Source organism: Sciurus carolinensis, chromosome 18 (genome assembly GCF_902686445.1).
Source record: "Sciurus carolinensis chromosome 18, mSciCar1.2, whole genome shotgun sequence".
In the NCBI taxonomy this organism is placed as follows: Eukaryota; Metazoa; Chordata; class Mammalia; order Rodentia; family Sciuridae; genus Sciurus; species Sciurus carolinensis.
The window spans coordinates 918,175-1,374,579 of record NC_062230.1 but is presented as its reverse complement, the minus strand read 5'-3'; the positions used below and the strand labels follow the sequence as shown (position 1 = coordinate 1,374,579).

General features: G+C 55.7%; 1 protein-coding gene and 1 long non-coding RNA gene across 9 annotated transcripts; both read right to left on the bottom strand.

Moving 5' to 3' along the window:
- Nucleotides 1-28,764: 28,764 nt before the first annotated feature.
- Caln1 (calneuron 1) lies at nt 28,765-424,970 on the bottom strand. 7 transcript variants are annotated; one of them, XM_047533188.1, is made up of 6 exons: nt 424,777-424,970; nt 306,870-306,994; nt 222,827-222,970; nt 170,278-170,390; nt 46,120-46,276; nt 28,765-35,773 (listed from the first exon to the last, which is right to left on the bottom strand). In XM_047533188.1, the coding sequence occupies exons 2-6, from the start codon at nt 306,985-306,987 to the stop codon at nt 35,646-35,648; spliced, it is 660 nt and encodes a 219-aa protein (XP_047389144.1). In that variant the 5' UTR covers nt 306,988-306,994; nt 424,777-424,970; the 3' UTR covers nt 28,765-35,645. The 7 variants fall into 7 exon arrangements, with proteins under 7 accessions (XP_047389144.1, XP_047389140.1, XP_047389142.1 ...); XM_047533184.1 differs by lacking the exon at nt 424,777-424,970 and adding an exon at nt 352,695-352,762; XM_047533186.1 differs by lacking the exon at nt 424,777-424,970 and adding an exon at nt 352,139-352,216.
- On the bottom strand, nt 119,550-157,164 carry LOC124970108 (uncharacterized). 2 transcript variants are annotated; one of them, XR_007106078.1, is made up of 2 exons: nt 157,034-157,164; nt 119,550-122,060 (listed from the first exon to the last, which is right to left on the bottom strand). It is a non-coding gene; the product is annotated as an uncharacterized LOC124970108 (long non-coding RNA). The 2 variants fall into 2 exon arrangements; XR_007106079.1 differs by lacking the exon at nt 157,034-157,164 and adding an exon at nt 122,982-123,095.
- Nucleotides 424,971-456,405: the final 31,435 nt, after the last annotated feature.

The following is a 456,405-nucleotide window of genomic DNA, read 5'->3' as shown; positions in this document are numbered from 1 at the left end:
GCAGGAGCGACAGAGGGAGGCCTGGCCGCTCCTGAGGGACGGACATTCTCATTAAAGGATGCACCCTCTTGGCTTCCACGGTGACAGTCGTCACAGAACCGTGTGAGACCTCTGCTGTGACACCCTCAGAGACACATGTCCCCAAGGCCCGTTGGTCATCCAGACGTCCAGAGGATGCTCCCCACGGTTTCCAGAGAGTTCTCAGTGGAAGGTGTGGGATGGAGAAGCTAAGGGCATCTCTACCTGCAGAGTCAGGGGAAGGGCAGGCGCTGCCCTGGTCAGCCGGGGGACAGAGCCCAGCGAGGTCTCGTGTCTTGCTCAGGAGCTTGATGAGGAGGCGGGAACAGCCACCAGCCACAGCCCCAGGGTTGGGAAGCACCCGTCCCGAGGGTGGTGCTTCGCCCTTGCTTCTCTGCCCCGGCCCACCCCCAGGCCATCCCCGACTTTCACACAGGAAAGAGCAAAACTCTGGCAGCAACAATTGCAGGATCCTTTCTTTTAATTCTCAGTCTACAATAAAATCTCGCTGATGGGCGGGTCGGCCACTGGGAGGCACTGAGGGAGTGTGCTCTGGGGAAGCCGGTGGCTCTCTCAACGCCCCGCGTGCGGATTTCCTCTTGGTGCCATGTTCGTCGGTGGCTGAGGTTACGGCCTCTCCCTCATCTTGGGAATCTGGCCTCCCGTCCAGAGGAAGAGGACAGGCAGGGGAAGCAAGGGTTCTGGAGGGAGCCTGGCAATAATCAAAGGGTATCGCATGAGCTGGGCATGAACTGGGCACGTGAGCCCTCTACAGGGCCTTCAGCACGGCCACTGCTACGGTGTGTGCAGGAGATGTCCCCAGAAGCTCATGTGAGGCAGTGCAGGAGGTCAGAGGTGAAGTGATCAGAGGATGAGGGTCACAACCTGCTCAGCCGCTGACCACTGACAGTGACTGACCACTGACAGCCGCTGACCGGGTGGTGGCCGTAGGCAGGCAGGGTGGCTGGAGGGTGCGGGCCCCAGGGACGTCCTTTGGGGCTGTAGTCTGTCCCTGTGAGCGGAGCTCTCTCTGCTGCCTGCCGTCATGAACTGAGAGCAGCTTCCCGTGCCAGCCCTCTGCCATGATGCTCTGCCTCACCGCGGCCCAGAGCAATGGAGTCGGCCAGCCGTGGACCCAACCTCGGAGACCATGAGCCAAAACAGACTCTTCCTCCCTAAAGTTGTCGTTGAAGGTCTTTTGGTCACTGGAAGGAGAAGCTGACGAAAGCACACAGGTTAGCTGTGGGACACTTGCAATCCAGCCACGCAGTAACAACAGCTTCCAAATCACTCCCCAGAATATCTGCACTTAAAGTCACAGAAAGAGCTAAAGAGCTGGGTGTGGTGGACATGCCTGCCATCCCAGCTATGCAGGAGGCTGAGGCAGGAGGACAGCTAGATTGAGGCCAGGCTGGGCAACTTGACGAGACCCAGTCTCATATATTTTTAAAAAGGGCTGGGGATGTAGCTCAGTGGAAGAGTGCTTGGCTAGCATGCAGGAGGCCCCGAGTTCAACCCCAGCACTGCAAGCACACACGCACGCACACGCACACGCACACATGCACACATGCACACACACACACACACGCACACACAAGTGTGTACACACATGCATACACACATGCACACATACATGTGCGCACACACACGCATGCAGGCACACACACACAGGCACACACATACACAAGTATGAAGTAGCCAGTGGCTGCCCAAGACACCAAACCAATTCCACTACTGAAGTTCAGCTCTCTGAATTTCTGGGTGTCCCCATTAGCGAGCACCCAATTCCCAATTCCTGACGCGTCCATTGGTTGGTTAGTTTGCGTACGTTTGCTCATATGGGCAGGTTCATTTTTCTCTTAGAACATGAGAATTGGAACAGCAGGTGTCTCAGCTGCACGGCTTCTGGGTGCCTCAGAGGCCTCTCGATGCGGATCCCCTTGCTCTGCTGTGCTCTGAAGAGCAGCCCCACCTGGGCCCGCGTGGACACCAGAGGAAGTCTCTGACTCGAGTGCTGAAGTCACAGGAACTGACCCCTGTCCCCAGCCCAGCTCGCCCCTGCTGCCAGGCTGCCCCAGCTACTATCTGGAGTCACTGCCCCAGTATCTGGAGATGTTCCCAGGTTTCCCCCAGAGCCCTGGCCCCTGGAGAGAGCCCGGCCTCCTTGTTGGAGAGTGCGGTTCTCATCAGAAGCCATCCAGTGCTGCTGCCGGTGGACTTCCTGGAGGGACCCAGCCACGCCGAGCTGAGGGTGGCCGTGACCAGGGGCTCACAAGCACCTTCCCTGGTCGTTCTCCCGCCGCCTTCCAGGCAGGGGCTACCGTGCTCCTTCACACAACGGTGACACTGAGACGCAGCGAGATCCGGAACCCACCCCGAAACTGCATGGGGCGCAGGCGGCAGGCGTGGGTTTCAGGGCCCAGTCTGTCCCACTCAGCGCCTCGTCCCTGGCCACTGGGCTGCACCACCCTCTCCTCCCTGAGCCTTGGGGTACGGGAACCTTCCATGGAGGAGGAGGAGAGGCCCAGAACTGTGCTGAGCCTCCTGCGTGGACCCCTGCTCCCGAGGGAGGACGCTCACTCGCTTCTGTTTGACGTCGAGCCTGTTCTCAGGCTGGAGACAGCCTCGTCCCAAAGGAACGGCAGTGGGACAGGCACCCCGTGCCACCCTGAGGCAGGCGCGCACACTTCTGCTCACCCCTTCTTGGTTGGCGTACCCACAGACACACACGGTGGCTCGCCCGCGACCTCCAGCCAGTCGTGGAGCCAAAGCACGTGCCTAAAAACCTGCCCAGACGTCATTCCTGTCCCTGTCCCTGTCCCCTAAACAATTCGGCGTGACCGGTGTTAGCACAGCAGCTACACTGTGAGGCGCCACCACGGCCTGAAGTGGATGTCAAGCGTGCGGGAAGACGGGCCTGGGTCACAGCGAGCCCTACGCCACGTTCATACAAGGACCTGGGCACCCAGGCTGCCTTCTGAGGGGGTCTGGAACCCACGCACTCAGGATCCTGAGGGCAGCTCTGCTGAGCAATCACAATTGTCCAGAGTCCTCCGCGGGCTAGAAAACGGTCTGACTCACACGAGATAGCAGGAAGAACTTCGGAAGGTAACAAAGCAATTAGAGGTTCATTAGAGAAAAATGTCACAGTGCAGGGGAGACAGACCAGGAGGGACATCATCTCAACCATCCCACCCTGCAGAGACGCAGGCTCCCTTCTCTGCCCTCGCACACCCATACGCAGAATGTCCCCAACAGAAGGCAGGGTTGGGATACATTTCCGTCCCTGCGCCTTGGTTCAAAAATCCAGCTGAACTGCTACAGCTCTGGGAGGTAGGCCTCCGCAGGGGTCGAGCACAAATGAGACGGGCTTTATTAAGGGTCCTTTGGCCCAGGTCGCAGCCCGAAACACAGGTCAACGGAGTGGGAAACCCAGGAAGAAGTGAGAGTCTTGCACCGAGGAGTCCACTCCAAGAAGGGTCAGGTGGGGACCAGCCTGGAAATCACATCTGATCAACGCAGAAACAGAGAACCCAGAGTGTTGGACGTGGAGGAGACTGACGGGGAAAGGGGTGTGGTCAGTGCCTGGAAGAGCTGGCCCTCAGGCACTGGGGTGGGAAGGCTTCCATGGCGCTGCCAGGGCTTGGGTGTCGTGCCCCCAAGTCCCACCCGGAGACTCCAGGGTCTGCTAGTCTAGAGGCCCGTGGCTCCTCAGGGGTCGCTATAGTGTGAACATATTCCCTGGAACTTCCTGGACTGGAAACTCCATCTCCAGAGCCACAAGTTCACCGTGAGAGGAGGTGGGCACCCATCAGGTAGCAGGATCAGTGACTTGGTAAGCTGTCTGGCCACCTGATGCCTGCGGCCGTGCTGGGACGGACCTGCAGGCCCCACCAGCTGCTGGTACCTTGAAACTGGACTCTGTGACCTCCAGAACTGTGAGATCCAGAGAATTCTGTTCTTTACGAATTTCCTGTCTCAGGTGCTTTGTTATAGCAACAGAAACGAGACCAAGAGAGAGGCGATTTGGAGTCGTTCTCTACGACCCCGAGATCCAAACGTGGCCCGACAGAGGGTGGCCGTGGCTCTGGCTCAGTGAGGGAACTTGCTCTCTAATGACCTCGTGCCCGGCACTGGCTGAAGGTGGCAGGAGAGAGCCAGGCTGGCTCCTGGGTCAGCTCGGGCAGAGGCAGTGGCCCGTGGTGTGACGGTCAGCCCTGTGCTTCTATGACTCTGTTCTCCAGGGACCCTTCTGATGGCTGTGCAGTGTGAGTGTCAGCTCTGCACTGGGGTGAGAGACGCGGAGTCCACAGAGCTGCCTCTCCAGGGGACACGTGTGGTGTCGGGAGGTGACAGCTGTGCTGGCGACATGTCCCTTTGAAGAGGGTGGTGGGCCCACCCCTCCTTGCTTGCTTACCTGAATGTTTCCCAGAGAGAAAAATAAAACACGCCCGTTTTGAAAAACACGTCTCAATATTTAATCAGGCCAAAGTCAAAATGTGCCTCTCTCAGCACGTGGAGACAGAATCTGTGCAGCCCGTTCTGGAGGCGCAGAGCCCAGTTCTAGCCGGGAAGAGGACATCGACCGCGAGACTGCCTGGCGAGCTGCCTCCAGGACTTGCCACGGCCGACTTGGGGTTTGCAGGGAGAGGAGACTCCCAAAGTCTGTCCCTGAATGTCCCCAGGCCCACGCGTGGAAGGCTCGGTCCCAGCACGGGCCCCAGGGGAGGCAGTGGGGCCGCGGGAGGTGCACTGGCTGGAAGGAAGTTAGGCCACGTGGGTGCCAGTGAAGTTCCAGCCCCTGGTTCTCTCCAGCTGCTATGAGGTGACAGCTTCCTCTGCCACGTGCGGCTTCATCAAAGGCCCAAAAGCAACAGGGCCAGCCGGCCATGGACTGGAACCTCTGAGACACTGGACTCCCAGTAAGTATTTCTTCTTTTTTAGTTGCTTCCCTCAGGTGTTGTGTGACAGTAACAGAAAGCCGACTCACACACTCGGAGTTTAAAACTTCTCCACGGGAAGACGCGGATCTCGGGCAGGGAGGAATCTCAAGCATCACTCGGATACGTCACCTGATGGAGGAAGCAGAGCTCCTCACTTCTTACATGTGAGCCGTGTCCAGTGACTTCCTTCCAAAGAGTGTGGAAGGGGCAGGATAAGCTTACCTGGAGCAACCTGCCCAACCCTGCTGTGCGATCAGGTCGACACCCACCGTCCCGGGTCACTTTGACAGTGTCCACCCGGATGTGATGGGACAGAAATGGCTCTTTGCCTCTGTGATCTCCTGCAAAGAGACCCCAGCCTCGGCCTTGTCGTTATAAAAACACTGGGCGTTGTCCAGTGCAGGAGCCTCCTACACCACAGCTCCTCAAGAGGTCAAGGTCGTTAGCAAGGAGCACTGGTTGAGACAAGGAGGCGCGCCCAAAGTGGAACCCTGGATGGGACCCCAGGGAGGAGCAGACCTCAGGTAGACATCAAGGACACCTGGATGCGCCGTGGGCTCCGTGAATCCAGGCGGGTCAGTGTTGGCCCGTCAGTGACGGCAAAGCAGGGAGCCCGTGCAGATCCCGGTGGCGGGAGAGGCGTGCGTTCAGGGAGGGCCGCACCAGGACTCCGCACTACCTGTGCGCCGTTCCCTGAACCCGCAACCGCTCTACCGTCGAGTCCCCTGCTAATGAAAGGAAGAGCGCTCCCTGGGCCTCGTCTCCGGCCATCGACTCAGGAAGCCCTGGCCACCGCTGTGTGCCGGGGTCTGGGAGGTGGCCGTCCATCTGCCTGGGGACATGACACCACTCTCTAGCTCTCAGTCCGTAGTGGCCATAACAGAGGAGCCGGGGCCTTGGGGCTTTCTTCTCGGCAGAGCTGCAAGAGAGCGGATGCAGACGGCTCAGTCAGAACCACTAAGGGCTGCTAGGGAAAAGCCAGCTGGGGCTTGGACCTGCGGGAGTTCACCTTCCTGCTCCCGGGGGGGACGAGAGGATGTGCCAGAGCCTGCTGGGCACCCCTCAAACTCCGCTTTTTTGGTTAGAGAATCTCTGCATTGCCATGGTCAACAAAGTGTCCAGCTTGAAAACTACATCTCCCAGCCTCCCTTGCAGATAGTGGTGGCTAATGAGAGGTAAACAGAAAGCTCTGCGTGGAACCTTCCGGAATGGTCTTTAAGGAGCCTGACTTAGCTGGGCGGTTTGCCCTGTAGTCCTTCTCCCCTCCTTTTCCCGCCTCCTGGAAAATTTCTGGAGCTGCAGCAGTCACACTGGAATGGTGAGGTGGTTCTGGGGGCCGTGAAGCACAGAGGTGCCTCGGACTGCGGATGAAGCTACCACACCAACTCTGGCTTGTCTGATTAGGTTCTTTATATGAAAGAAAGACAGAGTGCAAAACCTCTTGTCTATGCCACAGTTATTTGGGTTCCTTGAACCTAATTTTTCCTGATCCAGAATCAACGTTTGTGCTGATTCAGGAAACTGAGTGATCTAAACATGCCTGGTGTAAAGGCTCAGGCTGAAGCGGAAGAGGCAGTGGCTTGCGAGAACCCTCCGGAGCCCACCAGGCTGCAGGGGAGTTAGGAACAAACTGATCTCCGCCGCACGGGAGCTGCTCCCTGCAGCAAGAGACGTCCTGTGGGCCGCACGGCTGGAGAAGGAAGCCCGGGGAGGGGTGGGCTGGAACAGGCAAGAACTTCTCAGCAGAGGCACAGCGTCCTGTCGGGAGAGGAGCCCTGGGCCAGTGTGCATTCCTACGCTGGGCAGGCCTGTGCTCACCTGGCTCCTCCCAGACTAGCCGTGGGGGCCCAGCCATCTCCTGGCCTCCCTCAGAGGCAGGTGGGACCCTAGGGTTCAGCTTTTCCCAGGGGAACGTGAGGGACAAGGGTCTCTCTGGGGGCTTTAGGGAGTGGCTTTGCCTCCACCCTTTCCTTTACCGGCTGCGTAACAGACGACAGCAGGACTTCAGGGCACAGGTGGAAGATTCTCGGTCCGAGTGCCTGGGAGGAAGACCCTCCCGGCCCTGACACCACAGTGGGTTACTGCTGCACGTTAGCCTGTGCCGGTGCACCCAGACCTCTGAGCCTCTGTTCCCCATCCCTGCCTGCGCAGCGGATCCTCTCGGAACGCAGCATTTGAGATCCGCGGTCCCCAGGGGCCGGCCCTGAGATGAGGCGGTTGACCGGGGCCCTCGGTCTTACAGCGTTTTAGCCACAGTGAGGATGCTGGGTGCGAGGGCCGGCGCGGCGAGCCTGGGGAAGGGCAGCTGGTCCGCACGGAGTCCGTTCAGGTGACTATTTCCAGAGTGGACTGGAGGGACTGCTGCTCATCTCTGACGCTGAACTGACTGCTCCCTGGGGTGAGTCTTGGGGTCCGTGGGTTAGATCCCCGTGAACTGGTTACGTTAAGAGGAAAAGCTAGCTATTGTGACGCTCCATGGGAAGCTCCTGGTCGCTGGGCATCTGGTGGCCAGAAGCCCCGGGTGGTCTCTGCGGCTCTCACACACAGATGCAGCGGGGCTGGCGAAGAGCGGGCCAGGGGGTCGGCCTCACTGCTCCAGAGCAGAGTCCCACCCCCACGACATCCCGTCGGCCACAGCAAGTCCCAGGCCCCCACCCAAGGGCACGAGCATCAGGAGGCAGCGGTCACCCTTCCGTCCAGAAGCTGCCCACAACCAAACTGAGTCCTCTCAAGAGCCCCTGCCACATGCACATGTGACCTGCCTGGGCAGGGCCCTTGCACCAGGAAACCGAGGGCAGGAGGTCGCCTGCCCAGGTCACTGCGGTCAGTGGGTGCAGGACCCTGCTGAGATGCCAGGACCCTGCCCCACCTGTCCTTTGTGTCCAGTCTGGGTCCTGTGTGAGGCGTCCCGAGGGCCAGAGACAGGACCCCCCACGGCATCCCCTGCCCTTCCTGCCCATGTGGGCTGCAGAACCAGCCCAGCCCCACAGAGCTGCAGCCAGGGCCCCAAGGAGGGCTGTGTGCGTGCGTGTGTGTGCGTGTGTGTACATGTGTGTGCGTGTGCAACAGAGAGGGAGTGGGCAAGGGACAGGGACAGGAGAGATGGGAAGAAACACAGAGGCAGGACAGAAGAAAGCAGCCCAGGACAGGGACAAGTAGCAGTCAGACAAGCAGGGAGATGAGGCTCACCGGGTGAAGAGGCAGAGGAACGGAGGAGTGAGCCTGCGGAGAGAGGCAGGGCGCGGGCAGGACGGGCGGGCAAAGGCAGGCAGAGGAGTGCGGCCCAGGCTCCCCAGCTTGGCCCCGCGGCCAGCGCTCAGCGCCCCCTGGTGGACCCTCGAGGGCATCCACTCTGCCTACTCTGCTGATGCCCCAGGGGCGGCTGCCCAGGACCTCGGAGGGTGCAGCCCGCAGCCCGCAGCCGCCTCAGGCCAGGGCCGCAGGGCTGAACCAAGGACGAGCAGGAGGCGACTCGTGGTGCTTGGGCACCCTCTGCTGGCCCGGCTTTGATTGCCGCCGCTGCCTTTCCTCTGATCAGAGTTCACAGGAAACACGGGGGTGGGGGGACACTGGGGTGACTGTGGATGAGGGCGCGAGGAGCTGTGGGTCAGAGGAGGCCAAATGGCCCACACCTACCTCCACGCTCCCGCCCTGGCCGCTGGACCGTACCCACACCAGCTCTGGGCTGACCTTACCCCTCCGGGGCCTTGGGGACCCTCCAAGGTTTTCAGCCCTGTCCCTGCCATGGCCCCCTCGACAGCCTGTTGAGGGCTGCAGAGCCATTCTTAGAACAGCACTGTAGAAATGCAGAAAGAGGACACAGGATGCAAGAGTACCTCCTGACAGGGTCACACACCGCACAGTATGGATATGGCAGGGGCTGGCCATTGAACCAGGGCTCATGTGTCCTGGACCAGTGTTTTGCCACTGTGCTGACCCCCAGTCCTTTGTTTATTATTTACTTATCCATTTATTTTGAGTCAGGGTCTTTCTAAGTTGCCCAGGCCAGTCTCCAACTGGCCATCCTCCTGCCTCAGCCTCTCAAGCAGCTGGAATCTCAGGCGTGCGCCACCACACCTGCCCATACACGTGTTTTTAAATTAATGCATTAAATAAGATGAGTAATGGGTCTCATCATGATCCATGATCTATAATAGCAAAGTTGTATGGCCTAAACGATTTTGCAAGTTTTCTGCAACAACTCTGATTTGACATATAAATAAATGTGTTTTCTATCAGTGACAAAGGTACAGGTACTTTTCACCCCTGAGCGCTGCTGTCTACATTCATGATAGAAGGAAATGCTAAATTTCACTTATGGGTAAAAGAAACAAAGGGGGTAATTGCTTCCAGGGTTCACAGACTCCCCGGATTCCACCAGGAGCCCTGAGCCGTCCATGCACGTGGTGAAGAGGGGCAGAAAAGGCGCTCTTGTCCAGGTCTTAACGTGCCGCGGCAGCACAGTGCCAGATGGGGCTCTCAGAGCCAAACCCCCAAGAGTGCTAATGGTGGGCAGCAATTGACATGCAGGTCCTCAGTCACTGTGTCCAACAGCCACAGTACGTCACAAAAGCATGGAGCCCCCAGCATCTTAGGTGCCAGACACCAAGCAAAGGCCTTATCTCCTTGGTCTGTCCGCCCCACACTCGGGAACCGTACCTCAGGATGGTGCAGACTTCCTGGGCCCTTTCAGCCAGCTCCCATGCCTGGGTCCGTAGGGTGGGGTTAGGGGCAAGGCAGATGGGGGCCTGGGAGCCTCTCCTCTCCCGTGTGCCCAGGAGGCCCGACGGTGTCTCTCGGTCCAGAGTTCTCCAGAATGACTGACCAACCCCTATGCTCCTTGCCCCCAGCTTTCCTGGCTCCAAACTCCCTTTTGCGACACGCTGGGGCAGAGATGCCCTCCTGAGTCACCTACATGCACAGACTATCTCAATGAGTTTCCTGGTTCAGCCTCAGGCTGAGCATCGGTCCCAGTCTGCCCCCATCTCCTTGGGTCTGTCCATCTCCCTTCAGATTGGCACACCCTGGTCCTCCTCTGGGACCGCGGGTCCTGGCATAGCCTGTCCACCAGGCCTCCCTGCTGGGGGGCACCTTATCCCTCAGGCCTTTCCTGTTCGGGGTGCTTGGTGGACTTCCAAATGCCAGCACCTGCATGTCTTCCCATGTTCCTTTCCAAGGGAGGTCACTCTGCCCAAGTACTGTGAAATTAGCACCCTGCTCCCACGGCCGCTCACCAACGCCTGGCAGGTTGCTCGGCAGCCCAGCTTCCTTGTACTCGAGTGAAAGTTCTCTGCCAGGCTCACTGGACCCTTTCCTGGCATCTCCTCCATGGAGTTAATTTGTCACCCTCAGTGGCAGTTGGCTGGACCCTGCACCCTTCCTTCCCTCCACCACCTCCCTGCTGGTTCTGCAGGTCCCAGATGAACCCCTGGACCTGAATCTGTCTCAGGGTTGGTCCCTAAGGGAACCCAAAGCAAGGCAAAGGACCACGTCCTCAGAAAGGCTGCCTGGCCGGGCAAACGCTCGCCTGGGGTCCTGTCCTGTCTGCGGAGAACCCAGCCAGTTGGCTCCAGCCACAGACCCCAGACTCAGCCCCTGAAGACCCTATTCAGACCCTCTGGAAATGGAAGAAGGGCTGGCCGCGGGGTCTTTCCAAAGCTTGCAGGTGTCTGTTCCTCAGCGGGCACAGCAAACGCCCTGGGCGTGCGTCTGTGGGTCGGGAAGGGGGTTTCCAGCACTGGAACCTTCTCCAAGTCTGGGGAAAAGAATCTGCCCCTCTTTCAGGCCCCAAAGACACTTCTCTGTTTAGATTTTCCTGCAGGATCAGCTCCTCCAGGGATCCAGGATTTGACAAATGTCAAAAGCACTTGTCTTCCAGGCTTCAGTCATGACCTGCCTGACGTCCCTCACAGCAACACTGGTTTACCTGCCACCACAGGCTGCCCACAGGATAGAGCAGGTCTTCAGGCCAGAGAGCGGGACTCAACCCTGGGGCTTTAGTAAGACCACGAAGGTGGCGGGAGTCCAGGGGCTGGCTGAGCCTGCCAGTCAGATCGGCCCTGAAGACAGGGGTGTGTCCTTGAGCAGAGCCCTAAGGTCACATGTGGCGCTGCCATGCCCCCGGATGGCACCGAGAACCCGCTGGGCAGAGGCGGGAAACCCTGCGTGCCCGCAGCGCCAACTCCTTGGTGGAAGGTCTCCAGCAGGCGCCCTGCAGTGCCCCCTCCGGCCGAGAGGCGAACTGTCAGGGCGGCCGGCTCTGCGGAGCGTCCTAGGACGGGCTCCCTCCTGACGGGGGGGGGGGGAGCTGACCTCCGCTGCCGGTGCACTGAGGTCGGACAGCGCGTCACTGCAGCGGGTCGCAGCGCGGCCTCCTCCTCGCGCAGAGAGCCTGGGCAGCCGCGCTCGCCATCGCAGGAGGAAAAGGGCCCGGGGGAGGAGGCAGCCTCTGCAGCAGCGGCCAGTGCCACAGGGCAGGTCCTAGGCAGGGGGAGCAGGGATCTGAGGACCCTCGGGCACCCTGCCTTTCACAGCTGAAAAGACAACTTACACAGCAGAAGAGCTCCTTGCATCCCCCCTGGGACCCAGGACAGGGACCACGGTGGAAGAGCCCCAGTGAGCTCGCAGCGCCTCGGCCTCAGATGAAGCGGAGGCACTTTCTAAGACTGACCCTGGAACAGACAGGCTTGAAACAGGAAGCGTTTATGTCCACAAGGTGGGGCCAGAGCAGGCAAGTTGCCGGGTTAGCAAGAAACCTGCTCAGCGTGGTTTCTGTTCAGTACGCGCTTCTGTAAGGAAATGTGGATTCTTTTTGCATTTTTAGTATCGACTGTGATTTTGCTGAGCCCCGGCCTCCGTGCCAGCCCTTCAGAACTGTTTCCTCGAGCCATATTTGGTACGGCTGTAAGCGCTAGTTATTACCGTGCTCATGTCTCACCTGTGACACAAATCCAGTCCTCTGGCTCCCACTTCTTGCTGCCCCCGCCCTGCTCTGGCCAACTTCCTGTTGTGGGTAATACCATGACCACCAAGGGCAGCAGAAGTAATCTCTTAATGACGAGGTTCTGTTCCGGTGGCATTTTGTATCATATCATGTTTCAGACGGTTTGAGACAGGGCTTCTCAGCCTGGCTCTGATGCCCTCTGGGGGTGTACAGTCCGTGGTTGGCAGAGCCTTCCTGGGCACGTGCGTGGGGTGCTGGGCAGTGCCTGGCCTCTGCCGCTGGATGGCAGTAGTCCACGCAGCCCATTCTAACCAGCCAAATGCCCCGGGGTGTGGCATGTCAGGGATCCCCGGAGGACATGCCTCGGCTCTCCCATGGAGAGCAGGTCCTGGTACAGATTTTCAAATGTGTGGTTCACCTGGAGGGTGGAAAACGATGCTTTCAAAATAACACGGGAGTTTTAACTCGGGTAGTGCAGGTCATTAGTTAGTCCAGGCTGGGTTTGCACGGTCCCCCTGGAAGCTGGCTTGATTCTCTGGACCACTTTACACACCACCTTGGACCCACCATTGACATCTGGGCCGTTGCCAGGTGAAGTGGTATTTTATGTTCACACCTAGGCTGACGGTGCTTGTGCTACTAATTCAGCCATCCTACGTGAAACACTCTGGGTTTGTCCTCACGCATTTCAGAATATGATTTCAATATTAAAAACCCTGTGCTTTTTATGAGCAAATAGCATGGTGTGTGAATTATACCTTGATAGAACTGGTATTAAAAAAAGGAGCTTCATTTGCCCCTTTTGGAAGGTACGTACATCGTCTCCTACTGTTTTGCCAGTTTTACACCAGAGGGATGTCCTTCTCAGGGACCTGGGAGCCACCCCCTGACATGGAGCCATCAAGGAGGACGAGCCCCTTGTCCCCAGTGTCCCCGGGGAGGACGGGAGCTAACCTGGATGGACAGCAACACTGAAGGCCTAACCGCAGCAGGAAGGGCTCCTGAAAGCCAGGAATACTCGGTGCTCTTGCCAGACCTGCCAACCAGCCTGCCCCTCTGACACCTCCGGGACTTCCCACAAGGCCTCAGTGCTGAACAGCTCTGCCGCCGGCTGCCCAAGGGAGCTGAGCTGGGACTCTCTCCAGGTTGCGAGGGCCTTGGGTAAAGTCCGCTTGCCTGCTTCACTTTGTCTGTGTGACTTCTAGACACAGCTCTTCCGAAGGTGGCCTGCCCCGTGCCTTTAGTCCACCACCCTGGACACCCCCAGGATGCGTCCAGAGCACCAGAAATGCCAGCCACCACCTCTCTGTCCGTCAGTGTGGACGTTCTGCCTGCACTGGACTCCTCCAGGCTCCTCGTCCACCTGTGGCCCTGGTTGGCCTGTGACAGGACATCAGGCGCACAGCCTCTGGGCTGCTCTGGGGCAGGGTTGCACTGGCCGGGGCTTCTCAGACTGCGGGCCTGGGATCCTGGGTGGAAGGGCGGAGTCAGGTGCTGAGCCGCCATCTTGACCCCATCCCACCATCCCACAGCTGTCTGTTCCAGAGCTTCTCACTCCACACAGAGGCTGCCACCCTGAAACAGGGTCCTCAGGCCAGCACCCCGCTCTCCCCTGGGATATCTGTCTTTTGATACCACCCACCAGTCCTCCTAAAAAGTATCCCTTGCCCACAGTCTGCAGCTTCGTGTTTCAGGGCTCCCAGTCTCAAGTATCAAACATAAGAGAAAATTCTGAAGACTGGGTGATGGACAGCTGCTCTGGTTTGAGCATGACTAGTCCTCTCCAGAAGGAGGGTGAAACGGGACCCATTGTGGTGGTGCTGGGAGGGGTGGTGCCAACTTCAAGACTGTGAGATCAATAAACTCTTCTTTGTGAATGACCCAGTCTCAGGTATTCTGTTATAGCAACAGAAAACAGACTAAGAACAAAAGCTGTGTTGTCACCTTTAATTTCTTCAAATGATCCAGAGCATTTCTTTCACCTCGGTGTTTCGTTTCTTTCTCACTGTGATCACTGAGAAGTGAGGGGGAGGTGGACCCATTTCAAACCCCACTCCCATTTCAAAGAACAGAGAGAAATGTCATGTCTGACTGTGGCAAGAGCTGTCATTGCTGGAGGGGACAAGTGTGACTCAGGCAGATGTGAGACACTTGGGTCGGTGTTCTAGGAGAGAGCTCCGTGAGTGTGTTTTGGTGTGGGTGATTCTGGCTAGGAGGAAGTTGAGTCAGGAAAGCTTGCTCTCAACTTGCTCCCACTCCAGCCCTGTTTAGCCAGAACCTTCTGGTCAGGTACTGAGAACTTTTGGTTTTTCTCAGGTTTTCGAGATGGTTCCTATGCAACTAATCCAGCATGAGCTGGGGAGGACCCGGGTGGACGCGCCGCTGGGGTGGAGGAGCTCTGGTGGTGGGTGAGCAGTGGGGGCAGCAGAGTTGGTCAGCGGGTCTCCAGCTGGTCTGCTGGAGCAATCTGCCCCCACCCATGATTTCTGTCTGACTTGGGAGGCACAACAGGGTGTGTTAGTCAGCCCGATGTCTCGGTGACCAAGAGACATGACAAGAACGGCTTAGAGGAGGAAACGTTCATTTTGGGCTCATGATTTCAGAAGTCTCAGTCCATCATGGACCAACTCCGTTACTCTGGGCCTGAGGTGAGGCAGAACATCATGGCAGAAGAACTGCGGCAGAGGAAAACAGCTCCGGACATGGCAGCCAGAGGGCAGAGAGAGATGGGGAAGAGGCCACAGTGAGCGCCCCGCCTCCTCCAGCCACGCCCCACCTGCCTACAGGTACCACCCAGCACAGATGGATTAGTGCACCAATGGCAGCTCTCATAAGCCAATCATCTCACCTCCTACCATGAACACAGGAGCTTTGGGGGCCACCTCACCTCCAAACCGTGACGCAGGGCATATCCTAGACTCTCAGGGCCTTGCTCTCCATCCAGTCAATCTTAGCAGAGTTCTCACAGATGGACAGATGGACAGATGGACAGACGGATGGATGGATGGATGGATCACCTGACTATAAAGCATTGGCTCATGTGGTTATGGTGGCTGAGAAGCCCAAAGTCTGCAGTTACCAAGCTGGAAACCCACAAGGGCCAAGGATACAGCTTCTGTTCAAACCCAAAGCTCTGAGAACCAAGATGGCCAGCCGTGTGAATTCTCATCCCCGTCTGAATCTAGAGGCCAGAGCGGGCAAAGCTCCAGTTCAGAAACGACCAGGAAGAGCAACGTGGTGGGACTCAGCCCGAGATTCCTTCCACTCGGACCTCGGAGGACTGGTGAAGCCCGTCCATGTTGGGCAGGGTGATCTGTTCCACTCACTCTACCCGATCATGCTCATGGAGTCCAAAATGACCTTCACAGACATCTGGAAATAATAACTCTGGCCCAGAAGAGTTGGTAGATACACAGAATTGAACACCACAGCAGGTCCAGACCCCAACGTTGGTGCTCCGGGGAGGACCCTCAGTTCCCGTGTGGTCTTCACCACCTACCCCATATTTATTCCACGAGGGTGAAGCTCTTCTTGCTTCAAGTATCCTGCAAAACCATCAGACACCTTTGCAGACGCCCATCACAGAACTCGTCACCCCAGACGTGTGGTGTGCTGGGGTCCCTGAGACAGCTCTCGGGATCAAGGACTCACAGGAAGGAGTCACATAACCCAGTGAAGCTGCTGTGCTCACTGTTAGTGCAATGAAGGGACTGACCAAAATCAGCCAAGGGAAAGGCCCAGCAGAAAGCAGCCCAAGATCCCAGCTGTCCTTTCCCCAAGTAGCCACAGGGACAGTGCCCACCTCGCAGCAGAGGAGCCAGGACGCTCCTAGGAACCTAGAGGTCCCGAGTGAGTCTTGCCTTCTAGATTAACCTCTTCGAGTGTGCAAATCCCCTTGACGAGAGGCGAAGGGCGGGACGAGAGTCCTAACGCTCTGTGGGTTGGACCAGAGAAGGATCCCTCAGGAGGGAGATGACATGGGAACCCAGAGCAGGGGACAATCACAGTCCCTTAGGTACCCTGCAGGTTACCAAACATTGAGCACATTCACCGCAAGACTTCGCTGCTTCTTCGTAGCGTGCCATTTCAAGGACCTGAGGTCCATGTGACCCCGAGGAAGGGGGCCGAGGTCTGGGTCCAGGCACTGGCAGAGCCCGCTCACCTGTCACGTAGGTTCACTTGAAGCAGAAGCGGCCAGGCACTCAGCAGCGGGTGTGGGATGGCGGAGGGCACGCCCTGTCCTTGGGACATGCAGTTGTGGGGTTGCGGGGGCAGGAGCCCCTCTCTCCCATGCCAGAGGTCTCTTGTCTCTGCTTTGGGCTGCAAAATGGCTCCCGAAGACATTCCTCCTGCTCGGTTGACCTCACTCCACCTAGAATTCCATTTTTTTTTTAAGGAGAAACATTAAGTATTATTCAACAAATGCTGAACGTGAAACGCAGTGACAGCAGCATGGATTGGTGGGGACCTGAGCGGGTTGACGAAGACGCTGGAAAAGCTGCAGCCCTGAGTGGCCACGGCACGCTGGCCCTGACTGCGGGTGGCCACTGCGGGGGCACCGAGGGCGTGGCGCCACCAGAGAGCACGTGGGGCTGCAGGAGGAGCCCGGAGGAGCCTAGAGGACCAACGGGTTCGCTGTGGCCACACCGGGAGGAGCGGGGCTCCCCGCCAGCCCCAAACCGGGCCGACCTGCTGGCAGAGGCGCTCGGGGCCCAGCCGCGCTGCCCGGGGGCTTTGGCCCTGGTGGTGCCAGGGGTCCCGTCACCTGCAGACCCTCCCTGCCATCCCTGGCGCTTCCAGCAGGCTCTCTACTCACTCCCCACTTGACCTTTGGGGAGTTGGAAGAAAACCAGGACGTGCCCTTGGAGCACGTCCCAAGGGGCCTGTGTGCCCAGTCCCCTGCTCGCCCGACCTCCATCGCCTGGTCTCCCACATAACTGCTGGCAGGGCGCCAAAGGGGGACCTGGGCAGAAAAAGGCCCAGGGTGGGCAGCACTTCAAATTGGCCAGCACAGGCAGGACCCACTGCGCAGCCCACAGGCCCTGTCTCCGCGCACCCCACGCCCGCCTCGCAGCCGGCTCCCACCGTGTGCAAAGATCCGACTTCAGGACCCTGTTTTTGGGGTCACTGGGAAGAATCTAGGAGGCATGGCTCTGAAAGAAGGGCATCTAGGCGGAAAGGAAAGGAAGACGTGCAAGCCGGGAGAAGAGGAGGGCGGTGGGCCGGGGAGGAAGCCTCTGTCCAGGTCCCTCATAGAGCACGGTGCTCGGGCTGGGGGTCTGCAGCCTCTCCCGAGAGCCAGCTGCCTGCCCGGGTGCCCTGGCCCTGTCTCGGGCCTCTCCTACTGTCTCTGGACACCCCTGGCTCAGAGCTCCTGTCCTTGCGACTTCCAAAGCCAGTCCTGAAGGACCAGGAGTGCCCTTCCACTCGGCCTCTGCCCGGAGTCCCCGGGCCGGCCTTTCTCTAGGCCACGGTTTCCCCACCTGCCATCCCGGCTCCCATACTTTCTCAAGCCCTTTTCCACTCTGACGTTTCAGAGAGTCAGATTGTCGGGGTTCTCCACCTTCCCTGGCTTAGACTCTCTTAAAGACACTTAGAATATTGAGACCCGAGTGCGCCTCCGGCCACCTGCCATTCAGATGCCCTTGGTCAGCAGTAGAGCAGCAGCAATATCTGTAACAGCTCCCCAGATGTTCTAATGTGCAGCAGGGTTAGGAACCACTGGCATCTAGTTCCTGCTGAGGATGATTTGCATTCTCCTGGGAGACCAGGGAAACACTCTGTCCCGACTCAGCTTGTCTCTAAGGGTGGCCGAAGAGGCAGGGCCGCAGGCAAGGGCCGTCCCCCACAAGCCTAGGTGCCCATTGAGACCCTGCAGCCCTAGGGAACAATGATCCTCATAGAGGGACAACAAGGGCCTTTCTCTCTCTGTTGCCGCTGAGCCCCTTCCTCCCACTGCTCCCTGCCTGGCTGTCCCTCCACGCGCTGGCCCCAGTCCACTGGCACCTGTGCTGACTAGGCAGCTGCCACCTGGAATGACATTCAACCTCTCTCCCGGGCTTTTGTTTTCTTAAGATCCCTCCTTCCTTCTGCAAGGCAGGGTCCCTCTCTTCCTCTCTCACTCCACAGCCTGAGTTGGCCACCAGAGTCCTCCTCCTGAGCCCTGTGGGCAGGAGGTCTGAGTGGCCAAGTCCCAGGAGGGGACCTCCCCAGCAGTGGCCTTCCACGGCCACAGACGTGGCATCCTCCTGCCGTCTGGGCTGGAGCCGGGCTCAGACCCTTTCTGGGAACCATGAGATTCTGCCGCTGTTCAGGAGACCAGTCAGGTGTGGGGAAGAGGCAGGTCCAGGACCTCGAACCCAGCACCTGTCTTCAGGCCCCAGTTTTGCTTTGTTCTGTTTGTCCCATAAAATGAGGGGCTCTCAAGTATTCTTTTCGGTGCTGGTGGGGCTGACTTCTGTGACTGAGGAAGTACACTCTGGGTGCGGAGAGGGCAGACTGACCGTCAGCCTAGATAGGAGCTGAGGGGCGATTTACTCCCAGAGCGTCTGAGCTCTGCTTATGTCCGAGGCTCTATCAGGTGCTGGGCAGACAGCACTAAACTCAGCCACGTGTCTCCCTCCCTCCACGAGCGTTTGGGGGTCTCCCTCCACGTCCTCTACGTCCCAGTAGGAGGAGGTGTCATGGGATGCCCGGTGATGGCCTCTGAGGAATCAGCAGAGTAGGGGCCCAGTGGCAGGCTGGGACAGGGAGGGGTGCTGGAGGAGCTCCAAGCTGCCAAGATGCAGAGGAAAGGGACGGAGGGCCCACAGGAACCTGGAATGTCCACTGAACTGCAGGCTTGTGGGGTTATAGCAGGGAGAGGAGAGGAGCAGGGTCAGGTGAGCTGGGCGGGATGAGGCGGGCAAAGGCGCGGGGGGCTCAGCCAGCAGAGTTCCTGCAGGAGCGTGGTGTCTGAGGTGTTTCGTTAAATTGCTTACAAGTCATGAGTAGCTCCTACGAACTTACCCTGTCCTGTGGGTGATTTTTAAGCTCTTTATTAGGGTGTTGTGAACATAGAATAAGGGCACATATTTCTCTGTACAAATTTGGGTTGAACGTCGAGTGACATTCTAAGAAATCTTTGCCTGACCTTGGTCACAAACATTCTCTCTTTTAGTTTTAGAAAAATGTCGTAGTTTGGGTTTTACATTTAAACCTTGGCACATTTTGAGTTCACTGTTGAGGATTAATGGAGACCAGGTCTTGGTTCACTTACGCACGAAAATGTGAGCCCCCGCCCGTGTCCACGTGTGGTGACTCAGCTGTCCCTGTGTGCGAGGTCAGCCCGGGACACCCCTGCTCCTCCGTTCTTTCTCCATCCCTGTCTGAACGCCGCTGTCCTGGTGACTGACCGCACAGTAAGTTCTGACGTCACCTGGGGTCAACCCGCTAACTACTTCCTCTCCACGTGGCTCTGCTAATTCTGGGTCATCGGTATTTCTGTACAGATTTTAGAATCAGTTTCCCAGTTTCTGCAGAGGAGTAAAACCTGGCACTTTCCTTGAGATTGCCCTGAATCCCAAGATGAATTTGGGAATAGCTGCGACATCGTGTCTTCCGACCCAGGAGCGTGGCCCACCCGACGCTGGGTCCCTGTTCATTCCTGTCCATGGTGTATTTCAGTGTCCAGGAGGCAGTACACCATGGGGGGTCGGGTTTATTCCCGTTGCATGATTTTAGGTGCTATTATAACTGATAGATTTTAATTTCAATCTCCAGTTGTTCGTTCCAAATGTACAGAAATACAGTTTCTTTTTGCACATCGATTTTTGAACCCTTCATCTTCTGCCAGTCTAGCAACATTTTCGGTAGATTTTAGCAGAATTTCCACATAGATCATCATGTATCTGCATTAAAGACACAGGTTGGGTGACGTCACCACAGATCTGATGGACACAGAAATGAAGGTCTGTTGTGGGAATGTCATCAAACACTCACTATCTTAGTGTTTATGAACTTGCTGGTGCTGTGGTGCCGTCAGTTAACTCCTTCCTGATCCTGGAAATTTGTGTCTTCTTTCTTTCCTTTTTTAATCTTCTCCGAGAACCAGCTTTTGGTTTCATTAATTTTCTCTATTGCTTTTCTGGTTTTCTTCATTTATTTTTCCTTCCGGAATTTATTACTTCCTCCTGTCCAGATGACTACGGTAATATTCCTTGTAGTGCAGCTTCTCCGGTGATGGATTCTTTCAACTCTGTGCGTAAAGCCTCCGTGCTTTGCTCTTTTCTTCAACAAAAAAGACATGTTCGCTGGGTGGACAATTCCGGGTTGAGAGTTCTTTCTTTGCTGATTTTAGTATTAATTTAGCATTGCCATGGCTCCGTTACCCTGCCACCTGCATCCGGATGCCTGCGGTGATTGTTCCTGCCTGCGACGATTTCCCCCCTGGCTGTTGTAAGGTTTTTCTCATTATCACTGGATCCGAGCAACTCCGGACCCTTCTGCTTCTCCTGTCTGGGTTTTAAGCCGTGGAATGAGATCCACAGTTTCCACCAGATTTGGGGAGTTTTGCCCTTTCCTGATCACATTTCTCCAGTTCCACTGAGGTAGGACGGACAGATCAAAGCTGCGAGCACCTGGGTGTGCGTGAGCAGGTCCCAAGTCACGGGCACACGCCAGCTCCCGGAGTCACCTCCTCCTCGTCATTGTGGGGAGACCTGGAGCCACTCCTCCAGGGCCCCAGAGTGCCACCAGGTGGGGAGGAGGCGGCACAGCGCGTTCAGCTGCCTTCTGAGACCCTGCCCTCTGGGAACGCCTTCCTGTCCCCTCCTGGCCCTCCTGTCCCCTCCTGTCCCCTCCTGTCCCCTCCTGCCCCTCCTGTCCCCTCCTGTCCCCTCCTGTCCCCTCTTGTCCCCTCCTGGCCCTCCTGGCCCCTCCTGTCCCCTCCTGCCCCTCCTGCCCCCTCCTGTCCCCTCCTGTCCCCTCCTGTCCCCTCCTGCCCCTCCTGTCCCCTCCTGCCCCTCCTGTCCCTTCCTGTCTCTGTCCACTCGCACAGTCGCCCTTTCCAGACTCCAGGTCTGCAGGGTGGCCAGGCAGTGCCTCTGTGCCTGGCTTATCTCCCAAGGGTCATGTCCCCAGGTCCACTCAGGTCCTTGCACATGGCCAGGCCTCCTTTTTTGAGGCCCAAGCCCTCCCTGGCACACCACGCATGTGTGTGTCTCCCCAGTCTCTGGAGCCTTGGGGTCGCTCCCTGCGGAGGACGGTGAACGAGGCCGCCACAATCACGGGCTGCGGATCTCTCTGTCCCCTTTGCGTGCGTCCTGGACAGCTGGACCGCACGCCAGCCTGGCCTGTCTGTCTGAGGAGACCCCTCTGGGCATCCCCACGGGCTGTGGTGCTGCGTCCAGGCGGGCAGCCCAGGGGCTCTCTCTTCTGTCCTTCCTCCCCCGCCTGGTCTCACCCCTCCTTGGGTGAGGACCCTCCTAAGAGTGCTGGGGAGGAGCCCCACCGCCCCCGCTGGGCCAGCGCTCCGCCCCTGGGCGGCACCCCAGCCGCTCCCGGTCCTCTGGATACACGGAGCTGTAGGCTTCACCGTCACAGTCCTGAGGAGGAGTCAGCGGTCAGGCTGGTCTGTGCCCCCAGAGGAGATCAAGGAGAGCAGCAGATGCTCAAGACGGAGAGCCTGTCCCCCAAGCCGAGGTCATGGTGGCCCAGGGAGAAGGGACCTGGTCGTATCCGAGAGGCCAGCGTTGGCGGTGCCCCTTCGAGCTGGCTGCACTCCCTCCTCTGGGAGCCAGGCGGGCCTCCTGAGCCCGGGAAGGCGGACTGTGAGCTGCCATCTGCTATGCGTCCCCTGGGTTGTGCTGGTTCAGCGCATCCCAGAAACCTCCCGTGACCCTCCACTCTTTCCAGTGTGGAATAGCCCCCTCTGCACGTGGTCAACATGGCTCAGTGGACGTGGCCAAGGAGGAGGAAGCTTTGGCTTTGCACGGGGTTGTTATCTTCTTGGGTGGCTTTCACAGCACGGAGGGGCAAAGGGTAAGGGGAACACAGGGAGAGGCCACCCGACGGGAACAGCCGGTTCATCTGTCCCGGGCGGGAAGGGCCAGGTGCTGCCCCAGGCTGCGTAGAGCTCTGTGGCTGAGCCAGGACACCCGGGAGCACACAGCCAGCCGGGAGCCGCGGCCCCTGTGTCGGGAGGGTCTGGTTCCTCACCTCGGCGAGCTGCGGGCTTCCGTGCCTGCTGGCCCTCGGGCGTGGCCACCTGTGCTGGCGAGGGCTTGTGGCAGGAGCATGGCTGGGCGCTCGGGCCCGCTGGTCAGGGCAACGGGCGCTCCCGCTCCCCCAGAGGCAAGGACCACCTGCTTGGCCCACGACTCTCTGGAGAGACTTTGCCTTTTTTTAAATCTCGAACGGAAGCTTAGTGCACATTTTATCCTGAAGCCACACAGGAAGTTCCCTCCGATGATGTGGCCTTGGTTTTGTCCCTCTCAGGCGTGATGACCTCTTCCTCTGGGGGGTGCTGACGCCCCTCGCCAGCCTCCGTCTGGGATGACGTATCTGGCGCTGTCCCCGGTCAGAGCAGGCAACGGGCAGAGGTTGCTGCACTTGGAGCCACGGGGTCATCCAGAAACCAGAGGACCGTCCAGTGAGAGAGGAGCATCCTGAGTCCGAGCGGAGTCCAGTTGCTCGTTTCCAGGAGTCCCTCTGACAGCCCACGCTTGGCAGGGAACCTGCTCACCCGCCGAGCTGAGCTCAGAGCCTGCAGCCTGTGTGGCCACCTGGCAGCTGGCCGCCTGTGCAGAGGTGCCCCTGATGAAGGAGACACAGTGACTCTGGCCCGGCCAGCCACATGGAGCCCAACCGAGTCGTTCCCATGACTTCCGGGGCCACCACTCGTCCACCGGGGCCCCAGGACGTCTCCAGCGTCTCCCTGGACTTCGGAAGTTGGCAGGTGCAGAGGCAGCCCCCACGACAGGAGAACCTCCCGGGAGGCAGCTGAGGCACTGTGCTTGTCCCCAGGCCAGCAGCCTGACCAACCCTCGGGGGCAGTTCTGATTCTGTCCCGGCCTTCCGGGCTGCCAGGGCCCAGAGCCCCCTCTTGGCCTCGTTCCCACAGAGCCAGGCTGCTGCAGGGACAGAAGGTGTCTGACCAGGGGGGAAAACCATTTGCTGACCCACTGGGCGGGTCCTAGAGTGACCGCAGTCACCACCCACAACAGGCTGCAGCTCTCTTGGGTGCCGCAAGCGGGAGGAGGAGAAGGAGCAGAGAGGTTGGAACACACCTCTGGTGGCCTTTCCTCCAGCCTCTAGAAGGGCCCGCCAAGCAGCTGGCCAACTGCTTCTCTGCACCAGCCACACTGCCCAGCCAGCCAGCCCTCTCCAGCTGCCTGCCTGAGGCACCTGCAGGCTCCGCAGCCTTGGGCTAAGCCGAATTCGACGTCCCCTATCTGTTCACACCAGAAGCCTAGATGTGTGCTGGAGCCCCCATCCGACCAAGCCTCCCCCCAAGCCAGTCACCAGGTCCCCCGACCCTCCCTACTCAGATTGTCTGGGGTCTGTCTTCCTCTCTTAGCTCCACTCTTGTTTTTGAGTTCAAACCCTCATCATTTCTCCCTGGATTGATGCAAAGCCTCTTGGCCAAGTGGGCCATGCCTCTGGGCCTTTGCACGTGCTGCTACCTCTGCCTGGAATGCGCTGTCTCTTGCTGCCTCACTTCTTTTCCAGAAAGCTCGCCTGTGGCTGGCTTGACGGTCGGGGTTGTGTTTATGCATCAGCGTGGGCCACGGGGAGCCTGGATCAAACACCATTCGGGGCGTGTCCGTGAGCGTGTCCTGAAGGAGACAGTCATTTGAACTGGTGGGTTCAGTGAAGCGAGCTGCTCTCTTCAGTGGGCGTGGGCATCATGCAGTCCACCGAGGGGCAGCAGCAGGAGGAGCTGGCCCCTGTCCCCAAGGCCCCTGCGTGCTGAGCTCACACCTCTCACCTCAGCCTCTCTGTCCTCATGTGAGGACTTCTGTCAACTGCCCTGTCCTCAGGCATTTGGACGCAGCTGGGGATCGTACCTCCGGCTGCCAGCTGGCGGGTGGCAGGCCATGGGACTTCTTGGCCTCCACAGCCACGTGAGCCAGTGCTCAGAACGAGTCTCCTCTCCGTGGACGTTTACCTGTGAGGAGGAGGGCTGGCCCGTCCCAGCCTGCGAGACCAATGTGCGGAGGCTGGGGAGACCTCGGGCCCAGCGGGGGGACCGGCACCGGGGCTCCCAGGGAGGACCCAGCTCTGACCGGCTGGCAGACCCCTCCGCGAGCAGCTGAGAGGTGTCCTCAGCCTGGCTTGTCACAGAGGATGGGCGCCTGCACCTGCCAGAACTGAGCACAGACAGACACACAGACACACAGACTCGGCACCCCTGGCTCTTGACTCCGCGTGGAGAAGGGAGGCGGGTGTGGTGGATCGAGAAGGAGGACCAGGAGCCTGTGCCGCCAGGGGACGCGGGTACCTGAGCATTGTGAGGCGTCCAGGTTATTTATTTACTTAGCAAGTGTTTATCAAGTGCCCTCTATGTGCTGGGCACACAGCGGTGGCCAGGGTGAGCTGCTGGAGGCTGAGGAAACCTGGACTGGCCGCTGGCCACTGGCCAAGGCCGTCTGTTCACCAGGGTCCCAGATGGAGGCTGTGCTGAGCCATCCCATGCAGCAGGGTGCTGTCCCTTCCCATGCACGGTGGCACCGTGGACACCCCCAGCATCTGCCAACCTTACAGTCTGGCTAGATGGACACTCTGTCCTTGAAGGCTTGTGGAGGGACAGCAGGCTGGCTCTGGAGCGACCATAGCAAGATGGACTCACTCCACGAAGTTCCTGGGCCGCAGAGGTCAAATGCACAGAAGGCCAGCTGGGTCCTGCTCCTCCTGAGAGGCCTGACAAGCCGGGCTGCCAGGAGCTCCTGCAGGTCCCCTCCCAGGAGGGCAGCCGAGCCTGTCCAGTGTGCCTTCTGAGATGCAGGACGGCTGCACCCTGGACATCGCTGGCCCTGCCAGGACTGTGGAGAGTCACCTGTAGGTGCCGCGATGCTGGGAGATGTGGGGACTTAAGTGGGGCTGGGCTGACCGGGCCTGCCTCACGCTCCTGGACAGCGGGATCGTCATGGCAGAGCAGGTCTGTAGCGAGGTGGGCCAGATTCTCCTCCTCCTCTCTTGCTTCCTCCCAACACATGGGTCTTCCACACGGATGGACTTCCCGTCCACTTTCCCTCCATGCCTGGGGCAGCACAGGCCAGGGGTTGAGTAGATGCTAGCCCTAGGCTCCTGGCCTCCAGAACTGTGAGCTAAATAGACCTCTTTTCTTAATAATTTACACAGCCTCGGATATTCTGTTACAGCAACAGAAAAGCCAGAACTTGCTGCCTGAAGCACCTGGAGAAAGGAATCCCGCCAGCTGCCCTGCCCTGCACCGCGCGCGGCTCTCACACACGCAGGGGCACAGCCATCCTGTCACCTTGTGGGGATTCTTGCTGCTTTTCCTATTTTGCGGTTACATTGTGCTTTTTCTTTGGTACTTTACCACTGAGCCACATCCCCAGCCCTTTATATCTAGTCTGAGGCAGGGTCTTGCTGAATTGCTCAGGGTCTTACTAAATTGTGGAGGCTGGCCTCGAACTGGCAATCTTCTGCCCCAGCCTCCGCAGCCGCTGGGACTGTGGGCCCTGTGTGCTCGAGTTAACACAGCTTTGTTGAGACGTGTTCCTACACTGCACAGCACACCCCTTTGTTGTGTCTGTCCTCCTGGTTGACCTCAGGGCAAGGAGGAGAGTCCTCACTCCTGCAGACTCTATGCCCGGCCTCGCTCCCAGGCCACTGGGTTGACACTGGAAGGGCAGAAGGGAAGATGGTTTGGGAGCCCCGTCTGTGGGCCAGCAGCAGCCCCTGGAAGGGAGGACCAAGGACTCCCAACCCCTGCCCAGGACTCTGCTGCTGTGTGTCAGGGGGTGGGCCACAGCCACCAGGCAGGGGACAACCTGGACAGGCCTCTGGGACACCTGCTGAGGCAGAGGAGCTGGAGGTTCCTGAGTGTCCCCGAGGGAATTGTGCGGTTCCCATCCCAGCCCTTACCTCAGGCGGGTGCCAACTGGTTCAGAGTTCCTGCTTCCTGCTCCCCAGGGGACTTCCCCAAACGACCCCCTGCTGTCCTCTCCTCTGAGGTCCTAATGCAGTGGGTCAGGGGGAGCCCGGGCATCGCCATGGTTACTGAGCAGCCCGTGACGGCAGTAATGCTCGTACTGTGTGGATTCTGATGTCATCATTTGGAGAAAATGGCCAGCCAGAGGTCCTCAGCCTTGAGGGTGCGTCGGAATCCGCCGGAGGGGCTGCTGCTGTGCCCACCCCAGATTTCCCATCAAGTGGCTGAGACTGCGTTTCCAGCCAGTCCCCGGGTTCCAGGGCAGGGACGGCCCTGGGAGTGCGTTTTGCTCAGAGGACAGGCTGCCTCCCCGAGATCACCCGGATTGGGAAGAGGAGGCGCTGGCTGCTCGTTCTTAGCCCTGTCGGCCCTAGGAATTGCCTCTGGGCTCGCTCTCAGCCTGCACCCCTGGCCCCAGGGCTCTGGAATCATCCCAGAACAATGCCACATGGGGGAAGGGACGTAGATCTTTTTAAAGCTCTGGAGGGCCGGGAACCATGGCCAGTGCTGGCAGCTCGGCTGACTCTGAACTACCTTGAAAACAGAGGAGAAAGATGGCGGGAAGGAAGACCAAGGCGCCAGAGCCGAGGTGGCGGGGTGACCCCAGGTCCACGAGCACGGCCCCGGGTCGCCCTGTAATCGGCACCTGCATCTTCCCCGCGGCCTTAGGAGACGGAGAAACGAGAGCAGGTCTTGTCCGGTGTGAGCTGCCAGCTGTGGGCACAGCTCTAAGACTGGCGGCTGGAGACCAGCAGGCCAGAAGAGCCGTCAGCCGCAGGGTGGAACACGGCCCCGAGTTCCGTGTGCCAGGCCCAGGCCGAGGGTCGGGGAGATCGGGGCAGAGCTGTTTCCTCTGCTCAGGGCATTGCCCAGCGATGGAAGCCCAGGTGTCCTGGGTCAGTAAAACCAGAGGGTCCGAGATGGGCCGGGGACAGGGCCTCCGGACCTGTGGCTGCCAGGCACCATCCTTTCTCCTCAAAGCCACGCTCGCTCTCTGCATGCAAGGTGGACCTTGCAGACGGGGCAGAAGTCACGGTATGGTTCTCCAACCGTGAATGTGGCTGGCCCCGGGCAAATATTCATCTGAAAGAGAAGCCTCTGAAATACGCGGACTTCCAAAATTACTGAAAGACCCCAGCTGGACCCAAGAGTGCGTTCCCATCTCAGGAAGCACTTCCTGCTCTCCTGGGCATTAGCTCCAGTTTGGGTCAGTGTGGGGCTGTGTGTACTCAGGCTGTGTGGGGGTCAGAGACCCTGAGCTTTGTCCTTGGTCCCTAGTGAGCTGATTGTTATGCAGGAAACTCCTGGGATTAAGTAGCCCAGGACAATAAATATTCATGACCAAGTATTTGGTTATAATAAAAAATCTTAAAAAGTAGATCAGAGAGGATAAAATCTAAGTTATTATCTCACTGGGATTCACCAGAGGCCGCTGTTAACAGAGAGAAAAACATAAAGAAAAATGCCCTTTATGCCTAGAACACTCTAATTTTAGAATTTTTAAACAATAACAAATGCTTAATGATTTCACCTCCTAAGTCACCCCTGAGGTGTGTTAGTCAGTTTTTCATCACTGGAACAAAACACCTGGGCAAATCGACTTAGAGGAAGAAAGATTTATTCTGGCTCACAGTTCCAGGGCTCGTGGTCCCTGGTCAGTTGGCTCTGTTGGTTCTGGGCCTGAGTGAGGCCAAGCATCATGGCGGAGGCCAAGCATCATGGCGGAAGGCTGTGACAGAGGAAAGCTCCTCAGCTCAGGGCAGCCATGAGCAGAGAAGACAGGGCCGGGGACAGGATACAGCCTCCGAGGGCACACTCCCAAGGACCCGCCCTCTTCAACTAGATTCTACCACCTACAGCATCCACCACCTTCCAATAATCCCACCAAAGTGGCCTCTAATGAGGCCAGAGCCCCATGATCCAATCACTGCCTGGAAGAGCCACCTCTGCCACTGCAGCACTGGGGACTGGATCCTCAGCACGTGGGCCTTTGAGGGATGCTCCAGATCCAAACCATAGCAGAAGGGATCTATGATGCAGCATTAAAGGAGGGACCCTAGTGGACCGGGTAACAGAGTTTGCACTAAGGACAAGACCTGTTGAAAATGTCCCATGACATTTCTGAGAAGTAGAGAAAACATGAGATGTTCCGTGGTTCTTGGGAACAGGAGGCCAAAGTTCTGGCCCGAATCAGGCAGGATGTCAGCGAGCGGCCTTAACCAAGTCGCTCCACTTCTCGGCGCCCTCTTGGTTTCCTTCTCTGCACAGGGAGCAGGGTAGAGACCCTAGAGACCTATCTTCAAGAAGCTCAGTAGCATTACTAATTCCAAAGGCTTAAGTGCACACAGCCTGAATGCTAATGTGGGAGGAATTTGGCGAATGGAATCCCAAGAGGGGGCGCCTTTAGCTGGGGTGTCTGCAGACTTTCCTAATGATCATGACTGCTCCCAGCCAGAAGACCATTCCAACGCTCGCCATATGCTCCACGGGCTGTGAATCCTGCTTGTCAATCATTCCCCTCCAAACTCCTCCACCCAGCAGGCACCTCCCCGTGGCCCCCCCCACTGCCTCTCACCTGCTGCTTCTTGGTGACGCTGACTGTCATCCGAGCAGATCTGGCAGCCCTTCAGGGCCGCGGAAACAAATCTCATGACCCATTTGCCAATCCAAGCACAGATAACGAACTGAATCTCTCATCAAAAGAAAAAAAAAAGAACTTTTATTTTTTTTTTCTATTGCATAAATAATGGTAAATTAGACTCTTTTTATACAGATTATATATTTACAGACAAGTTTGATTAGAGAAAACATCTGGTAAATATGGCAGTCAGTTTTCCTTTATACACTAAGATAACATATTAATAATATATACTTCATTTGATCAGTAATTTGCATGCCAATTTATATTAATATTTACATTTTATATAAAGGTTTTCTCTTGACTAATCTGCTGACTCTCTCATCACTTGATAGCAGAAATCATCCACTAACACCGAATAAAAAAAGAAAGGAAGGGCCGTGTGAGGTAAACGGGAAGGCTGGGATCCAGGTGTCGGTCTCGGGCCCTCCTGGACTCGGAGCTCCGGGCTCCAGCACCCTGGCCCTACTGTGCTCCTCTCCACGCCCAGCGTGCTGGTGGCCAGGGTGCCAGTCATCGCCACTGTGCTTTGAGAAACAACTCCCGTCTCGAGTCTAACGACCTTGGGATCGTGTGACCCCAGCCCTGCCCACAGAGGAGCGATGGCCAGCTTCCTGCCTGACCAGATGCCCTGAATCTGGTCTCCCTCCAAGGGCACTGTCTGGTTAGTCCTTGGGAAAGAGCATCCTTCTGCATTCAGAACCCCACCAAGAAGCCACTCAAGGACCCTAAATCCTTATCTTCATAAAAAAAGGGGACGTTTCTGGATTCTTCATGGGGCGCTGAGGGACACTGGCTGGTGCACATTTCTATCCGGAGTTGGGAGGATCCTTCCGTGGGCCCCCCTGGTCTTTCTGGGGAAGAACAGCATCAGGACAATGCCTGGGACCTCGGCCTGCAGCAGGAAACGGGGACACAGGACACTCTCGGGAGGTGACACTGGCCTGGGGCAGAAGGGCCAGACTCTGTGGGCCCTGCCGCTGCTCTCCTCGGCCCACCACCCCTCCCCACGGATGGGTCAGAGCTGCGGCAGGCTCCCCCCTCCAGCATGTGCAGCGCAGGCCACCACGGGGCCGCCCGGGACTGCCAATGGAACTCCCAGACAGTGGCCAGAGCTGGTGGCTTGGCCTTTCACAGTGCCACACGATCACAGACCACCATCGCCATCTTGGAACAGGAAAGAACGAGGACTGGAGACTGGACTCCCATTCCCAGCTCCCGGGAGGCGGCCTCAGGCACAGAACCCGCGTCCTGCCCTGGAGTCAGGCTTTGTCTGCCCCGGTTGCCCTGAGTTTGGGCCCCCATGGCCGGGTGGGCTGAGGGGAGGACTCAGAGCCCGTCCCTGATGCTCCTTTGACTTAGCAAGTCCTTAGGGAGCACTCAGACCCCCTCGCCTGCGTGACACAGACCAGGGGGTGCTGACTCATTTACAGACAGTGGACGCCCAAGGGGCACCATCTCCACAGCCTCTTGGACTGGCCAAGACCCTCACAGCAGTGGACATTCATCCAACTTCACATCAAGCAGAATGTCCCAACAGAGGGCTTTTCTGGGTGGCCTGTCCTCTGGCTTCAGAGGTGAGAAACCTGAGGACAGGGACAGCAGTCACTCTAATAACCTGGCTAGTGGGTGAAGGGCCCTGCTTCCTGTGCCCTCCCAGCTGACCACACTGACTGCCCTCCAGGGTCTCTGCTCTGCTTCCCTGGCCACTGTCCCAAGGGTCTCACCACCTGGCAGAGGGCTTGGCCACTGCCTGGTCCTCCCCGGCAAGGCCAGCCACCAGCCTCCTCCTGAGATGCACAGGGCACGTCAATCAGATCAGGTTGACAGGCAGCCCCATGGCACCCGATCCTGTGCGTCCCTAAAGTAGGCCAGTACACAGGGAAGTACACGGAGCACCTGCACCCCCACGGCCTTCTCTCAGGCCCAGGGACAGGCGGCCTCGCAGCCGAACCCCGAGACCCAGGTGCCCCTCCCTCAGCCTGATTTTCATGCCACTGGAGGCTGATTTTCCAGCCTCCACCCGCTTTTCACTTGAAGGACAACTTCTGAGAGTGTGAGAAGGCCTGGTGTGAAAGCCAGCCTGTCACACTGGAGGGTGGATGACCATCGTACCTGGTGTTGGGCACGTGCAGGGGACCCTGCGGGTGCTGTCCAGAGCCGGGGACGGTCTTCATGGGACTGGACACACCTGATTCTTGGTGGGGTATGTCAAGTCCACTGAACCAAGATAATTTGCCTCAAAGACTTTTTGAGCGTGACTTTCACGTCCCTTGAGACCATGCAAAGGGGATCCCAAACATCAGGTAGAAGCCCTGCCTGTTAAAATGATTATGTGCGTCAGCAAAGAGCACAGGACGGGAAGAAAGGTGCTTAGCTGGCTGGTGCACTTGGCCTTGCTCCTCCTCACCAATCGCCATGGCCACGTGGCCCAGGACAGTCCCCTGAGTGACTTGGTCAAACTAGATGTGGAGTGAAGCTGAACAGTTCTGACACCTCAGTTACCCTGGAGACGGGCTGTGAATGGCACCTCTGCTTCACCATCACTATCAATAACTGAACCCCTGGCTGCGGGTACCACTTCTTTTCTATTTTTGATGGAGTCTTCCCTTCTGGGGGAGCTGAGCACGGGCGGTGAGGGAGGATGGCTACAGTGAGGCCTCTGGGCTTCAGGCTTGGCCCCGTGGGCCTCCCTGGAGAGGCAGAAGAAAACCTTCTGATCTGGGGTCGTTTCAGACCGACGTCCTCCAGGGAAGGCAGAGCCCTGCTCCTGGTAACGTAGCCCGAGTCTAGAAACTAAATCTTGGTTCATCTGCACCCCCGGGCAGGAGGGTCCAGACCCTCTCTGCATCTCGGTGGAGTGGGTCACGGCAACTTGAGTACCAGGGCCTTTGGAGAGGCCCTGTGGTAGGAGGACCCAGTGTGGCGGGAGGGCTGTGGCCTGGAGCAGAGCTCGGCAGCCTCTGAGGTTGGCGAGCAGAACAGCGCTAGGGGAACCCAAGGTGTGCAGCCACAACCACCGGCCAGCCCAGCCCAGGGAGTGCCCTCGGTCCACACAGTCGCCCTGTGGCTGTGCCCTCCCGAGGTACCAGGGAGGCCGCTAATTTCAGGTGAAGAACAATGTGCAAAACTCTCCTTGATTGAGGACCTGAGTCTGGCCGGCGCCTCGCAGGAGGCGTTTGGAAGAAAAGACAACTTTTTCCCGGCTCAGCTTTGTGATCCAGGGGGCGGGCGTGGGGAAGAGCGCTCTTGTCGAAATGAGCTACTTATCTTTCATGAGCTGCTTTGGACAGCAAGATAGGAGGCCTTCGCCACGTGAAATCACAGACAGGAGCAGGTCGGGAGAAGGTCTAGCTCGCCACGTGGCCTCTGCCAGTAAAACACCCAGAAACCTCTACAACCCCTAGCGTGCCTGAGCCCCCGCCTCAGCCTCAGTCCACTCAGTTCACATTTCTGGCAGGCAGGAGAACCTCTCGGCAGGTAAACAGATTGCTTTCCAGAACTGGAGGCATTTTTTTTTTTTTTTTTTACCTTCCAGATGATAATCTTGCCTTTTTTGCCTGGATTTAGGGATTCTTGCTCTGGGAGGCAGGGTAGAGAGTAGGGGTTGGTGGGGGTTCCAGGGAGCTCCTTTCCTCCTAGTAAATGGAAGAACATATCCAAACACAAGAGGAAAAGGCAGAGAAACCATCCAGATTCTTGGAGGGCAGTGTCCCCTCCCGGCAGGATATGGGACACGAGGAGCCAGGCAGCCATCAGGCGGAACCCGAGTTCTTTAAGAAAACAGACCCTATTTTTGTGTGCCTTGGCAGACTCCGGGTGGAATGCAAGGGTTGCCATGGCGACATCCTCTCTCTCGTCTTACAGCTGGGTCACGTGGGACCCGCACACATTCTGGAAGCCCCTGCTAACGGTTCCAGTGCTGAGTCCTGTTCGGGGCTCTGTCTGCACCTGAAATGGTGAGAGACAGCTTCTTTGGGGTGGAGGGGACTGGTGTCCACTTCTCTTTCTCTCCTAAATAAAAAGCCTTCCTGGTCGTCACCCATGTGGTCAGGGTGGGGTGGGGTGGGCTGACGCCCCTTCTTGTGGCCAGCAAGAGTCAAGCTGGGCTTGCCAAGCATTCCGCCACCCGTGGCTGGCAGCCCTGGCCCCTATTCCTACCTCTGGTCCCTGACAGGACAGTGACGGTTGGGGTCTTTCCTCTCGGTTCCTGTAGAGGTCACCTCCAATGGAGGCCACGTGGCCCTCCTGGGGCACAGGGGACCAGCGCCTTCTGCAACCTTCAGCTGTCAGCCTCACAGCCACCATGATGGGAGGCGGACCAGCAGGCGGCCTGGGGAGCCTCTGTTTGAACAGGGGGGGGCTGACACCCGACAGCAGGTTGACCTAGACAGACCCCCAAGCAGAGCTGTCAGGGCGCAATCGTGGTGACAAACTCCGAGCCGAGTCTACGGCAGGCCCCGGCTCAGCCTGCCTGGGCACACCGCGGCCTCAGCCCCGCGCCGCGAGCGCAGGTGACCTCCAGGCCATCAGCGACAACCCTGGCTTCCCTCCCTGCCCTCTCCCTAGCGACATGCGTGCTCTCGGATTTCCTCTGGCTTGATTCCAGATCCCGGAGAGTGAGCACAGGGGTCCCTTTAAGGGAAAGGATGCTCAGGCTCCGTAGGGAGCAGGGGCGGTGCCTGCCTGACTCCCCAGCCCCGCCCTGCGCAGCGCCTCCTGGGCTCTGAACGGGGCCAACCCCGCTTCCTTCAGGTCAGCGCACCCAGGGCAGGCAGGACCTGCCAGTGCAGCCTTTGCAGAGATGACTCTCTGCCCTGGAGCCAGCTCTGGCTGCAGCCATGCAACCCCTTCTCAGGGGGCAGGGTCCTTGAAGGGTCTTCCCTGGGTTCTATCCACTCTAGCCCAGGCCCTGCACCTCTGTTCCCAGGAGGGTGTGGTTTAGGGCTTCAAGATCCACAAAAGATAGGAAACTGTGTCCCTGTCAGACCTGCAGTGCCCTCCGCCCATGCCCAGTAGGGGAGGGGAATGTCCTAGGAGGGAGCTATGGAGGAGGTTGTATCCGCTTCCAGCATTGGACCTCTTCTAGGTTAGGATCTGATCCTAAAGGGACTGTGGTCCTCTGTCAAGGGGAGGGACAGAAAGGGAGGGTGTGGGGGGCGAGGGGTAGGGCAGGGCCGGTCAGTGGCAAGGCAGACTGCTGCCCTTGGCTGGGCCTGGATGTGCCAGGTGCCTGGCCGCTGGCTGGGGACATCACCCCCCGGGCTCCTGGGAGCTTGGATCTGCTCCCTCTTTCTATGGCTCAGACCCTAGTGTGCTTGTGCTCATTGTGAATAGGCAGCCTCCGCGGTGAGTTTCTACAGCTGCCCGCGGCGGCAGGGCGTGCGTGCAGAGCTGAGTTGGAAGAAGACCCTACGTGGAGACGACCGGGGCTCCACATCTAAAAAGGCAGCAGGGAGGAAGCAGAGAGGGAGGGCCGGGGAACACACTGCACCCAAGCCCCCTCCCCCTGCCGGGGGAGGAGAGACCTGCCCCAGTCCTGGAGGGCGAGATCCAGATAGGAGCAAGACGATTGCATTACGGAAATACAGACCTGAGCCGGGAAAGAACACAGGGAGACAGCGCGTGCAGAGGTCGCTGGCCAGCCTGACCGTGTGAGCCCGCGTCAACAGGGACGGCGGGTATGGCGCGTGGGGGGTTGGGAAGGACAGGCTGGACGTGGCATTGAAACGGACCCCTGGGTTCAGTTCCCTTCTGCAGCAGAAGTGTTCTGCCGGCAGGAGAGAATTTCCTGTCACGGTGGCCAAGCTCGCGGACATTCTTCGGTGAGCCAGGACCTGTGTGAGCTAGCGCGGCGGCTTGATCCCCCTCATCCTGCTTGGACGGGATTCCCTCGTGTAGCTGGGGAAGACTAAACTAAGCAAATTCAAGCTGAGGCAGGGTCGGATGCAGGTAACCCAACCTACAGAGGGGGTCTAGCCTGGGAACCTGGAGGGCCATTCCTCCAGGGCTGCCAAGATCTCTTCACCAGTCTGCGTCCTGCCCCTCCCACGGTGGGCCTCACCCCCTGCCAAGGAGCAGGGGTGAGTGTGGGATGGAGAATGAGCTGGTGCGGATGAGCGATCAGGAAGCCTTGCCCAGGAAGCCTTGCCCAGGAAGCAGCGAGTCTGTCCGTGCCTCTGGGTGCCCGTGATTCCTGGTTCTGTCTTCTCTAAGGGCAGCACAGGTGGCAAAGCTGAGACAGGGTTCTCTGCAGACTCCGAGATGCTGGTGCAGGTGGGCTCTAGGAACAGAAGGCCAAGTGCAGGGAACCAGCGAGAGCCCAGCTCCACCCACATCCCGCAGAGAAGGCAGTAGGAACGGAAGCAAAGGGCAGCTGCCGTCGCGGGCCGCACCCTCTGAATGGCTTTCCCTCGTGTCTGGGGGCTCTCCACTGGCGGAGCAAGGAACCAGGGTGAGGCAGGAAGTCCCGGCTCCTGTAGCAACCCACAGGCAGCTCTCGGAGCTGAGGAGCAACCTCCACCGGAGGCCCTGGGCCCTGCGTTGAAAGGATGGGGCGTGGGTGGAGGTGACGGCGGCTCACGCCTCTCCCCTCTCACTTCCGGTGCCACCGTTACACCTGGATGGCCACTGGAATTCCGAGATGAAAATGAAGTTTATCTTCAGAGTTACTACTGGCGGTTGAAGCGGTAATTCGGAACTCCTGGCTATTTATTGCATTAGGAAACAAGACCATTAAAGCATTGAAGACAGCCCTTTGGTGTCCCTGCCAAGGAGATGGAGTTGATTGGATATCCAGGTCGCCCTGCAACCTTGGGGTGGTTCCGAAGGTACCATCAACTGCATCGTCCACAGGTCCAGATCTGCTGAGTGGAGGAAGTCACCCGCAGGGCATGCACATGCGCGGTGAGCCGGCCACAAGTCCGCAGGGCAGCTGGCGGGAGGCTACTCCATGCCGCTCCGCAGGATCTGATTGGCCGCAATCAGCATGACGCTGATGATGAAGGCCATGGCGAAGGCGCATATGAGGCTCTTGCGCACGCAGGTCTGCCGGTTCTGCTTCTGGGAATGCACTGGTGCAGGGAGGGGTGAGGGCAGGGCGGGGATGGTGGAGGGAGGGGTGGGGAGGAGAGAGAAGAGAGAGACACAGTGAGACAGTGGCCCGGCCTCCCGAGGGGTGAGACCGCTCAGACCAGTCGGCAGCGCCCATGGCCCTTGTGGGAACTGAATGCCTGTCTCCTGGCCAAGGGTGGGAAATGGTGAGCTTCCCTAACAGATGCCGGGATGGACTTCACTTTTGGAGCAGGGGACCAGCTTCCAGGTGGAGTGACGGTAAGTGGCACCGTCCAGCCACCTGGATTTCTGCAGCTGGTAGGAGGGAGCGAGGTGGGATGCCGCCCTGGACCTTTGCCCCAGGCTGGGAGCGACTCGCCCTCCTGGAACTGCCCTAGGTGACCTCACAGCGACTCCCAGCCAGCCTGACCTCATTGCAGACACACAGGCAGGGCCTCGGGCCAGCAGCATCCCATCCCCAAAAGCTTATTCCAAAGCAGATTCCTGGCCAGGCCCACACCAGATCTGCCGACCCAGGCTCTGCGGGGCCGATCCCCGTGATCTGCATCACCAGCCAGGATCCTGCCCACGCCCGAGGAGCGGCGACAATATTCCCTCCACCAGCGTGAAGACAGGGAGGCAAAGGTCCTCTCAGACTTTCTGGAAGCAAGAGGTCCTCCCCAGAGCCTGTGGCCAGGCCTGACCTGGCCCGACCTATCTTCCTCTGAATCTTTCCATATGCTGGGCCTTACACCACCATTGTCTTACAAGGCTCCTGCAAAACCGTTCATAGGTCTCCACTGAAGCATTAGCCTCCGAGGGTGAGGAATGTGGGCCAGGACAGGGCAATGGACCAACCAGAGGGGAGAGCAGGGCGAGCCCAGATGGACGGCTCTTGCCAAGCCCCGCCCCCTCCCAGCCTCCCAGGAGGGCTTCTGCCCCCTCCCTGCCCCCTCCCAGCCCTAGCCTGTGCTTTGCCCGTGTGCCCTCTGTCACTGACATCCCACCTCCGAGGCAGGCAGGAGCCTGGACACCAAGCTGCCCACTGGCCCAGTGGAGCACCCTTGCGGCTTGGCACCAGGGGGGTTCTCGGCTCTGCTACAGAAGGACCTCCTCAGATCTCTGGGGCGGAGGCGGGGCATGGGTGTTCTCATAAGCTTTCCAGGAGATCGGGCAACTTCCAGAGTTTGTTTCAGTGGGCCTGGTGGAGCCTGAGTTGCTGGGGACAAGGGGTGTGTGCGCGGGGGTGTCAGCGCACAGGCCTGTGGGGCTCTTAGGGAAGATGGTTCTTTCAATCCACCTGTTCCAGGCTGGCAAAAGAAATGTCAAGGCGGGGCCACACACCTTTCTAGAACACACAAAGTGCCAGGTGCAGAGTTGCACGCCTGGGATCCCAGCGACTCGGGAGGCTGAGGCAGGAGGATCGTGAGTTCAAACCCAGCCTCAGCAACTCAACCAGACCCTGTCTCTAATAAAATACTAAAATGGGCTGGGGATGTGGCTCAGTGGTTATGTACCCCTGAGTTCAATCCCTGGTACCAAAGAAAAAGCACACACAAAGTGTTCCATCCCAGGTTCCTCTCCTGCCCACCCTTAAGTGGCTCCTCCAAACTCCTGGAAATAACAGGGCAGAGGAAAGAAACTGGCCAAGCCTCCAAAGGCAGACATTTCCCCGGGAGAAGATGCCTCAAGACCTGTTGAGGGATCTCTAAACGTTACCTCTGCAGAAAAGGCTCCTCCAATGAGCCAGCTTCACACAGAGCCCGGCCCAGGAACAGTCCAGCTGCCTCTGCAGCACCTGCTGACCACATAGCCACCTCTACTATGTCTCTCCTGTTATCTTCAACCCTCCAGGATCCACTGACCCACTGGACTGTGATTCCCTTGGGCGATTTCCAGTATTTGAGGTTTAATCTCAAATTGCTGAGTCTGGACCTTCCATTCTTAGCTGAAGGAAGCGCATTTCCTTGGTGGGGAGACGGCTGCTCCCAGGATTGGGCAAGCGTGAACAGACACCAACTCTCGGGAAGCCGAAGGGAGCTGGCGTTTCGAGGAGAGAGAGGATGAAGTGGGAAAGGAGGCGAGGTGTGGAACTGGCACAACTCAACACTTTCTGAGGGCTGGCTAGATGTTCTGGGCAGCTCGCCTGCACGGAAATGCTTCTGGAAGCTGTCCTACCCGTGTGGTCCCCAGGGCTGATGGAAGGTTCCAAGAAGAGCAAACTGTGTGCTGGGCGGAGGGAGGAAGTTTTTGCTGGGGCCCTTCTTTGTGAAGGACTGGGCCCCAGGAGAGCGGCTGCAACTTTGATCTGAAAATCCTTCAAAGCAGCAGAAGGGCTGAGATAAAGGAGGGAGGAGGAGCTGGAGAGTCTGAGACAGAGGCACGCGGAGGGAGCGGCGGCTCAGTCCCTGGCCGCAGCGGCTCTGCAGCAGACCCTAACTTGAGCCTGTCATTCAGACGCTGCCTGGAGGAGAGTCCTAGGCTGAGTTCTGTCATCTCCCCCAAACTTGAGGCAAAGCCAAAGGTCAGGATTTCAGAGCCGGGAGGAACCCCATCCGTGGTGACCCCACCCTCTGTGTGACTGCCAGCAGCTCCCCTCCCCAGGCCTCGGTTTCCTCCTCTGTGAGAGGGTGCTAAGACCTGCCTTGCTGTGAGGACGAAGGACCTGGGAAGGTCCTGCCAGCAGATGGAAGCCAGCACCCACCTGCAGACTTTGGAACCCCGCTTCCTTACAGAAGAGCCTCCTCCCGGGCGGCGGCTGCGTTCTCTGCTGTTTGTTTCTTTCTTTGCAGGTGTACTCATGGCAGACGTCAGCGTCGCTGGGCACGATGGCCTCAGCGGATGGATGAGGAGCCTGAGGCTCCAAGAAGCGGAGGCCAGGCTCATTCCACAGATGGAGGTGGGATGAGGGCCCAGGTCTCGATTCCCATGATTCTAAGACCCAAGTCCCAACCTTCTTGGTATTCTGCTGAGCCACAGAAGGTTCCAAGGAAGACACACTCCTTGGCGTGGGCGGCAGGAGTAAGAGCTCAGCGCTGTGTTTCCTGGTAATAACGAAGGCCACTGCTTGCCATGATGTGTATGCACTGTGCTCTATTTTGATGTATTTATATATTTTTAATGTCGGTACTTTATGCCCCCAAGAAAACCACAGGTCAGCCTGGGATGAACCGAGTCCAGGACCTGACCTCTTCTGCCAGGGGCCATGTGGGAACCCTTGGCAAGAGACTGAACTTCTCTGAGCCTCAGCTCCTCTCTCTGTAAAAAGAGCTCTGGCAACTGTTCTGGTCATCACAAGAGTCACTTCATGTATTATCTGACCCCAGTGAAAGCTAAATTGCTGGAGAAATGCTGGGCCTGGTTCTTGTGACCCGAGAGCTCAGGTCCTTTCCTGGTTAACCCATCCTGAGCTGCAGCTGGACGCAGCTTTCTGGAGCACTGCTCAGTGGACACCCTGCTGTGTGTCTTCCCACACACGCCCCACCACCAGCCCTGAGGGACCACCATGGAGGGACACAGTTCCCTCCTGCCAGGGTCCCTCCTCTGCTCCCAGCCCACCCAGTGCCCTCCACTGGCCGTCGCTGTGCCCGACAAGCAGGTCTACTCCTTGCTGTCCACAGGGGAGCTGGACGTTGTTTCCAAGCACTGTCCCCCTCCTCTCTGCTAGCGGCGCCCTCTGACCTCTTAGGCCAACCCGAGCTTTCTTTCCTCATGGTTGCGTCTTGCTCTCAAAGGATCTTCTCCTCTAGCTTTGTGTTTTTGGTGCTGGGGTGGACACCAGGGCTTTGCCCTTGCTGAGCACAGCGCCTACCACTGAGCTTCACTCCCAGTGGCTCCTTCTATGATTTTAATGGAGAAGCTCTTCTTTAGTCCTTTCAGGTGAGTACGATCCACGGGTATTCGCACACGCCCAAGGCTGTACGGCCCCAGCACTACCCAATGCAAGAACCTTCTATCACACCAAAGAGAAACCCCCAAACACCGGTGCCCACTCCCCCTCCCGGCCCCAGCCCAGGCGAGGGCCCACCTGGGCTCTGATTCTGTGGCCCTGCTGCTCCCTTGAGTCAGGTGACATGGGCACTGGCTGCTGTCCCTCAGCTTGAGGCTGCAGGTCCGCTCATTCAAACTGCCCCCCTTCTTTCCTTTCTGCAGCTCTGCCACTGAGCCGCAGCCGCCCTACATTTCCTGTCTGTTGATAGAGGATATTCCACAGGGCGAGAGCACATGTCCTCCATCCATAGTTCACCCGGCATCTGTCTGATGAGTGAGGCTGCTGCGCACTCATGTTTTTGTGTGGGTTCGGGTTTTGAATGTTTGTGGTTGGGGTGGACAAGCCTGGGTTACGTGGTAACCTGAAGTCTAGCTCTGGGGGACCGACTCCTTTCTGGATCCTACTGAAGCTTCCTGCTGCTGGTGACCAGCTCTGCATCTCTCCTCCCGGTAGTACTGAGCACTCTTCCCAGCACAGGACTTGACACCACCGAGCCCAGGAAGTTATCTGGGGAGGAAATGTGGACGGGGAGGCTGAGGCAGGACAGAGGGGTGGGGTCTCCTGTTTCCTAACAACTCCTGAGAACTGGCTAGGGAGCTCTGTGTCTGACAGACATGTGGCTGCCTTGGCAGGACCAGGGTCTCAAGCTCGACGACAGATTGTCTTCCCCCCTCTTATTTTAACAGCAATTCACATTGTTCCACTCCACAGACAATAGGCAGAGGCCCTTGGATCTTCTCCTGGAGACGCTGGTCTGCACGGACTCTGCCACCCACCTGCCAAGCAATCCCGGGTGCAATGGGGCCATGATCCCTCTGGCTTCAGCCTCTGTCCTTGGAAACCGGGCTGCGTGTCTTAAGGCTCAGGAACATCGAAAAGCAAAACAGCACCCCTCCCAGCTCAGCGGTTCTCACAGTGAGCCAGAGCCCCAGGCTGGGGACCGGGCTGCCCTCCCATCCCCCAGGTCTAGCTTCCACGAGTGCGTGCGACCAGCCATTCCATAGGATAGGAATTTTCTGTACCCGGAGGACATCAGAAGTGCCCAGACCCCAGCAAAGACCCAGGGTGGCCATGGAGGGTGTGGCCTGGGAGGGAGCAGGCGAGGTCCTGGGCTGTGAACCCATTAGGAGGAAGAGTCCAGGTCTGTGGGGTGGAGCTGCTCCTGCCCCGCCTCTCAGGCTGCACAGCCACAGCTCTGCCCACCCAGAGGATGCGTCCACAGGCCCCTGGTATCCCCGGCATTGCCCGGCCTAGCTGGAGGCCTTCCTGTCCCCAGGGTCTGTGCCCCCCCACCCCCGGAACTCTGGGTCCAGGAACACATCCCCTCTGCCCTTGGCTTGCCCTGGGTTCATTCGTGAGCCATGAGCCACAAGCCAGGCTGTGTGATCGGAGCCCCTCCCTGAGATGGAGATGAATCCTGGGAGAGAGAATCCTGCCACCTCTTGAACTTCCCCAGGAAGGAACTCAAGGGAGAGGGAAGAAGAGCAAGGAGTGAGGATGAGAGAGTAGGTGAGAAAGTGAGGGAGAAAGGACAGAAGGAGGAGGGAGAGGGAGAGGAAGGGGGAGGGAGGAAGGAGGGGGTGGGAGGGAGGGAGAGGGAAAGGGAGAGAGGAAAGAGAGTGAAGGAGGGAGGGGGAGACAGGAAAGGGAGAGAGGAAAGAGAGAGGGAGGGAGGGAGAGAGAGGAAAGAGAGAGGGAAGGAGGGAGAGAGAGGAAAGAGAGAGGGAGGGAAAGAGGAAGGGAGGGAGGGGGAGGGAGAGAGAGGCAGGGGGAGAGAGAGAGAGGGAGGGAGGGAGGGAGGGAAAGGGAGAGAGGAAAGAGAGAGGGAGGGAGGGAGAGAGAGGGAGGGAGGGAGAGAGAGGAAAGAGAGAGGGAGGGAAAGAGGAAGGGAGGGAGGGGGAGGGAGAGAGAGGGAGGAAGGGAGGGAGGAAGATGGAGAAAGGGAGGGAGGGAGGGAGGAAAGGAGGGAGGAAGATGGAGGGAGGGAGGGAGGGAGGGAGGGAGGGAGGGAGGGAGGGAGGGCGAGCCCCTGAGAGCTTCGGGTGTAGCCTCTGAGGTGCTCCTCTTGGTCTCCCTGATCACGGGAGCCTGTGCTCTTCGGCTGGAGGAGTCCCGTTGACCTTCTCTCACCTGCAGCTGAAGGGCCTTGAATACCCTCGGTGACCCCAAAGCTGGCAGTGACTCGATGGGAGGAGCGAGGGCACCAAGATGGCGGCTCTGCCCGTGAAGACGCAGAGCCCACAGCACGTCTGCCGCAACGTCTCCAGGAACATCCCACAGAGGGACTGGTGGTCCTGTGGCTGGCCTGTGTTCTGTGCTCACCGACTCATGAGCTCGTCCTCCGGTTTCCCGGGCTGGCCATGTCATGTTTTCCTTCCAGCAATGACGGCGGCAGGCTGTCACACTTACTTCCTGCCAAGTCCCTGAGGGGAGGTGTGGGGCTTCAGGCCAGGCTGTCCTCAGGGCAGGCGGAGCCCGAGCCAGCTCTGCCCTCGCCACGGGCCTCCGGCCGTGAGCGGCGTCTTGGAACAGCCTTGGAAAACGTGCCCGCGAGCTGCTGTTTGGGGTCCCCCAGGAGGAGAATGCCTCTTTGTCCAAAGTCCCAGATCCCTTCAGAAACCGCCCTGCTCTGTGGCCACGCGTCACAGCCTCCTCCACCTCCCCAGGGAGACAGTGGGCTGAGGGCAGATGGTGAGGGTGACACACGGTGCCCTTTTCCTTTGGCTGGCATGAGACCCCCCATGCAGCCAGGTGACGGGAGGTCTGCCCCAGGTGTGCTCCTGATGGCCGGTGGGAATGTGGTGACGGTGGTGGGCGGACTGTGCTGAGGACTGTGGATCCGCAGCCTGGTTCTTTCTGACCTTCACGGACCTGGACGCTTTTGCTTCTGGGTAGTCACCACTGAACAGCGCTGCTTGGAATAGAGAAGGAAACAAGGCTCCAGAGGTTAGGTGACGTCCCCGGCTCACTCGGGCATCGGCACCAAGTGGGAAGGAACCTCACCTGCCCCCGAGCTCTTCCAGGGCTTGGTCCACCATGGAGGCACTGGGTGGCCCTGGCAGCTCTGCCTTGTCTCTCACAGAAACCGTTTATTCCCTGGTTGATGGTTTTGTTTTCGGAATGTCTAGAAGAGTCTGACAGGTGGCATTCCATTTAGGGACGGCACCCAGGTGTATCTTGAGAGGGCGTGTACACATGAACACACACACGCACACACATGCACACACATGCACGCACACACACGCATGCACAGGCACGCACGAACACACACACACACACGCACACACTGACACGAGTGGCACTTCAACCTGGCTTCCAGACATAACCTGGTTCACTGGCTGTGAAACAGAAACTCAGTGGGGAGGACGATGGGCCACTGTGTGGGGACCCTGAAGGGCCCGAGCCTAAGCCAGCGGTTGTGTGGAGGGCCTGCTTCACGTCCCTGACCTGTCCGACCTTGAGGATGGCTCCACCCTCCTGCGACTGCTCCCCACCTGTAACCACGGGCAACAGCCACCCCTGGGCAGCAGGGTCTCCAGCGTGCAGCAGACCCACGCTGGACACCGCTCTGGACGTCCTCTTCTCTGCCTCTCCCGCCTGACGGGGTGGAAAAGCAGTCCGCGGAACGAGCGGCAAACACATTTGAGCAAATGCTCCCAAACTTCCTGTGCAGGGTAATTTGTCATTGGCACACTTAATAAGGATCTGGCGACAAGTGGATGAATGATTCAACCACGAGATCATGCGATTCCACACAGGCGGCAACTGGAACCAAATAGTAAAGCAGAAGTTTGTCTCCTGGCGTCACCGAGCTTATGTTCTCCAAAACCCAAACATGGGGGTCAGAAGTTGCCGAACTGAAGCAGAAGCCTTCAGGGTCTCGTCCAGCCCGGACGGGAGGGGGCACCAGAGACAGGTCCTCTGGGTCCAAGCCCCCGCGGGACGCTGACCGATCGTGTCCCCATGACACTGAAGTGCCTTGAGCAGTTGTCTAAATACGGGAATCCAGAAAGATCGCAGGAGGGGCCTCTTGGGGCCCAGGAACATGGTTTCTGCACATAATGTGGCCGCAGTCCCGGGTCTCCTGAGGAAGCAGGGAGGCCTGCTTTCTCTCTGGCCTGGAGTCTCACCCCTCTTTCTCTTTCCTGGGGCTCATCTGTGTCTGCAGGGCTCTATGTAGAGAGGGGGCAGAGTGGAGTGCCGGGCTGTGTGTGTGAGTGTGTGTGAGTGTGAGTGTGAGTGTGTGTGTGTGTGTGTGTGTGTGTGAGAGAGATGCAGCGACCTAAAAATCAAACAAACAAACCCAACCCAAGCTAAAAGGGAGACCGTGGACAAAATCACTCCCGCCCAGTGCCCCAGCCTGGGGCTGCTGGGCCGGCTCTGTCCTTCCCTTCAGGTAGGAGGAAGGGCGAAGCTCCCTGACCTGAGCAGAATCCCACACCTCCTTGGAAAGTGTCCGGTCCCCGATTCAGAAGGAGGAAGCGTGGAATCAGCGACTCAGGAAGACCCCGAGGTCCCTGCCAATCTGCTGTCCGCGACTCTCCAATGGCTCCCGCCATGCGCCGCCCAGGGCTGCATTTCAGACCTTTCCCCCAAACTCCGCCATCTCTCACCCTCCCAACTCTCAGTCCTGACTCCAAATTTGCTGAGCACTGATGTGGGCTTCCTCAAACTCCAACTCTGCCACAGAACGCCTTCCTCCGTCTCCTCCTTCCTGGCTCAGAGTCAGGGGACCAGCCTCTCCCGCCTCGGGGTAGGGGGACCGGCCTCTCCTGCCTCAAGTCAGGGGACCAGCCTCTCCCGCCTCGGGGTAGGGGGACCGGCCTCTCCTGCCTCAAGTCAGGGGACCAGCCTCTCCCACCTTGGATCGGGAGGACCACCCCTGCCCCCCAGGCTCATGGCCGAGCCCTTCCTCAAACCCGGCAGGATGGGCTTTCAAGGCAGGGTCAGCGGGCCAGGCGGGAGAGCCAGGCTCTACAGGAGCTGCTCCCGGGCTCTGAACCTGGCTCAGCTGTGAGTGGGGCGGGGAGTGGCCAGGGCTGGGCAGGCTGGGGTCCGGCTCTGGGGCGGGGAAATGCCTGTCCACTCCTTCCTTCTCCTCAGTCTTTGGTGGTTATGAGGATGATCTGAGTTCAAGAGAAAGGGCTTCATGACCTGGTCCTTTCACAACCATGTGCTGGGTTTGCCAGGTCCTGGGATGGAGACGGAGGAGGTGACGGGGCCAGGGGCCTCCAGGGTGCCAGTGAGGTGCAGCTGAAGTGACCAGACAGGGCAAGAGAGGGCAGGATGATTGAGAGGCTGGGGGGATGCGAGGCTCCGGGGACTGGAGGCTGAGGAGGTGGAGGAGAGTCAGGAGACAGAGCAGTGCAGCTGTGACCAGGCTGGGATGGGCAAAGAAGGGTCCAAATGCCCAGGGGCCTGCTGTGGACCACAGGTGCAGAAGCAAGATGGAGGCAGGGAGGCCTGTCTCTGTGGCGGCCCCGAGACCTGATGGCCAGGTCTCATTCTGCTGTCTGCGGGACAGCTCGTCCACAGTGGATACTGACTTGTTTAGGTGTTTGTAAGGAAAAGTAGAAATGGCCTGACCTCTTTAAGAAGCCCCGACACTGAACAAGTTAAAACTTGACGACAGTCTGAAGATGTTTGAATGTAATTTTTAAAAAAGTCTCTTTTTCTGTCCATCAGAGCCGCCGTAATGGTTGTGCCTTTCAAAACGGGGAAGAGAGATTAAACGAGCTAGCTGCCCAGGACTCTCAGCGGACTGGGAGATAAGGGAGGCTTTCTTATTATTTTTCCCCCTTAATTTTTTTTTCATGAGCCGAAGAAAAATGGCCTCTCCTGGGTCTCTGTTTGGACGTCAGTGGAACCGCGTTTCTCCTGGGACTATTTGCTTGAGCTCATGAACTGCTGTGCCCTGGGGCTCTGGGGAAGCACAGCGGTCTCCCTCCCCAAGGACTCCGTGAAGTAGGTGCCATTACCCTGAGTTACAGACAAGGAGAACAGAGGGCACGCCCCTTGCCAGAGCCACACCATTGCCAGCGGACCTGGTCCTCGTCTGCCGACTTCCTTAGCAAGCTCCTCCTGCTACCCTGCAGCCAGCTTCCGTTTGGTGAGGGCAAACACCACAGAGCCACCTGGCCACTCTGACTCAGCCGTAAGGGGACAGAAGGGTCAACGGGACTTCTGCAAAAATGCAACGTTTGGGGGGAAGAACGGAATAAAATAAAGCCCCTGCGTCTTTGCAAAAGGCCTTCAACGCAGTCCTGGCCTCTGGTTGTCGTGCCCGTGGCCTCGGCCCAGGAGGCTGCGAGCACGTTCTTCCTGAGGCGCAGATGCTGGCCTTCCCGCCCGGGGCCCAGCAGGGGCGGCACCTACCTCCTTCGAACTCCGTCTGGCAGTTCCCCGAGGTCTCATTCAGGCTCTCCTCCTCGTTGATGATGATGTTCTCGATGTCCTTCATGGTCAGGTGGTCCCGGAAGGCGTGGTGGAGGATGTGCTTCAGCTCCTCCAGCGTCATCCTCTGCATGTCGAACTGCGGAGAGAGACCGTGAGGGCGCAGCCTGGGCGCGGCGGGCAAGCCCGGCTCCTCCGGGGAGGCGCAGCCGGCTCCTCTGGACATCCCACTCGGCTCCAGGCACAAGTGTCCCTTCCTGGGCTGCAGTGAGGGACACGTCCCTTGAGTCAGACTCCTGGAGAGGCAGGACCACCTGCTCTGCCCACCAGCCACCTGCTGCCAACCCCTGGTCCCCAGGCTTTAGAACCATCACACTTCAGAGCGCGTGTTCCCGAACCTTGTTGTCCTCCAGGAACTCAGCGCGTCCCCTCCTGCTTGCCACCTGGATCTGCCGAGTCCCATGGGGAGGGTCCCCTGGGTCCCGTGGGGCATGCGGGTGGGGGCGCCTGAGTGGTCAGCTGGGAGGTCCTTTGGTCATTGCGGTGCTGCCCTGGGAGGCGCGAGGCAGTGTGTGGGACCCCAGCCATTTCTCACCAGTGTTACGGCTTGGACACCAGGTGTCCCCAAGGCACACAGAAGGAATCAGAGGCGACAAGCCTACCAGGGTGTGTCCCTTCAACTAGGGCCTCCCCTCCCCGGGAGGGTTCTATCTCCCTGCCCTTGACATTGGGCTTCGGCGCCTGAGATGTGAGGGCGGGTGATCTAGGGAAGTGAGGACCGTCCACAGAGACACCTCTCAGCTCGGTGCACACTCTGCCACAAAAAGCCACACCAAACAGGGAATGTCCCCTCATCCTAAGTCCTGGAATGAACAGGACGTGAGAAGACCCCAGCCGCCCTCCAGGGGCGTGTGATTTGAGTGCGAATAAGCCTTGCCCACCACGGCGAAGACAGGGGTTTCCGAAGTGAGACTTAGCCACGGGCGAACTCAGAACCCGGCGTTTTACGTCAGTCTGGACCATAAGGAAGGAAGGAAAGACATTTTTCTTTCCTCTTTCTTTTAAGGCAGTGCCTACCTTGATTAAGTCTGCTCCTGTTCTAAGAAACTCATCGAAGTTACCAGAACCTGATGAAGCCACCTACGTGCGTAAGGGCATCGGGGGGCTGAGGTGACCTTGCTCTCTGCGTGACGGCTGAACATCCCAGGGGTGGGCACAGTCGGCCCGCAGGAGCCTCTGCCTTGTGCGGGATCTGCGAGGAGGGGCCTCATTAAGAGCTGTGAGCACAGGGAGGAGGGGACTTGCCCATGAGAGACTGGGCCACCACAGAGCTGGACCCTGTCAGACCCGAGACTCTGAGAAAATGACTGCTCACCCCCCAGGGAGACCCGGGGACCCTGAGGCCGGTGGCCAGCACTGTGGTCCAGCCAGGCAGAGACAGGACTAGGCCCGGGAAGAGGGAGGTGCGGGTCCCGGGAGCCCACGGCTTCCCGCCTGGGGCACATCGGTGTGAGGATCCACACCCCCGGTCGGCAGGCCTCCTGGACCTCCGTCGGCTCCAGGGAACCACGCCCAGGACACAGGCCCAGCAAGAACCTCTCCCCACAGTCGTGCCGGTCAGCGTTTAGATTTTTCTTGAGTCACTTTTGGAATTTTGTTCTTTTCTTGGAAAACATGTTTTGTACTTTCATTATTAGTAGCGTCTAATTATGCGGATTAGACCCACAATTTAACATTTCTCTCAAACTTAGTCTTATCCCCTTTCTCATTGATGTATTGATGCTTGCTTCTCTTTCCTGGTTTGGCTGTCTGTCAGTTTCTTCTGTGGTGGTGGTTTTAGTGGATTAGTTAAGAGAATGTGACCCACACTTCGGCTACGTTTAGAAGCCTAAGGGATCTTCCGTTGTGGTGGCATCTCTATAAGGTCAATTATACAAATTTACCTGTCTTTATTCATCTTTATCATATGACTTCCTAGCTATCATCTCTGTTTTCTACAAACTTATTCTTTACTTCATTTGTCAAAGACCAGGAATAATACAGTAAAGTCTGTGGAAAGAATTCTCTCTCCATAAATCATTCTTATACTCGCAATCCTTTAAAGACGCTTCGGTCCAGAGGCAATGTACCAAGCAGCGAAGAGCTCCTGATGCGGGTGGGCCTGGGGCAGCCATGCCAAGACCCGGGGCAAGGCTGGGTGCCCTCGCAGCTGTGGTGTGGACGAAGTGTCCCCCACGGGCCACGTGGTGCAGGCCTGGCCCCCGAGCTGCCGCTGGGAGTGGCAGGGCCTAGGGGACCTCAGGCCGCTGTGGGCAGCCCTCCGAGGGGACGGCGGGGTCTCCCTCTTCTTCATGTCCTGGTCATGAGGTGAGCACATGTCCCACCGCACATACCCCAGGAGGTACTGGACCCCCACACAGACCCAAGAGCCATGGGCCAACCTACCATCAAGGGAAACCTCGACCACTCGGAGCCAAAATGACCTCTTTCTATTCCTAAGTGGACAGTCCCCGGCACTGGTCACAGTAACGGAAGTCAACGCAGGTGGCAGAATGTGGAGCCTTTGGGAACTTGGGCAGCAGAGGAGGTGGGGAAGGAGGCTAGCGCGGCCGGCTGGACGCGTGCCCACACGGGCCTTGGTGCGAGGTCGCTTTGGGGTGCCTTTGCTTTCTTTACTGGGGTAAAATACACATAGCACAAAGTCGACCCTGTGATCCCCCTGAAGCGTGTGGTTCTGAGGCCTCGGGAACGTCCGTTGTGCCATGCCCACTGTCCATGTCCAAAGTACCCATCTGAAGCCCTGTCCTGTCCAGCGCTGTCGCCCACAAGGGTTTCTTGCTGCTGCTGTGAACTCTGCTGCCCAGGACCCCTGCCACACGCAAGCTCTGTGGCGGGCCTTCCTGGCCTGGTGGGCTGCCTTCAGGTTCACCAGGTGCTGGTGGGTGCAGGGCGTCCTTCCTCTTCACGGCTGACTGACGGACCGCCCACGGTGGACATGTGTCACCAGGGTCCCTCCCGCCCTCCGTGGTTGGACCCCGGGCTGCCTCCCGGGGCTCCTGGGGAGGACAGCCTTCTGTTCTCCCACCACTCTTCCTTGTTTGGGGTCTGCACCTGCAACTGGACTTGCTGACTCAAATGGTGATTCCGTTTTTAGTTGTTTGAAGCATGAAGCTTGGTTTTGCCTTTGGGGTGGAAGAGGGAACTGCTAAAGGATTTTCAGCAGAGAACTTACTTGGTCAAGTTTGAGCTTGAGAAAAATCACCCTTGGCTGGCAGAAGGACAAAGAAGGCCAGACAGGAGCCACTGAAGGGACAGGATAAAGCCCGCAGTGGGCTCGGGGGGGTTCCAGAGGCCTGGGGAGAGGTGCACGCTGTGTGGACAGTGAAGAACCGGCTGTCCTGCACAGCGCCTGGCCTGTGCTCAGCTGGACAGGACAAGAAGGAACAGGAGGAGGAGTGCGGCGGGCTGGTCTCGAGATGCTGGCGGGAGGGTCCGGGACAGCCCTGTAGACAGCCCAGGTCACAGAAGGACAAACTGGAATGGCTGATGACAGACTTTCAAGCCATTTGCATGCAGATGACCGTGAAGGTCACCAGGAAGGACGGTGGCCCCAGGACAGCTGAGGAATATAAAAACCCCAGGGAAAGCGCTCAGAGGACATCAGGAGGAGCAGGGACAGCCTCTGGCAGGACCCCGTGGGGCGGGGCTCCTACCCAGCAGCACAATCCGTCATTAGCAATCTGTGAATGCTCTCTTAATGCCTTTGGAGAAAAGTCTATTTTTACCTCAGCCCGGCTGCTTGTGCTCCTCCGTGTGAATTCTTCTGCGAAGTGCCTGTCTTTGGTGGTGTTTGGAGGCCTGTCTCTTACAAGGGGAAGAGTTGGATTTTTTTTTTTTAATTCCTCATTTGAGTCTTTGCTTTCCAACATGGAAACAGATTCCTTTTTCATGTCTTATCGGAAAAGTGCTTGGCTGTATTTGGGGTTTGGTTAGGTTGCGAACACTCCCCGCCTGTTCAGGTGACTGGGTTTCTCTGACGGGTGTCCCCCACGGCCCTCTGGCCTCCCCTCCGCCTCCCCTGTCCACCCACGCTCCGGTTGGGGCCATGATTTGCTCGTGCTGACGGGTGAATTATGTTATTTCCTGCTGTCTGTCCTGCAAGGTTTCCTTTGCCTTTGGTATGAAGGATTCGTGGAGGTCCTGGTTTCAATGAAGCTGGAGGACCCTTCCGCTCATCAGCTGCCCTCCTGAGCCCCCGTTTCATGAATGATGGAACCAGAAGAGCCCATGCACCTCCTGGCGTGTGCCGGGGGGCTACGCCTCTGCGCTGCCTCACCCTGCGCTCTTCAGGCGCTGCAAGTTTAATTTGAGATTCCCTGTGACACTTTTCTGCTCTTTGCATCTTTTTCTAGAAGCGCATTTAGCTTCTGCCTTCAGTCTTGTCCTGGCTTTGCAAGCACGCTGTGGCTTCAGATGTCCCAGGACCTCCGCGCTCACATCCATTTTTCTGTGACGGCTCCTGGCTGGCCTCCCGTTCTGCTGGGGTGGGGAACTTTTTAAACCAGTCCACCGGGAAGCATCTGTCAACACTCCGTTTTCGGAGTTCTTAGGATTTGAATGATACCTCTCCCCTTCTCCCATGACAGACCACTGGGTTTGGCATAAAATTCTAGAAAACCCCACCCCCCGGGACCTGGAATGGATTTCCCTGCTCCTTCTGAGGCTTGTCAATCACTTCTTTCAACACCAGCAGGATGATCCATCCCCTTGAGGTTTCAAAGATGTGCTTTTGGGCCACAGCCTGGCCTGTCTTTGCCGCGCTCTCGCCTGGGGTTTCGGGAGGGCTCCTCGTTCCTCCTGCATTGCTCTCCTCCACTGCGTGCCTCCTGGAGACCCCGTGTCCTCGCCGGCCCTCTCCCCGGAACTCGGATTGTTCTTCACTAGATGTCTGCTCCTGTGTCCACAGTTTCCGTCCCTTGGCTAACGGCGCTCGTGTCTTCGTTCTGGATCGAGCGCCACTTACTTCTGTGTGGTTAGTTCCTCTACTGAAGAGTTGAGCCTGTGGCTGGGTCTGGTGCCTGGTGCACCCGTGACTCCCCTGTGCCCAAGACGGCCGGGTCTGCGGCATCTCCCCCCGAATAGATCTGAAGTCTCCCACAGAGGAAAACAGGGAGGACGCCAGGCGGGCATCGTCGGCCCTCCAGAGGCCCTTCCCGCTCTGTGCCGGCCTCTCGTTACCAGGTGGCAGTGAGGCTTCCTCAGGCAAGGGTGAGAAGCAGCCAGCCTAAGACTGGCCGAGAGAGGGGGACCCGGCCTGGGCTCCCGACTGTCCCGCAGTGAGGGTCGCGGTGCCTGCTTTTCTCTTCTGAGTGGCACCGTGTCTGGAAAGCAGGTAGCTGGCGGAGAGCTGGAGGACCCCTGCTTCCTGGGATCCTCTGACTCGGGAGGAGGAGCACCTGGCCTCTGCTGAGGCTGGTGCCTCCTGGCCCACCTCCCTCCTCCGGGTCAAGAGGACCTGTCTGGGCACAGCATCGGTGTCCTGGCCTCCTGATGTCTGCTTCCTGAGCTCTGCCCTGCTCTCCCCGCTGGGAGTGCGTCCCCTGTGTAGGCTGGCCCTGTAGCAGCCCAGCAGCAGGGCAGGCCCTGCGTCCTACTCAGCGGCCCAGCCTGGGCAGGCGGTGCGTGAACAGCGCTTGTTGGGTGGGTAAGCAAGGACCCTCTGTTCATTCCAGGGCGCGGTCTTTCCTTCCTGCCCCAATCCATCAGAAGGCAGGAAGAGCGCCCTCCGCAGGCCGGCTGCAGGTTCCCGAGTTGGGATTCTCTGCCTTTCCAGCATGGAACAGCAGAGTAACCCACCCATCTTCCACTGCAGCAGGAACGTGGGGGCCGAAGACCCAGTGAAGTCCTGAGCTCCTGATGGGACTGAAGGCCGGCCACTGAAGGACAGAACTGTCCGCTTGCTCCTGGTGGCTCGCGAGACCCCCGCCGTGGCTCCTGCCCTGACTCATGGAGACCTGCGTGGTGGTGGGGCACCATCTCCCCGACCAGATTCCGGGTGAATCCAAAGGTGTGCGATTGATTTGATGCCACGGCTTCCGGAGGAAAAGGTGCACCCGTGAGCCTGGGTCTCTCGCGGCCCTGCTCCACGAGAGGGAGCCATCGGAAGACCGGCGGTCGGAGCCTCTCGCCCTGGGAGAAGTGGTCATGGTGCCCCCCAACAGCAAGCCCTGCAGTGCCACCTGCACTGCCCACTGACCCTCTGCCTGTCTCAGTGCAGCATAAAGGGCGGACGCTTGCTAAGCGTGCCCCGCGTGCCGAGACAGGTCACGGGGTCTTCGCACACTGACGGCGGGTTGAATGAAGACCAGGGCCGGGCGGTGGGCTTCTCCCCTGCCTCTGGCTCTGCATACATTCTTAGTAGCGCACTTCGAGAAAAAGTGCAGGAATTCAGTTCCTGTTCAGACTGTCACACGGCAGCTTGTGACCCACTGGAAGCTATCAACCCTCTCCGTTCCTGTGTTTTCTCCTGAGAAAACTGTGCATATACCTGGAGGGCGGGCGTGGGGCGTGCAGCGGAACCCCTCACTCTGAGACGCAGTTTCCCGTTCCCCCCTCACCTGCACACAGAAGGTAAGGGTACAAAGCCTTCGGTCAGTTATCAGAGGCAAGGACCGGGCCGCCGGCCCGATGCCGCGTCTGCAGTTCCTTTGTGACGTCTCAGTTGGCAACTGGCAATTTCAGGAAAGACATGACTGAGCAGAGTCCTCTGCAGAAGCCCCGTGTGGGTGAGGCCGGCGGGGTCAGAGCCTGTGAGCGGCGGTGGTGGAAGTTCCCTGCCCAGGGCTGATTGACGGGACTGGTCATCTAGGACGAGTCTTCCACTGGCCAGCATGTGTCCCTGGGCAGGTCACTGGCCAGCCTCGATTTTGCACCCTTACCCACTAACAGGGAGCCACCTGCCTTGTACACCCCTGTCACCGCGAGGATCAAATGGAACACAACGCGCCGACTTCCTTCATCAAAAACTCCAAGCAAAGCAAACGCCAGACGACTGTGCCGGGCTCGTGCGTGACCTGGTAGCCACTTGTCTCCACGGGCTCACGTGCCCATGGCCGCTGCAGGCGGGGCTGCAGGCCCATGGCGTGTCCTGTCGGAGAGCGGCAGAGCTCGGCTCCGTGGGGCGGGACCCTGCCCTCTGCTCCCCGAAGGCCCTGAGCTCTCGGCTCCTCCCGCAGCTTCCACCTGGCTTCAGTGGAGCCACAGGAGAGACGTCTCTCCACCGTATGGTCTGCAGACTTCCTTTGCCCACCCCGACCTTGGAGAAGCAATTCCTACTGGAAACTTCAGGTAGGAAGGAAGCCATTTCCCAGGGGGGTTCCGGGCAGGAAGAGGCCTCCGGGCAGAACCACCGCTGGCAGGACAAGGAAGCACACTCTGGGTGGCCAAGCCAACCAGGGGTCAGATGTGCACCGGCTCTGCCCCCGAGGACGGCGGACCTTTAGAAAAGGGTACTTACTCTGAAGCAAGGTGCCAGAGCAAAGGGGACCTGCTGGCTTCGGTTCCCAAACGCAGCCTCCGCATAACTCTGTCATCTCACACCGCCATTTTGTCCTGCCTCAGCCCCTACCCAAGTCTGGATCCTCCACGAGCCACCCTGACTAGGTGGTGTAGACCCTGTCTACACAAGGGGGTCTTCCAGCCCCAGGCCTCTGCTGCTCCGGGCACCAGCTCTGACCTGGGCCCTCCACGCCCTTTTCCTTTGGCCTCCACTTCCCCGAATGTCCTCTGGCAAGCTTTCTGGGCTCCTGGGGGTGACGAGCTTCCCTGCACACGGGACACCCATGACTCCACACCTGGGTCTACCGCAGACCCAACAGAAGTGTGCAGAACCAGCCCTGGTGATCTCTGTGTGCCTGCTGGCCTGTGGGGCCTTCACCACAGTGATCATGCTGACAGCTGGCTCCACCGGACCAGGCCAGCGTCAGCCCTGGGGCAGAGAGTACACGCAGGTGGTTGAGAAGCGATAAGACACCCAGGGCACTGAGGGTTATCCGACGCGGCCAGTGAAGCAGGAGCCTAGTTCTTGCTCTCCTTCCACGATCGCATCGAACACGAAAGAAGGGAGCGGCACAGAATCTAGTAGCAATTAGGAGATAAATGATGGAAATTTCAGGAAAACGTGGTCAGTACAATGATAACCAAAGGAGGGGGTGACCAGAGACAGGATGGAGAATCAAAGGCCAGCATCACACGAGCCTGGCTGGACTGAGAGGGGAAGGGGGACCGGACACAGCAGAGCGGGTCCTGCTTTAGAAGTACTGCTAAGTATTTGACCCGCTGTTAGAACCTGGAACTCAAGGTACCTGGTGAGAACTGGAACCCGGCTGGCCTGTTCTTCTCAGGACCACAGGTGAGAACACCCCCACCCGCTTTGCTCCCAGGAAACCCCGCACAGCTCAGTGGCCTCCGCCTTCTCCCAGGAACCAGCAGACGGGAGTCTGGCTTCCTCCGTGGCCCCTATTAGCCCCGTCACGAGCAGGCAGTTGCCGCCCAGGGACTCTGGGCTCAGGCATGGGGACAGTGGTGGGTGGCCGGCAGCTCAGTCCCGGGAGCCAGAGCACAGACCGGCTGTGGGGAAGCAGGAGATGCTTCTCAGTAAGCGGATCACCAGCTCCGCAGGGGCCGCTGTTCCGGATCTCAGCCCAGGGCATAGCGGAGCCGAGCCCGGCAGCCCTCAAGGGGTTCAATCACACATCCTGGCCTCGCCTTTAAAATTTTATTTGTTGCCTATGAAATTTTAATTAGCTAAGGGAAACAAGCACATTTTAAAGCAAGCTGGCAGAGTCCATAAAATCACCAGCCCGGTGGGCACTGAAGAGACCGAGGTGGCGTCCAGGGGGAAGGGGGTGGGGAGGCCCGGGAGCAAGGGACTCCACCAGGTTCCTTGGGGCAGCGCGGAAGGACCAAGGCCTTCCGGCCCAAGTGCGTCTGCCACAGCACGTCATCGGATTTGGGAACCCCAGGGTGTTCTAATTTGGGTTCAGCGCCCCCTGGGGTTGGGCATGGCTGGGCAGCGCTGGCACACCTGGGTGAGCCCAGGCCACCGGCCGTGTCCTCCCACACCAGGGCCATCTCCTAAGAAGCCCTTCCGGGCTTGTGCTGCTTGTGTCCAGAGCACACACGGAGCTGGCCTGACCCTAACCCAGCCCTGTGGGCAAGGCCTCTAAGCTCAGCCTCCACGGAGGTGCAGATCCAGGAACGTCAGCCTGAGTCCTCTTGGGACATCATGGATCTGGAGTGGCCGACGGGAGGCACCACTGATGGATGCACTTGGCACTTCAGGGGCCAGAGCAAGGGCACTGTGGCCAGCAGGGAGCCACACGCTGAGGACGGCCACGTGGCTGGACTGGGTCTGGAGTGCAGGTCAGGTCCAACGGACGGCCAAGGAGGGGCGGCAGCCAGGCCTCGCGCTCTACCCGGGAAGCAGCCGCAAACGGCGGCCGTCTCCCTGCCCTCCCGTGCTCGGGAATCACAGGCTCTGAGGTTTATCCTGCTCCCTGGAAGACGCTACTCCATGTTCTAGCTCCCTTTCTGCAGAGCGTGGGCGAATGGGAGGAAACCGAGGCACAAGGCTTGAACTCTGCTAAAGGGATTGAAGGCAAAAGTGGCAGCGGACCCAGCAGACTGGAGAAGGAAGAAAACAGACTGCGGAGACGCGCCTACGGGAAGTAAAGTGAGCCCAGCAGGACTGTCCTGTCTACACCACAGGTCCAGCTGGCCCTGGAACTCAGACTCTGAGGACACACTGGCTGCCTGGTCCAAGGACAGCACTGCCCTGTCTACACCACAGGTCCAGCTGGTCCTGGAACTCAGACTCTGAGGACACACTGGCTGCCTGGTCCAAGGACAGCACTGCCCTGTCTACACCACAGGTCCAGCTGGTCCTGGAACTTGGACTCTGAGGACAGGCCGGCTGCCTTTCGGGGTGCCGTGCAGGAGAGTAGAAACCCGATCCACCGCAGGGTGGGCTGGTCCCCTGGGTCCTTGGGAGTCCGGAGCCGATGGCTGCCCTACTGGTGGCTCCCCGGCCCCAGGATTCACTCCCAAGGTGGGAGGCGTCCACCGCACTCATCTCACAAATCAGGGTGAGTCGGAGCCGCTGGGAAGGACGCTCCCCTGGTCTGGCCAGACCTCCAGCCGCAGTCAGTTCTGAATCAGGAGCGTGCTGCGCAGCCTGGGTCCAGCCAGAACCGCACGGGTCCATTAGCTTCCGCGCTGTGGCTGGCAGGTTCACGGCGCCTGGGTGGGCTGGCCGCAGAGCCGGGTGGCACACTAAGGCCCTGGAGGGAGAGAGAAACCGTAGAGCCCCGTGGAGCGCCGCTGGGTTCGAACCTGAGCGTTCCGTGAGCAAGGTTGTGAGTAGTTATCCCAGAGCCTGCGGGTCCTTGCGGGCACCCCTGCGCTGCCCCGCTGTCCACCTACACTCCTCCTCAGGACATTTACAGATTGTAACATGATTGCACTAGACGGAAACACCGCCTTGTATCCTGTGCTCTCAATGTTTCTGGGAAAATTCACAGAGGAAAATCCTAGACAGCAGAATCCTACGCTGGTGGAGGTTACTGTTCCATTCCTTCTCTGTTGTGCATTAACTAACAAGGGGAGAGATGTGAGGCCATTCTGTGGACACGCCCAACGTAAGGAAGGTGGGAGAAAAACATGGCTGACAGTAATCGGACCCACTATGAACTCTGAGTCTTCTTCTTCTCCTTCACCCTTGGTTAGTAAGAGACAGTTCACCTTCCCTCTGTTAAGTCCTCCTGGAACTTGGGCCAGCTCACGGGAGGTGTTGGCAACAACACCCATCACAAGTGAGAACCATTTTTAAAATCAGTACTTTGTTCATTTGAAAATGAGTGTTGTGGAAATGTGGGTGGTTTCCACGTTGGTCTGTGACAGTGTGAGCCGAGTGAGGCTCTCCCGGTCCTAGAAGTCTGGTCTGAGGCAGGCGGGATGCAGAAGCAGTCCAGTGCTCCCGGGGATGTTCCAGTGTGGGTGGATCTGGCCGTCCTGAGATGTCAGAGGCGATCACCACCCGTGAAGCCACCGTGACGTGTTCTGGAAGTTGCTCGTTTTCCGTCCCCTCCCACCTGTACTCTTGGGGTGGTTCTGTGTCCAGACTCTTTTCCAGATGTACGCAAAAGTAGTGGGCAGAGTGTGAGAGGCAGCTCGGGAACAGGAGGAGTTTGTTTGTGCAGTGAGCATCACTTTTCTTCCCTCCTCCTTCTTTCTTGCGCCTACTCCTGATGGTGGGAGCTGCAGCAGCCATCTTGAGACAGTGAGGGAAAGACCAAGAGACCACAGAGAGCTCCGCCCTGACAATCCCAAACCCCAACCAATAGTAGAGCTGCCGCCGCTACCATGTTGGGTGGGGAAAACGATCCCTTGGGTGTTGGCGTCGTCCTTCGTCCTCTCTGCTGCCACACGAGGTGCCAGGTCTGAGCTCCTGCCCCGCTCACCGGGGAAAGCTGCCCGTGCCGCGCTCTCCGCTTCTCAGGTGGGAATCGGTACCAGGCGTTGGAATGTCCACAAACAGGTAAGATAACTAATGGGGAAACGGTCCAGCCATTTAAAGTGGAATAAACTCCCACAGCATGTTCTCAGCAGACGCCGGAGTTCTGAGGGAATTCACCAAAAAGGCTTTCAAGGCGCTGGGAGGGACTTGGCATCCAGAGTGGAGTGAAGGGCACTGTGGAAGGGCAGAGGAGAGAAGGGCGCCGGCCGCTAGGCCAGGGCTGGGCTGGACGTGCCGCCAGGGCTCAGGGAGGAAACCGTGGGACGCCGCCTGCAGTTCCCGCAGAGCTTGACAAGGACCCCGCTGAGGGATAAGGTGTGGCAAGCCCCGTCTCCTTGGGAATTCGGTTGCGGGCTTTCCTTCCTCGCTTGCTTGGTATGTGTAGACCTACTATTATTTTATGTGTTTTCCCTGAAAACAGGGGTCTTAACAGAACCAGGGTTAGAACATAAAACCAGACTTCTAATGGAACAGCGATTTCAGATTTAGTCACTTACTATGAAACTCTGAGTAACCAAGAATGATACGTAAAACAGATTCTAGCTGCCCATCCCCTGTTGACCACCCTCAGGTGACCTGAAGCACGTAGGTGAATAACTCCAACCCCATCAGGAAGGAATAACAGGAACTGAAGAAATAAAGGGTTCCTCAATGTAAAGTTCACACAGTGTAAGATGATATCATATATTTGTGATCTTAAAATGTCCAGCACTTATTAACCACAGCGTAGTCACACGACTGACGTTTACTCAACCCTGCTGACCTTGCTTTGACCTTTATGATTAGTTAAATATTAATATGTCTTATTTAGTTATAGGTTATCACAAGTAAACAATTACTAGAATAATTAGAATACTTCCTTGCCTAGTCTAGTAATGATCATACAAAATATTTTTGTTTTTCTCCTTGTGACCTTTTCCTGTTCTGGAAAAACACGTGTAACTGCCAACCTTTTAATGTATAAAAAACTGACTGGGAAAAATAAAATCTAGAACTTAGCATCCACTCCTTGAGTCTGTGCTGCTTTGTTCTCCACCCACCGACGCCCACTCCCTCACCTGAGCCCACCACGACCCCCACTAGGGCTGGACCCCGGCAAAACAGCACTGTGGGGGGCGCCGTGCAGCTGCCGGGGACCCAGCGTGCACTGAAGCACCGCGTGCCGCGGACCAGGCAGCGTCCCCGGCTCGGGCTCTGCAGCGTCCTTCCTGCTCAACCTCCCGTCTGCTGCCTCTGGAGGAAGCAGCCACGTCTGCTGAGCAGCCCAGGCCTCTGTGCCCACAGACTCTGCGGCTCTCCCCTTAGGCCGGCGCGCCTCTGCAGGGAGGCAGGGATAGAGCAGGCCCGGGCCAGCTCCCTCCTGGCTTGCGGTCAGTCTGGGTGTGGGCTGGCTGCTGGGTTTAAATGACCTCCCACCTCCATGCTGCAGCTGGCTGGGCAGCAAAACCAGCTCCTGGGTCTTGGTTTTGTCCACAGCCCAGCTTCTGGCCTCTGCCGCTCGCCCTCGGCTGCTGCCTCCCGGCCTCAGGGTCTGCTCGTTGGACATGCCCGTGTGCCCAGGCCGGTGGGGTCGCAGTGGTGTGATTTTGGCAATTCTGATGTCTTTATTTTATAGAGATCAGCAGACCCTTGAGGAATGGTGGGCTGAAGTCACGGCCAGAGCAAGTCCCTGTCTGTGGCTGCGGGAGCAACCACGCCGAGTCTCATGAGGAGGGACGGTCTCCGGTCGTCTGCTGGGCAGCGGGCACTGCCCTGGAGAAGCTGGTTAGTCTGTGGCCTTCGGGGACTCCGTGCCGAGACTGGACGTAAACACAGAGAAGTGGCCTGTGCCGTGGAGGCTGGCAAGTCTGGGACTTTCAAGGTGGCCAGCTGGAGACCAGAGGAGCTGGTGCCTCATGCTGAGCCTGAAGGCAGGGAAGAACCGAGCCTCCAGCCGCAGAGCAGGCGGTGGGGCAGCGGTTCTCTCCTGCTTGTGGGGGGCGTTTGGTTGAGCCTCCTCCAGTCTGCCTTCCATCTGGGCCTGCACCTGCCTGGGTGTGGGCCCACCTGCCTCAGGAAAGCCAGCTGATGAAACGTCAGTCCCCTGAAAACACCCTCACCACAACTCCCAGGACACCGTGGGACCAAATGTCCGCACACCCCGCTGCCCAGCCAAATGGACACGTAGCGCTGCCATCGTGGAAGTAAAACCATCCTCAAGGGGGACAGCGGGTGAGCACCTGGGAGAAAGCGCTTCACGAAGTGTTTTTCTAGATTGTTCTACTCAAGAGAGGCTTTCGACCTTGTCAGGTCAGGCAGAAGAGCCGTGCCCTGCCCTCAGAGGTCGCGGTGACAGCCTCCGCCGGAGCTCCTGAGCGAGCGCTTGGTACCTGGGCTTGGTCAGCACTGAACGGCCTGGGTGAAGAACTAGGTTGCAGATCCTCCTGACGCCGAGGCCGGGAGGAAGGCCGGGAGGCACCCTCCATCCTGGGCCCTGGAGTTGGTAAAATGGGGTAGCTCTTGCCTCCTTGAAGGGCAACAGGAGCATGAAACGGGACGCTGCGAAGAAAGCTCTGCACGCGGGTGGGAGAGGTCGTCCGCGGAAGCAGAGCAGAGCGCCGCCCTGAGGAGCGTGGGTCTTGTTTTTCTTTTCATTTCTCTTTATTGAAAAAAAAAGCACTGGTTCAGAGGTGCTCTGCCACCGAGCTACGTCCAGCCCTTCATTTCGTTTTGAGACAGGGTCTAGCTAAGTTGCCCAGGCTGGCCTGGAACTCGTAATCCTCCTGCCTCTGCCTCCTGGCTAGCTGGGATTACAGGTGTGCACTGTTGCATCCGTCTGAAAAGGGATTTTCAAATATATATGTATAAAAAGCTTTAAAATTATTTACTCTGTAAGTGCATTGAAAGACACATACGCCCATAATCCCAGCAGCTCGGGAGACTGAGGCAGGAGGATCAGGAGTCTAAAGCCAGCCTCAGCAACTTAGCGAGGCCCTAAGCAACTCAGTGGGACCCTGTCTCTAAATTAAAAAATACAAAAAAGGAGCTGGGATGTGGCTTAGTGGGAAAGTGTCCTTGGGTTCAATTACTGTATATATTAAAAAAAAATACAAACACAGAAAACATGTTATTTATGAAATGAGAGTTATGATAACTGAAAATGGACATAATATTTTCACATAAAGTTGAAGAAAAGTAGAAAATTCACCAAGAGAAGAAGAAAATTCAGGGACACCAACAACATAATGAAGAAATTAATGGGAACCATGATGCTAAAATTCTAGTTTGGGTTGTGGAAAAAAACTTGGAAAGCTCACCAGAAATGCAGAAGTAGGTAAGGACAGAGATAAACATGGGAGACAGGGGGTCGGCTCATGGCTCTCTGTAAGTAAGGCCTGGAGAGGAACCAAGAGAAGCTGCAGCCAGAAGTCGGGCAGAACACACCGTGGCCTGAGCCTCCCAGTGTCACAGAAATCCTAAGCAGGCGCTGCAGGGTGGCCACGTGCAGGGTCAACACAGGACAGTCCATACCATCCCTGTCTCCCACCAGCATGCGTGAGTGCAGGTAACAAACAGCAGATGCCATTTACCGGACAGGATCAAACTCAGAAGCAACCATGAAGTGGCTCTGGAAATCATAAAGTCTATCCCAAGGCAGAGAGCAGACAGACCTGATGTTTTAGACTGTCATCCCTCAATGTCTGCAGGGGCCTGGCTCCAGCGCCCTCTGTGGACCTAGAAATCCATGGGTACTGAGTCACTGTGTGCATGGGTGGTGTCTGTCTGGAACCACGTGCACCCCACAGGCTCAGGTCAGACCTAGACCACAGCTGTTAGATGCATCGTCTCGGGAGTCGCCTGTTCAGATAAAACCTGCCCCTGCCCTGCACGGACGCACCTTCCCAGACCTGAGCGTCCAGCAAGAGGAGACACGATGTGAACAGTCCACACCTGAGTGAGGAGTGGGGCCGAGTGTCCTGAAGTTGCGGGGCATTGGGGGGCACCCAGAAGCTGCTTGGGCCCTGGGTAGTGCTCAGCAGCTCCCAAACTCAAGTCCTGCTTTTTGGAAATTTCTAGAATTTTTTCCCCCAAATATTTTTGTTCCAAAATTGACTGAACCCGTGATATGGAACCCGAGGGTATGGAGGGCTAATTGTACATCCACTCTGAAACGAATGAGTGATCCAGTTTGAGCTGGCTCCAAATCTAACAAGAATTTTATGAAGTTACTAAATTGGTACTAAAATGAGCATTGCAAAAAATAGAAAATAAAATGAAGGGCAGGAAAATCCAAGATTGAAAAAGCAAAAGAAGAACAAAGAGCAGAGGTCTGTGCTCGCAGCCACGGAGGCCAAGACACCCCTGGGGTGCGTCCCTGAGGGGAGCAATGGGGTCCAGGTCAGGCAATCACCTGGCCTGTGAGTACGCCCAAGCGTGCATCGAAGTCAGTAGCCTCCCAGCGCCAGGGCGAGGGGGGACCGTCCAGCGCAGTGGGGACAGCAGCCGTCTACGGGCAGTGTAGAAAGCTGCCTGTGTAGTGAAGACACCTCCATAAGTAAGTCTCGGATGATCAGACAGGAAAAACTCCAAAACGGCCGATGTGAACGGAGCAGGCTGGACATGTAGACCGGGGAGCCTAAACCCCCGGAGGCCGAGCAGTAGAGGGAAAGAGAAATGGCTTTGACCAAAGGAAAGAGACCTCTGTGTGGGGAGAACCACCAAATTAAAATTCAGAGACAAGCTACAGAGCAGGAGAAAAGCTTCCGACATTTGTGACGAACAAAAGATCAACAGCAGAGAGAGAGGAGGGCACGTTTAAAAAGAAAGAGGGGCGAGAGGCGTAAAAACGCCGGCAGGAGCGACCACGTAGGCCAACGGGGCAGGGAATGCAAGCGGGAGCTGGAGCCGCTGCGCGCGACCCCTCGGCTGGCAGAGGAAGCAGTCGCCTCGGCGGCAGGAGTGGGACGGGGCTGCTCCAGCAGCTTGGGATGCCACAGAGCCCCACGCGCCACTGAGCAGCGTGCCAGGCGCGGATGGCGTCATCACGGCAAAGGGGAACCCTCGACAGACGGCGTTTCTTCTGAGGCTATGCACAGAGGAGATTCTGGAAGGTTCCATGCTAACGTAACGACAGTGGTTAGTGATCTCTGGAGAGTCCAGGTGGCAGGTGGCCGCTGTGAGGTGGACGCACAGGTATCCCTGTTCATTGTTGAGACCGGAGGTCGGTGAAGAAAACCCAGACAGAAGGAAATATGCTTTGTGGGCTTTGTTTCCTGCTGGATTCCTGCATCTCAGAACTACGCTCGGCACGGACGGGCACTTGGCACGCGTTTGACGACAGAGTTAAATGACATAAGACCACGTATGCATGTTAGAAGCACCTGCACCCAAAGCCAAGACGCACCCTTCGTACCAACAGGCAGAGTCAAGTCCTGGGGATCAGGGCCACCGGGCAGGGCGGACCACAGGTGGGGCCAGAGGGAGAAGGAGCCAGTCATCCGCACAGGGGGCCTTCTTCACGGGCTCTGAGACCGCGCGGTGCCCTAGACTGAGGCAGGCGAGTAACGCAGCTGTCTGCAGCGGATGCAGAGACACACGCGCCCAGGGAAGTAAGTGCTCTTCAGTGGGCGGAGGGCAGGGAAGCCAGAGGACCCCGGGCACCCCGAGTCCCGGACTCGTGGGCACCTGCCCCAGCCGGACACCAGAAACTGAGGTTCCGAGGACCCTGCAGACACTAGCACCTGAGGCAAAGCCTGCGGCCACACAAGAGAGGCAATGCCCGGTGAAGTGGACCCCCAAGAGCGGACGCCTGGGCGGGGGCCTGGCTGTGGGAGCCTCCACTGCACCCTCCCCGGGGTTCTGCAGGGGCGCCCACCTCCACGTCCTCGCCCCTCTCCTGAGTCCTGACTGGCGCTGGCCTCTCTCTACTGTGTGGCCATGGTGGTCACGTGAGCCTCGAACCTGCTTCACACACCGTTCTCTGGATGCGTGTTGTTGATGGTTTCGTTCCTACGTTACCGCGATGGACGTGCGTCTTACTTCCCCTGGTGAGATGTCTGGGCATCCTTAGGCTGGAGAGGCCGCCAGTTGTCCAGGCGGTTCTGACCTTCCCACCCCTACCCGGCCCGCTCGGGAATCCTTAGCCCCCGTCCAGCTTGGGGAGTGGGTGGCTCACGCATGGCCCTTTCACCCTGGGGCTTCTCGGAGGCTCGTGATGTTGTACACCTTTGTACTTAGTGTGTTTATCAGTCACTCGATATTTTCTGAAGTACACAAACGCTGTGCGCAGCCTTTATTGATCCTATTACTGAGCTGCAAGATCTTTAAAACAGCCATTCTACGTACAAGTCTTCCCTGGGGAGAGGCCCTGAAAACAACTTTCTCTGGTTTGCTTTTTCTGTCCTTCGTAGCTCCTGTTAAAGAGCTGAAGGCTCACATTTTCTGTCTTAAGTTGAATCCTTTTTTGATCCAATTTGATCTTGATCATATACCTCTTAGTTTTTAAATCCATTCATTTGAAAAGCAAAAATCACACACACTTGTGTCCATCCACCAGGTTTTGATATAGGTACACGTTGTGTAAAGGCTAAATTGAGCTTTTACATGTACGTTGCCTCCCATTCCTTCACCTCTTTTTTGTGATGAGCATATTCAAAATCTGCCCTTTTATCAATTTTCACATATTAGATATATTGTTACTAATGAGCACCCCCAGGATATACAGTAGATCTGCTGAAAGTATTCCTACGGAGAATTTTGGGTCTTTCTAAATTTGTCATCTTGATGAAGCTCAATAAATCCTTTTTGTGTCCCCAATTTTTGTGTTCTGTTCAAGAAACCTTTGCCTGCACTCTGTTTATAAATATCTTCTCCTGTTTTCTTCCAGACCTTTTGTGGTTCTTGCCTTTGGGGTCAATGAATCACCCTAGTTGATCTGATGGTGTGTGTAGGGTTTGAGGTAGGGATCAATCAGACGGTAGAATCCTACCTTAAATTTGAGTCTTTGATATTTGATTTTAAAAGGCCTCCATGAAATACAGACTGGGAGAAAGCACCCCACATGTATAGGAGTGGTTTACTCTGAAAAGACAGGGATGGAGGGCCGAGAAGAACACACACAAGGGCCACCAGCTCAGGCAACGTGCCGTCTGCCCCAAGAGAAGTGGTCAGACACGATTTTCACAGGCTGGTGACGTCCCTCCGTTCTGCACGGTGGCTCTACTGCTGTTTGCCGTATGTACAGCTCAGTTCTTTTCCCTGTTTAATTTTTTCATGATTAAGAACAATAAAAAGCGTGCTGCGATATAGTGATGGCAAGGATTCTCTCAACAAGGAAGAGGGGCAGTTTCATGATGGACAATGGAAGTAAATGCCATGGACATTGCCCAACTGTCTGGGGAGATCACAGAAATTTCCCGTGTTGGCAGAGCCCTGTGTCCGTTCCCTGGAAATGCCTGTCCCTCGAGGGAGACATCTGCCATAAGCATCAGCCCCTTTTTTCCAAGTAAAACTGAAGTGAAGACAAACACAACCCAAGTAAGCAAGAGAAAAGTAGCTGTGGCTGACAGGAACGGTCCAAACCTCGGCTTCTCCACACCTCTCGGAACCAGGCTTCGTTCACCACTGGCCTCCACCACTGGCCAGAGCTCTCGGGACCCAAGGTGTGCAGCGTGGGAGGCCGCGTGCCGTCCCAAGGGTCTGCAAACAGAACCCGAGCTACTGGAGGCGGGAGGTGACCTGGAGCACGCTTCCTACTGGGTGTGGACGAAGAGTTAAACCAGCCTCTGCCGCGAAGGAGCGATGCAGAACCGCGTGCATCCCCACGGCCGGGCAGCTGCGGGGAACCAGGGGTCCAGCTCTCAGAGTGGCTTCGGGGCCGTCAGTCCTGCCTGTGTGCTGACCATGAGTGCGCGCCAGCAGACCTCAGGAGGTGGGCCTGGACCCACATCCTAGGAAGTGGTCCAGGGGATCCTGTGGGTCATGCGTGCGATCATTGCTCTCAGGGAAATGGGACACTTCCTGGGGGAGCCCTGTGACTTAGGGGTCTCAGAGAGTGTGGCCCACCTCAGCTCAGTCCCAAAGGCCAAAGGCTCATTCCCAAAGCCTCCCATGTGACGAGGGTGTGGGCCTGTGGCTTGGCCAGCCGTCATGCCCCCGAGACATCCAGTCCTGAGCTGTGGTGCACAGAGGCCGCTCTGGAGCATCCACGGGCAGCGGCAGGAGCCTGTGTTGTGTGGGGCAGCAGCTGGGGCCTCACAGGAGTGGCTGCATGGAGGGACTGGGCCACGCAGCCAGCCGCCCAGCCTCACTTACTTGCCCTCCCCTGCCCAGGCCTGGCCCACCAGCCTTCCCACCAATACCAGGAGCCGCCCTGCTCTTCCTAATACCCTTCTCTTCATCGTAAATTGACCAGAGTTAATCCTGGCTCTGGCTTTGGGCAGCCCAGCGCATTTAACACAAGCCTTTGATTGGTTTGATTTTGCTCCAAAGACTCCTTTGCAACTGGTGTCAGATTTTAGATTCAAAGATTCTATGGAATTGTAATAAGTGGTATGTGTGTGTGAGTGTGTGTGTGTGTGTGTGTGTGTGCGTGTGTGTGCAGGCCACACACACACGGATAGAGAGGTAAAAGCTCCCAGATCAGACTGTGCACTCTGCTCTATTCCCCAACGTTCTACCTTTTATACTTCCTCTCCCCCAAATGCACATTAATAATAATGATGTTTGCGCGTGCGGTGGAACCTGAAGGCCTGGCCGGAGGATGGGGTCCGAGCTACACCAGCAGACTGGTCTTCTTTGAGAAAACACGAATTCGAGAGAGATTCGGGTCAAAGCTCTCTGCTGGAGTTATTCGTAGTTCATACAAAGCGGATCAAATTGTCTCACCCGCAGGGAACGGCTAGCTGGACTCCAGCAACTCTGCGCTCTGGGATCTCCCGTGGCTACCCAGCACGAGGTTCCTGGTGATGTGTTCATGCCGTGTGGTCAGAGCTGAGGGACCCAACGCAGGAGACCAGAAGATGCATGAAAGTGGGGATCCAGCCTGTGGGTTAAAGAACTTCACCTGGAGGCCGGAAGTGCTCCTGGGGCTGTGGGCCACCCTTGCTGGTGGAGAGCTGCTGCCCTGGGTGTTTCGGGAGGCTTGTCCCTCCGTCCGCTCTTCCCTCTCCAGCCCCCTGGCGTCTCTCCAGCTCCTTTCCCCTCCCTCAATCACTCTCTCACGTGGGCCGGGCTCACCCAATCAGGCCGGAGGCTGAGGAAGCTGCGGCTGGTGGCCCGAGGCGAGCACTGTGCAAGCCCTCATTGATGTTGACATGGATGGTTTAATGTACTCCTTCCTTGGGAGCAGGGACCAGTGACCAAGGGACAACTCACCAAGTGTTTGATGAAAACACAAACAACAATTTGAAGTGGAAAAAGGCAGAGTAAGAAACAGCTTAGCCCCTTGTGATTCAGAGGCTCTGAAGAGCGCGGTGGCCACGGGAACATGGTGCCCTTGGGGTTCCCGTCAGGGAGGGAGCAGGTCAAGGAGGTGCAGGGTCCCGGCACGTAAGGAATCAGGCAGTGATTGAAAAAAACTTTCAAATTCAAAGTGAGCAAATGTCCCTGAGTTCAACACGGCGGCTCCCCTGCCCCCGCGCCAATCTCATTTGTCTCTTGATGTCCTGACACCACGTCGGCGCCGGTCACCTCTAGAGATGGCTCCGAGGCCCTGCTGCTGTCTGAAAGCAGGGGTGGGCTGTCCCTGGCCGGGGCCCCTGGACTCTGATCGCTCCTTCAACCTCTGACTTCCGGCTTGCCTCCCGACCCGGGGCCGAATCCATCTGAGACTCGGCGTTGACGCCTGCTTCCAGGGCTGTTCCAGAGTCACCCCACCGCCTGGCTCCTCTGTTCCCAGCTTGAAGGTGTCTGCGTCTCGAAGGTCACCCAGCTGATAGCCACCTTTCCCGAGGCAGGCCCGTGGGGCAGCGTGGCGGGAACAAGCATCGCCGTCAGTCTGTCCCAACTGGGTCCCTGCCGGCCTGCTGCTGACGGTGTGACCCAGCCCACGAAGATCAGCAGGGCCTGCCAACAGCAGCGCACCAGGGGCCAGCGCCACGCTGCCACTGCCCTGCGGGGAGGCAGCTGAGAGCGGAGGCTGGGAACAGCAGCAGGGCAAAGGCTGCAGAGTGGCTCCCAGGGAGCCTCTGCCCGGGGTGACGCCGGAGCCTCCAAGGCACCTCTGGCCCAGGCTGAGAGGCCATGGCTGGGCCTTCACAGCAGGGAGAGCCCACGGGAGCTCTGCCCGGCGGAGACACGGCCACCTCAGCTCGAGCGACCTGCCTTGCTAGGCGAGCGCGGAGCCCCTGCGGGTTCAGAGAGGAAGCTTCGGTTCAGACACGGAGCCGAGCGGAGCAGGGGTGCAGTGGGCCTGGCAGGGGCCGCCTTCCCAGCCAGCCCTCCAGGAGGGTCCGTCCACTGCCTGTCACGTAGACGTGTGCTCGACTCTGACCCAGAGCCCCGCTGTGCACGTATGAAGCACGCCGACACGTGTCCTGACCACGTCCGGCTCACACACGCGTGTAGCACCAACGTCCCTGAACTTCTCTGCATGGTGGGTGTCGAGAAGGCAACGGAACGCTCGCTGCCTCCCAGGACCGGACTCCTCTGCCCACCACCGGAGTCATGCTTGCGTCTCTTCCCTCATTCCCGGAACATCTCCTCTTGGTCCCTTGGGTGTGACTGGCAGGGTCAGAGGAGAGTCCAGTGTGGGTCCATTCTCAGGAAGGCCACGAGGGTCATCCAGTCTGCGTGCCAGAACGTCTACTGCGGGTGCGTCCCCCCTCAGGAGCCACGCTCAGCTGACGCGGGGTCTCCGGCCACCTTCCTGGCTTCCTGGCCTCCTGGCCTCCTGGCCCCGGTCATCTGGCTGTGACTGCTCGATGCTGAAGGGAACAGGAATCCGCCCCCACCTCCTCTGGCCTCAGGAAGAGGCCCCCTCCTCACACTGGAGCCTCCTCCACATCCACACGACAGCCGCTTGTCTCCCTCCACCGACCCTCTCCTGGACGTCCGCTTCATTGAACATTTAAATCACACCCTCCCTTGGTGATTACGATCCTTCAAAGAGCTTCTCATGGTGAATAGAAAAAAATCAACGTTTCCCCATAGAAACAGGTAGAAATCTAAGTCCAAGGTGATCCCAAGGCCCACCCCTCTTACGGTGCCCCCACCTTGGGTGTGGCTATCACCCTGTGGTCAGGTCACGCATCCCATGACTGAGCCGGAAGGCAGGTGGGGTCACCTGCTGTCTGTGGAGACACAGCCAAGACCTCCGGTGGAGGCTGAAATCATGGACAGTCGCCAAGCCACGTAGACTGGGTTTCCTGAGCACACGGGCCCGTGCTCAAGTCTAACTTGTAAATCAGGCACAGAAGAGGCTAACGAGAGTGACCAGGAATAAAACAGACCAAAGGTAACGATCTGTGGAAATAAAAGTTGTGTGAAAGTGGCCTCTCTCGACACCTGCACACTCTAGGTCTTGGCAACCGCAGCGCACGATTCTCCTTCCTCATTAAGTCGAGAGCGTTCATCCTGTGTGTGCAGGAAACGCTCCCCAGCTTCTCTCTAGTCCACGTGACTAACGGGCAGATGCTGCATAAGGCGTGGAAATGCGGGACAGAGTGGCTTGTGCCCAGGAGGACGGTGCGAGATGACATCATACCACTCAGAAAGCAATTCTGTAACTTGTGAATCATTTATTTCTGAGATTTTTGAAAATATTGAATGAAAAATTCCAGAAATCAACTCTTCACTGAAACATGGCCTTGTCAGAGTGACTGACCTTAGAGGGAGTCAAGGACAGGCCGCAGAGCGTTAGGAGTACTGGTATTACCCTATTCCCCATCTGAGTGCTATTTCAGTCAGGTGCATAAGTTGACGAAAGTTCACTGACCTATATTCCTTAGGATTCATGTGCATTTCACAATGTACATTAGAATCATAAAACAGAGTGCAGCCACTCTGGAAAGCAGTATGAAGATTCCTCAGAAAACTTGGAATGGATGTGCCCTTTGACCCAGTTATCCCACTCCTTGGTTTATATCCAAAGGACTTAAAATCAGCATACTACAGGGATGCAGCCACATCAATGTTTATAGCAGCTCAACTCACAATAGCTTGATTGTGGAACCTACCTAGATGCCCTTCAACAGATGAATGGACAAAGAAACTGTGGTATATATACACAATAGAATATTACTCAGCCATAAAGAAGAATAAAATCATGGCATTTGCAGGTAAATGAATAGAATTGGAGAATATCTTGCTAAGTGAAATAAGCTAATCCCAAAAGACCAAATGTTTTCCCTGATAAGTGGATGTTGATACATAATGGGGATGGGGGGGGTGGGAGGTAAGGGAAGAATGCAGGAATGTTGGATTATGTAGGGGGAAATGAGAGGGGGGAGGGGCAGGGGAAGGAAAGATGGTGAACTGAGACAGACATCATTACCTTATGTACATGTGTGATCACACAAATGGTGTGACTCTACATCATGTACAACCATAGAAATGAAAAGTTGTACCCCATTTGTGTACAGTGAACCAAAATGCAGTCTGTAAAAATAAAAAAATTTAAAATAAATTTTTGAAGTAACATGAAGACAATGTGCAAGCCCAGGGAAAGAAAACTGGTGTGAAACTGCGAAGCTTCACCTGGCTCCAGCCTTAGCCCAACCCCCAGTAACTGTCCCTCTGCAAATATGAACGCTCCACACCAAGGGGTTGCTGTCTGTCCATCTGGAGACGGCCCACATTTTCCCCTGAATGTACCTCTGCTTTCCTAAACCTATCTCTGTATCTGTGAAAAAAAATTGTTTTGCAGAATAATATTTAATGACGTAAGCTGTTTGCAGTTCAGTATATATGTGAAAAAAGGGCCAAAATGACCAATTTTAAAACAAAAGTGAAATTTAAAACTAGGTTACTAGCAGTTTCCCCAGGAATGCAAAAATTGTTTAATACTAGGCAAATTTTAATTATTTTATGACACGTATTAGGCAATGCACCTTACGTACACATTGTTCATACAACGTATGTGCATTTGTGAGGTACTGTGTGTATACATCCTTCCTGCTATTTATTTTCTGTTTAGTGACTCAAACGTTCCATAGGCAAAAAACGTGGAGAATTGATAGATGCCAGAAAGAGGCTTGATGAATTGCAACATATGCAGTTCCGAGCTCGAAACCTTTTGGTTGGGTTTGAAGTTCACACTGAGGTGAATGGAGTCCTTGTAGGACGATCGGGAATGTCTAACTGAAGCCAGGAGCCAGCATCCCACCGGATGCACACATGGAAATGGTCCTGTTTTTAAAAAAGGGGAAATGCAGGGTGCTTACTCTGGGATTTCAAACCAACATAGTATAGACGTAAAGTGGGGGGAGGTTTGTTATTGGAAGAAAAGAGAAAGAAGCACATCATGTGCAGGTGGTTTGTCTGCTAGAAAATTTAAGGGCACTTGCTACTTGAACTCATAGAGTAAGACCTGAAATGAAAATAAACATACAAAATCAATAGCTGCCTTGCACATCAGAAGGAGTCTGTTAGAAAACAGGAGGGGAAAGAACTCATGTCCAACAGCAGAAAACCACGAAACACGCTAAAGCATCCTCAGAAGCTCAAAGGCCCTCGAGCCCACTAGACTTGGACCACTTGGATTTTAGTCTGTTTGGTGGGTTTTGGAAGACAGGCCTCTCTGTCTGGTGCTCCTATTTTTTGTTGGTTTAGGGCAGGTTTTATTTGTGGAGAGCTAAGCCAGGGCTGTGAAGGCAAGCAGTCAAGTCAAAGGAAGGCCCACAAGCTTGCTGGCAGAGGACCTCTTCTGGGAGTCAGCTCTTATTGATTCATGAGAACTCTTTACATATTAAAAGCAGCCTACTTCTGTTTAATACATACATTGTAGACATTCTTTTCAACATTTATGGTCTTTTTATATTGAATTGTTTTATTCTTTATTTTCAAATCAGTCACTCTTTATTTATGATTTCAAACTATTTCTGCTGAGATCTTCATCCCAGAATCAGAATAACTGGGAGACTAGGGGATGGTTGGCACATCAATATCACAGGAGGACAGAGTGGCAGTATGTCAGGGTGCTTACGGCCTAGGAATAGATGTGCCCTGACAGGCACCCAGGTTCCAGAAAGGAGGTGAGGAGGGGCCGGCTCTGCCAACCTCCTGCAAGGCAACTCAGATGCAGTAGCTACGTTCACTTTGGTCACCTCAGTGAGGGTCACTCCACAACTGGGCGAGGGACAGAGAGCCTCTTCCTGTCTCCTGCGGGAGAAACAGAATCCTCCCCTCAGTTTTGACGAGAATGAACAGACCTGTGTCTCAGGACCTGGGAAGCCTCATTTAAATACTTCTCTTCGGCCTATTTCTGCCTTGGATTCTAACATGGGTGCCTTGTCCCCTTGGGTATTTCTTCAAATTTTTGCACTCCACATTATGTTAATATAAATTAGCTAAGAGAGGGCAAATCCAGTGATTGCGCCTTCTGAACCTGCAGCGATTTCATTCTTGCACACACTGCATCTATTTGAATTTTTGCAAGAAGTACTTAATTTTGAATCCCACACTTTGGAGTATCCCAAGGTATATGAAGGAGAAAATGGAATCCTATGACATAACTGGAAGAGGGCCCAAGAAGGCCAGTGAGGCCCCGGCCGTGCCAGCGTGGGCTGGGGGTGGGAGGCAGGGCATCGTCTGCACACTGGGCCTTGAGCTGCTAACATTGCCACGGCCAGGTCCCCACACCCAAGGTCAGTGCACCGCAGGAAATGCCCAGGGCAGGAGTCGCCCCCGGGAGAAGAGGAAGGAGGAGGAGTGGGCATGCGTCTCTCCTGACTCTGTAATAGTTAATTTCTTGAAAAACAGGTGTAAAATGCAGTGACAGAGGAGGAATAAGTTCCAAGCATCTAGGGCACAGCAGGGTGAGTAGCGTTCACAAGAATCTGTGAGATATTCGATGAAGAAGTAGCAGAGACTTCAAAGTTCCCCACTACAAAGAGATCACAAATGTGGAAGGAGACAGAAACGACAATTAGCCTGATCTTCTTAGATGCACACCAAAAACATAAGCACATATATGAATGATCACGCTGCACCTTGCCAATATCTGTGCTGCACGCAAAATTAGGAAGAGAACTCGAAAGCAAAGAGAGCAAAGTGTTAACATCTGTTACTCTGAGGTTCTGTTAATTTTTAAATATCTGTTTGAAATGATTCATAAAGACTAAATTTTTTTAAAAAAGTCTTAACAGAAAGAAAAAAATCAATAGTGGCTGTCTTTGCATAGTAGGATTTTTTTCCTTCTGAATTTTCAATATTTCCAGAATTGTTATAGTGAGTCTTTGTGACTCTTGTCACTAGGAAAAACCAAACTCTGTTTTCAAAGGTCCAAGAACAAATCAACCGAGACGAATCGGAAAGTGGACCCAGGATGACGCCGATAGGAGGGCCTCTGAGAAAGTAGGAGGCTCACAGACCTGCACTGGACTCTCGCCGGTCAGCAGGTGGCCGCCGGGCTGGGCCTTGGCCGCAGGTGGAAGCTTCTATGCCGTGTACCCAGCGGCCCCTCTCCTGGCAGGAGATGCTCCCCATGCATCTGTTCTCTGCTTCCCTCCCACGGCGCTGGTCCTCTGCCTGACTGACCACGCTCTGCTGAAGGGACAGCGAAGCAGAAAAGGGCAGGGAATTTCCAGGGAGGCCTCTAATCCACCTCCCAGGACGAGCCCTTCCGATAGCTGTCAGCCCATTAAGTGTTGAAGTAAATATCGCGGCTAATTAAATACAGCTTTATTTATTCATTTAGCAAGACCCAGCAGAACATCAATTACAGCATCAATTTTTAATGAATAGGAGAGCTTAAAAAATCTCTGCCTTTGCGAACACCGACTGTCCGCTTTTCCAGCGAGTGGGAATCATCGCCATGCTGGCCTCCTCAGTCCTGAGGCCTGTGGGGTCTGCTCAAGAGGACACCGGGCATGTCCAGCTGGCTGCCTGCCCTGGCCTGCTCCACATGGCTGCATGTGACCGGAGAGAACCCCCAGTGGCTGGCGTGGCCACATCCCCACCCGACACCTGTCACCAGGCCACGCTCCCTGCTAAGGCCTCCCTTCCCTGGACAATGCCGTCCACGCCTGTCCTCCACCCACACTGCCTCCCAACAGCCCCCTTCCTGTGCCTCAATTGAGTTTCCCACTCTGCTGGAAAGCACTAGAGCAGAGGAGGCAGAGGAGGATCGCAGCCTCCTGGTCCTGCCCCTGGCCCTGCCCCCTGGCCCTGCCCCTGCTGGGCTGAATGTGGCTGGTCAGGTGCTCGGGTGCTGGAGGCGAGGTCCCCAGCCTGGCGCTCCTGGTGGGGAGGAACCTCTCAGAGGCGGGGCCTGCTGCAGCATGGTCAGGTCACAGGGTGACCCTCTCGGGAGGCCAAAAGCTGGTCCATGGTCTTCTTCCCTGAACACTCTGAATCTGTGGCTGGTTGAATCCATCCCCACAGAACCCACAGAAATGGAAGCCAATGGTGCCCCGAGCTCTTGCTCTCTAGGGGAAAGCGATGCCTTCTTCACGAGCTGCCACGCCACACGTATGTGACCGCGAACCAAGGAGAACCTGAGGCTGCGGTACACATTCGCCGCGCCCGACCCGCACTGTAAGAGAGAGGCCATCAATGACGCAGCTGTCAGCAGCAGATGAGAGCTCGAGAAATCTCTCTAGGTTCTCTCCCGCCTGCTGGCAGCGGAGAGAATCACCTGTCGAGTTCTGAGACCCGACCTGAGCGGTACCCCTGCCATCGGGACCAACGAGAGGAAGCCTGGAAGGCGAACGTTCTGCGAGATGAACGAGGTCACCAGCAAGGTCACAGCAACGGGCCACATGCAGTCTACGGCTTGAGTCCCCGAGCACAGGGCGCCTGTGACTCAAAGCCCCCGAGGACACAGACCTGGCCACCAGGAGCACTGGTACTGTAGCTGGCCATCGCTGTGCCGCTGGCTCCGGAGCACAAGAGGACAACGCCTGCTTTCCACAACTCCCCAGGGCCACTCTGCAAGAGCGGGTCTCGGCAGGGCTTTCTGCTTCCGCTGTGATTTCCGAGACTTGGGGTGCCCATAGGCAGGTGGAGGGGAAATAAGGGCACCACGGAACGTCCAAGGACAGAGAGTTCAGCCTGGGGACACAGGACCCCCACCAAGCAAGCCTCACACATGGTCAGGAGACCTGTGTGCATTGGGGGAGGGGAGGGAGCGGGAAACAGGAGCTGCCCAGTGCCCTGCAGTACCAGCTGTGTCCGCAGATGGGTAGATGTAGGAGCAGCCCAGGAGTCTGGGTCTAGCCCAGGCCTGGACAGACCAGCCCACGTCGTAGGCCACGTCTCAGTCTGCCACGGGGCCTCAGGGATCACTTCTCCTGAAGACCTGGATTCCCAGGCAGGGGGTGCAGTCAAGCCAAGATCCTGGGGTACAGAACAGTCGATCACTCTGTGGCCAGGGGTCTGGAGTAGAAAGCCAGCTGAAGGTGGGCTGATCTGTGGCTTGCTGGGGCCGGTAATGGAAGGCCTGGGTCACCGGTCACAGACCTGAAATACAAGTCTGCAGTGGGGGGTCATAGAAGAAGCCAAACCCTTGACCCTGATACTAGGAAGATAGACTTGCACGCCTGAATCCTCGCTCAGCCACCGAGGGAGCTACGACCATCAGACTCCTGCATGTGGAGAGCTGGTCAGCAAGGAGCCGCCCATCCCACCTTTAAGGTGAGAAAGAGGCAGGTGAAGGGACGCGGATAGATTCTAATGGCACACACTCCAGGAACTCCCCGTCTCTGTCCCTGGGAGACACCATGGGGAAAACGGGGTCTCCTGGCACTTCTGCTACTTCCTGCTCAGGACACCCTATCGGAGACAAGAGAGCACCAAGGACAGTGGTCAGCTGCAAAGGTACCTGACTATAAGCACAGGCTCAGGGTCAGAAGTCCAGGGAATCAGGGCTGGGGAGATAGCTCAGTTGGTAGAGTGCTTGCCTTGCACGCACAAGGCTCTGGGTTCAATCCCAGCACTGCGGAAAAAAAAAAAAAAAGAAGTCCAGGGACTTCTTCCCACATGGGAACCTACTCAGGAGAGGAGAGGCTGGGGACTCGGTCAAGAAACCACAGAAATGAAGTTTTCTCCTTCACTATAGGTTACAATTTGACAGTTGAGAAGGGAAAAGTCCTTTTATGAAAAACAATGCACTCATAAGATCAGAGAGCTGCTGTTTTACTCCTTTCCATACCTGCGTCAGTCAGCATGTGAGGCACAGGCGATGATCTGCTCAGGAAGGGAGAATATGGTTCAGAGGCGAAGCCAGCAACCACAGTGAATCCACACAGACTGTTCGCAGAAGCACAGGAGCTCAGTAAATGTCAGCCAGGGTTATTTCCCAAAGTTGCCCAGTTTGCAAGTGGCAAAACCATCCCCTGGACCCAGATGGCCCTGACAGGGACACCTGGGCTGGCCACCACACACTCATGGTCCACATTACTGCTCATCTGTAGTTCTGCTGGTCAAACATGAAGCAGCTCCAGGGATTAGCTGTGTGTGCATTGTATTTTAGCTTCTCTGACATCTTGCCCCCTAGCTTCAGACAGCTCACCCAAGCAAACAGTTAGAATCCTTGATTTAAAAAAAGTGAGACTGATGAGACAGGAAAGCTGATTGAGATAGCAGTTTGTTTCCTTCTTGATACGGGGTGAGAACTACACAGCTGAACACATTCGTACATGCTCAGAAGGCACCTGATAAAAACCAACATGCCATTTGCCATGGTTTAGATGTGAGGTGTCCCCTCAAAGACTTGTGTGAGACAACGCAAGAACGGTCAGAGGAGAAATGATCAGATTAGGAGAGCTGTAACCTGATCAGTGGATTAATCCACTTGAGTGGATCAACTGAGCAGTACCTGTGGGCAGGTAGGACGTGGCTGGAGGAAGTAGGTCACTGTGCTCTTGGGGTTTGTACTTTGTCTCTCTCTGCCTCCTGGTGCCATGAGCTAACAGCTTCCCTCCAGCACGCCCTTCTGCCATGATGTTCAGTCTCACCTTGAGCCCAGAGCAATGGAGTCAGCCGACCTTGGACTGAACCTCTGAAACCATAAGCCAAATAAACTTCTCCTCCTCTTAGTTGTTCTTGTCAGGTCTTTTGGTCACAAGATGAAAAGCTGCCTAATGCACCATTCTCAGTACAAAGTCTTGCTTAAAAGTAGCTGGTGGGAAGCCACGCAAAGATTGTCAAAGCACAGTAGCAAATGCTACTCTAAATGTTGGAACCGTAGTTATTACAAACTGAATCAGAAGCCGACAGGCACATTTGCTTTTGCTATTATCTTTTTTGGCATTGTTTGTAGGTTCTAATAAAGGCAGCAAAACAAGAGTATAAACACAAACAAATAAAACTGTATTTTCACTTAAGCTATAAGATAAACTAAGGATCTGTCTTATTCTTTGCCACTTTACTTTTTTTTTTTTACTCAAGTGGTTTATGATTTTTAGCTCAGACCAATTGAAAAAAAAAAGAGAGAATTTAATGAAGCAGCAAAAGAGAAGATAAATACCTTTTTATTTAGTCTATTTTTGTGGTTTTCTCTTTATTGTAGAAGTAAAAACCTGGAAATAGAATGGGAAAAGTACTTACTATAATGATCCCAAACAATAAATTATGAATAAATCTAGCAGGAAAGCCAGAGGACCCTTATGAAAAAAAACAATAAAAGTCTAATTGATGGTGAAATGAAAAGACAGTTCGTCTCCTCAGATACAAACCCTAATGCCAGAAGCCCGCCAAAGACCCCCTGTCCATACAGAATCCACTGCCACTTCCCAGTGGAAACTCAGCTTGTTTTTTAATCGGATGAGATTTCCCTGGTGTTCACTGAGAGAATAAATGCCCCAGAACAGGCAAGACGGCCCGCAATAAAGCAGCGCAGTTGTTTTATGAGACGGAGTCATACACAAGAAGACCAAAGGCGGCAGTTGTTACATTTCGCTCCGCGTGTGGGGCCACACCAAGCCCCCGGGGAAGGGACCACCAGCCTGCTTCTCTAACAAGGCCCCGTGCTGCTGGCCGGGAGCACTCTGAGGGACACCAGGACAACATGCCCACAGGATGTCCTCAAATAAGTAAATGGATACAGGACCAGGGACACCCGGGAGGTGCGACTGAGTGAGGGAGGGTGACGGGAGGGAGACACGGGGCAAAGGAAGGGGACAGGGCGCGCACCTGGGGGAACACGGGAAGCACCGGGGACACTGGGGACCAACCATTCTGTGCCCGTGAACAAACTTACCACAGGGACTCCCACCTTTATATGTAATTATGATGCACTAATTTAAAAAAATAAGAGAAGGGAGAGCAGTAGAGTAGAGGAAGGGGACAGGGGCAGGGAGGCAGGGAGGCCGGGAGAGAGGACCTGGAACGGAGCTGTGGGCACATGCAAACAGGTCACAGTGACCTGACATACGATTCTAATGCACCAACAAAAACCGTAAGGAAGAAAAGATGACAAAGTTTGTGTGACGAGGTTTCAGAGGACATGCAGTCCTCTCTGTGGGAGCGTGTGTGAGTACACATGTCTAATATGGGTCAGGAAGAGAGGACACAAGAGAGGAGGGAGAGCCAGGAGCCCGGCCAGAGGAAGGAGGAGGAGGCGCTGGGAAGTCCCCAGTGTGGGTAGTGTGACCACACCAATGCTCCTACTCAAAAGTCCACGTGGCCACTTTTAGAAGCAGAGTTTACACTGAGGTCCGAAGATGAGAGAGACAACATCCCAAGGTGAGATGCCACCCTTTTATCCTTCATCCCCAAAATAAAGAGGTTGGTTCGCCCTCATCCTGGGAGTCAATTTCCATAGTTTTGTTTACCTGAGGTCAAACACGGCCCAAAAATATCAAAAGAAAAATTTCAGAAATGATTCAAAAGTTTAAATTGGGTGCTGTTCTGAGTGGCGTGATGAAACCTCACTCCCTTCTGCTCTATCCTGCCTGGGATGTGAGTCATCCCTTTGTCCAGTGTGTCCAGGCTGTATGTGCTACCCTCCCGTTAGTTACTCAGTATCTGTCTTGGTTATCAGAACAACCATAGCAGAGTACCACCCTGCCTATGCTCAGGTAAACCTAAGTTCACTTAAGAATGGCCTTAAAGCACAAGGTTAGTGATGCTGACACTTTGAATATGTCAAAGAAAAGCCATGAAGTGCTTCCTGTAAATGAAAAGATGAGGGTTCTTGACTTGACAGGGAAAAACCTGAACATATATAGGGATCTCAAGGAACCCTGGTTCCAGGCATCCCCGAGGTGTCTTGGACTGCATCCCCTGCAGGTAAGAGGGGCGTCCTGTTTTCAATGACCACTGCACTTGAGGTGCTGATCTAGGCAGCAAATAAAGTTAAGTGCCCCCACCCCGGGTGACGGCTCCCGTTCTAGACTCTGCACCAGGAGTATTTACAGAGAAGAGCACGAGAGTGACAGCCCCCTGCTAGTGCTCACGTGGGAGAGGGCAAGAGGTGGCCCTTCCTCTTGGTCACCCTTCACTCCCAAATGCTATAGAAAAGAGGTGGGGGTCATCTCAGGGGTCTTCACCCCAAATAGGACACTGGGGAGCATGAAGGAGTCGGGCAATAGATGCATCACATGACTCTGGGCAAACGGGACACTAGGTCCTCACAGGGACAAGATGGGTTTCCCATGGATCAACGGGCAGATGACTGGGAGGGGGCTTTCCAGGGGACCACCAGAGGGGACCGCAGACCCCAGTGCTGAGAAGCTCAGGTGCCACCAAATCCTGGAGGCCAGAGAGGAGGGGTGGAGTTGGAAAGGAGGTGGATTTGATCCCACGGGGGAACAGCGAGGTCCTGTGAAGGGAAATAGGGCATAGCTTTGCAAGAAGGAGGCTTTAAACATCCCCAAGACCAGGGACCCGAGGCACCGGCTCGGCACCAACCATCAGTAGGAATGACCCCATCCTCTCCTGAGGGTGAGGAGGAAACCACCAGCCTGGGGCAGCAGGAGGACCAGGATAGAAAAGAGACGGTCAACCCAGCCCCTCGCCACAATCGGGCAGGGGGGATGCCAGGAGAAACAGTCATTTCCCGCCAAATTCGCAGTTTGCGTCCTGACACATTTCAAGTGGCCACAGCACAGGACATCCTATGTCCAGGGTGACCTGAAGAATTTGCCCATGTTGTCATCTGATGGTAGAGGAAGAACAAAATTAGGGGCTGGTGGGAGACAAAAAATAGTTGTTTTATTTCAAGAATATACTTGTTCAAGTTCAGAATTATATCTGAGAACATTTAAATGCATTGCAGTCGAGATGTTTCTCCTCCCCGTTAGAAGAAAGCCAGCTCAGTGCTCGCAGTAGTGGAGACCACTACATCTGGTCCCTCAGTGCTCGCAGTAGTGGAGACCACCACATCTGGCCCCTCAGTGCTCGCAGTAGTGGAGACCACCACATCTGGCCCCTCAGTGCTCGCAGTAGTGGAGACCACCACATCTGGCCCCTCAGTGCTCGCAGTAGTGGAGACCACCACATCTGGCCCCTCAGTGCTCGCAGTAGTGGAGACCACCACATCTGGCCCCTCAGTGCTCGCAGTAGTGGAGACCACCACATCTGGCCCCTCAGTGCTCGCAGTAGTGGAGACCACCACATCTGGCCGCTATCGGCGACACTCTGAAGACAAGGTCGGGCCCCCAATGGCGAACCCCACCCCCTCTGAAGATTCTGGGTGTGAGGCCAAGGCTTGGTTAGTGGAGGCGAGAGACTAGATAAGAGTGGAAGGCAGAAATGGCCTCTGCGTGGGTTTCCCTTGCTTGCAGAGGGCGAGAAGGGCAGGGCTCACGTGTTTTCTCAGTCATCTCCTCCCTCCACAGCCACTGCCCCAGGAAGGCTGAGGGTAGACAGCCGCTGGGCTGGCCGGTCTTTCCCCAGTGCAGAGACCAGATGGAGAGGTGCTCTCAGGAGCAGCAGGGTCCGTACCACATGGAAGCCTTCCCAGCAGCAGCCTGCAACAAAGGGAGCGGGGAGCCACGGCCACCTCCCAACAGGGCAGGAGGGCCACCTCTGGGCTGCAGGTACCACTCCTAGCCTCACCTTTCTCGGAGCTCCTCCACCACCGAGTTGGAATCCTCGCCACCGCGGCGAGGGAAGCTGAGCGCTGGATGGAATTCGCGGGAAGGAATGGCTACCCGGGGACACAGCGCGTGGTCCTCTGTGCTCTGAGCACATACTGTGAGCCAGACCATGAAAAGCAGGTCAGAGATTTTCATTTCCCAACAACTGCTCAAGGTTGATGAGTCCAATCCTCCAAGTGAGCCCACCAACCTCTGAGGCTGGGGACGGATCCCGCGGACGCGCTCTCCAGGACTGCTCCCCGCCAGCTTGTGCGCTGCTCTGGAGGAACGTGATCGCTGGCTGGGCTCTGCCTGGCCACGGACGTGCTCGGCTGTCCTCCGCCTCAGGGACGGCCCAGCTCCCCTGCTCACCTCCTCCTTGCCCGGCCCTTCCCTGGCCCCTGCCTGTCCCCCTCTTTGTCCCTCTGCTTAGGGTCGCCCACCTGGTTCTCTGTTGCTGAGCTGGTTCTTATTTCTGCAGCCTGGCCGCCTCCCCGAACTCCACACTTGAACTAAAGCTGTTGGCTCCACATGCTTCTCCGTGGAGCCCTTGGATGACCACCCCCCAAAACAGAAACAACGTCAAACCACAGAAAGGAGAACAGCCCTCCTCCTCCAGCCCGGCAACGGCCTGGCCACCCGCAGGCTGCCTGCGACTCTCCAGGAGCCAACAGCACCGCCACCTGGCCACGCCGACCTTCCACCTCGGTCGTCAGCGTGTCTTGTTGCTGGACAATGTCCCCTGCCTCCGTCACCACCCCATCCAGACCTCCTTCTGGCTGGCCTCCATCCTTCAGCCTCTTCTCCTGGGTGGAGTCTGCTTCCACCCCAGAGCCAACAGGGCGCTGCAGGCACAGACTGGCCCCAGTTCTGCTTGCTCAGAACGGTCCCCCGGGCTGCAACTCACACTCAGGATGAAGTTCAAGACCCCCACTGGCCCTTGCTGGACACAGGCTCTTTGAGGGTCCATGATTTGGCGCCTGTGTTTGTGTCCCAAGAATTAGCGGCTAAAGGCAATGAGGAACCCATTCTTCTGCAGCCTGGGGAGTTAGACACCTAGCATCGGGGGTCCGAGGGCTGCGCTCCTGAAGCAAAGCCCATTTGCTGGCCTCTTCAGCTTGTCCGCTGCCCGTCCTCCTTGGCTCCGCCTGCACACCAGCAGCGTGGCACGCCCTGCCCTCTGACCTCTGCTTTAGTCCTTCCATCTTCTCTCCGCCTGACCCTCCTGCCTTCCTCTCGTAAAGACCCTGCTGCGTACACCGGGTGCACCTGGAGATCCCAGGTCCTTAACTCAACCCTCTGCAAAGCCCCTTCCCCTGAGTGAAGCGACCCAGCCCCAGGCTCCCCGGGTGAGGACAGGAGCACCATCAAGGGCCTCTGCTCTGCCTGTCACACCTGGTTAGCTCCAGCTTCACCTCCCAATTCCCACGCGGTCATCTTGCCCACCCTGGATACCTCGAGCCTGGTCCCGCGAGGTCCCCGCCCGTCCGGAAGATGGCTCCTTCAACCCTCTCTTCCCTGCAGCCCCTGCGCTGCTCTGCGTGTTCGCAGTGGTTCTTTCTCCGGACACACTGACATCCACAACCACGGAACGGTCTGCCCTTCCCACACGTCTTTTGTCACTGCTGAGCCTTTGATGTCTGCAGTAGAAACCGCGTGGCGCACAACGGGTGTGCAGGAGGACCGGTGCAGTCTGAGGCGCTGCTGCAGCTCGTTACCGTGGAGGGGGTCCCAGGATGCGGGCATTCTAAGCGACTGCATCGTAAAGCTCCCTCTCTCCTTCTCCTCCTCCTCCTCCTCCTCTGGGAATAAGTGAGCGGGAGGAAAGACACCTGAGCACTGGATCCTGGATCCCAGGTGGGGTGAGCTCCTGGTCCCTTCCCCTCACCAGGCACCCGGGTACTGGCAGGGCTGAAGCCATACTTTGCTGTGCCCCCAAATGCCAAGCAAATCTGTGGTGTGCAGAACTGGACAAAGGCCGCAGGCCCTGGGACTGGGGGCAGTGGTCCTGGGGCCCTGAGGCCGCCACACTGCCAGCAGGGGCCAGGTTGCTCCTGGTGGTGGTGGTTGGCCCTGGGCAAAGTCACTTTCTGGAAAGAAGATTGTCCTCTGGAAGTGAGTTCTACTGAGATAACATGAGCAAGCCCAGAAGTGCAGAGCTCAGCAGACCCCGCGAGCAAAAGAACAGATGGGTGAGGTGCCGGCCTGGAGAGGGAGGTGGGCCGAAGCTCCCCGCTGCCCCACGTCCCTGCGGTTCTGTGCTCATCCTCTGCCCTCCTGGGGGAAAGTCACAGAGCCCTGCAGATGTGGCCTGCAGACTGGGAACTGGGAGCCACTGCAGACGCAGCGCCTCATTTCCACAGTGACAGGCCCGGGTCAATTTGATTCATTCCCAGCAAACATCCCCACAATTCTCAAAAGTGAATGACCCAAAGGAGTCCAACGGGGGCGTCCAGAGAGATGGCCAGCTGTGAAGACTCAGTGGTCCTCCGTCCTCAGGAGTAGCCCAAGGATTTCACAGCCTGAAGGAGACGCGAGCGCTTTCTCTGCCTGTCACCTTGAGGGTCTGTCACCTCAGGGAGACCTACAGAGCCCTGGTCCTGCGGCGCAGGTTCCTTCTGGAAGCTTCGTGATTAAATCCAGCTGGGTTCCCATGGCAACTGAACCTCACGGTGGCCCAGGGGAGTGTGGCCCTGGAGGGATTCTGGTGGCTTTCTCTTGAGGGCCTGGGGTTTCAGCCTCTCCTGCTCCCACGCGACATGTCCTGAGCCCGCATGGCAAGCGGTCGGGATGCAGTGCCAAGGGGTCTCTGGGGGTCACGGGCAGCCTCAGCACACCTTCAGTTTTGTGGGCGCAGCCTTTGGCATGAGGATCCCAGGGCACTGGGAGAGGGCTTTGCTCTTGGCGACACCACGTTGCACTGGGCACAGGGACTGGGATCACAGAGGTGTGGACACAGTGGCACGGGTCAGGCACAGAGCGCTGTGGGACTCAGCAGGGAGGGTCCTCCTCCCTGAAGTGGCCCTGAGCCTCACGTTGGAGGAGGAGAGAGATCTGCCAGGGACGAGTCTGAACGGGGGAGACCCTAACAGCGTGTCTGAGGAGCGGGTGTAGAAAGGATGGCGTGGTGGGGGCAGCGGGATCTGTGGGTGGGGAGCAGAGCCGTGAGCCTGGAAGACAGCAGGTTCTGCTGGGCAGGACCTTCCACCTCCACCAAGTGGCCGTGACCACTCAGGTCGCGGGCGGGCAGGCGGGGCCTGGGGGTTCTGCCAGCGGGGACCTCGCCCACAGTTCAGGAGGAGCGACCTTTAGGGAATCTGGAGGGAGGCCAGAGCAGGGGGCGGAACCTGCAGGACAGCAAGGGAGATGCTGTGTGGACCAAGGCGGCCCCAGGGAGGGGAGGGGGGGAGGCCAGAGGGGAGGCCAGAGGGGAGGCTGGAGAGGAGCCTGGTGCTGAGGCTGGGGTGGAGGGTGGCAGCCAGGGCAGCACAGGCACAGGGAATGATGCTCCCTGCGTGGGACATGCACTGGGACGCTGGGATGTGATGCGTTGCCTTAGAGACAGGCTGGGCAGCAGGATGGGTGGACCTCGGGGTGAGGGCCGCTCAGCTTAGGACCCAGGAGTTCAACGAGGCCCGAGGAGCACTGGATGGGTGTGTGCCCTAGGGAGGTGCGACCGGTTGGCAGTCACAGCCTGAGTGACGCCTCCCTGAGACTGGGACAGGAGACGAGGCCTGGGCAGGGAGTAGGGATCCGAGAGTCAAGATGGGAGAAGAGAAGACCAAGGCAGGAAGCCCAGGGACGGCAGGGCAGCAGAAACCCTAACCTGCTGGTGGGTGGGAGGTTTTATTTTGGGGGGTGCTGATGAAACTATTCTAACACTGGCCGAGGAGGACGGTGGCACGACTCCGGATACACTAAAAGCCCCTGAATTTTGCGCCTTAAGTGGGGAACCGGATGGTACACATATTGCATCTCAATAAAGCTGTTTTTTATTATTAATTTTCAGGTACCAGGTATTAAGCCCAAGGGCTCTGAACCACTGAGCCACATCCCGAGTTCTATTTATGTATATACATATGTATATAGATTATCTTTCATCTGTTCTAATTGGTCGTACGTGACAGTAGCATGCATTTGTGCATTTTGATAGATCATACAGAAATGGAGCGTGATTCCTAATTTCTCTGATTGCACATATTGTAGGAACACATCGGTCCTGCAGCGTATTTTTATTTTGAGACAGGGCCTCACTAAGTTGCTTAGGGTCTCACTAAGGTGCTGAGGCTGACCTTGGGGTCCTCCTGCCTCAGCCTTTGGAGTCACTGGGATGACAGGTGTGAGCCACCATGTCCAGCTAAAACTGTTTTATTACTACTTTTAAAGGAGGCAGGAGATTCAAAAAGACACCGTGCACCTGTGTGTGATGAAGTCAAAGGTGAGGAAAGGAAAGGTCACCATGAGGAGGGTGGCCTGGGTCCCCAGCCAAGGAGATGCCAGCAGAAGCCACGTGGCACTGCCCTGGAGGAGCGGGAGTTAGCTGCTTTCGGGATGCGTCCATCAGCAGCAGGTTGACAGCGCTGGGCGCCTAGTGGCTGAGGGGATGGCGGAGGGGGTGACGGGCAGGGCTGGTTCCAGCGTCCTGAGACGCCTGCCTTGCCTTCCCAGGGCTGCACAGGCGTCTGCTAAACTGAGCCGACCGTGGACCGTAAGGCCGAGGGCAGGCTGGCCTGCTTGCCTGGTGTCCTGACCCCTGCCTGGTGAACTGCCCCCCGGGGAGCACGGAGCTGTGGCCACAGGGGTACTTTCATCGTGCTCTGCGGTCCTCGCTGCTCTGGGGTCTGACCTCAGCTCCTGGATCAGCTTAGGTGTCTGATCGTCAGCGGCCCTGACAGGGTTTCCTGAGGCTGAGGGAGCCACTTCCCTGCTTTTACTCTTCCTCTCTCTGCTTTCTGCTCTTTCCTCACTTAGGTATCGAGACTCCCTCCTCAGAGACAGGGGCCCAGCCCTTCTTGACTGTGATCCCGCGGACACTTTCCCAGCTGTGTCCCACTCTGGGTCTCGCTCCGGTGGCTCTGGGAGGACAGGAGGCTGACGCGGGCGAGCCCTCCTCACGCAGAGGCTGGAGCCTGGCCCCGGCCCCCCGCTTCCCGATGGTCTCAGTGCTGTAAGTGGTTGATTCTCTAACCCACTGGGGTTTCTCTCCTGCATGGAAATGAGGTCAGGACCACAATGGCTTTCTCTAATTCCAAGGTCGAGGAGGCTTTAAAGGACAACTGGGCGTGCGGGTGTACTGTGTCGCCTGAGGGGCTCCTCGCTGTCCCCATAATGCTGGTGGGCCCTGTCCAGTGTCCTTCCCCTCCTCCTTTCCTGGCCCATTACTTTAGAATAACATTGCTGCGGCCCACATCTTCACCATCAGTGATTCTAATGCAGGGGTTCTCAAACTGGGGGACTCTCACATTCCCCAAGGGACTTTGGACAATGTCCAGAGACCCTGTTTGGGCTGTCGCCCTTATGGGGAGGGGTGCTCCCGGCATGGAGTGGGAGAGGCCAGGACGCTGCTGAAACCCCACCACAGGCAGACACACTGCACTGCGGAGCATGGCCTGCCCAAGATGGCCGGACGCTCGGGCCAAGGAGCTGTGCGACCTGAAGAGTCAGTCGTCAGTGGGAGGAAGGGGTTTCTAGGAAGAGGTTTCAGATGTCACAATGAAACACAGTGAGGTGAACCAGCAGGGCTCCCTCTGAGCCCTTTTGTTCTTATTTCAGGATTTGGGCCTCTGTGGGAACAGAAGGGCAGGAAAAGCGAAGGGGATCCTGGCCTGACCTCTAGGTCATGGTGGGGGTCCCTTCCCTTCCAGGGCTTTCCTGGTGAACCAGGCTTGGCTGGCCTCCCTTGAGGCCCACCAGCAAGAATCCAGAAGTCGATAAAACCTCTCCAGGTTTATCAGCTTGGTGAAATTGCTCTCCTATGTTCTGTCAAGCTCTCCAAGAGTCAAGTTCTCATAGCTCCTGAAGCAGGGTTCTGGACCACGCTGGTCCCTGATTTCCTAACTGCCGTCCCGAGGCCTGCGGCCAGGGTCACCTACTGACCCAGACTGCCTTCTTATACACCCGCTGTCATTATACATATATATATATGTGGGCTGATTCTTGACTAGTCGATTGTTCTGTAGCTTTAAGTACTATAGCTTCATAATATGTTTTAATACCCCCTTGACAAGTCTTAATTATTCTCTCTGTCAATGGCTCTCACTCCAACATTTCTCCTCTTCATATGCTCAAGTTTCATTCTTTATTCCAGAGGAATTAGAATACACCTGCCATTTCAAAGAATGTTCCACTGGAATTTGATCCACAACACATCTACCTATGCATTAATTAAATAAAAAAAAGAAAGTCCTGTGTCTTGATTTGTTCTGCTTTCTTTTTTTTTAAAGGTTTTCATAACATTTATTTTCGCTTCTTTTGGAACTTGATATCTGAATCATAGACTTGACTCTTTATTAAACATTTGTACTGAAAGATGAAAGGAGGAAACGTGGAAGAGACCAAGACAACAGGGTGCATTACAGAAATGTAGCTAATGAGACCTCTCTGCCAGAAAGCCAGACCTCTGAGGCCAAGCACATGGCCGATCATTCAGATCTTGAAAGTCTGAAACAAGGTGATGACATTCTAGTGGCAACTGGCAGGGGCCACCAGGAGTTGATCAGGGAACCTTGCAGAACTTGTGGAGATTCCTCAGAAAACCTGGAATGGACCCACCATTTGACCCGGCTATCCCACTCCTTGGTTTATCCCCAAAGACTTAAAATCAGTCTAGTACAGTGATGCAGCCACATCGATGTTCACAGCAGCTCAATTCACAACAGCTGAACTATGGAACCAACCTAGGTGCCCTTCAACAGATGAACAGATAAAGAAAATGTGGTACAGATATTTATTCTGCTTTCCGAGAGTATAACATGCTTCTTCGTTTACTTGGCTTTTTAGTTTTCTAGAGTTTAATTTGTATCAATCTTGTGTACACGTACACACATGCACACACATACACACACACACACACACACACACACATTCTTTTTTTTTTTTTTCCTTTTTGCAGAGCTGGGGTCAAGCCCAGGCCTCTGCATGCCAGACAAGTGCTTTACCACTGAACTACAACCCCAGTCTTCAATCCTGTATATTTTTATTAAAGTGATTCCCATGTGCTTTAAAATTTTGTTATTAGGAATGAAATCTCATCCCACATTTCTGCCTGATTATTGCAATATAATAAAATCTGACTGTACTACTTACCCTGCGTTTGGCCACCCTGAATTGTTTCCATCCTCAGGTTGTTTGGAAGTGACAATTTCATCTCACTTTAATAGTTCTTGGTGTCTTGATCTCATAGAATCGCCTACAACTCTTAGGCGATGTTAACCGGGATGATCGTGATGTTTCCATCCCTTTAATGAACGACTTGTTCTGCTTCGGGTTTTGGTTGGATGCTTCCCGCGTTACCAGTCTGGGCTGGGCTGACTTCCCCACTTCCTGGTGAAACTTCTAACGCTCTGTGATGGAGACCGGACAGTGCCCTTGAGCCAGGTGGCCAACAGAACTCTCCGTGTCATGAGGTAATGACAAAATAACATAAAGGAGAACAAGATGCCCTTTAAAGAAAGACCTGAGGAGAAGAACGGGACCATCCACAGTGCACGGGTGGGAGCCCGGGTTCCATCCAGCCATAACCGTCAGAGCGTGTGTGAAGAGTTCCCTGGCACGGTCACTGGCACCGCCACCTCCGAGTCTAATAGCTGGGGAGATGCTACAAATTGTAGCTGTTAATAAACCTGGCCCCACACTGACCGTAAAATATCCGAAAGTGCTTATTTCCTGAAAATAATGACCTCGGTGAGCTGTCTAAAATAGGAACGGGCTGCCCTACATAAGGCCGGCTCTGTCTCAGAGGCCAGCTGAGTTCTACAAAGGGCCCCAATTATTCTGAAAGCGATGCACAATTATCTCTCAATTTCAGTCACACATACTTTAATTTCTCAGCACTCTGTCCATCTGGAGTCAGTGCCCAGATGTGAGTCCAGATGTGACTTGATTGATAACGTCAACACCCTTTGCAGGACACCAGGCCTCGTGTGCGACATGAATACCTGAGAATCTGTGACTTCGGGAGTTCAACAATTGAGGGCTGATCTGTCACAAAACATCATGGTGCTTTATGAACTCGGCCTGTGCCCAGAGAACCTCTTTCTCTCTTGCAAGTTCAGCACATCCTGATGTTTAATAAAAGATTGGATTTCAAAAAAAGAGCTGAGCAGGTTAAAAGGGACTCGTGCTTGCAAGTCCTGATGCAACAGCTCCCGATGCTCACTAGAGCACTTGGGAGAGAAGAGAAAACCCGGTGATGACATCAGACTGCTTCTTAAAGGAATTCACAACCGCAGGCCAAGGAGTCCCGTGCGTGAGAAGCCCGCCGGCTTCTTCCTCTGGAATACGTGAGGAAGGACGAAGGAGAGGCTTTGGGAAGCTCGGCACCGCCCCAGGCCGGGGAGCCACAGGCTGAGCCTACCCCAGAGCTGGGCCTGCACCTCTGGAGGCCAAGGCGGCTGTCCGCTCCTGCCCAGTTCTGGGCCACCCACCTCTCAGTCCCTGGGGAGTCAGCCGCTTCCCAGGGGCGTTCTGCTCCCAGGTAGAGGAGGACCGGCTCACTCTGTCCCACCTGCAGGGCACTGGCTCCTCCTACGCTCTGCCTTTCCCTGCGTCAGGGAGTCAGGACGCAAGGCCACGAGATGACCCCAGTCTAGCAGAGCCTTACTCCATCAAGGACCTGCCAGAAACAAAGCGCACAAGCTAGAAAACACCCTTAGAAACTTTGAGCAGACATAGACTCACTGGGGGAGTCTCTTAGCCCCCGGAGAGCCCGTGAGAAGAACCTGGCACTTGCCCCCGTCCCATCTGGGAAACATTAGCACTACACACCTTCCCTCCAAAGTCCGCCCTGAACCTCCAGGATGCTCCTCTGACAGAGGCAATGGGAACATGGCCATGAACACTCGTGTCTTTAAAACTTGCATATTAATAGGGAAATTGAGCTTTGGCTTCTCACCATCAGGAGGATACAAGAAGACCCTGATCCGGGAGCTGAGAAGGAAGACACCACCCAGGCTCAAACTATTCCTGTAAGTAGCTGCTGCAAGGCGGACATGGCTCGGCCCCCCAAGGTCCTGCACCAGGAGCTTGGTCCTTAACGTAATGTTTTGGGAGGTGATGGTACCTTCAAGGGGTGGGGTCCAGTGGGAGGGGGTTACATGGGGGGGCACTGTCCTATGAGTGGACTGTTGTCTCAAGACTGGATCAGGTGGCCCAGGAGAGAGTTCAGTCTTGAGCCGCTAGATGGCTGTTCCATGGCTCAGCCCCACTCTTTCTCTTGCACACACCCCTCTCCACATACACCTGCTCCCTTGCTTTTCCACCACACAAGGAACAGCATGAAGCCTTCACCAGAAGCCAAGCCAACACTGGCACCATGCTCTTGGACCTTCAGAACCGTAAGATAAATAAGATTTTCTCCTTTATAAATCCCTGGGCTCTGGTGTTCTGCTATAGCAACAGAAAATGAACTAAGGTAGCAGTGTTCAATCAAAAAAAGAATGTGGAGCATCAAGAGACAACACACTATTAGGCAGAACCACTGAACACAAAACCCAGACAGACCTGGAGGGACTCCCAGTATGGAGGGTACTATAGACTATCAGACAATGCAGCTAAGTAGTGTTTGTGAAGATAAAAAAACAAACCAAACTTGCAAATTTTGACAACTGGAAACTATAAAAAATAACATTGACATTGCAAATTAAACAAAAAGAAATGATAGAACTGAAAAATAAATAACTAAAGATAAAAAACACAATGGGTAGATTTAACAGATTAGACACAGTTAAGAGAAGGATATAGGAAATGAAAGGTAGGTCAGAAGGAATACTCTTGACTGAAACAGGTAGAAGTGAGGATCTAAGAGACATAGAGTGAGAAGATCTGCACAGATTAATCACAGAGTCCCAGGAGGAGAGGAGAGAGAAAAGGGGACAGAGGCAATTCGTAAAAGGCTAAAATGCACAGCCCACCGTTGGGGGAAGCCTAGCAAAGCCCGAGAAAGATACACAAAAAGAAATCCACAACCAGGTGCAGCAAGGGAAACAGAAATGTGGACAAAGCAAAACCAAAAACATCCAAAAGAAACCCAGGAGGCCATCGCAGGGAGGCAGTAGACTGCCAGCTGACCTCGGAGGGCTGACCCTGGAAGAGTAGTTCTCTCAGAGTCACAGGAGTGAGGAGACCAGGAGCAACATGGCCCCTTTCTGAATAGGGAAGGGGTTTGCCCAGCACCTCATCCCAGACACAGGGCAGGCATAGCGCTCAGACACCGGAAGGCCAATATCACTGTCAAAGTCTGCACAATCTGCACACCTGTGACCCCGCGTGACTGAGGCCCCGTAGGGTTGGTGAAACCAGCAAAGCACAGGGGCTTCCTGACAGGAGGGGAGAAAGGCTCCGTCCTCACGCTCCTCCCGGCCAACACCCCACACTGCCAACAAAAGGTCAGGAAAGAAGGCCAACGGAGGCACATGGGCGCTGCTGGAAACAGCGAGAAGAACCACTGAAATTTATAAAGAGAGGTTCAATATTTAGACAGCCATTCTGGGTTCCTGAGTCACAGGAGCCTCTGTCTTAAGGTCCTCAAAGTGATTTGATAAACATCTCAATGATATTTGTTTGGGGATTAGATAGAAATTCTGAAGGTCGTATGAATAAATAAGCTGGGGAGGATAACGTGGCTGGTCTGGAGCTCCCGAGGTGGAGGCGCTTGATGGACAGGCGCCCCCTCTGTGCAGGATCCGCTGTGCGGCCCCGGGGGGCATCTGAAACCAAGGAGGGCGCTGACTTGCATGCACCATGCTCCCCACCAACACACCGACACCTCTGGCAGATTTTAGTATGTAAATGAGGCAGCGAGAGTTTAACAATGGTAACTGATGGTAAAATAGAACCACCGCGCCACACAGAAGTCAAAGGCGGGGAGGGGTCTCCCTCTCTCTTCAACCCCTGGGGCTGACCACAGTCTGACCGTGTGCAGGGGAACTGCAGACAAGGGGTTGCTATGTTTTAAAATGGTTGGAGGGCTGGGGCTATAGCTCAGTGGGTGGAGTGCTTGCCTCACAAGCACAAGGCCCTGGGTTCAATCCCCAGCACCATAAAAAATAAAATAAAATAAAATAAAATGATTGAAGTGTGTTCAAGTCCAGTGTGTGGACTCCTGGCTGCCAGCACATCCAGACACACAGGAGGCACAATAGGTATGCGCTTCTCTGGGGGAAAATCAAGTGAAATTCTCGTCCCATAAATAAAGTATGTTCCAGAAAGACTAAAGAACTCAATGTTCCTTGATCAACCATAAACCATACAAATCCAAAGTACAGACAACCAATCACTCACTACATGGGGATGTACTTTTTAATCATAAAAGGAATGAAGTAAATACTGTTAAACAGGCTCGGCTGGTCTACTTAATTTTTAAAAAGCTAGCCTGTCAGAAACAGGAGGAATAATGCTAAAAGACAGAGGAAATACGCTAAGTATTTCCCACGATGGGGACGGATCCATCATTAGCACCCGAAGTATAGGAGCTTCATAGACCAGTAAGAAAACCAGCCAAGGTCACAGAAGAGGAAAACGCAAATATCTCTGTTTTTAAAAAAAAAAAAAAAAAAAGGACAAATTTAAATGAGAAAGTCTTTTGGAAAAATCAACTTGGCAAAACTGTAAAACAGTCCCAGTGTCTAGTGCTGTGACAGGGCCACTGGGCCCCACAGGGCGGCAGCGTAGGGGGCGGCTCCTCTGGTAGCTCCAGCCACCCAACACCAACACTGGGCGCTGTGGAACTGGGAGCTGCTGAGCATGGTTCTGCGTTTCCCACGCTTTGGAAAGGGTGCGGTTCAGATGTGGATAACGTGGTTCGGGGCCATGAGCCAGCAGGTGGCGAGCGGGAGCTCAGGCTGATCCAGGGACTGGAGTGTGTGGGGAGAAGCATAAGGGGTTCAGAATGTGGGCAGGGACCCAGGACTTTCCAGACAGGAGGCACAGGCCAAGGCCAAGGCCAAGGTCAAGCTGACTTCTGCCAGCAGCAAGCAGACAGAGGATGTGGGTGGGAAGGCCAGAGGAAGCGCTCACTCACTCACAGGGAGCAGGAGGGACAGCCAGGCCCTGGGTGTGCTGGGGATCTGTGGAGACAGAACGATGTGGTGCAGGAAGCAGGAGAACCAGAAACCCAAAGCCAGGAGCAAACACAACAGCGTACTTCTTCCTGGAACCATGATGGGGACAGACAGACAGCCAGGCCAGAGTAGGGTGGGGCCCCACCTTGCAGAGTGAGACTCAAAGCAAAGTGGCGGTGAACAGCAGCCAAGGCCACAGGCAGGCAGTCAGCCGGCCCACAGGTTCACATCTCCTCCCACAGGCGAATGTCTGCCCACGCCGAGGCCTGAAGCTGGCCCCACGGGCTGCGTCTATGCGTCCAGGACAGAGGCGGAAGGCAGGACCTGGCACCCTCCCACGCTGGACTGAGGGCGTGGTTTCAGTGAGGTCCACATACAGACATTTTGCTTGTTGCAGCAATCCCCAAGTGGCCCGGTCGCGTCCCCTGAGCCATCAGGATGTTGACTGTCAGGTCACCCCGGACGCTGCAGTGGGCGTGGCTTGTGCGTGCTTCCTGGGCTCTTCCCAGCTTTGATAACTGTACCCTCCAGTGATTGTTGCGCCTCACAAAGCATGGTCCAGGGAGGCACCGTGCACATTGCTACACCAATTTGTTTGAAAACGGAAGTGAGGTTTTTAAAGCACTCCTTCTAAAGGAAGGCTGGATGTGTTGCACCTCAAGGGTCTTTGGGTTGCGGGGATTCTCTCTGCGAAGTCACTGTTAGGCGCAAGGAATGGCAGACCAGGATGACGAACTGGGGACAACCGGAACCACAGCTTTCTTTTCCTCGTTTCCGAGGGTCAGGGGTCCTTCACGCATGAAGGATGGAATGCACCCCTCGGGCCTCGAGAGCAGCAGGACAATGTGGCGGGAAGCAGCTGGTCGGCAAGAACCTGGACTCTAGCTTTGCTCTTCCACCGTGCAATGTGGGGCAGGCCACCTGGCCTCTGGGCCTGCCTTCTCATGGCTTTGGAGCCAGGGTACCGACCCTGCTGGGTCCTGCTGAGAACTAAACAGCCTTATAAGACAGCGGAGGCCACCTGCACCAAGCAGCAGGCCCAGTGCCCCGCCTGAATTGCCATGTTCACTGTCCCAGATGCGACTGTCATCCCGCCGGAGAACTGGCGTTTGCAGGTGCAGAGCCTGTGGCCGCCCCTTCCCACGTGAAAGACAACTGGCCAGGCTCTGGCTGGGCAGGCAGAAGGGCAGGACCGGATGGTGCTCTGTCTCCAGAGACAGGAGAGGAACCTGCCACACATGGGCTGCGAGAACCAACCGCCCTCCAGATCCTGGCGGGCTGCGGTCTCCGTCCAGACGGCGGCCCTGGTCCTGTGGCCTCGGTTCTGTCACCCTCAGACGGTGGCTGTTTTCTGGCTGCTCACATGGTACTCGAGTCACCGCGGGTCACGGCCCGCTGTCTCTGACTCACTGCTCCCCTCCCCGGGCTCCCCTGGCCCCAGCCTCCACCCAAAGCTGTCCAAGTCTGACCCGCCTCCCACACCCTGAGCTTCAGGTGTTGCAAAGCCTGACTTTTCTGCTACACTTACATAATTTTTTTTTAATTCGTGTTTTATTTTGGAATTACCTTTCTTCCAATTTAGACCCAATCACAGAGCACAGGGTTTGGTCAAGGGTAGCTGCTTCCAACGCCAAGTGGAGACAGAACATAAATCAAAAAGTTAACATCGAAAGGCTTCTGAGGATCCTGGAGAAAGACCAAACCTAAAGGTGACCTCGTTGATTTTGGCTGGAAGCAGAAGATAAAAATTGCTTTTCTTAATTTTCAGAGTTCACTGATTTAGGAGAAAAGCAGACTTGTCGAAAGGACAGCGTGAGACGCACTGAATCATAAACAGCAGCGCGAGACTGGGCTGCTTTCCTCCAGAACCCTCTCCTCTGCTGCCTGGGAACCAGGACCTCAGCTCTGGAGGCTGGGAGGCTAGCACAGCCACGCCCTCCTCGCCCTGAGGGAGGCTCTTAGGGTCCCACCCACCCTGAGCTGGACAGAGGCTAGTGGGTGCTGGACAGAGGCTAGTGGGTCCACCCAGGGTCAATGCATCACGTGGGTCTTTTGATTTGGGCAAATCAGGGGGCTTGACCTTGTGTCCAGGGATGTCTGAGGGGATCCAGCAACTTCTACATCAGCACTTGGGGCTCATTTGTTGCTACAGTGTGGACCTGGAGTGTCCCCGAGGTCCCTGTGTTAGTGGTTGTGCACAGCGGCTGGGAGGAGGGGGCCCTGAAGAGGTGGGGCCTGGTGGGGGTGTTCAGGCCATGGGGACGCCACCTTGAAAGGGGCTGGAGGTGCCTGTCTCTTCCTCTTCTTGGTTCCCAGCCACCAGGAGAGCAGAAGCTTGTTCCACCGCACGCTCTCCACCATGCTGTGTGGCCTCACCACTGGTCCCGAAGCAACAGACAAACTGACCACGGGCTGAGGTCTCCAAACAGAGCCCAAACAAACCCTTTTTCCTATTAAATTGATTTTTCTCAGGTGTTTGCTACAGTAATGGAAAGCTGACAAACACATTCACGTATCATCTGTGGAGACAGAATCTCAGTGACGCCTACAGGAGAGCGAGTTTTGAGTTTCTCACTGAGTCCCCAGCCTTCCTTATCAGCTATGTGTTTCTTGAGATAAAATCAAGTACACAGGGATGGGCACACTTTTCTTACCTACACACACTATGGATTCCTCTTTCACACAGGCCCTCTGTGGTTACAGAGCAAGCCAGTTGCCCGTGGAGACATTTGGTGCCTGACGCTCTAGCACCTTGGTTTTCCACCCCGGAAAGATCCTCTCAGTCTGCGCATCTGAGACCAATGGAGGAAATCAGGCAGACGCTCCTCTGAACAGGACTGGGATAAAGTGGCAGGCTGGCCATCTTCCATCTTATCTCACCTGTTGCAAGGCAGGTTTGTCCCCAGGTTACAGGGAGGACATCTGACATGGCTTGGTTCCTTCAGGTGGACCCTCTGCAGGATAAGGTGTGAAGGGGTGCCTTGGCTAGGACTGTAACCACCCCAGAGACTAAGCTGATGACCATCCCTGAGACCTAGCCTGACAGAAGCCCAGGACCGTGTGCTGTTGCCATATCCACACGGTGCCTGAGGGTCTGCTGTGTGTGGTGGGTGGAGATGGAGACTTCCACACCACCTGATGGGCTTCCATTCCCAACCAAGCCAGGTGCGTCTACTTGAGTTTCATTAGCTGAACCCCAAGGGTTGGGAAGTGTGATGGCTGGCTGTGAGGGGTCCCCCAAAGCTCACGTGAGGCAGTGCAGGAAGGTTCAGAGAAGTGACTGGGCTGTGAGAGTCTTAGCCGAATCAGTGCATTGATCCTTGTTAGCGTGTGGCCAAGGGAGGTGGGAACTGGGCCTGGCTGTGGGGCACATATTTTGTATCTGGAGAGTGGAGTCTCTGCTTCCTGATGACATAAGCTGCTTCCCTCTGCCACCCTCTCCCGCCATGATGTCCAGCCTCACCTTGACCCTGAGGCATGGAGCCGGCCTTCTATGGACTAGGACCTCTGTAACCTTGAGCCCTCACATAAACCCTTCCTCCTCTACCATTGTGCTGGTCAGATCCCTTTAGTCACAGCAGCAAAAAAGCTGACCAACACAGGAAGGGTGGTCCTTCCACGTGGAAGAGGAAGTCAGCAAATGTCGGTGACGGCTAGTGATGTCTGTGCACGGGATGCTGCTGGCTTGGGCTGCCTGTCCACACCCAGGAGCAGGCCTGGAGCTGGGCCCGCTGGACCCTCTCTCCAGACATCCAGCTCCACTGTGTGCTTGACCAACAGCCCCAGATGGGGTTCATTTGGCCTGTGATGCAAACGAACTAACTGACTCAGGAGACCAAAGTCGCTCTGGAGACTTCCGCTCTTGAGTGGAGTTAGGGGAGGACAGAAGAAGAGCTCACCTGTCCCAGCAGCCTCGCCCTGAGAGCTCAGTCATTGCCTGTTACCCCACCGCCCTTCTCGCCTGCCTTTTTTCTCTGAGACTCTTGCTTCAGCTTCTCATGGACCTGAGGGCTACCCATTGCTAGCCCTTGACGGCTTGGCAAGAGGCGACTTCAGTTACCAAAAAATTTCCCAAACAGAAAACGAAGTCCACAAGCAACAGGCCCAACTGCCAGGACTTCCTGGTGGCCAGAGGGAGACGCAGGTGTGCACCCAGGGGGAGACACGGGCAGTGTCAAGTGCGGGGCCGGGAACATGGGGCCAGGAACCCGGGGCCAGGCGCGTTCGGCCATCCATCTGGCGGCATGAACACGAAGGAATTCAAAAGCTCATTTTACAGTGAGGGTCTGGGGTGACCTGGCCATCACAGTCCCGGCTGGCTCAGGGGACCGTGACTGGGCCACTTGCAGATTGCTGCAACAAGCAAAGCCCTGTACTGGACCTCGTTGAAACCCAAACCAGGCCCAGGCTTTGATGAATAGCCTGTCAGCTGGACCTAGTACTGGGGAGTCACATTAGCCCAGGAACGTCCCGGAGGGCTGGTGATTTACATTTCAAATGCTCAGAGATCCTGGCGTCTGTCCGAGGACCTGCCATCATGCCAGGAATTCGCCGTGGTGGCGGGGCGAGTGGCATTCCATGCAAGCGACCGCGCTGGCTGCTCAAGTGATTCCCGCTTCTGGCGCAGTGAGTCTGTTGGTCTGGGGGCTGAATTGGGTCCTCGACTCTAGGTCAGCTTCGTACCCAGGAGGCAGAGGACCCAACAGACCCAGGACATGGCGACCTACTAATATCAATTATGAAACTCAGCCTTCCGTCTCTGATGAGCATCACCCGGGAGCTGGACAGAGAGAGAACCGTGTTTTCCAGCAGGTGGTGCAGGGAAGAAAAATGAGATGGCCTTCCCTGTGAGTCTCGTCTGATTACATTTCTGCCTGGAACTCAAGGATGATACACGGTGGTCGGAGCAACTCACAAATCAGGAGGCCTTCTCTGCACATCACTCCTGCCTTCGGCCACCCCAGATTGCTCTAGCATTTATGAAAACGGAATTCATAAAGGCTCCCCTGCCCTGGTGAAGGGTGGGCAGGTCGAGGCCCTGCGTGTGTCTTCGACAACGTGAAGGGCCTCACCACAGCCTGGAGCGCCAGGGGTGGTCACAGCTGTGGTCAGAGGGCCGCCTCTGGCTGTGGGTCATTTTCCTGCCTGCAAAGCCAGCTGGGCAGAAAAGGCTCTATCCTAAGACGGTGGCTCCTTCACCCAGGAGTGAACAAAACAGGCCCACGTTTTAACGTGAATCCTGGCACACGCCAGTCTTCCAGCTGAGCCGAGGAAAGAAAGGCCTGGGCAGCCAGCGAGGTGGAAAAGAGATCCGTCTCCCAGGGCTCTCGGAGGCTCCTCGTGGGCAATCGAACTGTGCTGGGCGGAGTCCCCAGCCCAGGCCCTTGGCCACAGCTCCTATCAATAGGTCCCGGCTGAGGATGACGGAGGGCGAAGCCCGTGGAGCCCAAGTACTCCGCAAAGGGAGGCGGGCAGGTCCAGCCCTGCTTCTCAGGAGTTTCAACTGCGGCTTTCCTGTTAACACGTGCAACTCCTAACTGGAAATAACTTGAAAGGAGAGGCTGCCAACACAGAGCCATGTGTGCTGGCCCCTAACGTCAGCAACGTGGCTTGAACGTCTCTGGCTGTACGGCGAGGCAGGGGACGGTTAGGACAGACCGCTTCTCCCATCCTCGCCGTTCCTCGCAAGGCCTCGCCTAGCAGATGGATAGTGCTCCTGCTGACCCGGGTGGTAGATGGCGAACTGAGGAATTTGGCAAAAATGAAAAAAAAATCGTGTCTGCACAGCCTAAGAGGCAACATGCGCCACTGGGTTGGGATTATCCTCTGGATCCTGCCAATTGGTGGCCAGTGATGCTCTTGTGGCCTTTACTGTGGACCTGGCAGCTCTGAGTCCACTTGGTCTGCAGTTCCAGGACATCAGCCTGTGGTAACAATCCGCACAGGAGAGTCTTAGATTTGCAGTTCCAGCTCTGACTGGTGAGCTGAGCGCAGGCTGCAGTGTGGCCGGAACTCCTCAGAGTGACCGCTCGGTGCTGCGCTGGTGGGGAGCCAGGACCCCTGCAGCCGAGGCCTGGAGGAGTGTCCAGCATGGCACTCGCAGGGAGTGGACTCCAGCTAGAACAGGAAAAGGGCACCTTCCACCGCAGGCCAATGCCGAGGCCAGAAGGCGTACCTCCCAGGCCGGCTCTCTGCTGACAGCTTTCCACCGGGAAAGAGGAAAAGGGAAGGGTAAGGTGAACAGAGAAGGCCATTTTCCAGGCCAGGACAGAGGTTCACTGCTGTCTGTTCCAAATCCAGCAGTATGTCCCTGGGGCTGGGCACCGGGGAGCTGGCTGCAGCTGCTGGGAGAGCCCTGGCCACCCCTCGCACACAGGGGCTGACTTTGCCAGCTCTTCTGGTGGGGAGGATTCGGAGGACCTGAGAGCCAGCCAGGCCCTGGGGACCACGCTCCAGTTGAGGAGAGGAACAGTGCCCTTCATAGGTTCTAATCACAGAATCTGACTCAGGCTCCTCTTTTTACAAGACAGAAGGAAGACCATGGTGCAGTCTCCCCATCCCTTCCCCAGAAACAGGGCACCCCATCCCTGCAGATCCTCAGCTGCACGTATCTAGGAGCCAAAACACAGGACCTGAGTCCCACCACTGTTGAGGTCAAAGAAAGCAAGAGTCCAACATCAGCACCTTCCCTCCTGTCTCGACCCTCCACCCGCCCAGCCTAGCAGCCCCACAGAGCAGATCCAAGTTCCAAAGATCCCAGAGCAGACTGGCCCCTGGACTGTCGACACAAGCCTGAGGCAGGAATCGCCGTTCTGGTTTGCAGGTGGCCGACACAGTGCCGAGGGGTAGACTGGAATTCCTTAATCAGCCGTATTGTTTAAATAGCTTATAAAATGCCCAGTGAGATCCAAGATGGCGGGCTAGAAAGAGGCTGCCTTCCTTGTTGCTCCGTGACTCAGAATTCAAGCAGAGGAAATACTGTTTCTCTGAAGGCGGTGACAATCTGCCCACTGATCCCCTGCCATTTACCCCAGATTTGTCCCCCATTATGCCTGCTAACTGCCAGCATATCACCTGACTTTTGAGTGCAGACCACTCGCTGACTGCTGCCTATCCTCCTCCACTTGCCCACCTGTTGTCTGCCCATCGCCCGCCTTTCACCTACCCATGGCCTACCGCCAGACTTCCACAGGCCCATCGTCCGCTGTTAGCCTGCAGACCGCCCGCAAATCGCCCATAGACCACCAGTGGGTCACCTGCTGCCTGCTGTTGTCTGGAAGCCCACTGTCACAGTACAAGCAGGTCTGGGTAAATGCACAGCCACCATATCGGGACACCAGCCAGAGCCTGCAGGTTTGCCACCACCACTGCCTCCACCTCAGGCACGGCCACCTTGGTCTGGGGACTCAGGTCAGAACCTGGAGATACACTGGGGTACCTGCAGGTCTGGTTGCACCTGAGGACTTTCTGCTCAGTGTGGTAGTGACTGCCTTCTGGCTGCCTCTTTGCAGGGTCGCTCCTTTGTGTGAGCACGTGCCTCATTGTCTCTCTGCGAGCTGAAAGGGCATTGAGATCTTGGGACTGCAGCAAGACAGGGTCTGGGGAAGTTGAAGTCCAGGTCCATCAGATTGCAGGGTTTGTGTGGGCCAGTCTGGGTCTGGAAAACCTGGGGAAAGCCAGAGACTAGGGGCAGTGCCCTGGGGGAAGCACAGGTTGGAGAAATGAGAAAACTGGACTCTCTCCAGCTCAGTGAGTTCTGAAGTATGCAGGGATGGAAGGGGCCAGCTATGACAGGTGAGGAGACTGGAAGAGGGTGTGCAGGCATCTTGCTAATGGTTCACCCACCCAACTGGCCTAGCATGCACTGGACTGGAGCCACCATCAAACTCCAGACAACCCCACCTATCGGTGGAGAAGGGAAGCTGAGAACATTTTTGAAAGCCAGTGGGAGCAATCATTCAGTTTTCCATCGAGAATTTCCTTCTTTGTTTTCTTTTTCACCCTCTCTCTTACACCTCTACCATCTTTGAATCCAAACATTTTTCATGCATCCACTTATTGAGGAATAGGATGTACAAATAGTATATGACAGTTTTGTAGTGTATTCTTATAATTTTACTTTTTAAACAAAATCTGTATATATTTGTTTCTCTCACCTCCCTGTCTCCCTGGATTCTCTCTCTCATTTCTCTCATACTAACTGTGGCGGGTGAGACCCGGGGCCCAGGGTTATGCCACATGCATCCAAAGATGGCGACTGGCAGAGAGCCAAACGGTGCCCGCCTTGAGAAAAACAGGAAGCATTCACCATTGGCTGTATGATAATTGGTTCAGCCACCTAGCACGTGGACAGATATATCTTACATGTGTGCTTGAGCTCGTGATCGCTTGACCTTTAATAGGATTGGATGGACATATCTGGTTACAATTGCTTATGCATGAGACTGCTTATATATTGAGGGTGTTGTCCGAATAAAGAGGGAAGCTGCTTCGTGAACTTCTGAAGAGTACATGTCGTTTGTCCCGCTGGTCGGTGGCAAGCAGCAAGCGCTGGCAAGCAGCTCTAGCAGCCAACCTCTATTAATTCCTCCTTTGTTGTTACTCTAAATATTTACCTGTATCCTTTCTCCCACTTCCACATAAACAACACATCTTATACTACTTCTCTTCTCTGATTGTCCATCATTTGAAATGGTAAACTCTTTTAGCAAACTTATTGTTTATATTGTAGACAATAATTGAACAATTCTGTTTATTGCGACAAAACTATAAACGCCTTAATAGGAGCCATTTGGCTTAAGGTGGTATATCAGTTGCATTGGGTACTGTTAATATTGGTCTCCCCTTGAAAAGGTACTGGAAGCCTTCAGGGACACTATTAGACTCTAAAGTAGAATCTACCCTGCCTCAGCTCCATACCACTAGGTGGGAAGGCACAAATAACATGAAAAAACAAGGGAACAAAGTGCCTCAAACAAACCTAGATGTTCCAACAATAGAATCTATAGACAATACAGAAGGAATGTCAGAGATGGAGTGTAGAAAATACATAGTTAGATTGCTCTTCAAAATAAAGGACAGTGTTGGAGAAAAAATATAGGAAGAGAGAGATCACTTCAATAAAGAGGCAGAGATTATAAAAAGGAATCAAATAGAAATCCTCAAAATGAAGGAAACAATAAACCAAATTAAAAATTCGACGGAAAGTATCACCAACAGACTAGACCACTTGGAAGACAGAACCTCAGACAATAAGACAAAATATATGCTCTTGAAAATAAAGTTGGCCACTCAGAGAAGATGGTAAAAAACTATGAATATAACTTCTAAGAAATATGGGATAACATGGAAAGACCAAATTTAAGATTTCTTGGAATAGACAAAGGCATGAATATACAAACCAAAGTAATGTACAATCTTTTCAATTACTTAATATCAGAAAGCTTCCCAAATCTTAAGAATGAAATGGAAAATCAAGTACAAGAGGCTTACAGGACCCCAGATGTACAAAATTACAGCAGACCCACACCAAGGCACATCATAATGGGAATGACTAACATACAGAATAGAGATAGAATTCTAAAAGCTGCAAGAGAAAAAAATCAAATTACATACAGGGGGAACCAATATGGATCTCAGTTGATTTCTCAACCCAGACCCTCAATATCAGGAGGTCCTGGAATAACATATATCAAACTCTGAAAGAAAAAGGATGCCAACCAAGAATTTTATATCCAGCAAAATTAAGCTTCAGATTTGAAGATGAAATAAAAACCTTCCATGGTAAATGAAAGTTAAAGGAAATCACAACTGGAAAGCCTGCACTACAGGACATTCTCAGCAAAATATTCCACGAGGAGGAAATTAAAAAAAAAAAAAAAAAGACAATGAAAACAGCAAAGGAAGGAACTACTAAAGGAAAGTCAATCAAGGAGAAACTAAGTCAAGTTAAAAACCAAAAATAAACCAAAATGATCGATAATACAAATCATATCTCAATAATAGCCCTGAATGTTAATGGCCTAAACTCATCAATCAGAAGACACAGACTGGCAGACTGAATTTAAAAAAAGACCCAACTCTATGCTGCCTTCAAGAGACTCACCTCCTAGGAAAAGACATTCACAGACTGAAGGTGAAAGGTTGGAAAAAACCATTATCACTCTTAAGGACTTCGTAAACAAGCAGGGGTTTCCATCCTCCTATCAGAAAAAGTGGACATCAAACTCAGGTCAGACTGAAGGGACAAAGAAGGACATTTCATTCTCTTCAACAAGACACAATATCAACAAGACATAACAATAGTAAATATATATGCCCCAAACAATGGAGCATCTACATACATCAAAAAAACCTTCTCAATTTCAAGAATAAAATAGATCACAACACAATAATACCAGGTGAATTTACACCTCTTTCAACACTGGATAGATCCTCCAAACAAAAACAAAACAAACTACAGAACAAAATAATACAATCTATGATTTAGACTTAACAGATATATAGAGTATTTCATCCATCGTCGAGCGAATACACTATCTTCTCAGCAGCACATGAATCTTTCTCTAAAAAAGACCATATCTTATGCCACAAAGCAACTCTCAGCAAATACTAAAAAACAGAAATACTACCCTGCATTCTATCAAATCATAATGGAATGAAACTAGAAATCAACAATAAAATAAAAAAATAGAAGCTACTCCAACACCTGGAGACTAAATAGCATGCTACTGAATGAAGAATGGATAAAAGAAGAAATTGGGGTGGAAATAAAAAAATACTTAGAGGTAAATGAGAATACTAACACAATATATCAAAATCCCTGGGACACTATGAAGGCAGTGCTAAGAGGAAAGTTCATTACATTGAACTCTTACATTAAAAGAATAAAAAGTCAACAAATTAATGACCTAACATTACATCTCAAATCCCTAGAAAAAGAAGAACAAGTCAACACCAAAAGCAGCAGAAGACACAAAATAATTAAAATCAGAGTTTAAATCAATGAAATTGAAACAAAAGAAACAACTGGAAAAAATTGGCAAAACAAAAAGTTGGTTCTTTGAAAAGAGAAACAAAATTTATAAACCCTTAGCTGCACTAACAAAGAGAAAGAGGGAGAAAACTCAAATTATTAAAATTCATGATGGGAGAGAAAATATCATGATGGATACTACTGAAATACAGAAGATAATTAGAAACTATTTTAAAAATTTATACTCAAGTAAAATAGAAAAACTTGAAGACATCCACAAATTTCTAGAGACATATGATCTAACCAAACTGATACAGGAAGACATACACAATTTAAACAGATCAATTTCAAGCAATGAAATAGAAGTAGCCATCAAAAGCCTACGAAGCAAGAAAAGTCCAGGACTAGATGGATTTTCAGCTGAGTTCTACGAGACCTTCAAAGAAGAACTAACACCAATACTCCTCAAATTATTCCATGAGGTAGAAAAGTAGGGAACACTTCCAAATTCATTCTATGAGGCTTGTATCACCCTGATACCAAAACCAGACAAAGACACATCAAGGAAAGAAAACTTCACACTAATATCCCAGATGAATATTAATGCAAAAATTCTCAATAAACTTCTGGCAAATTGCATAGAAAAACATATTAAAAAGATAGTGCACCATGATCAAGTTGGGTTCATCCCAGGGATGCAGAGTTGGTTCAACATATGGAAATCAATAAATGTAATACATCGCATCAGTAGACTTAGAGACAAGAATCATGATTATCTCAATAGACATTGAAATTTTAAAAAAGCATTTGACAAAATACAGTACCTCTTCATGTTCAAAACACTAGAAAAACTAGGAATAGTAGAATACATTGTAAAAGTATCTATGCTAAGCCCAAGACCAACATCATTATAAATGGAGAAAAATGGAAAGCATTCCTTCTAAAAACTGGAACAAGGCAGGGATGTCCTCCTTCACCACTTATATTCAACATTGTCCTTGAAACTCCAGCAGAGCAATTAGACAGAAGGAAATTAAAGGGATACAAATAGGAAAAGAAGAAATCAAACTATCACTATTTGTGATGACAAGATTCTATATTTAGAAGCAGAAAACTTCTAGAACTCATAAATGAATTCAGCAAAGTAGCAGGATATAAAATCAATACCCATAAATCAAATGCATTTCCATACATAAGCCATGAATCTACTGCAAGAGAAATTAGGAAAACTATCCCATCACAATAGCCTCCAAAAAAAAAAAAAAAACTTGGGAATTAATCTAACAAAAGAGGTGAAAGATCTCTACAATGAAAACTACAGAACACTAAAGGAAGAAATTGAAAAAGACCTTAGAAGATGAAAAGATCTCCCACGCTCTTGGATAGGCGGAATTAACAGTGTCAAAATAGCCATACTACCAAAAGTGTTATACAGATTTGATGCAATTCCTATTAAAATTCCAATGACATTCTTCATGGAACTAGAAAAAGCAATCATGAAATTCATTTGGATAAACAAAAGACCCAGAATAACCAAGGAAATCCTTAGCAAGAAGAGTGAAGCAGGAGGCATCACAATACCAGACCTTAAACTGTACTACCGAGCAATAGTACAAAACCAGCATGGTACTGGCACAAAAATAGACATGTAAACCAATGGTACAGAATAGAAGACACAGAGACAAGCCCACACACATACAGTTGCCTCATACTAGACAAAGGCACCAAAAATATACAATGGAGAAAAGACAGTCTATTCAGCAAATGGTTCTGGGAAAACTGGAAATTCATGTGCAGTAAAATGAAATTAAACCTCTATTTCTCACCCTGTACAAAAGTCAACTCAGAGTGGATTAAAGACTTAGACACTAGAACAGAGACCCTGCGCCTAATAGGTGAAAAAGTAGAACCAAATCTTCATCATGTTGGCTTAGGACCGGACTTCCTTAACAAGACTCCTAAAGCACATGAAGTAAAATCAAGAATCAACAAATGGGATGGAATCAAACTAAACAGCTTCTTCTCAGCAAAGGAAACAATCAATAACATGAAGAGAGCCTACAGAATGGGAAAAAAACTTTACCACACACACCTCAGATAGAGCACTAATCTCCAGGATATACAAAGAACTCAAAAAACTTAACACTAAAGGAAAAAAAAACCCAATCGATAAATGGGCCAAGGAACTAAACAGACACTTCATAGAAGAAATACAACTGATCAACAAACATGAAAAAATGTTCAACATCTCTAGCAACTACAGAAATGCAAATCAAAACTATTCAAGATTTCATCTCACTCCAAATTAGAATGGCAATTATCAAGCATACAAGTCACAATAAATATTGGCAAGGATGTGGGGAAAATGTCCACTCATACATTGCTGGTAGGAATGCAAATTAGTGCAACCACTTTGGAAAGCAGTATGGAGATTTCTATGAAAACTGGGAATGAACCCACCATCTGACCCAGCTATCCCACTCCTAGGTTTATACCTAAAGAACTTAAAATCAGCATACTACAGGGACGTAGCCACATCAATGTTTATAGCAGCTCAATTCATAATATCTAAACTATGGAACCAACCTAGATGCCCTTCAAAAGATGAATGGATAAAGAAAATATGGCACATATACACAATGGAATATTACTCAGCTTTAAAGAAGAATGAAATTATGGCATTTGCAGGTAAATGGATGGAACTAGAGAATGTCATGCTAAGTGAAATAAGCCAATCCCAAAAAACCAAAGGTCAAATGTTTTCTCTGATAAGTGGAGGCTGATCCATAGTGGGGGTGGGTAAGGAAGAATGAAGGAACTTTGGATTGTGCAGAAGGGAGTGAGGTGGGGTGGGGAGGTAGGGTTGAGAAGGTGGGTAGATTGTGAGACAGACATTATTACCCTATATACATGTAAGAAAAAATTAAAATAAATAAAATTAAAAATAAGAAAATGAAAGCTACTGTTTTTCAAAAAATAAAAAATTAAAAAAAGGCCCCTATGGTCACTGAGAGTGTAGGCTGGACAACTGGAGTGTGGTCACACCGGGGCCCGGGCCACGGCCTCGCCTGGATGGCTGAAGCAGACTCCTTTGGGATTGGGCCTATGCGAGCCTGGGTCTCTGCAGGGCCACCTTCAGGTGGGCCTACGGCTTCTCCCTGTCATTACCTTGACTTCTGAGGGTGGGCCTGGGTCTCTCTCGTGGCCCACGCTCCTCAGCACGGTGAGAGGCCAGCAAGGCTAATTCTGAGGACAACTGTGCTTCCGCAGAGATGAGAAATGAATGGGCCACCTCCAGGCCCTCCCTTTGGCAGGGAGGTGACCAGTCAGGTGTCAGGCAGCCCTGTCTTCTCTTCCACCTCCTCCTCTGAACGCAATCACATGGGCCTCTGAAGCCTAAGGTCCAGGGGTCGGGGCTGAGCCTGGGGGACGCCGAGCAACCCCAAAAGAAGTACAGAGAAAAAAGCCATCTGACCAAGAGGCCCCCAGGGCAGCAAAGCAACTTCCAGAGCCACTGCCCGGGATTCCAAGCAACAGCCCAATGGAACCCACTTCCCAGCCCCCAAGCAGGGGCTCGAGGGTCGTGGCAAACCTGCAGCAGCTCATGTCCAGCAGCTCATGTCCAGCAGCCAGGAAGGCACACACACGCCCCACCATTTCTGGGGACAAATAAAGCAACAGGTCATTACAAGTGTCCTTGTCCTGTCCCTGCCCCCCATCGGGCAGACCTCAAGCTCGTGAATTTGCCTGGAAACTGATGCCAAGGAAGGGTTATTGTTTTTAAACAGGGGATGTGACATTTGAGCCCAGAACCACAGCATCCATCACTGACCCCTCCAGTACCACGTGTGCACCCACACATGCCGCACTGCTGGGTGACTTGGTCCCCTGGGGACCGGGGAGCAAGGCGTGTCTGGACACGTAGTCAAGGGGTTGGGGAGTTGTCAGAGGGGTGGGGGTTTCTGGTGAAGCTGCTCCCTCGGGCATGGTGTGAATCGGGGACTCTCTGTGTCCAGCTGACCCGAGGCTGGAATGGGGCAGATGGTCAACTCTCCACGCTCGAGACCCTCCCTCTGCCACACAGGAAGGGCTGTGCAGCCCTGTGGAGGTCCCGCTGCCTGGGTGGTTCACCTGCCAGGAGAGCAGAGGCAGATGGGAACAGGGCTGACCCTGCCCTGGTGTGCAGGCACCACGGTGGGGAGCCCCGAGGGACCGTTGCAAAGTGTGGGGGACAAGGACCCCCACCTTCTCAGGCAGAAAATGTGTGTCCCCAGAAGGACAGAGTGACTGAACCAGCCTCGCCCAGGACCTGGTCACCAGGGAAGGCTCCTCTCAGTCCACTGGGAATTTGTCTTGCAAGACGTGGTCCCGGCCACCCTCCTTGGTGAGACCCGTCCGGGCCTCTGCACTGGAAAGGTCCCCTGCTTTCCTGCTCCCTTGTCCCCTGCGTGACGTGCAGACGGTGCCCAGAGTTCATTTTTGTGTACGTCTGGGACTGATCTCCCCTGCGGCCCAAGACCCGGGCTGTGCATTTCCATCTCTGCGTCTCACGCGCAGCTCTGCGGAGGGCTCCGCTTTTTGAAGGAAATATACGGACAACTCCCACTTCCTCGGCGCTCTAGAGCCAGCCTGTGAAGAAGCAGTGAGGGCCATCCTGGCCATCGCCCCCGACACCGTCAGGCCGCAGCCCTTCCGGACAGACCTGTCCTCGGCGTGGCTGCCCCACTCATCCTCTCTAAATGCCGTTTTAAAGACCTTGCTCACGTTTCCCACTCGAGTCCTCTGCAGGCCTCACGCGGCCTCCAGGATGAGGCAGGAGCGTCGCAACCCTGCACGCGCCCCGAGCCGGCTGCCGCCCAGCCCGGAACCTCACTCGCCCAGGCCTTTCCCACCCCCAGGTTCTTGGGCTCACGTCTTCTTCACATCTTCACCGAGCAGGGGACGAGGGCAGCAGGGTGCCCGTCCCTTGCCGGGCTGCATGGGCCTCTGCACAGAAACGCCTGGCCCCTGGTCCCATGGCAGGTGCAGCGCCGCGAGTACAGGAATCGGGGCTGCAAGTGTAAAAACACTGGTCTGTGCCAGGGCAGAGACCCGGGCTCAGGGAGGCCAGCGCCCCGTGGGTCCGGGGTCAGGAGCAGACAGCAGCAACCAATGCGGGTGTTGCACAGACCAGGGGCCAGAGGGCGTCAGAGATGGAAAGACGAGGATGCACAGCAAGCCACCCAGCTCCCCAGAGGGAGTGCACGTGTGGCAAAGCTGGGCGCGGCGGGAGACCCAGCCCCCGCGGGACGCAGACCTAAGGCCAGCGTGCTTCAGAACATCAGCCCGTCTGATCCTGGGCAGACGAAGGAGAGTTTCTCCCCCACCCGCTCCCATTTCCACAAAGGCAACCGTTCATGGAATCTCTGCAGCGGTGCTTCCCGGCTCCCGCTCAGGCAGCATCACGGGGAAGACCAAGCACCCGCCGTCAGAAGGGCTCGCCAAGCGAACCCACCCGGCCCTGGGAACGACACCTGCCCGTGGTAAAGGTTCTGCCAGATCCTGCGATGACCAGAGCTGCTCAGCACATCCAAGCTGACCCTTCCAGAGAACATCACAGCACGGCCGACTTCCTACAAAGGGCCCACGGAAGGCCGTCCTGGGCACGCTGGTCTGCCTACCGCCACCCACCGAACACACCTGCAGGCCCTGAACAGGAGCCTCGTCTGTGCCGCTTGCTGGGTGACCCTTCCACGGACATTTCATTCATCTGCAAAAGGGGCCTGAAAGGCTTCCTCCGTAGGAAGGTTCAGCCCTCGGCCGGCGTGGCTGACACGCGACTCCTCCTTAAAGAGGTGGCTGGCTCCGGTGCGCAGGCTGGGCCTGCCTTCCCGGGCATTCCCGCAGGTCCTTCCCAGGGCTCTCCGGTGATTCTTGCTCACTGATCACTCGACCTCTGCACAGAAGCATTCCAAGAAACGATGGCAGCACAGAAATGGGGGTAGACAGAGGAGAAAGTCATCTTAATCTGCCCGTTATCAGGACGGGTGGATGTTCTGAAGTGAGGGATTGTAGCGTTCAGGGTAACTCAAGGCCCTTTAAGACTGAAAAATAAACTTATAGGAGACACAGACTGAAAATAGAACCGTCTGCCATTTTCGGGTTAAGATCACGGCATTTAGAGGTGGAAGGCTCTGAATCAGCAGATTTCAAGACAGGCGAGCGGCTTCTCTCTGCTTCATATAGCCTGGGACACGCAGTCCCCTGGGACTGGAGACTCACCCTGCCCCCGTGCAGCCCCACCCCGGAGCCAGCAGCCGCGGGGAATCAGGTGGGGCAGGGCTGAGGGGCCAGTGTGTGAGCCGCAGTCAGGAGCCAGGGGCTGCTGTGCCCACCTTTGCTGTCCCCTTGGCAGGCTATGCGCGGGGCAGAGGACAGTGTCTGCCCACGTCTGCGGGATTGGCACGGGGCTGTGCCTGCATGTACTGAGCACGCATTAACTGCCACCTGAGTGGCCTGGGTGACTTAGAACTAAGACCCCCCAGGGCACGTCTGCAGTGACTAACTGGTGAGGGTTCGGTTTTCCCTTTAGCTAGAGTGGGAGTGGGCTTGCAGGCTGATAATTAGGAGTTTATGTATGCATACACGTGACGTGGTACCTACATACGCCACGTGTGTGCGTGTCAGTATTCGTGTAGACGTGGGTTATGCATGTGTATGGAGCAACACCACATAACACGCACTACACAGCCAGCACCCCCGAACTCTTTCAACATGTAGTTTCTGAGCCCATGAAATGGGTGTCAGTTGGTGGCCCTTTCCTCTTGGCCACTCCTGCCTGCCGGTTCCCAGGGGAGGCACTGAGTGGCATTATGGCAGGACAATGGGATGTTGGCAGCCCAGAGCCACAGGTGTGGTCTGCAGGCTGCCACCACGGAGGCTGCAGTGGCTGTGGGTCCCGTAACGAGGTGACGGCAGGAGCAGGAAGCAGAGCAGCAGGGAGGGACGGTCCCCTTCAGGCTCAGTGTGGGAGGAGTCCTGGGCTGTGTGAGCTCCGTCCCCGGGCGGGTGACAAGCTTGTGCCCACTTAAGGAGCGTAGAACGTCCCCTCCACAGAACTGCCCCGCCCCTGCCGTGATGAGCCCCAGACTCACTGGCGTGGAGCAGCAAAGCCTGCTGCTCTCGGGCCTGGCTTTGGAATCATCCCTCTGGGCTGTGGCACCACCAACGGAGCACTGCTTCCGACATCGGGGACCTGGCCCTCACCTCCCGCTGCATCTCCACAGTGGACTTCACACCTCGCCACCTAGATAAGACCTCACCTACGCTGGCCCGCTGGCTCCGCCGTCCGAGCCTGCAGCTGAGCTCAGCACCACCACGCGCTGCAGACGCTCAGCTCTCTCTGGCTGCTGGGTTCCCACAGGCCCTGTGGAAACGCACACGCTCAGAGGAGCAGGCGTTGACGTGGGAAGCCAGGCTCCACGCGCTGGGTTAGGAGGAAGACAAGGTCTGCCATTCAGCCAGGCCACCGCCAGGGCCTGCCGTCCAGGCAGGGCAGGGCGGAAGCTCCGCTCCACAGCCTCCTCCGGGCCAGGTCCACCTGCAGCTCACGGCCTGGCTGCCCTGCCTGCTGGTCATCACCTAGGTGGAGTGGAGAGCTCACTCACTGTTCTCAGGGCCCACGCAGCCTGGGGCAGGGGTGACCTTCGGGTCGTCACTCGGAGATGCGAGGAAGCCCCACAGGGTGTTCCCATCCCTCCAGGAGGCAGCCGGACAGAGGTGCACTGCGCTCTCAAGAGCTTCATAGAAGACCACCCGGCCACCCGGCTGGCCCCTCTGAGTCACCGTGGCTAGCCTGCCCTTGGGTCCCGAGGTCACCGCGGCCAGCCCTGCCCTTGTGTGCTGTGCACCAGAAGCAGGTGGCCCGAGGCTGGCGTTCCTGGTCTCCTGGCAGCACACACCGCAGCTTCAGAGTAGCTTCTATTTTCCTGGCAGAGGCATGGATCAAATCATCTCAAAACCTTAATATTTAATTTCAATCTTAAAATCTAAGAGGTGCAAAAGCATTTTATAAATCGTCTGCAAACTGTGGTGCCTCGTTAAGCATACACGAGCCACTACCCCCTAACAACACAGCACATACAGTCCTCTGAACCGACCTGGGGGGCTTCCTGGCCACCCCTTCATCTGGTACCTTAGGGAGAGCACCATTTGAGGTCTGTGTTTCTAATTTTTTGCTTTCAAATAGCTCTACCTTGCTTTTCTGCACGTTCCTCCTCTTTCCTGTCTATGTTCGGGGTTTCCCTTTCCATTGGGTTTTTGGCAGTTTGACCATGACGTCCACCGTGCAGCGAGAGAGACTGGAGAGCATCCTCTGTTCTCCCCTCCTGTCTCCTGTCCTGACGTGGGTGCCCATTTAGCTTTTACCCCTGCCACAAACACACACACCGTATGGCCACTTTTGCTCTAAGGGTCACATGTTTTTAAGTGATTAAAATGACAAACTCATCTCAGTCTGTCTCTCACCTATCCTGGAAATCTCCACCTCTTCTGTAGCCACAAGTTTCTGTTTTGCTTTCATAACATCCATCACCATTCCTCTTAGTACTGAACTTCTGGTAGGAATTCTCAGTGCCATTTTTGGTCTGTAAAAGTCATTATTTTGCCTTAATTTCAAAAAATACTTTCCTTGGACAGAGGTCTGGGTTGACACTCTTTTTTTCCCTATAAGCATTTTGAATTTAGAAGATGTCACCTGACAGCTTTCTAATCTGCATAGTTTAGGAAAAGCCACCTGCTGTGATTCTTGTCTAACGATGTATCTAGGGGTGTGTGTGCGTGTGTACGTGCTGTTCTGGTGTTGTCCTGCTCAGGATTGGTGTTAGTTTTCCTTTCTGCATCTAAGCTTGGAATGTACCTTCCAGAATACTCTCTGTGATCAATGATGGGATTCCCAGGCAGCTTCTCAGTAGAAGGTACCGCAGACTTTGGAGGAAGAAGTTTCTCGCAATTCCTGGTGTTGGCCAGGAGGGGTCAGTGGTGTGGTTTTGAAAACCTCTCCCCATGACTAGGGGTGTGATCCCTCTGTGACCCCAAAGCCCTGGCAACAACCTTTGGTGACAGTCTCTCTATGACCCTCTCCACACAGAAGCTGACAGCCCAATGCCCACATGTAGATGCCAGCAGGGCTCCAACACTATGCAATGGTCCCTGTGGTCACCCACAAGCCACTCTTCCTGGAAACTCCCCCCAGATGCCCTTTGAGCTCTGAAGGCCTTTCACCCTGGTTGGTGCCCAGACTGCCCTGCACGCTTCCCCAGCTTGCACACTAGAGTGGTACCCACTGTTTGCCCAGTAACTCCACACGCCTGCCACCAGGATTCACCATTGCTAACAAGATCCAGCACCTCCAGGTTTCTAGCTCTCAGGGTGCTCCTCTCAGAACAGCAAATAGTGGAGGGCTCCTCACTGGGGTGCTCCTCCCAGAACAGCACATGGTGGAGGGCTCCTCACTGGGGTGCTCCTCCCAGAACGGCGCACAGTGGAGGTGTCCACATACGTCACAGCCGCTCTTTATCATCACCAACCCTCCATTTGAAACCCCCGCTGCCCAGGCTGCTGTATGGTCCCTGTCTCCCGATCATACCACCCTGTTTCGGGTTCTCTGAGCTTCCCATCCATGCTTTGCTGTCTTGTGTTGTGTAAGGCTGGGTTCTGCTGTTCTGTCTTCTGGAGCCTTCCGTCCCTCTCTTTTTTCTGATCTTTCTGGTTTTCATGAAGCATTGACTTGGAAATGAGCCCACGAGAGCGTCAGGCCTGCGATTTGCTACTGTGAATCTTGACACTGGTGGTGTGATTCTAGAGCTGGCCGCTGTGGTAACCTCTGGATTCAGCAAATCGCTTCTTGAACCTGCAGCTTCCGCCTATGCCAGAGGAGGAGTCTTCCTTGGAAGCCACATCCATAATGTGCTTTTGAGAGCGGCTCTTGGAAGCAGGGCTTTCCCAGTAATCCTGTGAGCTCTAAGTCCCCTAATGAAATGCTTCACACCATGTGATCTTGAATGTTTTATTTACAACATGACCACCGTACGTGCACGCTGAATGGAGGGCGAGGTGGGGAGCCACGCTGGTGAGCTTCTCCCGTCCTGATCACAGCTTTGGATGATTCTCGCTAGTGCACATAGGTATCAGAGATGAGCCACAGGTGGCCGTGGGCATTTCCTCCGACCGCCTTCAGGCTCTTCACCACAGGAACCTTGCCTCATTCAGCTCTGAATCATTTGTGCCAGGCAGTCAGTAAACGCTCAATGAATTGTGCGTTACTAAGTTTTTATGTTCTCAAATTAATCCTCCCATGTAAATCTCAATTTATCTCCCAGTAAGAATGTACATTCCTTTATGTTGAGAGAATTTAACATTTGCTATTTTAACTCATGCTGCTAGGTTTGTGCAACATGGAGAGTCACTGGCCTCAATAGAGTTAGGGATGATGGACCCCAGGGTCAGCAGTAATGCACATCAGTGATGAGGGGTGTGTGCAGATGAGCAGAGGTGACGGGGACTGAGGAAACTGGAAATGCGAGTCTCTCTGAAAGCAGCTCAGGCTCAGCTGGGGGCTGCGCGTGGGAACACAAGCCCAACGTTTTTTATTGGTGCGTTAAAATTGCACACGATGGTGGGTTCGCGTGAGTCCTCCTGCACGCCTGTGAGGTTGGGTGGTTGGTCTTGCTCCCCAGGACTTCCCCTGGCCCTTCCTCCTTCCTCTTCTGACCCCTGCCTTGCCCTTCTGCTCTCTTTTCTATTTTCATGACACTTGGTCTTCTTGATTTTATCCTCTCTCCAGCTTCCACGTGAGAGAAAACACGTGACCCTTGACTCGTTGAGTCACTTAGCTTGATGTTCTGCAGTTCATCCATTTTCCTGCAAATGCCACAATTTCATCCTTCTCTGTGGCTGGGTAAATGCCACTTTTTCACCACTCATCTGTTGATGGCCTCGGGCTGCTTCCCTGGCTTGGCGATCGTGAGCTGTGCTGCTATAGACGCAGGGGTGTGTGCACCGCTACTTTATGCTGGCTTAACTATTTTTTGGATAAATACTGAGGAGTGATATAGCTGGGTCCTAGTAAAGAACGCAAAAACTTACCACCAACCCCTCCAAAAAGAAAACCAAATAACCCAATCAGTAAGTGGACAAATGGACTAAATGGACATTCCCCAAAAGAAGACACACAGATGGCCGACAAATAGGTAAGATGTTCAGCATCTTTAGCAACTAGGGAAATGAACACGGATGGACACAGACTCCATCTCTTCCCAGCTGGACAGCAGCCTGCAGAGCGCAGGCGAGGCCGCGCCGGGGAGGCCTGGGAGACTGTGAAGCAAGGCACCACCTGGAGAGCAGCGTGGAGGCTCCGCCAAAGACCAGGAACGGAGCCACCTTCACAAAACAGCCCCTCTGGGGTTTCTGTGGAAGCTCACTTTAAAATGAGAAATTAACTTGCACTTTTCAGACAAAAGAGGGCTGCAGGCTGGGTGGGGCTCAGGCTGGGTGGGGCTCAGGCTGGGTGGGGCTCAGGCCAGCAGTTTGCAGCCTCCGTCTTGAGAGGCTCGGTTGCTCCAGAGGAACTAGGCCCGGAAGGACCAGCCTCCGGGAGAACTGCTGTCTCTGAGCTCTGATGCCTGAGGACGTTCTGATGCCCGGAAGAGACGGAAACGGCGGAGGCCGCCAGCTCTTGCGGGATCAGTGACGTCACGGGCAGAGCCACTGGGCAGATGTGCCGTCTCTGGGTCTGGACCCGATGAAGAGGCTGGTGAGGCCCAGGACAGGCGATGGCGGGGATTCACTGGGGACAAGAGATGGAGGGCCGCAGCTAGTACTCAGCTGCACAGGAGGTGGACTCTGTTCGTCCCCTGAGGGTTCATGTCTCGGAAGCTTGGTCCCCAGTGTGGTGGGGCCTAGTGGGAGGTACTCGGGTCACTGGGGCAGGGGGCTGCTCAACAAAGAGACTCATGCCAGGCTGGAGGAGAGTTCCCAGGAGAGTGAGCCTGACCCCGGAGTCTCTCCAGCTCCTGCCTCACCAGGTGAGGACTCTCACCTGTGCTCCAAGGCGTGTGAGGGCATCCTCCATGAGACCCTTCCTGGAGCTGAGCAGAAGCCAGCCTCATGCTCTGGAACCTCCAGAACTGTAAAACAATAACCTCACTTTCCTTTACAAATCATCCAGCCTCAGGTGTTTTGTCATAGCAACAGAACACAGACAACTACAGTGTTGTTTCAACCTTTCTTAGACCAGAGTGTGTTGGGATAAAGAAAAAAGAACAGGGTTGGATAGCAGGGTCTGTAAGAGTGAAAGAAAGAAAAGATGGTCTGGTCTTACTGGGGAATGGTGGGTCTTTCTGACAGAAATAAGACTACCTGGAGCATGAATTGACGGCCGCAGGTGAAGTAGGAACGAAGCCCCACTTCTCCAAGCCCGAGGCATTGCCTTCCCCTGTCCCTCCTTCAGTTCTGTGTGAAATGAAGCCACGCAGCTGCCCACTGCTAATTGAGACTTCAGGACCCTCAGCCATGAGTGCCATCTCCGTGCATTCTGTCATCTCTGTTCTTGCTGAACCTTTCCTTTAACCTCCTGTTGACAGGCAGGCGGGTTGGGGAGGTTGACGGCCTGCCTGGTGCAGACTCCCAGGTGTGCGGCTGCAGTTGTGGGAGGCCGGGATGGTCTTTGCATAATACCTGGAAGTTCCTCTCTGCAGGAGCAGGAGCCAGGACAGGATGCTAATGGCAGCCCGCTGAGGTAGACAAAGTCCCCAGAAGCCACGGTCTGCTCCGACAGCCAGCGGCTTCTGGGGCCTCCCAGGCCTGGCTGCATAAACCCAACTGCTTAAAAGAGATGTGCCGGAGCCCTTGCTCATGCCTCTGCACTGCACGCTAAGCCGGAGGCTACGGATGAGCGTGAACCGTCCTCTGGTCTCTGCAGTGTCCTGCTGGGAGGACAACATGGACACTGGCTCTGGGACATGAGATCCCATGTCACCTGGGACAGGTGCAGGTGGCTGTTTGGGTCTTGTCAGTGGAACTGCTCTGACTTCCAAGTCTTCCGCCCCCACCCTGTCTACCTTCCCGAAAGCTTGTCCCAAACTACCAGGGAGCTCTGTAAAGTATGGTCTTCAACAACAGCAACAGCAGAAAGCTGTCTATCTGCATATTAGTTACAGACAATAGTGCTACATGTCATGGTCAAATACTGTGATCATTATTTAACATAATTGCACTTGTTAATCATATAATGTATATTATATTTTAATTGCATAACTACGGTACATTATTATATATAATTATGATACACTAATTAAAAAATAATAATGAATAACAATAGTAACGGCAGGTGGCTCAGGGAGGAAGGAGGGGAGGGGAAGGTCCTGGGGTGCAACTGATCAAACTCGTGTGCACGTGTGAACGTCAGAGTGACTCCCACCATCGTGCACGGTTTTAATTCACCACTCAGAAAAAAGTAGGGCCGGGATGGTGGCACATGCCTGTAATTCCAGCGACATGGGAGGCTGAGGCAGCCTCAGCAACCGAGCAAGACCCTTCTCAAAAATAAAATAAGAAGGGTTGGGTGCAGCTCGGAGATAGACTGCCCATGGGTTTGAGGCCCAGTTCCAGAAATAAATAAATAAAGTAGGTAAAAAAAAGAAACAAAACCAACCCAGGTTCTATCAACCACCCCCAGGTGGAACCGGGCCCGGGCCTCCACCAACCCGGTTTCCCTTCCTCAGAGGACGTTTCCTTTATCGATCCTATGACACAGATGGACGTGACAGAGGCCCACTGGGGGGACAGGAAGGTCCCACAATCGGGCACACTGAGTCCTGGCCTGCAGAGTGACAGGGCTGGTCACTTCCCAAGAGAAGGATCCAGCATCACAGGGGGGGTGTGCTCTTCCCCGCTGTCGAGGGCTGGCTGGGCTTCCTCGGGACCCTCCCCCAAGAACCCTGAGCCTTGGTCCACACCCCGCCTGGGAAGAGGGGGAAGGGTGTTGTGAAGGTGGGGTCCTGGCAGCTCCTCTGTCCCCACGTCCCCAGTGGAGGGCACAGAAGGTGCCGGGACGCAGAGGCGCTCCTCAGACAGTGGCCATGAGTGAATGTGGTCAGGACAGGGACCAGAGGCTGGGCTCAGGAAAGGGCCAGGTGGCCGGGTGGCTGGGCTCCCGGGAGCAGAGGATGTAGAAGAGCTGGGGAGCCTGTGAGGAGGGCCGGGCACGCAGGCCCACTGAGGACGGGGTGGCCACAGCAGGTGGCAGGAAGCCTACCATGGCCCACAGCTGCACCGGCCACGCTTTCAGGATGATGGAACGCGGGAGCCACGCCTCTCCAGTGGGAGGAAGCAGAGGAGTAAAAAACACCACCGAGACTCCCCCGAAGGTCCAGTGAAAGTCAAGAGGGCAGAGGAAGGCCAGGTGAGAGTCACGCTTCTCACTACACCAATGACAGATGAGGCGAGTCGGGTCAGGGGTCAAGACGTGAGGCCATATCTTGTGGAAATCAGGTACTGCGTGCTCCAGGCGCCAGGCGTGGTGCTAGATGCCTGGGACACCGTGACACCAAGGCACTAATGGAGACTTATGGAGGGTCACACAACACCTCCTTAGAGGCAGGAGAAGAAGCCCAGAGCAGGACATGGGTCCACATCCAGGCGGCTGGCTTCCCTTCCCACCATCTTGCCCACTGGGCTACCGGCCACTACAGGACAGTACCTGACACCTGGTCAGGTTTCAGGAAGGGAGCACACCAGCACAGGCTGCTGGCTCCCTGCACCTCCCCGGAGCCTGCCAACAGCGAGAGCAGCCCTGGCCTGGCAGGAGCAGGACTGGATTTTAAATCATGAATGTTCACAGCCTTTGGCACAGAATCCACCTCAACGATGGAGCCCTCTCTACACCCAGGTGTGCACCAATGACAGAGTGACAGGCTGGGTGCTTCAGAGAGCTACGGCGATGGCAGAAGCCCGGAAACTTCCTTCCTGTCCATCAGCAGAGGAACGGCAGCGAGATAAGGGAGAGGCATCGGGAGAAGAAAAACAGGGAACATGGAACCCACCGCTCGGGACCCCCTAGCATATCTTCCAATGTGAATGCCAAAAATGGAACAAGCAAACGCCCAGGAGGACACGCGTGGGCTGGCCGGTCTCACGAGGGCAGAGCCCGAAACTACCAAAGACCCACTGACAGATTTGACCATGAGATAATTTAAGTCCTAAACCAACTGATAGAACAGGAAAAAAATTTGCAACATAAAACACAAAACGAGCTGATTTACTTGATATCTTAAAAGCTCCTACCAATTCATAGGAGAGACAGAAAAAGAAATACACATGGCTTTCAAATATCACATGCTTTGATGTTATATTTTCATTCAGCTCAAAATATTTTAAATTCTATTGTGGCTTCTTTTTGATCTGTGGCTTATTTAGGGGCATGTTGAGCATTCAAAATTCATTCTTTTTTTTTTTTTTTTCCTCTAGCCGGTGGATTCCACTGTGATCAGAGAACCTACTTCCTCCCCTCACGGCTGACAGCAGAGCCTGGCTACCGAGTCCACCCGTGTTCTACTCTGGCGACGCTCCGCGTGCACCGAGAGCAACGCGTGATCTCCAGGGCTCGGGTGCCTTTAGGCAGATCAAGTCGGACTTCTCTTGAGAGGCTCGAAACCCTTAGGTTCTCATTGGTCTGCTTATTCTACTCGTTACTGAAAAACGAGCAAAAGTCTAGAAACGGAACTGTGGGCTTGCTCATTCCTCCTTCTGGATGAATCCGCTCTTAGTCATGCATTTTAAGCTCTGCCGTTCGGTGCTCATGGGTTAAGGTCGCTGTGCCCTCCGGTTGGGTTGACCTTTCCTCTCCAGGAATGGAGACCTCTTGCCTTTGGAGCCACTTGGACATGGATATACTTACACCGATTTTCTTCCAGGCCGTGTTGGCTGGATACCTAATTTTGACTTTATGATGCTTTCGCATCTTTATATTCAACGTGTGTCTTTTGTAGGCAACACACCGTTGTATTTTAAGTTTTCTGATTGGAAAATCCATAACTTCACCTAGAAGATTCATTTAAGCTAGCGCACCTGCTGATACGTTTGGGCTTAGATGGGCCTCGACTCTCACATCCTGAAGAGCGTGCCCGTGCTGCCGGAGGACCCCTGGCCCGCGTGACGCTGGCCGACCGAGGGCCTTCCTCTTCCGTTTGTGTTCTAACGTCATCACAGGTCTAGGGACACTGGTGTCAGGCATGGCATCAGGCTCTCAGTGCTTCCCAACATCGCTGTTCAGGACACTGGGCCACAGGATGGCCGCGTGTGACCTTTCTGGTTCTCTGAATTGCGTTTACATCTGGGTCACTTTGTGCCTGCCTGGAAAGCGCTCTTCAGTGCTTCTTTCAATTCAGGTCTGCTGGCCGCAAAGCCTGTTTCTGTGTGACCGGAAATGTCTTTGTTTTACCCTTATTTCTCGAGAACTTTTTTATGGGTATTGGTGTTTATAATGGCATCGTTCTCCCCTGAGGACTCTAAATCTCCTGCTCCTTGTCTCTGACTGCTACCATCCCACCACAGAGTCCGTGCTGATGGTTGTAAGTTCTCCTTACAATACATCTCTTCTTCTCTGCTTGGTCTTGTCTTTATTTGTACACACACACACATTCCTGGTCTTTCGTTTTCGTCAGTTTCACTGTGATGGACTCCAGTGTGATTTTCTTGTGTGCATTCTGATTAAGGTTCGCAGATTTCAGTCAACAGTTCTTTAAATCTTGCTTCTGCTCACTTCTCTCTCAGCTCTCCTTGGTCACCCAAGTTACAGGTTGTGAACTCTTTTTTTTTTTTTACTATGCAGGTCTGTGTTTCTCATCATTTTTCTCTTCTTTCAATCTGAATATTTTCTCTGAGCTTTCTTCCAATCCATTTCTCCTATTCTCTGCTGTGTCTGACTTACTGCTAAGCCTACTGAATTATTTATTTCAGTGATCCTATTTTTCCACTTCCAGAATGTCAGCTGGAATCTGTCTTTTGAAGAAAGCTGTCGGCCCTGAGTGAATCTCTATTTTTTTCATGATTTTCTCAGGCACACGAATCACTGCTGCTTTGGAGCCCGTGTCTGACAGCTCAGTTCTAGTTTACTGTGGTCTGCAGCTTTTATTCGTCTCAGCCTTTTGACCCCAGTTTTTGGCACTGGTAGGTAGTGATTCTGCTTCCCAGGGCTTACTCCTGGGTCAGGCAGATGGAGCAGGGGCCGAGGCCTTTGTCCATCAAGGCCGATTTCACGCTCGTCTGCAGTGTCCCCTTCTTCAGACGCACACCAAGGGCCTCCGCTGGAAGTCTGCAGCACCCACCAGGACCCCCCTCTTACGAGGTCCCCAAGTGCATTTCCCTAGAACCGTGAGACAAGCAAAAAGGTCTCCCTATTCTTAAAAACTCTCTTGGCACCCGGACCAGGGCCTCCTATAAGCCCCTGAGGTGAACATCTTCTGAGCTGCCTTCTTCTGGGATGGCGCCCTGCACGTTCACGCCGCCTTCCTGGCACCGGCTCTGACTCTGTCCGTCGCAGTGGGAATACCAGGCTCTCGGGGCCACCCCTTTCTCCTCTGAGCACAGACTCCCCGGAGCGAGTGTTCGGCAGCTCTGAGGTCCACTCGGCGCTCCACCCGCCCCCGAGAGTCTGAGCAGGGCCCTGCGGCCTCCTTACTTCCCAAACCCCAAGCGTCGTCTGTGAAGTCGGTCTGCACAAAGGACCCCATGGCACCCCAGAGCCGACGTCGAGGGCATGCTCTTACACACCTCCAAAGTTCAAATGTTGAAAGCAAAAGAAACCGTGGATTAATGATGCCTGTGTTGGGAATTTCCACTTGACAAAGGTGCCACAGACGCCAACCCAGGAGCGGAGACGGAAAGGCAGCATTGGAGACCTGGAAGACAGACACCTGAGAGATAAGGAGACAGGCGGACGTGGGCGTCCCCCAGAGACTCATGGCTGCTAGCCGGGTCCCCAGCCTGGAGGTACAGGGCAGAGTGCGGCCTTCAACACTCGCGCTGAGTAATTCCGCCACGATTTGCCTCTTGTGTCTGATTAGGTTCTTTTAAAAACTCACTTCTGTTCAGTTAGTGAATTACTAATTACGGATTAATCACTGAATGAGTCCCCTCGCTCTGTCTCTGAACCTGTGCTCCTGGAGAAATCGGGCACCATGCGGTACCTGCCTCCAGCGTCCGGGAAGAGGGGGAGGGCGAGGGGGGCCCAGGATGCCCTTTTTGAGGGGACCGCCCTGAACCTGGCTGAGCAAACACAGGGGCAGAGGCTGGTGGGTGGAAACAGAAGGGCAGACCCAGATCAGAGCGGAGGCAGGGAGCCTGGGCGGCTTCCCAGGATGGGCGGGGAGGCTGCCCTGGGGCTGCCCGCGGTGGACCTGATGCCAGCTTTGTAGACGGTCAGGCAGCCCAGGTGGCAGAGGCTCTGCAGAGAGAGCGGACTCCAGGGAACCGGCTCGTTCTCTTTTAATGAGCTGAAAAACGGAACGAGAAGGAAGTCCTTCCAAGGCCCGGAAGTCAGGGTCTCTATTTCTGTCTGTTTCCAAAAACCTTGAATAATGAGATCCAGTCAAGTGGAAAAAGCCGGGGCGAGAGGGGACCCTGGATCCAGAGGCCCCAGCAGGAGGGACCCTGGAAGCAGAGGCCCCAGCAGGAGGGACCCTGGATCCAGAGGCCCCAGGAGGAGGGACCTTGGATGCAGAGGCCCCAGGAGGAGGGACCCTGGAAGCAGAGCCCCCAGGAGGAGGGACCCTGGAAGCAGAGGCCACAGCAACTTTTGACCCAACACACCCTGTGCATACCTGTCTCGGGAGGTGAGCTGGATGTGTAGGGACCAGGCTCCGGGGACCTGGTGGGCCCAACCCTGATGCCGTGCTCAGGGCCCGCCTGACAGCCAGGGCGACTTATGTTCCCAGACAGGAATGGTGCCTGTCCAGCAGCCACTGGGCACTAGGTCCTCGTAGCGGCTCCACGTACATTCTCTCCGTGAGTGTGGCCATGTCGTGACAAGAGCGACCTCATCCGAGGGCAGAGTCAGTTTATGCTACAGGGCAGGACAGTGCCCCCAGACGGACGCTGACCCCGGGACTCCCACCAGGAACCCAAGCCCAGGACTCTGACGCTCCTGCCCTGCACTGAGGGCTGCTCTGTGGATTCCGAAGATGTGTCTGGACTTAAAAGGGAAGAAAATTGTTCCAGAGATTTTTTTTCCTTCTAAAAATCTCCACATAGAGAAAAAAAGTGAGGGGGAACCTCATGGACATAGAAGGGAGAGTAAAAGAGCAGAGGGAGAGGGGGAGAGAGGGGAGGGGAGAGAGGGGGAGGGGAGAAGGGGGAGGGGAGGGGGAGTGAGTGGGGAGGGGACGGGGAGTGAGGGGTGAGGAGGGAGGGGAGGAGAGGAAGAGGACGGGGGAGGGGGAGTGAGGGGAGGGGAGGGGAAGAAGAGGAGTGGGAGGGAGGGGAGGGGAGGGACCTCATGGACACAGAAAGGAGAGTAAAAGAGCAGAGGGAGAGGATGGGAAGGGGGGTTAGGGGAGGGGAGGGGTAGGAAAGGAAGGGGAGTGAGAGGAGGGGGAAGAGAGTGAGAAGAGGGGGAGGAGAGTGAGAAGAGGGGGAGCGGAGGGGAGGAGAGGAGGGGGAGTGAGGGGAGGGGGAGGGGGAGTGAGGGGCGGGGGAGGAGGAGGAACCTCATGGACATAGAAGGGAGAATAAAGGAACTGAGGAAGAGGTTGGGGGAGAGGGAGGGAGGGGAGAGGGAGGAGAGGTGGGGGAGGGAGAGGTGGAGGGAGGGAGAGGTGGAGGGAGGGAGAGGTGGAGGGAGGGAGAGGTGGAGGGAGGGAGAGGTGGAGGGAGTAAGAGGATAGGGGAGGGGGTCCTAGGGAAGAGACTGGCCCACTCGCAGGAACACATCACAATGGATCCCACTGTTCTGATTACTGTGCATCAGTAAAAAGCTTTCAGGACAAACCTCCACCTAAGCTGGGTGCCTCACATGGCCAGTCTCACGAGTTATGATCAGGAACACTGCCAGGGGTGAACCTGCCAGGAGTGAACACTGCCTGGTGTGAACGTTGCCAGGTGTGAACGCTGTTGGGTGTGAATGCTGCCTGGCGTTAACGCTACCAGGTTGAACGCTGCCAGGGGTGTACGCTACCAGGGGTGAACGCTGCAGGGTGTGAACGCTGCAGGGTGTGAACACTGCCGGGTGTGAATGCTGCCGGGTGTGAATGCTGCCAGGGGTGAACGTTGCCAGGGGTGAACACTTCCGGGTGTGAACACTGCCGGGTGTGAATGCTGCCTGGTGTGAACATTGCCAGGGGTGAATGCTGCTGGGTGTGAACGCTGCCGGGTGTGAACGCTGCCTGGTGTGAATGCTGCCAGGGGTGAACGTTGCCAGGGGTGAATGCTGCCGGGTGTGAACTCTGCCGGGTGTGGATGCTGAACGGGTTGAACACTGCAGATCACTTTCCTGTGGCTTTGTGTACTCGTGACCCAGTCTTTCCTATGGCTTTGGGTGTTTGTGACCCAGTCCCATTTCCAGCCCAGACTCAGACAGCCCAAGCTGGCCTTCCCCAAGGGCAGGTGGCAGTTTCTGGAACCCACCACCATTCTCTCCCACCTCCTTAATACCCCGCATTGACCATCCCTGGATCTTGGGTACGCAGCGCCCCCCAGGGAAACATCCCTGGATGCTCCCTGGACAGCTGTGGAATCCTGCCTTCCCCTTGGACTGGGGCACAGGGTGAAGAGGGGGTGGAGCATCTCCTCATGAAAGCTGATCAAAGCTGAGAGGCTCCTGTACCGGCAGCCGAGTCCCCCTGGGGTGGAGCTGGGTGCTGGAACCTGAAGAGCTGAGTGCTGGTCTCAAGGTTGTCAGAGTGGTTGTCAGAGTGAGGCCGACCCAGGTGCTCGGCCCCTTCTGCATGAGGCCGGATCCTGGCTGTTTCTCCACCAGGCTGAGGCACAGCCAGGAGGTCCTCGCCACAACACAGTGCCATGCCATTTGGACCCTCCAGCCACCATAATTGTGAGCCAAATAAACTTCTTCAGTTCACAAAGTCCCCAGCCTCAGGCAGTCTGTCATAGCAACACAAAATGGCCTGAACCAAGTCCAAAGTGAAAAGACACCGGGCGCTTAGAGGAAAGGCTGAAGGCGGGCGGGACTCAGGACAGAGGCACCTCACCATCAGCCTCTCAGGAAGGCTGGGGACACACTCTCCCAGGAGACAGGGAGCAGGCAGAGCCAGGGGGCCTGACTCCCTGGATTTTTTCAGGTGCCTGTCAGACTCCCAGGCGATGTGGGGTACAGGCCAGGAAGGGTCCCGCTGGGCTGGCACACCACAGGGTCAGCAGCAGGTCTAGGGACGGTGTGAAGGTCACTGCCCTCCCACGGGACTGTGCTCTGGGTGGGGGCGGGTGCTGGGCCCCTTGCTGTTCCTTCTGCCCAGATGCCATCTTGCTGGCTTGGTCAGGGGCACAGGTCTCTCTGTGGCCTGTGGCAGCTGAGTCTGGGGTCTTCCGAATGCTGCGTCTCTGTGCTCCCGCCTGCCGGGGGCCACGGTGGCCGGGGGAGCTGCATCCGAAAGTGTCATCAGGACAGTGCTTCCAGGACTGAAGGACGGGCCCGTGACGCCACAGCCAGCCAGAGGACAGAAGGGCCTCCCTGACCATCTGCAAAGCCAGCTCCGCCTGGCGGAGACCTGCTCACAGCAGAGCCGGGCAGGTGGCAAGGGACCTTGGACGTGACCTTCCCAACTGCACCAAGTGACAGATAAGGAAACAGGAGGAGGGCTAGTCCAGGGTCTCCGCGGACACGCAGACGGGTGGGGACCAGCGCTCTCCCGTGCCTTTCTTGACATTGCTGACGCACGCTTGCCGAGAAGCCTAGATGCCCCTCGAGCCCCCTCCTTCCTCCAGCGTCCCCGCCCACATCCTGTCCGTCACCGGCGCCTCTTCACCCACTGCCAAGCAGGCTCTGCCCTGGGCCGCTCCTCCCCACACACTGCTGCCACGCAGGACCCCTCGGCCCACGCCTGGCCAGCCTCTGACCTGAAGTCGGGTCCAGACGTCCACTTGTGCTGGGATGTCCCCGCCACACAGCCACCCAAGTGAAGCTCTGACTGCAGGAAGGACAGAGGGACAGGAGGGCCTTCCCACCACACGACAACTCACACCCGGACCCCGAGCCGGCCCCACTGCCGCCTGGCCTGGCTGCCGGCCCCCCACCTAGCTGGCGCTGCCCACTGGCTGGCCACGCTCCCGCCAGAGCCGCTGCCCCGCTGCCGGGCCACACCAGGCTGACCCCCTGTGTGCTCGGTACTCGCGGCTCCTTCTGTACGGATCCATTCCTAGGGACCTTCACAAAGCAGGCGTCCGAGGCTCCTTCCCAACCATGCCCCGTCCTCCAAGGGGCCTGCTGGACCCACCATCCCCAGCAGTGCCAGTCCTCACCCTGTGGCCCTGTGGTCGCCACCGACACGCTCTGCCTGTTGGACGACTGTGTCCCCCTCTGTCCTCTTGTTAACAGCCTGTGCCTGAACGCTGCCTGGCCGGTGGTAGGCCTGGCAAGCAGCCGTCCGTTGGCTGGGTCAGGGCAGCCAGGGCAGCTGTCCCCTGGCACGGGCGCACTGCGTCACAACCAACGGAATGTGAGCCGAGAGTCCCGCACCGTGTAGGCCCAGGGGACGAGCCCAGTTCTGGTAAAGGGTAAACCCCAGAACAGGGCCGTCCAGCTCCCGGAGGCACTCGGGGAGGACCTGTTAGCCGAAGCACCCCAGGGTGTACTGGACGTGAAGGCCTCGCTCGCCACGCTGAACCAGACGACCCCCAAAGGCTCGCCCGAGCCAGCGCCTGACACCAAGGCCCTGGACTCTGAACGCCTCGGGCACCTGTGGCCTCTGCAGGAGGCTCCTCCTCCTGGAACCTCCTGTGCCCTGCTCCTCCAGCCACCGCGGTCCTGGGACAGAGAGCGGCCCACCATCGCCAGCCCAGCCCCCAGAGGCAGTTGCTGCTGCGGAGTGTGATCCGGGCAAGACCACCTGGCTCGTGGGCGTGACCACCCAGCGCGCGAGCCTGTTTTCTGGGCCACCTTGAAGGGACACGGCTGCAGGCTGAAGCATGGACAGTGCACAGCCTGCCTGCCCCAGCGCTGCTCCTGCCTCAATCCAGGGTCCACCTGTGGGACAGGACCTGCCCCCCGCAACGGGGAAGCCGAGGAGGTCAGGGCCGCAGAGCACCGTGCTGGGCCAGAAGCCCCTCACCTGGGTCCTGTGCTTGCAGCTCCGTGAGCTGCTCCAAGGCTCCCACTGGTGACCCTGCGGCCTGTCCATGACGGACTCTGCGCCTTCGCCCCTTCCTCCACCTCCCTGGAGCTCTGAACGCGCACCCGGACTATGACAGAGCCCCTTCCCCATGACCTGGTGGGTGGAGCTTTCTTTCAGAAACCCAGCCCCCACCGCACTCCTGTCCCCCTCCGCTGTGGTGCCCTGTAGCCGCCTCCCGTGCACATTCAGAGCCCAGCAAGACCCGCCCAGCCTCTACCATCCTGTCCAGTGGACCCACCAAGCCTCCTCCGGTTCCTCCGGCGGCAGGAAGCACCTCCCTTCCTGAACTCGCCCAGAGGCCTTTGCGCCCTTCGGGTCTCCATCTCGGTCAGCCGCGTCCCGCCCTGTGTAGCAGCCACCCTCGGCACACGCTGGGTGGGGGCTGCCCGTGTGGTCAGTCGGAGGAAGACGCAGCCTCCGTCCAGGAGGCTCCTGGGAAGCGTCCCCTCGCGTCTTCACGCGTGTTCTTCCCACAGTGCACTTGGCATTGAGATGTTCTCACGCCTGCCGCAGCCTTGGAACCCGCCGAGCCCCCTGAGGGGTGCGTGCCCGTGTTCTCCGCGTGGCCAAGCATGTCAACAGCGGATGCGGGCCGGGAAGTCGACTCGGGCAGCTCTGGATGGTGTGGACGTCACCGCTCTGATGGGCCAGGGCATATGTCCAGGGGTGCAGGAGATGGCCCTCCACCCCTAAGGGTGCTGTGACTGACACAGAGGAGCCAGCCAGGCAGGACGGGGGTGGGGGTTGGCGGTGTGGGCACAACACACAGCCCAGGTGCAGAGGAGAGGGACCTGGCCTGCAGGCCAGCTGTGGTCAGCTCAGCATTCCGGGAGAATCCGGTGCTATGATCCTAGGGCAGCCGTGACTCTCAAATTCACACCGTGGAAACTGAGACCCACAAAGTAGGCGCCAGGGTGGACTGAAGCCCGACACCCGAGTCTCTGGGAGACCCGGGGAAGTCACGCTCTGGTCACGTCCTGTGTGGGCACCAGGGCGACGCTGACCGGCCTCCCACCCTCTCGCCCGACACCAGGCGCTTCTTCCACCTTCTGCCTCGGTCAGACTCTTCCCCAAGACGGGTATCAAAGGACAGAGAATCCCGAGCGACCGAGGAGGCGGCCCTCCTGTACGTGCAAGCTAGACTTGGATCACGAGTCAGATCCTGTTAAAATGCTTCAGCGGGAAGCCAGCATCCAGCGAATGTGGTGAATGAAATTCCCCGATCTTTCCACCACTTTCTACCGGCTCGGGGTGAAGAGAATCCGTGACCACATGAAAACGATGCCGGCATGCGTGGAGGTGATTCTGTGGGTGACGAGAGCAACAGGACGAGAGCAGACGCCCAGCACTTCCTCGGGCAGCGGCACGCTGCGCTGAGTTTCCGCGGTTAATCTGCTCGCACCCCGAGAGAGGATCGTCACCTCATTTGACACCAGGGGGGGGAAATGGACACCGAGCAGTAAAGCAGTAAAGCCGCCCGCCCGAGGCGCTACAGCTGGCGGGTGTTGGCACGTGGCCGTCTCTCCTCACCCCCCAGGAGCCTGTGCAGATGAGCAGATGAGCCCTCTTTCATCTTTTGTTCTTCTGATCTTGCACCTGGTCAGGCCGAGGGGATGATATAAATACCACAGTTTTGGCAGGTGCGGGGATTTGAGGCTCCGAAGCCCGTCCACGGCCGGCTCAGTTCCCTGGCCGGTGTGGCCCCAGGAGGCTGTCTGTGGGTTGCAAGGAGAGGCTGGGGTGTCCCCCCGGGTGCAAGGAGCTCCCCAAGGAGGTGGGAGCTGGACACCTGGACTCTTCTTCATCCAGATGATGGGACAGAAGTGGAGTGAGCATCGGGGGACACCTCTCGTCTACTCCTGATAACGTCTGGACCTGGAATTGGGCCCGTAAGTCCTTCAGTGAGCTGCGGCGACCTCCATGCAGCCAGGCTCCAAGACACTGTGTGAATGCAATTCCCTGAGTGAGCTCCCTCTCGGGGACACAGCCAGGTGCTAACGAAGCCACGTGAAAGTGCCTTGGAGAAGAGTAGGGGGCGGAGCCGCTGCCTCGGCAGCTGTGGTCAGCAGGCTTCTCCAGGGATGGCCGCTCAGTGAGGTGGGAGCAGGGAGAGAAGAGCCCAGGGCACTCAGGGTGCAGGGGACCCAGCGAGGGAGACTGGCAGGGGCCGGGACGCCCAGGTCCAGAGTGTCCAGGAGAACACAGGGGCTCCCTGTGGGACCCTGTTTTAGCCGGTTTTCCTTCTCTGTGGTCAGAAGACCTGATCAGAACAACTTAGAGGAGGAACGGTGTTCGTGGCTCACGGTTTCAGGGGTTCAGTCCGTGGTCAGCCAACTCCACAGCTCTGAACCTGAGGTGAGGCCAAACCTTGCAGTGGAGGGTGGAGGAGGAAGCGGCTCGGCTTGAGAGTGCGGGAGCAGGGACAGCCAGAGTGAGGTTCCAGGGACAAAACAGAGGCCCCAGGCACGCCCCAGGGAGCTGCTCCCCAGCCACCCCGCTTGCGGACAGCAGGTAGTCCATCAGGTGGGCAAGTCCACCGAGAGGCTGCACCCCGCCACCCTGCATCCCACCCTGAACCTCCCTGAACGTCCCTGCCGCGTCCCACACTTCACCTCCAAACCGTCCAAACCACAGACTGAGACCTGCCACTGGACTGAGCAACGGGTGGCCCCAGTGACCTTCAGTGGAGGGACTTCAGGAGAGGCAGGAGTGGAACTCAGACACTGAGTTCCACTGCTCTCGGAGGTCTGTCCGTGGGCGTGGGGAGCGGGCGCGCTCCTCCCGACTCAGGAGCACCTCGCTGCTGGCCTCGAGGGTCACGGTCCCGTGTGCGGTGTCCGGGTGGGCAGGGTACAGCGGCGGGGAAACCACCTAGTCCTGCACGTCTTCGTGCTGACGAGGGAGACCCCAGCATGAAGGTGAGTCCCGCCGTCCTGGGTGGGACACAGAACAAGCCCTGCTGCTCCCCAAGAGTGGACTGATGGACACCACGTTCTCTATGGGGCAGACCTGGGGCTCCCTGGAGCCCGGGCCCCCGAGGATCCGGCACTCGGGAGAGCCCCCTGGGAGGGAGAGATCGCTCATCGCCATCCAACTATGACGCACCCAGAACCTTCTCCAGAAGGGCCGGGGATCGGGGCTGAGTCCAGCAGCACCGGAAGCCTGGGGAAGAGGAAGAGGGCTCAGCTGTCCGTGCAGTTTGGGCGGAGACGAGGCCCTTCCGTGATGGGGGTGCGGGGCACGCTGCATGCTGGGAAGGGCCAGGGCCAAGGGAAGGCAGCGGACCTGGCGCTTGAGAGCGTGACCGCCTCGCTCCAGCCCCAGGCCCGGCACCTGGCAGTGCAGACACACGGCTACCCTTTCTGTGACGTGGGTTCCCTCCTCGCCCTTCACAGAGCTTTCTGAATTGGTGGAGAACAGCAGAGACAAAATGAGACGCCGAGGAGGCTTTGGAATTAATCATCTTGTTTTTATCTCAGCCAAGGCCGCGGCCTGGCAGCTGAGCGCTCCGCAGCCACTCTCCGCTCTGATGGACAATTCTCTTTCATTTTCTGTGAAGGAATTCTGATTCATTTCTTTCTGCAAGGCAGGTAGGAGGCGGGTGGGGCTGTGGCTCTTTGACTCCTGGTTAAACCTAATATTTTTCTTGACTGTAAGAATCTATCACTATTGGTTCTGGAAAGGCGAACACATGAAGAAATCTGGTACAGAAGCAAAAACGGGAGATGAGAAGGCTTTGAAAATAAAGCAAGGGCACCTTTCTGTATGGGGAAACTCAAGAATGAAATACTTCACCCTCCAAAAATTCAACCCCCAGAAAGATGCTTGCTCCCCACCCCCAGGCAAGCTGCTCCCTGTCCATCCCTGTGCTGACCCCGTACCCAGGAGGCCTTTCTCAGCTTACAAGCCACAAGTAACTTCATCTCTCAAATGTATGCATACAATTTTCAGAGTTAGAAATGAAGCTATTTGATACTCTGGATTTTTGCTGGTGGTGACTTTGTAAACAAGGAGGAAAACACAGAAGTGTCCCATTTGCAGACTAGGAATTCTAACAGGCTACATTTGGTGTCGGCTAAGGCTACGTTGACTTCTCTTTGAGCCATTCTACCCTGGGCCCTGGTGTAGTGTGCCCTTTTTCATTGCTATATAATATTTCAGTGTATGAGTACACCACAATTATCTCTCCACTCTGTTTCTGATGGGTATCTGGGTGGTTTTCAGTTTAGGGCTGGGGTGGTGCTGCTCTGACTTCTAACATGCCTGGGTCTTGGTGCCTTGTGGCTGCTCCTCTGTAAGGCACACAGTGAGAAGTGTTCTCCGTCTGGGTTTTCATAGCATAAGGAGACAGCACCAGACAACTTTCAAAGAAACTTTTACCCTCACTTGAGCAGGAGAGTTCCAGCAGCTCTGTGCTCATTGACATTTGAGGGTGTCATCTTCTTCCTTTTAATCATGCAGATGCAAGTAACAGTTCACCATACCTGGTTACCCATCAGTATTTTCATTCAGCTTCCGTCTCTCTTTTTCTGTGAAAGGTTGTTGTGTTTTTCCTCTCTTGTTCTTTAAGTAAAAAGCAGACTGGATGGAGTGTGCACTGGGGTTGACCCTGAGACTCCTCTGTTGTGATGTGCTCGTTCAAGTCTCTTGCCCTTATTCTCTCCCACCACCAGTATTTGTGGTGTTTCCTGGTGTTCTTTATGTATTTTGGGTGTGTCCTGTCTACACAGATGTAATCACGTTCTTCCCTCCAGACTTTGACTTGCCTTGATATTGTCTATTGATGAACTGACAGTTAATATACTTCCAATTTGTAATCCTTCCTTTCTGGTTAGTGGTTTTTGTTGTAGTTTTGGTATTGGGGATTGAAACCAGGGGGAACTTAACCACTGGGCCTCATCCCCAATCCTTCCATATTTTATTTTGAGACAGGGTCTCCCTAAGTTGCTTAGGGTCTCATTAAGTTGCTGAGGCTGGTCTTGAACTTGCGATCTTCCTGCCTTGGCCTCCTAAGCCGCTGAGATGACAGGCGTGCTCCACTGCCCCTGGCTGGACAGTGGGTTTTGTATCCTATTTAAAAAATCTTTTCTTCCTCCAAGACATAAAAATACCTCATTCTATTATAGAAGTCTTATTATTTTTTGTTTTTCAAACTGATATTCATAATTCCTCTGGAATTGAGAGCTGTGTACAGGGTAAGAGAAAGGTGGGGATCCGCTCCCGCGTGAGCGCGGCCTGCCCGTCCTCCGGCCTTCCTGGGGGCGCCCCATCCACGACACCCGTGTCCTGGTGTGGGTGGGCCTCTTGGCCTTCCCCGCTGTGCATTCACATGCTCAGACGCAGCCTCCGGGCCTCCTGCCCGGGCTCCAGGCTGGCCGCTCCCTTCCTGGCTCTGCTGTCCCTCTCCTGGGAGGGTCGGCTCTCCGCAGGCCTGACAGCGTCCTCTGGAGGTGACCATCTCCCTGAAGGTGCAGGGGCCCCTCAGTTCCACCTCCCCCTCGGGAGCCGCTGGGTTCAGAATCCGTGGCTTCCGATCCAGGATCAGGAGACACGGGGCAACTCTCTCCAGGGCCGTCGGCTGGGGCTGGGGGGAGGCCACGTCCACAGGCCCCACACTCGGGGCATTGGTGTGAGTCCAGGCCCACTTGGTTCCGCGGGCCCCGCTGGAGGAGCTCACGGTCAGTGTGGCCCACACCCCGTCCAGTTCCCCTTCCTCGTGACCGAGACCCAACCAGCCACTCGGCGGGCCCCTCCGCTGAGGCCCGAACTCCGGGAACAAGGGGCTCTCCTCCACCATTTTGGAAAGGTCTCCGCCTGGTGCTCCCGCCTGGGTCTGAGGGTCCCCAGAATGGGCGGAACGCACCCCCTCCTGGGCCTGGAGAACTGCTCACAGCAGCCACAGAGGACCACACGGGTGAGGCCTGCCCTCGGCCTCCTGTTACTACCCTCCCACCGGCACCCCATCGCCCACAGCCCTGGCCTCACTGTGGACTCGGTGTACCGTGGCCACACTGCAGCCTCGGACCCTCACCCACCCCTGCCGAGTGCTCGGCTGGCTCCTGATGACGGCCACCAGGGGTTCCAAGCCTCGGGGTGCTCGTCAGTTGTAAGGGGCACACTGGCCTCCACCTGGAGCAAGCCCACACCGGGCTGAGGCTTCACCCGTCAGGGGAGAGCAGGGGACACTTCGCCCTCCCACCTGTCCGACCATTGCCATCCTCAGAACCTTCCCCAGTGCCCTGGAGCAGAAGCAGGCGGCTTTTGGGATCACAGAGGGGCAGACACCTGCCCCCGAGGACCTGTCCGCACAGCCCAGGGCCTGGCTTTTACCCACCCAGCTTTCATGGAGCCCGGTGGGGCGCAGGCCTCCAGCGAGGGTCAGGGCGGCATCATGTCAGGATCATTCGACGGCATGGCCACTGCATAATTTGCAAAGATACCTTAGTATTTACGAGGCCAGAGGATCCTCCTGGGTCTTGCAGCCACGGGAGGGGAGAGAGCCTTCTAGTCAGGACTGCGGGCTCCTCAGAGCTCGCACTGTCCAATGCGGAACGCCCGCTGAGCTCACACTGTCCAACGCAGGACACCCGTGGCCGCCAACAGGGTGTTTCTCAAGACATGCACTGCTCTGCAGAAAGAAGCCCCCTCGGGGGTCTACCTCTGCATGTTAACCTGGGGTCTATGCAGTTCATCTCTCTCCCTGAACAGGACCAGAGAGTGACTGTTTCAAGTCTGCGCTCCTTTCACTGTCCACGCAGCCGCTGTGATAGTGAGACTAGAGCCGTGGACAAGGCATAGCTGAGCTGCTGGAAAGCTGGATTTGCAGAACAGGTGGCGGGTCGAAATGGCCCCGGGCCGTGGTCTGGGGATCCCTGGTCCAGGTAAATGGTTCTTAATATTTTGGGGAACAGGTAGTAGTTACTGCCTCCTTAGAAAGACTGACAGAGAAGTTCCCCAGGGAAATTCAAAACTAGAAGAATCTTGTGCAGCTCTATCTGTGCTCACCCCTCAGAGCAGGGAGTGTCCTCCACGCATGCGGAATCTGTCACGGGTCATGTCAGAGCCGCAGGCATGGCCTCAGGCCGCGTCCCCAGGGTCCTTGGCATGACATCACTGGGTTTTATTAAGAGCATTTTGGGACTCGTGTCTCTGAATCCCATCGTCTTGTTTATTCATAATGTACTAAAGCCCACAGCTCAAAACCAACACAACTCAAATTTAACCCTGAAACGACACAAGGTGTAGAAGAAAATGCAGGAGACGGTGCGTTAGACAAAGGTTTCCTAGGACACAAAGCGTGAATTGCAAAGGAAGAAAGAAACAGACTGGGCTTGTAAAAACTGACAACGATTTCAAAAGACAACGAGAAGGCAAGGCAGACGCCAGCCCAAAACACGTGCAAAACAAAGAATCCTTAAAGAATTTCCCCTAGAATGGATCAAGAACCCTCCACTCAACCAGAAAACAATCGGTACAATGAAAACGGCAAAAAGATCTGAACACAGTGATCACTGAAGAATACGAAGCAAATCCTAAAAATGCCGACCTCGGGCGATGCCACCACATCCCACGGAGCGGGAAAACCTTAAGGGACAAGGGGAAGTTGAGAATACAGTGCCGGTGAGCACCCGGAGCTCCTGCGTGTCGCCAGCGGGGATCCAGGGGGGCGCAAACGGAAAACGGTTTTGCAGATTTTGTTAATCAAGCTGAACGTGCGTGTGATCTCATGATCCGGCAATCACACACACCCAGGTATCCGCTCAGGAGATGTGGAGATCGGTGGCCACGCAAACGCCCATGCGTGACGAGCTACAGCGACCGTATCCATCCTTAGTCCAACCGGGAAGCAGTGAAAAGCAGTCACCAGTGAGGAGAAGACAAGGCGGACGCAGGCTCACGAGGACCCCCGAGGACCTGAGGAGCAAGCGGTACGCTGGCCACACCCAGCAGGGTGAGCTCAGGAGCAGGGCGCCCGGGGAGCAGCCAGACCAGAGGCGCTTCAGCAGGCTCTCCTCCCCGCCCTGGGGGGAAGGCAAGCTGCGGGGTCAGAGCAGCAGCTGCTGGGGGGGTGCAGGTTCCAAGGGACACAGGAATCGCGGTGACGGAGCTAATCTATGTCACAGCGGAGGTTCCATGAGCATCTGGTTATCAAGATTCACAGAACCGCACAAGGACAAAGGCGAACTGAAAAATGTCTACTTAACATGGCAACTGTAACACGGCAATTGTTCGTGAGTTATGAGACACCTCGAACCTCGATATACGCAGACGTATGCTGATCGAATCCGGGGACTGGCATCTCTACCTGAAAGCCCTGGAGCCTCTCCCTCGTCGTAGAACTAAGAGCCATTGTGAGAGACGATCACCTGCCGCTGTACAACATGGAACTTCTTCCTCCTACCTGAATGCTTTGGGTACCTGGGGTCCGCCTCCCCCACTGCCCTACCTTCCGGCAGTGACGATTCTGTCACACTCGGAGATAAACCTTTTCAACTTCCACAGAAGAGCGGGAGCTATTTGCTCCTCTGTGTCTGCCTTATTTCACTTAATGTAATATCCTCCAACCCCATCAATTTTGCTGCAAACAACAGAATTTCATTCTTTTTGATGGCTGAAGAGTATTCCACTGTGCATACATACGGCACTTTCTTCTTCCCTTCACCTGTGATGGGCACTGAGGTTGATTCTGTATCTTAGCAACAATGAGTGGTGCTGTCACAAACCTGGGTGAGAGCAGGTATCTGAGGTGCTGAGTTCATTTCCTGTGGCTCCAGGGTCCCTGGTAGGCTTGCTGGGTCATAGGGTGGACCTCGTTTTGGTTTTCTGAGGAAACTGCACGGTGCCCCCATAACGGCTGTGCTCCCAATCGCAGCGTGAGGGCTCCCTTTTCTGCAGGTCCCCACCGCGTCTGTCAAGGATTGATTCAGCATTTTTTAATGCCGTCTGACTGGCACCTGAGATGGCACCTCGCTGTGGTTTCCGTTCGCAGGTCCCCGGAGGCCGCGGCTGAGGAAGCGCTCTTCACGCGCTTGCCGGCCATTTCTTCTGTCGAGACGCGTCTCTTCAGGTCACTCACTCCCTCTAACACTGATTACCTGCGCTTTCCACTGAGGTCCAGTTTTCTGAGCTCCTACCAGTGGATGTCCAGCCAGAGAACGTCGGGGACACTAGCCCTTCCTCAGATGGTTTGCATTCACTTTCTCCCCTTCCGAGTGACCTTGCTTCTCTGCTGTGGTGACCCTTCATCCCTTCGCTGTGCAGAAGCGTCTTAGTTTGATAGGAACCTTTTATTCATTTCTGCTTCTATTTCTTGTATCCAAGGCCTACACCAGGGTCCTGGAACTCCCTGATATTTTCTTGCTGCGGTTTCTTGGCTTCGGGTCTTGCACTTGTCTGTGACCCATTAGGGGCTGATTTTTGTATGTGGTACGGGGAGGGGTCAAACCCTGTCCTGCACGTGGAACGAGCTTCCCAGCGCCACGCAGGGTCCAGCCCTTCCTGGCGCCCCTGTCAAGGGCCAGGTGGCTGCGGGCGCCTGGTTTGTCCTGCAGTTTCTATCTGCCCTGTGGGTCTCCATGTGGTCTCCAGGCCTCCACCAGGCTGCCTGGGTCACTGTGGCCTGTAGCGCATCAGGTACTGGGAGGCCAGCGGCTCGTGCTGCTCTGGCTGCTCTGGCTGCTCAGGGCCCTTGGTGCTTCTCTAGGAACCTGGGATCGTGAAGAATGCCGTAGGCATTTTGATGGCGTTCGCGTTGAGCCTGTGAATCGCTAGGCAGCACGGGCATTTCAACAGCGCCGAGTCTTCCAGTCCGTCCAACAGAGGTCTTTCTGTGGTCTTGTGTCCTCTCCGATTTCTTTTGGGGTGCTTTTCAGTTTTCCTCATGGAAGACACTCCCACCCCGTTTAGATCTATTCCTAGGTACTGATTGTCTTTCTTAGGACACTGTGAACAGGACGGTTTCAGGACTTCTGTTGTAGCCATGTCTATGGAAATGCTGGTCCTTTAGCAGTGGACGCTGCACCCTGAATCCGTCGGTCAGCCGAGTCTTCTGGTAGCACCTCCCTGGTTTCCTGCGCATGGACTCGCACCGGCTGCACACAAGGGCAAGTTGACTTCCTACCGAAGGGCGAGTCACGGGGATGAAAGCCCTTGTGCTTCCGCCAGCGACCCCTCACGCAGAGCCCTGGGAGGAGCGTCCAAGCACCAGTAAGAGCCCGCTCCTCTCCGGTACAGTCTACAGGGCACCAGCTGGCCTGGGCCAGCCCGTGGAGGATGCGGCGCGGGGAGCTCCTGGCGTCCAAGCACTCGTCTTCCCGGGCCTCGCCTCGCTTTTCCTGTCTGCACTTGTCTTGAGATGGAATTTCCTTCTGCCGAGTTGTTTGACCTTAATGTTCTCTACCTACATTTCCATCAGGGTGGAGGATGCGTAAGTGTATAAACACGCGCACTAACACATCGCCACGGCCCCACAGGACGCACGCAGGTGCCGACTCATTAATCGCCATCGAGCCACCTTCAGGCTTCCTCATTCCGGATGCCTGGTTGTCAGGCGGACGGGAAGCAGATCAACTCTCTCCCGCAGGTCAGCATGGGCCTGGGGGGTGCCAGCGACTGTGGAATCCACCAAGTCCTTCGTGCACGGCGGGCAGTTCCATGCAGCACTGCGGACCTGCAGTGGACGGGCCTCAGGGCAGCGGAGGCCACAGTCGAGCCCAGGGTGCTGTTACTTGATCGGATCTTGCAGAGGATTCGTTTAGACGAACGGTCGCTTCTTTCTAATCTGGGTTCCATGGCGCTTCGCTCCTGGGAGAAAGCAGCCGGCGCCCGTCCACCAGGAGCTGGTGGCCTAGGAAATGCCACCACTCCTCCCCCACGGCCTCTGCCTGCAGGATCCCGAAATCCCCGCACGTCAGCCAGGCAAGAAGGTAGAGCAGGAGACGTCTTTCCACCCATTTTAGGATAAGACCCTTAAGAAAGCAAACGCAAAATTGCAACTAGAGATTTGGTGTCTCGTATTTGCAACATGCACGCTTCTCTTGTGCAGCCGGCTGCCCTCCAGGAGCGGGCACGGCACCCTCGACGGGAGCTGGAGCCATTTCCCACTTGGCCCTAGCACTTGGACACTTAGGCAATGGGCTCGAGGCGTTTTCAGTAACGAGCAGAGAAAGGAAGTTGGTCAAGGGCTCGGTCTTCGCCAGCGGGCGTTCTGTTTGACAAAGCCCGGTTGCTACCCCGCGGGGAGACCTGAGATCGGAAAGCCACTTCCATCGGCACACAGGGAGTGTGGTCGGCGGTTCTGCAACACTGAGAGCCCATTTCAGGAGGGTTCCAGGCGTGTGGCTGGCTCGGCATTTCCCACAGACAGGAAAGATCCCGGAGGCATCTGAGGCACGGGGTCCAAACTGGGGACTGGGCGAAGGAAGGAGTAAGGACACTGTGAGGTGACTCCGCACCACTGCGCGGAACTGCCCAAAGCAGGAGAGAGACTCGTCAGTGGGAGCAAGCGGGGCGGCTGTGGGAAGGGGCAGAAAGAAAGTGGCAGAGATGGGGACAAGTGACACACAGGATGCACCTGCTGACTCAGGGACAGCGGGCGTCCCCCAGACCCCAGAGAACACCTTCCGTAGCAAAAGTATCGTTAGGGTTCAGCTACGAGGTGTCCCCCGAGGGCACACGTGTGAGCCTGTGCAAGAGGGTTCGCGGTGAGCGACTGGGTCACAGGAGCCTCGACCTCAGCAGTGCGTTCATCCTGGGGGCGTCATGGGGAGGGGCCTGCGAGCAGGGGGCTGGGGCTGGAGGCGGGTGGCTGGGGCGTGCCCGTGGGGTCTGTATTTTGTCCTTGTGGAGCCCTCTGCTCTCTGCTTCCCATGTTTTCCTCCTCCACACCCTTCCACCATGATGTCCTGCCTCACCTCCAGTCCAGAGCTATGGAGTGGGCCATCTATGGACGGAGACTTCTGAAACCATGAGCCCCAGATAAACTTTTCCTCCTTAAAACTGTTCTTGTCAAGTCTTTTGGTCACAGCGCAGAAAAAAAAAATCTGATTGAAAGAAATATTTACATCAGTAACTTCTAAACATTAAGTCAGGACCAGTAGTTTAGAATGGAAATGAGGAGAACTCAAAACCAACACATGTTTATTGAGCACACCTACTATGTGCTAAGAACCAAACTAGAGAGTTCATGCACATCATCTCCTTGGATCACCCAGCAGACACAAGAGCAGGGTGGATTATCACCTCCTGCAGAGGTGCAGGAACGGAGGGCCTGAGAAGTCACACTGTCTGCCCAACTTCAGCCCAATTAAAAAGCAGTGGCTATAGGTCTCAGGTCCACAAATGGATCCCACGGAGGACACCCGAAGGCCTCCGGATATCTGGCCCTGGATGTGCTTAGACTTTCATATCCTTCAAAACCTGCAGCCCAAGGGTGCCCAGGCCCAAAGCTTAAAGCTGACGTTCTCCCTGCTCTGAACATCCTGGGGTGTTGGGTGTTGGGGTGTTTGTGTTTGGTTGCTTGGAGAGAAGAAACCATACAGCTGACTGGAAGGCTGTTTTGCCCCAAAGACTTCAGGTTATCACGTGCATGGTCTGATCCATTTTTTGTTTTAGTTTATACCTGAAAAAGAATGATTTTACCTTCTCTTCTATTTTCTCCTGCTAGGAGAGAGTCCAACCTCTTCCACGCACACAGAGGAATGGCTGTAAAGTGTGATGATTTGACCAAATGGCGTGTCCACTTCTCCTGAGTATTCTGCCACGAGTGATAAATAATACCAGGCCGAGCCGCTGGAGTTGACCAGGAAGGTGTGTGGGAGGGCGGTCGCCTTCCAACGTAGGGAACGAGCAGATTTTAATGAGCTGCTTTCTGTGGATTACCACTCGGCTTCTGACTTGGCGCCTCACCTGCACGTGTGCTTGGCAGAGATGGATGGGTGTTTCGGCTTCCCTGATTTGATTCCTGTGCAGCAATCATGCATTGGCAGCCTCAGCCGCAACCAGGAGCAGCCGATCTGCAGACCTGTTTGCACTGCGCCATCTCCTCTGATCTTCTGTGTGTTCCCAGATTCCGTGACTCCCAGTCATCACATGGCAGCCAGGGGACAGAGGAACAGGACCACTGTCCGGAGCCCCAGGAGTTGTCCGACAAGCCAGGAGGGGCTTCTGCAACCCCGGCATCCCTAGCCGGATAAGCAGGGGCCGACACATTCTAGTTGGTCTCTGAGCACCTGACAGGAGAAGGTGCGCAACAGAACTCACAAACGCTGCCTCGCGCCACCTAACAGGTGCTTTTCCTGAAAACGGAATCCGGCTTCCAGGGCTCCCTGCTTTTGTTGTTGACGCCATAGAAATAACGGATACGCCAGTGGACCCAGGGCTGTGAGCCAGGATCCATGTCACCCACTGCACGGTTACAGCAGAAATAACCTGTCTCCTGCTTGCTGAAGACGTGGGCTTTGGAAACCAGAGATGCATTTACAAACTACACATTCTCATTAAGGATTTTGGCAAAGTTAAAATTTATGATAATTTCATGCAACAAGGGCCCAAGTCTTCATCTTCATTATCGCTGAAAAAAAAAAAAAAAAAAAAAACCTACCCGCCTGGGCAAACAAATAGGGTAAATAGAATTACACAGCTATGTTTAAGTAACTCGGGAAAAAAGAAAACTGCAAGGGACGTTGGCAGCTTAATTGAGGGTATAAAAGGATGCTAATTACCCATGTGTCTCGGAGCTTCCATTTAAAAACACTTTGTAAAAGTCGCAGTTAGTTCCAATTACCTGACATGCATGAGAATGTGGGGAGTCATGTGACCAGACCCCACTTCTTGAAAATGCCTGAATAATGAGACATTCTGAAGGAGTCCAGGCGAGCCTTGCTCACGTGGTCTGCATTGATGCGGTTCGACGAAACACACAGCAAACCCAGAGAGAGCGCTGATGGAGGTGGATCAGGCTGTGGCCAGCCTTGGGGTTCAGATAGTCACTTGGGTCTCGCCCTCCTGGGGAAGGAGCACACGGCCAGGTCCTCCCCGGCCCCCACAGTCCTGGGAGCCTCTGTTCTGAGGCTGTGTTACCTGATCCTCTGTCCCCAGCGGTTCTAGGGGAACGGTGGATGGTCTGATCTCGCGGCTCCGCGTGACCTGGCTGAGCCTGAGAACAGGTGGGCAAGTGTGGACCAGGCCTGGGGGCCAGCCCATCAGCAGGGCCAGCAGCGAGCTGTAAACGGAGCCGCAGATGTTCCTCCTCCCGGCCCCACTGTTGGCTGGAAGGCGTGTGCTGGCACTCCGGGAGCAAAGATGGCCCCCACCTGGTGGGCAGCTCTGCTCAGGTTGGGCACCTGCTGCCCTGGACTGAAGGGATTCTGCTTGGGTCAGGACTGGGCGGGAGGCCTCGGGGCTCCCTGGAGCAGCCCAGCAGGTGGGTGGGAGGCTCCTGACCTAGGCTGCTCTTGCTCTCATTAACCTTCTGTCTGGGAGCAGAGGGTCCCGCAGCGGGGCTTCTTGTGGCTGCCAGTGCCCACCCAGCCAGCTGTGGCCTCCGCCGAATCCAACCAGCCTGGCTGGATCTCCCCTCATCAGAAAGGAAGGCGCTGTGCACAGATGCTCACCTCCAGGCGAACCTGCTGGCAGCATGCTGCCCAGAGGGAGGGTCTTGGACAGGGCACCCTCGGAGGACGCCACCACTTCCTGCCTGCACCTTCTCGGCCACCAACGTGACCCTGGCTGTTCTGGTGGTGGCATCTCTGCCGCAGACACTAAGAAGAATGAAGTTTAAATCCAACACCAGGATCAGCGTGAGCGTCCCGCTCTCCTCCGCCACCCCATCAGTCTTCCAGTCGGGATCCACACCCGTCTCCCACGTGCTTCTGCTGCACCCATGTGCTCTGGAAGGTTCCGGGCCGGGCCCTCTGCCGTGCTGGCCCTGACCCTCTGGCTCCGTGGCCCTCTCTGTGGCATCAGCACTGTGAAGGTCCCCCTGTGAGCTCCCAGGTACTCTAATCACAGACCTCGGCTCCGTGGGGACGGTTTCCAGCGCAGCACAGCTGACTCGGGGTCCTCAGCATGAACGGTGCTTTTCTCCTGGTAACGGGCCTGGCTCAGCCTCTGACTGGACGATGATCTCAGTGAAGCACCGCTGAGCTTCACAGGGTGAGCCGTTAGGGATGCGAGCGTAAACAACGTCGCTGCCACCGCATCTTGGTGACAACTGAGCAATGTCCCTGAGCAGGGCTGGCTGAGGAACAGCAAGAAGGCCCCTCTGGGCTGGACGTGGCCTCCCAGGCAGCCCTTCCTCAGGTCAAGGGAGTCAGGAGGAGGGTCTGGGCCACACTTTTGCAGGGCTGAGCTCTGCAGTTCTCCAGAGCCAACGCCTCACCGGATGCAGAGGCAGCAGAGGATGCTGACCTCAGAGAAAGGCTGCCTCCACAGCCTCCTCGAGGAGGTTCTGAGCAGAGGAAGAGGACCTGTGGGGAGGCCGAGGCAGAGAGGGCCTCCCGGAAAGGGCAGGAGGCCAGGACTGGCTGGACCCTCGGCCCCTTTGAAAGCATGTGACAGGATGAGGTCGGCCTGGCGGTGGGTCCTGGCCTCTTCCACCAGACTCCACAGTCAGACGGTGGCTCGTGCTTTCAGCCTGTCCCACAGGCGATGGGACACATATGCTGCCACAGTGCTTGCAAAGAGCAAAGGAGAACAAAGCCACCGCCCCCTGCCTGCCAGCCAGCTCCTGGAGCAGACGCTGATGAACACCTGTGCGAGCTGCTGTCGGGGAAACGGCTCCGCCCTCGGAAGCCCCTCTCCCGAGCGGAAGCTTGCTCTCCAGCAGGACGGTGGTGGGAACTCGAGTCACTAAGACACATCCTCGAAAAGCAGCTGCGGCCCGAGGTCAGCCCCCTCCTCATCTTCCAGGATGTTGACTCGGGAGCCAGGGATGCGGACGCTCAGAGACTCTGGAGGATACGGATAGAGGAACAGTGCTGGCCCCGTACGGAGGATGGAGGGAGCACCCGCTGTGGCCGTGGGAGGTGGTGTCCTCCTGGGACCTGCTCTTGACGGGGTCTTGCCTGGTGGGCAGAGACCCGAAGCCCACGGCAGCTCATTCCCAGAGCCACGGACAACACTGAAGCTCCACGCGGCCCCGTGCCCATCATTACGCTCTACCTACCACTCACAGGAGGGAACGGCAGGAAGGATTAATCGAGCAGCTCCCTGCTGGGAGACAAGTCCGCAGGGTCTCTCAGGGTGTGCCTGCCTTGGAGACCAGGCCTGCTGCCTTTGTTGAGACTTCTTCTCAAGGATGAAGGTAGAGAGCACGGCCGTTGCAGACAGAGTCTCCCTCCAGAGCACAGCGCACGTTTGCTTACTGCCCAGCATGGTAAAGACGACATTCTCTCCAGGACAGAAGTCAGCAGTTCCTTAGCTCAGTGTCCTCTCCTGTAATGCTCTGCAGGTGACGTCAGGTCACCTGTAGGAATCGGGGCTCAGGGAACCAGCTAAAATCATGGTAGCTGGCTACTGCTATGGCCCGAGCAATGACAGTCTCCTCTCTACTCCAAGGCCTCTTGTCTTCTGCCTGCAGGCTCACGGCTTACCTGCAAGCGGTGTAAAATCTCAGGCATGTCCTCGATCTCAACCCCACTTTAAAGCACGGCATTATGCTCACTCAGGAGCCTCCAAACGCAGGAAGTGATTCTGATCCTCACAGAACTCAGAATCCAGCAGGGTGCACCCCAGGAGGGCGTGCCTCGAACCCCAACCCACCAGTGCAGCATAAACACGGAAGGTAAAAACAGCCGGGCAGAGAACAAGCCAGTCACATCTACAGGCAAGAGCAGAACCCAAATACAAGGCAGAAAACTGCCCGAAACCAGACCTGCTGGTTTTGGGGACAGTAGGAGCCGGGGAGGCAGGAGCTGCCCGCCAGGCTGTGAGGTCTGAAATCACGCCCGGGAGGGAGGCCTGGCGAGGCTCCGAGCCTGGACCCGGGCATGGAAAAGGCCACACAGTTCTCTCCACCCCGCAGGTGACACAGCGCTAGCCACAGGGAGGCCACAGGAAGCAGATGAAGCTCACAACAGGACCTGGCCAGGCCATCCGGCCATCTCTCTGGTATTGCCAGGGTCACCAACGTTCTGGATAATCAAGAGCATGAGGGAGGTTGGTGGTGGCCACAGACACACTGAATAATTCTGAACCACACAGAAGGACATTAAAACAACTCCATTTAACAGGAATGTAATTTATAGTTTGCAACCCCAGAAAGAAAAAAGGGTGTAGGGGGTAGTGAATCTATTCAGTAGACGGGAGAAGCCGTCCGATACATGTCCCAGTGTCTGAAACCCCCCACAGGGGAAGCCGGTTGCACTCATCTATTCTAAGACAGAGGCTGTTTGGTCGGATGTCTTAAAATCCAGCCATCAGCTGCTTATGAAGACAAATCCAAGCAAAATATACAGAAACATAGAGAATAAACAGAATAGAACTGTTAAAGAGAAAAACATTAATAAAAATGATCTAAAAAATGGTGGAGATGAGAAACCAAACCCAAAGATCTAAAAAACAGATTAATCTCTAGCTAACCTAAGAAAAAGTCTATAAGTTATTAAGTATAAAAAAAATCAATCAAATGAGCAGTTCCTTGGGCTGCCTTGCTAGAAAAGTGAATTTCGGCAAAACCCTGCAGGAGGGCGAGGTGTCCGGGAAGAGGTGGGTTTCAACACAGGCTGCGGAGGACAGAGCGAGAGAGGGACAGGATGTGAACCCACTGGGATTCTTTTGACCCTGTGAATGAGAAGGCCAAGGAAATCACAGGAACCCAGCCCAGGAGAGTTAGAGGCTTGGTCAAGGTCAGAGGGTGTGATCAGCTGTGGGGGGCTCTCCTCCAGGACCCCTTCACCCAGAAAACACATGGTAATTCAAAGGGAGACTCAGGGAGAGCTCCCTGGGAGTCGCAATGCAAACCAGCAGAAATCCCATGGAGGGTGTGTTGATCTGCTTCGTGTCACAATAACCACATACCTGAGGCAAGCCACTGAGGAAGAAAACAGGGTTCACTTTACAGTTTTGGAGGCAGAGGCCCCTGTTGGTTTGGCCTCTGTGAGGGTCACAGCAGTTGGCATCAGGGAGGGAGCATGGGGAGAAGGTAGGAGAGGGAGAGATCTGTCCCCAAACAGGAAGCCAGGGAGAGAGAGAGCTCCGTCCCCTAACAGGAAGCCAGGGAGAGAGAGAGAGATCTGTCCCCTAACAGGAAGCCAGGGAGAGGGAGATCAGTCCCCAAACAGGAAGCCAGGGAGAGAGAGAGAGAGAGATCTATCCCCTAACAGGAAGTCAGGGAGAGGGAGAGATCAGTCCCCTAACAGGAAGTCAGGGAGAGGGAGATCAGTCCCCTAACAGGAAGTCAGGGAGAGGGAGAGATCTGTCCTCTAACAGGAAGCCAGGGAGAGGGAGATCAGTCCCCAAACAGGAAGCCAGGGAGAGAGAGAGAGAGAGAGAGATCTATCCCCTAACAGGAAGTCAGGGAGAGGGAGAGATCAGTCCCCTAACAGGAAGCCAGGGAGAGGGAGATCAGTCCCCTAACAGGAAGCCAGGGAGAGAGAGAGAGAGAGATCTATCCCCTAACAGGAAGTCAGGGAGAGGGAGAGATCAGTCCCCTAACAGGAAGCCAGGGAGAGGGAGATCAGTCCCCTAACAGGAAGCCAGGGAGAGAGAGAGAGAGAGAGAGAGAGAGAGATCTATCCCCTAACAGGAAGTCAGGGAGAGGGAGAGATCAGTCCCCTAACAGGAAGTCAGGGAGAGGGAGATCAGTCCCCTAACAGGAAGTCAGGGAGAGGGAGAGATCTGTCCCCTAACAGGAAGCCAGGGAGAGGGAGATCAGTCCCCAGACAGGAAGTCAGGGAGAGGGAGGGATCTGTCCCCTAATAGGAAGCCAGGTTGGGGGGGGCTCATTCCTTTAGGACAACTCTCCGGAGAGCCCTGACCCAGGGGTCCCAGGGAAATCACCTTGATCCTATGGAGGACAGGGCCTCAGGACCAACCCCCTGGGCCCCACCTCTTAAAGGACCACCACCTCCCCACATGGCCAAAGCATGAACCAACTTTCCACCATATGAATCCTTGGGGACAGACTCAACCCATTTCCAGCCCACAGCACTGGGGTTAATCTGCTCCCTGCATCTGGGACATCATTGGGACAATGCTGACTGGCCCCAGCATCCAGGGACGCTGGCCAAGCCAGTGCTGGGTATCAGCCACAGGACTGCACACCCTTGCCCTCTGCTGTTCTGCTCATTCGGTCACACCCTGGTCCTCCACGGGGGACATGCGGAGGGTCTCTCTCTCCCAGGGACACCACAAGTTGGCTTGAGTCTAGGCAGACTGCAGCTAGAACATTCTCTCTACCTTTGCTCCTGCCCAGGACACTGAGTCACCTCGGAGAACAGTAAGTCAAAACAAATCAATACGAGGCAGGCGCACCACCAGAGTGCAAGCGAGTCCTGCGGGTCGGCGGCAGGAGACAGGGCCGCCTCTCCACCTCACCAACAAGAGAGCTGCGTGCCTCAAAACCCACGTGACTCCACTTGAACCCCAGCTCTGGGTGGAGATGAAGCCACCAGGAATGTGGGAACGTGGAGCTCGGAAGGTACAGTGAGATGGTGGTGGAAACAGCTCCTCAGAACCAGTCAGCCGTCCTCACGGGGCCGAAAGGAGCGCGTCCCACCACGCGCGGCCCCACGTCCAGCAGAGCCTGGAGAAGTGGCAGGCAGCACCGGTCACCACACCAAGGCTCCGAGACAGGACAGGGGACCAGTGACGCCAGGAGAGACTCAGGAAGGAAAGTGTGCGGGAGGCCTCGGAGGCCAGAGGTAGACCGCCCACCGGCGGATGGAAAGGGGACCCTGGAGAGCGGGACCCCTCCACCCAGGTGAAGGCCCCGGCTCCAGCTTGCTCTGCGTCTGACTGCCTGACCGCAAGCCCCGGGCGTCCTGGCTGCCCCTCATCAGCCGCCCCCAGGAGCTGTTGGACCCAAGCAGGCCTCTGTTCTGAGGAATGAGTCCAGGACGGGCACAAGGACACGCTGACCCACCCCGTCGGGGGAGTGAGGGACTGAACTTGGGAGTCAGGGGAAGGGAGCCCAGGGGCTCTACGGAGAGGACCGGCTCCTCACCCAGCTGCCTGTAGTCCCCGTCTTGGGGCCCTCCATGAGGGAGCCTCCCCGCTGGCTTCTGCTGACCTGCTCTGAGTTCCCACCTCTGCCCTCCATCCTCAGGGCGGGAGGCAAGAGCCTCCAGCACTCACCCCCCATGTCGCTATTCCTGGGTGCCACCGATTCTTATTTTCTACTGAGAAAACATCCAAAGAAATAGAGAAAGACTAGTAGATATGAATATGTAGCTCATGAATAGACACTGTTTTTTAACAATCGTGCCTATTCCCAGTAGGTGGACTTCTCTGGTCATGATCCTCAGCAGCAGTGTGGCCACATCTACATCGCACTCCAGTGCCTCTGGAGGGAACCCCAGGCGCATGGAGGATGGGGGCCAGGACCACGCAACACCCGCCACCTTGTGCAAGGGACTCGCGTGTCCTGGGTTTGGTGTCCTCACGGGATCCTGAGTCGTGCCCCACGGAGAGTGAGTCACCCAGACGTGACACACCGGTGTCCACAGATCTTAAAATGTCCTCGGGGAACCAAAGGTGGCCAGCTGCGGTCTGGCGCCACCCAAGTCCGTGTCTGAGACAGACCTGGGTCCAGACGCGCACAGCGTGGGACCCGCTAGAGGGAAGGGGATCTGGCGGGGGCTGCGGGCCACGTGGGCGGCTGCCACCTTGTGAAGCCGCAACCTCATCGCGGTCCGAGGGGCACACACCGGCAGGACAGCAGAACACGGCGACCCGTGATCAGCAAAGGTCGGCCCTGCTAGGATGGGAAGAGAGGCCGGCCTGTGAGGCGGATCTGAAAGCCAGGGCCTCCCAGCCGCCACGCACAAGGAAGGCAGCATCACGCAGGTCCCGTTCAAGGCGGGGTGCTGCGCGGCACACGCCCCTCATGGTCGCTGGGTGCTCTTCTGTAATGAGTAAAGTAAGCAGCTCGTAAGAGCCCGTGGCACTGCCAACCAGGCGGAGTGACATTCCGGCTGGACAGGTGTCGCAGGGGCAGCGGAAGGGCAGGGAGTGCTCTCTGGCTCCGCGGTCAGCTGTGCTTACTCAGCGTCCTGGGAGCACAGGAGGCCGCTGGGTTCAGGACAGTGGCCGTGAGCCGTTGCACGAGCCGTTGCACAAGCCTGGACCGGGAACCAAGGACAGGGCAGCCTGGGTGGGTGGGTGTCTGCCTCCTCCTGAGCCAGGACAGGAGCAGCCAGGGGCACGGGGAGCGGCCCAGGCGTGCTGAGGCCCTGGAGGTGTGCAGGTGGGAGGCCGGGGCGTGGCCGGGGCGTGGCCGGGGTGTGGCCGGGGCGTGGCCGGGGCGTGGCCGGGCCCAGCAGGCACCTGGAGATCGTGGGTGCTCCTGAGGGGTTGCTGGGGGCTGGACGAAGGGCGGGTGCAGAGGGTTCGGACCTGGACTCTGCTGAGGGAGGCGTGGAGTCTCAGGGGTTCCCGCAGAGGCCGGCTTGGGGGCTCACCCCGCAGCCTGGAGCCTGAGGGCAGAGACGCCTCTCCTCCCAGAGGGTGGCTTGTCTCTCCCACTGCCTCCCAGGACACAGGTCCCTCCACCTCCTCAGTGCTGGGCCTCTGGAGCTCGGAGGGGAGAAGGTGACTGTCCAGCAAGACGGAGGGAACGACGGGCCCAGGCTGCGGCCCACAGTCACAGGGTCAGAGCCCAGGGAGGCTGGCGGGGCGACACGGCGCGGGGAGGGCGGCCCTGCCAGGTGACGGCCGCCCTTCTCATCACCCTGGGCGTCATTGCCACGGAGACGCCAGCAGCCTTGCCACAGGTCAGGAAGCCGTCCACGGCTCCCGCGGTCCACCGGCCCCTGGGGCAGGCGTCCCACAGTCCCCAGCTCAGAATCGAGGGCGAGCAGCACAGAGCGGGAGCAGACCTGGCAGCCAGAGGCAACGGGGGCTCCGGAGCCTGGACTGACCCAGGAGCGGGGAGGGTCTGCAGGGGGAGGCGCAGAGCAGCCCCCGGCCCCCGGCCCTGCACCCTGTGCCCGCAGACCCAGGGCGAGACCCAAGCCCTTCCCTCCATCTTGCCCTACGGAGTCGCCTCTGCTCTGAGCTACAGATGCCCAGCACTGAGGAGGTGGAGGGTGGACGCTGTGGTGTCTCTATCCTTGGAGGCAATGAAAGAGGGGAGCGGCCATCGGGGAAGAGCAGACCCTCTGCTCCATGATCCCTCGAGGCTGTACCTCCCTGGAACCTAAGCCCATGGCCGTGAGAGGGGCTCAGACACGGCCTCTGGTCTGGGCAGGACAGCAGCTCTGGCTACTGTGTAGCATGTTGGGAACAGGAGGGCGAGAGGTGGACACAGTCTGCCAGTGTGCCCGGCCCCTCCTGCAACACCCAGTCCCTGTTCACAACGACCTTCCCCATCAGAGCTGAAGAATCGAGGCTCAGAGAGGCACAGTAAGGGTTTAGAGTCACAGCAAAAAAAAGAGGTGGTGCTAGGAGCGAGACCATTTCCCCTGAAAGCCCTGCGTTTTTCCAGCACTCCACACAGCTCCCTGGGAATTTCCAAGGATCCTGGGAATGAGGGCTGGGTTGCAGTCGCACTAGATCCCCTGCTTAATCTCCCAGAACACACACTAACATTTTTTTTTTTTTTTTTAAAGGATAGTACCATCTGTAATTGAAGAGAGGAGAAAACTACAGCCCGAAACCTGGGAAGAATTTCCATTAATGGCCACGTCCCTGGGGTGAGATGGTTGAAGCCACCAAGTGTAACTTCTAAACCACAGGAAGGAAAACACAGCCGCAGAGAAACCATGCTGAGGGCCAGGCTTCGTGCTTTGTGGAATCCCAGGGTGCTGGGAGTAAGAGAGAAAAGTCACTCAGTACTTTGGAAATGATGACGAATAGAGTGGGAAGTGAACATCACCCTGCGTAGAGGAGAAAGAACCCTGATAAGTACGGATCGCAGGCCACAGGGACACTTGAGAACACTTGGTTTAGTGTCTTCAGAACATCCAGGGGACCTGTCCACTGTGCAGCTGTAGGAGGAGAAGCCACAGCAGAGAAGGAGGGATTGAAATGGGACAGAGGAGGGTGTCAGGAAACCCAGAGTCAAGAGCCAAGGTACAATCACAGTGATCTACTCAGCTCTGTCACCTCTGCCACCAAAGACCTGACAGAAAGGTCAGAGGAGACGTGTGTTTGGGGCTCACGGTTTCAGAGGTTCAATCCGCAGACGGCCGTCCCCATGGCTCTGCCCCAAGGGAGGCAGGACATCATGGCGGAAGGAAGCGGAGGAGGAGGGCAGCTCAGGACGGGGCACCAGGAGGCAGAGAGCCCCGCTCACCAGGGACACAACACAGACCCCAAGGCACCGCCCAGGGACCACGTCCTGCAGCCCCACCCACCTGCCCGCAGTGGCCAGCAGCCAACCATACCCGGGAAGGCGCTCTGGTCAGGTCGCGGCTCCCCAGCCCTATCATCTGACCCCAAATGTTCCTGCACCGCCTCCCACAGGAGCTCTGGGGACCCCTTGCGTCTAGACCCTCACGCACACGGAGGTCTCGAGAGTCGGGCACACGCTCGACCAGCAAGGGCTCGTGCAGAGGATCTGCACTTGAATCATTCAGAGTTGGTGTGGAAAAGGACTGAAATGGGGGCGGATTTGACAAGTGTGGAGGAAGAGCCAGCGCACAGCCTGGGAATGGAGCAAGGAAGGAGCAAGGGCAGAAAGCGGCCATTCCAGGAGGAAAACGGAACACGGCTCGGGGCGAGCGAAGGGCTGCCGCTGCCCCTCGGGGGCACGGGCTTCGTCCAGGATGCCCACTGCTGCCCAGGAGCCGGCTCTCAGCAGACCAGAAAATCCCGAGTGCCGGGCACGCTCCAGGAACAAGCCAGCTGCAGGACACGGAACCCAGCTGCCCTCAAGCCTGTCCCCACCAAGTAGAGGAAACAAGGACGTGCACCTGAGGGCACTCCAGGGCCACAGTGGCTCTCTGCTTCCCTCAGAGGGAGTGGTCGGCGGGCCGTGGTGATCCCGCTGGCTGCATCCCCTCCTTCTGTCCTGTCCACTACAGAGCTGGTCTGACGGCTCCGTGGCGGAGCCAGGGGCCAGGTTCCCCCTTCCCGTCTCCTACATCCCTTGCAGCCAGGGGTGGGCCCGTGGCTCTGCTCTGGTCAGGGAGGTGTCCGGGAGAAGCTGCAGGGAAGAGCAGCAGCGACGGAAAGGCTTCGCGCTCCCCACCGGCTCCACAGAGCTCGGGGCCACCCTGCCGCAGCCCTGGTGCAGCGAGCAGGATGGAGAGGCCCAGGGGGACCCGGCACCGTGTCACCTAGCCCCTGCCCGAGCGCCTGCCTGCTCGTGAGGTCAGTTCCACAGCTCGACTAGGGCAGCCGCTGGTCAGTTGTCCTCTGTGTGTTCCTGAAAGCAGAGAGGACGGAAACACTGTCCCCAGCAGTGTCCTTGGGGGTGGGCTCCAGGAGGCCCAGGAGGCCCAGCCAGGGCACCAGAAGGGAGCGGGCCCTGTACGTGAGCTGCGTCGGACGGCGCCCCACACGGCAGCGTAAACGTATGTAGGGAGCCGCTACACCGTATCGTTCCGGGGCAGAGAAGAGGATCTGCACATACGTGGTACAGATCCGCCGATTTTGCTGTTGACTGACACCAGGAATCAGAGCCGGGGCTTCAGAGGGCCAACTGCACTCGTAGGAAGAGCAGAGGGGAGCCTGTCATGCCGCTTCAGCACTTGGAGAAACGCATTCCAAACAGAATGAAGCAAGGATCCAAAAGGAAGGCTTTAATTAAACCAAAGTGCCTTATGAATATCTAAAAGATGAATTAAGATGAAGCATTCCTACTGTGGAGAACGTGGGAGCCGCCATATGAGCCAGCTGCCCCGCTCTGGTCACACTTCCAAAGGAAATGAAGTGGGCGTACCTGCTGTGGCATTACTCACACTCGCTGGGATGAGGAATGTGGCCAACAGACACAAGAGAGTAGTATTCAGCCATGAAGAAGAACGGAGTCCTGTCTTTGGTAGCACAGTGGATGGAACCGGAGGGACATCATGTTAAGTGACATAAACCAGACATAGAAAGACAAGTTCACACTCTTTTTCACATGTGGAAGCTAAAAAAAATTTACCTGAAAGCAGAGCAGTGCTTACTAAGGAATGGGGAGGGTGCAGGCAGCGGGTGGGGAGGCGGGTGGAAAGGGAGGCTGGCTGTGATCAGTGCGTGCTCTGCGCACATATCCCACAGAGCCCCACGAGGATGCACAATCAATATGGTCATCAAAAATGAAAAAGGACATTGGGTCACAAGACATCGAAGTTAAAATTCTCTGACCCAAGAACTCTATACTCAACCACACTACAATTTCATCAGCAAAGTTAACGATCATATTTTTAAATCTGCAAATAATAGCAAAATACCTGAGGGCAGGTTCTTTGTAAAGAAAAAAAGGTTCACTTAGGTCACCATTGTAGAGGGTAGAAGTTCAAGTCCAAGTGTCCTCTCCGGGTGACCTCTGGTGAAGGCACCTTTAGTTGCTCTCAAACCTGCTGGAGGATCAGACAGGGAACCGGCCACGGGCATAAGGGGAGAGGGCAGAGAGGTTTGGGGACAGGCCTGCACCTTCCTGACAAGGATGGCCTGACTCCGCAAGGCCAGCGTGCACCCCTCATGAGGGTCGGGCCCTCGGTGACGTCACCACCTGCCAACACGCTCAGGTTCTGAAAGGCCCTGCCATCTCCGGCCTCAGCGCGCTGCTGGCGTCACGGCACTGGGGGAAGCTTCCAGCACCCGGGGCCTTGACGGACAGCTCCGAACCCCAGCACAGGAGTAAGGAAGCCCGATCCCCCTGGGAGAAAGCAGAGTCCCAGTCGACCGGGAGACGGAGTGTGAAGAGGGTGTAAAAATGGCTCAGGGATGCGGGGACTGAGCTGGTGTGAGAGGGAACGCGACACCAAAGACCAGAACCACCCGGACACTGGGTGGTCACAAAGGGGCCGCGGGCCCAGGACAAGACGGCGTGGGCCGCCTGCTCCTCCCTCCAGCACCCCGTGAGCTTGCAGTGACAAAGCCACCCGGAGAAGCCTCGAGGGAAGGAGCCGAGCAGGTCTGAGGCCCAGCACCGGGGACGGCACAGCGCAGGGTGTCTGCCACCCGCCGCCCAGCAGGACAGTCAGCGTCCAGCATCCCCCAGAACCCTGCAACAGGAGGCTCACCGTCCCCCAGTGGAAGGGGCGCCTCGGGTAGCGCCAGGCCTGGCCCGTGACAGACGGGACTTCGGTGCCCCCTACTCGGCGGCAAGGACAGCTCAGCTCTCTTCCTGCTGGCAGGCCGGAGTGCCCCCCACAAGTGAAAGTCAGGCCCAGGAAGATGGACAGCCACCTGAGCGAGCAGCGCGACCTGGGCAGCTCGGTTCCGCTGGCGGAAAGGCTCCCCAGAGACCACGGGGTTCCCCGGAGCCTGGCGGGCGCTTGGAGCCTCGCGACAGAAGAACACCAGTTGGAGTCTCTCTGTCCAGGCTCGGGGGGATGCCTGCACCCTGGCCTAAGGAGCCCCTTCCTGTCCCTTCCAGCAGCACCAGGAGGGACGGGCGGGGCCCCAGGGCACCAGGTAAACGGGGCTGACTCCACTGTCACCTCAACGCTCTGCGATGACACCACCATGGGAACCTCGGCCGGGACCGCCTGCTGGGCTGAGCAGGGCCACCGTCCACCAGGGCCAACACCGGAGCAGGACTAGCTCAGCCAGCACCACCCGGTGCTCAGGCCGCGGTCACCCAGCAGAACATCAAGGAAGTCACCGGAAAACGCTTCCACGGCCGGTCACAACCCCCCCTGAGCCGAATGAAACGAGGAACGTCTCCACAAACAGAAAGGAGTCCTGCCCCAGAACCGAGTGGAAGTCACAGGACGGACGGGCGCCATGGCAGGAATCAGGAACGTGCCGGAGGGACGGCAGCGATGACAGAGGCCACTCTCGGCCCCCGGGATGACGGATCAGCACCAACAGCACTCACTCCACGCGCGGGAAACAAAGGAAAACAGGCAGCAAGACGGGGTTCCTCGGGGCCCGGGACACACCCACCACCACCCGCTGTGATCCCAGGAGAAGAAACGAGGCGCACGGCCGCTCGGGAGGCTGAGGCAGGAGGATGATGACTTCAAGTCCAGCCTCAGCGACTCAGCAAGCCCTAAGCAACTCAGCGAGACCCTGTCTCAGAACAAACATGAGAGGGCTGGGGTGTGGCCCAGTGGTGGAGCACCCCTGGGTTCCGTCCTGGCACCGAGATGAATAATAAATAAGGTGTACAGAAGGCGTCTTCAAAGACACAATGGCTAAAAAGTTCCAAATGTGTTGAGAAACACAAACCTACAGATTCCAGAAGCTGAGCCAACCCTCAAACAGGAAAAATCCAAACGAACCCATCCTCAGACACATCATAATTAAACTTCTGAAAACTAAAAACTCAGAGGAATTCGGGAACGCAGCCAGAGAGCCGTGACGCCTTCCTCGCCCTGGAAAGGAATCCAAATGGCAACGGATGCCTCACTTAAAAATGGCAGAGGCCAGAAGGAGTGCCAACACGTGCGGGTTCTGCAGGATACGGGAACCGTCTGCGGGCTTTACGCCTGGCGAGATCATCCCCGAGGAACGAGGGGAGAGCGAGACGCCCTCGGGAGGCAAGCGGACGGCAGTTGTCACCATCAGACCCACCGCGGGGGACGGGCTGGAGGAGGCGCGGCAGGCAGCGAGCAGGACACTCCGGCCGGGGAGGGAGGGAGCAGGTGGACGTGCAGGGTGGACGTGCAGGGCGGCCACCAGACTTGCTGCTCCCAGGGTCTATGAATCGCCAGCACGCGGTCGAGGCAGAGGTGGCGGCCCACCTGGCGCTGTGTAGGGTAGGGACTGCCCCGGCCAGCTTCTGCGGCCATTTCAGGTCATTTGTGAAGAACAGAGGGCATTTGCCTCCTGCAATTCTGTGGCTGTGGGTCCAAGAGCGCTGCGCTGGACCGGGGCGGAAGCCTGCTGGCTGGGCGGCACCCTCGGTCGCCACCACTCAGCAAGGATGCCCGCCCGAGGGGCCGGGAAAAAGCGGCCAAACCCGCCCTCCACCATTAGCCTGCTCCTGCCACGGCCCACCCACTCCACCGCCACCACCTGGTGTCTCCCGAGGCCCCTCCAGTCCTGGTGCAATGCCACCAAGTGTCACGGGAGTGTTGGAGGGACGGGCAAACCCAGCGGGGCGGCAGGAGGACCGGCAGGAGGTGCCCTCGTCTCGTCACCCTCCAGCTGGGGACCTGTGCTGCAGTCACGGAGCCGCCACTCCCGAAACCACCCAGAGAGACCTGCACGCCCCAAAAGTCAAGGGGCACCCACAAGGAAGCCAGAGGACAGGAGCAGGACCAAGGGCCACGCTGAACACCACGTAAAACAGCAGACTTCCCAGGAACCGACCCAGACCCAGGACCCACGACTGCAGGGATTGGCAGAGGGCACCAGAGCATGATCCAGTCACATGCTGCTGAGAACTCACTTCAAACTCAGCCATCATAGGACGGAAGGCGACATGCCCTTTATTTTACTTCTTTATTTTTATGAGGCACTGAGCATCGGACCCAGTGCCTCACGCGTGTTAGACAAGTGCTCTACCACTGAGCCACAACCCAGCCCACATTTTTTTTTTTGGTACCAGGATTGAACCCAGGGATGCTTACCCACTCACCCACATCCCCAGCCCTTTTTATGTTTTATTTTGAGGCAGGGTCTCACTGAGTTTGCTTAGGGCCTCGCTCAGGCTGAGGCTGGCTTCAAACTCTCAATCCTCCTGCCTCAGCCTCCTGAGCAGCTGGGATTACAGTTGTGCACCACCACCCCCAGCCCAGATATCAGCTTTAAGCAGCAGCAGTGGCTATATTAAAAACCAATAAAATACACTTTACAATCCAGAAAACCACTAGAAGCAAAGAGAGAGATCATGCAATAATAAAAAGATCTATCCACCAGAAAGACCAGTTGTGATTTTCAGTGTGAACACACCAAAAAATAGCCTCAAAATATGTGAAACCAAAAAGGACAGAGTTAGCAGGGAAACAGATGAACTTCTGATTATGGTTGAGGACTCTAACGCCCCTCCCTCCCAGCAAAGGCCAGAACTACCAGAGAAAGTCAGCAAGGGAGGGGACCTAAGAAGCGCAGCCAGCAGGATCTGTGACACACAGCACCCCGCCCAACCGCCACGGAATAGGCACGTTTTAAATGCCCGAGGGACACTCACCCAGACAGGTCACACTAGAAAACAAGGCACAGAGCTATAATCTGAAATCACGGAGTGTCTTCTCTGACTCTAACGGAATCACTAAAAAGCATAACAGAAAGCCACCAAGAAACCACTCCCTGCAAGGAGACCTCACCTGCACTTCGAAGTCCAGGGTTCACAGGAAAAAGCTCACAGCGAGCAGAGAACTGAATCAGAGTGAAAACCCAGCACCTGTCGGTAACCCAAGGTTCTACCCTGCAAAACAAGAGGGAGAGGAGAATGGGAAATGCCAAAGCTCCAAGCAGGCAGAGGAAGGAAAGAACAGAAATGACGGACGGGTGGAGGACAGGTGGGAAAGAAATCAGTGAAGGAAAACCCGGCTCCGTGGAAAAAGGAGACCAGCCGAACTCCAGCAGAGCAACGGCAGACGGAGAGACAGGTCGCCAAGCCAGGGGGGAGCAGGGCCGTCGCGTAGACCACGGCCACCCAGAGGGTAGCCAGGCAGCCTACACTCCAAGTCCAACGACTCAGGAGGACCTATTCCTGGGGGCATTAAGACGAATCCCTGGGAGGGGCTGTAGACCCTCGCACAGACGAAATGCACCGTCTGAATACTCCTGTGATCACTAAAGAAAATACGTGAATGATTTAAGAGCTCCTAAAACCCAAAGAACACCTCCAGGCCCAGGCAGCGCACTGAGGAATTCTCCACCGACAGAGGAATTAACACCTGCTTTATGTAGTTTCTCCCACGCACGATTTTATACACACTCGCCCGTAAAATAGAAGAAATAGGAATATCTCCTAATTCATTTTATGAGACCTGATAACAGAATCAGACAGATAATACAAAAAAAGAAAAGAAAAAGAAATTACAGACCCCATCTCTCATGAATTTAGATGTAAGAATCCTCACAAGATACCTGCAAAGTGAACCCGTCAGTAAACAGAAAGAATCAGACACCGTGACCAAGCCGTGCTCACTGCAGGATGCAGAGTTGGTTCAGGGTCAGCACCAGGCAGTGAGGGGCTGGGGACGCAGTTCAGGTGGGATGCTCCCACAGCAAGTCCCAGCCTGGGCTTGATCCCCAGCCCTGCACAGTAAAGTCGAAAACACACCCAAAACCGTCAGTCCATGCATGCAAGCCACAGTATCCACAAATTCAAGACAAAACTCATACGATCCTATCAACTGACTCAGAAAAAGTATTTGACAAAATCCAACACCCATTAACGATTAAAAAAAAAATCAACGTTCAGAAAAATTAAGGAGAGGGGAATTGACTGAACAGGGTGAAGAGCAACGGCCCGTTTGCTGCAGGGAGACCCCAGAGGGAGACCCACAGAAACACAGGACAAGAACCTGGCTCAGCCTCCCACCTCATCAAAAATTAACAAGGCCCGTCGTGGATTTCAACATCAACTGCAAAACCACACAAGTGTTAGAAAAGAAGAAAAGGGGAAGATCTGTGGGATCTAGGCCCCAAAACTCAAAAATACAACCCATAATAAAAAAATGTAATAAACTGACCCCAGTCAAAATTTAAAACCCGCTGTACCAAAACCCGCGTGAAGAAGAGGAAAAGGAGGCCACACCCGGGTGTGTGTGAGACATACACCCAGCCCGAGCGTGCAATACCCCAACCAGCAGAACCCAGCAAACCTCAGGCACACGATGATGGGGGGAGTAGGCCCTCCCCAAACTGCCCCCTCCACCAGCTCATCGATGCACATTTTTGAAGTGACAAAGTTTGAGAAATGGAAGGCAGAAACGAGGTGACGGCAGCAGGGTTGGGGGAGGGGGTCTGTGCAAGGCCAGGTGCAGAACCTGGGGCCACGGTGATGGAGGACCCAGCGTCCCAACTGTGTTGATGGATACACAAGCCCACGCAGGGGACAAAATGCACAGAGGGAAACGCGCGCGTGCGCACACACACACACACACGGTAAGTCACGCCCGTCAGGGGACATGGGAAGGGGACAGGTGGTGTGCATCACTGTCAAGCTCCTGCCCATCGCTGGGTGCCGTGGCGCACACCCCTGCTCCTGGCCATTCCGAGGCTGAGGCCGGAGGCCGGCGAGCTCCAGGCCAGCCTGGACAACTCAGCGAGACCCCACCTCAAAATAAAGTAGGAAGTGGGGCTGGGCATGCAGATCAGTGGCACAGCCGGCGTCTGCGAGGCCTGGGGTTTGACATCCAGCACCCGAAACCAAACAAGACAAAATCCCCGTTACACGTCGAGTACCCCTAACCTCAAAATCCCAAGTCCAAAGCTCCAACATCTGAAATTCTTGAGCTGTGACACAAGGCCCCAAGCAGAAAATTCAGTGAGGGGCTGCCGTCAAACACAGGTGCATGGTGAACAGGGCCGGAACTCCCCTCGGCCCAGAGGGAGGTGTGCCTTCCGTGAAGCTGAGCTCTGTGGGCAGAGCTGCTCCTGCCCAGGGCTTCTCAGTATGTGTTGGCAAATAGGCTAAAATAGTCAAAATCCAAAACACGTTTGGCCCCAAGCCTTTCAGAGAAGGGACACCTAATCCGAACTCAGGTTCTGCAAAAGGCAAGCAAGAGGGGGAAGTGGGTGGTGGGGACGGGGCTCTTTCCGGACTGTTTCTTATGACTGCAGGTGAATCTGCAGCCCCTTCAGTGAATTTATGAAAACAAAACGGAATATGTGACAGACATTGGGAAGGGGACAGAGAAAGTAAATAAAAGCTAAAATTCCTTTTAGAAAGTTGAAGAAGCCATTTATTCCTGACTTCAATATTAAGACAAATATAATTTCAAATGCACATTTCATAAAGGTGAAGACAATCAGTAGCAAAATGGTCTATAACAAGATAGAGCTCTCTTGCTAATAAGTTTAAAGGATAAGCATATGAAACAATCAATACAGCAGAAAACAGAAAGCAAAGGAAATGGCTTTAAACCAGGAACACTAACATGGCCCAGGAAGTGCGCATAAGCCGTTATAAACCGATCAGCAACAGATCAGAGGGCTAATTCCCTCGGAGTGGCTTATAAAATGGATCTTACACGATGATTCTTATACGGAGAGGGAGACCTAAAAAGTAGAGTCTTTAAAGGAAGGGTGGACAAGGACACGCTGGAGGAGACGGCGGCAGAGCTGGAACACCTCGTGCTCGGGGCGTGCGGGTCTGCGGGATGCCATGACAGAACACCCTAGGCTGGGCGGCTTATCAACAGCAGAAACTCACGCCTTACCACCTGGAGGCCGTGAGGTCCATGACTAGGGGCCAGCCCCTGCCGAGGCCAGCAAGGTCTGCCTCCTGGAGGATGTTCCTTCTGGCTCTGCTGTCACGGGGCAGAAGGGCCCTCCATACCTCACTTCTCCACAAGAGCACCGAGTCCACTCGGGAGGGCTCCTCCCCAGGACCTGCCCGCCTCCCAGAGGCCCTGCCTCCTTCCATTTATGAACCGCACACGAGCACTCAGACCAAAGCCAGGGGCAGAGCAGATGCCCCTCCCCAGAGAGGTCTGCCTGTCACCACTGTGTAGTTCCCAGGGTGACCACCCTCCATCGCCTTATCCCACTTTATGAACTCACAGAACTCGGCACGATCTGAAATCATCTTATTTACCATCCATTAACTTGAGGCCTCTCTCCTACCCTCACTCCAGAACGCAAATCCACGTGAGCCAGGTACCCATCACCTGGCCAAGATGGTCCCACTCTCCATCCAACCTGAGACTCGGGTAGCGTCTGCAGAAGGGGTCAGTCAATCAGAGGCTGGGTGACAATGTCCGACACACACAGACGCACACATGAAGAGGAACAGCCGAGGTGGATTCCACACCGTCCACCTGGGACAGCATGAGCAGACGTGGCCTCAGGAAGGACGTACGGTTCTGACAGACTCTCTCTGGGAGCGCGCAGGTCAACTACCCTGCTTCCTGTCATCTGTGCAGGCAGTCGGTCAATCCCAGTATGGTTTTGCTGAAACTCGATGGGACAGGGACAGCAGGAAGAGAGTACCGGCCAGCGTCCTGGGATCATGGCACAAAGTGGGAACTCAGTAGAAGATGAGTTAGTAAAGACATCCAGCAGGGGTCTCCTGGGTAGCTCAAGAAAGAAAAGAGAGTAAGCGCACATCGCAGGCCCTGGGGCGCGTGACGTCAGCCATCACCAAAACCTCAGCATGGGGGAAGCTGCGCAGAGAGGACAGCTTACACCTGAATTCCTCAGCAAATAATCACCAGAGGACGAGAAATGAAGAGAAGACCAGAGGTAAAAACATGAGAACAGAAAACAGGAAGGAAGAACTATTCATTCAATAGGAGAGTATAGTGTCTCCAAAATATTACTAAAATGGACAACCATCTGGCTCGCCCGACGAATAGAAATGAGAAAAACCATATTGCCACTGAGAGGAGCTGCAATTAAAAGACAATATTGCCAAGCAATTTTCTAGCCAAGTTATGTGCAAGTAAATGTTAATAAAGAAGTGATTTTGAGGGACTGGTAACCTCCTTAGGTAATCTAAAATTCTCAAAACAGATCGAGCAACAATTAACTTTTAATGTTTATCAAATAATTACCTCAACAAACAAGCATACAACCTCTCTACTGAGAGGTTGGCCCACTCAAATTCGAAGTCTTAAGTACATTCTACGCTGTATGGAGATCACTGCTGCTGACAGATGACAGAGTTAGTAAATTAACTTTATCATGCTAGGACAACTATGTTTCCAGACCTAGCGATGACACAGTTTCTGTCAACCATAGACTCCTTTTACTTATAAATATGGATAAAAGAATCAAAACTAATAGTAAATCAAACTTTAAAATTGCATTATAAATTCAAATTACATTAAGAAAATGACCTGCCATGACAGCAAAGATTAGTCTGAGGAACATAAGTTATTTAATATTAGGAAATTCATTAACTACCACATCATAACAGTGTGTCAAAGCAGGAACAACCATGTAATCCCAGTATCACAGATTCAAAGGACACTCGACAGATATTCGTGACTTTTAAAATCTATGGGGAAGAGGTGACGTCCTGAAATATCATCATCAGCCTTGGAGGCTTTTGGAACCAGTCAGTTCCAAGTCAGCACAAACAGATACGTTGCTCCAAAATTGCTGCAATGTGCAAAGTCTCGCAGATAGAGAATCTAAGAAGATGAGTGGGAAACTCTCGCACTGCTGTTCTGTTCCCCAAAATCCACACACTGAGATCCCAAGCACCAGCGTGATGGTGTTTGGAGCTGGGAGCCTTCCGGAGGAAGTTGGTCACAGCTGGAGCCACAGGAATGACAAGAGGGACCCCAGACTCCCCTCTGGCCCTTGCGAGGCTCCAGGAGCAGCTGGCTGTGACCCCAGGAGGCCCTCGCCAGGTCCAGCATCCAGAACCCTGAGGAACAACCCGCTTTTGTTTATGTGCCGTCCAGGGCTGGGGGTTGTTATAGCAGTTGAACAGACAAGTCCCTGCCAATGAGAGAATTCAGTAGTAGCCAGATAAAAGGAAGATTTAAAATCTGCTCTCAGCTGGACTGGCAGAAAGGAGAAGGGAATATATCTTGAAAAATCAAATTCCTATTCACAATAGCAAAAGCAGAAAACCTGGACATGCGTCGCCCCTAAGGACAGTGCAGGCCACAGCCGGGCACCGGGCTGAGAGAGGGCAGGGACGTGGCTGTGGTCACCCCCGCTTCTCCCCAGCTGGACCTGGGAACCTCAGAACTGTCCTGTGTCATCAACAGCCCCAGAGCCGTGGCCGAAGGTGCGCCAGGAGCATCGCCTGAAGCGTGGGAGGCCCCAATGGCCTCAGAAGCCGGCCGTGGGTGGCTTCTGGCTCCAGGTATGGGAGGATGCAATGGCTGCCCAGAGGTGCCCCAGCCGCCAGGCCAGCCCTGGCTCCTGCTGCTTCCTCCAGACTTCCTGCTGAGGGCAGGACGCGCCCTGACAGGACAGCTCCTTCCCTCTGTCCTCCCCACTTGGACCTCCCGGAGCGCAGTCACGTCTGCACTACTCCCTACACCCTGGACACCCGAGCACACGCAGATTGGGTGACAGAAGAGAGCTTCAGTAGCCCCCGGGAAGCTAGCGCGAGGCTCCAGCTCCCTCGGGGCTGCACGTGCCCAGCACAGGCCGGGCCCTGGGTTCGCGCCCCCGCACCACAAAGATGAAGAATCGAATAAATTTATAAAAGGAGAATTAAGCCAGGACCCTCCTGCCAGTGCGGCTGGCGATTTTTTCATCTTTCTGCCTGAGGCTACTGGTTAGCTCCGCCCAGCCATGGGTTTTGAATTTCCTTCAAAGAGATTTTCAGAATTACCTTTGCCTTAGTTTTTATCGTGAGGTCAGTTCAGACATCTTCCTCCAGTGTGGGTTTTCAGCATGTTACCTGGACACAGGGAAGGGCACGGTGTCCTGCCGCAGGGCCACGGACCCCACAGTGTCCCCAAGAGAAGGCGCCACGGGGCTGCGAGGGGGCAGCCCCAAGCAGGAGCTTCCTCTTAGAGCTGCTGGCTGCACTTGACCTTGACTCAGCTTTCACACCTCCTATGGACTTTGTGCCTGTTTAGGTAGCAAGGGGGCGGGTTTTAGAGACCCTTTGGGTTCCAATCACTTTTACATTTTACCTCGAAAACAGGTGCTTTGTTGTGCGATTGTGTTACTTTGCGATTGTGTTGACCTTGTGGAACGAGAGCAGAACCCACCACACAGCCTATCTGCACAGCTTTGGGAAAATCCAGAGCAGCGTAAAGAAAGGACGGCGTTCCCCTGGATTCCAGTCAGGGACAGGCACCATCCAGTCCACCCAGCGTTCTCTCTCTGCGGACACAAACAGGTGCACAGTGGGTGAACAGCGTGGGCGTGGAGTGAGCACAAGGGAGGGACACAGGCCAGGAGGGCTGCTGCCAGGCCCCTAGCCCCGGCTCTGGCGGGGCCACGTGACGTGTTGCGTGGCTCCTGTTCAGGGTGTGCCAGGGCCACAGGCAGCCTCGTCCTGGTCAGTGTGTAGCCAAGGTCAGAGGCACCGGGATTCGGGGTGCGGACCGAGGTCATGGCCTCTGCCCGAGAGGTGCGCCACGGTGGGACCAGTTGGTGGGTCCTTGCTGTGGACTGTGTGAACAGGGCTGAGTGGAACTGGGGCTCAGGCTGAGGCTGGGGGCTGCCGCCTCTGCCTGCCGGGACCCTGACTCTGCTTCCTGGGTCTGAGGCCTGCACAACACACCGCCAGGCCATTAGGCTGTGAGTCCAGCCTCTGTTTCGGCCTCTTCCACGGACGAGAACATGAAGATGTTATTTTTAACAACTGTAGGAGATTCTGCCTCTGGAGCTGTGTTCTTCTGTACCTCTCAGATTCCTGGACATAGACTGTTTTTAATCGTAGGGTTTAAACGTGGAAAAGATGTGTCTGAGTGTCACCGCGTAGGATTTAGAAACGTTGAACAAGTTTTAAGTGAACAGCTTACGTTTTATTTATGATTCTTCCACTGCGTTCATGCTCAGGAAGCCGTTTCTGGTAAAAAGAATTCCTTAGGTCCGTGGAACTTAGCAGAGTCTATGGGAGCAAGCGAAGGAAAACAAAACACGATTCGTGAATCAGGACCTGAAACCTCTGGCCGATGAGGCCACGCTGACAGAGGAACAGAGTGAGGCCCAGAGAGCGAGGCAGGGGCGAGTGCCTGGTCGCCCAGCCAGTCAGCAGGTCACGGCTTGATCAGTCGACTGGCCACGGGGCCTCCTGCAACCTCCCAAGCTCAGCTGGCGTGGTGGGTGGGTGGGCTGAGGCCCAGTGCAGGGCCAGTTCTGATCCCCAGCCTCCAGGGTTGTAATGAGCCCTTCTGCTTAGAAATCAACTACTTGCTGACACAACATTTCCTTATGTCAAGAAAAAAGAGCAGTTTAGAACCCCAGTGTTCATGACTAAGACTCAGTTGCACTTATGACATGGATAAGGAAACCCAGTTACCAAGCCCAGAGGGAAACCACGAGTCACAGCAGCGAAGCTGGCCTGCTGCCCTGCCCAGATTTCAGGCTCCTACAGACTGTGACTCAGTGGTTCTCAAACTGGCGTGAGCTGCAGAGCCACCCAGAGGCCGTGGAGGCCGCGACTACCAGGGTTTCTGACGCAGCGGGTCTGGGCGGGGCCTGGACGGGCACGGTCGCTGGTCCGGGCACCACACCTGGAGGCCACTGCTGGCTTGGTAGCCTCCCCTTCTCCACTGCCCTCTTGGTACGATGACTCAGGGTCGGGGAGTCACAGAGGCCTGTGACGGGCGTCACTGCTGCAGGCTGTGCAGGTCCCTGAGGCGAGTCTGGGGAGGGCAGTGGTTAGGGCCACAGCCCTGCAGAGCACAGACTGAGAAAGTGTGGGGAGCCAGCCCGGGGGCCAGATGTGACGCACAGAGACCCGCCCCTTGGCTGAAGAGGCTGCCTGGCGATTTCGAGGTCTGGGCCTCGGGTGCCCAGCTCTTCACATGAAGGCCTGGGATTTGCTTCCTCCTCGAGTTCTGGCCCCGTGAGCCGCAGGGCACGGGCCATCCCGGCTCCACAGAGGAAGGAATCGCAGCCACCGTGGTAGACACCGGCTCGCTGGCCACTCCCTTCCCTTCCCTGCCGTTTCTGCCCATGGTGGAAGTGCCCCATGCCCACTGTTGGTATTCTAGAAAATACAGAGAGCAGACGGCCCTCCTCCCACCAGGGTCAGGCCAACAGCTTTTCCTACCGGTTTCTGACAGCATCACGGATTCGGGTCCTGCACCGGCAGCGCTGGGCTCTCCCTCGAGTGTCCTGAACACGGGACATGAGGCACTGTGAACTGCCTGTGCCTCCAGAAGGCCAAGACATGGCCTTGGCCACGGCAGCAGAGAGCACACCAGACGACCCAGGCAGAGGACTGGCCCTGGGCGGGGAGGCTAGATTAGGCCAAAACAGACAAGAAGGCCAGGGAGGCAGGAGGCACTGGTGATGGGGAGGAGGCCCAGCCTGGGGAGACTCCTGGGGAGCAGGTACTGGCCATGCCTGGGTCATCTCCCACGAGGAGGGCACTGAAGCCTGAGGGAGGGTGGTCATGGCCAGAGCAAGCGGGTGGGGCCGGCAGCCCGATCGGGATCCATGTCACATGAGCAGGGTTCAGTGTCTCCATGGGACACTGTGAGAGGGAAAAGTCCCTGACCACGGCTGGCCGCATTCCGGCTTCCCTGCTCTATGAGTGTGACAGAGCCTTCCCTAAACACGCTGAGCACCCAGTCACCTGGCCGTCCCATCCCCACACGCATTCCCACCCCCAGGGCAGTCCAGGGCACAGATTAACTGCTGACAACATGTGACTGGGTTTCATTTCTCCAAACAGAAATCCTCCACCAGCAAAGCTTGAAGACCGCGGTCGATCCAAGCACCATGGAGGAGGAGCAGGCGCCCCGGCCATGCTCCCCAGGTGTCCCCACGCCGGGCCAAGGTGCGGCCTGCTCCTCAGGGCACCCACAGCCAAGGCACACCCGCGGGACAGGCACTGGCTCAGTCCCCTCCTCGGGGGAACAGGCGTTTAGGCAGCGCGGGGCCCTGGAGGGGCAGAGCTGCTCGGTCTCCCAGGAGGCTCTTCTCGCGTGGCCTCTGTTCTCCCTCCGCAAACTTTGCAGAGCTCGGCTGCGCGGCTGTCGGGGCCATGAGGACAGCGCCCGAGCACCATTGTTAGCTGTCACGTTGGCCTGCAGAACCGAGCACGGCCCAGCGCCCTCCTGCACGCAGCCCTTCCTCCCTCCCCTCCACCACGGCCACACCGCGTCCCAGCTTCAAACACGCCCACGCGCCCTCTTCCAGAAGGTGACTGGCAGCAACAGCAGACACCGAACCTGCCGAAAGAACAGTATGAACTCGGTAAAATCTCAGGTTATCCTTCACTGCGCGGAGGGTCTCGAACTGGGTGCCGGAACTCGGCGAGCCTCACCCAGAGGGCCGCACGCCCGAGACCGGCTGCTGGGTCGTGGCTCTGCGGCCCTCTTCCCTGGAAAGCAGACTGTATTTGTAGCCAGATTCATTCCACCCTCACCAACTCCCAAGTTCCTGCAGAGAGCCAGCAGCTCATAATTTTGGGACTAGCACCAAGCGATAAATAGTCGTTTTTTGCAGAATCCCATTCGATTTTGTTTTACGCCTGACAGTGTGAGCTAGAATTCAGCAAGGAAAGAGCATTAGAACAGATTCAATCAGGGGGACAAGCCTGGTGCCTGGGAGGGCCACCCCACAGTGACACAGAGAGCAGCCTTGACCCTGGTCTCCTCGAAGACTGGGGCCAACAGTGGCTCGTGACAGCGACACTGGGCTGAGAGAGCCAGTGACGGAGTCGGTACCCCTGCTGGCAGAGTCTCCACCACAGCCCCCAAGACCCTGCCTCCGGGTACTTCACCAGCAGGACGGGCGGGACCGGTCCACCAGCAGGACACTGCAGAAATGACGGAACTCAGCTTCCAAAGTCGGGTCATGAGAGTTGCCACAGCTTCGGCTTCAGGGCAGGCTGCCAGGCCAGGGGGACGGGCAGGTGGCACGTGCAGAGGTCCACCCAGGGCGCTGAAGCCTCTGTCAAGGGCGGGCACCACCCTGCCAGCCAGGCCAGTGAGCCAGCTCCAAGAGCTTCCTCCAGGACCAGGCAAGCCTTCCAGCGGCCACAGCCCCACCTGCGCCTGGACAGCACCTCACGAGAGTCCCTGAGCCACGCTGCCTTCCGGTTCCCGGCCCACAGACACCAGGCGGCACGGCGGCCGTTACTGCTGTCTTCCGCCCCCGGATTTGGGTGTACTGTATTATCATGCACCCATAAGTCACAAATGTACCCTCCAGGTAAGCCACACAGCTCTGTTTCCATGGTAACCTGCCTGGTGGAAGCCACGCGGAGCCTCTCCGCAGGATGGGCCCCTCTGGGATCCCAGCACCTCCTCGTCAGCGACCCTGCCGGGGCACCACGGGCACAGAGCTGACCTCCAGCTCCTCTGCCCGCTCCCCGTATCTGCAAGCACTGCGGTGAAGTGGGCGCAAGGGGCAGACGCCTACATGCACGCACAGCTTCCACCTAAACCCGGAAAACCACTCAAGCGCCAGGCGTGTGAGCTTCTCCGGGGAAGGACTAGGTGCTTGGATATTTGACAAACTGCTTTCCTATCTCTGAACGGGCAGGCGGCAGGGAGGCAGGGAGGCAGGGAGGCTGCGTACTGAGAACCCCGAGCCCTGCTGCTCTTGCTCGCTACCTCGTGGAGTCCTGAGCTGGGTGGGCATAGTGGGAGAGGAGACCGGCCAGTTCTGTGCTGGCCAACCCTCGATGCCATGCTTCGGGATGGAGTTGCCCTCCTCTGCTCCTTCCCACACCCCACCTTACCACCCTGGGCCAGGAAACAGACACGCTGAGGGTTCCTGGGCATGACAATATGTCCGAGGTATGCCGGAGGCAGTCAACAAGTGGGAGGGAAAGGCCTGTCCCAGCGGCCCATGGAGGCCCTGGAAGAAGTGAGGCTGGGGTAGGGGCAGGTTAGGTCTCAGCTCTCCCTCTTGGGTGGGGCAGGAAGAGCACTCCGCGCTCCAGGGCCTGGAGCGTCCTTTAGGTCAGCGTGGGCCCTGGTGGGGGCCACAGCGGAAGGTTCTCAGGCGAGTGCCCAGAGGGGGAGTCGGGAAGTGGACCTGTGTGGGCTGGGACAGCCCTGGTCCTCCACCGTCCTCTGTGCTCACCTCCCGTTCTGTCTGTCCTCCCCACTGTCAAGGCCCGGTGGGGGCTAGGGAGCAGAGACACACTCTCATCACACAGGGTGGGGTCCCCGAGCTTCCTGGCCCCCACAGGACCCCAACGTTGGTCTGAGGTGGTGTAGCCAAGTGTGCAGTGGCAGGCAGTCCAGGCCCGGTCTTGCTCCGGCTGCCTCAGGGTGGCCTCCGGGACCCTGCCCGTCTCTCTGCTATCCTCGGCCCTGCTGCGGCCCTTGGAGTGTCCATCTGCCTGAATCCCAACCTGGGTTTCCAGCCGCGGCTCCTGCGGACGTTCCAGACCCGAGGTCTTCCCTCGCCCCCCACTCAGCAGGCCCAATTTGAGATTCGCCTCAGGACGACCCGCCTGTGGCCCAGCTTCTGTCTGGAACAGCGGCTAGGAGTTTTGTGGAAAGTCTCCCCTGCTCCCTCCTCAGGTCATTCTGCCCATGGGCCCCAAGCCACGCTCCCCACCTGACTGCATCCCCTTTTGATGGCTCACGGGGCAGGCCTGGAGTTGCAGCCGCCATCACCCACACTTTCCGCCACCTGGCAAGCGGGGTTCCCAAGAGCTCCCTGGTGCCTCAAGGTCCAAAGCAAATGCCACCAGTTTTCAAAGCCTTGTCTGCACCCGGGCACCCAGGACGCCTCCTTCCGGAACTTCTGTTCCTTCCAGTGGAAATAACTCCACTGAGACCCCTGTGGGCCAAGGGCCAGCGTGAGGGCTGTGACCATGAAGTCCTGGCCTCCAGGACGTCAGTCTGGCGACCACCACACCACTCGCTATTTCCTGTTCCCTCTCTTAACTGCATGTCTTCCACCAAACCCTTACATCGCCTGGACTTGGTCTTAAATGCTTTTTGTAAAACCCACAAATGACCGAGAGGAACTCAGGGTTTATGACAAGTTCCTGTTCAGTACTTGTTGGTTAAGTGCCAGTTGAGTGTCAGAATACAAGAGAGACGTGTCACCTGGGACCCTTACTCGGTCACAGAAACGGCCCAGGTGAAGGGGAAAAGCCAAGTCGAGAAGCTGAGGAAACCACACTGTGTTTGAATGGTGTTCTACGTGCCTAGCCAGTAATTCAACTTGGCAATTTATGTGACTCAAATTCTTAAAATAACGATTAATAAACCGTTCCCCAAATTTCACAAAATAATATTCACATTTCGAAATCAGAGAGCTAAGGTAAAAATTATTTAGTAGAACTCTGTTAGAACCGTAGACCTGAGGCGTCTCCTAGAAGATTTTACGAGACAGAAATAAGAGCAAAGGAAGAAGCGTCGGCAACAAATATTAGATCAAACTGTTATGTCCTGCTCAGAGTGAGAGTGTCCACGGGACCCAAATGCACAAGGCCACCACGCCGGTCTCTCATCAAGGATCTCCTGCAACCAGGGTCAAGGACAGAACTGGGTCGGATACCAGGGCAACTTTTTCAGTGTCTCCTGGGAAAAGACTTGTGACTCAGAAGTGGAGGCATCTCCTTTCTCCCCAAGGCAAAGGTCTTGCTGTTAAGGGGAGATGCTTCACTCCTCCGAACCCCATTTGAGGGGCATTCCAATTCCTCGTTCGAGGACGCAGCGACCTTAACTGAGGCACGAGAGCTCCCGTGCAGAACAGGAGCCAAGAACTCAGAGTGAAGTCAGTCCCAGACACGCTTCTGTCAAATTTATCCTTAAAAACACACTCTTACCTGCCAGAAAATGCTGTCTATTGTGTTTCCAAGAAAACCATCGCGACCTTCTGAAGACACCAGTTTGGGCCCAAGAATTGTCATGAATTCATCAAAATCCACCTGGCCGTCCCCTGAAAGGAAAAGATGTAAGTGTTAGTGGAAAAGTCGCTGACCTCGACCTCGGCACCCGACACAGCGAGCCTCTCCATCTTCTCCTCGGCACGACCTCAGGAAGTGAAGGAGAGCCGCGAGCTGGGCTGAGAATCGTCCACGCCCTGGAAACACCCCACGTTCCAAGAGACTCCACTGCCAGAGGTGAGGCAGAACATCATGGCGGAAGGGCCCAGCAGGGAAAAGCTGTGATCAGAAAGCAGAGACGGAGAGATGACAGAGAGACAGAGAGACAGAGAGAGACAGAGAGAAGGGAACAACACAGGAAGATGCCCCCTTCCGGGACCCACCCCAGTGACCCATTTCCTGCAGCCACGCCCCACCCACCGAGGTACCACACAGAAAGCCATTCACATCAGGATGGGCTAATTAGTCACGGCCCTCACGATCCAGTCATTTCATATTCCTGAATTAATACAGGAGCTTTCTGGGGACACCTCGTATCCAAACCATAAGAGCATCTTTGCCAACACTAGGAGCCACCCCAGCATCATGCTCCAGCACCCTACCTCTTCTGTGCCCTTTTGTTCCCCTTGGGTGCCCTCCCCCATCTGTCCACCTGAGGAGTGCCATCTGTTCTCTAGGATGGAGCTGACATGTCACATTCTCATTCATTTTGTCCTGACCCTTCCTGGTCTTTAGGCAGAGTTGGTCAAACGTTCTTCTGTGTCTCCTACGTGCACTTTATATCCCATCCACTGAACTCCATGCCTGCCTCCCACCTGGTCTGGGAGTTCTGCAAGGTCGGGGACCAGGTCTGAAGTGTCTTTGTGTATTCGACACCGTAATCAGCACTCGGATGTACTTGTGGAATGAAGGAAGATGTCTCTTGCTGGGTTTTCCTTTTGCAGTTGAGCGTCTGTTGGGTCCTTCATGGTACCCCTCATACTACCCAGTAAGTGGACTTAGCCAACTTTAGAGACAAAGCTGCACCTCCAGGGCACTGTTGGAGGCTGGGTGAGTCCCCAATGTGGCATTCTGCCACCTTGGAACCAGTCGAGAGGGCGTCTCCTCCAGGAGACCATCACAACCTTACCTTGGCCAGCAAAGACAGCCTGGGCGCCTGCACACGAGTTTGCCAAAATGCAGGCACATCAGCCCATCCACTCTCAGAGCATGTCTGCCTTCAAAGAACAGTCATGCAAAACCTACTTCCAAAATCCAGGCAGATGTCATCACCAAGATGTCAATAATTCAGAACAAACAGCCCAGAAACAGATCCCAGGGTGGATATAACTCTGGAGAGGATTAGGGAGGCGTGCCGAGTGAGCGGGAAAGGAAAGATCAAGCCACCAAATGGGGCGGGACAGTCGATGAACTATGGAGAGGAAATCAATCTCTCCCTCACCACTCGGCAGGGGACAGGGATCGTGAATTTCACCCTCACTGGTAAGCATCAGAGCAAATTTGAGCAGCCACAAGCTGCTGTCTCGCTATTCAGATGAGCAAATTCTTACTAAGAGGAACACCACTGGGTGTCTACAGAGGCACGCAGGGAGGGCTGTGTGCATTGCTGGCTGCCCCCTCCGGAGAGCAACAGGCAGTCCTATCCAGAGGCTGCAAAGTGCTGCTTCCTTTGAATCTAATAACCGCTTTTTAAGAAAAAAGTGAAGATTACCTTGAATGTAGATCAGGACATTCGCCCAGAGATTCATCCAGTATTTATGAACATGAAAAATGAAAGGTGAAGAACGGCCCCGTGTTCCCAGTATTCAATACCTTCAGGGTATCCAGGTGACTCCAAGTCTCAGGCCGGCAGTCACATATGGACACTGGACACCTGCTCACCCCAAGTCACCTCCATAAGGCACAGCGTGGGTTGGATGGCCAAAGGTCTCAGACCAGAGTATGCCCACTCAGTAGAGAAGGTAGCATGCTCAGTGGCGCAAAAATGGAGCCTCGGGGGACAAATATTCTTCAATATTACAATGTCTTGTGACCAGAGCACACCAACAGATATACGGCGTCTCTGTGCTGTTGGCTTTTCATGTGAGTAGGGCGCCCAGGGAGACACGCGGCTTAAAAGCTCTGTGGTTGACCAGCAGGCAGAGGAGCAGGAGGGACTGGATCCCCACACACGCTGTGGCTCTGCTCTGGGCTGGCACGTTGGTCTGGTAGCAGTGGGCATCGTCCCGACCCTCACCATGTTGAGTCCGGCAGTTATGAAGGCTTAAAGCTCAAGGACGTGAAGACCTCGTGGAGTCGTCATAAAAGGTGGGTCACTCGAGCTACGGCCGTGGTGATGGACACCCTTCTCTCTCATGAGGGAGCCAAAGAGAGGATGGTCCACAGGACACGGCAGAACCCACACCCCTCCGCGCCAGGAACACACAGCTGTCTTTGAACAGACCACCTTCCAGGTAGGAGGAGAGAGACCACCCACCTCTAGAATCCACCCCCCAGGGCAAGGGAGCAGAGTGTGGATTTGGGCATCTCAAGGGTCCAGGTGGACTGTGGTCCCGGGCAGTGCTCACAGGTGGCACACTAGGCTGAGGGCACCAAGGGGCAGAGTCATCAAGGAGGAACGGAGCTTCTGAAATACATCTCCACCTCAGGTACCATCTACGGTCCTTGGCCAGACAGCAAGCCCTGGGGAGGGAGCACAGGAGCCCGTGGGCACCAAACTGGCACCAGGATGTGGGGACTCGGCAGACGAGGGGACTTGGCGGGCAAAGCGCCATCACGTAAGGACAGCCGCGAGCTACTGTGGAGAGGACATCTGGAATCCTAGAGTTTTTTAATGGGTCAAAATATTACTTGACCCATTGATATTGTGATTTATAATAAGACATTTATTATTATGTTGCTTGTATAATTTGTATGATATGCTTGGTCTTCCTTCCCATTTCCTGGCACACGGCTCAGAAAGCCCTTCTAATTTCCTAAGTGTCCGGGTGCCAGGAACATTGCGTGTTCTAATGTTTGATGTTCGGCTCCAGTTTGTGACACGGGTTCTGGATCTCTTGAAGTCCTGAATGAGAGGAGCGTCTGTTCTAACGAGGCAGGTCCTGGTGGGCTCCTAGACGGGAGCTGAGAGCAAATCAACCCGGAAGCGTGGAGCTCTCGGCCCCATGTGCGTCCTTGGGGAGGGCCAAAGAGCTGGACACTGAGTTGACACTGAACACGCCTCTTTGCTGAAGCCTCGCTTGAGCAGGGATGCAGATCCCGGGGTGGGGAGCACAGGGAGGTGCTCCCCCACCCTTCCCCAGGCTCTCTTCCCTCTGGCGTTCCTGAGCTGCATCCTTTTACAATGAGCCGATAACAGTGAGTAAATGCTGTCCTGAGCTGTGTGCGCTGTTCCAGCAGAGGACCAGGCCCGAGGACGGGCTGTGGGCACTTTTGATGTGTGGCCAGAAGCACTGATGGCCACCTGGGCTTCCACCTGGCATCTTGGAGGACTAAGCACTGAGCCTGGGAATCTACCACTGAGTCCAGGAAGACAGCAGCTGACCTGAACCTGGGTGCGGGACATCCAGTTACTGTCTGCAGGGAAGCGGGTTTGCTGGTGAGGGAGGAGCCCATCTCGGGCGACAGCAGCATGGGGCAAGTCTCTCCCTTCTGCTCTGGTAGGACACAGCGGCTCATCCCGCCCCACGGCTGGAGGACGCCAGGCACCTGCAGCTCTGCCTCCTGCCTGAGGACGCAGCACATGTTCTGCATAGGCCTCGGAGGAAGAAGGCGCCTCCTTCCAACACGGCTCAGCGTCAGCCCAAATGCGATACACGGCTCCTGTTTGGATTTAGACTGAGGAAGAGGCCTCTCCACTGATCCGAGTTCAGTGGACCAGGAGGGCTGGCCACGTCCCAAAAGCTGTCCCACATCCAGGCCCCACGTCCCCAGTCCCACACTAGTCCCAGGGGTACTGAGAGAGACGAAATCTTAGAGGCAGGTTTAGCACTAAATCTCTTCTACTAAAAACCATTCCCGGGCAGGAGCCAGGCCTGGTCAGTACCAAGATGATAATCATATCTAACATGTAGCTCTCATGCCGTGCATTATTTAAGACACTTCAACATCTAGTCCTCTCTTGGTGTCCACAGGCACTGATTCCAGGACCCGCAGGGACACCAACATCTGCAGATGTCAAGTTCCTTATGTAAAATGGCACCATATCTGCACACAGCCAATGCACTTAAAATCTCTAGAGTACTTAAACTGTAATGCAGACACTAGGCAAGTAGTTGCTACACTGTATCGTACAATCCAGACAAACACTAGGCAAGCAGTTGTTACACTGTATTGTACAATGTAGACCCTGGGCAAGCAGTTGCTACACTGTTTTGTACAATGCAGACGCTGGGCAAGCAGTTGCTACACTGTTTTGTACAATGCAGACGCTGGACAAGCAGTTGCTACACTGTTTTGTACAATGCAGACGCTGGGCAAGCAGTTGCTACACTGTTTTGTACAATGCAGACGCTGGGCAAGCAGTTGCTACACTGTATTACACAATGCAGATGCTGGGTTGCTACACTGTATTATATAATGCAGACCCTGGGCAAGCAGTTGCTACACTGTATTACACAATGCAGATGCTGGGTTGCTACACTGTATTGTATAATGCAGACCCTGGGCAAGCAGTTGCTACACTGTATTGGTTAAGGAATAAGAACAAGGAAAGGCTGCACATGCTCAGCACAGGTACGGTATTTTTCTTGAGTGGTGTTGATCTGTGGTTTGTTGAATCTGAGGACAGAGGACGGGCTATGCTACTTCACGGAGTCTTCCAGCAGCCCGCTCTGCAGAGCAGATGCTGCACAGAGGGCAAGGAGCCTGTAGAAGCTCACCTGGGAGCAGGGCCGGGATTCCAACCCCGCAGTCCTGGGCCTTTGCTGCCCTCCTGGAAGCCAGTCTCTGGAGGGTCCTTTCTGGGCTCTCTCCCCTGCCCCTGGCATTCCTGAGCACGGGAGCTCAGTGGGTGGGTGCCTGGTGTGCAGGTCGCCCTGAAATCCAAATTGCTCTCTCTGGTCAGCCTCCAGAGGTCTTGCTTAGTGCTTTAAAAGAGTAATATTAAGGGACAGGCCATGTCGACTTGACCCTTGCTGAGGGCCAGATGTGGGGCTCGGGGCTTTCTGAGAGTGATCTAGTTTTAATTCTACCACAACACTCTGAGTAGGTTCTCTCCTGCCATATTTTGCAAATAAAACTCAGTAAGAAGAGGTGAAACGTGCCTACGGCCATGTGGTTGGCATGCAGCAGGGCAGGGGTTCCGCTCAGAACCCCACCACCCACGGATACTGTTCCCTCCAAGGCAGAGACCCAGCACGTACTGTGCTGTGGATTCACACCTCTTCAAAGTTTGAGAGTCATGATGTGTTTCCTGTCTGGGAAGTGAGGAGGAATTTAATGGGAAATTGGGCCTTCAGGAATTGTAAGGCAAATGACAACTGCCTACAAGCCACAGGCTCCCCTAGGCCACTCTGCCTAGGGTCAGGGTCTCAGCCTTCTCCACAGACGGTCAATTCCCAGAGGTGCCAGGTCTGTCACAGAGAGCCCACCACACAACTGAATCTCTCCCAAGAAGAAAGAACTGGTCTAACAAGCCAGGCCTGCAAGCCCAGCGGGTCACAGCAAACCACCCTCGCTACGTCACGTGCTCCTGAAGACAGTGCTCGGGCCTCTCTCAGCCCTGCTCCCTCTCAAGGGCTGCAGAGGAGTCTTGATTGCAAAAAAAAAAAAAAAAAAAAAAAAAAAAAAAAGAAAGAAAGAAAGAAAGAAAAACAAAAAACAAACAAAAAAACTACTCAGTTAAATTTTTTCACGCATCTTGAACAAGAGGATAACCGCAGAAAGCGTGGAGCTCGCTCCCGCCAAGCCTCCTTCCTGCCCCGGCTTGCGAATATCATGATCCACTTAGCAAGAAGTACAGGAAGCTGGCCTGCTAGGACTGCGTCTCCTGCTCCCCACTGCTGTGTGAGTCACAGCGATGAACTTCAACTAGGGCAGGAAGCGGCAGGAGGGCCGGACTGCACGGCGCTCATTAAGTCCAAACAGCTGAACCTCCAGCAAGGAGGCAAAATCACCCTAAAAACCACTGCAAACTACAAGGAAGGAAAAGAACACACGGAGAAAGAGGGTGGACGTGGGAGGGGAACGGGGAGAGGGCAGGGAGACTCCATTCCAGTCACTAAGCCCAGCTACACCTGCAAAGGGCCAGGTGTGCAGGTGATGCACCTGGGGCAACAGATGCAGAAGGCAGGCTCAGCGGCCTTCCCAGACAGAGCCAGGACGGACCTGGAGCTGAGCTTAGGCAGGTGGGGAGCCAAGGAGGCTCCCACCGTCATTCTCCTCAGGGTTCTGCAGTCAGTCTTCAAAGGAGGGAAGGACACCACCAAGCTGAGAGGGACAAGATCAGCCCAGAGTAAGGGGAGGACCCCAGGAAGGACAGCGAGGGCCTGGAGCAGGACCTGGGATTCCTGGGGAAGAGCGGAGGAGACAGGCCCAGCTTGTCCGCCATGCGGGCCGTGCCAAGTGCCCAGGCTTAGTGCCCTGCGTGGCCACACCTGGTGACATTGCGCAGGCTGGATGGGAAGGGCGGAGCTGTCCCAGGAAGGGCGGTGGTGGGTCAGCAGGAATGGGAGGCCAGGGTAGAGGAGGGGAGTGGAGAGCCTGCCCAGGGGCAGGAGCTGCCAGGGAACTGACCCACCTGGCCCTGGCGACTGAGTGTGGGGCAGGAAGGAAGGAGGAGGGTGATGGTGGCCTTGAGTCTGGGGCCTTGTGAAGGCCCTGGAGCTGACGGGGAGCCAGGGAGAGCCCAGGAGGCTTATTCAGGAAGTGCTGGGGGTGAGCTGCTGGTGGAACAGGGGCAGGGAGCACCCAGCAGTTCAACGTGGGGTCAGAAGTCTCCCCTCCGTGGAAAGGTGTGGAAGCCTCCGAGGTGGGGAGCTGTGCAGTGTGCCGTGACCTGGGTGAAAGCACGCCGAGGATGTGCATTCATGTTCTTGAATAAATACTTTAGTCAAAATATGTGCAACTGTGTCCTCCCCAAAACCAACGACAGCTGTTTACCCCTGGGGGGTGTCTGGGCAGGGAGGGCAAAGGGCTGGGGGCAGGTCTTCTCACAAGAATTGTTTTCTTCTTCTAAATTGTGATGAGACTTCTAGAACATGAAATTGGCCAGCTGGACCATTCCAAGGTCCAATTCAGCAGTCTCAGAGACCTTCACAAACGCTGCCCAACGGTGGCCACCAAGGTCTCAGGACCACTCTGCTGCCGCAAAACCGTCCACACTGCAACAGCAGCGCCTCCTCCCCTCCCCCCAGCCCGCCTCCACCTCTGCACCCATGAGTGGGACTGCTCCCCATGCCTCCCACGGAGGGCATCTTGCTGCTTTCATCCTCGTGATTGGCTGGTTTCACGTCACACTCCATCTTCAGGGTCCACACTGGAGTCTAGAGATGTCAAGTGTCACACGGGAGCTATGAATAATAAAGCTGCACCCTACTGGGATCCACGCCACAAGAGAACATTCCGGCTGCTCTACAAGGGTAGCTCTCTGAGATGACAGAGATGCCAGTTTTCCCTGCTTATGGTGACCTTTTTACTACCTATCTGCATCCCATGATGTCATGTGTACAGCTTGATATACGAAAAATAATTATTTTTAAAAATTAAATATATGAAATACAAGGTGAAACAGATACTTAAAGAATGTCTCTCCTTCCTGGGGCCAAAGGAAAGTCTGTGGTATGTGCATACCCCCCATTGGCTCATGTATTTACCCAACCGTGGGCTCAACCCACCCTCAGGTCCTGCCTCAACCCACCCTCAGATCCTGCCTCAACCCACCCTCAGATCCTACCACAACCCACCCTCCGGTCCTGCCACAACCCACCCTCCAATCCTGCCTCAACCCACCCTCAGATCCTGCCACAACCCACCCTCTGATCCTGTCCCGGGAAGTCGCAAGCCCCCATGGCCTGGAGCTCTGAGAATCTGATCAGGCAGATTCCGCCAGGGTAATGTTGTCTTGCTGGACAGACAGTTACCTGGAACTTCCCACTCTGCCTTATTCCCAGGATCCCCCAAAGATACTTACATATAGATTTTTATATATAATATATTTTATATATATTGGAGTATATTTTTCATTTTGGAACCATATCATATTACCTATTTAAAAACTAAATATATTTGAAAGCTGAAACAATGAATGTGGTTTCCTGTGCCTCTCTGGGTGACTCCTTGAGACAGAGGACAGGGGACAAAGGGCAGGACGGGGAGCAGGCTCAGGGACAGCTGGCATTATGGGTGAGCTTGGCTCCAGGGGATGCAGTTGCTCCCTCTCTCATAGCTCCCTGTTCAAGCTGCCCGTCCCTGGTCTTCCCTGGTGTGGAGCATGGTGCTGCTCAGAAGCTGAACCTCTGAGCTCCCTCCCTCCATGGGGGCAACACTAACCCTCTCGGCAATCCTCCACCCAGAGGAGGCTTCTACCTGGCCTCATGCCTCACTGAGAAGCCCACAGCAGCCCCTCCGCCTGGCTGCAGCCCTCCAGCCCACACCTGCTAGGAACTCCAGCAGGCACCACTAGCTCAGCCTGAAGGTGCTCCCTGCCCTGGAAGATGGGAGAAGACCCAAGCCCACCAGCAGCTCTCCATCGCTAACGTGCTGTGCACCAAGAGCTGGCCCCTGTGCTGGGAGATCAGTTCTTGTTTTTGGTGGAGGAGGGCAGGTACCAGGGATTAAACTCAGACACACTCAACCACTGAGCCACATCCCCAGCCCTTTCTGTATTTCATTTAGAGACAGGTCTCGCTGAGTTGCTTAGTGCCTTGCCATTGCTGAGGCTGGCTTTGAACTTGTAGTCCTCCTGCCTCAGCCTCCCGAGACGCTGGGATTAGGTGTGTGCCACGCACTGGCTGGAGAGAAGTCCCGTAAGGAGGCAGCTGAGGGTGACAGGTGACTGAGGCCAGAGGGCAGGTCTTAATCCAATAGGACCCACACCCTCAGGAGAAGCAGAGGACACGCAGGAGCAGAAGTCCTGTGGGACGCAGGAGAAGGCTGTCATCCATCGAGGAGCAGGGCCTTCCTGCTGACCCCCAACACCCATGAGAAGCTGTGTGTTCACTGTTGAGGCCACCCAGGCCATGCAACCTTGGCGACAGTCAGCCCGAACCAACCAAAACCCGAAGGTAGGGAAGAGCAGTGGCTAGTGCTCCGCCAGCAGGAGCCCAGCACGCAGTCCTGGGGCTTGGGAGGAAAGGCCTGTCTCTACTGTGCTGTTTGTGAGCCTCAGGGTGAGAACCATGACAAGAGTACAGCTTGGTGTCCTCTTATGCTGTGTGTCCAAGGCAGGAGCGGAACAGCGGGAAGGAAGAGGAGAACCGGAAGACCAAGCAGACCTTCCATAACGGGCGGTCACTGTTCTCTGTGACGTTCAGTGCTACTTCAGGCCAAGTGGGCTGAAGGGACATTGCATGGCTGAGTCCTGGGGGTGGGGAGGGAGAAGGTGGCAAAACCACATCGCCGTCCAGAGTTCACACGAGGGGCTCAGGAGCAGCCCCTGGCTGGAAGGGGGCAGCAGGCGTCCAGTGGGTCATGCACAGGAGGAACCCCAGACCCACCAGCATGCCCAGGGCTCAGCGAGGGACTCTTCAGGCCTTGGCACACAGCAGCACTCTCAGTTAGACTCTGCCACAGAGAAGGGATGCAGAACACAGCTGTGCAAGGGCTCCACAGTCAAAGTCCAGAGACAAGGCCAGCTTCCAGAATCCCCTCCAGGGCCATGGGCAGGACAGGGGATGCTTAGATCTCCCCTCCATGAACAGTGGGCATGTGTGAAATGCTGCCTGCAGGAATCCCATCAGGGAATGACTTGTGGTTTTAACTGGGGGCTGGCCATGTAGGTACCCTCTGCCTGGCTTGTGCTAAAACTCAGTACCCCCCAAAGCAAAGCAGGTGCTTCGCATCAACTGTACGGCTTGCACAAACCATCCAGCACAATGGACCCTCCTGTTAGTTCTGGAAATGGCAGGAAGCCTTCGCAAATCCACCTTCCCAGACTCCAACCAAGAACCAAGCTTGCAGGTGGACCTTCCTAAGGACAGCCTGCAATGTGACTCTTCTCTGCACCCAGATCCTGTCACTGGTTCAAGGCCACGTAAATCTATCAAAATCAACGTCTCCACCCAGGACAGAATGCACAGCTTCTGGTGGTTCAGAGTCCCTAGCACAGACTTTGCATCTGCTTACGACATGAGTTGCGTCCTTGGGTCTGAGACACTTCCCTCCGCACAACACCAGGCTCTGCTGTTCTCCTGGAAGAACTAGCAGTCTTGGCATCGCCGGCTCCTGCCTGTGGAATCTTACCTCCTGGTCCCACGGCTGCCCCCTCTCCCCACCCACCTCCAAGGAGAGGAGCTCAGCCACAGAGTCGGCTCTCAGGAGATGGCACACGTCATGCTCAGAGACGAAACCGTTCTCCGGAAGTGCTTCTCAGCCCTGCGGCAGGTACAGCCAGGGCCCGTGTCCTCAGAGGAAGCCTAGCTGTCTCACCTCCGTCCCCAGGGTGGAACCTGAGCAAGGCAGGACTGAGAGAGCACTGTGCCTCTCCTTCCGACTGCCCTACGCTCCCCTCCCCTCGAGGATCCACGTGGAGGGGGACCGTCGAGGCAAGCCGAGCCCCTTGACGGTCTTAATGTGTCAAAGCCCGGCTGCTCCAGCAGTGGCAAGCTGCCTTCCCACCTTCACAGAGTGGCCTTGCTTAAAAGGGTCGTGCTAGGAGGCATCTGGACACGGAGGAAGCCGCACAGAACGACCTGACTTCGGGATTAGGAAGGACGGAGATGACTTCCGTGTGCTCAGCTCCCCACAGGGTGTCATGAACCTAGAAACAGACGAGGAGAGCCACGGTCTACCTGGATGAACCCGCGGGACACGGACTAAGGCAGCTCAAGGAAAGAGGCCGAGGAGGTAAGGCTGCGGGTCCTCCCAGGTTGCACCCTTGCACACCTGCCAGGGCCGCACGAGGCGCTGCACTCTGTCCACCCACGCCAGAGACCCCCATCTGCACCCCCCGTTCCTCGCTGTGGGCCAAGTTTTCTAGGAAGTCCAGCGCTTCCGTCCCGCAGGGCACCCCTCCCCTGCCTTCCCCGTCCTCACATTCGCGTGCTGCACAGGCGAAGTCTGGCATCAACCAGTAATGAGCCAAGGCCAACGCAGGGACCTCCAGTCTCCAGGTTAGCAAATGCAAACCAGGGGAAAAGCAGGGCTGAGCACAGGAGAGAACTCCGCCCGAGCACCTGAATAAAAAGCCAGCTCCAAACCTCGATTCGCCACCAGGGAGAAGAAAGCCCAGTCACTCCTGTTGGTGGGAGGCACGTGGGTGAATCTTGTCCTCTGCAGAGTTCTGACATGCTGCAGGGAAAACAGTACACCTGTTCCGGTTGATCCCTTACAATTTGTATTTTGGGGTGTGTGTTACAAAGGCCACGACCTGGTGGTGGTCTTTTTATGCTAAAGAAGTTGCACAAAGGAGCAGCTTGTGGGGCTCGGCAGAACTGCAGCCCGCTGGGAGCTGGAGAAGCCAAACCTGCGCTCGGGTCTCGGCCTGCAGATGGGCCTGCTCAGCATGGCCCTCGGCTCCCTCAGCTCTGTGCGGAGCACAGGAGCCACCTCGGGAGAAGGGTCCACACACCAAGGCTCACAGAAGTAACTGAAGCCCCAGAGAACTGGGACTACAGAGGAAGGAAGAAATGCACAATAAGGAAGGTGACCAAGGACAAAACCGGGAACACAGCTTCACAGGAAGGAAAAGGCAGGTGTCTGAGGACACCCAGGGACCACCACCAGACACTCAGAGCCGAGAGGCTGAGGAGACAAGACCTGCCACCAGCCCACCAGGTGACCAGCGTGAGCAGGAGCCACCACTCACTGGGCGAGCTGCAGGCCAGGCCCAGGGCATCAGGGCTAGCCTGACCTCTGCTGCTGCCATTAGGCTGAAGCACTTCCCAGGATGAGAATTTAAGCAACACCATTGCAAATACTAAATCATCAGTCATATGCTGAGTGCTGTGGCAGACACACTACACTCTAGAGTACTCACGAAGCATTCATAAATACAGGATTATACGACAGATCACACACACACACAAAATTAACTCATTTGCCAAAGCTGAAATTAATAGGTCTCAGTTTCCTACAGAAACTCAAAGAAACCAGTACCTTGTAGTGCACTGAAGCAGAGACTCCTCCATGGCTCCAAAACCAGAGCCACACTCCTGGAGAAGGCAAGCGTAAGATAATAAACTTAAAGAAAATGACAGCGAGAACATGACATATCTCAACTATGTAGGAATTAAGTGATCCAAGTCATCCTCTGGGATAAATCCCAAAAGTACTATAAATAATTTCATTATCTCAACAGATTCTTTCCTTTAAAAGGAAAAAAAAACACTCAAATAAAAATTTAGAGAAGGTAGGCATTAAGGTAACGCAGGTAATGGCTTAGGATGAGCAGCAAGAGTTAATGGACAGATGGACAAACAGGCAGAGAATGTAGAAATCACCATGAAATGCACAGAAGACTGGCAACCCCAGTCCAGAAAGATCCAAATGAAATCACAGTGTGAAAAGTCATGCAGCAATAGGTATGAGAGATGGAAATTATGAAATCCTTGGTAAAACCGAAGGTACGTGCCCTTTTAACCATTTTGTGAAACTAGGGACTTATTGGTAAAAGATAATTATCAGTATTGATTCAAGGAAAGGTAGAAAGCAGTAGAATTAAAAACTGGAAAAAATTTTTTTAAATGTTCACAGAGTTTCTCAAACCAGGAAAAACCGCACAAGGCTTTTTCATGTTGTTGAGAAATACACCCCCCTGTTAAATTGAGTGTTCCAGGAGCAAGAAAAACAGGAAGATCAACATGATTCTGATTCTAAAATTCACAAAAAGAAAACAGTTGACGCATCTCATGTGCAAAAATTCTAAAGCTATGGCTGGAAAATCTAATTTAAAATATATTAAAAGCAGAGTCTATCAGGGTCAAGGATAGATTAATGCACGACCCGAGTCCAATTTAATATTAGAAAATTAAGATAACAAATCAAATCAATGGATACAATTAAAAATGTGGCGATCTCTCTCTCTCTCCATGTGGCAAAGGATCTGGGTAAAATACAAGATTCCTAAAGGACTTTTTTAAAATCAGGAAAAGTATAATCCTTCCCTGGCAGGTCACAGCCGGGGACAGCACCCATTGAAATATGCACTTTCTTCAATGTTGTGGCTTGAAATACAAGTAAGGAAAAGGAACATGGGTGGCAGAAACAAGAAGATCACCATCCAGGGGACACACGGTCGATCATCTGGAGAAAGGAAAGCCCCCAAGTGCAAGCCTAAGGGACCTGGGGACTGTGGCAAGGGTGGGACTCGGCTGACGCTTGAAAAATCAACAGTTTACTTTTGTGGTTACCGAAACATTTAGAATACTGAATAGACAAGAGTAAGGGGCTGTGGGCAACCAGGGGAGCTCTGACCGCTGTCCCTGCCAGCTCTGGGCAGGTCCCCTCCAGGTGCACAGGACCCTGACAGCCTGGAGACCCTTGCTGTGGCGGGTGACTTCCTGCTCCTCGGAGGGGGGCCCAGGAAGAGCAAGGGGCTGCTTCAGCCTCAGCAGGGTGTGCACACTTACCGCAGGCCAGCCCCAGGTGGGGACCCAGGCTGCTGTCCACCTGTCCCCCTGCCTTGGCCCTGAAGCCCTCTGGCCTGGCAGAGGAGGAGGAAGGAAGGAAAGGACACTCCCTGGGATGCAGAGGTTACCACCAAACTCGGCCTCTGGAGCGCTGGCCTCCCACCACCTGGGAGAAGACCCAGCCAGGAACTCAGCAGGAGCGAGAGGACAAGGAAAGCATGTGCCCTGGAACAAGGCAGGCGGAGTGCTGGGAACGGCAGCGGGGCTCCCGTGCCCAGTGCAGTCCTGGAGAGGGGTCTGCAAGAGCCGGGGCACCGCCAGCAGCAGGAGCCACCACCCAGGACAAGGGAGCAGAGAGGGAGATGGGAGGAAGCGGCAGAGCTGGCATCTGGACCCTAGATCTGCCTGCGAGGGACGGGGCAGATGACATTTATCCTGGCGGCTGACATTTCTCAGGCACTTTCTACCTGCCTGGCGCCACACCTAGAGTTATGGGAATAACAGCCTCATGCCCCAGAGAGCCCGGCAGGTGCAGACCAGGAGGGACCTGGTTTCCTTCTTTGCTCTGGCCAAGCCAGGGCCAAGGGCAAATGGCAGAGATCTGACTCCAGCGTCTTGATTTCAACCACAAGTGGTCATTTGCTGTCGTGCTTAAACAAGCAGAAGGGAAAATTTTCAAGTAAAGAAAATTATTCTAATTCATAGATGCAAAGAAGCAACAAAATAAACAGGAATAAGTTAAAACTTGGTATTTAAGATCCATACAAAGAAACCCACATGACTTAAGTGAGACATTTAAGAGGATTTAAAAAAAAAAAAACCCCTTCTATTGTAAAGATGGTGATTTTTCCCAAATTAATTGATATGTCCAATGCAATTCAAAAACAAAAGCCATTATGGAATTTTTGAAGATTCCTCATGATTTTTAAGGTCATTTGGAAGAACTCAGAGGCACGAAACCTTTAAAAATGACCAAGAACAGTGATGCTATATTCAACAATAAAATGTATTACAAAACTACAATAATGAAAAAAATATGGATATAAGATCAGATAGAAGCTGGCACAGAACAGTTTAGAAAATGAGCCCCAGGAAATAATGATAATAAACAGAAATAACTGAATGGAAAAAAAAATAAACCTCATTTGACAAATGATGCTGGAAAGATAGGTCAAGAATTTAGGAATAAAAAATCAATTTTGCTTCTCATTTTGTATTTTATTCTAAAATATTGAAGACATCAAGTAGAGGAATACGTAGGCAAAATGAAGAAAAACTTTTCTGAGCTTAAAATCAATGTAAACATCCAGAAAAGTTAAAACATCACAGACTTTGAACACGTTCATGTTAAAAATGCTAGAGACAACATTAAATATTTAGCAATAAACTAGGAAAACTCTACACAATGAATGAGGCAGTGGAATAACATTCTTTAACTATGCAGAATTTCATTAAAAGATAAACACTAGAGGATGTCGGCAGATAATTCAGGAAGGGAAAATATAAATGTGAAACACGCGGGAAATGTCCAACTTCAATAACATGAAAATAAATGCAAATTAAAGCCATAATGAGATAGCGTCTTCCGCATTCCCGGTAGGCAAAGACTTCATTTTTAAGTGAAAAGACTGAATGTGCAGTTTGCTGAGCCTCCTCCCTGGGATTGGTGGGGACAGGCACTGGCCCAGCTTTTCTGGATGCTAATTTGGTAGAGCTGCGTAGATCAAAAGTTCCCTTTTAATGCTCATTTCCTTTGATTCAGTAATTCCTTTTCTGGCATCTGTCCCAAGGAAGTGATCAGAAATGTGGCAGAGATGTGTGCACTATGCTGCTTATCATTGCATTATTTATCATAGCGAACCATGGAAAAGCATTAAAATTTAAAAGAAATTAAAAATCAACCTGCCACCCAGAGATGACATCTATTTTCTTCCCACCTTCTTCTAAGCCAGTAAGTTAAAAAATCAAAATAATCCTTTCCAGGCCTTTTTGCCGGACGTTCTGCTAAAACCCTTCACGGCAAAGCTGGTCCCGGACGGCCATGCGACAGGCAGCCTTCAGGAGCAGGCCTCCGCTCGCGCATGGCCTGCCTGCGTCTCGGAAGCCATTGGTAAGCTGCTTCTCTCTTCGGTGCTGCCAACGTCCACAGAAGTCACTCTGAGGCAATGGTTCTCCCGCAGAGGGCAGGCGGCTGAATCCTGATGACCTCTTCCGTGGGCCACCGACCTCGACTTCCCAAGTGGTGCAGACACCTGCCTCACTGGGCACCACCCACCTTGCATGAATGCCCGCAGCCACCATCAGATGGTTTCATCAGAACTGGATGGACACTGGCTCTTCCGGGGTCCTGCCATCCTACCCCGTATTAAAGAATCATAGTCCATCAATCTGTGTGTGCTGCAAGTCTCACCCGGTGCAGCCCTGCATGACAACAGGTGCATTTGCACCACCTCCAGCAATGACCAGCTTGGAGGCTGGAACAGCCTGGACACGCCAGAGGCCACCTCTGGGTCCCTCCCTAACCCTGTGTCCACACACTGGACAGAGGGTCAAGGATGCAGGACTTTGGGAAATGGTGACTTCTGAGCTGAAATGAGGAGGACAAGGACTTCACAAAACTCCCTGAGGCCAGTGTGCCTCTGCTCTGCCCAGGACCTAGGCATGGGCACCCCAGGCAGAACCAGCAGGAGGCACAGCGGTGTGCAAACGAGCCACGGTTTCTGCATCTAAGACCCAGAGCGTCAGATCCAACTCCTGAGGCTGTCGGCTTTGAAACCCGGCTGTCAGCAGGGAAGGGTAATCGTTCTGACATGTTTCCATTTCACTGAAGAGTCAATGTTTTAAATTTGGACTGGAATCTAAATGTTATGCTTCCCGGATTGCGAATATCCAATTTCACTTATATTTTTAAACTGAAACTTCAGAAGTGGATTAAACAGTTCAAAAAAGTTTAGGATACATAAGGGAGATGCAGAACGGATCACTCTGAAAAGGTCTCTTGGAAGAATCTTTGTCCCAGGAAACAAACAAACCACCCTGGAGTGCTGCCCACCAGCCTGCGGTCCCTGGTCTTTCTCTGTTCTTTGCTTTAAAGATCTGGACCTCCTGTCCTGAGAGGTCAGAGGGCAGGGGACTGCTTCCTCCGGACACCAGCCTGTCTCTCTGTAGCAGGGCCGTTGTGAGGATGGCGTGCACATGCCATGCTTGCTTGACATTAGGGACGCAGACCTCAGTGACACACACCACAGAGACAGGGACGGCCACCCCCAGGCCTTAGGGAGCCCCACCCTGACTCCCGTCTCGGCAAAAGCATTCCTGAAAGGAGAAGCCCGTGCAAGGTACTTCAAACTCAATTTAAAGGAAACTATTGGGGAATTAATTTGCTCTGACAGCTTACTACAGACACAGCAGTTCCCAGAGAAGCTGGACCATAACAGATGTCAGAGCTTCGCCATCAAGGTTGCAGATTCTGGGCCCAGATGTTCACGATGGACCAACTGATGACAGCTGATGTCCCTCTCACTACTGAGTCCCTGTGGCTTTCACTGTGACCGAGAGGCCCCTGCGGTTCTGCACAGCCCAGATACAGCCACCTCACTGGTGATCTGATATCTAATCCACCACTTAGGCTGAAGAAAACTGCTGTGCACTGTTTCCAAACACTTCTGGAGACAGGGAGCTGGAGGAATATTCCAGCCTGTCCTCCGCCCAATGCCACTGTGCACGCAGCAGCTGTTGGAGGATCCTAAGAGCAAACAGTAGCAAGTGGCAAGTGGAAGACCACCCGACAGCAAGGAGCTTCGTGCATCCCCTGGGGCCCAGGCTGGGGCAAGGCAGGGGACACCCGGCAGGCGGCACATGTGGATGGACACTCCAGGAGGGCTGGGGTGCTGGCTGGGCAGGAGGGGAGGGTCGGCTGCTGTGCAGAGTGGGGGGAAGATGCTTTCCCACGTCTCTACTGCTCAAGCTCAATCCACAGTAGCTGTGGGGCTAAAAGCCCTGAGAGAGAAGAACCCCCATCACAGGAGCCCTGTCCCCAGGTGGGACAATGCTTGGAGACCTTCTTTCCCCATGTTCTCTGACCATAGGGATAGAGCAATGCCAAGCACACAGAGTGAGGCAAACGGAGCTCAGTTCACCACCAACAGGGTGAGAAGGGGACCTGGCTATGGCTGGGATATGTGCACCCCACAGGTCCGCCTGTGAAGGTTTGGTCCCCAAGGCGGGTGCTGTTGGGAGGTGGTGGAGCAAAATTGGAACCTGAGCAGTTTAGAGCTGATGGGCTGTGGTTTGCAGGCGGACACACAGCCGCTCACCACAGAGGCTGCAGCGGCCGCAGGTCCCTGTGTCAGATAACCACTAGCAGAAGCAGCAGGACAGAGCCATCTGCTTTAGGCTTAGAGCAGTGAAAGTCCCTGAGCTGTATATGCTCAGTCCCTAGGCTGTTGACAAGCCTGTACCCATATAAGGAGTGTAGAAGGCACCCTCCCATAGAACTGCACGGACTCCCTACAGACACAACAGTTCCCAGAGAAGCTGGACCATAACAGATGTCCCAAAACTTGATGTGCCCAAAACTTGCTCGGGGTTGAGACTTTGGGGATTATCCCTCTGGGCCACGACACCGCTAATAAAGAGTTGCTTCCGGATCTCAGTGTCCTCACCCTGCTTCCTGCTACAGGGGAACCTTTAAAAGTGGGCCCAACGGGGATATACCTCCAAAGAGGAACAGGGGATCCTGTCTCTTCCTCACGATGTGAGCACTATCCTCTGCCCTCAATAGAACTGAGCCAATGCAGGCACCATGTCTTTGAGCTCCAAAACCGTGAGCTAAATTAACCTTTTTTATGTATTAGTTGCCGCAGGTATTCATTAGAGTAATGTGAAGCTAACTAATACAGAGCCCTCAAGGAACTAAAAAGAATCAGAGAGAGTCTGAAAGTGAAGAGTTCGTTAAAGCTACATCACAACACTGTTTTTCAAACCCTGGCCTCACCTGCAAGTTGTTCACATGTGTGTAAGTCTGAGCCTAAACAGCACAGTAGAGACCCTGAGAGCTAGACAACACGACAGATAACTGCACAGTGCCCAGCATGGCTACGGGGGCCATGCAGGCAGAAAAGATCTGAATAGCACTGCTAGGTCTTTGAGAACTAAGAAGACACTGGAACCACAACCTAAAGAAAACTGGTCAGGATTTGCAGACTAAACCCACCCCAGTCAATTACCTGCTTAAACAAAAATGTCAGCATTCACCATAGATTACACAGAAGGCCCAGGGTCCCATAACACAATATTCAAAGTGTCTAGATTATAATATAAAAGTATGCAACATATGAAAAACCAGGGAAATTTCAACCTGCATAGGAAAATACAATAATAGATGCCAATAACACACATTGATTAACTAAAAAAAGACTTTTAGCAAAACCATGGGAGAAGGTGATAAATGAGGGAAAATGGTCTTAAGAGGAATGGAAAGATAGAGTATCTCAATGAAGAAATAAATGTTATAAATATAAAGCAATGTAAACTTAGAACTGGAAAAACCAAGAATAATGATAAAGATTCTCTAAATTGGTTCAATTACAAAATGGAGATCATAGAAGAGTCGGTGACCTTGAAGATAAATTAATGGAATCATTAGTCTTTCTCCTCTTTCTGTGATTAATAAACTCTAATGTTCATACCATTAGAGTTGCAAAAGGAGATAAGAGAAGAAACAGAAGAAAATTCTTTAAAGAATAATGACAAAAAAAATCTCAAATTTTCTAACAGAAATAAACTGATAGATTGAACAAGTTCAGTGAGCCCGAAACAGAATAAACAATAAAGATATACTTGCTCAGACAAAACGTGATCAAATTGTTGAAAGGTAAAGACAAAGAAAAAAATCAGACAGCAGACAGAAAAATGATACATTACCAAGAGGGAAGCAAAGACTCAAATGACTACAGATTTTTCATTATAAAATATAGAGGACAGAAGGAAGTGGAACAACATTTTTTAAATGCCAAGAGAGAAGAACTGTCAACCCAGAATGCTACATCCTGTGAAAATGACCTTCCAAAATAAAGACATTCTTGGATGAAGAAAAGCATAGAAAATTACTGGGAGCAGGTTCACTGTAAAAGAATTTTTAAAAAATGTTCTTCAGAGATAAAGAAAATGACATCAGAAAGGAACATAGAACACCGGGAGTCGTCAATATCTGGGTAAATAAATGGATTACTCTCATCTCATTTTGTCCTTTAAAAAATGTTTGATGAATAAAAACAAAAATCATAATACTGTCTGATGGGGTTTCTAATGTTGGTAGATAGAATATCTACGCCCCTGGCAAGAAATACAAAGCAAGTGAGTTGATTCCTAATGTAGCAAAAACTCACCAGAGATGAAAGACATGACCAGGACAGTACCATTAAAGAAAGTGCAGGTAGATTTAAACTTTCCTGAGATAAACCTTGAGCCTCAGATGCCTTCATTGGCAAATTCTAACAAACATTGAAAACAACATTTCTTTCTGTTGGTAAATAATGTTAAGTTCTTCACAATTCCATGCAGAAAATAGAAGCAGAAGACCCACTTCTAAGCATATTCAATAAGGCTAATATTATCCCAATTCCCAAACCAAGGACATTATGAGGAAAAAAATAAGCCATAGCTCAGGATCCCTCATGAACGTGGACATGAAGAGGTAGCAGGAGGGGCCTGGGTCTTTGCTGTCTGCACGGCCAAGGTCTTCTGTGTGGACTGTGTTGTCGTTCACATGCATGAGAACCTGCAGGTGTCAAAATTCATAGAACCACACGGCCCCGAAATGGCAATTGCACCAGATGTCATTTTTTTTTAAATCAAAATTTTAAGAAATTGAATCTTCCAGGTCCACACCTTTCACACACTCAGACTGCAGGGAGGGACCAGGTCCAACTGTGCAAAACACAAAAGGGGCTTTCCACAGGCCAGGGCTCGGGAGGCATCGCAGGAGCACGTGCCGGGGACCCTGGGGACGGTCTTCCTCTCTGTTAGGAGTGGCACCTCCTGTCAGGAGGCGGAATCTGCCATCCTGCACCTACAGGGCCGCCCAAGGAGCCGGGCGCTGCTGACCTAGAGTCCTGACGTCTCCGAGTGGCCACAGTGGCCAGGAGCTTGTCCTCCTTCCAGACTCATCATGAGTCCACAAAGCCAGGTCACCTCCCAGACTGGCGGTCAAAGGCGTCTTACTGGCCTGGTATACCTGAGTGTGCATTTAGACTACTTTGCAAAGCTTTTATGGATGACTGGGTATGTGTGGTCTTGTAATAGCAAACAAGAAAAAAAATGATTTTCTCTGAGATTTCTATGACCCCTCCAAGTACAGCTGAACCTTTTGAGAAAATTACTGAAAATTCATTAAGGCAATATGAACCTGATAGCCTTGGCAGGTCCTCTTTAGTAGCCAGATGGACAATTCTAAACAACTTGACTGGATGTGTAAATCGTCCAGTTAGGTGAGTGGGGCTGGGTGGGCAGCCAGCTAATCTTGGCAAGCTATGACTACATAATCCTACTGACAACTGTCTTTTCCAATATTACTCTGAACGTACAAAGGGGAGCTTGTTAAGTCTCCATCAAACCTTCCAGCTCAAGGCCATCTCTCTCACACCCCTTGGTGCATGACCTCTAGCTTCCAGAGAGGACTTGCTCAGGCATTTAAGTGGATCTCAAATTCCTCTTTGAAAAACAAAAGATCTGGGCTCTGTTTTTCGTGGTTCCGGGACCACTTTGGGGCAGAAGTATGGATGCTTCAGATCTGGGCACAAACAGAGGCCAGAGTGCTGCGTTTTCGTATCTGTATCACTTGCGCTTGGGGTCTAACGGCGCAAGGGCCACCGTCCCCTCCACATCCTGCAGATGCCAGCCAGCAGCCCCGGCTGTGCCCCTGCTTCTGCTGCCTGTTCCCACTGCAGTCGGCCCTGCGTGCTGGCTGCTGGAGGCGCAGCAGGGACAGACTCCTTCCTTTCTGTCGCACTCTGCCTTCCCAGCAGTGGCTTCCCCCATCGACCTTGAGGGCTGCCCCAGGCACAGTGTAACTCTTCCCCAGCACAACACCCTTCAAAGACCCAGCGGCAGCCTGCAGTTCTTGACGGCCTCTGACAGACCTTCCTGCACTCCCCATACAGCAAGCCTCCGTCCTCTGTGATTCACCAGAGAGCGCGAGCTGCCGTCCTGCTGAATCCTGTTCTCTCCTCCCCGTGGATGCCAAGTCAAGGTCAGGAGACCAGAACCCACACTTGACTCGCGGTCCACGCAGCAAGGACAGAGGGGTTGGCGGCCCCTCTTGTGATGCACCCCTCTCCACCGTCAGCTGGGAGGTCTCGCTGTGGCGTGTGCCCTGGCACCATATGGGTGCATGTCACCCTGATGGCAGGCGCCTGCACCTGGGCTGCAGAGCCAGCTCCTGGTCACGCTCTTCCCCTCCCACTCCTGCACTGGCTGGTGGACACAGTGCAGGCTGTGCCTCTGTGTCTGCTGGCTCTCACCTTCAGTCCATCTGTTCCAGCCTGCCAGGACCTTTAGGGATCCTAATTCCATCATGTACTGGCTTCAGCAAGTCATTGCCTAAATCTCTGAAGAACATAGATTTGGGAACAAAGGCCTGTGGCCTGTAACTGGGAGCCCTCCCTCGTGCCAAGCCGATGACAGCCAAGCATGACCAGATGGCCCTGGTGGACAGGCCCCACACCTGGGATTGTTAACCGGGATTCAAATCTCTGACAGAATCGACACTGGCCTGTGCTGGGAGTCTGAGTGACTTCACCAATGCAGGGTCCAGCCAGGGTGTCAGAGGATCAGCGGTCAGGAAGGACCGACCCTTGAGAACTCGCTGCTCCGGGACACTGGGGCTTCCTTGGAGCCCTGAGGACACCCAGAAGCTTCCTAAGGAGCCTTGGGGTCACGATGGACTGTAGGGATGGAGAGGAGCGGGGGGGGGGGCTCAGCATCCAAGGGGCTCAGGTTCAGGGTGGCCCAGATGTGAACCTAGGAACCATGTCAACAGCAGGCCTGTCCTTCATCAGTCACACTGACAGCAGTAATGGCGTTAATTCACACCTGGGGACTTTGGGCTATGGCAGGCACCGTTCTAAGACACTTGAACATATGATTCACTTAATCCCCGTGACAGCCCTGTAAGGAGGTGCTATTTCTGTCCTGTTTTATGGATGAGAACCTGGGGCGCAGAACAGTTAGGAGCCCCTGTCAGCTAGGACTGGTGTGGAGGTGAAGAAGCTTCTTCCACGTCTTGGTGGAGTGATGGGGAGAGGAAACCAGAGACATGCCAGCAGAGTCTGACCTCTGCAGAGCTAAAGCGGGGTTCACACACCTTTCTGCGGTGCCCCCAGCCTCCAGGGAGCCAGGAGAGGGAAATCATAGAGGAAATTAAAACCAGGGCAAGTCTCTCCAAACACAAAAGTAAAAGTCCAGGGCCTAGGATCCTCCACACCTTCCCAAGGGGTCCACGCGCGCTCGGTGCCGAGTGCCAGCCTCCGCACTCACCGTGGGGGCCCTGTGCAGGGACGCTCCTCCAGCAGGGGCTGACCTCAGGCCACCGCGGCTGCCTCCCCCATGTGCACAGGAGTCCAGGGCAAGGAGAGCCGGCTGATTTCATCCACTCACAAACGGTGGAACGTTTTACTTCCTCAAAAGTCGATCCCTCTACCCGTCTCCACTTCCCCTGCTTTGACTGCCAGTCATTGTCTGCAAGTCTCTCCCCTCCTCCACGATGTGGTGAGCCAGACTCTTCCAGCCATCTCAGCCCCATGTGTTCCTGCATGAACGTCACCCTGAGTGGAGCTCAACCAAGGGTCTCTGCACGAAGGAAGGGTGGGAGGGCAGCCAGTGCCCTTCGCTCCCAAAGCACAGCTCCGCCAGCCAGGGGGAGATGCACGTGGGATCTCCTGCATTCACTGCGGACAGGCACTCTTTTTAAAGAATGTTACTGTATTTGGAAAACCTTTATTTCTTTATCTTTATGTGGTGCTGAGGATGGAACCCAGTGCCTCGCACATGCCAGGCAAGCACTCACCACTGAGCCACAGCCCAGCCCCCGGACAGGGAAGCTCCATTGTTGATTAAGAGTAGATGTAAAGAAGTTCTAGCACCTTCTTCCAGTCCTCACTGGACTCATCCTGCACACCAAGCACTTTGGATCCAGAGGCACAGACCATGAGGAAGCTGAAGAGATCCTGGAGGAGGACCATGGCTTACTGGCTGAGCCAGCCTGGCCCCTCCTGATCCTCTCTTTACACGTTTGTATTGAAATGATGATACTCACTTGGCCGCCAAACACAAGATGGTCAAAAGAAGAGGAAGAGGAAGAGAAGGAGAAATAAGAAGCACCTCTAAAATGACTAACCATAATGTAGATGCAAAATGTCTGTATCTATCTATCTATCTATCTATCTATCTATCTATCATCTACCTACCACCCAATCTACCACCTACCTATCTACGATCTACCTATCTACCTGCCTACCTACCTACCTACTATTATCTACCTACCTATCTACTATCTATCTATTATCTATATACCCACCTATCTACAATCTACCTACCTACCTGCCTATCTACCTACCTACTATTATCTACCTACCTGTCTACTATCTATCTACCTACCTATCTTCTATCTATCTATCTATCTGCCTATCTACCTATCTACCTACCTACCTATCTACCTATCTACCTACTTATCTCTCTACCTACCTACCTGCCTATCTACCTATCTACCTACTTATCTCTCTACCTACCTACCTACCTATCTTCTACCTACCTACCTATCTTCTATCTACCTACCTACCTGCCTATCTACCTACCTACTATTATCTACCTACCTGTCTACTATCTATCTACCTACCTATCTTCTATCTATCTATCTATCTGCCTATCTATCTACCTACCTACCTATCTACCTATCTACCTACTTATCTCTCTACCTACCTACCTGCCTATCTACCTATCTACCTACTTATCTCTCTACCTACCTACCTACCTATCTTCTACCTACCTACCTATCTTCTATCTACCTACCTACCTGCCTATCTACCTATCTACCTACCTACCTACCTACCTACATTCCTATCTACCTACCTACCTATATACCTATCTACCTACCTACCTATCTACCTACCTACCTACCTATCTACCTTCCTGCATACCTATCTACCTACCTATCTACTATCTACCTACCTACCTATCTACCTGCCTAACTATCTGCCTATCTATCTACCTACCTATCTACCTACATACATACCTATCTACCTACCTATCTACCTGTCTACCTACCTACCTATATACCTACCTATCTATCTACCTACCTGTCTACCTATCTACCTACATACCTACCTATCTACCTACCTATCTACCTATCTACCTGTCTACCTACCTACCTATATACCTACCTATCTATCTACCTACCTGTCTACCTACCTACCTACCTATCTACCTTGCAGTACTGGGAATTGAACTCAGGATGCTTCACCACTGAGTCACATCCTCAGACCTTTTTAGTTTTTATTTTGAGACAGAGTCTTGCTCAGTTGCCCAAGCTGTCCTTGAACTTGCCATCCTCCTGCCTCAGCCTCCCAAGTTGCTGGGATCACAGACATGTGCCACCATGCCCAGCAATCATGCTAATTTCATTAATTTTTAAAATAATAAAATTAATCCAAGTAATATAATTAATAGGTATTCAATTGACTGATGGCTGTGGAAAAGCCAGAGGAAATCTGCACACTAGATTCCCCCAAGAAGACGTGGACCGACTCTAAGCTGCAGTGAAGTTCAGAAGCATTTTGAGCACAGTAAGAACCAGTCACCCATCAAGTGGCCTCTGGGAGTCACCCAGAGCAGGGGCGTGAGGTGCACAGGAGGCAGGGGCTGCACACCCGTGGGAACCTCAGGCCCCAGGAAGCCGCTCTGGCTGTCAGGACTCCGCCCCAGGAGGGGGCTGTCCCGGAAAGCAGCAAGTTCGAGCACAGCCTGCTCAGGGGTGGGCGGCTGCAGTGATGAGGCCCCGCGTGACTTTCCTGCGGCAGGTGTCACAGGTCATCACAGACTGGATGATAAAAACAGGAAACAGCCACACTAATTCTCTCACAGTGCAGACCAGCAACTTGAAATCGGGGTCCCTGGGTCTACATCGAGAGCACTTCCTCTCAGGCATTAGGGGAGATGGCTCCTGGCTCCTACCTGCTCCTGGAGGCTGCCGGGTTCCCTGGTGTCTGGTTAAATCACTTGGATCCCTGCCTCCAACCTCACGTGGCCTTCTCTTCTGTGTGTCGAATCTTCCCCTGCCTCCTCCTTATGAGCTTGATGTCATCGTATCTGGGGCCACCCTGATACCCAGGATCCTCTCCCGACTCAGATCCTGAAGGGAACCACCTCTGCAGAGGCTCTTTCTCCCACAAAGGCCACGTGAACCCGACATCTTTGGGAGGGCCGTTTCTGAGCCATGTGCACCCTCCCCAGTCCCTGACTCCGAGGGCCTGCTTCCGTGGTCTGTGGATGTGGGACAGCGGCAGTCACAGGAGTGAGGGCCCACCGGGGCCACTGGAGGACACCCCTGCAGGAACGCAGCATCTGCCCCAGGCCCCGCGAGAGCCTGGCACCCCAGTCTCCAGTAGCTACACTGGCCCCTCATCCAATTCTCCCTAGTGGCTCAAGGAAACCCTGTGGCTGGAAGGAAACTCCACCCCGAGACCAGTCTGGGCAGTCAGCTGCCACAACACCTTCCCAGGAGGGTGGTCAGAGGTGAAAGCCAAGGGCGAGGCTGGAAAGCTGAATTCCCATCTTTTCCTCTCCGATGACTCAGGAGAAGACTTGTACCAGGTTGTTACTTCTCACACCGCTTCCTCAGGAGCTCAGATCAGAAAACGTGCCCCGGATGCTGGGGCAGGAAACAAATCCAACTGCCCCAGACCCAAAGGCTCCACCTGGTCCTGGTCCTGCTGCTTCCAGGACTGCAGACACGGCCAGGCTGTCCTCCTGGTGGTGCCCAAAGTTAAACACACTCCACCCGCTCCTTAGGTTCACTTGTGATTCACGGATCTGCTCAGACCCCTCCAGAATCAATTCTTGACCTCCACTTCTGCCTTCTTCAAAGGGTAAAAGTTCCCTGAGCTTACTACGGCTCCATTTTTGTATGAACACTTCTCTTTCGAGACCAAAGAGACCACGATGTGTCGATTTCCAGGTCTGACATGTTACAGATTCTCCTCTGGTCCCAGAATCCTTTGCAGCTGCAGTGGAGGGGACCAAGCTTTGCTGCACCGCTTAGTAAGCCTCCCCCTACTCGTGACCAGGACATTAAAGGTGTGGCTTATGGAACCCGTCATGAGATGTGAGATAAAACAGAAGAGCTGCCAGCGCCCAGGCCTGCTTACGCTCACCCAGGGTCGGGGCAGAACTAGTTAGAGACCACGGCAGAGCCAGGGGCTCAGAACCCGGCTCCCCACCCCGGCAGCGAGAGGCTGCAGGAGCAGTCTCTGTAGCTCTTCTGAAACTCCAGGCTACTGACGGGGAAGGACTGGATGGTAAACTGTGGGTGATCCTGGTCAATTTCATCTTAGCCCAGTACCGACCACCCAGCCCTGACTCCCAAGCCCTGGTGGACCCTGTCCCTGTGTTCCTGGAGTAGCCTGCAGCCTGCAGGAGCCAGTCTGGGCAAAGGAGCAGCATGTCCTCCAGATACAGGGGCTCCAGGCTCTTGTAAGGGACTGCTGCTTCTGATCACAGAAGTTCAGAGAAGCAGGGTCCCTGGCTCCCGACGGTCCCAAGTTCTCCTTCAACAGAAGGGACTTCCGGGGACTTAAAGGGCCAGCACCACTTCACTTCTTTCGTAATTTTCTTTTCCCATTTTGGATGTCAATTATTAAAGATGGGGACATTCAAAAGCAACCACACAGGCGGGAGAAATTAGAAAGTGATCACACACACACATATATTAAAAAAAAAAAAAAAAGACGCCAGGTCAGTAAAGACTTGGGAAGACCTTAGGTTTACACCTCAAAATGGCCAGTGGCACAGACAACCTTCCTACAACAATATAAACCCAAGAAGGGAGGAAGCACAATTTCCAGAGGTACCACATGATTAAAGTCAGATCTCTAGCTTTCTAACCAAAATTACAAGGCATCTGAAGAAACAGGAAAGTCAGACCCATAAAGGAAAAAAATAATCAGAACCTGTCCTTCTAACAGACCTGGTGGTGGACCTAAGGGACAGATGATTTCAAACAACTGTCTTTTACACGCTCAATGAACTAAAAGAAGACATGGAGAAAGTCAGGGAAACAAATCAGTGAATAAAATGGAAAGGGCTATTCACTGGGGCATCCAGAGAGACAGGGGAGCAGGCAGGAGGACATAAGCCAGCAAGCTCGGGACAAGATGGAGAAGATCAGTGAATCTCTACAACAGAAAGAAAAGAGATCACAGAGAAAAGCAGAGCAAACAGAGCACAGCACAGCTGTGGTCAAGATCAATGAGAAGAGTGCACACGCGGCAGGAATCCTGGAGGGGAGACAGTGAGGGGAGGAACTCTGAAGAAATAAGGGCTGGAAAGCCCACAAGTCTGTGACACATTAATATAAATATCCACGAAGCTGAATGAACTCTAGAGTGAATATAAAACGCTCACACCAAGACACATTATGATCAAACCGTCAAAGCCACGGACAAAAAGAGAGCCTTCAAAACATCAAGGAAAACGAGACTCATCACATCCAAGGGATCCTGAATGAGTTATCAGATTTCTCACCAGAAACTTCAGAGGCCTGTAGGCAGCGGGCCAATATAATCAAAGACGTACACAAAAAACCTTGTCAACTGAGAATCCAATAGTCAGCAAATCCGCCCTTCAAGGTAGGGAGAAATGAAGCACTCCTAAGTAAAAGTCGAGGCAATTCATTATCACTATATCTGCCCTGCAAGAAATGCTAAAGGGAAGTGTCCTTTCCTTTGAACCGGCAGTTTGACAGCATTCAGAAGTCATAACGAGGAAGAAATAATTCAGTAAAGATAAAATACATGAGCAATTATAAACCAGTGTTATTGTAATATTGGTTTGCAACTCTGCATTTTGTTCCCTGTGCTGTGAGAGACTTGTTATGGTTTGGATATGAGGTGACCACTGAAGAGATCATGTAGCGATGCAGGACTGTCCAGAGGTGGAATGATCAGGTGATGAGCTGTGACCAAATCAGCGGATTAATCTGTTTGATGAATTAAAAATTTGAATGGACTACTGGGTGGTAATTGAAAGTAGGTGGGTGTGTCTGGAGGAGGCAGGTCGCTGTGGGTGGGTCACTGATCCCTGGGGACTATGTCTTGTCCCTGGCTCCTCTCGCTCTGCTTCAGGCTGCCCTGAGCCAAGCAGTTTTCCTCCTGCCGCCATGATGCTCTGCCCCACCTTGGGCCCAGAGCCACGAATGGAGTTGACTGACTGCAGCTGAGACCCCTGCAACCCCAGGGTCAGCTTCTCCCTTCATTGTTCTTGCCAGGTGTTTTGTCACAGTGATGAACACCTGACTGACATAAGACTAATAGCTTTTTAAAAATGAAGGAAACCAACCACTGCTCCTGGGGCATAAGTCACAAATGCAGCGACCCCAGCAGTCTTTCTAGATGAGACTCAAGACCAGTCTTTGGTGGGTCAGTTGAACAGCTAAACTGGCAAGGGAGTACAAAAGATCCTTGCTACTGGTTCAGAGAAAGTCAGCATTTCGACTTGTGAGCGGAAAGGTTTTCCAACAAACAATGCCGTCCAAGCGAGGTCTCAGAGAGGCAGGACCCCAATCAGAGGGCCAGGACCCTGCAGGCTCACCTCAAGCACCTTCTGAGACCAGCTTCCTCTGCCAAAATGGACCAGCAAAGCTACTCCCTTCATAGGAATCCTGCCATCAGACTTGGTGCCAGGAAACCTATGAACCATGTTCCAAGACACTCATGCATCCATCAACCAACCCACATTCACAGGACCTGCCCCGACTCGGGCGCTGTCCCTGGAGCCAAGGAAGCCGCGTGAAGGTCGGAGGAGACCATGCCTGGAAGGAGGTTACAGTCCCTGAGGTGAGCTCTCAAAACACAGACGTAGAAGGTTACCCATTAAACGCTAGGAAAATGGAGGGACAGGCAAGTCCTCCAGTCCTGTGAGGAAGGACTGGAGGAGGCTGATGGAGGAGGAGGAGGCCTCTGAAGATGGAGGTCACAGAGCCAGGAAAGAAGGTACTTCAGGTCAAGATAAGAGCATGGTATTAGTCAGGGATCTCCTAGAAACAGAACGGAGCCAAATGAGACAGATGCTGGAGATGAGACAGAGAGAGAGAGACAGAGACAGACAGACAGAGGCAGACAGACAGATGGGTGGGTAGATAGAATCGTCCCTCAGTGTCTGTGAGGGATTGGCCCCAGAATCCCCCACCAACAAATGTCACATCCCTTATATAAACGGTGTGTGACGTCTGCATGTGACCTGTGCACAACCTCCACATGCGGAAGTCACCTCTTGCTTGCTCACCATACCCAGGGCAACGTAAATGCTCTGAGTAATGCTGGTTATTCCACGTGGTCTAGGAAACCATTACAAGGAAAAAGTCTGTGCACGTTCAGCTCAGATGCATTTTTTCCTGAATATTTTGATACACAGCTGGTTGAATCTTCAGATGTGCAGCTCACAGACAGGAAGGGCTGACTGTATGTACAGTTTGGTATAGAATAACGAATTATAGATACGTAGTATCTACATGATTACATTATGTAACACACATGATGATATATTTTTCCATTGTTGCTCCATAGTACATAATAATACGTGGATGATGCATATGTTTAGTACAGACAGGAACAGACCACTACTGAACTCAGCTGTACACAGAGTGCAGAGGAAGCCGCGTTTGCGGAACCACTGTCACATCCGCTACCTCTGTTGGGCAGTCTGTCCGGACCCCACACCGGACTCCTTGCCCTGCCCCTGAGGCTCAGCAGCCAGGGAGACTTCAGAGCTGCTGTGGGGGGAGCTGAGCACAGCAGAGGGAACAGACGGAGGACAGCGTGCAGTATCCCTCGGGGCACGCAGGGAGAGGCTGATGGCCGGGAGAGGGCCTCTGGGGCGGGGTGTCCGAAGAGACCAGCAGAGGCCAGTGTGGGGAGCCAGGCCCCCTCCATAGCCCCTGGAGCAGCAGGAAGGGCAGGCTTCGCCCTCCGCCAACCCCTAAGTGAGCTGGTGCAAGCCCTGGGCATGAGAGGCTCAGGGTGGCCGACGGCCTCGTGAGAGAACAAAGTCACGGGGCACTGGTGCCCGAGCAAAGCTGCGTCTGTTCTGAGCTGTGTCCAGCGGCCATCACCTCCCCAGGAGGGTCGGGAACACAGCCCCAGAGGCCATTGCCCGTCCGGGGACACTGCCATTTGCAGAGCTCGGGTTACTTCCACGCAGCTGGAAGATATGGAGGTGGTCGCGGGACCCGGCTGGGCAAGCTCAGAACCTACCCCCAGGGTCTCCCATCCTCTATCCTCCGTCTCCTGCCCACCTTCTCCCTGTTCCCAACTCCATCCCTCCCCCGGAGGAGTCTTGTCTTCCCTGGATAAAACCTGTAGGGATGCATGTGTGTTTGTGCACCAGACTCTCACACAGATAGCCATGTGTCCAAGGGACACAGGACAATGGTGGACTACTGCAGACCACTGTCTGCACTTGACCACCAAGCTCCAGGGACAGGCAGGAACCGGAGCCACAGTCTTGCAGACTCTTCCTGCAAAATGCTTCTCCTGGTCTGTCCGGTGCCTGGTAACTGCCACTCACAGGCTGTTGGGAGCCTCAAGGCTCCTGCCGCCTAAAATGTCCCTCACCTGTCACGCGAGGCATCTAGACAGCTTCCAGCATGAAGATGCGCTGGCCCCAGGTCTCTGTCTGGAAGGTGCAGTCGCCATGGCAACCCAGCTAATGAATAAGTATGTAAATAAGGAAAGAAGCTCTTCATCATTTGCCAGTTGTTCCAAGTTCCTTGCCCTTTCTGAGGCTTAAAGGAACGAGGGGTGGGGGGTTAGAAAAGCACGCGTTTGGTAAAATTTTGGTTAATGTTTGTTTTCAGAGCTCACCATGAAAAAATGATTATTTTCACAGTATCTGCATAAAGTGGTTTCTCTGCGGCTACCCGGAGAACTGGAATTAAACAAAAACACAAGGCACAGGCCACCTGTACCCAGGGTCCCTCAGGGGAAATTGCAGCGAATGCTCATTTCACAAGCAATGAGCCCCAATGATGGCACTTGGGCAGTTTGAGTCTTAAGTGAGGCCTGAGAGACTCCCGAGCTGTCCCGGCAGCAGCCTTGAAATACCTGATTGCTCCTCCCCTGATTCCTAATTAAAATGCTATGAAAACCCAGGACCAGGCAAAAACTAGCCCCAAATAATAGGGAGGACGAGAGAGAAGCAGAGCCCAGGTTCACAGAGCACCGAGCAACTAACATGCCCTGGAGGCAGACACAGAGGCACACCTGACCTCTGGAGGTGGACACAGAGGGCATGCCTACCTGCTGTCCACAGCCAGGGGGGTCCACGGGTGCTCACTCCCTGTACTTCTCGCGGTCCATGTTCTCATCTGGACAATGAGAACCATCCAGGAGCCTGCTTCTTAGGGTTTCTGTGAGGATTAGATGCAATGAGAGGCAAAGCCAGTATCTTCCCTAGAATCCAGGCTCCCTGCAGGTAGGGGTTCTGAGGGAGCGTTTTCTTTGTGACCCTATGCAAATGTCCAGAGCAGCACGTGGCAGGCAGAAGGTGCTCAACATGCGTGTGGGAGTGAACGAGCTGGTCTGGAGCTGGAGCACAGGCAGACTGCAGGGAGGTGAGTGCACAGGAGAGTCACCGTGTGCAGTGCCTGCACGGGCGTCCACAGAGGGCGGGATGGCCTGCCCAGCAAGCTCAGGAGCTGCAGGTCTCCACGCATACGGGGCAGGGAGGCTCCAGTGCCTGCTGGCTCTGAGTTAGACAGGACAGTGGGCAGGGGTCTCCAGAACAGCAGGCCATGCTGGGTGAGCTCTATTGAATCCCGGGATGAGACGGAGGGTGTGCTAAGTCCACCTGAGACTGCATCCGTGACGGCAGCGGAGAGGCACATGCCCCTCCTTTGGCAATTGATCAGGCCGGGCCTGTGATTCATTCCTGGGTCACCAGCCACCTCAGGCAGTAGCAGGGTCGTATAGGTGGGGTGCGTGGAAAGAGTGCACTGTGGGAAATCTCCAAGAACGGCTACCCAGGACACACACTTGAGTACAGACACTGCAAGACATGCCTGGGAAGGGTCTGCCCATGTTATCGGAAACTCCTAGACAACATGAGCTGTGCAAGGACGAGGTGAGTGTCACAAAGATTGGACTAGAGAAGGTCCAAGACCCCGCTTCTGCCCGGCCCCAACAAGAACAAGTTGGATAAGCCGCAACATTGTGGCTCAGCCTTCCCCTTCCTAAAGCACAGACAGCTAAGGAATCAAAGAAACCTGAAGAAGCCAAATCCCAGAGACCGTGAGCCCTTCCCAGGAGAGCAGAGCCCGCAGCTCTTATCCAGGGGAGATGTGAGAGGAGGGGAGGGGCCTGCCTCAGTCACGTGCGCATGTCTTCACTGAACAGCACGTTGCCCTGTGATCACATGTTGCGCTTGTTACATTCTGCACACGTCACTGCCCTGCCATCTGCATATCGCTACATTCCGATACAGGCACACGGTGTGCAATGCTCAGATCAGCATAGCCAGCACATCCGTCACCTCGGGCACATCGTCTCCTCCTGTGGAAACATTCCGACTTCTTTCTACTCGCTCTCTTGCAGCAAGCACTTAGCACCAGTCACCCTCCTGTGTCATGGCACGTTAGAGGCCAATCCTCCCGCCCATGCAGCCCTGCACCATCGACACCCTCTCTCCATCCTCCCTCCTGACTCCACTCTTCACTCCTGTAACTTCTCAGCTTCAGCCTCACTTTTAGCAGCTGCCCACTGGCTCCTCCATGGACTTGGACCCCAAGGAGCCACGGCTGCTGAGCACTCTGTCACCAGCACGCTGGGTGCACCGTGACCGAGACCCGAGGATCCCTCCGGGCCCCCCAGGGCTGGGGCTTCATGGACACCTGTGCCTGTGCTCCGAGGCCTAGGAAGAGGCTGCAGAATGGAGAGTGGGCTCCTGAAGGCCAGGGGGCCATGGTGGCCAGAGGGCACAGACACCTTCCCAGGGTGCCGTCCCAGGTGCAGGGAGCACGATGTCCTGGCTTCACCTCGACGTCTGTTTCGTTGTTACTTCAACTCTACACACCCCAGGGCACAGTGCGATTGGTCAATACGTGCACGTGATGTGTACCCATCAAGTCGACGTTAGTCTTTCCACCTCCTTAACGGTTTCCTGAGATTTTTGATTGACGCGTAATACTCATACCTGAGTTACAGAGTGCTATTTCAACACGTAAAGTGTAATGATCAATAAGAGCAATCAGGTCCCTGTCACTACTTTGTGTTGGATACATGGTGGGATAATATTCAGCCATGAATGAATGATCTCCAACCATTTGCAGCAAAACGGATGGAACCAGAGGGTGTCGTGTTAAGTGAAATGACCACATGTGGAAGGACAAGCACCGCGTGTTCTCACGGGTGCTCTCACAGGTGGGTCAAAGGTTGACCCGCAGGTGTAACAGTGGCTGCTGGGGGCTGGGAGGGGCGGGGAGCAGAAGACGGTTCCAGAACCCAGTAGAGAAGCAAGCAAGCATCCTGCTGGACGGCACGGCTGGTGACTGCAAGTCACAATAACCTTCATGTACTTCATGAATGACAGGGACAGAGGGACTCACAGGTCCCTGGCAGCATCTAGCTCACTTCACGGAGCCGTAGGAGCTGCGATCCAGCTGCCAGAACCTGGACAGGGTTGTCTCCTCCAAACTCTTGTTGGAATTTAATCCCATTGTGAGGCATTAAGCTGTAGGACCTCCAAGGGACGATTAGGCCTCTGTCCTCAGGAACAGACTAATCCACTCCCGTGACGGTGGCTGAACAGGCGATCACAAGAAGGCCACCATCCCAACCTGCTGCCGTGTCTCCTGGTCGCCCTCACCACAAGAGGCCCTGCCTGGCCTCAGGACTCCGACAGCAGGGGGCCCTGCACCGTGTGTGGCCCCCGTCTTGGACTGTACGGTAAGCCCAGATGAAGCCTTCCTTATGACCTGCCCGGCCTGAAGCACTGGGTTGTTAGCAACAGAAGACGGACTCAGACTCCAGCACGCCCCCCATCGGCTGGCCAGCTGGTGCTGGCGCCCAGCACAGGGCTGCCTCCGTCCCAGGACATTCTATTCAGTAGCACAGATTTTTATTCACGTACACAACAGCTAGCGTTTGATCAGAAACATAAGAAGCAGAAACAGTGTGGTCAAAATTTTCCAGGAGCAAATGCAAGAAACGTCCCATAGGATGTGATCATCATACCAAAAACGTGCCAAAAGGTCCAGTCACAAAGACGGGAAGTGTGGAGAGACCCGGAAATTACAAAAATGGAACGCCTGAAATACTAGGAAGGAAAAATACGAGGCAGAGTTGACGAAGCATTAGAGGAACTAAAAACCAGGATGGAGGCAGAAGATAAGGGAACCAGCCAAATAAAAAACGTCCACCAAACCCGAGGGACAGAGAGAGAGAGGAAAGGAGGAGCACTCACCATGTGGGGGACGACGTCTAGCACCTGCCAAGTCCATCCTCAGGGGGTCAGAAGGAGAGAGGGAACAGGAGGGAGAAGCAGGTGGAGAGAGCGGCTCAGGACTTGCCAGGGCAGCAGTGATCCGCAGGTCCCAGCCTGAGGCCCCTCAGGGCCGCCCATGGAAAAGGAGCGTGACCACCCACAGAGGTCTCATCAGAGACAATGGAGACCAGAGGACAACACCACACCTCCAGCCCCAGGGAAAGGCTATGCACCCCGATCTTCCCTCCTCATGCAGTCTTCAAAATGAAGGCAAGATGCAGACATTTCTCCAAGGAGGCCCGTGTGCACCAATCTCCACTGAGCTACTCAGGACAGACAGGTGGCAACAGCTCAGGGTCACTGAGGGACAAATGGTCAGGCACGGACCGTCTAGTCAGACCACGGCAGGAGTGCTGCAGCGTGCCAGCCGCAGGTCAGCCTTCAGGACACAGGTGCTCGCGCCCAGGGCAAACCCCCGCTGCGCCTCTGTTATGTGCCTGGTGTGGGCAGCTGCACAGGTGCTTTGGGGGTGGCCAGGTAGGAGGATGGGACAGGCCTGCTGCTTCCAGGCCCTTGGAGAGCCTCCCAGTGACGGGAAGTTGCAGAAACAGGGCGATGGCTGCCAGCGCCGAGTGCGAGTCATGCTGCTGAACCGGGCACCTAAAGTGGCTGAACGGGGAGACCTGGTGACGTGTTTGACCACAGTGAAACAGTGGGGAAAAGGTCCCTTCGGTCAGCCAAGCCCAGAGCAGCCTCCCAGCAGAGGTGCACGGACAGCGGAGCTGGGAGACCTTGAGGGCGAAGGGAGTAGACCAGATGCTACAGACCAGGGTGCAAAAGCAGGATGAGGAAGAGCCGCGGCAAAGGCCAGAAGTGCAAAACCCCTTTCTCAGAGTCTAGTAAGCAACAACCAAGCTGCACAGGCTTCCAGATTATTTTCAAGGACTATCAGCTGCTTAAAACTGTGATAATGGCATTAAATTGTGAGTTTGCAGCACAGCAGAGAACTTAGGCACATGACAGCAGATACTCACTTAAAATTATTTTCATTATTATTTTTCTGGTACTGGGGATTGAACCCGGGGGTGTTTCACCCCTGAGCCACATCTGCAGCCATTTTCAAACATCTTTATCTTGAGACTGGGCCTCGCGAAGTGGCTGAGGCTGGCTTTGAACTTGTTTTCCTCCTGCCTCGGCTGCCCAAGTTGCTGGGATTACAGGTGTGGCCACCGCGCCCGGTTTAGCATTATAAAATCAATACCATGAGCAGCCGGATGTTCACTGAATCACCCAGTCAACATTTTTTGCATGATTCAAAAATTTTATAATATAATCCTAGAAAAAAATCCTCTAACAAAGAAAATTCCAGGTCTGGATGGCTGCAAGGAAACATTCAAATGAAGAGTGAGATGTGCTGTAATGAGGGAAAACATCAGCCTTGAACTCTCCAGACACACAGAAGCAGCAGCACCTCTCAACCTGCGTGAGGCCACCTTGAACCTGGTAAGGACACACGAAAAAAGAATCGTGGACCAGCATGCCTCATGAACACGGTGGAAAGTCCTTGTCACAATGTTAGCAGACCAAGTCCAGCAACATCGGAAAACGAAAACTCACCATGACTAAGCATGGGGTATCTGGGAATGTAAGTGTGGTTTAACACTGAGCATCTATCAATATAATTCACCATTTTATATAAGGCAACATTAAATACACCACGGAGGTCTCATCGTAATTGCTTTAGGAAAACATAATTGCTTTAGCAACAAAGCATCTGAAAAAATCTCAGCACCTGCTCAAGACAGAGCCCCTCAGGAAGGAGGGAGAGCGGGGACTTCACCTGATGTAAACCCAAACAAAACCCGATGGCTACACACTGAAGGGGGGGTTCCACAACAAAGAAATGAAACTGTCCTCCCATCAATTGAACCCACCCTGGCTGGGGTAAAAAGTACAAAAAGACCCGAGAGTCAGGAAGAATTTTAAATCTTGTTCGCAGACATCTTTGAGTACACAGAGCAGTGGAAGCTATCAAACCACTAGAACCAGCCAGGCAACAGCATCCAGGGTCGATTTACACGGCAACCGGATCTACCTAGTAGCAGCAAACAACCTGAGAGGGAACACAGCCACCTGCACAGCAGCCAGTTCAGACACCCGGCTAGGGGCAAGGCCAGGGGACTAGGAAAGACCAATAGACACAGAGAGAGAGAGCTGAGCCCAGGTAGGACGTCACACCCCGACGGAGCCGGAACGACCCCAGAGCTGGCTCGGCACGTTGACCACACAGGTTTGAACATCAAACGCGTTTTCTGTGAGGAAGCTTCTTCCAAGCAGGCAGGACCAGGGTCGAAGACCGGTGGCCCGAGTATAAGCATGAACTTGCGCTCGTGATTCTTCACCGCCTCCAGCTGGTGTCCAAATTGAAGTCAAGACCGACAGTCCTCCTTTGAACAGGGTGTCACCATGGTAACTGGGCACTCTCAACCGGGCCTCTGCACCAAGAGTTGCCAGCTCAGGTGAGTTGCCAGCTCAGGTGAGTTGCCAGCTCAGGTGCGCTCCTGTTGCTGGACTGCTTGAGGACCAGAATTCAAATCGCCACTCCCGACAAGTGAAGTTTTTTAAAAAAAAAAAAATTTATGTTGTTGCTAAAAATCATCAAGTCCCTAAGAACAAATCAAATGAAAGAGCAGCAATAATTAAAAGTATAAGATGTCTCTAAGAGAAACCTGACTAAGAACGAGAGCGGACCTGTCCTCTTACGCTCGGGAAGATTACTATTGTATAAGCCTGTTCCGTTAAAATCCATACAGAGATTTAATGAAACCCAGAGAGAGTCACTGATGAAATTTTCAAGCTGACTTTAAATCTATATGGAAACACAAAGGATCCAGAATAACTGTTAAAAAGACATCCACAGCTGACATCAGGACTCAGCCCAGAAAGGCTATTCTAATCAGGATAGGATGGTGCTCGAGTGCCAAATAAGCCAACTGCAACAGGGAAGGAGAACAGAACAGGGACCCAGAGACAGACTGTCACGTTCGTGACAACTCCATGTTCCACCGAGGCTCTGATCAATTCGACGAGGAAAAAAAGTCTTCTAGCAAATTGTGTTCAGGTAGCTGAAGACGTGTGCAGGGCACAGAGCCCTCCAGGTCCACACCACACGCCAGGTCCATTTCAAACGGGTCGCTGACGTAAGTGCAAAAGCCAGAGCCGTCGCTCTCCTAGAAGCAAACCTGGAGAGACCCTCCGCCAACACTGAGGCGGGTGTAGACAGGAATCTAAAAGCACTGAATGCAGAAGAGAAGCCACAGAGTGGATCTCATCAAAGCTCTAGACGTCTGCTGGTCAGGAGACCCTGTCAAGAAGTGTGTGTGTGAGCCACGGGGTGGGGAAAAATTACTTGTCGGGAGCGTTTCAGGTGATGAAAATGCTCTATGTTTTATTTTGGGGTATGAGTTACACTGCTGTGTATAATTGTCAAACTTGTCACCTAAATGTTGAAGAAGTGTACATTTTTAAGGTATTTCAGTTATCTCTCAATTAAAAATCAAAAACCAAGGAAACAGCTGAGATAAAAAGGAGTCTAGAAAGACTAAAGGAAATAGACAACTAATCTAAAAAACTAAAAGCAGAATAAAATCCACAAGGTAAATCCTCTCTCCAAAACCTGAACTGGTACTAGTGAAAATCAAGACAACTGACATAATTCTCTTAGTAAAATATCTTTAATAAGGAAATCGGCTGGAAATCAAACGAAGAAAACAAGGGACAAAATAGGAATCCCAGAAGATGACAGGTAACAGATAAAAGAACACTGACAACTGGCACAGAGCGACCACTGGCCTCGCTCACAGAGGTCAGCCAACGCATGGACGAGAGTGAGCTCGCGGCCACCCCAGGGCACCTTAGGTGTGCGTGATTTCACAGGCACACATGTCTAAATATTTTAAAATGATTATGACATAACCTCTCCCAGTGTGTAAAAAGATGGAAAAGTTAAGTGCCCTGTAAATCTAGCCCACTCTGGATATTTAAAACCTTCAAACAGAAAGAAAATGCAATGGATCAATTGTTTCTATGGCAATAGATGCAAAACCTAAGGACAACGATAGCCACCCAAACACAACAGCCCTCACTTGTGTTGACCGCAGAGCAAGCATGTCTGACTGGTGCGAGTTTTTTCTTTTTTAATTTGAGTAAATCCAGTGAAACAACACATATCACCAAGAGGCAAAATGATAAAAACGACTTGATGACCTCAGTAGGTGGTAAGAATCACTCAGTAGTCCTAATTGATTCAAAAGTAAGAGAGGTAAACCAAGAATAGAAGCTTATTTCACCATAACACATAATACCCTATTCAAATAACACTTGATGCAAGTTTAAGCAAACCCCGGGGGCCTTTCTATTAAACTCAGAAACAAAAGGAAATGTCTGAAATGATCCTTATCATGGAATTTTCATCTGAAAGCTCTGCTCGCTAAAATAGGACAGAAACAAAAAGAGCACAGGCCCAGGGACTTCGGGGACTTTGGGGAGTGTCTGCAGGTGGACAGGCAAGCTGGGCTACAGGTGGACAGGCGAGCTGGGCTGCAGCTGGCCCCTCCCCACCTCAGTACTTCCAGGTTGCTGAAGAGTCACCTGCTGGGCTCATCCCACTGGTCTGCTCCTAGACTGGAGGAGCTCTGACGGATGTCCTGCATCATCCCTGCTGGAACCTGGTCTCCCCTGACCTCAATCGACACCAGACACCTGGATCTGCCCCCAGGAGGAACTTCCAGAGCCCCAGATAAGTGCTGCCTTGCTGTCTGAGGACCTGGAAACTGCCAGGCTCTGCACCAAGCTACCCAGGGAGGTCGGAGGCGCTCCCAGTCTCTGTCCACAGCTCCAAGAGAGAGCTATCCACAGCTCCCATGAGCAGAGAGCCAGAGAAGAGAACACGGCTACAGAAATAAAATCCAGCCATCAGCAGACTGCTCCCTAGGAGCCTCTAAGTGAGGAAGAGGAAACACAAACCACACATCGGAGGCAGAGAAGGGTGAAGGAAAGAGGGAAGGATGGCAGCCTGGGCCCAGGACCCACCTGCAGAGAAGGAGAAAGAGACGGACCAATAGAGGCCTGAGTCATGTCCTCTGGAGGCCAGCTCAGGAAAGACCCAGAGAGGGCATCACAGACCAGGGAGCCCGGTACCCACCAAAGTTCCAGCTCCAGCAACACACAGGGCAGCCCAGTGAGACCTCGGGCCTCCTCAACCCCAAAGAGTCACCCATTAACAGGAATCAAACGACCTTGTCGTGCGCTTCCCTGCACAGGAATCAAGCACCTTGCCATGCACTTCCATGCCATTTGAAACCCAAACAATGGAGCAGCCATCACAGACACTTAAAGGAAAAGAGGGTGCGCCCACTTCCTATGGGGTTGCTCACGTGGAGGTGTGAGAAGGATGTTCCCAGATTTGCAACTAAGAAGACTGAGGCGGGCTTCCTGAATGGAAAAGATACAATGAAATTCTTTCTGGCATGAGCCAGAAAAATGTATACTGAATAAAAATCTGCAGAAAATGAGTTACATGGGGCCCGGGGGCAAGCATTAAAGACACATGTACAGGTGAAATAAGTATTTTAAATAGGATTGTGAAACTGGTAACATCTTTAAAACTGAAAATAATACAAGTTGTTAAAAAAAAAAAAGGAGCATATTTATAGCAACCACATATTAAAATCAGCAAGGAACACTGAAGTCGTTCTCTTCCGGGAAGGGCAGTACTAATTTGTAACGGTGGTTGACTGTCAGAGAAAAGTTCACAAAAATTCCGTAGTCATTACTTTAGAGAGGGAAAGTAAGATCTCTAACCTCTAACGACTGAGAGGGTCATGCGGAAGACAAAGCAACCATGCCGACAGAGGAGAAAACCCTGTGCACACAGAACCGGGGCTGCAGCTGGGGCCGGGAAGGTCCCCAGAGGCCCACGTGTTCACAGCGTGGTCCCCAGCATGGCACTATTGGAGGGATGGGCCCCGCGGGAGGCCGTCAGGCTGCTGGGCAAGCCCGGGGAGGTGCTGTGGGCCTCCAGTCTGGGCCTCCACCTCTCCTGCTCTGGTCACCAGGCATGGGACTCTGTTCCTCCTTGTGTTTCCATTCCAAAGGCCCCAAGCAAAGAGGCCGAACACCCACGGGCCAGAACCTCCACCACTCTGAGCCAGAATAAACCTGTTCCCTCTGAACTTGATTATCTCAAGAGCTTGTCCTAGTGGCAGAAAACAGATCCAAACGGATCAATATGACCTGCATGAAACCAAACGGCAGCATTGAGACTGGCATGTTCTGGAGTCCGTGCCATAGACCCAGTGAGCTCATCCGTGAAAAGGCTCAGAACAGTGGAAAACGGAAGCCCAGGGGCATCAGACACACGAGTTCAAAGTCACAGGCAAGGCAGTGTGAGTACAGTGCTCCCGGGAGGAGCAGCGGAGTTGCTGCGTGTGGCCCAGCCACCAGCAAACACCACGCCAGCAAAGCACAGGGCCAGGCGGCAGAATCAGCAGCCGCCCACAAGAGCACCAAGGACCCGAGCACCCCCAGGCTGCCCGAGGCCCACCAGCACCGGAGACGACAGGGCTGGAGGTGCCCGCCTCGGAGACACCGATGCACGGTCGGAGTGCACCCAGGTGGACCGGGCTCCCCCAGGGCCAGGTGTCGGTGGCCCCAGGACACACAGACCCCAGAAGCAGCACCTCACAGCAACGCGCCTCGTTCTCGGTGACGTCGTATTCGTTTTCAACAAGGTGATGAAAGCAGAGCTGAAACGCACACTAGGCGTTTAAAAATCCAAGTTGCTCAGAAATCGTGCTTTCCTGAGAGATTCACAAAGTTGCAGAGGGAAAAACAAAGAATAGAATGTTCTGAAGACGACCTGGAGACTCTGACAACCACCACAATGTGGGAGGGAAGACCAAAGCTCTCTCCGTGGTAAATCCCAGATCCCAGTTGCCTTGATGATTAGGCAAGGGAGAATCAGAAGGAAACAAAATAATCTACCCAAGTAGCTGGAAATGGCGACGTGCTCACAAAACACACTCTGGAAAAAGAAAGCAAACATGAAAACGTCCGCTCCTTACAATGGAAGGAGATGGAGGAAGAAAATACGGCAGTGAAAGATGCCCCTGTGGCTGGCCCACTGAGCCGGGTTCCAGCTCCAGAGCCTCTGGACAACAGGCAAGAGCCACGCAGGGGATCGGGCAGGCGAGGCGAGAGAGAGTGGAGGAGACTGTGGCATCAGGCTCTGCCAGAGGGGCCAGGAAATTCCTGCGTCACTGCACAAGGCAGGCAGCTCCAAGTCTCGCCCAACGTCCCAGGGCTTCGGAACAGAGAGCAGCAGAGATTTTAATGTGCAATTTCCCTGCTTTATAAAGCAGCACACGGGCCAAGGAAAACACCCCTCCAGCTGTCGCTGGCTAGCAGGCCCCGAGCACTCGACTTTGGATTTATATGATTTGCTGCAGCTCCAACCAATTTCAAAGATCTGTATTTTTCCAGAAAAATCTCCATTTCGTGCAGCACTCAAGGGCATTAGTGCGGAACGACATCCACTGCTCGGTTTTAAAAGCTCCCCCAGGTACTTCTGCCTGGTTCGTCTTCGTGGTCACTTTCATTCTCAGTTAAAGGGCTGCCATTGTCAATGTGCAGCTTCGCTCTCTCAGAGACCCAGCCCTTGCACCTGTTCTTTACCCTGAAAGGTTTTGCGTTTTAACTTCCTAAGTTTCCAAGTGGGTGGGGCTCTGGTTCAAACTCGTTATTAATTTCTGGTGTGCTGCACTGCAGCTGAAGGACATGCTGGACTCCATCCTTTGGCATCTGGCTGGGTCGTCCTTGTTGCCTACTGCACAGGCGTGTGTGAGCGTGTTCCAGAATCACTTACAAAGAAGACTGTTCAGCTCTAAGGGTGCAGAATGCAGGTCGCCCTCGCTGGCTGGCTCACATACAGTCCACGGCCACTCATGCCCTCTGCTTAGCTCCATCCACTCCCTCAGTCTGAAAGGAGGTTGTAAAATCTCCCACGATCATGGTGACTTTGCTCCTTTTCATAAACCTTCCCAGAACGTTTTGTGAGACAGAAATTTTGTAATGAGTGTTACATTCTAATTTTTTAAAAAGTCTAGAATCCTCAAGTTATCAATAACGCTGTATCTGTTCACCACATGACCCGTGCTCCCTTCCAGGCACGCGGTCAGATCGCACTGCCCCACACCCTCCGGCAGCAGACATACCACAAGACTCACTTCAGCAGATGAAATGTGAGTAGAAGTGACCACTGTGTGGTTCTCCTGATCTCTCCCCCTTGCTCCAGGAACCCCGAGTGAGGACAAGACAGGACAGAATCAGTCACCCACAAAGGACACACAGCATGAGCAAGAACTTTGATTTTGCGGCCTAAAGCCACTGATATTTGAGGGTTTTATTTGTTGCTGCAGCATGACTTAGCCTATCCTTACTGAAACACATCTAAAAAGAAAGCAGGTGACCTGCAAAGGGAGAGCGGAGATGGGATTACCAATTGGCACCCAAAATCTACCTCGTTTTGCTTGGAAGTTAATCCCAAGTGAGCCCCACTTTTCTCCAGTAATCTTAGTGATGGTCTTTTCAATGGAGACTCTGAGTACCAGGCAGGCTGTTCTGAGACAGGTATCCTCACATGCTGTTTTTGTTCAACTTTTCCACAGTAAGATGTTGTGAAGAGCTTGAGCACAGCAAGCTTGCTTCCCACTTCCCGGTTATCTCTCTCTAGGAATCCAGGAATCCAGCATGCTGGGCTGCTTCTGTGAAGTCACAGCTGTGGAACCTAGGAGACAGCAGACTTCCTGAGTGGGATTCTGAGGTTGGTTTGCTGGTCTCTGATCTTAAATGAAGAGCTAACTTTGCAAAACAGGATACCAGTATCCAAGGCATGCTGGTGTCCCTCAGTAATTAAATGCCACCCGTGATTGCTTGGAATAAAATAACTATTGATGGCAAGGCTTTGAGAGACCCGAGCGGCCCCACATCTGGCCTATGGGTGGGACAGCTGCTTCCAATGCCTTGAAGAAAAAATAACAGTCGCAGTCAGAGAGCCAGAATGCTTCTGTGGTGGCCTTAAAATGACCACTTGTCCTTCATAACTGCAGGGAAGACCCTACATGTAACTGGGTGGCCTGTGGAATTATAAAATTGAAATCACAGATTCTCCAAGACTCAGGTAAAAGGCAGGGCCCTGACTAGAAAGGGCTGAGAGTTGGAATGGGGACTTCTGGGTGGATTCAGGAGAATCCCCGAGCCTGACAGCTCCCTGAGGTCGAGCCTGCAGTCCACACAGACCGCAGCAATCAATACCGCGCAGGCAGCTGCCGGCATGGGAACACCTGTTTCTGCAAGATCTACTTCGACCCCCGTCACTGTCTCTGAATGCACGGCTAGAATCAGTGCATCCCAGGACAGCATATTCCAGGGCTGGTATGGCAGGCGCAGAGTGGGAAGACGGTGTCCATGTCTCTCAGCATAAACCTGGGGGAGAGGTGTGGGTCTGCGTCCCCAGGCGCTAATCCAAGGGAGGCAGAACACAAGGCTGGATGAGGCTGCTTCTGTCGGAAGAGGTGTGTGCACCAGAAATTTTTATTATGTTGGCTTCAGGAGCTGGAAGTGAGCTGAACAGTCTGCTTCGCCATTAGCCAAGACTTGGATCCCGCGTGACCACCTGTCAGTAATTCTGAGAGGGCAGACCTTTCCTGGCAAGACCTAGCGGAAGGAACTGGCGGGGAGGCCGGAATGTTGGGCTGTGCTTGCCATGAACACCCGCCACCATGCATACCCCAGGAGGGTCTGTACACTCTCCCTTCAGGAGGGACAATAAATAAGATGCCCAGAGACACTGCTCCAATTCACACACAAGGACAGTCTGGAGGGCGCTGGTGTCTCCCACCCAACCCAGGAGACCTCAGAGAACCCCATGTTTCTGAAGTGCTTAGAACAGCAACTGGCAAAATGTTTGCACACGGGCTTGAAACCCAAGGCGCTCCTGACTCCAGTGTGGTGTCTCCTGTTTGGCCTCCTTTCTCGTCCTGAGTGGCTACATCCATGAAAGCCACAGAAAGAGGACTCTACCTACAAGACACATGGTGGAGAACTCGAAGTCACGTGCTGTGACCAGCAGTAGGACCTGGGCCACTGGGAAGCTCTGAATGTCACTCTTCTCATCTGTGAAAGGAGACTCATGACAGTGAGTGCCACGGCAGTGGAGAGGGCTCGGCAAGTTGACAGCAAAGGGCTCGGAGCTGTGTTTGGCCCCGATGAAACGCCCGGTGTGTCAGCTAGTCTTTTGTTTCCCCCGTGTAATTACTGGGGGCATGGCATGCAGTATCAGTAATTACCCAGTTAAAACTTACCACAGCAAGAATGGCTGGCAATAATTCACTGAGACAGAATGAAATATGAAATCGCCTCATGCCAATCATGCTTATTCATAAACACAAGCATCTGGAGAGATGTTTTCCTTTGAGGATTCTTCACCCAAGCTCGTGGCTTTACGAGTTTCTTCACTTTAAAGTCATGGATCGCCATGCATTGGCTGGCTGGGGGAGCCTGGGGCTCGGCTCCTGTGGAGAGGTCCTCAAAGCAGGAGACGGCACGGGCTTGCTCTCCATCTCTCCAGCCTGAGCTCCCCACACGTTAACACGCGCTGACCCACCTGGGAGTCTCGTTAAAGGAAGAGGGAGAGTCTGCTCGGCAGGGGTGGGACAGGCCCTGAGCTCAGTCTTTTTTTTGCGGTACTGGGGATTTGAACCCAGGGCCTTGTACTATATATCCCCAGCCCTGAGCTCAGTCTTTTGAATCAGCTCCCAGGTGTGCTGATGCAGCTGGAAGAGCGAAGGCCTCGGTGCACAGGCACCACATGGCCACCTGCTTTCGGGCAGAGGTGACTGACCCACAAGACAGACTGCTTCTTTCACCAAGTTCCCAGAGGAAGACACCTCCTAGCCCCGCAGCCACCAGCCTCCCTTGGACCGTCCTGCTCATACAGATGTCCCCAGGCCTGACCATTTCCCTTTAGCCAAAGATGTTCCCTTTTACCGAAGGTCCGACAGACTGCTGCACAACAACCCGAAGCTTCTGGTAAGGATGCGGGTGCGGGACTGCACTCCTGGGGAAGCCGATGCTGCTGGTATGTTTTAAGACGTGCTTCAGAACCACACCCAGGTGCAGTTAGGCGGGGGCCTCTCTTAGACCAGAGCCACCGCCTCACCTCAGTGGTTCTCCCTGGAGCCACCAGCAGGCACGAAAAGAGCACTCACTCCACCTCAAACAGCCCATCTCCATCCACTCTCTGCTGCTCTGTCTGAACAGCACAGACTGGGAACTAGAGAGAGCAGGGGTCTACCCGGCTCGGGGCTCTGGAGGCGGGAAGCCCAGGAGCAAGGCGCAGCATCTGCTCAAACGTGGCCAGGGCCTTGGCGCATACCACACAGAGGAGCGCGTCACCCGTGGGGACAGAGGAAGTGAGCTCACTGCTTCGACAAAACTGCTCTCGACAGCCCATCGACTGGCACGTGGATGGACCCCCTCATGAGGGCAGAGCTCCCGGGACCCAGTCATCCCAAACGTCCCCCCTCTAAATACCATCGACACCTGGATTTGGAGACGAAGCTCCGTGACCTCGGGGACGACAGAGCATACCACGTAGCTCCAGCGCGCGACCCCCCCGGGAGGTGAGCACCCACCGCGGTTCACGAGGTCGTGTGAGGGAAGACAGGTCATGTGACACCACTCAGCAGCAAAGGGAGTGCTTCTAGTGGGCGGGCCACTGGAAGGGCGACGACATGGCCCCCTGGTGTCTTCCACAGAGCCCAGCCGTCAGATTCTCCACCGGGGGGAGGACCTAAAGACACAACCACGTGTTGAGCCATGAGAACAGATTTCAGAATGCCCCCGTTTAGGATGGAATGAGATGTGGCCTCTCTGAGGAGGGCCAGTCCATGCCTATTCCAAGAGGCACCTGTGTAGCTGGGTGCAGGGAGGTGACCGTTGCTCGCCAGAGGAGAGGACCGCACCAGGGATGCCGGTACAGCAGGTGCAAAGGCCCCGGGCGAGGAGGTATCTCCTGGGTCGCAGGCTAGCTGGACTCACTCCAGGTGACCCCTGAGCATGCAGCAGTCAGCCAAAGGTCCAGCTTTCTCCCCAGTGAACAACGCGGGAGGCTGGGCCCAGCAGCAGCTTGGGGACGTGGAGCGGAGGGGGGTGAAGGGCCAGGGGGAGCCCACAGTGGCTCCCAGGCTCAGTGCTCAACATGCCTCTATCACAGAATTCAGAGATGATGTTCTGAGCAGCCCTGTTTCCAATTCTACCGGATGGCACTGGATGGGTTCAGGGTGCATGGGTGAGGTGCCAGGTCCTGACAGGCAGTGGGAGCCCAGGGCTCCAGCCAGCAGGAGCAGGGCCTGGGGCTTCCAGAGTCACAGCTGCTGGAGATCCTTCAGGAAAGGTGAATCCTGGTCACCACGAAAGAGGAATGGAGCAGGGAGCGCCAGGAGTGCAGAACTCCAAGTCCCAAGGGACCTCTGGAGCATGGGCCAAAGAGGAGGCCTGGGCATCCGGTGGACGCTTGGGGCTTCTGCGTATTTGACCGAGTGGCTCGGCCCACGCAGCACGCATGTGCATTCAGGTGCGCGCGCACACACACACACACACACACACACACAGTCCCACCACCAAGGGGAAACGGGCTGCAGGCCAGGAAGTAATGCCAGACCCTCGGGCCTCCTTCCTCCCCGCCCTCTGGAGCTGTCTGGCCCGGCCTGTCTGGGAAACCCAGGCGAGCTCCCTAATCCAAGGAGCTGCTCTCACGTGTGCCGCCAGCGAGGAACCCCACTCCCCAGGAGCCTCCTAATGAGAACCTCCTGCGTGGACCTGGCAGTGCACACAGGCGCAGGCTGAATTCAGCTGGGCCTCGCGCCCAAGGGATGACCTCATCGTCAGGCAAACCGTAGGGACCCCAGAAAGAGAAGGCTGGTGTGTGGACCCGAGCTGCCCTAATCGTGGCCAGCGGGGATGGAGGGAGCAGAGTGGCCACCTCCCCTGCCCTCCCGGATGGTGGGGTCTGTGAGGGGGGCACAGTCGTCTTACGCTTAGAATCTGAGACCCGCCTCAAACACACCTTTCCTTCTGCTTCCTCTCACCCTTTCTCTTCTCTCTCTCTCTCTCTCTCTTATTTTTTTTTTTTTTTGGCACTATTCCCATAAAAATATCTGCCGTTCCGTATGTTCCATCCCCAAAAGAGACTTAATTAGGCAGGACCGCATCTCTGCACAGGACCAGAGAAGGAAGGATATAATTAGATCCCATTTTTTTAACAGAACGGCTCCCAAGGACCCATTAAGAGAAGGATGCCGTGAAGCCGTCCGTCCACTCGCGTCCAGAGCCAGGTCCCCAGAAGCGTCCCTTGCTGGCATGGCTTCCAAACACCCCAGCACCAGGCACACAGCACTGCCTCAGTCGCCTCCGGCAGGTGGCTCTCCTTCCACTTGCACGTTTAATGAACCACACGGGCTCCTCCTGCCTTTGTATCACCGTGATTTCCATGACCGGGTCCTAAAGCTTTTGCAGGCACCAAAACAAAACCTAGAGGTAGCCATGCTTTAAAGATAAGCGAATGAGCTTTACCCGATGGGTCACTATGAAGCAGCAGAGGACGTGGGCCCTTGTGGCAGGAGCTCACCGAGATTCTCTACGAGGCTTGCGAGTTCTGCCTTCAAGCAGCTCAGTAGGATAAGTTGCCAATGAATCGGTGAATCTTGAAAACTTTCCCCCACGGCATCCCAGACGGAGCCTCACCTGTGACCATATGAGCTCCTTGAAGACAGTCTCACATGAGGTTCCACGCGACACTAGAGGGTTTGTGGTGATGCAGAAGTTCCCTCTGAGCTGGGGTCCAGAGGGGGAGCACAGCAGCCCCTATATCCATGATTTCACTTCCTGTAGTTTCAGGTACCCAAGTCCAACCACAGTCAAATAATATTAAATGGAAAATTACAGAAACAGTGAATAAGTTTCAAACTACTGTTCTGAGGAGTACAAAACCCCACACTATCCTGCTCCACCTTGCCCAGGATATGAATTGCCCTTTTGTCCAGGGTATCCACAGGGTATATGCTACCCACCCGTCACTTGGTAGCCATCTTAGTTATCAGATGAACTGTCATGCTCTGCAGGGCTTTGTGTTCTGGGAACCCTTATTTTACATTAATTATGGTTGCTAATCTCTCACTGTTCCTAGTTTATGAATTAACCCTTATTGCGGGTATCCACGTGGAGGGAAACACACGGCATCCACTGGGTTTGGCATCATGCGTGGTTCCAGGCATCCACTGGGGGTCTTGGGACTATCTGCCAAGGGTGAGAGGGGACTACAGCTGTAGATGGCACAAAGAACAGGAATGGACTTGGCTGGAGACCCTTAAATCTTAGAGCACTGATTCTCCACAGTAGCCCAGCTCATTATTAGGAAAGCTGCTAATTAACCCATTTGCACGTAGTCATTTGACAAGGTTTTATTACAGCCGTTGGGTGAAGAAGAGGAAAAGCCCACAACCTTCTGAGTTCCATAAACAGAGGTGCGGGTTAAGATGTCTGCGGTTCTAAGGAGGAAACTTTCTGCAGCGTATCTCTGAAAGGACGGTGGAAATCCATGGAAGGGAGGTTTTGCTATAAAGTATGGGCTTCGCTCCAGCTCTTCAGAACCATCTCTAAAATACCAAGCAAGGGCACGTCAGGGCTGTGAAGACACAGTCCCTCAGAGTTGGGACTCATGATGGACACCCTGACACGGCATCTCCATGGCCACAAGACGCAGGTCCACAGCTGCACTTGGAGTTTGGCACTGGTCTCCACTCACTCACTCCCCACAAGCCCAGCAAGAAACCAGGAGAAAGCCACCCTCTCGCCACTAGTCTGCAGGCAAGCTGACCTCTCCCTACCCTGGCCCAGATCTGTTCCTCCAGGCGATGGGGTGGCCCTCTCCTCCGGTGTCCGTCACCTGGCCCACCTCACGCTCTACCCCAGGGTACTGAAAGCCCGCCACTCTGGACCCTTTGTCGGGATCCAAGCTGGTGTTCAGAGGAGGAGGGAGTGTTGGGTTGACACAACAGAAGGCCCCTCCTGGACCTTCCGCAGAGACAGGAGCTACCCGCCAGGAGGCTCACGGTCAGTTCAGGACAGGTCCCAAACTTCAGGCCAGAAGGAACCTTGTGTGTGTGTGTGTGTGTGTGTGTGTGTGTGTGTGTGTCACTGTCTTATTTTTAACAACTTTTTCTATCATAAAATCAACAAAAGTTTATTATTAAATGTTCTCTACTAAGGAAAATAGAGAAAAACAAAAAGAAAACCTTAGTAGATCCACAATTTTATATGTAGAGATAACGACTATTGGTATTTTGATATGGATGCAACCGAATTGTTTTTCTTGGGTGTATAGTGATTTTCAAACAGTGTACAAGTCCTCGCACACCCACATCTGACAACTCGCCAGTGACAATTTTCAGTAGCATTGATTATTTTAAAATAACTATATTGTGTCCGAGAGATGTCCCATAATTGACTTGCCTGCTGTTTTATCATCTTAAACATATCTCATATGCCACTGTTATGAACAAAGTTGCAGTAAACACACGGAAGCTCGATCCACACTTCTGACTACTTCTTTGATACAAATTCTTAACACAGAATGGCTGAGGCACCGTTTTTGTATCCATCTTTTTTCACTTGTTCTGTTTAGCCACCCACGAGGGTAGAATGTACTTTGACATATTGTGCGTACGTGGAGGATGACGTCCTTTTTTTGGGGCTGCATGTGATGCGGCGTTTCACTGGTTGTGCGCGGGAAAGCACCTTAAAGATGGCCAGAGCGGTCACATTTGGGACATCCTCCTCCACCGCTTTACTTTTTGGATTTGTTTCCACCTTAGTAGGGACTTGGACACATGGACCCAGAATGAGGTTGGCCCAGGGCTGGTTCACAAGGACGCTGCCTGTGGAGGGGGAGTCGGGCACCCCCGAAGCAGCAAGGTCCAGACCCAGGGACCTGCCACACAGCTGTGCACACTCGAACCCACAACCCTGTGAGACGTCGGGAGACTCACACTCCCCATTCAGCAGAAGGGAGACTGAGGCAGAGCTAGACCCCATCTCCGGCTCCAGGGCACGTGTGGGCTCACCACTACCCTTCCTCAGAGTCCTCCCCGAAGGGTCCCTTCCCTCCGGGAAGCCTCCCCTGGCTCTCCCCAGGACGATAGCTGCGTTTTCCTGAGAGACCCTCCCCAGCGATGTCCTATGTAGAGACCCCGCATGTCCAACGACATAAAAGAAGCTTTTATCACCACACGCTGGAACATGACTCGGCCATCAGTAGAAGCGAGCAGTGGTCATGCCAGGACGCGTGAGCTGGAAACATGGCGCCGCGCGAGAGCAGCCAGCCACAATGACCACGGGACACTCCCATTCACACAGGTCTGGCCAGGCAGGGCCCAGAGACAGGGAGGAGACGCGTGGGTGCTGGGCTGGCTGGGCGCGGGCTCGGGAGGTCACGGCGAGGCGGTGCGGGGTTCCTTCTGGGGTAGCAGAATGTTCTAGACTTGACTTCAGCATTAGCTGCACAAACCTGTGAATTCACTAAACCCATGGACTGTGCGCTGTCAACGGGTGGATTTCATGGGATGAGAATTCTAGTTCAATAAAGCTGCTTTTGAAAAGAGAGGGAAGGAAAAGGGCTCGAACAGCTCCTTCCTCAGGCTCCTGCAGCAGCCGGGACCACCCTGCGGCCCAGAGCTCCGTGGGCGCTGGTGGAGGCCGTGACCTAGCCTGAGTTCCCATTCCTCGGCCATAAACCCAGACACGACCCGAGTCTCTGGCCCCAGCTACAAGGCCTCGGGAGCCCGTGGCCTGCTGAGGAGAGGGCGCCTGTCCAGGCGAGGTGCTGCCCGCGGCCTTACCGTCCATGTCCAGGCGCTGCATGATGATGGCCAGCTCCACCTCGCTCGGCATGTACCCCAGAGAGCGCATGGCCATGCCCAGCTCCTGCTTGGAGATGAAGCCATTCCCATCCCGGTCCAGAACTCGGAAGGCCTCTCGGATTTCTACAAGGAAAGCAGAGGAAGGCCGAGGTCACACGGCGGGGTCAGCGCAGGAGCCAGGACTCTCTGGGTAAGGCCTGGCTCTTAGGAATGGTGATCCACTGAGGCCCCAGTCAGACGAGAGGAGAGCAGAGAAAGAAAGCCAGCGGAAACCGCAGAGAAAGGGAAGGAAGGGGAGACACGGAGGGACAGGAGGAGAAAGAGGCAGGGGCCCGGCGTCCAGAACACAGCGGGGCACAGACTGAGGTCCCCACTGAAGACCGGCCACCCAGGGACCCTCCTGAGCAAGGCTGAGGGTCATGCTTCGGCTACCAGGAAAGGACTGGTTCCTCCACCCCACCCCCGGGGAAGGGAGACTGAGTTCCCCTCGCAGACATACTACAGGTCCCCGCTGCTCCAGGGGCCCGCAGAAAGCTGGCCAGCCTCCGGGGAGGGCAGGAGTTAAGACCGGCTGCTTCCCCTTCGCTCCTCTAATTTACAGTTGTTTTACAGCTATAAACCACCTCAAATCGATACGAGTGTCGTGAAGGCTCGGACGGCATCTTTAATCACTCTCCCCAGGGCCTGGCAGAGAACTTGCTCTGCGATCAGTGAGGACCCTCTCCCTCAGCAGGGGAGCTCCCCGCCTTTTACCCCAACCAGAGGCGCTCTCAATTCCACTGCCGACTTCCCCCAGCGTCCGGGGGGCTGAGCATGTCCTAGGACAGAGCAGCCCTGCGGGGTCCGACCCGGGGAATCTGAGATCTCAGAAGGCAAGCGCATCTTCCATGGCATCTGGGTACCCCAGACCTGGCGCAGGCTCCAGAGGTCGCCATGAACCCTCTGTAAGCCCAGGCGTGGCGGCGACCAGCATCTGCCAGGCTGTCATGGGTACTGAGTCCTATCACACAAGGAGCACTGAGTACCATCACACGAGGAGCACTGAGTACCTGTCACACGAGGAGAAGTGAGTACCTGTCACACGAGGAGAACTGAGTACCTGTCACACAAGGAGCACTGAGTCCTATCACACGAGGAGCACTGAGTACCTGTCACATGAGGAGCACTGAGTACCTGTCACACAAGCAGCGCTGAGTATCTATCACATGAGGCGCACTGAGTCCTATCACACAAGGAGCACTGAGTACCCATCACACGAGGAACACTGAGTACCTGTCACACAAGGAGCACTGAGTACCTATCACACAAGGAACACTGAGTACCTGTCACACGAGGAGCACTGAGTACCTGTCACACGAAGAGCGCTGAGTACCTGTCACACAAGGAGCACTGAGTACCTGTCACAGGAAGAGCACTGAGTACCTATCACACGAGGAGCACTGAGTACCTGTCACTTGAGGAGCACTGAGTACCTGTCACATGAGCAGTGCTGAGTACCTGTCACATGAGGAGTGCTGAGTACCTGTCACACAAGCAGCGCTGAGTATCTATCACATGAGGAGCACTGAGTACCTGTCACACGAGGAGCACTGAGTACCTGTCACACGAAGAGCGCTGAGTACCTGTCACACGAGGAGCACTGAGTACCTGTCACAGGAAGAGCACTGAGTACCTATCACATGAGGAGCACTGAGTACCTGTCACTTGAGGAGCGCTGAGTACCTGTCACACGAGGAGTGCTGAGTACCTGTCACACAAGCAGCGCTGAGTATCTATCACATGAGGAGCACTGAGTACCTGTCACACGAGCAGCGCTGAGTACCTGTCACACGAGGAGTGCTGAGTACCTGTCACACAAGCAGCGCTGAGTATCTATCACATGAGGAGCACTGAGTACCTGTCACACGAGGAGCACTGAGTACCTGTCATTTGAGGAGCGCTGAGTACCTGTCACATGAGGAGCACTGAGTATCTATCACATGAGGAGCACTGAGTATCTATCACATGAGGAGCGCTGAGTACCCCACACCAGGAGCACTGAGTACCTGTCACACACACAGCGCTGAGTATCTATCACATGAGGAGCGCTGAGTACATGTCACATGAGGAGCGTGAGTACCTGTCACACAAGGAGCGCTGAGTATCTATCACATGAGGAGCACTAAGCACCTGTCACATGAGGAGCACTCAGTATCTATCACATGAGGAGCACTAAGCACCTGTCACATGAGGAGCACTCAGTATCTATCACATGAGGAGCACTAAGCACCTGTCACATGAGGAGCACTCAGTATCTATCACATGAGGAGCACTAAGCACCTGTCACATGAGGAGCACTCAGTATCTATCACATGAGGAGCGCTGAGTACCTGTCACATGAGGAGCGCTGAGTACCTGTCACACAAGAAGCACTGAGTATCACACGAGGAGCGCTGAGTACCTGTCACACGAGGAGCACTGCATTAAGTGACACAGAGAAGTGAAAATGATCCATGGGCATGGGCAGCCCTCCTGCTCTCCCGGCGCTCCAGCCATGGTGGCCAGAGGCGTGGGCAGCTCGCTGTCCCTCCTCAGGCCACACAGGCGCATGTCCCTGACCCACTTGCTGACTCCTCCTGGCACGCCCTTTCCCGAACAGGCTCTGTCTCAAGCCACTACCACGGACTCGTGGGTTAACACAACAGGGATCAGTTCCCGGGGGACCATCCTTCGCTCTTCCAGCCCCGGCGGCCACCAGCGGTGCCTGGCTGTGGCCACAGCACTCCCGTGCTGCCTCCCTCTTCGGCTCCAAGTCTCCCCTGACTGCTCTTACAGGGACGTTCGCATTTAGGGACTGTAACGGTTGGGATAGGCGGTGTCCCAGGAGCTCACGTGAGACAACGCTGCAAGGTTCAGAGGGGAGATGATTGGGTCGTGGGAGCCGAGGCCTCTCAGGGGTCGATCCACTGAACCTGGAACTCCCGCAGGGAGGCTGTGGCTGGAGGCAGCGGGTCGGCGCCGTGGTGGGCACTCTGTCCCTCGTCCCTTGCTCTTCCTCCCTCCCTCTTCTCCCTCCACCCCACCCTCCCACCACGACATTCTGCCTCGCCTCAGCCCAGAGCAAGGGAGTGGGCCAACCATAGACTGGCCTCTGAAACCGTGAACCCCAAGTTACTTTCCCTTCTCTAAGTCATTCTGTCAGGAACTTTGGTCACAGCACCGCAAAGCTGATACGGGGACCACCCACATGACCCAGGATAACCTCCCCATCTCAAAATCCTTGACTTAAACACGTCTTGAAAGACCGTCATCTACTATAACGTTTACAAATTCCAGGGAGTGGGCCCTGCTGTCCTTGGGGGCCTTTTCTGAGATGACTATACTATTCCACCCAGTTCCTGCCTGACGCGACTTCCCTGCCTCTTTCTTTGCCAAAATCGTATCCACTCTTCAGGACCACGTCAAGGGCCAGGGCTCCACAAAATGCCTTTGCTCAGGACAGCCACCTTATATTCGCTCCGTTCACACGACCCTTCTACAAACCCAGGCTGCACAGAGACCGAGGCTCTCCTCTGGCTACGAGCACCTCGTGTGTCTCAGGAACATCTGTGTATGCTCCCCACCCACCCCCAGCAGAGGCGCTAGACAGACCGCTGTGTAACAGAGAAGTCAGAGGAGATAAGGAGCAGAGTCAATTTGTTATCAATTACCAATACTAATTCAGCATGCTGAACGCTTTCTGTAAAAAACTGGGCTCCTGCAGAGAGAAGACCAGCCTGTGAGCTGGGACCGGGGCTTCTGGCCAGACGCAGTAGCTAATTAAGTCTGCAGCCAAACCCGGAGGCCCCAGTTGCTCATGTGTAAAATGAGCCGGGTTGGCTGCAAGAGTCCTCTAAGTCCTACCAGCCTCCTTTCTGTGGATCTGCAGACACAGTTAAAGTGCTCAAAAGAAGAACAGGAAACTGTTCTCTAACATACGCTGTTGATCTGCTTTTCAAAACACCACCCTTCCTTTCACGATAGAATGCATTTTCCCCTCCAGTTCAAATCCTGAATCGAGAAGTGTGTCTGTGTTTGAAAGCCTTCCCTCAACGGTCATGCCCAAGAGGACCCAGAGCGGGCACATCCTTTCCACACAGGCCCAGGTGTTCTCAGGAGAGCAGGCACAAGTACTCGGGGTGGGGACACCACAGCTGTGCAGGCGGAGCCCAGACCCTGGCCCCTGGGAAGGCGGTGCCCAGAGGCAGGGTCTCCTGAAGGGCCACACGGCTGTGGGTCTCCGCTCTGCCCAGGGACCTGGGCAGGCTTCCCCTCAACCTCAACTTCCCCATCTGAAGAATGGGTTGGGTGTGAGCTCCTTCCAGTCTCTTGGGGCCGGACAGGCCACACAACAGGAGAAACTGCCCTTCCTTCTCTGGACGGCTCCTTCCAGGACATCATCTCCACATCCATCCTGCACACTCTGAGCAGCTGACGTCACCCTACGGGATGGTTCCCTTGTGTTGCTAGGGCCCAGTCCTGTTCCTGAGGTCTCCCCATACATCCCATGTGATGTCCAGCTCACATCCTCACACTGGACACCCCGGAGGGGCCTGGGGGCACTGAGAGCGATCTGGAAGTGAGGACGCTGGCTGCTGCGCCTCCTGCGCCCACCCAGCCATCTGCGCTGCTGCCAGTCTGGCCTCCCCCTTGGGCTAGAGGATCAGGCACATCAAGAACTGGGGTGTGGTGGGGGTCACCCAGGACTGCCCACTGGGAGGGCCCTGTTCCTCTGAGGCTTTGAATTCCCATTTGCCTGGTCTGCAGAAATGCCCAGCCTGCCCTGCAGCCCAGCGTGGGATGGAGCAGACGTCTATCAGCCAGTCCTCTCCCCCGTGGCCGGCAGGTAAGTAGGTCAAAGCCGCCCGCGGTCTGTGCAGAGTAGCTGCTGCTGGTTCCCAGGTGGAGAGAGCAGAAGCGGGCACTGACTCCTTTTCCTTTCAAAATAGCAGAGAAGGCAGGACACAGGGCATGAAATGGGAAGTCTGCAGCGGGAAGCTCTGGAGATTCCATCTTTCCGGGTAAGGAAAACCCAGGCGACCAGAGGCTTGCTTGGAAGGAAATGAGTCTCGCGGTCGGGGAGACACGTGACGCACGCCTCGTTTTATTTTAATAGCAGTACAGGGTGTGAGAACGAAGCCCATAAAACCAGTGGAGACAGCGGAGCAAGCGGGACCGTCTGCCTGGGGCCCAGGCGCACGGCTGGCAGACAAGTGGGCCTGGCCGCCCTCCCTCATTGGAAAGAGGGGCCACAGATGCCGCTTGTAGAAGGGGGCCGGCAACATCGTGGGTTTTCCACTGGGATTTGTCCCCATAGACCTGGGTCCCGGGTGCTTCCGAGTCTCGTGAGCAAGCGATGCTTCTGGTCTTTCACTCCATTTTGCTTCTCAGCCTCACACAACACGGTGGGCAGTAGGAGGGCCCCCCTGCCACCCCCAAGGCACCCATGAACCAGGGAGGCCTGTCATGGGGACAGGCCAACCCAACTGTCCCTGCTTAGAGTACAGAAGAGACACGGGAAGGGCATCTTCAGAAGGAATCCAGTCTCTGCTTGTGGAACTGTCCAGAATGGAAGTCTGCATTCCCACGGGAGCTGGGCCTCTCCTCCTGGAGGGACGTGCGTGGTCCTGAGGCCAGCAAGGCCCGATGGCAAATGTCCTGCTCCAGACAGAGTCCAGGGGATGGGCTTCCTCCCACTTTGCCAATCGCCCCTTTTTTCTTAAAACACACCCCCACCCTCCACTCACACTCTGCCTCCTGAGACACCGGCCTCCACTCCGTGAGCCTTCCTGAGGAGTCAGCCCATTCAGGCAGGCACAGTGACGAGGGCCCTGCCTTAGAGAAGACAGACCCACTTCTCAGGCAAGGGATGAGGTCCGACAGCAGCCTGTCACATCAGCTGGCCAGCGTCCTGGCTTTGAAGCATCAGCTGACACTTACAGGGCTCAATCAGTGATGAAGAGCAGCGATTTTTCCGTGCTCCATCGAGTGAGGGCGCGATTAACAAGGAGCCCCCTTCTGCTGACACACGTCACCGGGAACATGTGGACGTGGAGACCCGCAGCTCAGCGAGGCTGGCAAGGCGTTACTAAACCAGCGCAGAGGTGCCAGAGGGCAGGAGACACCCCCAGGTCTCTATGCAGAGGGAGCCACGTATCGGGTGGGGACTGAGCCAATGGTACGAGGAATGCGGAAGGTTTCTACCTTCTTTAAGAAAGGCCAAAAAAGAAGAATATCTGAAGATGGTTAACACAATCGATTAGTCTACAAACAGCTGCTGTTTACTCTTATTGTGGGCCAGAGGCTGTGCTAGGATAGCTAGCAAAAGAACTTCCAGGCTGCGAGAACCCAGTGTACTAGTTGGAGACAGAGGGGTGACCAGATATTCCTAAGCAAGGATGACAGATGCAATAATATACGTCTGTGCAAAATCCCACGAGAGTCCGTGCCACCGAGGGACCCTGGCCAGGAGGGCTACAGGAGGTCCCTCCAAGCCCTGGAGTCTTAACACCAAGGAGGCAGAGTGCAGAGAACCAGCTGGGACGAGGCCACGCCTCGGAAGCTCTCTGAGGCGGGTGCAGAAACGGGGATGCTGCCCCATCAGGGTACAGACTGGATGAAGGCCGCACGGCGGGGCCTCTGCAGCCTCGGGCTCCAGTCTGCCCACTGCTGACAAGGCTGGTCTGTGCCCACCTCACTTATCAACAGTCTCACTGGAACGCTGGCCTGGGTGCGTTCAATCGCTGCTTCTAACGCCTGGTGTTACACATAGGTGGACAGGAACACGGGCCACACAAACTCGGTCCATAGAGACGAGAGTATTTGCACTCTGTTCTGTCCTAGTTGAGGTTTGTGACCCTTGATGTAGGCCACAGGGAGTCCTCAGTGATTTTAATAAGAAGAAGAAGAAGAAAAAGGAGGAGGAGGGGAAGAGGGAGGAGGGAGGAGGGAGGAGGGGGAGGAGGGAAGAGAGGGAGGAGGAGGGAGGAAGGGGAGGAGAATGATCAGCTTTTTAAACCAAGAGCTCTAGCATCAGGGTGTCATCCTGGGGTGACAGGAGATGGGGGAGGAGGCTGAGCCTGGAGCCGAGCCCTCGCCCTAGCAGAGCACCTGTGGGAAGGAAGCCCTCGCCCTAGCAGAGCGCCTGTGGGAAGGAGACCCCTCAGAGATGGTGCAGACAAGCTCAGAGCAGGCTCAGGGGTCCAGGTGTGGGGGAGAGGGTCTGAAGACAACCCCAGAGTTTCTGGCTCGTGAGATGGGAGGCATGGTGACATTAACGGGGAGGATTCAGAAGGAAGCACAGGCTCCGCGGAGGGAAGGGAACAGGGTTGGGGCCACTCTGAGTACAAAGGCCTGAGCACAGGTCCAGGGTGGTCACTGCCCGCAAGCGGCTGGAAATGCCTGGCCGGTCTGCAGGCTGGTGGTGTGGAGAATGTCATTGGAGGGGACACGGATGGACGCGGTGTGGAGAGCCACTTGGGGCCCAGAGAGCAGAGCGCCAGTGTAACCACAGTGCGCATCATTTGGGAAATGCAGCCCAGGGAGGGCGTGGGGAGCGTGTGGGGCAGGGCCCAGGAGGCGGTGTGCTGGGAAGAGAGGCTGGGCAGCTCCTGCCTGGCCCGCGGGGCCACAGGCCCACGGGGTCGCGTGACCTCCTCTCTGGCCTTGCTTTGTCTTCCTGGCGCCCTCTGAGCAGGATTTGAGGAGCCCGCTCCCTGCAGGGGTGAGGCAGCCCGAGCCTGCCCTGCGCAGGCCAGGATGCCAGAGGAAGGCTGCAGAGCCGCAAGGCCCACCCCCCAGGACCTCTGTCCCCAGGCCCGTCCTGCATCTGTCTGCTTAAGAGGACTCTTGTTCCACAAAGGACTTTAGGAGGCTTAAAGACGTAACGTGTCCCCTGAGGGGGGAAGACACAGGAGTTGAGGGAGAGAAAAATGAGGAAGAAAACTCTGGGGAAGAGGAGGAGCCTCCAGGAGCCCAGGGGCCGAGGACGCCGTGCAGAGAAAGGGGCCAGGGCGGAGGGGACCGAGGGGTACCGGAGACCCGGTCAGAGCCCCCTGCAGGGGACAGGCTGGCCACAGTGGTGTCCCTCCCTGGGATCCTGACTGCAGTACTGTCCTGTGGGCTCACCGCGCTTGAGCTGAGGTTAAGACCCAGGACTGAACAGGGTTCCTGCAGATCTGCATATTCCCCAGATTCTGGGGCCCCAGGCTCACCTTGGCCCACCGCCCTCTTGCCAAAGGGCAAGTCACTGTTGACCCTGGGAGCGGTCAAGAGGCAGAGGTGCTGGAAAGAGGCTCCCAGGCCTGGGCTCGAGGCTGGGGGGCCAGCAACAGGAGGCTGTTGTGTGTGCCAGGGTCCCCAGGCTCCTGGCTCTCCCACCATCTCAAGGCCACAGCCATGCCTGTGTGTGTGGAAGACCAACTCCCTCCCTGCCTGACGAACACCGTCACCTTCTTATTAGGAGGTGAGATTACACGCGCAAAGATGAAGCTTCTCAGGTCCTGAGAAGTCAGCATTTCTTTCATAAATTGGGTGGCAGGGACAGTGAGGAGGCCAGGGGCACTTCTGAGGTTTAGAAGTGGAGAGTCCTTCTGCCCCCAGATTTTACACCCTGACGGACACACTGAATTGACTTTGCACGCTGTAGGCCGTGGCTAGTGGAAAATTCACCAGCAGTAAAAGAACAAGGCAAATCAGAACCAAGACTGACGAGGAAAGCCCGCCCTGGCCGGAGAGGGCCTAAAGTCCCCAAGGAAAGCCCGCCCTGGCCGGAGAGGGCCTAAGGACCCCAAAAGGAAAGCCCGCCCTGGCCGGAGAGGGCCAAATGTCCCCCAAGGAAAGCCCGCCCTGGCCGGAGAGGGCCTAAAGTCCCCAAGGAAAGCCCGCCCTGGCCAGAGAGGGCCAAATGTCCCCCAAGGAAAGCCCACCCTGGCCAGAGAGGGCCAAATGTCCCCCAAGGAAAGCCCACCCTGGCCAGAGAGGGCCAAATGTCCCCCAAGGAAAGCCCGCCCTGGCCGGAGAGGACCAAATGTCCCCCAAGGAAAGCCCGCCCTGGCCGGAGAGGGCCAAATGTCCCCCAAGGAAAGCCCGCCCTGGCCGGAGAGGGCCAAATGTCCCCCAAGGAAAGCCCGCCCTGGCCGGAGAGGACCAAATGTCCCCCAAGGAAAGCCCACCCTGGCCGGAGAGGACCAAATGTCCCCCAAGGAAAGCCCACCCTGGCCGGAGAGGGCCTAAAGTCCCCAAGGAAAGCCCGCCCTGGCCAGAGAGGGCCAAATGTCCCCCAAGGAAAGCCCGCCCTGGCCGGAGAGGACCAAATGTCCCCCAAGGAAAGCCCGCCCTGGCCAGAGAGGGTCAAATGTCCCCCAAGGAAAGCCCGCCCTGGCCAGTGACGTCTGAAAGTCCCCACAGGGCTGACAGAGGTGCTCAGATTAGATGTGAACGTGAAAGAGAAGGAGCCTCACTGTGAACACAGAACCCCCCGGGCAGATGCGAAGTAGAGAGAGGAAGGGTCCAGGGAGGCAGGGCTGCTCGGTCATGGTGGCGGGGGTCCCCTCCGCTGGGACAGCGACCTCTGCACCCTGCAAGGCAAGCCGGGCGCAGGCCTCTCAGACGGCCAGCACAGACTCGCTGCAATTTCCAAGTTACACCTGTGGCTCTGGCTCTTGCCTGGCATGCACGAGGCCCTGGGTTCAGTCCCCAGCACCCGCACCAAAACAAAGCCCCCCAAATACATAAAGAAAAAAGTCACCCACGACTCACCAGGTGGCCCTAACCACTGCTGGCATAGTGGGGCACTGATTCCGAGCTTACTGATACACGTTCTTCATTAAATTAGGAGTCATGCACTCAGTATCACTTTATATTTTTTTACACTTTCATTTCAGTCTTCCACATTATTGGTATTTCAAGATTCCAATTGGCTATAGCAAAATCGACTTCTCCAAACTCAGTGTGGGGCACTTAGATCATCTCCAATTTTCAACAAGGCTGCAGTGGAAATCTTTGCACATAAACGGTCGTGTGGGCTGGGGATACGGCTCAGGGGTAGAGGCCAGCACGGCACATGTGAGGACCTGGGATCCACCCCCAGCATCGCACGAAACACAAAATACATGACTACTCGATTATTTTGACATTCGCTTCCGTGGGATGATTCCCTGATAATGGGATCACCGTGCCCAGAGGCAGAGACGTTGACTCTGGAGGCACATGATACAGGTCACCGAGGTTCCTCCCTAAGGCGGGTCCTTCCCACCCTCCTCCACGCCCCACCCATGGTCAGTGTGAAGGCCCCTAGCCCAGGAGACACACCTGTCACCCAGCTCTCCCTCGGGCTGTAGTAACTGAAGTTCAAGATCCAGAATCACAGGAGCAGCTTCGAGGCAAGGCGGACAGGTCAGAATACGGCAGGGCCCCCTTGTCTGCAGGTTCAGTTACCACGGCCAACCAGGGTCTGAAAACATCCCATGGAAAATTCCAGAAATAACAACTCACAAGTTGTAAGTGACTTTGATTATAGCACACTGTTGTAACTGCTCTATTCCATTAGCGTTGCTGTTAATCTCTTACGGAGCCTGGTGTGGGGTTAGACTTTATCATCCTCTTAATGTGCAGAAAGAAACACTGGACACAGGGTTTGGTGCTGTCTGTGGTTACAGGAATCTGTTGGGGGTCTGGGAACATGTCCCCCAAGGGTAGGGGGCACTATCATACACCTGGGAAAGGCCTGCAGGGTGGTCACAGACCATGAGTGGCCCTAAGGAAGACCCAAGCCCATGGCCCCTGCAAGCTCGAGAACCCAGGTGAGTTTGCAGAGGCTCCTGCCCTCCAGGCCAGCACCCGGTCACCACGGTTGGCCCTGAGATGGAGGGTCACCTCCCAGGGTCCAGCAAACTCCCCAGCAGCAGAGGGAGGCCTGGTCTCCTCACCAGAGCAGCCTGTTCCCACAGCAGCAAGGAGCACCTTCCCGGGAACCTGAGGCCAGTGCCCAGACAGGAGGTGAGGCTGGGCCAGGCAGCGGGAAGGAGCGTCCAGTGTGCCCACGAGCAGCAGAGCCCCTGAGAACATCACGGTCACATCAGTACCACTCAGTTCTCACTCCACACTGTGCGAGTCAATGTCCAGAGCACAGAGAATAATCGGCACCTGCAAAAACAAACCTCTCCGAGACCCGCAGCAACCCGAAAGCTGGAGGCATGAAACCCAGGTCTTGCTGTCGCGCCGGGGCCAGAGTCCAGTTCCTGACCTGGGCTGGCCTGCTGCACACACGGAAGCTCCCTGACTGCACCTGCATCCTCCACGCCCACTTCCAGACAGCTCGGCCAGTGCTAGCAGGAGGTGCAGAGCCAGCTGGAAAGCCCACGCCCTCAGTCTGTCCTCACCTGAGGCCCCCTTAGGGTGGTCAGCCCCCTGCCCCTTGGCTGGAAGACCCTGCCACGCGGGCCCCAGCTGCATTCCACAGCAGCTCCCCAACAAACCCTGCTTCACCCTGAATTTCCTACTGAGGTCAAATATGGCTGGGTATTCTCTGACCAAACGCTTCCGGAAACCGCAGGCATCCTTTCCAGACACGACACCCTGACACCGTCTTCCATCCTGTTTATTAACGCACCCCACGGTCTGCCAACGTGCCCCACCCTGGGACATGTGCTCAGGTCACAGGCTGTCCTCGGCCACCCTGGCCTCTCCCAGCTCGTCCCAGGACGCCCAAGGGCTCCCTGAAGCAGTGATCTCCTACATGGCCGCTCCTGCAGCCACGTCTCCTGCCTTCTGCAGAGTGGTCACTCACACACGCTGCCATCAGCAGCCGCCCACCTCAGCAGGACCGTCTCCTGAACAGCGAGCCTGGCCCCCAGGAGGACGCTCCTGCCCCCCCAGGAGGACGGAGAGAGGCCTCTGCTCCCGCGGCTCCCCGAGGCCTGCCGATCTTAGCTGGTCCTCGCAGGTCTCCACCTCCTGCCCAGAGCCGCTGGCCATCGCCCTTCATCCGTGACGACCTCTGCCAGGGAGGAGGAAGGGGACGGAGGCAGGCAGCGTCTTCCTGCCGGTGTCCAGAGTGACCCCTGCAGGGCTCGGGGACAGTGAGGGTCACAGTCTTGGCCCGAGTCTCTTGTTCATCCACTTGGTAGCACCTGAGAAGGAAGCAGCTCGAGTGCCCACAACCGGCCCACGGGACCCCTTGCTGCCCACAGAGGGCAGAAGACTGCGGGCAACTGAGCCCTGAAAGACGCGAGGCTCACCAAGTCACCTGCGCGGGGCCTCCTGGGTGAGGCGGAGGACACGGCCGTGGGGGTCAGAACCAGGGGACCCGCCACCGCGGGGACACTCACTTTGAACCCAGCCACCTGCCTCCTCACCTGGGAGCACCGGGAGCTGGCCTCACTTCTGTGTTCTCAGGCAGAAGGGCGCGTGGCCAGGACGGCACAAGAGGTGGCCAGCTGAGGCTTCGGTGGTGTGGGAGGGTAGTGCGGGAGGAGGAGGCGCAGAGGGGACCGGGCAGCCCGCAGCCCACACTCACCCCTCCCTTGCCTTCCCTGCCTCGTTATTTCCGGTCCATTTGCCTCCCTGATAATTGATAAGGGGCTGATTCGAAAGAGACCACTCTCCACTGCGGCTGCAGAAATATCCCATTATCCACGGGAAGCAATTTATTGGTCAAAATCGCCACTTCCCTCATTTTGTCTTAATGTGCTGGTTCTCTATGGAAAATAAGTCTGCACCTTCGAAAAGACGATTTCAAAGCCTCGCCCGCTCCAGCTTGAGAATGAATCTGAAATCGGCAGCGTGGCCCGACCTGGCCAGGCCTCCCGCATTAAGAGGGCAGCTCAGAAGAGGGAGATAATTGCCTCCGGAATTCTACCCAGAAACCTAATCCCAGGCGAGTCCCGAGAGCGAGCGAGGGCCAGACACACGCGCCGCCCACACCATCCCACAGCCGCTGGGAGAGGGGCGACCAGGAGGGAGGCAGGAGGAACGGAGGCCCCCGTGTCTGTGGGTCTGGGGTCAGAGACCAGTCGGGTGATGAAGGCCACATTGCCATATGGTGGATAAAAATCATTCCGTGAACGGCCGCCATCGTCGGTCAAGAATTGGGAGATGACAGGTTAGGGCTGCACTACTGAGAAATTAAAAGGCAGATGGAAATAGAACGATAATGGACAATAACAGAAGACCCGTCCCAGGGAGAACGGAGGCGCTGCCTCCAACACTAACAGAAACCAGGAGGACGCAGACAGCTGGAAAAACAGACAGCCGAGCGGACAGCGGGATGGCGGCCCTGACCCGCAGGATGCGTGTGGCAGCGTCCAGTAGAGGAGCCCAGGAGAAGCCGGCGTCCCCAGGCGGGAGAGAAGGTCCCAGCTCCCCTCACCTCTACCCACTCGCGGTTCTCTTTCTGCCACATTTCTGGGGCACGGGGACGGACGTCACCATGACGTGCCGCCTTTGGGGCTGCCTGCCCTGGGCTGCTCTGTGACCACAGGACAAAGACCCCGACCCGCATGCCTGCACCCACAGGCACCCAGATGGACCACTGGCCCTTTGTGAAGAGAGGGACGTGGTGAGCAGGAGGGTGGTAGCCAACCGTCCTGCGAGCGGAGGGAGGCCCCGGAGAAGTGAGGCTCGCACATGGAGGCTGGGAGGACCAGGCTGCCCAGGGAGCACGTGAACCAAGACCCGGGTGTGAGGCCGCAGCCTCGGGTGGCCTGGGAACAACACTGCAGCAGAGGGAAAGGTCCGTGCTAAGTCCCCACACGGGCATGGCCCGCTGTGACAGAGCCAGGGCAGGGAGACCCCGAGAGGCGGCCAGAGTGGAGGGCAGCAGGGAGAAGACCCGGGAACAGGCGGAGAGCAGCCGCGCGGCATGGCAGGGCCCATGGCACCCAGGCGGGTGGCCAAGCAGAGGAGGGCCACGGTCGGACTCAGGCCACCTGTGGCTGCTGGGACAGTCACGGGAGCAGAGACCCAGGTGAGAGGACCACAGCAGCAGAGCCGGGCAGAAGTGGCTGGATCCCAAAGGATCTCGAGATTCCGCCCCAGGACGTCCTGAGAGTCAGCACGAGGGACACGGGAAGGGTGGGAGGTCAGACCTGGACTCCCCGAGCTGACCCAGCCCGCAGCCCTCCTGACCGCCTCCCCGACCAGCGTCACCGGGAGCCTCCCGCCCGGCACCCTTGCTCTCTGGGCACCCACGAGCACCCCTGCGGCCACACAGTCCTCTTCCTACCCCGGCTGCTACCAGGGTCTTCGTGATTCTCCTCTGACCCCCAAGGACATTTCCCAAACTCGTCCCGAGGGTCTCTGTGGAGACGTAGCTTTCCTCATCCACCAAGTGAAATGTTGGGAAGGAAGGGCGACCACTGTCACTCACGTGTGGAAGTTTAAAAGGCGATCTCACGGAAGCAGAGTGGGATAGTGGTTAGTGCTGACGGGGGAGGGCGTGGGGCAGGGCACTGGGGGAGGGTGGCCACTGGGCCCAGGGGGCAACTGGACAACAGGAATGACCTCTAGCACTCTGGGGCACAGCAGGTAACCAGAGGGGGCAGCATCCTCAGTGTCTCTCAAAACCGCGAGTGGAGAGGGCGTCTCCTGTTTCCAACAGAGGGACCCTCCGTGAGTGACGGGCACGCCTGGTGCCTTGACCTGGTCAGCACACACTGCAGGCAGTACTGGGATGTCCCCTGGTGCCACAGACACACGCTACCAGTCAGTCGCAGTAATGAAGCACGTGTTTTTAGAAAGACGGAATGTCATTCCTCCAGGGTCCCCAGGAAGGAGAGGGGCCTCTGGTCCAGAGTGGCTCCACATCCCCTCCCCTCTCTGCAAAGTTGCTCCCTGCAGAAGTTGCTCTCCTTCTTTCCCTGTTTTAACCCAGAAGAGAGGCACCTCCTGTTTGCCTCGGGCTCCCTGGACGTGGGGCTCCCTGCCGCGGCCATCTGCTTTGCTGTCGCCAGGGCCACCTCAGGGACTCAGACGAGACTCCCCTGGGGCCACGGAGCCCAGGGCCTGTGGCCAGCACAGGGGCCTCACTCCTGCATGGCCTCTGAGCTGAGAGCAGCTGGCCTCCCAGCAGGGGCCACGTGGGCAAGATGGCGCCCTCCAGAGGACAGGGTGTCAAGTCCTCGGGACTCAGTCCTGACCCACCGGAAAGGGTAAAGGAGAGCCAGGAAACAAATCCCCTCTCCACTCCTCCCCCCCAGGGAGCGTCTCCAATCTGGGGACGTCCTGCCTGGCGGGGACAGCGTGAGGCGGTGGCCAGCCCAGTGGTGCGGCGTTGGGCACCTGCCTTCCCTGCTTCCCTCTCGCCTCCCTTCTCCCTTATTCCTGCCACCCTGGTTTGCACCTCCTCCGAGGCGGCACTCAAGTGTGACTCGGGCCGTGCTTCCTGAGCTCCAGGCCGTGGGTGCCGGGACTCACGACTCCCCTCCCGTCCAGGGCTCTGCAGCGTGCTTTCACCCTGAGCCCAGACAATGCAGTGAGCCCACAGTCAGCCAAACCAGATCTTAAGAGTCTGTCCCTTGATCCAGTTTTAAAAATGGAAAGGAAGAGGACGTCACAAGCCCAGGGAAGCACGCATCCCACCTTTGCCCATGCACAGCCATCAGCCTGAACCCCATGGGCATTGATCATTCCTGTCCACGTGTTTAGATTTCTCTATCTCTGCTGGGTGTGGTGGCCACACCTGTAATCCCAGCAGCTGGGGCAGCCGAGGCAGAGGGGATGCAAGTTCAAGGCCAGCCTCAGCAACTTAGCGAGGCCCCCAGGAACTTAGCAAGACCCTGTGTCTAAATGAAAAATTTAAAAAGGGGCTGGGGATGTGGCTCAGTGGTGAGCACCCCTGGATTCAATCCCCAGTACAAAAAAGAAAAAAAAAAAAAAAAAAAACCCTTTATTTCTGGGCTGGAGATGTGGCTCCGCAGTAGGGCTCGCCTGCCGTGCTCAGCACCCTGGGCTCAGTCTCCAGTACTGCAGAGAAAAGTCCTCGTTTCTTACCGTAACGTATTCTGAACCTAAGAGTCAGGAAAGCGAGGGCAGTGTAATGAAGGCCTTCGCCCGCCTGGCTTTCCCAGACCCGTAACTGCCCCATTCCTTCGGGCCTTGCAAGCGCCTGTGAGGAGGCCTCATTCCACGCAGAGTCCGAGGCCCGTGGCCCCCTTACCGCCTCCCCCTCTCCTCCCACCTGGTGATAACCACCACCGGGACCTGGGGACTCACTACTGCCTGCGACTCCCACACCTTCATTCTGAACAGCTACGCGCTCACCCGCGTGCCCTGTATCTACGACAGGCCTGCAGCGAGCCGGGGACACATCCACCACACACGCTCCCAGTGCAAGGAAACTTGGGTTAGCGAGGAACCGCGTCCATCTCTGGTGGATGGACACGTAGGCTGCTGCTGATTCTCAACGTGACAATCACCACCCGGAGACGGTCCTGGCACCTCTGCAGTGACATCCCTCTGGCCACTGCTGGGCTGTCACAGGTGGAGGCTGGAATCACACTGATCGTGCGTTCAGGAAAAACCAGATCCCAGTGAGCGCCGGGGTTGCTCCTGCTGGATCTCTTCCCCAGCAGGTGCCGGCTCTCCCAGGCAACCCTGCCCAGCAGGAAACCCAGCGCGGCGAAGGCCGTGCTGCTGCTAAGAACAGGCCACGAGGCTCAGCCCATGACTTACCATAAGCTGAGAAATAAACAGGCCCGACAGCGTTATTCCAAGTGTCCGCCCGAGGGATCCAGGAACCGCCGGAGGAGCGCCTGTCAACGTCATGAGGAACACGGAGACGAGAGGAGATGCTCTGTCAACGCGACCAGGCAGGGTCCACGCAGACCCCAGCAGAGCTTGGAAAAGGCTCCCGCTGTAGGCGAGGAAGGAGGGTGGACTCTGGAAACCACCCAGGCCACGGCGTGGTTGTGCCACCGTCGGCTCCAGCAAGAGTCCCAGGCCAGCGGCCGCAGCGCCATGGCGGCCGGGTATCCGCGTGCTCCCGGCACAGCTGACACACACCCACCACAGGGAGCGAGGCCTATGCAGAGCGGAGGTCTGCAGCTCCACCCCGACTCACTGAGGGAAGTCAGGGGGACCGAGCGGCCATGTGTCACCAGACCGGAGGCCATAGGAGGACAGCCACCGTCGCGCTGTGACACTCCTCCCAAAGCTGCATGACCGTTTCTAGTCGTGAGGACACAGCAGACAATACCGACTGCGGGCCTCGGACAGAATAAGGGCCCTGGGTCCTGGTGCTGGAGGCCAAGCCCAAAGCCTGAGGAACCTTCCAGATCCGAGGGAGGCAACGCGCGTCACGGGCAATGCCACACGAGACTCTGCACCGGGTGATGCGACCAGAGGACGCAGACTGGACGCGGCCTAGGGAGTAGACGTGGTGATGCAGTGCCCGACTCTGGGGACTGCAGCGTGCTGCACGGCAGAGTGTCCTGTGGAACACATGCTCTCAGTGGGGCGTCATGCACCCTGCCCACACTACAAAGGGCTGCAAAAGTCCTGTCTCCGTGTGTCTGTCACACAAATGTGGTCAAACATCAACGGACAGGAAATCCACCGCAGGGCAGAGACATCTCTCAACATTTGAAATCATTTAAAATAAAGTAGTAAAAACAGGACAAGAAAAGACCATTTGATGGTGACTTGACTACCTCCGTAGGATAGATTATGCACAATCAAAAACTGCACTTGCTAAGTGACGTGAGAAAACGTAATTTCTTAAGAAATGGGGACAAGAAGTTTTATATGCACTGTGATTTTTAACCATGAAAACATATGCGGGGGAGAAAGACAGGAAGTGTACCTACAGCCTTCTGTTGCTATGACAAAACACCTGAGGTTGGGAACTTAGTGGAGAAAAGAGCTCAATTCCGTTGAGAGTTCTGGGGGCTCAAGAGCGTCTGGCCGGCTCTGCTTGGGGCCCCATGGTGGAGGGCACCCCAGCGGCCAGGGCTCACAAAGCAGCAGCTCTGTGGTGTGTGGAGGGTCAGGGACAAGCCAGCTCTGCAGTCACCCCTTCTCACAGGACGAATCCAGTCTCAACAGCCTACAGCCATCTCCTTGAGGACGGCACCTCCAGGAACTGTTCCCCGCCGAGGCCACGGCCCTTAGGGGTCCCACCCCTCACCACTACAGCAGGTGGACCCTGGAGGACAGACCATTGAGCCTCCAGGAAACAGAACAAAACAGGCCTCTCAGAAGGGTCAGTACCTGACGCTGGGTGAGGAGCTGGGGAGGTTGCTGAGCTGCTGAGGAAAACAGCAGAGCCTACCCACACTGCCGTCCACGTGGCTCCATCCTCTGCGACCTCTGGCCCTCGGAGGGAAGGCCTCCTGTCACCAAACGGAAGCCTCCGCTCCTGGCCGGCTTCCTGGGAGCGCTCGCTCCCACGGCAGACTCCGCCCTCCTGGGCTCTGGGCTGCGAAGCCGGGGAGCTCATCTCCAGCGCCGGCCCCGCCACCCACTCAGAAACGTGAAAAGCCATTTGTTTAGGGGAGAAAAGCCATTTCAACACAAAAATTGGTTCTGTGACAATATGCCTGATAAAAACGCCACCTCAGGGAGGGTTGGCAGGCTGTCTCCCTGGCCTCCCTCTCTACCGGCTCCCAGGCGTGGCCACCCCGGGAAGCCAGGCCCGCTGGGCAGTGGACCCGGCCTGCTCTCGCACTGCGGGAGAGCGCACAGCACCGAGCTCCCACCCGGCCTCGCCACCCGCGCCACGGCAAGCCCTCAGGCACCCGAGCGCTGCCACCTGGACGCTCCCTCAGCCTGGGCGTCCCATCCACTCGCTGTCCACGGTCCTCCCTCGTCCAGAGCTGGATGCCTAGGACACCCGGCGCGTCTCACCGGGCTCCACATCAGATTCTGCACGGGTTCCCACTCACTCCTCAATCCCACAGGCACTTCCGAGTGGCCCTTCTACCCTGGCCCGGTCACGCGCCTGGGCCACCCTGCACGTCCCTCTGACCTCGGGTTACCTGGGTCACCTGCCCTTGACTGTACTGGGCAGGACTCCCCTCTCAAGACTGGGCCGTGTCGCTGCCTAGGACACCCTCCTCTCTTGCCTCATCTGCAAGGACACAGCCACTCCCGAGGAGGAGCAGCTGACCAGGTCTGCCCGGCCCTCTCCCCTGACCCTGCCAGAACGCGCCCCCAGCACAGGGGAGACACAGGAAGTGAGCTCAGGTCTGGCCCCCGGGCCTCTCGCTCTGGCACCTGTGGCCATACCCGGACGACACCTGGGCGAGAGTATCGCCCTCCCACGTGCCAAAGGAGCAAAGGGAAGGAGCCCCTCCATGGCTGCAGCCCCCCGGTGGGGCTGCTCGGTTGCTGCCCGTCAGGGCTCAGGGTTCCGCCCAGCACCCTGCCCACTGCCCCTCACTCCAGCTGTGCCCCCATGAAGCAAGGCCAGGCACGCCCGCGGCTGCTGACCCACTGTCCACCACCGTCTACCACCGTCCACCCCGGCGGTGCTCAGGACTGGCTGCAGGATGAACTGGGTGGACAGCAGCCCTGAGGGGCTGGCCGCGCCCTGCAGACTCTGGGAGGCCTCAGGAGGGACGCAGGGCCTGCAGGCACGATCCGGGCAGCTTCCCCGGAGCCCACTGACTCCCAGGACCTGACTCCGCCTCTCGCCATGCACAGTCCTGGGAACGGGGAGGGTGCAGGGCCCTGCTCAGCCACCCGCCAGGGCACGGGCACCTCACCCTGAAGCCTCGTGGCCTCTAGGCCCCAGCTGGGGGGGGGCAGCCTCTTTCTGAGGCTCCCTAGGGCAGGGGCTCCCCAGTGGAGACGGTGGCACCTGCAGGCTACAGCAGCCGCAGGCGAAGCCCAAGCCGGACCCAGGTGCAGCCGTCCCGCCTGCTGCCTCCTGGGAAGGTTGAGTCATCCAGGTGAGAGTCAGCCTTCCCGGGACCAGCTGAAGCTTCCTCAGCCTCAGGCAGGAGGCAGCCGCCCTCTGCCCTGCAGGGCCTTGATGAACCTTCTGCCTATGAAGGCAGAGCCAGCTCAGGTGGGCAGGCCTGGACTGTCCACCAGCAAGGGAAGGGGCTGGGCCAGGGACACCCCTGGCTCCAGGAACTGGCACCAGAGGGTTGGAGCAGCCACACCAAGTCTCACAGAGCTTACAGGCTAGTGAGTCAGGAAGGGCCGTCACGTGGCAAGAAGGGAGTCTCAGGTGGTGCAGGGGCCGCAAGAGTGACCGGAAATGGGGCCAACGGCCTGCCACCATGGCTGGGCACAGGTCTTCCCAGGGGCCCACCCTCAGGGCTGGGACCAGATAGAAAAAGCGCTGGGGACACAGAAACGTTGCGGGAAGCAACCTAGGTGGGACAAGGGCCAGGGAGAGGATCCCGAGGGGCAGGCGAGCAGAGCCTGACTGACGGGAGGCTGAGAATGGAAGTCAAGCCTCTCCACCTGCCCCACCGGCTCCTGGCAGATTCCATCCCCCTCAAGCCTCAGTTTCTTTGTCTGCAAAATGGGAATATCACCAACCCCACGGGGTGTCGACGGGACACGCACAGTGCATGTGTCACACAGTGGATGCTCAGCAGGTGCTGGCTGTGAGTGACAATCACGTGACAGCGGGGATGGTGCTGGGGACGATGACAGCATGACAGTGATGATGGTGTTGATGGGGACGATGACGACAGTGAGGATGTGATGATGATGTTGGTGGTGATGGCAACGATGACAGCGATGACAATGATGACAATGTGGTGGTGACGTGACGATGACAGTAATGATGAAGATGAGGACAGTGATGATGATAATGACCGTGACAATGACGCCATTGTCCCGGGCCTGCAGTGGGCTGCATTCTCAGCCAAGACGCAGGCACCATCACCAGGCAGACCACACACCACCCGGGACCCACATGGCCATCTGCCTGGCAGCCTCCTGGGTGACCCTCCTGGGTGACCCTCCGGGGTGACCCTCCGGGGTGACCCGCAAGCTCCTCCCCCTGCAAGTCCTGCATCTGTTGCCAGGGCAGCTCCAACAGCAGCAGCCTGACCACAGTGCTGGCTGGACTCTGGCTGAGGTGCGGGCCAGCTGGTGCCCACCCCTGCCAGGCAGTCCCTGGTGCTGCTGGGCCTCACCTGGCTCTCGCTGTGCTGTCCTCCTCCAGGTGCCCCCACAAGGTCACCTTCCTACTGCTCAGTGACCTCCACGACTACCCGGAGGACTCCATCTCACACAAGGCCACTTTCTGAGGCCCTGGAGGGGTGAGGACACCATTCATTTGGGGGACGATCTGACCCATGACAGACCACACCTCACACTCGGGGTTCTGTCCTGGGGGCTGCGTCTCATCCCCAGTGCCGTCCGAAGCCACGCCCCCCGGGGTCCTGAACCCACACGCACTCCAGAACCTCCCAGAGCACTGTGGGCGGGACCGCAGACCAGCCAGGGAGTCTGATGCCACTCCAGAGCAGGCGTCCACCCTGCCCCAACAAGGCTGTGACGGGCACTCGAGGGTCAGCCCCAGGGGAGCCCAGCGTGCTGTGAAGAAATATAGGGTCCCTGCTTCTGCGAGACCACGAGGCTTCAGGACGTCGTGTCACACGGGCCACATGCTTCCGTAGTGCCGGGTTTCCTATGGAAGGAGTCCCAGAGAGCTGGACCTCGGCCGGCACAGCAGAGCTGGAGGGGAAGACCACCTCGGGGCACTGCAGCCCTACGCAGCCATTAGCTGGATGTGACAGGACCATCTGCCTGCTGCGTGTCTCAGCAGGGCAGCAACCCAGTCCCAGGGACCACAAGGCAGACACTGAGGTGCACCCAGCCAAGCGAGCCCAAGTCACCCTCCAGGGAGCAGAGACCCCAACCACTCCTCCAGCCTCAACCCCGCCACCATCCAAGGGCCAGGGAGGAGCCCTGGCAGAAGAGGAGGCTTTGCTCGTTCTTCTTAAGGTACTGAAGTGACAGGACGCACCCAGGCTGCGGGAGACAGCCTCCCCCAGGCTGCAGACGGGCTGATGCAGGTCTTCCAAATTGGGGAAGGTTATCTGAGGTCACCCTGCGGAGGAGCGGCACAGAAAGGAGAAACAACTCCAAATAAAGCACCGTTTGTCCCCAAACTGTCCCTGGACACTTGGACAAATAAACCCAGAAACACAGCTGTTGTCTCAGTGCCTGGAGCTACGTCCCTCCCTGTCAGAGTACAAAGCCAGACTCCCGCCAGAGCAGAAAAATCTCAGCGCTCACCAGGACCCCAGGATCCAATCGCCTGCCTTATGAATCAGCCTCAAATGTTAAGATGAACTTCTCGCTTGCAGATCCGAGGACTGTATTCAAGGGTCTGTCTCCAACACCCCTGGGCTTCAGGGGTCCCTGGAAACACCCCCACTGTTCCTAAAGAGGGGTCCTGTCTCCATCTGCCTCAGGCACCTCCGGAGCGGGATCTGGACCTTGGTGGGGAGTGGTCTGTCTGCTGCCTGTCCTGGATCTCTAAAAGGGTGTCAGACAGAGGACAGAGGCCCTCTTGGGGTGCAGAGGTCTCTGCAGTGTCTTGGCTCTGTGCCCACCGTCACGGGACAGCCACTCAGCAGTTCCCGCGGCCAGTGCAGAAAGGAAGCTTCGCTGCACTCTGCTGGGTACCCGTCTGGGGTTGCCCCTGGCTAACCCAGGCTTTGGGGTCCAGAATGCCCTTTCACAGGGTGCCTGGCTCTCTTGAGACGTGACGTTCACGTTTCCAAGGCAACATGGGCCATCAACAACCCACATCCCTGCACAGTGGAGTGGACTTCAGCCCAAAGTAGCTTCTCTGTGCCATGGACACTGGGATGGAGATTGCTGGGCCTGTGTCCCCTGGGGCTGCTCCTGAACAGGCTGGAACGTCCTCTGCCCAGTGAAGCAGCAAGCTTGACCGCAGGACGCTGGGCCAGGGAAATGAACACGGCCGGCTTTCACACCTCGGAGGGAAAACCTGCTGGGTACTGGACACACTGCCCCTCTGCCAAGGAGGGTGGTGGGAGCGGGAGAGGACACACTCGGCTCTGCCCATGAACCTGTGTCTCAAGCCCAGCGTCCAGTCCACACGTCTGACGGCCGCCCAGGGAAGCACACTGGCCGGAAGGTGGGCCCACCCAAGCTCAGGAGCAGCCCGCGAGTGGGCTGGACTCGGGGTCATGGAGCCCAAGGGCCGCAAGACACCAGCAAGGCAGCCACACGCTGACCTCATCTCAAGGGCACTGAGCATCGGGGACACACCGCCTGAGGAGCCCCTGCCTCCCCACGGATGTGACCACAGACATAAGTGGACCCCCAAACTCCGAGGCGGAGCCCCAACACTACGGTGGCTGGACTGGGAGACAAAGGCTGCAGGAAGGAATGGGGCTTAAATGTCATTCAAGGGTGAGGCCTGAGCCAACAGCACTGGGGTCCTCACAAGAGGAGCAAAGCCACCGGGGGCCCGGCACCAGGAGAAGCCCGGGTTTGGGGACAGTATGATACTGGCATTTTGGAGAGGAGCAGATTATCAGTTTTAAGAGACTTTTTAACATAATTACTTCATTGTGCATTTTACTCTACAAACACTACATCGAAACATCAAATGAACAGTTAAGGAAATTATACTGCCACAGTTCAGAAAATATGCACGAAACCTAGCTAGAAATCTTTTAATTTCATTTTTAAGACTGTGCATGACCCATAGAAGGGTTATTTGTTATTACCACAAGTAATAGAAAATTATAATTAGCTCTTTAAAATTAAAAGCAGAGGCAGCAGAAGTAGAGAAGGAAGGGACCCCAGAGCCCCCGGCCACTCTCCCTGACACTCAGAGGCAGGCCCTCTGCAGGAAGGATGCCATCCACAAGCCAGGAGAGAAGCTGCCCCGACCCTGCTCCTCCCCAGAGCGGGGGCTTCGGGCCTGGCCCCCAGGGGAATAAAGAGCTGGAGGCCCCGGACTGGGCCCTTCTGTTAGGCGGCCTGAGCTTACCAGGACAGCTTGACCTGGGTTCATGGAGGAATGCCCCCTGTACCAGGGACAGCCGTAACGCCAAGCGAGGGGTGTCCATCGGTCCCCCGTTCTGCTGTGACAATTGCCACCAACCTGCTGGCTTAGAGCCACACAAATTCATTCTCTTACACTCTGGACATTCAGAGTCCTGAAATGAGTCTCATGGGACACACGTCAGGTACTGGCAGGGATGGTTCCTTCTGGGGTCCCCGGGACGTTCCGACTGGGCTCTCCCAGCTTCTGGAGGCTGCCCACAGCCCCTTCCTCTGCCCTCAAAGCCAGCAGCACAGCTTCTCTGGCCTCCTGCCTCCCTCCTGGGAGGGCACCTCTGATTACGTGGAGCCACCCAGAGAGTCCTGGAGAATCTCACAAGCACACGGCCAAGTCCCTTTGGCCAGAGGAGGTGACGGAGTCACGGTTTCAGGATTAGGCTGTAAACATGGTTGACAGAGAGGAAGTGCTATTCAACTACTATAGGCAACTGGCCCCAGAGCAGCCAGTGCCTTATGGCCCCGGGGTCCAGCTCTGCACTTCCATGTCCAAGCAAAGGACGTGGGTCTACCAGGCCAAGGCAGAGCATCTTCCCAGGGAACAGGCAGCAGGCCTGTGGGGAAACAGCTTGATAGGAGAGGCCCAGATGCCCGGAGAAGAGCCCTGTGCAGGGTGACAGGAGGAGCCTGCCTCTCAGACCGCCGACTGGGGGGCTCTGGCAGCATCTACTCCTGTGGGATGTGTGGGACAGCTGAGAGACAGTGGGCAGATGGGCCCAGGGTGCCAGGACCCAGTGACCAATCCCACCCCACAGGCCCAGAGTCAAGAGTTCACCACCATCTCTGCAGCCAGAAGCCAGAAGAGAGTCAGCCCCTCTCCACTACTGTGGGGACCTACAGTAGAGCCTAGTGCAATCCGAGGCAGGGTCTCAACACATGAAGACAAGTCCACCACCATCCGGACACAGGTGCCCCACCTGGAGCAAAGTCTTCCCTTTGCGTCATGATCTCATCACTTGAGGGATGGACCTCCCATGGTGGGAATCCTCTGGGTGGAGGCTCAGAAGCCACCACTAGTTCTGATGTCACCTCAAGATAATTATCTTAGGCCATTTTCTGTGGCTATAACAGAATTCCTGGTGTAAGGTAACATATAAAGACAAAAGGTTTATTTGGTTCATGATTCTGGTGGCTGGAATATCCAAAGAGAAAGGGAGCAGCACCTGGAAAGAATCATGAGCTGGCAGATGAGTTGAAAGGGCTATGACCACGTGCAGAAGGGGCCAGGCACCGGTGATCCTGCTTGACAGTACCCACCCCCAGAGGAACACACCCAGTCCCGTAAGAACTGCGCCAAGCCCTTTTGAGGGTGGTGCCTGAGGACCCAGTCGCCTTCCACCAGGCCCCGCCTCTCACAGTCCTGCCGCCTCTCAACACAGCCTCCCTGGGACCAGGCCAGCCCATGGACCTGGGGGACACACTTGAACCTGAGCCACGGGGAGCTCTAGATCACCCAACCTGGGGGCCTGGAGCTCAGAGGTCACTCTCCAAATCTCAGAGCACATGACGAGCCCCCGCGTCTGTGTGACAGGCTGTGCTGGGCAGTGAGGGGACACCCGAGTCACAGCGACCCAGACCTGGCCACAGAGAGCTGCGTCCCCACAGCGGTACTGGAACTCGAGGAGCGACATGAAAACCAGGCAAACTCTGGAAGTGTGAAGCAGCCCACGGATTCACTACCCATGTAGCAGGATGCACGGGGTCAGGAGGCCCCTGGCCGGGGGAGCTGCCCACTGACCGAATGGGCATCGGTGGGCACGGCCATCCTTCCTCAGTCACCTGCCCAGCAGAAGCCTGCTGAACACGTCGCAGGCCACGCACGGCACTCGAGAGGAGCTCCAAAGACCAGCCGAGGCCTGGCCTGTGTCCTCGGGGTCTCCTGGCCCAGGGAGATGGACAGTGTATTAAAAATGTCCCAGCAGGTGGTGTAAATAGCAGTGCACGTGCGTGTGGGCTCTAAGTGTGCAGAAAGGGGAGGCGGCCCTGGAGGCCGCCGCCCACGTTCATTCAGCAGCTGGTAATTCAACAAATATTTGCTTCTGAGCCCTAGCCATGGGCACCCCGGAAGGCCGCAGGGACGGCAGCGGTACTGGGACTGACAGAGGTTAAGTCCCACTGACGTGAAAAGTCAGGTACGCAGGGCCGAGAGCAGACCCCAGGCCCGCGAGGGGGCTGGGGCAGGGAGGGGCCTAGAGGAGGTCACAGGGTGGGCAGTGCACCCCATGGCTGGCCGTGTGGCTCTGGGATCGTCCCAGCAACGATGCAGCTGCACACTCTGAGCAACGACGCGTACGCCTGCGGACCTACGTCAACAGAGCCGGCGTCTGAAAACACCACAGCAGCCGGGATGAAGCCCAGCGTGGGCAGCCCAGCACGGCCACGGGAGGTACTCAGGCTTCCACATGGCAGGGGGAGAAAGAGCCCAAAGTCTCCCGGAGGAGGTGCTGCGGCCGCCGAAAAGCGCTTTCCAAGGAGGGGTCAGTGGGACCAGCAAGACGCCAAAACCTCCTTGGAAGATGAGGAAGAAGACACTGTGGTATCCCAAGACCCAGGAAGGTCCCAGCAAGTGGGAGAGAGCGGCAGAGGGACCACAGAGGCCTGGGAGGGCCCAGCAAGCAGGAGAGAGTGACAGAGGGACCACAGAGGCCTGGGAGGGCCCAGCAAGCGGGAGAGAGTGACAGAGGGACCACAGAGGCCTGGGAGGGCCCAGCAAGCGGGGGAGAGTGACAGAGGGACCACAGAGGCCTGGGAGGGCCCAGCAAGCGGGAGAGAGCGACAGAGGGACCACAGAGGCCTGGGAGGGCCCAGCAAGCGGGAGAGAGCGGCAGAGGGACCGCGGAGGCCTGGGAGGACCCAGCAAGCGGGAGAGAGTGACAGAGGGACCACGGAGGCCTGGGAGGGCCCAGCGAGCGGGAGAGAGTGACAGAGGGACCACGGAGGCCTGGGAGGACCCAGCGAGCGGGAGAGAGTGACAGAGGGACCACGGAGGCCTGGGAGGTCCCAGCGAGCGGGAGAGAGTGACAGAGGGACCACGGAGGCCTGGGAGGACCCAGCGAGCGGGAGAGAGTGACAGAGGGACCACGGAGGCCTGGGAGGACCCAGCGAGCGGGAGAGAGTGACAGAGGGACCACGGAGGCCTGGGAGGACCCAGCGAGCGGGAGAGAGTGACAGAGGGACCACGGAGGCCTGGGAGGACCCAGCGAGCGGGAGAGAGTGACAGAGGGACCACGGAGGCCTGGGAGGACCCAGCGAGCGGGAGAGAGTGGCAGAGGGACCGCGGAGGCCTGGGAGGTCCCAGCGAGCGGGAGAGAGTGGCAGAGGGACCGCGGAGGCCTGGGAGGTCCCAGCAAGTGGGAGAGAGTGACAGAGGGACCACGGAGGCCTGGGAGGACCCAGCGAGCGGGAGAGAGTGACAGAGGGACCACGGAGGCCTGGGAGGTCCCAGCGAGCGGGAGAGAGTGACAGAGGGACCACGGAGGCCTGGGAGGGCCCAGCGAGCGGGAGAGAGTGACAGAGGGACCACGGAGGCCTGGGAGGACCCAGCGAGCGGGAGAGAGTGACAGAGGGACCACGGAGGCCTGGGAGGACCCAGCGAGCGGGAGAGAGTGACAGAGGGACCACGGAGGCCTGGGAGGACCCAGCGAGCGGGAGAGAGTGACAGAGGGACCACGGAGGCCTGGGAGGACCCAGCGAGCGGGAGAGAGTGACAGAGGGACCACGGAGGCCTGGGAGGACCCAGCGAGCGGGAGAGAGTGGCAGAGGGACCGCGGAGGCCTGGGAGGTCCCAGCAAGCGGGAGAGAGTGACAGAGGGACCACAGAGGCCTGGGAGGTCCCAGCAAGTGGGAGAGAGTGACAGAGGGACCACGGAGGCCTGGGAGGGCCCAGCGAGCGGGAGAGAGTGACAGAGGGACCGCGGAGGCCTGGGGAGGTGTGGCGGTGGAGGGGGCACAGCCCATTCCACCAGGGCATCCTGGTTCCAGGAGACGCCATGGCATCTGGGGCCTGGCAGTTGAGGGAAGTGGGTGAACCCGGTCACCACCTCCTCACCGCGACTTGGAGGAGGGTCTCCTGCTGCAGGGATGAGGGGCCTCCTCTGGTGCAGTCCCCTCCTGTGAGGCTCTGGTGACAAAGGGCTCAGCCTGTGGGTCACCTGGACCACAGCCTGGGGGGCCCCTGCAGCAGCAGGGAGGGAGGAGGACAGGGACGGAATCTGGGTCAGAGGCGCTGGCCACAGTGCCAGCAGACAGGCGCACTTGGGGGCCCCCTGAACACCTCCCCCCAAAACGCTAGCCGCTGCACCCCAGCTCGCCCGGCAGGGACAATGCGCCAGGTGACAATGGGGGAACCCCCTTTCCCAGTCCTGCTGAGGCCGGGCACCCAGAACGCCCAGGTGTGGCCCCAGGCCTGAGACACTGCCGCGAGGGTCCTCTGGAGAAGGCGCTCCTCCTTGACAAGGGGGACACCGTCTCACCTCTTGCTTCTTGAATTCGTGGAATTGAAGGGCTGGGGTAGCTCAGTGGCAGAGCGCGTGTCTGCCTGAGACCCCGCGTTGAAGCCCCAGCACCGCAGAGGCAAAGAGCCGCGCGTGGGCGGAACCACTTCCCACTGGGCACTCGACTCGTGGAAACACGAAACAGAACAAACCATCGCTGGACAGCAGTACCAGGACGCGGGCACTGGGGACGGAAGCAGGGGCAGGCTCAGAACTGAAGAGCCCACGAGGATGACGGACAGGCTGAGGGACGGACTGTCACGGGCGGCGAGCAGACAGCTGTCCCCAAGTTGGGGAGCGCCAGCTGGACAGGTGGGCTGTCAGTCGCTGCGTCAGGGAACTCAGGAAGAAGAGCAGGTGTGGGCCACGTGGAGGTCTCCTGAGACTTCCCGGGAAGGCTGGACGGCGGAGGACGGAAAGGCCCGGCCAGGCTGGGCGACCAACCCAAGCGAGTCCACCTGGCATGGCACACCTGCCAGCTGCTTCCTGAGTCACACCATGACAGCAGAGGACAGTGGGGATCTTCTGCCAAGGAGCTTCCAAGAGATGAGGCCCCGGGAACACCATCAGTCCCCTGAGTCCTCGTGATGGACACAGGGAGAGAGGGCCCAGTCTCGGTCACCAGCATCAGAGAGCACGCTGTCCACACAGCATGCAGCCAGCTGCTGAGGCCTGGATGTGCAGTGACCCTGGAGAGCTGTCAGCCTGGATCGGAGGCGGAAGGATCGACTATGGAGCTGCAATCTGGTCAGCGGAGAAACCCATTCCAAGACCAGACGACTGGGTGGTACCTGTAGGCAGGGGGAGGCTGGAGGACGGAGGGCACTGGGGACCCCTGGGACTACGTTCCGCCCCTTCCTGGATGCCCTGAGCTGAGCAGCGGCCCCGCCCACACCTCCCACCACAATGTCCTACCGCACCAGGGCTGCAAGCAGTGGGGTCCAGCAGTCGTGGGCCAAGACCTTGGAAACGGAGCCAGAATCAACACACCCTCCTCTGAGGTGTTCCCGTCGGGTGCTTCGGTCACAGCGAAGCCGAGCCGGGGGACGCAGCCTCGAAGGCCTGGGAGCCGCAGCACGTGGACACCCGCAGGTGGTTCCCAGTGACCGATCAAGCCAACCATGGATGCAAAGCACTGGCAGAGCAAGGAGCCCCTTCCTGCTTCCCCTCAGCCTGAGACCTGAGGCCCAGGAGGCGCACGGGCAGGTGGAGAGTCCCGAGTGGGGAACGGCTGCCCCCTCAGGGCAGTCGCTTTCCAGGTGGACCACACAGCCCCTCCCAGCACCCACCAGGAGAGCGTGTCCCAGTTCCTCTGCATCTCCGGGACCCGCAAAGCCGCTTCCACAGTGAAACCCAAGCAAGTCAGCAGAAGCTGGGCTTCTGGGTTCGCGTTTGTGTCTCTGATGTAAAAGGACCAAGCCGGGCCTCTCATTTCTCTTCTCCCCCAGACAGTCAGGTTGCAATGTTGGAGCTCCTGCAGCCACATTGTGACCATAGGAGAAAAGAAAAGGAGGGAAAGTAAAAGGGTGACCTAAGGGGGAGGAGGGTGGAGAAGGCCAAGAGGCCCATGTGGGTCAGCGGAGCCCACATGGTGGCCTTCTGCTGCGGGTTTCTCACACAGAACCAAAGCATCCTGTTTAAGGCACTGGTTCATGCCTACTTGCTGCTGGCTAACTGTATCCTAAATATCCAGAATTCTGTCCTTGAAACAGGCTGGAGGAAACAGACCCACAAACATGGAGCTGGGTGGACAAAGAACTTCTGGGCAGGAGGACCCAACTATCCTGCACTAAAAGGCTGATGATGTAAAGTCAGGGACCCGTCACGGACCACAGCCCAACACTTTGGTCGGCAATGGACCACACTGTACGGTGGTCCCATAAGGGAAGACTATAAGGTTGAAAGACTCCCGTCACCTGGTGACATCGCGGCATTGTCATCTGGTGCCAGCACCACAGTTACATGACGCTGGGCGTGAGTGACCGTGCTCTGGCCCGAGTATCTCCTGGACCGGCCTCCTCTGTCCCTGGGCACACTCCACCTGAAAGCCTTGCACAGTGAAACCTGCAGGACGCTGGAGGAAACAGACAGCGGGCCAGAGCCTGCCCAGACGGGAGAACTGCACGGTGAGACCGTCCACACTGCCTGACAGGATCGGGGACGCGACAGGATGCAACCCCAGTCAAACCTCAGCAGGACGTTTACAGAAACAGAAAAACAAAGAGCAGCCTTCACATGGAACCACAGGAAACCGAAGAGCCAGAGCAATCCCAGCCAGAGCAATCCCGAGTGAGGAGGAGAGGGCGGGAAGACCCCAACTCCCACCACAGCCAGAGCAACCCCAAGCAAGGAGAGGGCGGGAAGACCCCAACTCCCAGGAGTCACAGTGCCCCAAACGGCGGATGCCAGATCGGAACCCAGGAAAACCCAGCACACACACAGGCGAGGGCATCAGGACCAGCGGTAAGAAGCCAGTTCTTCCCCAAATGGTGAAAGAGCAGCCGATCAGGCCCGTCCTACACCGCACGCAAACACCAGCTAGAACTACATCAAACCAGGAAAACCATCCACAGAACAAGCAGGCAGCCCGCAGAGCCAGGAGACGCCTGCCAGCCACGTGTGGACAGGCCAGCGGTCAGAGCCGGGAGACGCCTGCCAGCCACGTGTGGACAGGCCAGCGGTCAGAGCCCAGAGACGCCTGCAAGCCACATGCAGACAGGTGGGCGGTCAGGCCCGGGAGGAGCACACACGGCAGCAAACACGCCGACTCGGTGGGCCACAGCCCCGCGGAGGTCCCCCTGAAGGAGACAGTGGAGGGCAGCACGGAGGAGGCGCTCGGCCTGACGGACGGCAAAGCACAGGTGGACACCACAGAGCCCTCAGTCCTGCTGGAGGCCAGCACTGGGGAGCGAGGCGGGGCTGGGCAGAGGAGGCTCCTGCACCCTGCTGCTGGGACCAGCTATTGGGCAAACCAGCAGAGGGGCCTTTAGCCCTGGTCAGAGGGACCGTGTGACCAGCGACCCACGTCTGGGCGAGCGGGAAGGAGCGGCACCGGGGTCTGAAGGAGGCATCCGCACCCCCGGTCCCCGCAGCTCTGCTCTCGCAGCAGGACTAAGGACCTGCGCGCCCGCAGTAGAAGGCCGTCCAGCCTTAAAGGGGGAGGAACCCTGCCCTGCACAGCTCCTGGACGTGGACCCAGAAGTGGGACCCTGGGCTGCAGGGAGGCGACCCGATTCCTGAGGGAGGGCTTCCCACAGGGCTCCATCCCCACCAGCCCTTCACGAGCGCCCCTCCTCTCCTCCTCCTCCTCACGGGGACCCCGGGCCCCTCTGCCCCTGCCCCGCCCTCGCCCCTCCCCTCCCTTCCTTCCTGGTTCCTGAGGAGCACCGTGGATCCAACAGCTGGGGACTGTCCATTCCGCTCCTCAACGTCACAAATGGATCCGGGTTTCCTGGCTGGCAGTCTCCAGCAAGGGAACCTCAAAAGTGACGCAGCCGACAACAGGAATAAGGCGGAGGCGTGAGCAGGCCCTCGGGCCACCTGTGGACGGCTTGCTGGGCCCAAGTGACTCCATGGGGCACTCGCCTCTGCCTGGGGGACACCTGCACCTTGACGCTGTTCGGAAACACCCTGGGGGACCACGTTCGGGTGGACCAAGTGGCTGGGCTGCAGCCCAGCTGTGCAGCACAGAGGAGAGCACTAGACTGAGTTCCCAGACGGCCTTCCCGTCCTGACACCGCTGGCCACGGGCTCTGAATCGGGAGGGTCGCTTCACACCTCCGGGTTGTCTTTCCTTCCCTTGAAGACAGATGTGGGGGAAAACTATCCCCTGGTCCCCCCAAGAGCTCGCGAGCAGCCTGGGTCAGGTGGGCCGGCTGCATTTGTGAGAACGCAAGAAATATTCATGAGACCTCAGGTCAGATCCAGGGAGCCACGGCCGTGGCTCACCCAAGCTCCTGGCACTCGCAATCAGGAGGATGTAGGAGACGGGATTCTGCCAGTAAAGACGGGAACCCCCGACTGCTCTCCACAGCTAACACGGGAGCCAGGAAACTGAGGAAGACATCACCCGCCAGGCAAGGCTGGTCTGCCGCCACGATCGCAGGGCCTACCCTGATGGCCAGAAGCCATTCCCACTTGATTTTAGAATGACTGCAGAATGATTTCGATTTCGATTTGATTTGAGAATGCAGTGGTAGTCTTTGTAACAGCCAGATTTTCCTTCAAAGTTACTTCTCTCCTGAAGTTAGCATTAAACTTAGTTCATGTTTTCTCAACACACACTTTTTTTTTTGTTTTTTGTTTTGTAAACAAACAGTGACTTGGATCATGAATTAAGAAGAGGGACTCAGATGAAATATTCACAAATACAATCTGAAACCCACAAAGTCAATAATCTTCAGGGCAAAGAAGCAAAAGTTGATTATTTGTGAAGCAGGCTGTGAATAATTTTTTAAAAAGTCATTCAAGCTCTAGAAAATTACATGAATTCATATTTATGTTTGGCACCAGTAGAGAAATTACTTTTTTCTTGTGAATCTACAGCTCAAGGATTTGAAATATAGATCCTTTAAAATGCACCAAGCAAAATTCCAAGGATTACGAGAAATGTTTTATTTATAACGTTTGCACAAAGCCAGACATTGTGCCTGTCTGTCTTCTCCAAGGCATTTTCCAAACCCAACGGACTGACTGCTACCAGGAAGGCCAGGGAGAGCGCCCAGTCCCTCCCTGTCCACGGTCACCGGGCCTGTCCCTGCTGGACGCCAGTCCACATTCCACCACGACACCCTAGCTTGCCGGCTTCACTGCCCAATTTTCTGTCCCTTTTCGGGCAGGTTCCCAGGATGCACACAGCAGCGTCTACTTATTGCATGGCCCTCTTCCTTGCGATTACCACACTCCGTGTGGCAGGAGATAAATGAGTGACTACTGACTGGAACACGAACGCTCCTCATCCTGCGTCTCTCCCTCATGGAAAGGACTCAAGGGGCAAAAATATTCCCCAACAGCAAACTCGTGTGCACCGCGTGTGGGTCTCCCGTGCCCCGTTGAGGCCCTGACCGCCCCCTTCCTCCCCGGTCACTATCTGCTGTCCTGTCTACTCGAGGCCTCACGACTGGCTGACTGGGGAAGGGTTTCACCTTCTTTCCTCAATCGCGTTTGGTCCTCCCTCACAAGGAGGTCCACCAGAGCCAGGGAAGAGCCACCGAAGGACTGCAAGTGGCAGGAGCCACGGCTGAACGTCAGGCCCAGGGGCGCCATGCTGCCATCTCCCCAGGAACTGGAGGCGGCAGGCATGAGGAAGAGCCCTGGGTTCTCCAGGTGGGGTCCCTGGGAATTCCCAGCTGGCTCAGGTCCCCTGTCCCTGCCGTGTTCCTATCAGGGACTGATCACCACCAGGACCCAGGCTCCCTGAGGGAGACCTTCTGGGGAGAGAGAAGACTACTGGCTGTATCCTACCACAAAAGGAGGTAAAAATGAATAAGTGAACGAAGGGGAAAAAACCCGGGAACTCGTACCTCTGGGAACTCTTAGATAAAATGACGAGCGACAGTGAGCAGAATTTCACAGTCGAGATCAAGTACTGGCTGGTTTAAACCCAAGCCCCCAGAAGAGAGCCTGCCTCCAGTCAAACCCAAATGGAGAGGAGAACCTCGGGCTTGGGCCTCCACTGGGCTACAGACCTCTGAGTCTCCTGAAGTACATTCCCAAAGTCTGTGGTGATGGAGACCATTTTTAGTAAGTGGCTGATAAGTGAACAAACAAATCAACGAATAAAAACACAGGAAGGTCTGTTAATAACCCAGCATGTTCTCAGTACCAATGTCACCTGGAGAAGGAGGCCCACAGGCAGGTCAGAGGAAGGCAGGGGGTTCGTGGGCTCCACTGCCGTTCCCACTACTGTCACTTTAGGATCACATCCTGTGGTCACCTCATTGACACATTCTGTCCCGTGAGTCCACTCAGGCTCTGGAATGGAGAGATGAAGCACAGGTCGTGCATTCCCGCTCGGATGCTTGGGACCAGAAGTGCTTCCGATCTTGAATGTTTTCAGATTTTGGAATATTTGCACACATGAGATTCCTTGGGAAAGGGTCCCACTTCCAAAGATGAAACCCACCAATGTCTCACCTACACTTCCTACACGTAACTTGAAGGCCATTTTACATACGTGTTTTGGTCACATGCAGGAAGCAATGTCACATTGTGGAACCACTCTGGTAACATAACGTTGTCACTGAAGAAGACTGGGACTGCGGATCCTTTCAGAGTTGGCCCTTTAGGGTCAGGAGTGCTCAACCTGCAGTAATGATGTTCACTATTTGCACACCAGGCGCGCACGCACACACACACACACACACACACAGTCGTCAATTCTTGCACCTTTCTAGGAATGTCTCCTACTTTAAAGGTAAAGAAACTGAGATCCAGGAGGATCAAGACACCCGCATGGGCCATGCAGCCATGAGACTGCAGCACCGCCAACACCAGAGCCAAACAGGAGACGCCCAGGAGGGCCTGCCTTCTGAGCCTTCTTCGCTGCGACTGCTCTCTGAGGCTGCCCGTCTGCCTCACCGGAGGACAGACACACAGAGTGCGGCCCAACTGTGACCAGCGAGGGGCAAGGAATCTGGGAAAATGTGGAACCAAACAGTCTGAGTTTTTAACAGGCATTTGTCTTAGTTTTTTAAGGCTCTTCCTGTGTAATAGTAGAGTTACCCTTGTGAGAAGGTTGCCAAAAAGATGTGGGCAATGTCCACCACGAAGGACCACCGGTGCCCATTCAGACTGCTTGTCCCTTCTTCATAGCAACCATTGATAAAGAAAAGCAAAAGTTGCCACCAGCCAGACAGGCAGAGCCTGGTACTTCATGTTCTGGAGTGAACTGGAGCAAAGTAGAAAAAAGCAAATACAAGAAAAGAAACCTACACACCAATCATTCTAAGGAAGAAAGATGCAAAAATTCTGATCACAATATCAGAAAATCAACAATGTACTAAAAAATATTAAAATGATAATACACCATGACTAAGTAGAATTTAGCCCCAAAGTGCAAGGCTGGTTTGATATTTTAAAATACAAATAATTCACCATTACAACAGAAAAAAAGTAGAAAACCCATATGATTAATTCAACAACTATAGAAAAAGCACTTGACAAAATTCAACAACTGTTCATGATAAAATTTGAGACTTAGTAATAGTGTATATTTTCTTAATTTCACAAAATGTATCATCTATGAAAACCCTGTAGTTATTGTCACACTTGAAGATGAAAGACTGAAGACTTTTCCCTCTAAAATTGAGAACAGAATAAGGACAATCCTCTCACCATTTCTATTCAACACTGTGATATAGGTTTTAGCCATTGTAATATGGCAAGAAAAAAAAAAGATAAGGATGTTTACCAAAAGAAGTAAAACTATTCCTCTTTGCAGCTAAATAACTTTACATAGGAATTTACAAGGTATCTACAAAACAATTTTTAGAACTAATAAGGAATTTAATAAGGTCACAGGATATAAAGTTCATACCAAAAAATCCATTATGTTTCTATATAGGAAAAGAGAAAACAAAATTGAAACAAGAAGAACCAAGTCCATCTATCATAGTTCAAGAAAGTAAGGAATAAAACCAACCAAAACATATATAATATCTTTAATTAAAACATACTAAACTGCAATTTAAGATTACTTAGCCTTTAAGGTGGACATTTACATTATATATGTAAATGTACACATGCACACACACATACATGCATGCATACACACACACACACACACACACCATGATCATGGGTTGGAACATTGAGTATATTAAGAGGATAATTCTCCCCAAATTGATCTATAGATTCAATGTCATTCCGATCAACCTGCCATCAGAATTTTACACAGACATTAAGAATTTGGAATCTAAAATTTATATGAAAACACAAAATAAATAGAAAAGGTCAAAGCACGTTTTAAAAAGAACAAATTGGAGAACTTACTTCAGCTGATTTCAAGACTTCTCTTACAGACACAGTATCAAAAAGGAAAAAGACTTACAGATGAATGGACCAGAATAAAGAGTCGAGAAATGACCTTGCATATATGGGGTCAAGGATACTTCGCAGAGGCTCTAAGACGATTCCGTGGAAGAAGTAGTGTATGTGTCTGTTCATTTTAATAAATAAATAATGCCATAATTTCCACATCTATGTGGGAAAAGGAGGAACATTCAACCCTCAGCCCATCACATACATACACAAGGGTGAGCTTGAAATTGATCATGGAACTAAATATAAAAACTAAAAATTAGAACAGACACTTCACAGAAGAAGATCTACAAGCAATCAACAGATATATGAAAAAATGTTCAACATCTCTAGTAATAAGAGAAATGCAAATCAAAACTACCCTAAGATTCCATCTCACCCCAATTAGAATGGCGATTATCAAGAATACAAGCAACAACAGGTGTTGGCGAGGATGTGGGGACAAAGGTACACTCATACATTGCTGGTGGGGCTGCAAATTAGTGCAACCACTCAGGAGAGCAGTGAGGAGACTCCTCAGAAAGTTTGGAATGGAACCACCATTTGACCCAGCTATCCCACTCCTTGGCCTATACCCAAAGGACTTAAAATCAGCATGCTACAGAGATACAGCCACATCAATGTTCATAGCTGCTCAATTCACAATAGCCAGAGTGTGGAACCAACCTAGATGTCCTTCAATTGATGAATGGATAAAGAAACTGTGGTGTATATATACAATGGAATATTACTCAGCTATAAAGAATAAGAAAATTATGGCATTTGCAGGCAAATGGATGAAATTGGAGAATATCATGCTAAGTGAGACAAGCCAATCTCAAAAAACCAAAGGACAAATGATCTCGCTGATAAGCGGATAATGACACATAATGGGAGGTGGGAGGGGGGCAAGAATGGAGGAAGGAGGGACTGTATAGAGGGAAAAGAGGGGTGGGGGTGGGAAGAGGAGAAAATAACAGAATGAATCAAACGCCATTACCCTATGTAGATGTATGATTGCACAAATGGTATGCTGTTACTCCATGTACAAACAGAGAAACAACATGTACCCCATTTGTTTATAATAAAAATAAATTAAAAAAAAAAAACTAAAAACTAGAGAGCATTAGGAAAACAGAAGAGACCCTTGTGACTTCAGAATACATATTTCTTAGGCTGGACACAAAAAGCATGAGTCATACAGAAAATAAGGAGACATTTTGATAAAAAATAAAACACTTGTTCTTTCGAGGGCCACTGTTGAAAGGAGGAGAAGACAAGCCCCAGACTCAGAATGAATACTTGGGATAGCTTTCCAAACAAAGAACTTCCATCCTGAAGACACTTTAAATACTCGCAGTTACACAGGAAAGCAGGCGGAGCTGTCTGAACGGGGACATCGCCAGGGAGGAGACACACGGCTGCTGAACACACGAAAGCCTGCCCATCAGTCGCCATCAGGAGTGTGAATACAATTCACAGTCATGTGTGACCACAGCCCAGTGGGACGGCTCGCATCCAGGACTGACTACCTCAGGGTCGGCGGGGATGGGCGGCAACAGGAGATCTCACAGGCCGGTGGTGAGGGTGTGGAAAGATATGACCGCTCGGGAACACCGTTGGACAATTTCTTTACAAAGTTAAGCAAACATCCACCTAACCATAAACCATCCATTCCGCTTTTAGGTGCTTTTCCACAAGGAGTGAAAATGTATGTCTACAGAAGATGTGCACGAGGATGCTCAAGGAATTTTATTTAAATCCCTCAAAATCTTGTCCCGATGCTCACAAATGTCCGTCAATGGTGAGTGACTACACTATGGCACAGCCATAAAATGGAATACTACCCAGCAATGAAAAGGAGCAGACTATTAATAATAATCACAAAGGGAATCCTGAAATAAGCTGAGAGAAAGACAACAGGACTCAAGAGTGCATGTTACATTATTCCACTGTGTAAACTTCTAGAAATGAAGCTCCAGAACGCAGACCGGCTGGGGCAGGGAGGTAGGAGCAGGGAGGCAGAGCTGTGTGCCGGTGGCAGAGGAAAGCTTGGGGCGTGACGTCTTCACCGTGACGCGGTTCCCTAGGGATGCAACCTCACTCCACAGTCCTCTCCATGGACCTGGAACCCACAGACATCGGGGGCCCACTGTATATTTTCAATGAAAATAAAGCGGAGCGGATTCAGAACGAGGTGAGGGGTGAGAAAGCACAGCTCTCTGAGACACGTGGAGACACAGGAGGGCCATGGATGCGAGAGAAGCTTCCGGGCATTCTCACCGCAAAGACCAGGTGGCGTGGTGGGATCTGAAGACACCAGCCTTCATCAGACAATAGAAAATAATTCCCTAACAAGAAAAGGAGCCCAAGATAAAACTGGCTGTGCTGCCGACGGGGTTCCTAGGTACTGGAGAGGGGCGGCCAGGGCCCCACGAGGACGCTGGCAGAGAGCGACAGGAGGCCTCTTCCAACTGGAGCGCTAGGAATCTGCGTGGGCAGCCCTCTGTCCTGCGCGGGCAGCTCTCTGTCCTCTGCGGGCAGCCCTCTGTCCTGCACGGGCAGCCCTCTGTCCTCTGCAGGCAGCCCTCTGTCCTGCGTGGGCAGCCCTCTGTCCTGCACGGGCAGCCCTCTGTCCTCCGCGGTTGGCACAGGAGAGCCCAAAGTCGAGAATCACCGCGCTGTGCCGGGACAGCTGCCCCCCACAGGCCAGAACGTGGGAGGGCACTGAAGGGCTGTGCTCTGCCTCTCTGCCCGAGGCCTCGTCCTGCTTCCTTCTGGCCCAGGAACACTTGGGCGGAAGCGGGATGACATGTGGCTTGCTCCCGGGCAAAGGCTCGGGCAGCACGGGTGGCCGGTCTGGAGTCGGCCCAGACAAGAGTGACAGGTGGAGACCCCATGGTACGTGGGGTGCTGTCCGCAGCCTCGGATTGCAGCCAACCCACGTCCGTCCCCTCCTGCGGGCATGCTGAGGAGGAGGGCCCGTGGCTGCCAGCAGAGCCGGGAACAGGGAGCCACTGAGGCACCGGAATCCTGCCCTGCGTGGACACGGCTGCGCACGGTGCTTTCCAGTGCTGACTTAGGGGGCAGGATGCTCAGACCCGTGTGAGGAAGGTGAGCAGAAGCAAGGCCGCGGGCTCCCAGGGGCTCTCACCCAGGGTCAATCAGACTGAAAGCAGCTCGAGCCTTGGTCACTCACTTCTGCCTGTGCCCACCCGCTCAGGAGTCAAATGCTCCAGGCCAGACTTTATGTTGGAACGAGGCGTTTGCTGAGGATGGCCCTGCTCGGAAGAAGTCACCCAGGACTCCGCAACCATGGTGGCCAGCTGTTGGCTGCTGCTTCTCTCCATTCTAGTTCTCCTCCATGGACAGACCAGAGCTCATAGGCACCTCCACCCTGTGCCCGGCCAGGGCGACCAGAAGGATTCGCTCTGGCCCACAGGCCTGTTCTCCAAGTGCTCTTGTGCAGAGGGCGGAGACAGCTGTGCATTGCTCAGTCGCCGCGCCTGAGGGTTTTGCTGGCTCCGATCTCGTCAGGCCTCCGTGTGAAAGGAGGCCAGGAAGGTGTGTTGCCCTAGCTCTTCCCACACGCAGCGGGGAAATCCACACGCTGTCCCCAGGGAGGGCAGGCCCAGGTGTCCTGATGGCAGAATGCACCTCTTTGAAGAATGACATCATGAGACCCAGCTCGGCACCGAGGACAACCCAGCTCTACGTCTAGGAGGGTCCTGCTCAGGGACAGCACTGGGCAGGTGGCTGCTGTAGCAGGCTCCTGTGAGAGTGTGGAACGGAGGGGTCCAGGTGTGATGGCGGCCCTAATGGGCGCTCTCGGTTCCTCACGTGGAGGGTCTCTGTGAACACGTCATGGGTGTCTGTTTCAATCACGAAAGCAGAACAAATTCTGCAGACTTAGAGCCCATTGAAAGGTAATCCAGCCACCATGAAGGGTTTTTTTTCCTTATATTTCATATCAGATTCATTTAATAAAATCTGAAGTCCAGGCTTTTCTGGTTTAAACTTTTCTGGTCTTTAGGTACTGTGCCTAACTTTAAAATATGGACCCCAGATAGTATATGATTTCCTTTGCAACAAGCCAGACACTAAAAGAAAGCCAATGGTTTTTGTGGGTTTTTTTTTTTTTTTTTTTTTTTTTGAGTAAGATTCACAAAAGGTAAAATTTAAGTATTTTCTCAAATGCAAGTAAGTAAGTTCCTAGTTGAACTCACATCTCGGTTGGTCCATCTGCATGAAAGGTTGATCTGCATTAGACAGAGATCCTTTTAAAATAAATTCAGTATCATGACTTTCAAGGGCATTCAATGACAAAGGGAGTAGATTAGAAGAACACCCTAGTTTGTTTCTAACCAGACAGCTCTGAAGACTAAATAAGTTTCACGGGTAATTAATATCTGCATTAAGACTAATGTGCCTGAGAGCAGAGCTCCTTTTTAAAGTGGCAGACGGGCTTCTCGAATGCCCTACTTCGACGCTGAGTAATGGCTGGCCCCGGCAAACACACCTGTCCCAGAAAGCCAAACGGGCGAAGGTGAGAGTTATGAGCGTCCGTCCTGAGCTTCCACCAGCAAAACCCAGCACGTTCTCTCTAATGGAGAGTCTTCTTATATAATTACTGTTTAATGTCTCTCATGAAAATTAAAGATGAGGTAGAAAATAAATATCATATATAAATACACACACGCCGATTCTCAGGATAAGAGCAGCTGGGACCCCGTCTGCCTGGTGTCTCCCAGAGTCCTGTCACATGACCTGTCCACGCTGGCAATCTACAAGCGACACACCGTGCTTGTCTTGACCCAGGCAGGGCCACTCTCCCCATGGCCTTGGAAACCAGGCCCGGGACCCTGCAGGCTGGCCTGCATCCTGGAAGCCCCGGGGAGGCGGGGAGGCTGGTCTCTGCCCCTTGGGAGTGCTGTCTCCAGAGGCCCGATCAGGGTCAGGCTTGCCTTTGGAGGGAGAGCTCTTACCTCACGTGGTGGGCTTCCTGTTGCTTCCCGTCGGGACCCCGCAACGCCCGGTCGTCCCAGCTGTGGGACTGGCAGGCCCCATAGAGGGACTGAAATTTCCCACCAGCATTTCATCAGTGGTCTCTTCCGCTGAGAGCCTGCTGGGTGTAAAACTCCCACTCTTGGTAGTAAACTGGCACTCTCCCCAATTCACTCACTCCGGTACTGTCTGCTATCTTCACGACGGAGCCTTCCTTCTCAGCTTGGACCACTTGGCAGGCTCTGCGTTTCCTACGTGCCAATCTCCAGGGACGGGCTGGTACTAGGAGCCGTGCCCTGCCGTGCTGGAGACTGGGAAAGTAAGTGCATCCGTGTTCACGTTGGCAGAAGTGCACGGAAACACACGTGCAAACAATCACGTGTCGTGTTTCAAGGCTCTCCCCACCTCCCGGCCGCTGCCCCAGCATCCACAGCACGGACGCAGCCCACTGCAGACCACATGCACTCAGAGAGCTTGCGTCCACTCTGAGCGTGAGGACTTCTCCTGCCCCCTCCCCTAAACCACGCAGCATAGCCAAGTTCACACGGCGTGCCGCTGTCTGAGGTGCCACAAGTCACCCAGAGGTGGCACAGTCGGGTCAGAGGGCCTTCGAACAGCACGCCATCTCATCTGAGGGACCTGGGCGTTTGCAGGCGTGGCACTGGCGGGGGTCTGCAGCCAGTTCCTCCCGAACACCAAAAGAGGGCTGCATGTTTTCCAGTGTTTCTGCCAACTGTATTTATTGCTCACGTTGCCCAATTCAGACGGCAGGTCTCCGTCCCGTGGCTCCTAGTCCTACGACCACCCATTTGTCGTCACACCTAGCAAAGTGCCCGGCTCCTAGGAAGGTTCTGGGACTGTTGTCTAGCATTGCAGGAAAGGCCACTTCCTCCCACATAAAAATGATTGCTCAGGACACAGGCATCCCAGTTTATCAAACATTGCTACATCACGAAAATCTGTGGGATTCCCACTGCATCAGGTGGCTGCATGGCAAAGACAGAGCACATGGCCCGTCCTCAAAGGACTGCGGGTCAGAGCAGCTGTTCGTCCACGCAGCATTGGGCAGAGGCTGGTCACCAACCAGCCACCACCTGAGAGTAGGGATGCTTGTGGAGGACTCGCTTTTCAAAGACACAAATGCGAATGAGTTCGAGGTTAGCCCTACAACACCGCCAGTCTCCACGTACCCAGAGGTCAGCAGACGCAGAGAACACCACTGGAGCTCTCAGCACGGCGTGTGGTGGTATGCGCCATATGTATGCATCAAGGTCCAAATGCAGGCCATCCAGAAAGGGAACCGTGTGGTCAGAGAACCATGCAGAGAGGTGTTCGCACAGCACACAGGACTGCAGACAAGAGCAAGGCCAAGGAATTCTCAGTGAGGAGGTAAATGTCAGCTGGCTCTGAACGAAGACTGGAATTCACCAGTGTTGCTAAGGAGGGAGGGAGGGAGGGAGGGAGAGAGGGAAGGAGGGAGGGAGGGAGGGAAGGAGGGAGGGAGGGAAGGTGGGAGGGAGGGAAGGAGAGAGGGAGGGAAGGTGGGAGGGAGGGAGGGAGGGAAGGAGGGAGGGAAGGAGAGAGGGAGGGAAGGTGGGAGGGAAGGAGGGAGGGAGGGAGGGAAGGAGAGAGGGAGGGAAGGAGGGAGGGAGGGGAGGGAAGGAGGGAGGAAGGGAAGGAGGGAGGGAGGGAAGGAATGAGGGAGTGAAGGAGGGAGGGAAGGAAGGAGGGAGGGAAGGTGGGAAGGTGGGAGGGAAAGAGGGAGGGAGGGAAGATGGGAGGGAAAGAAGGAGGGAGAGAGGGAGGGAGAGAGAGAGGGAATGAAGGATGGAGGGAGGACAGATGAACAGGCAGCCTAGACAGGGAGACCAACTTCAGCACACGGAGATGTGACAGTTTCGTGACCTCAATGACAGGTTTTGTGTGGCCAAAAGACAAGGCGTGCTTGGGAAGGGCTGGGAAAGGTTGGATGGGGCCTGGTGCTGGTGCCAGGGCAAAGGGTCTAAGTCACTTGTCGCTGGGCTCAGGGGATCGCCAGGTCCCCAAGCAACAGTGTCGTGGTCAGGCCTGTGGAGGAGAGGCTGGAGGGACCGCAGGGGAGAGGAAGCCAAGAGAGAAGGAGAGTTAAAAGTCTACAAGTTCCAGATGAAAAGTCACCGGGCTCAAGAGTGTCCCTTGAGCCTGCCAGGGAGCAGAAGGGAGGGGAGGCTGCTTCTGGAAGCTCTTCCGAGGGGACACGGGTGCAACTTAGCGAATGACAAGCCATGAGAGGCAGAGAAGAGGAGGCAGGCCACTCCGAGGTTCCAAGCGTAAACAGCAAGCGGTCGAAGCGCAATCCCATTTGCAAACTCGCCGAGTCAGAGTGCGAACTGATTAAGAATTAATACTGAGTATATTTTCAAATAGGCATGTTACAAAAACCATCTCGGGGAATCGGCTCATCAGGATTTCCACCTTAGAAACGCACTCAGATGGCCAACGGCCGACACTGACAGCCTCTACATCTTACATTATTAATGTCCCATTGATAATGAATTATGAATGTCCAGTCCACAGTCGGCCATCCCCAGAGTGAAAGAAGACGCCCACGCTGTATGCATGCATCGAAACATCACCCTGAACCCCGTGATCATGTATAATTAAAACATGCTAATCAAAAAAATTTTAAAGTTAAAAAAAAATAAGATTCTCAAGTTTGAGGTCTAGGTTTCCTAGCAACCAGAATTCCCTCGAGCAGAGAAAAACTGATTTTTTTTTTTTCCCAGTAAAGATGTTTGGTGGATCTGCCACAGGGGGAAATGGTCACTACCAACAGACCTTTTGACTGTGTCCCAAAGAAAAGAGGGGGCTCCACCAGCAGGGGCATCCCACCTGCTCTCCCACAGCGGTCCCTGAGTCCTGAATGCACTGTGTCTGTTCCCCTCCTGGCACGGGGCGATTTCTCCCTCCTTCACATCCCCACGGGACTGGGAAGACGCTGGGGGAAGTGCCAGGCAGGCGGGTGAGCTCTGAGCCGCCCGCCCTGGGTTGGATTTCCACATCCGAGGCCACCTACCACCTGTGCATGGGCTGGGATCCCGCTCTGCCTGGCTTTGAGCCGTGGTTCACTCCCTGTCTCGGTTTCCTCATCTATAAAGCAGGCAGCACAGCACTCTCCAGCAGTGCTGTGGCCACTCAGGCACTCTCACGTGCCTGCTTTTCACGTTTATGCTCCCTGGCTTTACACTCTATTTATGACCTGTGAGGTACGAGCGTGTGTGAGTCAGAACTACGGAAAGGGGGGGCTGGGGAGATAGCTCAGTTGGTAGAGTGCTTGCCTTGTAAGCACAAGGCCCTGGGTTCGATCCCCAGTACCCAAAAAAAAAAAAAAAAAAAAAAAAGAACTACGGAAAGGGCTTGAGACGGTTCTAGCGCATCCTGACCCTCGGCCGCAGCAGGCTGTGATGAATACTCTATCGGCTCCTGTGGTGCCGAATCTGAAGGTGAACACACTGCACACTGTGGAAATAAGAAGATCATCTGGTTTTCTGGTTCTTTCCCCACTGCTTCCTACCCCAGGTGCCACTTTGCAGTCAAGTATCCACTGCGCCTCAGAGAGCCCCACAAGGACCTTGGAGTTGGGGATGGACAGCCAGGCAGCCCATCCGAGCACCCCTCCTCAGGGGCCGAGGACTCTGCAGTCACGTGCACAGGCCTGGAGGTCTCTCCAAGTCAGCCAGCTCCCCACGGAGTCCAGGCACGGAGGAGTCTGGTAAAATGCACGAGGGAAGAGACGTTGATAGGACATATGGAAGAGACAGCCTCCAGAAGAAAAGGAAGAGCAACCAGGATGAGGCTGTGCCGGACACACAGGCGGAGGAAGGTCAGAACAGGGGCTGGTGAAGACACTCCTGGAGAGCCCCCAGCAACCAGGTGGTGTGCACAGTAAGGCCCTCCAGAGATGACCACGTCCATGACCATGTCCTCCCAGAGCTGAAGTAACGAGGTGGAAGTTCTGGCGATGGAGACTCTCCTGGACTGTGTGGGTGCGTCACTGTCATCACAAGGGTCCCTACTAAGAGGATGGCAAGAGGGTCAGAGAGGGCAGAGTCTGGGGGACGCAGGGCAGGAGCCAAGGAATGCTGTCCAAAGCAGGAGGGGCCGGGGAGGAGCCTCCACAGGAGCTGCGGAAGGACACGGCCTTCCCGACAGACCTCCTCGGAGCGAGGAGGCAGGGACCCTGTGTGGCCTTAGTCCTCTGAGACGGTGATAGTTGATACAGCAGCAGTCAGAAACCAACGCAGGAGCAGAGCGGGGGAGACTGGGAGCGAGATCTTCACAGACGCCCTTGGACGTGCGAGGAGACGGCCAGGAGGAGGCTGCAAAGCAAACAGGCCAGAGGTGCCAGCCAGGGAGGGTCGGGTGGGTGGGGTGCTCACGGGAAGGCAGAAGGGGACCACCGTGACAGCTGAGCCATGAGGCTGGGGGAAGCAAGTGAGACTTTGGCCAGTGGGCCCTGCAGGAAGGGGCTCCGCCATAGGAGGACCACTCTGCTCTGTGGAAACAGCGAGCCCCTGGAATGCTGAGGACTCCAGGGTCTTCGCCGACACGATTTTCCAGTCACCTCCGGTCACCGTGACCTTTCACGCCACTGTACAACCTGCACATTGTAGAAGGGACAGGGACACCAGGGATCCCTGCCCACAGAGACGCAGGCCCGCCAGCCTCCATCGGCAAGTCCAGCCTCCCTTGCTTGCTGACAGGGTGGCTGCTGGATTCGTCCTTGGGGTGAGCTACTGCTCGCTGGGTTGATGACTTGCATAAACCCTCTGACATGTGCTCGCTCTGCCTCTGCTGAGAGCCTGATTCCACATTTTATAAGTTCATCTGTGATATTTTATTAGGATCGAGCTACAGCGGAACTCATAAAACCCAGGGCTGACTCCCACCACAGGACAGATGCCACTGTATCAAGGCGGGCACTGGCCAAAGGCAGGGGCCTGGGGACCACCTCTGCTTCCAGATGACAAACCACCAAGGGCGTGCTACAGGAGCCAGGAGGGCAAGCGTGAAGGCCCCCGGCAGGCTCCTGACCCTCCTTCTCCAGTCCCCTGACAGCACACAGGCAGGTCCTGCAGCCCATCTGACCACACATGGGCAGGTCCTGCAGCCCACCTGACCACACACGGGGAGGTCCTGCAGCCCACCTGACCACACACGGGCAGGTCCTGCAGCCCCCTGACCACACATGGGCAGGTCCTGCAGCCCCCTGACCACACACGGGCAGGTCCTGCAGCCCACCTGACCACACACGGGCAGGTCCTCCCCTTTCGGTCTAACAAGGACCAATCATTCCTCCTTCCAGAACTCTGCCTGCCTTCAGGACTCTGGACAAGAGAATGAGACCAAGCAGTGCCCAGCACGGCACCTGGCCCTTGGGAGCTGACGTGTGGGATGAGGGCTGTAAGTAAGAAATGCTTAACTACCCAGATCACTCAAGTGCAGAACTACCCTCGCTTCAGAAAGGACATGAGCATCCCCATGGATGAGACCAGCCTGCATCCCCTCCGGCACATTGGCAAGGGACCAGTGTCCCATGCTAGGGAGATGAGGTTGGGAGGCCGAGGACCTGCACCATTTTTGTGGATTTCAGAATTTCCAGAATTATATCCATCATAGAGGACGTTTTTGCTCCATTCTCAGTTTTATCAGAAAATGATTTTGTTTCTCTGTGAGAGAAACATTTGGTCTCTAGTTTCAAAGAGGATTCTTATATTAGATTTATAAAGCTTCACTTAAGAATGAGGGTTGAACTTTACTAAATCACATTACCATGCACTGAGATTGTCCTCATTCCTTGTCTTGTTCTTATACTAAGATGAACTACGGTAATGAACCCCGGCCCCAGACTCCTCACCAGGGCAGAGAGGCAGGATTCCGAACGCACACGGCAAATACGTCCACGAGTGAATTCTTTTAGACTTTTGGCCTATGTCAGCATATTCTAAACTGCTCAGAAAGATGTGCAATGATTTTTTAAAAGGGTTTATTCTCCAATTTGAGGAAGAATGGTGGGTTAAGGAAATGGCAGCAGGTCTCTGCTGCGTGAACCCCCAGACACTCTTAGCACATGCCCAGGGCACCTTAAGGAGACAGAGCATGGCAGTGCCCAGCCAGGCAACCGCGGGACCTTCCCAGCGCGCCCATCTGCATCTGCACAGCATTGCTCTGCAGAACACCAGTGTCCAAAATGCTGCTTCGTTAAAGAGGGAGACTTTGTTTACCTCTAAAATACATGACTGACATCCGGATTCAAAACCACGTTTGCCTAGCAGCACAATTTGAATGCATTGATTCATCCATGTTTCAGATCGTCCTTTTACTTTCAGGATTCGCCTAGACCTTAAACACCTGAGAGACTTCCGGCCACTCCGTTGGCTGTCTCGTGGGAGAAAGCACCAGCTGAGGCATTTTATGAATTCTTCCTCAGTCCGCACCTGCACTGCTGATTCGAGTACCCACTTCTGTAAACTGATTCAAGCTTGAGCAGCGTTCTGTTGCGTGTTCCCTGTCGAGGGTCCGTCAGGTAACAGCCACAGGGGTTCTCCCTTCTAACTGGGGACCCTTTTGCATTCATTCACTGAACAAAGAACCCAAGTGGCCCTCACACAGCAGGAGCCAGGCCCAAGAAATGGCTAAGGAACACCTGCAGCTTTGGCAAAGGTCCTGGTCTAGTGTGAGAGAAGACATGTCAACAAATAACCACAGTCCCTGCAGTCGGGAATGAGAACCGGCTGTATAGGGAACGGCCGGAGGACTTGGTGCCTCCACCACAGCGTCGAGGCCTGAAAGGTGAACAGAGTCACAGGGTAACTCAAGAGGAAGCACAGACTGTGTGAGAGAAGGGGAAGGTGGGGCACAGAGAACATCGGGCAGAGGATGGCAGGGGGGCCTTGTCCAGGATGAGACACAAACTTTAGTCTGTATGAGTTTCTTGTGGCTGCTGTAAAAAAAAAAAAAAAAAAAAAAAAAAAAAAAAAAAAAAATCATACACCCAGTGGCTTCAAACAAGGCAGAATAATTTTCACATGAACCTTGGCCACACGTCACTTGAGACCCAGCTTTGTACTGTGTACATAATTTGCTCTCCTGTGTTTGTCTCTCTCTGCTTGTTTCTTTAGAATTGTGTTATGTTAGAACGCGGCCGGCACCATTTCCAAGTTAAGGGGTTTGATGGATTTTGCTCTGTGGTCTCAGGTAGAATCCAGTTTGTATACACGGAATGGACTCCTGACCCTCTTTACGGAAGAGGTAACAGCCACTCCCCTGATAAAGGAAATACATTTATTGTTTACAGCCTTTCAAAGAGGGAAATTCCAACTTCTTGAATTATTTTTCCAATAGCAACATCCCTCTGGGTAATGCATGCTTAATGCCAGCCACACACTCAAGCTAACAGCGGAAGAACGAGTCGAGCCATCTGAAAGGCCAGGAGAGCCGCCGTTTGTAATCGGATATTTCAATACGGCTAGGCTCCTAACTTCAGGATGATGAATGGCCATGGAAAGATATAAACCTTCACGGGAAAGACTTGGCTTCCTCTGCTTCTTACATAATCAATTTGACATTTGAATTTTGGCAAAGGATCACAGGTAGCTTGCTTTATTTATCACCTGAGATTAGATAAAAACATCATTGTTATCAAACCATACCAGGCTTTTCCTAAAATAATGTGCGGTCTTTCAAGTAAGGATCCCTTTGTCCTGACATCAAAGTCCCTCAACAGGACTGCCACATGCACTAAACACAGACATCAGCTCTCCCACCTGCTACCCTGCCCACCACCCCTTAAATCAACCCACGCCCCACACCTACCACGCTGCAGCATGCAACCAACCTGAGAAAGAGAAGGATCGCTAGAGAAGTCACTGTGAGAACTGGGAAGAAGAGGTACCAAGCACCGTCACACCCTCCGCAGGGACAGTGCTGGCAGGCAGAAGCTGCCCTGTGACCTCAGGCCTGCGCCATCCAACAGGCATGGGGTACTCCCAGGACCATGTGAGAGGCCTCCAGGTGAGAAGGACCTCCAGGCCATCAGCCTCCCTCAGCCCCACAGTGACCTATGTGCCCTCTGGGGTATCCCACAAGGGACTGTCCAGAACCATCTGAAGAATCAGCTGCAGAAGCATCAAAGGGCAGGTCTGAGTGCCCACTGTCTCAGCACCCCATAAAAGGGTGGGGTTGAGGAGGGGACTTGGAAATTAAGCCAGGAGTCAATCTAGACAGAACCCTACACCCCACCAATGAGAGGACCACACCCTTGCACCCCAGGCTCCTGCTCAGGGGGCAAAGCCAGCCCCCAGGAAGGCTGCAGAGGCCCAAGGCTCCTGCTCAGGGGGCAAAGCCAGCCCCCAGGAAGGCTGCAGAGGCCCAAGGTTCCTGCTCAGGGGGCAAAGCCGGCCCCCAGGAAGGCTGCAAAGGCCCCGGGCTACTGCTCAGGGGGCAAAGCCGGCCCCCAGGAAGGCTGCAGAGGCCCAAGGCTCCTGCAGTGGCCCCGCCGGCTCTGCCGCCTCCACCCTCACAGAACAGCGAGATGGAGGCCACCCCCTACCACCCCCACCTGCACGGCGCGTGGTCTTTCTGGTGACTTGGGAAGGACAGGCAGTGACATGCTTGGAGACGTGATGGTCAGGAGCCCAGGCTTGGTGACACAATGGTCAGGGGCCCAGACCCGGAAGCCAGACAGCTGGGGGTGAGCTCTGGGGCCGCCAGCCACAGCTGTGCAGCCCTGGGTCACTGCCTTGCCCTCTCAGAGCCGTTCTTCTCCGTGAATGGAAATATCAGTGGTGCCCCTCTCGTCTTCTACCCCAGGAGAAGCCCCGGGAGCGCCTGGCTGCAGCAGGCTCAGGGACCCCTCCCAGTTCCCGCATGCCACAGGAGCAGCTCACCTTATCTCATTCCATCATCACGAAAAGGCTTCGTCCTGCAGGGATGGATGGACTCAGGCTCAGAGAGAGGAGCCAGCCCTCTGCCCGGCCTCCGTCCAGAACCCAAGGTGACGAGCCAGCGGGGCAGAGCCGACCCAGGTGAGATCTGACCGCCACGCTGGGCTCTGCCCACACACCTCGCTGAGGTGGGGTCTCCACCAGGGAAGGAGTGCGCTAGGGCTGGGGATGACCCGTGGCCGTGAAGTGCAGCTCTGGCCTCTGACAGGAGGGAGCCGGACCACGGGCAGGACAAGTGCCAGGCCGAGGGCAGCAGAGGTGGGAGGCAGGAGCCAGCGCCCTCCCGCCACCTAAGTTTGGAGTGTCTGACGCCAGGTCTTCTCTGGCCTGAGGGGAGGACTGCCCACAGGTGACCCAAGCGCACAGAGCACGCTGCACACCCTGTCGGCTGGACAGACCTCGCTAGGGAGCTGACATGACCACGTACGGAACAGCATCAGAACCACATCCCAAAGTCCCGGGGGAGACTAGCCTCAAGACACCCAAGGACAAGTGGACGAGGGTGAGCACCCACAGCAAGAGAGCAGCAGGACCTGAGACCAGGCGCCTGGACAGGGGTGAGGGAAGACAGTGGACAGCAGAGCCGCTCACCAGCAGGTGGAGGGAGAGCAGAGAGGAGGCCAGGCGCAGGCCGGGCGTGGGAGGCCAAAGCTTGGCACAAAGACCATCGATTTTTCAGAAGAACTGAACCAAAGAAAAACAACGAACTAATGAAAGAAAGGGAGAGCGCTTTAAGAAACACCACAGTCAATAAGAAGACGTCCTCAAGAAGAAAAGTGGTCGCAAAATGTCCACTGAAAGGTTGACTCCTTCAGAGACCACAAATACGCCTATGCAGAAAGGGTGAAAAACCAGCCTGACCCCGACTTGTCCTCTGCGGTAGAAAGTTCCAGAACACCCTGGAACGCCATCCACACAGATGAGGGGAAGGTCAGGAGTCCCAAGGAGAGCCCGCGATGCTGAGAAGGCTTCGATGTGCAGTCGGAGGGCATGGTGGACTAGTCCCACCTCTAGAATACACACTGCAGACAAAGCACCCGAGCAGAGTCACCTGCCGTCCATGCTGACGTGAGCAGGCCATGTTACAGTGGACGGTGGCTCCTCCTGACACCTGGTCCCCACGGGCCAGCACCCAGGGGCAAGGGTCACCATGTGTCTGAGGACCAGGCAATCTTGCCCCAGGTCTACTTCTGCCCACTCCCAGCACCTGGGGCCCTCAGGCGGCACCCTGCACCCTAGGGGCTACACCCAGTTTTCTGATCCTGTCAGACAATGGCGGTGCTTCTCTGTCCTCTGATTACAAGCACTAAGTCTTCACAGGGCCAGAGGCCATGTGAGTGTTGACGCAGGGAACTTCACTTTTCCTTCCTCCACTCAGACCCGCACCGTCTAAGGCACCACCTCAAGGGCGTCTTTTAAAAGCCGCCACGCAACTAAGTCTGATTCTGTTTCCTTGTTATTTAATGACCTTTTTTTTAAAGCAGAAGTCATACAGATACAATCCAGAAAACACAGAAAAGCAGCATCGGGGAGCAAGCCCTTGGGATAAGAGAGCACTAAGAATAGGAAGCTCCACATGGCTCCTGTAACACGGCCCCCCACCCGCCCTGGCCCGAGCATGTAGTCTGCCTGCCGATGGCATCTACACACGGCTTGCACGCTCCTCCCTCCACAAAGCACCATGACGTTCCCACAGCAGAAGTCCTCCCACAGGTTGTTTTGAGCACATTCTTCCCATGAATAACTGACTCACGATTCGCTCGACGATCCTTGATCATCGGCAGTTACTTGGGGCACTACGGGAATTATGCTACACGTTCTACATTCATACTGCGAACTGCAGTGATCGAAAATGTCGCCTGGGAAGGGAAATTTCCAGAGATCAGATCCCTGTTCTGCCATTGATTAGCCATGCAATGTTGGGCAGATTAATTATGCAATCTGTGCCTGTTTCTTCATACGCATCGCGGGGCTTAGAACAGTGCCTAACTCAGTCGCAGGGTTTAAGAGAACAAATGTGTGTGATTAGCAATGCGTGAAAACGCTTTGGAACGCTCCTGCCAACATGGCGGAGAGTACGTCCTTGAACGGCTTCTGTCCTTGGCCCAGCATAGAATGGGCACCTTCTTCTACATGTGTCTTCTTCAACTAGTACAATTAATTTTAAGATAGAATTCTTAGAAATGAACTTGCTGTGTGCAGCGGCAACTCCCATTTTAAACTGTCACACGCATTACCTGATTTCACAAGTTCTACGATTTCATAACCTCGCTGATCAGGAACGATGGTGTCCATTTGCGCACACCCTGACCAGCGCCGTCTCCTGTCTCCTCCAGCTCTGCCGAGGTGGTGGATGAGAATGGATGTTCCATCACTCTATTCGCAATTCTACTACTAACGAAGCTGCTCCTTCTTTTCTGTGGCTTATTGATCACTTTTTTTTTTTTCCTTTTGTACAAAACCTGTCCACGTTCAGTGTCCAGTATTTATTAGGAGTATTTTTCTACCAACTGCCAAAAACACTTTCTTGATTAGGAGTTAACTTTTATAATATATATCAAAAATACTTTTATTTCAGTTTGTCATTAAGTTTTTGGGTTCATTTACAATGTTTTGATTTTTAGTGCTATGATGACGTCAAATCTACCAAAATTTTCCTCTGTAAGGTATAGCGTTGGGGTTGAAGAATCCAAGTTTTGTTTTTCTTTAAGCATTTTTGGCTACATTTCAACCTTTAATAGTTTTTGGTGATCTTACGTTTGATGTTCAACTTTTTAATTTCCAAGTTTATTTTCGCTTAGCAAGAAGAGAGAAAAGAACGTTCCCCTCAGCACTGGCGGCCCTCCCGGTGGCAGGGCCGACTCCCTTCTGACCGGGTCGGTCCCCGCACAGCTCAGCTCCTGCTCCTCCTGCCCACAGCTCCCCTGTGGCAGGAGCCCCGCTCCACGCTGCCCAGGTGCTCTGGCGAGTCTGCCTCTGAGGCAGCAAGTGCTTGTCGCCACTGGGCTCTTGTGTCAGTGACTTCATTGGCTCTTCTTGGCCATTCGCTCTTCAAAGGAACTTCAGAACAATGTTGTCACGTTCCCAAAAACACCCGGGGAGAGTTCTGTGGTTGTCGTTGGGTGGAAACAGCAGCCAGCTGTTCTGCTCTGGCTTCTTCTTCCAAAGGGAAATTGCACGCGTGCTGGATCTTCGCTGTCGCCCTCCATGCCTACCTCTTGGTGCCTTTGTCCCTGTCCCTGTCCTCTGCACTCTGGGTTCCTCTCAGACCCGTCCCCCTACCATGGGAGAGGTTTGCTGGGGCACTGGTTCTGCCCGTGTCTCTGACCCACACGCAACTTGGCCGCCTGGTTTGCCTCCGGAAGTTCTGATCCTGCCAGATTCACTGTCGTCCTAGCACACGGCCTTTGCAGACGCCGCCTTGCCTGCTTCTGCTCTCTTCTTTTAAAGCCCAAAGTTTCTTCTATTTCCTTAAGACCAGAGCAGATGCTGACAAATGTTTGTTTTTGTTTTGGAAGGAAAATCCTTTTTGAAACATGCCCTTTCTTACTTCCTGCAGCGGGTCTGTTTGCGTTCTGAATGCAGATCTGTTCTGTGTTCTGAGTGGAGGGTTTGACTCCCTGCTTATTCCATCTTCCACCAGAACCAGCTGATCCCTTGATGAAATCTGGGCCACCTGGGCACAGGGAGGCCGGAGGTCGGCAGCACTGGAACCACGTCAGGTGAACTCAAGGCCCTGCATTCCTGTGAGAAATAAACACCAGCGATCCACCCGATGCAGAGCCCCCTTTACCCACCCCACAGCATCACTGAAAAGCTCTTCTTAACAAATGGCGCTGGGAAAACTCGCTATCCATATGTAGAGAAATGAAACTAGACCGCTATATCTCAACCTGCTCGAAACTCACACTGAGAGGGAGCAAAGACTGAGGAGTTTGACCAGAAACCTTGCAACTGCTCAGAGAAACAAAGGATCAACACTGCCTCATACGGTGCTGGCACCGACTCCCTCAATAGACCCCACAGCTCAAGAGTAAAACTAAGGATCATAGTGGGCGCCATCACACTGGAACGCTCTGCACAGCAAAGGAAACGACAGAGTGCGTGAGGAGACCTGCAGAATGAGAGAAAATTTTGGTCAACTACTCAAAAAACTCAACACCAAATAACCCAATCAATAAATAGGCGCAAAAACTAAATAGAAGCTTCTCAAAAGAAGAAACTCAAATCACCAACGAATACGTGAAAAAATGTTCAACGTCTCTAGCAATCAGGGAAACGCAAATCAAAACTACACTAAGATTTCATCTCACTCAGACTGGTGATCATCAAGAATACAATCAATAATAAATACTGGTGAGATTCTGGGGGAAAAGGTACACTCATACACTGGTGGTGGGAGGGCAAATTAGTACAACCACTCTGGAAAGCAGGATGGAGATTCCTCAGAAGGCCAGGGAAGGAACCACCATAAGACTCAGCTGTCCCACTCCTTGGTATTTTCCCCCAAAGATTTAAAATTGGCCTACTACGGGGACACAGCCACATCAATGTTTATAGCAGCACAATTCACAATAGCTAAATTATGGAATCAACCCAGGTACCCATCAGTAGATAATAGATGAACGGATTGAGAAATTGTGGTATATATATGCAATGGAGTTCTACTCAGCTATAAAAAAGGATGAAATTATGGCATTTGTCAGTAAATGGATGGAAATGGGGAACATCAAGCTAAGGGAAATCAGCCAAACTCAGAAACTCAAAGGTCAAATGTTTTCTTTCATATGCAGAAACTAGAGTAAATTAAAGGAATGGGGGAGGGAAGGATCAGACCAAATAAAGAACCAATCAATACAAATTAATAGACAAGCAAAAGGAAGTCTAGCTGGGGTTGGAGCTCAGTGGTAGAGCACTTGCCTGGCATGTGTGAGGCACTGGGTTTGAGTCTCAGCACCACATATAAATAAATAAATAAAATGAAATAAAGGGCCATAACAGTCTAAGAGACAGAGGAAGGAGGAGGGGAGGGGAGGGAATACAGGAGGGAAAGGGGGGGTCATAAACAGAAATTGATTTCCATGCATAGGTGAGTTTTTCAGGATGAACCCAACTACTATGTGTAACTACAAAGTGTTCATAAGAGTAAAGAGAAAAGCTCTTGAGGTAGTTTCTATATCCTCTCTGTCTGACACCAATGCACAGGATAAAATACCCACACACACAGAAAGAGCAAGACTCAGGCGCCCCCAACCCGCCCCGAGTCTGGCCCTGGCGTCCCGGCCACCTGGCCCCTCGCCTGCTCCCGCCCGCCGCCGGGCACCCCTGCTCCAGCCAGGCCGGCTTCGCCTCTCTGTGGGAGACAGCTGTGTCCCACGTCTGGGGTTGAGGTCTGCTCGCCCAATGTCTCCTCCAGCCTCCCCTCAGCGGTCCCTCTGCTGGACCCTGAGGGTCCACGTCCTGTGCCCTTCCTGTCTCACCAGCCGGTTCTGTTTTCTCGTAGCATTTAGAAGCAGCTAGAATAATCGCATTTGTTTTCTCACCTTGGCGTCTCCCCCTGCCAAAACCGAAGACCTGGCAGGAAGGCCCCTCTGCACTTCCGCACTCCAACCTCAGATCTGGACGCTTCTGGCAAATGCCCAGGTCCTCAGGGTCTGCTGAGTGCATGCTGCTCGTGAGACGGGGACCCTGGGCGAGGGTCTTCTCTCTCTTGTTTCTCTTCATTTTTCGTATTTATAACAAAATATAGACATATTACTTTTAGGGTAAAAAAGAAAAGTAGCTTTTTTTAAGTCCATGCAATTTTAGCTATACTATTGGTTTCAAAGGTTTTAGACACAAATTTTCTTATAAAATCTTGGTGCAACTCCAGTATTTTATTATTATCCACTTGTTCTTTAAGTTCAGTTGATAAAACTTGCTTCTTATAAAATCAACCAATAAAACAATGAGGGTTTTAAACAAAAACTTCAATTTTACGTTGAGAAGTATAGATGAGATTTTCCATTTAATAAAAGTCTCAGATGACATTCTCTTATTTCAATTTTTTGAGGGGTACTGGGAATTGAAACCAGGGCCCATTATCACTGTGCTATTTCACTATCCCCTTTTTATTTTTTGTTTTGAGACAGGGTCTCACTAAGTTGCCGAGGCTGGCCTTGAATTTGTGATCCTCCTGCCTCAGCCTCCCAAGCCAGTGGGACACAGGTATGGGGCACTGCACCTGGACTCGTTTTAATTTTTATTGAAAAAAATTCTAGCTCACTTTTATAGTTAAAAATGGTAACAGAATTTAAAAGTTACATGTTCTTATAACATTTTTAAATTAATCAGAGATTACAGGAGGAAAGTTATCTTCAAGCTTTACATAATTACAAATTAACCAAGCTATATGAATTTTTACACTTGTGGCTTCTAATAAATGTGGCTTATAATCCATTTGTGTGTTATTTTTAGCCATCATTCTAAATACATGAGTATATATTTTAAAAAACTGAATATGACTAAAACCCTTACACACCACTGAGGCCCATCTGAGAAACACGGTGCCACGGAAGGCCCTGGAACCACAGGACCCGCCGCCTACTAGCAACCGTGCAAGAGTCCACACAGGAATAAAAAGAGCGTTAAACCACACACCTGTGCGTCCACAGTGGCTCCACCTGGGTGGCGGAATGCTTGGCGACCTCTAGTCCTTCTTTTTACTTTTCTGAATTTTATGGGTGTGAATTAGTTGGTGATGGGAACAAAGCAATTCTTAAAAACGCCCAGTGACACGTATGACGTGGATGAAAATCATCTCCAGCTGTGAGCCCAGTACGTCAGACTCCTAGGCCACTTGGTGGGAAAACACCCGGTGGGGAGGGGGCCGGACGGCACCAGGAGGCTCTGGTCCTCCCCCACCTCCCTCCGGGGCCTCATGGACTTGGCCAAAGTTAGAACATTCTGACATCTTACAAATGACAGGGGCCGTGGCACAGGGGGTTGGGGGGGTTCTGCGGCCCAGCCCTCAAGCTGACCCCACAGGGCTCCTGGGAGGCCATGCTTGGCCCTGCCTGGCTGAAGCACAGGATCTGCTACGTTCCCCAGGGAACAACCGTCACCTGCAGGAGGCAGGAAGCCCAAAGGCCCCTCCCTGCCCACAAGAACAACACAAGTCACCCCAGAGGGGGACTTTGTGACCTTCACACAGAGCAGATTCCAGGGCTCAGGGAGACAGGATCATCAGACGCAAAGCCCCCCACCCCAACCCAAAATCTGATCTGTAAGGACAAGTTTCAGCTGCAACTGGCCAGCCGGAGCCGCCTTGGCTCTTGCCTTGGATCTCCCTAATGCTAACAGCTCCCCTCCTGGGGGTGAGCCCATGCGCCTGCGGACCTGAACCCGATGCCATCCTGCTGTCAGTCAGGGGTCAAGAGGGGGCCTGGGCAGGACTCTCCGGGGCCTCCCGAGGATCCAGCATAACTGGAGGGCGGGTGCCTCCCCTCCTCTCCGAGAGGACCCACGGCCCGTTCCTCGAGGGAGTCCTCCTTACACTCTTCCCATCCCCTCTAATAAATCCACGCCCGCTGCTCAGCGTGGCTCAGTCCTTCTGTGTGGCTGCAGGAACCGGTGACCAAGGACAGCCATGGTTGCTTCAGTCCAGGAACGGCCTTGCTCTGCAACAGGAAGGCCCCCCCCGCCCCTTACAGTCACCCCCTGCCCACCTGCCCTAAGGACTCGACCTCCAGGCTAGTCCATCTGGGCGCCTCCCTGGGACCTGGGTCTGCGTGGCTTTTCTAAGCCTGGACTCTCCTGCAGCAAGCGCTGCCAGGGCTCGGGGCCTGATTCTGCACAGCTGCTGTCACCCCACTTGGTGAAAACCCTCCGGTTTGTGAAGGGTTGGGGAAGATGGTATTCCTACAAGACAGCTCCCCAAGAAAAACGGAGGGACAGTGTGGCCGGGAGGAGGCAGGGCGATCAGCCGAACAGCAAGCCTCTCCCGTGCATCCCTGGCCAGTAACGACGGGCCCGAGGGAAGAAGCAGACTTCCATCCCTTCCTGGGTTCACCCCCAGCCTCGCCACCGAAAGCAACACTCACCCCTTCCAACCCCGGGGGCTTGAGGGAGGAGAGGAATGCGGAAACGCTGGGCCTGGCCCTGACCCGCCACTGCATATCAGCCCTGAATGGAGGCCAGCAAATGCTGGGACTCTGAGAAACAACGGATCCCAGAGGAAGAAAAGCAACGGGCAGGATCTGAGTTCCCGCCCCTCGGGTCTGGATTCCTCTCAGCCTTTGACAGCTACCTCCAAAGTTGAAGTTCCGACCTGTACAACCAGCCCCCGACGGCCGAACCGCACGCCGCGTCTCCATGAGACTAGGAACCCAGGCTGCTGCTGTGACCCAGGGGCCAGCTCTACACCATAAAATGGGCCCTCCCGTGCCAGCTCGTGACCTCACTGCAGAATCCCGGAGAGCTTGCCGGCCCAAGGGCTGCCTCCCGCCTCCCGCCTCCGTCTTTGGCGGGCCATGAGCTTACGGGCTGTACACTGATTATGCTCCAGGTATGTTTCTTCAGTACAATGTCCTAAACCACCAAGGTCAAAACCCACAGCGCCCGTCTGAGGACCTCCCCGCCAGCGCTCTGGTTCCTTCCGTGGTCACCAGCTCCCCCGGGCCTCCCGAGGAGGCCGAAGCACCGCCATGCCCTCGCAGCCCGCCACCCCTCACCGCGCTGGGTGCAGGCTTCCCCACCCTCCTGTGCCTTCTCCCTAGGGAGCCGTGCCCAGCGTGAGGGATGAATCAGTCTGTTAAGAGGTCTGGACGGTCCGAGTGATCTTTCTAAGATGAAAATTTAATCATGGCGTCTCTCCAGAGGTTCTGGCTGCCAACATCATTACTCAGGCCCCACGGCCCCGGCTCCCAGCTGCCCCTGACCCTCTTGCCTCTCCAGACCTCCTCTCCCTGCCCGGGGCTTGCTCCCCAGGGGCCCAGCCCTGGACGCTCCCCAGACCCACCACGCTGACGTACACACCCCCACTTCTGCCCAAAGCACCCCCACGCCCCCTGCCCACCCCAGCTACCGACTCCACACGGCCTGCACCCCAGGAGCCCACCCCACACCCCCTTCCACCTTGGCGCCCAGGCGGGACCTGGGAAAGTGCCTCTCCTGTGTCTCCGGTCCCAGCAAGCTACCCAATCCCTGCCCTCAGTGCACAGCCACAATGACCCCAGGAGTCTGCGACGGGCTGGGCTGGACAGACTCCCATGGTAGCAGAACAGATGCCTGAGCCTGGCTTGTCCTGACCACGGCAGAGGGAGGCCCTCGGCGCCTGCCTGGCTGAGTAGCACAGGCTGTGGCCTGCTCTATGGGGCACCCCGCACCCGGGCCACTCTCTGTCTCAAAAATAAAGATACGATGGTGTGGTTACGAGGAGGCGCCAGGGGCGTGAGGCAGGCACCTGGCGCGTCCTCTGGCCCGCGTTAAGGGCACAACGATGTGTTACCTGTGACCTCACACCCGACTCGAGACCCCTGGACAAACAACTCTCTGCTAGTGGCTCCCAGGAGTCCGACTGTTGGGCACTTCAGCTCCGGGTCTCTATGCTTCCTGAAGAGCACAGAGGGGCCGAACCACCCAAGAGAAAAGGCACAGGAAAGCCTCAGGCTCTGCCTAAGGAGTGCGGGGCCGGGAACCATTCCAGAATCCCTTCCCGGCTCCAGTCCCACCCTGGGGTCGGCATGCGGAAGTCACAACTGTGGAGACGCGTCCAGCGAGCCCGGATGCAGGGCACCTTCGCCCAGCCGCCTGTGGGTCACCCAGCGTGGACGGCATCCTCCAGGGGCCCTTCCCACTGAGAAGCCAGGGCAACGAGATGCCAAGCCGGGGCCCTGGGAAAGCCTCGCCGGGACCCCTGGCAGCCGGCACTGCCCCACAACACCGGGCGTGAGATCAACCGTTAAAAGCACTGGAAGGAAACGGGGTCCTTCCGGCAGGGTCGCTCCAGCTTGCCCGGATATCACCACTGTCCTTCATGTCGCGTCCTCATTAAAAATAGCCTGTCCTTCATGTCGCGTCCTCATTAAAAATAGCCGGAACCTGCTGACACGTTGTCCTTGACCTTGGTGCCCAGCCGGCTCCCAGGATGGCAGACTTGCCTCACAGAGAGGCCTGAGGCGACCCTTGGAGATCAAGGAATTTTCCAGATGGTTTGCTCTGCGTCTTAGCCCCGTTCCCTAAACGGCAAAGCCTGCGGCAAAAGCTGATGGGCCAGAAGAGGCAAATTCACAGGGGCAGAAAGATCAGCGCTTGCCTGGGGCTGGGAGCGGGAACAGGGAAGCCGCAGGGGCCCCAGGCGCGTGTGGGGCTGGAGTTGCCGGCCTGGACCTCACGGTGGCTGTGCCCTGCTGTGGTTCTGTGATGCATGAATCACTTTAATAGGTCACCCTGCGATACGCTAAGCCATTGGGGGACAGAGTCCTGGGGAGAGAGGGTGAGGCAGGGACAGGACAGCAACTCAGCAAGGACGTACTGCCGTGCCAGCCCCAGGCCCGTGGCCACCCTCGTGGGCAGTCCTTCCAGACCAGAGAGAGAAAAGAGGGAGTCCCCTCCAGCCCTTCCCACCCTGCTGGGTGGCAGACAGGTCAGGCCCTCTGGCATCCGAGGGCTCCAGGGAGATGAGAGGCCAGGGTGCAGGGTCAAGACCTGCCAGGGACGGAGGGTCCAGGAGCACAGTGGGCACTGCCACAGGGGCCTGCCTGGAGCAGCAGAGGGTGGAGGAGGCCGGCATCACAGATACGGGGGGAACACAGCCTCGGGAGGACCTGGGCAAGGGCCCCCAGGTGCACAAGGTGAGTTTCGCCCACTATGTAATGTCCACCCAGCCGGACCAGGCCACGCCCACAGAAGCCTGTTCCAGACGGAAATGCAAACTCTGCTCACCACCACACCCCCACATCAAAGCCGGGGAGGGCTGAGGCAGCAAGGTCCCCACCCAAATCAATTTTTGTCCCTTAATATTTCAAAAGATCTGAAACCAAGAAACAACTCCACAGGCAGCGGCTGCAGGCTTCCCGTGGCCGCCACGGATCTACACAGCCAGGAGCTCCCTGCTGTGTAGGGAGAAGCTGACCCATGACTCCAGCCACAGCCACGCCCTCCCCGCACGCAGCCTAGACAGTGACCGAGCTCTGCCTGGGCCTTGAGCCTGCCATCAGACCGGACCCAGGGCTCCTCCAAAGGCCATCTCTGCTGCAGGACAGCCCAGGTCTGGTGGAGACCTGGTCGGATCTGCGTTGCTTTGGAGGCTCAGCCTGCCCAGCCTGGTCCCAGCCCCGTCCTCGTCACAGCCGGTGTCACCTGAAGGGTTACAGAAAATAATATTCCTACAAGATCGCCCCGGAAGAAAAGCGGAGAGAGGAGCAGCTCGGGAGGAGGAGGGAAAACTGGCCAGGGATTAGCCTCCTAGAACAGCCTTTCCCAATAACAATGGGTCCTGAAAGACAAGGGCGGACACTGAATGCTGGCCTTGAACCTTGACCTCCCCCATTGCAAATTAGCCCTAAATGGAGGCACATCAAACATCGGAACTCTGGGAAACAACGGATCCCAGAGAAAGAAAAGCAAGGGGCAGGATTTGAGTACGCACCCCTCAGAGTCTGGACTCCTGTCTCCCCAGATAATCATGAGTTTCGACCTTTTAAAATTAGCCTCCAAAGTTAGTTCTAACCTGTACGACCAGCCCGACTTCCCAAACCGCACACTTAAACCATCCTCACTGTACCCTCCAGCACTCAGATCCCCTCTGGAACTGACAGCCATTTTCCCATCGGGAAATGAGCCCCGCCGGAGCCCAAGTCTGCGAAGGGACACAGGCTTCTCTGAATCTGCTGCGGTCTGCTTCCGCCCTTTTGCACTTGGTCACCTCCTTCCTCCCCTCCGCACACCCGGCGGGCTCGATCTCAAATCTGCCCCTGGAAGGCCCAGCCAACAAACTCGGTCACCTTAAGAGCCACTGGGAGTCACTGCCCCCTCCCCGTGCCCATCCCAAATCAGAACCTGCCGAAGGTCATCCCCCAGCCCCTGGGCAAGGGCTCTTCCCCTGGTGTTCATGAACCCCAGGAGACAGTCCCCAGTGGACGCAGCATTGGGGTTCAAGGCCTTGAGTGGAAGGCCCAACCTTTCAGAAGGGCTTAGGGGCAAATATCCATTTCCTGCTGCTGCTGAAAAATGGGGATAGACGTGGTCCCTGAACACTAAGAAATCACTCAACGGTTTTGGAACTCAAGCCATGAAATGGGCCTTGCGGAGCTAAGGCCATGGTACTGGCCAGGCCGGGTCCCTCTGTAAGCTCCAGTGGTCATTCCTCACTTCTCCAGCTTCTAGCAGCTGCCTGTGCCCCCCGGGCCCTGGCTCCTTCTGTCCTCAAAGCCACCAATGCCAGAGTCCTTCTCAGCTGCGTCACATGGGTTCTGGTTCCCCCCAGACTCTCTCACTTCTGAGGACACCTGTGAGCGTACTGAGCCACCTGGACAGTCCAGGCTAACCTCCTGGTCCTAAGGCAGCGACTAGCGGCCTTAATTCCACCTGCAACCTCGATGCCCCTCACCAATAAGGGAATATGCTCACAGGGCCAGGACTGGGAGGCGGGCACTTCAGAGCAGCCACCATCTTGCCCAGCCTGGGGCACTTCTCCTGGGCGGGGAGAAGAGTCCGTGGGAAGCCCCAAGAAGGGAAGGCCGAGGCCAGCGGCTCAGACTTCCACCTCGGCTTCCCCTTGCCAACCTCACTCCTGACCCAGGGGCAGGGAGGTCCCCTTCCTGGTGGGCATGGGGCACAGAAGTTGGGCCAGTGCCACTCCAATGCCAGAGTGAGGCAGGGCACAGTGCAGGGGAGAGGTCCTTCCCCAGAGGAGCCGCCCTCTCGGCACCTGAGAACGTGTGTCTACAGGGTCCAGCGGAACACAAGCCAGCAAGAAAGGGCCAGGGGACCGGGCAGTGCCTCTTGGGGTGCTGGCCTCCCCGTGGACCAGGTGCGGCCCTGCCACGCCCCCTTGCTCCCCAAAGGTGTGCCCAGGTGGACAGGAAGGCCCAGGGGGGTGCAGCACAGCAGCTCCCTGGGGCGGGCAGCAGAGCGCCCAGTGGGGAGCACAGAACTCAGGCCTGCAGGCAGGGGCAGTCAGGGCCAGGCACCCTGCCCAGCAGCGTGGGGAACCCCAGACCCAAACATCACTACAGAGGACAACTCACAAAGCCACCAACCCAGCGCTCACCACCGCCCCGACGTCACCGCTTCTGCGGCAACCAGCGCACTCCAAGAGCTAGGTGTGGCGGGCAGAAGGACAGAAACACACCCTGGGCCCTGGGCAGCCAGGAGGAGCCATCCAGGGAGCCACGTCCAGGTCCAGAGGTCGCCGTGGGGAAGGGCTGCAGGGAGAGGCCTCGGAGGCGACCCGGGTGCAGGGCCCTAAGGTGGGCTGCCCTTAGGTGACCGCCGGGTGTTCTGCTCTGTGGGGCTGGGACCCCGTGGGAATGGGGCAGGAAGCAGCGCCCCACCAAGCTCTAAGGCTCTGCCTTAACGCCACCTCCAAACAAAGACAGGAGGCCTCGAAGAAGGGCTCTGGGCCACACAAAGGGCACCATCCACAGGCCCTTCTGGGGACATTCAGGGCATGCCCTGTGAGGCCGTGACGGATCGGCACCCTGTCCACCGCCTGACCCTCCCCTGCAGGGAAAACCCGCCTGGAGAACTCCGGCCCAGGCATCTCTTCTCACCGAGACCACAGAAGAGAAGCCAGGGGTCTGGAGGGAGGCGAGGACCGGGAGAGAAGCAGACGGAGCGCCCCAGGAGGGCTGGGCACGCAGGGTGGCTGGAGTTGCTGGCGGCACCTTGCACCCTGCCGGGTCTCCCGCTCCCAACCCTGAGGAAACGCGCTCCTGTGAGCTCGTCCAGCAAGCCCCCGGGGTTCTGCTTCTTAATTGCCTTCGGTCACACTACCAGCTGACCGCCAGCACAGAACATGGCAAGTCCCTCCCCAGTGACAGCCAGGGGCCACCACTATGAAATCCAACGCCTTTCATTCAAGCGTCCCCTGGACGTCTGAGTCCAGTGGAATTCACAGGGGCCACGTGCAGGACACCCTCACCCAACTCTCCACTAAAAGGAAGCTGCATGTAAGAAGGTCCTGTGTGCATGGGAGAACTGTCCACGGGACTGTTCACCCAAACCCCGGCCCGAGCTGCCTTCTAAACCAGGCTGCACAGGCGACCCCCAGACTCCAGTGCCACCCATCGACCAGCATGCGCCACGAGTTCGCTCCTCCTCATGGCTGAGCAGAGCTCCATGGGCACATATGGTGCACCTTCTTGACCCTTGGCCTGTGGGTTCTGCAGGTGACCACCGGGGTGTGGCTCGGCAGTAGAGCACTTGCCTAGCACACGACAGGCCCTGGTTCCATCCCCAGCACCACAGACACAAAAACCATTTTTTTAAGACTCAGTCCTTTTTATTTTGAGACAGGATCTCACTAATTTGCTGAGGGCCTCACAAAGTTCCCAGTCTGGCCTCGAATCCGCAATCCCGTCTCAGCCTCACCAGCAGCTGGCATTACAGCTGTGGACCCTACGCCCGGCTCACACAAGGCTCGTGAGTGAGACTGAGCAAGGCAAGAAGGAGCCAAGCTCCCTGCTGGCCCTGGGGACATGGAGACTCACTCCTTCCCAGTCTTCATGTCCTTCCCTGGACACCAAGTCCTCAAAGGGCAGCAGCTCTCAGATCACTTCTATCCCTGCGCCTTCACGTTCATACCCTTCACCTCCTTCCCGAGGCAGAGCTGAGGAGAGCCAGGCACGCAGGGGACACAACACCAGAGCTGGTTCCAGGGCACAGTGGCATTGGCTGGCTACTCCCTTGGTGGCCATCTCTACTTCCCACCAGCCACTGGCAGAAAAACAAAGACCAAAGCTCCTAACATTCTGGAATTTCTACTCCCTGCATGTCAGGGCACGTGGACAGGATAGCCCAGCTGGAGGCACGTCCGTGCTGGCCACAACAAAGGAGCCCTTGCTAGCTAGGGTCACCCCTCCAAAGTCTCCCAGGGTCCCACCCAGCCCACCTGCCACAGGGAAGGCCGTGAAGAAAGTCTTGCTGGAAAGCTGGTTCATCGCCAAGGGAAAAACGCGACCCATCCAGGCTGTAGTTCATCCTGGGGCGCGCGTCCGAGTTTGGACGTCATGTCCACTCCTGGGCCCAGGCTTCAGCAGAGGCCGTCTGAACAGGAATCTCCAGCATGCAGCCAGCCCACGAACGAGGAAATGCCTGGGCGAGTCTGGGTGCCATTCCCTGGACAGCCTCTGCCCCCACATGGAGGCCCAGCCTGGAGGACTGACCTTCCCCTCCCTCTGACCCAGCTTGGCATGGCCACGGGCAGGCTGCATGGCCAGAAAGCCCAGGTGGGGAAAACGGGAGGCTCTGCCTGGGGTGAGTGCCAGGCCCCCAGCAGTCAGCAGTGGACGTGGGCAGGGAGGACAGGGGCACAAGGAGAACAGTGGCCTTCCTGGAAGATGGTCACTGGTGGGCTACAGTCAGGCAGAGGGGAGGGAGAGCCCCACCCCAGGAGAGCAGAGCTGAGAGGTGTGCACGCTGGTAAAGCCCCAGGTGGAGCCCGAGGGAGCGCCTTCCACGGCCCCAGAGGAGGCAAAAGGCAGAAGAAAGCTCAGCGGTGTGTCCGGAACAGGGACCCAGCTGGAGGAGCAGTGCTGCCAGGTTCCAGCAGTCCTGAGGGGACTGTCCTGATGGACAGGACCCAGTAAAAGGGACCAGCTGACCCCGCCCACTGCCGCTGCTCTTGCTTAGGAGTAAACCCAGGAGAAGAGGAAGCCCTGGTTCTGCGGCTTCACAAGGGCAGGATACCCCAGCCCGGTCTGGACTTGGCCTCCGGGCCCAACACAGAGCCTCACAGGAAGGGCCGTCATCACCAGAAGCAGCCGGGAGGGCTCTGATGTGCCTTCCCACCGCTGAGAGCCTCCTTCCTGGGTGCAGCTCTCGTAGAGCCAGAAGGACTCACCCAGGGCGCAGGTGGTGTCCAGGGGCCCCGCACGCACCCCTGCCGCCTCTGCTCTTCCTCCAACTGACCTGAGCCTCGAGTGGCAGTTACTAGTCCCTGGGATGGGGTGGGAAGTGGCAGCCCAAAAGGGCCACTTCCAAAGAAGCCAGCAGGGGATTTTCGCCCTGTGGACCATGCTCCACCTTCAAAAGCAGCAGCCAGTCCGCGAAGAGGTCGCTTTCTATCTCCTGTGCAAAGACAAGCAGCTGGACGCGGAGCTCACACAGAGCTCTGGCTCCAAAGCACTCCATGTGCGTCCTATTTTAAAGTGAGGCCCCCGGCGCTGCCTCGGTGGCTTTGCAGAGTCCACAGAAAGGGCGTGAAACGCCACGCCATCTCGAGAGCTCGCCGCTTTCCCACACCCTTTGCGGGAAACAGATCGGCTGTGTCTGCCCGCTCAGCAGGCCCCCACTAGGGCGGAATGGAGCCCCCTGCACACCATGTGTCTGTCTGCAGGGCTGCAGGGCGTGCAGAAGGAAACGGCGCGGAGGACTGCTCACGAAGCCGGATTCTTCTGGAACCACCGCTTCCTCGTCTGCAGGAGGAGGGCAACCCCCCTCCCTGGTGGGACACAATGCGAGGCCCCTGAGGTGGGCAGCAGCCCTTCCTCCTCCCCGCTCTGGCCTCAGCGCCCTCCCTCCGCAATGCAGGAAGGGTGGAGAAGGACGGCAGCAGGTGAGGTGGCCCCGCTCAGCAGTCCCCCTCACAGCACAGGTGGATCCCGCCATCCAAGCGCTCTCCAGGCTCGTGTGGACAGGACGAAGGTCGCCATCATCACCCAGACGCTCCCACCATGTAGAGAGGAGAGAGGACAGAAAGCTTCTGCACCATTAGGAAGAGAGTCCATGGGTGTTTGTCACTGTGACAAAACACCTGAGAGTCGGCCGCAGGGGGAGACTTGTTCTCACGCTTCCAGAGGCTCAGTCCACGGTCGGCTGGCTCCACTGCTCTGGGCCCGAGACGAGCAGACTTCAGGGTGGAAGGGTGTGGAGGGGGACAGCGGTCTACCCCACGGCAGCCAGGGAGCAGAGGGGGCGAGGGGACAGACAGGGTCCCCAGGGTCATGCCCCAGACCCGCTCCTTTAACTAGGTCCCACAGCTTCCACCGCCTGCCCTCGTCCCTTCAGCTCTAAATCCGCCATGGGTCAATCCACTGAGGGGGTCGGAGGCTCACACAGCACTCCCTTCCCCAAAGCCCCTCCTCTGGGCACTGCTGCCCTGGAGCTGGAGGAGGGAGGCCGCAGCCCCTGCAGGGGCGAGGAACCCACCCCGCCCTGCACCCTAACCTGCAGAGGAAGCACCGCCCAGTGACCTCACCCAGGCGGGCCCGCCTCCCACCGCCCCCTCCAGCCACCCGGGGTGTAGTATTCGGCCCAGCAGCAGCGGGGACGAGGCAGGTGCCACACTGTGGGCAGCCTGCACTGCAGGCTGGGGGTTAAGGGCAGAGGCACAGGCCAGGGGGCACTCCTGTAAGTCCAGGTTCAGCAGGCTGGTGCACTGGGGTGGCAGGAGGGAGGAAGCAGGTGACCAGGCAGGAGAGCAGGGGTTGGTGAGGGCCAGGCGGCGAGGGACATGAGAGGGGACCTCTGCAGGGGCCTGCGAAGACACAGCACAGGGGCTTGGTCGCCAGCAGCAGGTCGGGTCCGGGGAGAACCGTCAAGAGGACACAGAGGCCATCCTGGCGAGGTCATAGGGAGACCACTGATGGGGCCAGCAGGGCAGGGTGCCAGAGGAGGCAGGAGCACCAAGACTCAAGCAAGGGCTTGGTTTGGGAACTGGCGGAGCCACTACTGAGCTGCGCCCCAGGCAACCCCAGCCCAACCCCAGGTCTTTTTTATTTTGAGACGGCCTCATAAGTTGCTGGGGCTGGCCTTCAACTGGAGATCCTCCTGCCTCAGCCTCCCAAGTGGCTAGGATGACAGGCATGTGCCAACACACCCAGGCGCTAGCAAGAGGTTCAAATTTGAGCCAAAATCTTAGGATCACAGTGACAATTAAAAATACCATTTGGGGACGCTTGAGTGCAGAGGTCAATGTCAAAGGTGACCAAGGTCCCAAAGAAAGCGCTGGCACATGGAGGAAGGCAGAGAGGGGGTAACTCGAGCAGCGAGTTCAGGAGTCAGAAGAGGGGAAGAAGCAAGACCGAGACAGAATGAGGACCCGGGGAGAGGCGTCACGCAGAGACCCTGTGACCCCGAGGGCTGATTCAACACCGTGGAAGGAGCACGAGGGAGGAGGAGCAGGGGGAAGACCAGGCGGATTCTTAGAAAGCATCCCGTGCGGAAGGGAACTCAGCGGCAGCCTGGCACACGGCAGAGCAGGAGGAAGACGTCTCCCAGGTGAGGAGCCCCGGAGCACAAGCCCAGGCTTGAGGAGGAGCCCATGAGTGGACAGCGGGGAGGGGAGAGGAATGGACCACGGGGGACGGGCTGGGGAGAGGACCCGTTCACAAGGGGAAAGGCATCTCCTGTCATGAGACAAGCCAAGGGCAGAAGCGTGACAAGAAAGGGCCCAGAGATGTCAACGGGGACTGAGCTCGGCAGGAGCCCGCTCTGGACAGCTCGGTGGAGGGGTCCCTTAGCGGCAGGATCACGCGAGGCAGGGGCTTGGCACTGCACGCGGTGTTGGCTTTTCCATCGCTGTGGCGCAACACCCAAGAATGACTTGGAGGAGGGAAAGTTTATCTGGGCTCACGGTTTCAGAGGCCCCAGTCCACAGATGGCCGACCCCATTGCTCGGAGCCCAAGATGCAGCAGCCCATCATGGCGGGTGGGCGTGGGGGAGGAGAGCAGCTCAGGACAGGCAGCCAGCGAGCGGGTGGGGCGGGAAGGGCAGCCCCGTGACCCAGCCCTGCAGCCACCCCCACTGCCCACAGCTCCTACCCAGTCCATTCACGCTGGGTGGGCTGATGAGGTCACAGCTGTCCCCTCCCGTCATTTACCTCTGAATATTCCTGCATTGACACAGGAGCTTTGGGGACACCTCACATCCCAACCGTAACAGACGTCAACAGAAGACAGCAAGCGTCCCTGAGATGAGACTCGGCCTGCGATCAGCTCCTGCCAGCCATGGAGCTACCTCCTGGGCCGACACCCGCGAGGCCAGGGGTCGGGTGGCCTGTGACACTGAAGCTGCTGCCCTTGTTGTAGAAAGTCCACGCGTCGTGTCCTCCCCACTTCTCGAGGATGAGACCAGCCCTGACCTCATTTCCACGTGCCCCGGTCCTGGACCTCAGCGCTGCCCAGCTAGTACTCCGCAGTGGACGGAAAAGCAGCAGCGGCCGGGCTGCTACTGCTCACTTCCCAGCGCACCCGCTGACGTCTGCTTCACAGAAGCACCTCAGACAAGAGCGCAGAAGACAGGCAAAGCCACCAGGGCCGTGCCCGCGGGATCTCCTTAGCGACGGAGCTCTCGAGCTGTCGGGATCTGCAACACGGAACAGCATGGAAGGCGACTGCTGATGGAGCAGCTCCGCGTGCAGACACCCAGCGCCCGCACAGGTGGGACCCCGCGCAGGGCCACCAGCAGAGCCCGCTCCCTGTGCCTCGGAGTGGGAAGGGTGCGGTCACGGCCCTCACCGGCTAGGCCACGAAAGGCTGAGACGCCGCGTCAGAGCTGGCACATCTCTGAACGCGTGGCAAAGCTCTCCAGTCCCCTCAACCCTGGGCCTGGGATAGACTCCTTTTGTGGTCAGACACCTTGCCTCCCAGGCTCAGCCTCCGCTTCTCGAAAGCCAAGTGACCACCAGCTCCCTCTTCGACTCTGGCCACCCCCACCTGGCTCCCACACCTGCATCGGCACCACCTGGAAGATGGACAACAAGCAAGTGGGCAGGGCGGGTCCTCGGGAGGACCACGCCCCAGGGTCCAAAGGACCCACCTTCACATTTCCCCCTCCACACCTCCAGTGTCAGAAAAACCAGGTTAAAAGGGGAGAGTGGTCACCCGCCGGACGGTGGCCAGGCTCGCCGCCTGTGTTACTACCACTGTAGCTACTCGTGTCGAATTAACACAGCTGTGCATCACCAGCAAGAAGGGATGAAGGATGATTGCCGGTTGACAGGGCTGAAAGATCACAGGAAATGCCCAGTCACAACACTCCCGGCTCAGGTGGACCCATCCGCCCTCCAGACCGACTAGGGAGGAAACTGACAAAACAGGGTGGTCCCTCAGCAGGCAACTGCATGAGGACACAGGACAGGGAGCGTCCTGCAGTGAGGAGCCTGCCCACAGAAGTAGCAGCATAGGTGCAAGGGGAACCGACATCCCGCCCACACCTGGCTGCAGAGCTAAAGCCGCGGAACTCTTCCTTTGGGTACTGGCGGGAAACACCAGCCTCACCCCAAACTCAATAATGTGGCTGATCTACACCAAACGCCCAGAGCTGACCGCACATACTGCTGGGAGGAGGGACAGTGTCTCTGGCTCACCTCGAGGGTCACACTCATGGCACTTTCCAACAGGCCTTGCCTGGCAGGTCACACCCACTCAGTGGGCAGTGAACAGGTACCAGACCTGTGCCAGACAGACACAGGGCGGAGGGGGCGGCCGCAGCGTTTCCCAGAGGTGCACCTTGGGGGATTTTGTTTTGCTCTCTTGTTAACAGCTTTGCAACGTCAGAAGGCCAAGCACCCGTGGCAGACCCTGTGCCCCGCTGACCGCTTACACAGGGAGGTTCAAACACCTGGGACAACACTCCTTCGTGTCCCAAAACGACAGAGGCTCTGACTCAGCCAGGTCGTGAGCAGAGGAAGCACGTGCTCCCTGTGATCCAGGTCTGGGCAGTGCCGGGCACTTGCCACCTGACCAGTGCAGCTCCCGGTGGTGAACGCGGGCTCTCCCCTGTCCACCAAGGCCTCTTCACACCCCAGGCTGAAATTCCAACCCGTCACGAGGGGTCAGGATGCCGTCCATCCCCTCCCACTCTGCGTGGCTCTTGTGGCTGTGCTGAGTGACCCCCCCCAGAGCCTGCAGGCCTCAGGATCCTGAGTGTGGACAGTACTCTGGACCATGGCAAAGCCCTCGTCCTGCCTATGTTGGTCAGCATTCCACCGCTGTGACCAAAACACCCGAGGGGGGTGACCTAGACAGAGAGAGGCTTATTTGGGCTCTTGGTTCGGTCCACAGTCAGCTGACCACACCATGGTGGAAGGCGTGGCAGAGGAAAGCTGCTCAGCTCACGGCAGAGGGGGGAAGGGGCCAGGGACACACAGAATTCCAGGCCACATCCCCAGGGACCTGCTTCCCCAGCCAGGCCCACACCTGCCCTCCCTACAGTGACCAGCCGTGGTCTACTGGGATCATCAAGCCTCACAGGGATTAATCCCGGCAAAGTCACAGCCCTCGGGACCACCATTTCACTCTGGACATTCCCAAGTTGACCAACACATGAGCCTTTGGGCAGACGCTCCAGGTAGAACCAGAATACCAACTAAGTGGATCTTCACCTGACTAAGGACCAGGGGTCGTTTCTATTTAGTACGTTTGAATGGAAATATTTCCAGAATGTATTACGAACTTGGGTTCCTTCTCTTTAACTTTCATTTGCACCACGTTCTTGTCTGGAGCCACTCGAGGGCTGGATCTTGAACCCCCCCCCACCCCATCTCATAGAATTAAGAAGGTCATTCTGAAGGTTAAATCTCCTCTCCAAAGACCACAGACACAGAAGATGGAAGAAACAGACTGACCTGCACACAAGCTCAGAAAAGAACCCGAAGTTGCTATTTTGAAGAAATCTCTGATGTTAGCGGCAGAGACCTTGAGGTTTCCTCCTGCCTTCTCAGGGCCCAAGACATAGGGAGACTTCATCCATCCTCCCTGGGTCCTAACCAATGACAGGGTGGAGAGCTTCCTATTGCAGAATCCTGGGAATTTGGTCTCAATTATTTGAAATCAACGCTATTCACGTCCACTGATATTTACTCAGTTCTACAGCACGCAGGTTCTCCTGCAGATACTACACAGGACTCAGAAGAAAGTGGGTTCTGCCCCCAGCATGTAACTGAGTAATCAAGACACACAAAAGGGAGACGGGCCTCTGATTAATGATCATGGTACAGATGACACCGAACCAAGTCAGAGTACGGAGAGTGAGTCTTGTTAGAAGCTTCCACGGAAGACGTGGCAATCGAACGGGGCGGGGAGGGTGGCTGGGCAGGATCTCAGCGGACAGGAATGGTGGAGAGGGCCTTCCGGACAGAGGACAGGTGTACGAGCAGTTTAGAGACAGAACGTGGGGTTTCGCCACATTCTCAGCTGATGAACTGCTCATCCCTTCTCAACTCAGGTCTCGCTGCCACATAAAACCTAGCACCTAACTTTGAAGAGAGGAAACTCAAATCCCAATTCACTGACTCTATCTAAGTGCAGGTGGCAAAGATTTTCTCCCACTCTGTAGGCTCTCTCTCCTTTTAGATTGTTTTCTTTGCTGAGAAGAAGCCTTTTAGTTTGAATCCATCCTGATTTTTGATTCCTGATTTTATTCTTGCACTTTAGGAGTCTTGTTAAGGAAGTCCGGTCCTAGGCCAACGTGATGAAGATTTGGATCTACTTCTTCTATTTGCTAAAGGGTCTCTGGTCTAATCCCTAGGTTCTTGATCCATTTTGAGTTGTTTTGTGCAGGGTGAGATTTAGGGCTCTAATTTCATTTTACTGCATATGGATTTCCAGTTTTCCCAGCACCATTTGTTGAAGAAGCTGCCTTTTCTCCAGTGTATGTTTTTGGCACCTTGGTCTGGTGTGCGATAACTACTCACGTGGGTTTGTCTCTGTGCCTTCTATTCTGCACCACTGTCTACGTGTCTGGTCGGTGTCAATGCCACGCCATTTTTGTCACAGCTCTGTGTGGTGTAGCTCAAGGCCGGCAGAGTGCTACCTCCTGCGTCCTGCTCTGGCTCAGGGTGGCCTGGCTATTCTAGGTCCCTGGTCTTTCTTCATCCCCCAAAGGTGGCCTCTGAGGGACACCATGTAAGTGTAGGAAACACGGGATTCTCAGGTTGGGTACCAGAATCCCTTTCCCACCTCCCCCCACCGAAGCACAAGACGGCAGAGAGGCCAGGCTCTCTGAAGTCCTCAAAAGGCACAGGGCCCAGGGCACCAGACCCAGACTTGACCGCGGATCCTCCCTGCAGTGCTCCTGCACACAGAAAAGTCAGCTTGTGTCCAGTGGTTAAGGGATCAGCAGAGTGGCAGTACCAAGGCTGCCCACCCAAGCACGCGGATGACCGGGCACACGGCACCCGGCAGCCCAGGGCCACCCACCGGAGCACACAGATGGCAGCACAGTGCCCAGGACAGCACTGCCTGGGCCCTGGCCGTCCGTGGTCACAGCTTTATGGGACCAACAACACTGTCCTCACTGTTGCCATGGAGCTCAGGGTTGGCAAAGCCGCCACTGCAGCTGATGCACAGACCACGGAGCAAACGTGGCCTGGGACCTACCCAGGTGGGAGGGGGGAAGCTGAGGAGGGGCAGAGCTGGAGCAGCCCCAGGCTCCTCCATGGCCAGGAACCTGCCCCAGGGAGGGGCGCCGTCCTTGCCTGGCGAGGAGGGAGGCAGCGGCCAGCGCCCCTCAGGAAGGGAGGGCAGACCTGCTCGCCAGCCGACCACCTCCCTGCGCTCGGGAGCCCGCGACATGGCGTGGGAGGCACTGCCTGCTCTGGAGGAGGCTTGTGGGCGTGTCAGCACCTGCGCCGGCGAGGACTGGGAAGACCCCGTTTCCAGCCATCGGAGGAGAGCCACCTCAGAGCCAGGTCCCGGGATCCTGGTCCTCACTCTCAGGACGGCCCGGGTGGGGGCGCCCATGTCACCGGGTCTCCTTCCCTCTGCTTTCTTGGCCATTTAGACTCTTGCGTCCCAACCCATGCGGGTAGGGGAGTAGGCATGACGTGCCACAGGCTTGGTGCCAAGACCTGGAAGCACGTGCAGTACGCTCTCAGCTGGGTGCTAACGCCTGCAGGGGCCTGCCCTGAGAGGACAGAGGCGCAGGACACCGGCCAGGGCTCCCTGTGTCCTCCACGGAGCTGCTACCCAGCCCACCGTGGGGAGGACAACCCCTGCAGGTGTCCCATCCTGATGACATATTCATAAAATCTGTAACAGTAATGGTACCGGCCACCGCGTTGCCACGTGGGTACGCGGGACATGCCGGATTCACAGCAGGGACTCAGGGCTGCTCCATGGACTGTCCCGCTCCCGCACTGCGGAGGCGAGGGAACCGACCTCTCCAGCCCTGAGGAGGTCACCTGACACTGGTGCCACATGTCAGCGGCTCTCCTGCCACCGCTCTCCCACTCGACTCGTGATGGATGACTCACCAGGAGCAATTAGCTCTCTCTGAGGCACTCTTATCAGAGGACCTAGAGTTCACCTGTCAACTGCCGCGAGCCTGGGGACAGCATGACATCCTCAGACACTGCCATCGAGACGAGACCAGTGCCCCAGAGTCAATGTCCTCCTGGGGCCTCAAGGACCATGCCACCTGGCCTTCCCTGCCAGCGATACTCCTCTGGCCTTGGCAAACTGCTTCCTTTCACATGTCAACAGTTGAATTCAAAACAGTGCGTGTGTGTGTGTGCATGTGCATGCACACACATGCATGTGCAGAAAAAGACAAACGTTGTGATGCCTCTGGATTGCAGCTCCACCTCTGGACCTGAATCTACACCGCCTCCTCTTCAAGTGCAATACGCAGAATGTTCTAGAAGGAAGCCTGACGTGAGCCCTAGGTTCAGAGGTGGGAAGTCACCCACTGCTGTTCCGCGGCCTAAGGTCAGCTCGAGTGACAAGCCAGCAGAGGGAGACCAGTTTCTCTCTGTGCCGAGCTCCGCTGTCGCCTGGGCACTTGGCCTTCTCTCCAGTGTCAGCGGTGAGTGACAGCCCACTCCAAGAGCGAGGGGAGGAAGGGCCAGGGAGTGGCCGTGGGCAGAGCTGTCCTCAGCCCGAGCCAGCTCACACAGCACCCAGCTCTCCAGGAAACCAGGCAGTGGTCTCCATGCTGGACACCGCTCTGTCCAGATGAAAACGGTCACCTCAGAAGAAAGGGCAGCGGGGAGGCGCCCACTGCCACCTGCAGCAGCTGCGTGGTGTGCCTGTGCCCCGAGCCCGGGTATGGGGGGCTCAGAGCCCCTGTGTCCCCAACCACACAGGCGTCGACTTCGAGTTGGGTAACTGGTCTCTTTCTCCCTGAATAAGAAGCGCCAAGCGTGATCTCAGGGTTTTCTGTGACACCCCGTGACCTGTCACGAGCTGTCACTCGAGTCATTGCCAAGCTGGGGTGCAGAGCTTCTGCTGGTTTAAAATAGACCTGCTGACTCCCTGATGTCTTTCAAAGGCACTGGTTCCAAAGTGAGCTGCACTTAGTGACTCACGTTCAATGAAGAGACTGGCAGAGGGGACACTGTGACATCCGAGACATGGCACCCAAGGCCCCTTTTCAGAGGGAAAGCCAAATCCCATGCCCTGAAGCCACCCAGCACCCTCTGGAGGAGCCCTCATGCAGGGGACTGAGGATGCCAGCCAGCAGCCACTGAGTGTGGACGTGGATCCCCCACCGGATCAAGCCTGCAGATGCCGTGGTCCAGCAGGGCCGGCGGAAACCTCTAGGCTCCTGATTCCCGGACCTGGGAGGGAGGAGAGTCCAGCTGTGTAAACCAGCAGGTTGTAGTGTGTTGAGTCGCCACCGAGCCACACAGTCCAGATGAAACTCCTGCTCTTCCTGCTGGGATCCGAGGAAGGGCGTGATATCCTGACGGGAGGGCTGTCCCTGAGCCAGCGGGTCCCAACCCTCCCATGCTTTGAAATGAGCTGCAGCAGGGATCAAATGCCCCTGACGGCAGCGTGACGGGGCAGGAGCAGGGCCAGCATCACCCGAGTCGTCCAGGAAACGACTGCTGCCCAAGTGCCACCAGGAGAAGCAGCTCAGCACCAGTGGAGTCGACATGGCGACGTGGGGACTGGCGAGCCCTCTGCAGCGTCCGGTGGAAACGCCCCACAGTACACACCAGGGGGACCCTTCCGTCAGCTGGAGAAGCACACGGGGCCGAATCACCAGCGGACAGGTCGGGAGGCACTTCTGTTCCAAGCAACAGCATCCAGGTCATACTCCTGCTCTGCAGTGTCCACGTCAAGGCCAGGCCCTATGCCGCCTGCCCCTGTGTCCTCCTTCCAGGAGCTGCAGTGTGAACCTCGCCTTCTCCCACAGGTCCAGGTGATGAGGACTGGGTCTCAGCCTGCTTCCTTCAGGCAGTGGCAGAAACATGCAAGAGGTGGGCCAGGGGCAGCTGCTGGTCATCGGGGCCGTACACACAATGGGATTGTGGGATATTGGCCTCTTCCTCTCTCCATTTAGCTTCCCAGCCACCATGAGGTGAGCTGTTAGCTGCACTACACAGTCAGTGCCATGATGTGCTGTCTCACTACAGGCCCAAAGTCAGGGCTAGTGGTAGACTCAGACCTCTGCAACCATGAGCCAAAACAAACCTTTTTCTTTTTAATAGTTGATTATCTCAGCTATTTCATTACAGTAACAGAAAACTGACTAACAAACCAAGATCTCATCTCTGCCTGCTATCTGAAGCACTTTCTTAGAAATAAGAACCAAAGAAATAGGAGATACTTAGAACCATGTGACAGAAAGCTACCCTCAGCTCTCCGCAGCTAGAAATTCTGATGTGAACATTTTTGTCCCTTATTGAGATTTGCCTCTATCAAGTCACTTTTAGGAAGAAATGTGTTTTTAAATAATCCTCAGAAATTTGAGAGGAAGATATGGTGAATGCCATCAGTGTATCTGAAACAATAATCCAAAATACTTAGATGGTTGGCATCTTGATTATGGGTGAAAGGCTAAACACTGTTGAGAAAACTGTTCTTCCTCGGACCCTTTAAGGCTATCTTTAGAATAAGGTAATCCCTGTTTACCTTTTGGCCTCAACCAATGGGAAGCTTGGAGCTAAATCTGATGCTCATTCACGGTGAGGCATTAGTGTAGGCGGATGTCACCTCTCTGTCTCCTTTGTGTGTGGATTTCTATTTCTGTCTGGCAGCCTTTGTTCTTCCCTTTCATGTCGGGCGTCTCCATCACTTTTGGACGCAGGCAGAATATCAATCACAGACGAACAAAGTGGAACCGGGAGGAAGAAGCTGGGCAGGTTCCCTTCCTGGCCACTGCTCCCAACCACGTTCTCAGAACCCGACGCGGGGAAGCCCCAGAGTCTCGGGCACTGGCCCTCTGAGCAGTGGACCTTGAAGGCGGACGCCGTCAGAGAAATCCTCCCTCACACGCTACAAAGCTTCACGCCTCTCCAAGGCTGGAAGGCGGGCCAGGTCCAGGAGGAAGGTTCCCGGAGACAAGAGGCCGGCACGAGGCTGGTGCCCAGCTGGAGCCAGCGCGTCCCCTGCGCTCCCCCTCGGGGACGATGCAGAGGCTCCCTGTGGAGGTCGTACTGCCTCCTCTGGAGGACAGAACGGAGCCCCCACCCTCCTCCAGAGCCCTGAGCTTCTCTTCTTATGACTGGAATGTTTCTGCCTCTCTAAAGCCCTCTCTCCAGGGGCTGTCAGAGGGAAGCGTCCCCAGAAAGGCCAGTGGGCATGCCTCTGGGGCCCTGCACCACCAGCAGAGGTGGAGGAGAATCAGAAAACACAGGAGGCCCAGGTGGATGGGGTGGGTGGGTGGCCTGGCGCTGGCCCCCAGGCGCGTCCCCAGGGCTGGCCCGTGCCACCTCCCTCCCCTACAGTGCACCTCTGTGCTTTAAAAATGCCTCCCACCCAGTGGACATGGGCTCCACCTGCCAGTTCTCGCCCATGTCAGAGTGGCCGTGTGCGGGCGTGTTGGGGCAGGAAGCAGAAGTGGGTCCAGAGGCCTGTCCAGCAGGAAGCAGGAAACAGAACACCAGGCAGAAAAGCCTGGGCTCAGAGGCCAGGGGACACTGTGGATCCCAGTTCCAACAGATGCTGCTGTGTGACCTTGGACAAGGTCGCCAGGCTCTGGAGCCTCACCTCAGAGAGTCAGGGTTAAAAAACAGCACCTGCCTGACGGGCCTACTGGTTCCCGGGTCCTGTGAAGAGCTTCCACACAGAGCAGGGACCTCGGCTCTGACTGTGGCTGTGCAGCCTCAGGGACGAGACTCCAGGGCTTCAGGTCTTCCCGGCACTCAGAGTGGAGAAGGCGGAGGAGCAGGAAAGATGGCGGAGCACCAGGCATTTGCTTCCTTGCCAGAACAGAAATCCACCTTCTCCAGAGGAAGACACCAGAACAGTCTCCACAGCAGCGTGCGGGACGCCTGTCATACATACCGACGGACGTGCCCAGAATAGGACGCGTGAGTCACAACACAGGACCACCCTGAGAGGGCCCGCCACCTCCACGCCTCCTCCAAGACCATAAGCCATAAGGGAACATTCTAGAACTGGGAAAGTACACGCGTGTGAGTCCTGAGAAAGGGAGAGAGTGAGCCCGGCAAGAAGAACAGCTGAAGAACATGTGATCACAGATCCACGTGCAGCACGTGTGTCTACGGTCCTGCGAGTGTCTACACGCGATCACAGACCCACGTGCGGCACGTGTGTCTACGGTCCTGCGAGTGTCTACACGCGATCACAGACCCACGTGCGGCACGTGTGTCTACGGTCCTGCAGGTGTCTACGCAGGACACATAGATACACGTTACGTGTTCACGCTCTTCGCTGTGTGTCCAAGGCCTCTGCAGCTCAGCTGATTGGAGAAGGCGGGTGTGTTTCCCACACGCACGTGTAAAGAATAAGTGCTGCAAACAGGTGTGACCTCACAGTCTGCGTCTAAGGACCAGCCTCCAGTGACCCGGCCTGACATGGGGCCAGCGTCACAGCTGAGATTCAGGGTCAACTCCGAGGGACACGGGTGTCTGGGCAGCAGGGACCTGGCCCCAGACAACAGCCTGAGGTTAGAGGAGAGGCAGGGTCTGCAGGCAGCCTCTGGGGTGGGCGTAGGAGAGGTGGTGAGAGGGACGGGGTCAGGGAGCCTCCTGTGGGGCGCTGCGAGGAGGGGCCACCGCAGAGAACAAGTGAAACCCGTCCACGAGGGACCCCTGGAGCCCGGAGCCCACAGGACAGCTGCACTGGACCTGCACACCCTCCCGACGCAGGAGGGAGGACGGAGGTGGGCCAGGCCATCAGCAGTCTCCCTTCCCCGGGATGCCGGCCAGGTGGGAGCAGGCCGAGGACCAGAGTCCACAGCGCATGTGGAAACGGCGGGTGGGGGGGGCCAGCCGCTGACCCGGACACCAGTCAGGGTCTCGAAAGCCAGGGAGCGCTGACAGCACCACGGGACAGGCGCGGGGAGGACCTCGGGCAGCCGGGGCCCCAGGCTGCACAGGCCACGCCCGGACCCCAGGTAAAATCCCCACGCGTGCAGGAGCAGGTCCTCAGAACCGCCCTGGAGATGGCCAGAGCCTGCCCTGAGGCCACCCCGGAAACGGCAGCAGACGCGGTGTTCCACCCCCAGCCCCCAGGAGACGCCCACCTCCTCCTCAGAGCAACTGTCCCCAGGGCAACCTGCTACCCAACAGGAGCCACCTGCACAGCCACCAGGGAAGCAGCACCAAGGAAGGGCACAAGGCGGGCTGTGCCACCCTGGCTGGCCAGGGGCCAGAGAACCAGACCGTCCGGGGTGACTGACCGTGGATCTGGTGGGAACAGGAAGGAGAGAAGGGGCGGGGAAGACTGAAGGGACAGATGACCCCATGACATAGGAGCAGTGGGGCCCCCAAGACCCAGTCCCACCCAGCGGCCGGGCAGGAGGTGACCCTCCTCCAGACAGTGGAGATGCCACGTGCGCCAACCCCCCTCAGCCCAGGGCCCACCGGGGTTTCACCCAGGCCTGGGAGGACACAAATGGACAGAGCAAATGGCAAAATGGACTAGGAGCTAACCCAGCCTCCCCCAGGACAGCCCAGCCTCCCCCAGGAGCAGGACAGGCCCCGACGTGGGGCGGGACGCTTACGGGTAGAAACGAACTCTGGGCAGAGTGAATTTAACAAGGCAGTACTGCACATGCGTGCATGGAGAGCAGGGAGGAAGCCATCTTTTAAAACATGACCACACGTCTCATAAAGCCCCACGCGCTGCACTTCCAGAGGTTCAAGACCCCACGGACAGGTCTCACGCCTACGTGAACTCCCAGGTGGACCATGAGCTCCTGGGCACAGGCAGCGCGGGTCTCGCTTACTGGACGTCCCTCCTTCGGATGAGTGAGCAGCAAGCGGAACTGCAGAGGTTGCCCCGATACGGAGCCTGGGAGCCTGGGTTCCCGTGTGCTCACCTGAGAAGGGGGGACCCTTAGGAGGCAGAGCCCAGTAGCCAGTCACTGGGTCACAGAGGCCACTGCCCTTGGAAAGAACTGATGCCACTCTCCTGGGACCCTGGCTCGCTCTTGAGGGCGGATTGTTCCAAAGAGCGGGAATGGTGCCCTTCCCGTCCGACACCTGCTTCCCATCACATCACGACCTCTCCTCTCCACGTGCGCCTGCTCTGATGGCACCCCCATGAGGTCCTCACTAGAACTAAACTGCTGCCAGCACTATGTTCTGGAATCCTCCACAACCGAGAGCTAAATCAACCTCTCTTCTTTATAAAGTCCCAGCCTCAGGTATTTCATCATAGTAACAGAAAATGGGCTAATGAATAGGAATGAACGCATGAATGTCTCCATCAGCCCATCCTTGTGAGGTTTGTTGGGTTGGGAGATTTTCAACTCCAATCTGACCAACTTTGTTCAGCTTTGCATTATTCTGAGCTTTGTTTAAAGAAAGAGAAATTTGGCAGGAGTGAATTGCAGCTAGAGATGGCTTGTATTCTAGGGTAACCACTCATCACGAATGCCTTCGGTCCCTGCATCCATCACTGATGAGGAACCAGGTGGGAAACCGCCCCTGGGGCCGTCTGCAAGCAGGAGGCTGCAGCTGTAGTGTGGGAGGTGGGCAGTGTGTGAGCACAGTGTCAATGGACATCCACGCCCAGGGTGGCAGGTGTCCACTGGCATCCAGCTCGTTAGGTCCTGTGCCACACCACCTGTCCTCTGAGAGACAGGAGTGGCCCAAGCGGCAGATCCTCAGGAGGCTGGACTGAAATCTTGGAAACTGGTTTCCCCAAGTTCTGGTCCACAGAAGGCCATCGGACTGACTCGGGCCAGCTGGAGTCAGACTCTGCCTGCTCTGAACTCAGAACACATCTGCACTGTCCTGTCGGAGCCCCAAGATGCTTGTAAAAAAGAAAAGCAGGAGGCGTCATAACTCAGTGTTCACCTTGGCAGAAAAATAAATAAGTAAGGAGAGTGAATCTTCCGTCAGAAGATAAATGGCCCTTCTCCAGGCCGAGAGCCGATCGCCCTCCTGAAGGACAAACATCCTCCTCACAGCCGGCCTCAAGAACCAGAGCGCAGGCGACCCTCAATCAGGGACCCAGCCTGGGTCTGCAGGGTCCCCTCCCCGCATCGTGCACCTGCCGAGGGGTCCACTAACTGCCCCTACCTGTTGGACAGGCCGGCCTGGGCACTCTACTCGCCCAAGAACCTGGGGGCATTTCAGCCAGGCCCACACCTGGCCAGAAGGCCAAATCCAGCCTGTAGTCCTCCTGTGAGGCGACCCTCTGGGGACCTCAGTCACCTCGAGAGCCCAGCTTCACACCGAGGAAGCTCTGCTCAGAGAAGTCTCCCAGAAATCAGCTGCCGAGAGCTCAGGGTGAAGGTGGAGGGAGGAGCTGGCCCTGGAGACTCGCGGAGATCCCCACCTCCTTGAGCGCCACCCGGCCTGTTCAGACGCCAGGGCTGCTCGGCAGATCCTGCAGGGACGTTCCTCGTCCCTCCTGCCAGCAACTGACCAGCAGGATCTATTCAAATCAAAACAAGGAAAGCCCCACACCCAGGTGCCTCCTGGTCTCCACTCTGGGCACTGCCCCCCAGGTGGGGAAAGGCCTCTCGCTTCCCACCTGCCAACGCCTGTGGGGCCTGAGGGTCTGTCCCCACTCCCAGTGGAAACCTGGTCACCAATATGATGATGTCAGGGGCCTCTGGAAGGTGACCAGGCGGGCAGAGCCCCCAGGAATGGGTCAGTGCCCTTACACACAAGGCCCAGGGAGCGCCTGGCCCTTCTGCCAGTGAGAACAGAGTCCATCTGTGAACCAGCAAGAGGCCCTTGCCAGACACCAAATCTGCTCGATCTTGTGCCTCCAGGGTCCAGGACTGTGGGCAATGCCCCCTGTGGCTCACAAGCCGCCCAGGCTCTGGTGACTTGTTGGGACAGCCCAGATGGGCCATGATGCCACCCAAGCACCACTCCACCCTCTGGGCCCAGGAGGAGGCAGGGCCTGCTCTCTGCTTGCATCCTGGACCTGCACATGCTCCGGCCACCCGAGGGCCCCACTCTCCTCTCAGGCCAACAGCGCTGTCCAGCTGTGGAGAGCAGCTGCTTCCCACGAAGCCTGGTCCATTCGCACCCTCCGGCTTCTCCCATGTCTCCTACTTGCTCCTGGGATCCCGCCCACAGGACTGCGGCCTCTGCGGCCTCGCTGCTCATCCAAGAAAATGAGCAAGCCACGAGGGAGATGCAAACAGCAGCAAGAGGGGAGGACGCACCCCTTCAGGGAACCCCAGTGAGAAACACGCTCTCCAGCTACACACGAGCACAGGGCTGCGGACCACGCGCTCACAGCACAGGAGAGTAGGTGACCCGACTGCCCCCGAGAGGCGGCGCTGCAGGGAGCGGAGCGTCAGAAGCACCGGGAGCCAGCCCTGGTGTGGCCTTGGCAGAGGCTTCTGCTCAATCGACCTGATCCTCCAGGTTTCGGGGGACTCTCTCTCCTTTGTTTTAATTTTATTTCTTATTGAGGGGGTTGGTTTACCCAGGATGCAATGGGACGCTCTCCCAGAATGCACCTGGTGCCCACATTCCCAGGTTTGCTCCCACCCCAACCCACATCCTGGATGGTCGTGGCTGCCCGGTGTTACTGCAGACATGGTTAAGATGACCACTCTCCAGTCCTGTCCTGGGCAGGGCTTCTGGATGAGTCCCCTCTGGGCAGTGTCCCAGGCACTGGGGCCCCATGTCAAGAGATGGCCACTGACGGGGCTGGACCCTCCCCTGCAGCTGGAGTCCACAGTAACGACAGGGCCAGGTGATCCCACGGGTGAGGAGGAGGGCAGGCTGGACCTCACTTCTCTCCAGCAGCCGCCAGGTAAACCAGAATACACCCCGCAGGTGTCCAGCTCCAACGTCCCCACACACCAGAGGTCGTTTAGGCAAAAGCAGGTCTGAGCTTCTCCCCTGCACCATGGTCTGCCCCAGCCACCATGGCCAGGGCCCCAAGCTCTCCCACCATGGCCTCCCAGTGGCCGCAGAGGCCTCCCTGGTTGCCCAAGCGCCCACCAGGGCTCCTTACCATCAAGCTCCTCCACAGAGATGTTGGCCAGCTGCTCACTGTCACTGCCCGCAGAGAGGGACCGGTTGAGGTAATTGCCCTTGTACAGCAAGCCGGCCGTCACGTGGTGGAACGGCATCTTCTCCCTGCTCGAGAGAAGGGGCAGAGAAGAGGCACAGGGTCACTCGCTGGGTCCTCCTGTCCTTCCTTAAGAACCACCAACCTTCGGTCGTCCAGTGTTGTCTCTGAAATAACAACAGCACCTTCAGAGGGAAAGTCAGCGTGTCCCCAGGGCCTGCACAGCCCCCAGGGATCTTGGGCTCTACGGTCTCCTTCCTCTCAGGTCTTCCTTCGCGTTCCCTGTCGGTTTCGAAGGTGGACCACATCATCTGTCTACACCCGACTCTCCAGGCCACCGTCAACCAGGCTGAAGACACTAAGGGGAGCTGCTCCTTCGCTTGGCCTGAGGGCGCCTCATCCCTGCTCCGGGAGAAGGACCGCTGGACCCCGGGTTCCGGCCCTGTGGCCATCCCAGAGTCTCACTCTTCCTGGGGAAGGCAGGTGTCCATCCCTTCCCACTCACCACAGGGAGGAAATGCAGGTGCCACTCACACCAGCACCAGGGTCTGCCCCTCAGCGGCTGCACGCAGCCTGACTGAGCGGCCCACACCCCCTGAGCAGCTCCTGCACATGCACATGCACTCTGAGATGCCAATCACACCTGCAGCCTGAAGGGAAGTGGCACCTAGAGGGGTCCCCGGCACGCCCACAGGAGGCCAGAGCACCCTCGCCCACTAACTCGCCTTCCAGGACAGCTCCTGCCCTGGAGGTGACCCAGGGACTGGAAGCTCGCGTCATGTGAGGCAGGCACAAGGCTCTGCCAAGGCAAAGGGGAGGCCAGAGGGGCAGTAAGGAGGATGGAAGAGCCCACCAAGACCAGAAAGGAGAAAGCCTATGCAGGGGTCCTCCAGTGCAGGGCTCCCTCCCTCTCAGCCTGCCAGGGACACCCTCTGTTTTGGTGAAGGAGTCACCAAACATGCAGGATCCGCCTCCCATCAAGAAAAGGCAGCAAGAGCGTTAGACCTCTGAGCAGGACCAGGGCCAACAGGCAGGAAGCACAGGCAGACGACTGCAGGGAAAGGCCAGGAACAGCTCCCCAGCAGAGCTTGAGGTGAGTTGAGGCACACCAGGGCTGAGTGCCTGCCACTCCCTCACTCAACCAGAGGCTCAGCCTCTCTGCCAGGTTCTGAGCTGACCCCACACACAACTGACATTCCAGACAAGTCACCCACAATGGCCCTTTTGGCACTACAGTCTGCTCTACAGTTGCCTTGCATCTACAGTGAGCCTGCAGTGAGCTTGCATCTTATTGAGCTTGCATAACTATGAGTTTGCATCTTAGTGAGTTTACATTTACTGTGAGCTTGCATCTTAGTGAGCTTGCATCTACTGTGAGCTTGCATCTTAGTGAGCCTCCATCTACTGTGAGCTTGCATCTTAGTGAGTTTGCATCTACTGTGAGCTCGCATCTACCGTGAGCTCACATCTACTGTGAGCTTGCATCTTAGTGAGCCTGCATCTACTGTGAGCTTGCATCTTAGTGAGTTTGCATCTACTGTGAGCTCGCATCTACCATGAGCTCACATCTACTGTGAGCTTGCATCTTAGTGAGCCTGCATCTACTGAGCTCACATCTACTGTGAGCTTACATCTACTGTGAGCTTGCATCTTAGTGAGTTTGTGTCTACTGTGAGCTCGCATCTACTGTGAGCTTGCATCTTAGTGAGTTTGCGTCTACTGTGAGCTCACATCTACTGTGAGCTTGCATCTTAGTGAGCTTGCATCTACTGTGAGCCTGCATCTACTGTGAGCTCACATCTACTGTGAGCCTGCATCTACTGTGAGCTCACATCTACTGTGAGCTTGCATCTACTGTGAGCTTGCATCTTAGTGAGTTTGCGTCTACTGTGAGCTCACATCTACTGTGAGCTTGCATCTTAGTGAGCTTGCATCTACTGTGAGCCTGCATCTACTGTGAGCTCACATCTACTGTGAGCTTGCATATTAGTGAGCCTGCATCTACTGTGAGCTCGCATCTTAGTGAGCTTGCATCCACTGTGAGCTTGCATCTTAGTGAGTTTGCGTCTACTGTGAGCTCACATCTACTGTGAGCTTGCATTTTAGTGAGCCTCCATCTACTGTGAGCTCATGTCTACTGTGAACTTGCATCTTAGTGAGCTTGCATCTACTGTGAGCCTGCATCTACTGTGAGCTCACATCTACTGTGAGCTTGCATCTACTGTGAGCTCACATCTACTGCAAGCTCGCATCTTAGTGAGCTTGCATCTACTGTGAGTTTGCATCTACTGTGAGCTCACATCTACTATGAGCTTGTATCTACTGTGAGCTTGCATCTTAGTGAGCCTCCATCTACTGTGAGCTCATGTCTACTGTGAACTTGCATCTTAGTGAGCTTGCATCTACTGTGAGCCTGCATCTACTGTGAACTCAGATCTACTGTGAGCTTGCATCTACTGTGAGCTCACATCTACTGCAAGCTCGCATCTTAGTGAGCCTGCATCTTAGTGAGTTTGCATCTACTGTGAGCTCTCATCTACTGTGAGCTCACATCTACTGTGAGCTTGCATCTTAGTGAGCCTGCATCTACTGTGAGCTTGCATCTACTGTGAGCTTGCATCTTAGTGAGTTTACATCTACTGTGAGCTCACATCTACGTGAGCTTGCATCTTAGTGAGTTTGCATCTACTGTGAGCTTGCATCTTAGTGAGCCTGCATCTACTGTGAGCTCGCATCTACTGTGAGCTCACCTCTACTGTGAGCTCACATCTACTGTGAGCTTGCATCTTAGTGAGCCTGCATCTACTGTGAGCTCGCATCTAGTTTGAGCTCACATCTACTGTGAGCTCGCATCCACTGTGAGCTCGCATCTTAGTGATTTTGCATCTACTGTTAGCTCGCATCTACTGTGAGCTCACATCTACTATGAGCTTGTATCTACTAAGAGCTTGCATCTTAGTGAGCCTCCATCTACTTTGAGCTCGCATCTTCTGTGAACTTGCATCTTAGTGAGCTTGCATCTACTGTGAGCCTGCATCTACTGTGAGCTCACATCTACTGTGAGCTTGCATCTACTGTGAGTTCGCATCTTAGTGAGCTTGCACCTACTGTGAGCTTGCATCTTAGTGAGCCTGCATCTACTGTGAGCCTGCATCTACACTGAGCTTGCAGTGAGCTGCAAGCCTCTGAGCCTTCCTGAGTGACAAGGTGTAAACATATAGGGAAAGAGAGACAGAATGCCCATCTCTGAGGATGACCAGAGCACCCAGACCTCGCTGTCCTTCAACCCACACTCCTTAGAAAAATCCAGATGAGAGCCACCTCTCCTCATCAGGGCGTGCTGGCGCTGGCCGGGCCAGAGGACCAGGCTCCCATCGCCTCTTCCCTGCACACCACTAAGCAGGACTCCACTTCTCCCGCTCCCTCCAGCCCAAGACACACTGCTTGGCCCACTGGGCTGCGAGCTGCTTCCTGAAGGATCCCCTGTGAAAGTCCTCAAGGTGAGGGGCTGGACCGAGAGCACAGAGCCAGCTCCTGAAGAGCGAGTTCCAGAACAACAGCGTCCTGATGGTCATTTCGACCTGGCAGCCTCAGATGAGCACCAGCCACGTCCACCCAGATGTCAAGCCCTCACTCCAAACTCAAGATGTCTAAAGACGAATTGATTTTCTTCCTACAAAATAGGCCGCACTTCCTGATTTCTCCATTTCTGTCAGAGGCAGCTTTCACCCATCATGACAGCTGGGGCAATTCCCCCAAGTGCTTCGGGTCCCCAGAGTAAGAGAGGCCCAGGGCTGAGGCAGGAACCACCTGTCAGTCTCCCAGCCTCCCGGCTCTGTCCACAGGCAGCCACCACAGCAGGGTGCTGGCCGCGAAGGACTCAAGCTTGGCAAGGGTAAAGGGCACATCTGCGGCTCCAAACCTACTCTTGCACATAAACAAAGGCGAGATCCCCTCTCTGGAAGATGCTTCGACTCTTCCGTTCAGGTTAACTCTCAGACCAAACAGGATTAAAGGGAAATCGCAGGTACGAACTAGGACTGTGGAGAAGAGAGGTCAATCCTGACCGCCTGGGGAGGGGCCATGGTCACTTGAGCAGGGGCTGATATCAACAGCCAGCAGTGAGAAGGTCACTTGGCCGATGCCTCCCGTGGGGCCTTAGCTTTGCCCTCAGCCCTGACCCCTCTCCAGGTACCCTGCCAGCTGTGATCCTAACCTTGTCATCTCTCTTACCCTGGGAGACGCCTGCCGACTGCCCATCGGTTAAGACCCACTGAGGTCTGTGCAGGACCTAGAGTGATCCTCCCACCCACCAGGAGCGGCCCTTCCTCAGCGCTCCCTACGTGTCCCCAGCAACACCTTCCTCCCACGTACCTGAAGCCTGGGATCCACGGAACAAATCTTTACAGCCAAAGCAATAAAGCTTTCCTCAGGAGAACGTATCCAACCCCCACGTCAGCCGCAGATTGCAGGCTGAGTGCTGTGCTGGGAAAGGGGTCTCAGCCGAATCCCACCTGATATGCCAACGACTCCTTCTGAGAAAAAGCAGCTCACACAGAAGGCACACGTGCAGCTCACTCAGGCTCTGCAGCCCAAACGCCCAGTCTCACGGGAAAGAAAATGTGTGTGATTGAACCATCCGTGTAGATAAGTGAAGTCCCGTCCCAAGAGAGTGGAGAGCATTCCCCAAGCAAGCTACCAACGGCAGCCGCAGTCAAGGATGACCACACTCCAAGCAGCCCGGGGAAACCCAGACTCGAAGACTTTCTCCTCAGCTAACAGAGAAACACACAGCCCTGAAGCAAGGACAAACCAAGCCCCAAAACTGAGACTTAAAGATGGATCCTCACGTGGAGGGCAGTGAGCAAAGATGATAGATGCTTTCAGAGCGATTTCCCTCAGTGGGAAACATCGCTTAAGTGGCCGTCCACCCACACCTGGCCTTTCTGGCTCACGGTGGGCAGTACCATGGCTTGACCATGTGCCCCTGTAAATTCATATGTCGGAACCTAGGACCAGCGTGACAGCGCTAGGAGGGGCTGCGTCCCAGGGACGGAGCCTTCGCGAACGGGATCAGAACCCCTATGAAGGGCCAAGGGAACTAGCTGCACCCTTTAGCCCTCCCCCTCTGCCACATGAGGACAGCAGCGAGGCACCATCTTGGAAGCAGTGAACGGCCCTCACCAGACACCGAGTTGCTGGGCCTCGAGTTGCTGGTCAGAATCAGTGTCTGGATTGGATCCGAGCTCCACCCTTATTAGTGAAAGCCTCATCTCTTCCTCTGTAAGTGTCGTGTTGGTAATGCTGACTAGCAACGCCGAAAATGTCAGATAAGACGCAGCATGGGAAGCTAGACAGTGCCAGGCCCAGGCTCTGTAAGCAGCGTCCATAAGGGTTTGCTGAGGTCGCGGGGACAGAGGGCGTCACGGATGGTTTAGGTTGCAAGGACACTGAGTTACGACGAAGGAGTGCTGGCTGGACCCAGCAGAGGGTGACCTCAGGGAGAAGCCGGCTGGGTGCCGCAGTCTCGGGGACAGGTGTGGGCACGGGTTCCAGCGCTGGGCCGTGCCAGCGAGCACGAGCCACGTGAATGGAAGACAGCTCTTGGAAAGGAGAGCACCAGCCGAAGAGGAGGCTATTTATTCCCTGCATCCCGGGAGGGCCTGCTCACCGCACGTCAAGGAAAAGGTGTTGAGAGGTGAAAACAAGAGGCAGCTCCAGTCACTGGGGAGCTGGAGGAACCGGCACGTGCCTTGGGAGACCACTCACGCTGACTCCGACGGGTGCCCTTCAGGGACAGCTCGCTCTGTCCATTTGACTGGGCCACAGCGTGCCCAGATATTTGGATGAGCAAGTTTCTGGGTGGGCAGGCTGAGTGAGTCAGGGGCCCTTCCCAGCGTGGTGGGCTCCGTCCAGCAGCAGGAGCCGGAAGAGAGTGAAGTGCTGAGCAGGGAGAGCCCGGCGGTCTCCTGCCTGTGGGCTCAGACTTGGGCTCCTGCCCTCACCAGCAGCTGCCCCAAGTCTCAGGCCTTCAGCCCCAGGTGGGACCTGCGCCATCCACTGTCCTGTGTCTTAGCCGGCTGATGGCAAGTCACAGCACCTGGCCCCATCTCCCCGGCGCCGGTCCCTGTGACACCATTTCACACACGTGAAGAGGCGTGTGCTCTGCGGCACCTCAACAGCTATCCACGCAGCGTTCCTCAGTGCCAAGGACCCGCACGAGGCTGAAGGGGCCTGCTACCTGGTTCTCCTGGGCAAAGACTATTCTGCAAGGCCTCAGAAGCAGTGCTACTCTAGGTGTGTGGTCCACAGACCTGCCAGTCGTCGCCACGAGCGAGGGAAACGTGGAAAGCCCTGGACGCCTCACGGCAGCCCACGGCCCCGCCCAGCAGTCGTGGACCTGATTCTGACACACTCTTGCCATTTGACTTTGCTTCTCAGAGACTCTCTCACTGTGCTTTACCGACGTATGAAGTCTGCAAAGGACTGAAAGTTAAGAAAAAGAAACAACACGGGCCCTTCTGCACCAGCGACCTGGGACATGCTGCTCTAAAGTCCCTTGGGCTGCAAGGTTCCCGAGCACAGACACGGGGAAGGAAACGCCGATGGGCGTCCTCACCTCTCCCTGAGCTTTCTCAGAGACCCTAAGACTTTGAACACGTTTGAAGTGGGCTTCTAAAGGGAGCCGAGTGCCCTCAGTGGCCACCTGAGCTCCCTGCAGTGCCTGGGGTGCAGGCGTCCTCTGCAGATGCAATGGCCACTCATGCTCCCAATGACCAGGCACCCGAGGGGCAGCATCCATTTCACGCTCCGAAAGCCAAAGAGCCAGAGAACTGAGACCAGCCTTCGCCAGATCCCGCGACATTCCCAGAGGCCTGTCCTGGTCAGCTTTCCATGGCTGTGAGTAAAGCACCTGGCCAGCACAACTGGGTGGGGAGGGAGAGTTTATCGGGGGCTCGCGGTTCCAGAGGCCTTAGTCATAGCAGGCCGGCTCTGTTCCTCGGGGCTCGAGGTGAGGCTGGACATGCGGGAGAGTGTGGCGGAGGGAAGCAGCTCCCACGATGATCAGGAAGCAGGGACTCCTCTCTCCAGATGCCACTTACATACCCGATAGCCACGCGCCCCCGAGCCGCTGCCTCCAGCCAACCCCACCTGCCTCCAGTTACCACTCAGTTAACCCCACCAGGAATTAATTCACTGATCAGGTGAAGGCCCTAACCCAATCATTCCTCCTCCAAACCTGCCTGCACTGTCTCACCAGGGCGCTTCTGGGGAACACCTCACGTGCAAACCATAACAAGCACTAAGGCCAGTGTGTGGAAGCCGCCTCCGCTCCGCCGGCACCGTTAGAACTAAGTGATAAATCACAGTGCTCTGGCCCCAGAGTCAGACAGAATAACAGTCAGACGGTAAAAGAGGAGAAGACATTCTCATCTACCCGCAGTCTTGTCTGCTCAGGGACTCGGGATGACCGACCAGGACATCAGGAATCGTCCTCCCAGCTCTATTGGATTGCCAGGGTCAAATCCCACCATCCCTTCCATCTCTGGGAAGCACCAACCACCTCCTTCCGTGTGCTGGAGGGACCAGCACGGGGGTGGCTAGGAGGGAGGGTCTGAGATGTGGACCCTACGTGAACACCTGTGGTGAGCTGCAGACCCCGGGGTCTGTGAGACGGGCCGTGAAAGGAGTGACCCGTGGGGATGGCTGGTGGCCAGGCACCACTTCTGATGAAGGCAGGGCGGCAGAAGTCCTCAGACAACCCAGAAATCCACGTCTTCCCCCAGAGTCCAACAGCTAAGTTCCGGGGACAAGAAGACCTCATCTTCCTCCGGCAAAGACGCCTAGGTGGACGCCAGCTAGACACTGGACATTTGGCAAAGCACTTACAAAACAGTTCCACTCCCTCGTCAAATCCTGCGGGGCGTGCCAACTGGCAGACGGCAGACCTGGACAGACCTCAAGTCAGACAAGAATGAGTAAGCAAGAGCAGCTCCGCGTCATCAGAGGACGGAGCCTCAGAACGCAGGGCCACGGACCGCAGCCAGGGCGGCAGGCCAGGGAGAGGGGACACGCTGCAATTCCTGCTTCAGACCCTTAAAAAGCACGTGCGAAAGCAGCGTGTCTGAGAAGCAAGAATGCAAACGCAGGAGCCAATGTCAGAGGGAGTCTGGGCTTCAGATACCCCAGGTGGGCCACGGTGCCAATTACCAAAACTACAAGCAACCACACATGTTGGCGAGGACGTGGGGGAAGGCACAGTCGTTCATCGCTGGTGGGACTGCAGAGTGGGGCACCCGTTATGGAATGTGGTGGGAGATTCCTCAGAAAACTAGGAATGGAACCACCGTTTGACCCAGCCATCCCCCTCCTCAGTTTATACCCAAAGACTTAAAATCGGCACACTACAGTGACACAGCCACATCGATGTTCACAGCAGCTCAGTTCGCCATAGCTGAACTATGGAACCAGCCTAGGTGCCCTTCAACAGAGGAATGGATAAAGAAAATGTGGCACTAATGGAATATTAGTCAGCTTTTAAGAAGAGTGAAATTCTGGCATTTGCCTGAAAATGGATGGAGCTGGAGAATATCGTGCTAAGTGAAATAAGCCAACCCCAAAAAAACCAAAGGCCAAATGTTTTCTCTGATATGCGGATGCTAATTCACAACACAGTGACTGGCGGGGGGGGGGGTGGCTAGGGAAGAAGAGAGGTTCTTTAGGTAGAGGGGAGTGAAGGGAGGTGAGGACCATGGGGTAGCAAGGACAGCAGAATAAATTGGACACTATTATCTCCTGTGCATACACGACTCCATGCCAGGTGGGATTCTATGTCATGGACAACCAGGAGAATGAGAAGTCGTACTCCATTATGTCTCGTGTGTCAAAGTGCACTCTGCTGTCATGTGTAGCTAATTAGGACAAATAAGAAACGATTTAGAAAATCAGAGTGAGCAGAGGAGACGTCAAGACAGAAAGGAGGAGCTGGGCTCCGAGCTCAGCAGAGGAGGAGGAGGGAAGGAACGAGGAGGGAGGGAGGAAGACAAGAGGCACAGAAGACAGGCGGGCAGACACAGACTGACGTGCAAAGGAATCCAGAAATGGCAGCAGACGGCAGAAACGCCGACGGCAGGAGGCTCCAAACCAACAGGATTCAGCAAACACGACGCACCCTGTCCACCCAGGCTCAGTCGTATCACCCGCTAGCCTGGCGCCCTGGCCCATCCCCACCCAGCAGCCCTGCTCTCGGGGTGGACGGCACCTCCCACCCCCACCTGCAAGCTCCACGTGTGGACGTGGCTGTGCAAACACGCTACCCTACAGGGTGTGTCTGGAACTCAGTGAGACACACTCACCTCTGCTCCTGCCACCATGCCTCACTCCACACTGGGTAGGACACACCCACGTCCACCCACAGTCCCACCACGTCCACCCACAGTCCCCACCACGTCCACCCACAGTCCCCACCACGTCCACCCACAGTCCCCACCACGTCCACCCACAGTCCCCACCACGTCCACACACAATCCCACCATGTCCACGCACGGTCCCACCACGTCCACCCACAGTCCCACCACGTCCACCCACAGTCCCCACCACGTCCACCCACAGTCCCACCATGTCCACACACAGTCCCCACCACGTCCACCCACAGTCCCCACCACGTCCACCCACAGTCCCCACCACGTCCACCCACGGTCCCACCACATCCACCCACGGTCCCCACCACGTCATCCACGGTCCCACCACATCCATCCACGGTCCCACCATGTCCACCCACGGTCCCCACCACGTCATCCACGGTCCCACCACGTCCACCCACGGTCCCACCACGTCCACCCACAGTCCCACCACGTCCATACCACGTCCACCCACGGTCCCACCACGTCCACCCACGGTCCCCACCACGTCCATACCACGTCCACCCACGGTCCCACCACGTCCACCCACGGTCCCACCACGTCCACCCACGGTCCCCACCATGTCATCCACGGTCCCACCACGTCCATCCACGGTCCCCACCATGTCCATGCACGGTCCCACCACGTCCATACCACGTCCACCCACGGTCCCACCACGTCCATCCACGGTCCCCACCACGTCCACCCACGGTCCCCACCACGCCCACACACGGTCCCCACCACGTCCACCCACAGTCCCCACCACGTCCACCCACGGTCCCCTCCACGTCATCCACGGTCCCACCACGTCCATCCACGGTCCCCACCACGTCCACCCACAGTCCCCACCACGTCCACCCACGGTCCCCTCCACGTCATCCACGGTCCCACCATGTCCATCCACGGTCCCCACCACGTCCACCCACAGTCCCCACCACGTCCACCCACGGTCCCCTCCACGTCATCCACGGTCCCACCACGTCCACCCATGGTCCCACCACGTCCACACACAGTCCCCACCACGTCCACGCATGGTCCCTGGGCGGCTCACGCCCAGTGCAGGGGTTCCCAGTTCAGAGGGGAGTCTGTTACTGTGCCCACTGTGGCTGGGACACGGTTTGTGCCCCAGGGGTCACGTGCCCAATCTTGATCCCCACGTGACACCACTGGGAGGCAGTCAGGCCTTGGCAGGTGGGGTCGGGCCTGGCCACCACTGCCCCCTTCAGGGACAACTGCTGGGAACTAGTTCCTGAGAGTTGCTGTCACATGAACAGCCCGGCCCCTCCCACTCACACGGACCACGCTGGGACGCGTTCCTGCCACACACCGTCACCCGCCACGTCCCGACACTGCCAGAGCCAACCAGATGGGGCCGCCTGATCTCGGCCCTTCAGCCTCCAAAACCGCAAGCTCACTAAAGTGCTTTTCTTTGTGAAGTCCCCAGCTTTGGATATTCTGTTATAGTAAAAACAAGGGACGAGGACACTTACACAACTGACAAAAGTGTGCTGCGACGGGACCCTGGGTCTGTCTGTGCACACTGACGGGACGTCCCCTGGACCGCACACCACGGAGAGCATCCAGTGGCTGCTAAGCGTGGGGATGCTCACCTTCCTGATTCTACCAGCTCGCCCTTTGAAGTGACCAGGTGAGTCAGCTCTTGCCGCGTGATGACTGGCCCTGAACCTACTGGCTTGAAACAGCAGATCCTGCCTCGGGGTTTGCAGGTGGGAATCGGGAGCTTCTCAGCGGGTGACGCTGGCCAAGGGCGTCCCGACACGGCTGCGTCAAGACAAGACAGCCGCCTAGACAGCGTCCCTCCAGGCAGCTTCAGAGGGGACCCCGGAGCCAGCTGCAGGTGCCCACCCCGACTCAGCTGGAGGCCCATGAGCGCCCGCAGCCCTGCCACAGCCGCGTGCGTTGGGGAGCTCTTGGGCTCCGCTCTCAGTTTGCTGTTACCAGTGCGTCGTAATCACACCTGGGGCCTGTGGTGGACGTGGTGGGGACCGTGGGCGGGCTCAGGGGACAGTCACAGAGGCACGTGACAGACGGCACGCGGCACAGTACCACCCCGACGACCGTGCGAGCGCCAGCCCCTCCCGTGTGAACCCCGAGGGGCCGCAGTCCTGAGCTGGGGCTGGCCGGCACCCCCTCTGCCCGCCTGCCCTGGACGCTCTAGGTTCTTGTGTCTGATTCTGCCAACGTGGCAGGAGATTTCCTCCCAGTCACTTTCGGGTTCAGGGATGCTCCCTCCTGCCCGGCTTGACATGCAGTTTGACCTTTCTGCTGACCTTTTCAGTGGGTGACCACGGCCACTTCCGGCAGCCCTTCTCTTGAAGGCCGCCTCGGTCTCGTGAGGCCTTGGTCAGGACCGTCCTGCACCCTGGGGTCACTCTCCGCCATGTCCTCCGTCTCTGCTCTCAGCGCGGCCCTCTGCCAGCTCCCTTTCCCGAGCAGGACCCTCCTCCTGCCACTCGGACTTCAGAACCACAGGGGTGTGGGCTGCCACGGGGACCCCGGCAGCACTCAGCAGGGGCAGCCTCTTCCCGGTGGCTCTCAGCACACAGGACTGTGTCCTCCTCGCCCGTTGAGGGTCTGCCTCCCGTCAGCTCCTCGGCTTGGCAGCCTGGATGGCGGGCTCGTGACAGGTGTGCATTCTGGTGTCTCTGCAGACCATCTGCTTCGCAGTCGGTGCCCTTGGCAGAAGTGAGCTCCTCTGCCACCTACGGGGTCAGCAGGCAGCCCGAGCCCAGGCCCTGTCTATCAGAATGCCTCAGACCACATGAGCTGCTATAACAGAACACCCACCCCAGGTAGTTCAAACAGCAAACATGACCTGCCCACAGTTCTGGAGGCTGGAAGAGTACACTCAGGGTCAGCTCTGCAAGTTCCAAGCTCAGGTGACTGTCTTCTCACCATAGCCTCCCGTGGTACAGAGCAGAGAAAGCTTCCAAGGGCACAAAACTCCATTCATGAGAGTTCTGGCCTCATGACCAGTCTTGGCATGTTTTCTGTTACTGTAACAGAACACCTGAGGCCAGGTGGTGTATAAAGAAAAGATGCTTATTTGGCCCACAATTCCGGAGGTTCAAGAGTATGGCAATCACACCTGTCCAGCACTGGTGAAGGTCTTGTAACTATCACATCATGGCAGGTGGCATCACGGTGGGAGGATGTGAGAGGGGGAGGATGGTCACGTGGCGGGACAGGAAGCCAGAGCGAGTCATGTTCTGGTTTGGATGTGAGGTGTCCCCCAGGAGCTCCCATGTGAGACAGTGCAGGAAGGTTCAGAGGAGAACGACTGGGTCGTGAGAGCCTTGACCCCGTCAGTGAATCAATCCCGGGGGACTGACCGAGTGGTCACTGAAGTGGCAGGGTGTGGTGGAGGAGGTGACCTGGGTATGGTCACTGAAGTGGCGGGGTGTGGAGGAGGAGGTGGCCTGGGTATGGTCACTGAAGTGGCGGGGTGTGGAGGAGGAGGTGACTGGGTATGGTCACTGAAGTGGCGGGGTGTGGAGGAGGAGGTGGCCTGGGTATGGTCACTGAAGTGGCGGGGTGTGGAGGAGGAGGTGACTGGGTATGGTCACTGAAGTGGCGGGGTGTGGAGGAGGAGGTGGCCTGGGTACGGTCACTGAAGTGGCGGGGTGTGGAGGAGGAGGTGGCCTGGGTACGGTCACTGAAGTGGCGGGGTGTGGTGGAGGTGGCCTGGGTACGGTCACTGAAGTGGCGGGGTGTGGTGGAGGTGGCCTGGGTACAGTCACTGAAGTGGCGGGGTGTGGTGGAGGTGGCCTGGGTATGGTCACTGAAGTGGCGGGGTGTGGAGGAGGAGGTGACTGGGTACAGTCACTGAAGTGGCGGGGTGTGGTGGAGGAGGTGGCCTGGGTATGGTCACTGAAGTGGCGGGGTGTGGAGGAGGAGGTGGCCTGGGTATGGTCACTGAAGTGGCGGGGTGTGGAGGAGGAGGTGACTGGGTACAGTCACTGAAGTGGCGGGGTGTGGTGGAGGTGGCCTGGGTACAGTCACTGAAGTGGCGGGGTGTGGTGGAGGTGGCCTGGGTATGGTCACTGAAGTGGCGGGGTGTGGAGGAGGAGGTGACTGGGTACAGTCACTGAAGTGGCGGGGTGTGGTGGAGGAGGTGGCCTGGGTATGGTCACTGAAGTGGCGGGGTGTGGAGGAGGAGGTGGCCTGGGTATGGTCACTGAAGTGGCGGGGTGTGGAGGAGGAGGTGGCCTGGGTATGGTCACTGAAGTGGCGGGGTGTGGAGGAGGAGGTGACTGGGTATGTCACTGAAGTGGCGGGGTGTGGTGGAGGTGGCCTGGGTACAGTCACTGAAGTGGCGGGGTGTGGTGGAGGAGGTGACTGGGTATGGCCATGAAGTGGCGGGGTGTGGTGGAGGTGGCCTGGGTACGGTCACTGAAGTGGCGGGGTGTGGTGGAGGTGGCCTGGGTATGGTCACTGAAGTGGCAGGGTGTGGTGGAGGAGGTGACTCGGTATGGTCACTGAAGTGGCGGGGTGTGGTGGAGGTGGCCTGGGTACAGTCACTGAAGTGGCGGGGTGTGGTGGAGGTGGCCTGGGTATGGTCACTGAAGTGGCGGGGTGTGGTGGAGGAGGTGACTGGGTACAGTCACTGAAGTGGCGGGGTGTGGTGGAGGTGGCCTGGGTATGGCCATGAAGTGGCGGGGTGTGGTGGAGGTGGCCTGGGTACGGTCACTGAAGTGGCGGGGTGTGGTGGAGGTGGCCTGGGTATGGTCACTGAAGTGGCGGGGTGTGGTGGAGGAGGTGACTGGGTATGGCCATGAAGTGGCGGGGTGTGGTGGAGGTGGCCTGGGTACGGTCACTGAAGTGGCGGGGTGTGGAGGAGGTGACTGGGTATGGCCATGAAGTGGCGGGGTGTGGTGGAGGTGGCCTGGGTACGGTCACTGAAGTGGCGGGGTGTGGAGGAGGTGACTGGGTATGGCCATGAAGTGGCGGGGTGTGGTGGAGGTGGCCTGGGTATGGTCACTGAAGTGGCGGGGTGTGGAGGAGGTGGCCTGGGTACGGTCACTGAAGTGGCGGGGTGTGGAGGAGGAGGTGGCCTGGGTACAGTCACTGAAGTGGCGGGGTGTGGTGGAGGTGGCCTGGGTATGGTCACTGAAGTGGTGGGGTGTGGAGGAGGAGGTGGCCTGGGTACAGTCACTGAAGTGGCGGGGTGTGGTGGAGGTGGCCTGGGTACGGTCACTGAAGTGGCGGGGTGTGGTGGAGGTGGCCTGGGTATGGTCACTGAAGTGGCGGGGTGTGGTGGAGGTGGCCTGGGTACGGTCACTGAAGTGGCGGGGTGTGGAGGAGGTGGCCTGGGTATGGTCACTGAAGTGGCGAGGTGTGGTGGAGGTGGCCTGGGTACGGTCACTGAAGTGGCGGGGTGTGGTGGAGGTGGCCTGGGTATGGTCACTGAAGTGGCGGGGTGTGGAGGAGGTGGCCTGGGTACGGTCACTGAAGTGGCGGGGTGTGGAGGAGGTGGCCTGGGTACGGTCACTGAAGTGGCGGGGTGTGGTGGAGGAGGTGGCCTGGGTATGTCACTGAAGTGGCGGGGTGTGGTGGAGGTGGCCTGGGTACGGTCACTGAAGTGGCGGGGTGTGGTGGAGGAGGTGGCCTGGGTATGTCACTGAAGTGGCGGGGTGTGGTGGAGGTGGCCTGGGTATGGTCACTGAAGTGGCGGGGTGTGGAGGAGGAGGTGACTGGGTATGTCACTGAAGTGGCGGGGTGTGGAGGAGGAGGTGGCCTGGGTATGGTCACTGAAGTGGCGGGGTGTGGTGGAGGAGGTGACTGGGTATGGTCACTGAAGTGGCGGGGTGTGGAGGAGGTGACTGGGTATGGTCACTGAAGTGGCGGGGTGTGGTGGAGGAGGTGGCCTGGGTACAGTCACTGAAGTGGCGGGGTGTGGAGGAGGAGGTGGCCTGGGTATGGTCACTGAAGTGGCGGGGTGTGGAGGAGGAGGTGACTGGGTATGTCACTGAAGTGGCGGGGTGTGGTGGAGGAGGTGGCCTGGGTACAGTCACTGAAGTGGCGGGGTGTGGTGGAGGAGGTGACTGGGTATGTCACTGAAGTGGCGTGGTGTGGAGGAGGAGGTGACTGGGTATGGTCACTGAAGTGGCGTGGTGTGGAGGAGGAGGTGGCCTGGGTATGGTCACTGAAGTGGCGGGGTGTGGTGGAGGAGGTGACTGGGTATGGTCACTGAAGTGGCGGGGTGTGGAGGAGGTGACTGGGTATGGTCACTGAAGTGGCGGGGTGTGGTGGAGGAGGTGGCCTGGGTACAGTCACTGAAGTGGCGGGGTGTGGAGGAGGAGGTGGCCTGGGTATGGTCACTGAAGTGGCGGGGTGTGGAGGAGGAGGTGACTGGGTATGTCACTGAAGTGGCGGGGTGTGGTGGAGGAGGTGGCCTGGGTACAGTCACTGAAGTGGCGGGGTGTGGTGGAGGAGGTGACTGGGTATGTCACTGAAGTGGCGTGGTGTGGAGGAGGAGGTGACTGGGTATGGTCACTGAAGTGGCGGGGTGTGGAGGAGGAGGTGGCCTGGGTATGGTCACTGAAGTGGCGGGGTGTGGAGGAGGAGGTGACTGGGTATGTCACTGAAGTGGCGGGGTGTGGTGGAGGAGGTGGCCTGGGTACAGTCACTGAAGTGGCGGGGTGTGGTGGAGGTGGCCTGGGTATGTCACTGAATTGGCGGGGTGTGGTGGAGGAGGTGACTGGGTATGTCACTGAAGTGGCGGGGTGTGGAGGAGGAGGTGACTGGGTATGGTCACTGAAGTGGCGTGGTGTGGAGGAGGAGGTGGCCTGGGTATGGTCACTGAAGTGGCGGGGTGTGGAGGAGGAGGTGACTGGGTATGTCACTGAAGTGGCGGGGTGTGGTGGAGGAGGTGGCCTGGGTATGTCACTGAATTGGCGGGGTGTGGAGGAGGTGACTGGGTATATCACTGAAGTGGCGGGGTGTGGTGGAGGTGGCCTGGGTATGGTCACTGAAGTGGCGCGGTGTGGTGGAGGTGGCCTGGGTATGGTCACTGAAGTGGCGGGGTGTGGAGGAGGTGGCCTGGGTACGGTCACTGAAGTGGCGGGGTGTGGTGGAGGAGGTGACTGGGTACAGTCACTGAAGTGGCGGGGTGTGGTGGAGGAGGTGACTGAGTACAGTCACTGAAGTGGCGGGGTGTGGTGGAGGTGGCCTGGGTATGTCACTGAAGTGGCGGGGTGTGGAGGAGGTGGCCTGGGTATGTCACTGAAGTGGCGGGGTGTGGTGGAGGTGGCCTGGGTACACATTTGTACCTGAAGAGCAGAGTCTCTCTCTTTGCTAACTGATGACGTGAGCTGCTTCCCTCTGCCACTCTCTCCTCCCGTGATGTCCAGCCTCACCCTGAGCCTGGAGGAATGGAGCCGGCCTCCTGTGGACTAGGCCCTCTGAAACCCCGAGCCCTCAATGAAACCTTTCCTCCCCTACGTCGTGCTGGTCAGTCTGTCAGTCACAGCTGTGGAATGGCTAACCAGCCAGTACCTGGTGCTCGTTCATAACAACCGCTCTCTCAGGAAGTGGCCAGGGTCCCGCGGGCACTCACTGGCCCCTCCTGACAGTGGCCGGGGTCCCGCGGGCACTCACTGGGTCCCTCCTGACAGTGGCCGGGGTCCCGCGGGCACTCACTGGCCCCTCCTGACAGTGGCCGGGGTCCCGCGGGCACTCACTGGCCCCTCCTGACAGTGGTCGGGGTCCCCCGGGCACTCACTGGCCCCTCCTGACAGTGGCCGGGGTCCCGCGGGCACTCACTGGCCCCTCCTGACAGTGGCCGGGGTCCCGCGGGCACTCACTGGCCCCTCCTGACAGTGGCCGGGGTCCCGCGGGCACTCACTGGCCCCTCCTGACAGTGGCCGGGGTCCCGCGGGCACTCACTGGCCCCTCCTGACAGTGGCCGGGGTCCCGCGGGCACTCACTGGCCCCTCCTGACCACCTGATGCCCCCACGGGGCTCCGCTCTGGAGAACACACTTCTCAAACCCACCGCACTGTGGACCAAGCCCCCACATGGGAACCGCGGGGCCACACAAGCCTGTCCACACGACACATGACCAAGCTGGCTCCCCAGGGTCCCACCTCCCGACACCCTAGCACTGGGGACGGTGGTGTGACATGAACCTGGGAGACGCACACCTGACTGGCACGTCCTGACTCAGGCCTGCAGGGACGCTGGAACCCAAGCACAGGGTGTGGCTGGTCTGCGGGGCACCCACCCCCGCGTGCCCCTGGGCTCCGAGCTTCCCCTTCTCTCCTTTCCAAGCCTCGTCATTCTGTCCGAGTCAGTCGGGTGGCCTCCTGGAGGGTCTCAAACACGGAGCCTGCTAAGCTGCCGGAAGGGCTGAAAGGCCACAGGCAGATCGGGTGACGGAGATCGGCAACGGCAGAAGTCCACTCCCGCCTCGGGTCTGGGGGTCCGGGAGGTGGCGCTCCAGACCCACCTGCTCAGGGGAGCTGGCGCACAGAGGGTGACCAGCAGGGGTGGGAGCCTGGGAGGAGCCGCCACTGAGGAGGAGGGCAGGGCAGGAGCACCTTGGCCTCCCCTCCACCAGGGGCGATGACCACGGAACCTGGACCTGCAGCCAGCAGGGACCCTTCCTGGGTACCACCAAGTGGGAGGGAGACGCTGAGTCTGGACCAGCGCAGACGGCTGGCGGAGCCACACCTGACGGCCTGGGTCCAGCTCAGTGAACACACAGAGGAGCTGGACGGTCTGGTGACCTCCCCCAAGGTCAAACATGAGGCAGCTTCTCTGAGCATCCAGGCAGAGAATGCTGGTCACCCAGAAACAGAATGAGACCGCCTCCCGCGGATCACACAGCGGCCACAGCAAGGACACAAGCCACTCCGATGCTGCTCTCAGACATTTACAGATTAAACAACGGGAGGAGATGCTCAGGCAAACAGAAAAAGAGAGCTCAGACTCCAAACAACTGAGAAGCTGCAAATGTACCCTGTAAGTCCACTTTATGTTTAAGAAGTGTAGAATTCAAAATAGCATGTTAGCCACTAACCTTTATGCAGCCCACATCACAGCATTATAGGATAAAAATAGCCTAAGTACCAAGAGAAAGTGATTTTTTAAATTGAAGAACTGACAGACAATGTGCTACACACGTGCATACACCATGAAATACTACTCAGCCCCAAAAATGGACAAAACCCTATCATGTGCAACAATGCAGATGGAACTAAAAGGCATTACGTTCAGCGATACAAAAAAGACAAATTCTACCTGTTCTCACACGTGTAGGATCTAAAACCGTTCACCTCATTGAAATGGAGAGTCGGTACAGGGGTTACAGAGGCTAGAGAAGGGAAGGGGGGACTCGGGGAGGCAGGTGAGCAGGTACAGAGTTATGAGCACACAGGAGGGGCAAACCCAGGGTCTGCTGCACAAGGGGGTGGAACTGCTACGTTACAGCTGCTATGGCCGTAGTAACGTGTGTTCCGAAGCAGGCAGAGCAGAGGCTTTCAAATGCCGTAGGAAGCGGTGAGTGTGGGTTGGATCCACCAATCACCTGAACTGTCTGTGCAGGACACCTGCCTGTACCCAGACGTCACCCAACCCCACAGTCTGGACAACTACCAAGTCAAAGAAATTCTTAAAAAAATTTCCAAATGTTCACCATTTGACCCAGCTATCCCACTCCTCAGCCTATACCCAAAGGACTTAAAATCAGCATACTACAGAGATACAGCCACATCAATGTTCATAGCTGCTCAATTCACAATAGCCAGATTGTGGAACCAACCTAGATGTCCTTCAATTGATGAATGGATAAAGAAACTGTGGCATATATATACAATGGAATATTACTCGGCCATAAAGAATAATAAAATTATGGCATTTGCAGGCAAATGGATGAAATTGGAAAACATCATGCTAAGTGAAATAAGCCAATCTCAAAAAACCAAAGGACAAATGATCTCGCTGATAAGCGGATGATGACACAAAATGGGGGGTGAGAGGGGGCAAGAATGGAGGAAGGAGGAACTGAATAGAGGGAAAAGAGGGGTGGGAGGGGTGGGTGGAAGGAAAAAATAACAAAATGAATCAAACACCTTTACCCTATGTAAATGTATGATTACACAAATGGTATGCCTCTACTTCATGTATAAACAGAAACAAGATGTATCCCATTTGTTTACCATAAAAATAATTTTTTTTAAAAATTTCCAAATGTTAAAAGAAAACAAAAGAGAAAAATCATTGACAAATTTGAAGATGCCTTCCAAGTCTCTCATAAACCACCTGGACAGAAAGTTAAAACAGAGTCTCAACAATGTAGCTCTTATTCCACCCAGGATAGCTTGTGTGTGTGTTTGCCATAGTGGTCTGTATGCCCCGACCCCGAGATCAGTTTTCAGGCGTTTATAAAAATGTATCCAATGTGAGACCAGAGAGCGAACATCAGGACAGGTATTTTTAAAAGCAGGTCTGTCTACTGAGTTGGAAATAGTAGGATCAGTCATCCAAGTCAATATTTTAAAAGTAAAACTGAAATTTTAAAATGTTGTCTTAAATACTTCCTCGAAGTTAAAATTACAATTATAATCATACGCTGTGTTTAAAGTGACAAAAATAAAAGTGACGCTTATTTCAAAAACAGTGTCCCACAGATCCTCAGATCACCAAGACCCTCCCGTCCCAGCGAGGAAAGAGAAAAAGCCAAACTCGGTCCATCCTCAGCAGCAGCCTCGCAGTGAGAAAAGGACCACAAAACACATGGAGGAAGGAGGAGACTGGGAGGCCCGGGAGGGAGGGACCGAGGGCCCAGGACCCAGCTGGCCCGGCCTGTGGCAGCGGCTGAAGCCAGAGCTCCTGCGGTTGCGCACGGAGGCGTTTAAATCTCAGTGAAAGGAGCCCGCGGGTCCGGCTTGCTTCCAGGCCTCCCTGGGCTCCGGCTGACAGGGACATGGGGCCTGGTCCTCCCGGTGGGTCTGCTGGTGACCGGCCAGTTGGAGGGACACCGCTGCTCAGCACGAGTCCCCTGCCCATGGACGCGTCTCAGATGGCGGTGCTCTGCTCCCAGATTGGTCAAGGAAACCCCATCCCGGCTGAGGGTTTCCAAGGCACCGTGAATTCCTTCTGAAAAGCAATTATTTCCTCAATCTTGATTAAAACGTTGTCTTCAAGCGAGTGGCCAATGACGTCCTGCCGTCTCAGAGGCCAGAGACACAGGACCGCCTGTGCGTGACGGCCTGTGCGCCTCTCCGCTTGTGGCTTCTTAAAGGGCCCCCGGGACCCGGCGCACACTTCCTGAGGCACCAAGCTGCCTGCATCCTTTCCACCTCCTTCCACGTGGGGCTACGCACGAGACTGGGTCAGACCTGCATCTTCATCAGTCTTCTGAAGTTTTTGAATCCTGTTGGCCAACTTTGGTCTGATCTGATGGCTCCTCGTATTTAAAGTCATAAAGTGACTGAACTGAGGCGGGCTCCCTCAGGAAGCTCCAGAGGCGCCTGCTCGGCCATTACAGTCCTGAGGCCCACGTGGGCCTACCTGACCAGCAAGACCCAGAGACGGGTTTCTTGGCAGACATCGTCTAGGCCTCTTGCCCATATGCCAAGTGTCTGTAGTTAAAACAGATTGGCATGATCTGCAGATCCCCACCAGGCACGAGCGCCAGGAGTCGCTGCAAGCAGGCCCGTGAGGGACGGACCCACCGTCCACACCCTGCGCAAAGCCCACAGGGCCTTGAACACTTCACACTGGCTCCTGGGACCTGTGGAGCCACAGGGTCTACACAGCAGGGACCGCTGGAGCCAGAGTTCTTCCTTCTCTCTTCCTCTTCCACCCCCAGGAGACCCACACCTCCTTCCTCCCTCTGAGGCTCTCTGTCAGGTACAGTCACTAAAATGAGAGAAGAGACGAGATGCCCATCATCCCACTGAGCTGCAAGAACGTCCTGGAAATTCTGCCTGAGGCAGCCTCTCAGAAAAGCAAGTGACTGTTTAAAGAAGCAGACCAAAAAACGGAGGGGAAAAATCCCACCAAATAATCTAAAAGCTAGGATCAACTATCAGAACAACTCGTCCTTCATGGTTAAGAGACATTCAAAGTTTAACCACAAAAGAGAAGAATCTGAAGGAAAAGGCTGACGGTGCTGCCAGTGCAGAATAAACGCTACACATGTAAACAGCATAAATAAACAAACAAACACAAGTACGAAGAGGCACACGAAGGATGATTACAAAATGCGTTTCTACAATTCTTGATCAAGTAGACGCACTTGGGCCGCAGCTGCCGGCTTCAGGTGGGAGGCCGTGGCTTCAGCAGGCGGCGAGAACGCAGCCGCAGCGGAGGGCACCTCCTGGCAGCTGGAGATCAAGAAAGGAATGTGGCGATTTCCCAGCAAGAGTCCAAGGCATGGTTCTGACCCTTGGACCGGATCACTCCGCATCTGTAAATCTACCCGGTGTGGAGCCAGAGGTGTGCACTCCAAAACACCCACCCCGCTGCATTCAAAGTGGAAAGCAGACCAGGAGGAAAGGAACAAGGCGGACACCTAAAACAGGGGCGACGGGCAGAGCGCACCGCGTCCAGCGGCGGGATGGACGGCGCAAGCCGAGGTTCTGACGGCGCCTGAAGACCCTCCTGCCGCGCTGCTCACTGAGGAAGCGCCCCAGGAAGAAACCCACCACCCTCTACCCCGTCGCAGGGCGATCAGGTAGCCAGGATGGAAAGGGAATAAGGACAGAGGCCGGCGCTGCGTTCCAACATCCGACCACACCGATGGCTCCACTCAGGAAACACGGGAGCACAGGACACCTGGACCGGGCGCCCACCATCAGTCCAAGTCTGGAGAGGCAGAGCTGCTGCCCCGGTCCTGGCGACAGGGCCAGGTGGACACGGGCAGGGGCAGGCCTTGGTGGGCAGAAGCCTGGACGCTGGCTGGCTCTCCCGCTGGCAGGGCTCAGAGATGGAAGGGCCAGAGGGGACGGCCTCGCTAGCGCCCCTCACCGGGAGCAGCCGGGGGCTTCCTGCCAGAACAGGGGCGGGGCCAGAGCAGGGGCGGGGCTGGGGCGGAGCCGGGACAGGGGCGGGGCCGGGACCGGAGCAGGGGGGGCCGGGGCCAGACTGGGCGGAGCCAGGATGGGGGCAGGGGCGGAACCAGACTGGGCTGGGCCGGGCCGGGGCGGGGCCGGGACCTCCCAGCAACCCCGGGGAGAGGCCACGGGTGCCCTCCCGGTCCTCCAGCTTACCTCCCCACTTCACGTCCATCTTCCGTCAAGCCCGAGGCTCCCGTCGAAACCCGCCCTTCACCGGTGCCTCACATTCAGAAATGTCAGGAACGCCAACGGCCCAGCGGGATTGCCAGACGCTGGAAGAAAACCAGGACCGCCAAAGAGCGGACAGAAAAGGTGACCCCGGCGGCAGGCGTGTGATTCTGAAAAGGAGCCCTTGGAAGAATTCTAATCGAGGGCTCGGAAGCCAGACAAAGGAAGAACGGTCTGATCAAGAATGCTGGGAAGTCGGAGCTGCAGACCGAAGAGAAAAGCCCGTCCCTGAACAAGGAGGGCTAGTGTGGAGGGCCCACCCTCCGAGTGACCCGGAGGGAGAGAGGGACACGGGAGGAAGGAATAAGGAAAACGCCCAGTACGGGTGACCCCAGCATCCAGAGGAAGGAACGGACCACCCTGTGAGGAGGATGACCACAAGGACCCCTGGCTGCACAAGGCTCCGTGCCTGAAGACCATGGTGGGACCAGCCATTAAACCTCAGGGGGACGTCACCATGCGCCCAACTACAGCCAATCAAAATTGGGGCTTAGGAAGTCTGCAGTCCAGAAACTTCCCAAGAGAATCCTTCCATGAATTATTTCAGCAGAACACAGAAGGGTTGGGGATACAGCTCAGGTGGTAGAGTGCTTGCCTCACATGCACAAGGCCCTGGGTTCAATCCCCAGCACCACACACTCTCTCTCACACACACACACACACACACACATAGAATCCAAGCAATTAGAGAACCCGAGATCCAGCTTTTGAGGTAGAACTGAACCAGGTGGTCAGATGGCGGCAGACAGCTGCATCCACGCCCAGGGCAGGAAGCAGCCTTCCAGACCCGAGCCAGGGAGACGGTGCACCCACGGAGAGGGAGAAGGCAGTATCCATGCCAAACACCAGAGCTCTCTCCATGCAAAGGGTTTAGCCTCGGTGGATGTGACCAACTACACACTGAAAGCAACTGGATCTGTTCTGAACAAGTACCGACTTTTTCCTTCCTCTGTCCCTAAACAATAGGGTGTGGCCACTACTTGCATGGCGTTTGCATTGAATCAGGTATCACAAAAATCTAGAGGCGATGGGAAGACTACTTAGGTTTTATGCAAATTCTTTGCCATTTTATATAAGGACTGGAGCCCCTGCAGAACTGGGTGTCCACAGGGTCCTGGAACCAACCCCTGGAAGCCCAGGGACAACTGTACAGTTAGAATCAGATCCCCTCCCGCTTCTCTCTCTCGGGTCCAATTTATTTACTGTTTACGTTTCTCCTACCAGTTTCACAGGCTTAATGATATATTTGTTTCTGCAGTGAACAACACTGACGTAATCACAGTATCATAAACACGAATTCTTTAGTTTTGCATTGGGAATCAATAGACCAATCCTCAAAATTTCATTTCTACCAAGAGAAAAGGGTTGTCACCCTGAGAGCCTCGGGAGAAGAGAGTCTGCCCAGAAGGGAAAGGGGACCAGGGCGCGCCTCTCCTCTGGGGCGGAATCAAGGTGGGCACAAGACTGCGGCCCAGAAGCAGAGGAGGCCATTCAGTGAGATCCAGGCACAACCGCGGGGCAGGTGGAGCTGGCAGGCAGGGCCAAGATCTAAACAAGAGGGTCACAGTTGCTGCAGCCAGCAGGTCTGCCAAGCCCCAGGGGTCAGAGGGCTGCAGCCCCCAGGCGGAGCCTGGTTGCTGGGCTGTGCTTTCCGCCTGGATCCACCAGGCAGCTTTTCCTTTTGCTAGTCCTGTGTTACTCGTATAAAGTCAGCCATAAAACTGCACCCAGAGCATAATCACAACGATAAAAACATAATCACCTAGTTGTACTGCAGATATTCACACGTGAGTGCACACACACACACAGTTCTTGGGAGAAAATAAACCAACATGCAAACTCGGTGGCTGCTGAGTGGGGATCTGTTGTAATCCTACGCTTCCTCGTTGCTGAGTGGGGATCTGCTGTAATCCTACGCTTCCTCGTTGCTGAGTGGGGATCTGCTGTAATCCTACGCTTCCTCGTTTGGACTCCCCACACTGGGAACCATGGACCGACTTTGTCTTCACAGCTACCGAGGAATTAACAGGATCTGAGCAGCTACGGAGCAGCCAGCGTTCCTGGCCTGGAGTGAGGGCCCAGGGAGCCTGCAGGCAGAACGTGCCACGGGCTTGGCACCAGGCTCTGCAACACCGGCCTGGGGAGTGGCACCTGGGCCAGAGCCACGGGGTCACACTGGTGTGAACAGCTGTGTCCCTGTGCGGCTGTCTAACTGCCTTTTTATTTTCCTCCTGCAGCACTGCGCCCCATACCTGGGGGTTTGGGCCCCACCACCAGGCCACCTCCTCCCAGACCAATGGTGACTTTGAGAGTGACTGTCTCTCTGGAATTGCCAAGAATCTTGCAGGTACTCGGCAAGTTCCCCTGCTGGAAGGAACGCCAGGCCAGGGTCAGGAGCGCAGCAGCTCCCGGCAGCAGGGGTGCTCTGGGCAGACAATTTGAGTGGCTCTCCTGAACGTAATTAGACACAAAGTCGGGCTGCTGTGAGTCGCCTCCTCGAGGCTATTTTGATCTTCTTAATTAACCAGTCGAGTACGGAAGATTTACTTTAGCACGTTTCTACGTCACCTCCCTTAGGATCCCCATGGGAGGTGTCCTGCCAGTACTTCAGGTGTTCCCGGCTGCTGGACATCTGTATCAAGCCACGAGCCTCGGGCCCTCCTGCTGGAGTTAAGAGGCTCTCCTCCTCCACACCAGCAGGAGGTGAGGGGCCATCAGGTCAGTGGGAAGGCGCTGCAGCCAGGCTGCTGAGGAGAGTGCTGCAGACGGCTCGGCCACGTCTCCCTGGCTACCTTGGCTGCTCAGGCTGTGGGGATGAGGGAGCAGGGACGTGGGGCCTCGCACACAGGAATCAGTATTCCCACAGTTCTGGAGGTTGGAGGTCCAAGATGGAGACCCCAGCATGGCCAAGTCCCGGACAGGGCTCTCTCCCTGGCCTTCTGCATCCTCGGAGGTCAGAGAGAGCCAGCTTTCTAGTCTCTTCTAAAAGGGCCCATCCTCAGAGCCTCCCTGAACCTCGAATCCTCCCAAAGTCCTGTCTCCAGCCACTGCCCACCGGGGGTGAGGGCTTCAGTGTGGGAACGCAGAGAGGGGACAGGAGTGCCCAGTCCCCAGCCCTGGACACGCTCAGACCCAACACGGTCCAGAAGGTGGAAAACCAAGCAGGAGCCTAACAGGAGTCCTAGGCCCTTTGCTTTTTATAACATCTTTTAAAACCTGGATTCACCTTCTCAGCAGAAGGAACTTTAAGAGACTCATGATGAAGAAAGGAGATGACCTGGAGATCAGCTTCACCCAACAAGATCAAATAGCCCAGAAATGAGAGCCCTTCCACCCTCACTCGGCTGGAAAGTGGTCAGAAATCCACCTACTACTTCTGAGTGGACGGCACAAGTGTGATCACAACCCTGAGGAGAAGCCCTCACGTGTCCCTGAGGCTTCTGGTTCTACCATGAAACCGTGTGCCCTGGGAAGGCCCCGGCTGACCAGCTACAGAGGGTGAGTGCCCTGGTTAGGTTGCCTGGCGCAGGGCACTTAGGACGTTCAACGGCTGTGATCCAGGACGGTGTCACAGCAGCCGTCACAGCCTGCATCCTCGAAGGGCTCAAGACACGGCCAGGACTTGAGTCCCAGCGATGGACAGCCTGCAAAGGACACGCCATCACTGAGGAGCAGAGCACTACCTTGCTGAGCCCCAGGGCAGGTGTCAGGGAGGGAGGCTGGGCACAGACCTCCCGGCGCAGACCAGGCCCGGGAGCCCTGCAGACAGCAGCCGGAATGTCACAGAGAGGGCACAGAGTCACCTGGCAGCCAGAGGACGGCGGCTGCAAGGAGGCGGCCACCTCCAGACATCTGCTGGCCGATGGGAGATGTGAAAGGTGGGAGGGAGGACAAGCTGGCTCAGGGCTGCCCCTCACCACCCCGCTCCTGAGACCCGGGAAGGCAGGAGCATCCGCTAGAAGGGATGCTGAGCTTTTCCACACTCAGAGTACATGTGAAAACCACCCAGGCACCAGACACCGCCAGACCGAGCTCCCTGAATGGGATTGGGTTGGGCATGTCAGGAGCACTGGAAAGTGAGCGCGGGATGCCTGTAGGCACAATCCTGAGACGGCGTGAGCGAGATGGTGTGGAGGGCTCGTCCTGAGAGCCGCTGGGCTGAGGGCAGAGAGGAGGACCAGCTACCTCCTCAGCAAACCTGGAACAAAACGTGCCCCAGGGCGGCGGGGCAGGAAAGCAAACCAGCAGCAGGTGCCTTCCGGGAGTCCCACGGCTTCCTCCAGGATCGCGCCCACCTGGCGTGGAAAGCCCAAAGGAAACTTCCCCAGATCAGCCGCGTGGAAACAGTGAGCTGTCTAGAAGTCCTCCTTTGTGTCGGGCAGTGCCGGGCAAGGCCAGGAACCCCGTGCGCCTGGGTGTGCTCAGCACCATCTTCGCTCTGCAGAGCAGGAAACCAAGCACAGGCAAGTGAGCGGCTGGCGCAAAGCCAGGGTCAGTAAGTGGTGGCCCAGGAGGGCCAGCCTGAGCAGTCGGGCGCCAAGGGCAGAGCTCCGAAGGCCTGTGCCCTGCCCTCCACCTGCCCTCTGAGGCGGGAGCCTTGAGAGGCCGCGAGCTAGGGGTCTGCACAAATCACGCTGAGCTGGGCAGGAGTGGCAGGTAGAGGGGTCAGCGAGCTGGCCCGTGTCCTGACTGGGGCCGCCATTGTCCTGAAGCTGGACTGAGGCAGAGCCTCTGCTCTCCAAAACACGCACGGGTCTGTCTGCAACTTAACACACTGCAGGCCAGCATGAGAGTCCAGGGAATTCCACAACGACCTCCAGGTGGCAGGGCCAGGCCGGGGGAAGGTCACCTGGGGTGGACCTGGGGGCTGGGCGGGCCTCCGTGACCAAGGAGGGACGCCACCTTCAGCAGCCCTTGGCCGAGGGCGTCGAGGGACAGGATGGATTAGGAGCGGCAGGAGGGACGCGTGGAGCAGCCAACGACCGGGCTGCAGGTCCCAGCGGGAGCCGTCGTCTGCTGCCCCAGCCGGCCAGGAGAGACAGCCAGCAGCGCGCCCGCTCCCCACTCCGTGCCAAGGAGGCACAGGAGCCAACCTGATTTAGTCACCTCCCGCCACTCTCTCCCCAGACGCCCTCGGTGGCTGGCGCCAGGAGATGAACTGATCTTGCACGAGAGGCTTTGCCTGTGCATCCAGCTGCAGGGGGCTCTGACGTCCCCCGCACCTGCCGGCGTGGTCCCTCAGGGTCTCTGCCGTCTCCAGCTGGTCAGCCAGCCTCCCAGGGACGCCCACGTGCTCCCCTCCAGGCCATCTGCGGCCACCAGTGGGGCACCTTGCCAGTGTCCAGCTCAGACTTGCTCAGGGAGGCTCTTCCCTTCCTCAGGCCACATCCTGAATGTACACAGAGTTCCCGTCTGAGTTTCCCCATCCAGAAAACAAGAGGTATAGCCAGGTGCCCTGGCACTTGCCTGTAATCCCAGCAGCTCAGGAGGCTGAGGCAGGAGGATCGCAAATTCAAAAACAGCCTCAGCAATGGTGAGGCTCTAAGCAACTCAGTGAGATCCTGTCTCTAAGTAAAATACAAAACAGGGCTGGGGATGTGGCTCAGTGGCCAAGTGCCCCTGAGTACAATCCCTGGTACCAAAAAAAAAAAAAAAAAGAAAAGAAAGAAAATGGGAGTCGTGGGGTGAACACACTGAGTGCCACAGCCTCACTGGGATCATCCAGAAAGCTCGTCACTGCGTCTGCCCAGCACTCGGGGTGCTGCCCAGGACCCCCCGCCATGGCACCTTGCTAACGTCGAAGATAAAGAATGGGGGACAGAGGCAGCAAAGGTGGCCCTGGTGGCCATGGTGGGGACACCACCCTGCTGCTACCCTGGGCAATGCCCTGGATGATTCCGGCCTGAGTCACAAAGCAGGGATGGTGGTGGGGCACCCAGAGAGGTGAGGACCAACACGGGAGCAATGCAGGAGCAGAGGGTTAGGAGGGCCACCGGGGAGAGGAAAGGAGGGTTGCCACAGGGTTTGAAAACGTGGAGCACACACATGCACGCACGCACACACAGGCACGCACACACACGTGCTCCCACACACGCACACACACATACATGTGCATATACACATTCCTTAAGAGGAGCGAGGGATTCATAAAGGGCCTGGATGCCGTAGCAAGGCCAGGATTTTGAAGAAGCATCAGGAGGACCCGTGGAAACAGGAGAGACCCAGAGACGTAGGGACCAGAAGCCAGGAAGCGAGGGTGGTCTCCAGCTGCGGCGCCCACAGCGACCTGCCACGGGGAGCCACTGCAGCCTGCAAAACCCACCTCCTGGGGACACCGGGAGCCCCTGGGTCCCACTAGGGGCCACGGCCCACGTACAGCAAGCACATTATTTCCATTGAGCTGCTCCCACAGGTCAGGCTGATCTTTACTTTCACCCCAGGTGGTGCCCAAGAGCTGAGTCCCCACAGCACGCAGTACGGTGCCACCGTGCAGCTGAGGGGTCAGGAAAGGAAGGCACGGCCGAGCCACGACACCGAGAGAGCCACTGCCAGGATCTGGAGGAGGGTCTGCGCTTGTGGTTTCCATGAGTTTTATTCTGCAAATTCAAAAAATGACCCAGGTTCAGAACATTCACGCAGGACGTGAAAGAAAGGGCAAGAAAGAACAACGGCACCATTAAAAAAAAAAAAAAAAAAAAAAAAAGTACAACAGTTTGCAAACTCTGGGACATCCAGAAAAATAGGGACCATAAAATAGGGGAAATATTTTCCCACTGGGAAATAATTGGTAAGTTAAAAATATAACACAGAATAAGGGGACATTTGCCTCATCACAAATTTTTAAAGTTACTATAATTAAACTTGGTTGGCAATGGAACATGGAAGAGCAGAACAGAAACCAAAAGACATCCACCCAAATGAGCGCAGCCAGCGCTGCCCCTCAAGTCAGTGGGTAACGCTGGAAAACCAGAGAACACGACAATCAGGCAGGCCCCACGTCCAACGTCAACATCAGAGCTCTGCAGTTCAATGAGGAGAGTACATATCAGACTTCTGGCTAAAAACCGACCACTCGGTCTCACCCATTTCTCTTCTCTCCTTCCTGAACGCTGCTAAAATAAGAACGAAGGCTGGAGGTAGAGGAAATAGTCTGCAAGCCCCAAGGACAAAGAGGAAGGAGAAGGAGAGACTTCAAAGGAGCCCGGGAAGTCAGAACTGGAGGAAAGGATAAAGGATGACCACGGGCAGGACAGATCCTGGCCCCTGTGGGCTTCTCCTGGGAGGGAGCCCGGCAATGGGATGCAGATCCCAAGAGGCACCTGGGACCCTGGTCAGTGTCATGGGGTGCCTGGCCCAGGACAGACGGACAGCCCGGTCCTCACCTGCACAGCCAGCACACGGCTTGTGTCCTGTGTCCCCAGGAGCGGCTGGTCAGCCTCAGCAGAAATGAATGAGAGGACACAACAGGCCAGTCCAGGGCTGCGGGCAGTGCCTGCTGAGGACGAGGACTGGGGACCAGTCTGCACACAGAACGGAGGGCCCTTGGCCACCCTCTTCAGCCTGACGGCAGAATCCCCACAGAGAAGCAAATCCGCGACTCCTGCTTCACAGGGCTCCCCAGGACGGCAAGGACCGCCACTTAGTGTCAGAAGTCACTTAATAGTACTTGGTGTTTAAGGTTTGTGTGATGCACTACACTCATAAGCAGAATTCACTGTTCTGATTTTAAAAGAAAACAGAGACAATTATTCATGGGATCTTGAGAGTGAGGAATTCTTAAGCATGACTTTGAAATTTAGAGATTTTTAAAGTGGAGGATAAAATGTTTGATTAGATATATCTTTTTAAAAAAACACTAAATTCAAAATAAACAGCAAGCTTGGAAAAATTTGCCACATGTAATAATAATGACTACTGTTCTTTCTACTAGAGTTAAAAAGCAATAGGAAAACAGACATAAAACATCAGTACAAAATTCACAAAAGGAATAATCAAACGGCCAATACCTCTGTGGAAAAAAATGTGTGTGCGCTCACTTATAATCCTGGAAACCCAAGATAAAACATCACAAAACCATTTTGACTATCAACTTAAAAATGAACCCTAATACCAGTAGTGCATGTCCACGGAGGGGGATGGAAAGAGCCGTAAAGAAAAGCGTCCGAGTGCTTGGCCTGGTGATTCTACCCCTAAGAGCATACCCTGGGCGCAGACGGGCAGCACCTTAAAGCAGGACAGTTGGGGAGAACACCTGGGCCTGGTGAGCTGCCGGTGGGCACTGACCACAGGTCACAGGCACCTTCACGTCCCAACGCTCCCGACACACTGGAACGGAGGACACACACACATCCAGGCTCCGGGACACTTTACTCCCAAACTGCCATCGGTGGCGACCTCTGAGTCCCTGGGATTAAGAGTAAACTGCATTTTCTTCTGTTTACTGGTTTTAATAAGTTTAACCGCAAAGCCTGTGCTCGGGCACCGAAGGCAAGGTTTTGAGGTCAGAAAGCCAAGAGCAGAGGGCAGCAGAGCTCTCTCGGGAAGTTCCGGAGGGGCCGCGTCTCAGCCACGGTCTGGCCACAGGTCGGTTCCCACATCTCCACGTGCAGACTGAGGGCATCTTGCAGAGCCCGGCGGTGCTGGGCTTGTCCTGCAGCTCCGCGGCTCTGGAGGGGACGGACAGCAGCAGGCATCCGTCAGGATGGCAGGTGGCAGCCGTCGGGCAGAGCTACGGCCACAGGGCTGGAGCCCACTTGGGGCTCTGCGCTGGGAGGCCAGGACAGGAAGGGGAGGAGCTGAGGGACGGCTTCCAGCCTTTCTGGGCTAAGGACTCCGTGCTCCTCCAAGAGCCACCAGCTCTACAGGTACCAGGGCTGGAGGTGCCAGCCCTGGTCAACACGGGGGATCCAGAGAACTTCTGTGAGGAGGGTAAAAAGTGAAGGCACGCAAGCCTGGCAAAGAAAGGGACGAAGACACTAAATGCCGCACCCTCTGGGAGCCACGCCCTCTGGGAAAGCATCCGCTGTCTGCGAGGACAGATGAACAGATCGAGTGCCATCTCTCCCCCAGGGACGTGCGGCCTACTGCTTGACCCCTCAGCTGTGTTTCTGACGCAGCCGCTGAGACTGCTTACGGAGACCACGTCCCCGCCCTCGCCTGCCTCTGCCAGAGACCTCGCCATCTGAAACCTCTCAGCTCCCGAGGGGAGTCCCTGTCTCAGAGGCCCCCCGGTGAACGACTTGGTTTCACTGCAAATGATCACTCCCCATTCATCTGCTCAGAATGTCCTAGGGGGGCCCCTGAAGAAGCACCTTGGCTCCATTTTGTCTCCTTTCCTGCTTCTTTTCCAAAGGACTCAAGCATTGAAAGAAGCCGTCCACCAACACACCTCCAGTCCCCCAACCGCCCAGGTGCCCAGTGAGAGCAGTACCTGGACCGTTACCTGCACCTTACAGTGGAGCAAAGAAACCACCGCACCTGACAACCCACCAGGGCCAACTGCTGTGAGAGCCACCATGGGAACTGGCCAGTTCTTCCCAGGTGTCACCACCCAGAGGGCCAAGTGTATAGCAAGGCCCCACAGGCCTGTCCTCTGACTTTAAGAAGCATCTCTGAACCCATCTCCAGGCAGAGCACAGTACCCCATGCAGAGAGCACACGCGGGCAGACACCACCCTTCCCTGCGTTCAGGAGGACGCCACCCGCACCCAGGTCGGCCGGGCTCCTGGAGGGCCTATCCCTGGTTGGCAGTGCCTTCTGCAGTCCCTTAGTTTCACACTCCCAGGACCCTGGCGCAAGTGCAGTGCCCAACACCCAGCACTGAGATCACCGTCCTGCAAAGCTACGTCCTGTGCAAACCTAGGGTCAGGAGAGGCTAGGGTCCAAGGACCCTTCCTGGGGAAGGTAAGACGCAACCCGGCCTTTGATGACAAGGGGCTTCTCAGGTGCACCAGCAAGGACAGAGGCCCGTCACTGCGCGGGGACTCGATGGCACAGGCAGAAGCGCACAGCAGCCAGAGGCCCGTCACTGCATGGGGACTCGATGGCACGGGCAGAAGCGCACAGCAGCCAGAGGTCCGTCACTGCGCGGGGACTCAATGGCACAGGCAGAAGCACACAGCAGCCAGAGGTCCGTCACTGCGCGGGGACTCGATGGCACGGGCAGAAGCACACAGCAGCCAACACGGCTGCACCAAAGCTACGAAGGAGCCCAGTGCCCATCTCGGCGTGTTCCCGGGAGGTTAGGTGGCAGCGTCCATCCTGTATTCTCTGAGCAGAGCGCCGGCAGCCCGGGTGGGTGTAGGAGAGCGGGAGCCGCAAGTAGCAGGCTCACGTCTGCTGAGACCCGACGGCAGGCGGCGACCAAAGCTCAGAGGGTGAGAAGAACACTCAGAGGCACCAGGAAGGGCTGAGCAGAGCAGGAGGCTGAACCGAGGAGCCCCAACCTGAGGAAAAGGCGGCAGCAGAGAAGGTACGGCCACTCCGTGCCCCGCCCAGTCACGCGCCAGGTCTCACCAGGCGCCAGAACACGATCCTGCTTGGAGATGGGGTCACAGAAGAGGAAACCAAGAGAAAGCAAGGAGGTTAGGGTGGGCCTGACCTAACATGCTGCCGGCCTCATACGCAATGGGCACGGGGAAGACCACGTGGGCACATGGAGAGCCAGTCACTCCTGCCTCTGCCTTCACGCCACAACAGTGCATTGCGTGGTCGCAGGGGGCCCATGTAAACCAAAAGCCTAAAATACCTACTGCAGGGTGAGTGTCCCTAACCCAAAATGCCCAAATGCTCCAAAATTCAGAGCTTTCTGAGAGTCGATGGGACACACAGCTGGGAAGTCCCACGCGGACCCCGTGATGGGCTGAAGTGAAAGAAAGCACAGCCCATGGAAAGTACCACGTCAAGTCACCTCCAGGCAGGCGCCAGGCAGGTGTGACACTGAACCGAAGGCCACGCTGAGACTCGGTCCCAGTCCCGACCTGCATCTGCCCTTCCATAGCTTGCCAGCCTCTAAAACAACAGACTGCACCCGGAAACCAAGAAACACCGGTAGACACGAAGGGAGGGCCCCCACAGCCAGGCCCAGCGGGCACCGGGCAGGGAGCAGGAGCAGAGGCCTGGGAACCTCAAAGGCAGAGTGACCACAGCACAGCTCAGCCGTGTGCAGGCAGTCCAGACCGGAGCAAGGAGACCCTCCGGGGCCCCCTGCTGTCCGGGTGCAAAACTTCCAGCTGTGACCCCTGGGGAAACATTCTGCAAGAACCAGGTGGGCACTCGAGGGCTCAGAGCAGAGCAGAGCCCTGGTCCCGGTCTGAGGTGGACAGTAAAACCAGGGAACCCAGGACAACACAGGACAATTGGTGGCCAGTAGGAGGAAGGTCCAGCGGGCAGCCAGCTCGGGAAGGTGCTGAAGCCTACAAGGTGCACGGGGCTCCCCCTGCATTGCACCGTCTGATGCTGCGACCCAGGGACCCGCTGAGCGGCCTCTTCTCTGATACTAGTGGCTCACGTGCCCACAGTGAACATGTCCACGAAGAACCACAGCAAAGACTGAGGCAGTGAGACAGGCCCTGCTCCCGCAATGCAGAACACACGGACGCCCGCGAGGGCAACGCGGGGTGCTGACGTCCCGCACACGTTCTCTGCAGGCGCCACGCCCTGACTACCCGGGACTCCAGGAGCAGCCTGGACTCAGGTTAAGAGGGGGAGTTCCAGAGTCGTAAGTCAGACTTCACTACATGTGGGCTGTGTGGCTTCCAGCAAAGCGAGCGTGTCCTCCTGATCCAAGACTGGCCTTCTGCAATTTCAGGTACCTGTAGTCAACTGCTGTCTGAAAAGATGTAATGAAAGTCTAGAACTCTGAGCGGCAGGATGACATCTGCAGATACCCTGCTCCATCCTGGCCAGGACGTGCCTCCTTCCTTTTCTGGTGCATCTACACTGTATAGCTACCACCCACCCAGGCCCTCAGGAGCCTCCTGGCTATCAAATCTACTGTCCCAGTATCACAGTGCTTGTCTTCAAGTGACACTTATTGTGCTTAATAAGGGCCCCAAAACACAAGGGTAGTGACTCTGGCAATTCAGATATGCCAAAGAGAAGTCTTAAAACACTTCCTTTTGGTGAAAAAAGTGAAGGTTCCCAACGTAATAACCAAATAATAAAAACAGTGTGTTTTGGGTACAGAGACGTAGAATAAGAACGAATCTTCTATCCACGAAATCGTGAAAAGGGAAAAAGAAATCGGCTAGTTCTGCACCTCAAACTGCAAGTTACAGCCACGGTGTGAGGTAAGTTCTTAGTTAAGATGGAAAAAGCATCTCATTTGTGGGCGGTAGACACGGACATAAGATGCGTCCCGATCATTCTGACGTCCTGATTTCTCATTAGTCACCTTTTTGTCTTCCCGTGCCCGACCTACAGACCACACTTCACCGTGGGCGTGTGCAAAGGAAAGGCTCCGTCCACGCGGGCTTGGCGCCTTCCACAGTCTCAGGTCTCCAGGCCCCAGGGCCAGGGGCGTCCCCATCCACAGAGGTACCGAGAGAGGCCCACTCACAGGACCACCAGCTCCGTCCACTCCTCCACCCCCACACTAGCCTGCAGGCGCCCCCATGGCTGCCTACCGAGGACTCGCTCTTCCCGGGGAAACACACCCTGTGCGTGGACGTCCCAGGTCCACCCCCAGGTCGACCCGGGAGTCACAGAGCATGGAGAGAGGGGCAAGAAAAAGCCCTGTGGATGCTGACAGACCGCGGGAGGCGGCTCGAGTTTAAGCACGGGGAGAAAGGACTCAGGGGTCCTCTTCCCGGGCTGGGCGCGTCGTGACTGGGTGGCAAACGCCAGGAGCATTGGTCACACACGGTTCTCGCACCAGGTCCAGAGCCCCACGGCACCCAGCACCGATGTGTTACGAAGGTTCTTCATTTGTTTGGAAGATGGGAGGGAATATTTTGGGCGGAAACAGGAGCCACGATGATCGTACACAAAGCAAGGCGGCCTGCAGCAGCATCGCACTGGGAAACGGGCCTGGGACATCTGTCGAGGCGTCCACTCCAAGCCAGGAGCAAGGACTCCTCCCGCGTGGCTGACCCAGCTGGGGGCACCGCGCTCACAGGTCACAGGTGCCCTTCCCGTGACCGTGCCGCAGTCCTTCTGCACGTCCGTCACAGCCCCTCTGTACCCTGGGCCTTGGCCCCAGCTTCTTCCGGCCACATCTGTCCCACTGGCCCCCAGCCACAGCAACCCTGTCCTGACGATCTGGACTCCGGACAAACCACTCTGGGCTTCAGTTACATGCATCGCAAAGCTGCACGGTTCATTCTAGATAATTCCTAAGGTGCTTCCAGCTCTCCAGACCTCAGATCTGACTCTAAGTCGCAACCAGGGACAGAAGACTGTGCTGGGTCCTGAGGATAAGCAAGTTTCATCCTGACGGCCGAGTGACTCTAGAGAGGACCAGGAGACTGTGCTGGGCCTTGGCAGAGTCCCTGGATCCCAGGGGCAGGAAAGGCAGGGTTCCCGCACTTGGTCTCTAACCCTGCCCTGAATGAACCCCGAAGCCACCAGTGGTCTCTGGAGGGGGCCCTTCCTGGGCCAGGTCAGGAACGCACAGCACCTGGTACGATGGGAGTGAGCTGTGTCAGGAGATCCCAGGGGTTGGTGGCACATCCCCTCCAAAACCCCTCTCCCAGGGCCCTGCCGAGACCCATCCCTAGTGGGCTGAGTCCCTCCCACCTCCCACCCCCTGACAGACGCCCACGTCTAAGTCTGGGCTGAAACGGGCCACTGGAAATTCTTCAGGGCCCGGGGAGAAGACCACACAGCCAAGCTTGGGACCACTGAACTCAGGTCTCCGCTTCAGATTCCTGCACCCAAGCCCAGGGCTGGGGAGTCTGTCCGCCTGCATTTGAGGCACCACCGATGCCCACCCTTATCCGTCCTGTCCCAAGACCTCTCGGCAGACGCCGCCACTCTGGGGTTCCCATTCCCACAGGGGTCTCTGTGCCAACCAGCACCTGCCTCTTGCATTTGGCTCCCTGAGATCCTCCCTGCTAGCCTCCAAACATGACCACTCCTGGGGATGTCAACCGTCACCTCGGCACTGGCTTGAGCCCCCAGCACCCACCTCTCTGCAACCTCAGTGTCTCAAATCAGAGGCGGGAACTGGCTCTTCAGCAACACCTCATGCAGAGATCTCCAAGCACACACCCTCCAGGCCAGAGGCCAGGGCCACTGGAGTCAGGCAGGTCAGTGCCCAGTGCTCCCGGGCGTCAGGCCCTTCTAGGTGCAGGACTAGGAGTCAGCCTACCCCGAACCCGTGACTTGGGCCAACAGTGAGGCCCCTGAGTGAGGACCCACCGCAGCACTGGGACTCTTCCCTGCTGCCTACTACCCTCCCAGGGCCCAGCCAGAGAGCAGGTTCCCTCGGGGTGCTGAGAACTGGAGAACAGCATTGTTTACTGAGGGACGGGGGAGCCACGTCAGAAGCCGGCCATCCTGGAGGCCTCCAGAGCTGGGCAGCCATGTCCACACGACCAACTTGAGGGCTGGGAGAGAGGATCCCTGACCTCGGAGAGGGCAGACGTCTGCCCTTGACCTGCCACCACCAGCAGACTCACGGACAGGGCAGCTGCAGATCAGGCTTCCAAGTGCAGTGTCCAGGGGCTCTGCAGCCCTGCTCCCCAAGTCTGCCCAGACCCGGTGGCTCCTACCTGCTGAGGCCCTCAGGCAGCTCGGGTCCTGGTCTCTCTTGCAGACAGGCTGCCTGTCCTGACAGGCGCAGGGGAGGGAAGACCTGCACCAGCCAGGCACAGAGCTCCCCGTCGGGGCTCCGCCCAGCACTGACCTGTGACCCGCGCAAGTGGCAGGGAACCAGAGAGCCCCGGGACCCGATCCCGCTGGATGTGGAAGGCATGTGTGCGCGTGTGCGTGTGTGTGAATGAATCATGGCCCACGGACCAGGTTTAAAATCAGAGCAACTGGTTCTCAGCCAGCAGCCGGAGCTGGAGGCTGCGCCGCCACATCCGTGAGCTACAGATGTTGGAGATTTCCTTTGCAGGCTGCAAAGATGTTTACACAGCAATCAGGCCGTTATCAGCACGCAGACGGAGTCCTCTCCCAGAGTGAATGAACCGCTCCGCAGCCGCCGGCTCCCCCTCGCTCAGAGCGCCCTCCCAATTCTCGAGTTTATAAAACAAATTCATTTTCTCCTGATGCAGAGCCAGGCGGGGGACGCCGTCCACAGAACACCCGCCACGCCACCTTCCTCTGTAAGGTCGACCGCCAGGGCCCCTGTCCGCACTGGCCCTGAAGAGCAGCACCCCTCCAAGCAGGCCCGGGCCTCACTCCACCAGGGAGGGCTTGCCTCGCTAAGAGGGAGGGCGGCCCCTCTGCTGAATCGCAGGGTGGGCTCCTGCAGGTGGGGTTACACTGATGCCTCCGTCGCCTGAGCCCCCAACCCATCCAAAGGAGGAGACGAGGTTGACTTTGCTTCACGCACATGTGACTCCTTCTAAAGCACACCAGCACCTCTAAGCAACGCTCAGGCAGTACTTTTCCTGCTTATATTATATTCTGTTATACAGGCAATACTTTTCCTGCTTATATTATATTCTTTTATAATAAATATGTCACCAAAATAATTAGCTTAGCTGCCTAATTTACACTTCTAACTTTGGTTAATGAAAAAAAATGCAAGAGATTTGTGATCATGATCCGAACTTTTGGAATCCAGTACTAGAGCAATAATGTCTAAATGTTCAGAGATGAGTTTTTAATGAATATTTAATTGCTCTGTTCTTTAAAAGTATAAATTATGCTTTCAGTAAACACTTTGAATATTAAAGAGGCAATATTCCATTTCTCTTAGTTATGTGTTTACGTTCTCCAGTAACTTGTTTCAAGGGGGAGGAAAGGTCAGCTGGGTTTCAAGGTCTACGAAGGCATTCAGAGGGTAACCAGGAGGCAGGGCAACCTGGGCAGCCGCCTTCCACAGTGAACAACATCTAGACCTGTGTTTTCAATGAACAGGAAAAAACATAACAAGATGTACACTCGAAATGAACACCGAGGCTCTGGGAAGGCGTGTGCAGGAGGGGTTTTTGCTTTCAGGTAACATTTCCATGTTGTCTTTTTAAAAAAGAATATGTTTACTCTCTTAACTAAAAACATTTCTCAAGCCTAGCAAAGCCAGAGCAAAGCAAGCCTCTTCTCTTCTGTCCCAACTGGGACAGTGGGTTGGGGCATTAACACCTCAGAATTAAAATGGCATGAAAGGGGCCCAGTGGCTGGACTCTGGTGACCCTGCCCAAGCGGTGTGACCGTCAGCATCTACAAACTCTCCCAATTAAAAAAGAAATGTGTGCTTATATAAAAAAAAATATCACGCACAACGCCCACACCTTTGGACCAGCATGGTCCACGTTTGTGGTCCATCTCTTTCCATTTTTCTTCTGGACCATCTTTTTAAAACAAAACCGAAATCATACCACAAATGCAGCGTTGCCTGTACTCACATTTAATTGGCACGGGAGAAATCACTAAATTAAGGTCAGCAAAGCATTTTCTCTCCATCTGTTCCTTTTAAACACTACATTTCGCTCCACACTCCACGGGATAAACACTCGCTGGGTTGTACTGAGGTAGTACGTTCAGGATGAACAGCTGCCAGGGCGCTCAGCAGAGAACATAGGTTAAATCACGTCGCAAACCTCTCAGAGCCCTCCAGAGGCATGCATCCAACTCGGCATCAAACCCCAGCTGCCCGAGTGACCCTCACAGAGCAGCCCCTGCCCTCTGACCTCGCCTCCCTCCTGCTCCCACAGTCCCCACTTGTTCCTACCGCAGGACCTTCGCTCTGGCTGTTCGCACTGCTGTGGCTCCGTCCCAGATCTTCCCCCGACTTATTCCTCATGCCATTCTGGGGTCAGCACAAGCAGAGCTCCTATGCGAGATCTTCCTTGCCCACCCAATCTGAAATGTCCCAGGCCGCTCAGTTACATCTGGTGATTCTATTTCCATATTTCCCTTATGTCTGACATCTCTAGTGCTGCAGGAGCTGCCTGTCTCTAACCCACCATTTCCCGCAGCAGGTCAGCCAGAGACGCTCAAGACACACAAGCGGGGTAAGTGCAAGTGCTCGCCAAAGTCCAGATCTGTGGGCACGACACCACGCCACCCACCCTGAGACTCTAGAACAGGCCAGCCCCTCGCCAAGCTGGACACGGAGAGCCACCCCAGCACCTCCAGTGAGGAACCAAGCCAGTTCCTCAGCCTTGGAGACCAATTCTGCTTCTCAGCCCGTCGCCCGAGCCAGGAGCCCTGGTCACAGAGCACCCCCACCTCCACCTCACATCCAGCCAGCTTCCCCTTCTGGGGAGGACAGACCAGCATCTGTGTCACCATCTTTCAGCAGGATCATTCCAGAAAATGGCATCTCATCCCAATGGCCTTTTGGAAAACTACCCCTAGATCTGGTTCCCATGCCATACCATCAAGATTCCGAATGGAGCAGAATAATCCAATAATCATTACTGTGCAAAAGGCCGGACACCATTTACCTCACAGTGTCACCCTGGGGACACGCAGGCAGTCCCTGCCGCCCAGAGCCCGCGGGCCGCCTAATTCCCATCTGCCCATGCCGGCTCTCCAGACAAGGCCTGGGTCCGAGTTCCCGTCAGCACTTGGGAGCGTTCTCTGCTTTAGTTGCTAACCAGCGTTAGTTCCTCTTGTTTACGACCCAGGACCCCCATGGACAGTCCCTCAGGAGTCTGCAGGGCCTGCCTGTCCTTTCCATGCTCCTGCCCAGCTTCCTCCCGCTGCCGGGTGTCCAGCACCACGGCCTCCCCAGCATCCAGACCTCTGGTCTTCTCCCTGCCAGAGCGTTTCCCACACAGTCTTCAGCCACGCCTGACATGTCACTCGTCCCCAGTGGAGCGACACGGAGGTCTGGTCCTCGCCAAAGACTCCCACCCTCCTTCCAGCCTCTGCCCCCACTCTGTGGCCTCAGCCTTCAAGTTCCAGAACCCCGACCTACAGCTGCCTCCTCAACTCCCCCAGCCGTTCCTCCGACCTGGAGTGCCATCCAAGCCCGAGCTCGCCGCCATCCCCCTTTAGACCCGGCTCCGAGGTCATCTCCCCTCCGCCACTCATAGACACGCACCCCTAACGCAGCCTCCTCCCCTCCGACCTCTGAATTCCTGATGAAGGCCACTGCTCTGCTCTCCACCCTACCAATAACCAGAACTGGAAAAGTCTGTTAGGTACGGAGCGATTAAGGGCACCATTCACCTTGAAAACCCGGTGAGAGGCAACGACTGTCTCCATTCTCCTCTCACCCGCTCAGAATGACCCTCCAGCCGAGGCTCTGCCAGTCCTGAAGGACGGCTTCATCGCTTCAGAGTGGGACTCGCGTGGCTTCGCGGAGCTCAGGGCTGCTGCCAGCTGCACTGCCTCACGGTTGTCATGAGACGCCACACACTCTCTGGCCACCTCCCTGTAAGCCTCACGTGAAGGGCAAAGACGCCACCCCACAAATGCCAATGGGCACAGACAAGGAATCTGCAGAGTGATGATGATAAAGAAGGTATAATCACCCCAGCTGGCTCGGGCCCACAGGTGGCTCCAGCCGGGCACGGGGCGGGGGTTGGCGAGAAGTTCTGCCTCTTCCTGGAACCCCAGGCGCAAGTCACAGCTCCCTCTACACCCGCGTTTCCTGCTCAGGAAGGAAGAGTGTGCCGCACACCTAGATCCACTCAATAAACGCAGAAAGGGCACCCGTTGTGACCGATGCTCAACAAGGCACGTGGCCAAGTACCACGCCCCCTGGCAAATCAGAAAGCAGCGGTGTGCAGAGCGACCTGGTGGAATCAGAAACCCCAGCCCCTGGGACTCGCACCCTGACCCTGCTGCTGCCACAGATGGAGCAGGACAGACGTGACTCGTGAACTTCCCTAGCTTCAGTTTCCAAACAAAGATGAGGAACACCTGGGCTCCAATGTGCAGAAGTGTCTGAAACGAAATTAAGGTCTCGGAATCTGAACTACGAGGGTCTTCAAAGGGCTGTCCTGGGGGCCGGAATCTTCTCAGTTAGGCCTCGTGCTGCCTCCTGCCACCCAGCCAGCTCTGCACAAACTGACAGCCCCGGAGTGGGCTGGAGGGGCCATCACTGCACACATGGCCACAGCTTCAAGGGCCAGCCACAACACCGTCCAGTGCTGGTGGCCCAGAGACACACGGTTCCTCTCAAGCCTACTTGCCATGCAAACTCAATTTATCAATTTCTGCCTAGAAACCTGACCCTGCTCAATACTTAAGCACTGATCAGACACCTCTCGCTTGGCAGATAAATGTTGACCTCATCAAAGAGGAGCTCTCGCACCCACGCATGCCATCTTGTCCCAATGCCCTCAGAGGAAAGGGAGTCCTGAGTCTCCATCTAGTCTCACCATCATTCTCTCAAAGAAACCAGCTGAATTAAATTATTTTCTTCCTAAAAAAGCCCTCATCCTCCACCCTGACTCAAAGACCAGAAACTAGTAATGGTTACTTTCAGAGTTCAAGGAAAGGTGACATCTTGGTGGACGATTCTAAGAGGATTTTGCTCTCCTCCGATAAAATATTCTCAGGATTGGATTTCCGAAGAGCCTTGTTCTCATTGCTCCCCTTGGAAACGCCCAGTGAGCAACTTCAGCGTCAGGAACCAGCTTCATGGTAAACACAGCCGTTCTTCACACAGATCCTGCCTTGAACAACCCACACCTGGGCAGTGAACTCAGAAAGGAGAGCCCCTCTGCCAGGTCCCAGCAGGCCATTCAGCACAGGGTGGCCATGGGGCCTCCCACCCAGTGCCTGAGGAACTAGCAGTTATGCAGTTCCTGGATCCCGGGAATGCATCCTTAACAAGGCAAAGCAACCAAGCTTCCAGCCCAGGAGAAAACTGAATTGCCACCTAGACTTCAGCCAACAGCTCCTGCACACAGGTAGCAAATAAAAATGGCCTCTAGGAGCTTGGGGTGTAGCCCGGTGTTCCTTCCCCACCAACCTGGGATAAAGATCGACCCCACCCTACATAAGGGAAATGGAACCCACCTGCAAGCCCAGGAGAGCTGAAGTAGCATTTCTATGAAAAACATGTCCTGCTCTAGCCTCAGGACAATTTCACACTAAATGGCTTTACAACCTCTTCCAAAGCTGTGATGCCTGAAGCGGGGGGCAGAGGGTTTGGGCTTTTTTTTTTTTTTTTAATTGTTGCAACTGAAAGTGAGCAGTTAAAGAAGCAGAAGACAAGTTCTTATATGTCCACAAAAATCTGTCCATTCTTTCCAGGGAAGGTCATCTCAACTCTACTGCAGAGGCTGCGCTGGCCACGGTAGAATGTAGTTATTACCACCACTAAGGAGACTTCAGCGCTGCACACACACAGCCTGCACCCAGCTGCTGTTCTAAAAGTGTGTGTGTGCGTGTGTGTGCGTGTGTGTGTGTGCTCCCGCGCGCACCTATCTCCCCCTACCACCCCCTGCCGCCCACCCCCCAAAAAAACAGGCTCAGGGCCTGGGGATGGCGCCCCAGTCTTGGCACCCAAGGAACTGCAGGCACCGCTTCCCCTGGGAGCTGAGGGCTGGGACACAAATGGAAGCGAGGTGCTTTCCTCACACACTCCCAGTCCACGCAGAACAAGCAAAGGGAAACGATGCCCGGGGCGGGGGCGAGGGCGCACGTGCGGCCGCCGGGAAGGCCAGCCCTGCCCTCCGTGCACCCTGCGCACCACCTGCCGCTCGGCGTGAGGCACCCTCCCCAGCCTGGCCCGAGGCCGGCCCAAACTACCTGCTGCTGCCTGGGCGCCCTCAGGCCAAGTCTGAGGAAGTTCACTCCCCGTCGCGCTGGTCCGGGGAGCCCGGGCACCCGCGGAAACCCAGTCCGCCCCGGAGAGCCGGCGGCCGACCCTGCCCGGGCGCTCGACTTGTCAGGCTGCGGGAGCCGGCGGCCAGGTCCCGGAAGGGCCTCCGAAGCCTCTGGGTGACCCCCGCGTCCCAGGGCCCGCGGACCCAGGGCAGGTGGCGCGAAGAGCGTGCGGCCGGGAGGGCCAGCAGCCGCGCAGGGGCTGGAGAGGAGGGCAACCTGCGTCCCGCCTCCCCCATCGCCATGACTCCGGCTTCCCGGAGACCTGCTTGTCGCCGGAGCTCTCACCTGGGCTGCGCTGCGGCTCCGGCCCCCTGCCCTGCCTTCCCACCGCCGGGCGCCCGCGGTCGGGGGCGCGCAGCCGGGTGGTCGCCGGCACCCGGGGCTCGGCGAGCTGCGCCCAGCCTCCAGCCCGCACGGTGCCGGGACACCCGAGTGAGCCGCAGCCCTGCCCCAGCCTCACGCCCCCGGGCGGCAGCCAGGGGCCAGCGCCGGGGAGGGCAAGGTGGCTGCGGCGGCCCCAGCCCGCCCGGCGGGTGCTGGGTGTCGGTGCCAACAGGTACGGGAGGCGCTGCCAGCAGCCCGCCCGCCCACTCCGGGACAGGGGCCCGCCACGGCCCAGGGGGGCTCGGAGGAGAGGGGCGCGGGCGGAGGGGACAGACAAGGGAGCGGCGAGCGGCGGCACTCACCTCTCGCTGGGCCGGGGCCCCGCAGCCCGGCTGCCGAGGCGCCTCCGCGCGGCGCGGGGCTTCCTCCGAGGCCCGCAGGCAGGGGGCGGCGCGGAACCGAGGCGCCGAGCGCAGCGCCCGCCTCTGGCTCACACCCCCAGCCGGCGGCCGCGTGCCCGCGCCGGCATCCTTGCTGCCGCCGGCTCCCACCGCGCCCCCGGGCCGCTCCCCACGCGCGCGCCGGGCCGGCGCGAGCCCCTCGTCGGCTGGGAGCACGATCCGGGCGCGCTCCTCCTGTCCTTGTCCTCTGCTCCCGTCTGGGGACGTGTGCCCCGCACCCCCTGCACCCGCACTCCTCTACCCCTCCCGCTCCCGCTGGCCGCGCGGGCTCAGCCCATGTGCGCGGCTGCCTCGCTGCGCCCCGGAGCCCAGTGGCCGAGGCCCCGCCGGAGTTGCGCGCCCTAGAAACTCCATGCAGCCCCGGCCTCCTCCCGGGCTCCTCCCCGGCGGGCCCACGGGGCCTCGCGGCTGCCCGCACCGCAACCCCCGCCCCGCTCTTGCAGGAGCTGGGTTTCTGGGCCCGCTCGGCGCCCGCCTCCCGGCTGCTCCGAGGATCGGGGAGCCCCCACCCCAGCCCCTCGCCTCTCCAATGGCTCCTTCGGTTTCCAGGCAGCGCAACCTGAGGAACGCCTCGGCGCGCGCGCACTCACACTAGCGCACACACGCACTCTGCACACACAGACAGACACACGCGGGGGGCGAGCTGGAGCTTGGCAGACGGTGCTCCTTCCTTTCCTCCCCAAAGAAGCTGCCCACGTTAACTCTGGCAAACTGCTGATTCTCTGCGTTGGACAACTCGCCGAGCACCTCCGACCTTAACTACTTCATCCCCAGCGCCCACACCCTACAGTCACAATTCACCAATTCACCTGAGTCCGTGTCCAGGGGAAGGCAGAGCCCCCAGGGGGAGGCACCATCCCGGGAGGCATATCAGCCAGCGAAGCTCTGATCCCAGTCCCCTGAGACCTGAGAACACATGGTGAGGCCCCCACTTCTCCCAAGGTCACAGAAGGAATTTCGTATGGGAGAGTAGGCTCTTGGATGCAAGAGTGAGCTGGACATCTCATGGACCACGGCTTGCCCTGGCGCTGACCCCCCTCAAGTCTCTTCCCAGACAGACCCCTTGTCTCCCATGCCCCATCCCTCAGGGGAAAATAGTCTCAAGTCCCCATTTACCTCCCTGTTCCCATCTGGCTCCCTCCCTGTGCCCAGGAACTGCCAGAATGCACAATGCAAACAAGGTGTGTGTTGTCAAGAAAAAAATGGAAACCCCAAGCTGAGTCTCAAACAGACTCAGACACCTGCCAGCCCCTTCCTGGGACCCATGCAAGGGTGTGCTGGAGCAGGCTAGTCTTTCCTTCTGCCACCCTCCTTTCCAGGATCCCCAGTTTCTTGCCCCCTCTGTGTGGTAGACCGACTGCTCACCAGCTCAGATGCCTCCACTTCCCAGAATCAAAGAAAAGATACATGCAAAGCAGACTGCATGGCTCTAAGCCTCTCCTCCAGGCGGCTCAGCAATCGCCTCTCCACTGCCTGTTTCAGCTGCCAAGGGAGTTCGGGCGCTGCCAGCCAGTGACACAAGTTAATCAGGGTGCCCTCCCTATCTGTGCCTTCCGGCTTGTAGCCTGGGCAGTTTCTGGCTCCCTGTCACACTCTCTGGCATTTAGCATTCGTTACCGCATCTTTTCTGGTCCAGGCCCTCCTTCCGAGTTCTAACCTTGGGCCACTGGTTGAGTTCTATGTACCTAGCTCAGAGATGTGCATGGAAGGGTTTCAGGAAGAGGAACAGAGTTGAAATCTCCACATGGTTTTTCTCTTTGAGTCCTTGGTTTGGATAACAGCTGCATCTTCCAACAACTGGTCGCCTCAGTAAGAAATTGTTTTGTTACTTTTCAGGACGGCAACCGGGTTGCCAAAGCCCTGTGGCGAGTGGAGAGATGCACTTGGGGCTCCTGGTAAAAGGTAGAGGCCACCCACATACTCAGGATGGAACACTCCAGGCCTGTGTTCTCACTCTGCCCTCGCTTGATGCCAGTGTGAGTCTGAGTACCTGATTTGTGCTCTTTAAATCTCACTGTCCTCATCTGCAAAATGGGGTCAGTTGTAGTACCTGCCGCACCAGGTTCTTGTGAAGACTCTGTGGCAGCTCACTCAGATCACTCAGTTCCAGGCATGAAGTAAGCTTTCAGCAAAGGTTGCCTGTGGCCCCGCTCAGTCGGCAGCTCACACACATCAAAGGCGTTACCTTGGGAGGAAAAAATCAAGGATTTTTTGCCCCAGAATACTAAGCTCAAGGACCTCAGGAACCAGAGAGGCAGAGTAGCAGCCTTTGATGAGCATGCCTAATGCAGTTCTCTGTCCTCAACTGTGACCATCCGAGGTTTCCAGGCTGACAGAGCTGCGGGTTCTCAGGCCCTGACACCCTTGCTCCAACTCATATGAAACATATCCTTCCCGTGAAAATGCCAAATAAAATATTTTACTAATTACAGAATGGAAGCAAAACATCAACATACAGCAGAAAGAATAGAGGGAGTTCCCTTTATCACGCCTTGGTAACTGGATTTAGCATACGTACTCCCTCCAACCTAAAATAACTCAGCCTTCCAGGAAACAGCTCAGAGCAGACTTTGTAACTTAGTCCCCCACCTGCCTCCAGCTTTGGGACCCGGCGTTACACAGTCAGACACGGACAACTGCTACCTCACCGGTCAGATCGTTCTCTGAAAGGGACAAAGCCATCCCCACCTCTCGCTCTCCTTCCCAATCTTTTCTTCTTTTCCTTTCCCTCAATCAGTACATCAACCGCGAGTGCCCAGGACAGGCGGTGAACGAAGGTGATGAAGAGGTCCACTGTGCTCTGAGTAGAAATAGAAATCTAAAAGGCCATCTGAGCAGTATGTGCTGGAGGGTGACAAGTTCGAAGCACTCCTTCCAGTGCAGGACATAGGTGCATAGGGTTCTTCACGACACATTCCTGGCTGCATGGCTAGAGGTTCAGGACCAGTTACACGACAGATAATCACAACAAAACAGTTGTGATGCAAACCTAAAGCCCTGACTTTGAAACCGGGTGATGACCGAAACCTGCAGGTGACTTCCAAGGGCCTCCGAAGACTCTTGGCGACTCAGAGGACGAGGAGAAACTTCATGGAAGCCGGAAACAGCACCCGAGCCATGTTCTGGAAGGACAACTAGCAGAACTGCTGGCTGCGTTAACGAGGTAAATGGAAAGGGTATCTAATGAACTCCTGGGTCTGGTGAGGGCAGTTTCCAAGTAGAAAACAGAAAATGCTAACTGAATTTTTCTAGATGCCTGTGATCAAAGATAAGCAGAGAGAGATTAACTGAGGAAGAAGCTCTTCCATCCTTTCGTAGCAGAACCAAGAGGAAACAAAAGGGAGCCAGCAGCTGCTGGCTGGGAAGGGCAGCCGTTCCTCATGGTCATCTCTCCCAGCAGAAACTGCCAAGCCCAGGGCAGTAAAGTCTGGCCTCTGGACAAAGACTAGGTGGGGGCGAGGCAGGGAGAGTGGCTAAGATATCAGGCATGTTTAAGGGCAGGGCTAGAAGAGCTTCTAAGAATCTTAAAACCTGCATCCTCCCCAGCAGCCTCACAAGGGAGCAGAGGTAGAGACGGGCCTGTCCTCACAGAGATGGTTGTGCACGTGTGGCTTTTGGTCAGTGAAGGGCTTATACTTTGAATCACAGTAGGAAAGCACACAGCGTGGCCTGCCAGGGAGAGGGGCTGACCTTGAGCCCTGACTCTCCCGAAGGAAAAGCAGGCCACAAGCGAGGGTCATTTCTTACGGGAAAGGGAGATGGACTCCTTGGGGTCCCATGGTGGCACCAAGAGGCAGGAGATTTGTCCCTAAGCAGCAAGACATAGTCCCAGGTGACTTCAGAATGGTCACGAACCAGGGACTGCCACAGGACACACCTCCGTCTTCCCCCGCTTTTTGAACTGGGGATGGATTGCAGATGTTATATTTCTGCCTGGCCCGCGTATGCTGAGTGGGAACGAAAGGGAAGAGAGAACTTGTTTCTTCAGCTAACAGATCTTCACACTGAGAAGAACTTCCCCGGGAGGCTCACCCTACCTCAGCCGGCTTTGGATGATGAGATCCAGGACCTTCAGCCTGAAACTGGTGCTGGGATGAACTGAGACTTCTCGAGGCCTGGGGATGTTTCTGGGTATTTTCATGTTGGAAGGATGCAAATAATTATTGGCCCGGGCGAAGTTTTTGACAGTGGTAAATTAAAGATAGCCATAAATTCTTTGACATTTCCCTACGGAGCATTGAGATCTGCATCTCCTTACCCTTTAATCTGGACAAGACCATGACTTCTTCAATGGATGGAGATAATTTATGCTAGCTCCAGGCAACCATGAACTTTTACTTCCCATTCACTGAGTAAGCTTCTTCCAGCTCCAGGAAGATGTCCACTCACCCCCTACCCCTCCCAGGCCACTGTGCTGAAAGACAGCCCAAGCTAGCTTTGCGAGAGGCCATCTAGAGAGGAGTGCCAGGGGAGGGAAGGAAAGAGAGAGAGGTCAAGGGAAAGAGAAAGAGACAGGGCGGGGTTGTGGCTCAGTGGTGAGCGCTTGCCTGGCATGTGTGAGAAGCACTGGGTTCCATCCTCAGTACCACATAAAAATAAATAAATGAAGGTTCATCGACAACTAAAAATATACTTAAGAGAGAGAGAGAACACAGAAACGGGGTGTGTCTGGCCTACCCCAGCTTCCTAGCCCCAGCTGGCCTGCCAGGAGAACCTTCTGACCTGAGGCCTCAATGCTGCAGGGAGAGACAAGCCACCCTGCGGTGCCCTTCAGAATTCCTGACTCTCGGAGCTGGATGAGGTAGAGAGAAATTGCTTATTAAGCCACTTAGATTTTGTGTGATTTGTTTTTCAGCCATAGATAACTAGGCAAATCTACTAACCTGAAAAGATATCAGAAATACACTCTGAAATGGAAAAGCCAATTGCAAAATAACGTACATGACGCTGTTTTTGAAAAGAGAACCTGCTCTAACCCACGCGTACGTTATGTATTTGCCCAGAATCCAACTGCGATGCCGTCTGTGAACCAGCCAGTGCTGCAGGACCAGGGTCCCAGGGGCCTCGCTTCTGGGGTGTACAGATATGGATGTCCCAGAATTCCGTTCTACAGTAAAATCCTTTTTCATATTGGCTTTATTCTTTAAATGAGGAAAGAGTTCTTCACTAATTTTATTACAAAGTAATAAAAGAATAAAACAGTCACTGTCTTTAAAAAAAAAAAAAAACAAGGGTTTCCTCTGTTATAGGATTATTAATAAAAAGATAATACTGACACATGGGCCAGTAATTCTTTTCATTTCTAGGACAAAATATTCAGACAAAAAACAAAAGGAAAAAAAAAAAAAACTCAAGATTGGCTTGAGGACTGTATGCAACACTAGAACCCAGAAGAAAAGTGAACTAATAAACAGGGTGAAACGGCCGCATCCGGGGTTTACATATTCAGTGAGGAGGATAAGTCGGTGGAAAATAGTCCCCTAAAATGAATTGGGTCAGAAAATAAATGGTGTTTTTACTTCCTCTCAGGAAAAAAAACAAATCCAAAAACATATTAGCAAAAAGTAATAATAATAATACTGGGAGTTAAGAACTCAGGAGTGTGGCCAAGAGCCGGAGGAGGGAGAGGCCTTGGTGGGGCCTTATACACTAATTAATCCAGCTAATTTCTAAGTGGCATTGTGCGAGAAGGCCAAGAAGAAAGTAATGTCTCGGAGATTCTGGAGCATCGAGGGCGGGGGAAGAAAGTAATCACATTTCCTCGGAGCTGGGCAGCGGCCCCAGCGGCTGAAATCCAAGGGAAGGAAGCCGCTCCCTCCCCCCCCCTGCAGCTTGGGCCTGTTCTGCAGCTGCACAAGGTGAACAGCAAAGAAAGAAACTGAGCAGAGCCAAGAGGGCCAAGAGCGAGGCCAGCAGACAGACCGAGTCCGGGTGTGGGAGGAGCCGGGTCCCTCTGCTCCCCTCACCGGCATGCAGGAGCCCACAGGATGGGCCCCAGGGCCGAGCAAGGACCCAAGAGCCAGGTCCAGCCTCCTGACCTCAGGGCTGGTCAGCAACGAGTGACCCCTACCCGCCAAGCTGGGAATCAGATCTCCACCAGGGAGATCAACAGGCAGAACGGCCACAAGGTTTCAGATCTGGCTTCTGATCAAAAATTGCCAGGCGTGCTAGAAGGGACCACGTGAAGGGGACAGGAAGAGCGAGAGGAGCAGGTGAGAACATGGCCACCCAGATAGCAAAATCACCCACGACCAACGCTGACTGGGAAAACCGTTCCGCAAAAGGGATGACAAATAGAGAAACGCACCAGGGAATAACTAGAATTTATTTTTTAAAACAAAATAAAATAGTGATTCTAGAACAGACCCACAAAATAAAAAGCACTCAACAGATGTGCTTAAAGCAGATTAGACACAGACGAAGAGAAGATCAGTGGAGTGTTAAGTAGGGCAGTAGAAAGAATCCTACTGGAATGCCAAGAGAAGAAAGGAGGGCGAACAGAGGAAGGTCCCCAAGACACAGAGCACGAGAATACCCGGAATGTCACAAAAACCTGGAAAGGAGAGAGAACGGGCCGGACACCATATTCCAAACCCATGAAGTTATGATTCAGGAATTTCTATGAATTCCAAGCAGGACATGTTCAGAGAAGCCACACAAGGGGTACTCACAAGGACACTCCTCTATCCAAAGACAACCCGGGGAAATAACCAAGTCCCTCTCTCCCTCCCCTCCCTGCCTCGGCTTTTCTCCCTCCCTGCCGCCATCTCTCTCACTGTCAGGAAAACAGCCGCGTCTCAACAGAAGTGACAGATGTTCGTATAGCTACCATCATTAGTATGATCTTTGATGAGCTCAAAGAAAATAACTATGCATCCTTATCTGGATGCATGGAAAACACTCATTAAAAAGAAAGCCGAGGAGTCTGCTTCTGAGTTGGACTTTCCCTTCAACTGTTAACAAACATAATCTAAATGAATATATGAATCATCAGTTTTCAGTAACTGGACAACAGGCAAAGTGGACTGGATCCTTGTGAGAAGCAGACCAGAAGGAAGTGAGCCCCACAGCAGGGGCTGTCGGCCGGAAGACATCTTCTGTATGGCTGCAGAGAACCCAGAGCAGTGCACAGAGCTCTCCTGAGTTGAGGAAGCAGAGAGCAGAGCCCATAGACGCTGAAGTGGCTGCAGGACGTTGGGCAGAGAACTGGAGAGGAACTGGATTTCCCCTCTCCCTGAGTCAGAGGGGAAATCGTCACAGGGAGTCCTGTACGTCCCTGGTTAATAACTATAATGTGTGCACAAGGACGAAATTCCACGCAGCCCAGCAAAGAGCACTTAATAAGGACAGCTGTAAGCTGAGCATTTCTAAGACTAAGAAATAACTCAGTTAGTGGGAAAAGCTCACTGAACGCCTGGGTCTAGGGTAGAGGCCCCTCAGTAGCAAGACTGAACCAGCTCTAAAGTGAAGGCACTACCTAGGACTTCCCTAACAAAGCTCAGAAACAAATATCAAGGTAATTCTCCAGTAACTTAAATGCCTAACAAACTTCAAAATGCTTCAAAAGGCAAACAAAAATCCAGAAACACAACAGCATGAACATTAACAGTGTCCATAGAAACAGAGGCAGAAGTGGCAGCCACAATGGAATTAGCCAGTGGGGACCTACAGATGACCGTCGTAGATATGCTTGGTTAGCTAAGAAAAATGTAAACATAATAAAGAAAGGAGAAGAAACTAGGAAAGGAACGAATGAAAAAAATATTTAACAGGAAGAAGTTATTTGAGGGCTTAACTTTAGCTTAGATGCTGTTGAAAAAGGATGAGTGTGAAATAAAGCAACAGAGACTGAAGCAGAGGCAGAAGAGTGACTGAGAAATTAAGTCTTGATTCGGGCTGGGGATGTCACTCAGGGGTAGAGCACTTGCTTCACATGTTCCAGACCCCGGGTCGGATCCCAGCACCACGGAAACAAAGCAAAATGTCTTTGTAACCTGAGATAATACCCAGCAATCTAATGTAGGTTCAATCTTAGTTTCTAAAAAGAGAGAGGATGTGTTTGAAGTGAGGCAAGGGGAAAATGTCTTTGAATACACAGTGGCTAATATTTGCCCAATTTGATAAAAGCTAACAAGACATAAATCCAAGTGATGCAATTTACCCCAAGCAAGATAACATAAGAAAGACCACAGTAGGACACATTGTAATCACACCACTAAAAGCTAGGGGTCAAAGAAAAGCTTCCAGTCTCAGAGGAAAAGACTCAATGAATTTCAGGAGAAGAGTAAATAGAAACACTACTAACTTTTTCTTAGAGATAATGTCTGTCAGAAGATGATGGAAACCAGAACCATCTAGAATTCTCTGTGCAGTAAAAACATTTCAGCTGAACAAGGTGACACCAGCCCCTAATCCCAGCTGCTCAGGAGGATGTCAGGGGGATGAGATGTCCAAGGCCAGGCTGGGCAACTCAACAAGACCCGGTCTCAAACTGTCCAGAAATTTAAAAGGATCAGGGTGTTGCTCAGCAGAAGAGCACTTGTCTAACAGATGCAAGGTACATGGGTTAAATTCCTAGATAGATGATAGATAGATAGATAGATAGATAGATAGATAGATAGATAGATAATAGATAGATAGATCCTATAAATTTGAAGGTGAAATAAAGGTTTTTCAAATAAACAAAAAGTAGATGATTTATAGCCATTAGGCTGAAGTAAATGACAATAGAAATTCAGGAATCATAAGTCCCAAGAACCATAAATATGTTAGCAGGTATAAAAAATTTCAATTATTTTTACCTTCTTTAAAAATTAGTCCACTGAGATGAACAGACCAACCCACTTACAGGATTAATGACCTACGATAAAGCAAAACATAGGACAAGAAGAACAGGAAGGGGCAGAGGACGGAGTTCACTCTTGAAGGCGGCTTACTCATCCACAAGGAGGACTGTGTGTGACATGAGAATGTGACATGCTGAGGGTGCGTGTGGTGAGCCCTAAAGCACAAAGAGAGGCAGCCGGCAAAACCAAGAGAGGAGATGGAACGCAGTATCTGAAAATAATACTGAGAAAGGCATAAAATGGAAAGAATGACCGAAGAACAGCTAGGAAAAATAGAAGAGGAATAGCAAGATAGGAGACGTAAACCTAAATGCACTGAGTTGCATTGCATTTAAAGAGCTCAATGCTACAATTTAGGGTGGAGACCACCAGGATGAATAAGAGTACAATAAGACCCACTGTCTACAGACAGTGTAGGCTGTCTACAAAAGAAATCTTAAATATTCTCATAAGTATCTTAAGAGTTCAAGGATGGAAAATTGGAACCATGAGAACATCAATTATAAGAAATATGATATTATACTTTGGATTTTAAGTGTCCTTCCAAGACTTGGTCCCCAGCCTGTGGTGCTGTTGGGAGATGGTGGGACCTTCCAGAGGTGGGGCCTAGCGGGAGGACTCTAGGTCATTGGGGGCATGTCCCTGAAGGAAACAGTAGGCCAGTCCCATCCTCCTTTTCCCTTTCACTTCCTAACCATTTGGTGAGCGGCTTTGGTCTGCCATGCGGTACCACAGTGATGGACAGTTTTGCCACAGGCCCAAAGTAACAGGACCAACAAACCATGCCCTGGAACCTCCAAAGTGTGAGCCAAAATTAACCTTTTCTCTTCATTAGTTGATTGTCTCAGGTATCTGTTGTAGTGACAGAAAACTGACTGAAATATCAGGAACAGCTAAATTAATATCAGATACATCGCCAGAAATGAACAGCATTCACTCATCATGGTAAAGGACCAAGTTGTTTAGAACATATAAAATCCAAAATGTAGCCATAACAAGGTTTCAGAATACGGGAAGTTCAATGCATGAAGAAAACAGCAAATCCACTAACACAACAGGAGACTTTAGCACATCTCCCTCAGTAGCAGATAAAATCCATGAAGACATAGGAGACCTGCAAAACACTCCAAAAGGACTTGACCACATTTAATTTATAGGGCACTGCATTAACACAATCTTCTCAAGTATACTTGGAATGGTCACAAAAAAACAGACCCACATCTTGGGTCACAAAACAGTTCTGAATGCATTTTAAATAATTGAAATCTTCCATAAAATGTTCTCTGACCACAGTGAAATTGAGTTAAACATCAGTAAGAAGACACCTGGAAAATCTCCCAATATTTTATAACTAAAAATAGTTTTACATAATTCACATGTCAAAGAATAAATCAGATCACAAGGGATCTGAATGAAAGCATCCTACATTAAAATTTGTGGGATCAGGTAAAACAGTGCTTAAAAGCAAAATTGTAGCTCAAATAGTTATTTTAGAAAAAGATGAAAGGTTTAAGACCAATGTTCTAAGATCCCGACTTAAGAAGCTAGAAGAATAGCAAATCAAATCAAAGGAAAATAGAAGAAAGGAAATGAAGGACAGAAATTAGTCAAAGAGAAAATGGGCGAACAATAGAGAAAAAAAAGACAATGAAAAGATTCACAAAATAGGTAAGTCTCTGGCTAAACTGACTTTAATATACAAGAAAAACACATATTTGCAAAAGCAGAGAAGAAAGAGGCATCACAAAAAAAAGATTAAGAAATATAAAAAGAAAAAAGAAAGAGGCATCACTACAGACCCTAAGGTTATGAAAGAGGATAATAAAGGAATATTATAAACAATTTTATGCCAGAATATTGATAATTTAGACAAAGTAGAAAAATTCCTTGAGAAACAAATTAGCAAAATAGATCCAAGAAGATACAGAAAACATGAATAGCCTTGTATCTGTTAACAAAATTTAATTCAGAGCTAATAACCTTCTGTTCCCCCATAACATAAAAATATTCCTCTACGCCCAGAGAGCTTCTCTCCTGGATCCTATCAGTTAATGAAGACCAAACACCAACCCTAAGAAATTCCTTCACGAACTTCAGTTGGAACACATCTCAACTCTTCCTACGAGGCCAGCATCACCCTGTAAAATCAGATAAAAACTGTACAAAAAAACAAAAGTGAACAGAAATGCAAAAATCCCCGACAAAACGTTAGCAAACTGAGCTCAGTGATGCACGCAAAGGGGGGAACCAGTCGACAAGGCAGAGCACTTCCAAGTCACACAGGGCCCGTCTGAATTTAGATTCTAAAAGATGGATCCACGCAATTCATCCTGTTCTTGGAAGAGAAACCGTGATCACCCTTACGCAGGCGTAAAGAGGATTGGAGGAAATGCAACACCCGTTCACACTGACCAAGAAGGGAGCTGCCTCCCCTTGGCCAGGCTGTCGTCGTACTAAGTGACCAAAGACCCGGTTCTTTCCCAACGCCAGGAGAAGGCTTCTGTTTAACACGGGCTGGAGGCTCGGCCAGCCAAGCGCGCGGGTGGTAAGAGAGAAACATTCACACTGGAGAGAAGGAGCTGCGCCGCTCTTATTGGCATCAACACGGAAAATCTTAAAGAATTTGCAGAAAGATTTAGAGGAACACGGAACTCCAGCAACGTCACAGAGTACGAGGTCAACTGCAATAGTGGGTAGCAGGAAAAATGAAGAGCTGAAGAACAGTACCAGTCACCACAGCACCGACAGCAGGAAGGTCAGGGACGGGCTTGAGGAAGCCAGCGAGAGCCTGCGGGCTCCACGCTACAAATCTCTGCCAGGTGAGAGCAAAGGAGGCCGGCGTGGCCGGAGCCAGTGTGCCACCAGGCAGGAGCCTGAGGTTCTCAAAACGCCCATTCTCCTCAGGTTGATCTACAGGTTCAACACGATCCCTGTCAAAACCCCAGCAGGGATTTTTGCAAAATTTGACAAGCTGGTTTAAAACTTTACATATAAACACAAAGGACAGAGAATAGCCAAAATAATTTTTTTTAAGAATATTGGAAAGAACTATCTGCTCTCAAGACCTGCAAAGCTAATCAAGAGAGTGTGGTCTTGGCAACAAAGAGGTTCATAGCTCAAAGGAACAGACCTCCACCTGTACGATCAACTGACTTTTTGGAGGTGCCGAACTGATCCAGTGAGGGAGCCAGTGGTCCTTCATCAGACTGTGCCGGAATGACTGGATTCCCACGTGGCGACAGATGAGCTTTAACACCGTGTGCATGAGATCAAGTCCAAAGGGATCACGCGCCTGGTGGTAGAAGTCAAAGCCACAGAGCTTTTAAAAAAAAAATACAGGGAAAAAATTGCGCAACTTGACGAAGCAAAATTTTCTTAAGTAGGACACAAAAAACACAGATCGTAAGGAAAAATGTGATATTTTGACGTCATCAGATTTTGAATCTTGTGCTCCTTAAAAATCATCTTAGAAAAGATGAAGAGACAGGCCCCGGGGAAATATTCACAGTACGTCTGACAAAGGACTTGTGGCAAGAGCAGGTCAAGGCGTCTGAAAAGTCCACATCATGAAAATAAGCACCTCAGTGTTTCCCATGGCAGGGGGATCAGAACGACCCCCAGAGGATGCGAGGGCCCAAGCTGCTCAGCATCACCTGTGGTCATCAGAGCGGACACTTCACACAGCCGTGGGTTCCTCCTGCACAGCCAGCGGGGCCGACAAAGTGGAAATGCTAGACAGAACCAAGTGTTGGCAAAACGTCCAACAACTGGAGCTCTCATGTAATGCTGTCGGGGGTGGAAACAGAGCGCGGGCTTTGAAGAAGTGTTGGGCAGCTTCTCGTGAAGCCGAACATGCAACTGCTCCGTCGGTCAGCAACCTCAGACCTCCTCTTCCGTTAAAGAAATAAAGTCCACGGTGTGATTCTGTATGGAGAAATAGAAACTGGAAACAGACCAAAGCTCCATCAACAAGTAAATGGATAAACACTTACGGAGTATTACTCACCAATTAAAAGGAATAAACCAGATACCCACAATGGAATAGTGGGATCTCAGAAACATAGTTCTGGGGAGAGAAGTCAGACCTGAGACGTGCAGGCTTCCTTATTTCATTCTTGTGACATTCTGGACCAGGCCGAACCATCTACAGTCACAGAATAAATCAACGAATGCATGGGACCCAGAACGGGAGAGTGGCTCACTACAAGGGCGCCCAGGGAACTTTCCAAGGTGACACAACCATTAACTACAGTAATGGTTAGAAAGATGTAAGCGTCTTTCAAAACTCATCAAACTGTACACCTCAAACGGGTGCATTTCATTGTATGTGAATTACTCTCAATGAAGTTAATTTTAAAATAAAAAACAAAGCTTATTTTAAATGAAAAAAAAAATGAAATGTTAAAAGTTAGGCTGAGAATATTTTTTAAAGTAATGTTTTTAAAAATATATTTTTAAACTCACAGATGGAGAATCAGCTACCAGTACCCATCAGGAAAGACATGCTATGGTGAGCTCCCCAGGCCGAAAAAACTCTGGCTCCACACGGAAGAACAGAGACGGGAAGACACAGAGCATCAGGCATGATCAGCGTCAGTGGCCGGCAGGGCATCCCTGACCCACATACCTGGACTGCTCCACATCCGACTCTTCCCGAGGGGTGATGGTGCCGGGCGTGGGGAACTCCACACCAAAACTTCGTTTTGTGCCCAGACTACTTAAAATACCGTGCACATGGCCTGGCTATGTGCACAAGGTGTATAGGAAACATAAGTGAATTTTTTCTTTTTTTTTTTTTTTTTTTTGCGGTGCTGGGGCTTGAACCCAGGGCCTTATGCTTGCGAGGCAAGCACTCTACCAGCGGGGCTGTATCCCCAGCCCCCATAAATGAATTTTGTGTTCGTGCTGGGATCCCATCCCCAAGAGCTCATCCTTATAAAATGCAAATATTCCAAAACCCAAAAACCCTACATCTGAACACCCCTGACTGCAGGTCTTTTGGATGTGGGATATTCGACCCACGTCACATTTTAATCTAATAAGACAAGCCCTGATGATTCCAGTAGGTTCTGAGACAAACAGGGAAACAAGACCCACTACAGGGGCCACACAGAAGAGGGGTGCGGGGAGAGGCGCCGAGGCCCCTGCTCTGTGTCCAGGCGAGAAATGTCCTCCTCAGGTCCACGGCAGTCCTGGGTGGCCACCAAGTGACGAGATGACCGTGGCTGCTTCCATGAGGAGGGAGGGCGGGGAGGGGCGGAGAGGGGAATGGAGAGCTGCACACTGAACCCCACACACCAGCAATCGCACAGAGTCCCCCGTCCAGACAGTTCTAACCTAGGACAGACGGCCAGAGGGAACGCGGACTTGCAGGAGTCCATTAGTCTGTGCTTACAGGAGGCGTGTGCTGAATGTGAGGCGGCTGATCTCAGAACAGGACAGCGGCCTGCAAAACTCGCTGGCAGCCGGCTGATCAGCCGCCACAGCAGGACAGCACACCTGAGGTTTCACTGAAGACAGAGAAGGGTCGTAAGTGTGCAAGTGTCAATCAGGAATGCTTAGAACCTCCATAAAGCCGATGCGCCTGTTAACCTGGGCTCAAACTGCACAGAGCGAGATTTACGGATTTAAAAGCATACCTTGACCCAATCTGACTGACAAAGCAACTCTTTGAAGGACTAAATGCAGAGCACGAATCACGACGTACCAGAGAAAATAAAAGGACTGTTTAAAATCAATTAGAAGATGTATGGAATTAGTCTGTACACGTTGAAGCATATCTGATCCAGCACAGTGGGCTCAGGGAGGTGAAAAATCCCACCGTGAGACATCATGATGCTGTTTTCAACAGAGGCACTCCTGAGCCGCTCTTCTCTCCTTTTGTAGGTTCTGAGAAAGAAGTCGCAGTTTCAGCTGGTGGTGTAAGCAGACACATTCAAAACCTCCCTGAAATCTACAAAGCCCAGCGAGGCAACTGACAGGATGGAAACCAAGCTGCAGCTTTGGGAGAACCTTCAGCTAGTCCTGCGAATGCCCGAAACAGTTTCCAGACACGGCCCAGGAGAACCACACTAATACAGGGTGCTGGGGATTGTTCCGGTTCCTGAGCGGGAGGACCGGTGTGGTTCTGTGGGCAGAGGAGCCGTGCCTGCGGAGGGCCACCCAGGCTGGAACTGGGGGCTGCAGACACGGGCTCAGGACCAGCAGCTCAGATCAAGAGGCTCAGGAGGGGCCCCCTCACCTGGTCCTGCCAGTTTCAATTTGTTCCAGCTTTTTGACAGGGAAAGGGAAGCGTCAGGGAGAGATAAAGCACATTTCTAAGCAACGTCGCAAGTCAAAGGTGGAGAAAAACCCAGGCCACACACGCCACCCACCAGCACAGTGCCAGGCCTCCTCCATCTCGGCCGTGTGACGTGTCCTCAGCAGCGAAGGTTTGGGACACTTTTGACACACACGAGACTCACGCCACGCCCGCTGGATCAGAACCCACAAGTCGGGTGCCCACAGCGGCGGTGGGGAACGACTCCGTGATGAGAAGAGAATCAGCCCATCAGTACGCAAGGTTTTAAAGCTGCCTGTCAACCCGACGCTGGCAGAAGAGGAAGCCATGGGGGTTCCCGGCAATCACGCGGGAAAGGCGGGCAGGGATCTGCCTTCTCCTGGGACGCAGGCTCCCTGGGAGCACTGGACCTCCCCGCCTCCCAACTCCCTTCTCAGGCCCAGAAATTTGGAGAAGGCAAAGCACGGGCAGTGCCACCCTCTGCACTATCCACCCCTGCCGTGCACAGAGCCCTGTTTGGTCTTGACTCTGGCTCGTCCATTGTCACCTGTGGCTGGACAGTTGGCCAGTGTCCTGGGTGCAGTGTGATGATGTTGACATCTCAACCCTGTTGTGGTTTAGACACGCAGGAGCGTTTAGGGTGAAATGACGGGGTCATGAGAGCTGACACGACTCAGTGGATTAATCCACTTGATAGATGAATGATTTGAATGGACTCACGGGTGGTAACTGTAGGCAGGTAGGGTGTGGCTGGAGGAGGTGGGTCACTGGGGCTGCCCTCGGGATCGTCCTATCCCTGGCTCTGCACTGCGGCTCTCCTGTCCCTGGTGCCACGCCTGAGCATCTTCCTCCTCCACGCCCTGCCGCCACGATGCTCCGCCTCACCTCAGACTCAGAAATACGCAGTCGGCCAACCGTGGACTGAGCCTCTGAAACCGTGAGCCAGAGGAACTTATCCTTCTCCGAGTTTGTTCTCATCGGGTCTTTTGGTCACAGAGATGCAAAGCTAACTAAAGCAACTCCCAGTCACTGTCCCCAGCTTTTAAAAATAATGTCAACTGCAGGCAGAAGAAAAGTGCAACTGGTTGATTCCCCTCCAAGCCACCACGGACAAAGTCAGCACAGGCACGTGAAGATAGTGTTGACGGCAAAGCTGGCCTGCGGCCGGCGTGCACCTTGCCTGCCTTCCTCTCCCTGGAAAGCCCTGCATCTCTTCCTGCCTCTGGTCGTCCCTCTCCTGGGCCTTGGCCACATCCCTCCCCGTTTCCAGAGGTGTCTGTGTCCCCGGGGTTACTTATCTATAGCTCTGAATGCTGGAAGTGGCAGAGCTCTCCCTCAGAGCCACCACGGCCTCCCCTCCCCAACGCCACCTGATCCCCAGAGTCCTTTCACAGGGTTCAGATCCCGAGCGAAAAGCAAACTCTGTGAAACAGCTCCTTCCGGTTCTGTCTCCCAGATCCCCACCCTCCCCAGCGGGAGAACCCGTGCAGCTTCCTGTGTCTCACCTGGCCTTACCGGGAGGGTCCCACGCTTGCCCCCGCTCTGCACCTTTCTCGTTACTGGACAGGACGCTATTTTCCGTGGGGAGTGCTTACGGGGAGCCACCCTAATCTTGGAGATGATTTTGATAAGTGACAGCCCCCAGTCCAGACTGAAGATACTCCCTCCGAGGTCTGGCTAAGTCACCACGCCTCCTGGCCCGCTGACGGGTCTCCTGGCGCACACTTGGTGTTTCTCTCAAAGGCGCAGGAGGTCTGGGTATCACTCCATCCAAGCTCCTCCGAGGACAAGGAGCCCCGCACCCCACCGGCCCGGGGACTTCCATCAACGCTGTTCAGTGGCCTGCTCTCCGCCCAGCCCCACGCTGGCTGTGGTCCGGTCCTGCCCAGCGCCAGCTCCCACCACGCTCAGGTGCTGTCCTGCCTCCTTTGCCCTGGGTCCCCCGGCTTCAGCTCGTCTTCCAGGGCTCAGCCCAGTCCCCTCCTTGGGAAGCCTCTGTTTCAGCTCTGCCCTGAGCGGCTCATGTCCCCACCCTGCTAAATGCTCCTTCCTGCAGACCAAAGTGCGTCTGAGAGTTCCACGCGTGACCGTTTGGTTAACACCTGCTTCCCCGTCACAGAGGCCAGCCCGGCGGGTCAGGGCCGCTTCTATTTATGCTCGACATTGCCTCCCCAGGGACCAGCAGTCTGCACTCTGTAAATTTCAGATGAATAAATGAATCAACACTCTCAACATTTTGCAGTCATTAAAAAAGTGGGAACAGAATTCATAACTCCCTACTGATTCCAAAAACATTTTTTTTTAAAAGAAGGAAAAACAGGATAGCTTTTTCCCCCCAGAGAAATGCCAACTGATAAATATAGAAGGAATAATAGAAATTTCAAGTCACCATTTTACAACCATGAAGCTAGAGGCGGAAGTGGGAAGAGCTATGGCGGGGAAGTGCTAAAGCCCTCAGGCCGCTGGCAGGGCCCCAGGTGTGTTTACCGCTCTCTGGGTAAGTGAGGCTTTTACATGTTTAAATGGTTGGAACAAAACACAACACGTGACAGAGATCTCACATAGCCTAAACTCTAAAATGCGGAGGCGCCATCTGGCCTTCACGGAGAGCGCTGCCTACCTTCGCCCGAGCGTGAGCGCGCTGGAGAACAGGTGGGCTAGCTTTCTGTCACCACGACCAACACCCGAGCTGAAGCAAGGGCTGGTGTGGCTCCCGGTCCTGAGCCTCAGTCCCGGTGGGGTGGCCAAGGCGCTGGGGCGTTGGCCTGTGTCCAGGCAGCGCCTCAGGTGTGAGCATGTGGCGGAACAGGTCCACCTCCCTCCTGGCCAGCTGGAAAAGCAGGAGGAGACCAAGGTGCCTTGATCCATTTCGAGGGGACAGCCCCAGGCACCCGGGACCTCCCACCACCTCCAACAGTGCAGGCTGGGGTTAGGCCTTTGGGGACCTTCAAGATGCAAACCAGAGCAAGGGGATGAAACCAGACCGCATCGCGTTAGCCGAGGAAGGAGCAGGACGCGCCTGGGACCAAGAAATACTGCTGCCGCCTGCCTCCTGCGGTGGCACTCCAAGGAGAGAACAGCGCACACGTGGTGATCCTGCCAAAGCTGTGACTTCATCCCACCACCAGGAAACGCCACACACACGCAGCAGGAGACCTCGAAACTGACCTGCACGCTGCAGAAACATCAGCGTCGCAGAGCACAGAAAAGGAAGCTCAGACACTGAGCCCGGTCAAAGGCCCGACAGTTTCACATGTGACATGTGACATGCGACTGGATCTTCAAACAGAAATGTGTGAAAGACATCCAGAGGGACTGGACTGTGGTCTGCGTCCCTGCTGAACCTCCTGGGTGTGGTAAGGACGCTATGGTCATGGGGGCAGGGGGCACCACTGGTCCTAGAAAACCTGCCCAACGCGAGTGGGACTCCTCAGTGACTCACTGTCTCCTGATTTCCAAATGCTTCAGGGAAGAGAGAAAGAGCAGTGAAGGTATATGGATGTGCTTTGCTCTATTTTTGCAGTTTTCTCTAGGTTTGAAATTATTAAAACAAAAGATCAGATAAAGAATAAAACCATAATCCGTGCTTATATAAACATAGAAAAAAAATGGGTTTAATAAAAACCAGACTGGCTGCCAGTCACCTCGAGAGGAGAGATGGGATGTCACTGGAGAGAGAGGCGGGCAGCACGATTCTTCTTATGTCATTCAGCTCCACCTTGTTGGCATTTGTTATAATGAGAATGTGTTTCTTTTGATATTTTGTACAAAAAAGCTTGCCTTTTATAATTCACGATAAGCTCGTGGGGTGCTGTAGTGCAGCCTGTAACCCCAGTGGTTTGAGAGACTGAGGCAGGAGGATCTCAAGTTGGAGGCCAGCCTTTGCAACTCAGGGAGACCCTGTTTCAAAATTTTTGAAAAGGGAGAGGAAGCTGGGAAGAGAACTCAGTGGTAGAGGGCCCCAGGCCCCATCCCCAGAACCACAAAAAGAACAAACCCGATCTCCGTGGTTACAGGGGCACAAGTCTCCTAGGCCCCCAGGGCCCCTCCCTTCTGCCCCTGGGCTCCTGAATTTCCCCAAATCCAACTCTCCGGGCTCACGGGAAGCCTCGGAGCCTGGGTCCCTTGGACTGGGTGCTGTGTCTTTTGAATAGCATTTGCTGTAAACTTCCTTAGCACATACAGCAGATGTTAAATAAAACATGATTTCACCTCTAAACCTAGAAGTTAGTTTGTACATGTAACTGTCACTTAAAATTTTACCATGGTATCACATACAAGGCCAAGTGACACACTTAGTGTGTATGATAATATAAGTTACCAAAGTTATCAGGCTACGATACGTGGACTCAGGAAAATCAATTAAGGAAACAGGAAGAGAAGGGGAAATAGAACTTAAGGAAATAATGTTTCCTTATCTTCCAGAGGGAAGGTTCAATAGAAACTATTTCAAGTTGTTTAATTAAAAAATATATAAGCTTAAGCATGTAAAGTTACAAATTAGTGGAAACAAATATACACATATTACACATTACAAATCACCAGAGGAAAAAGATTTGAAGATCATACAGCATATTCTTTTAAAAGAGAAGCACAAATAAAACTCACTTTATAAAAGAAAAAGTGTCAGGCTAAGTTTCGTATTTAATAGACACAAGAAGTTGAAAGTGAAAGAATCGGTACCAGGCACTCACTGGTGGGAATATGCGTTCAATTTTTAAAAAGATTTTCATTAAGACTCCTTTTGGGGGCAGCCAAAGCACTCCTGCACAGGAAGAGCAATACGGGAGGCATCATAGTACCTGATCTCAGACCATGTTACAGAGCTACAGTAACAAAAACAGTGTGGTACTGACAAAAACAGACATGAAGACCAAAGGAACGGAAAACGCAGAGACAAACCACATAGTTACCTCACCCTAGACAAAGACACCATAAACATACCCTGGAGAAAAGACAGTCTTTTTAACAAATGGCGCTAGGAAAACTGGAAATCCATATGTAGAAGAATGAAACTAGGGCCCTCCTTCTCCCCTGCACAAATGTCAATGTGAAATGAGTCAAGGACCTAGGAATTAGATCAGAAACCCTGTGACTGCTGGCAGAAAACAGGATCAACACTCCGGCATGTCGGCATAGGGACCACCTTCCTGAAGACCCCTGAAGCTCAAGAAATAAAACCAAGAATCAATTAGCAGGACAGTGTTGGATTAAGGGTTTTTTTGGTTTTTTTTTTTTTTTTTTTTTTTTTGTGGTACTAGGGATTTGAACCCAGGGCCTTGTGCTTGTGAGGCAAGCACTCAACCAACTGAGCTATATCCCTGGCCCTACAGTGCTGGATTAAAAAGCTTCCATGCAGCAAAGGATCCAGGAGCGTGAAGAGAGAGCCCACAGAAGGGGAGAGGAACTTGCCACCTGCTCTGTAGGGGATCAATATCCAGAATTTATAAGGAACTCAACACCCAAAAAACAAATAACCCAATCACTAAGTGGGCAAAAGAACCAACAATTCTCAAAAGAAGAAATGACCAACAAATAAATGAAAAATGTTCAACATTTCTAGCACTCAGGGAAATTTCATGGAGATTTAATCTCACTTGGAATAGCAATTATCAATAACACAAATAATAATAAATGCTGGTGAGGAAGTGGGGAAAGGTCCACTCAATATTATAGGTGGGACTACAAATTAGTACAACCACTCTGGAAAGCAGTGTGGAGATTCCTCAAAACACTAGGAATGGAACAATCATATGATCCAACTACTAACCCTGGTATTTATCTAGAAGAACTAAAATCAACACACTATAGTGACACAACCACATCATCATTTATAGCAGCACAATTCACAACAGTCAACTTATGGAATCAACCCAGATGTCTGTCAACAGAGGGATGGAAGAAGGAAATGTGGTCTCTGTACACAATGAAGTTCTACTCAGCCATAAAGAAGAGTGTGTCATTTGCTGGTAAATGGATGAACCTGGAGAACATCATGCTAAGTGAAATAAGCCAGACTCAGGAAGTCAAAGTGGAAGCTAGGCCAAAATGAAGAGGAAGAGGAGGGGAAAAAGGTGGGGGTGGGGGCAACCCCATGGAGACAGAACAGAGATCCATGGAGGAGAGAAAGGGGATGGTGGGGCAGCGGGTAGGGACGGGGAAAAGGGGATGGTGGCCAGACCTTCCTGTGTACTCACAGGGTGCATTCCACCTTCACGCACATCCACAATGCACTGATTTAGACAGATCAGTCAAGGAAAGCATGGGCTGGCGGGAGGGAAGGGGAAGCTCTGGGGACTGAAAGGAGCAACCTGGATTCCATGGCCACGGTGAACCCCATATCGTGAATGACTACAAGGCCCTAATAAAATAAATTTCAAAACAAGAATTGGTGGCAGGCATTCATGGGTGGAAATACTAGTTTTTTTTCCAGCAATACTAGGGATTGAACCCAGGTGTGCTCTAGCACAGAGCTACATCTCCAGCCCATTTATTTTTTTATTTTTTATTTTGAGACAAGGTCTTACTAGTTACTGAGGCTGGTCTTGAACTTGTGATCTTCCTGCCTCAGCCTCCCGAGTCACCTTACGTGACTAGCTAGGTATTTTCAAAGGACTACCTGTAACATATGGTGATGATTTAAAAGCATGCATCTTTCCATCCACAGATTTATTCTATAGCATCTTCTGTGTGTATTTGGTAAGTGTTAACAATGTTCGTGGAGACACCATGGTGATTTCCAAAACAGGGAAAACCTGGAATCAACCCAACTTCTAAAGTTTTTTTAAATGATTTAAGAAATAGCTCATTTAATGAAGCACTAATGAGGTGGAGGTTTAAAGTAACCTCCCAACCTTGTTGGGGCTGGGTTCTAGCTCAGTGGTCGAGCGCTTGCCTAGCACACGTGAGGCACTGGGTTCGATTCTCAGCACCACATAATAATAAGTAAATAAAATAAAGGCATAAAAATCCACAACATTTTAAAAATAAAGTAGTGATAGTTTATGTGTAAGTGAAATGGAGAGAAATTCAAAATAAATTAACTTTTAAAAGGAAGTTGTAAGTGGCCTTCAAGTGCAGACAGCCTCTGCACCTCACGCGGAGCTTCCAGCACAGTTTTCCGACTTCAGATGTTCTGAGTTTACGATGGTGGGAAAGCAGAGGGCACCCACACGTTCTGTAGCATTCTTTCTTTCACTTTTTCCTTCCTTCCCTTCCTTCCTTCCTTCCTTCCTTCCTTTCTTTCCTTTCCTTCCTTCCTTCCTTTCTTTCCTTTCCTTTCCTTCCTTCCTTCCTTCCTTCCTTCCTTCCTTCCTTCCTTCCTTCCTTCCTTCCTTCCTTTCTTCCTTCCTTTCTTTTCTTTCCTTTCCTTCCTTCCTTCCTTCCTTCCTTCCTTTCCTTCCTTTCTTTTCTTTCCTTTCCTTTCTTTTCTTTCCTTTCCTTTCCTTTCCTTCCTTCCTTCCTTCCTTCCTTCCTTCCTTTCCTTCCTTCCTTCCTTTCTTTTCTTTCCTTTCCTTTCCTTCCTTCCTTCCCTCCTTCCTTTACTTCCTTCCTTTCTTTTCTTTTCTTTCCTTCCTTCCTTTCTTATTTTCCTTCCTTTTCCTCCTTCCTTTCCTTTCCTTCCTTCCTTTCTTATTTTCCTTCCTTTTCTTCCTTCCTTTCTTTCCTTCCTTCCTTTTCTTCCTTCCTTCCTTCTTTTCCTTTCTTTCCTTCCTTCCTCCCTTCCTTCCCTCCCTTCCCTCCCTCCCTCCCTTCCTTTCCTTTCTTCCTCCATGCCCTCCCTTCCTCCCTTCCTCCCTTCTGAGCCTGTGATCCTCCTGCCTCAGCCTCGGGGGTTACAGGCATGGACCCCTGTGCCCAGTTAGCTACACAGTGCTCTTGAATGACATGGGGTATTGACTCTACGAGGACAGGCCCTGGTGAGATGAGCGTGCCCAGACAGAAGCTGATGCGCGCGCTCTGAGCGACCTGAGGTGGGCTCGGCCGGCGGTGCTGTCTGGTGAACGGGGTGTATACAAGGTCTTCTCCACTTGAGAGAGTTCAGGGGTGCTGGTTTGCTGGGAGCCAGCCCCAGGACTGAGGAGCAGCCCTACTCACAGACTTGGGAAGAACCCTGACTCATCTTCAGCAGGGGCACCCCTGGGGTGGGGAGCGGTGAGTGATGTTTGTTTTCTATACAAACATTCTCTGTGCTACTAGATTTTTGCATAAGTGCCGCGTAATAAAGAATTTGTCTGGTCTTCGCCCTGAGTTACTGGCGCAGAAATCAGGGGAATTTCGGGGGGACGAGAGCATGTGGTTACTCGTGAGCCTCCAGCGCTGCACCTGCTTATGCTAACGAGGTGACTCCTGCTGGCCTCCTAGACGGTGGCTGGTCACCAGGAGACCCGCGTGAGTGGGGGGCTGGCCCCTCTGGGCTCAAGGGCAGTGAGTGGAGACACTTCAGTGCTGAGACAAAGGATCGAAGCGACGCCAAGAAACTCTGGATGCTGAAGCTCAGTGGTGCTTGCTGGCTGGTGAACGGGGTGAGGACCCGGGGAGGTGACCCACCCTGGTCCATGGGGAGTGGCTCGAAGCCCTTGTGCGGAACCTTCCCAGACCTGGCCCTCGGATTCCTGAATTGTAGCATCCGAAGGCAGGCAGATGCCTCCTGAGTTCTGTGAGTGATTCTGGCAAATCATTGAACCTGCGGGATCATGGAAACCCCACACTGCGGTCAGGAAGCACAAGTGACCGGAACCCTGGAAGCTGAACCTGTCTGCGAGCCCATCGGTTGGCAGAAAGGGTGAACTCTGGTGGCTGATGGAGAACTGGCCAGCAGGACACCAGGTGGGCCGGAGGGAAGAGTCGGGGCTGCGTGGCAGGCAGGCACTTCTTTTGTAACAGAAGAGATTTTAAGTGAGAGGGTGGATCATGTAGATCAAGTCACACAATGATAAAGCCTACAAATTAAACAGCAGACCAAACAGAATTCAAGATAAAAGCGATTAAACAGGATAAAGAGTCATTTAGTCGTGCTAAAAAGATACCTGTAATGTACCATCCTGCGACAAATAACCTAACAACAAATCCATTGAGAAACTATTAGGAACCATTTGGGAATCCACCTAGGAGTCAGACTACAAAAATATACACCAAAACCAGTGACTTTCTCATATAAAATAATAGCAAGGTATAAAACATCATAAAAAGAAAACGCTTTTTCATTTACAATAGCTTAAAAAATATACAATCTATATGGAGAAAATTTTGAAATTCTGCTCAGGGACATAGAAGCACCCTCGAATACGGGGGAGTTTGAATGGAGAGGAGCACCTTGTTCCTGGATCTTTTTTTTTTTTTTAATTAATAAAAGAGTATTGTATCAGATAGCAATCTCCCTAAATTGATTTCAAAATTCAAGGTGATCACAACTGAAATCCCTATGGGATTCCTCCTAGAATTTGATCAACGGATTCTAAAATGTATCTGCAAGATTCAACAAACAACAAACAAGATTCAACAAACAAGTTTCCAAACAAGAAAAAGCAGATGATGTGGAAGACCAGGAGCTGCTGCCGTGAACCACACGAATCTCGGCAATGAAACTGCAGATGAGTCTGATCATCTCACGAACCCAGGGAGAAAACTCATGCTGGGAACACATCATGTCTCTCCTCTCCTTCGAAACATACGCTACACAGCAAGTCTCTCTCTCTTGTCTCTCTCTGTCTCTGTCTCTGTCTGTCTCTCTCTGTCTCTGTCTGTCTTTGTCTCTGTCTTTCTGTCTCTCTGTCTCTCTGTCTCTCTGTCTCTGTCTCTGTCACTCTGTCTCTCTCTTTACTGTTACAACTCAAGTGCTTGGAAAAGCTGCTAGAACCAAGTATTTGTTGCACGAATGGACAAAGGAACAAAGCAATAGAATTGAACTCACGACAGAAATAGATGCTCAGGCATTTCAAATACTGATAAAGTGTATTTCAAATTTAAAAAGAAACAATAGCCATAGGTAAGAAAGGTGATGAATGTGTTAATTAACTTGATGTAATCTTTCTACATTGTATATCGAAAGAGCATATCGTACTGTATTCAATTATGATCTGTCAATCAAAAATAATATGAATACATTTAAAAGGAAACAATAGATTAGAACATTAGATCAAGTGGCTAGCTGTCTAGAAAATAACAAAACCAAACTCTGTCATTCCACAGTTAAAGAGATTTCAGGTGGGTCAAAGATTCAAATACAAATATAAAACCACAATACAGATAGCTAGTACATTCTTGAAGGGAAAGAAACCTTTTCAAATATGAACCAGAAGCCAGAAGCCATAAAAGCAAAGATTTATGAAGTTGAGTCCATAAAGCAAAAGCAATGTATCAGTCACGGCAACAATTTTTAAAAATATAAGCTGAAAGAAGAGTGACTGCAATGTATATAACCAAATTAAAAGGCAAACAAAAACCTGGAATCCACATCTGCAATATAGATGAGTTAAGAATTGCGTCTTCAGTATATAAAGATCTTTTATAAATCAACAGGGGAAAAAAACAATACAATAATTAGCAAGGTACATCTAAAAGTACATTTAAAATCACTAATAATAATCAAGGAGATATCTAATGCAAGGATATGAAGTTATTCTATCAGATTGGCAAAGGTTAAAAATGCAGAGGAAACCCAGGGTAAGAACACATGAATAGGTAGCCAGGTGCGGTGACACATGCCTGTCATCCCAGCAACTTGCGAGGCTGAGGCAGGATGATTGCAAATTCAAGGCCAGCCTCAGCAACTTGGCAAGCCCCTATTTCAAAATAAAAAGGGCTGGGGATTGTGGCTTAGAGATCACGCACCCCTGGGTTCAATCCCCGGTACAAAAAAAGTATATGAGTATGTCCCCTTTCAGTCAGTGTTGGTGAGATGGTGAATCAGACCTCATTCTTTCAAAAAGGAAACTTGTGTCTTAAGGTGCAAATGTATCCAACAACTCCAGTTCCAAAATGATAATCTGTCAGCTGAATAAAAACATGTTCAGAGGACGTGGCTATGTTTGTATTGGTGGAAAACCAGAAGCAAAGGAGCCGCCCACTGGTCAGCAGCAGCATGCTGGGAGTGCGGGGCACCAAGCCTGCTTTTGACTGGCCTGGAAGACGCCCAGCACGTTCCACAGTCACACGACCTTAACACAGCTGACCTTTCAGAGTGTGGACATCTAAACTGTGTTTATATGGCCTTGCAACTTCTCTCTTAAGTATATAACCAGCAAAAAAAAGGCTTTCACATGCTCACCAAAGACGGGCACTAGATATTACAGCAGCGTGACACTGCTAAACTGGAGACTGCCCATGTGCCCATCAGCTATAAAGCGGGTGAGCTACTTACCAAGAACAGGGGGTGGGACGAGGGCCAGACAGTGACCAGAAAGCTCTATGCTGCCTGCCAGTCATCCCTACGCTTCCTCCCCAAAGACGGTTGTGAGCTCATGAATCCAGACGGGCAAAGTGAGAAACAGCCCCTGGACCACAGGCACAGCCTCCCGGAGCGCTCACTGGGACGCCGCTGACTCTACACACCGCCGGCCGTTGGGAAGCTTCTGCACGTGCAGGACCGCATCGGATGGCACGCGGGTCCTGGACCCCCAGGCTGCCTGTGTCCCTTCCCTCCGCCCCCTCCACCCACACCATTCCCTCCCTCGGAGTCTTTACAGTTAGGGTTTTCTAGAATTTTACAAAAACAGAATGGTATTACATCCACCGTTGTTAGTTGGCTTCAGTATCTCAGCATGACCACTTTGAAATTCATCTACGGGTGTGTAACAGTGATTCGCTCGTGGTATTCCATGATGTGAAGACGCCATGGCCTGTCAATCCGCTAACCTCCTGATGGATGCCTGGGTTGCAGCCAGGTTTTGACAACTGCAAATAAGGTTGCAATTAGCAGCCATGTCCGAGTCTTTCACGAACATGCGTATTCCATCATTTTGGTTCAATGCCTAGGAACAGAATGGACATCATAAAACAGATGCATGCCTGTTTGAAAACCTGCCAAATTTTCATACAAAATAGAGCAGCAACACGCGGGAGTTCTGTGGGTCCACTCAACACCAACACTTGGTGTGGCTGTTTTAACTATAGACATTTTAAGAGGTGTGCAGTGCCATTTCATTACAGTCTCAATGTGCCTTCCAGCAGAGCTTTGCAGGAGTTTAAGGACATCTCTGTCCACACGTGAGCTGACTACCAAGCTAAGAGAACAGAGAGGCCCCTACGCACACAGACTTCAGAAATGAAATTCAGAAAAGTTGCTGGACACATAACTAAATAATTAGAAATAAACCTGGGGGGGAGGATCTAATTTCCAGAATTATCCTTTAATAATGGTCAAAACGTCCATCGTTCCACAAAGCCTTACTGTAATGTACAAAGCTGCTCTCCCTGCCCTTTCCGTTGCAGCCATTTTCCCTCCTCCCAACTACTGTCAGTTCATCAGTCAGCTTGCAAGTATCCTTCTCCGTTATTGGTCCCCTGTTAGCCCGGCGGAATTCAACTGCTTCAGGGTAGCTACCCCACCATCTTTTCTCTTGCTTTTCTCTCCTGCACACTTGCTTACTTTCTCCTCCTCGCTTTTCACCCTCTTTCTTGCGTGCACCCTTTCTCTTTCCCATTCTTTTCCTCTCATTTTCTCTCTTACCCTGCAGGGAGACACTCTGTTTGCTTAATAAACTCCCTTATGTGATTTCCCGTGTCGGCATGGTTTCCGTGGGATCCCTTACACTTACAAGACATGCAAAGAAACAAGAATGTGTGAACCGTGTGGTCCACAGAGGAAAACCGAGCAACAGAGATTTTCCCTGAGGAAGCACAGTGTCCACTCACTGTTCAAGGACTTCAGTCGAAGAGCTAAAGGAATCAATGTCACAAGCATTTAAGGACAATATTCCCCGAAAGGACCCACACACACTCAAAGGAGTCTCTAACAAATTTCTAAAATGCTTTTGTACAAAAATGGGCAGGCCAATCCTAAAATTCATGTAGAAATCTAAGAGACCCCAAATAGCCAAACGATCTCGAAAAAGAGAAAACAGGAAAAAAAAAAAAAAAAAAAATGAAGTCCTCACACACCCTGACTTCAAAATGTACAATGAAGCAACTGTAATCAAAACAGAATGGCACTGGTGTAAGATCAAAATCATCCATGGGATGGGGCAGAGAGCCCAGAATCGAAACCCATGCATTCCGGTCCCTGATGTTTGACAAGTGATACCGCTGTTTACCGGTGACGGTGACGAGTTCTGCTCCCTCTAATGTTGAAGTTTGAGCACTAGAGAAGCACGCCAAGGCAAGCATATTAAGCAGGTTTTATTTAAAGGTAATAATACAGACTTCTCCTGGCAGGAAGAAGGGGGCCATGGCTGATGTTCTAGAATCCCAAGAAGTGAGTGCACCCTACATCTTTTATAGGTTAAAGTCTCTTTTGTTCTCCAGTTCTCTCCCCATTATCTCTCCTTCCTGTCTAGGTGACTAGTTTTGCATAAAGTGAGAAGGATGGGCAGGGGGAGGGCCAAGGTGATTCAGCCAGGCAAGGGCCCAGGGGGCATTAATTAGCAGCTCCATGCTTACCGTCCTTGATAAGGGCAGGTAAATTTGGTAATCAACGGGCTCCAGAGATCTTTGACATTCCATTCTCCCAGGGGCAGTCTCCAACTTCCAGAGGCAGATGGCTTTCATGACCTTCCTTTCCTCAATTTGACCTGATCCCCTATTTCTACACTAACTGCCTGTCCCCAATTCTGGCTTCACAAGGACACCAAGAACGTTCAGTGGGGGACAGGATGGTTCTCTCAACAAAGGGTGGAGGTGGAATATCTGCACACACAGAAACAGAGTCTGGACAACCACCTCAAACCACATACAAAATCTAACTCCAAGTGGATCAGAGGCTTACATGTAAGAGCTGAAGCTATAAAACTCTTAAAAGGAAACATGGGGGAAAGTCTTCAGGACTTGAGTTAGGCAACAGTTTCTTAAATATGATACAGAAAGCACAAAAAAAAACAAATAAATAGATAAATGGGACTTCATCAAAATTTTAAAATTTGTGAATCAGATAATACTATCAAGAAAGTAAAAAATAAACCACAGAATGAAAGAAAATATTTGCAAGTTACATACCTGATAATGGTCTAATGTAGAGAATATAAAGAATTCTTACAAATCAACAACAAAAAGATAACCCAATTAAAAATGGCAAAGGATTTGAATGGATATTTCTCCAGAGAAGATATATAAATGGTCAATTTGCACAGGAATGACGTGGAACATTATTAGTTTAAGGAATCCAGTCTCCCAACCACCTGTCAATCTGCGTTCCGCCCGCCTCTCCCGTTACAGGAATTTCCGGCTTACGTTGCCATAATCTTCCTGCCTCCCACATTACGTTCTAATATGTCATTGGTCCATCAGTCAGTCTGTAATAATTCTCCTCCGCGATTGGTTCCTCCCAGCCCACGAAATTCCAATATCTCAGGAGAAAACCCTGCGCCATCTTTCTTCTCTTCTTCTTTTCCTTCTTCCCTTCCCCAAGCGGACGTGAATTGTCCGCATAAAATAAAAGTTCCTCATGTGAGACCTGTGTCTGTGGAGCGTTTTTCTGGGAGTTATCGACGAACCATAACTGCCCCTAACAATTAGTCACTAAGGAAGTGACTACAAACCAACCACCCTGAGATGGAAGTCCCAGGATGGCGAAGACTAGGAGTGTGGAAGGTGTGGACACATTGTGAACCTTCTGCGCTGCTGAGGGGAAGGTGGACCAGCAAGTCATTTGGAGAACAGTTTGACAGTTCCTCAAAAGTTAAACGTGGAATTGCCATACAATCCAGCAGTTCCACTCCTAGTTATACCCACAGAACTAAAAACTGGTAATGAATGTTCAGAGCCGCTGATTCAAGAAAGCCAAAGACTGGATAGGACCCAAATGTCCATCAACTGATGAATGGATGAACAAAATAGTAGATCCACAAAACAGAAGGTGAATCAGCCAAGTACTGGGATGCAGTACTAATACCTGCTAAAACATGGTGAGCCTTGACGGTACAATGTGAAGTGGAAGAACCAGACACCACGGACCTCATGTGCTATGATTCCATTCATGTCCAGAGTAGGCAAACCCATAGAAATAAAATGTAAACTAGGGGCTGGGGAGATAGCTCAGTCAGTAGAGTCCTTGCCTTGTAAGCACAAGGCCCTGGGTTTGATCCCCAGCACCCCCCCAAAAAAAATGTAAACTAGTGGTTCTCCTGGGGAGGGGAAGGGAAAGTGGGGAGCTTTTGATTTCTGTTAGTCAGAACTCACCAAAGGCATCATCGGGCTCTGGAGTTTTCTTTATGGAGAGATTTTAAACTAAAAATTTATTTTTAATAGGATTAGGACTATCCAGGTTATGCATTTCTTTTTGAGTGGGCTTTCCTTGGTTTGTGTCTTTTAAGAAATTCATTATATCCAGATTGTCAAACTTGTTTGGCATAAAGCTATTCACGATATTCTATTATCACTATTTTTAATAATTCCTGAGGCTGATAATTTGTGACTTAATTTTTTATGATAAATATATGTAGAGGTTTATAAGTTTTATAGAACTTCTCAAAGAACTAGCTTAGTTTCATTAATTTCATGTATTATTTTTGTTTTCTGTTTGGTTGATTTTGTTCTGGTTTTTATTATTTCCTTATTTGGTTTGGATGTGTTTTCTCTTTTTTTAATGACTTAAAAGTGGATGCTTATATATTGATTTGAAAACTTTATTTTTTCTATGAATATTCATTGCTATTAATTTTCCTCTAAGTGTTGCTTTAGCTGCAACCAACAAATTTTGAAATGTTCCATTTTAATTTTCATTCCGTTCGACACACTTTCCAGTGTCTTTTCTGAATTCTTTTTTAACTTGTAATTTACATATAAGTATATTATTTATGTCCCAAATATTCATGGGTTTTTCTAAATATGCATCTGCCAAAGAGTACACCTTGAGTGGCTAGGATTCTTTTGAAGTTACTTTATGTATTTATAACCATTATATGATCTACCTTAGTAAATGTTCCATATTTGCATAAAAAGAATATGTATTCTGCTGTTATTGAGTGCAGTATTCTGCAAGTTCTAATTCTCTCAAGTTGAATGATAGTGTTGTTCACACCAAGGTTGTGATAGAGTCAAGCTCTCCAGCTGTAATTGTAGATATGTCTCTTTCTCTTTGAAGCTCTATCTGCTTTTATTCCTTGCATTTTGAAGCTCTGCTTGCTTGTGTTCCTCCTCCTTGAGCTGAGTCCTACAAATTCCTCTCAGGCAGTAGGTGGGGCAGCTTAGTGCTTGTTCTGCTGTTTCCTGTCTTCCATGTCTCACTGTTCTTCTTTACCTTAGTGTAATGTCTTAAAAACCATTGTTTCATACATTTTTTCAGTTTCTATTGCTATTGTTTCTGGTGGGAGGATAAATTCAATTTATGTCATTACTTCTTGATCAGAAGCAAAAGTCTCCTGAAAACCTAGTTTTGAATTAAATACTCTCCCAAATACTCTCAGACTTACCATCTACATCTGTCTCGATTCTTCTTTAAAAAATGATTTTATTTCAGTATTGGTCAATGTGTACTTCATGGGGTTGTAGGCTTTGCATTGATGTTTTAGAATTAAAAGCTTCTCTTTTTTCCCACAATACCTTTATTTTACTTATTTATTTTATGTGAGGATGGAACCCAGTTTCTCACACGTGCTGGGCTAGCACTCTACCACGGAGCCCCAGTCCAGCCCCTGCTTCTCTGTCTTTAATTACATACATGCTCTCTTTTATGAAATGTGTTGATGGAAAAAGATACTGAAGTCATTTTGCTTTTGGGTAATTATTACTTTGTATGTTCTGCCACCCCACATAGTTGGCTAGAATTAGTACCTCTCTGAAAAATGTGGAGATAATTTAAATGAAATTGATTTTGACATATTGTCCAAAATATGTTTAAAAACCTGGATTTCCTGCTTTGGGGCCTGGGGCACACTCTATTAGGACCATGATCTATGTGGCTCTTTGTCTCTGCCAACTCCAGAAGACTGGCTCTGGCCAATGAGAATCATGCTGAGGTGCTGGGCACCCTCCTGACTGGGGCAGTTAAGAGGCCAGCGCCAGGCAGGGACTGTGGCTTGATGGTGGAACACTTGCCTGGCACGTGTGAGGCACTGGGTTCAATCCTCAGCACCACATAAAAATAAATGAATAAAATAAAGGTCTATCAATATCTAAAAAAAAATTTTTTTAAAAAGAGGCCAGCATCTCCTCTTCCTCCTACTGGGTAACCTGGAGGCCCCAGTCTCCTCCTGCCCCCAGGGCATGGAGCAAGGAGAGGTTTCCAGGTAAGCATCAGACTTCACAGGTGTGAGGACCCATCCATTTTATTCATTGAGCCAGTAAAATATTCAGGTTACTATGACAACCCTACATAATTGTCAACCCCGACAAATAGTTTATTCTTATTTTCTATGATAATGTGACAATTTTCAAAAGATATATCAGAGGGTTAAACCTTAAATAAATTACATTCAGCAAATGACAATACTAAGAGCCAACGGTATGGCTGCACACCACGCCCCAGATCCTGGGGTACAGACTCTCCATGAGTCCTCTCGGTCGATAGGACAGTGGTACCAGACAGCACCAAGCCATCCATTCGACTCTTTCAAATTCCAACTGCCTGACACCAGGTAGTGCTCAGCTCTTCCCAGATCACCAAGTGCCACAAACCGAGGTCCACTTGTAAACCTGTGCAAACACATTCATAAAAGTTGGCAGTAGAGAGGGCACTGTCCACCAGGAGCCTTCTGCACACCCCGGGGACACCGTGTGACCACAGGGCCTGAGGACCAGCTGACACCATACAGTGACAGGTGCTGTTTGTGGACATCCACATGACTGACCCCTCACTGTCCAGCCATTTCAGTAGCTGTTCCAGGGTCCATCCACCTCCCTGTCGGTCTGCATGTCCTCAGGTCCACTCGCTGTCCAGCTTGCCTGTCTCTTCAAATGACCCTGACCCTAGCACAAAAGCCTGCAGGGACATGAAAACGTCACAGCCCCTCCCAGGTGCACGAGAAGATTCTCCCACAGTATGTGAGGCCCCTGACCACCCGGCCCGTCTTCCTGCTCAGTTCGCCCTGGGCCTTACTCTACAAGAAGCAAGGTGCTACAGAAGGAAACACATCCCAAATAGGACATGCGGAGAGGTCTGGCTTATTTCACTTAACATGATGTTCCCCAGTTCCATCCATTTACCAGAAAATGACATAATTCCACTTCTTTTTATGGCTGAGTAGAACTCCATTGTGCATATAAACCACATTGACTTGTATCCATTTGTCTGCTGGTGGACATCAGGGCTGGCTCCATAACTTGGTGATTATGAATTGTATGTCTGTTAAAATTTATATCCATGTATCAGTATAGTAGGCCGATTTTAGTTCTTTGGGATAAATATTGAGAAGGGAACATAGGGAGGTTCCATTCCTGATCTTCTGAGGAATCTCCATGAGGCTTTTCAGAGTGGTTATTCTAATTTGCAATTCCACCAACTGTGTATGAGCGTAGCTTTCTCCTCACATCCTCACCAGCATTTACTGTTATTTGTGTTCTTGATGATTTGCCATTCTAATTGGAGTAAGAGGAAATCTCAATGTAGTTTTGATTTGCAGTTTCCTGATTGCTAAGGACACTGACATGTTTTCACGTATTTTTTGGCCATTTAAATGTCTACTTTCAAGAAATGTCTGTTTAGTTCTTGCCCATTATGGAATAAGTTTTTGGTTTGTTTGTTTGTTTTGTTGGTATTTTTTTTTCATTCTTCATAAATTCTGGATAGTAATCCCCTATCAAAGAGTACCTGGCCAAACTCTTCTCCCATTCTGTAGACTTTCTCTTCATGCTCTTAATTGTTTTCTTCGCCGTACAGAAGCTTTTTAATTTGATGCTGTTCCACTTACTGGTTAGTTTTATTTCTTGAGCTTCAGGGGTCTTACTAAGGAAGTGGTACCTGGGCCAACATTTTGGAATGCTGACCCTCTGTCTTTTTTAGCAGTTGCTGAGTTTCTGGCCTAATTCCTAGTTCTCTGATGCACTTCCAGTTGGTTTGTGTGCAGGGTAAGAGACAGGGATCAAATTTCATTCTGCTACCTACGGATGTCCAGTTTTCCCAGTGCCACTTGTTAAAAAGCCTGTCTTAGGATGAAGAGAAAAGTCTGGGAATTTACAGGCAAACAAACAAAGCAAAAGCATAAGCCCCTTGGATTCCAGAATGAATCCCGACTGTGCTGGTAAGTCCTTCAGCACTGTCCCTGGAGGTGGTCCGGCTATGACCCGCACAAGCCACATCTGAGATCAGCCGCAGAGGCTCACGGGAGAGGAGGCACCTCCTTCATGATGGGGTGGTAAAGGAGAGAAATGGCAGCCAGCAGGCACGTCCTGGTCCACTGTGTGGCTGCACCACGTCCGAGGCTCGGAACTCATACGGAGCTGCATTTGGTTCCCGGTTCTGGTGGCTGGGGATCGACATGGCCCCAGCGTCCTGGTGAGGCCCCCTGGCTGCATCACAGCGTGTGGAGAGCAGGAGGGGACGCGTCTCAGGCAGAAGCGGGAGGTCACAAGGGAGATAGGAAGCAGGGCAGAGGGAGGCCAGGCTGTCCCTTTCGCCACAGCCTGCTCCGCGGGGGCTAGTCTGTTCCTGTGGGGCCTGACCCACTCCTACAGAGGCATCCGTCCACTGCGAGTCTGGGGCCCCAGGATCCATCACTTCCCACCAGGCCCACCTGGTGCAGGTTCCACCACACAGTGCTGCCACGCAGGGCACCGGGCTTCCAGCACGTGGACGTCAGGAGGACAGACCACGTCCCAACCAAGGCACCAGGCACACAGACCCACGAAAGCCCCTCTGGAGCAGCGGAGGGGTGGGCTGAGGAGCAGGCAGCCCACGGGGGGTTGCTCTCAGACCCCACTTCCACAGAGTCCCTTCCAGTGAGGGCGCGGCCCCTGGAGAGCAGGCCCTCTGTGACACTGCCTTCGCGCTTGTCCCCAGCAGCTGGCACGGATAGCCCTTGTGTGAGGGCCAGCACGCAGGCCGGTTCTGCCCCCAAGGGAAGTTCAGGGGAGGAGTGGAGGGAGCAGTCTTCCTACTGAAGGAGAAGCCCTGTCTAGCGGCATGTTCTGGCCAGTGGAGGGAGAGACAGATGGTTTTGCAGCTTGTATCCGAATCTACAGCGAAGCCAGCGGGGTGCAGAGCACTGGTCCTGCAGTCACACTGGTGTCCAGCGATCCCCATTCCTGAGCCCAGTCGTGTGCCTGGTGGGACTGGGAAGGAGGCGGTGTGCTCTCCACTGAGGGCCTTCCACAGGTGCTGCTGCCTCTCAGGACGCTGCTTTCCTCCCGTGGGGGTGTCAGCAATGCCACCTCAGAACATCAATTGTCCTTGGGAGGGGACCAAGAGTTGGCAAGCCAGGGCACCCGGTGTGTTCTCTCAGGTCTGCTCTCAGGAGGCCAGAGGGAAAGCAGATGCCAATGTCCACAGAGGCTGCTCAGACGACTGGGTGTCCACACACACAAAAGGAACCCGGACGCAGAAGTCACCTTGTCCACTAGGCTAATTCAAAGTGGGTCACACACCTCAAGTGGAAAGCACAGAAGGAAAGCTTCTAGAACATGGGGCGACCCAGGTGGTCTGCGTGTGGGTGTGCACCTTAGATAACACACCAAAAGCACGCCCTATATGAGAAAAATCAAAATTCTGCATGAATCGAGATTAAAACCTCTGCTCCATCAATGTCACTGTACTGAGAAAGACAGAACCAACCACTGACTGGGAGAGAAACAGCTGGAAATCACACGCTGGTACAAATACCATCATCAAGTTATGGAGAAATCTTAAAACTCAGAGGTAAGAAAGCAATCCAATGAAAAAGGTGGGCAGAAGGTTTGAACATCCACTCACCAAAGGAAATATGCAGGTGGAAAAGAAAGATGTGAAGAGATGCCTGAAAACATTTGCAGGACAATGGCAACTCCAACAGGCAGCCACCATCACACACCGGGCAGGAGCTGTCCTGCTGATGGGCGTGCACAGGCGGGGAAATCCCTCACAAAGCCAGCTGTTGTCCTGCAGGACAGCAGCCCTGCCCCAGGGGTTTACCCGGCTCCCTTGATGTCCCACAAAGCACGCATGCAAGTGTCTGCAGCCGCGACCATGACCACGCGAGCTGGAAGCAACCAAGATGTCCTTCCAGAAGCGAGTGGGCAATGAACAAACCATGGTCCATCTACGGAATGGACTGGACTTCAGTGATGGAAAGAAACGAGGCATCCCAAAACCAAGACAGGAAAAGTCACGGTGGGGCACAAGTGAGGGAAGCCAGTCTGAAAAGAGCCCACGGCAGGTCCCCAGCCATGTGACCCTGGAAGGCAGAACCAGAGGCACAAGACCAGTGGTTTCCAGGGGCGAGGGGCAGGGGGCAGGCTGGGAGGGCCAAGAGCAGGGTGTTCAGTCAGAGTAGTGATGCTTCTGCACGGTCCCAGGCCTGAGGATCCGAGACAAGACGCGTCTGTCAAAGCCGCCTTCGCACAAGTGGACCTTTGTGTATGCAAATTCAAAAAATCATTTAGAGGTCAGTTGAACCCCAGAAAGGAATGCAAAACTGACACATCGATCTGTATGACGAATGCGTAAAGCGACCTTCCGGAAGAGGGCAGGAGAAAGTGCTGACCTAAATAGCTCCAGCAAGGAGCAGAAAGGACAGGCAAAGGGACGGGCCAGGCGCTGAGTCGACAAGCTGTCTCCCGGGTGTCTGATCAGCAGCGCTGGCCACGTGGCACACGCGGCACTTCGAACGCAAACACCGCGGGTGGTTGAGCAGAGAGGAGCTCACAGAGGAGCAGGGCAGGGTCCGGGGGAGGCGCATGCTAGCTCCACACAGGACTGGACGGTCGTGCACAGACGTGTGAATGACCCTGGACTCCAGCAGGCCCAGGAGCCACCAGCACTTCTGGCACCCAGGCCGGGGTCTCCGACGCCATTCTCCAGCGAAAGGACGCAGGGCAGGAGTAGTAAGAGGAGCCTGAGCACGTCGTGGTGCCAGACAGCGAACAGGCTCAAAACACGAGCCAGCCGCTCCCGGGGCCACGCATGCAGCACTCGGCGAGAAGATGACTGAGACTGTGCTGGGTTGTGGCGCCGGCATGAAGCGCACCCACCTGCGTCCCGCTCCGTGGGTGCGCGATGGAAAGAGGAGGCCGCGGAGGCCGCAGGAAGGTGCGCACGGAGTCCGGCGATCCGGGCACTGCGCCCCGCGGAGGGAGCGGCACTCCGTTTCGTCTCCGTTTTTTCTTTTTAAAGCATTAGATCATTTTTTAAACATGTAGTGGTGGATGGACACAATACCTTCATTTTATTCACTTCTCTCTGTGTGGTGCTGAGGATGGAGCCAGTGCCTCGCGGGCCAGGCAGGCGCTCCACCCCAGAGCCAGCCCCGCGCCTAGAGCCCCGTGTCTCCGGTGCGGTCTGGGCACCCCACGCCCAGCCAGGCCTATGGCAGGAAGCGGGTGGCAGCTTCACAGCGGGGAAAGCACTGGGACAAGTGCACCTCAGCCGGGAGGTCAGGGTCAGAACCATCCCTGACGGTCTCCACCCGGGCCACGAGTGGAGAAGCACGCACCTCTGTGACCTTGTCCCCCAAGTCCACGCCACCCACCAGAAGGACCCGCTGCAGGACCCCAGCCAGTGCTCCTCAGCTGTCAGTCATCCGCACTGAGGAAACCTCACAGGGCCACCGCCAGCAGGGACTAAGGAGGCGTGGCAATCCAGGGGAGCCGCAGACCTGGATGAGACCCTGGGGCAGAGGAAGGACAACAGCCTGGGAAATCCCAGCAGAGGGTGAACCCTAACTGAAGGGTGTGGGAATGGCTCATGAACTGACCCACCAGCCCTACTTATTCTATGTAGCCACCCGGAGGATGCCGGGGGTCAGTGGGGGACTCCTGTACTGGCCCACCATTTCTCTGTAATCCGTAGAGATTTCATAAGTTTATAAATTTCATAAGTATTTTATAGGTTTACTTATAAAATATCTAGTCTCATCTTGCCTCCCCACCTATCCCTCTCCCTAAGAGGTGGCATAAGAATCCATAGCAGGAGAGTGACGAGGCTCCTACGTTCCTCAGACAGACCCCAGGAAGCTGCCAGTGGACACCATTCTCTCACTGGGTCACGGGGGTCCTCCTGGCCTCCACTGCTGGAGTCCAGGGCCTGTCGAGCCTCCCCTTTCTTGGCTGTGAAATGCTTTCGGGAGCCCTGGTGTCTGCCCTAGCTCTCCCAGCACCCACTCGGCCACACGTTGCTGGAGGTGCTGGGTCTCTGCCCTGCGTCCTGTCCAGCCCCGTGCCGTCCTGCACACCCATCCTCTGTTCCGAGGTCAGGGCAGAGGAGCCTGCTCTTCTTCCAGGGTCGCTGCCCCAGAGGAGCCGAGTGGGAAGAGCGAGGCACCCCCACAGCTTAGCTAGAGCGTGAGTCTGCCTGTGGGGCAGGGGCTGCCCAGGGTGAGCCAGCGCCAGGTCCTTGGAACCCACCCCGGGCACTCTTGGGGCCAGGTCAGAGAGGTGGAGGCAGAGACCCTCTGGTCCTCTCACCTCCTCCTTGTTTTGTCCCATTCTCCAACTTTTGACCAGAAAATGGGGGAACGCTTCCTTTATTTCTCCCGTGTCACATCCTCCTTCTCCCTGGCTCCAGCTTCAGGACTAAGCGGAGGTGGCCCGAGGCTTTCCTCTTCACACTGGGAGTCTGGCAAGTTTCCTCCGCCCACGGAGCTTGGCTCTTAAGCCCCTGTCTCTGAGAGGCTGAGAGAGGCTGTCCTGCCCTGGGGTCAGAAGCCTCCTGACCGAGCTCGGGCTGCAACCAGACATCACCTGGCGGGGAGCATCACCCCGGCCAGTGGGTATTTGCTCCCACAGCCTGCTGCCCCGGGGACGGCACCGGATGGCACCAGACGGCGTGTCCAGGTCGGGGAGGAAGCCAGAGGGAGTGGGCCCATGGGGAGGAAACAAGTTGCCTGGAGGGACAGAGCTTTGTCCTGGACGCCCCGGGGAGGAGGACACTGGTGGTGACAGCTGCCAACAAGTCCCAGGGGTGGAGGATCCAAGGCTGGACCTCCTGGGGCCTGCGAGTTTGGGTGGTGGGTGACAGACCTTCCTCTTCACTGACCTCGCATCCGGCTCCCCCTTCCGCACAGAGGCCGGCCAGGAGGCAGCAGGCATGGACAGCATGGACGCTGCGGTGAGGTCTTCCTACCCAGCACCGAGCCGCGGTGTTCCAGAATGTTGTTCGAACTCACCGCAGCGCTGCAGGTCGCGGAGTCCTCAGCCCACCGCGAGGGCCAATTACTCAGTGCCTCGACAAGCACACATATGATTATGTCACGCATTTGTTTTGTCGAATATTTTGGTACTGTTTTTCAAGTATAATTGATTTACTTTGTTGTTGCCTCCTATTTTATACATTTAAAAACATAATTCACCCGTCTCACTAGACTGCCAAAGGGATCCATGCATAAAAAGAACTCTCTGAACATTTTTTCTGAGTCTCAGAAGATTTTCTGGTACATTGTAATCTTTCCCTACACTGAAATTCCCCATTTATTCCTAAGACGTTGGTATAACTGTGATTTATACACATCTGCTGTGTGATGATGGGGCTGTGGAGGATGCAGAGGCTGCATTGAAGGAAACCACACACGCGCACACACACACATATGTAGGCACACAGACGCACCTGCATGCACACGTGCACACACATGCTTGCACAAGACACGCCACACATATGTGCACACAGGCACACACATGCATGCACAGACATGCACATACACGCACAGACATGCACACACACATGCGCACCTACACACAGACATCTGCACACAGGTGCACATGTATGCACACATGTGAACATACACAGACACCCACACATGTGCACACAGGCACACACACGCATGTACACATGCCTGCCGCCATGAACCCCAGGGTGGGTGACCCTGCAGCTGCTGCACACTGAGAGGAAACAGTGACCTGAGAGTCCCCACGTGGCACTGAGGCGGAGCTGCAGTGTCTGAGCTTGGCTAAGTCAGGAAAATAGAGACAAGAAGTTTTTGAACACATGATGCTCGGAGGCAGCCTCCATTCTTAAGGCTCGGGGAGCTCCGTCTTGACTCCCCCAGCATCCTACTCTTCCATGCCCCCAACAGGAGTCTGGAGAGGGCCACAGTGCCGGGACAGGCCACGATGCAGAAGGATCGTGACTTTAAAAACCAGGCCCTGAAGTCCTTCCAGCCTCCTCCCATGGAGATGTGGCGCCAAGGCCTCCTCTGGAGGGTCTGCATGGCTGGTCACTGGCACCCAGCAGAGCGAGGTTCAGGAGGCTGGGTGGTAAAGGCCAGCAGGGCTCTACTGGCCCTGGGAGGCCCTTCTCGGGGGCCTTTGATGGTGCCCGTCTGGAAGCCCAGAGACCACGCTGTCCAGAGCAGCCACATGGAGAAGCCACGTTCCATGTCCCCAGCCAAACTGACCCCTCACTGCCCCACCCCTGTTCAGCGTGGGACTGAGCCAATGGTTGCAGCCCCAGACCTCTGAGTCCCTCCATGAAGGCCCCGGACGGCAGGTGGCAGACAGAGCCCCAGGAGCACAGGCGGTGGGTGGTGCTGCCCCAGAGTCCGAGGTAGTTCACACAAAGAGAAGTAACTGGACTGAGATGAGAAGGGTCCGGGGGAAGAGGAGCTCCTGTGATGGCCACAGGGGCAGCGGGAGGACTGGGCGTGGCTCCCATGGGAGGTCAGGTGGGGAAGGCACTTGCTGCAGGACCCAGGGGCCACGGCGACTGCCCGTTCCCTTAGCCTCCGCGCTGGGGAAGTGAGGCTGTGCAGGCGAAGGCTGCGTGCGCGTCAGGGCGTGCAGGGCAGCCTCCATACGCTCGCCCGCCCGGCCCCACTCTCTCAAGAGGAAAAGGCTCTAACTGAAACCTGGTGTGGCGGCTGGCGCATGCGGGACAGGTTTCCATCTCGAGGAGTCCAGGGTTTTCCATAAGAACTATGGGGCCTGGCCCAGAACAGGCCCGCGAGCCCGCCGCCACCCGAGACCCACCCAGAGCAGGGCCCGCCAGCCGGATGCCGCCGCCAGACCCGGCCTCGGTCCACCAGCACACTCGCCACCCAGCACGGCAGGCTGCTTCCTCGCACTGCCCGAGGGGACCCGTGTGGGCGGAGTGCCCACGGCAGACGTGGCCCCTTTGGTGCCGTGAGGTTGGACGTGCCACACGCCCTGCTGGTTCCCCAGGCCAGGGCCCAGGACAGCCCTGGGAGGCCCTGCGGCCCTTCCAAAGGCATCGGACGCCTGGGGCCCACTGCCGGCTCACGGGGAGCGCTCTCAGAGGGCACTGAGGATGCCGCGGCCTTCACTGTGGGTGCTGGAGAAGAGTCCCACAGGTGGGAAGTGGACCCCGCGGAGGAGGGGCCCCCAGAGCGCCTCAGGGAATCCCCAGGTGCGAGGACCTGGGGACCCCTTCGCTGAGGTGGCTGATAGTGCTGCCTGTGCAGTCCAGGACTCTCACTGACCTTCCCTGAAGGCTGCATCCTCTCTCCCTCACCACGTAACCTCGAGTCCTTCCTCTCTGTTGTCTCACTCCCCTCCACCCGAGGTCCCCTGTCCTCAAAAGCCCTTCTCTCAGGTACATCGGGACAACAGTTCTGGAGAGCAGTTTGGCCAGATCCCGCAAAAGAAAAATGTGCACACGTTTGACCCAGATGTTTCACTTCTAGGAAAGTCATCTTTAGATCGCTCGCCCCAATCTGTAAGGATGGATTTACATAGAGGCTCATTGCAGCACTGCTTACAGGAGAAGAGGGGAGAGAGAGAGAGAGGCAAAAACCCTGAATGGACATCGACGGGGCTGAACAAATCATGGGACAACAGAGAAGGACGCAGGTGATAAATCATGGAGTGAAAACAAGCTCCAGCAGTGTGACCACATTAGTAGAGTGGACTCTGCATGTTTGGATGTCAATGTGCTTCCTGTAAGTGCACTCGGGGTACCTGTACCATGGTATTGGGGTTTTCCAAGTGGAGGGTTGGGTCCTCGAAGCTGCACATCTGCCTGTGTGTGTGCCCTTGCACACGTGCATGGGTCCCTGATGTGTGCTAGGCTCACCCTGAGCCGGCACTTATCCTGACACACGGACGCTGGTGGGCTGACCGACTTTCCCCAGGAGCCTGGAGGCTGCAGAGAGAAGGGTCTATCCCACCACCTGGCATGGAGCCTGCCCACCAAAGATGGTCCAAGGATGTGGACCCTCGCTGGGTGCAGAACACGCCTGCACCTGATATCTGCATCCACCTGAGAATGAGGTGTGTCCCCGGAGGGCGACGGACACTTCCCAGGCTGATTTCTGGCTTTCTCACACACAAACACACACACACGCACACACACACACTCACAGGTCCAGGCTGGGAAAAGCTGAGTTAGACGAAGACAAAGCACGTCCTGTGCTGTGGGCACCTCGAGACTCACGTGCGCTGGTGTTCTCCATGGGGTCATCTCGCACGGAGCGTCATCAGAGTCTCACTGACCGTGGAGTGCTGTTTGAAAGACCGCTCATTTATTTTGATGTTCTTAGGATCCTCAACCAGCATGCGCAGCCTGAGAAGAATCACATGGGAAGTAAGTGGATCCATGTGGAAGGAAGATTTCCGGGAGAGCCGGTCAGAGGACCCCGGAGGGGGAGGAAGTCAGCAGTTTCTAGCGAGAGTCTTTGAGATCCCAGCTGGATGCTCCCGTCACAGGGAAGGTGAGTGCGTGGCTGCCCTTGAGGTTCAGGAGTGAGCAGAGATCGCCTGCGGAGGGCCTTCCCCAACCTCCAGAAGCTGGCCAGGGGTCAGGGAGGGAGACGGGAGGCATCCAGCCCTCCCTGAAAAGCTTCTGACTTAGTGGACATTGTATGCAAACGTGTCCTCAGAGTCACGGATGAAGTGTGAGCAAGAGCTGGAGCCTTACCTGCCCAGCCCCTGCCCAGCCCCTGCGCCCCCACCCTGCTCCTCCCCTCCAGAACAGGACAGGAGGACAGATGGGGGCAGGAGCCACCTGGAGGAGGGAGCAGGAGGGGAAGAGAGAGCAGCAGAAGCAGCACAGTGTGCTTCCCGAGTCTCAGGAGGACAGGGCGGCTTTGACGGAGGTGGGTGACGCTCATGCTGAGGAAGGAAGACGTCAGAGACTGGGGAGGGGCACCTCGATGGACCAGGGCCCAAGGAGGGTGGCAGGGCCAGAGGTCCAGGCACCTGTGGCGGGCCTGGCTCCTGCACTCTGACGGGCAGCAGAGGGCAGAGGCCGGGCGGGGAGCCCAAGGAGCTTCCGCCCCAGATCCCCGCTCTCCTTGGGAATGAGAAGGTGACCGTGTTCCTGGAAGGACGGGAGGGGCAGAAACAGCCCTGGTGGAGGGGGCGTGTCCTGGCCGCGAGGACTGAGCCTCGGTGAGCCCTGCTCAGGGCTCGTGGGGCGCGTGGGGCGCGTGGGGCGCGAGGGGCGCGTGGACCACCCTGCACCCTGAGGCTACTTCAATCGGGCTCCAGGCCCTGAAGCAGGAAGAGCAGTGGCCACCTACTGGGGAAGTGCTGGGAGAGGAGCCCAGTGTCCCCGTCCCCAGGAGGTGTGTCCCAGTGTCCCCGGCCTCGGGAGGTGTGTCCCGGGTGTCCCCGGCCTCGGGAGGTGTGTCCCGGGTGTCCCCGGCCTCGGGAGGTGTGTCCCAGTGTCCCCGGCCTCGGGAGGTGTGTCCCGGGTGTCCCCGGCCTCGGGAGGTGCATCCCAAGCCCTGTGGATGCCCAGCCTCGGGCCCAGGACTCCACACAGCCTGTGCTTCTTCCCACACGGGGCGTACGTGGTGGTGGAGCTTCACTCTCAGCTGACTGAATGGAGGGAAGCCTGGGTCTCCAGAAGCGTCGTTTATAGGTGCGTCTGCGGGTGTTCCCAGGAGGATTGGCAGGGGAGTCCGTGGGTGGGGAGGGAGATCTGCCCTCAGTGTGGCTGGGCACCGTCCAATCAGCTGGGGTCCTGGAAGGAACACATAAAGGCAGGAGGGACGTGCCCAGCCCGAATCTTGTTTCTCTTTCTTGCCCAGAGCAGACATCCTTCTCCCGCCCGTGGACGTCAGAACTCAGGTTCTTCAGCCTCTGGACTCCAGGACTTGCCAGGGGCTCTCAGGCTGATGGTTTCAGAAGCCGGACCGTCTGTTGGCCTCCCGAGTTCTGAGGCTTCTGGACTTGGACTGGACGGTGCTGCTGGCCTCTCTGGTTCTCCACCGCACAGACGCCTGCCACAGGACTTCTTGGCCAGCGAGTCCCCTCTGACTGCCCTCTCAGGTGTCCCATGGGTCCGCCTCGCTGGGGAACCGTCACAAACACAAGCTGTGTCTATGACCAAGCCTTACCTAGAGGCCAAGCCTCACCTAGAGCCCAGCACAGTGAGAGCTACAAACCCAAGTGAGGCAGAGCCGTGACGAGATGCTGCGGAAAGCTGTGTGTTGTGGTGAGCCCAGAGCGTGGTTCCACCTTGTGCGCGGTGACATCCTTAGGCCACAGGTGGCACTAGAAACTGAAACCGCAGAGGCAAAGCCACAGCCAAGGGAGCACTGACCGCGGCAGGGCGGGTCCCAGAGGCGCTGCCCACAGTGTGAGCAGGCCAGGCCGAGGACGGGAGTGACGGGTGATCAGAGAGTGGCGGAGTCGACTCCGAGGCAGGGTCACCCTAAGACGAGGCCAGGCTCAGTGGGATGCAGGCTCAGGCTGCCCAGAGGCCAAGGATGTGGCCTGAGGGCCAGCAGGTGATAGGACAGAGATGGAGGCCCATCTGCTCCCAGGGCAGAGGCTCCTGTAGACCTGGGTACCATGGAGGGAAAGACTACCCAGCCCGCAAGCGAATCGCCCTCCAGCACGGCCTTCGCCATCTCCCACCCACGTGGCTCCTCTTCTACTTGAGCTTCCGAAGTCCCTAGGAGGCTGATTTTGGAAAAGTTTTGTGAGCAAAAGCAATTTTTTTTCTTTTAATTTGAACACCAGGCCTGACTGTTCTACCACCAGCTGAGGATGAGCCTGAGACAGGCAGTGTGGACGGACACCCCGCTGCTGCACCCCCGGCCTGGCTCCTGGGACCAGCGCTCAGGGGTGCGGCCGAGTCAGCACAGCCGAGGGCCAGCAGGGCCAGCAGGGCCTGGAGTCCTCGACACCTGCCAGGGCCAGGGAGCAGACGCACCAGGAGGAAAAGTGAAGCTGGCCTCGCAAGGGAGGCCTCGGACTAAGGCTTCCAAGCTGGCGAGGGAGGCCAGCGCCGTGAGCGGGTGGTAAGAGCTGGGCCCTCTCAGCCTCTTCTGTGCGGGACCGCAACTCACAGGGGTTCGTGGGTCCTGCTTGTGATGGAGACTCTTTTTATAAGCTATTCAGAACAGGGGTGGGAGGGAGAGGGGAGAGAGAATTCTCCTTGAATTTCCATTGCTTTCAGAGTCAGCAATTTAGTGAGTCATGCATTCTGGATCCTTGCTTTGTCTACACGTTTTCATTTCTAAATACTAAAAAACACTTTGTTTGGAACAGGGGTTATTTTTAGCTCATGTATCAATAGTGTGCATCCACTTCTCCCCGTAGGAGAAGCGCTTCCTTCGGGCTGGGCTGGCAACGGAGCAAAGCATTGTTTACCTCGCCGAGCTTGGTGGGAGCCACCTGTCTCCCCACTGCCTGGAGACTCTAAAGGAGCCTTCGTCCCTACTGACCACCCATGAGCCAACTCCAGACCTCGTCCAAAGACCTTGGGACACCAAGACAAGGGGCCAGCTCCTTCCCAGCCTAGAGAGGAACCAGTTCTTGACCGTTCTGCCCCCTTGTGAGACTCAAGAGGAAGGTGACAAATGGCAAGCCAAGTCACCTCCAGAAACAGAGAGGGAGCCTGCCACACCTTAGCAAAGTCAGGAACACACTCTGGGGCACTCTGCCGTCCTTCAGATGGACCAACAGGACAGGAGGGCTGGGAGGAAGGCTGGAGGTGGGGACGGGGTCCAGTTCCTGCCCTCTGTGGAAGGGCTCCCTGTCCACCCTGCATGTGCCTGGCCACTTAGTCTACCCCCTGCTTTTGACCCACCAGGTATGGTTCAGGGGTTTGGGTCCTGGGGGTGGGGGACCACATTCGTAAAAGGCTCCAACTTACGGCCTTAATAAAACACAACAACTGAATAGAAAACAGCAAACAAGCAGCCAGCCCTCAGGAGACAGCCACATAACTTCCAAATCGGAACACGAAGCTGGTTTCTCAAGGGCCGGTGAGGCAGGCCGTGCCTCTGGCCCCGTTCCCCCTTCTCTTCCAGGTTCAGATCTGTAAAGGAAGCCGCCGCGTTCGCAGCTCCGGCCGCCTCCTTGATGCTGACGATCTGACCCGGAGTGGCAGCAACACGCTCCTCTCCCAGGGAACTGGGACGCAGTGCCAAACGGGCAGCTACTGGACAGTGATCATTTTCACAGGGACAGAGACAGAGAAACGAGGCCGCCTTGGAGAAGGTCGGTTTGTCTGTCCCTGAGGCCCAGCGGCACCTCTGGCCGCCGTGAGACGCCTCCCTGTCTTCCCACAGAACTCGCTGGGCTCCCGTCCCCAGAGACAGGTGGATCTGGACTGTCTAATCCATGGTGCTGACAGGTCTGGCCAACAGTTCCAGCGCCCAGACACAAGGACGAGGGGCCCACAGTCAGCGTGAGCGCGTCTTTCCGACTCCACCACAGACCTTGGCTGGTTTGCTGTGTGACATCTTCATACCTCTCTGGGGTCGGCTGCATTTGCCGGCCATGGTACGGGTGGGCGCATTTCTACAGCTGTCCTTACGGCCCTCCCCAGTGGGCCCCAGTTCCCAGGGGAAGGTCCAGCTCTCTGTCATTTCACCCGGGCTAGGGAAAGGCCAAGCGGGAATTTTACTCTTGGACTGGCCCCAGTGTCCCCTGGGGTCCTCTCCTGGAGGGGTGGATAGGGACAGGATGTCCTCTGGTCCCGGCCAGCCTTTCTGAGCAGCACCTCCTGTGAGCCTGTCCTCGAGGTGTGGCATTGGGTCCAGTTCCTCTCGCCCTCCTCCTGAGCTTTCCCAGAGTCCTGGAGAAGGGCCGGCCCTGCAGGCCCCATGCCCTTGGCCAGGGCCCTTGTCACTGGTCCCCAGCCCTGATTTCCCAAACAAGGAAGGGTCCTGAGAGGGCTCTGATAGAGTCCCGCAGCAGCGTCCTGCCTGAGTCCTGCAGTCCAGTCCCAACTCCTGGGAGAAAATACTGGAAGTTGGGAGCTGCAGGCACCAAAAATATTCCCACCTCCTTCTTTCTCCAGAAGCCTGAACTCACTGTCCCCACCACAAACACTGTTAGCCACCGCTTGGAGCTAGGGGCAAAGCGGGGAGAGACCCCTGCAGACAGCCCTGGGGGGCAGCTGCTGAATGTGCCGTCCACGGACTCTCCACGGACAACCAGAGGCCAGACACATGCTGATCAAAACTCCTTCCACAAAAACACCCAGAGCTGAAATTCCTCTCTAGACTTTACAGTCATGAGTGCCTCCAAGGAAAAGAGAAAGAGCAAGATCAAAACCCAGGGAAGCCCGCAACGTAGTAGGGACTAGCCCCTGGCCCCGGCTGGCCAGGCCTGTGCCAAGGACACGTGTGACCTCAGAAGGTGTGCAGGGAACCTAGTCCTCCTCAGCCTGCGTGGGCCGCCCAGCTGCCAACGTTTGCCTCCCTCTCCTCCTGGAGAACGGAGCTGAGCATGCACTGGGTCACCGGGAGGTGGCTGAAGCCATGCAGGTGAGGCCCGTCCCGCGCCCGCTGCTCTGCACTGAGTCCTGCCAACAGCAGCCCCTGCCACGCCCAGGCTGCGAGCCCTCCCTCTGCCCACTCCACCGCCTCAGCAGAACAGGGCGGACTCCCTAGAGGGCTGGGACCGTTGCCTTGGGGCACCCCGCCCTGGGGTGCTCCCACAGACTGTCTCCAGCACCCCGGGCAACAGAGACTCCCAGACCCTGCCCCCACCCCCGCCTGCAGGCTGCAAACCCGTCCAGGTCCTGGGGTGGGCAGGAGACTTGCCGGGCGGGGGAGGCGGGGGCCGGGCTCCTCGGCGGCTCCTCTCCCCCTGCAGGGGCTCCTCGGTCCCCCTTTTGCTCATTCTCGGGCTTCCCCTCTCCAGGTTGCTCGGGTAGCCGCATCGGGGGTCCAGGGCGATGTTCTCAGAGAGATTTGGGAGCACATCAAAGGCACGTCAGCGAAGACACTGAGGCCCTGCAAGGAGGGACAGAGACTTACTGCTGGAGACAGCACCGGGCGGTTATTTACTCAGAGTCAGTCGCCTAAATAATTCACACCCGCCCTTCCGCGTGCGCACAGGACGGTGATGGCGAAGACGCAGTCCTGGCACGAGAGACTCGGTGAGGCTGTGGCCGACCTTTAGGTATTAAGGAGACCTCAAGGTCACTGGAGGGCATTACACAGCAACCCTAGAGGGCCTTGGAACCAACCCCAACATGGCAGGTACTTTTCCACTCACACCGTGGGCTTTACTGGCGCAGAAGCAACGTGGAGAGAGCCCAGAGGCCACCAACCGACTGCAGCCCACAAGGAAGCCCAGCACCCTGCCAGCGTCACTTGTGCTGACACTGACATCAAGAGGGCCCCAGGAGCAAAGAGCTGAAAACGCTGCCGGTGGAGCAACTCCCCCAAAGCCCCGGGTGTGACCCTGTCACAGTGCCAGGGCGGTGGCATCCTTCCCTCCCTGACAGGGCAAAGGGCGCCCCAGAGCAACCCCTCGCTAGCTCCCGTCCATCCAGGTGCCTGGCTCCAAGCCCTCTGCGTCACCAAGTGGAGCGTCCCCTCCTGCTGACCTCTGGCTAACGCCCACTTGCCCCGTGACTTGGCTCGTCTGTCACCTCTGCTGAAACACCACCCCTGACCTGGCCCTCTCCGCGCGGCTGGCTCGGGCGCCCCCAGCTCCGCCCGCCTCTGCTGCTGCCCATTCCCAGTCTGTCCTGTCCTCCGACACTGTGTTCTGCTGCTGTTGGGCCAGAGCAGGGCCAGCCTTAAAATCACTGGCGTTCGACAGACACTCGCTGAAACAACATCTCATCAACAGCCACTCTGTCTGGTTGCATATTGAAGTTAAAAAACAATACTACAATCAAGTGTAGTCTCTCTAGAGACGTGAAGTGCCGAGAGTGTGGTCAGGAGACACACGGAGCCGAGTCACCGTCGTGGACAGAGGCCCGTCAGAGAAAGCTGGGCGTGGGGATGTCTGCAGGTGGCCACTTGGGTGGGACCCAGCGTCTCCCTGCCCTGGCTGGGAACGGAGCCTCCTGGGAAGAGTCTTCCACGTTTCCAGCCTCTGACCTGACCAGGGGCGCGGTCCACACCGAGGAAGTATCTGCTGCACAGCCAGCCCTGGGGTGAGGCACCAGATGGCTCTGGGGAGCCTGAGGCCTTGGGAAGGGCTGGTCCACACCTGGACACCCCCTGACCATCACCTGTGCCAGTCCACCCAAACAGGCTGCGTCCAGAGCCCTGTCCTGAGACACCCCTGGAACAAGAGAACGGTGGAGCTGAGCGGGCGGGCAGCTGTGACCTCCACCTTGACCAGGACCTTGGTCAGGAGGTTCTCCCAAGGGTTCCCCAAGGGCTGAGGGGTGCAGCTGGGCACCGAGGAAAGGCTGTCCTGATGGGCTTCCCAGAGACACCAGGTGCCCCACAAGGACAGCTTCAAGCCAGACGTGTCTCCCCCAGTGACACACTGTGACCTCAGACCCGCTGTCACTGACAGCCCTGGCCCGGGGGCTCACACACGTTCCATCACTGGGCTTCGGATGGCCAGCCACCGGCACATGGCACCGGGGCAGCTACCTGAGCCTCCTCGCTCGCTCGTACAGCACACCCACACCCACACAGCCGCACACAGCCGCACACAGCCACACACCACGCTCGCAGGCCGTGACTCAGAGCCCGACCGCAGCGCCCGCCCCCCACACGCCGAGCACACCTAGGCTCCCAGCCGTCTTGGCGCGTTAGACGGGAGAAGTGAGTTTCCTGTGTCAGCACGGCAGAAGATCTTGAAAAGTGACATTTTATTTTCAGATACCCTTTCAGTTACCATGGCAGTCCCTGCACTGGGAGAGTGGGGACTGGCAATGCAGACTCAGAGCGGAGAACCAGCTCCCACGTGCAGACCTTCCAAAGGCACGGAGGCGCCTCCGGGCAGAGCGGAGCCCGGGCAGATGTCCTCTGAGCTGCCGAGCTGGCCGGGCACTGCCAGGAGCTCTGTGAGGGTGCCCGAGCTCCTGGCCAGAGGGCTGAGAACCCCAGCCACTAGCTGCTGGGAAGCTGCCCGCAGCTCAGCAGGAACGAGGCCTGGAGCTGGTGGCTCCCAGTGAGGAGCAGCTGCTCCTCTCAGCTGCCTCTGGGCCCCTCACTGCTGCCCTGGTGATGTGCCGGAGGAGCTCGGAGCAGGAGGACAAATGGAGCCACCTTCCAGAGCCCACTCCCCACGTCACGGCGGCCCGACGGGAGTGGGGGAAGCCAGGCCCCACCACAGCTGGGCTGACCACCCATGGCCAATCAGGGAGGCACCCAGAGGCTCCTAGAGGAAGGACCTGCAGCCCCAGCTTCCTCCCGAGGGACAGCAGCCTCCTTGGGTCCTCCCACCTTGGGGTCCCGGTTAGTTCCTGCCAAAATGGCTGTTGGTCCTTCGTTTCCCAGACTCCTCAGAGTGATTGATCCAGAACTTGTTTTCTAAGTCCGCTTGCCAATCATCCTCACCACCATCATCTGCAAGGCCGGCAGGAGCTGGCTTGTGAGCCCGAATCATGAAGCTAGAGACTTTGGCCAACGCCAGGGCACAGTGTCCTCTTGGCCTTTTGTTCTGGTAGGTGACTGGCCCTCTTCCTTCAGCACCTAAAATGTCCCCTGAGCACTGGTTGGTCTCTCCCTTAGGGCCCAGGCCAGTGGGAGTCATGCTGGGACACCTGAGCAGTGACACACCTGGGATCTGCCCTCTGGGCGCTCCTCCAGCTCCCTCCCTTCCACCAGCCCATAGTAAACAGAGACAGGTACAGGGAGGTGGTTAAAAGGAGGCCTCCTTGAATCCCACGTTTGTGCATTCCTGTGCCTCGGGCAAGTATCACCCTCTCTGTGCCTCAACGGCCTCATCTGCAAACTGCACCCAGTAGGCAGTTTATAATGGCGCCCATGAGGGCACGGGGAAGAGCAGGGCATGGGGAAAGTGCCGGAGCCTGGTGGGGCAGGGTGGGAAGTGCAGGCACAAATCCGCCACGGGCAGCAGAGCCAAGCCACGCCACAGCCCAGACGTGGACAGGCGGGGCAGAGAAGCCGCCTGCCGCTCCCTCAGGCTGAAGGGTCTGTTGGTGCTGAGGTGTCCCACAGGAGGGGCTTTGAGTCCCTCTTCTGTGCCACCAGGCATGTCCTTACAGGGTCCTGGACCTGCCTCCCAGGAAGGACGGGTGTGGGCAGAGGTTAGCCTGGTCCTCTCCACACCCGCCTGGGACAGGGGCACAGGCCAGCCCTGGTGAGCCCTTCCTGGACTTGGTCCCTTCCGGAGTGTCTGTGGGAGCAAGGTGCTGCTGAAAATCTAAGACCATGAGCAGAGCACACAACCCAGCCACCTCGCGGAGCCTGACTAAGCCAGATCTGGCTCCGTGGTCTTACTGAGTTCCTGGGGGCCCCAGGCCCTGATACTCAAGTACCTAGCTTGAATGGTCCCCAGGAAACATCTCCTCTCTCTGGCCCCACTGGGGCATCAGGTCAGAGTCTGAGTTTCTGCAGCTGCCAAGGGCCCAGCTACAAGGACACCCCTCCAGCACTGGGCGGGGTCCTACCTGCAGACCGTTCTTCCACACCCTCTGCACGTGGTAGCACATGCAGCGCAAGCCACTTTAGTTATAGCGGAATAGAACACTGTTTTGAGGATGTCTTTTGGACAGGCCACCTGATGTTTAGCAGGTATGCTGAGACCAAGGGGTCAGAGACAGCTCCAGCCAACCCCCAAGCTGAGTGCCAGGGTCACAGGGATGTGTGAGTCCGGGGGTTCCTGGGTTCATCTGAGAGGCCACGTGCTGTGAGCAGCAAAGTCTCCACACTGCCCCGTGCTGACCCGCTCTGCAGAGGTGTGTGTCCACTGTTTTGAGGAGCATGAATTCAAAAGCACCAATAAAAACCACAAGAACTGCACATGGAAAATGTCCACTGAGTTCCTGGAAAATGCACAAACGCAAGTCCCTAAACACGACGTAAAAATGAAACCCAGGTTTCTCCTATCTCTGTTCAGAACCAGTGAGCTTCACAGAAATAAAACCCACATCCAGGCAGAGCCAAGAGGCTCAGCCCAAGTCTGAAAACCCCCAGGCACCTACGTGTAACTGTTTTGTGGTACAAAATCCTCAGGTTCCCTAATGCCCCTTCACATCCAGCTCAGATTCACAGAAGCAAAGCACGCACACCCTGGGCCCTCCAAGTGAACATCAAGAACCACAAATGGCCAGGCACCGAGGTGGATGCCTATAATCCCAGTGCCTCAGGAGGTTGCAAGTTCAAAGCCAGCCTCAGCAACTTAGAGAGGCCCAGAGCAACCTAGCAAGACCCTGTCTCTAAATAAAACATACAAATGGCTGGGGATCTGGCTCAGTGGTTAAGCGCCCCTGGGTTCAATCCCTGGAACCAAAAAGAAAAGAAAAAAACCACAATGACCCAGAACATGTCAAGTTAAAAACCACAAAATTTTTAAAAATGGATATTTTCTTAACATAAATACACATCTCTCCATATCAGCCCAAAAGTCAGCATCAAGTGTCTTTTCTGAGGAAACACCAGAGACATTCTGCTAAAATCAGTAAAAAGAAGGAGGAGGAAGAGAAGCAGGAGGAGGAAGAAGAGGGGGAGAAAAAACAAGAAGGAAAAGGAGGAGGAGGAGGAAGAGGAGGAGAAAGAAGAAGAAGGAGAAGAAGAAGAAGAAGGAGGAGGAGGAGGAGGAGGAGGAGAAGGAGAAGGAGAAGGAGAAGGAGAAGGAGAAGGAGAAGGAGAAGGAGAAGGAGAAGAAGAAGAAGAAGAAAACAGCTAATATGTCTGCTGCTGTCAGCGCTGTGTTATAGGCATTAGCCAATACGAATTGTCTAAGCAACTAGCATCCCAACATGGGAGACAGGAAATCAAACCACTCCTCCTCAAAGGTGACGTGACATCTGAAAGTCCCAAAAGAATTCCTGAGGAGCCTCTGACCAGACTTTGGTAAGGTGGTGGGATACGAGGCCATCACGGAGATCTCAGCAGACTTCACATAGAGACCCCGTTCTGAGTTGAAGAAAGAATGGATGAGCCAGCTCTATTTATAATAGAAAAAATTAAACTATGAGTTTTACATATTTAAAAATTATATCGAAAGGAAAAAGTACTGTGATTCCTAAAAATAGGAAAGAAACTGAAGCACGCAAACGCAGCTCTATTTCAGGTTGGTGGCCTAACTACAGAAAGAAGGATTTTTTTTTTTCAAATTACTATGAAAAATAATATTTTGACTTTATTTTCAAGTGAGACATATTTGAAGGGAAAAAGAACCACAGAGGTGATAAATAAGAGATTCATGTAGCACCCTTAGGAATCAAGATTTCTATGATACAGGAAAGTGCTATCAATATAAAATATTAAGGTTAAGTAAAACCCCTGAAATCTAGTTGAATAAAAATATCAGCATGAGCCTGGATTTATTTTTCTCTTTTAAAACAAATATATGTCCCAGTATTGTCATTTTAAAACCATCAAATTAAGCAGGGCGCGGTGGCGCACACCTCTAATCCCAGCAGCTCGGGAAGTTGAGGCAGGAGGTCCACAAGTTCAAAGCCAGTCTCGGCAAAGTGAGGCACTAAGCAACTCAGTGGGACCCTGTCTCTAAATAAATACAAAATAGGGCTGGGATGTGGCTCAGTGGTTGAGTGCCCCTGAGTTCAATCCCCAGAAGCTCCCCCAAAAATTGTCCAAGTGATAATACTCAGATTATATCACTTATAATCAGTGAGCAGCGCTGGTACCCAACATAGTCTCTAAATGCCGTTTCCAGCTACACAGAGTCGGGTCCAGAGGAGGAACTGCCAAAGGTCGGCCCAGGCTGAAAGCAGGTAAGCTCTCAGGTGTCCTGGGAACAACTTGGAGCCCCGTCCCCGAGCACATAGGGCGTGACTCATGATCAGGAAACCCGTACAGAAACAACCGCCGGGGCCCTAAGGCCTCCTTCAAGATGACAGATGAAAGAACCAAACAGATCTCCGGCCTTTCCCCAGGGACTGCCTACGGGGAGCCAGCGGCCGAGGGACTACCAGCTCCTTGGAAAGAAAACACCACAAACCATGGCCAGAAGGGTAGGGCCAGAGCACGGCGTCCCACCACCCTGTGAGCTGGACCTCCTGTGGGAGAGCCCAGCAGGACAATAGGAATACCCCACGTCCCAACTCCAGTCTCTGTCCTTGGTTCAGAGTTCTGGAAGCTTCCAGAATCAGTCAACTGCAGGGCAGAGAAGTCCTCAGTGCCCCAGCCCTCCCTGGAGGATCCCCTGCCCCCGTCAAAAGGAAGCCCCCAGACCACCCCAGGGTGGCCGCAGCCCCATGCCCAGCTCTCCGGTAAGACAATGCCCAGGATCACTGTGGGCCCCGTGCACACGGCCAGGCCTATGCTGCCTGCTCTGGAGGCCTTGCTGGGGAGTCCCAGAGCCCACCTGGAAGAGATCAGTGCCCCCTTTAGGCCCAGGGTCCCCTCTGCATATTTGCTGATGGTGCCCAGGCAGAGATCTCCGAGGCTGCTCCTGTAGACCTGTGTACATTCCTGTATGTGCACACACACTCACAGACACACCAACCCATACACTCTCACACACACACAACACGCACTCACTGCTGGAGTTTGCACAACCCCAAAACACTCATGCTGAAGTTTAATCCCCATTACAAGATTTTAAGAGGTGGGACCAGGTGGACCTGTCGAAGTCATTAGGTCGTGAAGTTCTGACCCCCTGAGTGTGTGGACCCAGTCACGGATCGTGGGCTGATGGGTATGGAGGGAGCGGCTTTGTTCTAAGAGTGAGCTCTGGTCGCTTGCTCTGGCTAGCCATGGGAGGCACCAGTCAGCCTTGGGACTCTGCAGAATCCCACCATCAAGGGCCACCCATATGCAGCCCCTCAATCTTGGACTTCCCAGCCTCCAGAACCCTAAGAAATAAATTTATTTTTTCTTTGCAAATTACCCCATCAGTTATAGCAACAGAAAACGGACTAAAACGCATGCGTGCACAGGCTCACAACCCCATGAGCTCTCACACACGCACACTCACACACACACACGCTCCCCCTTCCACCTCCACGTGCCTCTGCTGTCTCCAAACCTTTCTGTTCTTGAGTCCCCTGGCAAAATTAAAATACTCCTGAGAGCAATTAAGCTCTGGCAGCTAATAACTTAATTATCAGCAAATCCCATCTCTTCTCATCACCTCTCCAGGCAGTAGCAGGGGTATGAGGCAGAGCTACACGCTGGGGTCAGACTGAGCAAGGATCTGGGACCTGGGAGTCCCTCAGGAAGCCGGGATCACGGGAGGGCCACAAGCCCGTGAGGCTCCTGAGTTCTGGAACTAGAAGATCCACTTTGTGTGCCCACTACAGATTGGTGGCCTTAACAGGGCTCCAGCTTACAAGCCTGAAAGCAGGGCCACCTGCAGAAGAGGCTGACCCAGGCAATCTCCGTTCACCATCGGGCAGGCTGGACTCTGTCAGTGACTTCTCTTGGGAATAAGGCCTGGCTGGCGACAGCCTCTCTCCACACCTAACGCCCTCCCTCCCCACAGTGGGGCAGCACAAGTTTCCCAGAGAGATTACAGAACAGCAGAGGCTGGAGGTTCCGTGTGCACCGCCAACCTGCAGAGCCCCGCCCACGCCTGAGGAGGACGTCCTGGCTCCTCCCAGGAGCCCTCCCCTGTGGGGTCCATCCCTTCCTTTTCACACTGCCTGCAGGTCTGAGGTGACCACGGGCCATCTAACCGTCCTCCCTGGCCCTGTTCTCTTGCCTTTGGACGTGTATCCCAAACCCTGGTGCGCTAAGGACTGAGCTGTGCTGTCCCTGGAGCACAGCGGAGCCCTCACCCAGCACAGCCACCTGGAGACGCGGTTCCAGGAGAGACGAAGCGGACGTGGGCTCTGCAGTGGGGTGGGTGATCGAGGGACAGGACGGTGGCCTCAGCAGGAGAGCAAGACCTCAGAGATCTTGGCAGGCAGCTCCCTGCGAGCTCCCCGGGCCTGGCACGCGGTCGCCTGGCCCCTGGACATCGGCCTGCGGTTGTACAGGTGAATGTCTCCCGCCAGCCACCAGCCTGCCATACTGGCCAGGGCAGCCCGAGCTGGCCAGGGCGAGGCTCTGGGGCTTCTGCCCCCTGGGGCAGTGAGCCTGAGGGGTACCGCGTGTGACCCCTGCACTGCTGGGCAGTGAGCCTGAGGGGTACCGCGTGCGACCCCTGCACTGCTGGGGCAGTGAGCCTGAGGGGTACCGCGTGCGACCCCTGCACTGCTGGGGCAGTGAGCCTGAGGGGTACCGCGTGCGACCCCTGCACTGCTGGGGCAGTGAGCCTGAGGGGTACCGCGTGCGACCCCTGCACTGCTGGGGCAGTGAGTCTGACGGGTACCGCGTGCGACCCCTGCACTGCTGGGGCAGTGAGTCTGACGGGTACTGCGTGCGACCCCTGCACTGCTGGCACACCTGTGTCCTCTCCTCGTCACGGAACCCCCGATGGAGATGTCCACAGGGCCCAGGAGTAACAAGAAGGGCCAAAGCTGCCAGATGCCAGGCCGCGGTGAGGGAGGCCCCGACCGCGGCTGTGAGGGGCCCCGCCCAGCAGCGCCCGTGTGCCGAGTGCAGCAAGGCCAGAACCGTCCGCCAGCTGACAGGTAGACACTGCCACATGCTCCAGGTTGAAGGCACTTTGTGAGAAAGAAACACGACCAACAAGACCAAATGCCAGTCACAGCACCAGACCCGGGTGTGCGTTGAATCAGGCCCATGGGCCACCAGTGCACTGTCTCATCCTGGGACATTCTGGAGCCTTCCAGAACATTCCGGAAGCCCAGGCAGTGGAAGGAAGCCACAGGAGTGAGTGCGACTCTGGGGCATGGAAGGCCCCCTGCCTTGCTGAGGTGGCCCAGCTCCCTCTCCGAGGGCTTCCCTTGGCCAGCAGCCCCCCAGGCGTCTGACCCACTCTGTTCCTGGGCCAGGACTCACATCCAGAGGCCAGGCAAAGCAAATGGTCCCAAAGGCAACATCCTCCCACAAGGCTGGGCTACCCTCGAAGCTCTGAGATGCCTGCCCAGCCCCTCCCCTGGCCCTGCCCAGCCCCTTCCTCCACCTCCCAGACGTCCTGTCTCCACCTGCAGTGTCCCCACCCAGCTGAGCATGGGGCTGGGCTGGCAGAGCAGGCAGCACCAAGAAACCATGGGGGCGGAGGCCAAGGTGCTGGACAGGGCAAGCCAGTGGGCCAGGCAGGCTCAGCAGGACACACTGCAGGCACCCGTCTGCCGTCAGGAGGAGGCGCAGCTCCCAGGGATTCCCGGGGGGCCAAGCCTCACCCAGCACAGACCAGGACCCGTGTTCCACGAGCAGAGCTGAGGAGGCCCCGCTGGACTGAGGGCCAGGTAACAGGACAACCCAGTGTGGAAGCATCACTCCGATGGGCGACGTGGGCGAGGCTGGCCACACACGGGACTGGCAAGGCCCCTGTCTGTGGACACAGCACTGGCCGGACCTTAGCTGCACAAGATGGGAGGGCTTTGGCCACCAGCACCCCAGAGGCATCGGCATCCCCCACTCTCATTTTCCAGACCAATGACACTCAGGCCAGACACCAGGGGGCACCTCCAGGACAAGGAGCCACGGCCAGCTGTGTAGACAAGCTAGTTGGGGTGGGAAGAAGCAAATCAGAACGAAACCAAAGCAACAAGTTGACCAGTCCCCAGTCAGCGGCGACTCCGCCCCCGTCCTCACCCCAGGCCCAGGGCCTCGTGGCCCCTCTCCTGGTGGCCAGCCAGCACCCTCACCAGCTCTGGTTCCCAAGTGACCATCTAAGCAGGCGCTGTGCCTTTGATTTAATATGATGGTGCTCGATCCAGTGGACGGAAACAGATTCGTCCAGATGAACAATTACTTCTAAGTGCTTGTCCTCCTTGGTGGCAGACGTGGCGGGCTCTGTGGAGGTGAGGAGCCCGCTAGCCCTCCATGCTCATTGGCCACGGTGGTGGGAGCCTCGGCCATGGGCTGGGGTGGTCCTTGCTGCCCTTGGGCACTCACAGTGACCCTGTGGCCCTGTCCGGGTGGCACCGGGGCTCCAAGTTCCAGCTGGGGCTGCTCCTTTGCCTCCTGTCCCCTTCTTCAGGCAGGGGCTCAGAGTTGGAGTGACGGAGCCCCCACACTGCCGCCGCTCGTTCCCCGGGGTCTTCCACCTGCAGCCACTCAGGCCCCACTCTGGGACGGTCCTCGCGGCTTGCCTCCCAGCCCGCACGGTTCCGAGCACTTCCCCCGGGCGATGGCGGTATCTGAACAGGCCTTCCAATAGTTCAAGCCCTACCCTCCCAGGTTATGGCTCTGCCTTTTGGTTTGGCGGATGCTGACCCCGAGAGAAACCTGGAGGCAGAGCTCCAAGAACGCAGGCGCTTCCTTCTCTGGAGAGCTGGGGCAGGCGCTGGCCACCTCCCCTCTGGACTCCCACCCGGGGCTGCTCGGTTTCTCCTCCCAGTCTGATTTGGGCAGCGCTGGCGGCCCTTCTCGCTCTGACTGTGTGCATACTGGAATCCCTGCTGGCCTCAGTGGCCCCAGGACTGCCCTGTTTCCCAGCACCCCAGGTGGGCTTGCAGATCGGGTGCTCCCAGAACCCTAGCCCTAACCGCAGAGATGTATGAAGACTTAATCAGAAAGAAGCTGGGGCAACGAGACCAGGCGTCACCAGGTGCAGGAGATTCAGACACCACCCAGCCCTGCACCCAGGTGTGCTGGGACCCAGCCAGCAATAGCCAGCCACCTGACCTGGCTCCACCCCACAGGCCCGGCTGCTTCCCTCCCGGCCACTCAGGTCCTTATCACAATCCCCATGAGGCAGGCGCAGGGACAGGCAGAGGGAGAGCCGCGCTCACTGAGCTCCTGGTCCCCGGTAAGGGCACCCACGGCCTCTGAAACCCCAGCGAGGCCCCAGCCCCTCCTGGGCAGCGCGGCCTGCTCCAGGGGCCTTTTCCAGATGCTGGGTGTGGATCGCAGGCCCTAATGCTCTTCCCATCCCAGAGAGTGGAGCCCTGTTTCGGGACCTTCCTGAGCTGCTGCTTGGTTGTGGTGGGATTAGCAGGGCCCAGGCTGGCGCCCAGGACACTGCCCTTCTGGAGGGGCCTCTCTAGCCAGGATGCCCTGAGACGGGGTTGGGAACCCACCCGGCCTCTGGGGTCTCTGAATGTGGACCCTGAGTTTTCAGCGGCCCTCCCGTGAGGGTCAGCTGACACACACTCATCGTTTATGGCTTTAATTCTCGTTCTTGACCCTGCGTGGATCCTTGCCCTGGGTCTGCATTGCTCTCAGCCGACCTGCTTGTGCCCCCATTAGTGGCTTCCCCTCCCCAGTGACTCCTGGTGCACTTTCCTCTAGTTCGTCGGCCGCAACCCATCTCATTTCAGATGACGGCCCTTCACCACTCCCGTTTCCTCTTGTTGGTTTCCCTGTTCTGTGTTTTGAAGGGGTAATTATTCCTAACCTGTGCTTCTACTTTATTCCGTTTTTCAGTGTTAAGTTCCTGTGCTCCCTCCCACTTCCTGCCATTCCCCTGTCTCTGCACACGGGTCCCGCTCCTTCCCTCCACCCTCTCCTCCTCTCCTTTTCTGAGTGGAGCAGACAGCCCAGCACAGGTCAGGGAGCAACCTTGCCTCCCAAGAGCTCTGCCACCACCTCACCCAGTCACCAGCCCTGGGGCACAAGAGCGATTGTTACCTCCCTGCAGGGACAAGGCCTGGCACCTGATGCCACACCCCATCCAGGAGTCCAAGGAAGTCTTGCATTTTATAATCCAGATTCTCTGGAAAATGCACGTATCCGAGTCTGTGGCCTTGTGGGAGGGACCCAGGCTTCCCGGACTCCTGGTGAAGTCTCCGGACAGGTGGGGAGAGGGCCCAGCCCTGGCTCCATCAAAGCTGTGCAATTCCCGACGGAGACTCCTGCTGGATTCTAAAAGATTCCTCCCGGGCAGCGCCCTAGGCTAGCTTCCTCCGTGCAAACCAGGCAGGCCGGGCACCCCAACAGGCTCCTACGACAGAGCCCGTCTCCAGTGTAGGGGCACGTTCTAAAGTATTTTAGACTTTGAACTTTCTGGAATTAGGGACTGAAGTTTTCAGTGCCTCTGATTGGCACCTTCAATCTCCAAGGCAAATCCTGGTGAGATAAAGCAACCACACTTCGGTCCTGAACCCACACACGGCCTCTTCTTTCTGTCGTCACTTCCTACCTTGGGAACAGGAGGCCTGTCCTACATGAATGTCAGGTTCTTGGGATTCAGGTGGGTCTGACGCTGGGCGGTCCCAGGGGCTTGGGGGGCTTGAGGACACCACCAGCCACATACCCAGCCTGCAGGCCCCAGGCCTCTCTGCCAGGACCCTGTCATGGGCATCTGCCTGCCCCAGACGTCACGGCAGGAGCTCGCCAGCTGCCAGGTGCACCCGCACGCCATCTCCAGCCTCCTCTGTCTGGTCGCCACGTGTCCACCTGAGGCTGAGGTCTCAGCCTGTGGTGCTGCACAGCCGGCGAGAAGCTGCCCTTGCTTCAAGCAGTCCCTTGGGCCTGCAGGTGCCCTGCGGGACGCTGATGGGCAGGAGCTGGGACCCCTGCCTCCTGCCCCGCCGGTCTCCTCTCACCCTAACAAGCAGACCCCTCGGCTCTGCACACAGGCGTGCAGTGTCCAGCTGAGAAGGGCAGTGCCAGGCTGGCCCTGATCTGCCTCGCCTACCCCAGCCCTCCAGAAGACCTTCGCAGCAGCCCGGTCCCGACCCCGGGAGGGGTGCCTGAGGCCTCCATCAAGGCCCCTCCAGGATCACAGGTGGAGGGACGGCGTGCTGAGCAGCACGTGGGAGCCGCCCCTCGAGGGGGTAGGAGCTCTCAGGAGTCACCTACAGAAGCAGAACGGAGTGTCCACTGGAGCACAGTCCACCAGGTTGCCCAATCTTGCAGGCCTCACGCCCCAGGTCCTCCTGTGTCAACGTGAAGTGTCTGTCGGGCCCCCAGGCAGGGCTGAGGGCCGGGCCCCTGGGGCAGGGCTGAGGGCTGGGCCCCCCGGGCAGGGCTGAGGGCTGGGTCCCGCTCTGCCTTCCAAGGCGGCCACAACAACTGGCGTTTCCTGTCCTGCTTTCCACCACCCCTTTCCTGACGGCTCTTCTGGGAGGGCGAGCGGCTGGGCCTGGGTAGTAGAAAGCTGGCGGCAGCCTCTGCCCTAGGACGTGGCCCAGGACACGGGCAACGCTCGGCTATCAGGCTCTCCCTGGGCTTGGCGTCCCTCCCACGGAGGGCTCAGGAGCCACCACCAGGGCACAGCCTCAGGGATGGGCTCGACCATTGCTGAGGCCCGTTGGTCCCTCACTCGGCGGATCCTCAGCCTCCCTGAGAAGTGGTCGTGTCCATATTTTGCCTACAGACGAGGTGACGTGGTGATGGGCTGGGAACATACTGAGGACAGACCCTGCTATGGTGGGACCGGGTTCCAGCGTGTCACAGGTTGGGAGCTTGATCCTCTGTGTGTGCTGAGAGGTGGCGGGACTTCACAGGGCCCAGCGGGAGGGCCTCTGCTCACTGGAGCGGCCCCTCAGAAGGCCTTAACAGAGCTCTGATAGGACCCAGGCAGTTCCCAGTGGGTCACCCTGGCTTCCAGTCTCGCTCTGTAACCTCTCCCTCTGGAACAAGAGGCCACCACGATGCCATCTGCCACGAGACCTTTGCCAGAGTCGAGCAGAAATCAGCACCACGTCCTCGAACCTCCACAACCGTGAGCCAAATAAGCCTCTTGACTTTATAAAATCATCCAGTTTCAGCGTTTCGTTACAACAACGGCAAACTGACAGTTACAGACGGCCCGAAAGTGGCAGAGGCAGGCGTGGATCCAGGCCTGTCTGCAAGCAGAATCCACGCTGCCCCTGGGGGACGTGGCTGCCTGGCGGTTTGGAGAAAGAGTTCAATGATCGTAAGGATCCTCCTCCTCCGTCCAGGATGCCCTCTGAGGGAGCCAGACACACACATGATGGCAGCTCAGAGGCAACAAGCGCCTCCGGCCGACGGCAAACCCTCCCATGACTGGGCCTCCCCCCCGGGTGTCTGGGACTCAGGCATGGGCGGGGATTCAGGAGGAATGTCCTCTGCTGTCCTCCAGAAAGCACAGAACATGAGGTCTCTGTGTGAGTCCACTTACCCGAGGCCTGTGGAGGCGCCTGGTCTGGGTGAAGGACTAGTCGTGGGGAGGGACCCAGGCCTGTTGGGCGGTTGGAGCACCTAACACTTTCATGTCCTCCACAAGAACTGTGCGCCTGCACAGCCCAGACCAGGCCCCACAGGGCGGTGAGCAGCGCCAGGCAGGGCCGTGGTGCTGCGACCACCGAGGAGACCTTGGTCTTTGTTCTGAGGATGGTGGCCAGCCACGGTCAGCACTGACCCCTGCTGTCCACTGCTCAGGCAGCTGCACCGTGGGCTCACAGCCTGGCTGGGGTGGTGTCGTCTGCCCTGTTCCTACTACCGCAGGAGCCGCCGCTGGCTCTGCTCCACTTCTCTGCAGAGCCAGGTCCACCCCGCGAAGGCCGAAGGAGACCCTGGGCCTCCTTCAGGACTTCTGGCCCTGTGAGGAGTCTCCAGTCCCGGCGTGACTCGCCATGGCAGGGCTGGCTCCTTGGGCTCCTGGGGAAGCACTCTGGCCGCTGGCTGTGTCCTCCCCTCCACGCTCCAGTGCCTGGCTGTCTGTTAGCACCACGGTCTGGAACTGCCCTACTGTGTGCTTACTGATCTGCTGAGTTCAGAGGTCTTACAGGACAGCAGCTCCAAAGGCCACTCTCCTACACACAATGACCGCTGACCCTGGACGATGCTCTGAGGCCCTGGTGTGACCGGGCACTGAGAACGCAGGGGAGGTGGCCTCCGGGACAGGGAAAGGCTGCGAGAGGCCACATCCTGCCTGCCATGGCCTCCACCACGGTGGAAGCCAGGAACATGGAGTCTGGCTCTTGAGGAATCAGAGGACATGGAGGACACACCATGGTGAGAAGGTGAGGGGACACAGGGGCCGCGGCCCGCGAGGGTGGGTGCCCTGCCCCGCCCCCGACTGGCGCCCGGCCCACACCGCGCGGCCCTCCAGCAGCCCAGTGAAGCCAAGGGAACAGACCCCAGCTGCTGTGCAGCCCCCGGAGGCCCTGCTGAAGCAAACAGAGACCTCCACCCCCAGGGAGCCCAGTGCCTCCACGCACCCGTCCATCACCAAGCCGGGCGCCCACAGAGTCTCGGGCATGATTACCAGGCAGGAGATGCACCTGTCCCCAGAACAGAGCCTGGTGAGGTGGACAGAGGAGGCCCGAGGACATCCCGAGGCGTCCGGGGAAGAGAACGCAGCCCACCCTCAGGAGGAAAGGCGATGGCCACCTCCCCAGCTGGTCACCAAGGCCTGAGCATCATAGGTGGAAAGTCTGGAAGTGGACGGTCAGGAGTCCTGAATGACTCGTGGTACAGCATCACAGCCACTCTGCTCACCGTGAGTGCGCTACCTCTCACTGTGCCCGATTCCCAAGCTGAGCCTCTTCTCAGGTGTGTACGCAAAGGGACAGGCCAGCCCAGGGCCCAGCACGGAGCACACCCGAGGCACCTGCTGGGGCCTCAGGACGCATCCTGGTGGGCAGCGGGCCTCCTGCCGCGGACGCCAACTTCAAGTTGATGCGGATATCAGAATCAACTCAGGACCCCAAGAGAAACCGCTGACTGAGCTTCTGTGCCGTGCTGTTCACTCCAGGATGGCGCCTGTGAGACCCGGGCCTGGGTTTCCTCACCTGTCCCAGCTCCTCCAGTGGTGGACGGTCCCCAGACGCCAATGTGATGTAAGGCGAACCCTTCCCTCCCCGTCTTCTACCTTTGGGCCCAAGCCCCCTGTTGGATGCGGTGGACGGAGGACAGAAAGTCCACTGTTTCCTGTTCAACAGGGGCAACAATTGGTGGTCACAAATTCGTAGTGGCTCTTACAGAGGAGGGGGCCTCCGGCTGCGGTCAAGCAGAATCAGGGAGAGCGGCGGCCCTTCTGAAGCCCAGCGCCGCTGGATTTCAGCACACATCGTCCTCCTCCTTCACCATTCAGACAGGTGAGTGCTTTAGGGTCAACACCACCAGCAACTCAAAACAGACATGCTAGAACGTTCTGAGGCTGGAGGCTGAGCGCGGGGGAGTTCTGTGGAGAGGTGAGTCACTAAGGTCGACGGGTTTCAGTGCTCCTGATTCCCGGCTTTCTGGGTCAGCAGTCGTCCTGCCGTGGCTGAAGCTGAGGGGGTTGCTGGGCTCCTCTCGACCCCACCTGGGACCCTGCTGGGGTCCCTCCGCCTGCTCACTGGCAGGGGCGTCTTGACGACAGGTCCCGGGCACAGGCCGTGACGGCCCAGATGGACCCCACTGAAGCCAGCCAGAGGGAAGAGGTGCCAGCGCTCACAGCGGGCTTGGCCGCAGCCACATCCTGAAGAGCCTCCTGTTCTGTGAGGCGTCCTGGTCGCCTCATCGGCTTGCACGGGAGGGTTCCAGGGCCACCTCCTGTGCTCCGACTGTTAGGGCATATGGGGCCAGGCCTGGCCAGCAGCCCAGGACACTGCCCTCTGCGAGCTTGTCCAGAAGAATCACCTGGACCCGCCCAGCGTCCCCACTGTACTGTGCTGCTAACCCGTCCACTTTCCCACGCCGTGGTTTTAAAGCATCAGTGGGTGTGGGGGGGCTTTCTTCAAGTAAAATGGCGCGAGGAACCCCAGCCTTAAAAACGATAGGAGCAAAGCTGAGGCCCAGGGTCTGCAGAGCCTGCTGGTCAGCGTGCCCGTCCTTTGCCATCCCCCAGCCCACCCGGACAGGTGGCACCCCTTGCTCCCCCCAGCTGGGGTGCCCTCCATGAAGGGCAGCCGTCCCTGGGAGGACGGTGCGCAGGAGAGGTGGTGGGAAACCTAGCTCCAGTGAGACTGAAGGGGACCTCAGGACGGTGCAGCCAGCCATCCCCACCCCCAGGAGCCCTGGGAAGCCTTACAGGAGGCGACCTGGCCACCCAGGACCCTGGGGCTGTGTCCCCGTGCACTCCTTGGAGGAGCCACGGGGAATACGTCTCTCAGCCTGCAGGGTCAGGAACGGCCGAGCCTCTCTGGAGCACCTGCTGGCTTCTGCCTTGTGGAGCTGGGCTGCTCTACGGGACCTTCCTGCTTCTGTGGGTGAGAGAGCTCAGGGCCACCAGGAGACCAGTCCTGAGTCCTGGGTCCTGACCTTGTCCCGGCTCCTCCTGGCTTCCCGGGTCCAGCTGTCCCCTTGTCTGGTGACTTTGTCCTTTGCGTCTCACTTAACTGCGTCTTGCCATTGGACGCACCCCTGTGTGACCGCTTGCCTCCTTTCTGGAACAGGGTGGAGAACACGTCAGTGGGTCTGAATGTCGCCGGGCGCCAGGCCCTGAGGTCGGCCACTTCACCGTCTGCCTTGGCAATCGCCAGCCCTCACATTCGCGATTCCACTGTGGTTCAAAGCTAGGAAATCACTCGCCCGGCAGAGGTGGTGCTGCTGCTGAGCTGACCAGGGTCCCTGTGTCCCGCATCCCGGCCATTCTGCTGTCTTCCGGGTGCCCGGCGTGACATCCGGGGGGAGGTGGGAAGGGGTGAGGCCATGGCTGTCCTCAGGCTCAAGGGCAGATGAGGGTAGACTCCGTGTGGGACAGTCTTACTGGAGCTTGGGCATCTTAAGTTCCTGCTGGTATGATTTTGTTTTCCTCCAAATTAGTGACTAGAAGGGAGAAAGGACCTGTACTGCCCAACAGTCCCAAAGACAGGGGTCATCCCCTCCCCTTTCCACCTAGGTGGTAGCTTAGGTCCCAGGGTCAGAAACAGATGAACTGCTGTCCAATGGGAGCGTCCACCTACAAGCAGCGACTCAGCCCAGGGTCCACTCCCCAGCTCAGCATGCCAACTCTCTGCATCAAGGACCGGACAGAAACAGGCTGGAGGGAAACCCTCCCAGAGGGACTCTAAAGCCAAGGACGACCCCATTCAGTCCTCCATGGATCCCCCAGGTCGTGGCAAGGCTGGGAGCCCCAAGGCCAGGGCCCGGTCCCCCAGGCTCCCTGCTCCTGGGACACTGTGAATATCCACCTTCCCTACTGCTGATGGCCCGAGAGCAGCGCGGATACAATGGCAGAGACGCAAGGCCAGGCTCAGCCTTGGCATTGGGAGCATGCTGAGCTTTGCTTTCCTACTTCTGGGGCACAAGTGTCAACCTTGAGGTAAAGTTGCGATCCAGCTGGTCTGGGGGACAGCAAGGACCCAGGACCAGTAAATAAGAGAATGCACCCTGCCCTGCGGCCAGGCTAATGCAGAGGCCCAGTGGAGCCGCCCCGCCCACGGAGCCCCTCTCTCCGCAGCAGGAGACCATCCTGTGCTCCCCACAGGTGGAGGGGAGGGAAGCCCGGCTTCATCCCTGCACTCTAGGGAGGCCTAGACGGCTCAATGACCAGCTCCCTGCTGACAGGCCCATCCGGAGTCAGTCCTGGATTGAGCTGAGGAAATCTGGCTCCTGGGTCCAGGGTTGGAAAGCAGCCTGTGGAGACCACGGCCGAGGATGTCAGCCCACCTGCAGCTGAGTTGGAGCAGGGGCCCTGGATGGGGCCTCTGCCGGGGGAGACACGAGGCCTGCTTCTCCACGCTCCTCTCCTCACCCAGCGGCTCCTTGAAGTGGACAGGCGGGCTTCCTTCCCAGGGCATGAGGATTTACAGCCCAGAGCCCTGGACAACCCAGGCAGCACCGGGAGAGGCGGCATGCAGAGGGGACATGTGGATTTGCTGTCCCGCTGGGCCTCTCTGGAGGCCAGCTCCCCCCCCCCCGTGACAGATTGCCGTTCATCTTCCCTGGCTCCAGGCGCGGGCGAATGCACACAGGCGAAAATCAGTTCATAAGCATGCACATTTTATAATAAATTTTAACAATTTAAGAGCACGGTACAGCTTTATTATAGTTTTTATTTCGCCACACTAATTCAGCGGGTAATAACCTGCCAGGGACACAGAATCCACTTGACATATGCTCTGCACTACAAGGTAATGGAATAAGCTCGGGGAGCTTTGGGCCACATCCAGCTGGGTGACCCCTTCCCCAGGAGGACAGCCTGCGTTTGCGAGCGGCTGGACGGACAGGAGAGCTCTGGGATGCTCCCAGTCTGCGTCTGAGCGGTGGCCTGGCCTGCAACTCTCCCTGTACTGGACAGGCGAGTGGGTAGGTGGGCAGAGGGACTGCAGGCAGAGACCGTGCCTGGGTCTCTGAGAGACAGCCAGGCCTCTGGGGCTGGTCTCAGGCTCCACGGCCCTCTGCATTCTTGGGGTCTCTGGGAGGTTAGAAGGTGGAGGGCTCCCCCGCCCCCACAGCGGGCCGCCCGCCTCATCCACTCCTGGGTCAGGCCCGTGACCAGCTTTGCTCGCCCCTGCTGCCTGCCTTCGCCCTCCTGCCAGGCACCTCTCCACCCTGTGCACCCAGCGGCCCCAGCAGCCCCTGGGGGAGATGTGAGAGGCAATTCTCAGCCCCTTCCCAGAGGAGCCAGGCCAGCAGGAATTCAGGGGGGCAGAGGCGGGAACGGGGGTCTCAGCGAACCTCCAGAGACGTGGACGCGTGGACTTGGCCGAGGTGTGGGAAACACCGTGCTTCAGTGACTGGAGGGAGCATTGGGGACATGATGTTGGCGCTAAGGGCCAGCGGCTGCTGCGGGAGGACCACACTGCCTGCTCTCTGGACCCCAGGGACCCTCCAGCCTGGTCACCGCCCCATCTTGCCAGCCACACCCGTCTCTCTCCAGGTTACCCCTCCGATTATCCTCACCGGGCTTCAGATGACGGGAAATGACTTTGAATCCCGGCTTCATGGTTTTATATTTTACGCTTTGCTATGTAACACGACTCGTGTGCTATTCAAAAGGCGTTATGGGAATAAGATACTATCCACCTATTTCTTTTTTTTTTCATTTAAGGGATTAAATGAAACCCAAGAAGAAAATGTTCTTTTAGAATGAAGTATCAGAAAAATGTTGTTTTCTTTGCGAATCTAGTGTATTACCTCAGGAACAACGAGCCCAGAAAGCAATTCCCAAAACGTCAGAAAAGGCAGGTGGAGGATGTCGTTCCCAGGGGGAGGACGGCCTGGCCCAGGGGCCGGGAGGAGCACATCCTCCTTCGGACTGAGAGCGGGAGAGCTGTTGCAGAGACCCGGTGACGGACGTGAGCACTTTCATGTGCGCGTCACACATCAGTCCATCTCAAAGGCCTTCCCGCTTTCCTCCATCTGACCAAGAAGTGGGGGTCAGATTAGTGGCTCCATCATACTCTTACAGAACCCTATGTCCTTAATTTCTGCATTCTGTTTTTTTTCTCTTCTCTATTCTAAATTGTAGAATTCAAATACAAATTCTCGGTACAAGATATTTTATACTTAGCTTATATATTTCCTTGTATATGCACAAACAAAATGAAACCAAAACTGCTTCCTGGAAGTAGATGATACACATATAAGCAGATCTTTCAGGAAAGGAAAGTCTGAGATTTTTTCTCTGCATCCTCCATGCCTAGTAGGTGTGCAATTAATTCTGAAAGAAAGAGTTTATTTGCACAGGAAAAGAGAAGAGGAGGCCAAAGCCAATGGAGGACCAGGAGGTCAGAGGAGGGCTCCTTCTGGGGATCTGGGCAGGCCGGTGGAAGGTGGGCAGAGGCCAGGAGAGAGGGACAGGACAGATTGTAGACAGGCATGTGTCAGTCAGCTTTCTGTGACGGTAACAAGTACCTGAGGCCATCGGCTTATACAAAGAAGAGGCTGATTAGGCTCAGCTGTGGAACTTTGGATCCATGACTGGCCCCATTGCCCTGGGCCTGGGGAGGCAGCATGTCATGGCAGGGCATGTGACAGAGCAGAGCTGTCCCCTCATGGTCAGGTTTCAAAACACAGGGCAAGGGACCAGGGGGCCCTTCAAGGACAGGCCACCAAGACACAAAGATCCCTTTAAGATTCCGCCACCTCCCAATAGTGCCAAACCGGGCACCATGCCTGTGGCACGTGCGTGGTCTCTGGGGACACACCAGAGCCCATCTGCGGTCAGTGCAGACTGCCCTGAACAGGAGGACACTGTGCTCACCCACGTGGCCGGCTTCTCTGCGGCTCTGTCATTAGGAGGCTGTGACCCTTGGAACTCAGTCCTGCGTCCTCCGCAGCCATTGTCCATCCCTGATGACCTCATCTGCTGCCAGCCAGCTCCCTGTGCTCAGGGCTGCCTACGCGGCCTGTCCACTGGAGGCTGGAGAACATCTACAAGTGGACGTGGGAGCCTGGGCCCTGCTCTCCCCAAGCCTGCTCCACTCAAGAGGGCCAGAGAGGCTGGAGCCCCCTGGACTCACCCAGCAGTCACACCACGGCTCACCCACCAGCAAGACCCCTGTCTCCAACCCCGAGGAGGAACGTTGGGGTCTCCACAACGACCCCTCAGCGGCCACTGTGACCTCTTGCTGGGCCACACGGTCACCTCCTCCCCCACATTAAAGATGCCCTCTGCTCGCCGCCCTGCCTGGCTCCATCCAGCACCATGGCAGGGCCTGGTTCTCCCAGCGCCCGGAGCCTGCGCTGCCCGCGTCTGTCTAGGCTCACACCCGCCGACCAGCGATGCCCCTCTGCTCTGCTTCCCTCCACTGTGTACACACACCTGTCTGCTGCCTCCTGCGGTCTCCCTAATGTCACTGCCCAGCTGCTCCCTGGCCCTCCCGAGGGCCCAGTCCTGTGGTCTCCCTGACGGCCGTGCCAAGCTCCTCCCTGACCTCCGCGCGGCAAGGGTCATGGCTCAGGGCGCACGTGCCCGCATCAGTTCCCCAAGCATGGCACTAGCTCAGAAGCCTCTCTCCTGGAGAATGACGTTCACCCTGAGGACACCCGGGCCCCGGGGATCTGGCCTGTGCCTCCTCTGCAGCCTCCCTTCAGCACGGCCCTCAGTGCCCGCCAGGGACTGCTGCCGTCTCCTGCGGCCCAGGCGCCTGCTGCTGAGGCCAGCCCCTCTCTGGGCCTCGGGTGGGGCCCCCAGCTGAAGGGAGCACATGGCGGCACTGCCCAGCCTCCAGGGAGACCTGCGGCTCCCCCACTGGGAGCAGGGTGCCGCCACCCCTGGTGGCCAGGCCCTGATGGCCGGCGGTAGGGTGTGTGGGTTACATCCTGGTGATAACGTCTGACAGACGTCATCGCGTCCACGACTCTCCTCACAGGCAGCTCTGTGCCCTCAGGGCAGCTCACCCGCTGGTGCAAGCTGACCCGTCCACCCAGCATGGCCCCGGCGGGAGCGCCTCCTTCTGCCAGGCTGTTCCCCTGCCAGAGCCGCGAGGAGGCAGTGGCTGGTGCAGAGGGAAGGGGCCGTCACCTCGACTGCTCAGCAGCCGGCCGGCTCTGAGGACATCCCGGGGCCAGGACCCGCTACTCCGGCTGCGATGTGCTTTGGCTGCCATTCGGATCTCCCCACCGCGGACGCGTTTTAGTCCAGGTTCGTTACCATGGCGGGCTTCTGGATCTGTCTGGCCCAGCGGTGTTTCCTACGTAAACTGAGGGCGAACTGGCCTTGCTTAGTCACTAAAAATCACCTATGTTGAAGGTGACATGTCCCCAGACACCAGGTATCCGTTCAACTAACTTCCTGTGACATAAGTGCCATGCACTCCCTCGGCTGGCCTCGGGAGAGGGAGGGGCAGGGACCCAGACGAGGTCCTCCCCGTCCTCAGAGCGGGCAGGTCCGTGGCCAGGGAGGAGCCTCTGCGGCTGTTTGGGGGGTTCCCTCCTTTGTGTCACTTGTGCGTTCATCTGAGGGCTGCGGTGGCCACTTGTCTTTGACCTGTGGCACACGCAGATGTCACACGTCAGCTCAACTACCACGTAACCCGGCCCACGTGGCCACATCACAGGTGGAAAACTAAGGCTTCACGCGAGGGAGGTTCGTGTCGCTGGCCCTGACCCAGCGACGGGGCGGAGTCCAGTGAGGGTGTCAGTCCCTGCAGGGGACCCTTCCACTCCACCACTGGCAATCGAGCCCCAAGGTCACGGGGAGGACACAGTGGGCCCCACACGTACAGCGTTGCCCAGTCTGAATGGACTCCACCAGGATCCGAACCTGGCTCCCGGAAAGCCAGCACGGTCAGGGACAGACACACACACACACACACACACACACTCTAAGTGGACAAGACGGGCGGGAGGGCGCGGAGCACTGACTCGTGAGTGGCCCGCCAGTCCAAGGACACAGCTGGCCACTTGTCCCAGGCCTCTCTGAGAAGCTCAGGCTCCTGGGCATCCCCCAGAACGTGGAAGGCAGACTTTGCTCTGGCGCAGCGATGGCTGCAGAGGCAGAGAGCCCACGCCCTGGGGAGGCAGGAAGGTGGCCCTGGCTCTGTGAGCGCCCTGGACTCCTCCTCTGGGCCTCAGCTGGGAGCCTGGAAGGCGCCTGCTCCACAGCCTGGCCCACAGCCCTCGGTGACCCACTCCCACCAGCTGAACACACGGCCCAGGGAAAGGCCGAGGGACCCCTGCCACAGGACCCCAGTGCCACCGGCCACGGGCCTCCTCTCTGCCACACGACAGGCCCTGCTGATGGCTTGCAGGAATCTCACTGGGCTCCTTGTTGGGAATCTCCAAACGGTCACACAGGTGCACCGATGGACACGGGCTGGCAACCCCGTCCAGCACCCGCTGCTGGGCTCAGGAGCCTACTCTCACCAAGGCCTCTGGGGCAGAGTCCTGCTGTTCCATAACATGGACTGCAGGTCCCCTCGGTGCCTGGGAAGCAGACCAGCCCACTTAGAGGCGGCGCCTGAGAGGGCTGGCAGCACACACGGTGCCCACCGTGCCTGTCAGGCCCTGCTGGCCGGGACTCGGAAGATCCCGCTCCACCTGCCGTGCCTGGTGCACATCTCTTGCAATGCTTGAGAGGAGCTGCTCCCCACCCGGTGCACCTGAAACCCGGGAACATCAGGAGAGTGCTTCCCTCCCTGGCGCCTCTCCCAGGGACAGAGCCACGGAGGCCCCTCCCTGCACCGCGGGGACGGCGTCCCAGGACCCACGGCCTATTGCCTGAGTAATGGACCTGGCTCTGGACCTGGCTCGGGATGTCTGTGAAGGCGCGCGAAGCTGGGCGTGCGGAGAGCTCTCCCTGGAGAGGACTGGGGGAGCTGCAGCCCAGAACGCAGCTGTGGGGGCGAGAGCGAGTCAATGAAGGATTTGCAGCCGGAGTTCTCTGGGCCTGAGTGCAATTCACAAAATGCAGCGTGCGGGAGACAAGCCCTCCCTCTCCCTGCCAGGCTAGCGCAGGCTCCTGGGAAAAACAACTCTTTGCAACAGAACCCGAGGCTCGGCTGGAAGTGAGTTTCCTCAAAAGGCGCCAAGGAAAGGGGCCAGGGATTCCTGAGACCGTGGGGCAGCGCGCAGAGCTGGGGAGGGGCGTGGGGAGCACGGGGCTCCTCCAGGAGAGTCACGGAGCGAAAGTTGCCTGGACGAGTTTTCCCACAGCACGGGGGCCGGTCCACTCCATCTTCAGACCGAGCGGGGGTGTGGGTTTGAGGAGTGGGTCCAGGCAGGGTCATGCCCTTTCTCTGTGATCGGGGGCAGGGCCCGGCCAGGAAGAAGGGATGTGCAGAAGCCGGGCTTAAGGAAGCCCGTTCCCCACGCTCCCAGCCGCTGGGAGCGGGTGAGGCCAGGGCAAAACAAACACGCTCCCTCTAGGGCGCCCCCTCCCCTTCCTCCGAGACCCAGGAAACTTGATCTGTCTCCACTCAGCACGGGCTGGGACCCCGAGAAGGGAGCGGAGAGGGGCCGGCACGTCCCCGCAGCCAGTGTTCTTATTGACTTAGAGCCGCCAAGCCTCAGAGCGCCCTCGGCAAGGACCATACCTCCTGCTGATCTCGGGGGAAATTCTCCAAGATCCATGGCTGGGAGTCAAGGAGCACCTCTAAGCCATCGGGAAGGTGGACCAGGGCGAGCTTAATTAACAGGGTCTGGTGCCTCTTCTTGTTTGGCAACTGAGCAGATTTAAAGGGCTAGAGTCGCGATTCGGAGGGTGCTGCTGCTGCTCCTGCTGCTGCGGTGGCTGTTCCGGCTGCTGCTCTCGGCTGCGAGGAGAGCTTCCTGCAGACCTCGCGCTCCGGCAGGGAGACGAGCCAGGAGGGTGGAGGGCAGGGCCGATGGCGCTGGGGCCTCGCGGGCTGCAAGGGTTGGATCAGGACCATGGATCCGCGGACCCAGGCCCTGCCCACCCAAGAGCACACAGGTCCTGCCGTCTCCTCAACCGCAGGAGTGGGATGGGCCCCGAGGATGCGGGTGGCGTCCGTGGCACTGTCCAGACAGGGGCCTGGACAGCACTCCCCGTGAAGTGAGAGCGTGTCTTTGCTGTGTGCTCGTCCCTGAGAGCGCTGCTTGGTGACAGTCGCCACAAGTGGCACACACACGTGCCTGTCCACACATACACACCCGACCCAGGTGCACACGTGCCTGCCCATGTGTTCACATGCACCTGCCTGGGTACACACGTGCCTGCCCATGTATGTTCACATGTACCTGTCCAGGTACACACTGCCTTCTCATGTGTGTTCACATGCACCTGCCTGGGTACACATGTGCCTGCCCATGTATGTTCACATGTACTGCCTAGGTACACACATGTTGGTTCATGTATGTCCCCATGTACCTATCCAGGTACACACTGCCTTCTCATGTGTGTTCACATGCACCTGCCTGGGTACACACATGCCATTCCCCACATGTACACATGCCTTCCCATACTGCCCAGGTACACTCGTTACTCCTGCGTACACATATGTGGCTTCCCACACGTGCCTGTGGCGTCTTCCCATGCACATGCACATGGCTCCCCACGTGAGCCTCCCCCTGAGCACACACGCACAGGCCTGCTGTTGCACACATGCCTACCTGCTAGCCTGTGTATACTCCTACCTGCCCACCTTCCCTAGCCAGATACCAGGGTCCGTGGTCTGCAGAGCTACCCCACCCGCACACCCTGTCTTATGGGGGCCTCACCTAGGGACAGCCAGGACAGTGTGGCCGCAGGGAGCCTGGAGTGCAGACGTGGCAGAGCAGCCTGGGGTGGGGGACATGCCTGGCCTCTGTGGCCACCCTCGATGGAGCGGGTCCTATGGGGACAGTCCTGCTCCAGAGCCCACACGGCCTCTGTCCGCTGGCTCCTGCGGGTGCAGCTGTGGATGCCACTGGGACCCAGGAGGCAGTTCCCGTGGCTCCTCCCCAGGCTGGCCCACCTGCTGGGCGTCCCTCTCAGTGGGGCCCACCCTTCCTCAGCATGGTGTTCCTAACGCCATTCCCTGAGGCATGAGAGAAACCAGCCAGAGGGCTCAGGTGCGAACGCTTCAGGGCCCAGCCCTGGCCTGAGTGCTGGGTCCAGGAGGCAGCAGCACTCAGCTGGCCAGTGGGTCTCACGTGCCTCCTCGGGACGCAGGAGCACGGCGACCTCTCCCCTCATGGGCCAGGTCCCTGACGCGTGGAGAGAGAGGCTGACGGAGTCACACAGCTCTTCCAGAGGAGCTCCCAGCTCCACCAGCCTCCTCGGCTGAGGGGCCGCACCCTGCAGGGGGCAGGGGCCAGCCGTCCTGGGCAGGAGCATCCCAGTGGCCTTGCATCGGCCAGGTGGACTCATCTCCCTGCCCCAGCCTCCCCCGCACAGCAGCTCCGGCTGGCTCAGGCTCCTGCGGGGCCTCCCCAGGACACCACCCTGTGCCCCCGACCCCACCTGCTTCCCCCTCCAGGTGCCCAGTGACCTCACACCCACTGGCAAGGCAGCTTTGTCAGCGAAGACCCTGCCGTCACTCACTGAACCTGGGCGAAAGAGTCCCCTGCCCGGCGCCCGCTGGGGACTTTCCAAGGAAAGCGAGATGGTGATCCAGGTGGGGTGTGAGCCTGGCCTGAGGGGTGTCCCACAGACTGAAGGCTCCAGAGGTCCCCTACCCCCAGCAGGTGTCTCCAGGCAGGGTGGACTCGGAGAGGGCTGGACCTCTCCAGGCGAGGTGGACCAGGTGAGGTGGACTCGGAGAGGGCTGGACCTCCCCAGGTGAGGTGGACCAGGTGAGGTGAACTCAGAGAGGGCTGGACCTCTCCAGGTGAGGTCGAGAGGCCGGCACAGCCAAGGTACCAGCAAGAACCACACCAGAAGGCAGCCGGAAATTCCCCACTATTCCACCCTCTACCCCCGACCTCGGCCTCTGCCCAGTTGCCATTGCTAACTCACCCCAATGCTTTAGAACAAGGAGGACCCTCCCTTGGGCAGGAACGGACCTGCACGCCGCCCCTTCTCAGGTCCCTCGAGCACGCTCCCCACGCTCCGGGCTGACCTCATGGCGCTCTCTGCCCCAGAACCCCACAGTCCACGTCTTCCCTCAACTACCTGCAAGCCCCTCAAACCCAACCAAGACCAGGCTGGCCGATGTGGAAGGAAGTGGCATGGACTCTGAACCTGACTCCACTCAGACCCCAGCTGTCCTGCAGGCTGGGGATTCGGTCCACAGCATCCACCCCCAGGAGTGCCTGGACAGCTGCTAAAAAGAGGGACCAAGGCCCAGAGAGGAGGCGGCTCTCACCCTCCCCAGCCAAGGTCCACTCTTGGCACGCCTTTGGCCCAGGTGACAGCCTGCCCCTCCCCCGCTGAGTGGCGAATGGAACGTCAGTCCCCTTCATTCCTACCTGCAGGGGCTTCGCCTGCTGGGCCTCAGGGAGATGAGCTCGTCACGGTGTAGCGGGAGGCTGACCTCCATCTAGGGCCATGACTGTGCAGAGCTGGACCCCAGCCGGCCATGGTCCGCTGGTTTTCAGGCCTTCAGCTCTGAGCCACCAGGCATATCGGGGCTGGGGTCTCCAGACCGTATCTCCCAGCACACCTGCCTTCTGGCTTCCTGTTAGTGTCCGTTGAAGGAGAACTCAGGAGGAGGGCAAGGCAAGGGAAAAGGAGGCCGCGCAGGTTTGGTCCAGGCCCCAGCGACCCTGGGCACCGCCTGTGCCAGCCACGCTGTGCCCCCAGAGGTCCAGCACCAGCTTTGCCCTCTCCTAGAGGCACCCCAGCAGACGGGCCATGACCTCTGGTGTGGCCACTGCAGTCCTGCTGGGTGGACACCCCTTCGGGTCTGAGCTCCCAGCCCGCCCAGCCAGGAGAGACCACCTCTTCCTTTCTCCCCCGGTGTGGGACTGGTGGTGCTCCCGTGATCACTAATCTCTGGTGACTTCAGCTTTCCAATCCCTGCACAGCTGATCCCGTGATAAATGCCATCTGCTTGAAGCATCTAGGATGGTTTTGTTTCCCTAACTGGACAGGCATTTTCCTTGGAGATCCCAAGTTGGAGTGTTCTAATAGTCACGTTGTGCCTTAATCAGAAGGAACATTCTGGCACTTAGTCCACATTTTGGAGTATAAATGTTAACATTTACAGATTAAAAGGAATTTTAAGAGGGAGTAAAATCTTAAGATCCCTCAAGTTGGAGCCCACTGACACTTGCCTACATGATGTTTGTCATTGGTTACAGCAAATTCTAGGCATTAAGAAGAAAAAATATCCCCAGTCTATGCTTACGTTGAGCGAACTCAAAACAAAGCATGAAGGGGCCAGCAGGAACTTCACCCGTGAAGAGCTGACCTGACGCCAGCACGGACGAGGACTGGGCACAACTGCCCACCCACCGCTGGCCGTGCAGTGACAAGGGCGTGCCGGGTAAATGCTAGTCTGCTCGGCTAGAGCTTCAGAACTTGGGCAACAGACCCTCGGGAGCTGGCGGGCCTCCATCCTCCCTCCGCTCGTTCCCGGAGCGGGTCTGCACTCTGAGAGCCACACTGAGGACAGCTGTGCTGCTGCAGGGTGAGCCGGCGGCCCTGAGAAGGGCGGGCCCGGAGGCTGGAGGACCTGTCCCCTCCTGCGCCCCGCGGGGAGGCGTACAACTGGGTTCTCATTTCTGTAACGAAATGATGCTGGGCAAAAGCATAAAGGAAAAGAGAGGTCGCATGAGTCAGTTTGAGGAGCTGAGTCCAGGACGGCCCTGGTTGGCCTCCGGAAGCCCCTGGTGGACAAGGCCTAGGCACATGCACACAGGACCTGGCGACCACAGGCAAGGCCCGAACAGAGCGAGGGGGGCCACCCTGTTCCTAACAGCCCCGTGTGAACTAACCAGGGTCCCACGCACCAGTGACTTTCCAGGCCCCACCGCCTGCAAGCCCCACGCCTTCAGCACCTGCAACTCGGACCAAGGGCTCCAGTGCAGTGCCGGGCGACGGGTGAGCTGTCCCTGCACAAGATCTCGGCTCTGTGGGGTGCTGAAGGGCCCCGCTGGACACCCAAGAAAACCACGAAGGAGACGTGGATGGGCTTGCGGTTGGAGCACCATGAAATCTCTCTCGGAGACAGGACATGCCCCCCAAGGTGACTGGGATAAAGCCCAACCCACGGCCTGCCTGAAGGCCCTTGGAAGCTGCTGGCCCCAAGCCACCTTCAGCGCCTCCACCTCCCTGCAGCTCCCAGTTAGCGAAAAGGACCTGGCCTCAGGACACGCTCCGTTCCCAGAAGCTGGCTCCATACCTGGCCTCAGCTCATGCCCTCGCTCCAGCCTGGAAGGCACTTCCTGCCGCCCTCTGCTCTCTGCCTCCTCCGCCAGCCTGCCCAGAGGGACGGGCAGCTCTCTGAGGACCAGCTCCCCACCCCTCTCCAGGCAGGGGCGCCCTCCTCCCCTTAGCCATCACCACTCACCAGCCACCCTTCCTCCCACAGGACTGTCCCCCACTCCACAAGAGACCCCTCAGCCAGGGACACAGCCCCTCACCTTCCCACTCCCAGTGCCTGGAACAGGGTTGTCCACAATGAGCTCTGAGGACAGTGAGCTGGCAGGTACACGTCCTGTTAACAAGTAAGTGACGCCAGCTCCCTCGGGTACAACGCAAAATTTGTAAACCTCACATCCGTGAAGCTCCAATAAGATGGTAACCATCTCTAGCCATGAGTGGCCCGTGATCAAGGGGCCTGCTCAGTAAGTGAATATAGTCGTCTAGTGCGGCAGAACAAAACACACGTAATGATTTAGTGAATTTTCTCAGTTTCCTCACATGAGTCAACTTTTCTGAGGTTGTTTTGCTGCATCTCTGCTGGCAGAAGTTGGCTAGACCACCTAATGCAGTAGGCTAGACTACCTAATGAAGGACTAAGCTAGACCACCTAATGTAGGCCTAGGCTAGACCCACCTATTGTAGTAGACTAGACCCACCTAATAATGCAGGACTAGGCTAGACCCACCTATTGTAGTAGACTAGACCCACCTAAGAATGCAGGACTAGGTTAGACCACCTAATGCAGGCTAGGCTAGACCACCTAATGCAGTAGGCTGGAACACCTAATGCAGGACTAGACTAGATCACCTAATGCAGTAGGCTAGACCAACTAATGCAGGACTAGGCTAGACCACCTAATGAAGGACTAGGCTAGACCACCTAATGCAGTAGGCTAGACCACCTAATGAAGGACTAAGCTAGACCCACCTATTGTAGTAGACTAGACCCACCTAATAATGCAGGACTAGGCTAGACCACCTAATGCAGTAGGCTAGACTACATAATGTGGGAACAAAGCCCCTGGGGCAATGGCGGCTCCACCTTGCAGGAGAGAGGCTAACTCTAAGGAAATGTCTGCCTCCCAGTTTAAGAAAAGGCATCTGGCAGGACACAGTTGCCTGGACCACGGGACGTGGCTTGCAAGACGCCAGGCACCAGCTCGGGGGTCAGGAGGCGTGGTGCCCTCTCCCCCAGGTGGAGTGCGACCTGGGGTCCTGCGGGTGGCCACATGGAAACCACACGCACGCCCTTAATACCGCGTGAGATGAGGGTGGACATGGGTGAGGCGGTCACGCCCTGGCGCAGTCTCCCCCAAAGGCCAAGACAGTTGTGACCAGCCCCGTCTCCCCACGCCAGCCTCTGTGACACGCCACTTAGGGACTTGGTTTGGGACAGGGTCCCCCCAGGTGTTGCTTCCCTCCCCGGGACAGTGTTTTCTCCTGAACTCCCGTGAACCTGGGCTCCGGCCCTGGCCCTGAGGCTCCAGGCTGCAGGGGACTTGCAGGTAGCAGGAGCTGCTCCCTGTCCTGGTGTCCTGGTCCCTCCAGCTTGTCCATCCCCCTCCAGGCCCCCTGCTCCTCTCTGTGCCCTGGGCAGGAGGTTGCGCCCTGTCTTCGAAGCACCTGCGCGAGGGCACGGCAGGCCAGAGCTCGGCTGGGCCCACGCAGGACGGAGGCGGGTTCCTGAGCGAAGGGCCCTGGGCCTCAGAAGCCCCCTCACGTGGGACACCAGGTGCACTGCCCCCATGGCCAGTTCCCGTGCTGCAAAGGGGGAGGCCAGCAGGTAGCCCAGGCGACCCTCCTGGAGGTGGTGAGCAGCCACAGCAGCTTGATGCATGGCCTTGCTGTCCACCTGACCTCGGGCACCAGGTGCTCAAAGGCCTAGCCTGCTTTCTTCATCTCAGAGCCTGAGAAGGTGTCAAGCTCAGCCAGCACCGTGGTGCCAAGAAAACAGATCAGTCAGCCAGCCGGGGCGCAGATCCGGCCGAGGCTGGGAGGAGGGAATCAGGGTGGTGCTCAGCCGGTGTTTCCTGGCCGCGCGCAGAAAACCCAAAACCACCGTGAAGGAAGAGCCGCCACCAGGCCCTGAGGGCCTGGGCACCTGTGAGCCAACCAGAGGTTGCCTTGGGTGAGAACAGCCGGCACCCGGCACTGGCTCCCTCCAGCCCTGGGACAGAAGCCCCGCAGGGAGACAGAGCAGAGCAGGGGGTGGGGCTGCCCGGCCACCCAAGACCCTCTCACCTCCCCAGCCCAGAGACCCCTGCGTGATTCCCACCAGCCCAGACGGGCATCCGGTCACTCTGAGGTGGGCTCCGTCTCTCCCCTGGCCAGCCTTCATTAACGTATACACGACTCTGCAGGCCCGTGATGGGACACTAGGAAGCACAGAGAGGTGACCCAATGCCACCATCCAGGGGCCACCACTATTACATTGATTCCTATTAACTGCCAGCAAGGGCCTGGCACAAGCTCCACTCCCCTCTGCCTCCTGACCATGGCCGCCACTCTGGTGACTGAGCTCAGAGCCTCTCCCGCAGGACCCGTCCTGGACTGCAGGAGAGCAGAGGCTGGGCTTCACGTGCTTGGCACCTGCGTGGACAGGCTGCCTCAGAGGCTGAGGCCAAACCCCTCACCTGCCTTCTCAGGTTTGAACAGCAGAACATCTCTGGCAGGTAAAGGCCTCTACCATTTCTTCCAGAGACTCGAAGAATTCCAGGAAGTAGCTCAGAGAGGAGAAAGGGGTGCTGTTCATTAGGGAGGAAGCCCCATAAAGAAAACGCGGAGGGGCCTCGACCGCTGGATCTGAACTGATCCAGGTCTCTTCTCTACCGCCCCCTCCCCATGCCCGCGGCCCAGGGAGGCTGCGCATGCTCCTGGGGGCCTCCTCCGCTCTTGAGAGAAGGGAAGTGGGGCATGGGAAACGTAATAGGACCCAAAGTGGAGAGAGACAGTGACCTCAAAGCCCGGATGGTCTCTGTGCAGCCAAGAATAAGGAGGCCACTCTGCCGGGTCCTGTGTGAAGCTGGACTCAGGTGCACAGCGGAAAGACTGGGCAGAGTGAGACTAACATCACTTTGCAAAATCGTAAAACAGTGCCATTTCCATTTTGCATATTATGTCATGTTTCTTACAGAAGCTTTCCTGCAGGAAGCACTGTCCATAGTTGTACTCTCTGAGGTCGTGCAATGTGGCGGCTCTGACGTTGGTCAGTGGTGTGGGACAGCAAGGCCCTACCTCTGAGGATCGACCCAGGTCCCGGCACGCACCAGCTCGCCTGCCTCCTCTAGACTGACAGCACCTGCGGGATAGAGAAAACTTCACTTGGCCCCTGGCATGGCAGGACTCGAGCGCCTGCCCAGGGAGGAGGACCTGTTCCCGTGTTGCCCTGCGGGACTTCAGACCAACACCCACCCAGACCACGCCATGGGCGCCTTCCTCTGCGCTGTCCAGACCGAGGAATCCGGACTCCGGGAAGGGCTCCGCTTAGGGAAGGAAGGATCCCAGGAGCACAGCCCCTGAGAGTCAGGGGATCCTAGCTTTTGTTTGTGAAGCCAGGGCCCCATGCGTGCTAGGCAGGCACCTACCACCGCTGCCCCGGAGCCCCAGATATTGGCTCTTGGATGGTTGAAGGAGGAGGGAGGCTCCAGAGAACCCCTGACCTTGAACAGCCGAGTAGTGGCACCAACACACAGTACCAAGTGCACAGTGGGCCTCTGGGAGTCTGATTCCTGCTCTCACCCCCCACGCCCTCCCTGTGGAGTCAGGTGGAGTCAGTGGTTGTAATGAGCCTCTTCGCGGTTGTACGTCCCTTTGCTTATCCCCGACCCTCAGTCAAGGCTGGTGTGCAGAGGCTTGCGGCGACGGATAAGCCGAGGCAGTGGAGAGAAGTCCCCACGGTACTGCCGAGGAGGCTGGGGGCGGGGGCAGGGGGCCGGGGGCAGGGTAGAGAGAGCCAGGCTCCCGAGGAGCTGCAGCGGAGGAGGAGCCGGCCACAGGGAGGCTGCGCTGCCAGGGGTGGCTGCGGTGCAGGCCTTTGGTGCCCAGAATGCTGGAAAATGGAGGCCCTCGCAAGGACAGACACATGGGCCACGTGCCTGCGGTCTCGTGGACTGGGACACGCTCAGGCCAGGTTCGTCCCCTACCGTGGCCATCACACATGTTCTGGGCAAGCCCGTGTCCTTCGTCCGTGTCCCTCGTCCGTGTCCCTTGTCTGTGTCCCTCGTCCGTGTCCCTCACTCTGAGGACAGCACAGTGCCGCTGTTGGGCAGTGTGCGCGATCCTCAGCTCCGTGGTGCCAGGCGGGCAGACGGGAGCCCTGAGGCAGGCGGGGCCAGGACGGCTAGCTTAGGGTCGTGCTTCTCCAGGTCACGTCAGGAGGCCCCCGCGCAGAGCTCAGGGCACCCTAGCTCAGGGCGATGTGCCACAGGGAGCTCTGCCACTAGAAACACGGCTCCCTCCCTCTGTGACAAGAACCGCTGCCTCTGAGCCTCAACATGGGCCTGACACCAAAACTGCGTCCTGTTCCCTGATGCCTCCTGACAAAATGGCTCCCTGAATTCACGTGGCCCTGACAGACTCGAAGCCCAGCACGCCTCCCCCAGGCAGCCCACTGCGACCCCCTCAGACCAGTCCTGGCTTGCCCAGATCCGTCCTCTGTTCCTGGGGCGAGTTCCCGCGACGTCCTGCGGCTGGCCTTTCCTGGAGTGGCCAAGCCCACCAAGGCTGTTCCTGGAACTTGGAAGTTCCAGCCCCCTCCTCGGTCACAGGAGAGACGGGGCTGCTGGGATGGTGGAGGGGACCGCCCTGCTCCCCAGTCCAGTCCTTGGGAGTCACGACCCACTGCCAAGGTGCCAAAGGAGAAGCCACCTGCATCCTGGATTCCAGGATGGACCTACGATCTACTGGCGATGCTCCGAGACAGACACCAGAGGCGGTTCCACACGCGAACCCCAGGGCTTCCCAGGAGCCTCCGGCTCCTCTTGGTGTCCCCATGTGAGCCCAGGCCAGCCTCAGGACCCCGCTAAGACCACAGAGTCCAGGCCCTCAGACACACATCCTCGATGAAACACGGACGGCGTCTCAGGTGCTTGCCTGGTCTCTGCAGGGCGTGGGAGAGGAAGGACTCGGGTCAGGTGTAGGTGGACACCCTTGGACCACTCCGGCCTGCTCCTCCGGCCAACACCGACATCGCTCATCCACAGGGCACAGCTCCTGTCCCCGCCTCTCGGGCCTCATGACTTCCCGTGTCAGCGCACATACCACACCGACATTGGGGTCTCTGCCCCCAAACCCACGTGGACAGCTCACGGCTGGTCTTACTTGTCCCCTGTCCCTGAGGTGGGCTCCAGATGTGACCTCCCGCGTCTGCCAGGCCGTGGCTGCTCCCAGCCCAGGCTGGAGTACCAGCATGTGGCCTCTGCCCATTTGAACCAGGACGGACCTGCCCACTCACCTCCACCCGACTGCTGTGTCCAGGGAAATGAGGAGAGGAGTTGAAGCAGCTCCCCAGGCCAGAGCCACAGACGGGGTTTGGTAATGTCACATCAAGTCGGGAGAGAGGCAGACATGCTCCCAGCATGAGAAAGCCCGGAATCAAGCTGGCAGGAAGACATGCACCCTCCGGGCGGTCACTGGGATCTGTGGGCAGGACGGTGACACTTGCAATAGAAGACGCCTGACGTGGTTCAGAGAGTTCAAGACGATCACAAAGAAGGAGAAAGACAACTCGGCTCCAGGGAGGCAGGTCGCCTGCTCCGCTCCTCCGACTTCAGGGTCCTAGGCTCTCCTCACAGGAGCCGCAGGAGTGAACGGGGGCCCTAAACTCTGCGGGTCTGGGACACCCCGACCCAGGGGACAGCCCCCGGGAGTGGAGGGAAGCAAGTGGCCTGGACTGAGGATCAGAAGGAGTCGAGTGGGCCATCTGGCCAGCTCGGGACTCCATGGGGTCACACCTGGGGCCGGGCAGGAGGCCAGGTTCAAGCTGCCGCTGCACCTGCTCTGGGCCCACTGCCACCCTGGCTCTGCACAGGCTGGCCTGGAGGGCACCTCTCCTCCTTGAGGCCGTGTGCACGTGCATGCGTGTGTGCTGTATGTGCTTATGTGTCTGTGTGTGTATATGCATTTGTGTCTGTGTCTGTGTGTGTGCATCTGTGTGTGTGCCCGTCTCTGTGCATGTGTGCATCTGTGTCTGTGCATCTGCGTGGGGCACTTTTCTGGCAGTCAGAGACTAGACTGGCCCTGTTTCTCCAGGTCAGCAGTGAGCACCCGGCACTGACAGTCAGTGATGTGAAGCCCAGTGATCCCTGGAAGACGGCGCCTGGCTAGAGGGAGTCTGCATCTATTGGGCACATCGGGTGTCTACGACACAGAGGGGAAGGTGCTTACTGGGAGCATAGGATGTCTGTGAGCACAGGTCTGTGAGCACAGAGTCTGGGAGCACAGGGTCTGGGAGCACAGGGTCTAGGAGCACAGGGTCTGTGAGCACAGGGTCTAGGAGCACAGGTCTAGGAGCACAGGGGATCTGGGAGCATAGGGTCTGGGAGCACATGGTGTGGGAGCACAGGGTCTAGGAGTACAGGTCTGGGAGCACAGGGTCTGGGAGCACAGGGGATCTGAGAGCACAGGGTCTAGGAGCACATGGTGTGGGAGCACAGGGTCTGGGAGCACAGGTCTAGGAGCACAGGGGATCTGAGAGCACAGGGTCTAGGAGCACAGGGTCTGGGAGCACAGGGTCTGGGAGCACAGGTCTAGGAGCACAGGGTCTAGGAGCACAGAGTCTGGGAGCACAGGGTCTGGGAGCACAGGTCTAGGAGCACAGGGTCTGGGAGCACAGGTCTAGGAGCACAGGTCTAGGAGCACAGGGTCTGGGAGCACAGGGTCTAGGAGCACAGGGTCTGGGAGCACAGGGTCTGGGAGCACAGGGTCTAGGAGCACAGGGTCTGGGAGCACAGGGTCTGGGAGCACAGGGTCTAGGAGCACATGGTCTGGGAGCACAGGGTCTAGGATCACAGGGTCTGGGAGCACAGGGTCTGGGAGCACAGGTCTAGGAGCACAGGGTCTAGGAGCACAGGGTCTAGGAGCACATGGTTTGGTAGCACAGGGTCTGGGAGCACAGGGTCTGGGAGCACAGGGTCTGGGAGCACAGGGTCTGGGAGCACAGGGTCTAGGAGCACAGGGTCTAGGAGCACATGGTCTGGGAGCACAGGGTCTGGGAGCACATGGTCTAGGAGCACAGGGTCTGGGAGCACAGGGTCTGGGAGCACAGGTCCTGGGAGCACAGGGTCTGGTAGCACTGCAGACAGGTCCCTGGCTGAGGTCTTCCACAAGAGGTGAGGTCTGGATTGAGCTGAAGTACCAGGAGACATTACTGGCACCTGTCCTTGGACAGCCCTCTGCTGGCCTGGAGGGCAGCCGTAGGTCCCTGTAGTGAGGAAGGCAGGCGGCAGGGCCTCGCTCCTCAGAGGGGCCAGAGACAGCCTGTCGCGGGGTCCAGGGGCCTCATGCCCACTCGCCTGTGCTGCTGGCCTTCCCGAGTCCTTCCCCATAGCTGCCCAAGGACCTCAGTCCTCCACTGAGCAGGAAGGTGGATTCCACACAGCCTGGTCCCCACACCAGGGCCGGCCAGGTCCTTGGAGCCACCGAATGCACGCCGACCCCGCGTGGACCGCGAACCGCCAAGTGGAGGCGCGTGCTGCGAGCTCCCTGGAGCCCGGCCAGGCAGGTGGAGGAGCCCGAGGAGAGATGAACTCCTGAGGAGCCGCAGGAGCCCCTCTAGGCCCAGCGCAGCTCCTGCCTGGCTGGCGGGCCCACCCGCTCAGGCTAGTGCTCAACGGTGCTCCTGACCAGCTGGACTTGCTGCTTCACCTGGAGCTAGACGTGCTGCCCTCCAACCCTCCAGCCACAGCCCTGAGCGGAGCTAACTTACTCTCTGAGGTGAAGTTCACGTTGCTTAAGACCGATGGCTGTAAAGCAAATGTGCTGCGCTGAGTAGGTCCACGTGCTGCTCAGTCATCCTCGGTTGTTGCAGAGTGTTCCAGCCCGTGGCCCAGGGAGCAGCTCTTCCCAGCCTCCAGCCCTGCCAACACCCACCCATTGGCATCTGTCCCTGGGGTTCCTAGTTGGGGTACTCATTCAAGTGACATCGCACACTTGGCCTTCCATGGCTGGCTTCTTTGACCTGGGTGATGGTTCTAAGGTCTGTTCACGCTGTCCCTTTTTACGGCTGAGTAATAGTCCCCTGCCTGGGTGCAGCAAGGTCTGCTCTGCGTTCCTGCAGTGGGGGGCGTCTGGGTTCTTGCCTCTGGTCCATCGAGGGCAGTGCTGCGACATTTGTGGACACGCTGCGGGGTCCTTGCTCTCTGTTCTGGGGGTCTGCCCAGGAGCGGAGTTGCCGGGCAGGTGGCAAGTCTGCGTTTGGCTTTTCGAGGCCCACAGAACCATGGTGGGCACCTACCCAGCAGCAGTGCCAGGGCTGCATTGCCCACGGTGTGGACTGCACTTCCATCGTCCACCGGGGTTCCGATTTGCTGTCTTTGATGATGCTGATGCTGAGCGTCCGTCTCTGCAGAAACACCCGTCCCAGTCCTCGGCCTGGTTACCGGGCTGCCTGCTGCTGCCCGGTGGCAGGCAGTGCCTCCCACTCTCCTGGTGCCAGCCTCTTACCAGGTCTACGACTTCCACCTCTGGCACAGCCTGTCCTCAGCTTTCTTTTTTTGGCATTTTTTAGAATTTGCTCAAATTATCTCCACAGGACAGTGTAATGCACTTCGACCCCTCAGACAACAGAGAACGACCTCTCATCTGTCTGGTTGTACCTGATGTAGACTCACACAGGTCATGCAGTCACATATGCACACAGGACGATTATGTCTGACTCATTCTGCTGTCCTTCCTACCCCCATGCCCTTCCCCTCCCATCACTCCCCTCTGTCAAATCCAAAGTACCCCTATTCTCTGCCCCGCTTACTGTGAATTAGCATCTGCATATGAGAGAAAACATTTGGCCTTCGGTTCTTTAGGGCTGGTTTATTTCACTTAGCATGATCTTTTCCAGCTCCATCCATTTACTGGCAAATGCCATGATTTCATTCTTCTTTAAGGCCGAGTAATATTCCATTCTGTATATATACCACAGTTTCTTTATCCATTCATCTGTTGAAGGGCACCTACATTGTTTCCATAGTTCAGTTATTGTGAATTGAGCTGCTATGAACAATGATGTGGTTGCTTCACTGTACTAGGCTGATTTTAAGTTCTTTAGGTATAAACCTAGGAGTGGGATAACTGGGTCAAATGGAGGTTCCATTCCAAGTTTTCTGAAGAATCTCCATACTGCTTTCCATAATGGTCGCACCAATTTGTAGTCCCACCAGCAATGTATGAGTGAACTTTTTCCCCACGTCCTTGTCAACACTTATTGCTTGTATTCTTGATAATTGGCATTCTGACTGGAGTGAGATGGAATCTCAGTGTAATTTTGATCTGCATTTCTCTAATTGCTAGAGATGTTGAACCTTTTTTCATATATTTGTTGATCGATTGTATTTCTTCTTCTGTGAAGTGTCTGTTCAGTTCCTTTGCCCATTTATTGATTGGGTTATTTGGTTTTTTAGTGTTAAGGTTTTAGTAGTTCTTTATATATCCTGGAGATTAATACTCTATTTGAGTTATGTGTGGTAAAGATGTTCTCCCATTCTGTAGGCTCTCTGTTCATGTTATTGATTGTTTCCTTTGCTCAGAAGAAGCTGTTTAGTTTGATTCTGTCTCATTTATTGATTCTTGATTTTACTTCTTGCGATTCTGGGGTTTTGTTAAGAAAGTCAGGTCCTAAGTCGACACGATGAAGATCTGGACCTATTTTTTCTTCTATTAGGCACAGGATCTGTTCTAGTGACTAAGTCTTCGTTCACTTTGAGTTGATTTTGTGCAGAGTGAGAGATAGGGGTTCGATTTCATTCTACTATACATGGATTACCAGTTTCCCAGCACCATTTGTTGAAGAGGCTGTCTTTTATCCCGTGTATATTTTTGGCACCTCTGTTTAGTATGGGATAACTGTATTTATGTGGGTTTGTCTCTGTGTCTTCTGTTTTGTACCCTTGGTCTACATGTCTGTTTTGGTGCCAGTGCCATGCCATTTTTGTTACTATCGCTCTGTAGTGTAGTTTAAGGTCCGATATTGTGATGCCTCCTGCTTCATTTTTTCTTGCTAAGGATTGCCTGGGCTATTCTGGGTCTCTTATTTTTCAAATGAATTTAATAATTGCTTTTTCTAGTTCCATGGAGAATATCATTGGGTTTTTAATAGGAATTGCATTGAATCTGTATAGCACTTTTGGTAGTATGGCCATTTTGACAATGTTAATTCTGCCTATCCAAGAGTGTGGGAGATCTTTCCATCCTCTAAGGTCTTCTTCAATTTCTTCCTTTAGTGTTCTGTAGTTTTCATTGTAGAGGTCTTTCATCTCTTTTGTTAGATTGATTCCCAAGTATTTTTTTGAGGCCACTGTGAGTGGAGTGGTTTTCCTAGTTTCTCTTTCAGTGGATTGATCACTGATGATAGGAATGTGTTTGATTTATGGGTGTCAGTGCCATATCCTGCTACTTTGATGAGTTCATTTATTGTAGAAGTTTTGTGTTGGAATTTCCTGGTTCCTCTAAATATAAAATCATGTCGCCAGCAAATAGTGATAGTTTAAGTCTGTCTTTTCTTATTCGTATCCCTTTAATTTCTTTGGTCTGCCTGACTGCTCTGTTAGAGTTTCAAGAACAATGTCGAATAGAAGAGGTGAAAGGGGGCGTCCCTGCCTTGTTCAGTTCTTAGAGGAAATGCTGTCAGTTTTCTCCACTTCAGATGACGCTGGCGTTGGACTTGGCCAGCGTGTTGAGGCACACGTTCCTACTGTCCCTACTTTTCTAGTGCTCTGAACGTGAGGAGGTGCTGTTTTTTGTCAAATTCTTTCTCTGCATCTGTTGAGACAATCATATGATTCTTGTCTCTAAGTCTGGTGATGTGGTGAATTACGTTTATTGATTTCTGTATGTAGAGCCAACCCTGCAGCCCGGGAATCTCAGGTGTGCAATACCGTGAACGATGTACTCGCACACCCCCAAACACTCCACAGAAACAGGCGTCTGGCCCAGAGTAGTTGCTCAGTAACGAGCATAAAAGGGACCTGGGAAGTGATCATGGACCGCTGACCGTCCTGACCACCCGGGGCCAGACTGGCAGAGCAGGAGGGTGAGCTGAGAGCAGGCCCCTTGCTTCCCGACGTCGCACAGAGCCAGGCCAGGCAGCGGAAGAGGCAGCGGCTAGTCTGTTAAGCGTCCTCACCTTCTTGGCTGCAAAATTATTTTGTGGTTAGAATAAATAAACAAACAGAGCTTATGCAGAGCCTGTGTGCCGCGTGGCGCCGCCAGGTGGGAAGGGCTCTGTCGGTGCTTCCGAAAGCGCAGCCCCAGGGAGGCTGGCATGACACCCGCCCTCCTGCTGGGCACAGCTTGTCCCAGAGGCTGGGCGCTCTGTGCCACCTCCAGGCTTGTCCAGGAGCGCGTGACGGGCAGAGCGTCATCCACGTGCCTGCGTCCAGCTGCAGAGGTGGCCCGGGACGCTTACTCTTGACTTTGGGAGGAATTGACGCAAGAGTGGGAAACTCGCTGGAGCGGTTCGCTGGTCAAGCAGCGAAGTGTGGCAAGAACCCGACGGCGTCCCAGAGAGTCCCGCTCAGTGCTGGTGAAGAGAAAGCTGCTCCCGCTGGCCCACCAGGAGGCGGGGAAGTGGCCGTCACAGGCCACCTTCTCAGCCATGGCCACGGAACCTTCCTGCCTGCAGACCGTCCTGAGCCATCCCTCGAGGAATGGACCTGTGCACAAGAGACGCTGGAGTGGACCCACGTGGCCTCAGACGCGAGGCTGGGTGTGCGCAGAATGGGGCCCACCACCCAGGCAGCCTGAGCTCGGGTCTTACTGTGCCTCCGAGCCTGTGCCTAGCTGTCCCCCAGAAAAGGGTCCGGCACCCAGATTCCCTCCAGGGACGGAGCCTGCCGCTGCCCCTGAGAGGTGGGAGGGCTGTCGGGTCAAGCTCTCCCCTCCAAGGGTGGCCTCCAGCGAAGGGTGGAGGGGCGCTCCTGCTGCAGAGGCCGCCCGCCTGTCCCATCAGCCAGGCCCCCCGTGCCACAGTCACCTGAGCTGGCACCCAGCCCTGCGCGTCCACCATGGCAAAGCCGCCAAGTCCAGGTGCCCATCTGAATCACAATCCTCCACAACTGACCCTCTGGCAATGTGTCCAACGGTCCCCAGGCCCCCGCCCGAGGCTGAGGCCGAGGCCGAGAAAGGCTGCAGACTCCCCGGTCCCAACGCCTGTCTCGGGTGAAAGGCTGACCTGGCCCGTCAGGGAAGAGCTTCCCAGAGTCGATGACCCCCACACGCCCGGGACGCAGATCAGCAGGTGCCCAGGTGCCTGACTCAGTCAGGAAGGCCCGGCTGAGAGAGGAGGCCCAGGCCGTAACCCGGCTCCCCGAGCCGCTGAGGAGCTGGGCACTGCAGTCTTTAACCGTGATGGGAACAGTCGCGAGGGCGACACGGAACTCAAGTCCTCAGGCCTCGGTCAGGCAGTGACGTCCGAGCTGCTTCTCTCCCAGCTGCACCCTCACCAGGAAGAAAGCCGTCAGGTCCCCGTGCAGTCAGCAATCGACTGCACGAGCTCTTGTCCGTGATGAGCAGAGAGGCTGGCAGAGGCCCGTCCTCCTGCAACTAAGCAGCCTCAGGCCCTGGCGAGCCAAGCCCTGCATGACCATGCCCGCTACCCACCTCATCCCAGGACTCAGTTCCCTTGCCTCTGCGATGGGCTGTGCAGCCAGCTCAGGGAGTGTCCTATCCAGGACGCACTCCAGTGACCAGACGTCCTGCTCAGCAAGCGGAATGCCCACGCTGCCGGCAGGGGCGAGGCCCAGCCCAGGGAGGACCCACGGAGCCTGAAGGGGCGAGGCCCAGCCCAGGGAGGACCCACAGAGCCGTGGATGACCCAGGGGCGAGGCCCAGCCCAGGGAGGACCTACAGAGCCATAGAAGTCCGAGGCCACCCCAGCCCGCCTGGGCCTCACCAGCATAGGTATCCAGCACCCGGTCCTGATGCTGAGGAGCCACGTTGCCCCCGATGGGAGACACCTGCCCCTCCCCCATTCACTGATTGCCGCCTGCTTGCTTCGCCCCGTCCTGAGGTGCGGCCTCCCTGCCTGGCCCTCCAGCCCTCCTGAACATCCGCAGGAGTGACCATGGCCTGGGACCAACAGCTGGGCTCTCCGCGTGCACCAGTGTTGGTCCTAAACACGTACTGACCTCATCCAACGCGACCTTTCAAAGAAGGTTGAGCACAGCTATCTTTATTCCACATTCCATATAAAAAAGTGGGGTTCAGGGAAACAATCCTTTTCCAACAATCACACAGCTGGAAAGTGGTCAAGGCAAGATTCAGACAGATCGTTCTGATCCATAACCCTGCTTGTTATGGATCAGAAAAGTCAAATCAATATTTATAAACAATGTAATTAAAATAGTAAATAAGGGTTTTAATCTGCTTCTCCCTAAAAACTGATGCGCTGGCCACTTTTCGCAAGTTCATTTACCTGCACATGAGTTCTTGGCAATGTGTGTTCACATACAGTGTCCATTTTAATGGTTTGCTTGTTTTCTTGTTATTGAGTCTTGAAAGTTCTTTATATATTCTGCATACAAGACTTTTATAACACATGCTTTGCAGATATTCCCCCCTACAAATGTTCCCATGGCTGGTCTTTTCCTGCTCTGACCAGTATTTGATTGACAGATGAGCTGCTAGTCCTGGTGAACTCTAACCTACCTATTTTCCAGAGCGCCTGACTTCTCACCTGCTGTGCACAGGTTTTGATGAATTTCTCCAGGAAATGAGTTTCATGACACAGGCCCCCTTTGCACAGAGCACCCAAGACCTTCTGAAAAGTAGGGAGGCCTGCTTCCCCCGGGGGGTTGTGAAGGAAGCTGCTGACCAGCCTTCGCTATGTCGATGGCCGACAGCCCTGGGAATCCCGGTGGCCCTGGTTGGCAAAGCCCCCCACTGGCAGGGTGTGGTGGCTCCTTCCCGAGGGCCTGACCCAGAGCGTCCGGCCTGCAGAACCCACCCCGCCCCCAGCCTCTTCCAGGTTCTCTTCAAACCATGTCCACCCATTCGCTCCCCAGAGGTGCGAACACACGCCGTGACCAGGCCCTGTGCCAGGTCTGGAGGGAGCGAGGTCAGCACAGCAGACGGGCAGGACCTGCTGGGCGCTGTGCCGTGCCGGGGGAGAAAGCAACCAGAGAAACGCGCAGGTGGACGTGAAGCTGCCGCTGGGAGAAACGTTCTGGAAACAGGCCCGTGTGAGGTGGGAGAGAACCAGGGTGACGCCATGTTCTGACCGGCTCCACTGGCGCTTGCTTGTGAGGTTTCCTGTCAGCCCCTGAGGCTGCATCCACCTCGACCGTGCAGTGGCCTTCCCGCGTCCCTGTGGCCCTGACATGTCAAAAATGACTCAGAAACGTGCAGTCAAAACCATCCTCTCGTTTACTCAGAATACCTGTCTCAACAAGGTCTTTTCTGACCTACGTGCGCCTCGGTCATCCTTGTGGTTTTGCCGCAAGGGTTTATGGGTCTTGAACCCCTGCACCCCCTGCTCAGGCTGTTGTGGGTGTCGTGTGAAATGCTCAGCAGGCCGGTAGCAAAGACCCTCAGATTTGACTTATCAGGGGTGATCGGTCAGCTCTGAAGCTGTGCCCACCACACGCGTCCCGAGCACCTGGGAAGAAGGGCTCTGCGGAGCTGAGGTTGCAGGGCTGGACCGCCGGGAGCCAAGGGCAGGCTGCGACGGGGCCCAGGAGACCGCTCGAGCCCAGCTCCTGGGGCGTGAGGGGGCCCTGAGACCTTGCTGGAGGCCACCACCCTCTGCTCTGCTCACCGCCTCGACACGCAGTGGGTCCGCGCCTGCCGCCCCCGACCGCTCGCTCTCATGGCCTCAGGTCTCCGCCACCTCCCCGCCTGGCCGTCGTCTCCGAGGCCTGGGAAGCAGGCTGCTCGGTGCTGGCCTCCAACACCTTGGTGACTGAGTGCAGAAGGACCAGAGCCTGGCTCTGGGACATCTCAGCCAGGCGCCCACGGGCAGTCCCGACTCCGGGGATGTCCACACCCCGCAGGGACTCCAGTGTCCAGTGACCGGGGAGTGTGGGATGAACTGAGGCCGTAGCGTGAATGACCAGATGCCCCCAGCAGACTCCTGTGAGAATGCACAGCCGTCCCCCTGCTGCAGTGGAACCTGAGGCCGCTCAGGGTGGGGAAGAGGGGCTTCCTTTGGAGGCAGGAAGACTGGACGACCCGTCCATTGGCCTCTGCTGAGCGCCCCTGGCAGGATCCCAGCATGGCAGAGGGCATGGCTGGCCGGGTGCTGGGGAGGCCAGACCAGGACAGCCCCGCTCCTCCAGGCCACCCGCCCTGGCAGGAAGGAAGGAACTCTGCAAGGCCAGCGCTGACCCAGGGCAGCACGCTGGGGACCGGCCACCTTGCCCCACGCCTCACCCCTCTCCACCGTCCCTGGGGCCCAGGCTTCCCGGGCAGGACCTGGAGGATGCGTTCAGTTGAGTCCAGGCCATGCCTCCATCTGTGGAGACCAGGCCTAGGGGACACGCAGCAGCTCCCGCCCGACATCTGTCATGCAGGCCAGCTGCTTGTCAGTGCGTGTGGCCCACGTTCGGGGTTCACTGGCCATGCTGGTCTTGGGGTTCCACTGAAGCATTTCCTCCACAAGTTCTTCTTCGCTGCGTCCTCCACGCTTGCAGCTGTCTCTCACAGACGGACGAACTCGTTTCCGTGAACCTTACTTTGTCGATTCGTATGTACACAGAACTTGCTTTCGTACTTTAAGACATTTCTGCTCAGCACAAGGTCGCAAAGATGTTGCCTATATCTTCTTCCAGAAATGCTATCGTTTGGGGTTTTATAATTAGGTCTTAGCTACAGTTTAATTTTGCGTGAGATCCAAGGTACGAATCGAAGTCCCCTGTGTGTTTGGCTACTCAGTCGTCACGGCCACTCACTGAGCAGATGAGACTCGCCTGTGCACAGAGCTGCCCTGGTTGGACCCCGCCCAGGTGTGGGAGGGTGTGGACCTTCTCTGGTCCTTTCTCGACCGTCATGCCGCTCACACATCATCTTGTCATTGAGGTGTACAAGAAGCCCTGGAGCCCGGAGGCGTGGGCCTGTGACGTGGGCCTGTGACTCTCCTCCCCCTGCCGTGGTGCCTTCTCTCTCCTCCTGTCATCTCCCTGCACAGCTGGACCCTCCAGGGGAGCATGGCGGGACGCTGGGGTACGTCCTATCTTGTTCTGAATCTCTGCAGGAGGACGGGAGCTTCACAGGGGAGGGCCCACCGTGTGCAGCTCCTAGGGCAGCTTGCAGGCAGGGAGTGGGATCCACGTGCCACTGTACCCCAACAAGGGCGGATTCCGGGGAGCCCGCCCACCCTCGTGGGACCGACTCCATCCACTTGGACAGTCCAGCCCTCACATTCACCGTCGGACGGCTTGGGCTGACTTCCTTTTAGGACTTTTGCATCCATATGCAGGAGGGTCACGGGCCTATCACCGCCTTTCTTTTTCTTTGTCGAGTTTGGGTTTTAGGGTGCTAAGTTGGAACAAGTCCCTCCTTTTCAATTTTCTGGAAGAGCTTGTGGCTTTGATATTATTTCTTCTTCAAAGGTTTAATAGAATCCACCAGCGAAGATGCCGTGACCTAGAAATTCTGTGTGGATCTTTTAAACGACAAATTCCATTTCTCCCCTGGACTCAGGGCTTTCTTCCCAAGTGAGCTTTGACCATGTGTCCACAGGGAGCTGCCTGTGGTAACGGTGCCCACGCCGTTTGATTTGCTGGCCCAGACAGCTGTCCACAGCATTCCCTTCTGTCCCCCAGGATGTGCGTGTCCCTGGGGAAGGCACCTCTCTGCTCCTGGGTGGTAATGCCTGTCCTTCTCTTCTCCTTTCGTCTGCTCAGCTGTCCATCATGAGCCTTATTAAAGCACAGACTTCTGATCAGTTGTGGTCTCTGCTCTTCTGTGTCCCATTTCACAGAGCTCTGTGGCCATTTCCTTCTTGTTCTCCACGTTGGGTGCTCTTGCTCTGCACCCTCTAGTGTCTCCAGGTGGAAGCCAGGCCGTTGCTTTCAACCTTCCTCATCTGATAAAAGGGTCAGTGCTGACGACTACTTGGTGGCATCCTGTAAATTTGATGTGCGGTACTTTGATTTTTATTCAGTTCTAAATAATTTCTGATTTCAATTCTGATTTTTTTGGCCCATGAATTATTTAAAACTGTGTTATTGGGTTTTCAAATACTCGGGGATTTTCCAGGAGCTCTTTGTCCTTTGGAACTTAGTCGAGCTCTACTTAATTCCATCGTAGTCGTGGAACATGTTTCTGTGGCTTAGCTTCTTTAAGCTTCATGGAGACTTACGTCCTATACGTGTCATCTGAGCTCCACAGCAACCAGCCGTCACCTGCCCAGCCCTGGGCAACCACTAATCTACTTCCTGCGCCTGACATCCCAGTTCTGGATGTTTAATAGAGATGGAAGCCAGCAGGCCCCGCGGCGGCCTCTGCGGCTCAGTGGGTGCAGTAAGCTCGTCACTGACAGTTGATGCCGCATGTCACCGTGTTCACAGCACCTTTTGCAGATTTTGAGTTGCCTAGGAGACGGCCTCCTTCGGGTTGTTGCTGGACATCAGGACGAGGACGAATTCCATTTTCCTAGGCTTTTGGTGTCTCTTGTAGGTGGCCGTCCTCTTATTAAGATGAGGTGGACAGACATGCAGCTTCAGAGGCGCGTTGTGTCGCGTGAGTACAGATTTCTAGAGAAGTCTAGAGCTTCCCGCAAGAAGCCGTCATCCCCAATGACAGAGCCACCGACTGGAAAGGCTCTGCCTCAGCTGAGGAGCGTCCACATCTCAGGGACGCACTGCACTGCCCTCTGCTGAGCAGAGCTGGAGGCTGCAGCAGAGACGGGCAGGAGACAGGGCCACGCTGGGACTCCCGTCATTCACCGTTACTGGGAGTGCATTTAAAAGGCACCACTCTGCATGGGGCCCTGGGCTGGCAGGGGAAAGGGACGGGCGTGCGTCCTGCCCAGGACACTCTGCCCTGGAGAAGTCCTCTCGGTTGCCTGTGGACTCCTGCTCAGCACGACCTGCACACTCAGGAACTCCGCACCTGGACTCCGCCTGGGACACTCGTCCCAGGGGCCACATCAGAGCTGATCCCAAGGGGGTGGTCAAGTCCATAAGCGTCAGAGCTGAAGACGAAGGGAGTGTGACTCCACAGCCTCGAGCCCAAAGCCCCTGTGACAAGTCCATCAAACCTGAGTGGCTGGCCCTTGGGCCAGGCGTTCAGGAGCGGCCTGACCCTGTGGGGCGGCAGCCTGGTGTCCGCTGGGGCGGGAGTCAACTATGTGCAGGTTCAACCACGGCCAGCGGGAGTGCTTCCCCGTGGCCGGTCCACACAGTAACGCTGCCAAGGTGGCTCCCTCCGTGGGCCTCGTCCCTGTGACGGGATGGCTGGCCTCCCCCAGTGCCTGGCTCAGGGGACCAGCCACGCGCTAACATGCCTCCTGGGTCCTGCTCTGAGAAGGACCCCATGTTGTACAGCGGGCACGGCAAGCCTCAGCTCCACGTGGGCCCGGCTGCACAGGGCGTGGACCCCGGGGCAAGCCCTGGGCCATCAAGGGCCACTACCACATTACTGTGCTTTCTCTATCATCTGGGCCGTGAGGGCCAGAGTCTAGCTGCTCTCTGCCAGCCCCCCCTCCAGACTCCAGGCGTTACTCCACCTCCGGCAGAAGGTCTGTGGGCAGGAGCCCCAAGCCCTTGAGGGCCCGGCTCTTAGAGAGCGTCCAGCAGGTGGAGTGGGCTCTCCCACACGGTCCCTGGAGCTCCTCCAGTGAGCAGGGTCCAGACTACTCTGCATGTGCCTGGGGTGCCTACTGCTGGCTCAGGGTGGCAAAGGAGGCAGCCTGGCCCTGCGGCTCACTCCGCCCAGCGCCCACTCTGCCCCAGCAGTCCCAGGCCACCCGAGGGCTTGCCCGTCTTCTCTGCCTGAGCTCCAGAAGTCCCTTCCCCCCTAGCCAAGGCTCTCATGGTGGCAAAAACAGAAAACTAGAGGAATCTGGATAACAACTGGGATATGGGGGCCGGGGTTGTGGCTGAGTGGCACTGGGTTCGATCCCCAGGAACTAACACACGCACACAAGTTTCAGCCAGGCGTGGTAACACCTCCATAGTTCCCAGCTCATCGGAAGGACGCGGGAGGCTGAGGGAGGAGGACCATTTGAGCCCTGGAGTCTGAGGCCAACCTGGGCACTAAGAAAACGATGAACACTGAAAAGATGTCACAGGTTGTAAGTGGAGTCACAAAACAAGAGGAAAGAGTGAGTAACAGTGAATCTTCAAAACTGAAGAAGAGGGCTGGGGTTGTGGCTCAGTGGTAGAGTGCTCGCCTAGCATGTGTGAGTGAGGCCCTGGGTTTGATCCTCAGCACCATATAAAAATAAAATAAAGGTATTGTGTCCACACCTACAACTAATGTATATATAAAAGAACTGGGATGTAAAGTTGCTTGGAATCTGAGACAAATCTCTATTGCTCCTAAAATATAATCTAGGAGACCTGACGCTAATGCGCAGGAGCAGCTTATTTTCGGACATTGCTCTGACATCCAGCATTCGTCCTAACCGCGTTTATTCTAATTAAGATTTCTTCTGTAAACTACTTGGGATTTTCACATCATCGGCAAACGATTCCGGTCCTGTTCCTTCGGCTTTAACCCTGAGACCCTGTCTCTTCTTTCTCGCTCTTCCCGCTGTGGGCTCTCCCACACGATGGGACCCCGTGGTGACAGTGGGCAGCACTCTTCTCTCTGACTGCCCTTTCTTCCCAGCTTCCAAGATGGCGGCACGTCTGCCTGCTAATAACGAGCACAGGCCATAAACAATATCAAAACAGTCGCACCACGACCCGCGGAGTGGCCGATGGCAGGTAGAAAGAGGTCACTCACCCGAGGGCCTCGAGGCCCCCTCCACGGAGGGCGCCAGGTCAGCCGTCCAGAGCGTCCAGCAGAGGGGGCAGCGCTGCCTGCACTGTGGCAGTGGCACTGGATGCAGGGCAGCAGGGTGTGGGCAGGTGAGGGCCGTCCCAGGGAGGATGCTGTGCTGACCTCCTCGGGCACCCAGACAGCAGCTGACGGGTGCCTGTACCTGGGCCTGTGGAGTGATGGCCGGGGAGTGGCCGCCTGCTCCACGCTCCTGCCCGGAAGCCCGCCCGGCCCTGCTTCCCCACGGCTAACCCACCCCGGGAGCGTGGGAGGCCGGGGTGGCACCAGAGGTGGCTCAGGGCGCCCAGGCCGTCTTCCTGGGATGCGGCCAGCCCAACGCCTCATGCAGCTCGGGCAGCAGGCCCCTGCCCGGCCTCTGCCGCAGGGTCGGGCCCTGGCCACCAGATCTCCCCTTGGCTCGGCCTGGAGTCCCCAGCCCTGTGGCGGGGCAGGGACAGGGAAGGGGTGGGGCTGCCGGCACTGTGCTCAACCCCGGTAAAGTGAGAGCATGAGAAACGAGGGGTGGCGGCCAGGGGGCTGAGCCACAGAGGAGGGCCCAGCCTGCCCTCAGCACCCAGCCCTGGCCGGGCGGAGACGCAGGGCACAGGGGAGGCCGAGGGGAAGGACGGCGGGCGGCAGGGAGCGCGAGCGGCCCGGCAGCTGCTCATGTTGGACAGACGGGCAGAGTCCAAACCTCGCCACAGTCAAGGAGCCTCAGGAACAGCTCACATTTTAAATGAAGCGCAAGAAGGTCCAGGTCCTGAGAGGAGGACGTCACGCAGGTAAAGGCTGTGCCCCAGGGAGAAGGGCACAGGGGACCTACCCACAAGCCCCGAAACACAGCCTCCACAAAATCCAGCTGGCTGAATGCAGGTTCCATCCCTAGTCTCTTGAGGCGACTCTGTACCGCTCTCCAGAGTGCTGTGCTAGTGCGCAGTCCCAACAACAGTGTAGGAGAGCACCTTCCCCATCCCCGCCCGCCTTTATTGTTACCTACGTCCTTGTTGATTTGCATTCTGACTGGAGAGGAAGTTGCGATGTACTTTGACTTGCATTTCCCTGGTTGCTAAGGACGTTGAACATTTTTCCATATCCTTTTTGGCCATTTGCGTTTCCTCTTTTGAGAGCTGTCTGCTTAGTTTGTTTGCCCAGTAGAAGATGGAGAGACCGCCCATCATGATCTCGGATAGGCAGAATTAACACTGTTAAAATTACATACTACCAAGGGCGATCTGCAGATTCCATACAATCCTCGTCAAAATACTGACGACAAACTTCACAGAACTAGAAAAAACTGTCCTGAAAGTCCTTTGGAAGAATTGCCAAGGAAGTTCTGAGTAACATGAGTGATTCGGAGGCACCATGATACCTGATCTCAAAATATACCACAGAGCTACAGAGAGAAAAACAGCCCAGCATGGGCACCAAAGAGACACGGAGACCCGGGCAAGAGGACGGGAGACACGGAGGCAGAGAGAGACACAGAGACCCGGGGAAGAGGACGGGAGACGCAGAGGCAGAGAGAGACATGGAGACCCGGGGAAGAGGACGGGAGACGCGGAGGCAGAGAGACACAGAGAGCCGAGGAAGAGAACAGGAGACGCAGAGGCAGAGAGAGACATGGAGACCCGAGGAAGAGGACGGGAGACTCGGAGGCAGAGAGAGACATGGAGACCCGGGAAGAGGACGGGAGACGCGGAGGCAGAGAGACACAGAGAGCCGAGGAAGAGAACAGGAGACGCAGAGGCAGAGAGAGACATGGAGACCCGAGGAAGAGGACGGGAGATGCAGAGGCAGTCCACAGAGTCCACACAGATCCCATCATCTGGCCCTTGACAGAGGGGCCAAAAACATGTCTGGGAAAAGAGAGCTTCCGTACAAATGGTGCTGGGACAAGTGGTTATCCCTATGTAGAAGGAAGCCAGCTCCCTACCCCCTCACAAAGCTCACCTTCAAGTGGACCAAAGACCCAGGCATCAGACCAGAACCCTGGCCACTGCTGGAGGGAAACAGGGCCTGCACTCCAACAGACTCAGGCACTGACTTCCTTGACGAGACCCTGAAGCTCGAGAAATAAACCAAGAGTCAATACATGGGCGCCACAAAACTACAGCCTCGGCTCAGCACGGGGAGTGATCAAGGCCCAGAGAGCCACAGACAGGGAGATCTCCTCTGCCGCTCTCCTCAGGAGGCTGACGTCCAGAGTGCACAGGAGCAAGACCCTAAGCGCCCACCGCCAGGCAAGGCCCTCGGTGCGGGAGCCTGTCCGCAGGGTGGGGGCCTCGGGACGCTGCCCCTCACAGCCCCCTGCCTGCCACAGTTCAACCTCAAAGAAGACCTGAGGTACACACGAGGACAGGTAATCGTAGACGGTTTCAGGCCTTTGTACGCATCTGCGATCAGAAGCCCTGTGAAGAACTCACTTCCTTCAGTTTCAGATTCACTGTGCGTGAGTCAATTTGCCTTAAACGGATTTTTTGCAAAATAACAATAATGACTTGGAATGATATTTTTTAAAGTGCTCATATGTAAACATTCAAAAGAACAAAGAACACCATCTAAATGATCACTTTGTTTACAATAATGAGAAATTAGCTAATAATAAAATGTCGCTATCGAAATGAGAAAAAATGTGTCAACAAACGTCCCAGATTCCTCACCTTTTTAACCTGCTGAAGGCCCCTGTTTCCTCTGCCCACAGACTCCCAGAAGAGCTGCAGCCACACATGAGTCAGGACACTAGGCAGAGAGACAAGGACAGGGGCAAAATGCCCAGAGAAATGCTGGGGTGAAGAGCAGATGGCAGGAGCTTCCAAGAGCCGGGCTTGGGGGAGTCAGAGGGTGGCAGAGCCATAGAGGATTCTAGAACTGTGCCTGAGTCATGGCAGGAGCCTCAGCAGCCCTCTGAAGGAGCAAGGCAGGCCCTTGGATTGTGCCCTGGACGCCTAGCTAACCTATCTGTCGGAACTCGGGGCCTCAAGAGGTAGTGAAGCCCTGGGGAGATAGCTCAGTGGGTAGAGTGCTTGCCTTGCAAGCACAAGTCCCTGGGTTCAATCCCCAGCATGGCACAAAAAAAAAAAAAAGGCAGTGCAGTTACTAGAATTACATGCTCATATATTAGGAACTTTATTTTCCTCTGATTCTATCAGAAAAAAAAATTCTAACCACTGGTTCTATTAGAGGAAACTTCTAACCACAGTGAGGAGATCAGAATATCACATTCCCCGAACTTTGGGGAATACCAAATACCAAAATACCATGGTAGTGGATGTGACTGCTTTCAGGAAATGTTGTATTGAGCTCTGAAAATACATGCTTTCTTAAACAGCTGAGCATGTGCAGGTCTCTAAAGCAGGACACCGTCTCCAGCTCTAGGGCTGTGTGACATTACGATCCAGAGAACCCCTCACGTCTCCCCACGACTACTGTAGACAGTGTACGACATGTGATTCAGACACGGCTCACGTGTCTCCAGCTCCACTGCAGACGGAGTGTGACGTGTGATTCAGACACGGCTCACGTCTCTCCAGCTCCACTGCAGACGGTGTGTGACGTGTGATTCAGACACGGCTCGTGTCTCCCCCAGCTGCTGGTTTCAGCCTTCCTCTTTCACTCAGTTCCAGTCCATTTCATCTCTATGTCTACATGTTTACCTTCATGCCACAAAATATCATATTTATTGTTCTTACTTCCTGATTTCTTTGCACTCCACACTTTGTCTAGTGACTTCCTAATTTGGAACATGAGGCTTTAACTTTCTTACACGCCTTTCCTCATCCTCCCACATTGTCTGGGTTTTATAAACCTCTCAGGGCTCTGTGAACGTGACTGGTGGATGCCTGATGGACTAGAACGTCTCTCTCCTGCGCACATTCGCTTTACGTCGGAGTTCATGGGGGCTCATGTTTTCACGTGCTGTTTCCGTGCGCACCAGGCACTGAGTGTCACTGAGCCCTGGCGAGAGCTGCCTGGTCATCCAGAGTGCTCCTCCTCACTTCCCGCATGGCCAGCACACTGGCCCTCTCTCTGCCGGCTCCCTGAGTCCAGGTCCCATTCCGATCCGCCTCCCCCGAGCCTCCCTCCAGGGTTCCTCCTGATGGCCTGGGTTTGGCCCCGGCTGCCCCTGGAACCCAGGCTGAGCCCCACTTCCTGGAGCCCTGCAGACTTCTGGTTCCCACAGGCAACTCCGCTCACCTCCACCTGTCCTCAGCAGGCTGGGCTTCCTGTCTTCTCATTCTCAACGTCCTCGGTGTCCCTGGGCTGTGACTCTGACTACAGCTGATGCCTGCAGTGCCTGCTCCCCAGCCCTGCGGCCCTGGTTCCTCCTCCTCCTCTCCCCTGCCGGGCGCCCAGGAGGGTGGTGTGCTGATGCTGGCCCTGGGCTGGGCCCGGGCAGGGCGCCCTTGTTCAGTGATGATTACAGGTGATTTCTCAATGGCCCTCCAGAGTCCATTACCACTCCAATGTCCAAGAAGGGCAGAAGCGAGTCCAGGCGCCCAGGGAGGGTGTGCAGGTGAGAGGACAGGTTGGAAACAGCAGAAGGCAGGCTGGGAAGACCAGCTGGCCATTGTCCTGCTGCCCCTGGACCCTCACGCACATGCCCACCTCCCCAGTGGGCAGACCCTGCATCTCAGTGCCATTGACAGGCCACAGTTGAGGCTGCGGCTGAGAGTCCAGCAACACTGGGGTTGGTGGTGCAGGCCACTGGCTGCTCTGGGGCTTGGCAGGCAGATCCCAGGGGCCTCTGCTCCCCTCCCCCCGGTGACTCTGCTGCCATGGGGAGCCCACTCCACACCCCACGGGCTGACGGACTGCCAAGCTCACGCGACCAACTCCAGGGGCCCTTCAAAGTGGACCGAAAGGTGGGCCTCGTAAGAATGGATGTCCAGCTCCTTCCGAGGGCAGCAGCTGATTCCTTCATGGGGGAAGGTCTGCACTTGTACTGCGGACTGGACTGTCCTGCGCCCTCCAGGGCAGCTGAGTGTCCTGTGCCCCACCTCAGCCCACAAGTAGCGGACAGAGGGCTGGCCCAGAGCCCTCGGGTCAGGGAAGGGGAATGAGAGGTAAGGCCGTCACCCCAGGCCCCCCAAAATGGACATTCAAGTCATGGTCCACAAAAGAACTGGGAGAAGAAGGGGCAGTAGAGAGACAGCAGTTGGAAGCTGGGGGGATGGTGGCCCTAGATCTGTGATCTTCCAGAGCAGGAAAGTCACCCTTCCTTCTCACCAGTCACCAGTCTCTGCTGACTGCCGAGTGAGGGACTCTAGAGGGCTGGCAGGTGGCCATCTGTGCCGATGGCCATGCTGGGGTGCCTTCTAGCCGTCCTCCTGGGAGCAGAAGTGCCAAAGGCAGGCCCAGAGCTCCAGGAAGAGGCCCGCCTGACCTCAGCTCCCAGATGCCCCGGCCCTTGCTCGGCACTGCGCAGGCTGCCCGAGACCCCAGGGGCCACACCAGGACCCTCAGCACAAGACACGTCCCAGGGCCCCAAGGGCTCCGTCCTTCCCCACTGCTGTGTGCACCGGGAGGAAAGAGCACGGGTGCTATGACCATCACCAAGACAAGGTCACTGCGGGAATGAGCTCACCTGGAGAAGAAGCCGTCCACCCAGGGACGAGCGTCCGAACAGAGCGACGGGCAGCACCACACCGTCAGTCTAAGAACTGCAGAAGCAGCAGGGAGCCACGTGGACAGTGTGTCCACCACAGGGACGGTGTGTCCAGGTGAAGCCTCCCAAACAGCCGCAGGCAGCGGGGACCTCCAGCTGGGGAGCAGAAGCCTAGGCCCGCCACCAGGACCAAGCCGTGCCTCCGCCACCCCTGCCCAGGCGGATGTGGAAGAAATAAACAGGGTCATAACATAGAAATGGACCTCATGCCAGAGTCTGGTCACAGAAAGTCCACCTTCTCAAGCACACACCAAGAGTCCCGAGAACTGACATGCGTTAGGTCACAAACAACATGGCGGTCAATAAGAAGCATCCTGTGGAAAGGGGACATGCAGAAAGCCACTGCAGCATGGTCACTGGGAACAGGCAAGGGGGGTTGAAGTTCCAGCACTTGACAAAGGTGCACCTCAAATCCGGGGCAGATACGGACTTTTAAATAAATGGTCCTAGGACAGCCAGCCAGTGGCTTTAAAAAGGTAGCACAGATCCATGCTCTGTTCCAGCTACAGAAACAAATTCTAAGTGGATGGGGAATTTCGTTAACCCAGAGCCACAGATGAAGAAATCTGGTGGCATTTTTCATGGGGATTGCAATGAACTTACAAAGTTGTGTGCCTGTGTTTGTGTGTGCGTGTTTACATTGTAGGCGCCAATGCCAGTTCTTCTTGTGCCCACCTGGAAAGGCTGTTGAGGGGTCTCCTCAGCCCCCTGAGATAAGCGCATCCTATTTCCTGCCTATGTCTCTTGACGCGGCGACCTTGCTGGGTCCCCCAGTCCGGCACTGAGCTCCCCTGCTGGGGTAAACCCACCTGGTGGGCGTGTGGCTTCCTGACGGGGCGTTGACGTCCTGTCCGTGCTTGAACACAGAACAACACTCACAAGTGACTTAGCTTTCCTTACTTGTGTCACTTTTATCAAGTTTGGGTAAAAACATCATACTTGCTTCACAAAAATAATCAGAAAAGTGAAAAGAACTGACCAATGTCCTCCCCACGTGTCCTCCCGTCTGGAAGGCCTGCCAAGTAGCGCTGGGCCCGCGGGCTGCCTCCTCTCTTTTGTCCTCAGCCCTTTCCTTGGTGGACGGCGCCAGCTCTGAACTCTCGTCCCGCTTTCTCCT

Excerpts from the sequence above, each read along its gene's own strand:
- Caln1 (XM_047533184.1), bottom strand. The coding sequence starts at position 352,738 with ATGTATCTTTTCTTTGATTCTGGGAAGTGGAGGCATCTGAGCTG. Across the intron at positions 222,971-306,869 it reads CTCTGTGGAGGAGCTTGATG|AAATCCGAGAGGCCTTCCGA; the intron begins GTAAGGAGCCCT and ends CTTTCCTTGTAG. Across the intron at positions 35,774-46,119 it reads CCAGACGGAGTTCGAAGGAG|TGCATTCCCAGAAGCAGAAC; the intron begins GTAGGTGCCGCC and ends TCCCTGCACCAG.